This window comes from Manacus vitellinus, unplaced genomic scaffold (assembly GCF_001715985.3).
Source record: "Manacus vitellinus isolate BGI_N305 unplaced genomic scaffold, ASM171598v3 scaffold_14_pilon, whole genome shotgun sequence".
NCBI classification, from domain to species: domain Eukaryota; kingdom Metazoa; phylum Chordata; class Aves; order Passeriformes; family Pipridae; genus Manacus; species Manacus vitellinus.
In genome coordinates, this window is record NW_021939063.1 from 7,681,072 (window position 1) to 8,096,487 (window position 415,416).

Here is a 415,416-nt window from a genome sequence, read left to right on the forward strand (position 1 = left end):
CCGCGGGTCGCGGAGCCTCACGGGCCTTGCTCAGGGTCGTTTGCTTTTAGAACAACTGCTCCGTCCCCGGACAAGGCACACAGCTTTCCATGTCCGGCCCGGGGAGTGCGCCCGGAGCGCCAGCCCGGTTCTCCCTGTGGTTTCCAAACCCTCTGGTGTGATCCTGCCCCCGTGTGTCGGAGCTGAATTCCTTCCCGGCTCCAGTATTGGAGAGTTGCTGAGGCGACTCCAGTCCTTTATAGTCAAACTTACATCCAAATGTACTTCAAATAAAAAAGCACAACTAGGCCACCTTTTTTTTTTAATCAATGTTTTGTCCTTAGCAGTAAACATAAACCAAAATATTCCGAGCCAGATAAAGCTGAAAGATAATTTTTTTCTTCATTTCATTGGTGTCCGATTGATTTTTGCATATTTGCAGCTTTTACACATTTGCAGCTGCAGACAATTTCTAAAAGCTGCTCTGAAAATGCTTGTGTTCCCTAAATATTTTCTTTCTGATCCTAGTTTAAGATGACTCATCACAAGCCCTTTTACTGCAGATCAGAAGTTTTTTCTTGGGACTATTCATCTCTGTATTTTCTATTTTTTCCCATTCTCTGATTTTACATTTCTGCAACAAATTAATATTAAGTCACTTCATGACATAAATACAAGTTCTTTCGTGTACTTGTCAACTTACCCATGCATATTGCAGCAGTCAGGATAAATAGTACTTAAAAACTTACTTTAATTTTTTTTTTTTACCATTGTGATTTAAAGGCAAAACTTTCCAATAAATGACAGGGAGACATAGGAGTCAGTCCTCGTTTCTAATGGTGTGGAAAGCTAACGGTTACGGTCTCGATAAATTTAACAGAAAGCCCAGGTGTTTTGCATATTCCACTTTGAGCTATGCCAGCTCCCTGTAATGGCCGTGATCTTTCTTTCTTGTAGCATTTAATGAATTTCAGGAAGAATAGAGACAAATTGAAGTTTGGTTTACATAAACCATTACGGATGCCATTTGTGGAGAGAATGCAAAGAGCATTTTAGTTAAGTTACAGATACTATCAATTGTTCGGTGTCGCGGAAACAGAGACAGGAGGGAAGCCATAATTTCTGCCTTATATGACAGTGGGTGAAGTTCGTAGCTAATGAGCTATAAACTCTTATTTTAACCTAGATCAGTTCTGGACTTGTCAAGAATACAAACTTCAAAATTATTGAAAAAAAAAAAATTAGTGCTAGTAACAGCCAGAAATTCCCATGTGCTGGTTTGGGATGGGGTAATTTTCTTCACAGTAGCTGGTCTGGGTCTGTGTTTTGGATTTGTGCTGGACACTGTTGATAGTTCAGGGATGTTTTTATTACTGCTGGTCACGGCTTACATGGAGTTGAGGACTTTTCTGCTTCCACTCCATCTTGTGGGGGTGCACAAGGAGTTGGGAGGAGACACAGCCGGGACAGCTGGTCCCAACTGACCCAAGGGATATTCCAGACCATCTGGTGTCATGGTCAGTGCATAGACCTGGGGGAAGAAGTCATGTACATGGAGAAAGGCATTCTCCTGCAGATCTGAACGCACTGGCACCTCACTGCACTGTGTTCTACTGTTAAATGTGTATCATATCACGTGTGTCTCCCCCCCTCAGTTTTCAGTTATTTCGTGCATCTTACAGAAAAAACCCCACCTTTAATAATACTTATAAAAAGCCTTTTTTCCACCCTGATACTATCTGCATTACTTCATAACTTCTTCTATCCTTATGTGAATTTACTGTTGGATCATTGCTACAAAAATTTGAAAAACTGGATACCTGCCAGTGGGACCCTGAGACCTGTATTTACTGCCCAGTTGTGCTCATACTACCACGTGTGCATTTTGTAGTTCCTCTTCTGCTTGGTCACAGCCTGCAGTAGAAGTGTAGGCATTAGATTGCATACTCCATGAGCACTTAACTATGGATTAAGGACTTAATGTTAGCACTGAAATGGTAGGATTGTGACCCTAGGTTTTTCCGAACCCTGCAATTTGATTTTGCTCTGAAAATTTAGAGGGGTTTCTGAGCGAAATTGGTGAATTGTGACACTAGGTGGCACTTAAATACAGCTAACAAACATTTTTGTCTCTTTCAACACACACAAACAGTCAAACACATTCTGTTCTAACATGCAGTTAATTATATCCTCCAAATGATGTCTTGGATTGATATTACTAAACAAACATGTATAAAATGTAATTACCGACAAGTGAAATAAATACTGTGGGCTTATAATTGCAAGATATGTTTTTTGCTTGTAATATGCTACACACCTGTGCGTAGTTTATATAGATAGTATTTTATTTTGTCATTTTTACTAACATTTAGGATGGCACAATTTAGCTTTATGTGCGTTTAGTTACTGCTACAAATTTTTGCCATATGTCAGTTTTTAAAAAAGGAAATGTTTTTATGTACTGGGATTGCAAGACATGAGTATTTCAAAGGGAAAACTGTAAGAAAGGCGTTTTGTTATATGAAACCGCTTAAAACTTTTTTAAAGGAATGCATATATTTTAGGGTTTTTTGCTTTGCTTTCCTCTTCTTTTTGTCTTCCCTTACCTTTTGGAGGTACACCTCTGTGGTGGTTTGGGGTAGGCCTTCCTTGGTGACCAGTTGCAAAAGTATGCAAGGAAACGTCCTCCCAGAGCAGGAGCGAGCTAATAAAGAATCAAACACAGAAAGTTAAAAAATGGACTTCTAATTCCTTTTTCCCCTCACATTCCAATATTCAGAGAGCTGCTTTCAAACTTCCTGTTGGCAGGTCCCTCACCATTCCCTCTTCTGCGTTATGAATAGTTGGCTCCTCTGTGGTAGTAAGGTTAGAGCTGAGATGAAGCTCATAAATGCTAGGAAAACTCAACAATACATTCCTGTATTTTTTTTTTTTTTTTTTTGGTGGCTAAAGGTGTATATTTGTTGTGGGAAGGACTGGTGCACAGGTAGAAGTCACAGGTTGTTGGAAAGAATTTGCCAATGCATTACTGTGTGCTAAGTCAAGCTAAAGTGAATAATCTGTGCTTGTTGGAATTGCCCCCGGACATCAGGAGACCTGTTTCAGGTGAACCAGAACCCAAACAGCAGACCGGGATGGGCTCAGCATCCATCCGCTGGTGCAAAAATAGTTGTCCAAACTAGAGACAGCTGGGCCAAGTTCAGAAACAGAGTTGGAAGACCTGTGTGAAGAGCAAGAACTGAGAGCTGTGAGGACACAGAGGTGGTGGAACTTCAGCTGGTTTGTGTGCCTGCCAAAGTGTGGTATAAAACTGTGCATCAGGCCAGGCCAGACTCTGTCCAATGTCAAAAGAAAAAAGTAATGTTCTTGATAAAACGATGTAAGGAAGAAAATATTTTTTTATGTTTCAAGTAGAGATAAAAACCTGATAAATAGGACAAAGCTAAAAAAATCAGTATTCAAGTGCAAATTTTTTTTCTTTTGAGAAAGCTCCTTTAAGGTTCTGGAAATACAAGCTAGCCTAGACAATTCTTCAGCCAGTTTACTAATGCATGCACTCAGTCTTGTCAAGGGGATACACGCCCCAACAGGGTATGTTGTCTCCATCAGTAGTTTCTATGGTATAGCTACTTCTTTTTGAAGAGTTCAAGAAAATAATTTAGCCCTTAAGTTATGATATTAACTCTTCTCTTTAAAAAAAAGTTAAAAGAAGTCTATAGGTCTTGACTGACTTTAACAGACATACAGGTAGTAGAATGTTTTACAACTAATTAGAATAACTATTTACAGTAATTAGCTTGAATCTAATTGCTTCTCAGCATGTTAGGGCAGTAAATTACAGCTTTATTTCAAACAACTCCTGCTGTCAGTTTTCCCTAAACTCCACACAGGAAACCCAATAAAAACAAACACTTGGAGAACCACCATTCTCAGTTCCTGTTTGAAGTGGGTCGAATGGAGGTACTTAGCTTTGATCTTACAAGCAGCACTTCCCTACCCATGTAGGCTGCATCTTTTCTCCCCAGCACACAGAGAGCAAGGTCCTCCTGAGAGCAAAAGAGGGTGAACAAGAGGGACAGAAATACACCTTTTGGCTCCTAAGGCAGAGAGTCATGTCTGATGGTTTATACGTGGGAAGGCTGATTTTCCCAGACTACCTCTGTAATCAATGCAAAGAGATCAGCTCTCCTTGACCTCAATGTAGGCACTAGGCTGAACATTTGGACTTGCTCTGAAGGACCAGAGGTGTCGTTCTCTACAAGCTATGTAGGGAGCTTTGAGAAACTGCCTTCCTCAGATTGGTGCCTGTAATTATGTACCTGATCAGTGTCTGACCATCTGCTTCAAAACCATCCACAGCTTATGTCTTTCACACCCTACTGGAGGTTCATTGGAGTTCCTCAAGGCTGACCTTGCCTGCTGCACAGACAGAAAGTCTGTCAGCTTTGGTCTGGTTTGAGATTCCTATTTGAAACCGTAGCAAATTCACTGAGGAGCAGGTTGGTGCCTGCTGATTTTATGTGGATCCAACCACATGCAGGTACTGCTGGTTATTTAAATAGTCCGAGTTCCCAAAATATTTCGAATGAACTGGACTATTCAACTTTGTGCCCACTCTTACTCCAGGTTGATGATAGACACCATCTTCAGTTTCAGGACGTTTGCATTGGGTATACAAGTCACCCTATAACTTTTAGACACTGTAAGGAAGTGATGCTATTGCCATCTGGTCTTACATTAAGATTGTCTTATGCTATAATGATGATACATCTACAGCAGCAAAAAGTACTTTGAATTTTAATATGTGCGTTTATGCGACTGTCAAGATACCTGATATTAATAGCTTGACTTTTACTGTAAGCAGAGGTAGAATAACACCACCTTCACAGTTCTGGCACAGTTTCCTTAACAGCTGAATTCTCAGCCCATCGTTTCTGGTTTTTTGTCATACAAACCTCAGGAGCAATGTTTTATTTTTTATTTCAGTTTAGATTTTGAATGCTTTTATTATGAGTTTCTTCAATTCCCGAGAGAAATTAGAGAAGCAACAATGCTTCACTTATTGCATAACATCAACATTTACTGACAATAAAAATAACTGAACTTGCACAAGAAGCCAGTTTCTAATAAACCCTTTTACTAGGTTGTTGTTATGAGGCTTGAGCTTTTCAATTTTTTAAAAAAGACACTTTTTAAAGAAAGGTCAGTCAATCTTTTTAGAAGGATTTAATAAATGACTTTTCCCCCCTTACTGAATTTAGTCTTTTGTTGAATTGTTTCCGTTCCTATTAAAGCTTCACAAAAATGTACCTTCTATTATATTTCTTCTAATAGGTTTCTCAGCCTTATAACTATAATAAATTTGTCAGTCTAGCTTCGCTGAACACTGGACTTGAAAATCCTACCACAACAGATTAGAAATATAACCATTTCTAAACCCTTTCAAGAAGTTTTACCCTTTCTTTCAACACATTTTATGTACTCAGCAATTCAGTGAAAATAACCTTTCAGAGTCATTCTTTAAACTCTCTTTCTTGGTGATAGCACAGTCGAGTCATTTGATCAGTCAGTCAGAAAGCCTGAGTTCTGTTCCCGTCTCTGCCAGGATGGATTCATAGTCTGAACCAACTCGTTGAAAGCCAACGTTTTCTTAAGTGTTCATTCAGAGGAAATGACCAACTTGACCCACATAGGACTTGATTTTCAGAGCAGCTGAGTGTTCAGACCTGCAATTTCAATAATTTTGAGCAGTGCCCTTAGCCCTGTGTGGGGGGGGGGGAAGTCTAGTGGCATCTTGTTTGGACATCAGAAATGAAAACTCTCAGAATTAGCTTTTATAGACAATTTTAAAAGATATGCAAATATCTTTTCTCTCTTTTCTTTGCCTAATCTCTTTCCTCTATTTTGCTTTTGGAAATTTGGTTGTTGGTTTTGTCTTTCCTTTTTTTTTTTTTTAAGCAAAAAAGTTACATTTTTTAGAAACATAAAATACTGTTTTAATAAACAATTCTCTTGAGGAAAGAGTTTTGAAGTTTGAATGGATTAATGTAAGGAGAATAAAACAATAAGTTTAGAACATTAATAACCATTCTAAAAGCATGGAAGCAAGCAGCGTGATCACATAAATCTAAGAAAAGCAAATAGAATCTAAATATCTCAAACTCTGTGTCATAAAATGAACGAACTTTTCTTTATAACACTATGTAAAGTAGAAGCAGCAATGTATCATATTTGCTTTGTATGGATGAATGGATGAAGCAGAGAGAAGCAGGGGTTATCTAAGTAATATAAAAGTGTAATTAATGAATACATCCCAGGGACACAAATAATCTGCACTAATTCCAAATTACAGCACATATTTTATCCTTCAATTTACCCCCCACCCTTCAAATTTACCCTTTAATCAGCAAATGGAGAAAAGGTGGATTAGCTCTCCCCTCTTTTCTTGTGAGAGAATTGTTCAGGGATATCCTTGCAAGCCTGTCATGGGTCATTCTACTTATTTGACCAGCTGTGATGATTCTGGTGTGTTTCTGGTCACCTGAGTTCAAGAAAAATGAAGAGGTATAGAAAAAGCTTTTAGGATGATCAAGATAGTGGAGCAAGCTTGTTTTGTGAGAAAAGATTAAAATGTTTGGCTTATTTATCAAAACAGAAGCAGGAAGAATATCTGATTGTTTTCTACTAACACGTGACAGTGTTATCATCAGTGAAAAAATCTTTTAAAGCAAAAAGATAGTGCTAGCAGAAGAACAAATGGATGTAATCCAGCTGTGTCCCTGCCCATGGTAGGGGGGCTGGAACTAGATGACCTTTAAGGTCCCTTCCAACCCATACCATTCTATGATTCTATAATGAATAAACCTCCTATTGAACAGAGAAGTTTTAGGAAAGTACTTAAGCAGGTGAACTTCTAGGGCAGCCTCCTAGACAGAATAGAGGGGGAGGAAGACAAGAAAATGGGGCCATTTTAACACAGACCTTCATCCGTTTGTGACGCGCAGTCTGAGCCGTGGCTTTCCGGTGACCTTCAGAGGGAAGCCTGACTTGCAGAGCCTTTCCAAAGACAAGTCTTTCTAGCAGGCAGGTTCTGCTGAGCAGTGCTGGTGAAGTGCCAAAATCCCATCACCAGCGCCAGTATTGTTATCAGCTGCTAGTCGTCACTGAGAGAAAACTTGGAAATTAAAGCTCCAAGTCACCTGCTGCTCGGTGCCTCTGGCTATGCAGAATTGCAGAGGGAAAACCTGTAATAAACCACATAATGCACAACTTGTGCAGTCTGCTGGGCTCTGCCTGCCAAGCCAGCCCGAGCAGTTGACACCAGTGCTCTGCAGCATTGCTACACCATTCAGGCATTGGAAGGAGAATGTTTTGAACACAGTATCTCTGTGTTTTTAACACAAGATCTTCCTGCCTGTGTAGGCTTCCTAATGTAACCTTGTATTTCCTGTGATCTCCCTACGAGCTTTACATTAAAAAGTCCTACATGGCATTATTTGTAGTTGGATGTTTGAACCTATTTCATAGCTTAAGGCACACAAAGGCAGGTGAATTTAAATTTTAGCTTTCAAGTTAGTTTTCAAACACTGTCAGTTTAAATATTAAAATAACAGCAAGTTCTAAAAACATTCTCAGATTTTCTTGCCCAATTGGCTGTCTTTGGCATTACTGAACCAGACTCTATTTGTGATCAGAGTTATGGACAGCACTATGGAGCCCAGGCTTTAAAATAACTCCGTAAAAATGTCAGTGCTGCCATTGACGTGAAAAGGGTCAGCGCTTGCTTTTCTGTCATTTATGTTTCAGCCTAGCAATAACATAGTAAAGGAGATTTTCTTTGGAAAGGTGAAGTAGTGAGAAATATGAGAAAATAAATACATTCCAAGGAATGAGAAAATTACTTTCCTTAGAGAGTATCATTTATATTCTTCATTAAACCGTATCACTGAATGATATCAGTCGATGGTTAGCTGTTTAGCTTCTGAAAATAGACATGACTGGCAAAAGCTGTAGAGTTACAGTAGTTTATATAATTTTTTAAAAGATAATGTTTTTCTATTTAAATGAGGCTTATGTGGTCATACTCTGTGTTTGTGTATGTAGCTGTGCACACATGTGTGCACTAATCTCTATTTTCAGTAATTTTTGAAGCTGACCCATTGCAGCCAAATTTAACACCAAGGTTACTTGTCCCAAAGACATCACAGTTCTAATAGTTGGGGTTTTTTTAATAGATGGCTATTCAGAGAAAAAGAAAGGTTACCATTTGCAAGATGTCAGAGGGTCCATGTAGGTTTTTTTCCTACCAACTCAATTCTATAGAAAACCAGGCTCCTTGGTTCTGTTATTCATAGAGCTGCTTATATACTTAGAATTTTTCTGTATTTAAAGCAAGTGAAATGAAACCAGTTTATATAAGCAATCAAACGATCTGTTGCTAAAATATGACTGCTGTATAAATCAAGCCACTACTGAGATGCTCTAAATTTCCTCTCTGGAAATGGCTCTCTGTAATTGGCTAATCTCTCAAAATAATTTGTGATACCTTTTTACACATTGTGCCAACTGGAATAATCAAACAGGGCTGATTAAAAGTATGCTTCCCCAGTTCTATTTGAAAAACATAGTCCATAAGTTTTATGTACTTTTAATTGTTTTATATTGTTACAGACTCTGAGAAGGGACTTCTGTCTCTGCACCAGAGGACACATAAGCAAGAGTAGAAATGGTTGTTAATCTCTGTTTGTGTGTGAGAGAATGTGGGTGTTACCTGTAAGAAAGATCATGAAAGCATCCATGGCTAAATCCCACACGGCATGCTGAAGGTAGCAAGGTATGTCACCACAAGGTGCTGAAGGTACCTCCCAAAAATGTAATCTCTGGCAGTAAACAATCCTTTTTCAATTTAACATTAGTATTATTTATTAAGCACTTTTGGATGTGCGTATCTCCCTCTGTAGATATAGCACAGAATTAGGAGTAACATTCATTTAGAATCAGGGACCAGTTCAGGAAAAGAAACTGCAGCAATTCATTCTGAAAGGGAACTGAGTATTTTTTAAAAAATAAAGAGCCAGTAAATTTGGGAAGTCGGAATTATACAGGTCAGGAACTGTTCAGTCACTGAGGCTTTCTAGAGATACACTGTGAAAGAGAATCAAAGTGAATCAGTAAAGAGAAATTTTAAAAGATTTTAGGTCTACTCCATTACTTCTGTCTCACCAGCTGACAGCTCTTTTCCTTGTGCCTTCAGCCTTAGCCAGTGGGGTGGTAGGAGTGGAGAAGAGCACACACCCCCAACCAGATACCCACACCAATACCCCCACCCATGCTGACCAGAAGCTGCAGCTGGTCATCCTCTTAGTCATTCCACACCATCTCACACTGGTGTCCACATGTGTGATAAAGGAATATATTGCCCTTACTTTTCCTCCCTTTTTTGTGTTCTGCATCATACCAAACCAAGGGAAACCTTAAAGGCTAACAGCCACCAGTAAGTGTACAGCAGGGTGTACTTGGGACCACACCTTAGGCAGCCTCTGGCCAGGCAATCCCTATTCCTCCATGGGAGTCTGCAGAGCCAAGTCTGTGACCCCAGGCTTTGTGGCAGTGTCAGGAGCAGCTCTCACCACGCACTTGAACCAGCAGCTACTGCAGGATTTGCTCCTCTCAGCTAAGAGAGCCTTAATTGCTTCTGTTTAGAATAGAGAAGAAAGGACATACCCATCTAAGAAATGTGCTCTCCACCTTGTTTTGCGCCCCTGTCTTATTCTTCCATGCTGATGTACTTACACCACACAACCTGTCTCAGTGTTCTTATCTCAGCCCAATAAATAACTCTGTATAAAGGGTTACCTTCTAACAAACTGTGTTTGCAAAGCCCACACAAGTTCTGAGAAAAAGGGAGGTTTTCTTTTCCCCTGTAGTTTATTGAGAGTTCTTTCTTTGTGTGGTCTCATCATATATGCTTGCAAGACTATAAGGGAATACAGCTCTTGCAAGGCTGGAAAGTTATGACAACATATGCCTTCCTTCTCATCATGTACCTGTGTTTAGATTTCATTCATTTGCTCATAAAAAACCAATTGGATTAGTTTTAGAAAATGACTCAGCATGATATGGGGGTGAGGAGGAAGAGAGACAGTGAAAGATCTTACAAGCCTGAGATTTACAAAAAATGTGAACTATTTGTTTACTGTGAGTAAAAATTTTAAAAGGCAGTTAGATCACTGCTACTTTATAGGCCAAAATATATGTCAAAAATCAGATTAATCTCAGTGGAAATACTAAGTTAGAAATGGCATAATTCGTTGTGAACTGTCAAAATGTTCTGCAAAACATCATTTGTAGCTATAGAAAAACAAGGCACACTTCATAGGACTGCTTCAGAAAGAACCATCCTTTTGCAGTCAGGGTGCAGGATTGTGATCTGTTTGCCATGACACCACTGCTGTTCCAGACAGATCTTTCCAACAAAACACAGGCTGAAAAATCTTTATTACTGGGAGTGTAGGAATATTCAGGCTATATCCTGTTTTTAAGAAGGGACCAATAAAGGTTACCCAGGGAAAGTGATAGAGAGCCACAGACATTAATTCTTACCAGGCTTTGACAGTCTGTAGACCAGGCACATCCTGAACCAGAGATCATATCCACACCCTTGTGTTTATTCCTCAGCTTAAACTCCTTCGTGTAAATGTCTGAGGATAAGGTAAAGAGCACCATACATAAATAAAGAGCCAACCTGTCTCTTTATTATGCATCCACACACTGCTGCTGGTGGTGCACATGGGTCCACAGCTAAAGTCCCAGGATACTACTACAACAGCATAATTACTATTCATCATAAATATCTTTGTCAAAAGACTGAAATAGGTCTGCCTAAAATTGCTCAGGAAAATATGCAGTAGTGTTGAAAGCCAAGAGATTTAGTGATAAGGTGACAGAAAAATCTTGGCTCTGCTAAAGCCAAACTGAACTTTGCCCGTGGCTTCTGTAAAGCCCAGATTTTTGCCTTGAGAGTCTGCCCAGACCAGCTGCTCTTCCTGGATGTCCTGAGAGCATCTCCTGCCTGAAGGGGCTTCAAGGAAAGGTGTGCTGTCATGAATTCAGAAAAATGGATTTTAACAAGCATGTGTGCACCATGGATGACTATACTACTTTTTTTGTGAAGAACTTACTCTTTCCACCTTTGTTATTCATTCTCAGAAAGCCAGATACTGCAGTTGAGCACTCATGGCTGTCAATGTTCTGATGCCACCTTGTGAGGGAGGACTGGCAGAAAATATTCAGGTGGAGAGGATTTTGTAAAAAAAAGAAGTTGGCTTTCCATTTAGATAGCACTGGAAAGTGACTGTTGTGAAATATTAAAGACTTAAGCATACACATACAAATCAGGAAAAGAACCACTGGCAGTCCTTTGGGAATTTCTTCAGCCATTTAAATGCAAATGCTTGTGCCTTGTAGGTTTTAGTACTTTAAGTTGTGACCATTTTAGTGAAAGAAATGTATGAAGAACATGGCATAGATGGGAAGCGTCGTTTAGTGTACTGGTGAAACTGTATCTTCAGGCACTAGACAACTCTTGTGAAAGGAGGATTGAAGGCACCAACTCAGAGATGGGGGTGAGAGCAGAGATGCCCACTGCCGTGGCCTCACCACAGCACTCAGACCCACAAAGTTGTGCACAGCTCTGCTCACTCTGAAGGCTGTTAACGAACTCTTGGTCCTATTCCCAAATCTGTCCATACCAATATAACAGCAAGAGCTGAGCTTCTGCTACAGGCATCAGTTGCCATGTGGGAAAATGCAACACATGGATTATTGATAACCATGTTCTAGGAAGAAGTGGAGCCCTCCAGAATATCAACAGTGTATGATAAAATCTAAACGAGGAACGCATAATGAAGCCAGGATTAGCTGCACAGAAAAACTTTTTAGTGCCCATGTCCTGCCTGTTTGGGCTGTAATCTGTTGCAGTTCATGTTACAGTTTATAATGAGGTTAGTTTATAAATTATTAATAGATAATATGAGCATCTAGCAGATAAAGATAACGAGGGTTACAAGCTCATCAGCAGATAATGCTCTATTGCAGTAGTAATCAACCTGCTGAACTCTGTAATCACCTATAACAACTGACACTTATTTGTGAAAATATCTATTAATTCCTATTAAATATAAAAGGAAGTTTAATACAAAACATGGCAGTAATGGGCATATGTGTGAGATCCCTTTTTAATACTGTTTTGTCTATAAGCACTTGCTTATGCTCAACAAGATCCTTCTGTAAATAGGAAATGTGTCAGCTGGAACTCACGTGTGAGGAGAGAGAGATGCATTTTTCCTCCACTGTCATGTTATTGAGAAGCTCAGGTTTTGGGCTGGGCAGAGGCAAGGATGGTGTCATGAAGAAAGGGTTTGTTAAAGCACACAGCATGGAACAGCTGTGTAACCTGGTTGGGTTATGTGGAATGATTCTTCTGAAGTCAGCCCTGCCAACAGCTATTCTGTTTCAACCAAGTGACATTCCCCAACTGTAGGGGCAGAGCTGGGCATACAGGGAGAGCAGTGGCCTCCTGTGCCAGCCTGGTCACTAAGTACCTTGTACCCACCTTGGATCTCAGGTTCTTGTGGATATCAGAGAAAGACTTTGGGGTTTGTGTGCTTTACACAAAACTCCTAATTGCAGGAAGGCCAAAATTCCGCTCTTCCGGAGTTAATTACTTTCTAAATCACTTCAAGTCTGGGACTCAAAACAGTGCTTGTGGGCTACAGAGTAAGCTGTAATAGTTGTAATGACATGGTGTGAAACAGAACATCATCCTGCTTTACACAAGGTGAAAATAAATTTTGTAAATCCAGCAAGCAGTTAAGAATAAAAATAATAAAAAAATCTGCTGCCATTCAGGTCAGGAAGACTGTGATGACCCCAGTGCTGCAGAGGTGCCACTCTAGAGGGGGTGTGGATTTAGTGAAACAATTTTCCAAACCCCGTGTGGAGGAGCTGACTATATAACTTTACATCTTTATCTATGTCTATACTCATCTCCTATGAGAAGCTGAACTACAAGGATGCTTCCTGCTCTGCACTCTGCCTGGGACAGACAGACCCTTAGCTATGTGGATGCATCCTACCTTTAGTGGAATAACTGTAGTTCTTTCTCCATATTGCTTTGCAGAAGTACCTTGTATCCTTCACTGGAAAATGAAGTCAACAAAGGAATGGATAGGAAGGATTTTAGTGAATAAATTGGCTTATCTTCTGATATTATAGCAGTAGATAAAATTAAACAGAAAAATCCCATAACTCACAAAACCCAAAACAAACCTCTTCCCCCAAACAACAGCATTTTCAGTCATTATACTGGCAATAACATGCAACAATAGGATTATGATGCCTGCAAATGTACATTGAAATAAAATTATTTTAAAAGGCAAGAACAATGGCATCATCAGGTAGCTTTCTCTCAGGGTGGAAAATAGCTTTAATAACTTTATTGATGGAACTAGCATAAAATATAAAGGTTCTCCTTTCCCCCCAATACAGCAGTGATTGTGTTAAAAGCAAGACCTCGGGGTCTAGAGGGCTCTTTTGGTGCTCTCAGCCTATGAAAAACAAGGGCTGTGGCATGCAGCTGAAAATCAGCAATGCAGAGTGTTGAAATCTCATTCAGAGACGGGTGTATTTCAGAGTATAGAACCAAACGGGAATATTCATTATATGGAAAGCTAATGCATCATGCTGCCTAGGAAGGATGTTGAGAGGTGGCACAGGAAAATCAATAAAAATTGAAGTCTCTGTAAGTGCAGGCAAAATGTGGAATAAGAGCTCCAAAAGGCAAAGAATCCAATTGCCGAAGTTAATATTACGTTTTTGGGACTTACTAAGAAGGAAATTACATAATGGGACTTTGCTCTCTATTTTGGGAAGGGACCACTGTATGGTCTGAGGAAGAAAAGAGTGCAAGACATGACTGAGTGCAGAAAATTTGGGCAGGGGTGACTGTGTGCTCAGAAGACATTAGCCCTGCTCAGGGTTGTTCATTGCTGAGGCTGCCATTAAGTGCCTGGTAATAACAAATATCTGGCACCCAAAGTGGTGGGTTTTATGCTATTTGTGAGAAAATGTACCTTCCTCATCTGATGCAAAGTATGGGGATGCAGCTGCCTCAATTTTGTGAACAAACTGGAAACCACCTGGATCAGCAGTTTGTGCCACATGTCTGTGACTTTGTGACCGTTTGCAAAACTGACTTATCATACTGTGGCCTTTCTCCCAGCTACATGAAGTGACAGGGGCATAAAACCAGAAAGAAATAAGGGCACAAAAAGTGGGGGTGTACTAATATCTCTTATTTGCCAACTTCAGTGTAATTTGAACCGCTTTATGACATTTATTTTAAATCACCATGTTCTTTTTGCTTGTCGTTTTGGAGCTTGTTCTTTTTCTTTTTGTCCTACCTTTTATGTGAAAAACTCCAACATAATATCTTTTTTGGCATTTACATACTTAATCTTCCCAGTTCCTGTGGATACCAGCACATCAAGGTGTTTCAGAAACTATTAAAGCTGATGAATCAGAGACCAGCTGATGAATCTTGACTGGAAGGTGCTGATCCCTGGCTGATCAGGTACCCATGACTCAAGATGGAGAATCTGGGGGGGAATTTTGGCAAATGGAGAAAACTGTGTTTTGACAGGGCTCTGCTCATCTAACCAAGTTAGTTTAAATCAGTTATTCTTCCTAACACACACTGCTTGGAGGTCCATAGTGTTTCTGAAGTCCATATGGGATCTATAGCCTGAGAGTAACAAGCCACCTGCATCCTTTTTATTTCAGAAAAGAAGAAAAGAAAATAGGGAAAAAGAAAAAAGAGCAAAGATTTACTTATGGCCAATTTCACAGGCTGCAATCAATATACAGGTCACTAGGAGACTTTCAGGCAAAGGCATAACATATGTCTAACAGGCTCAAAGTAAGAGGCTATCTAGAAAATTGGATTTAAGTTATAAGGAAGCTTATTTAAAGCACTAAAATTCAGCAGGCAGAGCCTTTCATAACCTAAGGTACTGAACCATTAAGAGTTTTTATGATTCCACCCCACTCCAATAATGATGTTTTTCAGCTTGCAGTCTAGTATTAAGCAACACTAAGGACATTCCTTGCTAGTTGCTGTGTGATAACCATTCTATACGTAGATAAATAGTCACCTTTTATTCCATGTCATCTATTTTTACAAAACTACCTGTATTAGAGCTACAAGCCAACAGCTTGTATTAGTCACAGTGACAGTGTATTCAGATTCATGAATGAAATAAAATTTAATTTAAATGACATTAAAAGATATTTTAAATTAAAACTACCAATTAAAATCAGAATGTTCATCTCATGATTGGACTCAGGGTTTGTCCAACAGTTCTGACACTGAGGCAATAACATTGAAGATAATGATTTGAGCTTGTTACAAAAAGTTCCTAAAGAGTGAAGTACCACCTGGAGAGTGGTGCTAATGGTCCCATCAGCCTGCATGTAATCAAGGCCTCAATTTATTGTTTTTTCTGTGGTTTTCTATTCTTCTTGATTGTCTGCTGATGAAACCTGATAAGTACCTTGTTACAGAAAAATGCTCATTTATCTCGTATATGCAAGACACTCCCATTCCATCCTATGTGTGCACCACATAGGAACCCCCTAGCAGAGAAGAAACAGCCAGGCTTTGTTGAAGAGATCATAATTTTCCTCCCATGCACTGGCTGAGAGAACACTAAAGATCTCATTTTATCCTGCAATCAACCTCAACAGCTCTCCCCTGGCTTTTCCTTCCCAGCAAGGAACTGAAGGGGATCACGGCCTTCCCCCTCACAGAAAGAAGGGGCCTGGGGCGTCTCAGAGCTCTGGGGTTGACCTACAGAACTTGGTGTCAGAGGGGGCTGGGGGTCTGTGTGATGCATGGCTGAGAAGCCACTGGTTCTCTATTAGGATGGGAAAATATTTTTAAAGAGTCTGTACTAGATTTCTTCAGTATCCAGGCTTTATTTGGAGGTTCCCTCTGTTGCCTCAGTGTCTCATTCCCCCAGGTCTGGCCTGTGAGGGCTCGTGTGACACCAGCTCACAAGTCTGCCTGTTTCCTTCTGTACACAGATGGTACCTATGACCTTGTCAGCAGTGCAGTTAATGGAGCAGTACCAAAAGTAACGTTCAGCCATCTCAAATCCATCCTAGGCTGGATTAACATGTATGAAAAACTGAGTGCTTGGCTCACTCCTGCAGGCACCGTGCCCTGAGGGACCCAGAGAAACCTGGGACCCACAGACCCTAAACGGTGTAGAAAAGCATCTACTTTACACATCCTGTGCAGTCCGAGCCTGCTGGCCCTCATCTTGCAGATGGGGCATCATTTTAGAACTTAAAAAACCAGCAAAACAGCTGGTGGAGGGTTGTGCCACATTCCCTTCTATCAAGTCTCGGGCTTCCAGCCAATAATACCATCCTTCCAAGGCAAAAGACACATACCTTCTGCCTTTCTTCTGATGTTGACCCAGAAACTCTTTCAGCAGCTTTTTAGACAAAGGAACAAAGTACTGGGACATAGGACCAACAGAGTTTGAATTTGGGACTGACAGAAACGCTGAGCTATGCAGAAAGAGTGGCTCACGGACACAGAGGCAGGGAAATGTGAAATATTGGAAACGGCTCCCCTAAGAGACATGGAACTGAAATGTAGAATCTTTTCAAAATTCGAAACCATAACATAAAACACCAGTGAAGCAGACGTCAAGTCCTAAACAAGGATTTCAAGACATAAGGAAGATAACAAGTTTAGAAAAGAAAAGTGAGCCCAGTGACTGTCAGATTAATTGAACACGGTGTCAGGAAAGATTGCTTTGTGAAGTGTTGCTTCTTAAAGCATTACAAAGTCGGAAAGACATCAGAAACATTGATTGGCAGCAAAGGGGAAACAGAAATCACCAGTGATCAATAAGGCAGCTGCCAGCAGGGGGGGATGACACGTCAGTGCAGGAAGCACTTTGTGGAGCTTCAAGTGGCTAAGTAATAGGACTGGGACAAACCATTGATCAAAAGTATTTTTATGTTGTAAAAGGTCTTGAAAATACACCTTCTGGCATTTGAATCCATTTAATAAGAATGCTGCTATTATTTGTGCCTGCTTAGCATGACTGCTAGCAGCCTCTGGAAGGCTTAAAGGCTAAACTCGTTAGCTCTTTATTACAGAAGAAGCTGGGATCTCCTGATACCACCAATTAATTCAGGCATATTGTTAGAAGTGGGAAGTGCTGGTAAATCATATCTCTGTTGCCAAAGTATCACTTACTGCATCTTTCCACTCTATACGAGTCTCAGCCAGGCCTCTTCCCCATGCATTTCCAAGCACGGAATCCAAGTACTTTCTCCAAGGCTTTCCCTTTTCTCTTGTCCTCTGCTCCTGCCTCTGTTGCTCACCAAAGCGGCTCCTGGGGACCAGGGCCTCCTGGAACAAATGCTGCATGACCTTTGCAGTGTTGGGAGCTGCTGTTGAGCTCAGTTCAGGACAGGGGTGTGTTAGGGAACGTCCTCCCTGCATCCTTCAGGGAGCTCTGCCCTGTCTGTGGTTAGTGCACATGATGACCTGGCTGGCAGCAGGAGGGGGCTCACCTCAGAGCTGCTGCTGTCTACTGAAAATGCCATTTTTCATTAAGGGGGCTGCCTTGGAGTGTCTTGATTTTTATAGCTGCTACAGAGATATTTTTTGTTGTTCCATCACTGCCTCAGGTCATGTTTCCACTGCCTGACCCCCACCTTCCTCGTGGCTGTTCAAGTTCTGTTTTTTGTCAGATATAGGAAGAGAATTACACCCTTCCTTCAGGATTGGTGATTTCAGTACCAGGATATAAGCCCCACAGCCTCTCCTCTGCTTCTGACTCTTCCAGGCCCTCTCTCTCCAGCATCTCACTAGGCAATGTCCCAGTTCCTCCTGTCTTTACTCAGAGGATTTCCAGCTCACTAACCATTCCTGTTGCTCTCCTTTTGCCTGTCTTCAGTGGGGTTACATTTTTTCCCTGTGTGGTCCTCCTTCCCAAAAAGAGACAGTTTTAACCCTGCTGTGAGTAGGCTGGGAGGTGTCCTTACCTGGTCCCAGGGTAGACTTGCCAGACCTGTACTTGTCCAACTTGCAGCAGGTGGGGTTGGCTTGTGTTCAGCTTGCCATCAGCTCCATCCTTCAGGAGCTTCCTGGACAAGAAGGATTTAAGCAGCTCTTTTCCCATATTGTTGTTATGAAGGACCATGTACCCACCTACCTGGGCCGGCAGAGGCTGCTGTCTTCTCCATGGAGGGGGAGCAGCCAAGCTGAGTGGAGGAGCCTTCCCTGGTGCCTGCTCCTGGTCTGGAAGATGTACAGAGGGCACTGGGCTCTGCTGGTGCTGGAGCATCCCCCCGAGCAGGCCTGGCAGACTGGGAAGCAGCTCCCTGCCACTCATTCATGAGGCAGCGGGACCTGCTGGTGGGATGGTGTTGAGCTGCTACTGGAGTGCAACATGAGGAAACACCCTGGAGCAAGGGCTGGAGGGAGCACACTATGAAATGGGGGGGCTTGATAGGGGTCATCAGGCTGTGCTGCAGTGTCTCAGTGATCACAGTCCCCATCCAGTGCCCCAGGCTCCGTCTTTCTCCCTGTCAACCAGAATGTGGAACTTACAGGTGAGAATGCAGCAACACAAAAGGCAGCAGATGGAGTGTATTGATTTTAACCAGCAATTTTACATCAACAAACCATTCCAGTTATGGATGTTGTTTGTCCATGTGCAGGTGCTGCTCCAGAGGCTGCGTGCTGCTGGGTTTCTGAGGGCTCTGCCAGCCTGGGCAGTTGCTGTGCCAGCAGCAGATTGCAACGAGAATCTGTCCACAAACTCGAGTGGCTTTCCCACAAGAACAACAGGAAAGGTAACGCAGCACTGAGCACAGAACCAGCACAGGAGGCAGCGTGTGGAGCTGCCGAGGTTTTGTTGCAGAACACGGAGCATCGACGGCGTCGTGTGCGCTTCAGTGACAGCTCTTGGCTAGAGCGGCAGGGAGGTGTGACTGCTAATCCACTCCACGGGGAATATTTGCTGCTTTCTCTCTAGGATTTGGAACATCTGTCCCCCCGCTCCCAGCCTGCCTGACATGGGAATGAGTACTTTTGCTTTTCCTACCGCAGCACTGGGGTTAGTTGAGCTGTGAGTTATCACAGTGAATCAGGGGACGGTGGCTTGGTGGAAGCCCCTGTTCCTCTAGGCAGGCACTTGCTGGCAAACCAGGGTTGGAGCTAAGGAAGGGCATGCCAAAGGAGCTCACAGGAAAGCTCAGGCTCTGAGGCCCTGTTCAGAATGAAGACAGTCCTCCTTCCAAAAGGGATTTGGATGGGTCACAACCGTCTAGGGAGGAGCAGTGGTGGAGAGGGAAGGGGTTACTGGAAGCTCTCTAATAGTTGGAGGCAATTAAGAAAGGAACAGTGATTTCCACTGTCACCAAGAGACCGTTCCCAGCTGAGTACTGCTTGGAAATTTGAGATCTAATTAAAGCAGGCCTTGGATCTCATCATTCTTCCTGCACGCCTGGGACAATGAAATACTGACTCCTGCATCTGTTCTGTATGTGTACCCGATGCAAATAAGGAAGAAGTCTGTAAATACATCAAAAACCATACTTTATTTTATGTATAGCAATACAATTTACATATTAAATAACACTATAATAGAATGATTTGATATAGTTTAACATAACAAAAAGAAGATTCTTCAAGTTACAAAAAACCCCCAAACAAAAAACAAAAACGAACAAAAAATCTCCCTCAAAATACTCCCTCCCACCCTCTCCCCAAACCAAACACCACATTTTTATTTTTTTTTTTCTGAATGGATCAATGAGACAAACGTATCCAGTGACTGGCTAAGTCTAATTCCTATTGCACACACTGACAATGGAATCCAAAAAAAATATCCAACTTTCACAATCACTGCCCCAAAGAAATGACATGTGTGGAAATCTTTTTTGGAGTGTGATGATGGTGTCTCACTACCTCGATACACAGAAGGTTTGTGTTCACATAGCCACCACAGAACTAGGAAGGAGGTGAAACTAGAAAAAAATTAGCTTTATATGAAAATATAAAATTCTATGATTATATACCATAGATACAAAGTTCCCAGAAGATGCTTATCCAAGCAACAAAATATTTACAGTTTTAATGACTTTGCTATTTTAAAAATGAAGGAAAAGAAAATAGGAGTACACATGAATGCTTCAGTCTCTAGAAACAATGGCTGCTTGCTAGTCTCAAATGTTCTAACAAAACAAAAAAAGTCACTACCCCAAATGTTGGAGAGTTGTGACATTGTATAAAATTGACTATCTCCTCTTTTGGAGACGTTTATTCTTAAAACTCAAGACATTTTTCTTGAAATTAATTATCCTCTGTAGAAAATGCTTCCCTTTGCAAATAGTTAACAAAAACACTAAAAACAGTTTAACAGCTAAGACAAAGTAGAGGCCAAATCTCTTCATTACAGTTCCTCTTTTTCTTTATTTTTGCATTCCTTCTCCTTTGATAAGTAAAGCCAATGTAGTTCACATTGTTAGAATGGCAACAAAGAGAAGAAGAGCAAAGGGGTAACAGTGAATTACATCTGAAAAAAAAATTAAAAAAAAAGAGAAAAAGAAAAAGAAGAAAAGCAATGCAGTGGATTAACAAATAGGCATTTTCCCTTCATATAAAAATTCACTGGCACCATTTGAATATAAATTTCAGAACGCAAGATCTGATGTCAGAAGACATGAATTTGAGAAAGACTGCTAAATCTTTAAGACAACTACATTTTAATTTTTTTTTTAAATTAAGTTGGTTTTGTTTTGCTGAGAATTAGTAGTATGTATCTTTGGTAGAATTGATATCTATACTTTTTAGCTTTTAAATAAAATATCTTAAAAGAAAGATTAATGAGAAGGCAGTTGTGCTGTGTCATAAAGATTCTTCTCCTAATGTTCCAATGTATCACTCTGGGTTCAAACAATTTGAGCAGTCAGAAACTGGAAAAACAACTGAATTTTTTCAGATCCTGTAAATGGCTCTGCTGACCTAGAACAGACCAGACCCGCAGTGCAGAAACAGTCACTCACAAGAAATAGTTTAAGGGGTTTGGATTTTTCTTTTTTCCTGTTCCTAAATTAGTGTTTGGAAACAGACACTGAAATACTAAGGACAAATGCTGTTTAAAATGAATGCTCCTTAGACCTTGGTCCCGCAGAAGAATCAGTGCTCAGCCTGCACATCTGAGCAGTCCCACCGGCTCTGCCAGACCTTCCTACAGGCACCAAGCTCACATACAGGAGTGTTTGCAGGATGGGGCATTCAGCTGAGACTGACACCCATTTTAGAGGTTAAGATGGTACAGCAGCTTTCCAAGCATTCCCTCTTGGAAAGCTTGGCTGCTCTTACTCAGCACCGTTTATGTCTCTCACGGTCTGCGGGCACAGTACACATGCAAGACATGGAGGAATGGTATTTTCTAAATGCAGACACACGTGCACACGTGTGCTTCAGTCCTTCCATATTTCTCAGGGCTGGTGCTGAGGACCATGGGGATATACTCAGGTTCTCTTAATTTGCAAACCTGCACATCGCCTCTGATGCTTGAAAGACATCCTGACTGAATGCCAAGAGGTGGGTACAGGGGGGGGTTGATGTGCCAAAAGCAAGGTTGGGATGCACAGAGCAAGACACTTGTGGGAACATCAGCAGATCTCATGAGTGCCCATCTCCCAGCAGACACTCCCTCCTTCTGCCACTCAGTCCAGGGAAAGGTGCAAATCCATGTAAGAGAGCAGAGCTACAGCTGCTTACAGTAGGGTAGATTTGGCTCTTTGTGCACTTAATCCTGACCTTCACAAGCAATTTCTAGCTTCACCCACTTCAAGCCTCATGCATCACTACCATCTATTGGCTACCTGACTGTCAGCACTGCACTTAACACACAGCTCCAGCCTCCTTACAAAAAAAAAAATCTATGGAGAACTCATAGAACACCAGTGTACATTATTTCCCCATGGATTAAACCCCAAGCAAAAGTATTTCAGGTGTCAAAAAATGCCAATGCAAATGCATGGATTTCCAAAGCATCTACCAAAGTTCAACCCCCGCAGCCTTCATTCATTGATGTTTAAAACTTGTGAGAAGGTAAGGGATTAAACCAAGGGTATTCAGACAGTGTGTCACGAACCACAGTTATCTTCCATCATGCCAGTGAAATGAAAAGTAATCAGCTGAAAGTACTGAACAAATCCAACCCTCTTGATGCCTGCAGTAATCTTCGTGTCACTTAGCTCTTGTCAGGGTTTGAATTCTTAACTTCTCCCTACACCTCCCCAGGAACTTAAATACTTCAGATTGAACTGATCCAACTCATCAGTCCCTTTGTGCTACCAGCTGGAATTTCCTGGGGCCAGGTTGATTAGTGGGGGTGCAGGGGGGTTTCCCAGCCTCTAATGCTGATGCCCACTGGCCAACAGACCACTCAGCAAAACCTTCCAGACTTTGCAGGCAGCAGCACTTGAAAACTTACCTAAACAATTCTGTTAGTGGGGTGTAGTGACTGTAGAGCCAGTCCTACCTCCTACCAGGCATTAACTGACTCCCTTCTCCATGCCAGGCTATCCCAGTGCAAAGGGGATGCAAACTACAACCTTTTGAAACATTCTGCACATTTTTTATCTGGACTAGCTGTTGCTGGACATGAGATTTCCTTACTGAAACCACGGGCTTATTATCCTGTTCAGCATTAACAGTTATTGGGATCACTTGTATGGAGAGAGATTCAACAAATGGAGAAGTGAAAGGTTGCTGATGAGTTCTTGAATACTGTGGTGTTGAATTAATTGAGTAGGAAATCTTTCTTTCATTGAAGACAAAAGGCCAGATTTTAGCACATACCAGTTTGCATATCTCCTCTGCTCTCAGCAAGGTCGTATCAGTTTGCATCGTGAGAGGTCCTGAACCAAAATGCCTACTCTCCATATCCTTTTAAGCAGTTTGCTTTCAGCTTCCTTGTGAGTGAAAATACACAGAACTCTGCCAAATGTCTGTATTTCAGCAAGACTGGACTGGCAGAAATTAATAGGTTTACATTTAAATGAAAACAATAGGCTGTATTAAATGAAAAAAAAATATGCTGTAACATTTTGACAAGTCCCGAAAAATTACAATGCACGTTTTGTGTAGCTGAAATTCAGAAGTAAAGAAAATAATGCTACATATAAAGGATAGTGCCTTTAACCGTCCACCAAATGTCAGGATGGCTGAAATCACATATTTCTTTTTCCAGGCAGATTCAATAACCCCTCCTCCCTACTCAGCCGAGCTATGAAGGACACGATTAACTTCAATTTTAAGGAGAATTAAGCATGTGCTTACTTCTTTTGTTAAACAGGGATGGACCTTGTTGAATTATGACCAATACAAAGGAAGAAGGAGCCAGTTGGGATGTATACTTAAATGCTCCAAACAATAATTCAATTATTTATATAATCTGGGGGAAACCATTTCATTGGTGTGGGAGGGAAAACACAATAAGCTAGGTTTGTGCTAAAGAATTAGTCTGGCAAAAAAAAAGAGGGAGAATGTAACTTTATAGGTAGTTTTTTTATTAGTTTGCTTCACCAGTAAATATGGATCAGTACTTTATGTTTTAGCACTAAAGTATGAAAATTACACACCTGTAAAAATGGCATCTAACAGTTATGAAATTAAGAAACGCCTGTCATCATGTAACATACCATTAGGTGTGAGGTCATATTCAAGAAATAGTAAGGAAATTAGATGTGTTTAAAATATTGAATAGCTAGTAATGTAAAATATTGCTACCTTTAATATATCTGAAAACAGGTCTGATTTTGGGTTGTAGTAGATTTCTCACTGTATTGGCTCTGATGAGAATAAAACCAAAATACTTTCCCATCACAGGGTTGGTTATAAACCAAAATCAGCATTTTTCTGATTACATGGGGAAACTTTGAAATTGTAAATTCAAAACCTATCACTGTGTCCCAAATATGAATTGCATCTAATTTATAATTATATTGTATGTAACATATATTCCATGTGAAGCAAGTCTCAGGCCTGTAAGTGTACAAAATAGCAATTTGAAACAATACAGAAATAATTGTTTCAGCTCCACAAGGCTTCACTGTAGCTAATAATCACCTGCCACGTTTTGTCAAGAAAGGATGAACACTGCTCATCCACTCCATGGAATGCAGAACACCGTTACCAAAACTGTGACATGATCATTAAATAATAAATATGGTATGAAGGGGTACAGTATCTGTTGTAGAAAGAATCCATCTGGCCTAGCATTCAAGATTTAGGATTCGAGGGTCACTGTAGTTAGCAAAACTTCACTGCATTTAAACAAAACAGAAAAAAGCGTATGTTTGTTGTCATGGAATGTCACATCAGGGCTTGTCTTGTATTAGAGTATTATAGGCAGTAACACTGATCATATAGTGCAAACTAGATAAAATTGCGTTTCACTGTGTGAAATAAACAGAGGTGCAAATGCTCAGTAGGATACCATTAAGACATAAAATGGCAAAAAATAAATATCAAAACTTTTATCAGTGTAAAAAAGTAATTGGGTTATTGTATAACCTAGAGTCTGGCAAAAAAGGCCTCAAAAAAGTTCACTCAGTCTTCAGAAGTTCTACAAATTAAGTGCCTTTTCAGGTTTCCAATTAGACAAGAGACTCCATGCTTTCTGCGGGATCAGATTCGTCACTGGCCATCACAGCACCATTTTTGTCCAGTGTCATGGGACCATTTCCATTTTCTTTAGTGCTGACCAAGCTTAGCATTGCCTTATAAAGAAACTGGTACTGTTCCTGGAAAAGAAAGGACAAGTTATTTCAATCCTTTAAGGTGTACATAAATGAGCGACACTTAAATGTGGCATTTCCAGGGAAGGTCATGGATATTTGTTACCAGAAGCACACATGGAGCAAAGAAATAGACTTAGAGCAATTATCTCTGTTAATCTAGTTTTACCTTGTCAACCCAAATTCCAGTTTTGGGTAGATTATATGGTTTCTGATGTATTATTAAGTGCTACAGGAGGGCAGGACAAACACCTGAGGCCACAGCTCAGCCTCAGGTTGGTCCCTGGGCAGCAGAACCTCGTACCACACACACTGAGCCAAGGAGGCTGCTCTTGTTGGACACCCAGTGAAGAGCCTTATCTCCCTGGAGCTCCACCTGCTCTGCTGCATCCCTTCAGACCACAACATGCCAGGTTTAAACAGCACAGCATAGCTCACAGGGCTGGCAGGGGGATGATGACAAGTCGAAAGGTCCTTCTCTACTAGGACTGCCTTATGGTGTCCCCCTCCAATGTATGAGAAATAAGTTTAACTGCAAATCAGAGACTTACAGTGTGGGTATGAGGTTTATAAAAAAGTCCAAATGCAAATTCTGCTCGGTAGCAGATGCTGTAGGGCTTGATAACATACACAACGTGTGTTTTAGTGCATGCTTTTGGTCTCAGATGACAACCTTGTAAGCTATCTATTTATATTCCATTTAAAGACTTACAATGTCTGTAAATACTCCAGGTCGCATAAGATTTATCATCTTTGCCACCTGGAAAACATCGACAGCATTTTCATTCTCCAGCTGCTGGGACAGAGTGGTAAGGGCACATAGCGTTCCTGCTGACACAGCTCCATACCTGGAAAACCACACCAGAATGATGAGTTACTCAAGAAACACACCTGGGTGCAAACACAGGGTCATGAAAATGTTGTTACAGTCTTATCTGATTACTGCAGTTCATCTTTGTATCTATTAAATGCCTGTTTTGTAGTGGTTAATTTTTAGTCATTTTGATTTATAGAAGAAATTTGATGGTACACCAAGTCATCTCAGGATATCTGTACTATTCAACACAAAGAACTGTATCAGCAGCAGAAAGTGAGCCATTTCAAAATACCCAGCCTGGAGACTGTAACACCGAAATCAGTTCTCACACGCCACGTGTACTGAGAGCATCTGCATTACAGTTGAGCGTATTTTAAATTCATTAGTGGGAGCTCAAGCAAAACATAAACCATTAGAAAGAAATGAGACTTTTCCTCTTCCTCCACATCTGACAATTACAGCAAAATAGCACGGCTGTGAGGTGCTCACAAGTAAATGGGGCACATCTCAAAGTCTTCCTTAGGTCTGATTCATCGGCAAGAGGCAACATCCCTGAGCCAGGCACCCAAGAGACATTATGGATTCTGAAGAGTTGAGCTGTGCTGTCATGTAATAAGAACCTGAGCAGTGGTTATTTCGTGAGGAGCACAACTCAGTGCGTCCTTGAGAGGTCAGGTGGAAATCTCAGTGCTGTAAATCTGGGGGTGTGCTTGTGCTGTATGTGCAGGTGGGAGCCACAGCATAAAGGATCCTACACAACTGCTTCTGAGGAGCCTCCACTCTACTCTGCTCTCCCAGTACTCAGGAGACTGAAATTCTGTCCTGGCTCTGCTGTGGGTCTGCTCTGTGACTTTGAGAAAGTCTGTGTCTAAATGTCCCCACTGGTAAAAGGGCATCGGTGCTGCCCTGCTCTCTAAACTGTTTGGAGAGCTGTACGTGAAAATGGAAATGATGAGCAAGGGCTGCCATACCATCTTGTATCACAGGATTACTACTAGGATGTTTTACAGCATTCCTGTGGAAATCAAGACATCTACTGACTTAATTTCATATGATTTTTGCAAATTCAGCTTGCCTAGAAATGGGAAACAACAGATCTGCTATGTTGCAGGTGAAGTCTGTAAAAGAAGCAGCAGCACCATCCAGATGGCTATGACAGGTCATCTATAGGGACAGTGGACAAAGTGCCCAGTGTATGTGCCCAACAGGACACAACTAAATGTCTCTGAGGGTATAATGGCCTCATTTTTATTTGGGCTGGTTATCTCCAGTTCCCAACAATCTGAAGACTTTTCCTGTGGAAAATTATGCCGCAGATCTTTATCTAGTTGCCTACACATGGGAAGTTATATTTAAAAATCTTGACAACTGTCTCAAGTTGGAATTTCTGAACTTTTTAAAATGTTATCAAGTTCATCCCACCATGTACTTCCTAAATACCACATACATTTATTATTTGCAAATTCATATATTTGGAATTAATCTGCAGTTGTAATTATTAGTGGATTATGTGATATAGTTGTTGCATGTAGCAAAGGGAAATTTTCATTTTCAGCTACATTTGCTTAGGCTCCAATGAAAAGCAGAATCCACATTATGTATTAGGCATAAAAATAAAATCATTGAATATGAAAAATAAACCAAAAAAGTAATTTACAGAAGGAATGACTCAGCACTGTTAGGAATACGATTTTGATTTTCTTTTTTTTCATCTAGCATGAAATGCCCAAATCAATAATGGTATTAATTTTGTAAAACATAATCTTAAATACTGCAAGAGTAGCAAAACCTCACTTCAGACTACCCAAAGCATGAATATTAAAACCAGCCTGGAATTAATCAGTGCTGGCAAAAGGCAACAGAGCTTACACTGTACATTAGCAAGGCAGGAGGTTGTGGGAGAAAAACTACTTGCTGCAGCCCAAGGCATCATTTTCAGGAGTCAGTTGGGAAAAACCTGTTGCAGCAGGGAAAGCAGGGAAAGCTGTTTCAGCATCAGTGGATACCAGTGGTATCCACACCCCAGCACAGCAGCTGGTCTGACCACTGAAACACCAGAGTGTGGTAGTAATGTTTTTGCAAAGAAGGGGAAGATTCCCCAAACCCTCCCACTAATTCTGCTTTGTGGCAATGACAGAAAGTCTAATGGGCTGTAGAGCAAAGGGGCTGCAGGTATAGCAGGTGTTTGCACTCAGTGTTTGCTCTAAGGACAGCACAAGCAGTGTCAGAAATTAGGCCTCCTTGAGATTTTAAGGACAGAATGACTCCAGGAAGTGCTCTGCCCATCAGGAAACAGTCCCTCCAAAGAGATCCTGTTAGACCCAGCCTCCAGCCTCACTATAATGGTATTTTGCAGCTCCATAATGCGTGCAAGTAATAATATGCAATGCAATATTTAGCACCCTTTATAATTTGGTGTTCAAGCGTAGCTGGCAGGACAATGCTCACAAAAGAGGCAAGTGTTGGGGCACGCTGGCCCCATGTTAGCAGGCTCCCTCCCTCCCACTTGGCACCATATGGGCCCCTTGGAGTGTTTTTGGGGAAGCAGAAGGAATAAAAATAAATCTTCTCTCAGAAAACGTAGGCCCTTTGTCACAAGATACTTCTGCTGCTCATCCTGAGACACAGCTGAGCTGAGCTTGTTCTGGCACATTAAACTTGAGCTGTTAGACAGGAGCTCAGGCTGTTTTGAAACTAGTTACCATAAGCCCATATTGGGCTGCTTAGAGTCTTATTTAAACCAGGACTCTGCTGGGTTCTGAAACAAGTTTTAGGATTTGTTTGGGATACTTCCAGGTGCAGAAGAACCCAAAATGCTTCCAAAGCAAACAGCCTCACTTCCTGAGTCCACCTAAGGTTATGACCAACATAAAAACTATGTTAAGAAAAATGTATTTGGCCTCAGGTGCCAACTGAAAACTCATCTCTGGAAGTTTTAATATTCTTATCCTGTTCCCTAGACCACTAAACTCCATCTGCTCCATGCAGGAATGGACATCACTCCTAAGAAGTGTCTTGTAGTTGAGTAACATCTTGTACAATCTACACATAAATGAGAGAAAAGTGATGACATACTCATCATGAACTATGGTGGGGCCATCCCTTGTTAAGGCCTCTTCCTTGATTACATTGATAAGTTCAAAGGTACTGCTTATGGGAGCGTCTGGGTTTGGCCATTTGGGGCACTGAAAGTGGCGGACTTCCAGAACGTAGTCATCCTGCAATGACAAACCAGCCTGGGCATTAGCTTCTTTCACTCCACACTCATCCACTCCAGGGAGAAAGAGGGAAGAGCCTCATTACACACTGAAGAGAAACTTTCTTCTTCCAAACAGGTTATACAGAAAGAGGACAGACACACAGCTCCAACATTTCTGCAACAGTGAACACCCTAAATAATGCAAACTTAACAAAATGTTTAATTGATACAGATTTTGTATTTGAGTTCAGGGCTTATATCAAACCTCTCTGAGAGCCCTTATAGTTCAAAAGTCAAACAAGAGCAACCAAAGAATTAAAATTTAAAAGGGCTTGAAAAGTAATGGTTTGCAGCAAAGTCCAGCTGCAATTCAGATAGCAAACTAGAAGCAGGTTTATAGTTCAAAGAAATGTGTTTACATTTTTATGTTTAGTTAAGACCTCTGGACAAATTATAAATGATGCATTTTATAAGCAGAAATAGGACAATACACCTTGGTGTACTTTACAAAAAGTAATTCAATCTATTTTGGTTTCTCATTTTGAAATCACATGTCTTCACTTTGAAGTAAGACAAACTTACTACAATCTTACTAGCTAAAGGAATCTGCCTGGAGGTAAAGGATGTAAGAGGGAGAAGAATTCAGTGAGAATCCCTTTCCTCTGAGAACAACATGCATGCACATGCATTTATAAGTAATCCTTTTCAAAACTGTTTCTGAACTATTCTCCTTCCTCATTTAAATGCCATCAGTATAATTTTGGTGAAAAGCAAAGACCCACATTCGGAGGCTTATTTTACCTGGGTAGCTTCAAGGATAAAGTCATGGATGATAATTTGCTCTTCGTTAGAGAGGCACAGTCTGTCTTTGCTGATAAGGGTCACAGTAAAGGCCTCACAGTTCATGGATTCCTCGCGACTTGGCCAGTACACAAACTCATCTTCTGCCTGGAGAAATGAAACAACACGTTACTGGAGCCTTTCAGATACCTTGTGTGCAACTGAAAAATCCAGTGGATCAAAAAATTGGTTTGATAAACAGAGATGATCAGGAGCTGACCTTTACAAGCCATTTCCGTCTAAAACAAATTTACTGTTACAGTAGGCAGGAAGCCTGCCAGATCCTCCCTTTGTGTGTCCAAACAGGTAACATCTGCTTTTTAATTGGTTTCATAGGGAAATAGTTATCTTAGCTCATTCATACTTAACCTTTATATTGTATCCCAGGCTTTATTGCCTCCTGTCTACAGTTTTGCTTGAAAGTCAGATATTTGTTTAGAAAAAACTCATTGACCTTTAAAAACTAATGAAATTATTTTTAATTTGTGTTTATTGTAGTCTAATCCAAAACTCAAGCTCTGTGGATCAGGTCTAGGTAGAAGACTGATGGGATACTTATGTAGGGCTTGAATTTTTAGGAGCAAGTGGAGGAGTGAAGAGGAAGGAAGAAACGCAAATATTCTTAGCCTTGAAAAAAAACATTGGCTTAACTTAATGGAAGTTCTCCAGCAAAACACCTCTACTGAAGGGACACTGTAAAATCTCAGTGAGACTGTGAAGGGTGGAAGAAGCTCAATGCTGAAGAAGTCTGAATGACAGGATGTAGGTAACATCCTGTCAAAGCTGTTCTTTAAAAAATAACTGTGAATTCCTAATTTGCTGCAGAGAGAGGAAATTATGGTCTGTCACCACATACATGCAAAGTCTGTTTCTACTCCTAGCTTCAGAGGTCTATGTCCCTGCAGCACAAGCACAGAAGCTGCTCTGGTTGCATGCACAGAGCACGCCTGTGTCTCTGGACAACCCGTCTTTCACTCCTGAGAAAACATGAGCTCTGAACCCACGTCATCCCGCTGTGGCCACGCACATGCCTCTAAAACCAGGTGTATTTCTGTGGGTCCAGAGCTTTGGTGCACGTGACATGCAAGATACTGTTGAGATTTGGGCCGTCAAGGTTTATTCTGTAAATGTGACATAAGGCATAAGTCCTCTGAGTGCCTTGACAATTCTGCCCTCAGTAAGCAGAGGCACTGGGAACCAGAGTAATATCGCTGAGCGCCAGGGAAGGGACCTGTCCTGCCACCTGACAGGTCTTCACACAGCAGGTACTTTGCATTATTGTGTTGTCCTTTGGCATTACAGATTCAGCACCTGTTTTAGTCCCGTGCCACTCCTCCTTGCCAGCCAACGCATCCCACACTGACCACTGAGCTGACACTGGGATGCTGCTGCCTCGCTGGCCAGCCTCCACCTTGGGAATGCCACTCCTTCACCTGGTGAAAGCAGGGATGTGGCCAAACCCAGCCTTTAATCACTACAGTTCTGCAGAGCAATTTCATATATACATGGAGACAAGATCAGCTTCTTCATTTCCACCTGACACACTTTTATTTCATTAGTGCTTTCCGATTCGATCGGATTTCTCTGAACGCTCCTTGCCTCGCAGTGCCTGCAATCCCTTTCATTGCCCTGCACACAAGCAACATATTGACTGCTGCCTCTTTAGTAGCCCCTCATGACTGCTATTTTCCTGCTGTAATGAAGGTGGTTTCTCTTCCACTTTCAGCTACAATTGTCTATTCACCTCAGTGATGCATGCATGAAAAAGCTAATCGTTTAGCTCTTAATCCTTTTCAACACGCCCTCTTGAGACGTGCTGGTAAATCTGGAAGTAGTGATTAGCACTTCACCTGTGTCTCCTTATTCTCTCTCTCTGTCTGATGCATTATTTCCACTTAAATTAACATACGTGTTTGCTTTTTACTTTCATTAAATATAGCATTTGTAGCCTTCCACAACCATAATCTTGCATGGCCTGAGGCTTAAGCCCACGGGCAAACAAGCAATTATCTACTGTCCCTGCCTCCATTTCTGCTCCTCTCAAAGTCCTTACCCATAACTCCAGCCTCTCAGCGCCCTCAGTGCCTTGCATCCTGCCTCAGGAGCATCACAGAGGTTGCAAGCTGCCTGTGAGCAGTGAGGTCCCTCCAGCCCAGGATGTCTTTCCCAGGGGTGAGTGCAGAAGGAGACAGCAAAAGAACATGCCCCACATCTTGGAACTCACCTTTTTGTAACAAGCTTATGGCAAAGTCTGAGAAGGTGGCTCAAAAAGTGGCTTTGGTTTCAACCAGAGCACAGCCACAGCAGGTACCCAAGTGACCCTGTGCTGTGCCCAGCTGGAAGGGACACGGGCAACTCACCAGGCTCTGGTTGTCCGGCAGCATGACAATGATCTGTGCATTGTGATCCCAGATCATTCGCCAGAAATCTTTAGTCGTATGTGGCAGTGGATGTTGTGTTATGATGAACTCATTACTCCTGTAGTAGCCCTTTTGCAGCAAAACAAACACACAGTTACTTACTGCCTTCAATACTTTTAAAGCATTAATTTCATCTTTGGGGGACACATATTGCCCTATCTCATTGTATTCCCCAGTATTTTTATACGGACTATAATTAACTCCATTTCCATTCTGCAGAGTCCTTATTGTCTTAATTTACTCTAAATCCCAGCGTTTATTTGACTGTATCTCATGGAAATACACATCCCATCTAAATGCATCTTGTAATTAATTTTTTAGGCAAGAATCTTTAATAAAGCACGGTTAATAGCTTTACATTATGGGGAAGGTGTTAAAATCTCATCTGTTAATACATAGCCATTACATACAGAATTAAGACAATTATAGGCATCTGGTATTTAGCACCTTAGAATTGATTTTACTTTGTAATTAGGTGTTGGCTTCCTCACCATGATATAAGAGGCATTAATGTAATCTGTTCCCTTCATTCCAGGCAGCGGTGCCAAGCCCACTCTAGCACGCTCAGCTATAACATAAAAAAAACAACATAGAAGAAAAAAAAAAAAAAGAAAAAAGATCAAAGTCTGGTCATGGCACAATGCAGAAAGTAAGAATTTCTCAGCTGTTAACAAACCAAACAGTGTGCAGCTCCCATCTCCCGCAGGAGCAGGCCAGCACTTTAACTGCGTTAAAGCACTGCCTGCTAACACAGGATATAAAAGAGAATGTTGCACAATATTCCCACAAGGACAAAGTAATTTCAGGAATCAAATTTTACTATAGCAAAGATTTTCACAGCAGGTTGAATTACCAAATAACAGTATATGCAGTGATAACAGGGGATTTCAGGTAATTCCTGACTGTAGTGTTCCATTTGTCTCCAGCAGCACACAAACCCAGCTGATTTATTTTGTTTTCCCTACCACTCGGCAGCATTGCCATCATTCACGAGGTGAGAGAACCTCCAGAGACAAACCCCTTCCCTAATGGGGAACCACCCAGCAGCGTGTGTGTGCTCTTCAGCAGATCCACACTCCTCTGTGTTTAAAGGCTGAGTTCAACATCATCCTCAAACCCTGTGACAGGCCCCCAAAGCCCAACTGAAATCATTGCAGCTGCATGACCCAAAGGGCAAAGCCATACAGATTATTTCTGCCCCGTTTACATCTGTTTCTAAGATATATTCTGATGACTTCCGCTTTTATTAACAAACTTCATGATGGACTGTATCTGTGCCACTGTTCCTTTGTGCTGGCTCGGCCATCATCTGTCCTCTGTCCTGTACTGTGGTAATGTCATGGGGATGATGTGTCCGTGCTTGGTCTGGTGCAAATTCATACTGCTTGACAGCCACGCACAGATTCCATATTAATGACTGTGAAACTGTCCCCAGGCACTAAATACCCTCAAATCTGGGGCGGCTCACACAGAGAAATTGAGTGCAGTAGCTGAATTACAAACAACTTGTGCCAATCACTCTGGGAGATCTCACCGGAGCTGGGAGCGGTATCAAAGTAATCTCTCAGTATTCCATAGATTTATCCCCTACCTAATTATTCAAATTCTTAAGCACTTCAAATTAACATTTCACTTGGACAGTATATCTGGCTGACACTGCAACTATTTCCTTTTGTTCAGTTTCATCAGGGTAATACCGAAAGACAAGACAGCTTGGACTGAACAAAAGATTACATTTCCCCTTCCTAGTGGCTATGCCTTTTCATGCATAACACCAGGAGAATTCAGTACAAAAAGTTATGCTAGGCAGTAATCAAACTGAAGATGTGATCTTACACGGCACGACTGATGAGTTCCTGTTCTTCTCTTTGTTGCAGTCTTTCTGAGCACTGAAGCATTCCACGTATTTTGCATTACACTGTGTAACCAGCTGAAAGAGAATAAAGTAGTAAGTCAGTCCTCAGAGCACACTAAATGAAGAGAGGAGGTTTCTTTGCCAACTCCTGTGAAGACGCATTAGTAGAAGAATAAACTGCATTGTTAAACTTGTTTAAAGTACTCAAGATGCCAATGGAAATAATCCTTTTCATACAACATGTTTAATGAATAAAAAGATCTCTGCAGCTCTCAGCTTCGAAACATCCTGAAAATGAAGTTCCATCAAAATGTATTTTTACAGAGCACTATGTTTCGTTATCTTTGAGAATATATTTCAAAGACTTGCAGATATGTTCAGTCAGAAGCAGGTCTCAAGGAAGAAAAGCTAGCAAAATAGAACAACAGAACTTTTATGGTTTGTTTTTTTTTTTCACTCCTCTAAAATAAAAGCCAGATCATTCCTGCAGAATGTCTTTTCCTGCCAGGTCTTTGGGGAACCCACTACACTGCCATCTGAGAGAAATGCATATATATATATATATATATATATATAAATATATGCATTTATATATGTGAGAGCCACAGTTTGGAGGAAGACTTCCAGCCAAGCTAACCACTGACTCGGGAACATCCAACCTCTCTCGGGAACAGGTTGACCAGCAGCACAGTCCAAACCAGGGTCCATGTCCCTCTTCTCATCTCTGACTGAAGAGTGTTATCACTGATTTCCAGCAGCATAGCTAAGACTGTAGAGGACTGAAATTCTCAAGTTGTGCTAATCAAGTGTTCTGGTTTGGTTCCTTAGCCATGACAACTGACAGTGAAGACAGGCCATACAAAAGACAGCAGGAACATTAGGTCCCTCTGCATGGCAGTGATAAACCTTACCTTGAACTGTTTTTCTAGTCGTGTCTTCCCTCCAATGCCAGGTATGAGGATGCTGTTAACATAACTATGCAGCTGGTTTGCAGACACTTCAGTCTCCTTCCCAAGGATGGCTTCCAACAAGGCATCATGAATAAAAATGTACTGCTCCTAGAAAAATATCAGCATGTCAGGCAGGCACCTGGAATAACCTAAACAGCTGGTTTTGACTGAGGGGTAGAGCACACTAAAGGAAATGGTGTGCAAAACAAGCTGTCCATGCAAATACCATCAAATCCAGAATAAACATCTATAAACATAGCACAGCTATGAATGAGTCTAAAGCAAAATCTGAAGTTTCTGGTTTAAAAAAAGAGACATTCCAGTGCAAAAAAATGCCAGTAATGCATTCAATTTTTACAGGGATGTAACTGGAAAAATCTATTTTCTTTTTAATTACAACATAAAAATGGACATGACTTTAAATTCAACCCTGCTGCATTTTTTACCTCTGTCTGGACGAGGTAGTTGCGCTGTGTCCTGATATGTTTCAGGAAACCCAGGACATTAACTGTGCTTTTGTCTTTTATTTGTTGCAGCATACTGTCTATCACAATGTAGGTACCAGTCCTGCCAACACCAGCACTACAGAAAACATAAGAGAAACCCATGTAATACAGTTAGATGAAAACAAATGCAGACTTAACACCAGAACAGAATTAAGCAAATATTCCTGTTCACAGACATTCATTTTCCTGCTAGCTTCAACCACTAAAGTTTCACAGCAAAATATTTTGGTTTTCTGGGAATATTACCAGGCACATATTTCCTCCCTTCTGTGGTGCAGGATGAGTCTGCCATCATCCTGGACTTCACACTCTGGCTGTTCACACTTGGTTCCTGTCAACAACTGCTGCTGTTACTGGAGTTGGCTGGAAGAAGCCATATGCCAAGCTGCTGCTATCCTGGACTGTCAAGGTCACTCCAGGCCGTGAGGAGTGAGGAGCATTCCAGTGGAACTGGAAATGCAAGTGGTACCAGCACTGTGGGAAGGCATGAGAAGGGGCTGATGCTTGCAGGACTCCTTTGCAAGGGAGGAGAGTGGTTCTGGGCCCAACAGAGAGGGGAGCTCTTCAGAAAGTCTCCATTGCTGCTCAGAAAGGAGCTGTAATCTCCATCATCCTCTCCCCTTTGCTGTGGTGCTGTGCAGCCCCCTCACACACAGTGATGAAGACCACATCCCTGAACTAATTTATCTACTGATCTATTGTTCTGGCTGCAAGTGCTGGTGAGTGTGGATGTGGTTCAGTGGCAGTGCCATGCCCAGGTGTCCATGTGTTCATGTGGTTGGTTCCCAGCAGAGGTGATCCTGTCCTGTCCATGCCCTGAACGGACAGGCTACAAACAAGCTTCAACCAAGGAACTTCACAACCACACCGGTTTGGCAGCCTAGTGTTGTGGCATTAGCAAAACCCCGTGTCAATGGGGAAGCTTTTGCATTGGAGCTGTCTTAAGATGTAGGCAAAGCAAGGTCATGTACCTGCACCCTATGGGGCTGGTACACTCCTGCTGTGTTAGTAACTCATGATGTTGCTGTTAGCTGGCATGAAAGAGCACACAGTGTGCACTACGTGTGCCTGCCTTGAGGTGTTTAGTCGCAGCCATCATACCTGCAGTGCACCACCACTGGTCCCATGTCCGGGGTCCTGGCTGCAGAGGATCTCCTGACGAAGGTGAGCACGGGCAGCGCGTACTCGGGCACACCCATGTCGGGCCACTGCGTGTAGTGATACTGAATAACCGTTCTCTCGTTCTGCCGCCCCTTGGGGTTTCCTTTCTGACCCTGTGTGCCAAGTGTGCGCAGAGAGAAGGAGGAGATGAGGGAAAAGAAGCACAGAAATATGATCAGTCCTTCTGGCTTGCTCAGCTGAGAAAGTGGTGGACTCTGACAGAAGAAATCTTCTGCAGCTCTGCCTCCTGCTAGGTGGAGACAGAGTTCAAGGAAAAATACATATGGGAGCAGGTAATAACAGCAATAACTGTGACACCAAAGCAGCAGTGAACTAGAGAAAAACAAATACAGGCTGAACCTTTCACCAGGATCCTTGTAATCCTGGCTTTGCTTACTTATTTCCCACCCACCTGCTCCTTCGAGTCGCCTAAGCAAACCCTGGGTTTTGCTCTGGTGTGCCTTGCATCCCACAGATGCCGTAAGGCACCTGGATGAGAGCTCACCTTTTTCATCTTCGTGTTCCTGACGGTGAAGCGGCGCAGGGTGTAGCAGGCGTGGACGTTTGTGCTCTTCAGCGTGACGATGATGTTGCCGTACTCCTCGCTGTTCTCTGTCGGCCAGTACTGATCGCATTTCCTCTGAACAAAGACACAGTCAGGTGGGTTGGCTGAGGGTCTGAGCTGCTGCTTTGTGTTTGTGTTTAGAGCTTTTTAAAAAAAGTAAAACAATGGCGAGCTATGTACCCCTCTGTTATGTTCGTTATGTATTATGCATCAATATGTATCAACCCAAGCCATTTAAAAAATTCTGCCCAGGTGATTTACAGAGGTGTTAAGGAGCAACTGCTAACAAACTAGAAAATCTCTTACTCTTCCTTTTTCAACAAGGTTTGTGATCATGACAATGATTCCAGTATTTTGTTCCCAAATCATCCTCCAGAAATCTTCAAAGGTAGACTTTAAAGGTCCCTGGGTAGCAATGTAGGCTTTTGCTTTGTTGTAACCCTTCAAAGAAAACCATAATGCCAAGTGAGATGAAAGCAATATCATGGCAGACATATTAATATTTTAAAAGTAACAAAGAAAGGTGCTTTTCTTATTCAGAATAGCGAGGAATTCATAGCAAAATTATCAGGTGAAGTTGGAAAACACAATCACTCCACAAATGGCAATACTTCCTCCTTGTGGAAGAATTCAATGGTAGAGAAGATAAAAACAATTAAAGCAACTTACATCGACATAATTAGCATTAATGTAGTCACTGTGCTTAGAATCTTTCCCCGGTAAAGGCCTTAGCTTCACCCTGCTGTGATCATCTGCAGGATAAAAAACAGAGCAGAGAAGCATTAGGGAAACACACTGCAGAACTGCAGGCAAACATCCCATTTCCTGGGTATTGAGGTAGCCCTTACTAATACACAGAAGAGATCGGCCTTGGATTGGAATCAAGAGGGATATGGGAGCATCTGTTCTTGGTCACCTGCTCATGGTAGCAGGTCGTCAGTCTTCACATCCTTAAAAGTACATGGTTCATGCTGGAACAGCTTCTCTTTAAGGAATACTGGAGCCACAGGAGCACAACTCTAGGATCACCCACATCACACAGAGTGGTTCAGAGAGCCAGGGTACCCCACGGAGCTGTAACGCCGAACAGAGACACCGGCGCGGCTCCGGCAGGCAAAGCTGCCTCTGCTTGGCTCATCATCCTCCCTCAGTGCTGGGCTCAGACACCTCTACTGGCTCTGGGAGATGAGTGAATGTCCTCACTTCCTCACCACCATCATCACACCACTAGGACAGACTTGAGGTCATGATCTGTAGCTCCTCTTTTTGTTTTGCCCAAACGCTTCACTTCGTCTTAAAGCAGAAAGAAATCACAGTCCTTCTGCTCCTAGATGGAGGCATTGGGCTGGGTGCTACTTCCCACTCATGCAGAGATGAGACACATCAGCCAACTTTAAGCATGAATACTGTGGTTTCAGTTCCCTTCCTTGAGGACCAGCAGAGAGAGACTTTCCTCCAGAGACAATCCAGAGGACTGGAGTGCCTGCTCCAGTTCTCCTCCAATGGCACATCTCTATGCCTAGAGGGACCAGATATCCATGTCTAAAATGACAGCTGGGAAAAGCTCAAGGAATGCCCTTGCCCAAGGCCACACAGCAAGCCTTTCACAGGTCTGGGAATTGATCCTCAGCCGACACCTTGATTACTTATGAGAATCTGTTAGAGACATGTATTTCCTTCCTGTGCCATCAAAAACATTTGAGATTTATTGCAATGTTTATGAACATTGTGAACTTTCTACCAGTGGCTCTCCATTTCTGTTCTTAAACCACAGTGACTGCTGCATCTGTGATCCATGCCACATCAGAGAACAACAGGGAAAGAGTTACTGCATTTCCATCCCAGACATGCAATAATTTGCATTCTAGAGCAGAGCCCAGATTTGCAGTTCTCAGAGGGATACAGGCAAAGCCTGCTCTGTGCTACAAAGATCACTGTTTGTCCAAGTCCTACACACAGCTGAGGCAGTTTGAAATACAGCAGATACACTCTGCAAGATTTAGCACCTCTGGGATTGTAAGGTAATCCCAGGAATCATCAGTAAAACCTTTTGCTCCACCATGCACTTCCCTTAGGCCAGTTTTCAGGCATTAGCAGGCAGAAGAGCTCTGATCATCAACTGATCCCAGTTATTCCTCCACAAAATTTCATACCAAACTGCTACTTCTAAAACTATGCTTGGACCATGAAACTGCAAAACATTTCAAAACTAAAGATGGAGTGAAATCCTGGCTCCAGAGAAGCTGTCAAAAAATCCAATGCCTTTAGTGGAGAAATGACCTCCCAGCCACACTTTCACATGTTTATTAATGACTGTGTAATAATGTAACCTGGAGCCACCTGCCTGTCCCAGTCACACACAGACATACTGTGAGAGGAGAGTGTCTTTTTGGGTTGATTCATTATGCTTAGGCCAGTGCTTACTTACAGGCCAGGATGTTGATGTATCTGTTCTTGTGCTTGTTGTCGGGGTGGTTGGAATGCTCTGCAGTGATGTTCATGTCGGCCGTACAGCGCTGCACCTCCTAGGCACAAAAATTATTCAAATGGAAAATCTGGCAGTCCAAAAAAATTGAGCTGTCTTTTTTTATTTCTGCAACAGCTTACACAAACAATATTTAAAATATCAGTATCTTAACTGCTGGGTTAAACACAAAGCCTTTCAGCAGTGTCCTGTTTACCATGGTTTGCTCACACTGAGCCCTGTGAGTTGTCCCTGTGCACAGTTATTCTCCTCTCTGCAGACCTGGGGACAGATGCTCTTTGAGCACCCTGAGGGCCGACTGTCCCCTCTGACCACCAGTCCACCCCCTCCTGCACTGCATCTCCTGCACCTCCCTTGGGGAGGGAAGAGAGGGTCCCTCAAAGGCAAGAGTGGCCAGTGCAGTGTAAGAAACTAAACATAAAAAACATTTCAACAGAAGACTTTTGACTGTTGGACAACTCATCTGCTCATAACCTCTCAACACGGGGTTTCTGACATTTACGTTTGGCACTGACCTTTTATTAGTTCTCTGCAGAGAGATGCCTTTTGTAAAATATAAATAAAATAGATCTCTGAAGATAACAGCGAGTGCTTAAATATCACTGCTTGGACACTGATTAACTGCCCACAATATAGTGAAAATCATAAAAGGTTGTATCCGTGTATATATACATTTACAAAGCAGAGAGCAGACAGGCTTGCCAAGGTGTTTATGAAACCAGAGATGTAGATTTCTGTCTGGTTGAGGCTGTAGGTTAGATACCTAATTCCCATCGATTTTTTTAGTTCTCAACCCACCTCTTACTGTGTTCAACAACAGAGTACAGGGCTATTGAAACAGGGCAATGGAGGGTCTTTTCTCTGACTTTAGAGAGAAGCAGCCATTCCCTTTGGTCAGACCATCCTAGAGAGTTACACACTTCAGAGACTGTCTCATAAACTGAATCACTCGTGTGATTCCATCTCCAAGATACCATTTTTGGTATCAATTTAACCACAGTATTCCTGAAAAAGTGGCCCCCTTTTTTATCACTAGCATAAATATTCTTCATGTAAAGACACCTTTTTGGGGAAGAAAAAAAAAAAAATCAATATTTGGAGTTTACAAAGTTGTGGAAGAAAATATATTTATTCAAGTCTTTTGTGAGTCCCAGAAATTGCACCAAACAGAACCGATTTCCCCTAAGGATATGTGAGGAAGTGTCAAATTACTTTGTACTTCAGACTTTAAAAATAACAGCACAGAACCTGAGAGGGAAAGTCATTAGGAGCTCACAGCTGCTACAAAGATCACGAGCTAAGTGACAAAGAAAAATTATCACGAGAAATGCTATACAAATAGCAGATGTAAGAGTTCAGCATTATGCAGACATTTCACAAAGGACTTGTATAGCAATTTTGATATCTTCCCCAACATTTACATTTTAAAAGTGCAAAGTATACTAAAAACCTTGAACGTTTTATAGCTTTTATATCCACGTGACACTCCCAAATAACAATTGCTTCTCTCTGTCTTCCCCGACCCTCCGTAGGGAGAAACATACTGTGCTCAAGGAGATGAGCTGAGAAAAGACAAAGAGGAATCAAGCAAAACTCTCAGTTGGCCCTAATAGAATTTTCATAGTTCCATTTCTATCACAAATAAAAAAACCCCATATTAAAGTGTGCGCTTCCCCTAATTCTGCCTGTCAGCTCCAGTAAGAAAGGGACTTCTGATTACACAATGGGCAGGATCAGTTCAGCCTAGGACATAATTGGAAAAGCAGCAATATTTACATGTTAGGTTGATTTTATGTAATTTTGTTTTGCCTGTTTTTGCATTTAGAAATCATACATCACTGCTGTACTATTACAGGTCGCTCCTAAAAAATACCCTCCTTGCTTCTGAAAAACCTCACATCAAACCCTACATCCCTGTATCACTACAAAATTCTTTTTAGGAGTTATTGGCATTGAAAAATTTATGCCAAATGCTGTAGAATTTAATATAGATTAATCCAATAAGGTTCTGTGGAGAATACTCTGAAAAGTTATAGAATTTAATAGGGAATTACCTCCCTGCTAAGGATTTTTTTCTGACAGTTTAAATACTACATAGTAAATGTATCATTTTCTATTAAATTCTATAGGATTTTTCCATAAGGGAATTGTTGGTGAGGTTAATCATTTTAATTAACCTTTTTATGTTGATAGTGACTGTTTCCTCAACTGTACATGTTCCCAGCTGGCCAATATAAAGTTAATAGAACAGGAAGATTAAGCTAAGACGGTGAAAAACACAGCAATGGAAAAGGAGGTCTGACTCTGTGAGAGCTGATGATCTGAAAACAGCTTTTCTTAACACACAGCATTCTAAATGGCTTTTAATACTCTGGGAAGCTGCTGTAATGGTGGATTTCTATGTCTGCACACTGCAAAAGCACAGCAAAAGGAGACTGTGGAAGAAAAGCTTCCCCCTTGCCAATATGCCTCCACTATTTTTGTCTTTTTTTAAAAGTCTTCAGCCCTCCCCTCCAGTCCAGGGCACAGCCAAGGCTCTGGGACATTGCAGCAGTCCAATAAGAAGGGGTTTGAGGACATCCTCCAGTTCCACGCTGGCCACTGACAGTGTTTGGCTGTGCAGGATGGAGAGATGGGGTTGAGAGCAAAGTGTGACTCTCCATGCTCTCCTACTCTCCTGGGTTCATCTCTCCAAATTATAACCACAAATTGCTAAACCACAGCTCCTCCCACCAGACAGTAAGGCACAAGTTAACATTCCTCTGTTATTAAAGCTGAGCTGGTTGCCTTTCATCAATGCACAAAATGCTGCAAGAAGACAAGACTAGTTGCTGCCTGTTACCTGTGCCTCTGTTCAGAGTATTATTTGCCCCTTGGCAGAAGAGGACAGCCTGTGCTAATAAATAACACCCTGGAGAAAGTCCCCAAAAGTCACCATCTTAATTTTGCCATTTTTCTACATTTACATATATCACATATTTACTTTCCCAGAATTTTCTATGGCATATACAATGAACACCATAGGATTTCTAAACCTTACTGCCTACCGAGTCCTTCATTTGCACTTAAAACATCACCATGATTGTTACCACCTACCTTTATAGGCAGGTCACTAGGTCAAGGCTGATCCCAGGCTGCTCACTGCAGCCAAAACAAATTCCTCTCACAATTAGCACCAAATTGCTACTGGCACCTTGGAGTAGGACAGATAGTGTCCATATCACCACATCCATAATTCATCCATAAACTTCTCAGCTCTAGAATATTTCCTCTGGCTTTCCTTAATCCTGCTTGGTCTCTTACACTGATCTTAATGGCAGCTGGCTTGCACACTGCTGCTTCTCATGTTTAACTTCGCAGAACACATTACTGTTCCAGGATGAATGAATACAGGCTCTTATTCTGTCCTTTCAACTTATCATTGACAACCCAAGAAACCAAAGTACATGGTTTCAATTGACCGTTAGTTACTGTAAAAAGTGTTCTAGTCTATGCTATTATGGCTAATTTACCTTTTAATTATATTGTCCATGCTAATGCTAATTGGAATTTGATACACCCAGGTTTAACGACCCATTTTAATTGCCTTTCTGAAACAAGTTACAGATTAGTTTCTTCTAAACTTCAAAGAATTTCCATTTAAGTGTAAAATCAAACTGCTCCAGTGTCTTGCTGGCAATATAAGGTTCTGAGCAAGAATTTTTGCTACAGTGACTGAGCAGGAACTCGGTCTCTTGATTCGGCCTTACACAGCAGCGCTGCTGTTGTTTCCCATTACTTCAGGCTGATGTCCTGGCAGGGGCTGAACTGTGAAAGCCTATGAATAGCAATGAGGAGGAATCACGAACAAAGAAAGGATCCTAATCTGAGGGACTAAATCAGAGAAGATCCACAGCTCTGCTTTGATATTAATGTGATATTTTTCAGCATGAAAGCGGCTAGTTCATCCACCCCTAAAATCAGTTTTGATCTATTATTTTAATCCCAAATTACAGGAATTCTGTGGTAGTGCTCTTGCTGTTTGTTTTATCACAGCAAACATGAAGACAGCATACCAACAGAGACTGCAGATAGTATTTGAAGATATCTCACAGGAACAGTGTAGATTTCTGTGATAATTTAGCACTAATATAAACTCTCTGACAGCACTCAAGAGAGAGGTGAGCTGGGGACAGCCTAGAAAGAAGGTGAAAATAAACAAACCAAAAGGACTCAGCACAGGAATAACATAAAGAGATAGCTTAAAATTCCTGTAAATGCATGAAAGAGGAGAGGACGGTGGAGGACTGTTTGCTTGTGGTATCCTGCCCTTCATTAGGCAAGGAAGTGCCAGAGTCTGACCAAAACCTTGCATTGCCCATGCAATGGCTCCTCCAAGCAGGACTTCCAGGCAGAAACCTTGGGAATGGCTGTGGTACTGTGATTAGTAACAGAAAGCCCAGATATCTTAATTTCTTTTATTGCTTCTCTTCAACTTTATCTCTTAATTCACAATGCCCATTTTTGAGGGCAGGTGAAGCGATGAGACAAGAATTGAGAACTCCAGGAAAGCCCTATTCTGCAGCAATCCTTCCTCCTCCAGCTTCACAGTGCTGCTTCCCTCTGGTTTCAGTACAGCAACGTACAGGCTGAGAACACCTTCAACTAGGGCAATTTTGGGCCAGGGTTATAAACCATTCCCAATGCAGTATTGCCTGCTAGCAGCATGCTTTAGAAATGGCATCCTTCTACTGCCAAATTCCTTGGTGTAGATGCAGCTGGAAGCATATGTCTGGTGTGAGCTGTGTCTAATCTGTAAGGGATGTCAGTATAACTACATGGGGTTTTTAGTGTCTCAAGAAATGTGCAAAGTGCAGCGTTATCTGCCTTCAATGCAGCCCTTTGCTAGAAAATAACATTCTGAGGTCACTGGTTAAAAAGAGCCAGTGACCCTTGTCCTGACCAGCAGCAACCATGAGAATAACTGCTAGCAAATCCCTGCCACATTGCTGAAAATACAGATTTATGTTATTTTCTTACATTTCGGGACATTTAGAAGAAGGTGTCGCTGGAGTATAAAGATATTTTCAATTTATGTGATGAGGGAGCTAGACAGCCTGCCTCCAAGTTCAGCGAGCCTGTTCAGACTCCAAATTGGCAATGAATCATTACACTCACACGGCCACGGGCAGGAGAGGTCTGTGGAGATTGCATTCACCCACTCTAATCGCTCCCGCAGCAGCACTGACTGACCCGCCCCAGAATTACGGAGGAGGGAAATAAAATCGTCTGATCTCAAAAATCCAAATACTGCATTAAACTATAAAAACTCACAGTTAGCTTTGGGGATGGAAGGTGATTTCTTGGCTTAGTGTTCCTTTCTTAGAGCAAGAGGACATGATTACTCAAAAAAACTTACTGTGTTATTGCAGTAACTGGCCAGGGGGAGGGAATGAAAAGCTTTACTGTGGGAGGCTGCACTTCACACTGTTTTTAATACAGGAATTTGGAGGGCACATGTCCTATATAGTCAGGCTATCAGTGGAATTGAGGATGACAAATGTGAGATCAGTTCTTAAAATGGGATCCGGAAGGGGTTTCAGGCGCTGCAGCCCACTACATCTGATTCTCTGTGGGACAAACTGCTAGACACTGTAATAGAAGCCAGTAGAGCTGGGGAGAGGTCCCTGAAAAAGTCTGTAGACCATCTAGGAGAGAGTAGCATATCAATTTTCAAAATGTGTGAAAGGGCCTCTCAGAAAATATTACTTAAAAAACTGATCTGTCTTGGCGCAAAAAGAAAACTCACCTTGTGCACTAACAGGTGAGAGATAGGTCTCACCCGTCCAGGCATTTGCAGTGTTCAGCTTTCACTGGTGGGACCTTACAGGACCTAACCTATTCATAAATGGGCTGCAGAGGAGACAAAGTGTGTTTACAATACAAAATTATTCAGGGTAATTAGAACAAAAGCTGTTTGTGAAGGGAAGCAGAACCATCTCCCAAAACTGAGTGGCCGAGTGATAAAATGGCAACTGCAATCCAATGTTGATAAAGGCAAAGTGATGTACTTGGGAAAAACAACCCTAACTAACTACACATACTGACAGGTTCCCAATTTGCTATTGCCATTCAGTGATGAGACCTTGGGGTCACAGCTGATGGTTTTCTGGAGGTGCCAGCTGAGTGCTCAGCAGTTGTTAAAAACCAAACAGTATGTTAGGAGGAAGGAAAGTAATGGAAAACCAAATGGAAAACATCACTGTGCTCCTGCAGAACTCAGCAGTAAAGTGACTCATTAAATACTGTGCACAGTTTTGGCCTTTCCGTCTTGAAAAGGATATGGTAAAGGAAGAAAAAAAGGCACAGAGGGAACAAGTGGTCATAAGTCTGGAATGGCTTCCTCCAACAAACCAAGTGAATAGTTCAGACTTCTTCAGATTTGAAAATGGATTATTAAGGGGGAATATGGAGGCGGACAGAGTCATGTGAGGCATTTAAGTAAACAGGGATGTACTTTGTAATGCAAAAAGTAGAAAGCATCAAGAGAAGTTATTAGGCATGAGGTAAAAGCAAAAGGAAGTCTGTTCTTGCAGAATAAATTGTAGAATTCATTGCCATGGGACACTTTGGACACCAGAAGCCTAAAAGGGTTCAAGAGACAGTTAGAAATTTATGGAAGAAAGGTCTGTCAAAGACTGTTAAACATAATGATGCCAAGAAAATCTCTGGCTAGACAAGGAGTAGATATAATCTCTGGCTCAGGAAGCCCCTCAATCTCTGTTCAGTCTTGCCCTCAAACCCTGCCCCAGTGCTGCCCTGTAAAAATGTGGTACCTCATCCTGTATGCCATAGCAAGACAGTGCTGGAGCTACCTGAGAGCAAGCCAAAAACCTTCCCTGAACTTTTTTCACTCTAGTACTGAACAAATTCCAAGGTTGAATACAAAGAACTATGTCAGAGACCAGCACTGGTGGTGCAGGATCATGGACTTTATTTTAAAAAGCTATTTGTTGTTCAGTATTAAATTGGGTCCTATATTTCTAATTTATATCAAAAATTGAAACTTCACGGGACTCAAAGGAAATCTTAACAATATTGTATATACAAGAAATCCCAGCTATCACCAGACAATAAAGCTGGCTACTTGCACTATGATTACCCAAAGGGAATAAGGATTCATTTTAGATGTACTTTCCAAGGAAAGATTTGTGAGTTCAAAGTCCTTTTTTCCTCTGCACATAAAACGCTTCCTAAGCACATTCACAAAATATTTAGCTGTAATTACAGCTCAATTTAAGAGGAGGAGGGAGTATTCACACAATTTACTTTCAAAGGAATCTTCTTCATGTAAAACCCAACTCAATACAGCCCACAACACACTGCCAAAAACACAGGAAGATACTTACACCAAAATCCAGCAACAAACAAATGGAGGATGTTCACCCTCCTAATCAGGCAGAGTATGTTTGTGCCTAACTTAGTCTTTTCCTTTTGCAACTTCTACCTTAAACCTCCTCTCACGGAAATTTCTGAAGAGATTTTTGATCCTTTTGTCCTTTAACAAAAATCTCATGCACTGCCTACCTCTGGGGAGATTTATTTATTCTGTAATATTGATCACATTTTTTTCAGCATCTCCTTGCCATCCTCTTCTCTCTTCCTTTTAGATGTAAAAAGCAGATTTTTTGTAAAAAGCCTGTATGACTGCAGAATCCATTGCCTCTTTTCAGAAGTTTCCCAGGCATGAAGGCATGATATGGCTGTGGTACTTTCCATGCAAGGCTAGCAGTCCTATAACAATGGATTTCCTATTTCATCTGGAATCTTATTGTTTCTCCACAAAACATTAGCTAAGTCCTCACTGTAGCTGGCAGATACAACTCCAGCACATGGACCAAGGCTGGATCTGACCATATGTGAGAAGTTACAACCCCAGCCACTTCAGCAGCCGCTGTGTAAACGTGACCTCGGGCTCTGCCAGCCCTCAGCCACTCTCAAAACTGGGATTCTGATCTCTGAGTCAGTCTGGGCACTTGAGAAACATTTTACCTAAAGGCTCAGTGAGAGATCCAGCGTTTCAAATCAGACCCATGAGGCATCAGCAGGGCAGAACATCAGCAGTGAAGGGGAGCTGGACGGTTTATCCCAGACAGAGGTCGCCTTGTTCCTATTCCTCCTTACTCTAGGAGGAGATTTCATTTACTCTTTAGGAAGCCGAGATCTCAACTAGGGAGAAATACATCTAGAGCAGCTATACTGACTTCAAAGCAGATGCTTCAAGTTTTAAGCCAGCACGGAGAATAGAATCTGGCACACGCAGTGCAGTGGGAGGAGTTTAACTTCCCTTCGGAGGGGACCCTGTGCTCCCCAGAACAGGAGTAATTGGCCAAAGCTCTCCTCCACTGGCTGCCACAGCACGGCACTCGCAGCAGGGAACTCCAGGAGGAAAGTAAAAAAATAAGGCTATTAGAGCAGTGTTTTTCTTCGCTAAAACACGGGCGGAAGGTGTCCAACATTTGTTAATAGCAGTGATTTTGCGACAGCTGAAGCAAAGCCTGCTTAAAGCCAGACCAAGTTTACAGATGTGTTGCTGATTATTTTGAATAATTAAGTGGTGTAAAACCCAGCTGTGATGAATAGCACTGGGGTCGCAATTCATAAATAATTGAGAAGAGTGAGTCGCATTTGATCATCCTGATCAAATTCTACTCTCTGGAGAATAAATGTTTGTCCTGAATACCATCAACATTGTTAAATGCCTCAATATTCCTGCTCAGCCATCCAGCCAGCAGTCAATTGAACTAAATCACTTTAACACCTTACACATTTGCCTTCCTCATGAATACAAAATGTTTCTAACTTACACAACGTTTTTTGGGCATCAGACAAAGCAGCCACTCTTTATAGACAGTAACCAAACAGCAACAATAAACGTTTTAAATGATCCCATTAAAAACAATTCCTGCATACAGTCTTGTCTTTACACTGCAGTAAGCAAAGAAGCTGTAGATATAAGGCCACCTATTTTGGTTCACTGCCTTGTTTGTAAGCACAGCTGCCTCTCTGATTCACATGCAGCACGCAAACACAGCTCCTTTTCCTGCTGGGGAAGCCAGTAGAGCAGCTCCCTGTAATTTCCTGGGGCTCCTCCTGCTTCTCAGTACTTCCAAAAGTTCAGCAGTGACTGCAATTAGACTGAGTGAAGGAAAAGCCTGACTCCACAGCCTGTCCTCATGCTGCTTGGTGTTTACCATGCTTGCATAATATGGATTTGATAACCGAGAGGTGGAAAACTACTTTCACTTCACTGGAATTGCCTCCAAATGATAGCAGATTTATAGGTCAAAATCTGTCCTACACAGGCAAAAAGATGCAAATTTTAAAATAGTCACATTATGTAACTACCACCAACTAAATCCCAAATCTTTTCTCCTTGGTTTTACTGGAACCAGATAACCAACGACTTCAATAGCAAACTTTCCTGAACAGAGCATGAACAAGGACTCAAGGAACTGACCCACAGTTTGGGTTTTCATACAAGACCAAATTCTACAACTTTTACTCATTGTAAGCACTATTTTACTACTTTTGAACTTTTCAGTGTGACTAAGAGGAACAAATTCTGGACCAAGAAGAGTAAAATAATCTGCACATTTTAAGAAAAACCTAGAATTAAAAACAGCTGTTTGTATCTTTATGTTGTTTCTGGGGGCTTGCAGACAGCTTTTCCTATTTAATAAAAACTTAGGAGGATTCTCCCTTAAAGGCACCAAACCTGTGGTGGTTAGAAAGCATCTGAAAATGTCCAGTCCCACATTGCTCATAGCTGTTAGCAAATTGGTATTATCCTGTTTCTTCTGATACATTTGAGCACTGCATTTACCTGACATGACAGCCTCACACAGATGTCGCACGGTCCCCAATTATTAATACACAATTAACTTTAGGAAAACAACATTTTACTGGTGGATCATTAAATCGTACCTCAAAGTCTTCTGAGAACCCATGCTGGTTATTAGAATACAGCTCACTGATGTGTTTAACAAACTGCTTGACTGGAATTGCTTCCATATCATCTGTAGGAAAAAAACAGAGAGATATTCAGAGTTGTTCTTTGTCTCATACATAAAACTTCAGGGGAGGAAGTCTTCACTTGATAGTGCTCAGATCTGAGTTCCCAGGGGCAGAGCTGGTTCAATACACAGTAATAGAAATCTTGATGAATCTGGCCAATTCTGAGGTAAACATTTTATATTGTATTTCCAATTCTAAGCACCACAGTTACGAATACTGAGAGCCTGTTCCCTGGGATGTTAATTTACAAAGTCCAATTGAAGTTCAAGGATCATTTAGCTCTTCCTCACACTCTGAAGATGGCTGTGCATGGGATGTAGAGGCCTCCTCTCCTTCCATATTGTGTAAAAAGAACAGAAGAGAACCAATTTATGAAAGCAGAATTGACAATTACTCTCAGTAAGTCTTTACCAGACTGAGCAGACACACAAGCCTTTCTCACCAAAGTTATTACCTTTTTCCCTTTTACACAATGATGTAGAATCCAATTGGACTTATCATGGAACCGTTTCTGAGCAAACGAACAGGCAAACACAACAGCCACACTAATTTGAGTTCTCTCTCATGCCAGACACTATTCATAACACTAAATATGTATTCCACTGGACCATTTGTTCTTGCTCAGCACAGTGCAAATTCTACCCAATATACCAATAAATCACCCACAGAAACTTTCTTAAAGAAGTCAAAAGCTTTAACTGAATTAAAGACAAACAAGACTGTTTCGAGCACCTGGGACCCTGGGCAGATTCTAATAAAGCTGAGGTGTAGGATGGCTGCCTTACTTATCTATTTCTCTATTTCTCTCTCTCTCTCAAAAAAAGGCCTAGATATTGTTACAGCCACCACTGCAGTTGGTAAAAACACTGTGCTTGCCAAGATTCACCAGTTAATATTTTCAGTCTGGCATTTAGAAAATGCAAATCGCTATACAACTGTGATTACTTTCAGCATGTGAAATAATCTATTGCCTGATGGTTACTATTGTCTGATTGCATGATTTTATGGCAATACTCTCGTATTTATATATTCCATTTAATATTCTTCTGAAGATTGCATCCAGTTTATGTTTACTCCAAGTAATTCAGTGGTGTATTTTTGCTCCCATTTAGCAGCCATATGGTTTGGTGCTACAGCTGCATTATAATCTGGATTCTTTTCCTTTTAAACATCTACATTATGATAGAAAAAATCCAAATATTTCTACAGATACTTAGCAAAATTTAACGATAAATAAATAGATGTGACATTTACTGTATTCAGAGTGAAAGATCTTTGGCAGCTAAAACCTCTAAGCTGTCACATACGCTTTTCTTAGCAAAGGGTATGAAGATCTGTATGTGTAAATGAGGTTCTAGTTTGGCAAGAATTTTATAGATCCCTGACAATCTGATTTCTTTCCAGCTGATGGCAGTTAATATTGACCATGTCATTACTTCTCTCCTTTATTTTATCAGGTAACACTCTAAGGTGACTTTTTGCATCTATTGACATTTTCAGATCTCAATCAGCTTTCTTCTATTTTATTTACAAGGGCCGATTGTTAAGGATATGTTTGCAATCTGGTCACCTCACAGTACAGTAATGCTACTTTAATTAACCACATGCTCGTTTACTGAATAATACAGAATTCAAAAGATTTGACAAGTGTATGCTTCTCTTAGCAAAAAGCTGCAGCCTGCAGAAATGCTGGCATTTAAAAATATTTAAGTGATAACATTTATTCTATGTAATATTGAGAATATCATCATCTCATAACAACATTTGTATTAATATTTTTGCAGCCAAGACACTTGAATTGAATGATCTATAGCAACTGAATTCAATAGTGAGAATCTGTAAAACTATTTCCTCTCCTGAAAAGTAACCTGTACATCCTAGATTTCCTTGAAAATAGCTTGTGCTATGATAGCAATTTCATATAGTCTCACAAGAAAAGTTCCATAGTTATAATTTTATTTTTCTTTGCATAGTCTAGCTCAACTGAGACCAACCGAGATCAAGGATTCACTGCAGAAGACCAGTGTGTCCAATTTAGTTTTGCAGAAGGCAGAATTTAATTTTAATTGTGATCTGTGAGCCAAAAAATACATTAGAGATAACGTGCTCTCCAGTCCATTGAATTCTCACCAATTTCAAGGATGGGTCTGCACCAGAGATCCATGGCAAAGTATGGTTAATTTTCTTTTTATCATTGTCACTGCATGGTGGCAGTGTGTTTCCACCTTTACAGCCACTGCTACTTCACTTTCACTTCTCCTTTAGCATTTCTTTTCCCTTTTTCCTCTTCTGCATTTTCATTCCTATGCTGTCCAGGAGCCTTAAACCCAATACAGTTTCCACCCTATTTGATAACATGGGCAACAATTGCATGTTAAATAAACTAAATAGGAAATACTGTTGACATATGAGCTCACTGGGTGAGGGGGAAATGGAAGTTGCCCATAAACCCAGGAAAACCATGTTGCAGCAAACGTAATTATTACATATTAGGAAGATAAAAATCAGAACCATGAACGTTAGAAACTCAAAAAATCATTTATGGTTTCCAGTTTTCAAACTGGTGGGATAACATAGTCCTACGGACTGTGACTGGGACAGGCACAGCCCTGAGGGGATGGGCAGGGTGGTAGGACAAGAAAGCAGTTGCAAATGAGATACAGCCTTTTACATTAACCAACAGAAATGGAGAGTGTTAAAGTAATTTGGGCCTGCATTTTCCTATTCACAACATCCAACTCCAAACTCCCACCCAGATACACAAATTACCTTAGCTGGCTCCATGCATGCTTAGCCATAGGCAACTTGCCAGATCTCTGGTAAAATATGTGCTAACATCCTCAGCACTCTGGAATGGTATCTGCTCTGATTGTATCTGAAGATGGCTGTGACCTTCTCCAAGAAAACCAAGAGATGTAGCCAGATGCACAGAATCTGCTTTTCCTTGCACTATCGTCAGCCCAAAGGCTTTGGCTAAGCCTTCTTTCCATCTTAAAGTAAACAGACTTCAATGACTATAATTCTTTTAGTCGATTGAAGAGATTAATAGAATCCTATAAAGGCTAATTAGCAGCTCCCCGTAGTTCTGCCCATATTCCCTTTTGCACCATATACTTTTTTCCAGAAAGAAGATGGAGTGACATTTGATATTGTCAGTGTGATCCTTACATTCTGCAAGACCTACACATTATTCAAAGTGAAGAGGGAGATGTTTTAATAACATACCTTCACCTCTAACACTGCAGATATAATTACAGTTCTGTCTAGCTTGGGTTTAGCCATCTGTTTTATCAGTGTCAATAAAGTGATTCTGGATTTACTTCCCTATGAAATATGAGCTGAGTCTGGCACCATAATAATGTACTAACCCTTTGTGTTAAAGAGAGAAAGAATTATTCTTAGATGGACAGGGACAAAGAGCTCCAGAACTGCGTATATATTTATCATTATTATAAACAACATGAATTTTAGTAATATTTATATAATCAGATACTACTGAAACTGATAGGTGGGGGAATATGTTTAATTATTGTGCTAGATATTTAACATGGTTGTGGAGTTCCCATCTTCACTTGCTGGTCCAAGACAAGTACCTGAGAGGAGTGTCAAATAAACCCAAAGGGTATCACAGTGCAGCTCATTCGTTGCCACAAAGAGACAATGCCAAGAAGAAAGTCATGTTTGTTTAAAAAAATGATATGTAGAGAAAAACCTTCACTAGTACTTTCTTTTTTAAGAAATGGCAATTGCCAATGCAGAATACTTAGTACATTCCCTCATAAGACAGCCACCTTCAAAAGAAGCCTGAAGTGTATAAAAGCAATAAAGTTCGAACAGGGTTACATTTTAAGTTCGGATAATTAGTAATCCTACCAGGAAGGATTTTCCCATAGCTCCCACTTAATAGGCTGCCTTTGTAATGTTAGAGCAATAGGGGCCAATTTCAAAAGAAAAATAGGATATCCTATCAGAAATGACATTTCCACATAATAGGGCCTCAGATTCATTTTGATTCATTTATAGCCTGAGAGCTCACCGGATAGTTTAGTGGCATTGTATTGGAATAGATGAGTTTGGGTCAGGAATTAATCCAAAAGGTCAAACCCGAAGTGCTTCCTCATATTACCTTCATTTAGTTTGGAGTTTTGGTGTTTCTGAACGCCAGATGTTTGACACATATGGCAAAATCTTGGTAAGAAAATTCTCCATGCCTTTCATTCTGCTTGTAAATGCTTGTTTTTCAGCAATTATCTTACCCAGCCTACTAAATGCAATATAATCCTTGCCTCTTACACCTTATTCTTAATGTGAAATGCGTGATTTTGTTGGTTTGTTAGTTGCTGCACTTAGTCTCTCATTTACAAAGCCACCTGGATTCATGTGCCATAGCTGCCACGTGCCTTGGCCCATCTGCTCCAACAGCAGCCACTTACTGCACTGCTCAGCAGGCCTGTGCCACCCCTGCATCTCAGCAGCACTTCCATCAATTCTCAGCATGCTCTTCACAGCTGGCTTCAGCCAGAGGACAAGGGGATTCTCCCACTCCCCTCTCTCTGCCCTGCAGGGCTGAGCAGTGAACTGAATCGGCCTGCTGATCTGGCTGAGGACTATAAGAAAGGATTAATTCATTTGTGGGGAAGGGGAAGAAGGATTAGTTGTCAGTGGGGTAGATGAGTTGATCCTACTCATTAGGATGAAGAATAGTGAAGTGATAGGGAAATTGCCCTTTCTGAGGGCAGCACAAACCTAACTCGGCTTATGACGACATGAAACCAGTGACATTGTTAGCGACATTAATCCTGGAGAATCCACTTCCAACAGCATGTTTTTGCAGTTCTCATTTTCTGCAAAAAAAGTTTTCCCAAAATATCTACTGATAGGATCGTAGCAGGACTGGATTTGACGTTTTAACGCACTGAAATATAACATATCTGAAAAATGCTTTCCTCTATCCATAGCAAACAAGCACCTTTCTGTTCCCAGCAGCACTCAACCCTGGGATGTCAATCTTTCACCCTCTTACCCTCCACTGCTGGAGAGAACATGGAATGCAATCACTGGATTTTTGAAAAGATATTTGCTTATTGTTGAACACATTCCGTGAGGTTCACGGGTTTTACCTTTTTAAAAAGAGCCATGGAAAAATTCTGCAAGCAGCTGAAATACCTGGCGTCAATATTTAGGCTACATATTACTTAAAACTGAGTTTAGGAGCCATTCCATAAGCTACAATAGCCAGAGCGAAGGCTGCAGAGCTATGGTAGAAGTACCCATGTGGAGTGTGATTACAACAGATTCACTTCCACAATGAGCAATGGGGCACTCGTAGCTCAGATTTAAACAGGGGCTGTGCAGCTGCACCACATGAGTGCACACAACACATGGTACCACACGGGGATGTAAAGCCCAAATTCGCCTGTATTTGGTCTGTCTCTAGCAGAGTGGCTGATCATAAAGAACACTGAAAGGATTAATAGCACATCCTTGGGCAAAATTCTGCCCCAGTAGAGGTTACTGAAACATGCTTATCAATTCCACTAAGGTCACGTGTCCACCTCTGGAGAGAAGTTTAGACAAAACCACATAAACCTACAGACTGAGCATACACTCCAAAGTGCACATGAGGACCAGAAACATCCCATGTTGCTCAAATTTTGGCACTGATTGAATTTGAAATGTCTGAACAGGCATCTCCATAGCCAGATCCTGCCCTAACTCACAGGAATACTGGACTCCACGAGTAATTCCACACGTAAAACAGGGCGGTGCCCAGCTTTCTTCAAACTATTCTAGATTTAATGCATTTAAATTATACACATTTATATTGTCAGTCTTTAACTCTGCAGTATACTGGCCTTCCTTGCATAACTATTTAACATAAGAATGCAACTGAAGCCATTGTATTTAATTTGGAATAATTAATCTTTCCGACTGATCACATTATTTGCTGTATAAAAAATGGCCGGAAATATGAGAACAGATTTGTTTGTATAACATGAGTATCAATTAATTTATGATAAAGTCATTAAAAAACCTTACTATGGAGAAGGTGTCTGCTTTCTGTGGAGATCATATCTGCACAAATACTAAAAAGGCAATACAGTAGGTTTCATTCTAGGAGATCAAACTACCTGCTGAAGACCTCTAAGGCACTGGCATCCTCCTGAAGTCACTGACCTCAATAACTAAGACAAATTATAAATTAAAATAAATTAAGATGAATAAGAAATCATTAAAAGTTGATTACTGGGGGCACTATTCCTCATTAATGCTCACAGTTTCGTAATCATTTGTTTATGAAGTATTGTTTTTTATAAAAAACACCTTTTGAAGTGAAAAGGCATAGAAAACACTTTGAATACATTTGAAAGTCATGGAAAGATGGGCATGTTGAAAGAAAAACAGGTGTCCTTTCAGCAAGATAATTGCTATCTATTTGTTATAATCAAGTCAAATGAACACAAGGGCAGGTTTCTGATAAAGGGGTGACACCTGAAAAAGCAGAATATGAAAAATCACCTGTGTAATTCTGTAGCTACATTCATCTCTCTTGCTTCAAGACTTAATCTACTACAATGCTATTAGCCATGTGTCAGTCAGGAATATAAAGATGTTAATGATAAAATTTTATATGTGTCAAAATAAGAGCTCAGTTTAAATCTGCTTGTACAAATCTTAGATTAGGTTATCATTAATTATAAATGTAATAGCAATACACTTCTTCCCTTTAAGCAAAAAACCAATTTCAGTCCAAGAGAATGAAATAATGTGAATTTTCCCTTACCACAGACATTAAACACGATCTTATTTGGTATTGTCTGCTAAGGAACACAATTTTAATCTCACACATTTCCATCTGCAGGTTCCAGTCATGCCATCAATTACACACACCCTTTACATTTGAGCACACGGATGTTCATCTTCAGGGCTCTGCCCCCCAATGTGACAGCTTTTAGAAAAGGATCTATCCACATTTCACATGGCCACCATAAAAACATGTTGTTTTGTGATGCCTCAATTAAAAGCACCATGATTAGATATCATACCATAAATTCTTCAGTGTACTGCAGGAGCAGGGTTGGTAGCAGAGCAAAAGGAAGGTGGATGTTCCCTAAAATACCTTGATACTTTCTTGGCTTCAGAGGATGGCTGTGTTTGCAATATTGCATTCATGAATTTAATTGAAGCTGAAGATGGGTACAATTCACAATATGGTGCTGGAACATAAATCCGCAGGGAGCAGAAAGCAGAAATAAAGTCTTAAACAGCTGAAGAGCACTACCTCTGTGCTCAGTGAAGAGCTTCATGCCCTTGAGAAATAAGTCCTCAGCTGCAGTCAGTGCTGTTGCCTGTACCTCGCCAGTCTCTAGCAAGGCTCACTGTGCTCATTGCACTGTCACTGTCATAGCCACAGGCATGTCCTGCTCTCTGCTCTTTAGCTCTGGGGATGCAACTTAAGAAAGCCACATCTTAGCAGAAAACAGTAAGATACCAAGCCTGTGTTGGGAACCCACAGCTTCCTTGTCAAATGAGATACCTCATTACAGTCTCTTAATAGAAACAGTTTGTCACAGGGTGGATGCTACCAGAACATATCAGAAGTGCAGGGGCTGAGCCTGTAAATAACACATCAAGTCTGACCACTGACATTCATCAGGAAAGGTTCAAGGCAACCATGGTTATTGAAGAGCTAAGAATCAATAACATGGACTCAGGATGGGACTCCTTCTTGTAACCATGGGAAGACAAAGGGAAACAAAGGAGGGTCATGGCTTTCACACCCTCACTTGACTGCATGAGATGGTCAAAACACCTTACCACTGCAATGAAATTGGCCACTACACTATTTCGTAGGCTCGTGCACCCCCAACTGAGGCATTTTTGAAGAAGCATGAGAGTTTCTCCATCAGATTCTGCCACTAGTTATTTTAAAAACATTATTAATAAACTCCAGGACTAGTTAAAAGATTAATTTATTGCCATTTAAACCTAAAACTGAATGCACTTGTGATCCAAGAACTGGGAAATGTTCCTTAGTCTTGTAGTCTAGACATAGCTGAAATGATTGGAATCACTTCTGAGAAATTTTACTTATACTAAAAATATAAGATGTGAAAGACTTTGGAAAAATATGCTAAATGAATCAGTTGCATTAGCCAGCCGTTGTGTTTTTCATGGTCCATGTTTCTCTGGATTGTGGTCAAAACTACACTGAGTTTTGAGCTTTGCCATTGGGTCAAGTCTCAACTATCTCTGTACTGATCTCACAAGCCCTACTGACATCAGTGCCACAGCATCCGCTGTGCCCATGGGCTGGGCAAGGGACTAGTAAAGCCACAGCAAGAGGAAGAACAATGCTCCTTCCAGGAGCAGGAAAACTCTGAGACAAAGGAGAGGAAGAAAGTAGAAGTGGAATTCGTGCTTGTTCCACTGTTGGATATCATCTAAGTTGCACAGAGGTGCATGTCTGCGCTGCTGTCATGGAGCAGGTCTTGAGATGACAAGAAAGGAAAACTGCTAAAGGATGTGTTTTGGTTTTCAGTGTTGCAACACAGGTCTTGCTACACAGGTCTGCAGCTATGATGCTGCTGTTGTTCTTACTTATCTAAGTCTACTGGAAAGGGTCAAGTCCAGAAAGATCCAGAAAGTCAGTCCCAGCAATGGAAAAGACTGAACAAAGAGAAGCAGGGGCAGGTTTGCTGACTGAGATCTTTCCAAGACCAAATGTTTTAGTGAAGAGATCCAGGAAAAGATGATGTAGATGTGGCGAAAATTAACTGAGGCATGGAGGCTAAGAGAGAAGATATGGAGAAATAATTTTGTTGGGCTTAATGGCAGGGGAGTTTTCAGAAATCTGCCATTGATTACAGATGCATTACTGTCAGGTGTGAGGCTTATGCGAGTTGAGATTTATGTCTCAGATGTAATATCCAGTGGGTGACTCAGTTAATAACTCCTTTGTCCTGTGCTTCTCTGGATCAAGCAGTGCAGATAATTATGAATAATGATAATGATTTGGATCTCAGAGGGAATTTGCACAGATAGGCACACACCTATGGGTGATGTGGCTTCATGCACAATAATTAAGTACGTATGCCAAGGGAAGTGAAATAGAAAATGGGTAAAATCATTCCTTTTGGAGAAGGTTTTTTTTTTTAGATTTTGCACCTGAAAAGTTGTACTGTGTGCATATGTCAGGTAGCTGGCAGATTAATTTAGAGTTCACAGACCTGAGAAAACAGAGGGTTTGCATAAACAAGAGCAGGACGGGGTGCAGAAATAAACACAAACGCTACCTCTGATCATGCCAACATGTCATGGAGCAGAGTGGTGGAACACAGAGACACCATTGCTGCCTCTGAAACCTCTTGAGTTGCGTCAGGACGTCGCTGTGCCTGGTTCCCAGACACCTGGCAGAGCCACCCCATACCTGGGCCAGGACCAGCCAACCCAAACCCACTCAGTTTCCTCTACCTGGCAGCTCCCTGCGTGCTGTAGATGGGCCTTGGTAAATGTGTTGAACATCTTCAGCCACACTGTTCTAAACTGCCATCAGTGTGGCTGCTTGCTCATACCCGAGGGTGGAGGTTGGTCCACTGAACTGTAGGAGGTAGAGGCACGTTCCTACAGGAGTCTAGTCAAATTTCTCACGTAAGGATGGGGTTTCACAAGCTAACAGGGCTACTTCAAAAACCTTGTTTCTGTGAAAATGCCACTTAAATTTTGCTTCTAGAATCAACATGGCAAGTAAGACTTTCTCACACTCTCTGGCAGCTTCCAGAGGAAAAGTTCATAGGCTTATCATTTCATCAGTTGCCATCAGTTCAAAGGAGAATTTTGTCATTTCATGTTTTTAAGGCATTTCAGTGGGCTGTCTATGTGGGAGCAGCAGCTGACGTCAAGGAAGACTGTCATTCAGCTACAGGTATATGGGGGAAAACAGCCCTCTTCTACATCTCCAAACAAGGAAAATGCCTAGGAGAGCTTCAAGATCTTTCCAGGCATTATCCTGCATCTTTGGAAAAAGCCAACATAACTGGAATTTATCTCTACTATCTTTGAGCCTCATTATGGACTCCTTGTATAGGTAGTAGTTAATACACAGAGCGAGGCACTTCCAGAGGGCGATTTGGCTTTTGGTGACCTGAACAGCTTTACTGTCAGTGCCAAGATCTTCGAATTCATCAGTTCATTCTCTCTTAAGATTTTCTGGGCATGATTCAGCTTCAGATTAAGGCCCCTCCATTTGGATGTCTGTATGCAGGTGTCTGTATGACCACTATATCCACAAAAATGTTGTCATTAGACTGGGAATTCGAGGGTTGGATTCACCTTTGCATACAATTAGATTAAACTTCTTTCTAGGGTCCAGTTCTTGATGTGCCTTAGAGCTCATCAGCAATCCTTGCAGTTTTTTTAACAACAAAGCTTCACAAGGTGTCCTGCAGCACTTGCTCATGGGGTGCCTTAACCTGCAGTGCCCCTTATCAGGGGTGAGCAGCTCTTTCTTAGCATTACCAAGTCTGAGCAGACCACAGAGTGCACTGCAGTGACACCACCATCATGTCAGTCCCAGAGCTGCTGTGGTCAACAACTTGGCTTGCTCTAGTCACGGGAAGATGTCCCAAAAAGGCACTGTTCCGTGCCCAGTCACCTGGTTTTATGTGCCAGAACAGCTGCTGGAGAAGCCCTGGTGCATGTGCTGGCCTTACAGTCCCTGCTATCTGCACAGTTTTAATGGAACTACTTCTTAAAATTCATATGAATGCAGTCCAATCTTAATGGACTGACCATCAAAATATCTCTGTGCAGCAGGGAAGAACCACTGTCTCAACAACACACACTGCAGCAGGAGAAGATGGAGCTTTCTGCTGATTCATTTATCTAAGAAAAACTTGTCTCAATTACAGCACAAATACTCTATGTTGGCCAAAGAGGCTTCTCTCTGAGGGGAGAACTTCCCTCCTGCCAGTGCCTTGTGTTTATAATCTCCTGGGTTTTGACACTGCTCTCTGCACAGAGCCCAGCTTGGCCCCCCCTGCTTCCCCACAAGCTCCAAGGAGGCATCACACGAGAGCAGGCATGGTGGGACCATTACACTGACAGCCACAGGCAGCCCCAACAGGGAGTTGTTCCTCTTGGTTTCACCATAGAAAGAATGGAGTTCTCCAGCTATTTAAGTACTTTTGTGAAAACTCACTGCAGGTGTTCTAAAACCAAAACCTGTCACCTTCTGTTACCCTAAAGGAGAGTAAGAAGGATGCCTTCTTGCTAAGGACGTGAGGTGGCCAGGACATACATTTTAGTCTGCCACAGAAAGGAGAGGAAACGAGAGCTTGTTCTCTTCATTTTCAGTGGCACACCATCAGACTGCAAGGCAAACTGCTTTCTGTAGGAATGTAATAGCTGACCTTTCATACTAGTTCCCATGGGTACTTTGAAAGACTCTTTCTAGAAATAAGTCACACATCTACTGAATGAAACCAAGGAAAATATAACTGTACTCTTTCACTTTTCTAGGAGGCACATTTCTTCAGTGTCTCAGAAAAGTCTTCGAATGTTTTTTGGCAAAATGAACCTATTTAACTGCAGATTGAACCCCAGGCCAATGACACAAATTACAGATTATGACAAGGAAACTTAAAACACTTTCCAGCAACAAGTATGAGCCTTTGACAGACTGAGGTCAGTACAACATTTTGGGTATCTTAATTTTGCATGTGAGACTGACCATCATCGAACAAGGCACTGGCTGCAAAGGCCACAGTAACACCAAGCTGCTCTCTGTCATCACGGCTTCAAGGCAGCTGCATCCTGCACTTAATAATTCCCAGGGGAAATGCCTTGTGAAGAGAGAATAGCACTAAACTCTGCTTCCAGCTTCATTCTCAGTCTAGCTGAGAGGAGAATTTGACCTTTAGTAACTTGATTAATACCAAATTAACAGATGGCTTTGGACTTTCCTTGAGATTGTTTGCTCATCCCTGTGTCTCGCTGTCCTCCCTGAGACCCCCAGACACCACCTCTGCATACACAAAGTGGGAGCAAGGGCCACAGTCTCGAGAGAGCAGTGGAGCTGCATATCCCTCCTCCACAACCTGCCCTGACAGAGCAGCTGGTTTCACCCTGGATGCAATGCCTTGGTGTTTTTAAGAAGTGTTACTCATGTTTTTGACATTTTACAAAGGTTATTCTGAAATTTCTATTAAAACAACGTGGGAGAGGCGCCTGTGGAAAAATACAGCATTGGCACTGAGAGCCCCATTGCAAAGCACATTAAATTAAATGAAGCAGCACCGATACAAAAAATTTCTACCAAAACCCCATGATTTATCACAAGCATAACCTTCTCTTCTTTGTGTAATTAAAACAGACTTCAAGTAGTACAAACACAGGAGATTAAGCCCGTCTTACCTGGAATAGGTATAATGGGAATACTTTCATTGGGGACCACACGGGGGGAACTGCTGTCCTCCACATAGAAATGAGCAGTCTGGAAACACTTTCTGTTAAAGGAGAAAGAAAAAAAAAATACACCCAGAGTGTGAAAAACTGCCTCTGAAAAAAAACAGACAAAAACTTTTGTACGTGTTCTGCTTCTCCATTTCTGCTCCATACTTTCAGATGTTATAGTTTTAAAACATTGATGCATGAAAATATATGTGCATTTTCTACAATTACAAACCTAATTCCAGATTCTGGTGTGCTCTAATTCACTGACATCTGACATCCACCCATCATAAATGCCTCTATATATTATTGCTAAGCACTATAGAATATGAATTATACTCATAAAAGTTAGTGGCTGCAAAACAGGTTTCAAATACATCATTCAGAAAGAAACTCTGCACACAAAAAACATATTCAGCAAACAGTTCAAGCCCAAATCTACCTGAGACACTCGCATTTCCAGGGAAAATACACTTACTGTAAAAGTTTCTGCTGTGTAACAGCCAGCAGACAGTAATACAGCATCCGTAACTGCTTCATATCATGATGCTCTGCTATGAAAGTTATTCTTCAAACATTAAGGTTTTTTATTTGTAACACTAAAGCCATATAACCCTCCTCCTGAAAACTTGTATTACATATGCTTCTCCTGAAAAATGCAATAGACACTTAGCTTGGGCCCGAGGACTCATCTCTGAAAAGGCCTATAAGGAAGAGCAGAACTTAAATCCACCTGACTCATTTTTACCTGTATTTAATGCAAAGCAGAGAGCACAAGCTGGTCATCACAGAAAAGGTACTGAGCAGAGTAACATCAAGAGATCCAGGGAGACTCTGCATGGTGATGTTAACTGAGGCAGGGTTTTCCAACACCAGCGTCACTGCTCATTGCTGACTTAATGAGCTGCTTGAGGCTGGAACTGAATATTTAATGAGTCTTGCTTGGTATGAGCAGCTATTGTGGGCAGGAGAAGGGTCTGCTCTCATCTGTCGGGTGCTAAACAATAGCTTCCCATTTCAGAAAGATCCCCCTCATTGCCACCCTTCAGCTGCTCCTCAACACCTGGGCAAAGTTTGCAGGAGGCCTGGTGAGCTGTGCTTTTGCCAAGTTGCTGGTTCCCTTGCTCAAACATATTTGCACGTAGTGGCTTCTGAGTTCCTGCCTTGCAGTCTGGGGCTCTGCAACTCGGGCATTGTGCTCCCCATAGAGAGCCCATGGGCAGACTTTGTCAAAGTAATTTGTGCTCCCTTTGTTTCCAACATCCATACATGCTGGGGGTGGTGGGGGGGAATGGCACTGAAAACCAAACCATCTCTTAGGCGAAACCAGAACCTAAAATAATCCCAGGTCCTTGCTTTCCATGCATCTGTACTTTCTACTGCACAGGCACAGAGCTTTATAACACAAGCACAAGCTATGGCAGCACAAGTACAACTTAAGACAATACAGAAGCAGGAGAGAGTGGATTTCACAGCATGGAGTCACTGTCTGGGAGCAGCTTTCTATTTTCAGGCATGATGTCTTGCATTCTGCTGAAGTTATTTATTTAGTGAGTATACTCACTAAATAGACTCACATATTCTTTTCCTAAGAAACACCATAAGGTGAATTCACACATGAGGATGCAAGATGTGCAATAGTCTCACAGCATTTAAAAACCTCAGTTGAACTCCCCCCACCCCGCCACTTGCTCTGTTCTCATTTTTTTTTTGGCAGCCTTTATTTTGGACAATGCACACCCTGGGGGCACACAGCAGAATAAATCAGTCACACATAAAGAAGAAACTATGAATATGAAACAGGCAAAATGTTCCTGATTTTGATGTATTTGGGGCTCTTTCCCTTGAGTCAATACTACAGAAATCCTTGAATGGCTTCTCCTGGTAATGAAGGCCTTAAAAAGGTGTTTGATAAAAACCCAGACCTTTACACAGGGATTTACAGGACTTTTTTAAAGCTGATGATACTGAAGAAAAGCAATTATTTTCTGTTAATTTGTTATTTTATACTCTGAGAGGCTCTGATAGGCTGGCATTATGGTTTTATACACAGTCATAAGATGGCTTTTTCTTAATAGCCTCGAAACATGTAATTGTGTCAGATAATCTCATTGGGTGATATTTTAAGGTCCACGATAGCGATAGCTGAATACCCAGCCCAGTGCAACTGCTGAGCACAGTGTTGGAAGAACAATGTATTAAATGAATATTTCACATAGTAAAGTTTGCTACAATCATTAATGTCATTAAAAATTCTGTGTTTTAGTCCTGGAAGACTTTCTGTAGCTGTTTTGCAAAGGCAGTCACAATGGAACTTGACTAAAGGTTTTCTCAAGTCACAAACATCACACTAAAATACACTCTCATCTGATGTAAATACGTACATAATGCAGCATGTTCATTACTTTACAATAGTGGATACTGGCACATTAGGTGAAGACATGCTTCTCAAACTGTTTTTTCCCCACTTGCTCATAATTGCTGTACATATTCCAAGTTTAGCCTCTCCAGGTGAGGTCACTACACACAGGCCATCTCATCCCTGTCCCGGTGACTCCTCCCATGTCTCTGGGACCACACAGGCTCACACTTGAGAGCAGGATGAAGTGGATCAAGCTTTAAAGGACCTTTTGTAGATTTAATGAACTAGCTGGATCAATTTTCCAGCAAGTTCTGCTTATTGGGTCTGTTTCCTACTCTTGCATCTTTCCTCTGTGCAGCACCAGGAGGGAGCACAAATCTCAGGGTGCCAGGCAGATGACTCCAGTTTGGATAATGTCCATTTTTCCTAAATGAGGAAACATCAGGGCCTAAGAAGAGCTTTTGCAAACTCATGTCTAATGTGTAGTAATAAATACTGGTATCTGGTATCAAGGCTACTGAGAGGCATTTCAGACAATTTAGTATCTTCCTCCTCCCCCAGTTTAGGATGCTCCTTTCTATCCCTTGGCATTTCCCCTACCCATTACCTTTTCCTCCAGATACAAACCTTAAGTGGCAGCAGTTGCTAAGGCTACAAGAGGCTGCAGTAAATCTAAGTGTGTATATCAGGAGGGCTGGATAAAGGAAAAGTATCAGAGTAGGAAATTGCTTGTTTCGAGCCACTGGAGACACAGCCTAGGAGGGAGGGGGGAGTGGATGCAGGGCTAGACAAGGTGCGAATCTACATCTATTTTCACATGAGCACTTCAGCCTGTAACTTTTAATCCCAGTGTGTACACGTGGGCAGGTGTTTGCACCTGTGTGCCCACTTGCTCAGTCAGCAGAAAAAAGTACCAGATTTTTTTTTCCTAATAGAAGCAGACCTTAGTGAATGCACAACTAGGATTTGTCATGACATAAATGATTATTAAAATCTTAAAAACTGAAGCACTGATTTTAGAATAATTATTGTATTTCTGCAGCACTGGTTGAGGAAAAGAAAATCACAACCCTGATTTCACTTCCAAAAGACTTTGGGGAGCGCACATCTTTTCTGTGAAATACCAAAGAGTCTGTTGTCTCTGAAATATGCCTGTGAGCAGTGAAGCACACCGTTTTCTCTAGCCCCATATGTTTTTTTGGCTCCCTTTCCCTGGGGTACAATAACTGTGCGAGATTGTGGTGATCAGACACACGGTTGTCACATATGGACCCAAATGCAGAAAGTAAAACACTGCGAGATTAGCATCTCCCCAGAGAAGGAGGAGAGGCAGGGGTTGGAACGCAAAGACAATGTGAGGGAGAGCATCCTCTGCCCAGAATCCTTTTGCAGAGATACTTGCCGTGAGTTACTAATGCAAACTAACAGGATGTAAAGTCCAGAGCAGCAGCACCTTGTTACCAAGATGAAAGCACAAAAATATGCCAAGAGATGGTCTTGATTAGCTTGTTCCATCTCTGCTGAGCAAAATACCAGATTACCTTCCTAATCTGAAGTAGAGATGCCTTGTGAGATTTTTGACACTCAAACTAGGTTTCCCTTGGTTATTAGTTACTAAAGCTCAAGCAGTTTCTTCTTTATACTCCTCTAAAATCAAAAGGGAGAGAACTAGATCACATAGTGGCCTGAAAGCATGGAAGCATTTTACTTAGAAGACAGTTCCTCAGTGTTTAGTTAGTGCTGCCTCCAATAGAAACACACAGCACACCACAGTCGATGGGAGCACTGGGAATTGCTCTGAGGGCAGTGTCTGGCCTTTACTCCTCCATACTGGGTCTAGTGCAGGCAACATCCCCTGATCTGCAATGACAGGCGCGGGATCCGCAGTGCTCCAGAGCAGCTGAGGCTGGGAGAGGAGGAGCAAGGGATTATTGCAGAAGGGCAAGTGGCCACCTCTGCAGTGGCCAGCCGGAACCACCAGGGCAGTGGTTGAACAGAGGAAAAATCAAGGGGGAATGCTTCATGTTCTGGGGACACCCAAGAGCCATTCCCTGCTTCACATGCTGAAGTGACCAGCCCATTCATTGCTCCTCGTTCACTACAGACCTTCTCCTTCTTCCAGGTGTTTATGTTGGCTGGAGCAGTGTGTATTCCCTCTTCAAGGCCAGCCAGATTTATACTACTTTATTTCTGTAAGAGCATCTAGGAGCTCTAGGCTCTGGGTTTCTTGCAACTACTCTCTTCTTGGGTCATTACCTTCTAAAGCATGACCAATTCAGGGGCAGATGGCTTGAAAGGGTCCTGGAGGCCTATTCACTACTGTCAGAGCAGGGCAAACCTTGTCCTTCAGGTACCCTTCCTCCAGAAACAGCTTCCCACAGACAGAACCTCTGCAGAATGTACATTTATTAACAAAGAGACCAGTAGCCCCTGAAGCCACCCAACTTACACAGACAGTCCTTAGCTGTGGGGAGAACAGGCAAAATCGAATCTGTAAGAGATCTTTAAACTAGGCTGGACAGGACATGGCTTAGTCTTTATCAAATGCAACCTGGATACAGGCATTCATTCACCATGCTCCTCCATCACAGAGTGTCTGCAAGTAACTCCCAAACAAAGATGCAAAGACAGGAAATGATCCCCTTTTACTACCTCTGTACATTCATTCTCACTTTCAATAGAACAAAAGCTGCTTCAGATTCTCCTTGAACTGTTTTGCATGTTTTCCAGGAGACACAATTAAGATTGGTTTCTGCTGGCACCAAAAACAAAGTATGTATGCAGTCAAGTGTACTAGTAACACATGGCTCTGCACTTTAAACTAGCTTCACTATTCCTTGGCAAGCATTTGTCACTGTCAGAATTGGCAATGACTCCTCAGAAAAGAGCACAGACTACGGAACAACAGAAGTGCTGCAAATCATGACCATGTCACCAGCAGAGCAGTGGATGGGAGCCTGGACAACAGCTGTCTGCAGTCTGCACTGCTCTAGCTGGGGTCATCAGTCACTGATTTTTATGAGCAATAAAACTGACTCAAGCGTTAAGAAGAAAAAGAGGAGAGAAAACCACACGAAAAAAGCTGATCTTATGAATATGAATAAGTGACCAGCATGGAGCTGTGATATTACAGTCATTGTATCAGAGGGGCATCTGCATCTACTCTTTTTTTTGGCCAGAAAATGGCTTATATTGCCCCAATTTTCTACAATTATTTTCTTTCCCAAGTCTTAACACTTAATGATCAGAATTCAAAAGCCAAGTTACAAAAGAACCTCTGCCATGCTGGAGCTGTAAGGCAGTGAATGCTGACTGAACTGGAGCTACTGGAGGATATACAAGGCAGGATTGCATAAAACCCAGGAGAATAAAGGAAAGCTGAAGAAGGAGCAAAATTTCCCTACAATAATGCTGATTTTCCTGCAGATCCCTCCTGAAGGTGATTCACCTTCTCCCTACAAAGCAATTTCTGCCTTTAACATTCTTGAGTAGTGTTAAGTATCACACAGATATGGTAACTGGAGAGGTCTACATGGTACATGGGTAGGTTTCAGAAGTGCATGGCATGCCAAGTCCTTGGCATCTTTTCCTGGACAGAATGGTGAAAAGTAGAGTGTCCCTTTCAGGGGACTTCCTCTGGGTAAGGAGAAGTGTTTTTTCACATCAGTGAGTTGTCGCACAACCACAGAGTTCCACAAAAGGTTCCAAACGCTAATCACCAGTCCAACCACATATCCTGCAGTATTATAGGGAAATAAGGACAGGAAAAAAACTGGGGAAAGGTTGATGGGAAAAAAAAGAAGGTGGACAGAACTTCGGGACAGTATTTGTGCTGAAGAACACACCACTAGTAAAACTGTTCATCTGAAAAACTAATCTGCAAACAAGACTAGGGATTTCTCACACAGAACGATAGCTAATTTAATATTTATGGCCTAAATTTGCCAGCTGACTACACAGCTCTCCATAAAATTAAAAATCCTCTTCCCTCGATCCTTTGAGATCCTATCCTGCACCAGAGCCCAGACACCCATTTACATCACATATGGTATTGAACTCAGGCATTATACAAGTCATCATAATTTTTAGAAGGGTATTCAAATAATTAAACAGTTAAGAAATTACAACATAGCCCCAGATGAGCAGCCTTCAAGTCCTCCCCCTTCATCAGCTGTGAGACCAGAGAGCTCTCAGGTGGCCAGTGCAGAAATACACTTAGAAAGCTCTTTAATTGCGAATCATAAGTGGATAAGTCTTAGTTTAACTTAGCACAAACATTTTCCACACTTCCTTGTCCCATCTTCCTGGTGTTCCTGGAGAACAGTGAAGGTGATGGTGAAACCTTATTTGTGATGACACTTAGCCCTGTGACACTTGGTAGCTAATTACTCTCCTGGTGACCTCTGACAGGTCTAGAGGCACCAGACCTTCCCCTCCTGCTTTAATCAATACTCACAACAGCTGTCTTGGATACACTCAGCAATTTTACAGATGACTGAATGAGTTTACTCATCAGTATTTTCTACTGCAAGAGAACAAGCTCCCTGGTTATATGCATTACTACTCCAAACTTCAATGTCTTCAGACAAAAATGGGGTAGAGAAACCTATAGGAGGTATCTTAAAATGGTTTAAAAATTAGGTACAGTTTTAAAAACCAAAGGGAAGCCTGACGTATTCATTTTCTTCTCCCTAAGCCAACTATTTATGTAATGCAACATTCATAACAAAGGCTAGAAAATCACAGAGGAAAACAAAGATATGCCTTTTCCAATCAAATAATACCTTAGGCAGTTTCTATAAAATGTGTACTTTCAATGCCCCAACCATCATGTAATATTAAAAAGGAACCTTAAAACTTTCTCACAGGAGGTAGCTGGATTTAGGCAGGTGGAGAGTTGTTCTGTAATCACAAGAGCTACAGCAATCAATGAAGATTGCCTCTTACTAGAGAGGAGCCTTTACTAGCACGTCCAAGAACTCAAAATTGGGCATACTTGATATTATCATTTCAGGACATGAATTCCCTTTGGCATGATGTATCTTAGGAAAGGAAAGAATAAAAACAGGGTGGCACACTGGGAGGCTAAAATACAGGTAATTTTAAACAGAAAGTGTAATTCATCTGGATTGGAAATAGTGTTATAGGAAAATCAAAACAGAGATGATCCAGCCTAGGAGGGGATAGCATAAACAGAGAGACAGCAGTCTCTCTTTGGAATATTCACCTGAATGTCCCTAATTACTCCCACCTAATTATTCTCAAAATGGAAGAGCTCTGCTCTTTTCTTTGCAAAAATATTCTTTCAATCCTCCAAATCATCAGGATGTTGAATTGACAGACGTTTTAGGTATCTCCAGCTGCAGCCTAGGATCTAAGATTAACACAAAAATCTGCTAAAAATTTAGACACAGCTTTTTCCTCTGTTTTAATGGCCCTGCCATCTTCAGGCAGAAATGCCAGTTTGTTAAATGTAATGAAATACTCAATGGGAAGCTCCATCTTTCTCAACACACATGTCCACATGCACCTGGACTAAAGCTGCATGGGAGAACTAGGAAGATTTCCCAACACTGCTGGATGTAATTCATGTTTACCTTATTTGGGGCCAAGATAAAATATTAAAAGTGTGATTATTTCCTTTCTTTCTTAATCACTGTGTATTTGGAGGGTGGGCTTTTTTCATTGGCCATTTCAACAAGAAATAGCTATGTAAAAATTTTTGTGGTCTCTCTGCTAACTCTGTTTAAAACACAATTAGAAATGGCATTACATCTCTGGAAGCACAGTACAAAGGAAAAGAAATGAGCAGCTGGTGCCAAGAGCAGAGAAGCAAATCATTTAGTACCTGGTAGATAATGAGAACACTGAAAATACACTACTTAATGCTAGTGCTCTGACAGGGCTACGTACATCACCTCATCACGCTAATACAGACAGACCGGGTGGCAGCCAGCTGGTCCTTCCTCCCCACCCATTTCCCTGAAAGCAAAGATTTGTAAGCCGCCAAATAATAAACCTGGACAGAAGTCTTGAGGATCATTAATCTCGCTATCAATCAACCCATTTGGAGATTTGCTTCTTGCTGTCGCTGCTGCTAATCTGGTACTGACTCGAGAGCTCTGGGGAAGCCTGGAGTATGTGTGTCTGAGGAATTGCTTTAATGAGTTTCTTGCATTCAAAGGTTAACAAATGTGACAAGGAAACACAACTGTGGGGACAATAAACTGCCATCCACTGAACCAAACTGCTGAGAAATACCACGCTGTGTATTCTGCTGCGGTGTGTGGAACACAACCCCAACTAGCTCTGGAAAAATCCCCGAGTCGGATGCCAGGAGATGTGCAGGCACTCCTTTTCTGCTGGGATAACTACCCTGGGCACAGCTCTGCACTGCTCTGCACTAACAGAGCTGTGCTGCAGAGAAGTAAAGCTGTATTTGCTGAAGTGGGGCTCTGGTTAAGTCGAGCAGTCAGTGTGGTGGGAACAAATCCACTGGGCTCTCTTCACCAGACACCACAGACCCACGGCAATTAATGTATCAATAAAAAACCCCCGCATAAGTAGGACCCTTCCAGTAGCAGTTGCATTAAACTGCTGTATTTTCTGTGAGAACGTTTCTAAAAAAATAAATAGCATCAACAACAACAATATAAACAAATCCCGAGATAATTAAACTACAAGAAAAATCTTATTAATACCAAAAAAGCAGACAGCAGCATTAAGCATACACAGGCATAATAAAGAAGCACAGAAAATAAAAACAACATATGTTTTAAACTACCATCTCCACAGACCAAATAAGCCATAAGAAAAAATCTAGAGTTATAAGCAAGTAATGGAGGTAGAATCCACCACACCATGAGGCAGAGGAGACTAGAGGGATGATCCTGACAGTGCGTGAAATGAAGTGAGGAAGAGTTCCTTTTTCAAAATATTTATTAAAAAAGGACACTTTGAAGTTTCACGCCCATAACCCATTCAAAGCTTCTTGAACTTTAGTGCCAAGGAAATACACATTTCTTACACAAAAAGGATTCGAAGTATGAGGCATATCAAAAAAATTACCACAATGTCTATTAGCAGGCGCCCAATTATATAAAAGAGTCAAGAATTGAAAAATCATAAAGTAACAGACATAGAAGAGATTTTGCTTTTAAAAAATCAGTTGAAATTATTTTGAAAATTAGAAACAGAAAACTAGAGACTGCTTTCATCCTCATGACAAACTCTTTTTCAGTAAGTATGCACTCAGGCAAAAAACCTTTGCTTTCCTGTTGTTTTAATCAGTGTGTGGAAACAGCTGCTAATCACAGGAGCAGAACATTTTGATATAAAAGTTCATTGCAGATAAGCAAAACGGGAGAAATTCAGTCAACCCATGTTAATTATTAGAGCCCTTAACACCAGATACAGTTTAATATATTTTCTATTTATGGACCGTTCTCTTTATTTGATCTACTTCTAAAGCTTTAATCTACCTTTTATTAAGCTCTTTATAACCTTTCACTGTAGGTTATAAATGATAAATGTGGAACTGGGGAAAAGGAGAGAAAAAAGCCCACAAGAACTGCAGTTCACATCTTAGGAAGAACACATGAATGCCTCCTAAAGTATGAAGAAACGTGCCTGGATCCAGTAGACACTTGCTCAGAAGGAGACACGTAATTAAACACACGCTCTTGGCTCCGCATTTCCTTTCCTTGAAGCTCATGAAGGTACGTGGCTGCACAGGCACACACACTGTCCTCGAGGAACGTAGATCTCCTGGGTGAACTGTTCAGCCCTGACACCTCTGGCAAGTCACATCCATTTTCCTCCTGCTGTATTCATGCATTTCATTTCCCTGCTCTGATGCGATCTGTGGTGCTGCTTTGGCTGCCATCAGTGCAGCAATGAGACTGTAAGCTTGGCAGGAGGAAAGACAGCAGCCATCACCATGTCCAGGTGTGCAGGCGAGGGGAGATTCCAGTGGGGACTAAAGTCCTGCTGTCAAGCCCACCCAAAATATTTTCATCTCTGCTCATAGCTGGGAACGGTAGTAACAAGTTCTTGTTTTATTCTAGTGCTTCAATTCAGGGAGTTTTGTGAGCTAAAAATGTTTAAAAGGCAGACTAAACAGCAGAGTATTTTGCCACTATTTCCGGTAGTTTTGTCCCAGACATTTGGTTTCAGATCTGTGATTTCCTGTCGAGAACACACAAGTGTGAAATACTTGTTGATCCGTTTATTCATTTGCCTCCTGGCTGATCGTAGCCATTTTGACAGAATGGATAAATTGACTTGCTCCTTGTTGTTTTTTTTTTTTTTTCCACATGCTTCTCCATCAGCCTGGAAGCACTGCCCCAGCTATCACTCCTACACCCTCACTTTACATCCTGTGCCCTCCTTTTAGAGGCTTTCTGAGCTAATTTCACACAATATCCAGGTTGTCTGAAATGCAACAAACAAACTCTTGTTATGGCAGCTTCTGCAACTCCATCTGCCAGATGAAAACAATACATAATATTTAGAGAAATTATTTTTGAATAGTTCAAACCCAATGCATACTTTACATCACTTGTTATACACAAGATATATCTGTGACAACTGCACTTGGTTACTCGAGGCAGGGTGTAACTATTTATCTACAGCACATCTCAGCAAATCATCTATTTTTCCAAGTCATGAACAAACACTGCAATTTGGAAAGGGAACAAATCTTGATATTCTCATTGAGGAAATGGCAAAGGTAACAGCTTCAAGTGATCAGGCAAAACCCTGTAACATCAGCACAAGATTTTCAATGCAAAGTAATTTCATCAGGCTAACAAATGAGTCACTTTTCTCCAACAGACGTGTAGCAGAACACAGTGCATTTAATTGATGTGCCCTTTTATTGCAAAACATACTGTCTCCCTCTGGTTTGACTGGAGCAACGGGATGCAGCATTGCCAGGAAAAAGCTGAATAATGCAGACTTGGCACCACATAGTAACTAAATGTTGATTCATGGAAATTATGAGACGTTCAAGGGGACAGGTCCCAGGCTCCAAATTATGCTCCACTCTTGTATTGCCCCCATGTGATTATAGCAAGTTTGCTTAGAATTTGCTGCTCACTCTTCTAATTGGATTCCTGCAAAGGGCAGTTTGCTGTGCCATGAGCTTGTCACTTTATATTCTGCTTTAACTCCAAACCACTCAATTAATATTAAATTCCATTTATTATAAAAGCATTTGTTTCTACCCATACAGTGCTATCAGCAGCCATCTCATTAATATTCATTTCCACAAAATAGCCCACTGATGTTAAGATCTCAGACACAGCTAGTAACTTTAAAAGGGGAAAATATGTGAAGCCAGGAAGGTCAAAACAGAACATGAGCTGTAACAGAAAACACCCAACCCATATGAATTTAATTCCTCTTTTGCAGAAAGCTCAGTAAATACAAAAAAGTTGTTAGAGAACAATGACAATGTCAGAGTTAATCCAGTCACCAGAACAAAAAGAGGAGTGAGGTTGCCAATACATCTCTCTCTGGGATGGGCAGTTGCTGTATCTGGTACACCAAGGGAAAAAAATGCTGGAAGAAGGAATAGAATGGAAATGTTCATCCCATGCCTAATCTCCCCATTAGCTGAGCTGCCTACTTTCCAGGCTTATAAAAAAAACCAAACCAAACCAAAACCAGAAAACTGAGAACTGTGGATAACCTTAAGCCCTGGGCTAAGGTTAGTTTAAAGCCCCTTCTCCTCAGTATGATTCTCTGTGCTCATCACACATGGAATTAGCACAGCCTGTCCCAGCATGAGAGTGCAGAAGCCCCACTGGACCCCATGCTCACTGTCCATAGAGTGATGGAGCAGTGGGCTGAAGGTGGTTTAAGTGTTTCAAAAAAATCTGATGTAAAGCTCAGGGATTCTCTTGCAAACCTTCAGTACCAGGAAGCATTGCTAGGGAAAGAGAGGATATCCAAGTGCAAGCTCAGATGCTATAGACAGCACTGCCACTCACCACAATCACAGTCTGACTAAAACACAGACTTATTTCCCCATGGGCCCAGCTGCAGCTTGGGTTATCTCCAAAGCTCATGAAATGGGAGCATTTCTTCTCTGCTCAGCAGTGTCCAGCTGCTTCTCATGCAGAATGCTCCTCAGAGTGAGATTATACATTCAGACATGGTGAGACGAAGTAGCTGCTGACAATGTCTATCAAATACAGTGATTTCTTCTCTTCTGCTCTCTTATTCTGTGCACCTCAAATAAAACTATGCTGCAGGGACAACAGGTAGTAGTGGTCTCCACCTATACCTTTAAACTATACAACAGGGAACTTGTTCCATGTAGCTCTGTGGCTAACAAAAACAGGGAATGTTGAACTCTAACCTTCTGCTACCACAAGGAGCTAAACTGATTCCCTACTGTACATCAGTGCTGCTTTTGTAAAGGTCCAGGCTCTGCAAAAAAACAGATGGAACCTAAACTGTCAAGCCTTTCCTCACAGAGATGCCATATAAAATCTTTCTTCTTCCCAATAACTTTTTATTAATCAGAGCACACATGGAAACTCCCTGGGTGGCACCACTCAGGGTTCACCCTCTCAACATAAAACCTTTTGAACTTATCACCTCGAGGTTACGACTGGGATAACAATGCTTTTATACCTAGAATTAAAGAGATGAATTGACAGAGCCTGGCAAATCACTATGCAACAGCAGACCCCTAACTCCAATACTGTTTGCTGCCCCTCTTCTTCCCACAGATTGTTCCCACATTTGCTACAGCGTCTGGCTCAGAAAACCAGAGAAAGGTTACACTGCTGCAACCTTGGTGCTTTTGCTTTCAGGGCTACTCTCCTTGCAGAACTTGAAGCACAGGAATATCTGGAAGGCAGCAACACCAAGCCTACAGGCTCCTGCTCTGACAGCCAAATACACTCCAGAGAGCTGCAGAGCCCACGTAGGTTCCCCATCCTTGTCTCCACCACTGGGTTATATGGAACAGAAGATTCCTGATCATCCATTTTCTTAAAGCTGTTTGTGTGAGGACCTGAGTCAAATTATTCTTTCTCCCCCAAAGAGCTGAACTGGCATTTTTACCATCAAGACTGTGAAGCAGTTGTGAAGTGCCCAACCATTTCTGAAGAGCCATCAGGGAGCTGGTGCCAGCTCCTTATTCACAGGTGACAATCATTACCATAAGCAGAAGAAAAAGGCTTCTGCCCTCCTGACTGCAGCCAAGTGCTCCACAGGAGTTGGCTTTGCAGTGATAAATGTCACATTTACAATGGAGTTTGCAACACCGAAGTCCATAATTTGCTTTCCCAGGGACCTGTGCTTGATTATCAGGAGAGTAACATTCACTGAAGTCTAATGAATAGAATTAACACATCATTTAAACAGGGACTAATATGTATGCAAATGAGAAAAAGTTAAAAATAAGAGTTCAAGCCATAATTTCAGAAAATGTAGACTGCATCCTTATGAAATATGAATGTTTCAATTCACCTCATATCTTTACATCTATGTTAACTGCTTTGCATGTGAACAATAGGGTGCATCAAGCCCATTTTGATTTTTATATTTGAACTTGGACTTATAAAATGGCTTATATTGAAACATGAATAATATATATGCTAATTAAAGACTGCATTTAATGACATAAATAAAAATGAAGACTGACACAGGCTAATTTCCATTTGCAAATTTCCTAATGACTACATTTTCCTTTAGAAAGCAGAAATTTTAATTCCATAGTCTCAGGAAAAAAAAAAGAGAATACCTTCTTAGCTCAAATTGTTTTAAAAATCTTTTCATCTTTTTTATTCTTTAGGATTGATCTCCACAGAGATGAAATTGCTTTGCCTAGATAGATTCAGTATTAAATAGCACCCAAGTCAAACTATGGTGATTTGTGCATGCAAATGGTGTGATTTAATTATTAATTAAGACTAGATTTTTTTCTAATAAGGAATTATTGTTGATAAATATAAAGTTTATACATTCTTCAATATCACAAACATGTCCACAGTAACTCTGACAGATGTAAACCAAGTAAATGTCCTTGATGCTCAATAGGCTGTTAATCATTCTCTGCCTTCCCCTTCCTGGTCCCCAAAATTAGACAGCAAGGGCAGAGGACAATTGTGTAGTTATAGGGAGACCAGGTATTAGCAGAAAACATGACTTCAACTTCTGTCATGCAAAGCCTACAGAAAAGCTTGCTGAAGAATAAACAGATTGCAGGAAAAGCCCTTCTAAGTTAAAAGGCTTGTTTCTACCTATAACAGCAAGGAAGGTGGTGAAAAATCAGTTCATTCAAATGAGTATGAAGCCTGTAATGACATCAGAACCAGGAGAATCTTTTTTTCCTGTTGTGTAAATGTTGGTTCTGTGGATAAGAAGCCCAGACTCAACCTTAACTGACAAAACCAGCATTTGCAGTTTGCTTTTCCGACTCTGCAAATCCAACCCATTTACTCCCTGATTGAAATAGCACCTGAATGCTTCAAAAATAAGGAGCTGTATGATTGGGAGGAGACAAACCGTTCTGGTACATTTATGTCCCGAGCTTTTATTAAAAAGCAAAACAAAATTAAAATAATATGGAAGGTATGAGGACTGTCTCTTCCTAACATTCACTGGGAACTTCCAGCAAGGGGTTCAGGAGATGCCATTCCTCTCCCTGCTTTGCAGAGGGCTGTGCTCTCACTCCCATTCAAACCCCACATTTACACCAAATATCCACCACCAGGGGAAAACTCCATTTCCTATCTCCAGTCACTACTAGTGAGGGATTTGCCAACACTGAGGAGCCCCTGGATCATCAGCCTCATGCCTATGCAAAAGGAAAGACATCCCTTTACACGTGACTTGGAGAAACCCCCATCCACAGGGATTCACCATCCCAGCCTCAAGTCCAATGCAGCGCTGTGCATTGCTGTGTGTAAGTTTTCCCTAAATTGCACGGGTTTTAAGGACAGTAAAATGAAGTCCACCACTGTTTGCTATTGTTTTACTAGTCTGCAGATTCCCAGTATTTATCCAAGCAGTTAAGACTGCTGAATTGATTTAATATTCTTACCCTATAATTTTACACTCAGACCACATTCTGCTGTGAAATAGCTGGTGCTAATGTTAGTCCAAATGCTGCTGTGGGACTTAGGACAGCACAGGGCCCTTCAATAGCTATATTTTATGGTTACAAGGAGAGAGAAAAAATATAATTTATCTGGTTGCTGTGGTTAATTCACAGTTTCACAGCAGAGGTATACTGTTCCCTCAGGGTACATCTAGTTGTATTATAGGATATTTCATTCAGTTTGTCCGAGACATTCCTCTAGCTCTGAACCTATCAACTTATGAGAGCGAAACTACTCCAGAGATACCTGTATACACTTTAACACATACTCTTACATACTAAGGATATTAGAAAATATATTAACTAGCAACAGATCAATAGAAAACATAAACTAGCAACAGATCAAATGACAACAAGTAAACAAATTGTTTCTTTGAACTGAGAAGGGGAACAGAAAAAGAATGCATCCATTTTCTTAAGAAAGAGTCTTTTTTTCTTTTGTAAAGTGATTTAATTTCACAAAAGGCATTTGTGAAATTTGTTTATCTTTTAAAATACCTCTCAGATCTTTAAAAGTCAGAGCTCAAAGTTGTATACCAGTTTCCTGTACAGTAGCTTACAAAACAATTAATAGATGATTACGAGAAGCCAGTGGTATCCTCCAGCCTGGCATCCTCTGCCACTGTAGTTATGAAAAAAGCCACACTCCTCATAGCACACTATTTCTCAGCACCTACCAACCTGTTCTTAGTGGAGCTTAATTAGAATATTTTGATATTTAAAACTTATTCAAACTTATGAATTATAAACCACTACCTTTAATCCAGTAACTGCACAGATAAAATGTTGCTCTTTTTTTTTTTTCCAGATCTCACCATTACACCAGCACTGGGGAAGGTATTTCCAGAAAAAATATGTCTGCAATTAATCCATTTAATTAGTTCCACAGAAACGAAACACAAAGATCAATTGCAGCCGTGCTGCAGATCCCTCCTTGCCTGACCTCAGCTGCCCTTGCCTGTTCTCCTCTGCTCTCTCTGCAGAAGAAAGTATTTCTGTAAATGTTGGGAAAATTTGGCTACACCACTAAACAAAGTAGGGATGAGAGGTGTCAACAGCAGTTTTCCAACTTGCTGCCAATACTTTTGCGCAAACTCCAGCTCCTTAGGGGTGGGCCAAGCACAGCACCAACGTCTCAGCTCCTATGGGACACGTCTTTTAACAAACTAAAAATAAAAAGTGTACTTTTTGGTTTTGGGAGTTTTCAAGGTCACCAAGATGATATTTTGAATTCTAGTCTTCCACACCTGAAGCACGTATTCTCCTGTTGTTTGGCTCATGATTGCATGCTTGACATTATCTTTTAAAATAAAGGTGATGCTGATCTGGGCTCCCACTGAGTTCAATGGCCACATCCATAAAAGTGCCTGCAGAAAGATGTTTACACAACTGACCCACATGCTACAAACACTTTTAGAGTAAGAGTTCTCATTTAAAGGCACTGTTAAAATAATCACAATCCAGCAGGCACCAGGATTGCCAGCGCTGAGATGGGTGGTTTCACAGCTGTGAAATTTTGGTTCTTCAAACAATCACCACTCTCTATCTCCTGTGCATGAAAATACATCCAGTCTCTCCAGGGATGTCTTGATTCAGCCACCCTGGGTGTTTACTCAAAGGATCTTTGCCTCAGAGTGGCACTCACTGCTGCCAACGGGGCAATACTGACAGGAGCAGTTTGGATGGTGCCTTAGCTAACACGCAATGGGGGCAACAAACTGCAGCTACACCAACCCCATCTCCTCTGTTTTGTTTTTAAACTGCAAATCATTGTTGTACTCTTAACTCTTCCCTACTTTTAGGCTCCCTGCTGTAGGAGAACAGATGGAACAAAACTCCAAACAGATTTTTTTCCACCAACCTGTGGGTCTCCTGACACAGTTGTCCTCTGCAAGCTGCCTTTGCAGTTTCTTTCCTGCCCAGTTGTATCTTCCTTTCACTCTCTCCAAAGTTAGTACCCTCCCTTGCTCCCCCCCCAAATCTTAGACGTGCTCTTTTATCAGCTTCACATTATCCACTTCAAACATGATGCATTTAAACTGTGTATTTCAAATGCTTTTTCAGGCTCTAGCCTGTGATTTACAGGACAATTTATCACACTGCACCATCTCTCCTCTTTTTCTACACTTACATGTGTCCTTTAAAACTCCCCCCGCAGAGCTGTGGAGAACAGGCCTGGAAGCTCCTGTGCAGGATCAGACTCCTGTGGTGCTCCTGACTGGAGCTGCTTAACTTTGTTTTGGAACCTAGAAGTGATGGAAAATTCTATAGGCCACTACTTTATTGTCTTTCCTATCATGAAGCTGTCTCTAATGCCTAACCTAAATTTCCCTCTTGCTGCAATTAAAGCCAAAGGCCCCTCATTCCCAGCACAATGGGTCCATAAGGTCACGTATTCCTTGCAGACCCCTTTCACGTACTAGAGCACCTCCCTTCCCTCTCTGCTAACAGCCCTGCCTGCCCACCTGATCCAACAATCTTCCCTGTAGAAAAGGTATATCACATAAAACCAACCAGAGTCCTCTCTTATTTACACCTGGAGATACACCAGGCTGCTATAAACCTGGATTTGCTTTTCACTGACAGGACAGCTGAGAGGAGAACACTTGATTCTTGAAATTCAGACGAAGGCTGGGCATATGTGACACAGGAAGAAGTTGGCTTCAAATACCTGTATTTGCAATTGTTATGGCAATTGCATATCCTTGAGAGACCCTCTAAGATGCTACAGGTTCTTCAGTCACCTGAACTCAAATTTACAAGGGCAAGGTCTGATGGAGCTGACAGAAGTTATTCAGAAGTTAACACTCTTGTTAACATCAGTGGGATGGCTCAGGTTTAAACCTGAAGCAAAATCTAGACTGTCCTAATCTTGGAAGGGGACATTCCTGGGTCAGAACGTGCTTACTGATTTTTGATTTTGCTCCTGATGTTCTATAATTAGTATTAAAAGTACTGTTTTCTGAGCTTTCTCAACATCCTGATAGTTCTGGAAATCACCACTGATCTGCATTTAAGCTTCTCCAAGTTCTTTTCCCTTTCCAAGACAAAATACATTGGTTTGTAAAGCAGCAACTCACTACCAGCCTCACCAGAGAGGAAAGGGGAATCTGGCAGAATTCTGGTTTGCGATAAAAGTGAAACTAGCGTTAATTAAAAAAGAGTAAAAGTAACAGGCATATAATGAGAGAACATGCCCCCTTCCACAGTCAAGCTCTTAACAGATCATCCAGCATGCTTAAAAAGCAACTTTCCATCTGCAAATCTGTCTCTCTCTCTTTTTTATCTAATGAGCATGAGTTAGTCTGTTCAAAAGCCCAAATGGGCATCTCGGGGCCAATTCAGCAGCAGGGGGTCCGTTACTATAACAACTGACAACTCCTGTGATTTCAAAAAGGCCCTGAAGTAGCCATTTGGGAAATGGTTATGAGCAAGCAGTCGGGAAGGGATGGCTGCGGGTGCAGGTCCTGAGCTCCCCTGCCTCAGCCTTTCCAGCAGGGAGCCAACCCCATGTCCCACCACCCTTGGGAACAGCCAGGCTCTGCTCCCTGCAAGAGGAGACGGTAAAACCTCACGATCCGACAACGGGAGGAACAGCAGTGAATCACCAGGATTTGGTCTGAGTGGATCTACCTGTGGGCTCTGCCCCTTGCCCCAGGCTGTATGTTGCTGGATGAAAGAGCACAGATTCCGTCAGAGGAGTTTTCATATTGATTTTCCTCGTAATTGAAGAATGATGAGCGCTCAAAGTACGATACCAACAGATAGAACAAGCAAGTGGCAGCTGCCCTAAGCTTCGGGCTTGAAAGTGAGCTGCCTGAGTCAGCACAAAGGATGAGCTCAGTTCCCTGTGTGGGATAAGAGGGAGCTGATCACAGGCCTGCTCTCTTTTAATGAAAATGAACAGCACTTTGAGAGACAGAACACAAAAGGGCCCAAGATTCAGTACCTTTACCTCTGGCACTGTCAAAATCACATAAAACCTGGATCTCCTGCAATAAGAGCTGAAGTGCTTTTCCTGCATTGTCTGGGTTGAGACAGGGACATCAGAAGACTCTGAATCAGGCTGGGCTGCACCCCACTTGCAAGCCAGTGATCTGCCCTGTTTCCATCCACCTGAGGCTGTTTGTCATTATGGGGGACTAGATGTGGCCATTCCCAGAGGAAAACAAAGGCATGCCCTGTTCAGTATGAGCAGGGCACATCTGGGCACTAAAAATGAGACTGAAGCTGGAAGAAGTTTCAGGTATGCCACTCACCTCCATGTTTCTCCTCGTGTCCCTGTGGTGTTGCCCGTTTTCGGCTTAGGAGGTCTCTGGCCCTTGGTTAATTCTCCTCTCTGCCTGTGATGACACGAGTTGTGCTCTGGGGCACAGCCATCCCTAAGCTGAGCACAAGCACCTCGACATGATCCTCAGGCATCACTGAAGGTAGTGTCGGAGTGAACATCCCCATCCATCCTCTTCATTCCTGCCTCGTGCTGGTCCCTCAGTTTGGCTGGTCCAGCTCTGTCTGGTTACTACATGAACCAGACTGGGAGCTAACCTGGTTTAAATCAGGACACAAAAGCCCCTCTCTTCTTTTTTTTTTTTTTTACCATGGATTGTTTCACAATCCAGCTCCTCACACAGTTGTACAAACATTTGCATTGGGGTCACAGAGGGCAGAGCAAGAGCAGGAACAGAGGATGAAACAGGAACTGCTGCTGCTGAAATAAATACTCATGCAACTGCACCCGAGGCATTCTTAAAATTAACACCCAGGGTCTCAGATAATGTTACCACCTAGCATCCTCCATGAGTGAGAAATGAGCAGAGTCACAGATATTTCAGAGTAAGCTGAAAGAAGCTTTTATCATTGTAAGCAAACAATTTTACAATGGTCTGTAAATTTGCAATGTTCCTTTTCCAATCAGTACAGTAGATGAACAACACATTGTGTACTCATAAAATAAAACCTAGAGATAGGTTCGAATAACAATTTCAGCACTTTTTACAACCTGCTACAGGCACAAGTTATTTTTTTCCCCCCAATTAAGTTTTAACACTGTCTTAGCTAAGGAGCTGTGCAAGTTCCCTGGAATTTAACATCAAAAGGTACTTTTCCAAGGCATGGTTACTAGAAATGGTAAATACAAGAGTTCTTTGGCTTACGTTGAAGCTTTCATTTCTATATTACAAGTTGATTTACAAATATGGCTGACCAACCTTCTTCAGTGCTATTTTACCAGTGTCAGAAAACTCAGATGCTGAAATATTGAACACCTGAGCTTGCTCCCAGTGAGGTCTTTGCCACTGAGTTCAACAACAATACTCTCCACCCGTAAATGACTTGGCCCCGGGTCACACAGAAAATCAATGACTGAGTCAGAAAAAGAACCTGCATCTCCTGGTGCTCAATGTAATTTCTTCTGCACAGAAAGGCACTGCCAGAGAAGCACAAGGCTCTGTCACAGGATGTGTCCCAAGGATTCTGTTCAATTTGACAGGATGCTTAACGGAAACCTAAGAAAACTCTTACTGTCTAGTAAATTCTACAGGGTTTTGCCTAAGGAAAATTAAAGACATCTTTTTCCCAAGCTGTCTCGTATACACGCATGACTATAAAACAAGCAACGCAAGCTTGCTTGCTCTTTGAAAGGCAGCAGCTGTGTTGTTCCAAAAATCCCTCCTGAATGTAAACATATTAGCACTGTATAAACAGCTTGATTTAATAAGAAATGCAATACAATATTCCCGCTTTGTCTTTAGGATCACAATGTTGATGGTGGCAATAATTCAAGGTGAATTATGGTATCTGCTTAAAAGAAAGAAAAAGAAAACTCTCCAGCTATAGTCATGAATTAATTTCTTCCTCTTAGCTGAAAATGAGAAATGGCTATAATTTAGTTCCCATTTAAAAGTTGCTGTTGGCTAAACTCTAAAATCTTAATTGCTTCTTAATATTCTCTGCTTATTTTTTTCCTTTGAAACCATAGTCTGTAGGACTGTAGTGTTTAGATTAAAAATCAGAATGGAAAACAAACAGTGGAAGGTCACCACTCCCACCTAAAATATGTTTTTTCCCCCCCAAAATGACAGAACTTATTGTGTATGAAAGTATTTCAGTTGATTTCCCAGCTCTAGTCACCCTCCTGCATCTCTGTGAAAAAGAAAGTGACACTGACCCTGGGTTTACCCTGAAGTGTCAATACTCAGGACTTGTTCAATTGGCAACAGAATGTAGTGGAAGTTCTAGAAAAGACATGTTTCAAGCCATATTACGGCTCAGCATACTATAGGAACTTGCCTTGTTGCAAAAAAACTGAAGTCACACTCAATCCCTAAATAGTTTGGAGGTCACTACCAAACACACTCTGCAGTTCTCGGAGCTCGCAGAAAAGGCTGTGAGAGTAACAGTGGCAAAGACTTAAGACAACCCAAGTCAAATTTTAAACTGACCTTGAAGAACTGCAGAAAGATCTCATGATAGTGAGTCTGGGTATAAAATCACAGATGCAAAACAAATGCCCAGAAATGCAAGAATAATGTGCTTGGGAAACTGTACCTCTCAATGCCCACATTTTAACGGGCTCTAGATGAGCTAGCAGGGCTCCAGCAAAGATCCTAAAATCCCAGTGAACAGTTCTCGAGAACACTCAGTGGTTGTCCCTATAGCACACAATTTCAGGAACTGATATGCAAGAAAAGGAAGCAGAAAAAGTACCACTGTGCCACTGCGGAAGCGAATGGTGAATCCATATGGTGAGTAAAACAAGGATCTGGTCTCCTCATCTTTTCTGTCTGCTAAGACTCAAATTCTCAACTAGATGCTAAAAGAAATCAGTTTCAAGCACTAGAGGTCCTGGGAGCAACAGTCCCCCTCATCATGCCCGTGACAGCTCAAGGATCAGCCAGGCCAGCTTTTCCTCAAGAGGAATCAAAGATGCACAGAAGCCAACTGAAACTACAGCTGTCATTGTCCCTCCTGCCCACGGAGCCCAACTGCCACCCGGCCCCAGCAGATCTGAAGGCTCCTGGTCACCCTGTGATTGTGCTCTCCTCATTTTTTTGGGATAAAAGGCACCGCAATTTTTGCAGCTTCATTATGCTGACCTAGTTTATTTTCCACTCTACCAACTTAAAAATCACACATCCCTCTTTGCACAGCAGTGCCATTAAAAGTACTGAATTCAGGAAACTTTAGTAGAAAGGTAATTCAGAGCTGCTGCTTGCCGGCAAGTTCCCATCCCTTTTCATTACTGAGATGGCCACCATGTGAAAAAGATGGAAGTGACCCTTTCTCTTCAACATCAGTCATATTCTTTCACCATTTGTCCAAGATCCACATGGAAAAGGAACTGAGAACAGCAAATTACCTCTGCAAAAGTAGTCTCGTTCAGAAACAGCACAGATCATTTCCAAATATATTCAATTACAAGGAGTCTCTAATGAACACAGCATGGAAGCTCAACAGATAAAAAAAGGAAAAGCTTCATCAAACAATGACTGTTTCCTATCACTCTCCTGTTCAAATAAAGGGAACAGAAAATGAAGCTTTCTTACAGCAAGTCATCTTCACAAAAATTATTTCTTTGCTGTATCATGGAATGAGCTACAAGGAGTCCAAACAGAGATAAATTCTTTGCCAAACCTTCACAAGAAACTTCCCTAACTCCTTATTTTGATCCCTGGATAATAGGGCACTGATGCGAGGGAAACAAGCAGAAGGCTTCTCTCTGCTTCATTGTTCTGCTTATGTCACCTCTGGTCTCAAATCATCTAATTCCACAAATGCTCAAAAATGCGAAAGTGAAAATATCATTTGTTTTACCCTCAAAATGTTTTGCCAAAGGGTAACTATGTCTCTTCTGCTTTTTCTAGTTCTCTGGGTTTTATTTTGTAATGCTTTTTCTCACACCAAAACAAAGAACTGCTGTGCAAGAAAAGGCCCTGTGGTCCAGCATGTCTGTCCCCTTGAGGGTTATCCTTTCATCAAGTGTTTCTCTGCTGTGCACTTCAATACCATGTTTCCCTTACTGAAATATCTGTCTCAAACTCGTTTTCATGCCATTTGCTTTGATGGCGTTATTTAGCAAATTATTCCATATGTTGTTGCCCATTACATTTTAAGCTAAGTATTTCTTCCTGAAAACCCAAATTACTGTTCCTTTCAAACTTCTAAATTAGATTCTGCAGTGTTTGTGAATTGTTTTTTTCCTTACTTTAAAACACTAACAGAGATAAACATTTTATTTTTTCCCAAGGAAAGGCAATCACCCTGCAAAGGGCACATGAAATGCTGTGTTGCCGCTCCAGTGACATGGTTTGCACAATGCAAAATGTTACTGTGGACAATCTGTGTTCTAGTTGCTTGTTGATTTATCCTAAAACACATCTTTACTTTTTCAACACACTCCCTGTATTTGTTAAAAGTCCTCAGAACTAAGAAGGTAGATACACTTTACTTTGAAGCTAGTACACATGTGCTCTCAAGTTTGTTTATTGTTTCTCAATTTGTCGCTTTATATTTATCAAAAAGCTTTGACTGCTACGTGACATTATTTTCATTCTATACTAATTTTTAATCTCCACCTTTTTTAGTATCAATTTTTTGAAAATAAACTGATCTACTGCTCTCAGTGGTATTAATTAGAAACTCACAGTTTTACCAAAGCCGCTGATGAATGTTAACTATTGATGCATGCTATGGAGAGCAGATAAACAATTATTGTCCATATGCAAAAATAACACATTACTGGAAAAGTAATTTGGTTTCAGCTAAAGTCTTTGTTCCCTTATCTTCCTTGATTTATGTGTGTGTTGGCTATTACAAAGCAAATAAAAAGTTTATGAGGTGGATGGTTAGGAATTTTGAAGATAAAAGTATTTAACTTTAATCAGCATACCTTAATTTTACTAGACTAATATTATGATCTATAACAGAAACTAATGTTTATCAAAAGTTAGTCTCTAACTGTTGGTCACTAAGCCAGTACATTCCAACTTTAATATCTTCTCAGGGATGGCACTGTTGAGCACATTAAACACTAATTTTGCAATTATTTCTCTCGATCCATTAGTGAAATTGCAAAGAAATGGAAATGTTTTGCAAACAGTGAGAGGTACCAACATTCCTCTAGATAATAGCTGTTAGCACTGCATTTCAAAACGTTTTCTCTGTAGAAGAGCATTTTGTATCAACACGAGCTAAAAATCACAAACCCCTCATTACAGTGCTTCAGGATATACCATCTCCTTCCAGGGTTTGCCTGGTGTGAATGTGACCAAGTTTAGTCTTTCAAATGAAGAAAATACATATTGAAACACAGCATACTACAAGGGGATCTTCAGAACCTTTTTACTTTCAGCTTGTGCTCACATATCAGTGCAATTTTATTCAGTGTCTTACTGCAAGGATGTTAATTATTTGCAAATGTTAATAGAAATTATTTTCACAAGGCTATTGTCATCTATTTATTAATTATTTCAAATGTTCTCAGCCTCAATAATTTGGCCAATTAATTGTCAGTGAAATGAGTACACTGAAAAATGGCTTGGTACTTTTAAAATTGATTCTGCAAATATAATGATCAATGGGATGGTATTTCTCATCAAAGCTACTTTCCTGTGTCCCACATAATCAAATAATTCCTAAATACCTTGTATGTGACTAATCCCTGGTTAATTTTAACTTCCAGACAAATGAGGTGTCTTTGGCTTCTGGTTCTGACTTAAGCAGGTGCTGCAGGTTTTAATTTACTCTAAATCAAATGGAGATGGATTTGTTGATGCTAATCCTAATCTCCACCATTGAAGCAATGTCCACTGGTGTGAGGCAATCTTTACTTTCAAGACCTTGCAGGCAACACTTCTGAACACCTCACCAATGCTAAAGAACTCTGACTCAGAGCATCCCTATGGAATGTGAAACAAGCTTAGTCCCCGTTCTTGAAGTGCAGTCAAAGGAAGGAAAGAACTGCTTAAGATTACACAGGAGGTCTGTGGTAAAGACACCCATGGAACCAAGGCCAGTCTCACTGGGCTTTTCTGCCACAACCGCTTTTCCTGAAGGCCAAGACAGAGATAACTTTTTATAGCTATTTTGGAGGGACTAATTGTGAAAATATTTGTCACCATTACAGCTGGCTCTACCATTGCTGGAGCCCTACCAAGCCCATTTTCATGACACAAAAATCAATACTTAAGGCAGCTGAACAGTTATCCAACAAAGCTGTTCTAGCACCCAGAGAGTTATCTAATGCATCTAGCACCATAACTTCTAATAAAATAAAAACCGCAGGGCCACATTAAAAACACCACCTGAAATGTGTTTTAAATCATAATCAGTTTCCAATGATAAGGAAACAGGCTCACCTCCAGTAGACAAGCACAGCGATGAGGAGAATGAGGCACACGAAGGTCAGTGCTGAGACCACAATGAGTGGGATGATCCATTCCATTTTACCAGGAGAAGGTCTTGTGGCCATGCTGGAGCTGTTCTTGCCAGCTGTGTGTTAAACAGATAACAAAACCAATCACTGACTGGAAAAAAGAATTACTGTACAGAAAAACGTGTAAACAAAACAAATAGCTTATCCATTTTACATGGTATGAGTAAACAGAGCAGAGATCCTCTAACTGCAGGGTGGGACTCCATTTGTCTTCAGTCTGAGACATGAGAGCACAGAAGTATGGTGTTTATTGCCACATATGGCTTGGATTTTACTACTGACTGTAATTACGGTCTCATAGACACTTTTAGGACTCTTTTGTGCAAGCACCTATTATCAGATGTGGAGTACCCCACTGAGCCATTTCACCACGGTAACTAAGTAAACGCTGTGCTCCGTCATCAGTGTTTGCAGATAAATGCACTCTGTTTCTCAATACTACAGGACAGCCCTGTTTGCAAAGCTCAGTGTAATACTTTGCTTCAGAAATAAATTTCTTGGTAACTATCTTAAAATAAAAAATCCTCAACATGTTGGGTGTCATGTCACATCATTTGCAGAATTGTCACAATCTGGTGGGTTACTGCATACGAAAGCACTTTTTAGCATATGGATTGTCAAGATGGGTGGATGAATGAATGAATAGGATGTGTTGTAACCGACAGAAGAAATCATTATGCCACAGCTTTTGAACGAAATTAAAGTTCGTTCGTCAATATCCTGAGATCTGGCCGAGTAACTCTGCTTCACTTCTTGCATGACATCTCATTAAAATGATTGTATCATATAGAAGATGAATATCTAGAGCTTCTGCAAGTACTGGAGACAATGAGCATAGACGCTGTACCAATGTATTTCAAAAGACACCTAATTTGTGCAAATCTGTGTAGACTTGATGAATAAATTGGTTTAGACAGAATGATAGAAGAAAAATACAGAAGAGGATTCTCTATCTTATTCCTGTTTCCTAACAAACAGGCAGTATCTGATCAATACCTGCCAACAGGACATAATGTCAAAGGATTAGTATAAACAGCTTCAGATTTTGAGGATTGAAACATGCACACTTGACTTCTACTTTTAGCCTATGTGAGTCTTTCCTCACCAACGTGATTCCTTGCCCTTGTTCAGTATTGCATTATCATATCTTCTGAAACTGCTGCAAATCCTACCAGAAGAACGTAATTGCCTTTTCACCATAGGCAGGCAAAACACAGATAATTGGAAGTCACCAGATGTCACATAATATGAAGTCATACTCTATTTTAATAGCATTTAGATTATACTCCTCGGTAGGCAGGAGTAAAATTCAACTAACGTGGAAGTAAAGGTTAATTGTAAATGCTTTTGCCTGACTGCTGAAAACAGAGCAAGGCTGCAGGCTGCTGCAAGCCCAGCAAGAAATCTTTCTAGTTTTAAGAACTAGGCTGATAGAGGTAATGCCCTTTAGCAGGCAGCCTAAATGAGGTGCTAATAAGAGGGGTGTTTGGGAGAACTGAACGCACACTTTGATTGAACATCTCTGATTTCCTTAACCAGAAGGAGTAAGGAAAAAATCAACCCCAAAATTAAAGTAAAGGCTTATTCTCTGTATTTGCCAAACTTACAAAATCATAAGTCTTGAGGCATCAGTTTTTACCAGTGCATTTCAAATCATTTATCAGCACAAAAAAGTAAGCCTGTGAGGTAAGTCTTACTAATCAGAATGATAAAAGGGACAAGGCAAAAAAAACATGCAATGTAATAAAACTTCATAGGAGAGCCAAGTAGTCCCATCACCTTACGTCCATTAGGGTGTTGCTTCAGTTCTCTCCAAGGACAGTACTCTGTTTAGTTTCACCTCCACATCTTTCAACACAAAAACATATGTTTCTGTTTGCATGGGAAGAAAATTAAATTCCATTGTAAGCACAGCATGGGCTGGAGTCCCAATGCACACTATTAAATTCTGCAGTGTTCACGATGCTCCTCTTACTCAGTCTGCTGTGGAGAACACACTTATCTGCCCCTGCCAACTCCCAGTACCACAGATGTGAGGATAAGAAAGTGCTCAGTATACTGAGTGCCAGAAGAGCAAATGCCATTCCTGCATGCTGATGGCTGGCCCTGAAATTCCAGTTGGGAATGCCCAAGCAGTGATGTGCTTCAGAAAAAAAGACACAGTTCCTGTGCTGGCTTTGAAGAAAAAGTCTTAGGTGTTTTTCCACTGCTTAAATAATGTGTTGAGAGAGCTTAAACAAACAGCATATCCTTGTAATGGTGCCCACCATAAGCTGTACTTGCTGGTGGTGGTGGTAAGCTTAAAAAATGGACTAGGAAACTCCATTTTTGCTAAGAAATGTAAACAGTTTCCAGTGGCATATGCCTTCGTTGAATTAATTCAGTTTGCCTTTTACTGGCTTGGAATTCATCCCAGTAGGAAGGAATAAAAATTATTACAGCATATCTGTTTCGGGAGGTCCCACATGATACAAGCCCTGGCACTGCTAAATCTACTCCTGCGTCTGGAAAAATCTGTAACTTCTGTGAACCACCCGCTCAGCAGTTCCACCCAGGCACTGGATGGATGAGCCCTGGCACAGGGAGTATTGGATGGCGTCAGGCAGTGAGGGAAGCTCTGGCAGTGCAACTCTTGCACAAAGGTCAAGGTAAGAAAGAGGCTCCTACCACTTGTGAAATGTACTTTTTTTCCTGTGAATTCTTGGTAATTGGTTCCTGAGAAAAGAAACATGTTTATTTCCCTTAAGTAACACTGCTTGCTATAATAAGCAACCATAGCTGTACTATATAACCTATCTACTTTTATCATTCCTCATCATTGCACAAACTGCCAGGACAAAGTTCTGTTTGTTGTACCATTACAGATACCATTAACCAAAGCAAAACCCTGCTGCTGAACTGCCTCAGACCACATGGCCTCTTAAAAGACAGTCAACTTGCTCATCTTTCCTTTGAGTAAATGAATTTATGGACTTATACAAAGGTATTAATTAATTTTGAAAAATAGTATTTGCCATATTATTAAATGATAAAAATGCAAAATCATGTTTTTTAAAAATGCATTACCTTTGATACAAGTTCATGTCACTGTGCAGCTATTTCTTCCCTATTTCTTTAAATGCATCCCTGCAGTGTTCACAATTACAGGCTGTGCACAGCTAAACATGGCTTTTCACTGCTTTGTAAACAAATGCCAATCATATTTAATCCTATATCTGAAACTCATAGTTTGCAGACATCAAATAATTCACTTTTATTTTCAAGCCATTCTGCTGTTTTCTCCTGTAAGTTGCCATGTAAATCTCTGAAGATATTTAAAAGCTGTCTGGATGCAATCCTGAGAACGTGCTCCCTTCTTGAGCAGTGAGGCTGGACTAGCTGATTTCAGTGGTCTCTCCCAACCTTATCCATTCTGTGATCCTGTGTGCAAATGGCTCAAGCGCTACATGAAAATACAGCTTAATAATCCTTGCTGTGTATGGAGAAGAAGGAATTACACAGATGTTTAATTATCTTAATGAGGTTATTCCCAAAAGGCTTTTGTAACCTCAGACCTGGCAAAGACTGCTCTAAAAACCAAAATTCAGTCTCTGTTAAAGGCATACACCAGGCTTGAAATTTAACCCTGCACACCATCTCTGTCTCTACAAAGCCCCCTTGTGGGAGGAACTCAGAAGAAGTGGGTGACACTGAAGAATGGGAGGATCTGGCTGAAATTTGGATGAAGAGCCAAACCCACGTTTCTGTTCTCAGATCCAAGTCACCACTCAGGCAAAAGCCCCAACTGGACAGCTGTTAGCCCACAACAGCCCAGTTTTTATCTTCTGTCAAAAACAAAGGATCTGTTTAACTGTCCGGCACAACCAACCAAAATTCCGTGGGATTGTATCTTCTCTAGCCTGACGAAACTGAATCATCCAGCTTTTCATTTTTTCCCCTCGCTTTTTTCTTTCTTTCCCCCCCCCCCCCCTTTCTTGGTAGAGTATCATTCTAATTGCTGTTTTTCTAATTTTCAGGTTTCAGAGTCACGGACAATGCTGAGCAGCTGTGTGTGTAACAGTTGCAGATCAAAGGTACAATTAGTCTAATGTGGGCACCAAAACAGAGAAAAGGATGATCAGGAAAATGAAAGAGGAGAATGCAAGCAAGCGTTCGGCGACAGAAGAAAATCATCAGCCTTGGCTGATACCACCAGACAAGAAGAGGCCAATGCCATTTGGAAAATAATGACACGGCCTCAGGAGAGGTGTGTGTATGTGCGTGTGAAATAAGCACTAAAAGAAAATGAGCCTTGCTGTACTAATTGGCCTTGCACTTTCCCTGTAATTTCTCATGAGTTCCCTGTTCTCCTCTAATCATCCACACTCATGAGTACTTCCCCATTTAGTTATCTCCTTACAACTGCTAATTTGATGCTATATAATTAATTTTACAAGTGTACATTGTTATGAAACAATTTTCTACTCTTTAAAATGATTAAACTTTCTATTCACAAAAACAGTTTTGAAACCTTGACAGCTTTTTAAAACCTGCTTTCTGGGACAAAAAATGCATCCAAAAATGTTTCCACCCTCACAATGAGACACAGTAAACTGCAGGGGTGCTTTCAGCTCACTTTGGAAGTGGTCTTGACACTCTTAACTGTCCTGATGCTCAGAAATCCTTTCAGACACTTCTGGCAATGCCCTCTTGGCTTCACTTGTCTTGATTTCAGGTTTACCTTGTTATGGAAAACCTTTAAGGCCATTTCTCATAGACAAGGTCTTGCTATGGCTGCAGTTTCACTGAACTCAGCTGGCAGGAGTTAGGTCAGGTCTGTCTGTATGAATTGAAAATTTCCATACTACTGTGAAAAACAGTTAAGCTGAATCAGCTAGTCTTAGGCTTTGTGCTAGTCTAATTCACCAGCCTGTGTCTTTGGTAACCTAGATCAAGCCTGGAATAGAGCTCCTTCTCCTGCATTGCCAAGTGTCTTCTCACAGGGGCAGCACTCCCAACAGGCCAGGCAGGCCGTATTTGGACACATCTAGTAAAATATTTGGGCAAATTCCAGGCTAGTCAGACCTCACCTATCAAAGCCTGGTGGCTCAAGATAAAAAGAAAAGAAGGACTTGCCTGAAGAGACTTTGAAGGTACAAAGAGATTCGGACTGAAAGGCTCCATTCCAAAGCCAATAACACCTCAAAATGTTCTCACTAAAAATTAGCCTTTCCCAATGTCTGGACAGGGACTCACCAAGTTTGTGATCAACCTAAATTTTTCCACCTGGAGGTCATGGACAGGGAATGAGCCCCTACTACAAGAAACTGGCACAAATGGGCCCTTCTTCATCTCTGAATAGCCATTCCCAGCCCTTTTCAGGACACTGAGGGATCTGGGACAGGCTTGTCTGGGAAGCTGAAAAAATGGTGCAGCTCCTTCTCCTCATCTCAGGTAGGTCGCCAGAGGTTTAATTATGATTTAACTAAGGTTAATTTGGAGGAAACAGGCAACTCTCACTTATCTTCTTGCCATCTAACATGTGCTGATAATTTCAGATATAGTTTCCTACATATGGAAGCCACTTTTTTAAAACGCAGTAATCATACTAAGTTATCCTCCCTCCATATATAGGTACAGAAAACCTAATTTGCAGGGTACTTTCAAAACTGATTGTCTTTGTTGTAGTCTTCAGGCACAGTGACTTCAAGCCATCAAGCCTGGAAGTGAGCAGAGCTCTAAAAGAGGCTGTCTAGTAGGAGGCAAAGCTGTACTGAACCACTTTCAATAATAGTTCTCTGCGTGCTAAAAAGAGACAGACTAAGGGGATACAATTCACAATAACTAGTAAGTATTTCTTAGCAATATTAAAAATATTTCCCCGTCTCATTGATTTTAATATTTTTATCTTCACTATGGAATTGTTAACAATCTCTTTGTCACAAGCTAAGAATTAAGGCAAACTACTCGTCTTTTTTTCCAATTTTTTAGGCTGAGAACAAGCCATGAGGCCCGTTGTAGGTCTTATATAAGAGACATTGTACTTGGGCCATACAAGAAACTGGCACATGAGAAATAAGGAAGCCAAAGGCAGGAAGAACTATTTCAGAAGCAGGTTTACCCAGGCAGATTGAATTGCTGGGCTTTGAACCTAACTGGTGCTGAATGCTTACTCCTAACATGGCAAAGTTCCCTCCTTCCTGACAGAAAGGTGATTAGGGCAAGTGGCAGGTTGAAAGCTTCCTGACAGGCATCTCAGACCATGTTCAGTGGGAGCACTGGACTTTGAAGATTTCCAGCTGAGGAGTAAGAAAAACAGCATTGTATTTTAAAAATATCAGCACAATTTGGGTGCAAGTTTCTTGTCTTGCATTGTTAATCTGATCTCTTGCAGAACAGTTATGATTCACAGCGTTAGAGTCAGGTCAGCATTTCTGTAACAAATGTTATTAAAGATTGGATTTAGCTTTGTTTTTTAAATTGGTTCCGAGCTATAACTGAGTGCACAATGTCTGCATTTTTGTGGTTATCAGTGTAGGGAAAAATAAATATGCAAGGTTTTTTCACAGTACTCTAGAGCAGCTTTGATGGAAAAAGAAAATTACAAAACACTCCAAGATTACCAAAATAAACAATAAAGTAAAAAACCCCACCCCAAACAAAAAAAAGCACACTATCTTATAAATGCTGTGGTAATACACATAATCACTCATATAAACTCGTCACCATATCTAAATCCCAGTACTTACTCTGCAAATAAATCCACACATATGTACTCCATTTGCTCCTTGCTGTTTTCCTCACCAGTGCCTGGAGCTCCCTGAGCAGAAACATGTGTGGACATTCCACACATTGGTAGCACCATGAGATACCTGTTTGCATAGGCCTGTGCAGCAAACCCGGACCACACTGGGCTTGGTGCACATGCAGATCACCTGGGCAGGCCTCCAAAAGGTTGTATTTGCTGTGTATATACTGTGGAGTTGGTACATACACCCAGAGCTGGTGTGTACAGGAGCACTGGTAATTCTCATCAGGACAAAATATGTGAACTCTGCCTGGCTAAGATTTGTCCTTCCCACAGGAAAAAAAAGAAGGTAACTCCAGTGCAGAAGGTGCCTTGTTTTGGAAGATCAAAGCATGTAGGTTTTGTGATGAGAAATAAAGCAGCAATGTTCCCATATTTGGGAGAATATCTCAAAGCCCAATCAGGGAGAATCCTGCAGATAAAATAAATTAGCTTGCAGCATATATAGCAAACTTCCCACGAAACACCAGTTTGGCACAGCAGCCAATCTTCCAAATTAATTTCACAGCTATGGTTCACTGCATTTCTCTCCCTTTTTCTTTTAAACAAAATTCTTGATGCAGCATGTTGGGAGTTAACATTTTTGCAAATTTTCTCTTGTGGTAAGTTACAAGGACCATGATTCTGTCCTAATAAAAGAAAAGGATGTTCCTTCCCCCTCTGCTCCCCACCAGTAACAATTTGAGGATTGAGTCCTGTGACAACCTGCCCACTGGATGAAGTCAAGCACCACAGAAATGTTGTATCTCCTGGAAATCAGTAAGGAATTTAGATTGTATCATTTTCCAACACTCTTAGGTTGGTAAAACCAGCTTTCCCTGGAGGTCACTTACCTGGATTAATGGTAATGAATTTGTTATCTGAGGGGTATTCCTCTGGAAACCTGTCCTCCTTTGGAGGAGGTTTTCTTGTAGTCTCTGGTCTTCTTGGGATCTTGCCCGGGTACAGTTCATCGGTGAACGCTGGTGGCACTTGGGTGGAAGGGAGCGGCTGGGGCTGAGTGTTGGCTTCATCCAAACTCTCCTCCTTGGGACCTCCAGCCGCAGGGGCAACGTTTTGGTTTGGCTCTTCACCCGATATGGTTTTATTTCCTTCTTCCTCAGCAGTCCGGTTGGGGGAAGCCACGGCCACGCTGGGCTCTGTGCTATTGCGCGCCTCCGCGGCTGCTGTCGCCCTGTCTCTCTCCTTCTTTTCAGCATCCTTTTCTTCCTCTTCCTCGTGCTCCCGCTCCCCATCCTCACTTTCACTCTTTTCATCCTTCTCCCCCTCCTCAGCTCCCTCGCCATCCTTGGTCAGTGCCGAGTCCCGCTCTGGCCCCGGGGAGGCGGCGGCGGCCTCGGTGGTGGCCACCACGGGCCGTCCCGCCTGTTTGCTGGGGGCGGCCGCGTGGGCAGCCGGGTGGGCCAGACGCTGCTGGGGAAGGAGGAGATGCCACCACCGCTGAAGCCCAGCCCTGCCAGCAAGGTGCTGGTCACCACTGAGGCCACGGTGGCCTGGCTGCCACTGGAGGAAGGCCCCATCCCTGTGGCCATGGACACGAAGGAGAAGGGGAGCCCCGAGGAGGTCCAGGTGGAGGAGCCAGAGCTGATGGGAGCCATGTCAGCTGAGGAGGCAGGAGATGCCGTGGGCTTGAGGAGGTCACCAGCAGCAGAGGGGAAGAAAACACAGCAGAGAGCATCAGCAGGGGCCCAACATCCTACCTGGGGTCATTTTTCTTTTGCATTTCCCTCCCTTTCAACACATGTGCCATTCTGGTTGCTGTTCTCTTCAAGCCAAAGACTCCCACCAGCTGGATACAGGGCTGAGCCAGGACAGGACAAGCCACAGAGCTACCAGCAAACCACGAAGGGAAGAAACCTCCCTGAATTCACCACACCATCATCAAAACCCTCTTTATCCTTATCTTTGTTTTACATCGGGACCTTCTCCACCCACGTCACCGTTGACTTGTGAGTAACGTTTCCTCTCGGGGTGAGGAGAATGTAAAGGAGTTTAATGAGTTTAGCTGCATTACTCACAGTGCTTTAATCCTCAGAATACAGAAGTTTAAAAATACAGTATTACATAAGGGCTGTCTCAAAATAATGGCTGTGCTGCCAACGCGAGCATTCGTGCCTGGTGGGTCTGTTCTGACAAGGAACTCTGGCTCTTCCCACACACATTGTGAGGCCCTCCAATGGTACTATTTTTATTTCATTAATTTACCCATCAGCATTATTCTCCTAAGGACTGGTGCTGCAGTGAGGCATCACTCTCATTAGAAAAGACCAGCAGCATGACCAGCTGGGCAGTCATGAAGCACTTGGAGAGCATCAGGAGCCCTTCAGCAAGCCACCACTACCTCTGCCAGGACCACCAGGCTGCGACACTCATGTATAGACTCAGTTTTCTACAACCACAGGACTCCCCCTGGTCACCACCAGCAACCCAAAGCCAGGCCTGACACTGCCCACTTCCCTCAGGGAGTTGAGAGGAACCAGAGAATGAGCTGTAGACTATGCATCCTCTGCACCCTGCCACTGTTATTCTAATGTCAACCCACAGCACACATGCTTGCATGCAGGTCTCTGTGCACACATGTGTGCTCTACTGGAAACAAAACCCCTTGGTATATACATAAAGAACAAAAACTCGGTCTATACATAAGGACCTAGTCATTCCCCTTCCTGAATCACATGTGGAAAAAGACACTGAAGTGAACTGACTAAACACAAGGAATAATTCTCTGGAAGAGCTGAGCCAGCAGTTCTGCCTGGACCTGCCCACCCTCTCTGATTTACTGAAAAATGTCTCACATTACACAATTCATGACTGGGAGGACCAGTAGCTGGAAAGGTACACATCAGATGAGTACAAACAAGGGTTAAATAGGTGCTACTGAACATTTTTTAAAAAAGTAAAATGTTTCTTTTTGAAACTGAAATGTATAACTTCAAAGTATTTCTGCATCTCTCTGCAATTCCCAGGTTCAGTCAGGCCATGTAATTGAAATGCTGCAGCAAACCAAGAAAGGCTGCTTTCTCACGTTATTTTTGACCAGCTGCAATCACAGAGAACCTGAGATCTCAGATGAAAAGCCGTGCTTTAGAGATTTCAAGCCAAAACTTTAAATAAGCATCTAAACTTTCAGATACTTATCAATGTGAATCCCTCCGGCACTGTGAGATTTGCTTTTCACTGGCATGAACAGTCTCAAAGCTGGACTGAGTATTAAAATTTGACAGCAGATTTTATATGTCTAGAATACCTCTATACATCATTAAACAAACATTAATCATTCAAATGCAAGCTTTGTATGTGTTATTTGCTTACTAGGGAGCATATCAAACTGGAAAAGAATAAAACCAGAAGCAATGTACTTAGAGTAAATTCAATAGTATGAATCCAGTCCATAAATTTGACTGAACAATTCAGTACACCGAATGCCAAGAAATTTAGGTTATGGATAGTTTATGTTAAATAAACTAATAAGATGCTTTCAAAACTGAAACAGTGTATTCCAGTTTTACTGTAAATGTACCAACATTTCTGATTCTGGAACACAAAAGTTACCTTATGAATTAAAATTCAAATAAAGAGATTGTTGAGGCTTTATTCACACAATAACAGGTATCCTTAGAGCACTGGAAGAGTAAAGATGTTGTGTGTGAGGCCTTATTCCTGGTGCATATACTTCTGGTCATACAATTAATAAAAGAAATTAAATTTATTTTCACAGTTATCATTAAGATTACAAATCCCATCTAAATGGGTTGAATATAGATTTGGAAAGATTTTTTTAAACTCGATTCTTCAGTAGTCAAAGCCCCTCAGAGCATTAAGCTAGAAAACCAAACCCCTTGCAACATTTCATATTGGAAATATATTGTATGTTATAAATCCTTCTGTGGTGGGTCTGAACACCCCCCTCCCCAGGAAAGCTGGGTCCTGCCGCAGATTTCCAACACCGTGCTGCCACCTGGTGGGAATGTCCCCAAATCCCAGCTCCCCAAATCCACGACTTACCACTCCTGTCTTCACAATTCTGGTCCCCTCGAAAATTCGAGTGGTGTTAGCTGAGGGAGGAAGAAGAGCAGCATGTCAGCAGGTTGGGAAGGGAGGCAATGATACAACTGCTGAGCAATTGCTGAACACACTGCTGCAAAATATGGATGCAGGTCTCAGTTTGGAGCAAAAGCAACTCAGTTCATTTGGCATTACTCACCTTACTTTGTACATGTGCCTAAAGACAGACTTGCATGACTTTAATTCAGGCCCAGCAGTGCCAGTTTAAGTGCACTGTCAGAAAACACACTCTGTCCTTCAATCTCAAACTGGATGAAACACCCTGACTTACCCAGGAAGCGAGAGTAGCTGATGATAATAGTTTTTTCTGTCCTTATTATTTATTGCTATATATCTCAACTACAACCATGATCAAGCTCTGAATAATGTTTTGAAAGCTCATGTGGATTAATTTTCTAGATCTTCGGTACTGCCAGAGATTAGAACAGCAGATCCTTTTTGGGGACACATGGAAGGAATCACATCATCTACTCCCATTGCAGATGCATGAATCACTTCCACTGCTTTGAACACTGGGCTAGAACTGGGCTAGAGTGCCCCAAGAATATCCAAAAAAGTTGTCAGTAATGACTTACTCCTAACTGTGATTAAACAGGTATTATGGTCAAATTTCAAAGAATTTTCTCATTCTGTCATCTGCTGAAAGAGGTCATAATCAGCAACATACCAGTTTCTGACTTCTGCCTGGCACTTACAGTCAAATCCAAAACACTGTGCTGAGGTACTAAGAACAGAGAGCTATATATGAGATGTAGGTTGGATAGGACACTTCTTGCCTGACCCCTGCTGTCCCTGCAATGCTGATAACACTGTGGCAGGACACTGCCACAGAAGCAAACTGTGTCCACAGCTTCATATCCTTCAGATACTACATGCTAACAGAGTAGGATTAACTCAGCCCACCCCCAATTTTCCAAAAATGACACAGAAAAACGTTGCTATTATTTTGTTCCCTATACAGCATCGGATCCAAGTGACAGCTCCTTTCTTCATCTTAAAGATTTAAATGTTTAACTCTCCGCTTGTTTTATTCTTCTGTTGCCCATTACAGGATTTATGTATCCGTAAGCTGGAGTGGGAGGGAATGCTCTCAGCAGAGGTAAATTTTGCCCTACTTAGTAAAAAATGTACTAATAAATTCCCAGGAAGGAGCAAAACTTCAGCACTTAAAAAAGCTCTAAAAACTTCAAGTTCTTCTACCAAATCTCAGCACTACCAGATTTCTCCAATAAACTTAAAAGGAAATTCACGACAAAGGACAGCTTAGCATCTAGTACTTTTGATTTCCTTTAAATATGTATGTTTTGGAAATCACTGAGGTTGTATGCATGGTAAAACCTGAGTGTCTCCACGTGTGGTTGTCAAGGTAGGACTGATCTCCTTTCCTCTTTACATAAAACAGACACCGATCAGACTCACATTCTGCTATAGCTGTGCCTCTGATGTATAAGCAGTCTCTGATGAATTTGTTTGAGAAAACTAGTACCAAGAAAAGCTCTGAATTCTCCTAAAACCTGACAAACCCTGCCAGCAGAGAGGTGTAGAAAAACCCTCATCACCAGAAATGCGATTCAGATTAAGTCACTGGCCACTAATCTGAAATTAGTATTGTCTACATGCACTCAAACATCTTCTGAAATCATTTCACACCATATTGCACTGTGAAAAGAAAATATTAAACAAACAATTGTTTAATATAAAAATAGGTATGTGGTTTTGTTACCTTGAAAGAGCATAGTCTGGCTAAAGTCACTACGCATTTCATTTCGGCAAACTGCTTGAACTCTGAACAGATAAAGGATGTCAGGTGAGACATGGCTAATGATGGCCTTCTGTTTAAAAAAAATAGATATTATTCAGTTTTTTACCCCCACAGTACTGTCCACGATCAGTTTGAAATATATAAAGCATTGTGCTAACACAGGACATTTATGCCATGTAAGACAAACTATATTTCTAAACAGAAATATTCACTGGTCCCCTGGGAGAGGGCAAGGCCCAAGGCCAAAGGGATGCACCCAGACTCTGCCCAAGAAGTAAATGAACATGTCCCACATCTATTCTCATGACAATCTTCATGCCTGAAAGTCTCTGCTTTCCTCAGAAAAACTTAAAGTTCAAATCATTTAACCTTACAGGAATTAAATAAGATTTTTATAGGTGGAGATCCATGTCCCAAACATGGGATAAGCCCAGAAAAGTCACTGCATGTTCAAACTGACTTTATTTTGCAACAAACTGGCTATGGCAATTTGATGCTGGTGTACTGTCCAACATGATGGCTCAGCACCCTGGGCTGGGATATCCCTGCTTACTCCTAGATCTGAGAGACTGCTCTGATGCTTTCCAGAAACTCTTCTGTATTGCCTTAGTTCACAGTCACATCGGTTCACAGCAGTAGCTGTGTGGGTCACTTGAAATACCCGTGATGTCCTTAGCTAAACACTGCCTAGCTCTGATTCAAGATGGGACAGCCCAACTGTATCTGCCAGAGCACTAAAAACAAATTGCACTTTCCTCTAAAAAAGGGTTTCCTTCTTCTCTTGCCCCTAAAACAGACTAAGCTGTCATTGCTTTCTTAACCTCCGAGTTCTGCTGAACAGCACAGGGTCTCACTGCAATTTATTTCCAAGCTATCACTCCATCACATCCCCTGCACTTTTAATTATTTCTTTTATATAAAACAGGATGCTTTCATGGTGCAAACCTCATTTTTGCTGATTAAGGTTTTCTTCCTTATACCTGATTAAAAAAAAAAATCTCCCTTAAGAGTGTGAAATTATGGCAAGAGAGAGGTTACAATACATCATAACCTTGGGTGTCTTTCAATAGGTTCCTTTCTGATTTTGTGAGGCAGATCGTTCCCTAATGTGACCCAGATAACAATGTCTAGTGGGGAAATTGAAAATATAAATGGAAATGAAGTAAAAGAATCTTCATCTAAGGGAATAAGAGAAGTATTATTGTATAACTGATTGAATGGGCCCAGAGGACTGTGTATTTGAAAAAAAAATGGTAACAGTCATTAGGAATAACAGTGTGCTGCTGCATTTTTCATGTGCATATACAATTACTGATTTCATTATTCTAGAGGCTTTCTTTGATTAACAATAAATGGAGGCCTTTCAAACCTGAATATGTCACTTTGATTTTATATGCAGAGAATGTTAAGGACCAGTACAATACTTGCTTCCACTTAGACAAGAATGACAAGCAGATGAAATCCTAAATGGAGGAGATAGAGCAGTGTTTCCATCTGTGCTGGAACTGTCTTGCTCTTCCCTCTTTTTCTCATGCTGCCAGATGTAGGCAGTGCTTGTACAGGGACACTCCACAATAATCTTCTAGCCCTGACTATGCATTCCTGCCTCTGGCAGCCCTTACTGCCAGAAACTGCTCCAAAGACTGCAAGGGGCTATGCACAGTAAAAAGCCTGAGCCCAGGAACAGATTTTGGGGGGACTGGACTTTTAATGCAAAAATCTGTAATATTCAGAGCCTAAACATTTCCCGAGCCAGCTGCTTCTCAGCAACAATATATGAAAAAGTGTCTGCAGATTTAGTCCTTTATCCACTCACACAAACTATAAATACACAGTCCAGTGTTTGGGGTAGCCTGTTCAGCAACGTTCAACTAATGCTGAACATTTAAATAGCAATTCATTGTGAGTCAAACACTAGCCTGTCTATAAGGCAACAACTGCTTTCCTCCTCTACCTCTTTCTACCAAGAAAATAGCAATATAAGGATAGCTTGATACATATGTCTGGGTTTGATGCTGTGCTTTTACCAGGTCCTTGTCACTGTCCTTGGTGAAAGTCTTCTCCTTTTCATCTTCATTTTTAGCCCAGCTATATGAGATCATGTAGTTCATGATCGGAGGGTGGTAGATGGTTTCTGGTTGGTTCCAGGTTACCAGTAACGCCGTCCTGTTCACGGGCTGCACTTTCATGTTCACTGGAGGAGTACTGCAAGCTGAAACACAGAAGGAAAAAAGATGAAACTCTCCTAAATAACCAAGAGAAAACAAACAGGAAGAACTGTGCCTCCCCCTAAGAGCCAGGTTTTTTTCTTTAATGCCCTTGCCTACAGTAACAGCTTAGACTGCAATCCACTGAGACCATGGGATTTAATACCACCTGCAGATGCTTTCTGCTCTCCTGAGTAAAGTGAGTGAGAGAATCCATTCTCTGCAGGCAGGTTGCTTAGTTCTCGACTTATTTTCAGTCCTGACATTGTACACACACTTTAACTTCGTGACTTAAGAGCTCTACACTGGAACATTAAGAAGTCCAGTCGACCTGATCCACAGCTTCCCTCATCCATGCCCTCATCCACGCACTCCTGCTGTAAGGGGTTAATACCCCAGTGTACTCTGCTGGCCCTGGAAAGAGTTGAAACCTCTGAAAATGTAACACTATTGGGTCAGTAATTATTTTCCTCTTAACCCAGTACATTTTTACACATGACAGAAGTTATTTAATACTCTTCTTTCTATGTATTTTCCTTCACAGATGCTCAACTGTTTGCCAGTAATGTATTGCTAGCACAGGAAAGAGTGGTTCTTGATGGCCTTGGTCGTCTCCTCCTAGCAGAGGAGGAACTCCCAGCCAGCCTCTGAAAGCCCTGCCTTCCTAACCCTGCCTACAGTGGGAAGACACAAGTCACTTCTCACCCACACTTAAGTTAGTGGGGTCATCAACATCGGAACAGCTTAACCAGTGGGAAAAACACAGCTTGCAGCAGCACCAAACCCAAGACTTCTGCAGGGGAGACCAAGCCCAGGTGCAAACCCAGCCCATTCACTCAAGGAGTGGGGTGTGCACAATCCCCTCACAGCTGCTGAAACAAAAACCACTTTTCAAGGTGTTGCTATGGAAGGGCCGGGTGGGGATGCACAACACTAGATGGCACTCACATGCTATGGGAAAAATACATCATCCCCTTCCCAGCTATAAAGAGTTGAGATTTTTTTTCCAAGCTTTAAAAATCACATTTAAAATACCCAATTCAGGGCAGATTCTCACATTCTTTTTCCCAATATAAACTCTGAACCCAGAAAAAAAATCACTTGCAATGATACCTAAACACATGTGCCGTGGCAAAGGAAATGATCTCTTCTGCCAGGGAAAGGCAAAGTGTCACCCAGCCCATCAGGCTGACACTGTTTGCAGAATTATTTTTCCCAATGCGACTTTTCCATTTCAAGCCAACACACTGAGCTTGTTTGCACTCTGCAGGTATTTGACTGCGTGTATATTTGGCCATTATTTCACTTCTAAAGAGTCCTGGCAGCACTGAAGGGGAGAAATGTCTATTCCTATGCCTGGACTTGCAGGTTGGTCATGTAGCTCTGCTGTTACATTACTGAAACAGCTACAGTTCTTAAATAAAAATGATTAAATGCTTTAAACACCAATACTACTAGTACAATAGAAAAATATCTGTGAAATGCATTTGTGCACTTACAGCTCACATTTGTAGCCAGCCTGAAACAGACAATGAAAATTGCAGAAATACTCTTTGGAAAGGAAAGATCTTTGATGTTTGCTCTTGCCATGAGGGGTGACAATCCTGCAGTTCTGCAGTAGATCCTTCTGCTCAACTGAGAAGGATGATCCAGCAAAGCAAACAAGCCCTACAGTACCTCAAACTGTTGAGAAAACCTTTATGAGTTTCTATTTACACAGAGTTGAAGGGATCAAGACAGCATTCTGCTGTCAATGCCACAAAGCCAGAAGCCAGACCATGGTCTGCTGCCTGCAGACACCTTCCCTCTGGCTCCCTCCTGGTCTCTGCAGGGAGCCCACAGAGCCAGGATGCTGCAGAGCACAGTGTGAAGGTGGCCAGGACCTGGACAAGAGGGCACAGTTGAAAGCAGTTGCTGTTATCACTATTCAGAGAGCTTCCTGATCCTTGGTATGCCTCTCCATGCTCACCTCTTTCCACTGAGATAAGTCAGATCAATTCTCACTGACATCACTGTTTATTGATAACTGCACCAATAAATCATAACTGCCCCCTTTGACGCCCTTTGTCATCACAGAATTACACTTCAAAATGCCAGGCCAGCCTTTATCGCTCCACCTAATCAAATCCCATCAGTGATAGGAGCCTGGGTGAAGGACTACCCAGATCTAAAACCCTTATCCAGTCCTTGTCCTCCAGGAGGACATGCAGAGATTTATATATTTAAAGTAATCATGCAACAAATTGTTTTAGAAATAATTCAAGCAGGTAACCTTCCCGGGAGACAGAGAGATCTACCTTAATTGCAATAGCCCTCTGAACAATGGCTGGGCGGCTGATTTGCAGACAAGGACCCCAAGCCACTCGAGGGAGAGGGGGCTGTCACATGCCACTGGCTTTGATGCCATTTGGAATAGCTCGTGCCAGTCAGAGAAGAGAAGTGGGTATTTCCCAAGGGTAAACAGGAGACTCACAAACTCAGAGTTGAGAGACCCTCCCTGACCCTGCACCCTGACCCAAGAGGGTCATAAGCACTTCTAAGCACCTGAGTGACCCCAATGACTTCACTGAGGTCAAGCCTCATTCACAGCCAGCTAAAATGAGGCTGAATTTACAATATTGCTATTTCACAGTAAATATTACAAAATTTTCATGACTTAGTATGACTTTGTTCAAATTACTGCAAGGCACTTGATGTAATTAAGTAATAACTGACCTGCTCTGTTCAGCCACATTTTTTTTAACAGCTTATGAATGGGCAAAAAAGAAATCTTTTTTTTTTTAAATGAAACATATGGTTTTATTAATTTAACCAAACCTGCTTAGGACACAATGGAATAAAAAAACATTTGATCCAGTAATTCAATTTGATGATTTAATTAAAGTGATACATAGTAACATAGTCAATGTCTGAAAGGCAAGGAAAAAAGTGTAATGATTTGACCATCTATAAAACAACTAGCATTTCCCAGAGATCTAATTTTCCTTTCCATACTCTCTGTGCCTTGGATTTTTGAAAGATTAAAAGAATCACAGACTTCCTGCTTTCTTTTTTTTTTTTAGAAGCTAAAGGACCTCTACTGATTTTGCAAAATATGCAGCTAAAGGACAGACAGAAATGGAGGAAGAGGTTGGGGCAGGGAGGGGGAAGCTTAATCAGGACACACTAAAGAGAAACACAAGTTTTTCTTTTAATTTCCTTTTTTTTTTTATAAAACCAGGCTTAATAAGCAAAAAACCCTGTGAATTCATGATTGCTTTAGAAAAAAAAGAGAACCAAACTCAACAACCAGCATAATTTCACACTAAAATAGCATCTCAGCTAATTTTAGAAAAAATATTACTAATGCTTTCTTCTAAATTCATATCCTAAGGGAGAACAAAATATTGTAGGGGACTTCAGGATATCTTTCTGTGGTGTAGTGAAATCCTGAGCAGATACCTGAACTGGCTCTGCACAGGCCTATAGCAGGATATCAAAGACAATATATCCAGGGCTAGCAGACCCCCAAGCCAAGACTTTGGGACCACAGGGCCACATCTCGAAGGCACTAAACATGCGAATGCCTCACTGCAGGCAGTGAGACATGCCCTGGACCTCTTGCAGTGAAAAAACCCACCTCACCTTCCTGTCAGAGATGACCTGAACTGGGAGAACCTGGCAAACAAGCTGGCTCTTACATTATGGAAAAGTCCTGCAGAGGCGGGACGGTTGTGCGGGTGCATCTGGAGGAAGCCCTCTGACCTGACAAAGGGCAGCCTCAGTGGCTCTTCAGCTGCTGGCCATGTGTGGGGCTGCCCAGGAGCTCTGCAGATCAGCCCACTGGGGAAGGCAGGGAGTAAGCCAGCACTTTGGCCAGCCTCATCTTCCAGGGCTCACTCAAGCCTGGAGAAAACCTGTTTGCCACTGGCAGACAAACGCAGCATGCTAATACAGCCCTAAGCACTGGGCAGGCCAGCCATACAGCAGAGAATTATTTTCTTCATGTTAAAAACATTCCAATGGGCTGGAACAAACAAAATTAATTTAACAACTCTGCATTCATCTCTCCCATAATTTGATTTGTATGTTGTATTTGGCTACGTAACCTCCATGAGGCTTTCCTAACTGAAGCCTGATAAAGCTTAATCCAAAAGCTCCTGGCAGCTCCATTTCAGAGAGTTGAAAGACAAAAAGGGAGCTTATTGTTTTGCAAAACTTAATTGCTGATATTAAGACACACCCATGAACGCAGAAAGGGCACGTAAGAGAATATTACAGCTTTTTTTGTTAGTATTATTCTTTAAAAGCAGCCTACATTTCTCTTGCAAAGAGAGAAATGCAAAACCAGCCAAACTTTCTGGGTTTCATCACGCTTTCTGCATATCCTACCTGTGGCTATGAAAAGAGTTATTTAGGGAAACTTTGAGAGAGTGCAAAAGCTGTATAGTTGGTTACTGCCTGTATACACCTCCTCCCCGTAAAACAGGTGCCTCATATGATGAATCCAGTTGCACTGGGCTCAGCGGGATTTATAAAAACCTCTAAAAATGCTCTAAGTTAGCTCTTCCATGCATAAAAATGCCACCACTTTAAAGGCAGTTATTTCTAGCTGTGCTCTGCCCTCCTTTGGAAAATCCCACTCTCCCTCCCGCTGAATGTCTCAGCAATGCAAAACTGCCGTTCCTCTCCTTGGTGCCGTGGGATACACGTTGTGTGATGAAGCCCTGAAAATTTTTGGCACAGAAAAGCAACATGCCAGTGAAGTCCTGAATTGCTCATTGTGAGATGGACATGGATCTTCTAAGGCAATTCCTACGTGGAGGGAAGAAACACCGGCATCAGGATGTGCCCAGAGCATGTTACTGGCTCGGGGCTGCTCAGTGGTAGGTAAGTGACTGGGACAAGGGTCTTGCTCTGGGAGGCAGCTCCTGGCCATAAGGTGAGTGAGGCCTCACTTCTTTTTCTCACTGATCTGGATGTACATGGGATGAGTGGCAGGGAACAGTGTTTGTCTCTCACAAAGGAAGAGCACAGAGGAAGGTAGATGGGGTATTTCTTCCGACACACTCAGGAGAAGAGAAAGAGAGGTCAGTATGGGGGTTTCATGCCTTTCTTCCCTAAAAGGGCAAACAAGTTGGTGGCCAAGCTCTTCAGGGAGAGAGTCTTTCCCCTCCCTCTGCCCCAGCCCTTGGAGGGAGCTGGAAAGGCCAGTCCTGCAGGACACATGGACCACTTGCTTCTGTAATGAGCAGCAAGTCAGCCACAAGTATTCCAGCTGATTTCAGAGAGGTCTGAAAACTGTGATCGATGCCTGTGCTATTGCCAAAACACTGCACCAAGTTCACTCAGCCCTGTCACCCTCAGGTACCTGACTGCAGACAAGAAAAAAGCAATGCCACCAACAGAGATGAGAAGTACTCTCAAATATGTACATATACACAAACATATATCTATTCTTTCTCCTTATTAGATCCTCAAAACTTCAAATAAACCCTGCAATGCAAAAACATGGGTTATGCTGCAATGAGAAAGCTCATGCTTGCTTTCAGTGCCATGGTAAGGGAAGGGATGCAGGGCCAGATTGAGCTACCTTGAACTGGTGTGTGTCAGTGGAGGTGCTTGGGAAGAGACTGATCCATAACAAACAACAGCATGCTTTGGGCTGTTGGATTCAATCCTGGAGTTCAGTGAGGGCTTTGCTCCCAAAGGATAACAAATAGACTACGAGGATCATATGCAGAGACAACACAGACTTTAATATATCTGAAAGTGCTAAGAGGCATACTTGCAACATTTCCCCCCTTCTCTTTTTACTAAATGTTTGCAGTTTTTTTGCTTTGCTTCAGTGTACATTGTTGACTTCTCAGAGTGCTTATAAATGACATTATTAATATATAAAGATAATTACTTTAAAGAGAAGCATACATTTTTCCTTTACCTTTGCCTGCACTTTGCCAGCAGGCATTGGCAGGCTCCTGAGCATGCTGTACACACAAATATTTGTGTTGATCTACTTCAATCCACAGGCAGAATGTAGCTAGGAGACAGACTATTTATCTTCCCTGCTCTTAACTTTCACTATGCTTCAAACAGACAGGGCTGTTTCTTGAGGTGTGAGGGACACCAACATACTCTGCACTTGTTTTATGAGCCTGGTGAAATAACCTCATGGGCAAAGGAGCACATGGGACCCTTCTGACAGAGGGGCTCTGGGCAAGCTGGGTTTTTTCCCCCTCTGTTGTTGGCCCGTTTCTCTAAGTGGACACACAACCACCATTTGGATTAATACCTGTATGGCTTTTTTTGTAGCACCTGAGTTTCCATGGCATCACAGCAACAGAACCTGTTTTACTGAAAGGCAAGGACTGTGTGTTTTACTACACTGTGTTTGAGCCCAAATATTTCATATATTTCACAAATACTGTTTCTACAGCTGTGGCTTGAGTCCTCAGCGGGTGCAGATCAGCCTTGCACCATCAGATGCCACACTGGGCTGAACTGACGTCTGACAAGGATCTGCCCTGCAAGTTTTGTGTTTATATTGCACACACGCACACAGGAGGTGACTTGTGTTTAAAATGTACACTTGTGTCCTTATTTATACAGTGTGCCTGTGCAACACGTGTGATCACGTTCAGTGGCACAACCTGCATCAAAAGGGAGAAAGGAGGATTTGCTGCCAGAAGGACACAGACTTGTCAAGGTTAGTCAAGCTGACCTTTCCAATATTCTGGTGAGGTTTTTTTGGACTGGGGAGCACAAGAAGGGCAATCCAATAGAGTGGGTAGAGCATGTCAATACATGTCCATGGGATGCCCAAAATCAGACCAAGAAAGCAGCTTTCCTTTCATAGTTTCTGGAGGCTTTTTTGAACACAAAGGATGAGCTGCAGGTGCTCATGGTTCAAATTAAAGTGAGTACTTCTGTGGGCAAACAGCTGGACCAGCAGGTGGGCAGTGCAGAAAGGAATTCCCTCCAGGTGTAAATGGAATAAATCATCAAGCTCCCTAACAAGTACTTAGCTCTTCCAGCTTTAGTGGCAGCTGTGAGCCCAAACCACACTTTCACACTGAATTTCTCTTGCTCTGTTGGTTTGGACCCTTTATAGTCTCTAAAGAAGTGTAAGTGATTATTTATTGCTTATTAATAAATCTGTTGTTTAGTTGTCCACTACATTCAGGCACAGACACATGTGCTGTTCACATTACAGCCACACAGAAGTTACTACAGGTGCAAATAGAACCCTGCAGAACAGAACTACTGCGAGGGGAAGCACGAAACCTATGTCAGGTATATGTATCACATCTTTTTGCATCTGACTCCCCCTTAAAATGGGTCAGTTTTTTTACTGAAAAGCTTTGTGTTCCACCTGACTGACCTGAAACTCCCTGGAAGGCAGCAGCCGTTCTTTCCTGCTTTTGCATGATGTTCTCCAAGACAGCTGCACACACCAGGACACCACGTTGCAGAGCCAGACGTGGATGAGGTGGAAGGGATGAAATATGCAGAAAGAGGACACTGATTTCTGCCTAAAACGTGCTTTCAGCAGGCACCTGAGGTGCACATCAAAAGAGACTCCTGCAGCTACAGGCGAGTACATTTACTTGGAGCACTGGGGCACAGCAGCAGCTGGGCAGGTCTGTAGTGCAAAGATGCAGGGCAAGCAATTAGCAGGACAGTGTTACCACCTTCAAGCATGACCTTTCACACCAAGCCAGGCTGCTACACGAACAGAAATCCTCGTAATGAGACATTGATACATCTGCACCAGCACCCTGCAGTAGGGTGAGGACCTGATTAAAGGGGGATGGAATTGGGAAAGCATAATCTTCATAAAAAAGGAAATCAAAAAGCAAATAGAAAAAGTCCAGTTATCCAAGGAAAGTGGGAAGGGGTTGTTAATCTATGGAGAAATCTTCCAAGACTCTTCCAAAGGACAAGAAGAATCAACTCTAATGGTAAACATACCATAAATTAATTAAAAAAGGTTCTTGCTGATTTTAATTTGCCCTAAGATATTTAAAGAAAGCAAATAGCTAAATTTTGCTTTAGCCATCCTGGGTGAAATTTTCAATAATGTATAATTTAAAATTTACATTCACTATGTTGTTGTTTTGGTTATATTACACCTATTACTACACTGTATTTTGTAGTAATTTAGGTTTGACTAAAATATATTCTGCAAGAGTAGAACTTTTCTGCCTAACACTCTTTTTGGACTCCCAGAGAGACCCCGAGGGCATGAAGAGACTGCAGAGTTGTTTTGAGAGAGTTCTTATAAAACATGGGCATTTAGAAAGCAAAAACAAATTACTGAGAGTAATAACAGAGGCTATAAATGAGACAAATAACTTGTTCTCATTCAGAAACACTACTGCCAATGCTTTAAATTATCTGCCTCAAAGTGATGATGTCAGTGCACTGAATCTCCAGGACTTTGGATGCTGCTGCGTGGGAGGTGCACTCCAACGCTGTGCAGAAAAGGCAATACCTTGGCAGGTGGCTGTAGTTTCACTTCTGACATCAGGAGCCATGAAATAGTGAGTAAGAACTAAACTGCTTTGCTTGAGCAGTGCAGTTCCTTTGGCTGTAGGTCGATGGCCTGAGCCATGTCTCCAACACAAAGCATGCAGGAGGGAAAATCCAAATATCTTCTATCCATGTTTTAGTAGGATTAAGTTAAAAGGACTTCCAAACTGTGTATAACAAAAAGAACAGTAAGGAAAATTGGCACCTGGGCACTACTAGAGAAATGTCCCAGCTGTTAATTTAGAGTCCAAAGCTAAGTTTTACTGGAGTGAATTTATGACTGCTCATTATTTAACTTAGTCTAGGATCATAATTACAGATGGTACTCTAAGGCGAAATCCCACTGATGGGAAACAGCATCATTTGAGACTCCAGCAAAGAGTAATCAGACACCTTTGGGGAAGTAATCAGGCATCTGTGAAAGAAAACTCTGATGTCAAGAGCCCCTCACATGGGATGCTTGTTTAAGTGTTGTAAGGCTTGCAGCACGTTTAATGAGACAGAAAGGTTAAAGGTGGGTTGGGGTTTTTTTAAGTGTAAAAAAAAAAACCATAAAGAGAAAGAAATAACATTTGATGCAATCAGCAGCAAAATAAAACAGGCAAGTACTGTTGCACATGCAGTACTTCCTGAAACAAGGAAATGAAACACCTTTTCTTCCTGAGTTTCCACACCTACACATTTACTGAAGCAGGTTATGTTTTGTAAATACACCTCTGCATGATGGGACAACAACATGTGAAAATAGTAAATTTCATGCAGACTTAGAGCGTTGAACTGGATGGACTTTCATGTAAGAATTCTGTTTATTTGCCCCTGAAGAGCAACATACACTATCAAAGCTGTAAATAATTAGCAATCCCTCTAGCAGAGCTGCTTGAAAGCAGCCCAGGAGCTGCAGGAGCACAATATATGATGTAACAGAGCAACACAGTCCTGAGCCACAGAGGACAGGCCAGAGGAGAAAGGATGCAATTTTAACAGAGCTGACCATGTGCAAAAAGTCAAACACTACCACTGTCACTGATACTTACAGTATCTGATTAATATTTTACAAAGCATTCCTTGTTTAGTATGTCTGTACAGAGAACCTCTAACTTTCCAAAACTTTACATAAATCAGTACTGTAACCCGGGTGAGCCCTCTTGTTAAATTTTACAGGCCTGATGATCTGCCTGATTTAACAGCAGGATCCAAGAGCATGATCCACTGTATACCTGGGATCTCTGAAAGTTTCATCTTCTTAAGAAATATCATTGTATGATGCTTTATTATCAATCCACCAGTTGCTACATAGCTTAACAGCATTTAACCTGAATGGTATATTTCTGAAATAAGATCTTTAAAGATCATCTGTATGGCTTCTTGAAATAGCTGCAGGGTCAACTTAAGAATTAAGCTCAGCTCATGGGCTCTGATTCAGCAAAGATCCTATGCATATGTTTTTATTCCAGGAATACAAGCAGCCCTCAAGAGAACTGTTTTAAATCAGCTTTTGCCAACAGGAGGAAGGAATGAGATAATGGCATCAAGGAAAACTCTTCTTGCTAAACTTGACACAAAAGAAAATCTGGAGTTTTCACTTCTAAGTGAAAAATTAGTGCTATTCCAAATTAGCTAAAGTATTTTTTCACCATCTTGTATTCTGATGATTGAAAACATTGCCCTTCTCTTCATTGCCTTTTTAAAGTTTAAAAAAAGAGGAGGGAGAGGAGAGTAACTGTGAAACAAAAGGCTGGTAACGTTCATATTGCTTTACAAACTGGATCCAAATGCACTGACAGTTCTGGTTGACCTAAAATAGCCTTTCTCAGAAGACATTTTGTTTACCAAATGCCACCACTTTCAGGGTTTTGGTAAGGAAATAGTCAGAGGACTGACATAAAGTGAGAAATAGTTTTTCTCCAGTGTATCTGCAGGTTATGCTACTGGTCACAGCTTTGTGACCTGAGATAGCTTTGATAGCTGGAAGAAAAGACATTCCTGTTTGCTGCCAAACTGTTCAGGATAGCATGTTTGCCAGTGGACAACTGCAGAGCTGCATCACTTTGTGCTGATCTGAAATTCCCTATTGACTAGGGAATTCTGAAAATTATTCTGAACATTATGCAAATTGTTCTGGGCACATTTTCCTCCAAAATAAGAAAGGCTTACATAATGAACACTACACTGTTTTCCAGATTAGCAACACTGCCCACTGACTTAATAGAGTGTGACAGAGGAAACAAATTGCAAAAATTCACACCGACAAACAAACCCAAACTTCCCCTCCAGAGCCGAAGACCATCACAAACCACATCACCTTGCAGCAAGTAAAAGACACATTTTCGTGACCTTGCCTTTACAACACACAAATCAAGAACAGGGAGGGCAGACAAGAGCCAACATGTGACAGCCAGTGGTCACATTGCTTAATGCAATGTGGAAAGCACTGAGGTGCAACCATGAGGTATGCAAAAGAATCTGCATAAAATAAATTTGTTATGCTAACCCTATACTCTTACACTTGCATGCTAGACCGTCTGGCTGGAAAGCACTCCGTGCACTTGGCTCCTCAGTACTTTTGCATGAATGACACTATATAAAGAGGTACTGTATTTACTAGCTGAATAAACAATAGGTTTTGCTTTCACTCAAGTATTATGACTCCAACTCATTTCATTTATATGTCAGTAGTTCAGAATGTGCAGTGGACCAGGCACATCATCACTGTTCACCTTTGTCAAAGAAGGGGCCAGAAACATCCACGTTGTTATATCTCTGGAACAGCTATATCTCATCCCTGTAACCTTTGGAGGATATACTACAATCCATTTTGTGTTAGCAACACTGCAGCAACCTATTTATTTATAAGTTCATGAAAAAAATGCACCTATTTTCAGTGTCCCCTGGTGTGCACACAACCCAGAAAGTGACAAGCTGACAGAGCTGGTATAGAATGACTGGCTGCCCAGCCATTAGCCTCCTATAGCAAAAGCTCAAGCGAAAAAGAAATCACTGACTCCAGCACCATCCCTGCCATTAGATGGCATGCTGGATGTTGTCAGACCACGGGAAATTCATGTCCCCCACCTGAGGGTCTCTCTTGAGCATGTTGTAAGCTCAAATTCCCAGGCAGGCATTACGGTACTTGGACATGATGGGAGAGGACTCAGAGAGAACCTGCCCAGGAAACTAGTCCCCAAGCATGGCAGGTGTCAAGTACCCCAGCACCAAGCTATCTAAACATGGACTAGTGGTTGTGCAGCTTCCTTGCCCCTGTGGACTGGCTCACATCATGTTAACTAAGCCATGTGTGCTTGGTTCTTAGAGATCCAAGTCAAGGTGAATCTTTCCAGTTATTCAAGTGCTCCTTTGGTCTCGACGCTTCCAAATTCAATATCAGCCCTTAACTACAGACCTTAGTGTTTGCAATGCCCTGACAAAATTGTGGGTTTCAGTTATTTACTATGGTGCTGAAAATCACCCAAAGCATCTTTATAATCTTAAAAATGATCCAGTGAGGTGAGGAATATGCAGGCATGTGGTCAAAGCAGTAAAATCCTCTTGAATATTGCACCACATGAACCAGAGGTACCTTGGCTGCACTCAAAATAAAAACCAGTCAGTTTTGTCACTTTTAACATAATGTAATCCATTAACTTTCATCACTGTTCTGGGTAAATAATATGTACGGAGGATATAACTGAAGAAATTGCAGACACATGTTGCTGTTACAACACTGATTGGAAACTGCAGCCCAGAGCATCCGAGCGTAGCAGGATTTCTGCATTCCCAAGATCTTCTCACTTCTGATGTAAATTCTCCGTCCCAAGGCTGCCTTTAACGCACACGAGGTTTGTGTACGTGTATATTATATATATATCTCTATATAAAAATAAGCACGCTCACAGAATAATGAGCCCTAAGAAATTCACTCTCCCAGCACTCCCTTGGGAGGGTGAGGTTGCTGAATGCAGCTGTTTTCATGATTCACGTCCTCTAAAATCTACACTTTCTGTGCCTGGCCAGGTGAAAATGCCAGGTACGAAAGGGAAGCTTGTAAATCTGCTTAGCTGTTTCCTTCTGGCAAACTGCCCCTCTCTTCTTTACCTCTACCCAGAACTGGTTAATCACCAAGCACTTCGCAAGACTGAAGACTGGGAAGTACATGTCGTTCCTCCTGCCTATAAATAACACCAGTCAATAAAATAAAGGCAAATAAAGGTAGTAAACGATATTTATTTCTAGTCTTATTTTATCCAGTGCACGTTTCTCTCAGAATTTCTGATGTGCTCCTCTAGCCAGGGCTGTCTGTGCCAATGCGACTGCAACCTCCCTCCCACCCCCCTCCATCCAGCTCATTATCCGGTGTCTGACAGAAGCAAACGCCAGCTGCTCTACAAAAAGGCACATGGAACGCTTCAGCAAGACATTAGAAAATCACCTGCCTATAAGGAAGGGGGTTTTTTTCCCTCCTGTCACCACTACCAACACACTGATACAAACGTTGAATTAAAAGGTCGACAGTTCTTCAAAAGTCTTGTTACTGTAGAAATGAATCCCATAACTACATCTGGATACTCTATTTCCATTCAAACACCCAATGCGTCAGTGCTAAGGGGGCTGAATTTTTACCTTTGACCTTGTACCTCCATGTTTCCTTTTTGTCCGGCATCTTTAAGGCCCTACAGCCAGTTGGACATCATCAATTTGAGACTTACATATCCTGTGGCTTTGAGACTCGTATATTCTAGGGCTTTATGGCCATGGCACCTTGTGACAGCGAGTTTTACAGCTAATTGCAGCATAAGCAGGATGAGTTAATTTATTCATACATACCAACAAGGAATGCCAGCATAACCCGCATTATTTCATTGGTAGCTCACAGCTGTCCTCAACACCATTTGATGACAAAGTAGACAAAAAAAATTCTCCTATTAGCCAAGTGTAAAATTCTTAAGCATAAATCTACCTTTGGAAGCTTCTGTGCCGAGTGGATTTTCCAAGAGGTCTGTCATATCTTGGTTCCAAGCATCCTTCACAGCAGACTTGGATACCTTCCTGTTGTTCAGGCTTTGCTGTGGTCGGAAGTTATTCCTCAGGTACTCCACGGACTTCACATGGTCTTGCTGTTCAGTAGTGAAGATGGAGTAGAATGCCTCCAGCTGATCGTAGCCATCATGGCAGGGGAGAGAAAGGACGTTGATTAGGAAAACAATGTGGTGAAATCTGGGTGGCTGATAAGACAGTAAAATGGGAGGAAGTAAAATGTTGATGCCAAGACTGATAAACCACATGGGAAGTCAGACTGCCCACTGAAATCTCTGCCAACCTCCTTATCTCGGCAAAGGGCTTATCCTGCCCGACATGGGAGAAGGCCTTCTAGCAACCTGTGGACGTCTGTCATGGACAAGGAAACATTTGCCCTTAGACCCCTTGTCTGGAAGGATTTTGTGTGTGACACAGCCCTGCCAAACCCTCCTCACTGCTGGCACCGTCTCGTTTCACGGTATCGCGTCAAAAAGTGCTTCCAGATCATTCCACCCCAAGAGCTTTCTCCTGGACAAGGCAATGCTGCCTTATCTCCAAATACCTCACGAAGTTTAGCTGCCAGGCTAAGCTTCACAGACAGCTCGTGCAGCACTTTCAGGCACAGCTAGCATATACTCCTCTGGGAATAAGTTTCTTCTATTGGATTCAGATCTGAGCTATTTATAAGAAAACATATTAACCTGTAAGAAAGAACTGTAATTGGAAAACTTTTCTGTTACTTCGTATCTTAGTATTTCTTAGAAAAAAAAATTCTAGCAAACTAAGATGAAAATATTCTCAGCTGATGTTTTTCTCACAGCTATCAAGGTCGGTATAGCATTTACTATTACCTTGTTATCATTCAGGTCAAGAATTAGAATTGGTTATGTTGCTGTTGGAAAGACTGAGCAAGACAGAGCAGAGAAGGAATCAGTCCTGATAGTGTTTGCATCGCATCAGTTACACATATTGATAGCATGGATTTTGGGAGCACAGAATCTGGCCCAGGACTTCAAAAAGGGACTTGAGTTACACATATAGCTTAATGACAGGTCACTCTGAAAACGACACCCTTTTCATTAAGTGTGTCTGCTCTAAAAGCTGTGGAGAAGCACGTGAGCCCTGAAACTTAAAAACTCGGAAGAATGTGAAAACCATTTCCTAATTATTAGCAGGAGCCCCTCAAAAGCACTGAAGGGCTAAAAAAGGGGTAAAGGCACTATTAACTTACACTTTTGTATTGAGAAAATAACCCCCAACAGGTGATCCTGATATGCCCTTCTGTAAAAGCACAGCTCAAAACTCACGCTTATTTACATACCTGTTGCACTTCACGCACTAGAGAAGCAGTTTTGATGAAGCCAGCTAACAGGGTTTAAGGTGACTTTATAAAAGCTCAAGAACTTAGGTAGAAACTGCTTCTCTGAAGTCAAGTCTCTAGGCTCAGACATCTATGACATTAATTGAATTTTTAAACTTTCAGAGAGAACTTTTTAAATATTTTCTTCTGCCATGCTACCTTAGGGAGGTATAATTGCATTTTAACAACTGCCAATTCAAACATGATTTTTAACCTTCCCTTTTTTATGTGTTGAAGTATATATAAGTAATTTCAACCTCACTTTCACTATAAAAATATTATCTACGACAAATGAGAAACTAATTTATCCATAGCTGCCAGAAAAAAAAATATTATAAGATCTGCAGTCAAGGAGCTACATTCATGCTCTTCAAGGAGTACAAGAGCTCATGTTCAGAAGAAGAAATTAAAAGCTCTTGTAAGACTACTGGTGATACAGGGAAACCTGATCTAAAACTCTGAGTCATGCAATTACAAACCATTAAAGCCTGATGTGTAGCTTTCTAAGGGTTGGATATACAAATGGCAATTAAAAATACTGAAACTGTTATAAGCACAATGAGATACTCTGAGCTATGCATTACGAGAGATAATGCCATGCTTTGGGTCATTGAATGCACTTAGCTTTACAATGCATCTGCAGGGTGACACAGCTTGTACTGTTTTGTTGTCTAATTATAAGGAAAGATGATGATGATGGAGGACTGAGAATAAAACAGAGAAGCCTCCACAAATGGACCACTTCAGTACTGTCCTTTTTACAGCAAGGTATTTTGCACAAAAGCAAGGATTTAATTGGAACAGCAACAAAGCTTAAACAATATCACTTTCCTCCCCTGGGATTACAGGCTGCTTTACGGGGTTTGTGATAAAGAAGGTTAAACTATGGCAATGGATTATGTCGCACTGTTTCTGTTAGAGGAAAAAATAATAATCATAGCAGTGGCAGGGTGGCAGGCTCTTAAAATACACACAACTCAAGCTGCCAGGGGGGAAAGAATACTATTATTTATTCCACATGTGTTGTAGTATCAATGAAAGTCTGTCTACACACAGAATTCCCAGCCCTTCAACCACACACACATGCACAGAGCAGCACAACGCCGAATTTTAAAGGCTTAAGTTGGCACTGTTACTGCTGTACAGCACGGGAAAGGAGCTAAGCCAGGATAAAGTACCTTTATACTGACGGTCATAATTGGTATTTACCAGTTTATTTGCATTTGTTAAAAAAGAAAAAAGAAGTCATGACCCACCTGATGCACTCACAGGGTATAAAACTGAGTGTGGGCCAGGCCTCGCAGCCACCAAATAATAAACAGTAAACTTATTGATGTAGTGAAAAGCTACAAGGGATTGCAAGTATCCTGCAGGCAAGGACAGAATTCAAAATGATCTCGACAATCCGAGAAATAGCCTGAAAAAAACAAAGGGTCCGATTCAAACGGGACCATGTGCAGAGTCCCAGGCTCCAGCCAGAACTGGGGGCTGCCTGGGGGCATGATGTGCTCAGCACTGCCAGAGAGCTCCAGGGGAAGCCTCCAGCAAAAGGGTTCCTGCTGACCAGGAGCTGAACATGGGCAGTACCATCATGTTTTTGTGAAACAGGCAAGATAACACCAAGACAGGTGGTTGGAGACATAGATCCTGCCATGTCCCTCAGCCCCTGGAGGGCCCCAGTTGAAGCACTGTGACACAGCCTGTCAAAAAAAAGATGAAAGAGTCTACGGGAGAAGCGATGTGATCTAGAAAACACGTTAAAAAAAACCCTGGAGCAGGAGCATGGCAATTGCCTTCTATACTTATGAACCTTTGAGCACAGTATCTGTCAGTCAGGATCACCCAGTGAACTGTCCATTTGTGCTTCACAGAATTAGTGTATGTAAAAAGTTTGTTTTCAGTGGCTTATGCCAGATAAATAAAAGGCAAGACTAACTCCAGCAGGTTGACTTTCTAAAGACAACAGTCTTACAGTGCCAAAATGCACTGAACTGGTAAACATTTGACTCCATCTAGCCATTGCTTTATCGGGAGCATTCTTCAAACTCCAGACATTGTGTCTATTTGCATTAAAAGCTGCTATGTGCTAATTTTAAAGATTTGTGCACCAGCTCTCAGAGCACATAATGGCAGCTTTACTGTGTTATAAAAACAGTTAAGCATGGAGAATTAATGGAAAGATGTCTTTTCTAACGTAATTAGTTCAAATTACTAAATCTGAGCAGAACTGAAATCGCTCACTTTACTTTGAAAAGAAAGTTTCAATTAAAAAGAATAAAAAGGAACTCCATGTAAATATTTATACCATAGCTTAATTTAATCTTAGCAAAAACAATACCAAATAAATCACTGAAAGGAAACTGGGTTTCATGTTGTACTGTCTTCTCGAGACTGATGGCTCATGTTCAGAAACAATATTGCTTAAGAGAATAAAAAAAAAAAATCACCGACACTTCCTTTTTTGTCAACAGAAATATTTGTGTTCTCAAAATTAAACCGGCGGGTTTTGAAAATGCCGTCTTAAGGAGGGCAAATCAAGAGATGGACCTCACTAACAGAATAAACACACCTGATGGTAAGAAATGGGAACAGGCTTCCGGAAAACGATCCACTCCACGATCTCGCTGCACGGAGGAGTAGTCAGGGAACCTGTGTAGCGGTAGTAGCTCCCCAGCGAAGTTGGCAGAAGTTCCCTCAGCACAAAGGGATCCAGAAAGGTCTCCTTCTCTGTGGGAAGATTGACAAGCAGAATTACACTTTTTTTTTATGTGTCTTTAAAACAGACATCACACTGCTAGGCAGCCTAACAAGGTGTAATGGCAACAACATATTTTATCATACATGTAGTGAAAGATGGGAACACCCTACCAGAAAGGCTCTGTAAGAGCTGATGCGTGGATTATTAAAAGAGCAGCCAAAATGCTAGTCAGTCCCACACCGAACACACACCCTCCTGTTTTGAATGTGTGCAGGTGTGAAATGCACTTGCTATCCCACTGGTTTATGCTAGCACAGACATAATACTGTATTCAATGGTTTCAGCACTCAGTATGTGGCTCTTCAGTTTGATGGCAGCAAGGGTTCACCAGGCCCCAGTGGGACACAGCCAGGCCCCAGTGGTCCTGCTTGCTGCTGCCCGACCAAAGAGCATCAGGCAGTGTATCCATCCCACCTCTGCCACTGGAGGATGCAGGAGCAGGGTCAAACCCTCAGTGGGTTGCTGAGATGGAGGAGGCAGAGCCACGCTGCTCAGCCAAACTTCTCTGGGAGCTTCCAGGCGGATGAGCTGAAGAGCAGGGATACAGGGCAGCAGGGCACACCTGAAGCTCAACATGGTGCTCAAAGCAACATCCACCCCGTGCTCACTCAGGACTGCCTGCACCCAGCCACACAGGCATTGCCAGGGTGCTGCCAGACACAGTCACCACAGCACCAGGAATATGTTTCAGAGGTAAAACTGCTGCCTCTTCTCTGAAATCCAAGAAACTCCTTCCTAGAGTCCAACAGTCTCAGGGACAAACCCTTTCCTCTGAGAAGCTCCCTGGACAGCTTGAAATGCAGACCTAAGCACTGGAAGCATTTACCTTCAAGTAACAATGACAAGCTGGTAATATTTAACACTGCGAAGAAAAATAAATAAACAAAAGAAGGGAACAGCTGCAGGCAAGACAATTTCCCTGCCATCCCTGAGCATTTATCCTCTGCAATTTATGTTGACTCACAGGCTGAAGCGCCCTCTCAGCCTGTGCAAAGGTGCTCACTGCCTCCAGGCATGCTGACATGCCAGGCTCTACATCTCTATTCCTCACTTTCGATATTCTGTGTGCCTCCAACAGGAGCCCACATTCGGGTAAAGGGAACTCTTCTGTCTCATCACAGCTGCTAAGCAAACCCACCAGCCCCCCTCCCCACCCCAACAAAGTGGAGAAGCAGGTAGGCTGGTGACTGACACACACATCTTCCAAAAAGGATGAAGTCTGCAGAATTCACTTCCCCAGCATCCCACAGTTCTTTAGAAGTCTTGATCAAATCAGGAGTTGCCTATACCTCTGAGCAGCAGTCTGATAATCAGGGATTTTTTTCCTCCACTGCTCCTGCAAAGTGCCAATGATACATGCACTTCAGTTATCTTCTATTTTCTGCATAGTATCAACAGGTGTGCAATGTTTTCATAGCCTTTAGCATTCCAAAATATGAGTAATTCTATTAAAGTCAAGGCAATACTGCAATTTCTTCATTAACAACTCCTTTCCTCCTAATCCAAGTAGATTTCAACCACTTCTGCATCTCCAAAAAGGAAACAAACAAATAATAAACCACAATTTTTCCTCATCATAACATACCTCTAGGGGGAAAAAAAAGTGCTTAAATAATAAATACTAAAATATATATGATTGGCCAAAGTTCAAAGAGATTCTAATCAAGAAGTCATAATCACAGCAAAAGGTCGTATTTAATTTGATTGGCTCATTTTTATGCAGCAAAACTTGGTTAGAAGAAGTACAAACTCAGTCACAGGACTTGATTTCCAAGTGCAGCACGCACACCTCGACACCAGCTTTCTGTTTCAGAAGCTGCCTCTCTCTGTGTGGGAGATGAGCACACAGTGGCCACGATGAATCCAAAAGAGCATCTGAACATGTGAACATCCTCTTTGCATTAACGGAAAATGACTGTACATGAAACAGACGGGAGGCAGAGGCACATTTTGAAAAGTGCTCTCCTCTTGAGCTTAAGAAAAAAAATGTTTCAGTTAAAATTAGCAATTTAACTATTTTAAACTTTTGTAATCTTTTATTTAGACTGATGGAATCACTGGATAAACACGGTGAGAAGCCACGAATATGGAGCACCCCTTTGTCAAAGGATGGCAGGAGAAGGAAGCTCATTTTACATTTTCAAGGATTTTTGTGCCATATGCTGACAATATTATATTTTAATAATTAATTGTTCATCAAAGGAAAAGATGAAGAACAGGGATGCCAAATTCAAAGTTATTCAAATTGCAAAAATGAATAATGCATAACTTTTATATTAAATACACACTGTATTAAGTAGTCTACATTTCATCCAACTCTGTCTTTCATTTTTAAACATTTTGAACTACAATATGAATAATCAACTAAGGGAAGCTTATTTAGACAGAGAAATACCTTATTTGAATGCAAACTGGAAGTATCCGACTACGATTAATTTTTCGTTATCAATTAGGGAGGGTTTTTTCCTAAGCATTTAAAAAGTCATCAACAACTGTGAAAAAGAGTATTTCTTGAGGAAAAAGTAGCTTTGCTAATACAGAGTTTAAGTAGGGCAGGGTGTACTCGATCTAATTTTTCATGGCTACAAGCAATGCTCTAAGTTTTCATTAATGAATTCCAAGGATTAAAATAAAAAAAATACATATAATTGGATTAAATTACTACTAAAATAGATGATAATCAATTGATTATGCTTTAATAACTTAACACTTTTGAAAACAGATCATTCATTTATATCACTGCCATCTAGATGCATGGTGCAGAGTTTTAGAAATCAGAGTCACAAAGAGATCTTCACATAAAGCTTAAAGAGACTTAGAAATTCAGAAGTCTACCTGCCATATCCTTCAAGAGCATATAGAAACCATAAATGTCATGAAGTTAAGTTCCTAAGAGCTTGAGACAGTTTCAAAAATGAGATTTTGAAGTCATGTCACTCTAAAAATTTCAACCTTAAATCTTTTATTGCTGTTGGTAAAACTGTAAGGAGAATAATTTCCAGGCTAAGCAACAGCATTCACTGGATATCACAGAAGTATTTCATATGCATATTCACACACACATATGTGTGTGTACATATATATATAATTTCTACTAAATGAGAAAGAACAAGGTTGGAAATTAATAACAAACCTTTCTTCACTGTCTTTTATGACCAGCTCCAGTTTCCACTTACAGTGCTTGGGGTGGGCACAAACTGTGCCCAGAAGGCTGCGAACAGACTGAGCGGGGAGAGGAATTTCTAGGAGGGAGAAAGTGGACAAGGCTGGAAACCATGATTGACAAGACAGCATTTGCAGACAGGTACTAGGAAATAACTAGCAGACAAAAGCAATAAAAGACACCAAAGTCAACATGTGTTCACCTGCAAATACCTGTGAACCTCTGCAATCAATGCTGCAAAACCAATCCATGAGCCACCTACTCATTCTCACACACAAACCAGAGCCCTGCACCAAAGTGGTCTCTTCTGCTGCTCCTTGTCCTACTCCCATCTCAGCACCTGAGCACCCAAGCAGATATATAACCAACCAGAAAAGCAGAGCCCCAGAGACAGAGACCCTGAAGACAGGCCCTCCAACTAGGGAGCATTCCTCTGGGAAAGAACAATGAACCTGCTGTCACCAGTCCCAAGTGATGCAGCAAAGAGCAGCATCCACAACATCCACTGAGATGCTCCACTAATGCAGACAATCCTATCCACAGGTAACAAACAGCAATGCTTTGTTTACAGCACCAATGCTTGGGAAAATGTGTTCACTCTAATATCCCCAAAGGTAAAAATAGCAAACACCACAGATTTGCCATTGACCATTAAGACAATGAATGTGACATTTAAACTAGAGTGTTCCACAGCATAAAAGGACAATATTGTATTTCAACTCTTACATTCACAAAAAACAATTAACAGAGCCAGTTGGTAACATATTTGACCTTCTGATACAACATTCATATCTACTTCTTGGTCCTTCTCCCACAACAGCAGTGTGAAAAGTCACACCCAGTATATTCTTTGTTCAGGCTGAGAAATCCCCCCGGTGTTTGCGTGGGACAAAGGGCCATTTTCTATACAACCCACCCCAAAGGCAGAGCAATTGCAGGCATGCTTTAGAAGGCTGACTTATTTACACTCCTTGTCAAGTCATCACCACTAGAATGAACTAATAAATTGCGCACAATAGTTTTCTGAGCAGAGGAAAAATATCAGATCTTAAACCAGATATCAGTAGTGGATCTTCACCAACTACTGCAGTTTTCACAAGCTGATGCCACCAAATATTATACTGCAAGAGCCATCAGTGGAACATTTTGCCTTCAAGGACTGACTTGCTAGAAATAGATTCTGTAAATTGCTGGATAAAGATAGACCTGAATTTTTAACCAAATCACTGTAGAGCAAGAGGCTTCTTGAGATATGCAGGTAAACAGCACACAACTATCTGTGATCAAAACCCTTTTAAATCTAACAGGAACTTGGATTGGACATCACAAGAAAATAACTATATGCCAAGTCCATTTATATCTCATGGAATGCTTTGGGACTTTCATCGTGCTTTTCTGTAAGAAAACAGGAACTTGGCTGCATTGAAAACAATATCTTAAAATGAGCTTATTTCCAAAATTAACGTATGTGCAGTGCCTGATAGGTGGAAACGTTACCCAGTTACACTTTGAATAACTGAAATCTGCAATACCAATATGAAGAGCTTTGAAAGTCTCCCAAATTTGTTAAACAATGTTACTGCCAATTTCATTTTCACAATGAGCCAAGACATTCTAAAGCTTCTGCATTCAAACATTTAAAAAGCAAACACACAAAAATAGTCAAAAGGACACCGTGTCGCACACCCGCTGAGCCAGAACTCCCCAGATAAAGCAGGATGCACAGCACAGCCAAGGGCCAGACTCATGGGGGAGATTTCAAAGATGAGATTACAAATATTATATATTACTTTAACTGAAAAGATCAGCAGATGAGTGCTTGCTGTGTGAATCTCAGAGGAAGAGCAGCTTCTGACAGTCCTCTGTACTCAGGGTAATTCTTGTCATTTATTGTGCAATTATTTTTCTCACTTTTATTTAGTTTTTTAAAAAACAGAGCCTCTGCTGAGCAATGTAAGAAACTGTAAGGACACAGAAAGAACAGCATGGCAGGGAGGAGGGGAATGAGATAATAACACAGTCCTGCAGACTAATTTAATCTGAGACAACCAGTGAGTGGTACAAAAAAACAGGAGGAAAGAATTAAAAAAGCAAGTCTCTTATTCACAAAAAAAAGCATTTCTGTGCCAGGTGTTGGTTCCGGGCTTAATTTTTCTTACTCCCTCACTTAAAACAGCTTAGGAAGAAAAGGTTTAAACTTTAAAGGTTTAACTCTTTAAAGAAGTAAAATGTAATTCAGAACCTTTAATGCTTAAGCCGTGGTGATGCAGAGCAGGTGTTGCCATTCTAGACTTGGATGAGTCTTCCCCAGGTTTCACAAAACCTAACCTGAGGCAGAGGTACATGTGGAAGTACATGAGGCTGGAGAGGCACGGAAACTAAGAAATACAGAATGGGCACCAGTGATAGCAGGAAAAAGAAACTATAAGAAGGAGTTTAGAGAAGAGGATTCCCTGCAAAAAACTGGACCCTGGCAGAGGTTAAAGTGAAGCAGAAGTGCCCAGAGGACCGTGGGCTGTTCATGTCTGCTCCAGCAGAAGCAGAGCAAAACCACACATCCTCAGACTTCTCCACCTCTCCTTTCTCAGCACCTGTTCTCAAAACCCACCAGCAAAGCACCCAGCTCCTACTCCCTGCAGATGCTCTGTTCACCTTCAGCATCAACCTTAATTCTTAACTTTTAGCAATTGCAATCTTCTTTTTGTTAGTTTGAATTAGTTTTTCTGTGCAATATATTAATTCTCTGTCAGCTCGCTGGTCTTTACTCAGCCATGACCAGCACTGCTTTCCCCAGAGCAGACAGCTGAAGGACCAGAGATTTCCAACACTTCCATCATGTATTCCTTTAAATGATACAGACCCCTGCAGCTGTGCACAGAGCTGCCCTATATAAAGGTGTGAACTTATCACCTCTGCTCTCATCTTCATTTCCCACTTCCCTCCTCCTCCCCTTTGCTCCACAGCAATTGTGTCCTGGTCCCTTTCACACAGTTAGTCTGACTGTGAACACAAGAACAGATCAGAAAACAAAAGAATATATCCAGATCATCCCTGAGGAAAAAGAAATGCTCCTCCATGTTTCCTTCCCAGTTTAACTCACCGCGCTGCTCTCCCTTTGATGGCCCTTCTTGTTCCAAATTGGGGTTCTGCTTTCTTCAAAGTTTTACTTTCAAACATGAGAACCCACGGTATCACATCTCACTCTCACCCCTCTCCCTCACCTTTCTTCTCTACAACCCCCGGATTTTTGGTGCAGAAGGCAAACAGCTTGTCAGGTGGTGTTATGGCTAAAGTTAAAAACAAAAGAAAAAACCTGTCATGGTGCTAATGGTGTTTTCTTGTTATTATGCTTTCTGGTGTGATAGATCCACAGGACAACTAACACCGTCTAGATTGCTTCTTTCTTAGTGCTGGTTTATTTTAACAGGTTATTCACTTATTTTTCACCTAGGACAACTGGAGAGATGTGAACATATTTATTCTCCATCCTTTTTCATTATTAGAGCAATTCTATTTCTGCTGTATTTTGGTAGGGTGTTCCCAGCAGGCACTGAAACTTTTGTGGTCACTTGCCTGAACACTTCTTGCCCACCTCGAGGGAGATCCAAGGCTACACTCTGCTCCATGCTGAGTTTCAGTTATGGCTTTTTAATAATATAAAAGCAGAAGAAAAAAGGGAAGACTTTTTTCCACGTTCTCTTTTAAATAAACAAAGGTTCCTCTCCTCCCCTCACCCCACCTCACGTTCACAAACAAGCAACAGATGCCATCAATTCACTTTGTACCTGGGCTTTTGATCTGGCAGCACTTTGATTTTCAGTGCTCACTTTTGACAAGGAAGGGAATGAGAGCCCCATTTTTGTGACATTAATAGAGCCTTTTCTGCTGTGGTAATTTATTTGTGCTCTGCTAATAATTTTCTGCTGATCTGTGTAGATTCTTGATGTCAGCCACAGAGAACAGGACAGAGTGACAAAACATGGTTTTCATCACCCTGAAAGATTTTCCAGGGGCCTGGGGTAGTGTGGGCTGCTGTTCCCTCTGACACCCTTTGCCTGCACAGTAAAACAGGACTGTGGTCCTGTGCAGAGCACCCATGCCCAGGCTAGGAGAGGGCAAATGCACACAACCTCCAGCACTGGGTGCTGTCCCCAAGACTGACATCAAGGAAGAAGACTCATTTTAATGCTTTGCAGGCAGCTGGTAAGAACAAGGAAAAGGCTTCTCTAAGAGGCTTACATACAAAATGGTACCAAAAAGGTCAAATCAAAGGCAGCAAAGGTGGGAAAAGCAATGTTTCTGTGCAATAGCTCCATCCTGCCAGGTGCTCCTCTGAGACCCTGCTGAAGCATTCGGCAGACAAAAGCTTTAGTAGCCATTTTAATGCAAATCAACCATACACATAACCTGGTATTTCACAGTCCCCTATTCCCACAAGGGCACAGTCATTCTTTTTGAGGCCTCATGAGCCTCCTCAGCCCTTGCACAAGAGCAGCTCCTTCCTGCCCCATGCTCCTCAGCTTCACAAGGAAGGACAAGGAGCAGTGAGGGGCTCAGGGCAGGTCACCCAGCCAAGCACATCAGTAGCAAAACAGAGGCAGAACAGTCTGATTTGCAGCACAAAGACTGCCTCACATGTGGCATAAGCACAGCCAGGCACTAGTGACTTTATTACCTAATGGTCCAATGTCAGCTAACGACATGAATCATTCTACCAGCACCAGCATTGCTGGAGACCCTTCCCACCAGCTTTCATGATAAGAAAAGCATTTGAAGAGGAGCTGAAAAAGACCCCCAGCAATCAGAGCTGAAAGACACTGGCAAGTCAGCATCAGAAAATTCATATCCCACCTGCCCATACCCCACCCTTTCTCCAGAGAGGGTTGCCTGCTCCCAGTTGTCAGTCCCGGGCGGGCTCCGTGGCAGACGCACTCGCCGCGTGCTCCAAGGCAGGGAAAGCAGGAGTGAGAATAGCGGGCACCTGGCTGGCGGGAGGTGTGACAAATCCTTGGCAGAGCACAAAACTGAGAGCAGTTTTAAAATCAGCAACAAGCATCTGACAGCTCTTACAAGAGCCTCCTCGGCGTTCCTGTGCCATTACAATGCTCTCCGAGGGCGGATGCGGGAGTTGGGGACCGGTGACCATGTGGGAACACACTGTTCAGCAGGAAGACACGGGGCAAACCCCAAAGCATTATCACTGATCCAGACACTGTTAGGTAGTTTGGTATACCATGGTTTTCCTTCCATCTAAGGAACATTTTATGGTTGCTCACGTAAAATTAAGCCTAACGTGGCATTAAGATTCTGCAAAATTATGCCTGGAGATGAGGAAACAAAGTGAACTAAGTAGCGACTAAGCCTGTATTGATTTTTATGTGTGTGTGTCTCTATCATTACTACTAAGCTGTTGACACTGTGAAGGGCACAATTATTTATGTTCCATCAAATTAGTGAGTAATTCAAATCCTTGACGAAATCTCAAGTAAGAATTGCTTTCACTTCTACAGAAAGTTCTTCTGACTCCGGAATTGTTCACTTACCCTTGGAAAGGCACTGTAAGAGTACAAGAACTTCACAGAAAAAAAGATGAAAAGCTATGCAAGAAAAATTCAAACATAGCTCATACACTCGTGAGTACCATCCCTACATCTATCTGAAGGGCATCAGATCTGTCACCCTTATGGGGACAGCGTGGGAGCCTTACACAGAGCAGAGTCCCCATGTAGGACCAGGCCTTATAATAAATGAAGAAATGAGGACAATGATGAGTGTTTGTGTGGGTGTGTGATTTCCTCTTTGAACACTCAGTGATTGCGAGGAATGAGTGACTGTTCAGCACAACTGAAGAAGGATGCTCTGCCAGTTGGAGGGAGAGGAAATCTTGTGGAGATGAGGCACATGGGAGGACTAAAGCTGGAAGGCTGGTGATCTCTCCAGCCACCACAGGATATGTGACTATTGTCTAATTTGAAAGCAAGGTAGTTACTTCAATTCATATGTCTTCTTGATTTTTACATTATAGGCAAGTGCCTCTGTATTGTGACAACCACCTAAAACTAACATGGGCATGGAAATGTTATAAAATGCAAAGAAACTTAAGGTTTTAATTTTGCTTCCTTTTGTTGGATCCCTGCTTGATCCAACCACTCTATCAAAAAACCACAAGAGTTTTCCACTGTATATCAGCCAAAAAGTCCATGTTGCCTTAGGGTCCCAGTTGAATGCAGCCAAATGGAAGGCAGGAAGAAGTTTTTCAGATAAATTCATAAAAATGTGCTCATGTAAGATGTAAGTAAATCACATCAAGAAAAATGCAAGCGTCTGGAATAAAAACTCACATCTTGACTATTATTCTATATAATAACATTAAAAGAGGGATATGATATGAAAATTCTTCACTGAAGCATTCCATCAATATTTAAGTTAAAGAGAACGATCTCTTTGAACAACTGCTTTGCAGGAGGAAATTCCTTTACTCTAGCCACCAAAAGAGCCTTAGAAAAGGCCTTTAATCAGGGCCTTTGAAACAGGAAGGAAAGCATGATTTTCCTCTTTTTCTTCCTTAATGTTTTGAAAAGGAAACAAGCTATTGAAATATATCAAGCGATTTCCTTTACTTGAAACACGAGCAGACTTCTGTGCATTGTGCGCAAAACAAAAATAAATGCCTTTCATCCACTCAGATTTTCTGCGGGTAGACAGCACCGAGATGGACTGATCATTATGTGGTTAGGGAATCACAGCCTCGGGACCGAGTCACATCCTACCCAAACAATTATTTTTGGGAATGGGATAATCCTCTTAGGAGACACTGCTGTGATTATCCACAAGTGGCTGTTTTGGCTGCGGAGCGAGAAGCAAGAGAGGGAGCAGAAAAGCCCGATGAGATGGTTAAAACACCGTCACACTTGCAGAGGTTTATTTACCTGAAATAGAAAGCAGGTAAAAAAACTAAAAAGAGATCCTAGTCCAGTTAAATGGCAGCTTGGCTGCAGAGTCAAATGATTTAGCCACTGAAGAATCCTTGCAGCCCAACTTGTCCTTGTTTCGCTTTTGTGAGCCTGTTTTGTTACCCAGTGGGAGCGAGGTAATAACACCTATTTTTGTGGAAAACAACACCAGTTTTTCAGATAGGTGTGTTGTTTTTATTTCACGGCAGAACACTGCAATTTATAAACAGCAAAACCTAAGGAAAATTCTCTAAATGAAGGACTTTATGGTACGTTATCATTTAACCCATTTTTTACTTGTTCAGATTTATTGGCCTTCCCAGTTGCAATGTTAAATGATACTGAAAGTAGAACAATTAATCCAAAATCCTATTTGTTTTAATCCAAGAGTGTCAACTAGTTTTAGGTTTGCAGTCAAGAGAAAAAAACTGTCTGTTAAGCTCTACAGCACTAGCTAATGTCTAAAGACAATCCTCGGAAAAGGTGCAAAGATGTTTTATCACAGCACTATAGATGGGATGGAGATTTATTATTGTACCAAGCACCATTCCAGCAGATGCCTTTTGAATTACAATGAGATTATTAAAACTTTACAAATCATTATATTAAAACCTGACAAGAGTACTTTGGGAACCAGAGCATCTTGATGTCATTGCTGATGATGCATTACCTGTGGTAAGGCTTCAGGAAAATTCCTAAGTAAAAAATTGGTTATAAAAGTATAAAATATATTAATATTTATTTCAGTACCTGCTATAAGTTCAAGGATAATAGGTATATGCATCAGAACAGCTGAATGATCGTATTTATGTCAGCATTAGAAAGATGTTCATCTGCTGCAAAGTTTAATTAATTTTCATAGATAGTTAATTTTCTGTTTCATTATCAGCTCCCTAAATTTGAAAGACAAATAATTTATAAACAAATAGAAACTTCAGAGAGGAGTATTTTTAGAGCAAACAGAAGATAAATAACAGAGTGAAGCATCCACGCTGCCTTCGAAGTACTAATATGAATGATATATTGCAGCAGGTTTTGATTGATAACTTATGCATTCTAGAGCACTGACTGAAAAGAAACAAATTGTTTACTATTAACCCCAAACCATTTTCAGGTAACAAATGACTCTGATCTTTACCAATCAAATAATGGCTGTGATGCCCTTAAACATCAGTGAATGAGGAATGTGTAGGCTCACTGTGTCCTTCCAGGGGTGACCTGATCCCGTAAGGACAATATTCATGCCCTTCTCCCCTTCCCAGCAAGAAGAAAGTTTAAACAGCTACTTACCATGATGTACGACGCCCTTCAACCCATGGATAATGGGATCCAGTGCTGAATTGTCCCTCTGACTGACCTACATGCAAAGGATACAGGATTGGTTACATCTACTCTGGCATCAGGCAGAACAGTCTCAGTTTAATCTTCTAAAGAGAAAAAAAAAGATGTTATCTAACTATCTGCTTAGTTCTCACATTTACAATGGATCTTCACCAAATGCCGAAGATACATGGTGTAATAAAATAAAGTGAGGAAGGTTAAATCAAAAGAAAGTGTCCTTTGAATTCTGTAAAACATTAGCCACATTTTCAGCCCTGCAAAGCCTAAAAACACAGAGCTGATTTTTCTCCATCTACTTCTGCTTTCATAGAGGAAAATGGCTGTGATAAACAGAAGTTATCTTGGACCAGTTCATTCCTTACTGATATGGCCATAAATCTGGGGCTGCCACTGCAGCCAGTGAAGCTGGACCCTTTTCAGCCCTAATGGAGCTGGGCTTTGGCATCTCATCACTATTCATATTTTTAAGTTTATTTAATTTAGTGTCACTTGGACAAAAGAAAGGGAAAAAAGCTTTGTGAGAGGATATAGAAAAAATCACCAGTTTTTGACAATGTAATTGCCTGCAGTGCCAGACCAAAACCTGCAGCATTCCTTCTATCACCCAGCCCACATCTTCTGCAACGGTGAGATCCAGACCAGAGAGAGGAGGGGAAGGCAGCAGGAAGGATTAACCCTGTTGAGCTCCACAACTTCCAAATTAAACCCATCACTTCAGTCCCTTACTTGCACACAGCCAAGGAATTTACAACCAATAATGCTTTTTTTTTTTTTTAACCTTTTGCCTCTTCAGAGGTATCGAAGGAATAACTCACAATTTCTGGGAACATGTTCCATTACTTAAGTTACTTGCCAATTTACTTTTGGGAGATAAATACTGGCATGTATCTCATTCATGGGGTACATTTCTCTCTTTTTTCCCCACCAGTCAGCTTCAGAACCTGAGCAGTGTTGATCGTTTCCGGATGGACTGCTCCCAATGGGCAACACATCAAATGCAAAAGAGCTCCTCTGTATTTTACTGCCTGCTGATGACCTCAATGTCGTGAGGAATAGCAGAGTTTAATCACATTATGTCTGTGTATCAATATATTCAGAAAGGAGTAGAGACAAAAGAAGAAAACCCTGAGAAGGAACCTTGTGCCCAACAGGGAACACACTGTTGCATGAAGCACAGAACCAGCTTGGAGCTTACTCTTAGGAAGAGGACATAATTGACAACAGGACATCCAAAAAATGTGTTATAATAAAAATATCACAAATTTAATGGTCAGACAAGAAAACTGGAATCAACTGCCCAAGTTTCACAACCATATCCCTTCTCATCCTTCCTCCCCATGACTAATTAGGAATCTTAGAAACCTCATTATCTTCTTAGCCAACTTCATTGAGATAAACCACAACAAGCCACCTTTCTTTTTTCTTTTTATTTGGCCTTTGAACTACTGTGCTGTGTTCCGGATGCATTTTTGTGCACTTCTCTAAAGACAAAATGGTTTGGTGTTGCAAATGGAAATTGAAAATCCTTTCCCCATCACAATACTCCAGAACTTGCAACGATTAGCTAGGGTAAGAAATGCAATAAAATTATGAAAGGAGAAAAAGCAGCTTTGAAATATATACAGCTTAGATGTCACTGGACATAATACTATTAGCCCTGAAGGCTGTAAGCTCCTTGAAGCATGAACTTTTATATGCCCAAAGGGGTGCTCCGTGCACTTTGGATCCTGTATAAATAATAATCACAGCACAGTGGACCCGAAGACTCACTTGTAAGTTCTGTCTGCCATCTGACAAGTCAACAACAAACACTAAAAACAGAGAGCCTGTTACGTGACACATTCCTGCACCTTCTCCATTCATCCAGGTTTCACCAAAAAAAAAAAATCCAATTAAAAAAAAAATCATTAAAATGCTACCAGCAATTAAGTACAGGAACATAAGAAAACCTTGCACTGGACTTAAACAATGTTTTATTTATTGCTGCCTAACCATAAGCAGTAAAGAGTTTTATTTTGTTTACATTGGTTTTATTTCTGGTGACAGCTGCAATCAGTTTGAAGAAAGCAAATAGACAGAAAGAATCCTAAAGGTTAGAACTCTTCCTTCTGGGACTTTGTGTCAAAGCAGATCAATCCTTAACCTCAGTCCTGGCAGAGCCCCTTTAATCTGCTGAGGTGGTACGACTGTATAGATGCACACAGTCTTTTTGATAGCACATTCTGCAAATATGTTGTGTTCTTCAATAGCATGAAATCAACAGGCACGTTATTTCTTTGGGGGCTGGAGAGCAAACGCTCCATGCATCTGTAATCATGTTTTCTCCAAGGGTATAAGGAGTGGAATCTCATGTTTCCTTAAAAATCACGTTCAAACAAGTATCACTTGCAGAGATGTTAGTTCAGACCTGTATGGGATATAGTTTTATTTTCCTTTCGGATGCTTTCCCTCTTTTTTCCCTATACTCTGACATGGTTCCCTCACACTTCACTACAACTGTTTCAGGATCTTAGCAAGACTATTAGAAAAGCACCTAAAAGTTTTCTCATTTTGTGGAAGGGTTCAGATTTCAGAATAAAAGTTTTCTTATATCTTTTTCTTCTTCAAATTCTTAAAAAAAAAAACCAAACCAAAAAACCCACCTTGAATTTCCTCTCTCTTTTTTTCGCACATCTCTGTATCCTTTTTCTGGTTGTGTTCACAGAGAAAAGGAGGTTTCTGAAACCCAAAATGTCAAGTTCTATCCCCGTTGCTGTATGACTCTGGTTTAACTGGCCTGCAGCTACCATGCTGGTAGAGATCACAGATTCACCCATACAAGAATCCTGTCTCTGACAACAGTTGATACTCAAAAGAAAGGAAGGGTAAAAAATAGCTGAAGGAAAAAAAGGACAAAAATCTCCAGAATAAGAAGTGTCCTTCTGACCTGCTTTATGATTCCATGTCATGAAGCTTGAGCTTATATCCTTCTGCAAACTGCTTTTATCTTTCTTTGTTATATAATATGTGTTACAGCAGTGTATTTTTATTATCTTATGAATATATCCCAAAGCAAAACAGCAATGAATTCTTCATATTGATTTTACATGCCATGTTTCTGCTGATGCCTTGGCTACAGAGTAAGAGAAAGATCATACAGCTGCAGCTGGGTCTTGGCACTTTAGCTTCACCCAACAAACACCTGCCAAAGCTGGGTAAAGTTTTTCTTTTCCTGTGAGAGAAGAGTCATGCGTTTTCCCCTCCTCCTTCAAGACCCTAGCACAGAAGAAACACCACGAATGGCAACTTCTCAAGCACAGGAATTTCAGGCACAAACACAAACCTGTGATGCTGCTGGCCACGAGCTTGCTGCATGGTGAGTATTAACAGACAGATGGAAAAGCATCCTGAAACTGCCCTAGAATACCCACAGTACCACTACTACAAATGTTGTTTCCTAAACAAGATGCTTTTGCTCAAGACTGACTAACACTCTATAGGTCTGAAGAAAACAGATTAAATAATGCTTGTGTGCATCATTCACAATTGAAAAATGCCTGTTAATCCTCCTCAGCACAAATAAACAGGTAACTACCACGCTAAGCACAACGGAAAAACAAACACAGAGATAGCACTAAGCAGTTTCCTGTGCTAACAGAGCTCTCACCATAGGGTAAATATGGCATGAACATGACATGAAGAAGCAAAATCTCTTTGTTTATTGCACCCTTTGGTGACTTCGATACCTGGTGCACACGTCATTGTGAATAGAACAAATGGCTTGATGTTAATGCAACGAACAAAATGAACATTTGCAATACAGGAAAAGGCAAGGCACAAGTGACTCCATTCTGCAGTCATAAACTAGAAATGTTTTTCACATGAAGTCATGGTGGAAATCATTACTCTGCAGGTTAGACTTACTTACAGCTCCCCCATCTGATCCAGGGACTGAGAAATGATTCCTTCCTCAGTGAACAAGGTTGATCAAGTCATGAATTCTATTGACAACAGTGTTAACACATCTTAGCAGCACAACCTGTTGTCCCCTTGCTTGAAAGTGCTGTTTTTACAGTTCTAGCCCCGAGGGCAGACCAGGGAGCTCAGCACCTTCTCAGGATAACGTTATTAATGCTCCAAAGAGGACAGTTCCAGTGAAAAAGCAGAGAAGGAGTGCAAGGAGGACACACAGCACCTCAGCCAGGCTGTCCATACCAGTATGGGCATCAAGCCACAGCATGTGAAAACAGACTGTACTGGGTAAGGTAGTGCTCTATGGAAAGTCCCTGTGTTACAGCAGTACTAAGCTCAGTGTGTCCTAAAGAGTTAAAACGCCCCAACCAGTTCTCATTCTCTATCACTCATTGTATATTAAATAGCTAAAGCTCTCTGTTCATCTGATTATTTTATAGGACAAACTCAGAACCTCCTGAAGACCCTGATTTCTCAAAACTCAGCAGAGTTGTAAAGTGTTAAAATTTGTATCATATGCTATATAATTTAAGCCACATGCTAAAGTCATGTAACTAATCCATGACCTGTCTTTCTGCTGGAAACAGTTCTATAAAGCAATAAAAAAAGGTCTCTGGCAAAAATACCGAGCTTGCAATGCTTATTTCAGAAACAGTAACAAATAAAAACAGGGGAACCCCCAAATACACACTGAAGCAGTTGGAGAAGCCACCCAGCAACACCAGACTTTACTTACAAGACCCCTGCCCAAAGGGTCAGACTCCCCTCCCCTTCCCCATTGCTCCAGGCAGCATCCCTGAAAACCAGGTTATCCTTCCACCAGCCTACACAAGAAAGGCTCAGGAAAACACCACAAGGCTCTCTAATGATCACTGGTACCAGCCACCTTGTGAGAAGTAGATGAATATTAACTGCTTGAACAGCTCAGGAGTAAGGAATACACTTCCCTTTTAAAAATATGTTTAGATATGTTGGGTGGAAAAAAAGGGTGTGGGGAAAAAAGAACTGAAGAAAACCCACGTATTTGTGTTGATACGAAATACAAATTTCTCTTTCATTTCCACCTTAAAAAAAATCTGGCATTTAGACATTAAACTGTCATAAATTTGCAGCAACTGCTTTCAAGCTCATTAAATGGGCTCATAGACAGTATTGCAAAGCATCTCAAAGTGAAGGAGAATGCCATAGTCGGCTGTATTGAAAGGTGAAATGACATGCATTTTGTTCAAGGCAGAGGAAAATGAATGGCAACAATTTTGTGATACAGTACCTGAGCCTTTCCCCTCCGAATAGTGATATAATTTACTTTTCTCTCCCACTGCAACATTTGGCCCTTGACTTGGAAACTAAATCTTCAATCTATCAAGCCTTACCCATCTGCTAAGTAAAATGGCCAAGACAATCTGCATGCCTTGAATTCGAGATAGCCAGCTGCTCCCAGAGTGCTGCGGCATTAACATCCAGAGACCATCCTCTCGTGCTGTAAAGGACGGTGTCTGCCAAGGATGAATGACTACATACTTAACCGTGGCAGCTGAAGCCAGTGACAGTGGCTGACACAGAGAGATGCCAATGTGTCAAACTCTACTTTCAATTACAATGGTGAAAGTCAGGGGTAATATTCCCCCAGCCGTGCACCTTCAGCTGCCATACAGCTTGTGGTAAAGACACGCGACTCACCAGCCAAATACCCAGGTCTCCAAACACTCTGTACAAACAACTAAGAATAAAAAGAAAACTATTATAAATTAACTATGTTGCATAGATTAAATTGTCCTGTAGTGTTTCAGGACAATCAACATGGTTAAACAATTTATTCTTTTATCAGCTTAGTGGTGTTGGACAGATGCCAGTCCTCAACCTCTACAGGAAAGGACCTGATTTTCACTGGCTTAGAACAGAAATTAGAAGAATCCCATTAATGTGAACCTTGTGTCATACAATATATATTTTAATAACACAGTAATGGGATTTCAAAGAATCCAAGATAATTACCATAAAAAGAAACATTTTTTTTCTCAGTAAAGGGAAAGTACTAGGGATAGTGCTTGTGAAACTCTCCAAATTCATGTCTTTGGGTCCAAATAATTTCAGGGTTAGATATCCCTGCTCCTAACCCCTCTGAACAACAATCCTTTATCCCGCATTGGGCTGCAGCACTGGGAAAGGACACACATCCTGGCTTTGTGGTTCCCACCCTTCTACTCTGCACTATGCCCATTGTCTCACCTCTCACTTCTCTCCCTTTTGAAGTCCACATTGTAAAATCTGCTTGTGGATAAATATCTCATTTCTTAAACATTACTGAATAAAAGGAAGTGAAATATTTCAGCCGGATCTGGAATGTGGATGAACAGATATGAAAAGTTTACATGTGCTTTGCTTTGAAATAAAGTAGGAAATACTTATCTGGACCTTTTCAGGAGAACTGATGGGTGAGAAGGGATACTGGTCGACACTACAGCACATTGAGATATCTGTGCAGCCAAGAAAATGCCTACAAAGCTCCTGACATAATCATAATCTAGATTTGGTGCTCTAAGTTTTTCACCTTCACAAGCACTAAATGATCCAAGAATGATATATTCCTGCTCCTCCACAGATGATATTTTCTTCCATCTCCCCCATATAAGCTATAATTGCACATCTCTCGTTTGAGTCGATGCAAAAGGACAAATCTGGCCAAGAGCCTGCAGCCTGACAGAGGTGAGCTGGGAGGCAGAAGGCATTTGCTGTGTAATGAATGGACTGCCCAAAGTAAGTATCTGGCAGAATATATTTGTAAGGGAAAACAAGAAATGGAAACGGCCCCCTTAATACTTCAAGTTGCTGCTCGTGTGTAAAATCAGAGAGAATAACAGGTACCCAGGCAAAATGTGACACTGAACCTTATGCTGGCACACGCACTATTTCACACAGATACTACCATGACCTTTGGTTTTTTGAAAATGTGCATTAGAGCTGATTTTGCCTTTGCCTACGGCAACTGGTTTCAGGTTCAGTGATTTGAAGGCAAACTCTGTTGAGTTAAATCTGGGTTTTGGCCTTCAGGTGTTAATAATCCTGCTATGAATGAAAATATACCGAAGTCACAGAGGTGCATACGCTGGAGGAGGGGTGTTCCTAAATGTCTCATTCACTATCTTGTTTGGGGGGGGGGAGAAGTTAATGAGTCTTCCAATGATTATTTTAAATAGAGTAATGGGTGTGCATTGATCCTTCTAGCTAATTCCACTTTGAATAATACATCATTCTGACTGAAAGCTTGCTAGTGATGTATTAACTTCATATTTCACTACAGCTTTGGAGGGTATCTACACTGAGATATTAAGTAACAGTGCCAAAGAGGAAGCTGCACTTTTTCCTTTACTGTTTTAAAGTCCAAAATGGTTTTAAAAGCTATTGAACTGACTTTGGGGTCAGGTGTTCTGGCTGTCCCTCATCTTTGGTTGAGTGCGATGCCGCTGCTTGCAACCGCTCCTCTCAGCCTTTAACTCACCCCCTCCATCACAGCTTCTGGACCTGAGTTAGTTACAGACATCCCGGGACAAGCATGGGACAAACTAGGTTATTGATCAGCAACTTCTCCTTTCATTATGTCCAGTAGAGATGCTTGAAAACACAAGCAGCATAAATACCCTCTTTTACACTAAAGGTTGGCTGAAATATCCGTGTCACAAGAAGAGCAAAGGGACGGCACTGGCACCACAGAAGAACAGACAACAGAACCTGCACTGGCGTGTTGGTGCAATGTGCTGATACAGGACACTGTCTCAAAAAAACCAAGACTGAGAAACTCAGAGGTAGAGTTAAGTCTGCTTAATAACTCAGCTCAGAGTACTCTGTGTCCGTGCACACTGAGTTTCTTTGTTAGCAGACAGAAACATTGATCGTGCATCGTACACCTGCTGGCAGCGACTGATCAGATCACCGGGCTGAGGAAGACTCTGTAGCTTCCCCTCCACAGCCTTACCTCCGTTCACCACCACAAGATTTGCAACCAGCAGGATGGTAAGAAACAGCCAGCAATGTATTTTCCTTTCTTTTTGTAAGGCACTTGTTTGCCCAAACTTTGACTCTCTCCATTGGTAAGTTAAGAATTAATTTCCCCAAAGCATTCTTGCACGAATGCAGCTAATTTACTGCAAGTGAATAGCAGATTCAATTAACAAATTATTGAAAGATCTTAATACGCATATATCTAAGGAAAAACAAAAGATATGTGCAGCCCAAAAGCACAATCTGATTAGGAGCAATAGAATATCTCAGATACAAAGCTCTGTAAAAGACAAAAATGTAATTGCAACACAGAGGAGAGGCAGCTTCAGTGGTAGCTTCTCAAAGCTGGGAAAGCTTGATTGATAGACTTTATCATCTGCAGCTGCGCAAAAAAGGGCTAGAGGAGCTGCAAGTTTATTTAAAGCAATTTCAGTGCACTGAGCCTACTTGTTCTCCTTTGAGAAAATAATATGATTTCTTCACAGAGCATGTAGTCTACTTATTTAAGCAGCAGTGTGCAAGATCTTTCAATCCTACCAGCAGTTCAGCTGGAAAAATGACACATCAGGGGGTAACATTTTATCAGGATGGAGGCTATTTTATAAAAACTGCCATCAGTTATAAACTGTTCTCACCATCTGAGTAAAAAAAAAAAAAAAAGGGGGGGGTGTGGAGGGAGGAAAGGAGTTGGGTCTCTCTTAGACTTTTCAAAATTTGCTCACTTTACTGGATTTTTTAGGTAAAAATAACCATTTTGACCTAAGTTGGGAGGAAACGAAAAAAAATATAATGAGCACTACAGCCAGATCATCCTACAACACCCACTCCTTGATGTACACCTTCACACATTTGGAGAGGCTAAACTCAAAACTGTGAAACCACAAATGGAAGTTAGCTCTCATTTTCATCTGCTCCTGGCTTGAATTTGGTACAGAAGTGTGCAACTGAGAAAAAAATATCTTCAGCTATTCTTTTTTTTTTTCTCTTCTTTTTTTTTTTTTTTTTTAAACAGTGAAATCTGGTGGCTAAACAAGCAAATGTGCTGGGCAAAATGCAAAGGGTGGAAGGGAACAGCTCAGATGGACATCTGGAACTCCAGCATTTTGCAGGGGTTTAATTTAAACGTGCCAGCTAAGCTTGCCTGGGATGCAGCAGAGATTTCCAGCCTTTCCCTCTCTTCCAGCCAACACAAAGGATTTTGGTGAGAGAGGTCACATCAATCACTCCCTTAAAATGAAGAAAAGGAATTGTCTCAGCTTCCCAACATCTTTCATTCATTCTACATGAAAAGTCCTCATTTTTTTCTCTCCCAGCACTGCCCTGGGCTCCCTCCAGCCCAGCAGTACAGATGACTCAAGCCGGCATCTATGAGTCACAAACACAAAGGATGCAGAAATGTCAATTAAGTTACACAGTCACTTCCCTAATGACAACCACACCTCAGTTCACAATTAAATTAGAAATCCAGGGAAAACAAATTGTTGTAGGGCAGATTTTTTTTTTTTAATCTCATGCTTCGAAAAATCAAATTCTAACACAGTTTGTTTGCCATTTCTTTTACTTCATTTTTAAGGAGGTTGGTGTGAGCCGAGTTGCCTCCCTCTTCCATCACCCACCTGCCACATCCTCCTCATTCTCTTCCCACCCAGTGAGCTGTTTCTGTCTCCTCCAACATTACAGCATCCTTCCTTCCCAAACTGTTCCACTTACCCCCTTGAGCACCCTTGCACAACTCTCCAACCTCATCCTCTCCATACCTCCTGCTTTCCCAAGGAAGTCCCTGTGCCCTTCCACCCCCCTGGATGGTCTTCATGGAGACAGGAGAAAGAAGTAGCTCTGGCTACCCAGGATGGTGAGTGGGTTTGTCCAGGGGAAACCTGGATGCCAGCAGAGAGGGTGCCAAGGATAGCAGCTGCAGGATTGCCAAGGATTTCAGAGCCAGTGGGCTTCCAGTGTGGGTGCACCAGGAGCCCCTGCCTCCCTCTTCCATCACCCACCTGCCACATCCTCCTCATTCTCTTCCCACCCAGTGAGCTGTTTCTGTCTCCTCCAACATTACAGCATCCTTCCTTCCCAAACTGTTCCACTTACCCCCTTGAGCACCCTTGCACAACTCTCCAACCTCATCCTCTCCATACCTCCTGCTTTCCCAAGGAAGTCCCTGTGCCCTTCCACCCCCCTGGATGGTCTTCATGGAGACAGGAGAAAGAAGTAGCTCTGGCTACCCAGGATGGTGAGTGGGTTTGTCCAGGGGAAACCTGGATGCCAGCAGAGAGGGTGCCAAGGATAGCAGCTGCAGGATTGCCAAGGATTTCAGAGCCAGTGGGCTTCCAGTGTGGGTGCACCAGGAGCCCCATCTTTGAGCCAGGGTGGGTACCAGCCGTGGGGCAGTTGCAGCAGTAGAGCTCCAAGAAACAGGTAAGATGGACAGGCCGTCCATCTTAATCTCCTTTAAGCCACTGAATTAAGAGTGGCAGGATGTGGCCTACAATTTTTTTCTCAGCTGCTTCTAAACTGTTCAAGTTCCTGGAGCAACAAAAGTACAGCTCACCCCCACCTATTTCACCTGGTGTAACACTACACACAACAGTGAGGATCACATCAAGATGTTTATTTTTCACTGGGTTAGCATGACCCAACAACTCACTCAGTTCCTTACAAAAACACTTCAACAACTATCATAGCTATATAGTTTAAAGGAAATGTGGAAATTTTTGCAGAAAAACAGCACTTAGAACACAAGTGCATTAAAAGCCTGGGAAACATTCAGTTTGTGGCAGCAGTTTCTTCCTCTCGAAATACAAAGAAACACAAAAACTAACATGACATGTATGCTTGTTTCAAGATGTTCTACATTTCAGCAGTGGCAAAGTGAACGCTATTCAATCACTATGAGTAGGTGACAGTCTTAAAGCCACAGAACTCCTCAGGACACTCTAGCCTTCATGCCTCTGCTCCACGGGCTTCTTACAGCTTTCCGGTGCTCCTGTGGAGCATGACCCATCTATGGAGGGGGTTTTCAAGCCCTGTCTCTGGTCAGGAAGCCCTCCTCCTACACAGGATCTAACTTCAAAATTGACGGAATCTCAAAACCTCAGGGAAAGGTATGAGAGAAAGAATAAAATACAACTGAACAAGATTTAAAACAAAACTTAAAACACGGTTAGAACAAAAGGTGCTCTTTGAACAAGTCTAGCCTGACCCAGAACAGTGAAGATGCTTCCTGCAGGTGGGTGTACACAGGAATACTCTCAGGAAGAGTCTTCCATCTCTCCTCTCCTCCTCTCTGAATCTGCTCACCAGAGAACCTGGCTATTAATTTGAGGTGTTTCCTTATTCTTTTTTCTTCCTTCTCCCACCCCAGCACTTTAACTCCTGGGTGTCCAGAGATTATGCACGCTGGTTATGATCTGATCACAAATTCTGTGGCAGTCAGCGGGACCGTCCAGGCTCCTGGCACGTGTTTTGCCATGACCCCAGTTTTGGTACCCACCTCTAGAAAAGTTTTGAAGTTTTGTATCTCTCTTCTTAAGACCTGGCAGGTTGCATGGTCTTTTGATATCACCACCTTCATATAACCACCTGTGACTGACACCACAACCCACACTTGGTTTTTCCCTGCCAACAGCCTGAGCTGGTATGGAGTGAGCTAAAAAGCCAGTGCTCTGTGAGGGCAATTCACAGAGGGCTGGCACAGAGGGACATGTTCACTGCCAGGCTGCACAGGCAATCCCTCCCGAAATGCCTGAGACCAAACACAGCCTGAATTCCAGCCCAGTGTTACATGCATATGAGGAGCACTGCTGGCTGCTTTGAGGATAAGAGGTTTTCCAGAGCTAAGGGCAGCAAGTACCACTGCCCAAGGAAGGAATAAAAAAAATCTCTTCCCTTTAGGGGCAGACACTAATTATATGGCTCAGATGCAATGCAAGCAGTAACGAAGGAAGAAAGAGGGCACTTCCTCAAAGGCAGGCATAGGCTGGGCACTCAGGACACAAATGCAGCATTAAAAAAAATTGCTTCTGACACAAGAACAGCTGACAGAGATAATCTCCACAGCTCAGCACCAATTTATACAATCTTTCAACAACTCCATAAGACAGGTGTGGTAGCAGCCAGCTGTACTGCATGCACAGACCAAAGCTTCTCTAGTGCCCAGATGGCTCTGCAGCACACCAAGGTAGTGCCACCTGCCCAGGCATCACCCTCATCTACCACCACTATCTGTCCACAGAGAGGTATCGGTATCAACTTGAGGGGTAGTGCAGAGCTGGTCTAGGTAATGGGTGAGTTCAGACTCCAAAATGATGGATGTTCCCATCCACAACACTGACTCCCAAACAGCTCTACCCAGACAGGTTCAAAAGCCAGCTTTACTTTTGGCCTTTAATTCTTTGCCCAAGTTATAAGCAGAGACAAGTCAAGCCATAAGGCGGGGTGGGGTGCATGCTATTAGGGAAGGTAAGCTTATTAGCTCAAATGTAATAAATCTCTGTAGATATCTGGAATAGCAGAAGGCAACAGTTTGCTTAGCCATATAACTGGTAATGAGTTGGCAAGAGGAGAGCATTTCAAAGCGTTAACCTAAAGCTTAATTTGACCAGTATGCACTTTGGGAGAGCACTTAATAAGACTGGTTCACCCAAGATGGGGAACTATCTGTCTGCTCATGCCTTCCATGAAATGCAGCAGGATATAAAAAAGTGTGATTTTAGCAGTTTAGAATACAAAATGCAGGGAAAAAAAATCTTTGAAAAGTGATTGATGCAGTCTAATCATGTTTCACACAAGAGCATTTCAAATTATGTTAGATATTTTTATAGGATCTAGATATGATAAAAAAGGTTTGCCAGGTGGCAAGGTAGGCAGGGGGGAGGAAGGAGTAAGAAAATAATTTTATGTTGACTGCTTCTAATACACAGGCATGTGGATAATGCCATACAAACCACGGATAAAATGCATCAAAAAAAATTGCTAGCTTAGCTGTTAGGGTTATGGAGCTTTGCTTTCTAATCAACGCTTACCCATATAGCTTTTTTTAAATATTGATCTGGTAAGCATGATCCCAAGGGAAAATAAATATCAAAAGGGGTGATTTAATTCAATCATCCTGATTCCCGCATAACATGATCCTATTTCTTCAAAAACCCAGAAAGCAGTAACTTAAGTGAAGCTTATAGATCAGCTAATATATTTACAACCTTAAAATAACATGAGACACACTATAAAATATGCTGAGATCCAAAGTTAATCTCTTTTAGCAATATTCTTGCAGCAAGTAAAGATGAATTTTATGGTGAAAAAATCCATTTTATCAGGAGCAAGACTGAGCTTTCTAATAACTGAGCTACTTTCTAATGTGGCATATCATTTTCCTTTACTTATAAAGACGAGTTTGCAAAATCTCCAGTTAGGCTTCATTTGATACAGTAGAGATGTTGCAAAACCAATACCCTCTTTCAGAAAGTCTCTTTGCTCTTGATAATGACCACATTACAATGCATTTTTGATGCACAGAAATGGTACTGTTACAATCAGCAGCTAAACACTTGTTCTGATGGTGTCAGCCAGGCAGCTTTTCCTTGGCTTCTCAGAGCTGTGAAACAGTTGCAAATACCATAAGCTCATAGGAAAAATCCTGCTCCATCAAAACTCACTGTTCAGAGGTGCTGAACAGATTTAAGCAATCTTTATTTAACACATATTCTGATTTTCAGCATAGGATAAAATGGTGATTGGCATTCTTGACTCTCGTCTATCTCCAGGAGAGTGTAAAAAGCACATTCCAGCTTCTATGCTGGTTTTGTTCTGGGAACTCTGATACAAGCACAGCTGAACTTAAAGCAAAGGGAGGTTTAATATTACTCAAACCAGGACCATTGAGCTCATTTCGGACTCATCACCTCAGTCAAATTAGTGTGCTCCTCAGTGAATCCCAGATGAGAAAGATACATCTGAAAGCTACTATAAAGTTATGCTGTAAAAGTGTTCCCAGGTTTACACACCCTCATTTCCACACCACAAACTTGAAGATTTCTGATTTAGACTCACAGGAGGTAAAACATCAGATATAAAGATTGCTCTGGGCAAGCCGCCATCTCGGCTGCAGAATTATTTTGGGGGGCGATGTGCCATCAGCATTATCTGCTAAACCATCAGCCATACATACAAATGTCTGCCTCTGTACAAAGACGTCAAGAAGGGACCAGACTAGACTCTGATTTACTTTCATTGCCTTTCTTTGACCTCTGGAAAGAAAACCACAGGCTCAGAAAACCCTCAATAATAATCTCTGCCACAACTGTCCTGCAGCACAGAAACTACAGACGACAAAAACCAGCAACAACTCAATCCGATGGCAGTAACCTGTAACACTGGATTTACAGTAATTTAGGATAGATTATAATTAAATTACTGAGGGAAATTTTCCTGCACACCTGCTCTGCATCATGGGTAATGTTTAGGAATTATACAAGAAACCACACATGTATCACTGGTAATAACTGGGGTGGTGCCTACATGGACATGCCAACCTGACACCAATCCATGCTGATGACACCCCTGGAAGGGGTGGGCAGCACCCCCTGCTCCCAAACACTCCTCTTCCCTCCCTTGCATGCTTGCATGCTTTCTCATCACATCCAATCTGGGAAAAACACTGACATTTCAGCTGGATCTGTTCTGTGACTTGACTAAGGATGGATGGTGTGGGCAGTGCAGACAAAGACACAATTAGGATGACTACATAACCACCTCACTGATTGTACAAAAATGACACGTTCCATTTATTTGTACAATTTGAGCTGTAAGTGATTCTTACATCTCACAGCAGCCTATTAACAGAAAGAGACTTTGTGAATGGAGTATCCGGGTAAACACTTCAAACAAACACATCAATTATGCATAGTCGGCACACTTTTTCTACCTTAGGGATCAAACTGAAACAAGACTAAAGAATTATGTTTTATTTGTATTAAAAATGTATTAGCTACTGTCCGAGAAGGTTTTCTAGAACATTTGGTATGCTACCCAGGAAATTCTGTCTGAAGCTTGTATTGTTTATTATTGCCAATACCAGGAGAAACCTGGCACTGTTATATCTGAGAACTACAGTAATAATTCTTCAGGCAGAACAGCTTATATTTAACAAGAATAACTTTTTCATCTCAGCCAGAAGATCTAAAGGGAAAGGAAGCCCCAATTTTACCCATCTATTTTATATATTCAGACTTTACAACCAATCTTTTTTTTATGGCACAAAGTGAAACTAGGCAATCATTTATGAATAGATCCTGTGCTCACCTTCACTCAAACTGTGCCATAACACTAACTGGTAACCAGAGACATATGAAGACTGTGCAGTTTCATTGAAGATACAGAGAGTGAAAAAAGGTGTAATTTTTCTAAGGGGTACACAAATTCTGAGCAAAATCCTGAAGAACAGGGCAACACGTGAACTGGAGAACTGGAGTTTCCTGTTTGAAATGCTAGATTTTTCCATCTATGTCCCATGAATGTGAGCCACATGTAATATATTTGATTAAGCCTCTGAGAGACAAATGGGTATGAGTACTGGATGACTACAGAGCCTGTTCTTTTTTTTTTTTTTTTTAAGAAAAAAGAAATCAAATGAATTTTAAAAATAGGTGGGTGGACAGACATAAAAAACTACCTTCATGGAATCCAGGCTGGATGTTTAACAACTGGGAGAAAACAGAGACTCACCAGAGGCAGCTGCTTTGTCTGGGAGAAAGGAAAGAAGATGAACGCACAGCTTTACATCTCCTTTGATTCTGTAACTAAGATCAATTCTAGAAAACTCTCTGAAGACTTGGACAGCAAGAAATAGGTGCTTTATTTACAACTTCTCTCTTCCTCTCTTTCTTCTAAATAAAAAGCTCAAGTCAAAATGCACCATATTTGGAGCATGTAAGAAGGATGGGGACAAAGCAATCTTTGCTATCACAGAGAAAAGTTACTTGCAGCAAGGAAGCCACATTTGATGGGCTTCTCAATGCTCAGAGACACAAGAGAGACTCCACAAGGAGTTCTTGTCCCTTCCCTAGAGCAGACAACAGGTGAGGAATGAAGCCTGCATGAGATCTGGGGGTCCCTCCACTTTTTCCCTGCTGTCACTGCACTCAGCTCTAGGTCTGCAGTGGGATGCTTGACCAAGTCACCAAGTCATGCATCAACAATGCACAACAGAAAGCAAAATGAAAAAAGTACTACTGTAGTTAGGGAACGAATTGGTTTTCTAGTGTAATGGTTATAATCAGTAGATTTCCTGAGTATCAATCTTCCTGAACCACAGAAGGGGTGACATTACAGACTGACAACTGTAATTTTTACATATTAGACATCTAAGTGTCATTTTCAGGAGTTTGGTAATGAAAACTCCACATGACATTTTTCTATAAATTTAAAAAATCTCATGGCATGGCTACAAAAGGGGGGGGTTGTTTTTGTTTTTGTTTTTTTTTTTTAAGGCAGGGTATTTTTAAATCAGAGAGAAGTAAATTACTGTGTTCAAGATGCTGACATTAGACACTATAAATATTCCTAAACTGACTCCACTTTTGAACATCAAGGGTGAGAGAAAGGAAAGAGAGGCAAAATACATGAATGTGTGCTGATCAAGCTTCTAGGGCAAGTTATTAAAATAAAAACACTGAAATGTAAGGGGACAATTACAAGAATTAATGCTAACAAACTGGTATGCAATTTAATGAAGCAAGTTAATAATGGCATCCCACTTGGGATTAATTGCAATACATTAATCAATTAAGAATCATTGAGAAAGCGAAAAAACTGCAGGTCAAAAACATTTACAATGCTGTAAACTGAAAGATAGTGATCCTGACATTCAAATGCACATTAAACTAGAAGAGCACAGAGATCTATTCCCCATGCAGTGCACACAACCAGCTCTCATTAATGGTTACAACAGATAGCTCAAGACATTGAGGAGAGACCCCATAAAATATACAGAGAGTGTTTTTCAAATTTGTAGCATTGCACAGCTTTGAAGTCCAAGTCCTCTCAACAGCAAGAAAGTTTGCAGTTCTTTCCCAGCATCAACAATTGTGATGTTTCCACTAAAGAAATCTGAGCAAAGGACTGTGATTTATCACAAAAAGCAGAAGTCACTTGTCAAGCCCCATTGTTAGCTGCCCTCCCTCCTGCTGCATCCAAACCAGAGAGGCGATGGCACAACTTGAGTTGTGGTCTCAGACTGAGCAGTTAAAAAAGCATTTCCAGTGCATTTGGGAAAAAAAAAAAAATCTAATTCTAATTTTTACCTTCAATTAGATTTTTTTCAGACACTTTGGAAGTTCCTTTCTGTAGTTATGTCTGACATTAAAAACAAAATAAAAGCCAAAGACTCTCTGTGCATTCTGGTATTTCTCTCTGCACTGTAAAAAGAACTGCATGGCACCACTGTCTGTACAGTTCATATCCTTTAAAACTCAATCTAACAAAAAGGCTTTAATTGAAAGTACTGCATTTTAGAGGTCATCTGACAACATCAGGCTTTCTGCTTTATTGGAAAATATCAGGAATGAGTTCATAGAGCTGAAGAAGGGAAAGGAAGACGATTCCTTGGGCACTGAAGAAGATAAGTGCACATAAGGTAGATTATCCTTCTACACTGCACAGTCAGCCTGTGGATAGAAAAGTTTCAACACAGCAGGTTGCAGCCATCATGATCTAGAGACTGCAAATGCCTCTTGGCAGAACACAGGCAAGCAGAAGCGGAACGATGTGTTTGCTTCCAGGAACGATCTGTTTCAGCCGCCCTGTCAGCCTGTGCCTCCGAATCCAGCCCACCTTTCGCTCACACATTCGTACCTCGCTCCTCCAAGCACGCTTGCTCAGGATGTTCAGGCTGCTGTGTGAACACTTCTGCTCTTAGCACTCACAGATTTAGCCACGTGTTCCTTCTCATGATAAGCCACAACAAGCGTGCAGCCGTGTGAACGGGGGCCCGAACCCACAGCACCCTGCACATCAACAGAAACTTGGCTTGTGTTTGCATGGGATTTGACATGAGGCATTACCAGGAGCCCAGGCTCTCCACAGTGACCCCAGCAGCAAAAGTGTGTATCAGTGCTGCTGTCAATGGACAGAAAGTTTGGAGAACTGAGGATTATTTGGTAAAAAAAACCCCACAGTGAAAGGGCCAGTGTTTCTTCAGTGCAATTCAGCTCACTAGCAAAGCCCTCATTTCTTGAGCCCAGCAGCACTGAGTGATGAACATCACCGGGCTCACAGCCCTGACACCTTCCCTGTGCTCTCCAAATTGCTCATGGGTTTTGCTCAGTGAGGTCCCAGGGCTCACCCCTGCAGTCTGGCCCTTCCTTACCTGCTTCTCTGCTCTGACACAAGTGATGATCTTCAAGAAAGGGATGCAGCTCTGCCCATCTCACAACTGCATCACCCTCCACAGCTAAAAACCTTTTGAAGCTTCTCTAGTAAACTCAAGATTTCATCAGGGATTGTTTGTTAAGTGCTCCTGAAAATCAGCCCACTCATTTATGTACTGAAATAAAGGATGAAGCACCTTATTACAAGAAACCTTAGTTTTTTTAAAGAATCTCTGCCGTAAACAGCAATTTTACTATTAAACATGACCAATTTGGGCAATGGTAGGGATCAGAATAAAGTTAAAGTCTCACTGTTAAGCACTTGAAACTCAATAAGCACCAAAATTGAAACTGGAGATATATAGATATATATTTTACTCACAGAGCTATTCCCCATCTGTTCTCCCTTTCCTTTCTTATTTTACATAAAATATTCAAAAATATTCCTATTTCCCAAAGAAACTTTCAACATAAGTTGAAATAAAAATCAGATTTTTGGGCTTAGTTAAAAAAATATTTTTGTTTTCTTTAATGGAAAGGGTAGAATATATTTTTTAGAAACAGACAGTTTCCATCAATTTTTATCTTCTACACAAACCCACCTCCAATCAAAATGGTTTCAGTGCAAGTATTTTGCTCAGCATGAATGCTTGTTGTTAGGTACCTAAACTTGCACGTTTTGGCTAAACAAATCACCTCTGGAGGCTGTTCCATGCCATTCACGTACTGAACTCAATTAAAATCTAATTTTAGAAACTCTCAAAATTTTGTATTTAAGTTCTCCACAATGTAAAATCACTTTCGAAAAATTTATATCCACTTATTCACTGGAAAATTAGGAGAACTGTTTTCTGCTCCAGAGATGGTTCATATGTTACTATACAGCATTACAGGTATTGTACAAGGTGAGAAAAATGTACTCTCAGTGCTGTACTGGCCATATCTACCTACTCTGACTGTGTCTTTATATGTCAGGGTAGCTACTTTGTACCTCTGTGCTTTATTCCTCTATACTATTCTTCAACCACTTAAAGGCTCTCGTACTGCTTTTATTAGTAACAACTAATGGTTTTAAACAACTGCAACATTTCAAAATGCCGAGAAAACTGGACTTAGTGAGGAAGGACACATTTAAAACTGCTTTGCTTGTCTTCACTTACATGGAGAGTTAATAGTATATAGGATTGAATAAGCAGCCTTCCATGTTATGAAGATAATAAAAATATAGCTGTACTAATACATAAATAACACTGCTAATCAATAATAACAGTTTTATTATTCATAAGCAACTATTAATAAAACACCATGGGTTCTAATGTAACCACTGAAAGAATTAATACTGTAATTTAATTTTAAGGTCTTTACATCTATCTGAAGTCTATTAAAATAAATGAAAAGTCTCTCAATGACTCTAGATGATGCCCTGCATGTTAATGATGCCACATGTTATTTTAAGTACTGCAAATCACCTCTAAGATATTGCCTAAACACTGGAGCACCGATTATACTTCATGTAGGTGGGTATAATGTTCCAAGAGAAGTGCACACCTCTTTCTCCATTCCCATTGTCAAAATCAAGCTACTTTTGCTCAGACTTTCAAAAAGCACTATAGCGAGGGAGAGATGGGATTAGGGAATTTCCAGGAATTGAGATGGGGACATGGGATCCTCGTCTCCTGACTGACATGGTTTTCTCAACACCTACCGTATTTAAGGCACTTATTCGCTGAATTTATTTGGTTACGATGGTAGACACATGAAACAGTTAATGAAAGGGAAGAAGAGGGAAGAAAAAGGTTTCTAAGAGAAATTAAAAGCTGAATTCTGTTGTTTGAGAAATACACATTAAAAAAAGCATATTTGTGCCAAATATTCAACAGCTTTGATGGTGTTCCACCAATTTATTCTGTGATCAGCTCATTTAGGTCCCCGGGAAAAGTTACTGATCTCCTTGAAGAAGCACACCAAGAACTACTATCAAAAAATCTCACAAAAACCAAGGCCACAATTACTCATTTTACTGAAGAACAAATCTCTGCGTACATGAGTTGGAACTAAATATAAAGATATTTACACACAAACAACACACACATAGATCTAAAAGTTAGAAGGGCTATACAGTATTTTCCCCACAACCTTACAAAAGTGTCAGCATTGGAAAAGAAAATTAAGAATGGCAACCCAGTAAAAGACCTGTAAACCCCTTGATTTTTACCCCATATACTTTTGAAAATACTGCTAGTTGCACATTTGCTGCCAAGTACCTAATTACCTTTAAAAATCTAGCTCTGCACTGCTAAAGCTCTTGAGTGATCGAGGTATCAACATCACTCATCATTATGGAGCTAATTTTAATGATGAAAGCATTGCTAAAAGTTATTTTAAAATTCATTTTTACTTTAACTTCTTTAGAGATGATTTGTTTGAGTACCTGAGACACAGTAACTAATCACTGATGGTTTTCTTTGCAAATATAAAATAGATTTATATGCCCTCCCTGTAGGAAAAAGAATTCCATCACCTCCTCCTGAATTTCTGAGCTATCGAATATTTGATGAGTGCTTAGGGAATCAGTATTGTGTCTTTTCACAGCAGCAATCAAGGAATGAAGTATTCTCTGTCATAATGAATCTACTGCAGGACTAAAAGACGAATATTTCAAATGCAAAAGCAATATGTTTGTTTTGAACACATTTAAGTTTGGCTTTAATAAAGCAAGTAGTGAAGTGTGCAATGAATTATATTGTTAGATGGTTAAAACAGAGCCATGCAATATGTCTGAATGCATTTAATCCAAGTAACTACTCATTTTAAATGTGACTTATAAATATGTATTACATGTATATAGACGGATGGATGACTCAGGAACCATGAGAGATCTGGGCCTTGCCTTCCACTCCTGGCTTGCTTCAAAACCAGCTCAGCCTGACAATTAACCAAGGCCCGGAGCCAGAACATCATTAACCACAAGCTGAATGTTACGTGGGCTGAAACCGAGCACGTGCACCAACTATTCAAGTTAGGATCATTTAAATAAAGCCTGAGGTGCCTGCCTGGGCCGGGACCTGCCACGTGTGTTCCAGCAGATGGTGGGTCCCAGTGTGCAGCCACTGGCACATTTAAGATGCCCCCAAAGCAATGAGCCCCTCAGCTGGGTCTGTCACTGTGGTGGTACCATTTCTGCAGACCCAGAAGCCTTTACTGCAAACCACAAAGATGCTGTTGGCAGGGGGTCATGGGCATGACTAGTTAAATATCTCCCACTAGCACTAGCTTCACTTTGAGAGACACCACATAACCCCAGTACGGAAAGGAACGGCCACAATGTGTTCTCCTGAAAAACCTGTCAGAAGGCAAGGAGAAATCACAGGCATTCTCTCATTTGTCTCCAGAGAACTTTGATTTTCGTTAAAATAACAAGTGAGTTCTCTTTAACAACAAAGAAAAATCCACTTTCAGAGCCCAGTTAGAGATTTCAGGCCAGCTCATCTCATTTGCAAATTGAGAATACCTGCTAGAGTCCCCACAGTGCTATTTTGTGTGAGACCCTCTCAGAGTCTATCCACAATGAGATATAGAGATGAGCAGTTATAGCAGTTTGTATTTGCAAGAATTGTTTCCTAAGTTCAACTAATTTTTTTTTTTAATCAGGTCAACTGCCCTGCAGCACACAAACAGAAACAGAATTTATCAACACAGCTTACAATGAAAGCAATGAGAAGCACAGATTTAGTTTGCATTTACAAAAAAGTTCCAAGTGCTTCAGTTATACCTGTTCAGAACTAATGTACTTTACCTGGAAATTGCCCCTGAAATAATGAATTCAATAAGGAAAATTTTTATATGGTCCAAGTTAAATTATTTAAAAAGGAAGAAAGAGGGTTCTTAATTATTTAATGTTTCACCAATAATTATATAGTTCAGTATAATGTTCACTCACCAGAGAATCTGATTTTCAAAGGAACATTTGTGAACATCAGTCAAACAAAAAACACCTGCCAGACTATAAACTCAGTTGGTGCAGTACACATTCATTCCAACACAGCATTACTGCATTAGCAAAAATCCAAGTCTTGACTTAATGGCAAATCTATCCAATAATTGATGTTAAAATATTTACATAGGAAAGCAGGCATGATTCAGTTTTTTAATGCATTTGTAAAAAACAGTATGGCCTCTCGTGCTACAATTTTTTACAACTAAGTTCTAGGTAAATGAGTTTGAGATGGGACTACAGCTCTGGAAAACTGAAAGCTATAAAATTAGTACTTGAGTAATCTAAACTGCCAATCAAAATGTGACCATGGACATCTTAGAGACATTTCATTCAAAAGTCACTAAGAATTAGTTTTAAAAGACAGCTTTAAATTAGCTCCATGGAATACTAGCCATGGTATGCTTATCCATGTGGAGCCCTGGGGAGCAAGGCTCAGGGAACACCAAGTATTTCTGAATAAAAAGGTTTTTCCAAGTTGTGGATCACCAGCTCCAGCACACAACACACAGCTGAGGGAGCTAAAAGAGCACCTTAGGCAAACAAAGTACAGATGTACAAAGGATTATCATCACCCATTGATAACCCTACGTACAACTCAGGCTCAAACTCTGGAAAACCCTCATGATGACCAAAACAGTAGTTGTCATCTTGATGTCCTTAGAGTTAACTTACACAGGCCAGAATTCAGCACATGCCCTTCCAGACTGGGGACTCTGGGCTCTACAAATCTTCCTTGACTGTTCTCTGTCTTGGAGGAAAGCTATCCAGAAGGAAAACCTGATACACTCACAAGTTTAACTGCACAGCATTGATTTCTCATTTCAACCCAAAGGCAAAAAACCAAAACCAAAACCAAAAAATACCAAAAGAAGAAACCCATTTCCTTTCTGCCGCAAAACAGGTTGTCCCTGGGTCACTTTGCCAAAGAATTACCTTAGCCCCACTCTCTGGAAAAGATCAGAGACTGTTTATCAGTAATGGTTTCAGATTGCATGGCTCCTGGAGCAGAGGAGCCCAGCTGCACCATCATCCAGACTTTACAGCCTCATGTCCTGCGGCCTGCAGGGCTGGAAATGATGAGAAGTATAGATTTCTGCTTCCCTGAAGGGACCGCAACACTCAGTTGTGGTCTTGAAGAGCCTGAGGTCTCCTACAATCAAAGATTTTTTTTTTAACAGCATTACAGATTATTTTAAGTTATTTGTAGTGAGTTAATGGCTCCCTTGGAATTGTGCAAAGTGGGACTTGCAGTACGTGCAGCACCTGGCTTTGCAGGTGGGGAATACGAAACACAGTCCCACTACAATTTTAAGATACTCTAAAACCAGGATTTAGGGAATAAATGTCACATACAGACTAGGCAATGGTGTGACATGGGGCAGTGCTTCACATGGCCAATGTGAGGCACATCAGGGTAATTTAGCAATTAAATTCCAGACAGATGATGCCACAACACGTGTTGCACACCACGGCACAACGCAGGCTCCTGACATAGCACACCCACATAACCCACAGCTCTTCACTGTGGTACAAACCAGCCTTTGGCTGTTCTGTTTCTAAACTTCTGTCTCATATGGTCAAATTCAATTTGCCCAAAGCTTCCCATATCACATCAAGATTAAGAAGTCTGGGGAATCATCATGGTATGCCACTGCAAATTATCGCATCTCCACCAACTTTGCCCTAACATGAAATGCCACAGGAGTGCTCAGAATCCAACAGTGATGAATTTAACATGCCTCCTTCCACTAGCCTGATGTCAGCAGAGTTACAGCAATTTATGCAATACAAGGATCTGTCCTTTTCTCCTTATCAAAGCATTTGATCAAAATCAGTGACATGGAAAAAGACAACCTTACTTAATTTGAGCAGCAGAGTCAGGCTTGTCACTCTAACATCATAAGAAAAAGGGAGGTATTTACATATGGGTACTTGCATATTCCTTTTTATCTGGCTTCACAAAGATAACAGCAAGATCACTTTCTTCCTCAGTAAAAACTAGTGTGAAACCTCACAGAGAATCAGCATTTTCTCTTGCTCTTCCCTCTCTCCTTTTCTCTCTTTTGAAAAGCCAGACCTTAAGATATTTCAAATCTTCATTAGCCGTTTCTCTGCCTGTGACTGCCTGGTGGTATGGAGTAGCTCCACCTCTCTCCATTCAATTCACCCTCGAGTCAGAAAGGTAAAAATCCTGTTTCTGATGCAACGTGACAAAAAGCTCACCCTGCTAACAGCATTGTCACATGGCTCACACGCCAGCCATGGCAAGCAGCAGTCCCTGCCCCACACCACAGTTCTGGAGCGTTTTGAACCATAAATGAGCTCCCCCAGCAGCCCCACTCTCAGGATGCATTTTAAAAAAGTGGATGCATAAATTCACTCATTTGGAAACCTGGTCTGTTCAAGAACTTGTTACTATGACAATTTAGAAGAAGCTGCTACAGATAAGATTGATGAAACTTATTGATTAATTTTCTCTCCAGCTATGTTTGAATTTTAAGTTTTCCCTAAACAGAACCAGTTGGTGTTGGTTTGTTAGTATTCCAGGAACTGCAGCAATGTGCTTCAGCAGTGAAGGAAGTTCCGTGATAAATGTGTTCTCCAATCTGCATCTGTAGAGCAGCTATAAAATCAGAACAATTCATGCAAAATTTTTCATTATGTTTTTAAATATACTTATTTACATTTTAAATCACACATAGACAATATGAAATATCTTTCACTTAGACAGGTGGGAACAAGAAAACAGATGCATCCATTAAGCTTGAAACAATTCAATGAATTAAATAGTACTCGGTGAACGCTTTGGTTTATGGATATAGCCTTTGTTTAAACTTACTTGAAAAAACACAGCCATGGCTCCTACTACCCTGTTTTCTAGAACTGCTGTTCCAAAACTGTCAAAGTCATCGGGATTGTAGAAGTAAATCTGCATCTGTAAAAATTAAAACCAACAAAAAAATCACATTAGTGTTGATTCATACAGTTTTCAAATGAGGTAATGCACACACATTGTATGTAAAGCCAGTGTTATGAACCTGAGAAAAAGGAATTCTGCTGAACAATGCTGTTTAACCAGCATCTTGATTAATAGCATGACTGCTCTACTGGGACAGTAAGCAGGGAACAGAGTCAATGCAATGCATTTTAATACCAAACCCAAGGATAAACAGAATGGTCAGTCTGTTTAGATGGTAAACTTTGTGCTTTCTGCCAGCATCTCTTCATTTCTTTGCCCATTGCAGGCTCATCTCCTGCTCTGTTAAATGTGCTAAACATATTTATCTCAGAAACCATAGAGAATTTTGAAAAGGATTTCAACGTTTAGAGTTATTCCTTTACTCCTAAAGCAATTTGTAAGATAAAAGTCTGTCTCCGTAGCAATGCATTTTTATGAGCCTCTGATATTCAGGTCTACCAGTTAGGGGTCAGACTTTTCCCTGTCTTCAGTTAAATTTCATGACTTTTATTTCCAAAGCGTTAGTACTCTGCAAGAAGTACGAGACAAACCCAGATATTTTGATGTCATTTTCAGATGAATAATAAATATTAATAATTAGACAAACCCCAAGTAAAAGAGGGTGAGAACAATGATTACCCCAAACTAGAAAACGCTGGAGTTACACAAATAGAGAAACAAGAAACAGTTTCCTCCATACAATCTTGCTAGTGACCAATCCCACTCCTATATACACACTTGCCATGAATAAGGGCAACCTACAGAGGCCCATGGGTGGTCCTGCTCTTAATTTCTTGCATGGTTCTTGTTCCACTTCCCACAGTAGCTGAGCTCCCACTTCTGCCAGCCATCCAAACACTGCTGCTTCTCCAGTAGCTGTTCAACCCCTCCATTCCCAGAGAAACCCCTAGTGTTAGTCCATCTGCATCAGCCATGACTTGCTCCACAAAGGGTCTGGCTTACATCCAAAAAAAGCAATGCTCCCTTCTCAACATTACACTGTGCAGGTGTGTACAGTCACAGGACAAATTCAGTATTGGTAATGTTTGTTATGTGTGTGCCCTACACAATACAAATGAAAACCACGTGCCTGATGGTGACAGCCAAGCACAAGAACTGGATTTTGCAGCAGTTGCTCCTGGGGCTATGCAGGGAACCTCCCGCATGGATTCCACGATCCAAACCAGTGCTGGCTGGCTGATGTGTAGGCTCCCTTGTGCACACTGATGCAAGTAAAAAAATAAATCTGTTTCTGGCTATGAAATGGGAATGGACCCACCAGGATTCTCTGCCACTGGCCCCTTGCCTGAGCCCTGTGCACTCACTCCTTCTTCTCTGCTGCCCATCCCCTGTTACCCAACCTTTTCACAGCATCACTAGGTGAGAGGAGACACCCACACAGCCCACAGTTTAAGGGAGAAGAAGGTCTAGCTGAGACTGTCCGTGCATCCCAACACACTGCCACTCTGACCATCATTCCCTCCTGCAAGTCCTTCTGCAGGAAAATACTCTGCTGGACTCAAACACTAGTTTGGGTTTTTCCAAGATAGAGTTGTATGACAAATCCTCCTGTATCCACAAATGCAAGTATTTTCCCCATATTGTGTATATGCCAGATGAGAGTATACCCTTTTATCTTGCTCAGATATATTCCTACTCACATTTACTGATTCCCAGGCTTCTGACAGGATATATTGCCTGTAATGGATAGGTGCTTTGCTAGTATCATACAGATAATAAAACATCATCATTCAGGGAGAAAGCCAAGATGAAGATCAGAGACTTCAGAGGTAGAGGTACTTTTTTCAGCAGGAGGATGAAGTAAGAGCACACTCCAAATGGCCCACAGAAAAAAAAAAGAAAAAATTTGCACTCACACTAGCTTCATAAAATTTGAAAGCAATTTTCTTCCCCTGTTTTGGCCTTCTTATTTCCAGAGTTCTCACAGCACACACAGAGGTGCTGGTGATATCTCACAAAGTTGGTGGTACCTCTAGATTCCGACAACTCATGCTTTGAACAAATGCAGATCAAGGTACAGGCATTCATTGATGCAGAAATTAGAACCAATTTGTTTCAGGTAGAGTTGCTTAAACTTCAGTTTAGCCAGCACAGATCAAAGCTGAGAAAACATAAATTACATTTTACTCCTGTTTAAAATAAAGTCTAAAATTATGTACACCTTACATAAAACACTTCACTATATAGTCCTCACAGGAGTTTATGAAGAAAAGCATCACTGAGTGAATTCAGCATATGCCAAAATCATTTTGGATCAATTTTGCTCACGGCATTTTAAGGAAATTAATTTTTACAATACACTTTTGGATAGCAGTGCAAAGGGCTTTGGTAAAAAATAGTGCTTTATTCAGATCCCTCGTCTCAGCAGTGCAATCTCACAGACTAATCAAGAACCACACTCTGCCTTGATTACCATACACATTGGAACATTTTACCACTGCTCCCTGGTGTTTTTCCAGAGAGTGTGGTTCCTCTCTCTGCATCCATCACGTCAAGGGGAACTGTCTTGTATGAAAAATTATCGTCATCTGTCATACAGTAGTTTCCTTATGTGTTCATACAGCTAGAAGGAACATTTTAGGAGTAGAGTCTCTGAGGAATTGCTATTATATAATTTACACACGCATACACTGCAAAGCAAATGCAAAAAAGACAGTAAAGTTTCACTCTCAAAGCCTCACAGTTCAGGCTGCTCATTAAACCACACCTGGACACTGCTGAGCATTAGTATTATGACAATTTTCTAATTATGTGATCACATATTGTTCTCTTCCATAATACAGTCTCATCTGTTTTCCCCAATTTAAAATAAAATGCAAATGTATCAAATGTATTTTTGTTCCTTTATACATAATATACATAATATTGAATACATTTATCAGCAGATAGTTAATTTAATATTTTCTATGGGTGGGATAACTTTCTTTATGTACAAAGCGGGAATAAGACAGTTAACTGTAAAATTAATTTCACTGCATAGTTAAGTGGCCTAAACATGCTAGAAAATTTTCATTATTACTCCTTATTATATAATTAGTATATACAATATATGGTGCACTTTGCATATAAATGACTTCTGCTGTCTCTGCCTGGGACATACAAAGCCGTAGCACAGAATGCAACAAAGAGGCTTTTAAGCTAAAGAAAATTTGGATCCTATTATGATTTGCTATTTGCAAAATGCAGAATGGAGCATCATCCAGGCTTGCACGTCCAGCCTGAATTGTGGCCCTGCCTGATTTCAGCACCACAAACCATAATTTCTGTACATTTTTGCATGTGATTTCACAATAGCTTCTATTTCCCAAAATTAAAAAAAATCAAAAAATTTAGAGGCTGTGAGAATCCCACAGTAATGGGAAAGCCTGAAATACCCTTCATAGTTTCTATAATGCGACACTACCTGTCTGCAGTCAGAATACTCTGTTCCACACATCCATGCTGACAGTGCTCCAAACAGCCTTCCCTGTGGCACAGGTCCCAGAGGGCACGAGCATCCTGTCCTCTGTGGTACAATATATTAGATTTATAAGACTTTCACATCCATCCCCACTATAACCAACAAGGCTGGGAAAGGCTTACATGGGCTTCCTTAATCTCGGATGTGGAACACAGCAGTGTGCTAGCATGTACCTTGTAAAGATCTATTATAAAAACCATGTAGTGTCCAAGCAACTAGAAATTTTCCGTATTTTGATAAAACTAAGCTGAGACAAACTGTCCCTAGTGACACAAAGGCACTTTTCTTGCAGGAAGACTCTCCATCCTAAAATGCTATCAACTACTGCAGCTACAGAGCTTTACCAAGGCAGGGAGAGAGCAAGAGTTTGCTTTTAATGGAAAAACTTCATGCTTTGACACTCTTCACACTATAAAAGAATTGTTTTCAAACTTGAGAGAGATTTGCTGTACAGCACAGATTAAGCCTTGGAAAAAACCTTACTGAGGGCCAAATCTTCAGACTGTTACAAGTGCCTTAAAACAGAGGATTAGAGAGAAAGCCATAACCCAGGAGATAATTGCCAGTCATCCTAAGGAAACATGTCATGTTTTCTAGTGTCTGCTGTCCAGGAAAATCCAGTGCCCAACCATTACAGTTTCCAAGCACTCCAGGCCTATTTCCAGCTCACAACACACAAGTGAGTACATCACATACACGTGGGTAATTCTCCAGCCTGGAGAGTCTTTCCCTCCAAACTCCTACCCTCCACTATGACCTGGGGGCAGGCAACCCCCTCCTCCCCAGGAAAATCTATTCTCTGCAGAAACACCTTTCTTCAACTGTGTTCTTCCAACCTCTGCAGAAATCTGGTGTATCCCAGACTTGGCAAAATGTCGGGCCCTGCTCTGTGCTTAGATTTTAATGCCGAACTGGGCTGCCACCACGCTGATGTTGTAAGGACAGGCTGTCCAAAATGTGCGTGTGTATTACTGAGAAATACTGCCCACCAGAGACCAGTTCTGATTTTATTAAGTACAATTACCTCTGAATGACTAAACCCTCATTATGAAATGTCACTGGCTTGCAAAACCTGAGCCTGCTTCCAGTGAATGGCTTCCCCCCGCCACCAACTCACAAATAAAAGGCTCCATCTCTCTGCTCAGTTGCTCCTCCTCTGCTTGGCACGACACACATCCAGACAGAAATCACCATTCCCATGCATGACATCTCTTTGCTCTCATTACCCCACTACAAAGACACAAAGTTTACATCCAATACAGACTATCATGGCCAAACTCATTCAGCACTTATGAGAGAAAAGCCACAATGAGCGTTTGATAGATCCCAGAAGATGTGAGTGAGTTCAAAGCCATTCTAAGAGACTGGAAACCAAGCAAGTACATTTTCCATAGACAGATGCCAAGTATTTTAAAAATAAATAATTGAGACTTTTAAATTGGGCTGCTATCACCCTGTGCAACCTCCTACAGCAGATTTCTCTTTAGATTAAAAAATGAACAAAGGCTCATTGTGCTGTCACAGATGTGGAGTACAGAATATTCAATAGTATCAGGAATTCTGGTGCAAGGGAAAAGATCATCGGAATTAGCTTTCCGCTCGTTTCCTTCCAGCAATCCAAGGACTACCATGCAATTTGAAGCATGGTAAAAAAGCATAAAAAAATAAAAGGTTTTATAGGCCAGCCAATTTTTTGATGAATCAGGCAGCAAGACGCAGAGGCAACAGCGATGTGGTTTATTATGTACTGCTTTAGAGACTGAGAGTATTTTCAGAAGAGCAGAACACCCAGGCATTGCAGGTAGACTGCAAATCCCTGCAGAGTGGTGAACCAAAAATTTTGAAATGTTTGCTTTAAACGATGGAGTTAAGCACTGAATATACTAATTCTTAATCAGTGCCTTTGCTGCTTACATTGTGAGAATAAATTATTCTCAGTCGCTTTTACAACTGGATTTAAATCCTCTCACACAACAATAAATTCTGTGCTAAGATTATGAATCATACATGATTTTTCTTAATTGAAAGCTCGTATGTAACTTACTTCTGCTTTAAATATGTGCATAGATTTCCAGTGAACTGGATGATATGATCCATTTGGCTGGAATAAAAATTTTCTACAGACATAATGTAATCTTCACTGCAGCACTAAAAATTCAGAATAACTGTCCTGCAGTCTGTGTGTTTACTGGAGTGTGAGATGTACACTGGGGCAATAAAATCTGATGTTTGACTTCTCATTATATTCTCTTTAAAAAACCCATGAAACTTATCATTTATAACATATTCAAAATCTGCTTAGAAAAGGCGGAGGGAAGAGCGAATCGTGATGTTTTCCAGTTCTCCTACTAGAGCCTGATGTAATAACACAGAGTATATTGCATTCTTTTGAAAAGATAAAGTTGAACAGGAGCAGATAATGGCATGTTTTTCCTGCCTAGTCTATTATTCATCAGTGAATTTTTAACTATAGTTAGGCAGGTACAGAGATGTATTCTGAATGTCATAACTTAGTATTTTACAGTGCCTAAAAGTGTGCTGGGTAGAATTGCAAAACAAAGAGTCAGACAGGGACTTTGCCCTAATGTAATCGCAACTTGATAATGAATACAATGCTAGGTTGAAAAAAATGAAAGGAGCTGAAACAACAGGAAGAGCAAAGATCATGCAAGTGAAATACCAGAACTTAACTCAATTTAGATGATCCCTTAGAAGTATGGTAAATTTCCCTTTCATCTTTTTTAATAGTAAGCTTTAATTCTTGCTTTGTTGTCTGCAAACAACACAGTAGGTGTATCTATGGTATAAATTGAGACTAAGCAATTTCATAGTCATATTCAACCTGAAAGTTGACAGTTGTGGAACGTTCTGCCCCTAAGTCTGAACAGCATTTAAACCTGTGAGTGGTCCAGTGACAGCTCAGTAGGAACAGAGAGGAAACATGGTGCTCACAGCATTGCCCTGGGCTTCAGTACATTGTTGGATTGTGGCCATATCACTCAGTATCTTGAGTGTTAAGTCCTGAATGTTAAGAGAAAAGGGCATTGGTAAGCCAGAAACTTCCCTGATTTCTTCTGCCAGAAATAAATACCCCTTAGGCCTGCTCCCATCCCAAACAAGAAAATTCATCTCATGTGTACTCAGTGAGTCATTACACAATGAAGGCAGATTTGATGCTAAAAAGCTGCATGTTGCATTCATTTGTATTTCTGTAATATGAAAATAACGGTGTCAGTGTTTATGCTTTCCTTAACATGAAACTTTCTTGCAATTGCTTTGTACTCCAAGTAACAGCCATATGATTCACCATGAAATGAAGTCTGGAAAATCGTTTTGGATAAATGGAACCATAAATTCAATAGAATTTCCATGACAACATAGATTGCAACACTCCGCCACAAGTAAAATGTTATAAATCATTCAAAACCAACAAAAAATCTGCAGTAAGTCTTCTCTTTCACAACACACAAGACCCCTGAATTATGGAGCTGTGGTTATTACCTCCCAATGCAGCGCCTCTTCTTTCTGATCCTCCTCCGTGTTACAAGTGTTGTTTCACATTTGACCTCCTTCCAAACACAGGAAATTATAACACTAACACTTTAATACCAAGATGTAAACAAGAACGGAAGCATAATGAGCAGGAGGCTTTTTTGAACCTTTCCTTCTCATCTTCTAAGAATGTTTAAAATATCTCCATCCTGTGGTAATTATACCTGTGTATCCAGATACATCACAGCATCTTGTTAGACACACAAATTTAGGAGGCTCTTTTTCTGGAAACGTGGGTGGTAAGTGTACAATAGGGTGCTCAGTTAGCTTGTAAAAGGGATGTGAACCACATGTCCAAGGAATGGAAGAGATCCAAGGAGAGAAGGAGATAAAAATAAAAAAAGGATAAAGGATTGCACCACACAGTGTTGCTCATTTGTACCTCTCTATAAGAGGGTTTCTTACATATGGTATTTCAGTTAAAGTCCAAGGAACTGGAATGATGTGATTCCAGGAGAATCTTCACTGCAATTTTAAAATCACCATGGCTGTTGCCTTCAGGTCTGTGAGAAAAACCTTGAAAACGCAAAGCTCTTTCCCTCCTGAAAAGATTAAGAAGCCGATCAAAACAAAGGAGAGATAAATAGTTCAGTATTCTGATTTTTGGGTAGAGGTACCAAATCAAGTCTTTTGGTGACTTGAGAAGTTGAAACCTATTAGTCCTTGGACTGCAAAGACTACCAGAGAGTTTCTGCTATCTTGCATTGATCACTGCCCATTTCTGAGCCTTGTTTCCTCATATAAACTAAATGGTCATTGTCCATCCCTCCCTAACTAGACGTTTCATGAAGAAAAACATGAAAAAATAGAAATAAATGGAAAGAGTGACACACAGTTGAAAATTATGGGAAATAAAGTACCATTTGGAGTGCTGTTGGAAAAACCCACAATTTTGTGTCCATTTGCTTGATATTGCAATAAGAATAGTCACACAGGTACCTCATGGAGACAGTATGCTGCCTCCTTAATACCAGTACCAACTTCTAACCAGCTCATAACTGACATAAGAAGATGTCACGAGAAGCTGTTTGTGCTTCATCCCTGAAGTGTTCAAGGCCAGGTTGGATGGGACTGTGGGCAACCTGATCTAGTGGAAGGTGTCCCTGCCCATGGCAGGGGGTTTGGTACTAGATGATCTTTGAGGTCTCTTCCAATCCAACCTGTTCCACGAGAGAGCTGATGTCGCAGGAGTTCAGTGCAGACAATTACTGCAAGGCGCTGCTCCGCACGCGCGAGGGCACCTTCCCAGGCTCTGGGAGGTCAGATGGTCTTTCACTGGTCTTTAGTTCCTCTACCAGACTCTGACTCTGCCAGAGACTTCGTGGTTTATTTATCGAGTAGTTCTGAGTCTCACCCCCAGTGGCTTTGTCTAATGGCGGCATATTCCAAGTAAGAGAGCAGAAACACGCAATGCTGAGACAAACTTGGCTTTCTAAGGCTGTCCAAATGGAAAAATTAGAGGCAATACTTAGCTGCTGGCATGGTTGAAAATCTGAAACGGGCAATTTAGAAAGTGGCTAAGCACCAAATGACACAGCAACTAAGACAAGCCGGATGGACTAACTATATGAACAGAATAGCTCTGAACTCCACCCAAAAGTGGCTGTTTCAGATGTCTTCTTCATCTGTTTCCCGTGGCCTTTCTGCAAGGAGAACTACACTACTGAAGAGTTTTAAACTTCAGAATACCCAAACTGTCCATACTTCAGCTCATCTTTCAAGCATCCATTTACATTTTCAAACATCAAGAAGTGCTGCTAGAATGGAGAGAACTGGATTTCCTACCAAACACATTCCAGTGCTCTTCAGGGAAAAGAAAGGAGTTGCACTTGAAGAGTAAACCCTACAAAAGCACACTTTGCCTTGCATGTGTGATTAATACAATTTCATATCCTGTTCACTTTAAAGATGCACTAACACAAGTATTCATTCCTCTGAGAGTTCATATCTTAGTGCAAATTATTCTTTTTGTACTGTGGAATTCAAAATGTTCTGTGTGTGGTTTTTTCCACTGTTTTTGTTGTTGGGTTTTTTTCTTTCTTTCTTTTTTTCTTTCTTTTTTTTTTTTTTTTTAAAGGGAGAAGGCAAGGTCTTCCATGAACTTCCAAATGCCTCAGAACAAATTTTGAGGTATTTACAGTTTCATTGCATCTCTGGATTCAAAGTTATGCAGCAGATGGGGTACGTTTTCAGTAGTGTTTTGCTGGGCAAAAGGCCATTCCTATCTCTGAGGGGATGTGAAATCTTTCAGGCTGTACACTTCCAGAGTTATTTTTATTTATGAACTGTGAAGTATATGGACAGTTACAGCAGAACCAGTCCATTACAAGAGTGTACTTGGAGGGTAAAAATAATATGGGCTTTCCCATATTTTGCAGAATACACATCTATCTCAGGCTGCACTATAATGCCAAAGGCAGAGCAAGCAGGGCACTCAGCATCAGAGGTCTCAGCAGCTATTTGCAGATTCCTGGAGGAAGGGACAGCACTAGTTCTGCCACAGCCATCCCGTTTGAACACGAGAAGGATTTTTCTAATGCAGCTGCTTAATATTGGTGTTTTACTTCAAAATTCTCAAAAGGGTTTAATATGCAAGGACTGAGTACACTATATCCTTTCTAAAACTCAGGATCTCCTGAAAATACCTCAAATTGAAATCCTTCCCCACCATGGGCTGCCTACCCAAATTCCCCAGTCTCTTGGAAAACCTTATATGTAATACCTCCATATTCTGTTTCTAATTTTCTAGGTTTCTTTACCCTTAGCCTCTAACTGTTTTACGAGAAGAAAGTGAAGTCTGCACACATCTGAAGTGAAGTGTTAAGAAATTTGTAAACTTCTCATCTTAGTGACCTTTTATACAGACACATGCATACAGAAATACACCACCTTAATGGCACCAGTGTGTTTAGGACATGATTCTGTATTTACACTAACAAATCAGAAAGAACTACAGCACAGCAAGAAGTAAAATATTGAGGTAAGCAGTAAAACTGACGGAAAGGTAAAAGTGCTAGAAATTCTGTAGTCTTTTAAAGTTAAAACCTTGTCCACTGTCACATCTGCAAACACATTTTGTAATGGTCCTTTGCTAAATGTCATAGTTATTCTTCCATGCCTATGAAACAGAAAACCAACTCTGATTCTCAGCCCCTCCCACACTCATACCTCTCTGCAGATGCCATGTTGAGAGTCCCCTGGTGCATCTGACTCTGCTGTTCTCTTGTGGCATCACCTTATATAATATGATTAAAACAACCTCTCAGGCCCGTTGACATTGAAAGAAAAGCTTGTAGAACTATTCTGAGTCCCGATTAACACAACAGTGCCACCAGATCAGCATTTGAGTCAAAATTTCACAGGCTGTGGTTCAGTACAGCTTTCAGTACACACTCCCGGGGGAGGCACGCCCAGTTGTGTCCCTGCTCAGCCAGGCCCTGCACCAGTTTCCCTCGACTCTGCATCTTAATAATAGAAACGATTCTCAAGCCCAAGAGTCACATTTCCACTCTGGCTCACACCTGTGTATTCCCCGAAAGCACCTCTTCTGCCTCAGCACCTCACATTTGCACAATTCACCTGGGTAAAGGACACCAGAGAAGTTCTGGTTCTCAGTATGACAGCCACTAGCTTTTCTCCAGTCTCTCGGTGTCTCTGGCTCCAGAGGGGCCCAACCAATCTAATTCTTGCTCAAGCCACTGCTGTCACCGCCAGCCCCAGACACTTGCATTGTGACAGCAACCACAAATGGAAACTGGAAACACTAAAAATGGTGCAGCCTCTCCCCATTACACAGCGTGGAGAGCCAGGGCTGGGCTGTGGTGGGTGGGGAGGTACCACCTGCCACACGAAACCACACCATGGTACGTGTTACTGGTACTTTCGCCTCTCCTGGCTGTTCTGTCACAGCACGAAACGCCTCAATGGAACTTCTGAAATATGGGAGTTGCACAAGTAAAGTCTTTATCATAAATCTGATAATTAACCTGCATAACTAATTTTCCTCCTGGAGGCAGGCATAGGTTGGAATAAATAGTCTATTCAATACCTACTGAGAGACGACTTCTATATTTCATGTTTACTTTAAACAAGTATAAAAACCTCGGGACAAAGGGCCTCAAAGAGTCAAATTCCTTGCAGTTTCAACAGAGCGCCCTGAATAATACATAAAGCAGCTATGCTCTTATCCCTAAAACCACAGGTGTGAACCAGATGTCATGCTTATCTTCTCTTGAGATTACAGCAAACAATCGCACGCCTTCGGAATATAAAGTAAGCTTTGGATGGAGGAACTTGAAATATATTAAAAGTGTGGCACTGAAGTTAAAAATTCAAATATTAACCTACAAATCACGGATTCATTTAAGAGTCTGTTTATAGTCTATGTCCTGTAAAAGTTGTATTTCTTTTATTTAACCTTTTCATAAGAAGATATATTATGAATCACAAATCTGAGATAAAACTACTTGCATAAATCTCAGTCGTGGTCAGCAAGGTATTGCCAAACAGATTGTTCAAATATACCACCATCTATTTAAAATACACCATGGCTCAAGGAACAGAATTAAAGTTAAAGCCTTGATTTAAATTTTAAACTTTCCTATTATTGTAGTAAAGGTTTAGAAAAAGGTGAGCATATGCTGCTCTCAAATATTGAAAGGAGATTAAACTCAGAAAGGAATCTCAAAGAGAATTTTAAAGTTAACAGTATATAGTAACAAGACATGGTCCAAATGTGTTCTAACCATCCAGCCTTGATCATAACCAGCCACCTAAGAGTGCACAGCCAGTGGATATTCCCAAATGTCCAGTTTCAAAAAAAACCCCTATTTCCTCACTCAACCTGCGAAACATCCTACCCCAGCATATTTCAAAGGTCACGCTCCTATCGCAGTATTTCTTCTTTTAAATTAGGTCCGGGCATTGCCTCCTGACTCCTGTGTCAACACCTCAGGAGCAGCAGTGCTTGCTGCAGAGGGTTCATGTCCAATTTCAGGGGTTTTTTTAGCTTTCCTCCTCCACCTTGGCTAGCTTTGTTCTTTAATCCAGCATTCTGGTTTCCTTCCACAGGATCCCCTGTCAAACACACACACTCCAAAGGCTGTCAGCAGCTAATGCTAACGCTTCACTAAGAGAAGTCTTCCAGGTCAATTTATGACAGAAATATTGCAGGCTTGTAATTAGAGCCCTACATGAGAAAGTCTGTGTTTACTCAATAATCTCCATTTTCACTTAACAGAAGCATGCATCTCACTCTCCTTGCTGTCAAGAAAAGGCAGTGATGTGACCTGAATCCAACAGCTGTAATGTCATCTGCTTGATCTTGAGGGAGTTGAACTACCCTGTTCATATAATAGTATTCACCAGTGACCCAGAGCCTCATCCTGCCTTCCAGCAGCAGGGCCTGTGACTCCAGGGGAAAAAGCATCCAACATCTTGGTTCACTCACATTAATAAAAAAGAGTATGAAAAGTCATAGATTAAGGTGTTAACATGACCCTGTCTGTGAGGCTGAAAAGTCAAATGTGGTTTTAGTTGAGAGCACAAACCTAGGCTGCTCAGTTCCGTGGCAACAAAAATGATTCAAACATCTTTACAACTGTTTAATAAAGATATAGGATAAAAGTTGAGAACAGTACAGAAAAATAAGGAATTTAAAATATAAACAATCAAGTCTCCTAGCTTCACCATATGCCTTATCCCCACCTCCGTTAGCAAATGGGTTTTCCTTGCAAGAACAATCTAGGGATAGTATTAAATGTGGTGAAAAACATTCTCCTTCAGAAAAACAGGTGAGATGGGCTACAGCCAGTTCTGCAGTCCAGTCCTAATTTCTGCAGAATAAAAACATGTAACGGCAAAAAGAGAAGAAGTGCACAGACAGATAACTCAGCTTCTGCGACTGATACTTGCAACTTCATTACTGTGAAAAGCAGGCAGTAAAAGGGGCTGTTATCAGCCACTCCAACACCTGGTAACTCCTGTCAGGTGGCACAGGACACAGCTTTTCCCTGCCTTGCCAGGCACAGGATCACAGCAGTGTTGTGAAAGAGAATGTGTCTGGGCTCACTGTGCCAGGCTTGTATTTCACAGACAGAGGAAAGAGATAGGAAGGAAAAGAACAGAGATGGGGGAAGAAAAGGACAAACAAAGAAGACACAGCGTACCTCTCACACCAAAGGGCTGCTCAAGATTTAGCAGAAGTCAGTGGCAGCTCTGGTAGCTGCCCACATTGCTGCTCTGATCAGTTCAAAACACATTCAGGATCATGACGGGCTTCCCAGAACACCCAGTGGTTGGTGTGTTGGTATTACAGGGTCCTGAGATGTCAGGAGATGGTGGCATTGCGAGCACTGCAGTTTGTCTCCTTCCCTTCATCAATAAATCAATCATCTGGCCCTTTCACTCTCCAGAGCTTCCTTTGTGCAGCCTCCCAGCCAAGGGCTAACGGTGGCACCAGCGTATCCATCAATTACACCCACCAGTCATTCACAAAACACCATTTTTTTCTGCTAATTTCCAACTCCATTCACGTCTCATTTAAGCACACATTTCAGAAGGTATCTTGATGGGTTTGAGATTATTTCAATCTTCCCTCCTTCTGTAGAATTTCTTTACAACACCCCGCACAGACCTTGTCCAGAGCAGCATGGCCGTGGATGTTGTCTGACACTCCAGGCTGCATTAATATATAACCTTGGAGAGCCCTCATAAAAACACTTAGTTCAGCCTACAGGTGCATCAGGCTCTGCATCCTGTCTCAAGTACCAGGCACTAATGGACAGTAAATCAAGACAGTACGTGTTTACATGGACAAACAGCAACTGTCCCCTTCACTGCACCCCTGCAGCTTCCAGCAAGCCTCAGCATCCTTTCTGAGCTGGAAGCTGCACAAGGACCATCCTTTGACTGGTCTGTCCAGAACTCTGTTAAATCCTCGTTCCAACCTGTTTTTATTGCTGACCGTTAGAAAATAATTTCACAGGGTGTTCCACAATTCCCGCACTATGAAACACTGCAGGAGGAGTGTTCCTGAATGTGCACCTTCTGTGCTTCTGGGATCACAACCTCACTTATATTGTGAAGCTTAACAAGTAATATTTATTTAGCTTCTTTGAGATTTCATGGTACTGTGTAATCATGTGCCCAGAGTCACCTTTTCCAAGCTGAGATGTCACAACAACTATTTACTTTTTTTTCTTGTCACTGAAGGTCCTCTATTTTTTCCAACATACTCAGCTTTTTTGAGGATGGGCAATTAGAACCGCTCAAGTCACCTGTACCACAAAGTAAAGATTTTTCCTGTTGATTGCACTCATTTCCTAGTAATTTCTAATGTTCCTATTTGCCTTTTTGCTACTGCTGAGCACTGAGCTCACATGTTCAGACAGCTCTCTGTAAGGACTCCAGGAACATTTCCTTGAGTGGCAATAACTAATTTAATGTTCATTACTCTGTGTGCAAACTCAGAGTCTTCTTTTTAACCTAGTTAAACTAGAAAATGAGATTTATATGATCCTGCTTTGCGTGCGTGTCTACACATGACATGTCAGTCCCTTGTAATAATTTTAGAATGCATTGACCAATTTGATCAAAACCTGACTGCTCACTCGGGTTCTTGAAGACTCAAAGACACACATGCAAGTGCCTTTACAGTTAAGTGGCAAAGTTAAAGACAGATCCAATTAATTTCACAAGTATGGATCAAATATTGAAGACTCTCCCTTCACAAAGCACTTCATCATCACACCCGCCATGGGCAGCAGCCACTTCAGCTGCTGCCACGCTCCCTCCAAACTCAGCAGTGGTAAGCTGGGGCTTTTTTGACTTGTGAGCACTTGATTCTTCCACCTGGGGATGTAACAAGTCACAAAATGTACCTACTTTCTTTTGCTCAGTGGGATTGCCACCAGTAGGTGTGGGTTTCCCATGAGTCACTGAGAAAATACCAGCATTTGAATCTAAGCACACACAATATTAATAGAAATCCACCATTCTGTTAAATATTGTAATATGGTAACTCTAATCATAAAGCCTCTCAGTATTTAAATACTTCAGGCACTGTAGACATTTATACAACTAGCAGTAGATGAATTTTCAAATAGATACTTCTGAGTAATTATCCTCTTGAGACAGCACCAATTGCTAAATAATGCCTCAGTTTAATAGCACGTAGCTCTTAAGAAATGAACAATTCTGGGGACTATTAAATCTCTCAGAAACGTAACAAAGATGGTGATAAATACCTTACACTCCATTACAGTCCTCATGTGGATGAGGAATAGGATATTTTTTCTCACCTGTTAGCTGGACTTCAAAGAGAACTCCTTAGAAAATGAGGAGGTAGCCCCTCCTGCTCCCTCTAATAAAGCAGGCTATGCAAATTTGTTCTTCTAGACATCAGCAAAGATTCCTTACAAGCAAAATTAGCACTTGGGTTCACAAGGAAAGTTGTCTTAGCAAGACGTACCAGAGGAAGAATAAATGCATGGGATAGCTGAGTGGGAACTCCTGAGAATGCCAAAATCCTTACAGATTAACTGGCAAGGAATAATTGTTCTGTCCCCCCAGAACATCCCTCTGTCATTCCAGGGAAGAACTGCTGAGCAGAAAAGTAGAGAGAACAGAAAGAGTATTCAATCCAAACTTCAGTGAATCAAGGCATGACTATGGAGAGAGTTTTCAGATGAACCTGCTTTTATGTAACACACAAAGCTCTAGAATATCAGGAAAATGCAGACCTCTTGTTCATATAAAATGCTGGACTTAATCCATGCTCCCTAAAGATGTTTTTCCTAAAACTCTGCCTGCTTGCATATTACTTGCCCCTAATAAAAGAGCCTGGGGAAAGAAATTTGCATTCTCTGGTCACCAGAGGTCTGTGAAAAGAAAGATTCACCATGTTGCCCCACAGAAAAAGGTTGCCTTTTTATAGTCAAGAGTAAAAAGATGGAAGCAAAAGGCATAAAAATACTTGTCTCCTCATCCTGACATCCTTTTACCTCTCAGTGGCGTTCAGAAGCCTTTAGAGATGATAAGCTCTCCACAGCAAACCATGTCAGACTGTGTTTACCTTCATGCTAGAGCACATCTTGGCTTCATTTCAAAAGCAGCCATCAACAGTAAAGGCCATCTCCTCATACGGAGAATGCAGAAGTTAAAATTACTGCAAAAAGCCAATTTGTAGCCACTGATTCTGACTCTGAGTATCAAGTAGTTTCATCATCATTTAACAGTGCGTCATGAAATGCTCCTGTTCCTAATTCCACTTTGAATGACGACTGAAAACAAGATGAAGGATTTGATAACTTGGTGACCAAAAATTTCCATTGTACTTTCCTCCTCATTAGAAAAACTTACCATTAAAAAAAAAGAGAAAGATTAATAAGGAAGTGCCAGATCCTAAGCAATGATTGAGGACTTTACATAAAAAAAGCTCAAAAAGTAAGGACAGCGAAGTATTTTTAGGTGTGCAATAACCCACAGCATTTTAACATATATATATATGTCACTTCAGGTTCAACATGCGATAAATTTCCATTAGTATCTCACTGGCAATTGAAGCCCAGCTGAATACTAAATAAAGCTGCATAGCTAAACCCTGCTGTGGAAAAGAAGGAAGGTCCAAAAACTTGGATAAAAACAGCCTGTGTGTGAGGTTCAATCATGAATACTTCTGTGCCCACTACAGGAAGAGAACCGGAGGGATGGGGCCACCCCAGAGCACACTGTCCCCACATGCTGTAATCACATGTCCTGGACCTGAATGTGGCCTTCACCTTGAGTTGTGAGAGGTCTCTCTCCAAACCTGTATTATACCTTGCTTCAGTTTCTGAGGATCACTAAGTCACCAAGAGAAACAGAAGCAGCAACTTCCTGTGTCTTCTCATCCTCAAATTAACAGAGATTTAATAAATGCATAAGATAATTTTCAGAGCTTTACATGGAACAGGTGTCTCGAGTCACTGTGCTGAGACCTGCTGGAATGAAGCTCTGGTGAGTTTGTACAGATAAAGTCTCCTTTGAACATTATCTTACAACTCAGTTAATGATGTTTCAATGAGCGAGGATAGGAAGGAAGTCCATGTCCTCAGGGCCCCCCTGAAGGTTCAGACCTGGGATTTTTGTTTCTACAGGTCTTTCCTCAGGTAGTCACACCCCCATCTGTAGATTTGCAAAAGTTGGTAGATGTTCAACAGCCTCTGCACCAAAAAAATCATGCTAATTATACTATGTGATATCAAATTTATTCTTCTAGACAAATGCAATAGCATTCATGGATACATATACCAAGTTCTGCCCCTATTAGATTATCTTTTCAGAACGTAAAGCATTTGTCCAGTGCAACCTGACAAGTGCCAGATGAACGCAATAAATTACAAGCAGAGCAACACAGTCCAATCCATAAGTTTACTTACATTGTCTTAACTGTATCACTTAGATACTCCTTTTTCACCCACATACAGATAAGTTAAAACAGCCCTGTTCTAGACAGGGAAAAATCTTAGAAGGGGGATGCTGAGAATAAAATCAAAGGTCAGTGAGAGTGAGTGCTCCCTGCTGGAGGCTCACTTTGAAGCCACCCATATGTAAACTACTCAGACCTGGAGCAGTTGCTTGTTTGGTGTTTGTACAGGATCAAACCCAACAAACCTGAAGCCTGGTTCAAAAGATGCTACAGTCATAGAAGCCAGCAAACCACAGGACTCCTGTACAGTATTTTGAGCTCAAAGAACCTCAAAAAAAGGTAAGATTCCAAAAACTTGGATTTTCTCTGGCCTATCTAGACATGACATGCAAACATTTCTGGGGAGAGGGTGGTTTAAAGACCTAATGTATAACATAATATAAACTACTGGAGCCGACTTAGGTGAGATTTCCTCCTCCTTCCTTCCACATCACAAACGAATTAGAGTCACATACAAGTCTGAGTTTGTAATCACTATTGTTTTGCTCTTTTCCATGTTAACAGCAGCAAGGCATAAATAAGGATGAACCTTCTTCCACAGTAATATGTCAGGCATTTTACTAAATCCGTGATGTAAAGAAATTTCACCCATTGTTAGATCCTCTTTATCACATGCATGTCCTATCTCACCAACACATAGTTATATGCATATGATTTTAAAAGATTCAGGGTTTCTGCATAAATAAATGCACACATACGCCCACAAGCTTAGGGAAACAATAGATTCATTTTCAGCAGGATGCTGTGAAAAACAATGTTTATTTCCCCTAAAATGCATGAAATTGCAATAACTGATTGTCAGACCACTACAGTCTACTTACAAAACTCTTAAGAAATTTTATCTGTTTGCAAACTAGTCTTGACTGACTTCCAAAGGCCTCTGTTAAGGTCTGTCCCCAGAGAGGATGGAGATAATGCAGGAATCCCACCCTCCACAAGAACAAATCGATATTTTAACATTCTTACTGCAATACTGTTGATCCAGACCTCACAAAGAGCCACCAGGAAAGTGAGATACAGCGTTTTCTGTAATTTTAAACCCATCACAGACCAAGATAAAGCTCTATACCTGTTATTTTGGTTTTTCTTGCCTGTATTTCCCTAGTATATTTCACAGATTGGGCTCCTTGTCAGTCCAGGCTTTTAAAAAAGCAGTGACAGGCAGCGATTTGTTTGACTAGACCTTAACTCCTCAGATTCCACAATTTGGCTTTTCTGGGAGTTATAATTATTGGGGGCAAAGACTGAAATGAAGTTGTCAAGTGACAGTAATGGGCTCTCTTTCTCCCTTCCCCAAGACTGATGCTATTCATTTAGAGCAGGTCTATACACGAGTCCATCTAATCTAATCTGCTGAAACCTCGGTGAGACCTGGCAGTACCTCAACTGGAAAACAGTTCTAAAATTAATAATAAGTCAACCTTTCAGCTTAATGCCTTGGCTATCACAGATACCTAATGGTGCACTTTGCCCAAGTCTCGTATGGACACTGGCAGCAGGAGAGGAAAAAAGACAGGAACTACAGTAGATTCCTCACTGCCACACAAACACGGCCACTTTAAATGTGGAGTTACAGACCAAGCAGACAATTTTATTGCATAATACATTCTGTTTATGTGAGGCTTGATCTCAGTCTTTGCTCATGCAAAAAAAGTCTTGAGACAATCGTGTGGGAGCAAAGGCTCCTTCTCTGCTCTGTGTATACAGATTAAAATGGGCTGAGGCTTGTCCAGGGATGGCAAGACTGAGATGACAGTGAACCACTTCTGAATCCCACTGTTTCCTACTAAGTAGGAAGAAAAGCATGAATATCTTAATTTCTTAAATTTCAATTAATTATAATTCAATTTGGCAAGGCCTAACACAGGAAAATATCTTTACTTTCCCATCTTGTACATTTTTAAATGAATTTGAGACTATATGATTGATGGAAGCTTCCAAGCTTTTAAGAAGTGGATACTATCACACTTTCCTTAGATAAATGATTTCCCCAATGTGAAAATGTTAGTTTTAATGAAATGAAATAGCCTTAATTGGTTGTGATGGGAAGTAAACCCTGAGATAAACATTGCATAAATAATTCACATCCTCCCATCTGGGGAACTTCTTCCTGAAGTGTCTCCAATCTGAAATGCAACACACATCATTTTAGCAGCAACTAAAAAAATGCAGACTTTTTCCAATACACTGCATCTGGAGTGGAGAGCATCTGCTATTCCAGAGTTGAGTGCATATTTTAAGACATAGTTTTGGAAAGATTTTTGATTCTGGACTAGAACATTTTCTCCTAACACAGGTCTTCAACAGAACTGGTGTCCGCTGTAACTGGATCTAACTTTAACTGGATCTGTGGAAATTCACATTTTCCATGATGTTCCAACTGCAATACACCAAACCTTTTCCACTATTTTCACTGACACCATACTGTGCCCAAGGCAGCATCTAAAAGACATTTGGAAATAGAGCTGTGGCATATTTCATACTGGACTATGGTATATGACCCGAATGTTCTTGTATCTGCACTCACTACTTATTCATTTTAAGAGCTGGTCTCCTGTCCAGGAACACCTTCAGGAACAACTTTTCCTCTAAGGATTTGATGCCAAGATCTATTGCTGGCAAAGGCACTCAAGGTGGGCCCCCTTGTAACAGAAGATATATCTGATCACAAACTGTCTGCTGAATTTGTGGCATTTACTGCACCTTGCACAAAACCCAGGGGGAGAACATGGAAGCAGGGAAACCACAAAACTCATTTAGGCTATTTGATGTGATCCTATAAAATTCACCGTGGAAAACATGAGAAACTGTAGCTTCTATGTGCAGATCTTTTGGGTGTTCTGCAAATGAAACCTAATAGCACATCACAAATTATTTTGTTCTGATCACATCTCTTGTTCAGCACAGCTACCAACTTTCCTCGGGGGCCTGAAAGAAATTCTAAAAAGTGAAGTTTTTTTCCAAAGGTATTATTCAGAAAAGATCACAACCTTTGATGAAAATAATGTCGATTTAAAACATGAATATGTAAAACAAAACGCTCCAAAGTGAAAATATACTATCTATATATAACTTTTAAAAAGTACATATATCTTTCAATCAACAATAATATTCTTAAAAACAGCAACTGCCAGTGACACACTTATTTTTCTGCCTATTATACAAAATAAATATAGAAGCATAATGAAAGAATATGTTATGCTTACTTGTGTTCATTGTCACGATTTTTATAGGATCAAATCAAACAGACAATGGAAATGAGTTTTGCAGTTTCACTATGCCTTCTGGTTATCAAGTGATAAGTTCCTAGTTGATGACCATTTTTATTCCCTTTCAATGCAGACTCCAAAATAAGCAATTCTGACCCACAGAATGAAAATTTTAAAAAACAGATTTTCTCCTCTCTCTGCAAAAGCTTACGACGGATCACACTTACAGAACAGGCTAGGATACAGTTTTCCAGAGGATTCAGTCAGAGCATTTCCTTTTTTCAGCAAAGCACAAGACACCCTGGGACTGGATTCAAATGGCAGAGTTTACTAAGGCTGCCTCTACTCGCTCTGAAGTCTGCTATGCTTAAAAGGTTTCTCCTGGCTTGGGTAGCTCTTAAACCTTAAATACGGAGAAGTGCTACTAAATGAGTCACAAATCATTTAACAGGATTCTGCTCTGCTTCCAGACAGGCACGAGCAATGCTTGCAGCTTTTTATACCTATCAAAGAGCATCAGAAAGGTGCTGAGATTTTCCACCCATAGAAGGACTAAGAAAGGAAACAGGGATTTGACATGCCAGGATTTCTGTTGCTTTCTCTTGCTGGAGGGAAAGGCACCCGAAACACCTGAACCTTTCACATGTAGCTCCATGTAATCAGCATCTTGAATTAATTGGTTTTCTCTATTATTTTCATGCAACATGGGAAAGGGGGAAAGACAGAAAAATGTGATTTTCAAACCACAGCAGCGAGTCAGGGTGACTCAGAACAGGTACCAATTAGGAACAGCAAGTAAATGTTTTGAAACCACCTCGATTCCGCGTGGTGACATCTGTGTTAAAACAGCTTGCTGAGAGAGGATGTGCATGAAGCCTCTTTTAAGTTTCTTCATTCTCCAAGTCTAAATCTTTAACGCTCAGAGCAGCTCAACAGTTTCAAAAGAGGAAGAAAAAAAAGAAAGAAAATAAAAAGAAAGCCTTATGCTCAAAGTAATTTTGCAGAAAATCCCCAAACCACAGAAAAACAATTGCTTAGAACTTACATTTAATGTTAAGGGCTATTCAGGAATTACAAAATGTTTTTTTAAAATGTTTAAACATATAAACAGCGACTGAGAAAGCATTTCTTATTAAGCATTTTTATGGTTACAGCTACTCTGCTGCTGAAAAAGCAACTACTTATAAAAATAAAGCTAATATTTATGGGCACTATAGCTCAGGAAGGGACCTCTTTTATAAGACATTTACTGCAGCAGCCATCGCAGCTGAATCATGTTATTGCACAAAAATGAGGTTTTTTTAAACTCAGGCTAACATTTAACAACTTTAAGTAAATGATAGCATATGAAATTAACTTTCAACAGCACTAAAAACCAGAATAGCAAGGACCAAATCTGTGAGATGCTGATCATCCTCACACAGTGTAAGCGCTTGCTTGCAATGGGGCCAAGAAGTAGGGGAACACTGTGACCACCACAAATGCAGACGTGCAGGTGATTAACAAATTACTGTGCACAGGACACCCTCCCCTTGAGTGGCTGCAACCCTGGCAAGTTCAGAACTCCCCTCTGCACTACTCTCCCCCAGTATCAAGAGCTGCATACAACACATCTTGTTTTACAACCATTGCAGGAAAAAAACATCCCACCATCCGTGTTCCCTAGGAGTTATGTCCTGATGTTTTTCTCCTCTCCTTGGTAACTACTGGCAGCCTCATTTGTGAAAACTTCTGTTCTATAACACTCATTACCGAAAGATCTAATTACAGCAGTAGAGAGTTACCCTTCCAGACCTCCATGGCATGACCTTTAAAGTACAAGCTCAAGGTCATACTTTAATTCACCCAAAGTCCCCAAGATTATTATTTTACAACGTATGCAATAATCAAAGCCACGCTTTAGGATTTGGCAGACAAGCTGTTCTGTCTATCAGAATAACTCACAGATGGTATGTATGTGACACAACATATTCATCATGTTATATTCTTAGTATATGCAATTTTCCTTCTTGCTAAATTTTCCAGCGTTCAGCAAGGGCTCTAAGAAACTGCTGGTGCCTTGGAAGAGATACCCTTCCAGCCTTGTTGTCTTTAAATTAACTGAATAAAGAAAGAATCTAAAGGTTGAAAAAAACTCATTCTCCTGTGTAATTGTAAAACATATTGAATTTGATTTTTTACCTTAGGTACTATTTTTTAACTTCTATTTTGTAGCTCATGTTTACTTTCTACTCTTCACTTCACATATTGTACTTTCTTTTTACTTGATGTGTGCAATATTGTTTTAGCTTTTGCTCTTACTTCTGCTTATTTATGATCTTTTTTTGACCAAAATCTCAGTAAGATTTGCTTTAGGGGCATTTTTTTATCTTTTTTTTCCAGGTAGTTGCATGCATAAGTGAACCATTAAAATTGAATCAGTTCAGTGAATCAAACTGAATGACAACAAACTAAAATGAGCAGAAACATGCCTAAAGCAACAAGCACATTACTTATTTTACTTATTTGTAATGTTGCTTTTTCCCTCTCCTTGAATTCTTCTGATGAAATAAAAAGCCCACATAGTTTTTTTAAATACTGGGATGAGTTTTCAATCCTGAATGCCACATAGATTTTATACAGGAAAAGGCACAGAGGGAAGATGCACCCACACAAGGTCAGGTTTCGGATGCTGGCCCAGCAGCCTATTTTAGAGCTCATCATCTGGAGGAGTAAACCACCGAGCACAGCCAAGAGTTCACGAAAATAAACTTTCTGCTCCCAATTTCTCTTGCTTCTGTTACATCTGTCTGTCATTTACTCCCACTTTTCTTGTGTTTTGGAGCCTCCAGAACAAAAGTCACCTCTACCACTGATCTCTGTTTCGTACAGCATTCCTGCTTGAGTTAGTCCTTGTTAAATGAGGACAAGAGTTGAGAGAAAAATAACTCAGAATTAGGTTCTCTGCTTTGGAAAGAGCAAACCAACAGCCAGCAAAGAACCTACCACGCTTTTTGTTAAAGAATGATAAATACCACTGCTGTAGTCAGAATTTTTCAGTGGTTTTCAGTGTTTTAGCTTTTATGTTGAAAGCCAAAACATTAATAAAGCAATTGCAGTAGGAGGTACACAAGTCCATGAATGTCAGTAGCAAGGCTTCACATATGTCACTTTGCAGTAATAAAAGACTTCATATATAGTACTAGCACTGTATGTTACTATTTTTATTTTTTATATAAGGAACTAAGGACAGGAATGCAAGCAAATGAAGGAGAAAAATGAAGGCAATTCCAATTAATCATTTCCCCTAGCGACATTTTAATGCATTATTGTTACAATTATTCTAAAATGTCCTCAAAGGATCATCACACCAGCTTTTCCAGACTTCATTTTTCACCAAGTGATAATTTAATAAGCAACCTTTCTGGAAAGTTTGGATCTCTGAAGGGGCAATACCCATTCATCCCTCTAATTTTGTGGGAAACAGGGCTCCTAGACACACTGCAGTATCAGGTGTGTTATGGTACAAGGCCCTCTTTTCATTTCCTTGTGTTTTCACTGGCCTGAAGTTTTCCTTGATTTGGTTTCTTTCTTACTCACTCCCTGATAACCTTCTTCAAATCTGCATTTTGAGAAACCATCTAAAAATATGGCAAGACAAAATGTACCAGCCAGGCTGTGAGGGGATGGACGAGAGGTGGTGTGGGATTTTTTTAAAGATATAAAGTTACTTTTAATATTTTTTCCATTTTACAGCATATGAGTAAAATAACCTCTTCTGTCTCAGCATAATTAGTTCCCCAGTCCTGGCATGCCTGAGAGCCTCGTGTTGTTTGGGGTGCTGTTTGCCAGGGAACACTTAATATTCTCATCTATCACATGAATCAATAAAACGCAACCCTGTTTTTCACAAGGTGGCAGCATATTAGGAAGAGTCATATGGGCTGAGTTAATTTAAAAGTAATAGACTGAAATTGTCCACATTACTTTTATTGAACTGACAGAGCAGGTCCACTGCTGCTATGAAATCAATCCCATTTCATGGAATCACAGAGCAAGGCCATAAAAGTTACTGGTTTATCTTTAAAAAAAAAATAATTAAAGAAAAAATTAAACTTAAGCTCTGATTTTTACTCCCAGAATATGGGCACTTTTTAAAAGACTCTATTCAAGAAATGAATAGGAGAATTAGAGCTATGCCAGATTGACCATATAGCCATTGGGTTAAATTTATGTTCATCAGGGAATAAATGTCTCCCTGCTGAATACCAAAAGGTCAAAGCCTGAAAATAAACTTCAGGCACCTTTGACGTGTGAAAGTGAGTAGTGGAGTTCCCATAAATTCCCTTAATCCTCAGTGGAAAGACAGGGCCCCTTCAGAGGCAAATGATCCCAAGAGCTTGGTGACCCTTGGGATGGTGCAAGTCACTACTGAACAAAGAGGAAAACCAGGAAGAAGAGTCCAAAATTAGGGACCTTGCTTTGGTCCACCTACCTGAGCTGGTCCTAAGAGGGCAAAATCCCAGCAATGAATTCTCCCCCAGATCAGGAGGGGTAGGATGCTCAGTGCTCTATCTTTCTGGGGGCCTTTTGCCTGCAGCATTCAGTCAGTCCCCTGCCCCAGCTATGTTCGGGTTTGTTAACACCTCGTACTTATAATGTTCTAATGTTTGGTCCTGAACAGATTTGCACAGCATAGGAAACAGGGGAGGCACAGTGCCAGAGAGGAGTGTGGTGAGCACGGCAGGACAGAAACATCAGCAGGATTCCTGTCAGCAAAGCAGATTTCACCTTTGATAATACCTGTTTTATCATTACTGGACCCATTACAGCAGGCTACCAGGCAGGAAACCTTAACTGCAGGCTACAGTGATGCACTTGCATCCCCACACCATGCCTGGAAATTTTGACCTTTGTTTTCCTAAAAGTTTTGTCCTCAAATTGATAAATTTCCTCAGACATGAAATTAAAATCTTCAGCACCAAAAATATATTTGCGTCCAAGGATACATGTCATTTCTCATATCCTGGTATTTAAATCATTTGACTTTGAGTGAGATATGGGAGAAATTTAAGTTTCAGTACATTTTAGTCTCCATCATGTCAAATTTACAACCCTGGAGTAAATCACACTGCCAAGACAAATGTCTTCACTTAAATCAGATTTGTTGCTTCCTTCCATACTTCAGAATATTAATAAAATTGGAGTTCTAGTTCATAATAATAGTTTCATCCTCACTGTGCCAGGAAAACCACAAGAAGTTCACAGGAACCTTAATTCATCCTCCCCACGCTCACTTTGTTAAGCAATTCCAGGCTCTGGTTTTCAGTAGCTATGTGAACGTGTGTGAATCTGACTCACATTGTTACCAGTGTACCAGCATGCACACAGTCAGTCCAGATACACCAAGATTTGCTTTAAATGTCTTCTCGAAATGCTGTTCTTATCCTCAGTCTTCCTGAAGACTGGAGTCATTAAAAAACAACAAAACAGCTCTCTGAGAAAGGGGCAAAAGCACCTGAAAGCAAGCAAAAATGGCAGGGATGTTTACAGCTCACTGAAATTACCTGAAATTTCTCCCCTTGGTAAAAGAAATTTTAACAATTGGTTTTCTCTGTCATCTTTCCAACACCTCTTACATCTGTGCTCTCAAGAGAATCACGACCCTCTTTCATTTCTACATCTGATGCAGAATTATAGGAGCTGCTACTGGAGGGGATTACAGATCCAGTCCCTCCAGTAAATGCAAAGGAGATGGTTGTTTTATGTTTCCCCATTGCAGCACCACCCCTGGACCCCAATCAGAGGCCAAGGCACGTTGCTTTAGGCTTTATGCAAGGTTAAAAAGCAGACTCCCACAGAGGCACAGAGCACTGAGCCAAGAGTGGCACAGGGGTATAAAGTGCACTTGTGTAACAACAGATCACAGAGCAGAAACCTCAGCACATTAAAGAAAGGACATAATTTCAAGATGTATTTTTGCCCCACCGGTTGGCCAATCACTGTTCTTAAACCTAGATACTAACACAGACGAGGCAAGTGACACAGACCTGGATTTCTAGCACAGAACAAGGAGCAGGAATGCATCGTTCCAACTGCCACCCACCGAAAACCGCTCTGCCACGTGTGGCTCCATTTCATAGGGCTTGTCAAGAGCCCTCTGTAATGGGAGGCACATGTCACTGGAATGTTGCTGGGAACTCTGTGTGATTCAAAGCGCTTACTGCAGCATTATTACAGTAATCTTTCAGCATGCTTTTACTCCCCAACCTCTCCCCATTTTAACAAAACAATCCTAAGCCTGTATTAACAACAGGGTTTAATGAAAACCATACATTTCATGATGAGTGTTTGGTCATGCATGGGAGATTTGTTTGGAATCAGGATCACTTCTCTCTAGGAATATGACAGGAGATTAAATCATTAAAAATGTATAGTGTGTAATTAGTTTATCATTGCCAGAATTGCAGGAATATTTTCCAACATAAAACTGATGCCACCAGCAAGAGATCATTTTGAAAGATCAATGTTGCTGAGGTATCAAAAACTAAAGTAATTAGGAGACAGCAGGCACGCTGTTCTCCTCTGTACTTCTTTTTTTCTTTTTCCACAGCCACATGCATGCATATATATATATAAAAACTATGCAACTACCTCCTTACAAATCCAGCCAGTGAGGGGATGGACACCGTGAGCCACAGAAACACTATTAGCGATTGTCTTAACTGGCATGGTGATGCAAGATTATTCTGAAGCATCACCATCTTCTGAGCCTTGAGGATTTATGCTAACTGCATAATTCTAGGGAAAGCAGTAGAAAGCACCACAAACAGGATCTTGGTATTAGTTAATTATGGCACCGCAATATTTTCACCGGAGGCATTCTAGAAATACACTGCAGTACAGTGATGCTGTTTGTATTGCAATAGTTAAGGTGGTTTCAGACCATAAATTATAAACCTCATTTTTCAGAGTTTATGACAGAGCTATAAAAAAGGAACCAGCCCTAGCCAGTTTTCTTTTATGACATAAAAAAATTAGCTATTTAAAAGCTATACATTTATGCATGAGTTCAATGGTTTCAAATGGTTTTTCTCCTCCCACATTCTCTCGTTTCCAGCATGGACAAAGCCACAGTCATATTTGATGGCCATCCTCCTCTTCCTCCACACTGTGACCCAGCCTCTCAGACAGATTGCCACTTAAAACCAGATTCTTTTGTTTTCTAGGGGGAATTAGCAATCTTATGTGAGTCAGCATCCCTGGACAACTCTTTGTATGTATTTAGTAAGGAAATATTAAAGCTGTCATTTTCAATATGAGGTTCGCAGACCCCTCGGGGACTAATTTAAAGGGGTCTGGATAAGATAATTAAGAAAAGTCAGTCTACTGTCAGTAGTCTTAAACTCATTGAAAAAGGGTCGACACTTCATCAAGAAAATGTCTGTGAGATTACAAATAAAAAAAAAAAATTAAAAAAAAAATCAAACCTTCACTGAAATGCTAGATTACTATTTTCCAAGGAGAATATGAATTTAAAGCAGCATAGAGGGTTGATGTCAGCTTCCAGTGCAGAGTTTCTTTCAAAAGCAGATGTCAGCCTTATAGGCTCAGAGCTTACGTGCAGCAGTTGTAGGAGCACACGCCAGCAGCCTTCAAATGCCAGCTCCAGCTCCAAATGGACCAGTGAATCCACACCATGCCCACTGCTCCATGGCCAAGGTCACCACCTCTCTGAGCTGTCCCCGAGCCTCCACCTTCTGCTCGTACATACAGACAAGTGGAGGTAAACATGTCACCTCAACACCCTTTTGAACTGAAATTGAGTTACTTTCAGGATCTCAGGTGCACAAACATCCTTAATTTCTATATAACATATATGTATGTACATATAAATGAGAAAGAGTGTAGAGCAAAGTCACTTAGCAGATATTAGTCACAACTTCTTGAAAGGGGTATGATATTTCTGTTTGAAGCGCACTTTAAGTACTTTAAATTAAGATACCGAAACCTCTTCAACATCATTAACCTGGACTGAAAATAATCAATAAATAATCATTTTGCATGTAAGTATGAAAGGCAAATGTCTGATACATTAATTATGAAACCCCTTGTGTACTAATGGTTGCCATAACCTAGGGGATCGATTCCATTATGGATATTTACACAGTGACCTATTAGGAATACACGGAACTATCATTTTTTACATTGATTATCCATCCTTAAAACAGATAGTAATGTATACTTAAATGCATGGATTGTAAAGATCATTTTTAACCTTTATTACGTATTCTTTGTTGAAATGGAAATCGTTTGAGCATCATGGTATGAAGGACACAATTTCAATTTATGTCTTAAGAACAGAGGACAATTATGAATGCACATAAGAAAAAAAAAATCTCTGATTTGCAGTAGTTGAATGAGTTACCTAGAACACAAATGTTTCTAATCTGAACTCAAGCAAACAACACAGACATTGCTGGGGAGCCATAAAATAAATACATATTGAACTTTCATAAATTGTATCGCCTTTTGAAAACGCCTGAAGCAAAATTCCCCCTCTGAATAGCTCCAGTATAAACCAACATGAACTATAATCAGTATGGTTGATGCTGGAGGTAGAATGTTTTAATTTGACAAACCTGTCCTGTGTCAAGTTTCCACAGTAAATAGCAGGGCTACTCGGGAGACAAATCCAGCCACAAGCCACACCAACAGCCTCAAAGTTACATAGAAAGGCACCCAAGGGAGATCACCCCCAGCCACCACCATCTGCACTGGTGCCTGCCTGCCCTTCTGGTGTGGGGCAGGGCCACTGTGTCACGAGGGAAAGGAAAAATCTTTTCTCTGTGCTCCAAAGGAGAAAAGGTCCATGGGTTACAGAGTCAGCTGGGAATGAGCAGCTGGAAATGGGAACAAGGCAGTTATCAAGGCTCTGAGCGAGCCAAAGGCTGCTGCAACACTGACACTCTGTCTAGAGAGGGTGGTGAAATGCTATAGCCCTGCTGAAAGGACATAAACATTCAGACCTGACAATGACAGTCACTGCTATTTGGGCATATCTGGAGAAAATGAAGAGATTTTAACCTGGGACAGCAGCTCCTTTGTAAAAGTGAGGTCTGGTCATCTTCAGATTCATTTTACAGCCAAAGAGGAGAAACAGCTTCTTTTACTTGGCAGTAGCTCTGTGTGGAGCTCTCGCCGGAAGAGAGAAGGAAAAATAAACTAAGGCCTCCTAGTGCATTTAAAACGAGCTGTCACTAGGTTAACCAAGCCCCAAAGAAGGCACGTAGTACCTGCTCTTAGCAAATTCACTTACTGATTATCAAATCAATTTAGCAATTCGGCAAAGTGCCCATCATCCCTCAAGGCTGTCGCCACACCTGTCAACAAAAACCAGGCGCCGACTCCTCTCTTAAGGACATAACATGTGTCAATTTGAAGGTCCTATTCAAATCACAGCTTCCTGCCAGTTCTGATCTCCTCCTCCATCTTTCATGCCATAATCTTCTTAAAACTAACAAAACCCACACTGGTTTTGAAAGTGCTGAATTTTCCACCTGCCAGTGAGGTGGCACAGCGGGGATGGCAGCAGCCCTGCTGTAAAGCACCCGCCAACACCAAGAGGCAGAGGTATCAGTAATTCCTCCCAGGTGCTCAGAGGGCAGCCACTGATCTTTACAGTCTTTATCATACAAAGGATTTTTTGTTGATGTTGCTAGATAAACATGGTCTTCTCCCTTGCTAGTTACAAGGATGCATGGTGCAATCAGGGAAGCAATACTGCCCTGCTGAATGTCTCCTCTCCTTCACAGCAGCGGTCACTGAAATTTCCAGTCCATTCGAATTTGTCCAGTGCCCATGCATTTGGGGGAAGCAGATCTAAATCTCTCCTCATACTTATCTGCATGAGCATTATTTCAAGCATGCACACACTATTTCTGGGTCCTGGGGTGTGCACCACAATCCCACAAATAGCTCCCCGCAATGCAAAGATGTGTGGACCAGCAAGACACATCAACAAAAAGAAGCAGCATCATGTTTAACCCCGCAACAATTTGGCATTATTAGAGCCTGGGCAGTATCTCAATCTACAAAAGCAAAATCTCAGCTGTGCCCAGCTCCCTCTCCTCTCCTCTCCTCTCCATAGGGTCAGCAGAGCCAGCATCACAGAAGCTCTAAATTCGAAATAACTCTTGCACAAAACGCCCTGCCATTGTGAACACTGCAAAGCCTCAAACCTGTTCAGCATGAAGCTCCATTTGAGTCTTCTGAGCATCCTTTCTTTTTAAAGCATAAGCAGATTAAGCTCACTGAGCATCTTTCTTCAGCAATCATGGAGATGCATTAAAATACAGTAAATGAAGAAGGCCTGATAAGACTAATGAATGCATTATCTCAAATCCCAGATTGCTATAACTTTACAGAAGTAAAGAAATGAACCTAAGAACAGACTTTAAATACTGTTTCAAGGGTAAAGTATCGATGTATTGATCTTATGAGTGCTATTATCAGATGGCTATCTCTGGGTGTCAGGTGAATCCATTCACTGCTAGAAAGACACACCAGGTTGTCAAGGCCTGACAATTATCCTTGCTAATTATTTCTCTCCTACTGCCCTTTTCCAGTTCTAGCTTCTGACTGCTGCCAAATTATTCCTTGTAGTGTTACCAAAATGTCTTCCACTTCTATCTTGGTTAATTATGATGGGAAAACATCTGAACTAACTCTGCTTATAATGGAGCAATATTATGTCAGAGATCACATGTGGATGTTTTGCTACCTCAAATGTTAAACGGGCCAAAACAATTTGCTAGGATGCTTTCTCTGAAATGAGAGCTTGCTCTTCTTCTACAGAAGACATTAATTTCCTCTGACATGGTCTCACCTTCAAACTCCTCAGAGCTCAGCCCCACATCTGAGCTTTCATATGGTTCATATATATTTCATATTTCTTTTCTTTAAAATGGACCAACACAACAGCTGTTTGAGCTGCAAGAATCCAGAAATTGCTGTTTTCAGTTTCTTGAAATGCTACTTTGCAAGATGCTAATCCTGTACCCTGGAAATACAGCAATTCCCTTCCAGGCTGTGCCCCGTACAGGGACATCCAGCCCAGCAGACACATCCTCAATACCACAAAGGGAATAGGAACAGGAACATTTTATCAGAGGCAACATAAGGAATAGCCATTTTCAGTATTGACCAACTTGGGTCTTGGTCTTGCTACTACAAAACTGTCTGATAAATCACCATATGGTTTGGTGGGAAGGCTACCAGCCCTTCCAGAAATGGGATGCCAGCAACAACAGCATGTTGCCTCCAGCTTTACTTAGTAAACAGCATGTGCTTCAACATCAGTGACTGATACAACTGAAGGAATCTAATTCTGGGAGTAGATTCCTACAAAGGAAGTATTAGATGAGGTTGAAGAGAAAGACACGACTATGGATTTGAGGATGGGTGGCTCCATTTCTGTTCAGGAAATACTGGGTTTCACTTTTACTCTCTTGAAATTTCATCTTTTGAATGCAGCTCATTAAGTGAGTGCTCACATTCCTGGCTCCCAAACAGAATGAGAGCTCTCAAGTAAAGAATTTCAAATGAATTCTTTTTAAAACCTTCCCGTTATTGCCAATCTCCTATTCTGAGCTGGATGTAATGACATTTCTTTTTCTTAAGGGATATTATGGTCCTGCCTGGAACAAGCCACCTCAAGATTAAATGTGTCACTCAACTCTCAGCAAGCCACCTTCTCCTCAAAGAGCACCAGCCTGCCCTAAGAGGATCTAGACCACAGAGAAAGGAGAATAGAACTTCCCATTCAACCAAGGACGACGAGAAACTTAACAAAAGAGGTTTCCTCTTCTTTTCAAATGAATTTTGTAATTTTGACTACTCATCTGTGGGTAGTTTTGCATTTTAAAAAGTTAAATCTAATACTCTTTGAAAACCCTTGAGTGCTGCATGCAGGTATTGAGTATTGAATTTGTTATCTTATTTGTAGGCACAACCACCCTGAAGGAATGGAAGGGCTTGATGCAGGTATGAAAATCAACTAAAATCACCCTCACAGCAATCTAGTTAAGGTAAAGATCAAACACAAGCAGTATTGCAGTTATGAACTTCAAGACACGGAATGTAGTTAAAGACAAAAATGACAAAATTCAAGAAATTTAATCCATTCATGGCACGATCAAATCCCAAAGATACCTCTCCCTTTCATAACAAATGTGTGATAGATGTTGTACTAATGCAAGTGTTTTATTCTCAAATTACATTCGCCACTCAAGGTGAGCAAGTTTGCTTCTCCCCCCTTTACATAGGGCCTGAGAGTCTGTTAAAAAGTCAGATTTGCCCCCAATCCCAGAGAATATTGATTCACCCTTAACTTATTAGGGAGATACTCTGTCTTCTTTTCCTGGACAATTAACAGTCCCCTCTGGAGAAACTAATGTTCTTTTGGCAGACCAGGTGCCATTTTCTGTGCTTGAATAAACTATTAACAAACTGTTAGCCCACTGCAGGGAGAAAAAGCTCTTTCCCAGCTGGTAATGCTATTTCTAACTCCGGTGGCAAGCCTGAATCTGTATTTCTTACACACATGTAGATCAGGAGCTATGTTTTACAAAAAAACCCTCCTGAATGGTCAATGGCCAACAATAGCCACACTCTCTTTGTAGGATATGCTAACAAAGGTTTTCCTGCCTGGGCAGTGAGCACTGGAGGCAGCTGCAGGCATTTCCGGGAAATATGAGCCCTCTTTGCCTCCTCTCTGAAGCCAGAGGATAAAGGAAAGCCCCCTCTGTAGACAGCCAGACCAGACAGGATAGTGATAGGCATTATTGGGCTTTCGAGGAATGTGCTGAAAAGCCCAACTATTTTGGGAATATAGAATTTTTCTTATTAAGCCATGTAGCAAAATAGAAAGCAAGAGGACACGTATTCAGGTATACAACTATTTCCCCCAAATTGTTTTATCTCTACAGAAAGACGAGAGCCTCAAAGCATGAGCAAACACGTATGTTTTTCTCTTGTTTTCAACCACTTGATTGTTATTTCATTTCTACCAGGCAGTAAACTCTTGCTGCGTTTTAGATCCTTTTTCAACTTCAGTTAACCTTCCCATCCTGTCTGGAAATACAATGCCTATGAACTGGGGAAATAACAAGGACTACGCTCATATTGCTGCCTGATCTCTTACATCACGTGAAGCTTCATCATAGAAAAAAAAAAAAGGCAATCCATCCCTGCAAAACCTGTGGTTACAGCAGCAGCAGCATTGCTGCATCCTAGAGCAGGAATGCCACTGGGGCAGGTGCTGCACAAACCCAGCAAAGACACATTCCTTTTCCCAAAAAGCTTTTAAACTCAATATAAGAAACATCAGAGCAATTCAGGTGGGAGGGCAAGAAGGTAAATATGATATTACTGATCATCACAGTCCCAGTGAATGTACAGTCCCAGCTTGCCTTCCTTTAGAATTAAAAAGCCTTTTGGTGACCCACATTATAAAATCAGTTCTAATGAAAACCTTTTTTGGACACACAAATACCCAGACAGCAAGATGTGTCTTCCCTTCCCTTCCCTTTTGGTCATCAACCCTTAGAATGCAGTTCTTTAACATAAGATAAAATGAAACAAAGTTCTGAATAAATGTACTGAGTTTTCTCACTGTGAAAAACATGTCTGACGTAATTTATTCTCTTGGCACAAAATTATAGCAACTGTTTAGAATTCTTCAGTAAATAAAAAAACAAACAAAAACCCTAAAGAACTAAAATGCAATCAGTAAAGTACCAGTATAATAGACAATTTAAATAATTTCCTGCTTGCTGCCTTAAATCATGATTAACATTGGTGAAATCTATTCCCATTGTTTGAGCCTCAGTGAAATGACTTCCATGGGAAATACTGGCCAACAACTACCAACCAGCCCATTAACCATATTAACCATATTTGTTTTGATCTTTTTTTGTGCCAAGGAAACATTATTGCTTCTTAACACATTTGTGCAATGTTTCTTTTCATGCCCCCCAATATTATCTCTCTTTGTTATTTCCAGTGGGCTTATTGGGGTAACACATCTCCAGGGGAAGACATCTCAAAGTCCCTGGACTATTAGACTAGCCCAACAGAAAGGGGCAGTGCTGAGCACTTATCAAGCTTCACGTGCTTCTAACCAACATCCCAGGACCCTTGTGTGGAGCCAACCTGGCACAGTGTGTAGTGCAAACACCCCGTGCTCAGAGCCCACAGTCCAGAGACACTCGAGGGACCTGCTCACCACCCTGTAAGCCTCACATGCTTCATGGCTGTGCACTGGACTCTGAAAATCTGCCTTCTGGTGTCTAAGCTCCCAAACTTCAAAAGCTGTGAGCAGCTCTAGATAACTCAGCCACCTCAGCCTCACACAGGGAGTCATTTCCACGGAGAGCAATCCATCAGCCCTTTAATAGCTGCAGGAGCAAGCTTTTTCACAGCATTAGTGAAGCCCTCATATCTCCCCATACTAAATTACATGGTGCTTCTGTCCAAGATGTATTTGCAAAGAGGGATGCTGAGGTTCAGCTGAGTCCTCACCTCTAACCCAGCTTAGAAAGCCTCCATGCACAGCCTCCCTACCTGTGCTCACCTCTCACCATCACTGCTGGGGAGAGGAGGCTGACATGAACATGTCAGAGAAGAGATCCTGCTAGAAGGCCCTTTAAGTCTATCAAAGTTCTAGGCTGTTCCTTACAGCTAGGGCCAAACAAAGTCACCTCCTCGCAGTGAAACACTTTTCCTTGCAGGATCCTGCTAGACAGTCTATGGCAGCTACCTAACATGCTGAAGCAGCAGAAATAGCTACCACCTGCTGTCCTCTTCCTTCTCCTCCCATACTCAAGTAACTATTCTAGAAGAACAGAATTTAGCAAGTTCACACACATATTTCTTCCTTTTTTGTCACACTGAGTGCCCAGAAGCAAATGCCAGGAAATCCAGTGGTCTAAGGACCCAGGAAACTCAGCACACAGAGCTCACCTTTACAGCTGGGGAGAGACAGTCCCATTTTTCTAACTCAGACAATCCCACATTTCAAGTAACAATCCTATTGAATCTGCTACCTTTCATTAAAGTAGCTCTTACAACTCTGTCAAATTCTCCAACCTTTGTATTGATTTTTTTCTCCTATTCAAAATAATTCTCCCTTACAACAAGAGCTGGATGTCAGCCTCTTATCTCTTATTTTCACCCCATCTGATCCTCCTTCTCCTTGTCAGTCTTTCCAGATTCCAATTAATCATGTAGAAAATCAGGGATTTATGTTAAGAAGAATGTACAACTCTTAGTTCATCATTAACACACTATAATTGCAGTGTAGTGCTACTGCCTCTGACCTTTTCAACAAGTCAGTGGAAATCCTTTGGGGAAAGCAGGACATTCCCAGCCAACATGAAAAGAGCTGTATCTGGTTCATGCTACTGGACCATTACTTCAAAATAAAACTCTGGATGCATTTTAACATTTGCAACTTGCTCTAGAAATCACTGGGGCCTGACAGGCAGAAGGAAGATGCAGCCATAAAACCAAACTGCTTTTACATCCCTAAATTTTGTCTGGGTCTCTACATGAATGGTCCCAAGATGCACTAAACCCTCCACTAAACATATTTAATTTCAGACCATCCTCTCCTGTTTCTTCTTAATTATCATGGGACATACACAGAAAAGATCAGCCAGATGGAGACTAAATATTTCACTACTACAAGATGGAGCATTCTGCACTAAAATGGAACCTTGATTACAATAAAGTCATTAATTAAAGTCTCAACTGATTCTCCTGTCAGTATATAGGAGGCACTAAAGACAACTGTGAGGAGACAGTGTACTAGCTACACTAAGGAAAATAAAACAGTAAACCAGATAGTGATAAGATGATGTTTAACTTGCACTACTCACAGTGAAACACGATGGAAACTCAGCCATGTGTTCAATATATCCACCCATTTTATGTTTATAAAATTATGACACACTGATTTCTTGACAACAAGAATCCTGAACAACATTTAAAAGCAGTGAAGAGCAAAAAGGAGTAAAGGCTAGAGACTCCTGGAGTAAAATCTTACTTTACTGGAGATAAGACAGAGATATAGATTTGGTTTTTTAGCATACTGCATGTTTTCAGTACTTTATGGCTATCTGGACCTCTAAAGACCGTGGGAAAAGGGGAGACAGAAGACTGTAAGAAAACAAAAAAAAAACATACTAAGTGCCATTTTCAAGGAAAAATAAAATAATTAAATGTGAAAATGCCCAAGTCATTTCCTTGTCTGAATGATTAAGTCAAGGGTGTTGTAAGAAATGCAGATGGAATAAGCAGAGCATGCTAAATTCCCTGGACACTCCACAGCACAGACAGCAGGAGTATTGAGCTAAATCCTCACTCAGAGATCAGCCCATCTCCCATCAAAGTCACCTGGAGTTCTAAGTATCCCCTTATAAGTCCTTTGAGAGAATTATTACAGTAAAATTACTTTAGACAGTCATAGTCTCCCACTGTGATATATTCCCAATGGTCCTCTTTAGGTCCCTCTATCATTTATTGACCTCTACTTTGCTTCATCCTGCCAGATAGAGGTAAGGAAATTTGAAGAGCAACAGGTAAACAAAATATAAGTAAATTAAACCAATGCTGGCTCTCTGTTGCACAATCAGTCTTTACTGTATGTGAAGTCAACACCAGAGATCTTTGCAAAATTACAATTACTAGATGTGCTGGATGCCAAAAATAATAAACTCAGCTGCAACACAGGGTGTTGGTTCTCTCCTATATACCAAGAGAAGATCCTGTGATATGTTCATTTAATGTCATAAAGTGTGTGCAAATCTAAACAGACTCACAACTGCACCAACAGTAAAACTACATAACAGAAATGGTCCCATTTCTAACATTAAGAAGTAAATATCCCCTTCCATTCACAGGTAGACAGAGGGTTGAACATATTCTATAGGTGATTCCAGGTGTGATAGAAAGTCTTAATATTCAGGATAAAATAATAAAAAAAACCCAAAACCAAACAGTGACTAGTCTCAGCTTATTCCCTGTAGTAGAGGTTTTTGTGCACTGAATACCACACATTTCTTCTACATTAATGACACTGATTGTCATCTGCCTGTGATAATGTAAAACATCAGAATTCAGTGATACAGTGAGAGGTAGGATAGCACACAGCAATAAACTTTGGCAAGGTTACCTGAGCATTCCAATTACAGCAACTAACCGTAGATCTAGACCACACCGAAGTTAGTATGTAGATTCAAAGAGAAAAGGAAGAAAATCAAAGAAGTAGCAAGAACAAAGACACCATTAGAACCTGGAAAGTCTTCTGAGAAACACACTTGAAGAACAGAAAGAATTGTTAATGCAAATGATTGTTTTGTAATAATAATTAAGTAAAATGAATCTGTCAACATAATGTAAAAGCTTGTTAATTGACATAAAAGGGTGTCAGCTCTTAATTTTCTGCTGGGATGGCTCGTGCGGTTTTCTGTTGGGGGTTTTTTTTGGATACTTTTTTTTTAAAATGGAAAAGAACTTGATATTCTCAAAAACATGCATGTTGGTACTTGTGGCTATGAAATCACATTGCTCTTTCAGAAAGCCAAGTTGATGTTCCTACAAGGAATTTGGCCTAGACAATGCAAGTTTGTTCATGTTAGAGTAAAGGGATGAGGTCTTTATGGCATATTGGAGTATGGTCCTTGGAATAAGATCCTCATTTACTAAATAAATTACTGTATAGTACTGTATAATGGTGTTCACATTATAACTGACAATTAGCACCATTAAAGGGAACGCTCATAAACAACCAAGCTCACATCAAATTAACACAGCCATGATTAAAATCACTCTTCTGATTTCTGCTCTTCACAGAAATAATCAGCATTTTGCATAAAAATTAGTATGAAGCAGCTAAAAAAGAATTACAAAAAATAAAACCATGGTTCTGCTGGGATGGTGGGACTGCACTCCACCAGCACAGCACAGCAGTGCCACGTCAGCTCCTCGGCTGCTGTGAAATGTTAAGTGTTGGGCTTCCCTCGGAGCAGGGAGCTCGCACGGACCTCGTGCAGCCAGGGCTGGTAACCAGTGCGGTGACACGGGAGATTAAAGTGCTGCAATTACTCCTCTTGGCTCTAATGAGGGGAACCTGGGTTCTCTCCTGGCCTGAGGGAAGCTCATCTTCTTTATTTTAACTTTGTCACTTAGCCACTTAAATGGTTTTCTAGCCTTTGCATGCTCATTTATTCTGCTGCGGCTTCAGAAAGAAAAAGAAAAACCTGAATAATTATAGCAGAGAAGAACAATAACAAAATGCAAAGGAGTCAGCAATTCATTAAAATTTAGAGAATGCAACATTAAAAACTTTTCTTAACTCGGAAAAAAAAAAAAAAGGAGTCAGACTTTTTCTAAACTGGCATGGAGCCCACGTCCTCATTAGGATTCACACTCCACTCACACAGCAATACACTAATGGTATCACTTTAATCTTCAGCATCACAGCACTAGTTCCTGGCCTCAACCAGATGTTGATGCTAAAATGGCAAGAAAGAGGGAAAAAGAAACTTCTTGCCAGCACTGAGCAGGGCTGGCATCAATCTGGATCCTAGCAGGTGGAAGTTTGAAGCACAGGGACACGAATGCTACTTCAGAGACAGCTAGGCTTGTAATGGCTTCATAAGGCTCAAGTATCACTAAGGAAAATCTAATCAATAAATAAGCAATCAAGACCTCTAATGAAAGAATACCATTACATATACTATGGTTTAAAAAGGAATCACAATATGCTACATATGCATAAAAGTACTGCAAGATAATACGCCTTTGATCCAACATGCCTTTAAAACAGGAAACACAAGGATGTTCTTATATATCTTACCAACTAATTTAACATATAAATCACAAAAAAAATATGATCCAGATGGGCTTCAATGAAGGAAACCAATTAACGTAGACAGCCTTACCATCTGACACATTAACTGCAATAATAAAAACCAAACAACATGGTCAAACAATAATGCTCTGTATTATATCTGACATTTCTAATTAGTTTCTGCATCCTCTTCAAGAAGAAAGACTACCAGCAAGCACTTTGTTTTCCAGAGGAAAAAACTTCTAAACTTAATGCGCGCAGAGCTCAGTCTATGGATGAAGCTGATCTATTTGTGTTCCCTTGGGATGTGCTTTGGAACTAATGGGTTTTGCATAGTCCACATCTGGTTGCACGATTAGACATAGAAAATGTTTCCTTTCAGCTGCATCACCACTGTAACTGCTGCAGACATGGAATGCCAATACCTGCATGCTACTTTAAAGCTTTACCTATGCCCATGGGCTCAGAATAAACAGAATGATTTGGGCTTTGATTTCTGCAGGATAGAATTTTGGTTTATCCTTTCTACAGTCTTCCTAGAAACGTCACTTCTCAAATGAAGCACAGTATTTTTGGCACAGACCTCCCAGCATCAGGCAATTAGGATTGCATCAGACAGTTGCAAGCTGCACTACAAATTAAAAGCTTCACCATATATACATGTACAGTTACTGTTTGAGAGGTGTAATGCCAACTCTGAGAACTGGTTTTGTATGCATTGGCAACAAAGACTCAGTTTCATCACCTTAGACCTACTGGATCCTTCAAAATCCACCCAGGGAAATCCTTTTCAGCACATGATTGAAATTTAGAATTCTTGTGTAGGAGGTAAATAGGATCACAACTGGGAAAGTCTTGGTTTGGAAATTTGTTCTTCCTTTGCAAAAAAGCAAAGGAATGGCTGTAGGAATTCTGCTGATGTCATCATACCAAGGAAGGCCAGAGGACAGAGGACCATGTCATTGCAACAAACACAAATCTTTTGGAAAACTATATTTTCCTTATTAGGATTAACACTAAACCTATCTGATACAGCAATTTATTTTGCACAGCATTCATAAACAAGTGACATAACTTCTCAAAGGAAGTCAAGGCAGTTTCCTTTGTTTTTCACCCTCAATTTTAAAGCAGAAAAAATTAGAATTCTGACTAACTGAAAAGAAAATTAAGAATACTTAAGCCATAGGAAAATTATTTCTTAGGAATTTGCTTCTTTCCAAAGTAATCCATTTATCAAGCCAGCACCAAATAGCCTTGGCATCATAAGAAAGGGTTTGTGAATTCTGACACAAACAAGAAGGTCCAGGCTTCTTCACTACCTCCACCCTTGAAATTTCAGAAGAGGAGTTGACTGGCTCTGTAGACTTTCTGAGTGCACCTTCCTGAGGTTTACAAGTACCAGTATTGCCAACTGAGACAGATCGGGCAGCATGACAATGATTGGCCCTTTGCTCCATGTTCTCGGGGTAGCCCCTTCTGAGAAATCACAGCTACATCAAGGAGATGATGTTTGAAAAGCTCAGTAAAAAGAAGATAATATCTCTGTCTCCCAGAAAGTCAACATACAGGTACACAACTGGGAGACAAAAAAATGGTTTCTAATTCTTGTGTGATGGGGCAGTTTGAGCAGGTAGGTGAAAACCAGAGGTTCTGGTCATGCACCAGAGTCTATTACAACCTCCCTTTGAGCTCTAGAAGCCCCTTTCCACCTCCTGAAATATGTGATTGGCTTTAGCCAGTGTGATGAATTCTAGCATGCTGGGGGCTGAATCAAGTTCTTGCCAGACCCAGCTCCCAAGATGACCATTTCTGCCCACGCGTGAGCTTTCTGGGCACGCGCATTCTGAAATGCCACTCTCAGACAGTGCGTATCTGCTTACTGACAGGCAAAGGTGACACCAGATAACATCTGCTTTACCGCACCATGCAAAACCTTGACTATTGAGTCAAAAGTATCAACAGGCTCTGTTGACACAGAAAACACTGCACTGACAACAGAGCCACTTGGGACCATCTGTCACAAGCCAAGACCCAACCGCATCAGGCTCCCCAGCAGCCCGTGGCCTGGGACTCTCTGGGACATCTGAAGGCCTGTCCCTGCAGCCAGCTGCAGACAGTCACCTGGCCCTGTGCTCCCAACACGGCGCCGTTCCCAGGGCACAGTGCCCGCAGCGGTTCCTCGCTCCCGCCGTGGCACAGTGCCCTGCTGGGATCGCTGGGCGGCCGTCGGGCTGGGGCTGGCACAGGTCCAGCTGGCTCCAGCACAGCCAGAGCAAACACAGAGCTGATTGCACGGATCTATGTAGAGATCCTGTTAGTGCAAGGCAAGGGGTGGCACCTGAATCCAGGTAGAGAGAGGTGCCATGAGTTTGTGCAAGGAAGTAATTCCGATGACAAGCATCGGTCTCGGCACGATGGCTCCCAAACCGCCGCTATTTGTTTGTAAGCATCGTGGGAAAGGAAAGGTCTGGAGGACAATGAGGTCACTTTGAGGATATTTGTAAGGAGATCCTCCCACACATGGAAAGCTTATGCGAGAAATGAGAAAAGTGGCTGTTTGCAACTTAACCCATGGGACACGAGAGCTGGCAATGTCTGCAAAGCAGAGTTCGGAGCTAACACTGCAAAAGCACATGAGAGATGATAGATAGAGTGCTCCGAGGGCCGGAAGGGGCTGCAAAGTGATATGTTCACTGAAAGAAGCATTGCCCTATTTCACTGTCGCCTCAAACTACAGCAACACGTTCTGGTTTTGTTTTCTCTGAGAACAGAAGCGCACGTCTTTCCACTCACCTCAACGGGGAACCTCTTGCCGTTGATGCTGTGCTCAGAGCCAGCTGATCCGTTGCTCTGACCCCAGTGAAACTCCACTTTCTCTGCCTTGAATCTTCCTGGTAACCCGGCACCACTGACAAAATAATCGTCCTTCAGCAGGATAGCAACTGCACACACAGAACAATGAGGGGAAAACTCTTAGCACAGTTTTTCTGAAGCATTTATGGTTTTTGCTCATTATATCAGAATACTTTTTCTAATGCAAGCAAAATGTCGGGTCATCATTTTCTGCTTTACAGAGATTGGCTCAAAAAAAAAAGTCTACAACTAATGCTGGCTAATTATGGAAGTGATTATGAAGTTACGCAGACCACAGAAAATCCCGAAGCCTGTATTTCTCAAGGACTTTTTGCCCTCCTTATTGGACTTTGATTAAAATTTAAATGGCAAACTCCATCAAAACCTGTTTAATGTGGTTCCAGAAAGTAACGGCTGACCATGGTCCCTGCCCTTATAAACCACAGAGGGTCTGCAGATCACGAGTTAGGAAAAGAACAGGTCCTCTGTTCTTGGATTTCCTTTATTTTGTTGGTGGGGACCTCTGTGCCCCATCCCACCTCTACTGCTGGACAAGGCGGGTGCTTTCCTTACCCTCCCTGCCCCCCCTCTGTAAAATGGGGAGAGTGACAATAATATTTTTGAGACTCACTCATGAGACATCCTCCATGAGAACTTGGTTTTATTACAGTAACTCTGACATTATTATTACGTGATTCAATAAGGGTCAAAAGGATCCTCTTTGTATTTGCTTTTCACTCCCAAAAGCCTTTGTATTTTATGTAACAATAAAAGCTGTAGGTCCAAATAGAGGGCAAAATCATATGGAGGGAGCTGGTACCTGTTACAGGGGAGGTCTGTGGTCCAACCAAGAACTGACTCCAGCTTTCAAAAAGTTCCTGTCCACTACTCTCACTACAGGATCACCTGTCTTTTCAGCATCTCTTATTTTTAATACACACAATTCCCAAAAATTCCTCCCTACAAAATCCTTTCTTCTCATCCCTCACAAACTGTTGCTTAAAAACAGAACTAAAATTAGAATTTTGTTTCTGTAAAAGCCACTGCAGACTACTGCTTGCTGTGTCTAGAATCCTGTGTTTAAAGATCTGGGGTTGGTTTAGGGATTTTTTTTTAATGGAAACAGCAAAACCCACAGAGGTTTCTCTGTGGTCTCAAGCCAATTGTGTCATTGAAATGGAAACATTAATATAAATCCAATTTTATTATTTAAGACAGAGGAATTTATTTCTGCTGGAAAAAAAAACAACAACAAAAAAAGCTACTTGTGAAATAGAAGTTACTCCTCTATTGGTGACTCAGTGCAGGCTCTGCTGTAGGCCAGGCTTTTTGCCCTCCCATGAGGAGAGACAGTGACATTTTTCCACACAGTTCAACTTTAAACTGTTTATGTCAAAACTATGTAAATGTTAAATTGAATGAGATGTTCAGATGCATCTAAATAGCGCCAGTGAAATCTCCTGACTATTTTCTTCCATCATTTCTGCTTCTTTTGACAATTCCTTTGCATCCAAGTGTTTTCGTGGGAAAGTATGTGATGCAGTCCTGGCTATGGGGTAGTGCCTGTGTCAGCCACGGTACTACTGGCAGTCACTCTCTTCTTACACCAATTCTGTGAAACGTGACTGGAAGCACCACTGCTCTCTACCTCCCTTAAAAAATTCTCAATGGGTTCAGCAGTACTTTAATAGTGAAAATCTCATTCAATTATGCATTCCATAGATAAAATTGTAGAAGATGCGGAATACAGGAAAGCAGATTCGCATGCATCTGTTAACAACCTCTGTGGAGATTCAGTTGCATCTAATAAATATTTGATAGTTTCTAAATAATTTATGGCTCTGTCAGGGGTCATTTTACTTGTTTTAGATGAATAATTAAAAGGATAATTAGGAGGATGTACAATCTGAAATGTTCATCTAATTGTTCATTTTACAGTATTTCTTACACTGCTGAGCTGTACAACATGTGTTCCCATCACCTTCCCAGCTTAGCAGCATCCTCTTACTGCCAGTAAGAGTGACCTCTAGTATTCAGGACTGGAATAAAAAAGCATCACCTTACTGGGCTTTGGGAGCCACTACTTTTATCCAAGAATTTCTACAGAGTGGAAGGAATCAACCCCCAAAGCCCACTAATTTAAAATACTGCATAACCCAGTTTCTTTAAGCAGAAGAAGTTTTTAGAAGTTCTCAATGACCTAAAAGGGGCAAAGTGGCAATATGTGTGTAATGCTGGCAGAGGTACTGCTCCCATGGGTGCTCTTCCATGGGGCAGGTTGGGTTTAAAGAAGCCTTGTCAACCTCAGGCCTGGCTGACACTAGCTGACACTTAATTATAACGTGACCCAAATGAAAGCAACTAATGCAAACATAACCACGAAATGTGTGCATACTTTCCAAGTGATCTTTATCACTTAATACTATGGTCAGATACTATAGTGATGAAATCAAACACACATTAGTGCCTTTGCCAATGTAATTGTACACAAAAGCATTTCTAGTTGAGACAGGGGCTAACAAATCCATTTCCATTTTCTGAATGAAACGCTGTTTTCCATATATTGTCTGCCCTTTACCTGATACGGGGCAGGGGGGGAGGGGACACAGAAGAAAGTAGAACAAATCTAAACAGCAATAACCTCTTTACCTTTTAACATTTCAGAGCATAAAAATAACTCATTGTTCTATTCTAAAAAAAAAATGACTAGGTCCTATAGCAATAACAATAACCTAAGTAACACATTTCCTGCCAGTTAACGAGCGTTAAGGTTAAGGGCCTTTGGCTTTGCCTGGGACCCCTGTCTCTTTTAACCAGTCATTAATTGCAGAGAAATGCCCTCTACATCCATCACCATTGCTTAAACAGTTATTTAGTTTACTGTCTCTGCCAGTCTGCAATACGAAGGTCTCATGTGGCCATCTGCTCCAAGACTCTGCTGCCAAAATGTGTCACAATTTATGGCACAGCCTGCCTCTATCTTCTACTCACAAGCCAAAACATCCTACTTGGTTTGCTGCTCTACCACTTACCCCCTTAAAAACTAATCCCAGGCAACTTTCTTCAGAAGGTCAAAAAACCAAGAAAAGGAATGGGACTTGATAAAACAAGGGAGGAGTCAGGAGCTCAGCAGAAGAAACCGGGGCTGACAGCAAGGCAAAAAGAGTCTTCACATTACCAGGAAAAGGCCGTAAGTTACCAAGAAAAGTGACAGTTACTGTTGCTCTGAGAAGCAATAACTTGTCAGCAAAAATCCATACCCCAATGGGTGAGGAAATCAAATATAGCAGCAGTGCTAAAATCACCCAGCAGAGAAGACTGAAGGTTCAGCTTTCACTGCCAACCGTGTGGAGACTGGAAAATGTGCTGGCACGTTTCAGTTCAACAGAACAAGGTTCTGGCTTGTATCAGCACTAGTGTGGCCAGCAGGACCAGGGCAGTGACTGTCCCCTTGTACTCAGTGCTGGTGAGGTCACACCTCAAATCCTGTGTTCACTTTTGGGCCCCTCAGTGCAAGAAGGACATAGAGGTGCTGGAGTGTGTCCAGAGAAGGGCAACAAAGCTGCTGAAGGGTCTGGAACACAGTTTGATGAGGAGAGGCTGAGGGAGCTGAAGGTCTTTAGCCTGCAGAAAAGGAGGCTCAGAAAGGACTTTATTGCCCCCTACAACTACACGAAAGGAGGTCTTAGCCAGGTGATGGTCAGACTCTTCTCCCAGGTAACAAGCAATAGGACAAGAGGAAATGACCTCAAGTTGGGCCAGGGGAGGTTTAGATTACATATCAGGAAAAATTTCTTCATCAATATGGTTGTCAAGTCCTGGAACAGGCTGCCCAGGGAAGCAGTGGATTCACCATCCCTGCAGGTATTTAAAGGATTGGTAAATGTGGCACTTGGGACATGGTTTAGTGGTGGGCTTGGCAGTGCTGGGTTAACAACAGGACTCAATGATTTCAGAGGTCTTTCCCAACCTAAATGACTCTATGATTCTAACATGGTTTCCCACTATATGTGCAGCAATGTTACTATTACATGTACAGTATAGCATTAGCACCTTTCTTTGAAGAATAGAACCATCACTTTCTCATGGTATTTCTAATTACATTTATTGCTGATTACCACAAACAGCCTCTGTGACCATAAGGGCAGGGTTCATACCAAGAATAGATTAACTAAGCACCAAATTTCCATAGCATTCAACCTTGCCTGAACCTCATGTTGCTACAAAGGGCAAAAAAGTCAGGATTTCAAAGCACACAGGAGCATTTCTTAGTAAAGCTGGAAAAAAACCCCCTCAGTAATGCATCAAAACCCCCAGCTATGCTTGGTGGTGGTTTATGTTAACTGGATTTGCTTTGCAGTGAAAGAAAACAGGATCACAGCCTGCCACTCCATTTCATCTGAGGGGCAATAACTCTCAGCTTCTGCTAAGATCCTGAACCACTGGAGCTGGATCTGAAGCATTTGCTGTACTCCAGGTCGTGGCTCAGATCCAAAATCCCCTGGAAGCCATGGGTGTATTCAGGGTCATGCTGCAAACTGCCTGAGCAGGTACATGCCCTGGATTTTGCTAGCAGACCTCTGGCTATGGACACAGTACAGAAAAGCATTATAGAGATGCATGTCAGATGTTAATAAAGATAAAAATATACTTCCAATAAATAAAATTGAATTAATTAGTGGTTTAATCCAATTCCCTAAAAATATTTGACCTTGTCAAATGAAGAGGGTGGCCTTGTAATTTCTGCTTTTTACATTTTTAGAATTAAAGAGTAATCAAATGCATGTGGTTTTGCATATAAATCAACCTTGACCTTTCGGTGAACTGTTTTGGTAAAAATAAGCAGTACTCATGCCTGTTCTTTTTTCTCTAAAAGGCAGAACAGACAGAGCAGAAAAGAATTCAGTTCAGTGAAGAATACTGTGCTATAATCATATCAGAAACACATTAATAAGCCTCCTCTACTCTGAGCAGTTATTGCTCTTTCTTCTCTAAAATCTTCCAATTTCTAAGACTTCCCCTTTTCTTCCTCCCGAGTCCTGCATTTCAGCATTCTTTTGGATTAGATGTTACAGCCTCCCAAAGCTGATAATTCAAGGTTACACCTTGAAACTCTTATACCGCCTTTTATTCTGAGGAACAACTGACTACCAGGAGAATTAGTTTATACTGAGAACAAAAAAAAGCAATAAAAAACCACCTTAAAAAAAGCCCCCTTAAAATCAATCTGCAGAACTAGTTCTGCACAGAATGCAGAGGCAGAGGTAGGTGGCTCCTACTGGAAAATTATATAAAAAAAAAAAAAAGAGAGCCACAAAACCCAAACAACAGAACGATGAAAAAGGAGGAGGGTGGAACATGGCTTGAATTTTTAATTGACTGCAGGCAGGTTATGGAGACGAGTAGAAGAGAACATACCCGTTTTCCCTGTGTTTTTCATCCAAGTCTTGTTTGAAGACTCATTGTCAAAACCATCAAGCTGCAGTTCTTGATACTCATCTCCAACGTGGGCCAGATGGTCTACGATGTCTATGGGAGACTGGTGAGACCCTCCACACTTCTCGCTGGAAGTAACCCAGTGCTCGGGGCCATAGGTACCTGTTAAAAAATACCAATGCCAATTAACATTCCAGCGGCTCAACAGTGCTGGGTAACTCTTAAGTGTGAGGATGAAGCACGTGAACTCCCCAGGTAACTCCACCACAGTTACGCGTCTCTCGTGTGAAAGAGGTTAAGACGTGTAAACTTATGAGGAGATTGAAATCCACTGGCTTTGTGCCGTGCTCCAACTTTGCCTCTGGCACTAATGAACAACGGCCTTTTTTAAAAATTACTATTCTATAAAACTATCTGCAGTTCCCAAGCTCCTCTTGTGCAAGTGTTATCAATTAGCATGGTGCTACAGGAACTCCCCTAAAGCTTCAGCCCTAATATATTACTCTATAGTTTACCTTTTCACAGTGGACAAATAATGTAGGCGCTATCCATTAACTTGTGTTTGTGCAATGCTCCACTTAAATAATATGATCTTTATGAATGATCGCATTTCTTTTAGAGGTTTTGAAGCCAGAAAAGATAAAAAGAAAGAATTAAACTAAATGTAGATTAGTAAATTTAAAGAAAACAACAAAGGAAAAAAATTACTCTGGATGGAGGAACTAAAGGGGACTTCCTGTCAGGAAGACATTAACTTTCTTTTGCTGCTATTCTTACATGACTTTTCTGGTTTCGATGAACAGTCAATTAAAATAATATGGAAAAAAAAAGGTTTGAGACAAAGACCTTGCCATCCACACCACATACCAGCTCCAGATGCACTACAATACTCAGCAGCACACTTAGGAGAATCTCCTACAAATTTCAAATTTTTCTTATGACCTTCCTCCCCAACTTTAAATTGTATTTACAGAGACTAAGAGATTATCTTCCCATGAGTGCAAACAGCATTTTAAGCTCCTGAAATAACAGCACAGAGTTCTTGTAAAGCACTTGTTGCTCACAGTTCTTAAAGTGCTTTCCAGCTGGAAATTGATGGCTGAGAAGGGAAACAATTTGCCGAAGCTCAACTACCAAAACCAAGTTGAACCCTGCTCTCCTGAGACCCCTGATGTCACACCTGTATCGAACCTCTGAACTACACAGTCAGCAGGTCTGTTCGATAGGCAGACAGCAGTAAATGATGCATCAATGTGCATTTATTAGCCTTGCATCTGAGAAGCACATGTAAATTCAATTAGTGCCATCCAAACCCAGCAGTTGTGAAGGCCAGTTTCTCTGGACCCTGGGTTTTAATCTGTCTGGTTGCAAAACGCAATCATGAGCGAATGCAGGACACTTAATCAATAGCGAGATTTTGTGCTGTACTCATCACACACAAATGCTGTCTGGTCCCCAAGTGACAAGAAGAAAGTGTTTTACTTTCAAGTACAATTAGTCAAAACTGTAACATCCTTTAAAAATCATTTACATCATCTGCCCAGGTTAAAAACCAGTTTCATTTATCTCGTGGTTCAACTTGTATTGTCAGCAAAAGCCACTTCCAGTTAATTTCCCAATGTACCACAACCAAGGAGAAAAGAATTATTAAAAATCTTATGTGGGGGAAACCAAAAGCGTTCTGCTGAAATACTGGTATTTTTCCCAAATCAAGATGCTCTTAGTAATTGGTTTACAGTGAATTAATTGGAAATTCAGATTTACTTTTCATACAACCTTGCATCTTACCCTATGAAATTTGGGAATTTGCTTTAAAATGTTTAGCACTACACATAATCAAATCTGCCAGCTCTTGTGTTTTGGCTTTGTTATAAAAAAGGGGTGAGCTTTTCAAAAGCACTCTGCTCACAGAGGCTATCTCAGTGGTTTCAGCTGTGCATTCAAAAGGAGCTGCAAACTCAGATTTTTCTTTTTTAAGTATTCTGTGTCAATGGGAACTTTTTTTTTTTTGAGTCGGCGGATTTATTTTAACAGGAACTGTAGGGCTCCTTCCGTGCATCTTGCCATAATTTTTCATTTACTTATTTATTTTAAGTATAGCCAGCTCTCAACCTATTTGCAGTGACAACTTCCTTGTCAAAATGAATAAAATAAGCCATAAGGGTAAACAAACAAACCACCATGTTGAATTAAAACCTCAAGTGACTTAGATACCTGGACTGACTTTTGCTGAAAAATAGTTTCTCACAGACCTTTGAAGGCTTATATAGCTTTGTGTCATTTTAAAAAAACATTGTCTGCTTTTTTTTAATTAACTTGACTTGCTTGAATTTATTTCATAGCAATAAATCTCTTCCTATAAATACAGTAGCTTCACTTGCTTATAAATCTATAATTTACCAAAGAAAAGTCTAGCAGTATCTGCTTTCTTCACGTCACAGTATTAGTTTCCGTGCATAAAATGTTTCCAAACCGGTGCTGAATTATTAAAGAAAAAAAATCTAATGCAATTAAATGCTCTCAGCAATTCAAAACCCCAACTCAGTGCTGGTGCTGTGACTCCAAGTCCTGACATCCCAAATTACGGTCAGAAGGCTAAGCTCCGACTTAGAGGTTCAAGGCCTGCTAGTTAAAATCAGCACAGGATCTTATAAACGAAAAGGTTTGCCATTAATTTCTTTCAGAAGTTTTTGATATGTAAATTAGTACATGCAATATGACCTACACCATTATGGCAGCAAATCTAGACAGAAATAGAGGCCACGACCCCAACATCTCCCTTCCCAGCAGCGCAGAATTGGGGCCAACCCAGCTTTAACAATGAGCACAAAAAGGCAAAGGTAGGATGGGGAGGCCACAAGAAAACTTTTGAGTTTTAAACCAAACTAAATTATATCCCCTACCCAGAAAAAAAAAGCTCAACAACCTATAAAATGTAATCAAGAACAGTGCAGTGGGATTCATTTATTCCTTGGTAGTCATCAGAAGGTTCAGGGCTAACTGCCTGCTCCTTTTCATGGACATTCAAGTGCAGTTTTAATTGAAACTGATCTTCCACTACAGACTTCAAATTAATTCTTCTTCCAAGTGTCTCATGCTCCAGACATCCTTGCTTTGCAAAAAACCCCTATATCATTAGAGGAGGAAATAGAACACTTTTTCCAAGCTTGCAGATATTGATTACCTATTCCTTCCATCAAAGCACAATTGCCATTCTGCACTGTATAAATCTCTTCAGCGTTAGACACTTTATAAAGTACCGAGAATTATATCATTAATCATTTGCAGTTACACCTGTCTTGCTTTATTGAATTCTTTGTTTTTTAGAACTTTAAATAAATGCTTTTAAATAAAAACATGACACTAAATAAAGACTCTGTTTCACTTAAACCTAGTAAAAAAAAAAAATATCCCCTAATTCTGTGTGTGACATTTACCCATCTGAAACAGAGGAACTTGTGAATTATTTGTATTTCATTTTTCCAACAGTAAGCATGGTGGCTTGAACCAAATAAAATTTTGAATGAATTTGAGCTGGCCTTTTAAGTCTGATAAATAATTTGGTTTCCAAAAGCCCAAACAAGGTAAGAGCCCTCACCTGTGTTAATAAATAATACACATTTCCACTGAAGTAGTGGGACAACCTGCAAGCAAACATCAGACAGCCCCGGTCCAGGAGACACCAAGTCCTGGAGATGGAGTATTTGATGTGGGAGCAGTACAGAAAGAGAATAATAACTGATAACATTTGGCATTTTCAGATATTGAAGTCAGCGTCCTGCCTCCAGGAAACCACAGGCTTGGGTCCAACAATGAAGTGCCCACACTGGGGAAGGAGGGATGTATTCATCCCCCAGCTCATGGCAGCAAGAGGAGATGGTGACTGAAGAACTCCTGAGTGATGGGACAGGCCTGGGGGCTGAGGAAAGCAGTAAGGAAAGGGAATACAGCCTCAGTGATCCCTCCAAGCATTGAAGAGGAGACCACTCTCTCCCAACCCTGCAGGGCATTTTTTCACCACTCCCACTCCGCAGAGTCACAGGACACTTGCTCTGTTCCTGCCTTGGGCTGGTACAAGGACAGAGCATCTCTGGACACTCCATGAGCACCCTCTGGGTTGCAGCCAGGTGCCTGAGGACGTGACCTTACACCTCAGCTTAAATCAGGGACAAAAGGGCCACTGGCTTCCAAGGCATGAAAGCAGAGCTGGGGTCAGGGACCTCAGCAACACTGTGGTGTCTGACACACAAAGCTTCAAACAACACTTAAGGCCAGAGATATTATCACTCAGCCTTGCCTGAAATTACCTGATGCTTCCTAGATTCTTTTCTCATGCAAAATCTTTCTGTCAATTACTGCAGCACCTTTAACAGTTTTTAATACACTGTCTGCTCTTTAAATAGAATCCGAGATTACTTTTTTCCTTCTTTTTACTGTACAAAGCAATGAGCAGTCTTCATTAAAGAAAAACCATTAAAATAATGTATTCTGACAAAATCTAATTAAAGCGTGTATAAAAACTTCCACTTTAAAAAAAAAATAAATTATTTTTTCCCCACAATCTTTTGTTTAAAACATCTGTTATTAAAAATACTGGCATTTCCCTGATTTTACATAATTTTCTAATTAATGGATCAGCTACTCTGATACAGACTGGTGTGTAACATATTTGCCTTTACTCAATATCCAGATAGAGATTAACAGACAATTAAACCAGGCAATTTCTGAGTAATATTTGATCATTCATTTACAAGCTGGGAAAGAGGCAGAAATATCAACACTGGGATTTTTTTAATTTCACTTGTTTTCAATGTTTTCACAAAAATCTGACTTTAAATCCCAGACCCGACACGAAAAAATAGGGGTTTACAGTTTGGAAGTTTTCTATTCTTCATTCTTTTTGTTGGTTTTTGGTTTGTTTGGTTGGTTTTTTTAAACAATATTATCTCAGACAAATCTTTGTCTCTATTTGATGCCTCTTAAATTCTCGTTTTTGAATGAAAATGGTAGTAATGATTGCAAAGCAACCAAAACCCCTCACCTCTGTAATTAAAGCAAATTACCTCAGTCACTTCATTGGGACATCCTATCCCATCATCTTAATATGGGAGAAAATCCATCCATGATTATGTGAGAGGCAGATATTTACAAGAGCTGTAAGAAAAGGGATGCTGCAGAAAGGTTTTTATCCCTGATCCCTCTCCAGCTCTACTTTTTTCTCACTGCCCCACAGAAGTTACGCAGACAGAAGTTATCCTCATACACAGACATGACCTGTACCAGAGGCAGCATGTCTCTGGTTCATATAAAGCAGCAAAAGTTCTTTTCTCCCTGGGTTGGAAGGATGTGAGACCAGCTCACCCAAAATAGGGCAAAAGGCCTGCTAAGCAGTGGCTTGGTATCTGCTTGGATGCCAGTAGTGTTTGCTCAAGTATGTAAGTGATGCCAACCAAGCAAGTTATCTCTCCCACAGCCTGCCTTCCTGCTTAAAGCACAAGAAACAAAAACCAGAAAGAATTCAAGTGCTTAAAAGCCAAATCTCACTTGAAAGCCAACGGGGACACCTCTGACACAGAATTTCTAGAAGTATCTGGCTATTTCAGCTGGGACAGTACTGTGCCATTCAGAATAAGCGAGTATAAAAGGGAAAATTCCAGGTTTGTCTTAGGGCAAAATCCAACCAGTTATTAAGAATGGGTGGAAAGAAATAATATTTCCTCTTAAAACAAAAATGTCCCAAGCTTTGCTTGCACAGCTTTAGTTGGGCAGCTTAAATACTTAAAGGACCACAGCAGGTAAGAACCTCTGCAAGTTTTATAGGCTCTGGATAAACAGAAAAGCTTTCCTTTGCACAGACTGGCAGCTGTGACCTGCCCAACCATCTCAGCATTTAGCTGAGGAGCACTACAGATCTGAATCTCTGCCTCTGAGTCTCTGTCACACTTGAACTGCTCCATCATGAGCCAAATCTCAAGAAACACCGAAAAGAAATGTCACCACCAGTAAACAAAACTGATTCCTTTTTTTTCACACTGAGAAAGAGCAAGGAAGCAGTGCCCTTGTTCAGCTACAAAGCAATGAACTTCAATAGCAGGTTGGATTTTCTAACAGGAAAAGATTGCTTTAAACAAACAAATATCAGTGAAATTCACTATGGAACTGAATGCAATTTAAGATCCTACAGAAATCTCAGTCTCTGGGGCTTCTCTCTTATCTAGGAACAAAAACCCTGAAACTGTTACTTGATGCCATAAGATCCATCATCACTTTTTGCCATTTAAAAAGGAGCTGTATCAGTAAGTCCAGGAAAGCACTGGAGAAGGTGTTTAAGCCACGTGAGTACTGACAGGAGGCAAGGCACATACTGCAGAACCAGACTGGCTGAAAAATCAGCCTCCCTTTACCCTCTCTTCTCATCTCCAGACCCCTCCTGGGAACAAGAAATAAAGTGAATCCCATAGGATGAAGCCTAAAGACTGCATTTAGATATAAGGCCAAAAAGAATGATTTGAATGACATATCTCTTGCTGAGTGATTTAGCACAAGGCTGCAGAGGTGAAGGCATAAAAATCCCTGAAAGCCTTGATAAAAATCAGTGGCGTTTTTCAGGGGTCTTCCCATTGCAGAGAAAGTAACCAGGTTGTTGAATTATTATATTAGGGGGAAAAGTTGCTGAAATTATACTGTCTTGCTCTAAAATGATGGCATACCAAAATCAAAGGGATGGAGAAGGAGAGCCTGTAGTTAAGAGTTCACAGTGTTGTTTTGAACAAAAATTTCCTGCCCTGAGGGAGAAGGGCTTTTCATTTTATTATTCTCTGTCATCACTCTGTTTAACATGAGACACTCGTGCTTGCAGAAAATTCCAATTACTGCTTGAAAAATGAGACTGAATTGCAAGAGCAAGATCCTGAAGAGCTTGCTGAGACCCAAATAGGTCTGAGCATCACCCAGTCTGAGAGGTGCGTGCAAGGCACGGGAGAGCCGCGAACACCCAAGGACAGTTTTTTGAGAACTCAAAAAATCTGAAAGAAATTTTCCCCAAGAACAATCTCTGATAAGGGATATCTTAACCAGCAGTTGCTGGAACAAACACAAAACACAGGAAGACGGAACAAAAAGGGTTTGGATTTCGATAACCTCTGAGCAACCACGAGCAGCGGCACCAGAAGCACCGGTGCCACCACACCTACAGAACCACACAGCCATGGGGGGCTGTGGAAGGAAAGCTGATCTTCAGTACTGATTGTGTCAGTGATACTGTCACACTGCCAAAATGTGGCAGATGCAAAGAAAGGCTTTAAATCACGCTGCTAAATATAAACTATCCTATAATGTCTGCAGCTTTTAAACCGAAAGACAGAGTGATATGTGTGCTCTCCTTAAACGTTCATATCCACGGATGCTACAGTTATTGCTGGATTCTTTAACTAGACTTCCTCACCTTCAATTACCTTTGGCGAAGTTTTTAATGCATATTTTCAAAACCTTTGTATTTCCTTACGGTTATACATTAATATCTGTATTACACAGTCATGGACACAGTGTTTTTTAATATATATCTCCACACGCACATCTACAAACTTTCTGCATCATAATTTTGTTCCTCAAAAAAGTACGAAGCTGCCATGAATCTTGTATGAAGTTCCCACTGTACCTGTCAACCTGCCAGAGGCACAAGTGTATGATAAATATCCAACATCAGGAAACGCCAGGACCTTAAGACTAATGCTACAGGAAGCTCACAATAAAATGGAGTAAGTGTAATTACTAAAACAAGCTTTTTCCATAAACATTTCAAGTTTTAGCATTTGTGAGCTGAATAATTTACCACCACACAAAAGTGAAAATGGTACTAAGTTTAGCTGTGCTGGCAAGAAAGTTTGGGTGTCTCACACAATAAACTCTTGATAGACTTGCCTAATGACCTGTTGAGTTTTATAACTAGTATTTCAAAACTATTTATATTGAGCACAGAGCACAACAATATCAATGAAATTATCATGCAGAACTCACTGAGTGGGAGGATAAATTGTGGTATTGAAGGTGCCTGCTGGTGGCAAGTGATTGAGGTAATGTATATCTACATCCTCTGTTTTTTATAATTTTCTACATTTTTAATAAATGTATCTGACATCTCACACCATTCATTTTATAACTGTCAGAGGCCTTTTTAAAACTGCTCACCCTGAGCTGCATATAATAAACGAGGTGATAACTTGCAATATAAGGAAAAAACAGGAGATTAATTTATATGAAGGCACTGTAAATTAACTTCCTTCTATTCCTATACTAGGTTAAGTAAAGCCCCATGAAGGCTACAGACAGACATAAAAATAGATTTTTTCCTAAATGTAATTTTAAAAAGTATAAATCCTAATGGAAATTACAGAATGAAGATGTATTATGAATCAATGCAGTAGCTCAGTGACAGCACTTTGTGTTTGTGGGAGGAAGGCATATATTCCAGTAATGGGTGCCTCGGACAGGGCACGAGTGTCTTGGACAGGTCATGTCCAGGACAACTTCCTCTGTGGAAGGGTCTCTCTCTTTCACTGTCCTTTTTTCCTTCATAGGCAATAGCTGCATAATGATGGACCTTGACAGCAGGAATACTTCTATTGCTGTAGTGCCCTATTACAGCAGAAGGAAGAAGGGCTCCATTCTTCCCTGTACAGAGCAGCAAACAGCTCCTGCCTCAAAAAGCTTACAGCCTAACAATGTAAGACAAGCAACCCAACTTGAAGCATCTCAAATTTGAACAGATGCAGCCCCCTGGGCTAACCCTCCCTTCTCTGTAACACCACGCTTCATGCTCTCTTCTCCAAAGCCATCTTCCAGAGATGGCACTAACACACCAGAAGGGTGATCAACCTCCCCATAAGACAGAAAATAAATGCCAATTCTTCCAGAGAGCAAAGACAAAAGAAGAAATTAGCCCAGTGTTTCACGGAATTAAGCATATGAAAAAGCACAGGCTCATGTAACACTGATGCAAACCATGGTTCCACCTGGGCTACACCAAGGAGAAAGCACAGCATGAATAAAGCTCTGAGCAAATAAAACTGAACAAACAAGAGGAAGAAATTAGACAGGAAACTTTCCCACCCAAGAGTTGCTTGATGCAGATGGAGGCTTGAGGGGCTTCAAGGAGACTTTGTTGATAGAAGAGGAAGGAATAGGATCTGAATTTGGCTTGGTGCTAATTTGGGTGTTGCCAACACCCAAAGCAGGCAAAAGCAAGGGGGACAAGTAGGCAGCTTGCCACTTTGTGCCTGTGACCTTAACCCCACACTGCAGCTGATAGTCCCCACAGGGGTCAGAGCTGAAACTGGGCAACAGCCTGGGAGCATCTGAGCTGAAACCCTGGGAAAGAGACCTCAGGCTGCAGGAGGACTGAGGCAAAAAAAAACCTGCAAGAAAAGGCATGATGGGCTCAGGAACCCTTTTATGCTTTTAAACCAGAGATCATGGGTGGTTTGAGGGCTTGACTGGGACCCTGCTGAAGCATCAAAGCTCCTGTGCTGCTGAGCCTGCCCAGCGGCTCAGAGATGAACACTGAACGACAGTGACAGTAATAAGGCATGACATTTACGTCAGGAAATCTCAAATTCCCATCTTGCTTCTCTGTCTCCTTCCTACCACCAGGAGCTACACGCTCCATTTCACTCCCTTCTCTATAAAGGGAGAAGTTCAACTGTCTCATCAGAGTACCTGCAAGGACTGCTCAAAACTTGAGGAGAGCCATAGAGATAAAAAGCCGTGCAAGACTCAACTGTCCCATTAGAGACCCTGTTCCCAGGCTGGCTGCAAATGCATTTAAAAAACCCCACAATTCCAATTATTTCTCAAAGCACCACAGACTTGAATCCTACTTTTTCTCACACGTACCCTTAATAGCCTTGATCTCACCAAAGAAACTGCTAACGTAAATGATGCCTCACTGTAACTTAATTACCTCCAATTTGGGTGGGTACGGAACAGAAAGTACCTTTTCTTGATTCCCATCTGTTCCTCATAACTAACCAAAGAAGCCTTCCCCAGAGCTCTGTCTCTGAAAGACAGCATGAAAAAAAAAATGAGGAGGAAAGACAGGAAAAAATTGTATATTTTTATTGAATTTTTGCAGGATGCAAGTTAATAAAACACCTACAGAGAGCACAGAGCAATATAGAAAGGGAATAAAGGGAGGGAGGGCTGATATCAATAAAGCCTATCCAGAGGCACTGGTAGAGTGAAAGTACTCATGATTTCAGAAGAAACTTGCTACAAAAATGATTTTCACTTGTTGCTTTGGCTCAGGTTTAACATTTACAAAAACCAGAAGTGTCCTAAGCAGAGAGTGGATTGAAAAATAAAACCAGGAAGATAAAATTATCTGTTGCTGAAACATGTCACCTTCAGCTTTTCAAAACCCCTTGTTGATCCTAAGCTGACCAGAGACAGCCACCAGACTAGGACCCTACCATTTAATCATATCACAGACAACACTGCAGTCCTCAAAAATCACTCATCACACCTTGACAAACATTGGTTTTGCCATGATATTGCCTTTTTAGGTGAAAATCAACTTTAACCAAACTAAGCTCTTAATGGCATCCCTGTTCCAAGAGCCCTCTCAATCCAGCTGTCCCTTTCAGTAATATGCACCAGCAAAAAAGCTCCTGGGAGACTTTCTGGGAGATTGCCAGCTTTTACTTAACGACACATCGTGAACCCTGGCCTCAACTTCCATTAACATTCAGTCTATGTTTCTACCATTAATTCGAGAGGAATGAATAGGAAGACAATAAGCAGTGATTGTGTCCAGCCTGAGGTACTCCATCAGAAGGCACTGCTTCTGTAGCTGACAGAGAACATTTACAACCAGTTTTCTCATTTTTGCTCTGTATCTGTCATTTCCAGTATGTTATGCTAAACAGCTTTAACTGTTCAGAACCAGCTTTAGTTTTCCAATTAGGAAAGTCCAGAGTTAGGAAAAAACAAACAAACCCACACAAAAAAAACCCAAACAAAGCCAAAAAACAAACAAACCAAAGTCATGGAAAGTACCTAATGTTCCTAAGGTGAATCTTATTCCATTGTACCCATTCTGTCAAGGTAGTAGCCTGTCAGTGCTGGAGGAGGGCACTGGCAGCAGCCCCTTTTAGTCCCACAGCCTTGCCCAGTCAGGACAGGCAGAGTCCCTTTCCACCTGCCAGCACTACCCTGTGGCAGGGAACCTGCACACAAACACCTGAGCAGCTGCTGTGGGGAAAAGGGAAAACCAGCTGCTGCAGAGAGCTGGCAGCAAAGTACTGCTGTGATGGATGGAGCCGGGGTGAGCGCTGCAGGAGATTCACTCCCACAGTACCCGTGGTGCACATTCGAATACAGTTAAACAAAAAAAAAAACAAACACAACAAACCAAAACCAAAAAAAACCCAGCTGGGAAAAATGTCCTTTCCTCCAGCACTGCACAAACATTTCGTTTAGGGATGATCACCCCACCCTGCAGCTTGCAGGCTTTGGGATGCAGCTGTTACTGGGATGAATTTTCCCCAGGGCAATGCCCCTTCACCTCACTGCCTGCAGCTCACACAGCTGCCCACTGCCTCCCATGGGAGCATCTTCCCGAACTGCCACCACGGATGCTCCGGAGCAAGGCAGGTGCTGTCACACTGCACTCCCCCCACTCCTCCCTGCCCGGTGTGAGAAGGCAGCAGCCAGCTCTGAACACACTTCTCTCTGCTGTTTAGTCACAGTAGCGTTTGGGCAGCCCACAGTGACAGATACCATAAAATGGAATCTGGAGTGTATCATTTAACTGTGAAATCTGTAAGATATTGGATTTATATGGTGTCTGCAGAGCACATTAGAAGATCATCATCATCATCATGTCTTTTCAAGACAGCCATAATTATTCAGGCTGTTATTCTATCTCACAGGTGTTTTTGAAAAACTATTCAATATTAGCAAACCCTCACTAAAATCAATGTTTTGGTTGAGGGACTAATCTTCCTATCAGTACACAGCCATACCTGGGCTTATCTACATTACCAATTCCCTGCTGATTGAGCGGATTCATTAACAACACAATCTCTGGTGACTGAAATGAAGTCTCATTCTTCGTATCACCGGTGCCTTGCTGTTTGCTTTTCCTTCACAGTATGCACACAAGTAATTAACTTACTATGCTCCGCTAGCTCCTGACACATTACTTGGCATAGAAAAATTCACCAGCAGGTAGTTAAGCATGCAAAATATTTTCAGTCAAATGAACTTCATAACAAAGCTCTACTTCAGAAAAATGCATCTCTTTCTGATACAATGCTAACTGCCCATACCAACAGGAGGTGTCAAAAAAATACGTAATTTTAACCACTTTTTCTCAATGTATAGGAAGTTTCTTTAGAGGGAAAAACTGGCAAGTAGTAGATGTTCACTGAAAGGATAAGCACGTAGATCAACCTGAGTGGCCCTTGTGAAAGTCTGACGTAACAAGGACAGACACAGGATCCATATGGTATAGAGGAAAATGGGGAAAAAACAAAGTGAAGAGGAGATTCGCTTCAATGCAGCATTGCTGAGATTACTGGTGTCTGAAAGTAGAGAATAACAGTGCATTTTGACTTTTACATCAAATTCAAAAAAACCCCAAGTAATTTGCTGTTTAAAGCATAGAGTGCTTTTATGCCTGGAGTTCAATGACAGTGAAAACTCCCTAAATAAAAACATGGAATTTATTGTATGCCCCACCTAAAGACTCCACCCAGGAACATGACTTAAAATATTCAAGTCATCTCAGCAATGTCAAGAAATAAAACTAAAGTTACTGCTGTTCTTATCTGTCCACAGGATGAAAGGTTAAGGTGAGATGGTGAGTTAGCACAGAAGCAGTGAGGGGATACTGGGCTGAGCCCACTGAAGTGACAAGACTGGCACTGACTTCGATAGCACTAGGACTTTTCCCTGAGAATATAAAGATATCAGAGCCTTGTGGGGGGTTCCTCTGATCTGACCACACCCTAACCTATGACTTTAATCCCCATAATATTTTTCCAGTACCAAAGATCAGGTAGCATATGATCCTCACACCACATTGGTGCAGTCTGGCTGTAGTGCCATACCAAACACTTGCTCTACAGTGTCCTGGTCCTTCCTTTAAACCAAATGTAGTAGAAATTCCAAAATATGTGTAAAAACTCTTAAACAAGAGCAGGAACTTGGCTGGATAAAGACCCATTCACAGTATTATTCATCCTAACTTTGACCTTTCATGACAAATTCTTGTTCAGAAATCCCGTGACTGTGTTGACCTAAAACGCTGGAAATTGTGACCTTGGTGTTTTGTTCTACATAAGGAAAAATCCTTCTGAAGTCCTGGAAAACGAAACTGTTTTTTTGCTCAGTTTTGTCCAGAAGACATTTGTTTCTTTCCCCTTCACGTGCCACAAGGCACGTCCCTTTGCCAAATTCAGACTGTTGTTTCAATTCATTCGGTCACAGAAGTTGTTCCCTGTGTTCCATCACAGCCATTTTAGCTTGTGACAAAAGAGATAGATCTGCAGAGGACAGAATTCGCTGTGATTTGTGTATATCATTTGCCTCTAATCTTGCACTGCTTTCAACTCGGCTCATTTAAATATAGCTCCTGTCATACCCATCATTTTCAGTTCACCTGTTATGCAGAACCACACACTCCAACAGAGCAGCCTTCGCTGCACAGTTTGTACAGATTCTCTACTCCAGGTCTGAAATCCTTATTCATTTAAAAACTAGATGTTCCTTAAACAGTATTTCCAGTTGCTTAACCAGCATATTAATGCACGGAATAGAAACTAGATTTTGTTACTTCTGATTTTCATCAAAAATTAACTGTGTCACTTAACCATGGGCATCCTTGATAGTTACTCAGGTCTGTAAACAGTTCACTTAATCAAGGAAACCCTTGTTATATTTCCAGAAGACTGCTGAAACTTGCTCTGTCCCAGGGGAAGGCATCTCAGGTTTTGTTTGGTTTTCCACGCTTACAGTATCAGCACAAAGTAACAGGTTTTCATGCCAGAAGAAACAGTTGGATAACACATACTGACCTGACAGGCATGAGTCATTACACTTCATAAAGTCACCTCTCAGAGTCTTAAAAACAGTTTTCACCTTGTTCAGAAAGGTATTGAGTGCAGAAGAAATCAAATCTTGAATAGCCATTGTGTTGGGGTTTTTTTGTTTTGTTTTTTAAAGATTATTTCCATGTTTAATTGCTCTCTAACTTTCAGCCTGCAGGTTACTTCTAATGCCAGCTCACCAGGTTTCCAGCTCAGTCTTTATTGGCCTTCCAGTGGCAGATTGCTAGTGATCTTCAGGAGGTAGCATCTTCCCTTGATGGAGGATGCGGGCTTCTCAAGGGACTCATCCAGACATTTGCAGAGTCTTGATCAGTAAATGCAGCAGGGCTGGACAATTTTTCTCCTCAGGGAAGGTCACACACTGCCCAGACCTACTGTTCAATGAGGAAGTCAGCCAGCCTGGAGATTCAGTGAGAACACTGAACAGATCCAAAGCAGAGCCCTCCACTGCCTCAGTTAGAGCACGTTCCTTGGATGAGAGATGTGTAAAGGAATACTGCCTTTCCTAAGTCACAAAAAGCCAAAATTTCTTCTTTCAGCTGTGATGGAACTTTTCAATGGATTTGCAGCATCCAAAAAGCAGTGGAGGGGGAAAACAGATAAACAGATCCAACCTAAGTACCACATACAAATATTCAGAAAAGTTTTTTTTTTCCTTTAAGTCAACCCTGAATAGTTTCACCTACAAAAACCCTGATGCCACTTGGCTCACTGTGGGGACAAGATCAATTCCTGCTATGCTAAGCAATGTCATCCCACTGCACTGTAGCACTTGTCTGCATTCCTGTGTTATCTATGATCTTACACTAAAGCCAGGAGTTTTTTGAGGAACAGACTGACTTTCTGGTTTTATTTTGCTCAAAGTAAAATACAAAATAGATTTCAATACATGACTGGAATTTCTTGCCAGTACAAACGTATAGGAATGACTTAGAGTATTCTGAGTATTTTAAAGTAATAGCAGAAGCGTGTTTGAGAACATGGACCAAAATACATAATTAAACACAGCCTTCTTGATTATAGAGTAATTTAATGACTTTATTAAAGCCATAGTTGATGGACTTCAGAGACTGCAATCTTGAGAGACCACAGTCTTGGTCTCATGAGAAGGAATTATGTCCAGCATTTTAAACTAGAAACTTTCCAGGCTCTGTGGTTTCAGAGGAAAATGCGGAAAAAAAAAAAAGTCCAGGAGCCAGAAGGCAAACAAGAACCTTACAATTATTATCTTTTTTCAATCTCCCCTGATTTGTTTTGGTCAGTCTCATTACTTTTGAGCAACTGATCCTGGCAGTACTCCAGAGCACCTGGCTTTATTGACAAATAAGAAACAGAATCGAATGCCAGGGGAAATAACAAAAGAAACCAAACTCATCAATACCAAGAGCTGGGCTAATACACCCAATCCACACAGGCGTCCAAGGGCCAACCACCCTTCAGTGCTCGGCTCAGAGCCACCTACATTGCCTGTATAAGCAAAAGGGTGAAAACCCACAGACTGCTATTTACCTCAGAATGGAGGTGACACCTATACACTTCATACTGTCTAGCAGTAAAGGAGGTGGTAGGGGTTTGTTTAGGTAAGATAGTATTTATTTGGATGTTTTCCAGTCCCTTTTTTAATGACTGTTTTAGAAGCACATATAGCACTCTTATTTCTTCCTTGGTTTGTGATGTGTCCTGTACAAAAGTACCCACTCTTAGAAACAAACCTGTGCACACCTTTGGGTAGAGATTACTTTCTAGAGGGATGGAAGCTCATACAAATAGTAAGATTTTGTGAGAGTGGTTGCACCAATTTATTTTTTTTTTTATGTCTCTTTTTAACTATCAGTGACTCTTAATAGCTGACTTTTACTTCTGGTGTTACTGGTCTTGTCAGGTTTCCAAAACAGCTAAAAAAGCAGGGCTTACTCTGAAGTAAATTTTGGATATAACCACTTTTATCTCCACTAACACAGAGAAGCTAGTAAATCAGTAGTAGAAGTTTATTAATTTAAGAGTTACTGAGACACATCTTATTGATCTTTACTCATACTCAGCCTCCAGAGTTTACCTCACAGCTCCAGTTTATGCCTCGATTAAGTGGTTCAGACAAGCCTTGCATTTTATAGCATGCATATCATGTAGCATAATGCTCCTGGTATGATGACTTGCAAACTAAGCAGTGGATTTATCACCCCAGAATAGACTTCAGTTTTACTCACCCCGGGCAGCCAGCACAAACACTCCTGAGCAAAGCTCACAGCCTGGAGCTCGGCTGTGGGATGGGTGGTGCTAACACAGATCACAGTGGTCTCCTACCCAGCTTTAGCTCACTCGTGTTGTGACACAGTATCAGTTAGCTGGAGATTAGTTTCCATTTTCAGCATTCCCATGTTTTTGTGAATATTTCTTTTTATAGGCTCTGATTCAGCAAAGTACTACTTAAGGACATGCTTTACTTTAAATAACTGAATAATCCAATGTCTTTTCAGCAAATGTTTAACTTATTGTGTTAATAGTTCCAGTCCAAGGGCTCCTCATATCTTGGACACTGAGCACTCACTGTGTGCTCTATCCATTGCACAGACATAATATCATTCATGGGCTCCACATTATGCATTTACTTAAGTGCTTTGCTAAACAAGGTCCTAAAGCAAACATGCCACAGTCAGAGTTTATTTAATAATGCTTCTACAAATTCAGTTCTAAACTGCTAAGCATTTTAAAAGAAAAAACTAAGTAACCATCGGATTTACTTTCTTTCATATCTATACCTTGATTTAGCCCTGACTGCAATTGTGGCTACATGGTTCAACAAAGCACTAGGATTACTTTTTCTCAGCCCATTTGAGGAGATGTGTTTGTGCCTTAAATTAAAAAAAAAAAAAAAAAAAAAAAAAGAACAAAAAACCCCCCCCCCCGAAAAAAACCAAAACAAAAAACCAAAAACCAAGAAAAAATATCCTGTGTTAAAACTACCTCTGCAGAGGCTTTTCCCCCAGTCCATAAGTCACACAGAGCTCCTGCACAGGGGCTGCAGCCAGTGGTACCTTGGGAAGAGAAAGGGGTCACCTTGGAGAGCTTACCTCTCAATTTACAGCATCCCCAGTCTTACTATGCATTTCATTGCCAAAGTATGATATTTGATTATAAAAATATGACCAAAGTGTTCTGGGGGATCTTTTTATGTGACTTTTTTTTTCCCCAGTCAGAAATACTTGGGATAGACTTTCAAGTTCCTCTCCCATAACCACTGCTGCCTTTTTACATGGAGGCTGATGAATTTTCCTCTCATTAGAAGACTCCAGCAACTGTGGCTTAAAGAAAAATACCAAATACTGTGAGACTAACAATAAAACTCCCAGACCTGGAAGTGCTGCCCTACCCCTTTGGGCCATTTCCATTCCAAGTGGCTCCCCACTGAACCACACAATGCAGGGTGCCTTCCTAGTTTGGTAACTACTCCTTCAGTTGTTTCAAAATATGGTCATATAAGTTATTAGAAAAAGGAATGTTAAAAAAAAAAAAAAAGACTGCCAAAAGTACAACTTTCTAGAAAGCAAGTTCTCAAAATCTGTTAGAAAAAAGGACAAGGAATGAAATTCACACTTAATAGGCATCTGCCCCCAGAGCAGGACATCTCCCTCACCTGGCATTAAGTCCCATGGTTTCAGATGAAAGTCCCTGCTCCAGCCTTGCAGTAAAGCAAGTTTATGTTCTAAGGTGACTGGAGAAGCCAAATTAAAGAGGGCAAAAAACATAAACAGAACCAGATGCACCTGAGAACAGAAACTAAAATTGCCTTAAAAGATAAAAGGATTAAGATCTTCTGACCAGTAGCTGTAAAATGTGTAATGAATTTAGACATTTCTTTTCCAAAGGAAGAAAGCTATTTAATGAGATAAGTGTTATTAAGATAGAGCAGAATAACTATAGTGTAAAAAACTGCTCATTAGTTGAATCTTAATTGCTCTTATAGTTGGTGAAGAAGCAGTAATTACTATACTAAAAAAAGATCTATATTTAGAGATTATTTGCTTTTATGTGTGGAACAAGAATACTACCTTGATACTAACCCAAAATTTAGCCAGAACATATACAGTGTCATCCCATTGGAACTGAACACTGGGAACTACGTAACTCCCTGTGAAAGTAAAAAAGAAGTATTGATTATAGCAAAGAATGCAATTGGAGGTTACTCTGAAACAGGACTTCAGTATTATAGTTATTTATTCCCTGTGGTTTCACTGTTTGCTTGTTTTGTTTATAAATATTTACCAAGTACTATCTTCATAAAATAATTATTATTCAATGTGCACAGTAAAGAGAAGACATTACAGATCTGGCTGTGTGTTTTTCCAATCTAATCTGTAGGACTATTTTAATTCAGTTTCAACACCACGAGTCCTTACAGCTGAACATCCTGACCTTTCTTTGCCAGGTTATGCATGCAAACATTTACAGAAAAGCAGGATCTCTGCTCCTCTGGCTGCCCATCCAACACAGATTCTGCAGGGATCCCCAGTGCCTGTAGGAGAGCTGATGTTCTAGGGACAGTTTGGTGACATTATAGGGGATTACCAGTGACTGCAACATTTTCAACCCCTACAACCCCCTAAATAATTCTTCACGGGGTATTTAAAGAGTCACTTAAAAGGTGGCTTCTTAATAGATACACAAATTAAATCTGAATGCAAGCACTGAGCCAGGAAAGGCTTCCCCCTGAAATGCTCCCTTGAGCAGCTGGACCAAAGTTAAGGGTGAAGGAGTCCATCATTTCCATGCTAATGGTGCTTTTTTGACAGATTTTGCCTTCAAGTGATGAACAGCCTCGTGTTTTGGAGTCTGCATGCACAAGGCAGGCACAGGTCCCTTCTCCCTTGCAGACTTGCAAAGATGCAGGTAAGCTCTACAGACTCATCTCTCAGGCTCTAGCTCTCTCCACCAGGAGCCCAAAGATTCCTTCACACACGTTACAAGGACACAAAGCTTTAACAGCATGCCCCTAACCAGTCCTGTCCCAAACAGTGTCCAAGTTCACTAATGCTAAAAAAGATAAAAGGAATATTTCTTTGGATTTATCATCAGTATCTGGCTGTGAGCAGCAGCACCCACATGAAGTACAACCAATTTGGTGATATATGTATCCCCTCTTTGTCTCATAAATCATGGTTGTAAAACAAATACTGGCAGGACAGCCAAGGTTAGAAACAATGAAAGACTTTTAGGCCAGTTTTTATTTAATTTGATTGTATTTCAAGATAATGATACCCCTTTAACTATGGGAAACATGCTCCATCTGTTCTCCAGAGCCTCTAAGGACTTGCAATTTCCTTCCATGTGCAATTCCAGATGTTACCCAGGACCCTGAAAGGCCCCTACGACCCAGGTTCCTTGTTCTCGCTCCCTCAGCAGCACAGGGGAAGCCCACAACAGCAATGGAGGCCGCACACAGAAAGATTTAAATGAGATTTTAACAGCACAGAGGGTCTTTTGCAAAACCTTGTTCAGTGCAAGAATTCTGGCACTCCAAACCCAAAGGACCAGGGCAGGGTCTTCTAAATGCTGGAGCACCAAGCCCAGATCTACAGCACTCTCTTTTTCTTCAGCAACTGTAACCAGAGTAACCTCACAGACACGGCCCAAGGCTTTGCCCTATGTGGAAATACATAAATATGCTTTTTGGAAGTCTGGAAGGCATGTGAACAATATCTCTCTGAGAGGTTTTTTGGTAACTGACACCACACGAGTAGTTGGTTTTTCTGGGTTTTTTTGTTTTTTTTTTTTTTTTTTAAACTTGCCTATACTTTTATCAATTAAAAAAAATTTTCAAGAGAAACAAAACACTGAAGACTTCCTCCGAGATGATATATGAAAACACATAAATATATACATCTTAAACATCATTAAAATATTTTTAATGTAGAATTTTTAATCCCTTCACTGAAAAAAAGAACTCCCAACCTCTAATGTACAGAACTATGAATATTAAATCCTGGAAGATCATTCTGGGATGATTACTAACCCCTTTCTATTGCTCAGGTAAACTTAGGGGAATAATATTTCAAAGAAACAGGTAACTGAAGGGTTATTTGCAATTCTGTTTTTCCAAAGTAGGAAGCTTCCCTAGCTATACTCAGCATCTAAACTTCCAGTCCAAACAAATTCTTTACATCGCTTTCAACTTCATATTGCTTGCATTAATCACACTTATTCCTTCATATTTATAGAAGGTTTTTCTAACAGAATCACCTCTAATAGCACAGCAGATCAAATATTATTCCAAATTTAAATAAAATCTGTTCATCATTATGGTCATTAGCTAATGGTTTTATCTTCCTTTGGGACCATAGTAAACATTAAAATTCAATTTATTTAACATTTATTTCTCATAAAACAAAAAAGGGCATCATTTTCTTGCTACAATAGCAAACTCTTGGGGTCACAAAACTCTCGAGAACCAGGTTTTAGAAAAAAGAAACAAATAAAAAAAACCCACCACACTTTGAAGACTAATGAGGTACTGAAGAAAGGATGCAAACATACACGGGAGCTCTTACATGGGCCATGTGCCTAATCCTGCAGCTACTCATTTTCCTACTGCTGCAAAGGCTGGAGGGCTGGGGGTTTTCAGCCTTTTTGAGTTGTACAGTGAAAAATGGCTCCCAAGGGAGTGCAGAGCCCAGTAATTGTGGATTTAAACCTACTGATAATCGGTTTTCTATGGACTCCTCAAAAAAACCCCCATGGATCCTCAAGGGTCCACAAACCCAAACCTGGACAGGTAACTGCAGATGTACCCTGTGCACGTCCAGTACCACAGAACACCCAGAACACAGACACCAGCACACACACCAGTCCTGATGATGACCACAGCTTTGAAACAGCTGCGTGAAAACCTTTGTTTTCCCAGTGATATATTTGCATCGTTAATCAAGCTCTGAGAAATGCATTCCTTTCACCTAAATTGATTTTCTTTTCAAAGCTCCCTTTGTCAGCTGATTTGCTAAGTGCTAGAGGACTGCACATCTCGCTGACTGGTGCTCCCCTGCGTATTCATTCCCTTCACAGGTTACCCTGCAGAACTACCATGATTTCACTGATTATTTTTCAGTAGGCACTTTGTTAGACTGCTTATAAACATACTGACCTAATTGCTTTTAATTATTCCAGTGGAGTCTGCTTTTACAGTGGCTATTTGCTTCCGCACCAAAGGAGAAATACTACTGTGAGAAGCATTGAAAAATCCATAGCCGGGGCTTCTCTCTGAAGCCTAAATCAATCAGAATTTTAATGCACACTGTAAATGTTTATGTGTATGTGTATCTATTGTGCATGTATGCATGCATTATATAGGCCTCTTTTACATCTACACCCATCTGTATATCACATTAGCCAAATGGGGCTAAGAAGACTGCAAACCCATTTAATTCTCAGTTTCAGAGAGAAAGTGTTTTCTTAACAGCTCTGTGAAGGATGCAAGCAAATTTGGTGTTTTCACTTTCATTCCTGGCACATGCTTAGAAAATTATTTAAATCTTAGATATCCACCCAGCCTGTTCATAGCCACATATGTATTTCTGCATATTGCCTGTATTACCAATGCTGCTGGAGACAGACAAAAGGTAGAGATACCCAGAGAGCCAGTTACTCTGCAACTATCCTTTAGCAGACAAACCACCTTCAAATGCCATAAAACCTGTAGAATATCTCCTGTGAACATTGGCATGGGTTGGACTGTTAATCTAAGTGAATGGCTTTACAAGAAATGTTTCACCAGCAAAGTGAAAAAGATGTGCAGCTCAATAGGGAAATCCACAAAGGACAAAGACAGGAAGAGATGATATATGTATGTCTGTTCCACACACACTCTGGAGTTAACAGCAAGGCAAATTCTCAGTATATTTGGAACTACCTGTTCAGAACTTTTTTTCCTCTTGGTTGGCATTTTTAAACCCAAATATTTTAAAAAAAGTGGCAGGGGGGAGGTGGAAAAACAAAATAAGCAGAAAAGTGAAAATGAGAGCAGATGGTAGAGGCACCACATAACTTTCTCCTAACTCCTCATTTTGCTCTCCAAGGACTGCACAGTACACACAAGACCACAGGATCTAAAGAGGAAATACCTATGCTGATAACAGCTTGCTGCCCAGAAGATAGCAATATGCTGAAAGCAAGCCTTAAGCTTCCTTCAGATTTGATATTCAAATACCAAAGGAAAATTGGTATTATCCACAAATAGAAATAAGCTCACTTTTGAGAATCTTTTTCAGCCAGAGTTTTGTGAAATGAGCAGCTTGTGTGTTATTCTTAACATTCAGTTTAATATTTTTCAGCAAGGAGAACAAAAAAAGAGGCAGTATGCAGCACTTAAAAACAAACAAACCACAACAAAATAACACCCACAAGATGTCTGCGAAACTGTCCCTCCTGGTATAGAATAAGATAAGGTTGAAACAACCTGCCAATTAAGGTTTTGCAAATCTTTTTCGAAAATGTTTTACAGAATGGTTTGCTTGCAATAAAGCAAATTCTTTTCTTGACAATTACTAAAACATTTTCATAGCATTTCAATTTTTAAATAACATTCTTCTCGTAAGAATCTCCTATTAAAGTTGCAAATAAGTAGTTTGGCACAAGACAGTGTTGCCAACTTGACTATTCTATCAGTTACTGTGCCACTGCCAGTGGCTGGATTACCCTGGCATGTAACTTGACATCCTGGAAGAAATTTCCCAAAATTCAACCAGTGTCATTCCACATAATTGTTGTTCAGAAGAGAGGCAAGTCCTGTCAAAAGGGTTTTCACTATTGGTACACCCTGAGAGTTTGGATCCCACCACAGAGCTAGACAGCTCTGTTCAAAGATCAGACATGAAGGTTCCTAACTTCAAGTATCTGTAGTGGAGGGATTTTTTGGGAAGTCAGCTTCCAAAAGTTTTCCAAAATCTCAGACTGGGTACTGAGCATGGCCTGACCCCAATCCACTCACAGTGCAATCCCACAACACTGGAAACATCCTCAAAAGCAGTTTTTTATCAGTTTTTCACTGGAGGTCTTAGCCCTCAATTCTCATATCTGACATAATGCAAGAACACCTGAAGAGAAAACAGTTCCCCTTCACCAGCACTCAGGCTGCAGGAGCATAATTCATATTTAAGATGCAAAACGTGCTCTCTCATTAGTGCATCCTTTGGGTCTTAAGCCTTTTGAAATGGTTGTTACTGTTTTACTGATCACTGCCCAGCACTGTAATATATAGTGATCCTTCAGCTTTGAGGAGAGGTATGTGCCAGTCAGGTTTATGAAACCTATAAAACTTTTACTGTGCTTGTAGCATAACCAAGAAGAAAGGAAAAAAAAAAAGTTATCTGTAAATTTAATTATTCCTGGCTTCTGTTCTTGGAGACACCTCTCCAGGGCACAGTCTAAGATTACTGAATACCACTCAGCTTCCTGGATCAAGGTGATACAAGTTTTTAAAAACCTCAATGGCAATTAATAGAACAATTTCCTTCTGCACATGAGCCTTTCCTAAAAAAGGTGCTATTATTCCCTGATCTCAGCATGAACAGGCAGATTCAGAGGTGGAAGAAAAGCCAACAAATTCTGCAGGGCTGCTTTGCCATGGCTGGCTCTCATCACCATCCACTGCCTCCACTGGCCACTGGAAGACAGTAACTGATGTCTTATTTCAGGAATTTCTTGCAACCCTCTTTCTAAAGAGGGAACAGATGGCTGCCTTTGACTACAATATTTTCACCCTGCTACCAAAACCACCTCCTCCTGGATCTGCAATTAGAAACATGGGATTGCTGAATCCCTCTGTCCCACACTGTACCATTCACTTGGAACTTCTTCCTTCCATTTTAAATGTTACTTTATTTTCATCAGAAGACAAAGGTCTTAGGATTTGCCATGGATACACATAAGTTAAGTCTGTGGGGTTTGTTCACATAGAGAGTTTATTTGCTTAAAAAGACCAGTCTGAAAAGGACTCCAACAGATCCAATTCAGACTGGTCTACTCTGCTGAGCATTTTCAGCTAAAATAAAAATTTGAAAAGCCAACATGTTCACTTTGACCAGCCTTTAAATTATATTATTTATTTTTCTGTTTTGAAGAAACACTCATTTTTGCTGTGGAGCTACATTTTGGAAAAGAATTAAGAACAGACTTGAAAGAAATGTTTTGTTCAGCTGAAAAATTTTTGGTTTGTTTTACATTTCAGCATGAATAAATGCTATTCTTCTTTCAGGACCTATCTAATGCTTTTCTCATCTCCAGCCTCCTCTCCCTTATTTTGCTGTTTGGTCACTGTCTCAAAATATGAACTCCCAACAACTACACAGGGAGGATATAATCTCAGCTGTAAAAATTTAGTCCAAAACCAGAGCCAGATAACAGATTAGGTATCTTCATTCAAAAAACAATCCAACAGGCATTATAAGGAACTTGCACAGCTTTGCTACATGGATTATAACGGATTCATTTTAAACAGCCTTAGTGTTTAAAAAAAAGAAAAAAAAAATCACAAGGAAAACATCCACTAAAGTCAGGGATTATGAAGGGAAAGCAGAGTAGGAGACCACACATGTATTGTACTCTGAGGATGCAGCTGACACGGTTCTGTCCTCAAGGGCTGCACTTCTTCCCATGGACCAGAGAGCAGCCTCCTCCTACCAGTTATGAAACGCCCAGAGCATTTTCCCCTCATCCCAAATGTGAGTCCCAGCACCAAGAATTATAGGTTTCTGCTATGACAACTCAATATCAGTGAGGGCATCAAGCAATACACAAATTACCAGCTCTACAGTAATTAACAAGTGCAAAATTGCCACCAGCTGCGAAGTTCTCTGTATGTTGGCTTTATGGTGAAACATAAATCATGGTTTCCAATAAAAAAAAAAAACAACCTGAAAGAAATTATTCCGGCACATTGTCTTTCTGTTCCTCACCAACATTACCAATAGTTTGATCTCATTTCCTTAGAAATAATCACCAGGTTATTTAAATATTAACTAGAGGAAAACGTTAACACACTGCTGGGAAAATCAGACAAAACCGACGCCACACCCAGCTAAGCCTCCTGACCTTAAACAATCCTAAACTCTATCAGACCCAAATCAGGATTCTGAATTCTCAGAAATATACTCAGAGGGCAGTGAAATAACCTAGAGCAGCTAATCTGACATGTGGGTAATGTCAAAAGAGGTGGCCCCATTTCTCCCTCCTCCCAGTCCCTGCACATACATCAACAACAGAACCCCTGTACTTGTCTCCTGCCCTTCCAATTTCACAGAGGCATCTACATTCCCTAGGAACAGGGAGGATTTCTGACATTTTATTGCATCAAGAGTCTCATCGTGTGAAATCCTTTTACAACACCAGATTCTGATTCTCACATAAGCTCCTAAGGTATTTTTGCAGATTAATTGAAACTGAATAAATTTCCTTGACATTTTGAGCCCAGGTAATTCATGTGGCAGTTTGCCATCACAGCCGAGCCAGCAGAGCACCACTGAGTTTCCCACCAGCGGTCAGCCAAGGTCTCCAGCCTGGCTGAAAACTACTATTTAAGATTCCCCAAACAGGGAGAGGCTGCAAGGGTAGTCCTGCTCTTAAGGCAGCAGTGATGTTGATGTCCTTCTCCTTAAAGGAAGAAGAAAGAAAAAGTCCGAGGTGCAGGACCAGCAAGGGCAGACTGCACAGCTGGTAGACAACTAGGAAGAGAGTCAGAAGACTGCAGCACAAAGGGAGCCTTTCAAAGCTGGGAAGGAGTACCTGGAAATGTGACACTATAATGGGTAATTCCAGAACAGAGGTCTGCTGGGATGAGGTCTGTTTTGGTGGGGAAGCAGCACCATCAAGAATGGGGGAGATGCTGAAGTTCAGGAGGAATTAATCTGTGAACCTATAGGGATTCTTCTCTGCTCTTTGAGTTACACAGAGTGAAACAAAACACACCCAAGTCCTGCTTTTACCTCCATATTCTATCCCCAAACGAGGAGCCAAGGAGGTTTTGTCGTTCCTTTGGGACCTGCATTATCATCTGAGCTTTCCACTCTTCCTGCTTATTCTCCAGTGTTGACTGTCTCACACTTATTAGTGCTTATATTTTTCAGTCTCACATAGGTAGCACAATACTGTCAAGTGACTTTGAAGATGGGTGATAAGGCCCTTTTTCACAATAAAAATGCCATGAGGAATTCTCCCTGAGAAGCTTCTGAGATGAATTCTCCATGGTCCAAAGGAAAATATGTTACCTGACAACAGCGCAGCTTGTGCTTGCACGTGTTGTTAGGAAAAGGGAAAGAAATCCCCAAGAAAGAAACAATAACTGCTCATGCCCACAATACCAGTACATACTGATACGAACAACTGCTGCCGCCACCCGAGGCAGGTTCACTGCACAGGAAAAGCACACAGTCCAACGTGTCAGGATGGCACTTCACATTTCAGAGGTTCAAAGGCTCACATAAAACATCGCTACGAATTCACACAAGCAGTCCCTTCGATAGCTAGGTTTTTTTTTTTCCTCACTGAAGATCATTTTTGACTTACTTTCAATGTCCTTGGAGACCAAAGAGTGCAACATAATGTAGTGTTAAGGCTCCAACCTTCAGAAAATCCTGTAGCCTTAGTGCTGGAAAGCTTGTACTTGTACATACTTGCATGCTTGGAGAAGTTACCAGAAAAACTATTATCACCCTCCAAAAAGGGCTCCACATGCAGGAGAGGAGGGAGAGGTGGGGACAGGAGTGCTGAAGTTTGTTTCGGTGACTCCACCTTGTTCATCAGACATATTCAAGCCAGCATATCTTTCTCTCCCGAGTGAAATCTGTTTCTACAATTTTGCCAAAACTTTTATATATGGCAGTGGCCAGCTGGCTGCTTGGAGAGCCATGTGTCAGCGGTCCTGGCGAATGCTTAATGTGTGATATGGATCTGCGCAAACTGCAAGCACTTAGTTTGCAAACATTCCTGTTTTATGCATTTAGAAAGCAGCTAGCAAAAAGAGAGGCTTCTGAAACAAAGTCACACAACATGGCAGACAGCTTATATATTTAGGCAATTCCTCAGTACACAAATATATCATGGTAACTCATCCCTTCTCCCTGACATGCTCTGTCCCCATGGGCTGTAGGTCAACCTGTCCTGTCTCTTCCTGCAGAACACCATCACCACCTCCTTCACTGCCACCTTTGTTCCTACAGAGGCAGGAATTCAATACCATCAAGGTTTATCCAACCAGACAAGATGGGGAAAACCTGTGCACCCTCCTCCCAGCCCTGCTGCATGGCTGGATCCCAGGAGAGGCAATGCCAGCAGATGTGACCACAGGGGAGGTTCCTCCCATACCCCAGCTGACAACACGGTGGCTCCTGGGCTGCTGCAAGAGATCTGCCTGATGAAGGAGACATCCACCCATGCAGGGATCAGCAAGTCAGCCCACACAGCTGTGGGAATCCAAGGGGGAAGCAGTAAAGCAAGACAGAGGCATGCTTTGAATCAATGTATTTTTGGGCTACATACTTCTGACCGTACCATCCCAGAGGAGGTGTGAGAAACAAACCATGTGGGTTTTACAGAAAGAGCAGCAGAAGCTGACTATATTGAAAGAGGCCTGTGGCTACATTCTCCATGTATATAAAAAGTGCTTGTGAAGTTTAAGGCAAGCCATCTATTTAGGGATTTGTTAATGCATTATCCCATGTGGCCTGTAGGCCTGCGTACAAGAATATATATGGCTTATTGACTAATGTCAGGGAAAATAGACTTCCCACCCTAGATTAAGTTTATCACAATCTCTGCAATCAGCCCAGTGAGCAAAAGCATGGGTGATAGATGAGCCTGCCATGGTCTCCCGAATGCCAGCAGATACCAGCTGACAAGGCACAGGGGGAAGGTAATTCCAAGCTAAGGCTGCTTGAGTGAACAGATCCTCCTCCTAACATACAAGAAACAGGCCTCCCATTGATTTCCTCCATCCTGACAGCTCTTGGCCCTAAAAGCAGTCTCCTCAGCCAAGCCCCAAACTAGAGACCATCCCAGATCAGTATCAGTACCCATGTCTTATCCCTAGAGATGAAGGGGAAGCCAGGCTGGTCTCCACCCCACTGCCAGGACAGGCTCTGCACAGCTGCAAACAGCTGCTTCTGCACTTCAGCGCAGCCATCGTGTCTGGGGGCTAAGGGTGTACAGTCTGAGATGAATTTGGCAGATGTCTTTACTGGAAACAGGCAAGGGGAGCTGGAGTGGAATAAGGCTTCCCTCTCTCCCCACAAGTAGAATCAATTGATTTTAAAATTTTTAATCAAGATATTTCAATGCTTTAGGTCAAAATCGTGTATCAGTTACAAAAGCAAAAGAAAATCACAATGCAAAAGTGAAGTCAGAAGCTTGTTCCAAACACTGCAGTTCCAAATTAAAGATTCCACAATTTCTGCACCATAGTGGTGCTCATTTCTTCTCCTCAATATTTGCAACACAAGAATTCTGATGACACTTCCAGTGAAATTCATAGCTGTTTCCAAATCCACTACAAAAATCAAGTAAAATCTAAAACATAAGAACCTAACAGTAACTATAAGGACACAGATAAGTAGTTCATATAAACTTAACTGTCTAGAGAAGGAAACAGAACACTGTAATAGACATGGAGTCAAAATTAATCTTGATTTAAACAGGAAACCAACATGGGTTAGCAAGTAGGATGAAATGCTGGTGTCCTCCGGGTTATCATTAAGTACTCACTGCAAAGAATCTGCTCTTCCTCAAACTACAATAAAGGATTCCTTTTTCTTTCATTACTTTGCCTGAAAGCTTCTTAGGAGCACCAGCAGTTTGTAAAGATGAAAAACGTGTTTAATCAGTAATTGCAATGGGTTTAGGAACTGCTAATAAATACACAAGGAAGCTCAGAGGGGGAACACTCACTCATCCAAAGCCACTAGTGTCACAAAAGTCAATTCCATACACAGTTGTCAGCCACATGACCAAATTTGTCCCAAATCAATTATCAAACAGAAAATGCAACCAGTTCAAATTTTTAAAACATCCAGCTACAAATGCAGACTTGCAAGGCAAGAGTGTCTAATGCCAAGGTGGGATTTAAGTCTCAAATCTAAACATTTCACTGTTCCCACACAAATTTTTGGCCAACACTGCTACAAAAGCCAACCTGATAAATACATGCAGCACTAAATCCAGCTGTTGTCTCATGAGCAGCTGTAATTCATGATGTTTATGAATTGTACCTATTATGTGACATTCTCAAAGCTGAAAAGTGGAAATACATACAGAAAACCCAAAAGGCAGCTCCTGCAGATTAAAAATGACATTCAGCAACACAGAAGATGGGTCGTTAGAACGGTGAAAATACAAGAATGAGCTACATAATAAAACGGATCAACAGTGGTGACAGAGGCAGTGGGATTACAGCTGTCTGCTCAGCCTCTGCTACATCTGGTTACTGTTATGAGCCCCATGGAAGGAGAAAGGAAGAAAAAAGTCTACATCTGATATGACTGCTTTGCCTGTTTAAGATTCAAAAGCTCCACTGAAAGCTTTCACAAAGCTGAAAGGAGTATGATTTATACAAAAAGCTACAAGCCTTTTACAGTCCATTTTGAGTAGAATGGACATCAGTGCTACCTGCCCTTGGAGAATAGTGTTTCCTATTTTATTTACATTTACTCTACATTATGCTTTTAGAGTAATTTACCAATCCAGCCAATCAATTCAAACTATTTTGCAAGCATTTCAAGTAATTTCTTAGCTCACCCCGTAGGCACTTGCTTGTATGTAATTACAATCATTTTTCTGCAGAGATTTTCTTCATTCAAGTGGCTTTGCCAAGCAACAAGAAACAAAAGAATAACCAGGTCTAAAAATAGTTAGAAAAATGTAGGAATCCCACAACTATATTGAACAGGGTCATCAGGAAGAGAGCAGGAGATAAATGTGTCTCTCCATGTCCTTCATGTCTTTGCTGACAGCCCAAAAATAGTGCTGTTTAATGTTTGATAGGTATGGCTCTATATTATAGCTTAAACTTATTTTAAAAAAAATAATCTATCTTAAAGTCAGCATTTTCAGCTCCTCTGGGGAGACCAGAAATAATCTAGCTTGTTGGTGCTTTTTATCATCTTTCTGTTGCAGGAGAAATTTTAACTATTTCTTTTAAGAAAAAAAGAACATGCCACCAACAAAAAGTGCCTCACACAGAAAAGTATTACAATTGTGCTGATCAAGTATCAGCCAAGTGTGATCTCTTTCCTACATTTTAGCAGATAAGGTGGCATTTGACTTGAATTAACCTGCCTGTTGAGAGGGACACTGCTCCAGACCTGCTGCTCTCACACCTGACCAAGACACTAAAGTACAAAGCCACGGATTTTAACAAGATAAGCCCCAAAAAAGTGGACTAAGGAGAAAGCTGAAAGCTTTGAATCCCAACTATCTCCCAGTGGAAACAAAAGGTACAAATGTGAGCTCCCAGTTGATCCATGACAGTTTTAAGTCCAATGTTTTTCTTAAAAGTAAGAGGTACCATTTCTTCACTGGCAGCTCCCCTCTCTTTACTACTTCCATATTTTTTTTGAGACTGACCTAGTCAAAACCTTGTCAACTAGTAACAGCACAAAGTATCACACATCACCAGCTTTGTCGCCAGTTTTAGGGTTGCCTTAACACAAAAGCAATCAGAGCACTTCTTAAAACTGAATATCCTCTCCCCACCCCACATGTTGACGTGGCCACTAAATCCCACTGGGTAATCTCCAGAATCCATCTGTTCCTTTTGATTCTCATCCTGAGAAGCCTCCCATAGCCCCTGATTATTTCTCAACTTGTCTGAAGAAATATCCTGTCTTCTGGCTTCCCAGACACTTGCTTCACCCCCTTCTCCCCAGAGGTTTGCTGAAAAAGGCAGCTGCAAAGATTATCCACTCCAAAGTCGTGCCCAGGCTCTCTTCAAATCCCTTGAAGGAGCAGACATTTTCTATTTTCGGGCAAAATGTTTAACAGAGGAGAACAAGTGTCTTTCAAAAATCAGTTTCTTCCCATTTTCATCCTGAAAGCAAGATCCAGTTACAGACACCTTTTAAGCAAGCATCTCTTAAAGCATGGTTGGTTAAGAGAAGTAGAAATTAGAATCCTACGCTGACCACATCCAGACTCTCCACCAACATGATGGACTGTGGTTGGGCCAGGTTATAGTAAAGCACTGCCTTATACAGCAAGACACATTAACAGGCTGAGAGGCACCAGGAGCATTCACCAAAGGTCATCACCAAACAGCAGCTGTAAGCATAAAAACAGTGACATTTTCCTAATGGCCACAAAGCATCTAAAATTACAGGAATGCATATCTTCTCCTTTTTCAGGTCAATACAGTCAGCATGTCTGTGCATTTAATGTATCAAACACAGCTGCACAAAACACTCTAAACGCTTTTCATTTAACTCGAGGGCTGTTAAAAGTGGTGGAGGAAAAACACACCTCTTTATTACTTGTGTTGTTGCATAAAATCAAAACATGAACCAAAGCCACAGAGGCCCCAAGTCTTAATTGTTCAGTTGTATTTTGTTATTGCTCTATTTGTAACTTGAAGCCCCCCTGGGATTACAGCTCTGATATTCTTTATAGGTTCCCACCAGCCCTCTACGTGCTCCAGCACCAGTCAAAGGTACCAAGAATGCAAACAGCAAACAGTAGTCCACAGTAGGTTTTATTGTTTCCCTACAATTTCAACATTACTGCTGCTCAAGTTTAATTCCTAGATTTATAGGGATGCCAAAGGGTTAACTTTGCTTGAAATTTTCCTATTTATCGTCATTCATTTCAAATAAAGCAAGTCCTGCAGGAATTTATGATGCCCAAACCTGACAGTCACTGACTGGCTAACAAATCTTTCCTTCAGTTTTCAAAACAGTTTTGTGTTAATCTCTCAGGTCACTATCAAAGACAGTTTAGCATCTAATTTATCACCTTTTGGGCAGAGATCCATACTGAAATATTCACATCCAAACTGTAATTTAGTTCAGTTAATGGTCTTTTCTCAGAGGAACTGGACAATTAAAAACATATGGAAATGGAATAAGCTATTCACTTTTCTACTAAATGTTTGCTCTGTGTCTTGGGAAATAAATTTAGGATGAACAAGCTGAATTCAGTGAATGGATTAAAAGAGAGGAATGGACTGCTGTTATAAATCAGTTGTCCTTTCCCATGCCACATAGTGGTTTTGGGTTTTGCTTTTGTTTTTTTTTAACAGAACATCCTGGCCAACAATGGAGAAAAACCTACAAGAAATTGCAGGTTTACAAAGAATAAGTGTGTTGGTTTTTTTTTAAAGAGGGGGGAATCTCTTTATGCACTATAGGCATTTGACATATTTAGGCACGCAGATAAAGTAATCGGAAATGTCAGGTTACACAAGAAAAGCATAAAGGTAAAAATAGTTTAAAATGTGTACACTGGCTTTCATTATAGTGGCAATCAATCACAGATTTTTTGGTAGATCTATGACATTCTATTATGTCTGGAAAATACCATGGTACAGTTGACACCTTTACAGAAATACAAAGCTTGGAAACATACATGGCATTTTAGCAGTGTCTCCTCTTTTTTTTCCTCCCTGAAAAATGCCAGTGTCTGTGTAACAACTCACAAGTGACACAAGTCCCTGCTACACATCCTGCTGAATGTCTCCCATGGGCTTCAGTGGGTGCTGGATAAGTACAGGAAGAGAACATCAATGCCACTGACATTCCAGGAAAAATAATTTGTGGAATTCAGCGTGAATTTGTTCACTTTGTACCTCAAAGTGAGGTACCAAATTTAATACCAGTCTCCTTCCCCACCTTAGATGTATCCCAAAGTGGTAATGTTTCCACTACATTCTCAAGTTGTGCTGGGTCACACACCCGCTCCCTTCTTGGAGATACACCAGCTCTCAGTCACCACGTCTGTGCTTTGCCAGCTTCTTTAGCAATTAAGCCTGCTGAGCACAGGTCTCTCCATCAGCTGTAGGAGACAGACCCAAGGACCTTCCAAGTGAGGAGCACCAGCTGGCAGCGGCAGCTCTGAGGTTACACCTCGTTACAACTGACTGCAGTCACCACTACAGCAAAAAGAAACTGGGAAAAAAATGATGTGATCATGATGTGTTGCTTCTAACACTGCTTTGACCAAAGCAAGGGACAAATTGGTGGCTTCCAGAACTACAGTGATTACAGGTGTGTATGCTGAGCCAAAGCTCTAACACTTCTGGAGCACAGCTATGGCAGGCCAATGTTCTCCAGGGACATGGCAATGGGAACAGACCAGTGTGTGGATTGCACTGAATTTTTCAATTAAAAACAGAAAGTGTAGCCCTTAGCAACAACAGGATAAAAATAAATAATAAAAAAGCCCACACAGGAAGACAGTGGAAGCTACACCCTTGAAATGCCTTTTGATGTTAATGTACTGCAATGAGTCTTAGTGTAATCTGCTTCATGAAATACTGAAAGTAAATAAAAACCAGGAACACAAGCTTATCAACCCCTCCACCTTTCAAGACTACCTAATACCTTCAAGTCTTCCTTCCCACTACACTTTTTTTTTTATTTTAACCAGTGCCAAAAGGCCCTCAAAATACCCTTTACAATTCTTCTCTTCAAAGAAGAATTGCTGATAAGATCAATTGTGAGATGAGAAACAAAACCCAGGGTGTTGGTTCAGTATGTCCTCTGCTTACTCTATATTTCATAAAGACCAAACGTTTGATGTTAATTTTCTGTGATGCATTTTCCAATAATCCGTGAGTATGAGCTTGAGCACTGACAGAAAGAAGCGCTGTATTTCACAGCCACACAGGAGCAGACAGTTTTAGGATCATTTATTTAATTATGCAAATGCTACTCTTGTGACAACAAGAGACAGACTCAAGCTGAAGCCATACATTGGATAATAAAGTTCATATCCAACTGAAGATTCATTACCTGCTGCATCAACTCCAACTACTATCACATTATTATGGCTTACACTACTGTTTAGTTAAAGTTGAGATAACACTTCCAATCTAAACCTTTATTTTTAGGGCAGTTAAAAATAAGTGTTCATTTTGTATGTTTTCTTTAATTGGCTATTCTACGAGAGACTCTGCACGTACAAATTAAAAACAAAACCCAACCACTGCTCTGAAGCTAATCACCGTTGAATAAACAAAGAGGCTTTTTAATCAACCTAAACTTCACTTCTTTCCTGCATTTTACAGCAACGTATACCCAGAAGACACGCAGTGTTTTCTCCAGCTCTCAACAATAGGTATATTAAAAGCAACCACAAAGCACCACCTCAGCAGAAGACTCCTGCATCCCCCGGTGCACACATGATGTAACCAGCACCACACCAACCAGATTCTCCTTGGCCAACACACTGATGAGCAGGGAAGAGAGCAGCAGGTGCTAAATTCATTTTCAAACTAGTGTTCATTCAATCCAACAAACCTTCTACCAGCCTTCCTGGCGCTGTGCCGCAGTCAGGAGAGCAGGAAGGGCTGTGCTACAGGAATGCTGCTCCTCGGTCCTACCTGCTCCTCTCAAGGCCTTATTCTGACTCAAACACAAAGCAAATATTCACACCGTGAAAACTTTCTTTCAGCTCCACAGGGTTCCCAGCAGTGATGAAATAAACCATGACAAGATACCAAGACACAGGGGCAGAGGTGCCTGAGGGCGAGGCCCACCCGTATGGTGGAGCCATCCTAAGCAGTGACTGCTGCTAAAGGGCTGGACCTTCCTCTCTCATGCACCTACCGCCCCTCCATTGCTCTGGCTGATCCCACAGGGGCCTGAAACTACTTTTTTTTTCTGAGGAGAATTCTTTCTAAAGACATTACAAGGGTTTCAGATAAGCAGAGTCACCACAGCTTCAGGAGAGGTAGCGGTGCGTGGCTGGCCAGAGGACAGAACTGTGCTTTCCAGGGGTGGCACAAGCTTGAGTTGGTTCAGGTGCACCACAGAACGGTGACTCTAAGGTAATTATATTTTAAAATGTTCCTGCTGAACAAAAAAGCTTTTGCATGTAATGGAACACTCCTTTGCAACTGATGGACCAACAAAGGATAGCAGGCATGTTTCAGCCACACTTGGGTGTTTAAGGCTTAAAAGCTAACACACTTCATCTCAGGTACCACATACACCCTGAGACTGGGCAAGAAAACAAGTCCAGCTTCTGCAGCAAAATTAATTTGTCCATATTAACCAGCTATCTCAGGCCATAAATCTTGAGCTGCTTAAATTACAAGATTCGGGGGTATTCTAATATGTGGGCTTGGTGCCTCTTTAATTCAAGTATTAAAATACTACTTTTCAATATGTCACAGTATATAAGTGTCATGCATAAATACTTACACTTGGCTTTTTTAATAGAAGAATTTTATTATCAAAGTGGCTTTGGTGATATGCAGCTATTGCAAGCCAAACACTGTGCATGAAATACCTTCTTGGATAGAAGATTAATGTGCTTACTGTTATTCTTTGCACAAATTTCTTTAATGTCACCAAGGAATAAGGAAAAGACTTAAATACAAAGCACCACAAAAATCTATCCCAGTCTACATCTTTCAGGGCCGAGAAAATGTTATTATACTCATGCATGTTTAGATACACAGTCAGATCTAAGGTACATAAATAAGAACCTTTCAACAAGATGAACGACATACAGAACACACATCTGATCTCCCTGCTTGAAAAATGCTCTCACTACTGAACTCCCTTCCCTGCTTGCTGCGAGTGCTCCTGGCCCTGCACAGCTGTATTCAACCCGGCACAACGGCTGCTCGGGATGCAAGAGCCTGATTTCATGAAATCCAAAGGTAAGCAGATCCAAATCTCACCAGAGCTAATGGATTTGGCCCTTATCTCCCCTTGCTAAAGCATCCTGAGTGCCAAGAGACTTATCTAAGCATTAGGAACCAATATTAGTATTATAATGTAATATTCATGTATTATTCTCTTGTCAGTCTTTTAGCTCATATACAACACTTCAGCACAGGGAGTTGCTCATAGACAGTTTTCCATCTACCTTATTACAGTTTTTATACTGAACACAAGCAAAAATATCTGAATGCCTTAGCTACATCAACTGCTAAAGTTTGATGAAGAAAAGTTATTTTTAACCTGGGACAGTTCCCAAATCAGCTCATTGTGTAGCTCCAAAACTGGCACAAGAGGAGTGCATATGGCTGGGGGAGGAGGGGTAAAAACCATTTATACCCAATTTGTCACCAATAAATACAACCAAAACACCATGTCCTAAAGCAAAGAGACACCAAAGGCCCAGCACAGACACCTAATGGTACAGACATACATCTAGCTGGGACTTCAAGTGCACCTCTGTAGCTCAGGTGCTGTTTCCAACTAGTCCATGGGATTTAAATGTCTAAATTATTTGGGTGTTTTGTGAATTCCCCTACACACCCTACTGCATATTGTTCAAACTTGGCTTTTGTTGACTTTCTAAGTCTGAGCAAAAGGTCAACAGTAAATTCACAGCATTACATGTGGCTTCCCCAGCCTGTGACGGGAAACTTAGCCCAGGGCCAGCAGGGCCACACCAAATTTCACCCGCCGTAGCAGTGCTCACATCACGGTGCCAGCATTTTAATTTGTCTGCCTCGACATAAAGAAAAATGCTTAGAAAGTTTTACATATGAACAGACAAAAAGATGAAGCACCTCAGGACCCTCTCAAGACTGTAGGCTTCCCATACATCTTGAGATTGAAAGCACAGCTTGCAAGCAAGGGCTGAGCAGGAGCATCCCTCCGTCAGTGTCAGCACAGCACAGCAGACCTGCCAGGCTGGGGGAAGCCACGGGAAGCGCAGGCGGCTGTACACTCATCGCTTAAACACTATTTCATCCCAAGGTTCCAACATGATAATAGACTTTATTCTAATTGGATTGTCTGCAATGAGCCAATTTAAGTGCTAAATGCTGCGAATTATTCAGCATGACATAGCAATGCAATGATCTGAGCCACTGCAGGGCAGGAGGCTTCTTGAAAGCTACAGTTCCTGAAGCATAATAAGGAGACACAAGTCTTGCTTGGCATGTCTCCACCAGCCAAATTCATATTGTTTCAGCAGCTGCAGTTTGCCCACTGAGCATTAACTAATGCTCTGACCTAGAACACAACCACTGTCAGCCAGCACACCTGATTAGAAGATGATTTTTCTGAACACACCTTTAAAGTCCACATCACTCTAATTGCTGGCTTTCAAAGAGACTAAGTACCTTCGACACCCTACCTACACTACACAGGCTGTGAAATATTGATCTTACCACAAGCTTTAAAATATTTAACCAACTTGAGCCTGTACCTCCGTCGTCAGGGTAAGAATGTCACATCTATTCACAAAGATTTAAGGGACAGGAAGAGACAGATATTTAAAGCTTTAGATTTTATTCTGGTGCATTTACAGCAGCATGAATTACAAGTGCAAATGAAGGACTCCTGCGTTACCGCTTAGCCCTGGCGCACAGCACACAGGCCAAAAGACAATTATTTTTAGTAACTGTGTGTAAAGTGGTTTTCTACATATATTTCACTGTAAAATGTATTATCTTGTATCAGCAAGGAAGAGAAAGTAAAGCCTAGGGTTCTCTTCTGATTTGAAATCTCAGATAACACCAAGAAGTCACAAAATGGAAAGAAAGAACAAACATATTCCTAACTTTTAATACAACACTATCATTCTCCTGCACAAGAGGCTGTACAGAATTCCCCTGAGACTTGAGGGTTTTAGAGAACTTGAGTTTAGTTCCAGTTAAAGTCCAGACTCCAACAGCAATGCCTACACTGTGGCACTTACAAGGTATGAAGTTTTACAACTTGGTTCTGGTCACCAAACTCTGACTCTGAAACACTCCAGTCCCATAGAGCTGGAGAGAGAAGAGTCTCAGAATATGAGACGTCTTGCCTCTCAGCTGGGCATGCATCTCCTTCAAAACAGTTTAGCAGCACTCATCCTTAGTGGAAATCAACTGCTCAGCTCTGCAAGAATGCTTGTATCCAAGTTATCTGTCCCCACTGATATAAAAATGATGGATTTTAATACCTCCTGTCCAATATCATGCCTGCTTGTCAGTGTGATGGTATGTAGTTAAATCACCAGCATCTAATATGAATACATCATCTGATTTACTGAACAGAAATATTTATTAAAAACTTCTGCCCTAACTTGACTTTGCTTCTTGGCTTCTGGATTTATTAGAATTAACTCCAGTAGACGAGCAGTTTACTGTATTTTATTTTCCCACATATTTTCTAATCCACAGAGGCACAGGAACATTAATTCAGGAATTGGCTGCAATTATTTTTTGCTATTCAGCTAGGGGCAGTAAATGCAAACTGAATTGGCTGCAGTTCAATGTCATTGCATAAGATTTGCTCTATTGTTCCCTTAGATGCAGATGTTAGGGTATAGAATGCTAAATCAGAGTAGAGACAGTGTCATCCCTATGCACTTTCTAATGGGTTCCCAGTAGGTTCAGTTTTCTTACTGAAAATTAATTTTCTCTTACCTAAAAACAATCATGGAATTACAGAATTAAGACCACTTCTTCCATCATCAAAATTTATAAAAAGGAAAGAATGCCTCAGCTGTTCATTTTTCATATAAAGCTCAGAGTGCATTGCAAATCGAGGACTGCAAGCTTCAAGCACTCACCTTAATCATGAAAGCAGTGAAAATAAGATAAATAAGAAATGTGACATTGCTATTTAAACAATGATTCTTTCTCTTGCAAATGCCAATTGCTTTCACACTGAAAGCACTAGAGAGGCTTGAAAAACGTGTGCGTTAATCAGGATTTCAGCACAATCCTCCAGGTTCTCAAACCAATCATCAAAAAATTCTCTTGCTCTTTGGAAACGCTGAGGGCAACAAAAAATAAGTGGAGGCAGCCTCTCCTTTTCTGCTGTTTGTTCAAGATCATTGTTTTCTGTTTTATAAGAAATGCAGATAACACACTTCCACTGCTGCTTTTTTTTTTTTTTTTTTTTTTTTTTTTTTTGTTTTTGTTGGGAGGGGAGAAGTGGGGTGGAAAGGGAGGTAGATTACTTGCAAATTGGTATTGCTGCTATTTATCACACAAAAGCCACTTCTCCAAGGAGCAAGCTGTATGGGACAGCACTGGGACTGAACAGATATTATAGATCCTCACTGCTATAAGATGTAACCACAACTGAAAATACTGATTATCTTCCCAAACAGAGCTCCTCTGTAGCTGCAGTAGCCCGAAGAGGGACATTAACACAACACCCCTGAGGGCAGCCAGCCATCTCTTACTCATTTCTGTTTGCTCGTTTTAAATGCTGGGGAAAAATTAAAGGAGGAAATGATGAGATTAAAAAAAAAAAAAAAGGCTTTCATTACTTGCCCCTCCCCACAGAAATAAAGATACACAAACAGAATCCATCTTTCTTCCCTCTGCTGGGATGCTCCTGACAACAGTTATTATAGCTCCCAGCTGGGAGCTCACTCTTCACTGCCGCCTGAAGACTGTCACAGCCACAGGTTCCTATCAGATTAGCAGGAGTAGGAAAAGATGCTGCCAAAATTGTGTACAGCACACCACACGTACAACCCTTCACATGCTGGCGGAGCACTGCGAGGCAACAGCCCAAGATCCATCCCCAGTGTCAAAAAGCAGCCCATGTAAAGATGAGCACACTCAAGAGATAATGAGTTCCCCAGGGAGGAATCGAACATCCCAGCTTGAAAGAGGTCCGCCAAGAATACGTTGTTATTTACATTCACTTTAAATGTCCAGAGCTCTGCTGCAGGAAGCTGCAATCTCAACCTTCTCAGGCATCAGCTCCCACCCTCCCGAGCCTTTTACTACTTACCTTCAGTGGCTCTTTAATTGCAACGAGCACTCTTGATAAAATTAAAATGTACATTTTAATGGATCAATCCAGCTTTTTAAAATCAAGATTTAAAGCCAAGCACTGCAATTGAGAACCATGGCCAGGCCGCCTGGTCTGATCTTGGTAGCTATTTTCCACTGTAGTAAAGCAAAAGAAAGCTAATGCTTTCAATAAAATGTCATTGGTGCTTTTTACTTAAACTTAAACAGGAAAAAAAAAAAAAAAAGGCCAAAAATGGGTTTTGAAGGTGGTTGCAGCCTGAGCAGAAGGGAAGGCACCAAGCACCCTGCTCTGTGTCAGGCTGACCTCTTTCCATCAGAGGAGCACCACAGCTGTCCCCTGGACACAGGATCTTTGGACAGTTGCAAAGCACCACCTTGAATTTGGCTGTAAGGACTAGATACCCTTATACTGCAAAAAAATTAATTATTTATCTTGCATGTCCCTAGAAGGTGGCAGGGCACAGCCCATCTCAGGAATCCTGAACTCCTCTTGCAGACTTTTGCAGCTCTGAATTGTGCAGAAAGGGGCTACAGCTGTTCAGAATCTTCTAGCTTAAGTTTAAGCAGAGGGGAGGTTATTGCAGACCATGCACAGAACAGGAAGAAGAGGAGCATCCAAGAGGAAATGACCAAATTCAGTAATTACAAAGCTAGATAAAACTCACGCTAACGAGATTAACTTGTTATGCTATATGAATAAGCTACCTCTTAAGAGTCTACTTATTATCAGACCATTAGAGGACAGACAATTTTCTGCACGCAACATATTCCATCCCAACAATACATTCAGCAGGTAACAACACAAAGCTGTTGGGTAGAAGCTGCCCTGTGCCCTTTCATGAACTCCTCTTCCCTGTATGATACAAGGGGGTTTCGTTTGTTTACTCAGTTGTTAAGTCTCCAAAAGAAAGTGTTTTCCCCAGGTGTCAGCAAAAGAGTATAGCAAAGCATGAGCAGTGCTTCAAGTGGGCAACTACTCTGCAATATGTGCCCAAATTAGCTACGGCAGAACCAAAGGCTTGTGTTTGGGAACAGGGAATAAAGGGAAGAGCAGCAACAGGTCAGACAGCAGCTCACCCCAAGTAAATTTATGGCAGGAACACACAAAATGAAGAAGCTGTGGCCGCCTCATCCTTGGAAGTGTTCAAGGCCAGGTTAGACAGGGCTTGGAGTAACCTGGTCTAGTGGAAGGTGTCTCTGCCCATGGCAGAGGGTTGGAACAACATGATCTTTAAGGTCCCTTCCAACAGAGGCCATTTTATGATTTGATTTCCTGAAAACACTAACAAAAGGGGAGTGATTAAACATCTGCTGCCAGCCCCTACAACCTTTTCTGAGGCCAAGTGAGAAGGAAAGAGGTCCACTTTCACTGCTTCCCAAACCCACCCCCTGGTTCCTGTAAGGGCTGTAACATAGTAAAGCCATTGAGCAGATGACTTTACCTGGATGTTTCCTCGTGCATTCATGCTCTGAGTTCCCAAGAAGCCCTTTTGTTACATACTCCTGGGGACCAAATGTGCTGAAGGTATCTTTTATGAAAATGATTATGCAGATACTAAGAAAAATTTAGCAACCGAGAGAAACTGTAACAGAATACAGAGATAGAGTAACTGAAAAACCAATGCTAAAAAACAATGTTTATTGAATAAATGATAGAGTGACTGAGACCTTAGCTAAACATAACTAAGAAAAATCAGATCAGTGTGTGCCTCCCACATCTTTATGCATTTTGCTTAAGAATCTCTGTTATGTTCTGCATTGCAGAACTCATTCTGACTATGCTTTGCCAACTTCTGCAATGATTCAGAACTTTAGAGATCTAGGATGATTTGTTAAGGGGAAAAAAAAATGATTACAACTGTTTATTTGTCTTTAAAGCTCTTAGTCTTGATTTAATGTTACGAGGATGAACAAAAGAAGGAAAATTGTCTTTATTGTTTTATGCACTATTCTGAGAGAAAGTACAAACACCAAGTGTCTTCAAATCTCATATATATTCAAATATTGTATATTCAAGACAATCATAGTGACAAAAATCTATAATCTGAAATTAAAGGGCAATTGTTTTGTCCTTATGTGATGCTTGTGGTTACAGTTTAATGTGGAAAAAACTAATGCAAAGAGATGACAGGCTCCAAAATGTGAATTGGTAATTAAATTTTAATTAAAAATGGAAGCAAGGATAAATCTATACAGCATCAGTTTGCTTTACAGAAAATTAATGTTTAAAAAAATCCCCATCTATTTTGTTAGTAGTACAAGAGCATCAACAAATGCAATCACTAGCTGGTAGGTAGTTGGAAGCAGCATGAAATTCTGCAGTAAACATTTATTCTCACTTGAGATGAAAACCTCCACAAATTCATCCCCTGACCATATTGCTTTCCAATACCGAAGGAAACCTCTCGAAGAACATTAATACATAAATATTTGAGATTTAAATGCCATTGGGTCAAAGGGTTAGTGTAATACAATATTACTGTTACACTTCATGTTATTATCATTATGCTTGGTTTGCATTTTTACAGCATATGAAATCAAATTAGTTTGCTCTTCTGCTAAGTGCACAGTTCCCAGTGACCATTAGTGTGACTCACAGGTCAGGAAGCACCTAGAATTTGGCAAAAATGTGTCTTATTTCCAGAGGCTCCTATTACCTATAAATCTGATTGAAAAGAGTGAAAGGGAGAATAGCATAACATTTTAAAATTAGGCTACTGCTACCTAAGAAACTTGGAACCATAAAGTTACTTCAAGCTGTTGGATGAAAAATAAAATGTGTTTGAAGCATCAGAACCCTTACAGAAGGAGTGACTCTTACTTACCAGAGCAATGACATTATCTGGCACATTTCCTCGTGAGCTTGCTTTGTGTATCATCTTGAGGACAAAAATGTTGCAGAAATCACAGAAACCTTGCTACAGAAATTTTGGGCAGTTCCTGCTGAGTTCCCTAATGAATAACCACATAAATATAAAAATTCTAATCCAATCTTGTGAATACACCTCATAACTATTCCATCCCTGCCTGATCTTAGCAGATACAATGGTATGACCTCAAAAGGAGTTTAGTATTCCGGTCACACTGATATTGCTAACATTATTTTTATATCAGTATCATTCATTTTTAGGCAGATTAATTATAATAAATATATGCTATATCAACAGACTTTTCATTATGGTCCATTTAACCTCATAAAACGTAATTGATTCCTATTTGCTCTATGTGATCGATGCTTAGTGCTCATTCCTGAGCTGTGTTAGTAAAAGAGACAAGTCAGAGAAGGGCCATCTCTCTGTAGGATAAATAGCATGGTTGATATCCCATGTAGCTCTGATTGTCTGCATAAATATATGTCTGTGCACTTATGGAGAACACAGAAATTAATACTGATGCTTTATTAACTCAAAAATCCCATCCAAGAAACCTATAATTTATAAATCTGTAGTATTTACTAGCTTGAGTTCCAAGGCACATGCACTGGAAGAACTAGACCTCCTATGCTACATAAATAAAAGGAATATTGGTACAATATTCAGCATAAAGAGCTCCCTTCTTTAGCTCATGCTTTTCCTGGTGCTTTGGAAGATCGGTCTAAAAGTAGTTACGACCCCCTGGACTTCAGAGCATGTCACCAAATGCAAGAGGAGAAAGGGACAGGAAGGGAATCATGTCTGTGTCATATCCTTTGCTACAGACTGCTGTGTTCTCGGTAACTGGAAATCCCAAATTTAATTTATGAATCAAACAACAGTGCCCACTGTTTTACATGGACCTTCAGTGCACAGGCTGCACTGGAAAGCAGTGGGAAGGATCACATGAATCACATGAACCAACTGCGGGATGGGACCCACCCAGACTGCATTAATGAAGTCCTTCCTTCCAGACTGGGATATTTCTGACAGATATTCAGATTCTGGGAAATCAACCCAGCGTTGCAAGATGAGCAATGTAGGAGTTGGTAGATTTGATTCAGGCAAGGCTGAAAGACATTTGCATTATCGGGATCATAGTCTAACCTTGACGTATCAAACAAGACATATGGATACATGTATAAAATTTTTGGGCTTTTCCTGAAGGAATACCACAATGGCACATCCCTTTGGATGCATCAATTACTCAAGACCATGTATAGAATTCAGCACTTTTGTAACTATTAGTAAATAAGATAATTGTAATGTATATTAATGCAAAGTGCTAGAAGTAGAACTTTCCAAAAATATTTCACCTCTAAGAAATGAGACATTAGCTTCGCATCACTGAAGCTAATTGGATATTCAGCTCACTTCTTCAATAAATGAAGCAAGTTTGAGATGCAAGCCAACTTTAAAAAAAAACAAACCCAAAAAACCCCAACCCAACCCCCCCCAACCCCTAAAGACTACTGCTCATAATAGTGGGTAAAGATTTCATAGCCAAGGTCTTAATATTCAAATTTAACTGTAAAAGAAGCTTATTCAGTATTTTCAGAATGAAACATTTAGCAGAGCCAGCTAATTTGTTACTTGTTGCATTGAGTTTTAGTGTGACTGATGGGAACAAAATGAACAAATAGTTGAAAATTTCAGCATTGTATTTCTAAAGGTTGCTTTCCAGAATTTCTTAATTATAGAAAGAGAGGAGGATGTACATTCCTTGTGCAAACATCTGGAGTGCAGGTTTGTCCTCTGGGCCAATTAAAATCCACTTAATTCAAATCTGAAATAATTTTTAACTTCAACTAACGTGAATATGTATTACTAACAAAGATTTCCAGTTAAACAGGTACATCAACCAAATCATTCTTGGTCAGTTTCACTATTGAAAAACAGAGTCTCCAGCACATAAAAAACCATATTTAATGTTTCTGAGAAACCATTCATTGAAAGTTCACCTGCCCTGCATTTCTCTTAATGAGTTTATCAATTTTTTAGAACACCCAGGGTATAGTAACATTTAATACTACATACTAAATGTTAACCAAGATTTCAAAGCAATAAAAAAATGCCAAGAGAGAGTTTCAGATTTCAAGATGCCAAGCTTGTCCAGGCAGCTAATCATCTCCTAGCATAAGAAAAACAACAGGAAAAGAGCTACAGCACCAGGGCTTGGTGATTAACTTAACTCTTGCAGGTAAGCACTTCAGGAGGAAAGTCTAAAGGCACAATTAAGGGATGCTGAAGCAGGATTTCTGAAGAATTCTTGCTGTGAGATGATGCTAGACCCAAAAGCTTTTACTTTCCTCTCCACTAAGGCAGAAGCAATTTCCTTTCATTAGGGACTCTGACGGCCCCTTAGGTCAAGATGAAAGATCTGGGGTTTTTTTCCTGTATGAATCTGACATGCCAATCACCCAGTCAGCTCCATGGAATAACATTTGCTAACTAAGGCACAAATAAGCAGACACAGCTGGCCAACAGCTTTTCAAAGGGGAGCCTGGGCAGAGTCTACAGACAGTCAGTCCACTCCAAACATGACAATGCCTGCATGACCCCTCAGCAAACCTTCCCTACATTTCACAAGTGCTACGGGGCAGGGAATTAGCCACAAACCCTGCTATTTGGAAAGCCTGGACAGGATTCACTCTCCTAAATTGGGAAGTTAGCATTACTCTAGCAGGATGTAAACATCAGGTTGATGTCTAGACATCAGAAGAAGAAAAATATTAATTCAATATTTACTTTAATAGCACACTGGCCCTTTATGAATGAGAAACAGCTCTCCACAGTGCCCTTCTGTTATGGCAGCTGTGGCTGCTGTAGGGCATTAGGGCTACAGGACTGAGTGCTCACTTCAGTCTGGACACTGAATTACTCTCACTTGCAAGAGGGGCCCAGGACACACACACATGTACTACAGACTCAGACAGCTGCATGAACTCTGCAGGAATGCACTGCACATCTGCGTGTACACTGTGCTCTTAATGACTGAAACATGGATTTTACTGTTTCACTTGAAAATTTGCAGCCTGAAAAGTGGTGTTTCATCAGCATAATGTCTCTATGGGTCATGAAAGGCAACCTCAAAGGTTATAAGGGGTTAGAAACTGTAGGTGTTAAACAAGGGAAAAAAACTAATGACTACTCCTGTCCTCACTGCTCATCTGCTCTTGTCCTTCAAGAAAGTATTTCCTGCCAGCTTCTCAAATCACACTGACCAAAAATTCAATACTGTTGTTTCCGAGATTTTTGCCCCCCCTCTGATTCCTTAGGCAGATAAGCATGTAAGGCACCCCATCTTTCAGCATCAAAAGAAAAGGAGAGCAAAGCCATCAACAGTTTGGGCAATTCCTTCCATTTCCCTCTCTCATCACTGCTATCTTCCATTACTTATCCCGAAAAAGTCACCCAGCTAAAGGACTTGCATCCCTCGCACAAAAGCATTCCCATCCCTCAGAGTCCAAGAACAGTCCCTGCCCCAGAGAGCCCCTTTGCAGCCAGAGACAAGCAGCTCACCAGGGCTCACACTGGCTCTCACATGAGCGCTCATCCCCAGGCACAGCTCAGGGCTTGCCTGGCTTTTCACAGGCTATATTTGAAGTTTCCCACGTCCCGTATCCAGTGGGTGTGGGAACTCACACCAGAGCAGCAGAACTCATCTCCCGGCATCATTTTCCATCTGCACGAGGTCAGAAAGCTGTATACCGGTACATGGGGTCATAAAACTGGATTTTATCAGAATCTGCAGGGATTCACATCTCTATCTGCACAGTCTATTTGCCCTAATTGCTGCTTTGACTCAGAGATATTCCAGCATTTGTCAGTTTAAACAAAACTTTTAACACTGTTTGAATGCATCTAAATGCATTCAGAAATGTAATGAAGTCCCACTTCCCCCAAAAGTCTGTGTCTATTGCCCCTAAATAGTTCAGTTGAGGATTTATTTGAATTTATAGGCAGCAACTCAGTCACATATTGCTTTCCTAAATGCCTTATACAAGCAAAAACACATAACTAAGACATGAGGAGTTCAGCATAATAGCAAACCAATGCTTCATAAACAGCAGTAATTTTCTAAAGCATCTTTTTAAAAGAAGTTTTTAAAATAAAATACAATTTTTCTTCATTAACCGAAGATGATCAAAGCCAAAGTAATGAATTCCCTGAGTTACAGCATTTCTCATGGAGCACTGCTTGGCTATGTCCCCTTTAACTTGCTGCATAGAAGCACCACAGAGGCCAAAACTCGAATTTTAACAAAATGTTGTGTGTGATTTTCTATCAACAAGGCAACATGCTAACTCTCTATCAAAGCCAAGTCCGTTCCTGAAATACAGTCTACATTTTCTAGGCCAAGGGCTTTCATTGAGAAAATGCAAGGTCGTGCACTGTGGTTCAATTTACAAAATTAGCTACAGATCATTATTTATTTGCACTGCATCAAAATTGAGAAAATACGTGATGAGTCACGTCCATGCATCGGAAACAGAGAGAAAGTCATTGAAAATACTTTAAATTTAACATCTACAAAAAGGAACAAAATATACAACAACATTTTGATTATTTTCCAAGGTCATGATAACTTGCAAATATAAAAGACTTGCGGATTGTGTGGGAAGTTAAATCAAACATTTCATTTTACCAAACTTGCCAAAATCAGCTGTCTTTATGTAACATTTTCCAGTGCTGTTAATTCATGTAAATAAACACATGTTTTTTCTGGGGAGAAAAATTAAGAAGAGGGGGAAAAAAAGGAAGAAAAAAAAAAAGAAAAAAAAAAAAGAAACGACGAAGAAAACAGTCCTAATAACTCAGACAACAGCTTTTAAATTTTAAACACACAGAAGTATGTTCCAGTGAAGCCTTCTTCACCTCTACAACATCATGTCCCTAGGGTATTAAATACTCTTAATCAACAGTTGTTCATAATGATGTGTCACCTATCAAGATTAGAGTCTGAATGCGAAAACATCTGTTACATTCCTTTGTTAGGAAACTGGCAACATAGTTTTTGAACACATAAAATTTGACTTTTAATTACCCTCTTACACCTTCTGTTCAGCTATTCACCAGCATTAACCCATAAATCCATTTAACACATTACAAACTATAAGTCCTATAATGTTTCCATATGAACAAGACTGAGAAATTTTAATATAAAATGAATGTTGTCTATTTCACAGTTTTTGAATCAAGTTATGACTTCTGCTTTTGGGTTGGAAAAAAGTAAGTTGTGCTACCTTAAACGAAACAGCTAAGAGCAGCTGGACACAGGTATTGCACTAAACTTTGACATAGTTTAAGCAGCAACACATCCCAGGAACTTAAATAGCACAGGATAACTTGTCATAGTTTTCTTCAATAATAATGACACCATTTAGAAACATATTCAGCAAGCAAGAAACTAAATTACTATGTACACAAATTAAGAAGTGCTGTATGTTATATCATAGCCCATGTTATTCCCTTTATTTTTAACTGGACTGAGTTCTCTATTCACAATTACAATAATAACACAGAGATAACTACACAAAACACTTCTCTTTACCTGCTTGCACAGTGTAATGTTTCATAGAGAGGTCAGGAAAGTGCAATGCCTTAAAAAATAACTTTAAAATCACAAATGTGTACTACAACAACATGAGGTCTTACATGTGAAGCCCTTGGCTTCACATACCTGCCAGGACAGAACCACTCATGTCCCAAACCATAGGACCTTACTCATGACTTGTGTTTGCTGTAGCCCAGGACACATGTGCTGCTCCCAGAATATGGCACAGCACAACACTTTCCCATCATGTCACCATATGTGAGAGCCTTCTTGAAACAAATACATATAAGGACATGAAACCACTCGTTTAGACCACAGAGGCACAGTAATGTTTAGATTTATGGGATAAAAATGTTGAAGAAAAAAAAATTACAACAACAAATACTTTGCACAAATATATTATTTTCCATGTTGAAGGGCCAGCTGTAGTAGTTAGGCAGCAGTTACTCCATGCTTTTGAGTGGGACACTGGCCCAGTCCATGCTTGTGAGGGTGCTCACAGCCCAATGATCAAATCAAACCACCTCAGCCTCATTTCCCAGAGAGCAAATTGGGGTCCAGCCTCACCTAAGCTACCCAAGAGAAACACTACTTCAGTCATCTAGGTTTCTTCCAAAACCAAGAAAGAGAAACAAGAACCTAGAAAGAGCATTACCTTAGAAAAAAAGGTGTTTGTATAACTTTCTGCTTTTACAGTAACACTCAACCAAAATGAAATCAGCTGCAGTTACTGTAGTTGGCTATTTCAAACTCTGATATGTCCAAGACCTTACACGGGACAGATTTAACCTTGATTTGTCCTAAGCCCACAGATGCATAAGAAGAATGGAAATAAAAATTTATGTCATTGCTAATGACATTATTCAGCTCAATTCTATCCATTGGCAGCTCCTTGCTGCTCATCAGAAAGCACAGTTCACTGCAATTTCCAGAACTTGCTCCAAGCACCCAATCCTGCAGTGATTTCACAAGAGAAAAACAGCTACATTCCACCATCACTATGAGCCAGCCACGGAATGCACAAAGGAATTGCCTCATGCAAAAGCTGCTGAAAGGATTGTGATGCTGCAGGGAACACAGAGCCTGCAACAGCGCAAAGGATCTGCCACAAGCTGTGCAGCAAGAAAACCCATAGCATTACAAGCAGGAAATATCTCAAACTTATGCATACCAGGGTTTGTTAGTAACACAAATATGAAAGCCATTTTCGTTAGCCTCCACTTACTTTTCCAAAAACTCTCAACAGAAGAAATGACCATTTTTAAATGCTAAAGTGTTGCTGTTAAATTTCTCCCACCAACTACAGCAGCAGTCTAATGCCTGTAGAACTATAGAGACTTTCCATCAAAGCTAAAAAAAGAAAGAATATTATTGTGAGACTATCAAAAGACATAATTTTAAACTGCACTGCAATTATATTTCCAAGCAAAAGGCCAGGAAGCTACTTTTGTATTAAAAATGAAAGCTACATTCCTCTACAGTCACTTGGCTATTCAGAAGTGAGAGGCTACAAAAACAAGGATCAAAATCTTCACATAAGTACACTACTTCTGCTGAAAGAGATGAACATGCTTATGCAGTAGATCTAGACAAGGGGCAAGAGGTGATCAGGTGCTGGACTTCCAGATACAGAAAACAAACAAACAAACAAATGAAATATTTACTGTGAAGAATTTGGAAATAATTTAGCAAAGCATAAAAAGTTCAAGGAATTCGTAACTGGTATTTTTCCCCATTTTTATACTATCTAGGATAATCACTAAGAAGATAAAAAGGCTTTGTATTTAATGTCACATTAGTTCTTACTAGGACACATCTATATCCCAGCACTCTGTGGCTGTTCTCCACATTTCTCTAAGACTGCATCCTCAAGAATTCACAATATCTTTGCTGGAAACAAAATGATTAAAAAGTGTCAGAAAAGAGCAGAGAAGAGGTCTCCAATTTCTGCTGTACCTTCTCTGTCAACCTCTCTGCAGACTCCCATTCCTCTATAAATCTCAACCCTACGTAATCCCTTTCAGAGTTCAGTGGCTCCTGGCCAACACAGTCCACATTACCCAGAGAACACAACAGATACATTCTTCACCCTCACAATACACTTAAACTTGGGTGCTCGGTAATTTGGCCAAAGGCAGCCTTGCATTTATCCAACTTCTCAAGCAACCTCTTGTCATTTTGGCACAAGCACTTTACAACTCAATTTACAAGAAAAGTGGCAGTTTAGTTCCAGCTGCAAAACTCCAAGAGTAATATTAGGAAAATAAGAACCATATTTCACCTTTTATTGGCAGGGTACACACAGCACTTCATTAGTTTATTTAGCACCCAGGAACTACATGCATATATCGATTGGTGCTTTGATCAAGCTTTCACTTATTTAAAAGAGGCCAGTCCCCCCACAGATCGGTCTTCCAGCACAGACCAAAGGCAGGCATGTAAATAAAGAAATAAAACCCCAGAAAACTCAGAAAAAAAAGAAACAGGCAATCACTTATTTACACTTAATTAAGCATAAACTAACTCCCCTCCTCCTTTGGGAAGGATATAGATAAAATATGAATGGAAATAAAAGAGTGGCTGAGTAAGCACTGCAGTTCAAACAATATTTCACAAGCAAAACAAGTGTGATAAGATTCAGTAGCCTGTGGCAGACGTTTGTTTGAGTGAACAACAAGATCGTATTTTCATACTTTTGGCCATCTCTGTAGTCCGAGGCAAACCGCCAATTCCTACTCCACTGTCAACCCCCAGCCCTAATGGAGATGAAAGGCAAAATACAGCTCTGTTCCAAACTGCATTATTAATTCCAGCAGGGCCACATTCGGGCTGACGGGACTGAGGTCATAATTTAGCCATTAGCACTAGGACCAGCAGGATTTGTCTACCCAGAACTGCAGGACTATGGGCCACATTCTCCCTTTCATGTCTAATCAATATTATATTTTGTGTTGTCTCACTGGGCTAATGGAGGAACAGTCACAGCACTGGTCTGAAGAACGCTTCCAGCGAAAGGCAAAGACAAGATTTTCCTTGTAGACTATCAGTAGTTGCAAACCTCATCCCACTTCTGTTTATCTGCTAGAATCCCTTGGTCACATTAAGCTATGTTTTCTCTCTACAAAGACTCAAAAAGAGTACATAATACCTAAAAAAAAAAATTGTGCTGGCAAGAGCAGCTCTGCCTATACCTCAGGCTTTTCATACCTCCGCAGGCAGCTTCTCGTACCAAAACACATACCCCCTCAAAAATAAAATACTACAACCCAAAATAAGCCCTACTGCAATATAACATAACATTTATGATACAAGTACAATTTATCATGCGATCCTGTAATTTTTTTCCTTGCCTCCAGGCAGCCAGATCTACTGTTGTTTCCCACAGGGAGCAAAAGGCCTGCAAATCCACCCTCTTTGATTTCTTTCTGGACATACATTTACCTTTCCATGTTTTCCAACAACTTTCAGGTGGCCATTAAAAATATGTCTAAATGCAAGCTACTACAAAAGAATTTCCTTCCCCGCTTAAATGGACCTTTCTTGCCAGAATGTCCACTGGAGGTGGGGAGTTTCATGGGACAATCACTTTTATCCATGCATTTGCCATTCAGCCTTGGACATCACCTCTTCTGAGGACCTGAGTGGGCTACGTGTATTGAGCAGGACCAAGGTCACAAAACTCAAGTTTGACACTTCCACAAACTGCAAGATGATACTTGGTAGGATGAAAGCTTTATCTCCTTCACAGCTCAAGTCACAAAGGCTTCAGACTTGACAATTTTCTTTAATTTCCCTCCCCAACCTTTTCAGATCCAATTTGCTTTCACTGGGTTAGTCAGTCTTTAAGCAGGAAGAGCTGAAGATTTTAAGCATCTCTGTATCACTGCTTATTTTAATTTGGTTTTGTTTTCAAAATAACAGTATAGAATGACCAGCATTATCCTGATTTTAAAACTGGCTGCTGTAGTTCACGGTTTTTATCTACTTGACGAAGAGGAAGAGGTCCCTAACTGACAGTTTCCGTGATCTTTAAAAGATAATTTATGGTAGGGTTTTATTAAATGTTGAAATACTGAGTTGAATGCAGTGACCCAGACAAATCTAGAGATTTTAAATTCAGAGCAGCAACTTTATAGATTAAACAGCTGCCTTAAGGCCCCAAATTATTTCAAAATAAATTTTATTGATTTTTTTTCCTCCACATTTTGGAATTAAATGCTACTGTCAGCTCCACATAAGCTCATCTCTGCAAAGGTTTCTCACGTACTAGGAAATCAACTTAAATTAAATTCTAATCCATTTGCATTAAACTGGTGAAAATCGTGATAAATGAGGGTGAATGAACTTGAATGTGTTCCCACTTAATTTGCAACAATACAACTTTCTTTTACCTAAAATAAGCCTATCTTAGGTGGGGTAGCACCAACATTTTAAAATAAATACACATTCATACAGTACACTAAGTTGATGTTTTAAAAAAGGAAACAAAGAGTAGTAACAAATAGACAGGTTTTTCCATGGAAGGAATTTGACACTGAAGGGATTCCCACTGAAGACAGATGCTCAAATCTTAATTTATCTGTGAAAAGGAGCTTAAAAGTTATCTGTGGTTAACTTGAAAATAAACAAGTCTGGTGACCAGCAGCTCTTGCCACCTGTCTTGCACCAAAAACAACTGCAAAGATGTGTATGAGGATCTCACAGCACTGTGCAATAAATAGCAGATGAAATTCAATGACAATCAATGCAGAATCAACACTAATTATATATGGACTTGAAATTAGCTGTTAATATTCAAGGAAGACTTCAGAGTAATCACTTAGACCGGCAGTTCTCTCTGTGTCACCTCCATGTTCCACAGCAGTCTGAAGGCAAACAGAACCCAAGGAATTACTATTAAAGAATTAGAGAAGAGTGAAACACCATCACAGTCATCTTAGGAACTCCCATCCTGAATGCTGAGAGCAGTTCTGCTCGCTCCTCTCAGAAAGGATGTAAAAGAGTGATCAGGAAAGGCATGAAGGACGAGCATGGATATGCAGAGGCTTCTGTTTCAAAAAGGAGAAAAAAATCTGGGCCTGAACAAGAGATGATTCAGGGTGGAGAGAGAAGAACATACTAGCAGCCTTTAAAAATCAGAAATTGAATGGATGAGCTGAACACAGAGCTCATGTTCACACTTTGTGCCAACACAAGCGCTCCAGGGCATCAGGTGGATACTTCTTCCTTTGGCTAATGCAAGAGTTGCCACAGGACATAGCAGAGGCCAGAAATATTAAAATGGTGCAAGAAATCAATTCAATAAATGCTTGAGAGAAAATCCAATCAAGGGGTATTAAAAACAATTATGCAGATACAAGATCTGGCTGAAGAAGCCCCTCAGCCTCACAGTATCACTGTCTGGCAGGGCAGGCCCCAGACACATCAGTAGTCCTTCTTACTGAGTTACCAAAAGTCACAAAATACAGGGCTAAACAGATCTCTAATCTGACCTCTACAGTCTAGTATTTTCCTATGAAAAGCTTTGAAGCTGAGACACGTTTAATTATGGTGCAATGGGATCACACATTAAAAATAGTGATATCCAAAGCTCCATCACCTGCACAGGAATAAGCAGAAAATGTAAAGAGCCACTCTGATGCAATGTATAATTCATGCAAATTTTCCCATCTAAGCTCTTTAAGCTTTTCTTAAATAAACAAATAATTCATCCTCCACATCCTCTGCAGTCAGAAGCTCATACAAATTATGTTGATACCCTGGCAGAGGCTGGAGTCCAGCTGAGCACAGAGTCCCATCGTGTCCTCTGCAAACAGAGGAAGAGACATTTCTTTCCTCACAGAGCCAGCAGTATTAAAAAAACATAGCAGAAAGATCATAGGAGACCAGAAACAGATAAGGCAGCTCTTCCTCCTCCAAACCAGAGCATCAGGAACAGAATTCAGCTTTTCCTGTAATATCTGTGTACTTCTCTCAGACTTTCTCAAAAAGAGACAAGATTGGATCTTTCCACAAGGGCAAACTAAAACTACCTATCTCTAACTTCCACTAATGTGGAAATGCATTCGAGAATCTCATGCAGATAATGTGCTACAACTGAAGAAACATGATCCATAGAAACATGTTTATTTATTTCACATATGGTGTCCACCATGATGGACACCAATAGTAACATTGCTGTATCTTTCAGGTAATTTAAATGGAAACCACGTCCAGTAGTCTTGGGCTAGTGCTGTGAAACCTCAAGGGAGAGGAAACACAAGTCAGTACAAGGAAGTACAAGATGTGTACCTAAAGACATTTGGTATAGCTTTCTCAGATTTCAGACTTCAGCACTGTCAGTTATCAACAGAGTAAAAGAAATCTTTCCTTGAGGAGTCTGATTTTTCACTGTTTCTTTATCATAGAATTTCTACTGTCCTGAGACTATCACAAAGCCCACGATAAAGAAACAGACACTGCTTGCTCTATAACTCAAAAAAAAAATCAGACTTCTGAAAGAACAAAATGTCCAAACTCCAGTAAAAAGAATAGGGTCCACAGACATCTCAGTTGGGTTTTGAGAGGTTTTTTTTCCTTCACATCAGCTTGTATTTACATAGCTATCTTACACCTTAAGCAACAGGCAACACAGACAAAGTCCCAATAGTGTAAACCAGCAAGTGATTCTGCCTCAAACTCTGCAAACATGGCTGGCTTTTGATATTTTTCAAAACATCTTGGTACAACCTCTAACATCTAGCTTCAAACAGTCTAAAGGCAACATGAAGTAGTATTCCAATCTGAAAAAAACCAGAAATATGAGATCTAGCACATTGATGCAGTCTAGCACTGCTTTAATTTCAGTGACAGCATGAATGAGTCACAGGTAATTATCAGGTAACACAAGGAACACAATTGCCTTCAGTCAGCACCATAGTCCCACTGCCAGCTACAAGCAAGAAGTAGTTTTCTGCGATGGGGAAACAACTCAGAGAAGCAGATCAGAGATAACCAGAGCCAAGAATTCATATTAAAATTATGTTCGATATGAGGAAAAATACGAGTGAAAATATTTGATGAAAGGTTTTCCTTATTACAAATAAAATAATATTCACTGTAAGGGTTCCTATTCTCCAAATTAAGAACCACCTTTATTTTGCAATTAGCACAAGCAAAAATGGATATATACTCCTCCTTAGAAAAATATTCTCCTTCACTGCCCAAGGCAGTACTAACTGCACACTGTTTTTGTCCCTGTTTGCTCTGAAAAATCTGTCAGAGTGCAGAACCATTTCTGAGAAAGGTGTGAAGTCCAACTTCTAGCATCTGATAGAAAGATGCAGCAGTATCTCTTTAAATATTTAGTTTCCTGTCTAAAATTAATACTGGAATATCAAAAAGAAACCTGTGACACCTCCAGTGAACATTCTCTTATACAAGAGCCCCAACTTTAACAACAGAGATCTCAGGAACTACTCTCACTTAATGAGCCTTGGCAGCCATTCAAATTAAACACTCTATTGTGCAAGGAGCTAATTATGCTGAGATTAAACCCAGAGAATGATAGGGACATTTACTGTACTTCTGGCAATTATAAGAGCTCTCAATATTGGAGAATACAGCTTGTATTTCATAATTCTGAAAGATGTCCTTGCTAATCCAATAAAAAATGCATGTGCATGCACACACATACAAGATTAATTAAATTTTAAAAACATTTTTCAACTATTTCCGACACACATACACTCACAAATTATTATTATTATTAATATTATTTGTTTTGCCCTATTTCTCTTTTATCTGAATGTTCATCCTGTATCACACACATTCATTTGTCATATCCTTCACCATTCCTCTGATAGGTAATTAATGTTATCTCTTTCCCTAGGAAATCTAAAGTAATGACAGTAAAATATTTGCTCATTTAGTATTCTAATTAATTTTTACAGTATCTTCCTGGATAGTGCCCCTTGCTTTCCCAGAAAACCAAGTGGTCAGTCATCTTTTTCACTGCTACCCAAAGAATGCATGCAAATATATGGAGTTATCCTTACTTGGTACACGCAGGCAAGAGCACTTCTGAAATATCGGGGGTAAAACCTGTCAGAGGATGATTTCCCATGTTCTGGTCACTAATGTCTACACAGCAGAGGTTTTATTATGGAACATAAAACCCTCTAAGTCCCCGTAAGAGGCAGGAGAGGCTGAAGGCAAGTGAACAGCAACGATCAGACTCTGCTGTAGCTAAAGGCGTTCAGCATCTCACAGGAGCAAACCCTTGAACACACGATGGAAAGCTGGGTAGCAAAATAATGGAACTTGGATTTGCAACGGATTTTGCATCCTGTGGTTAGCTCCACCAGGGTCTAATAGCCTGTGTAATCTGATTTAAGGTTCCCTCATCCTGCAGTCAAGGCACAGCAACAGCTGTTTCCCCAGGGGATTCGCTGGTGTCTAATGAAAGCACAGTCCCTGCAGCCCCGTTCCTTTCGGGGAGAGGCATCAACAGAGCTGTGTTTCTCTGCCTTGGCTTTGGTTTTCATGAAACTTGTCAAACTGCAATGTACTGAACACTCCTAACCCTGCTTTTCCTGTCCCATCACATTCCAGAGCCTTGTCAGCAGATGCAAAGATATTTGTGAGGACAGACAGGTGCAGAGAATCATCAGCCTGAGAAATTAAGCCACCTGATCTATGCTTCAGATTGTAAAATTGGTCAAAAGCAATTTTTCAAGCATTCAGGCAAACTGGATCACCTAGCAGAAGGAAGGCAGTCCCTATTACCTTGAGCCAGCAGGGCTCCCTTGAGAGAAACTCTCCAGAAGTGGTGAGGTAAAGCCCTTGTTCCCATGGGCAGCCTTCACACATAAATTCTGCAGTATTTCTTTTTCATATTCTATTCTCTATCAACATATTGTTTTGCTTAAAATTGAAAAAAACAAATGTGAAAGGCCTGGCCTCTCTGGGGCTGATGGGCACAAATCTGGGCACAAATGAGCTGTATTTGCAAGTAATGATTACTGAGACACATCTCCAGAGGGTTGGAGGCAAAGCAAAGTTGCTATTATTAAATGTAGCTTACCGTAAAATAAAATAAATCAGAGAGAGTTACAGGTAATTATTTGTATGTTGTCACTGGTCAATCAACAGACTGCATTTAAGAATCTGTGATAAAGTGATTTCATAATTAATGGCTCATCACCAGCACTTTTGAAGACAATAGCAGGGCTGAGCTAATTGTTTCAGTAAAAGCAGAAGATAAACAAATTACAAGAGTCAAGAAATAGGTGGCACAGCAATACACTGAAGGAATGCACTTTCTAAGCTTGCACTTTGCTCTGTTCTTTATATAGTTTTGTTTCTGTTGCAAGGCAGGCCCACAGAACGCACCCGCTAAATGTCATCCCGTTTATGAGAAACATCCACACTCGGAAGCGCTCAGGAAGAGGTCTCTGCATTCCCCCATGGTGGTATTCTAACATTTCACATTTCACATTTACTGCTGCCTTCCCTCACATCACCTCCTGCCACCCCCTCAGTTCCCGTATTTGTGATGACACAAAGTGCTGGGAACGGAGCAGTGACAGCCAACCCCCGGCAGCACGACCCCAAGTGTGATTCCACTTCCCCTTCCAGCCTGGCTCCGTTACAAGAGCATCAGTAACTACAGAACCAGCATTAAGCCTATTACACCGTGGGACAATCCCCTATTTAAAACTTGTACCTTTTTAATTCTGGAAGAGCCACATCCAAGCGGGTGCAAAGCCTCTGCTGATGCCCCTCCTGCTCTGCCAGCAGCCTTCTCAGAAAGTTTCAGACCCTTTGGCTGCCGTTATAATCCTGATTTTATCAGTATCACCTGGAAAACTCTGGCCACAAAGCTGTCTCAGCTGAATACACAGGTTTTGCTAGTTTGTTCCTTCCAAGGTTTTAAATTACTGCTTTTAAAATGGATGTAAATGAAAACGCATAACTTGATGAAGACAATATCTTAACATGCTGGTTTCATAAAATCTTTGTTACATTTTAAAAAAGGAGAAGATTGCAGAATACCACCACTCTGGAAAACTTTCCTCTCAATTATGTAGTCAAAAGCTTTCAAAAAAGGAATGAATTCGATTAATTAAAAATTTATCCAACTCTTACATGTCACCATTCCCAACAGTTGTTTCTCCTGCCAGGATGCAATATCTGTGTTTGAAAACCTTTATGTAACTGTTGAATTTTTCCATCTAGCTCCAGCAAGCTGATATAATCCAACAACACAGTCTTCTGTGTCCTTGCGCACATATTGGCAGTGAAGTGTGAATGCTGCATGGGAATAGCTTAAAATATTTCTTTAATATTTTATCATAACTTCAGTTGATGTTCATTTGAGTCCCCTCCAATCTCAGGTGTTGGCAGATGGAGTTTTTTCCTTTCAAACAACCAGGAGATGGAATTTTCTGGTTTGTTTTCCCCTACAGCGGATGTTCTCATATCTAAAAATATTTCAGTTATTTTTCTATTCCTCACCTCTTCCTTGGAGATTGACTGCTTACTTGCATAGTATTTTTAAAATAATGATGTTTTATTTTTTTCTCCTTGGATAGACAGACAGGTTCTAGCATTTTTTATTTATATGACTATTACATGTAATTTGATAATTCCCTAGTAAGAGATGGGTAATTCTACTTATATCAATATGTGGGTTGTCAAATAATTTTATTTTTAAAAAAGAAAAATACATTAGGAAAAAAATACCAGATTAGGTAAAGAGCCAATATTCTATCAAGGCCATACACCAATAAAACTCATCTCCATCTATTCTCCAGTCTGCCGTAATTGAAGCACAGTTTCCCAGATTAATAGATACAGTATCATTATTTAATCCTCTCCTCAGTGACAGGGTATAATGATCTGATGAACATGCTACTTAATGGACTACCTGAAAGTATTCAAATACCATAGTAATGAGCACAGGCTAGAAAAATATAGAAAATATACTAGAATAGAATGAGAACTGAGAAAGAAATCAGCACATAAGGGACAAGATTTACTCAGGGATGTATGGGGTCTTTCCTTACCCATAAGAATTCCCATTTTAATTCCTTTATTACCACTTTTATTGCTGCAATAGCTTCATGGGAATGCATTGGTATCGTACCAGGAATAATCTAAATTATCTTGCAGAGTAAGGTGGATAACCTCCCACAAATTAATATTAGCTCAGCAACTTGGCAGTTTGTGTATATAAATTACCAAAGATACATGGTGCCTCCCTGTTTCCACATAAATATAATTTAACAAAGATTTATTACCAATATTAAAATGCACACTCACCCTGTAGCAATTATTTATTTGTTTTTAATTTCAAGAGGGCAGAAGTTAATTTGTCAGCCACACAGGTTCCTTGCTCAATAGCTGACTGGTGGGCTCCAAGAGCTCCTACAAGACATCCAGGCCAACCTATCCCGGAGTGACTGGGAAGAAATCAGCTCAACCTTGCAAGGGGAATTACCCAAACTGCTGGGAAGTCAGTCTGTGTTTATGCCAAGGACAAATATTATCAAGGATTTCTTGGTGTTGAAAGTACTGGAGAGGTTTATATACCTCTCCTACAGAGGGACTCAGACTATACAATATTTTCAGTATCCTAGAATTTATATGAATAGGAAGATGTTGGCATCCAGTACTTTATGCAACAACACAGTTCTGTGGAATTCCCTACACAACCACTCACAACCATTTACTTCAGGATGCCAACCCTCCAAAAAAGCTTGAAGTTACACAGCTTACTGCATAGCTGTGAACATAGTCAGACCTGTGTGGATCTTGCCACCTGTCTACACAAGTCAAAATCAGTTTATCCAAAGAAAAAAAAACAAACAAAAACCAGCCCACAGACAGAAGATGCAACTTCTTGTAATGACTGTAAAATGCTGACCTAAACCAAACCTCCAAAACTTTACTGTTCTAGAGAGGGAAACACTGAATTACCAACATCTTTACGTCTTAATCAAGTACCATGTTAACTTTGTTTTTAATTACCGATTAGATTAAGACCATCAGGACTGATTTAATATACAAAGAGTGCAGGATTCCTTCAGGGTTTGATTGTTTCTATGTAAAGTTATAAAAGGACATACAAAATAAAGTCTTTACATCTAGACACTAATCAAAACCAGAAGAGAATTTGTCATAAACATTTTGTAAACAGCAGCTCATATAAAAAGCCATTTTTTTAACACATGCCCAATTAGATCATCAGTACACATACACACACATGCTGTACCGTGCAAACTCCTACCCAAGGACTGCTGTGTGTTTTATCTTCCAATTCAACCTCTTTTTACCTCATTCTTGATATGTGTCTTGCCTGCCCTCTTAATTTTCACCTCATCTCTTTCCTGCCTAGTAGAATTCATGTGAAGAATGAGCATCTTCACAGGGTTTATTAATAGAATAAAAACATGCTTTGAAATTTGGGGGTTTTTTTATTTATTTTAGTAACTAAAACATGTAATTATACTAATTCCCTTGCAAAAAAAAAAAAAGGAAAACACAGTGGTTTTCAAATGCTTCGCTTATTAAAAATACCGTAATCACTGCTTTACTTAAAGAGTCATTCTGTTAGAAATAAGTGCATTTAATTTATTTTGTAGATAAATAGCCAATGATAAACCACTCAAACATAGCCACGGGTATAAAGTTACAAGAAGCTACTGTCAATAAATATCTATAATGTGACTCAATATGCACAGTCATGCTATTTGCAAACAGAGGGCAGAAATGAAACTGTACAGCTGGCCTGGCATACAATTTACCAAGGATTAATAGCAAATGCTCGATGTTGGATATGAGTGTGACTACACAACTGCCTCATGTGTTCCGTGTCTGCATTACAAGGTGAAGTTGTAGAAACAGGGTTGTGTCCTAATGCAGAAACATAAGATGCATTACCATGACAATCTTTAGGGACATGAAAATTGCTTCCTGTCAGCTCCTGTATTTTGCCAAGTTAAAATAACGATAACCCAAGTTTTATTTCCAATAACAGGTGCAGCCTGAGGGCAACAGTACAAGTTGTGACTTGTGCCTTCCTATCCCGTTTGCCAGTCTCCATGTTGATCTCCATCTGCTTGGCCCTTCCTTTAAGGTTCTCTTTAGACTTTAATTTGTGCCTTTCAGTCAAGTTTCTCACCAGCTGGCAAACAGAGAGTGAAAATTCCAGACACAAACTCATGTGTCCACAGCAGATAACACCAAGCTACTGGTTTGTAAGGAGGCACATTAGCTTGGGGGCTTCACAAACAAATGGTCCTAAACAGGAACTTGCACCTTAAGACTGAAAGGTGCTGGGAATTGAATTAGCTGAGACAACTTTGCAAACTGTTCCCCAGTTCCTCCATGCCAGGTACACAGTACTGTTGGCACACAGCCACCCTTCGGTGCATCCATCAGCAAAAAGAGCACCCAGAACCCTGGCACAGCTGCTCCTGGAAAGATGACATAAGAACTTGAGAACATGAGAAATGCTCAGACCAACAGTCCATGACTCTGCATCTTTTTTATCTGTGAGACTTCAGCTACGTGTGCTAGTTTTCATCCCTCCTCTCATGGATCAAAAGGCCTGAGGTGTCTCCTCTCTGCAGAGCTGTGTTCATGGGAAGTTATTGCCTGCTCCTTTGGAAAGGGGGGCTAAAACATCACCCTGTTTCACACAAGTCACTGAAAACATCACAATGGCACAGCTAACATCAAGGCTAAAATTAAACCAGCGAGAAAAAGACAAGAAATATGTTATTTCCATACAAAGAAAAAAACCCAAACAACCCTATCATTACAGCCTACCGAAGGATCACGTTTCATTCTGAAAAGTTTGAAAACATCAATACATAACAGATGACGTTAAGGTAGCACATTTCATACAACTCTCATCTCACATTTCCCATCTCATAAAAAACGACAGTCTCTATCACAAACTCCTTTTGATCAAAGAACAATGGCTTGAACAAAAAGAGCTTCCAGGGCTGTTTGTCCATACAATTAGAAGACTTATCTCAATTTTCAGTCAGCTGCATTTAATGACCAAACTTGTGTCCCTGTTCAGACAGTTAATAACTCAGATTATCTTTGCAAAAATATTCTGAATGAAAGCTGCTAATGTGTTAACCGACTCTGCGATATTTTATTTAATTGGTAACCCCAGTAGTTTTAGGTATGGCATGAGACCATCCTTTGAGAGACGTGGAGATAATTAGGACTGATTACAGGACGCAAAGAAGTAGGAACAAAGACAGACACATTATAGTCTAAGAGAAAAAAAAAATGGGAGTTTTTTCTGACAATAAAGTTTCTAAACCATGAAGTCACAAAGAAGTGGGAAAAAAATATTCTGAACTGTCAAAGATCACGATTTTGTCCAAGAAACATTTTCTGCTGTACAGCTGCGTGACTGAGGTGGAGCAGTATCATTTTGTACCTCTATCCAGGACGCTATTTCTTATATTTTATTAACTTGAATTTTATTTCTCTTTACTCACACAGACTTTAAGCACAGCCAAGTTACTGCAATGAGAAAATAAAAGTATAGGCTGCTCTACGTGGTTCTGCAGTGTGTAGAGCAGGTGACTCTGAGGCAGACCAGCCATGCTCAATGGCCAAATGGTATGAAATTCTGAGCAATTTAAATTTTGAACAATTTCCAAGAAAGAGTGGGCCAAGACAAACTCCTATATCCACCCTCTAATTTCAGTAGCATTTTTAGAACAACAATCTACTCTGGAAGTCAACCAGAGGATTTGTTCCACTGCGTTAGAATTTAACTATATGCACAGCCTTTTCACATCCCTCAGGGGTGGGCTAAGCTCACTTTGACCTATGTTTGGCTAGGTGAAGACCATACTTTGTATGCCCTGAGTGTAAGGCAAGGATAATTATTTCTTACAAACACTGCTCTATCCATATTCCCGAGTACCTGCTCTTTTGTTAAGCATTCCTGATCCCTTCTCAACTTCTTACAGGAATAGGTTCTGTTGTAAAGCAAGCAATGTCACAAATAAGCAGAACAAAGAATAAATCCCTCTCTAGCCAGCTTCAACAGTCATCCTCCAGAGCAACTCAGCAAGAGTGAGTCTATCAGTTGGAGGCCACCACTCCTTCCATACAGGTACAATCTTCCTCCTGCCAAATTAAATTCTCAAGTAGTAACACTTCAGCCAAACTGCAAAAAGGAGAATATCTGGACTTACAATAGATTTGCAGCAGTTTAACCACAGCAGTATGATTAAGACCAATAAACCTGCTGGCATTTTCTTAAATTTGCTCGGCAGCTCCTGTTGAGTTAGCAATGTTACAGGAGTAACACGTTCTAAGGGAATTGCAACAACAACCCCAAGACTAAGCCAGCAACGTTGCCACGTTCCTCCAGCAAACCTGGGAGAAATTCATGTTTTTAAGGACTATTTCAGAAGAAAAAAGGCAGAAATTTGAAGAAGGTGCATAATCAGCTTGAGGATTTCTTGAGTAAGTCTATCAGCAGCCATCATCCCTCCTCTCCCCTTGTCTGGCTGCTGAACTGAGAATTTTCCTTTCGAGAATCAAACACCAGTGACCTACTTCTGACTTAAGATATCAAAGATATCAGGCACAGTTCATCCACACTACATTGCATTGAACGTGGCCTGAAATGAGAGAGTCTGGGAGAGGAAAAGTAACTTAGGTTTCTAAAGCTGGAATCAAACCAATAAACTTACTCCAGATTTATAGCAGAGTAACTACAAATGAAATTGGAGCATTATCTCTGGTTTTACAGCCAGTGGAGTGGCATAGCAGGTATCAGGCCAGCTGCCACAGACCATATTTGTTAGGGAGGGTTTCTTTCCTTCGTAAACCATGTGAACCAATTTCACCAGTCAGAAAATAATTATATGGGTTTGCACACTTCAAAAGCCTGTGGAAAAAATTACACATTGGCTGTCAATTTAGAATTTGGGTCTATTGTTTTACTTTATTTTGCTCAGAGTATAAAGCCATTACATGACTAAAATTAAATAAAACTGTTTCCTTGAGAGCTGTTTAAAATATTCTGATGTATTTGTCTTAGAGCTTCATTAATCCATTTCTAATTCATTCTGCAGGTTTACTCAACAGCTGTGCCTGATGCAACTACAAATCTGGATAAAATTAAGGCTGCTATACCACTAAATCACTTTATTTTCAAAGACTTAACTAAAATCTTCTGCTACTTTAGGTCACAATGACTTACAGGATATTCCACCTATAGGCAAAAAAAAATATCTTTAGTGTAACATAAGAATAAACACATACAAATACTAGAGGTGAAATTAATTTAGATATCAAGCACAGAAAGTATTCTATCCTATGATCTATGCCCTTTTTTATGCTAGATATCACTTTTCATTTTTAAGCTTCCACATGCAGTATTGAAACAAATCTGAAACTACTATTTTTTTTGTTATTTACTGTATTGTAGCAGCTCTCATAACCTGCAGTTTTTCTTAAAAGAGACTGAATTTCCAAGAACAGAGAAAAGCATCTGTAACTAAGTACTGTTTATGTCAAAGATGATTTCCTGTAACAAACACCCAATCCTCTTTCTGTTTAGCTAAAAATATAATAAAAGAGCCTAGTTACATAACATCTGCTAAATAAAAGGAAATGCTGCCTTTCAAGCATTTTTGGTGAGTCCCAGCACTGCAGTACCTATGACAGAAAATCCCTCTGAGCTCACCACTCAGTAGTGTCTCGGGGTGCAAGCATTCAAGTAACGAGCTAAGGTAGTTCATTATGAATTGTATCTCTGCACCCTTCAGGCTTTGCTGTAGTATTACTGTATGGCAGAGATCCGTTCCAATTTAGGAAATGTTACACTAATTGAGTATGCAGGCACACGCTCTCCCCATCTCTGATTAATTAGCACCACTCTAGCTCTTCACATCAATCTTGTGAAAACCACTGTGACTGATCTTGTCTCACTTGGAGCTGAAAATTACTTTGCCAATAGCATAACATAATACTTTGGTATAAACAACAACAAAAAACGGGGCTCTTAGGTGGCCTCAGGATCGTTCCTTTCATTCTGCACAGCTCTCTGGTGCTTTTGAAGACAAAGGACAGACAAATGCAAGTCAGAAAAATGAAGACAGCACACTGAACGCTCTGTATTTTTACAGAGGTGTCTCTGATCAACAGAGACTATTTTTTGCAACTCCTGGTTTGACAAGACCAATTCAAAGGTCACTTTTGTCTCCACACCCTTCCTTGTGATGAGGAAAAGGTCCATTTAGGAAACCATTCAGGAGCTTGAGGCATTCCAGAGTAATTCCTGGAGGATCACTGCTAAGACTTGACACAGTCAGACTACACAGCATGACCCAGGGCCACTCTGCTGCGCTTCCCTTTCTTAAACTTTGGAAAAAGACTTTCTCTCCCTTGCCCAGCAGCCATTTTGAAGGAACGCAAAGGAACAACATGAATTGCAAAAGGTTTTTTCTCACGTTGTCTTTTGCTCCTGACAAGTCAAATCGTTGAGCCAAGAAATGTCAGCAATACAGAGATGAAGGCTGATGATTTCAGGGAAGAAGCGAAGTTTTCAGGCAGAGTTTCCCTACTGGACCAGGCTGCTTTCATCACGTGTATTGCAACTCCCAGGCTCGCCCAAGGCTGCACAGCTGGCTCTGCGCTCCCAGCCTGCTCCCAGCCCCATTGTTTTACACATTCTGCTTTCTCACCGTCATCAACTCAGATTTCACAGGCCATATTGTCTGCCTCTGAATTCCCTTACTAGTTTTAACCCAGAATTTACTAAGCTCCTCAAGGTTTACGTTTCTGAACAAAACCATAGGGAAGGTTTTGCAGCTAATACCAGCCTTTCCCTAATCTCCTCAAGATCTGCAGCCTTCCACCTGACTGTCCTTCTATTACAGGCTCACGCTCCAAGATACGAAACATAACAAGTCAAGGGAGATGAGATCTACCCCTGTTCTTCCATCACCATACTTTAGCAAAACCACCAGGAATTTCTGCATGTCTCTCTCCCCAGGGAGACAGGGAGGTGCAGCACACCAGTGGGAGCCACAGCAGTCCTCGCTGGGTTGCTTCTGTGCCTGAAAGCCTTGTCCCTCTCCTCAGTCCCGGTGGGAAGCAGCTCATGCTGCTTCGTTACATCAGGCACAGAGGATGTGCACCCAGACTGCAGTGCTGCAAAAGCAAACAGAGCTCCCTCCCAAGGAGGCGTCAGGATCTCAGTGAGGTTGTCGCTGTGATCCTATTTGTGCTTGTTTTGGCTGCCTCCCTTGCCCAGCGCTCCAAGGAAAAGTCCTATGTTCCTTTTATAGCTGTAGAAACCGGGTGAGAAACAGATTTGCCATTAAGTTGAAACTGAAAAGATTTTAAAACCAGCCATTTCCAGAAGGTTTACAAAGGCTGAGATTTTGAAAGTGTCCTGAGGGAAGCAAAGAACCTCTCAGAAATTAATGGGAATTAAATGTCCAAAACCCATAGGCAATTCTGAAAATCCTATCAAAGTATCTAATACTTCTAATCTGTCAAAGGCACTAACATTTAAAACAAAAGTGATTTTATCACAAGCTAAGAATCAGTTTTCAAGTGAAAGAATTGCAAAATATTAAACCAATTAGTCTGTTTGACAACTTGACATGATTCTTCCCAGATGATGAGAGAAGGCTGCAGCATGGCAGGAAATAGTAAGATCGTGACATAAAATGATAAGTAACTTCTAAGAAGTCTCAGAAATCTATAGGTCAGAGCTCAGACCTATGCATGAAGAAATAAGCATTTCTTTGTATTTGGCAAGTTTAATGTCTACTATGTTTACTATCTAGGCATAAGATTTATGATCCCCTTAACTACTTGTTAACCTGCTTTGAAGTGCTTAGGGTTTACAAATTAGTGAAAGCTAATCACTTTTTTTTGTGCTTCTATCTTCTTTTCTTGTCATCCAGAACAAAGTTCTTGTATATGCAATATGGATATTTTAATGTAGCGTGTACTAACCTTTCTCAGAGCCTTTTCTCATATAACTAGCTCCAGCAGATTACTCACTCAAGGCAGGGATAGTTGTCAATTTGTGTAAGACAAAGCCATGCCAATGTGAGCGGTAAAAGAAATTTAAATTTAACTATCATTTTACATGGGGGAAAAAACCCCACCACATTTGAAAGCTATGAAAGGTCACATCAGTAAACAACAGGGACTCAGAGACACAACTGCTAAGTGTTCCCTACGCAATAAACACAGCTTCTAAAAGAAATGGAAAAATGGTGACATTAAGAAACACATTTCCTGCTACTTCAGACAGTATGGTGAAATTCAACCTCTCATCCTTATTTGACCTATGAAATTAAGCTATGTGCCTCCCAACCCACACACACACATTTTCATATAGTCAAGGTTTATATGAAAATGCCTCGTTTGCTGTCAGGAGTGACTTGCCTTCAATTGGTTTCATGGGGACGCAAAACAGGATCATCACCAGCCCGGCTCACCAATGAGAAAATGCCAAAGCAGCATTTTACCACAATTCCCCAGACCTCTATTTTCGACTACTCTGACATTGTAAGAAAGAAGATTCAATTAAACAGATTCTTTAGGCTTACTCATCCAGCATTTTATGAACCATCTCACCTCTTATCAGGCTAAACCAGATATTTATTATAACAATAAGGAGATTTCATACTAATGTTTCACATTCACTGAAGCTAGAGATATTAAACAAGATCATTTACCGCTGTCTGCTGCCATTTAAAACGCTGCATTCAGAAAACGTGAGGTGTTCAAAGGTTAATTTGGATTAATGTCAATGGATTTTGCTAACTTCTCCCAGTCCTTGACTCCTGTGCTTCTCTGAGGCCACAGAGGCCCTTCCAGTTCACGTGGAACACAGCTTGGATACGTGGAGATGGAAACGGCTCTTCCTCTACTCCATCCTTTAATGCTCTTGGTCAACCCAATCCACTCAGTCCTTAAAAGCAGCTTCTAAATAACACCTGGATTTTCAAGACATTCAGGTGGAATAAAGCAGAGGAGACTTCTGGATTTCTGTATAAGCCCCCATCACCTGGACCACCCTGCTGCAGCACAGCACTGCTCCCAGCACACCCAGAGGGGCTCAGCCCAGGACCCATCCCACCTGCTCTGAAGGGTTTATATGGCAGCCACCACTCCCCCTTCCCTGCACTAAGGGAGGATCACACAGCCTTCAGCACAGGCAGTTGCTGTCATTGCCTTGTCCCTGTAGAGGGGAGTCACAAGGTAAGTACTACAGTTCCTGAAACTGTAAGCACCACAGTTCCTGAAAACAAACACACAGAGAACCTATCCCAAGACTCGGTTCAGCAGCTGCCAAAACTGTGTGCAAGTCACAGGAAAAGCTCATCTCCCTGCTGCACCAAGGGTTAAAAAACCCAATGCAGTTTAGTCAGCAAACAAAAACCAATATCCCATGGAGGCACGTGGTTCCTGCACACTTAGCTAGCAACCATCCCCAGGCACTAACACAGTACAACCAGGCAGGACCAAGAAACATGTAAAGAAACCCATGGTAAACTAAAAGCTGACTCCAAATAGGGAATGAGTATCTACAAAAAATTAAATACCAAATTTCTTTGTCTCCCCTTCTTCAGAGAAGGGCAGACTAACAATATACAATGGGCCAGATAATGAGAAAGCCAGATGGCTGGATCTTGTGGAATTTGGGAAATGAGAGATGAGAGAAATGTGCAGAGAGGGAAGAGCAATAGTATTTTAAGACCATTATGCTGCTGAAGACAAATTTTAACATATTAAAACCATATGCCTTTTCTTCCTAAAACAGTACCATTTGCTAGGCCCTTGAATATAAATCACGCTATACATGCTTTAAGTACTAGCTTGGCATCTATTGTTATAAAATAGCAAATATCCATGTGATAAGATGACATTATTTCCATGTAAACCAAATGTTCCCTTTATATTTGCTAAATCTTCTACTTATCTCCTATCAAACAAAAATATCAATGTATAAGCATCCATACTATCATCTGCCCCACGGTATCTTGCTCAGCCTCAGCACTGCAAGCAGGCTGTAGGAAGGATGTTCTTCACCAAAGTCAGCTTCAGGTTAAAAATAAGCTGCACTTCAGTCCCAGAACACAGAACCAGTTTACAATGGTGATTAAGCTGTGTATTTAGTAACAAAGAGACAGAAGTGTTTTTCTGAGTTGACACTTGTAATTAAGTACAAGCTTCTTCCATGGGACACACTCTGGGTCAGGTCAGGCTGCCCGCACAGGAGTGCAAGCTCATCACCAGCACCATTTTATAGCTCACTAAACTAATCATGGCAGAGAGGGACTGAAGACTCTCCCTGCTCGCTTCCCAGCTGCTGCTGTGAATCCCAACAGAGAGGGAGATTCCTTCAGGAACAAAGGGCACCTCTGCAGACAGCTCTGGTTTGAAAGCCGATTTCATAGACAACAAGCGTAGCTGGGGAGGAGGCTGAAGGAGGAAGGTGGGGCAACACACAGGGTTTCTGTTTTGCGGGAAGATCTGCAGCACAGCAGGGTACAGGGAAAAACGCACTTGGCTGCCCAGTGCATAAATTGCTTTGGTGGCTCCTGAAGTGCTTAAACCATGGAAGTGTCCTCAGACAGCAATGCAAATTACACTGGTATGCAAGGGCTGTCCCACTGTGGCAATTGCAGAAGAAATTCATGTTGAAAGCCTCTCCCTGAGCTAGTGAGCAGTGAAAGGAATCTCACTTTTGCAGGGAATGGAAAGTGGAAAGCAGACACTTAAGTCACTTATCTGGTTAAGAGGTAATTCCACAGCACAGAAAACACAACACAGATGTGGTAGCTTGGCATTAATATTATTAATGTACTGTGGTCTATATGCCTACATCAGCATTGGTCTTCCATGGGCCAGATGCTCTGCAAACATGCAGGAGGAAAGCTCTGGAACAGTAATGAACTCTGCAGGAGGAAGTGCCAGTGTGAAGCAATCTGTAAGGTATCACTCCTTTAGTCAGTCTTTCAGAAGGCGAGAAATGAATGATGACCTCAGAAAGCATCTAAAACCAAAGCAAAAACAGCTTCTCTGTTTCAAAGCCTTTCCCTTCCCCAATTTGAAAGAGTATTTTCTTCTCCCTCCTGCTGAAATGCCACAGTATAAATCTATGGCAGCAAGACACATGTCTGGCCATCCGGGAAGGCACCCAGCCAGCACAGCAGCTCAACCACCATATTTTCCAACCCCATATTTTTCATTCTTAACTTAACCATCAGATACTTTCCAATGCCAGAGAGCACTTACTGCCAAAAAGCTATTTTCTGCTTTGTACTCATTGTTCAAATAAACAAGAGAAGGAGAAAAGGAGAGGAAAAAGACCTTAGCATAAGATTCTGGAAATCCAGAAATCAGCAAAAAAATTATATGCTGGTTTTAAAAACATGCATATCTAAACATCATATAACCCATTACAGTCGTGGTGGTGCTGGGGTGTTCTATTTTCTGTTTTAAACTAACAGAAAGCAGTAACTGTCCTTGATTAATCGTCCATGGAATACAATGAACCAAGAACATGCTGGAGGCAAAGTTCAAAAGATTATCTTCTACTTCTCCAGTACTGGTTGTTAGTAAGAAATTTCTGGCTGTATTGGGCCCATCAGATATAGCTAACAGCATAAACCAGAACAATTTCTCCTAAATCTGCAATCCTGAAAATTTTCAATAATAGCATTTTTATCTTAAAAATCATTTACTGCATGTCCTGCAATCTTGACCTCACACTTCATCACTTTGACTAAAATTGCTATAGGAATTTGGTCAAGTGCTGAGTCATGTTATTCTACCATACAGGCTAGGAAAAAGGCGTCACAAAATTATTTATCATCCTGTTGAGCAAAGACAGAAGTTTCAGTCTCTGTCCCTGCCTAGTCACCCATGGTCCTCAACACCCAGAACAGCAAGAAGAAATATGAGGTCCTCTGCCCTTGCAACACCACTCAGATGTCTATGTGTATCAGTGTGCATTATGTGTACTTAGTACTTATTGCTCCTCAAATGGGTTTAGGAATTAGACAGGCATTATTCTTACTTAGAAGACACTCCATGACTCCATGTGCAAAAATGCTTTGATATTTTGTAAAGCTGAGGTTACATTTAGTTTGGAAAATTGTGCTTATGTTTAGTTTGCATTCCTGAAATATTTTTATGACCTACACTCACCAGCAGATATGAAATGAAAAGACTAAGGAGAAAGTTCAAAACATTTTAGTGCAACACAACTGTAAATATTCGTCCATTTAATTCCATCCCTTCTTTCCTTAAGGGCTCAGCCTATGATCTCTAACTGAAGATCTGGCCTTCTTTCTAACCTATCCTTGAACCCATTACTCTCAACCCTGAGTTAACACTGGGTGTACTCCCAGGCCCACTCCTTCAAATCTTTTCTGGTAAGGAGTTGGTTGTCTTTGCCCTTCTTGGTAACAAAAAAGCTTGCGAGTTCAAATACCATATGTTCCATAGTGACTTCAAGTTGGACAATGCACTAAATTCATTCACATAAAAAGGGTAAAAGGGTAAAACAAGCTATAAATTACTATCATCATCTCAAACCATTAATTGCGGTTAGTAATTTAAAACAGGAATGTTATCTGCTTCCATCTTGAAGAAATTTAGGAGAAGCCATGCTTTCCTGTTATAGGGTGTTGTCCAAAACTGTTCAACAGAAGTCTGCAAAAATAATCTTTCTAGTTCTCTTTGAAAAGCAACGCTTGGAGCTTTTCCCATTAAAAAAGGAAATGGGTTTGTCTGAAGTGCAAAACCTTCATATTCTTCAAAGAATATAAACAACCAAACAACCCAAACCTTTTTTGGGGGAGTCAGGGAAAGAGAAGGGAAGTGCTTATAACATGGGATAACTGGATTTTTATCTCAATGCCGTAAGGAGACTCAAATATGCAGTCTGACTAATAATTGTTTAACTCAGCTTCACTAAAGTAATTAGTTTAATATATAACACAGTTAGATGACAAAGAAGCAGGAATGTTCTGTTTTAAATACAACAATGAAATGAAACTTTCCCAAACAACTCCTAATCTTTAAAGATAAAACTGCTATCTAGGTTTACACTAGCAGAATACAAAATGGTTTCTTGAGATATTCTGGACAGTAACTATGTGTTATAAAGGAGCTGCTAGACAAGAGCCATTTTTTATTTTAAATTACCTCAGCCAGTCACCTCTCTGCATTCTAAGGTTTCTCTTGTCGCTAATCATTCTCTGGTTTTAAATGCTCTAGGTGGTTTTCATCATTCTGGTCCTTATCTTCAGGATGCTGCAGCCAGGAATGGAAGACGACCCCAAGTCTGGAAACGGGCCAGCACCTATATGGTCCCAGGGAAACCTGCTGCTCAGGTACTACAGGATTGGTCCATGCACATGGGTGTCTGAGACAGAGGGGATGACACAGTTCTGCCATTCCCAGAACCTGAGGGCTGTGTGTGGTGCAAGGTAAGACTCATGAGCTGTTCTCCCCAGCTCACACTTCCCTCTTCGTTAAGAGAAGATGTACATGTTCTCTGCCAGCCACCCTTTCAGCCAAAGGAAATCCCAACACATTCACACCACCACATAGGAGAGAGCATGCCTTCTGCCATTAAAAAAAAATAATAACAGGAAAATCTGAGCAGAAGGAGACTACCTCTGTAGGGTGTAAAATGACTAAAAGAAAAGCTAATGAGTGCCCAGGAAGAGGGCCAGCCATAGCTGAGAAGTATAATCTGGAACTTGGAATCAGGGGTACTTTTGCTGCCAAACATATGTCATGAGCTGTTCCAATGACTGTCTGTCTGTTCTTCTGTAGGAGCCAGCTAAAAAAAGGCAGTCAGGTCCCTGCAAACATTCTTCCAGTTTTGACCTAAAGACTGCAAAGCGAAGAGATTATTCCATTTGCACAAAGATTGTGCTTGAAGCAGTTTTGAAATTCTAATCTGCTGATGTATTTATAGCTGAAACATGGCTTGCAAATAGGAATTCCAAAACATTTTAGAAGAGTCTTGCAAACAAGGACAATTTCATACATTTCACATGATTTCATAAAGACACAGCACCATAAAAATGAATCGTAAAACCAGTGACAAAGACAACTGATTAGTTCATCTTCTTCATTTCCTGCCACAGCAAAATTTTTCTCCAGAGTATATTTAAAAGCACATTCTAGATCTTAACGAAATTAGCTAACCCTACAACTACGTGCAACATAACAAGAAGTAGTGGTTTCTTGCACTGAAATGGTCTAAAAATTAGGAAAGAAAGAAAGTCAAGGTCCTTCTTGCCATGGATCTGTTTTTGCCACAAAATCCCAAAATGCACAATTCTAGGGTACTGCAGCTGCCAGAAAGTCTGTTCATGTTGCAGAGCCAGCCCATTTCACAAGGTTATGAGAAGCATGACAGAGGACACTGAAACAGCAAAGGACTTTGAAGGACTCCAGTGAATGAGGAGTCTAGCATTTTCAGAGAGCAATATACTGAAAATTATTTGTTTTAATGAACTGGTCTGACTTCTGCACTTCACTTCAACCCTGACTCCTACTGGTCACCAAACAGCACTTTAAACAACTCATAAAAATCCCTTGTGTAGGGGTCCTTCCTGACCTCCTGGTCCACAGACGTTACAAGTCCACCTCTTCCACTCTTTGTGTGTCACTGTCTTCTTTCTGGGAGTGAGACAAGGATCTAACACTTTGTGTATTTAATCACTTCACCTGCAAGCTTCTTAACTCATGTTCTTTGATTTGTTTCAACCTCCCCTACACTGCTGTGCAAGATAACATTGTCTGACAAACAGACTGAACAAGGTCTCTGTTCACTAAGGTGATACACAGCAGAGTTCCCCACCTTGCCCTCCAAATATTCCTCTGGGGTGCTCCCCGCCCCGCTTTCAGCAGCACCCATAAGATCAATGAAATGTGGTTTGTACTCCATAGTTCCTTCCTTAGGCAAAGGATGTAAAGGAAGGAGCCAAGTTCTGTCTGAATCTGAGTCAACAGCAATGCAACTGCTTCACTGAAAGGGAAAAATCACAATGCCAGATATTTTCTCCTCGGTGCATATTTTACAGCACCCTCATACATCTTTATTGAGTTTCCACCAGGCACGGAAATGATTTGGAGTATCCTGGAAATCCTGTAAACAAAGTAGTCCTAACATTTTGGCTCTTGTTGTGACAAAGCAAAGCCAGAAGACAGGCAGCTAAAAGAAGTTAAAGGTATCTAAAAAAGAGGTATGTCTGGGATATTTCTGTTGTCAGCTTTCATTTAAATCCCTAGACACTGTTAAATAGCAGGCAGCATGTGAAAAATACACACAGGATATGGATGTTTTTCCTAAGCATGTAAGGGGTTCACACTCTCTTTCTTAAAAAGAACATTCTTGCTGTCTTTGATGTTGTAAATCTTATTATGTAAAACAGACTGTTGTGTAAAATAAATGATGGCACATGATCCTGCAAGAAGCTTAGTAGCCATAAGTCGTTTTAAAGCCAACAGGAGGAAAGGGCACTCGGCATCAAGCAAATTTCTACTGTGAACTTGTGCTAGACAGTTGGTGAACGAAAAACCTCATGAGAGAATAAAATCTAATGTAAACAGAACTTGCCCAAATCACAAGTCGGAATGCTTGAGAGAAAGCCTGCATGCAGGAAAAATTGCACGGATCTTTGAATCGCTCTTGGAAAAGGAAAGGGCTGAGCTACAAGGAAGACTGCTCCTCTCCAAAACCAATGCAGAAAGAAACCAGCACACCATCAACTTTGCACTGTAATCCTTAGAGACCCAGTGAGAAGACACAGGTCTTGTGAACACGGACCATATGAAGTCACTGCCAAAAGGGGCTCACAAGGTAAGCATCATTCAGCTCCACCACCAATAACTGTGAAAGATCTTGAACTCCAGATCCATGGATGCCAGCAGCAAAGCTTCCATCGGTGTGTGCAGGGCCAGCTTTTAAAGAAAATGCTATATTGCCTGTGAAAACTGATGGACTGATTTCACTCTCAACTGATGCTGAGCTTGGAAGACAAGCTGTTGCATGGTAGCCTTTCCTCCAATGTGCTCATCACGCTCTTCCTCGGAGTACGGGATTTTTCATGGCGTAAGATTAGTTAATCCTCTAAGTCCTGCCAAAAACTTTTCCTCTATAGAGTCTACAAAGAGGCACAAGGTGCTGTATTAAGAGCTGGAGTAGAGCCATCAATTCATTTGTACTGTCTCCACAGAGCCAGCACTGACAGTGGCTGTCCCCCTTCTGCTGCAGGTAAGCTGTGACCCAATCTGGGAAGAACTACTTGAACAACCTACCAAATTGTCCATCTTTTTTTCTTTCTTCTAACAAGACCCCAGACACTTTCTGAAAGGATAACTATTGTGAGTCTTCACCTTTCAATCTGGGCCACAGCAGGAGACCACGACCCCGCCACAAGCAGCGAGCTGGTATTTACCCTGCTCCATGGAAGCAATGTATGCCAAGCAGATATTTATTTTTAGCCGGCCACTTGGCATAAAAATGGTCACATCATGTTTATTTGCATTTTTAGCTTAATTACCTTTAGCCTCCTGCTATACTTGAGGGAGTTCTAATAAGATGTTAAGAGAGAAGCCATTCCCTACCCACATTGCCTCAGGTTAGTTCAATGCCCCATTAGCCCATCTAATGGTTTCTCATCTGCAAGCTGTGTGTGGGTGTCCTGAAGTCAGTGTAAAGAAAAAAAGCAGAGGCTGAGAGAATGGAACTCATCTTCCTGGATGGTACCTCTGCAATCATGCATGTTTCAGCTATTAACAATATTGTTGATCAGAGTTACCCTAACTAAAATATTAATAGATACCACCTACCCAGAAAGATAAAGAATTTGTAAAATGTAGCTGCTTTGAGAAAAAGTAGAAAACCAAAACAGAATACATCACTTATCTTAGGAGACTACCTTTTTCCATGGTGTTTTTACTAGGTGGTAGAAACTATCATGTTTTGTTATTTGAATTCTTACACAGCAACTTCATCACACTGCTCTCAGATACAATAAAGGTACTTTTTTTTTTTTTCCCCACTGCTTTCAGTAATGGAATCCTTTCTGGTTCTGCTGCGGTAACAGATCCCGTTCTACGGTGCTTATGACCAAGACTAAGCTGCTTATAACTGATATTTCCCACAGAGAATCACAGCAGGAACTGACTTTGTTCCTCATCTATTCTCCTGGCTCTGTGAAATAACTACCCATCCCTACCACCTTCTCACCTTTCACTGTACAGACCAAGTGGGAATAGCAGAAAACATGACATGTTTAATGTTCACTGTCCTATTGTTCAGCAATGAGTAACTGAACTTGTGAGCTCAGCTCAGCAAGGAGCAAGGAGGAGGTTCTTTGCTCTGCAGCAGGCAGAGGACTAGAATGTCCTCACTACCAACCACCACAGTGCCAAAAATCAGAGCTGTGCTCTGACTGTTGTCCTACTGCAAGGCTTAAGATGTTATTGCACAGTCCCTCAGCTGGATGTAGGAAATGGCAAGATGGGACAGAAGCCCAGGCCTCAGTGTTCTGGTTCGTGACTTGGCTTGTTAACACAAACATGGATTATTGCTGCCAGTCAGAGCCCACACACTACAGAGAAGCCAAAGACCAGTTCTGCTCCCTTCTACCAGCTCTGGGACAGCAGTGATGGTCTCCAAGAGAGCAGAAGGGGCAACCATGCCTTCAGCTGCCATGTCCACATTTAGGGAGGATGTCTGGGCAATAATCCACAAGCCAAAGCAGCAAGAGCTGTGGTTTCCACTCCCTTCAAACTCTCCAAAACTCCTCTGCAACCCATCTGTGAGAAAGGAAACAGAGATGTGCAGCGGTGAGCAGCATCTTGGCAGAGAACAACTTTCTAAGGACAAGATCCAGTGGTATATACATTATCTGTATTCTGACAAGAGTGGCAACACCACCCTGCTTCCTACATTACAACAGGAATATAAGTATATTCCCTTATTTACAAGTTCCCTTGATTTCAAACTATTTTTAAAATAACTATGATCAAGAATGTGGAAGTGCATTTCTGAACCTCTAAAGGTGCTTGCCACGCTTATAATGCATATGTCTTTCCAGACAATTCAGCTCATTTACTAAGGCATTACAAAGGGGAAAAAAAAAAACAAAAGCAAACAAGCAGCGACATGGCAGCCCCATGTTCTTTAATTCATCTGAAACAAACCCACTTCCAGAGTTACATATTTAAGCATCACTTGTAGGACCAACCCAATTCATCCACAGGAAACACTTATTAACTGCTGTTAAATGAACAGATTTATAGATTACCAGTTCATTATTTATGCCAGTAGGATGAAAAATAACAATCAAGATGCATTTAACAATCAAGATACATTATTCAAAGTATAATTGCACACATAGGGTGTGACCTTCACTATAAGAGGCACCTCTAACGCCAAGTGGTTTGGGTGTGACAGGCAAGAGAATCACTAAAACCCAGACATTCCAATAAACCAAACCACCAGCAGCATGGCTCCCTCCAGGCAAATAAGTACTTTTCCTGTTATAATCACTTATGGGGAAAGAAACAAAGCATTCACTCAAACCATACCGAGGTTTGAAAATAAATTTTTAATCTTTATCACTCCAAATTACCTCTCCATCCCCCTCCAACACCAGATCTATCAATATAATGCTTTGTGTTCTCCCACAAATCTTGCATGCTACTTTCTCTTGAGTAATTTATGATGAGAGCTAAAAAACATACAGAGTATTGTTTCATGAAAACTATCTCACATACCCTGAGTAACATTAAAACTGCAACATACAAGATTTCTGAGACAAAACCAAGTAATACAAAAATATTCCTGTTCCTTTTTAATTCCCCATTTCTTCTGACTCAGAAGTAAAGGGAATGGTGTAGTAAGAGAAACACTTCCTAGACATCAATTCATAATGTTATTTAACTGTTTTGCAGTGGTTTTGAAAACACAAACATATAAATGTTGAAAATAGAGACTAGTAACATTATCTAATGCTTTTACTGAAAAACAAGTGAAGAACTAATTTCAAATAACAGCTACACAAAGGAAAAGTAAAATAAACATTTAAAAAAAACTCCACAAAAAATCAATACTTTTAAGTTTCTCTTTTTTGAACCAGATTTCTTGGATATTTCTGCAGTACTAGCAGCAATACAATTTAACCTTAAATGTTGCAAAAGCAAAAAAAAAATTGGGATTTTTTTTCTGACAAGTGGAGGAAAAAGGACTTGGTGGTAGATGGGACAAAAATTCAGGTGGAAACAGTACAATGCTATGGTTTTCTGCAATATGAAGCACAGAGAAGCCATAAGTATAACAGAAAAATCCCCAGTTTAAATGGATGAATATAAAGCGGCAGACTTGTTGAGGTTGGGTTGGCAGAAATACACGTATATGTAATGAGAGCCAAAATCTGTCTGTTTAGTTTCTGGGAGCTGGTCAGATATTTATGCTAATATAGAACAACCTTGGGTATGTGAATGTCACAGAGACACAGGATGTGTGTGGAGAGTTGAGGTTTTGGATAACCGAGGTAATTTTCAGAGTAATTAACTAATGTCAGGGGACATGACCGTGTTCCAAATAACAGGGAAGGTTAAATAATCGAATGCTGCTGTCTTACCACTTATCTTACTGAATACTGTAAAGGTTTTTATTGAAAAGCTTTTACTGAAAAGGAGTTCAAGATCAAATGAGCAGAGAGACCATTAATTTCACATGCAAAAAGCACTGCTACAAGGTATTTTGTGCCAAACCCCATACTGCTCGTCTGCCAGACAACAGAAGAGTGGTTTGTACTTTGAAAAGTGAATTCTTCCCTCTGAAGAACTTACCACGAACCTCTCCCTTCAGGAGCAGGAGCTACAGCAGCACCTACCCAGCTCCCCAAATCCCAGAGCAAGGTGCAAGGCTAAGAGCCCACCAGCTCTGCATCTCCAAAACCAAGGCTCCCTGTGTAACCTCAAGCACTGAATTTGTTGGTCTCGGCCTCATACTGTCCTTCAGACACACCCTGCAGAGTCTGGAACTCGCTGGACCAAGGCTGTAAATGCTATTTAGAATAGCAAAAGCTGTTCAGGAACAAGGTGGGTGATACAGCCTTGCCAACAGGCAGGTAGTACAAAGTTCCCTTTAGTATCTGCTTTAACTCTCACAAATTCAGCCCGGACCTAGCACGCTGCTGCAACTGCAAGCCTGGCCTGGAGGCCACAGTTCTCTCAGTGTCTTTCCAATCCAATGGTCTGTGTTGAAAGAAAAGGGAGTACCTCCTGGGTCATGTTCCTGCACTGGAGAAGACATTCCCATCCGTGGCTTTACTTGTGAAATTTCTCCTGTAGTTTTCAGCTCACTTACACGGCACAGGGTGAACGCTGCAGTCTTCCATCTCTCTCTACTTTTGTTCAGTATTTCTGAAGCATTTGCAGTAATAGCAGCATAACAGCACCAACACTATTGTGCCTATTTTATAAGGCAATAATCCACTTCCCTCCTTGAGATAAACTACTAGAGGGAACAAGAGCTGGGTTATTGGCTTGTAAAACAGTGTGATGATAGTATTATTGTCTAAATTAATGTCATTTAACGCTTTATACCACAGTTGCAGAGGTCCCATCTCAAGCATTAATAATGCATTTTGCTTTTTAACATGTCACAAGGGAAAAGACTGACTTCTGACATCCAGAGATTGCATCAGCAAAACACAACTAATTGGTGCAATCTGCAAGAACAAAATAAGAGACCTCAATTGTTCCTAAGAACAGTTCAGTTACTTCACCCTCCCACCCCATCCTAACCTCTCCTCTGCCCTCCCAAATACAATCTTTTTTGTGCTTTACATTATTCATTTCTGAAAAGTATGAGGAGCTAAAAATGTAACTTCTTCAGATACCTTTTCTGTGCTCAAACGTCTGTGCATTAGCTCTCCTGAGCTACCTTGTTCTCATTCATATATTCTACCCCATTTATCAATGTAATAAACCAAAGCTTTACAAAGAAATCACCGAATTAAAAAAAAAAAAAAAAAAAAAAAAGAGACAACAAACCAGGCCCTGCATTGCTAAGACACAGTAAACAAGTGCTTGGCTGATAAATTTGCTTATGACAATATTGGCAGCAATTTGATTCAAATTCCACCAAAGTCAATTTTGAATTATAGCAGCCAGGGGCAAAAAATAACTGCTTTTTTTTAGCTGTTAACCCCATAAAAACTCCTTTTTTGAACCATAACATAAGTCCAGCGTATTTCCCCGGTGGTACAGCTTAAAGCAGTGATCAGTATAAGTGAAGCATGATAAATAGCTACTGCACTACACCCCCATCAGCTGAAGTCTGCACAGGTCTAGCTGTGGAAACAGAAAGGTCATTCATTACTCTGTGTGAACAAACAGACGGCACATTTGTGATAAATAATAGCTATTACAGAGCTACAATACACACTGAGCCTTTCTGCTCCGTGGCTGTGCATGACTTCCCCTGTGTTACTCTTTAAATATAATTATTTAAAATTGGCTTCTGTGATAAAGACCCCCATGCCTCTGTGGACTAAACTCATAAACCCAAGTATGAATACATATGTGTGTGAATATATATATATATATATATATATATATATATATATATGTATCTACCCACACAAGTCATTTGTCTCATCTACTAGAAAATAAACAGGATACAAGTGGCATATTTGCCTTTATTTTCACTTCTCTCATCAGTCACAATGTGGATCTTAGGATTGTAATAGAAACAGTAATTAGCAAGCCAACCTCTGGTCAGGAAACGCCCAAGATGTCAGTTCTCACTGATTGCTTTAAAAATCCTTTCAAGCAAGCAAACAACATCACACAAGGTTTTCTTTCCCTCCCACCATGACCAGAAGGGCAAGTTATGTATGGTTTCCACTTGCTGGTCAATCTAATTTCTTATGAGTATGAAAGGCCTTAATATTATTCCAAACCTGGTAAGCACAGCAGGTGCTGAGAGTCATTCTGACACAGGCAACAGAGGGATCATCCTAACTCTCACAATATGAGCAACTGCAAAAGCCATATATTTTAAACTTTTCATCACATTGAGAAACATTGTACTTCCCAAGTGTTCCCAGTAAAATAAAAGGATTATTTTAGACCTTCTTTTGTGAAGTAAATTACTGCCACAGAAAGTTAATATACTAAAATACATTTTCTACTTATCTACCTTTGTCCAGCATCGAGTACAGGGAAGCATCTTCAGTGCCTACTACCTGTTCTCTCTTGCAGGGACACAAATAGAGAAACTCCCCTGTAATTATACCAATTTAATTTACAAATCCACTAGCTGTACTAACCTCTGAACACCCCCCTTGCTGGGGTTCTGCTATCTGTGCCACAATCTGAGCCTTTTTTGGCAATGCAGGAGTACAGGGCTGATGGACAAGTAACTTCTTTCAAACCATATTTAAAATTTTGAAGGATTTTTAGAAGTGTTTAGGATAAAATAATTTTCTTTCACCAACACACCTAGTTGCACCTGTTCAGTCTCACAATCCTGCTTGTACTTAAATCAGCACTGAGTCTAATCTTGCAATCTCCACTGGCTTCCAGCCCTGCAGTGCTGTTTGTTTCGGAGGACGACAGATCACACTGCTCATGAGGAGCAGTTCCAGCCACACGTGTGCAGGGGAAATTACTGCTCACCCCGTGAATGCAAGGACATGAACGCTTGAGTGCACGAATCTGATCACAGGAAGAGAGTCCGAGCAGAGATGTGCTCCCATATTCAGCAGGAAATTAACTCTCCTGCATTTCCATCCCAGGTCTCTGCTGAATATGCAGCAGCAGCAATTAACTTTTACTGAGGTGGGGAGGGAGGAGAAAAGGGTGAAAGTTTTGAACTTTCACGAAACTTGGACCATTAATCACAATCTGTAAATTCAGATGAAGAGACCACAGAAGCAAATGGTTCCCTGTAAATTTCAGTTCTTCATTTACATGGCAAGCAGAAAACACGGGTCGTAACTCACAGCAACTGGAGTGCAAACTATCAAATTAGCCCAATAGAGTATGTCATTGTGCAGCTTCAGAAATAAACAACAGCCAGCAACGAAGCCTCCTGAAAGTCAGAGATATTCAACTGAGCATACTACACAGTGTGCTAGGATGAGTGTGGTGATTACGGGGAGTAATGACATGAATAGCAAAATGATACAGAGCATTTATTCCAACCATGGAAATCAAGGAAGCCTGCAGCAATTTAAATTTTAGGCTTTACAGCTAAAGGCAAAGCAAGCTCTATAAAAAAAAAAAATTCCTAACACAAAGAAAACCAGAGCTGCTGACTTTCTGATAGATTTATATTTTTCTAGTTCTCTGTGGAAATGGCACAGAAATTTGAAAAGCAATGTTCAATTGCTACATATAACATTTTCTATTTATATGTAGAAAACACATGTTAGATATCCTGCATACATATAGCATATCTTCATGTGTGTGTGCCTATGCACACAATTGTACACCACTGGTTTGGTCTCAAAAATATTTTTTTTTTTTTTAAGCAAAGAGCATGTTTTTGATCTGCAACTGATGGAAAGGCTTTCCTTTTGTTTCCCTCCCTTCCCCTCCACTGATTCGAGATACCATGGGAGGGGTCATGCTAACAACCTCATTACTTTCTACCCCAAAACAACCCCCCCCAACTCTGTAGGCACTCCCTGGGTGATGGGAAGGTATATTGAAAATTCTCCCACTCTGATTCCTTCAACAAGAACTAAATTTCAGGAAGCTTTGTTTTTCCACACGACAAGATCTGACTGCCTGTCTGGTCCAGGTACCGATAGCAGGATGTTGCTCCCTCTAGGTCAGATCCTCAGCTGAGAAACCTGGCTTTGTGTGCAGGGGTAAGAAAAGTCAAAATATGGCATTTTCTAGGACATAGTTATTACTGCAGTAAAAGCACAAATTATTTATTGTTCTAGAAATGCCTCTTCCCTCCCACCTTTCTTAAATCAAAATGTAAAAACATCAGGGTTAAAGCAACAAGCATAGGGGCCAAATTATTTTTCACATGGCCGGTCAGCCAGAAAATCTTTTACCTGTCAGGAGATTTGAGGACTCCAAAAAAAAAAAAAATACTATCAATCTCTTTGACATCTGAAAGCTACAGACAAGTTAAACAAAACAAAACCAAAAAACTTCCAAGGTTTGAAAAACTCTTCCACATTATTTAAGAGTAACTAATCTCTGTGCCACCAGCTCTAATGGCAGTCGCACAATTCAGAACAGCTTTCAGGGTCTCTCACCTCAACTATCTCCTTTCTTGTAAATGCCTGATTTATATTTCTTGTCTGGCTGGTCCCTGGAAAGATTCCTCGGAGGCTACAAAGGATCTTCCTCTCATTTGCTTAAAAAAATTATTTGCAGAAGTAATGAGATGCTGTTCTGAGAGTTTCTTTTTGGAAAGCTCTCAGAGGTGCAGTTTAGGGGTCAGAGCTGCAGCCCTGATCCACACTTTGCAATCACACTGATTGCAATAACCTCAGGCACTAAGATGCAGGGAGTAGGCTGGCAGAGCATGGACCTCAGGGTAGGGCTCTCATTTACATTAAGATTATTTTAAACCACTCCCAAAGGGCAAAGAGCAGCATAAATGGCTTCTGTGTGGGAGTAAATTACATGTGTACAAAAGATCAAAACAATGCCAACACAATGCACAGAAAGCAACCCACTTATGCAGAATGTGACATTACTTTAACCTGTACCTTGTTTAAAATTCCTCATAATAGGCCTTTTCTTTTTTTCCAAAGGAACTGTAGACATACTCATGCACAAACCCTTATTTAATGAATGTATTTACTTCATTTTCAAACCTTTGCTAAAAGAGGGAAGCTGACACATCCATATAAATCTTGATGATTTTCTGGATCAAAACAATACTGTTCTAGAAAAGTTCAGTTCAATCATCTTTCAGGATATTGCTGGGCAACACAGCCAGAGGATGTTTATAGACTCCAAAATACTAATTTCATACACAATTTCTACACACTTGGAGTCTTGCAAAGTTTCCAAGCTTTCACGTTTCTTTTAAATATCTGTATTTTCAAGAGCTTGAACCTCTAGTCATGTTCTGCTTTAAAATAAACTGTTAAACACGAGTCCTAATTGAATTACATTTATTCATTTAACTCAGTTTTTAGTTCATGACATAGGCAAAGCTGAGAGGACTGATTCCTCCGGCCCCCAATGCAGAGAAATCCTTCCAAGGATGCACTTTGAGTAGGAGCCCCCTCAGTTCAATGGTATTTACAATCCCCACAAATACCCCTTTATTCAACCACTGAGGATGAGCCAATTTATCCACTTGACAAGCCATGGCCAGAAGGCCCAGGTGAGGCACAGATAATACACTGGGATTAGGTTCTGGGCTATTACTCTCATCTGAATGACACAGTTACAGCAACACGAGCATAGAGTGGAAAAGTTAACAGAGAGACACAAAAAAGTCCTGGGTGAAGGTGCATGCCATGAAATTTAAGTGGGTTAAGTTTGCTTATTTCCAAATCCTTTCATTCAACAATCAAAACCTGGAAGAAAGAGGCTTTTTTGTTTGCCATTAGTGGGGCCGGTTTGTTTTAGGAGTAAAATTAATTACACTGAACAACAGTGCCCGACCACGAGCTGGCATACCACCAGCTTTGAATGGTACTCTGAATGGCTCACACAACCTCCTTTCAGTACAAGTCTCTTGATACTCCTTTTGGAGTTTTTTCACAGATTTCTCTTTTTTTTTTTTTTAAAGGCCTGAGGATTTAAAAAGTTTGCTATCTCAGTCATCTCTACATGATTTGGGTGAGTCTTTCATTTCCAGTCCTTTTTAGAAATAGATACTACCTAACAGAATCTGGTTACATCTGGAGTGGAATTTGCTGTTTGACCAACTAGAGATGTAGAATAGGGAGGTCTGACAATGGCAAATTGACTTTCTGCTTGGGGTAACTCAAAGTTCAAATTAGCACTGAAAGAAGCTGAAGTAAGGTGCAGAAGCATGGTCTACTGGTTACAGCATGGGCTGGGGAGACAGGACTGCAACACTCAATTCCCAGCCTTGCCAATGACTCACTGAACCTGATTCTACAAAGCACTTGCAAATGCTCAGGATGTGGATAAAAATTACTGCACTCCCTGAAGAACCTCACCAGCTCCAAGCCTGGATGACTTGCATTTGATTTAACTTCTCTGTACCTCAGCCTGTGGTAATGCAGTAATTCATTTCATCTATAACACGATTTGAGATCCCTGAATAAATATGCAATCCCCATAAATATTAATACTTTATTATTAAGTAAGTGCTTCTTGCCTGTAACTGACCTAGTAAGTTCTGAAATATCTGTTGCTGACATCAGTGGTGAAACTTTTAAATTTATATGAAAACCTGTTAGCAAGTTCAAAAGGTATGAAAAATCCACCATTTTGCTCCTTTTACAGCATATTTTACTATACTGATGCAAAACCCTGAAACATCCATTTTCCATGCTGCACTTCTTCTCAAACATTCTCAAGCTTAATTCTAAAAACCCAAGACACAGAAACAGTTCTGGCACTGCAGACCACCGACAACTCTGATGAACAGCCGAATCTGTTGGTGCTCCTTGCTCTGTCCAGCACAACATGATGCCCCAGAATAAAAGGGCAGATGAAATGCTCTGACAGTGTCTTTCACTGCCCTCACTTCATGCGGATTTCCAGAACAGCACAACACACTGGAGCAGCAGCTGGAGGATTGCTGGACACATAACTGCACTTCATAAAATAGCATCTGACCTCCTGCACTCCTAGCACTAGAATGCTCTTAATGAGCTGCAGCCTGGGAATGGCTGGAGATTCCTAAAATAGTCAGTTAATGAAGACTGACATGCCCCAAACCGTGACAGCGAGGGGAGCAGTGAATATGGCAGCGAGCTTGGGATTAATGCAGCACACATGGCCAGGGCTGCTGTCAGAGTTCCAGCACCCTTCCTGAGCTATATTACCTCCATAAAACTAAAACAAACAAACAAAAAAAACCCCCCATGATAAAGTTTATTTCCTAAGTTACTCCTGTGACATTAACAGTTCACATCTAATGACTCACTCAGAGCATCCATGTGTTTACATAACAGCCACTCTCAAGGCATGCTTATTGCCAGAGGTAACCAAGAACCTTTATCTCAGCATCTCTTCCAAGAGGCAGCAGATTTAAACAGTACCAGTGTGATCCTCAATCATAAAGGCAAAAGCAAATAAATAAATGAAAATAATTTAAAAAAATAAATAAATAAAATCAAGGGTCACACAGACATGTACTGCTCAAAACTTTCCACTGAGATTATTACAATTCAAGACAACGACAGTGCATAAAAAGAAATACATAATTTTGAAGTACTGCAACTGCACAGTGTGTTACACAAAGTGCTACAACTGCAACAGGCACAGTAGATGAGAGAAAAAGGTCTCTGTTATTAATCAGAATTCATATTTAAGAAACAGTGGTTGTTAAGTAACTCCACTGAATCCTAATCACAACCAGAAAGGTACCAATTATTCTGACTCTTGTTACTATTCATTAATACCACGCTGAAATCTTATTTGTTTTTACAAGCTGGGGTGGGAGATGAAGGAAATCAACTTTGAGGGCGTTGCTTTTTTCAAAGTACCTGAACCAGCTGAACCCTCCGAGATCAGGCAGTCAGGATAAAAACAACAATCCACATTTGACTAATTGGAAGGTCAGGTAAACAAAGCTCCATTATAATAACAAGAAGATACATTCTTCCTTGCAGACTTGCCATTAGCTTTATGCATCTCTTGCCCTGACAACAAATAAAACCTCTGCTGAAATGAAATATTATTATACCATTCCCTACGTATTACTTTCTGAAAGACTTTTCCCCCTCTAAGATTGACCCAATGCTTAATTAAAGCTACAGAGAGCACCAGAGAAAGACCTAAGGCTCCAAGTCAGCAATGACTAGAAACTGTTAGATCTGATTTTCAGTATCATGATATTCTCTTATCAGCACAACAACAACAGCAACAAACCTGAGCTGTGATTATGGTCAAAGTGCGTTAAAACATTTTCAGGAAGGCTTTTTGGTTTGGATTTTAAGCCTCTGCCATTTTGGAAGGTAACCAAAGTATAATTCTGCTTCCCTTGATTGACAAAGCCTGCTTTACCTTTAATTAAATCTGTGACTGTATGTCACCTTTTTCAGTAATAATAAGGAATTAAAAATTAATTTTCTAGAGGAAGAACACCTTCTCCTTACTGACAAACAGTATAATTTATTTTTTTAAATATATATAGCATGATTAGCTGAGATCATGTATATGGCATTTCCAGAATAAAACTAATCAGTGTTACCATGCACTCCATCACCACTCCATTTGCATTTTTTTCCTGGAAGGCTTCCAAAGAAAGAGGAAAATCTGCCTAGGAAGAGGCAAAATGCCCCAAACGTCTCCCCCTGAGAGGGACATCTATCAGAAAACCACATAGCCAGGGCCTGCTAGACCTAAACTCTGACTATTTCCATGAGAGCATCACTGGACATCTTCACCTGCACAGCACATACAATAAGGGCAGGTTCACCCAGAGCCCTTGCAGCCATGGAGGTCCAAGCAGAGCAGATGGACAGCTCACCCCAGCTCTCAGCCCACCCAACACTGACCCTCTCCCTCCTGGGGATGCATCCCTGGAGTTCACCAACAGTATTGCATAGTGGATCTTCCCCTGAGATGTGGTCTGAGGGCACCATTGGCCCAAATGCATGACAGCAACCAAGGCCATGAGCTGACCACCTTAAAAGAGATGTGGACTTTCAGTAACTCCTCTTCAAGCTTGTGACAGTCAAATGAAACTTGGGAAGGTATTCTGTCCCACATTTTGGAAATGCAGTTGCCAATGTCTGTGATCTTGTGGTTGTGGGGGGATCTTATCAACTTCCATCCAGAAAATGGGGTGGGGGAAATAAAAGTCAATCCTTTCAGGTTTCACAGAAAAGCTAAGGAAATGCCACCCAAAAAGGATCAGAGAAGAACTCAAAAGAAATGGCAGAGGATTATTTTTTCTTCCTTCCCCTCAATAGTGTGGGTTTTAATACCAGTCTCCTGATAGATTGTGCTTTTCAAGGATTAGGGCTCAGAGAACTGCCTGAATCTGAATAATTCCAGCCTGACTGGAGAGATGAGCAAGATACCAGAAACAGAATGGAAAATTTTTAGGCATCTTTCACCTTTATTATGGGATTATCAGGTCTGCAAAAATCCCTCTGCTTCCATGAGTACCTATGGGAATAGACAAGCTAAGGACAGGGCAGGAGACCCTGGTGCTATCTAAACTGTCCCAGAAGGGGAGAACACAAGAAACTTAGTTCTAAAGCAGCAGTGAAGGTCACTTAGCAAACAGTGGGAGGGCTCATGCCTGTGCCTCTGCTTCCACAAGTTCTCTAGAAGACAAATTACTAACTGTGCCAGGCTACACTGCAGCCTCCCAGTGAGCATCTTTGAAGGTAGAATTGCAGGGCTTAGGGAAAAATACTCATCTGCAGGCTCATCACAGAGTGGAATGGGACAAAATTTCGTGCTTCAACCATGTCTTGACAGAAAACATTTCCTCCTACAAGCAATGACAAGCAGTTGTCAAGTGACAAATATGCTCCTGAGGATCAAATGTCAGATTCAAAGGGTGTGAAACAACCCTGACATCAGCTTTAAGTACAGAGTTCCCTAAGGCATGTTCTGGGGGATCTTTTGAGCATTATTTGCTGAAATTTGAAAAAACATACTACTCTGGGAAGCTTTAGAGAGTGCACCAAATACAACTTATACCTGCAAAACTGTTCTCACTGAAGAGCAGCTACATTTCTGCATATCACTAATGGCAGCATTCAAAACCAAACTCATACAAAGTCAATTTTGGTGATTTAAACATTAAGTGCCATTCCTCTTTGTTAAAAGCAGCAGAATAAAGTAACATTTATTAACCTATCCCTGTCATGAGCTATTTTATTGCAGCTCATCACTGCAGGATCTGAGACCTTTTCCACAGAATCAAGTTGCTGCAGAGAAGTGGACAGGAGACTTTAAAAGTATTTCCCCTTTTCAAGTTTCAACTCCATCTGAAATAGAATTGTGTTGATTACGGAATAAGGAAAGGCCTGATGCACTTGCTTTCTTAGTAATGGCAGAAATATTTGAACAGAGAACTTTACAGAAGATGCTGAGCATGGCTGGACTTCAGATTTTCCAACTTTCTTAAGTTTATAAGTAATAAGTTACATATTGAGCTGCCATCATAACCAAGAGGCTCACCTGATAGCTGCAGGGTGCTAAACACATCAAGCTCTAGACTAGTTAAATAAAATTAGTTTATCTGAGAAACTTAGTACTTGGCAGTTGAACAGAAAAAAATATCCTCACATCCATCTCAGAGATAGATAGGAAAAGGGAATAGATAACAGGGAGGAGGACCACACACTGTCTTATAATACATGAACCACGATTCAAAAATACAAAAAGTAAGAGCTAAATTCTTCCTAATTTTAGGATCTTGATGATCTTAAAAAAATTTGCTCATCAACTACAATTACCCTCAAAACTCACTGTGATATAATCCTTTATGCATTCTCGAGTATTATTTTTTTTAGTCCTTCACAGGTTGTCAAATTCTTTATTTCCAGGCATTATGCTAAATTATTCTTTTAATTCCTTGAGAAATGTGAGACACTTTTATTTTGATCTTCAGTGTAAAGTGAAGTCAATACTTGTACTACATCAGAAGTGATATACACATGAATGAAGAAGCTATGAACAGGTAACCAAAATTAAAAACTAATCCACACAACAGGGTAAAAAACCTCAGTTGTGCTCTCCAGCACACACTTATTAATATCTGCTGAACCACCCTGTTCATCAGCCTTCCATGGCAGGTCCTAGCTGTGCTGATCCCACTGAATTCCTCAGTAACATATCACTGTTTGCCAGTGAATCCTAGACATGGTTTATTTGCATCCTAGCAAGGCCAATTATTTGACTCCCTACAAGCACCTTCCATGGGAAGGGTTACCAGTGTGGCACTAAAGATCTGTCCCCATGAGTTACACCGAAGTAAAAGATCCCACCAGCTTTTGAAGGTCCCTGAAATCCAGACTGTGACAGCAGAGCCCTTTGGCATTCAGAACAGTCTCAAAGCAGCAGCAAGTCAAATGTATGTCAGATGTTGCCTAAAAACTAATAATCTGGACTTGCACATCTTGCTTCCTCAAGGAACCAGCCACCACATTTTCCAAAAGATCCAACAGTCCACCTTAATATTCAGTCCAATACACATAATTAAATTCTTGATCTAGTCTCTGGGGTGTCTAACTCATCTGCTGAAGCCTTATGATTTACAAACAGGACGTACCAAATGCAGACAGGTTACTAACAGACCAGTTCTGGCAAGTGTTTTTTCCTGAAGATAAGGAGGTTGAGACCCCAGTTTCCACCTCTTCTCTGTGCTGGCAGCTGTCACCCTCAAGCATTGCCTCCAAAAGATGCAGGGTACTGTCTAAATAGATAATAAATCAATCTGATAAGCAACAATGATGAATACTAACTTGTTTCATTACTGAATTAATATGCACATTTGTGCAGCTTAACACACATCCTATCACCATGCCCGAGCTATTTCTGTCAAGTTCAAAATAGAGCAGAGCATCCACTGGTCAGAGAGACATACAGGAGAGAGACAAGCAGCCCCAACACTCACACTACCCATTACCACTCAAGTTAATCTCAGGGTAATAAGGGAAATGGATTCAGATTTCCCGTGGCTCATCTTTCAAACACGTGTGCACGTGCCTAATGCAGTAACACAACTCACACTACCAAGTTCTACAAACACTTGAGCAACTCCAGGATCAAGCTCCCAGTTAGCAACCTGACAAGATGAGATTTTATGCACTAGTTTTCAACATTCCTCCTCTCTGTTCTGCTTCTCTTCTGTAAACTACAATGTTTAATGAACAAACCTATCTCTTCTTTCAGTCAACAGCTCATCACTACAGTGACCTGTTATAAGCAATGAGATTCTTCAAACAGCTACAACTGTCTTTTTTCAAGAAGTTGGCAGGTTTTGATTTTTGAAATCAAACAATCAGGTCTCTGCACGCAGGAAGGTAGCCAGCAGGTCATTTAATTATTTATCTGCCAGAGGTCTTTTAGGGTGACTCTCGGAATATCTGAGCACCTCCATTTGAGAAAGTATTGATTAAGACAAAGTCATTAACAAGTGAATATGTAACTGCAGGAAGAACCTTGGCAGGTCTGTAACACGCAGGCACTCAAAAGAGCACTAAAGAGTATTTTAAAATACGTAAACAAATCTATTTTTTAAGTATAAGACATCTTAAAATATAAAATTTGTGGTTGGGGTTTTTTTGTGCCTAAAAATTGTGACATAAAACTCCTTAAAGTCAGTCTAGACTAATTGCCAAGTATTATACATTATATGATTAATCAAACTGAGTGTTCTGAAATTTTCCTATGTGTATATGATTAGGTAATGATATTTTTTTCTGTAATTAACTGAAAGCAGTCTGCTTTCTATTTCCTTCAAGGTATTGATGAATTAAATCAAGGGTAGCTTCAAAGATAGATCTGAAATACAAGCTAGGATACTGTTTTTCAGTTTGAAAGATGTGGTTTCTCTAAAGCTGAAAAGCATCTTTAATGTGGCACCACTTAAAGTCAAAGCTCAGAATTGAACCAAGGAAAAGAAAAATGTTCCAAAACGGGAAAAACATCAGGCTTACATTCATGAAAGTATTTAAACACCTAGTTTTTATTTACACATTAGTCGCTCAAATACACAATGGATTTAGATTTCAGAGACCAGATGGGAAGGGGCTGCCAACTTCTTCCAATGAATACAACGTTTTTATAAACAGTCAAGAAAATGTTGCACTGACTTTTGTGCAACTATGCATTACATTGGGCTACCTTCTATAAATCCTAACTCATGAACATAAACTCATTTCTTAAGATATCAAGTAAGTGGTGTAACAGTGATCCTTTACTGGTGACAGCATAGCTTTGACTACAGGTCACGAAAAACCAAGAGAAAACACAGGATTCCTAGAAAATGTTGTGGAAACTTGACAACAGGCCAGGTTGAGGCAGAAGAGGAGGTAATGTAAAGGAGAAGCAACTTTTCTGCCCAGATTTCCATCTGCATGACAAAAGTGTATCAAGACATGCTCAAAAACACAAGTGCTTTGGGAAAATAGTGGCCCTGCTTCTTGCAAAAACTTTGGAGGATATTGCAAGGGTGGAAACTCAGAGTTTACTGAGGCAAAACAAATATTTAATGTGAGGTTGTCTCTATCTTTCACATCTCAAACTTAGCTTTTCTGCTTCTTTCGTGCCAAGTTCACCTCATCTGGCATATGACCTCCACCAGAAGGAACCTGCTAAACTCCCCTCCAGTCTGCCCCAGCAGCATCCACAGATGAAGGACTGGATTCTGTGCCGTGACCTGTTAAGTCACTGCAGCTCAGGTCAGAAGACAGGCCTGTTTGGAACAGAACTCTCTTCTGTTGTTCCTTCATTTTGTGCTGCAATTTCCTGGCAATCAGTGCTTTTCCCTTCTTTGTTTTAAGCCTTTCCTATTTGAAACGGGGACAGGTAGTGGGTGTGCTACACTTAGGAACCATGTGGGGTACCCACCCATCAGTGGAGAGGCTTTTCATCAGGAACAAATCATAATTACTGTCATATTTTGAAAGATCCTCCCTTTCCACCCTAACAGTTTCCTTTGCAGACAAGGGACATTTTTAAAATGAAGATACACCTCTGAAATTCATTAAAACTTGCCAGAGCCTTAACTGCCCATGCAGATGCTCCAGGACAAGGTGCAGGACACTGCCTGCACCCACGTTATCTCCTGATGATTTTGCTCATGTTGTCAGTCAACTGATTTACCAGCACATCCTGCAGCCATCTATTTTAGGAAGATGTATTACTGTCTCCTGACACACAGAGGCAGCATATATAAAGGTTAGAGAAGGAGACAAAGTCACCACTGCTGGGCTCCACTGACAGCTTTCTGCTGCATCTTTAGTGGTGGCTGGGTCAGGTACTTAAATCAGTGGTTTTAAATTGTGGTCCGTGGAACACCAATTGCAGAAGGAACATTTGCTGGTTGATGTTCTGAGAAATTGGCTGGCCAAGTAGTGCTGGCTGTCCTTGTTCCCACACATGGATGTGGGATTTATTGCCAAGGCAAAGGCAAAAAGGCATCAGATATTTTCCTAATTATACTCCACATAAAGAGACACTACTGTTGTTTGAAAGAGTGTCATGATATGGCAAATGGCTAATGCCTGGAATATGGGAATTGTGAACTAATACATTCTGTCACTGGGGAAAAGATCACAATTCTTCCTCTTAAATAGTCCAAGCTTCAATTATTTGTACAGGAAAAAAAGGTACATTTCTGACATGCCTAATGGGAAGCTATCATTCTTAATTGAGTTCTGTTTGCTCTATCCTTTGAAAACCACAGGGTTTGCAGAAAGAAAACAAGTTTTTGCGACCATAAACTCCTTCCAAAAGCTGAACTGGGAAATAAAGCAAAGGTTTGAGTAGGATTCTGCTGAGCTGATGTTACACAAGGGCTCATCTGCACTGATGTGCATCAGCAGTGCTCTATTGATCACATTGATTTTACTCAGCTAAAGGTTTGACCCACAGTCTCTGAGGAAGACCTAAAGCTAAACAACCGCTAACTAACTAACACCAAACAATAACTACCAAAGCAATAACTATCTTTAAGAAAATAAGAGGAATCAAAAACAATGACCATTCAATAACAGCAGCACAGGAATAAACAATACACATGCTAACCCATACAGACAGAGCCAAACCAGAAATAGCTCAAAGTGAGAAGAAAATACAATATACTGAGAAAACATCAAAACTCCGAGGGACTAGGGGAGGAAAGAAAAAAAAGCGAAGAGAAGCAAATGGCTAACACTGATCCTGAACCAACACAATTTCATCAGATACTAAAGTACAACATACATCTTCATTATGTTTCTCATTCAAACCAGGAAATCAAGACTAAGGACCACAGTCTTCAAAATCCCTTTTGATACATTTTTTAAACCCCCAAATTACTTCCCATCTATCAAACTTTCTGCCAGTATGACCACCAGCCCTCACAGTTTACAGACATGTCCATACCCTTCTAGGGCTTTAGACTAAGCAGCATCAGTGCCTGTGCCCACCCCTGTGCCCCACATGGCCAACGCTCAGGACTCGTCCAAGCCACGTCCAAGCTCCCAGTACTCATCTTGCAACAACAGCTTTTAGCTTTGTTGTTAATTCACTACTGGTGACTGTGGCCTGAGGAGTTGTTGAATATGGAGCAATTTTGAGAGTTTTTTCTTATACATACACAGGTCAGTTTACATACACCTACAGCATGGATATAATGCGATTGTGGTCTATGCTTGCATGTAAATTATTATCCTTGCTCCTGCTGACACACAGATGCTACAATCCATGTTGTTATCCAGGGAAAAAAAAAACCACACAAACACCACCCCCCCTCAAAATAACCCTAAACAACTCCCCTAAGGCCCTCCCCATGCTATCTATACTCTATTCACATTTAATCTCTGCATAATACAATAGAATTCCTTACAACACATCTGTACACAGAACCATTTTCTATTAAGACAGTGCCATACATCTTTGTTCTGAGCTGAATAACTGATTTTACCCAAGTTCTATCGCATCTCTTCACCAAAAAAGGCCCATCAGTAGAATCAGCCTGTATTCTATGCTCTGTCAGCATGAAATGACACTGCCAGACACATTTGCTGACCATACAATTATATCTTCAAAAATACTGAGATGAAATGGATGATCAAAGCAGCCTAATGTTCAAACATAAGTTACTCCCTGCTGTTTCGTCTCATTTGGCTTTGGTCAAATTTTACTGTGACTGGGTTCCAGCACAACACTCTTTAATGGGTTGTAGAGGCAGAGGGGATGTCCTGGAGGGTCAGAGAGATGCCCAGTCAGCCTATTCTCTTTCCAGCAGTAACAACTGAAAGAGATGTTTAGGAAGTGCACAAAAGTGTGCTGGGTAAGGAATGTTAAAATGTGCATCTCTGGCAATTCCCTTTAGCACTTGTTCACGAGTCTCTTCTTTTAGTTAGTACTGTAACTTTTTTTTGAGATACAAATACCTGCACAGAGGTATTTAAGATATAGAACTGCATAGAGCATTTAAGATACAGGGACACCAAGGTTCTGTGTGGCAGCAATATAAAGTAAACATACAGATAAGCCTTTCAGAGACCTCCTAGTTTGGCCATACATCACTATCAGGGGATTATAATTATGTATAGAGCATTACTATGCTACAATAACATCCATTAGCTCATGGCTCTGCTGCCACCTCATGATTACCACTGGCACAAAGAACATTAACCAACTAAAGCCCATTGTATCAATCATCTTCACCTTAAGGGGACTCTGAGAGCAGTCTTTAACAGTCCCACAGGACAGCAATGCTGTATATTCTGCCCATGAGCCAGATATTGAGGCATTACCATTAAGGATGGTAGGAGCTCTAAAAGTGCTGTTCCAGTCCATGGTCTCAGTGATCTGGCATTAGAGAGTTCCCAGACAGGCCTTAATATGAGCCTTTAATGAGCAAGTCACAGGTTGTTGTGTCATATCCTACTTGGGGACACTTTAGTTCACGGATCACTAAAGTGAAAGGCAGTAAAGGCAAACTCTCCAGAACTTCTATCAACCAGCCATCCATGCACAAATGCCAGCTCCTTTAACCCTTATAGAAAAATTTAAACCCTTCTATGCTTTTGCTGCCATTTTCTGCTGGTAGAAAGAAACCTGTATTACAAATGAAGCATCCCTTCCCCCCTGTCCTCCTTTAGCCACCAATGGATGACAAGACTGTAAAAATACCATTAATAACTAGCTTGTTCACTGTAATTAACACCTTTGCAGTCTCCTTTCCAGAGAGAAATTGGCACACTTAAAGACGGCTCAGCAAGGTGTTATTTACTTAAGGAAAAAGAAAACATTAAAGCTTTATGTGAAAGAAAATTATCTGTTATCTCTCATGGCTCTCGAATACATTTTACAGCAGTGACTTTCCAGCCTGCGCTTAAAAAAACAGAAAGAACTCTTTAAAAAATCCATTAGGAACTTAAAAGTATTATCTACCACTTTGCTACACTCTCCCTAATGAAACTGCCAACAATAAATTCACAAGATTGTTTTTGAGTTGTTTATTTATTTATTTATTCATTCCTGTGTTGACGACAGAGAGGAAAAGCATCAGCCATACAGGATGTTTTTAATGTCTTGTACACAATGTGAGCCTGTGGGAGTTCACAGCTGTCCCCCCAGGTACAGACAGCCCATTTACAGGGGTGGTAAACCCAGCCTCTGCTACTGGAGAGGAGGATGGCATTTGGCATGTGAACATTGCCCTGGTGGGTGGGACATGGTCCTCTACCACTGAGACAATAAGTCTCCACTGCTGTGGGGATCCTCTCTGGACCACCAGAGAGGCACTGAAGAAGCACCCCCAGGCTGGTGACACCAAGGCCCACCTCCTGACTGCACATCAATTCTCTCCCTCTGCTGCAGTTACAGATTAGTTCTGTTTGCAGACAAAGAAGGGAGAAGTCAAAGCAAGGACACTGTTGAATCCATCCAACAGGGCCACATCACACAGATCCCACTGGAGGATAGGCCTTGAACTCCAATCCTCACAGCAAGTGGGAAAATATATTTCCTTATCCTAAGAGTTTCTTACTTTCAGTTAACTTTTCCCTGTTGGGCCCTCACAGGGCAGACAATTGCCACCTATTGGACCCATCTCTCCTCTTCACCAGGAGGATGCTGAACCTCACAAGCTTAGTTATTCACACAACTTCCACAAGCCCCAGGGATGGACACCTGTTGATCATTTCAGATCAAAAGAACAAACAGGCAGATGACAACTCCTTAAACATGAGCTTCCAACTGAGGCAACCAAAACATCAGGCCATCCAAAATCACACACACAGCTTTCCTGTGGCTTGCAGTAAAAGCATGTACATCATGGAGAGGCTATGCTGGCAAAACAGGGAGCCTAGGGCAAAGTGTCTGGTTTCTTCCTTCTCTACTCATCAGAATTTGAAAAGGACATTTCAGTAAATCTGTTTCTCTTGTTTTTATTTGAATTCTGTCTTTTCTGTAAAAGAAACAAGCTTTTTAAGACAGAGAGGTCTGTCTATATAAATCCAAAAGATAAACCCCCAGAGACTTATAATTTCAAATGCTGTTTTTAAAGTAGCTGTCTATAACCTTTCTGAAAAGAAAGCACCATCTTACTCTAGTTGTACCTAAGATACAGGACATTAAAATAATTTTTCCAAAATATTCAGACAAATAATGCAATTCCATACTGGTCTTGGTAATGGCATGAAAGCATAACCCCACCCCCCTTACTGCTGCACAATCAGAAGTGACAGGCATTTGATCATTATTGCAACCACCTGTCAAGTATCACAATGAGTTTTCTCCCATTTCGTGAGTTAAAAGGGCTTATAAACTGCAAAACTGTGCAAAATACAAAGTGCATTAAAAAAAAATCAATATCTATTTAGATATCCTCTTAAGGAAGCTTACTTTTGATTAATTTTCTTGACTCTTGAGAAATCTGGTAACAGGAACAGAGGAAGAACACTTGTATTTATAAATTGGTTTGTCTAACAAGTTTGAAGATTTTTATTTTTTTTCAGCTCTCATTTTGCATATAACTGATTCTCCTCCTTTGCAGAAGACCCTCTGTCATATGTTCATGTAAAAGGTATTCTTTTGAAAGCCAGAAAAAAAATAATCTATTCAGGCAGTAGCTTTTACAGACTAACCTTTTTTGTCTAGACAGTAGAAAGGCATTGTGTTTTTAGCCACATTAATGTGGTTGGCAATGTATCTGTGGGAATGGTACACAGAGACATGGGATTTCTAAGGAACCTCAAGTCATCTCAAGTCCACCAGAACCAAACAAAAACCCAAACACCCAACACAGAAAACCTTTAGCACAAGTTCAACTTTTGCCCTGAATATTCAGAAGCACACCAAGAAGGGGATATAAAGCCCATCTCAAATCATATCCAATTCAAAGCACTACATTTCCTCTCTCCAGTGATTTCAAGTCTACAGCTCAGGCCTTTGATTGTAATACCTTTACATGTTACCTTCACAGGCACGTCCTCCTCTTTTTGGAGCAGGACAGTACAAAGGCAGAAGGTTCATGTGGCCAGCAACAGGCTGAATGTTTATCATTAACTGAGGAGCTAAGTCTACTTGGTAAGCAATTCACTGGAGTTTGTATACAAATACTGATTCGGGGATATTTTTCTCCAAGTAAACATTTGCAAATACAACTGCAGTCGATCCTCATTCTTTATCTGGAAATCACGGGATCCAAACTGACCTTGTCCTATAGTCTCATCTTACAGCTCTTTAGGGCAAGGCATATTCTGTTCTTAAAACCAAGGGGGCAGATCATCTTCATTTAAACAACAGGTAACGATTCATGAAATATATCACATCTTTTACTTTGGGATGATAAAGGATAATCAAGATTTTGAACGCTGTAAATTGAAAAATTCCCTAGCCAGGCAACACAGCTCAGAGACAACAGGGAGAGACAGCAGCCAATGAAACAGTATTCAAGAAATCCTTGCCAGCACAAATCTTGTGAAACTTGAAAATGTTAAAAGTTTAAAAATGATTTGTAACACATCCCTGCATGAATTCTTGTTTTTCAGAGCTGGAACAGAATGAATGCTGACCTACATTAGGCTGGTACTTGGTGTTAGTGTATCCGTATTGCATGCATCCTGTTTGATTTTGTCTATACATATTGGAGAGGCAGGAATAATTTTCAGTTCTTAGGACACATTTGCGATTTGAGAACTAAGCCCACTAGAGACAAATCAGGTATTTTCCCCCTTCCCAGTTTGGTGCTTTTTAAAAAAACGAGTCATTAATCTAGTGCACAGAACCAGCTGAAGGATGGTCCAGGTAATTCTACTGTGGCAAGTATTGACAGTGGTTAATGCTTAAACAATACACTTTGCTTTAGTCAGAAGAGACAAATGGTTCATAGCCTATGAATTCTTCCAGGTGCCTCACTCACTCCTGAATTTTCCTACACACTGTCAGTGTAATACCTTGTCTCTTTCTCCCTCAGATATTTGTCAGTGCACAAATGTATTTCTACCCTAGATAATCATGGCAGACAGGGACAACATATTGATATACAGCACTACTTTACACAAAGGTATGAATATTACATTAGCTGAGTTATCACTATAAGTTCTGACCTTCAACTACCCAATTTTAAATTCATTCATTTTCAAACTATTAAACTCTTCTCTGTCACATCACAGAAATCGACACTATGATGGTTTTTCTGACAAAGTTTCAGTCAAAACAAAGTATGATGTATTAGTAGAATTTGTAAAAACGTGTTTGTGCTATTAAAAATCTGGAAGGACTCTGTAGCCTGTGGTCACAGATTGACCCTGAGTAGTCAAGAAAAGAGAAGTGTCATGTGAGTGATCAGTTCCAGTTCTTCTGACCCCTGATTGTGGATCAGAAAGCTTAGCTGTTCTGTCAAAGACAGAAATCTGGGTTCCATTTACTGCTCCTCACTGAAAAATCTCTAATGTGTGGATATTTCTGCTCTCAGGAGTGAGTCCCAAACAACAGAACAAACTAGATTACGAAGAGAGCAAAGAGAAAAGGTTAAATGAAACTTTTTCCCAACACATTACTGGCAAATTGAGGGAGGATCAGGGAGCTGAGAAAAGCCTTCTCCCTCAATTTTCTGCCCTCAAATATTCTAGCAAGTTCCCAAAACTGGTCATGTGTCTCAATGTATTCACTTCTCACCTAGGACAAATTAAAAGGCAGAGAAGTTATTTCTTACAGAAACTGATCCACTCTTCTGGCATTTAGCTAGAAGAGGGTATCTAACCTTTCTGAACTACAACAAATGAATTTAAAGTGAAAAAGCCAAACCAACATCAAAGCTCCCCCAGAGCAACACCAACTGCTTGGGAAGCATTCAGTTCCACTGTCTGCAATGTAAGAGTAAAGGGGAAAGGAGCAGCAGCATCACCACTTAATACAAGGGGATCTGACAATACAGCACTTAAATACAGCTACACACCCCCTCGGCCTTCCCAGCCCTCCTACCTGTGCAGGCCACTGAAGGTAATTGTATAATAACAGCAGGCTGTCACAGCACTATGGAGACATCCCTAACAGGCCACGCAGGAGGTCTGCATGAACATTTACATGCCACTTAGAGACACTTTTTTGCCAGGCTTTCAAAACACGATTAATACAGCCACCACCTACATCTGTCAAGAGTGTAAACAGTGAAACCCCTAGTAAAAAAAAAAAAAAAAAAAAAAAACATTGTATGCTATTGGATTGAATTGGAATATGTGGCATAAAATGCTCTGATGAGCATCAGAACAGTACTGACAGATTCACAGAAAATTTTTGCTTCTGTTTCACTTCCAGAAACAAAAGGACTCAAAGATGCAAACTACAGGGAACAAGACAACTGCTTTCAGCAGCTTCTACTAAGGGCTGTAGATCTGATGACCATTTCCCTCAATTCAACAAACAGTGCCTGAAAAGACAGAAATATCTCCACATGGGAACAGAAGCCATTATTTTATCAAATCGATTGCTGCTGAAACCTTTGAGCTCTAAACAAGCCTTAGCTAAGTCCTATTGGCATTTAGGTTAACAATTATCTTTTTACAAGTTCTGAAGACGTGCTGAGAGTAACAGCACCCCCTGGGTAACAGAGACCTAATTGATGCCAGAAAGACAGGGGATGGGATTCTGGGATGTTACTATTAAAAACAAATCAGTCAATCAGTCTAACTTTGTTCTGAATGACAACCTAAGAAAGGAGATTTCCAGCATTGCCTTGCAAGGAAGGTACCTCATGTGACAGCAATGGGAAATCTTGAAATCCTAGACAGCCCAGTGAAGAAGGGAACCAAAACCAATGGAAACATCAGTCAATTATAAGTATAAAAATAGAGAACATGAACTCAAGGAAGGGATTTCCCTTTAAGAATTCAGGCTTTAGGCACAACAGAGCTCTAGTTTGTCACGTTTACGTGGGTAGTCATTTTAATCAAGCTTTTAGCATATATTTTGCATGTCTGTATTAGAAATATGAATTTTTCCTAACTGCTTCCTGAAAAGCCCTTTTAATTGAGACACTGCCTCCTCTGCAATGTCTTCTTTCAAGAGCCACTGCCCTAGAATTACAGGAATCTAGGCTAAAAAATACTCTTCTACTTAATGTCTCTCCATAAACAGAGGAATTTCATCTCAACTGAGTAAACAGCAATTCTTGAACTTCAGTGTATGACAATATAAATTTCTTGCTCAGCTGAAGATTTATTAGCTCTTAAAACCACAGAACTGTCTCCCTCAATCTACTCCCTTTTTTTCAGCATCTTCCTCAGACAACACAGCTTCTTCCAATTTTTACAACCTTTTTCTGAGGGGTCTTAATTTATGCCAAGAAAAACACTGTCTGTTAAATGGCACCATTAGACTCACATGATTTCTTGCGGTGCACGTGAAGTTTTTGGTCTCCTGCATACTAAATGATCCTTACAGTGTGAAAGAAATTGGTATAAACAGCTGCTTTATTTTGTGCTCTGATAACTGAGGAAAAACGACCCTCAATGAAGAAGTCATCCTTCGCTTGGGGGAAAGTAAATGGGCAAATAAGCACATGAATAAAATTAGCAGATCAGGCACTGATTTCTTCACCAAGGTGCATGTGGGCTGGAGCAGATGTTTTCACAAGCAGAGCTCTGCCTTTTCTCATGGATTAATGCAAGATAAGGCTCTTCATCTGCCATATTTCAGTGCCCACAAATACTTTGTAGATCAAGAAAGAGGCAGCAGGATGAGGAAACACAGATTCAGATTTCTTTTGGTTTCTGTATTCAGGATGTAGGACGTGTTGACAGCAAGACCAAAACTTCCATCCAGCCACAAAGTCACAAAAAATGGGGCAACAGCCAAGTATCAACCATCAACAGCCTGGTGATGATGTCTGTTTGCAGCTTGATACATAGATTCATAAAGACTTGCAAGAAGTTTTCAGGGTTTAAATAAAAATATGTGGGGAATCACTTCCATGCCTCCATACATTCAGTGCTAGTGAGCAAACTGGGAAAGGAGAAAAATGGGAGCACAGAGGAAGGAACAATATGAAATCAAACCTTTACTTTCTTAGGAGACCAAAGGTGACAGATAAGGGAGAAAAAGTAGCATTCTCTTTTCACCTCTTCTGAGCAAAGGGGAACACAAGAAATTAGGAGGACAGACCCAAACTTACCTGAGGACACATAAGAAACATAAAAAACTAGGGGGATAGACACAAACACATCTGCAATACTCTGCTGCCAAGGAAGAATGTTTCTCATAAACATCTAAACCCTTTTTTTTTTCTTTTTGGCATGCCTTGGGTCTGATCCAAAAGCCTGACACAGCCACTAGAAATGGTTATTGGATTAAATTCTTAGACAGCACAGAAAATAGCAGGCTAAAGAATCTTAGCAGACTTTCCAAGAGTATTCATTCATCTCTGGCTTGGGAAAAGCTTGTGAAGTGTCAGACTGAAGGAGAATTTTGCCAGGAAAATCTGGGTTTGAACCACAAGAGCAGCTGCCTGTAACAGCATTGCCCAGAGAGGTATCAAACAGGTGCTAGAACCAAAAAAATGACAAGTAAGCAAAACACTGAAATTGCCTAGTGCCCTGTAAGTAAGTTTCTTCATCATGTGTAACAAAGCAACAACTCAGAGGAACTTCTGAAAGACATAAATGTCAATCCAGCACCCTGCTCAGGCTGACCTTTACAAAAGAGTTTTTCATTTTCACATTTTCCTATTTCTACAGGAACAGAGAACTCCTTTGAAAACCTCCTCCTGGAGACTGCTGGACAAGCGCAAGTCCTGGGAAAAGAATAAAATGGCCCAATAATCCCAGCAGTCATGAATTACCAAATCTGCCCTATTACTTGCAAGCTCTGCTAGTGGTTTGGGCAGGGGGAAATGAAGCCTCTCCCTCCTTGTCCACCCCTGCAGCCATCCCAGTCTCCAGATCCGCTGGGTATCGGCACAGCCGAGCAGTTACACCCCAGGAAGAATCTGCTCCAGCGAGTCCTGTTTCTGCACAATTGGTTGCAAAGGGGGAAACAACGGCAGCTTTCAAAATTCCCATGGCAACAGCTCCTTCTCCCTACAAACTCTGACTCCACTGGCAGCCTGAACACTGCACAAAGCAGCAGCACACAGAGGCAATTCGCAGCCTGCAGTCAGGTACCATTACTTCCATTTAATAAAAAATTCACAAGCACAAACCGCTGACCATGGCTGGAGATGTAACCTTGGACTCAGGCACCTAATCCTTGCTCCAGTATGGATCCTTCTGTGTTCCTATCTTTGCAATAATGGGCTTATCTAAAACGCTGGAAATTAGGTTTTTAAGGTCAGTAGGAGACCTTTAAAAGCCCTCCAAATAGAACTGAGGTCGTGACTACTTGTGGTCATTGACATTACAGCAATTTTTGTAAGTACAGGGATATTAATCCCGGGAGCCTGACAATTTCAATTTCAGTAATGACATTCTGCGCACCTAAAACTTTTAGTGAAGTTTAATATTCTTCACTCCATGTACTGATCTGTTTTGTACTGTTCTTAAGTGTTGCTAAATGGTTCTTTCATTTCACTGTGGAGCTGGCTGACCACACTTCAGCTGTGCATGGAGTGAACTCTGTATATTGCAGCATCATTACTCTCAGGGGATCCTAGGTAGTCTGAAAATGCTGTAATTTGATTTTGGTTTCTTTTTTTTTCTTTAAAGCAACTACATTTTGTAAAAGCAGCCAATTATTTCTCATCCTGGAATGAATACAATAAAAAAATTAATTATGCCATGCTGTGATTAATTGAATTTTAATATGGAAAAGGTCTACTGTAAAAACACCTACTGTATTGGTAACTATGTTACTTGGGTTGAATCAGTAATATTTAAAGAAGCCTGAAGAAGATTACAACAGTATTGGTTCTGTATTTCACGCACAGTTGGACATCAGTGCCCTGACATTATTAAGAGCATATATGCAGTGTAATTCTCATGAACACTTTTACAGAATTATTGATATGAATTAAATTTCATGATGGCTTAAGTGACTGCAAAATTTGAGCTCTGGAATTTATTCCATGCAAGTAGGATTTGAACCAAAATCTGTAGAAATTTTTCCAAATTTAAATGCTTCTGATCCGTAGCAAGGAACATCTCCTCTGAGACGTGTATTTGGCTGAAAAAAAAGGTGTCCTCAGCACAGTTAACAGCATCAGCATGGGCATCTAATCTTTGTATCATGCTAAATATTTTCTTCTTTGAAGTGATAAAAATCCAGCTGTCAAGCATTGCTTGATCTGACCCGACGCCTGGGGAACGCTAATCAAAAGGAAGCCTTATAGGTTCCCCCTACTTAAATCCACCCACCCGAATAAGCACAACTTAGAATTTTTATGAGGTAAAAGAGACTCTGCTGTCACAGTCCGGTGTTAATTGGCACAAAGGTTTGAGAATACCTTCGTTTTACTGAACTGCTTTGATTTCAAGACTTCTGAGCTGAATTTTTGCTGCTTCTTTATAATCCTGTCTTAACTATCACTGAGTTTGAAGTGAGAAAGGAGCTTAGACAGATCTATATCGGTGTTCATTCATGCCAGACTGTTGCATTTTCATCTGAAACACAGTCTGAAAAAAATTCCAATTGAGGGCAGGAGTAGCAGGGGGAGCACAGGGAATGCTAATCCCTTGTCCAGCTCTTGTGGGAGCAACAGGTGATTAGTCATTGGCCACTATGTCAGCAGCCTCTTATTTTCTTCTCTGACTGAAAAAAAAAAAAAATCCCCCAAAATCATTCTCATCCCTTTGCCCTCCATCTCTGGGTACCTGAGCCCTCTGCAGGACCATCTCCCAGGACACTTCCCAACTGCTGTGTGAAGTAGGAAGGTTCAAAATTCAGCAGTGAAATAAACCAAAGACAATAAAAGAAGATGCAGCTTCGGTTTACTTCCATCCCCCACTTTTGCTCCTTGTCAGAGTACTTAAAAAAACCTGGATGTCCTCTGTTTTGATCAGGTGAAAACATTATCATCAACGTATAGAATACAACTCACCACAGGGCTCCACCTCCACTGAAAAACAAAACCCAAGAAAGAAACAGGGGTAGATGCTACAGGCAGGTGTGTGCTTCTGTCTGACAGCAACTGGCTCCAGAAGAAGTGATGAAACCCCAAATTAACATCACACTACAATATGGACATGAGGAAATGTTTTGCAGATTACCTGGAAAACTGCTGGTGATGGACAGATAAGCACATTTCACATGTAGCACTCAGTTTCAAGAGTTATCTTGGGTTTTGTGTTTCCATTTTCAGTCACACATAGATATTTTACATTATAAAATTCCCTTTGCAATTAAAAACAAGCTAATGCCACTTCACTCGATCCTCACACCTATCAATGCAAGCTTCAAACCATCTCTAGGATTAAAAATAGAATTTGTAATTTTCATAAAATTACTTCCAGTGGGATTTCATTATTATTTTTTTTAACTTGATGTATCTGATGAAAGGAGTTTAGGGGTCACACTTCATACCATTTATCATCTAGTTTTCATTTAGTTTCAATTTGTTTTTATTTATGCACTGAAAAGGATAGATTTTCTTCCTTTTTATTTTCATAGAACTGCCTTTACTAACAAAAACATAAGATCCTAATTCTGCCAGTCTTGCTTATCAAGAGCCAAGTGTAATAAAATGGCTGTTTGACAAAGATTTTAACAAGGTACCCAAACACAGTCATTTTCATAATCTTACACTCCACTAATACCCTTTCTCCCAATATTTTCTCAAAAACTTATTTAAGCCAAAAAGCCTTGCAAAGATCACCCACATTCTACAACACACAGTACACAAACTCTAATCTTATTTTACATTTTTCTTTGTAAGTATTCATGCAGCTTGCAGTGTCTAGTAAATATTATGTCTTGTCACAGATAACCAGCCATTCAACTAATTGGAGATTTCTATTAAGATTTCTCCTAAATTTTCCCTTCCAGTAGCATTTTTTCATCCTACTTCATCTCCCTGAAAATGAAGTCCTACATTTTCTCTGTATTATCAGTTTCTGTAGGAGATATTGGTATCATTTTGAATTAAACAAGCAAAAAAGCTTTAAGTCTGCAGAATTTATTTATACTGTAAGGTCTTGAAAGTGCCTTCTTAAGCCATTGAAGACAAAACTCTCAATCTTTTTTAATGCTGAGGAACACATATTCTTCTTTTCCATCAATTTGTTTTGCTTTAAGATCCATATTCAGTAAAAAAACCCAAACAACAGGGATGACTGAATATTAGGAGAGGAACTGACTACCAAAGAAGAAACTTCATTTAAATTAATTGATAATGTATTTCCTGTATTAAAAAAAAAATCACTATTTAGTTCTTTATCAGAGCATTAAAGCCAGAAAACCTCATTTCACATTCATACAGCTTTGCTCATGAGTCACCTGTACAAGAAGAAATGAGATCAGGTGAGCACAAACCTAAACAAACACGCTTCCACTGCCTGTCTATCCATTGACTTCCATCCGCCCCAGCAATGTTACATTATACCTCTGTCAATTCTATCAACACTAATTAATCTAACAGTAACCTTCTCCTCAATCCACCCTTCACCATTTTAAAGGTAACCATTATCTCATAAATCAAAACCCTTGTCTGATTGTCCTGGAGGTCCGTATGTAATAAAATTCCACTTATAGAAGCTGCCTGTGGGAGGTGCTTTTTCCTTTATCCATCCTTTTTGTAAGAGAAGATGGACCCAGTTTCTGACAGTTCAATCTGAGTGCTGTTTAAGTCTACAGTCTAACAGTTTCATACGAACCACGGGGAGTTTCAACTCAGGATTTTGGGTTTTTGCCCACCTCCACGAAGAGGAGGCAGTGAAATACTCCTACAGCACATCTTGACACGGTCCCGCAGCCCAGCCTACCGTAAAACAATCTCTATCAGCATACAGTGGCAGATTGCACAGGTTTAAATCACACCAGGAAGCAGTCAGGACAGGTGGCTGCAAAAATATAGGCTTCCAGGGAGCCAAAACCTGACTTTTTGGAACTGGTTTATTTTAAGAAGTAAGCTTTTCCTGTCAGCCTCCAGGCACGCAGCTCACTTGAGAAACACCTCTCAGAGGCACTGGCTGGCAGGACATAGTCAGATTCTTTCCAGAACTTTAGGTTTATAACCATACAGGAACGGCATTTACAGTTTGCTTGATTAAAAATAATTTCCCCTTCATTTCGTGAGACAACGTCTGTGCATCAAGATAATGGGATCTTGTGTCTAAAAGGAGTCAGCAATAGATCCTCTTGTGAAAGCGAGTCCTGGGGAGAAAGGGTCCAATTATTCAAAAAAGGTCTTTGCAGTAGAAAGTGAACAGTGTAACTGGCTGGAGATCTCTGCCTTGCTATGGATGCTCAAGGAAGAAAGATGTGTAGCGGCAAGGAAAATGAGGATTGATGGGAACAGCGAGACCCAAGTCTGTCACCTCCAGCTTCAGCTACACTGAGCTCAGCTGAAGGGACACAGAAAGCAGAACTGCCATGATGGGAAGCAGAGGTGATCTCAGCTGATGCTGCTAAGCACCCTCATCTCAAAAGACACCAGTGAGACACATGTAAAGTGTGACCTGTCTTTACCAGATACGAAACCTCTGAGTAGGGCAAGGGCCTTCTGATGGGGCTATGCAGGTGACACTCAGACTGTACACTGTACGGAGAAAGGATTCCCACACACTGGTTTTCTTCTTCCAGACTTGGCAAAAAATGCTTCTTTTAACAAGTGCAAGTGTCTGAATGGGTGCTCCCTGTTCCACACCACCCCGTTCTCCCAGTATGGGTAAGTTTTGCCAGCAGCACATTATCACAGTATTTATTCATGCAAACACTCCACTGCCAAGGGGTCACAGAGGTCAAAATCCCACAGAAATAATGCAAGGCTGTGCCCATACTTGGCCATTGGCATGAGGGCGTGTATTTGCTTTCCCCAGACAAGCCAGAGGATGTTGATAAGGGTACAAGGCTTTTCCAGGGACAATAGAAGATTGTTGTTTTTATTTTTTAAAGGCCTGAACTATACAAAACCTCGAGTGATTTAACAAACAGCAGGTTTCTAGAGCCAAGCAGTGCCCAAAAAATGCTTTTGGATAAAGGTATTGAAGTTCAGTGATTTGCAAAATATAGATAGATTGTTTAACCTGCACTTCTACAACCGAGCTACAAAGTATTTTGGAGCTTAAAATCAAAACCACAAAAAAATCAACAAACACATCCCAAAGCTATTGAAACATCTTATAAAAAAAGCTACGAGAATTGTGAATGCTACAGCATCCTGGCCTTGCCTGCAGAAACACCCCAACTCTTCCACTTGCACAGACCCAACACTAACAGGCAGGTAGCATCCCCCTGCACTGCAGGGATAACCTGCTCCAGCCACCCAGAGCCTCCCCACTCAGAAAATACACAACACACCTGCTGCCTTGGGTGGGTCAGACCAGTGAGCTACACCAGACAGCGTGGGCTGTGTCTTGAAAGGGATGAAGCACACCTACAACCCCTGGTTTTGATTCTAGTCTCTTCTTCCTCAGTTTTCTGGATGGCCCAGGGCAGATAATGGTTTTCTTTTCTCCCTCGTAATCATGGGTGATTAATAACCTCTGGCTTTACAGAAGTGCTACAAGTAAGGACATCTTAGACATTCCCTCAGTGAAGACAAAGTCAAATATAACAAGCCACTGTGAGCTCAGTATGGTTTTTCTAGCCCAGATCCTACATGAAGATTTGATGGTAAGAAATAAGTATTTTTCTTGTGAAAAAGCACTCTGGAAATGGAAGTAATGGATGCATTAAGGATCTTTAAAACAGCATTATTGCTGTATTCTGGGTTAATCAGGCCCATACAGTTTGGTACAAAATTAATCATCTACGACTGTAGTAATAAAGTCTCACTTGGAGGCTGCATCTCTGCTTGGCATGGGCCCAGGAATGCACACTATGTCAGATTGCTGAAAAACCATGGGGAAGAAAGAGAAATAGTCATCTTCCCTACCCAAGTGCCTCAGGCGTTCTCTCCATCACACCAAACAAGGAGGCGCAACATCTCCCATCAAAACTTTGCTGGATTTACTGCAGGTACAAGACATTCTTCTGTGCTCTTTCAGTCATGAGGCAACTAAGAGTTTCATTACAATAATATAGCAAATTCTTGCCACAATTAGCTTTATTTGCTCTTAATTCTTGTTACCAAAAGGCACACTAGATACCAAAATACATGACTGGTCTAAAATAAAAGATTAACATTTACTGACTGAATAATTTTCTCACTGACAGTGAAACAAATGCAAGCTACATGAAGTTAAACAATAATGACTCTTCTGTAAAACTTCTAATAATAAATATTGGTGCTGTTAATTGCTCTTAATTCCAGCTTAGTTTTAAGTTGTGGTATGGGCAGTTGTAGTATTTTCACCACAAATGCATCACACTCAGACATGCTCTGTTTCCTGTTAATGTTGTCTCTGGCAGAGCTGGGGGCACACACAGACTGGAGGCATCTGCTCCACACTGAACAGGGCACTGCTCCTCCGATCAGGCAGCCAGTGCACAGGGGGGCTGCTGAGACAGAAAAAACACATTTCAATCTCATGGTGCCTCTCATCCCCTTTCAGCTCTACTGAGGATGCTGGAATGCCCTTGCCTTTGCCTGTCGCAAACGTCAGGAACACAAGGCTGCTCTCAGATTTTCATACCGGTAACAAAATGTTTGGAAGCAGAGGAGAGACTACTGATGCCTTTTTCCTTTCTTCTTCTCATCATGAGCAGGACTAGACACAGGCTAGTCCCAGCTCTACACAGTAATTTAAAATCAATATAATCACAGTGAGCTTTGTCACCTCTGCTTCAGCTGAGTAGGTTTTTCATTCGGGTCCCTTGCCATTTTTCTCCCTGAAAATAAGTTCTTCAGTTTCTAGTCTGCCTTGAAATGAAATAAAGCCATTCTTGGCTTCAACACAGCACGTGAGCAGTCTCAAGACATGCAAGACAGAGCAAATTTCCATCATCTGCACATCGCTACAAACACAATGATTTCTATTAAATATTTAGGACTCAAATATTTATATCCAGTCAATTACATTGAGCATTACTTATCCTCCAGGGAATTCTTGCTCTCCCTCAGTGCAGAAGAGAGGACCAAAGTGCATTTCCTATACTTACTAACAACACAGTAACACCTAAGGCTATCAAGAAATTCTTCCCATTAGATACAAAGACCTTGGAAGCAAACATACAAACCTAGCACAAAAAAAAAAATAGAAAGATCTTGCTGTGAGCCAACATAAACAAATGTTCATCTCTGCCCCAAGAAGCTTACAGTGTTCCTAACTCCAGGAGATAGGAAAATGAGCAGGATGGGGGTGGGCACAAAAGAAAAGGTGAACGACGTAGGAGACCTTTTCCACAGCTGTACCTTCACTCTGGAATACAGGCAATTGGCAGGTCTGCCGGGCTACAGAGTAATGCCCCAGAAAAGGAACAGTCATTAGTACCAGAAGATCCCACCACCAGACCATTGCTGTAGGTCCTAGCGGGAGGATTTACAGCTAGAATTTTGTACTGAGGAAATCACCAGCTAGACTTTGTTAATCGTGTTATCATGCTCCGTAATTCATACATCTCTCCTACAGCAAAACCTTTTTATTACAGAATTTCAAAAACCAATACTTGAATTTTAAACTTTAATATGAACTTACATTTTAAAACATTAAATTATCCAGCGAAGCGGACGTGAATGTGAAAAAAGGCCATTTCCTCCATCATTTCATTAAATTTGAAAGTACTTATTTATTTTAATAAGTTGAGATGTCCATATGCCAGGAAATTAACATCAAAGAATGTTAAATATGCCCAGTATCACTTAAAAGCCTATGGAGCATTATGCATTTTCAAAAATAGCATAACTCAGCAAAACTACTTTCCCAGCAGTTACTTTTTATTACAGTTTCCAACAGTACTTTGGGGACAAAAGCTGAAAATGTTTACCCTACTCTGCACTCCCATTTACACCGAAATCATAAGATGCAAGACTGAATGATGTTTGCAACACCACAACACCTTCCCTAATTTAAGGTCTTCTGCTAATGCCAAACAGATGGTTGTTCACCACGCTCTCCTCCCAGGGTTTCTGTGCAGACCTCCTTCACTGGCACTTACGATCAAAGACTGTGGATGGCCTCAAATGGAAAGGTTGGACTTGGACTGTTTCCTATGAACAGTTATACTTCACTTAGCACAACAGGACAGAACTGTGACTAATATTTTGATCACTTGAACCACCCAGACATTCTCCAGCCTTAAGAACCCATCTGCTGAAATTGCAGGGAGCAGAACTTAACTGGCACATGCTCTGAAAAGCTACCCGTGAGAGCTTGCCATCTTGAGTAAGGGCCCACAATGGATTAGCCTACTTTCCTAAGCAAACAGGCTTATGCATTTGAGCTTTCTAATGCATCTGGGCTACCAGCTCCTCTTCCCTTCCCTGCTACTTTCAAACGTGCTGGCTAACTCTGACCAAGTCTGAGAGAAGTGGGTGACCCTACAGAGCCACCAGTTTTGTGATGCACAAGCAACAACACATGGAACAGTGGCAGGGAGCACAACTGGAGGCCATGAAATGACCTCAAGGCTTCTTAGACACTGGAGACTTTTTACAGGAACATGAAGCACTTAGCTGCTCATAGAACTGCACCATTCTGGTGTTTTAACAGCAGAGAAAGGGAAGATCTCAGTACCTTCTCCAGCTCATAGTCTTCACCTCATTACACCCTGCTCCAACTATTGCTGCATTTATCACTGAGCAACCTCTCAGATGACTTGCACAAATTTAAAGTAGAGGTAACTTTACTGTGTTTGCACTGAGAGTAATTAAGTCCTGCAGACATCTGGGGAGCCCTTGTGCAATAGGGTAACTGAACTACATACACTGAGCCCTTCTTTACAAAAGTCACATCCAATTCTCTGCAAACTTATCTTCACAAACCCCCTTCCTCAGAGATCAGCATATGTTAATAGTGTATCATGCAGATAAGTGTCTCAATTTCAAGTCTCTAGCAACAGAAACATAAATTAAAAACATGATCCGAAGTGCCACAGAAGCTTCCAAGTTGGAATCTATCTGAAAAGTTCACGTCACCTCTGGTTAGGAGCAGACTAGCATCTGGCATGTAAAATGGCTTTTCATACCCCAAGGGGCCAGAAAGCTCCGGCAGCAGCCTGAGCTCAGCAGCCTGAGACACACCACCACACCTCAGGAGCAAAATACAGCATGTAAAACTGAACATGAAGTGATCCAAACTCTCCATGACTTCACTGCTGCATTACCTCAGGGTAAATCTTATTTCTGTACTTGGGAAATACAATCACACAAACACAAAGCAAATCACATAATATTCAATTCTTCATTCTGAGCACATCCACTTAGCAATTTGTTCATACAGGAGCTTGACACGTGGGATGGATCCCAGTGCTCAAGGATCAGATGATGTGAAATACAGCAAAAGAGCCCTGGGAGGTTCCAACCCACCACAGCACAAAAGCAAATGTTCAGTATTTAAGGGGCCTTTGTCACTTCAGCTCTAGCTGTGAGTGTATTATGGGGAGTTGGAAGGACATATTTGTTTCACTATTCCAATAAGGAAAGCAACAGAAATGATGGTCCACATGCCAATACTCATCATCTTCAGGCATTCAATTGTGTGGACATTTCCTCTTTTGTTCGTTTCTGAGGAAATTTATACACCAAGACGGTTGAGAAAAATCTCATAAGAGAGTGAGAAATAAAGAACCCCATGTGGAACAGCTCCTCCTGAGCTTTCTGGCAGCTGGACAACTTAGATGTTGGCCTGAATGCTTTAATTTATTTCAAGGTAAAAAAAGCAGCACGGGCCAGTTTCAGAGGCCTCAGTTCAGCTACACTGGGGTGATCTGAGACACAGCACCCAGCCTCCCTGTGCCCTCCCAGTCTGTACAGCTGTGATCACAACATGACCTCACCAGAGACATGGATCTGTGTACATGCCTGCAAGGCTGTAATCCTACAGCAGCATGGAGCCCACATACATGGAGTGAGACTGCATTCAAAGAGAGATGTAGGGGAAGAGGCTTTACTTCAGCCACGGGCAGAATAGACTGGCTTGGGATAAACTCTAAGTACTGCTTGGAAGAAAACAGGCAGGATGGAGATGGAGAAAGATAGAAGGCCTAATACTCATGCCAGCTTTCTGGTCAAGTCTTCAGTACTTTTAAAGTAGTTACACATTTCAGAGTTATCTCACTCTACTGAGGGTTCAACCACAAGGACTCCATGAGTCAGCAACACCCACCAGTCCTTACTATGGCAGCTCAAGCTGCTACCTCCGTATTTCTGCATCGAGGACAAAGGGCTTCTAATTCCTCACAAATGAAATCAGCAATCTCACTAACTGTCCTGAAAACATCAACAACCAACAGTTCCACTCACCTCACAACTGGGCAGTGTTAAGAGATGGGAGTGGGTGGGAACACAGACTTAAAAAACATTCATTCAGGGTTCAATTGAATTAAACCCACTTGCTTTCCCAGCTCTACAAAAACACAAGCTTGATACTCAGGTTCTTGGTAGTGCTCAACATTACTTTCATACCACAGAGAAACATACCTCTTCAATAAATCATTGCAGTGCCAATAGCCTTCCTCAGATAGAAAGGCTACAGAGATGACCCTTAAGAGTTCAGAGGACAGTTAGAAACATTTCCAGAAAATCGCTCAAGTGCTGTTTAAAGATGTAATTTATATGCATAGCTCTGCACTCCATTGCAGGATTTCATATTTATTTAATTTGACAGTTAAAAGTGTGCCCATCCAACTCTTTGGGCACATGCAGTCTTTAACAAAATACTGTGTAATTTAAAGCCAAATGTTCTGAGTGTTGAGTAGGAAAAGAACGTCTTCTTCCTCAAACCCAACACTGTCCCAACCCTACTGGAAAAAACTGAAAGCATCAAACCGACTTAGAGTTTCAATAAAGCACCAGCACAGGGAGAAGCTGAGTTTGCTGCTGAAGGAAGAATTAAGTTCCACAGCCTGATCACCTCCAGAAGGCCTCCTGTTACCTCAGGAGCTTCACAACAGCTGTGCTACAAGGTGGTCTCCCCCAGGAATAGGCAGTCTCCAAGGTAACCAAGGTCTCTCCAATTAGCATCTGATAAGGTGGGATGTGTGGCCAAAGAGACAGGGCACAGCACTGGGAATAGGACTGAATTTCCCACTCTGCCCTGTGCCACGTTGGGTACAGCAAAGAAGTTACCTAAACTGCCCTGTCCCTCAGGCCCCACCATGAAAACACATTTACCTCAGAGATACTGTAAGAATTAGAACTCCTTCAGCTGCTAAGCACCCACCCTGCAGTGCCAAAGGGTTTAGAGGAGACTCTAATTCCTCCCTTCCCTAATAGGCATGTGACATTTGACACAGAATAAACTCATGGCACCTCCACCCCGATGCAGACACTGCCCCCCTGGCAGCAGACAGCAGCCACCCCAGCTCTGCCTCTGCGAGGGAGCCCAGCGGGGCAGATCCGCTCCTCGGGCTGGCAGGGGCTGCTTCTTCAGGGATCATAATGATTAAAAACTGTAAGTCTTTGATGCCACATTATGCAAGACAGAGACACTTTTGGGGAAAGAGGGGAGATGGGGCAATTCCTGGGGCAGAGACACTGAAAACAAGATTATCTTCTGAACAGTGACTGGAATGACACAAAGAAGCCATCTGATGTCACAAAAATAACAGAAAAAATTCTACATCTACTGCATCAACTGCAGTACTGGTCTTGCTCAGCCATTTCATACAAAGACTCCACTTATATCCTGTAACTAGAATTCTGATTCATTCCTTGATTATTTCATGCTTGGACTATTGCAATAATGTTTGTGCCAAGCTACTTTTTTTCTTTTATCCACACACTACAAGACTATTCAGAGCTTCCCTGCTTGCTTTGTTTCTCACTGAAGTATCCTTGCTGTTCACATACTTTTTGCCTCATTGTTATTCTCCTATATGTGTTCAGTAACACATGAAATCAAGACTGGAACTTCAATGTATTATTGCAATCATTCAAGAACCTCAAGGCAACAGCAGACTCCAACATTCTGAGTATTCTCCAGTTCAAGTTCATTTGCTGAGCTTGTATCAATCACAGCTGCTACCCAAATACTCCATCTTTCTTTTGCATACTTAAAATATGGGCATTTCACATGTTTTTACATCTAAAGAACTTGAAATATTTTATTCTGTTGCTTATTTCAATGCCTAGAGATCAGCTAAATTGACAACTTTTTGCGGCACTTCAGCACACTTTCAGTTTTATGAAACAGTGCACTGCTTGTTGTAATTCCAGAGGTTTTCCACAAATGTCCCAGTGTTCACATTGAACGAAAATGCAACAAAAAGCACAGTACGTTTAAAGAAGTGAGAGGTCTCCCCTCCCCAGCTAAAGCAGCTCTTTGTGCTTCCTCATTTCAGCAGAGCTGTGCCAGAGCTGTGACTGCAGCAGCGAAAAATAAAAATACTGTGATGCACCATTGGAACAACTGTATCTGAAGCTCAGAAGATTTCATCTAGCATTTGTTGCAGTTATTTTATACTTCTGTGCTGTGCTAAGGAAAAAACTTCCTGAAAGAATGAAAGTTGAGGGAACTGGTTCTTTGCCACTCTTACATTTCAGCCTCCCAAAGCTATTCATCTGCCAATGGCCTATCTGCTCAAAAACAGTAAAGAAAAAATTCAGAGCACTCAAAAATCAGAGATTTGCTTTAATGTATTTAAACCATAAAAAACAATCAAATTCTAGCAAGAACCTTGCCCCCCAAAAAAAAAAAAAAAAAAGGGAATTTCACCATAACCTCATCCAACATTTAAAAATTCAGTCAACCCCTTCATTATAGATTGGACACCAGGATTGACCATGACAGTACGTGGAATAAAGTACTGTAAGCGTGGCACACAAGAAAAGGTGGCAAGAAGAGAGAGTAAACAATATTAATGGTATTCAATAATGAAATCTTTTCTGTGTCTAAGTAGAAACTAAATTACTATCTGAGGTTTCCTTAGCAGATTATTTAGAAACTTGCCAATACACAAACAAAGCAAATGACAAGATTCTCAATCAGAGCTGTGTTCCCCAGCAATATGGCTTAGTAAAAATGATACAGACTACTTGGACTGCTTCTGGCAAGGCTGGCTCTCCTCAGGGGACTGCTAATGTTAAATGCTCAACACAAGCGTGATTGTGAATTCCTTACTCACATTAGCTTGTGGCTAGGAAAATATATGCTGTTCTCCGGGATAGAAATGTGAAAACTCATTTCTTCCTTCTCAGAACAAAACCAAAATAAAGTATTTTGTTTTGGTGGCTTCACAAGGCAGAATAGCTAGAGAAGGATAAAAAGCATTCTCCTTGACATCCTCTGAGTAAGGGCACGTTTAGATGCAGATTCTGCAGACACAGATGTGTCTTGTGCACATCTGTAGAGTGTCTTGCTCGTGGACACGAAGACTCATGACCCAGTACCGTCAGAATACAAACAATCAAAATACACAGATGGTAGTTCCTGTTTATTTGGGAAAACACACAGCAGTCGCTTTAGCTGTGCACATTAAAAATCAGGGTTCATGCTTAGACAGTAACAGCAAATTCTCCAGCTATGGTTTTCCATGTTTCTCTTATGAGAGAGTGTAGCATTGATTTCTGGAACAACTGTTACTCTAATAAGATTGCATATGGAAACGAATGCATCGCAGCTGGTTTCAGCAGGGTTCAGTGAAGACTGCCATTCATCTCTGATGAATGCAGATAAAAATATTCAAAGCTCAGTTTACTGATCAGATATTAATGGGAATATTTTTCCTACTTCTCTCAGCTTAGTTCCTCTTTAGAAAGTCAGTTCAAAAGACTGAGTGAGGAAGGGAGCCAGAACCTGCTCCTTTTGACAGCCTGCATTTAAGGGAGATGAGTACTCTTACACAGGAACGATGACTGAGCACACAGTATGCCAGAGTTTTGGTCAATATCAAGATTAATTATTCCGAGGGACAGAAAGAGTGAAATACTGACCACGGCAAATAGCCCATTAGTTACCTCTCAGTTCAATAAGTCTTGATGCTTTCCTTACTATGTGCTGATTATTTCCTGTCCAATTCACATTAGCAGCTTATTTAATGAGGACAATCTAAGCAAAGAGAGAAATTCACACATTTACAAAGGACATCACCGAGTTACATTTCATCACAGTTAACACCATTTGCTGTTCTTTCAGGAAATAACCATTACCAATCTTTCCCATTTTAATGCCAGCAATTGCTTTTCAGGAGAACACTCAATTCTTACATTCGCTACCAGTTATATTTTAAATAATAGCATCTAAAAGGACAGCAATAACTGCCTAAGTGTTGTAGGACAAAGCATTCACACACCAATAGCGTCCACTAGCTTGACAGCGTGGCCAAAGTTCTTGTTCTTAATGGACTCTTTTCCCCACTCACAAGGTCATCTCTGCTCTTGTGAAGCCTATTTTTCTTCTATTAACTTGTCCTAATGTTCATGGTAGTTGCACAGAATCTTGAGAGAAAGGATTCAACGTTTTAGGAAAAAAAAATCAGTAAGGACACGCACAAAGCATTGTAAGTATTGCTAATAATTTCACACAGAAAATGAGACATTAAGGGTACAAAGAGAAAAGAGATGCCTTGAATATACCATAAGATTAAATGGAAAAAACAACTGTATGCATTTTCTACATAGAGTTCTCTTTACAAAGCAATACTTAGATAAACATGTAAAGAGAAGACATATACATCCTTGGCCAGTGTCTGCTTTTTTGTTCTCCGAGAAGCCCAAATGGTTTTGATTACAAGTATTTCTTGAATGAGTCAGCTCACAACGCTGAGGCTGAGCAGCAGAACAGTCATCAAGAGCACAGGGCACACCAACCCCACCAGTGTCAGCTCCTCAGCTGGGAAACTCCGGTGACAAAAGCACCATCGCCCACAACACGCTGCCCCAGGACAGTGCAGCCTCCCATTCCACACCCCTTCATCACACAGATTAATACTGGAAACAATTAGACAGCTCATCTTCCACCTGAAGACTCAAAAAGGAGTTTCCCAATTTGAGTAAGGAGCAAACTTCCCCATTGCTACTTCTGGTTTTCCACAATCTCCTGCAAGGACTGTCACATTATTTTTGCATAATAGCCTTTCAGAAAAGCAGGTATAAGTAGGCACAGGTCCTTCAGAGCTACTGTCACTTAAGGTACAAGCATTAGCATCAGCATCTCTTACTGTAATGTCCTCCTAAAGCCCTGACCCTCCAGCTACTCATTTTTTGGGCTACTGCAAGGCAAACTACGGTCTGTTCAGGTCACCAGCAAAGTGTTCTCAGCATTGACAGATGCAACACTTGACACTGAGAGGCATCCTTAAATGTCTAGCATATTATGCTCTGTGAAGAAGCATATATTACACAAGGGAGAGCTGGTCAAAAAGCCTGGATCTTGTTTCAACTGCATATTTTTGTAGGCTTTTGTTTCAAGTGTTGTTTTGGTTTTTTTGTTTAAAAACCAGCTTACATATTTACAAAAATATTTCCACAGTGATGAAAAGGCACCTGAACTGCCACCTTCTGTCACTATGATGGGTATTAGAAACATACTGAGTTGTGTGGCAATTACAAGGATGTGCCAAAAATCATTTCAAACCAGTCCGTTCAGCAGTTAGCCTAACACAAAAGGTGACTGAAAAGCAAAGGCTGCACTGAAGCACATTCAGGATCCACACCTACTTCTTGCTGTGACTGTGCTGTGCCTGTTCCACAATTCTGTTAACTGCAAGTAATGTGGCCAGTCCCAGTTTAGGAAGTCTTTGGCAAACTGTAAGACACAATCATGGAATAAATACTTTGCCAAAACATACATGAATACACATGCGCAGAGAATTCCCCCTAGAAGTGTAGTTTGAGCTTCCTGAAAAATCCTAAAAAGAACATCTAGGAGATCTCAGTTTCTGTTCGGTCTTGCAGTTCCTATTTAAAGACAAGTTAGGCTTCTGTTTTCAGTGTCTGCTTACTTCTGAATTTGGTTTAAAGAGCTGTTAGCATAGACTTAACGAAGTTTCTTCTGAAGGGCTGACTGTGTTTCCTGCTATCTTTATGACAGAACCCATTTAAAATGGGCCTTCTTTATTTAATTATCTAGGCTTTATTTTTGCAAGTTTTATCTCTGAACTAGAATAAATGTTATGGTCAGAATTGTGTCTGCAGACAACAGGGTTATTTTAGAAGGCTCAAAAATCCTTTCCTGTACAACCAGACAGTGAAATGAGAGCTCTGTGGTGCAGCCTTGTCCAGGGGACATGAGCACAGGGACCTTTAGGTAGGTAGATGCCTCGTACAAATGTTACAGATCCGAGGGTTGTTTGACTCCTGATGAATAACTGAAGTTTATCCCCTCTAAACTCTTGTGCCTGAGAGGAGCAATATGACCAGGCAGCACAGGTAATGCTATAGATCACTCCTGAAACCAGAAAAATTCCTGATCAGAGTTTAAACCAGCTTCTGGACCATTCACCCTCCACAAGAGCTCGGAGCAGCAGAAGGGCTCCCTACAGCCTGCAGAGAAATTACTCTAAAAGGACAGTATAGGACAGATATATCCTGTGGAAGATATATATTTGAGGGCTCTCTGCAGCATGGCTGTGCCCTTTTTCCACCCCCAGGCAGGAAAACCACAAGTTGCTGCTTGCTTTCAGACCTCTCCACCCCCACCTCAGGATTTATTACAGAACACTTAAGCCCAAAAATACAAAAGCTCTGCAAGCAGGGCAGGCACAGCCATAAATGCAGAGAGGCCTCTGCTGCTGTAAATCAGTTCTGCTCAATTGAAATCAATACAAAGCCATAGCTCAGCCTAACACAGGCCAGCAGAGACATGGGCACGCTGCTCAGTACTGGGGTTCAACAGACAGCTGTCCACTGACAAATGTCAGAGCTGTCCTGGCCTTGTTTACTCCCGTTGGCAAATTCCACTAGAAGAAACTCCAGAGTTACCAATGCACAGCCCAGCTTAGCCTCCTTCCCTGCCCATAATTGCTGGGGCTGGGCCAGCAGCTGTTGTACAAATAACCAGAGGGGAGCTGGCCTGACCATTTGAGGATAGGGAAGAGAAGCAGCCTACCAGATAATGTCTGTAAAAGAGCTTGGAAACCACTGACACAGGCTAATTGCTTACTGCAGAGTGAAGTTTCCCCTCTCTGTAGGCTCATTTGATGTAAACTTCCTAGTCATGTCCAAAACCCTACCCGCAGGACAAACGCTGTTAGTACATAAACTGCTTAGCCAAGCCCTGCTCAGGGTTCCTGGGAAATATTCTGGGGAATGAGGAAACAGATAACATGATCATCCTCCTCACTGTGCTCAGCTAGAAACAAACATCTGTCTGGCATCTGGGCTCTGCCACCCACCATTTATTCCCATCTTCAACCTAAATACAGAAGCTCAGCATTTTCATTACCTCTGGTCCCCTCAGTGAGCAAATATGGACAAAAGACATCAGATAAGAGAGGTTGAACTGGCTGAAAATCCCTCAAGGAGCTGGAAGGAACCAAGTGATATATAAAATGCCATGACAAAGTAGCAGCCTGTAGAAACATCCAATTTGTAATGGAGCACAGGCTTCTTTCCCCACCTAAGTGGCTCATCTTGATTTTCTCCCATTCTCAGGGAGATGGTGGCAATACTGACTCTCCTGCAGGACATATGATCAACCCTGGAAAATTCCTTTAGAAATAACCATGTCTTTCCCAACTCTCTGCTCACCTCTGCCTTTTCCCTCCTGAACACAACCCAAATTATTGCCTGCAGCTCAGCATCCACAGTCAGCATATGGTCCTGTCCCTCCTGCTCTCTGGCCCCTGTGTGGGGCTCAGCAGGCCAGAGCTGCTCCTCCTTGCAGGCAGAGACCACAGCGTGGCTCAGGAGGACACCAGATCTCCATCCCCTTCCAGGAGGGGCTTGCTCAGATGCAGTACATGTACAACCCACCCCGATGGGACACACAGTACCTGGGATGCTCACACACACCTGCATTGCACCTTTGGTGAAGACCTAGATTCTGCATTTGGAATACTTGGTCTCAAACCACATTCCCCTGGAATGGCAGTTCAAGTCACTCAGTTCCATTTCCTAAGAAAACGGGTTTATACATTTCCTAATTTATGCCTTTTAGCAGCAACAGTGACAAAACAATTCTAATTAGATAGCACTAATCAGGTCAAATGGCACAGGATTGACAGCTGCAAAGTCACTATTTGTTGTCTGAAAAAGATTGACTATTTTCCTTATAGAAGCAGGAGATTTATCAATAGACAAAAGGATGCAGGACTGCAAAAGCTAAAGCATAATTACACAGGACTACACATTTTATTTTGAGCTAGATCTAACAGGATTCATGTGTGGTAATCACTTTTTTGGAGGGTTGAACAAGTGATATTAATCATAAAGGAAGATCATTACAAAAGTAGAATTAGGAAAACTTCACCATGCATAAACTGGTGTGTGGTGAATTTGCAGCTTTTTGTTGCTTCTGTTTGTTTGGGGGTTTTGTTGTTTTTTTTTTAAATCAGGACTGGTTAAAACGAAAAAAAATCAAAAACTCAAGCAAAGAGTTTTTGACACATATGGCAACAGAATGATTTCACTAGTGTTTTACCTTTTTTAAAATATTTAACTACCTGAAGTTATTATTTCAAATACATTTTCCAGTAACAGAAACAAAATAAAGCTGCCAAGTGGTACTTAATTTATAATATTTTACACAAGACAGCAGATAGGAACAGGCCATCCATTCCAACATACACATTTTTCTTCTATCTGCTTATTTATACTCTTTATGAATTCTGGAGCTGAAAATCTTAAGAAAAGCTATTTTAGGCTGCAGTGTAGAAGTATATCTTGGGGCAATATTTGTCCATTTGATAATCTCAAAGTTTAACAAAAAACTTTGTTGTTTTTCCTACATAACTAAAATGTTTAGATTTATTTTACTTGTGTGACCTCATTTGCAAATGAGATAGCTTGTATTTTGAGATCGAATAGAGAAAATTTGTGTATATTAATGGAAAAGAACCTCTAAGCTTACCTAAAATCATTCATTTCCAATGAAATAAATGGTCTGTATAAAAGCGAGGCGTTGGCAGTTAAAAAGTAACATTTGCATATTTATCTGGTAACAGTATTCAGACTTCTTAGAAAGCAATATTTTCCCTTCAACTATAACTAGCCCTGCACAACATCCCTCTTGGAAAAGCAACAAATGTTTGAAATGTATCTCAGAGCTTCAAAAAAAGCACACACAAATTCAATATAATGCTTGAAATCTTTACAAAAAACTTTTTAGGCATCAGACATTTTCCATAGAGTAAACATAGCTATTCACACAATTTCAAGTTGAAGGGTTTTTTAACGACTTCAAATACAGAACTGGAATTTCCTTGAACAAACCAGCTGGCAAATCAAAAACATCATTCTGAAGTGCATTTTTATTTGTGGTATTTCAAAACTGTGCAGACACATTAGGTCTTCCATAAGACTTACAAGAGCAGTGGGACAAACAACAAACCAATACCCTACCTTTTCAGCACCACACATCCTGGTGTGGTGCACTGGCAGGTCTCACTGTTGTACGTGCACAGAAAAAAATAACTAAAATTTCTAGGGTGGATTGATTTTGTTTTTTTAAAACCTGAATATATATATATATATATTTATGGATGCTTACAGTCTTAACACAGTAAGCAAATGGTATGGGAATGTACTGATTGGACCAGGAGAGCAAAGAGAAGTTTGGGGGAGTATGCCTGTCCAAGGCAATGTCCAACGTTCCAGTGTTAAGAAACTAAAAGAAGACTGAGAAAAGGAGCAGAATAATAGGGCAAATCCTTCAGGTAAATGGCAGAAATGCAAGAAAGGAGAGAATGTGCACAGAGGGAGTTTGCAAGGAAGCCAGAAGAAAATACACTGTTAAAACTTCTTTAAACTATTTCTGAGCACAGCAGTAATACAAAAAGCAAGTAAACAATTTGATTTTGGAGGACTTTCATGTTTCAGTCCTCTGAAGAAGACAACTCACTCACCCGAGTACGCCCAGTAAGGATCTCCCGAAGCCTTTCGCCTCCGTATCTGCACAGAACTACCATGTCTGTTTTCATGCAGAGAGCCAACATAACCTTCAGTCAGAGCTGGGAAGAAAAGAAGCAGGAATTGTTAAAAAAGTGGTATCTACTCCCTGGAGATTACATTGTGAAACTTAATTCTTTGCTAAGCAGAGACTGCAAACTTGGTATTGCTCAAAAACATTGAACAGGCCTGTTCCTCACCAATGAAAACCCACCATCCAGAGGTGATTCATGGAAGTCAGGACTCACTAATGCCATTATTCTGGTCTGGCACGTTTCTGTGCAACTCCAATAATTTCCACAAGGAAATTCTGATATACAGGAACAAACAAGTACCAGCCATGACATACGACCAAGGGAGAGGGCAGGAGTAAAGAAACCTTTGTAAAACTCCACAAGCTAGAAGGTATTAAATTAATCAGCTAAACCAGAAAAGAATCCATCCTACATTCCATCCCAGGATTTTATACCTCAGATAATTTTTATTTTTTCCCTTCTAAAGGAATGCATTGCTTCCATGAGGATGTGGGATATTTGGGCTTTTTATGTGCAAATTTTGCTTATTGTTTCTGTGCATCTGACTGAACCCAACTGGAGGTGTGTGAATTCACAAATGTCAGTAGAAAGTCTGTAAAAAATTCAACTACCTTTCTCAGAGCCCAACTGAAAACTTTTGTGCTATAATAAATGCACACAAACAGAAAAGACCTTATATCAACAGATGTGGAATGTGAGGAACAAGCATGCACCGAATGGCTTTATGGAAATTTAAGTCCAACTGCTACCAAACCACTTATTTGATCAGTAAGAAACCAGCTGAATAATTCAAAATAAAACTTCAGAAAACGACGTAAGGCACTGCTACCCAGTCACCAAGCACTGCTTTCCCTTCTATTCCCAGGCCAATTATAGCTGGGCTGAAATGAAGCCTGGAACAGGACTTTATTGAACATCATGCACCAGTTACTCAGTTTGCCTTTCTTTCCTTTTGAAAAAGCTTCTGGGTGACACCCCCTTGCACCACAGTAGCAGAGAACACGCTGAGCCCAAGGCTACCCATGTGTGCTAAACTGCTCTGTGGACAACCTTCCCTCTGCAACGTGGATCATGGATTTCTACAGATTTTTGGAATCCTGAAGTGGTAGGAAAAATCATGCAATTTCAGGAAAGGCAGTACAGGTTTGGCCCTGCCAGATTTTCTCTTGTGTGAGTAAAGGTACTAATTGTGCAATTTGAATGAGTTTTCCAGATTTCTTGGCAACTTTCTAAATGCTAATTCACTCCAAGCTGTGAACTAGAAACACTGGAAACACATCATGCTACCAGTTTTTATAGGCAACACTACCTCACATACCTTATTTTCCTCTTTAAAAATACTAAATTGAACATCTTATTTTCATCCTTTTTTTTAATTTTTTAATTTATTTTTATATGTCTACATGGTTGAGAGACAACAGGCACTCATTTCAACAGGAAAGAACAGGTATGGGATGAGAAGATCCAAACACTCTTGGCAAAAAAAAAAAACTAAGCAAAGATCAGAGACTATGAAAATCCCAAGGAAGAGAACATAGGAATAGCCTAGGTGGATGGCTGGAAAGGCTGTCAAAAAAAAAAAAAAAAAAGGACCAATTATTCACTTTAAAAAAATCACACATGCTGAGAAATACATCTAAAGTTCCTCCTTGTTACAAAATCAAAGACAACAGCAGCTTTCTTCTGAGCATTCTCTATACACAGAAGGATTTTTGTTGCCCAGAAAATCTGAGTCCTTCAGGCAGAAGGAAGGTTGCACACTGCCTCCTCCAAAGAATAAGGTACTCCTGTAGGTATCTTTTCCACAAGCCCTTCTGTGTGCCTTACCCTCCAGAGAAAGAAACTGAGTCTAAACAATCTATATTTGTTGAAGGTACAAATGCTCCGAGCCAGTGCAAAACATCTGAAATTGTAAACACCTTTGCACTTCTAACTGGAACCATCAAAAAGCCTCATGGTAACCATGGCATGGCCATGAATCATACCATTGATTTTCAGTGTCCTCTGTGAGAAAATTAAATTATGCAAATCCAAGCTTTTATGAATGCCTAACTTTAATGTGAAATTAAACATTTGCTTCAGTCAGCATCTTATTTATGCAATTATAAACCTGACATTCTTATGAAAATATACAGTTTTAGTTTTCTGCAAAGACACTTAATAGATTTCTGTACTTATTTATGCCTATGAAAGGTGAAGAGCCATGCTGTACGCAAATTTATTTCCAGCATCAAGGATGTTACAAACCAGGAGGGGAGCTCAAGTATTTTTCAAGAGAACTATGGGAAGTGACTTGCTGGTTATACTGCTAAATACCTTCTGTAGGACTGAAAAAGAAACAAATTGGAACATCTTGTTCTAAATAAAATCCTGCATCACTGCTAGACAGCCCAACATTAATGTCAATAGTCCACTTAAAACATGCAGTAATTCAGTAGTCATCAGCAATTTAGAGATTTAGCAACTATGTTTACTGGGTAGCTGCAGAAACTCTGGGAAAAGGATGACAGGTCAAGATCCCTGGCCATGCTGTGAACTGGAAAAGTAATGGTCTGTCTCCTTCAAAAATCCTGACACGACACCACCTTCATCCCTCTGCTGGCTCCGTTCCCCTGCGTTCACAGCACAGCCATGCACTTCATGAGGCCACAAAAACACTCCAAGAGAACACTGTGGGAACAAACAGCTATTGTTGGCAATATCTTATACTGGTAAAGTCATCAGGAAACCATGGACTCAATCTCATGGTGCTTTTGTTCTTTGGTGTCAACTGGGGTCAATGGACTCTCTCACACTCAAGAGGTGCAAGGTACAGAACAGAGCACGCAGTGACTTTTCAGATAAAAGTCTGGAAGAGCCAAAGCATTCAAGTCAAGTTATTTCAAAAAAGGAAGTGCTTCATACATCAAAACCATCCTCTGTTTCAGGTAGAATCGCTATTTTTTCAGATTTTGGGGGAGGCTGGGGATGTATCTTCTGACCAAAACAAGTTGACACCACGAATGAAAATTTAACAGGCATCTTGGTGTTACTACATCTGCTTCTTTCACTGAAAATACATACAGCTAAAATATTCCATTCAGCTCCAGCCATTAGAGTGCATTTATCCATTTTTGTAAATGCTCCAATTCCTCAGTTTCAGAAGATCTATGTGCAAATAAGTGACTCAAAATCAACAGACATCTTCCAGTGTTTCTAACACTGGAACAAGTTTTGGAGAAAATATTTAAGTTATGTTTATTAGCACCAATCATTACAGGTTTCCACAATCTTTCTCAGTTGGGAGACAGTTAACAGCTCCCACACAGGGAGCAGCCAAGTGGTTTCCTGCTCCACTCCTGCAGAGCTGGATGCTGGAGAAAAGCCAGCAATTAGATGGGCTGGTCCGACACGGAGCAAACAGGGGGAGGCTCCTATCTTCTGGGAACCCTGCAAAAGTTGGGGAAGTGGAAATCGGCACAATAGGAGGGGCAGGAACACACTGCAGGAAGGCTCAACATGGAACAGCCAAATTAGAGGGGTGGAACACACACCCACAGAGCAGGAGGCAGAGAAGAGAAGGGGCAGCAGAAGCCCTTGCCCTGCAAGGTCTCATTTGATGCATCACGCCAGTGCTGATGGCAGAGGAGAAATGAATGCCATAATATATGGTCTGAGACGTGCAGATACACGATTAAAAGACAAAGGGACTGATCATACACTCAGATACACAAGCGTGAAATTAAACCCTGAGCAACTCCCCCGGCTGCCGGGGCCGTCCCGGTGCCCGCCAAGCGGAACACCTGCAGCCCGGGGAGCTGTGCTGTGCCTGCCAGCGCCGCTGCCGCAAGGAGGAGAGAGAGGATCCTTCAGAGCTAACATGGAGAAATCTCTTACACACAATTTCATATAATTTTAATGGGTACTGAACGCTACATGATTTCAGATGATGTGGTAAATGAATCAGCCCCTGCCGCAGCTCCGCGGACAGCGAAAGCAATGCAGCGCTGGATATGCCTCAGCATTCTGATCAGCTCCCCATTCACTCTGTCTCAACGTATTAACTTTCCAATAAAAATTATTTGATAAGTGCCCTCAAAGGTACGATAAGGTAATTCCTGCCTGAATACCTTACTGGTGGTTCATGGCTGACATGAAAACACAAAATTTTATCCCCAATCTACTTTAAATATAAAGCTATTACACTATTCAGGGAGATTATACCCTCGGCATTAGTGTTTAAAAGGTATCAAGCCATCAGCTATGAAAGAAAAATCCTTTAAGGTCGATATGTTATGTCTGAATGGTGAAATCATAAGTTATGATGGTAGATTAACTAGATCGTGTGCCAAACTCAGATTCTTTTAAGCTTTCTTTGAAGATGAGGGTTGCACACAAATCTGTTTTCAGCTGTTGCAATTAAAATGGTACAAATTCAAAGGTACACACATTGCCCAGCTCATAATCATTCTGACTTGCCACTTTGGACTGCAGTAGCAGCTGAATCACAGTTTTAGTCCTAGTCCCTAATGTGTACAAACTTGTTAACTGATGTACTTCAGTGTGCTGCTACAAGATAGTCTTTGGAGACAGAGATTTGACTATTGGAGTCTGGAGTAGTGTCACATTATGAAAACACTTAAAGCAAGGGAGTTAAAGAAAATAAGTCTTATTCATGTGTAACAAAAAATTACGAAATCATAAGGAATTCTAGAATTACTTCTGTATCAAATCAATGCCTGCAGAAAAGAAACTTATCAAAACCAAGAAAAGCACTATTTTCTTGAAGTCTGCAGAGCAATGCATTTTAAAAGGGAGTGGGGGGCACGGAAACATTACCTGAAGGGCTTTTGTATCATCTCTTAAACAGAGTTAAAGAGATGAGTGACCCAAGACACTTAGCCATCTGCAAGCCTAAAGCTTCAAGAAAGCCTCACCAGAAAAAAAGCAGCACCTTCATTTAGGTGCACTCACTGTATTTTTAAAGTGCTAAAGAGAAGCAGGTGAGCTGGAGACATTGCAACTCTACTGTAACACATTCTGCTGAAAAGAGTTCAGGTTTCCAGGCAATTTCTTAGAATAAATGTTGCCAAATGGGCCAGAAGGGAAAAAGAAAGAAGGAAGAAAAAACTGATAGATAATAAATTTATAATATTTAACAATTGAAATATTTTGTACAATTAATATAAATAATGGTAAATTCATCTCTCTACACTCTTTCATGGTCAAATTCCTAAACATGACTAGGCTATTTGCCTTAAATATTTTACTACCCTTTGACAGCAAATAAATCTAGAAATATTTCAGGCACAGCTAATCCATTTTGATAGTGCATTACTTTTAAACAGACTCTTCAGACGTGGGTCTCCATATTTTGCAGATTATTTCATATCTTGCCAAAGAAGGATGAAAGTTAAAACAACATATGGTGGTCAGAAAGCATCAACAAATTGTATTCTGAATGAGGCTTCATCCTTTGATTATGTTGCAGAGATTTCTTCTGATTATCAGATAAAAGCCAAAATTTATTCTCCTATGAGCACACGGGCAATTTTCACAGCTTTCCATTAATGAAATATGGGACTTAAAAATGACAAGTTTCTCACAACGTAAGTGAAATAACAGATACCCAGATGCTACATCTGTCAAGAGACATATATCCCTTTCCCAGATGACAGTCACCCAGACAGCCCCTTAATTCCTGTACAAGTAGAATCCACAGGTCTATTCCTAAAACTTACACGTGGACTTTTCACACCAGTCACTCTCTGCTACTCACGTGCCTGATAGATGATGTGGTAACAGCGCAAATTCTAAGAACAAGAACATAAATGCAGAGCACAGCAGGCCTCTACAGGAACTAACCAGCAGACTGCAATTTGAAGATGAAAAATCGTCCAGGGAACACGCTGTCAAACTGTGGGGATTAAATTAACTAGCAGAATTAAAAGCCCTTATCCCGAACACGAATACACCAGTCACCAGGTGCATTAACCCTTGGTAACCTGTTGTGTTCAAAGCCAGTGAGTTGAGTGTAATGCAATTTTGTATTATTGCAATGTACCAACACTACTCAAGTCCCTGAGCAGCAGAGCTGGTGTGGACAGGCAACAGAGAAGAGATTTTCATTGCAGGCTTTTCCTTACATTACAAGTGATGGGGTTTAAGGGTGACAAGAAAGTCTCCTGCATCAGAGCCAGCCTTATGCCAAACCAGACCATGGACTGTGATGCCCAGTGCCATTGGCCACTCTCCCATGGAGCAGATGCCCTTCCAAAGAAAAGCAAACCAGACTCCCCAGCTGGGAGTTCCCACAGATCCAGCTCTCAGCCTGCCTGGCTTTGTAAGAGAGATGAGCAAAGCTCATTAGCAAGACAGTAAGGCAACTTCAAGTTGCATTAATGATGTTCCATTAAGGGGACTCAGAAAAAAGAAGCTTGGGAGGCCAGGAAGACACAGATGCTGCTGGTTGATTAGAAAGGGCTTGATTTTGCATTTTCATGGCTTACACTTTGCTGGCATCAGCTGCACAAGATATGACATAGCTGGTAAATTTGGACCTCTGATGTCAACTGGCATCACCTGCAGCACTTCTGCTATAGAAATAAACAGTCAGCCAGATAACAAACAGTGCCAACAACTTCCACCTCAAGATAAAACCACATAAATTAAACCCACTGCATCACTCCTTCCAAGAGGACAGTGCCCTTCAGCACAGCTTCTGCCACAGAACCTGGGCAATACCCTCAGACTAAGGGTTTTTAGACTCTGCCTCATGAACTCCCATCTACCCGTGTGTGAGCAACATATCATGAAAAAAAACCCCACAACAAAGCAGTCTGTTAACTTTTCCCACGAAGAAAGTGCAGAAAAAAATAGCCCAGACAACTGCACTGCTCCTCCAGGAAGGAGGGGCTGCTGTTCATGTCACACTGCAACAGCACGTGATGATGGTGACAGCTGAAGAAATGAAGTCTCAGCACCCCAGCTTCAGAAACACTCATCCCCCAACACTGGGAACTGCAGACACATCAAACCCAGCCTTGTGTAAAACCCTTATCCCACCAAACTGTTCCCTGACACTCCCCACGTGCAGAAATACACTCCATTTACCTTTAAGACAAAGTTTTCAAACAGACTGGTATTCTAGGCATCTGAGCTGAGATACCTTAAAGAAGACTAAAGCACATTATATCCTAAAAACTGGACTCCTTTTAGACACTTCTGATTTTGGTAGACAGACAGAAAAATAATTGGGAGCACCTGAAAACTCTGTAACCTTGAAAACTCTTGGTCTCTGCATCCTTCACAGTCCCTCAGACTTCTGTTAACCATCATTATCTGCATTTCTTAAAAGGAGGAAACCTCATCCTTGTTCATCCTCTCTTCATGCTGTACTTCAGAAAGGTTATGCCACCTCTGAATTTTATTCATAACAATGAGTGATGCAAACACAGAAATAAAACTTCAGAGCACAGGTTCACATGCAAGGCTGACCTCCACAGGAAAGCTGATGCTCTCTCAGCCAGTGCTGACAGAATCACAGCAGATACTAGGGAGAAAACAGATAAACTCAATTATCCAGTACCTAGAGTAACCAGAGTGAACCCAGGCAATGAAAACCCAGGCATGGGGGCAAAATGACTCCTCACACAGTCAGCTCCAATGTCTCTGCACTATCTCCCCAAGGGCAAGCTTCAAGTCAAACTTAGAACTAGCTGAAATCCAGTGTATTTGTGCTGAAGAGACTTGAATTCCTCAGCCCAGACACACTGAGAAGGGGCCAACTTGGTCCCTTCATTCATGGTATGGTTTATCCAGGAAATGTGTAAACCACACATGTATAATGGAGTTTGTACCATGAATTAACAATGGCAAAATAGGGCTTTATTTCACTTCTTGCTTTATTGCAAGTACCCAAACCTTAAGGGTTTTACAGCAGTAAATGCTGTAGCCAGAACCACTTGTCTCACTCTCATTCTCACATAATCAGGTGCTGCAGCACACACAGTGTGCTCTAAATAGCAAATAAGTGTGACCTTAATCAAGTATTTTTTACTTCCAATTCCTTGTTTAATGCAGAATCATACCGCTGTCATTTCACTAAACCCAGTAACACTCACAAAAACACACAAACTTATGCAAAATCAGCAGTTCCATCTCTGGGCTCTAGAGATAATTTGCTTGTATCCTCTGCCAGCATTTGTGGTAGTACAGCCTCATTACATTTTCAAAATGGATTCCCCCAAGTACAAGAAGTATCTGGGTAAAAAAAAATATTAGACTCATCCAAATAACCATAGCAAGGACCGTGTGACACAGACCTGCTCTTTGACTTCTGTCCACCCACAGTGCCACCTTGCCAGACACATTCTTGCCTCCCCATAGGTAGCCTACAATTTCATTCACTCCTGCCATCATCCCATTAAAACCACCCTTGCATTCCATCAGCAGAGACAAGCATCTATCTACAACCCAGGGTCTTCTCTGCTAAATTTCAACCAAGTCCTCAGAGGGGGGCTGTGCTCCTGTGGAAGGGTTCAGTACTGACAGCGCCCCTTCAAACTCACCTGCCTCTAACTCACAAGGAGCAGCAAGCCCAGCATTCATTCAGCAGCAAATGCAGGGCACAGTGCTCATTTCAGGCACACAGAGAACACTGAGGCACTTTATGAAGCCAACAGAGCTGCTCCCGCTGTGTGGCATGAGATCAAACATGTTCCATTATAAAGTCTTCAGAGACAGGGGTTCGTCAGCTAATAAAAATTCCTCATTCTTTATACAAAATGATTTTTTTAACCCGTGTCCTTTGGCCCATTTAACAATTTATTGACTGTGGGAAATAAAGTGAGGCCACATCAATCTCTTCCTGGTTATTTGGTTCAGGCTCTCAAATTAATGCAGAAGGTGGAAAGCTCAATAAAGAACTATTTAAGAAAAGAAAGGAGAAATGCTCTAATCCCACTGTGAGATATCTTCCTCTCAGTTTGCAGTCAGGCCTCGCCACCTACAGCTGCACAATCTCCTGGAGGAAAGATGGAAGAGCATAAACCAGCATTCCCCTGGACTGAGCAAAAATAACTTGAGATTTGTATCACTCTGCACTGAAACAGATCAGTAGTGCCCAGGTAGCCAGATTTAGTGCCTTCAGCATGTGACAGCAATTTCAGCCAGATCCACAAAAATTATTTTGGGATCAAACTTAAAAGCTGAGTAGAACCAAGCAAACAAGCACTCATTTTTATTTGTGTAAAAATGTGGTTAATTTGGCTTATGATCTACAAAACAAGGGGTTTTTCATCTTTTTTATGCTGACAGCTTGCATTACATACAGATTTTGTTGCAAAGGGTTTAATCCACATTTATTTCCCAAAATATAAATCTAAAGTGGAAACTGACATAAATAGAGATTTTTTGTGTGTATGTGTGCTGACTTGAACAAGTTGTTAGTCTGGGATATATGCCCCAAAAACGTGACCTACCACCCTGAGAACTCTCTCCTTTCCTTCCAAATAAGTTGCATTGTTCAAAGGGAAAAGACACTATAAATACTACAGAGTTGATCTGTAAACTGAACCAAACTTCCATCTTTGCTTTGCAGTTCACCATTAGTTTTTCACCCAGGTAAGAATTTTTCTGGAGATTTCCCAGCAGGAAGGTCTGGTGCTGTTTAGGATCCAAAACTAATACTTGGTTCCTCGGTCATTTGTCTCTGAAGAATGCAATAAAGACCTTGACACGGAACCTCACACTACAAAGAGCAACAGGACTTCAGCAGCAAGCACAGAAATAAAAGCAGTAACAGAGCTCAGATGCAGTAAATAGACAAATATTGCCAGCAATGGTGCTCCCTTTGTAATGATGCAGTGGTGGTATTCAGCATGGGCTGAGAAGGCACAGCATCACTGTTCTTTCCATACAACCAATTTAACCATCTGTAGGACAAAGCTAATGCCACACTCTGTAAACGTAAATGATGCTAAACCAAGAGGAGGAGAAGCAAGAATGCCTCAAAAATATTCAGCTGCCTGGCAAGCTCAGCGAAATGGGCTGATGTAAGTGAGACATTCCACTAAAGATAGATGTAAGGCTATGCAGTTGGGGAGAAATAATAATCAGTGCAGGAATGAAGTGAGAGAGTGCTGTTTAGAAAGCAGTAATGCAGAAAGACTTGAGTATTAGGGTGGATAATGAATTAGATGAAAGTTCATGCTGCAATACCACTGCAGAAAAAGGCAATTGCTATCCTGGGGCACATGCACAGAGATACTGGAAGCAATAACTCAGTTTTAGACAGTTTTTGGCAAGGCTGTCACTGCAGTGCCACATGCTGTTTGAGGCCCATTACTCAAAAGAAATAAATTCATTTTTAACAAAAAAATCTAAGACCTGGGGCAAAGGAGGGAGGGATGACAGGGGATGACATATGGAATGAATCAAGGCATCTTTAACATCAACCTTGTGCCCTACTCTGTACTGGCCTGGACAGCCAAGCCACAAGACTGCTCAGCCCTGCCTGGCCAGGCCTTGGTGTGCTCATGTTCATCCTCTCAAGGCTCCAATGCTCCACTCCACCTTCTACCTCCTTGTTTCACACATCAATTTTCATAACAAGCCTCATAAAGAGCTAGATTTTAGAGCACTCAGAAGTGTTGATCTTCAGGCAAGAAGTGCTCTCACAGCACAAGAGTGAAAGAGGAGGAGATGAAGAGCTCTGCAAAGAACAAAGGGATGCTTTCACCTTGTGGCAGGCCCCGGTGGGAGCTCAAATGAACACAATCATTTAAGCAAGGGGCAGGTTTGAGAGGAGATGCTCAGTGCATACAAGTGCTGGAAACAACACATGATTTGCTTGAGTGCCACTGCAGATCAGCTCTGGCTGAGAGTGGAGACCAGAGCAAAAGGGATCAGCAGGAGAAAGGCACACAGCCTTCCAACCAACCCGAGCAGGTCCCACACTGCCAGGCCAACCAGAGAGAGAACTCAGTCCTGGCATGGGTAGAAGACAGCTGGGGAGCTGCACACTCAACATCCAAACTTTCACTTCCCCCAGAGCACCTCAGGAAGGCTCAGGCACAGAACTCACTCCCTTCCCACTCCAGTCTCAACCACTCTGCAACATTCCCATTTCCAGTGTTACTAATCCTACAGTTATTATAAGCACTTAAATTACTAAAAACCACAAACAAAAGCACTGTGCCTTGAAAGACCGGATGAATCTGGTGTAGAGCCCATAGCCTGACAAATATAATTGTTTTCTTCATGAGGGTTCTTATGATCCTTCAGCCCACCTGCAGGAAACAAGGTTGTTGACTGCTGCAGGTTTCTCACTTCCCAAGCAGATTGCTTGGCTATTTAATTATAATACAGCTTTGTACTTAGTCCCCACTTGACTCAGAAAGCCCCAGAATGGTCCTCAATACCCACAGAAAGTTTAATTACTCAAGAAGATAACTCCCCCCAGGCAAGTTAATTCCAAAGTGTGCACGTGTTCCACAGTTGCTATTTCTGTATTTTATGCTGCTTCTTTGATGTTTTCACTGTGAGCTGTAACAATATTCCATCTCTTGTACAGCCAGTGTCAGTGTTAAAAAACAGATTCATCCTTTTATGCAATACTTACAAGATTTCTTCATGGCAATATCCTATGTTCTAGTTTGTCCACAAAAAGGAGATATTCCTATCAAAACATATTCTCTTTTACTCTAAGCAATTTAAAAATACATTACTATAAGGAAATTACTTTTTAAGTAACAAATGCATGAAATATTGACAGCATATCAGAGCTTGCTCTGTGACAGCATTCATCCTATCCATGTCAGGGATCTGCAAAGCTGCATCTTACAACTATGAAGAACTTCTTTCAATAGCACACGGACTATAACAAATGAGTTTTCCTCAAAAAAAAACAAACCTGTTCACCATTAAAAATGTTTTTATTGATATTCTTTTTTACATTCACCATACATACCACAGCCTTTGCTAGAGAAATCAGAAGTAAGACTACTCATAAGAAAACCTCATTGTCTTTCTTTTTTTTACCCCCAATTTGTATTTTGTAAACAAGAAGCTCAAAGCAATCGGTTCCAGTCAGGCTTTTCAGCTTTGGATTTAAATCCTTTCATGACTTCTTCAAAAAAACATGTATCAAAATTTCAGGGGGGGTGGGGGAGAGGACTCTTAACATAGTAATTTTGTCTGATGAACAAACTGATGTACTACAAAGATGTACTTCTATATACCCAAGCTACTTGCCAACCAACAACCAAATCAGATTTGAACACAGATTTGAAATAGATATAAAAAATGGTAACAACGATTAGTAAAATATCATCTACTGTATGTGATTAGATTTAAAGCTACAGGAAAAGAAAGACTGGCACATTTGGCAACTGATATGATCCATCTTAACACAGCATATACAAAGATCATCCTTGCTCACATGGAGTGTATCCCTCTGGTTACTGCACTGCTCTGAAAGGAAATAAAAGATACAAACATGAGATAAGAAGTTTGTTTAAGCAGATCTGCTGAAATACCAAGAACCTGCAAGAAGCTTAACTTCCAACAGAGAGGGCTCAAGCCATTATCCTATTAAGATAGATACTAGGACTTGCCAGGATTTTGGCACTCCAAAACACAATCACCCAACACCCCAAAAATATCCCAGCAAACGATCCTCATACATCCCTCAATACACAGGACAGAAGCACAGAGTCTGAGGCTTCAAAACTGAACAGCAGCAAGGGACCAGAGTCAGCCTCAGCTGGAATCAGCAACAAGACTGAGCCACAGGGAATGTGAAGGAGGTTGGTGCAATAAACAGGTCCAGACTCAGAGAGACAGACTTGGAAACCAGACTGACCAGCAAATTGCTAAAGAGACCAGTGAAGATCCTTCAAACTGCTCAGGGATAGAACCCTGGGAGATATGCGGCTGGGGGGATAGAGTAGGAAGGCTATTTCTTAGAAATGCTACATAGAAAGAATGCAAAACGCTCAGACACAGTATGGTCTGGGTTGAAGATCACATTCAGGTGGCAGGTCTGGCAGCAGTCAAAAAAATAAACCCTTTTGGGACAGGAACACAATAACAGCCTCTCCTGGCTCCAGGCAGCTGGAACAGAAGGGCAGAAACAGGAATCTGGGACTGCAGAGCAGCACTGCCAGGGCAGACTGGGGACAGGACAACACAAGCAGCAACAGAAGCATCACATGGACTGGTGTTGCACTGACAGCCACGGACTGCTGAAGTTATCGCTGAGTACCTGTCATGATCTGCGATGGCACTGATTATTTCCTTATCAGTGACCCACTCTGTAAGTCTAAATACTACAATAACAACAAAAGCCACAGAGCAGGAGGCCGCTTTGCAATTTTGAGCCACCCCACTGCAGTAGAGCAGTGTTAACTGCAAAGGAACCAGACCCAATTTAGCTGGAAACACTTCATTTGAGAATTTTATTGTAAGTGTAAATTTATTAGAGCCCATTAAGCAACACGTAATCAATAACTCATCATTATTTTCAGTACAGGTAAGGTAAGGAAAAAGGAAAAAGGAATACATCAAGTCAGGAAGAAAGAAATCCTTGAAAGAGCTGCAAGTTCTTAATTGCCATTGAGGTCTAACACAGCTGAGATATTCAGCAGACTCTGCATTCATGCCCCTGAGAATTAGGTAAGTGAGAAGGTGTTACACACACACACACACCATGTAATGCACAGGCAAGAGCCTTGGGTTGATGTAAGTTTATTTGAACTATATAAAAGCCAAGGGACAGTCAAATTGCGATTTAATATAATTTTGTTCCTACTCCACTTACAGACAATGCAGACCATATTTACAGGAGGGAAAGGGGGTGGGAAAAAAAAAGGAATATTTTTAATTTTTTTTTTTTTACTTTATATATGAATAAATAGTAGAGATTTTTTTAAAAAATAATGATGCCAGAACATGCTCATAAAAGGCTGGCACTATCGGAAATTTGACTTCTTTAAAATATATATACTTTAATTTGCTTTTTAAAAAAATGACTGTGCCCTAGTAAAAAACTGCAATTTCCAGCCAGCTACATTAATATTTCAACTTGGTCAAATTATTATTTTAAAAAAATTTCTAATAATGTAGCACTTGCTGTGTGTCTTTTAATAAGATTACATTTCTATTTATGACGTTATAATACGTTGTATTAAAAACAAAAGAAAGATTACCATGGGAGGAACAGAGATGTCTTCCTTCATTTTAAATTTAATTTAAAGTGGAGGAAAAGGATTTTTCTCTTAAATTAATATTTCCCTTGCAGTGTTATGAATCCCAGCTTGTGCTATTGAATGAGAAGCAGGAATGGAAACTTTATCATTTTTATGCAAACTCAAAGAAAAGGCAAAACTAAACTTCACTAAGCCTCACATATACCTGTAAGCTAGAACTTGCATCTTTGCACAGTCTAAGGGTAAAGGTCCTAAGCCAAGATCCACATTCCTCCTGCTGAAATAGAGCATAACAAGTAGGTTCTGTTGCTCTGTATTATTATACCCATTTTATGGCAGGTGAAGTGCAGAGCAAGGGAGCAGAATCCATCCTCGAATGAGCTGTGCCAGTCAGAGGAGAAGCAAAACACCTGCAGTGCCTGTCCATCCTACTCGCCCTGCCACCTGGAAGGAAGGCATATTTTGCCTACAGTGCCAACAGAGGAAAAGTTCCCATACCTGTTAGATATTTACATTTTCTGATTCTGGAGAACGAGAGCAACAGGAACACACTGGAGCTTAAAGACAATGGCAAGTCTCATCCCCGGGCTCCCATCGTGTCATGGACGTTTTCTATCCCAGCTGGGTAAAACTGCTGTACAATGTTACCACTGCATTTTGCAAAGGAGGTCAGCATTGGAAAAATAGGTGCAGAGAAGACAAATCATTCCTTGGTATCTGATGGCTATCAGTCAAATCAGAGTTAAAATGCAGGATCAGACCTGAATGTCAGTGGAATATTTCATCCAGAAAGTTGCACAGATTTGTCCTTTTAAAACGTAGGGTGATGAGAGAAGTTCACAGACTGCATTAGTCAGAAAGTGCACTCAGGTATTCAGCCACAGAAAAGACTGGTGGAAGATGTACATGAAATGAAGTGGGTTTGGGTGGCAGAGGTATAACCTCATGCTGGAGAAGCATTTCTGTGTATGCTCGCCATACTGTAAAAGATTATGAGGGTTTCTTCCTTCCATAAGGTTCCATTATAGTTTGAAGGAATCTTCTAGCCCAGACTCAAAATAAAATAAACCTGTTAGCCATTCAAAGGCAAAAGTACACACTAAAATAATCACCTTCAGCCTGAAATGGGACTAAGGGGCAAAATCACTGTCCCTGAGTAGAAACCAAACCAGATCCCAAACCCCCCTTTGAACAACTGAGAATTCCCAGAATAAAATGACTAAGTGTGCTCAGGAATTATTTAGTCACAGCAATATATTCTTGACAAAAATCAATGCCCATGATATACACTATGCCACAGAAATGACCTTTAAATAGCCATGGTCTTGGACAGCAGGCCACAACCATGCTTCAGAGGGGGTGGGGAGAAGTACAAGACAAAAAAGGATGTTTTTCAGATAGGTCTTTACTGGTCCTTGACAGTCAACAAATTTATAACAGATGTGCCTCATTCTTAGTGTGGAGAAATGAGTGCTGGTAACTGTTATTGTCAGGACAAATCAATTGGAGCCATATGTCTGCAGCAGCTGACAGCATCATGAAAATCTCAAGCAACACAGAGACATTAGGATGTTGCAGAAAATAAGAGCTTTCCCATCGTGTAAAGGGCCTTTGGGAGATGCCTCTCTCTTGGAGATAGGTTTGTGGGAATTAGCTTATATATTTTGGTTCTTTCAAATGCTTGATTGTATGCGAGACTTTGCCCTCTCTTACCTATTCCCCAGACAGTAGGTTATAATTAACAGGAGGCAAAATGCTACAAATTAAATCATAGGACACATCTAATTAGGATTCTTATTTTATCTAGATTAAGCAGGAAGCTGTCACAACATAAAATAGAGAAGTTTCCTAACCTTCTCTACTACCCTGTGCTCCCCAACAAAATGTCAGCTATTATTCCCAGTGATAAAACCCAAGGGACAACTCACAGCAAAAACTTAACTGATGACAAAAAGGAATAAAATGCTAAGAGCCCATTCTAATAAACTGAAGTTATGCTTCTAGAGCAATTCCTCCTACAGTGCATCTTCTAGATTTTTCAGAATGCAAACTAGTTAGTGGTTATCAGATAGCTGTACTGTGAAACAGGAATAGACATAATGGAACAGATCCATGGCCCTTTTTTTTTTTTTGGCCAGTATGCTAGACCAAAGCAGTGTAACATGTATTACAAGAAAAGGAAGTAACTAACACTGTCAAGTCAGCAGGGTCTCATGTAGGTTAAAATGTAATGCAAGATCAGTGCCATAATTATCCACACCAAGCAATTTTTTAGTTTATTGACTATACTGCAGTTCCTGAATTTATGTCCTGGGGCTTAAATTGCAAAATATTATTGCAACGTGGCAGATATTATAATCCAGATATCAGTAGCTGTGCAGGAATGCTTAGTATTTCTCTGAACAGCCAAGTTTCTCCAAAACCACTGCCTTTCTTTTACCAGTACTAATGAGGAGTCTGCCAGAATGCAAGCACATTCATTTCTGAGTCAAACATGTATAGAAAGCAAAAAGATCAAGACTTTCAAGGAAGAACTAACTTTCCAAAGAATTGTAGGCAGCTCACAGGCATCCAGCTCTCCTGATCTATTCCATGGTGAGTAGCAGCAAGCAAGAGCTGCCCGTTCTCAGTTCCCCTGTGCCCCTTCCCCATATCCCTTCTCTACAGCACAACTCTGCAAGGCTTTTCCCATATAGGTCACCATTTCTGACTCAGGTCCACCCAACAGACAGCCCTTCCCACGAGGTGGCTGCATGAGGACATTCAGCACAGAACAGAGTTGATGAGCATTTTTGGGTGTCTCAGCAGGGAAGCCAAGCGCCCCTTCCACCCCTCTGTGCCAACAGGACCTTCACTGTCACCTCTGCTGAGCTCAGGGTCAGGCTGCACCAGCAAAAGCCTCCCATCTGTGCTAATCACTTCAGCTGGAAAGCAAAGACAAAAGAGCATTCCAAGGTATCCTATCCTGCAAGGGATAGGGCCTGGACATAATTGAGCACACACTTTGTATCTATCCTTCCTAAAAGTTTCAAAACAAGGGTGAGAAGAGAGCCTAACCAGCCTCTTGATCTGAGATTAGCCTGAAATTAAATGCAAGCCAGAAGAAGCAAAACAGTGAAGCTTAGAGGACTTGAACTAATTTTTCCCTCTTGGAGAAGGAATACCTTGTTTTCCTCACCAGTAACAGCACAGGCACAGGTGAGGAGATTGTTGGCTCCACCTCAAACACTGAACACATAACAACAACCCAAGAGCCCACAAGGGACAAAAGCACATTCAGTGGATCACCTTGAAAGCAACTATAAAGATTTTAAGAACAAAAATCAGCATTTTGTTCTTGACTGTTCCCTGCAAATAAAAAGCCCATGTTCACACATCCCCATGGAAGGCTGGATGCAGCCATAGGATGGGGCTTGGTTTGAATGCTTAATATTTTCTCAGCCTTCCAGATCTTTATCAGGGCAACTGCAACAAAATATGCTGCAGATTTTCCCCTATTAAGAAGTGATGGGGTCAGAACACTGACTGCCACATGCTGTAAAACAGTCCTGAAACTTGGGGCATCTACAACACAGATCTCCTTCAAATGTCAGGCTGATAATATGGGAGTAACAGGGCAGAATGCTCTGGTCTGTGCTTTGCAGGAGGTCAGACCATACTTTAAATAATCCCTCTAGCCCTAACTTTCAGTTATTTTGTACTTAGGCAGGCATGTGAGAATATATCATGTATCAATCTTGCCAGGAAAAAAAAAAGAGGGAGGAATAACCAGAACATACTCAAGACATTTTGTGAAGAAAGAATCCACATGGATAAACATTTGGCATAGGGAAAGGACCATATTCCTATTAAGAAACTCATCCATACATCTGCTACAACCAAGTTTTCCTTTCCTTGGAGGTGGAAATTTCCATCACTTGTGCTGGGGCTTGGGCTATTTACGAAATCATTTTTCCTCCGTGTTCTTTTGTTGACATATTGTTTCAATGCTTTACTGTTGTATTAATCCTATTTTGTCTCTCAGATAATAAGGATATTGTTGTTACTAAGTACTATGCTAATTGTTTTTGTCTAGTATTAAAAATACGTTGCACTGCCTTATTCTAATTAACTTGAGATTATTATTGAAATAATGCTTTTATTATTTTACCACTGGCATTTTACTGCCTTGGATTCTTAGTTGTACTGAAGCTATTATGACTTTGTATCAATTGAGTAACTACAATTATTCCATTATCCAGCTTCTAACATTTAATTGGGTGAGTGCAGAAAATACCTTCCTATTACAAGATCTTTGCTTTCTGATTTATTAGAATTAACTTTCAATATACAGAATGAAGACTCAGTTCATTTTCCCCTCTTCTCAAAAATCCTATGAAGATCACCATAAGCTTCGTTTGGCTTAATTAGGAGGGGAAAAATTTAAAATATATTAAGAGATTTATATTGATGCCCTCCAGCACACATTCTTCATTTCACACTTTATGTAAGATTTCAATAGCCAACTCACTTGCCTCCTCCCCAGATGATAACACACTGCAGGGCAGGACTGTTAAACGTCATTAGCATGAACTATTTCTTTATATTGATTTTTGTTGCTCTGTTTCTCCTCGGTCCATTCAACGTGATGCAGAGTTCAGATTTAAGTTTTAATTGAAATACTTGGCAGCCTTAATACCTTACCCGGGCTGCATTTTTCTCCCAGTTCCAGCTACAGAAACCCATCGGGTTTCACAGAGCTGTGCAGGTACCAGCAGCAAAGCCTGGCTCGGCAGCAATTTAAAAAAAGTGTTTGCTGCTGGTTCTACTGATCATTAGCACAGATATTCTGAGAGGCTCCTGGTGCATTCAACCCAGTGTGCTCTTACTTGCAGGGGAAAACCTGTTAAGCTACCAGCTGCCTTTTAACTCCAGGACCAAGTGATTGGTGTGCCACGAGACAACTCAATCTCGGGTGCCAACGGGGGGCACCGGCTGTTGGCTGCAGCATGGGGGCAACAGGCACCACGCACAGAAGGTGCCCAAAGAACTGCACAAGTTGGCAAAGGAGACCAGAATATCAAAACATTTGTGCAGTGGCCTGTCTGAGGACATTTCTCATCCTCTGATGTGTGAATAACTGGTTTAGAATCTGGGCACAATGTGTGCTTTTGCTACAGTCTGGCGTAATGCAAGGGGGGGGAAGTTTGAAAAAAATAATCAGCAAGCAAACAAATAAACCAAGCAGAATGACTGAAGGCTAAAGAGTGTTACACTTTGAACTCCTACACCCTCATTTCCAGATTTTATTGGCATTAAGTTAGGTCATTAACATTTTATCAATATATTATGTGTATATAATGTTACTGAGATTAATGGACATAGGCAATGCTGCTCTCAAGGCAATCAGAGTTCTGTAATAACTTATATGCTTGCTCTTCCAACAAGCTGCTCAGTGGTAGGGATGCATGGATTTTTAAACAGCTCAGAGTTTAATATGTTAGAATTAAAAGTGTGACTACACTGCAGAATTAACTTGAAAAGAACAGATAGCTTAACCCAGATTAGTATGCTGCTCCCAACAATCAAAAGTTTTGAAACCCAAGTAGTTCAGACTTCAGCATGTGCTCTAAGTCAATATGTATTGAACTCCAAGCCTCTGCTGCAGCTGATTAAGGACAAAGAAAGGACATGATACAATGCTACAGGAATCTTTTTTGTGTTCCTGAAGAAAGAACATTGCTCACTTTTATTAAGTCTTAAACTTTCTGTTATCTGGCTATCTAATACCAGGTATGTTTACTGCCCTCATTTCTGATTTTAAAGTGCATAGCCTCAATTGTCATTCTGCTCATCTACTCTCATTAGAGGCTGCTCTCATTTAGTACACATTCAATTATACAAGTTTTATTAGAAGCCCAGGCAAAACCCCACTGCCTTCCTTTCCCTCCTTCCCACTCTCCATCCTGCTGGTGTAGGTACACTCCTATGAAATATTATTTAAATTTATTATTAGGATAATTTGCATTTACCTAGGGGACACCCTGCAGCTTAATATGTTGACATCGAAGCAGTTAACTATTAAAAGCCCCAGAGCAGCACTTAGAATTTACATTACAGAAATGAGACAAGCTCACATCTCCTGGTTAGCTTCCAACCACCACTACAAAGGAAGGGAACACCTCTAGTCATGGTGATCCAGCATAAAGGAATCTCATGTCACACTATAACAGGCGTCAGCAGGATGTATTAGCTCCTTCTCAAAAGTCTTACAGATTTCTCTCCTCTGACCACGGCACACACTCATGGAGAAATTTTAATTCAAAACCTTAAGTGAATCAACTCACCATGCTACCAGAAATACTTACTTTACATATTCTTTTATGACTGCCTTAACAGCAGGAACATTCTCCTCATTTCCACAATACTTGGTGACAGAAATGCTGAACAGACTCAGAAACCTCACGGAGAGCTGTTAATCAAAGCTTCCTAAATAACAGACCACAAATATATAGCTCATTTTATCCAGAACTGCCTTCACACCCCACCTGTGCTCCTCCTCATAACCCATCCAGGCACACACTGGTTCACACTGAAGAAACATGCTGATCCCATTTTCTTACAATACTTGACAGTTATGCAACTCCACACAACCATTTCCAAAACTATCTCATCACTGTCCAACTTGTCTCCAACTCTGCCAACTAGTTTTTTCATACTTCTCCTCCACTGCTATGTCCCATTATATTAGCAGGGAAAGAGAGGAAAGAACCAGCTTTCAAGCTAAAGTCGTTGCTTGGAAGATAAAATAGGATACTTTCCCCCACTTCAACACCCTAGCCCCATTCTGATTCACCAGCTGCATTCCCTAAAATGAATCATGTTGGATTAACAAAGGTTCCCACGCTGACTCAGATAACTTGGAAGAGGTGGTCTTCCCCCTCAATGTTTTAAAGGCCAAGTTTTAAAATAGTAGTTCTGATGAATTTGGGATTTTCTTAAAGGTTCAAGAAGAGTTAATCAGTGCATTGACTGCACCAAGTAAATAACCTAAATCCCATCATCAGCACATCACGTCCTGAGAACTTTTTCTCTGGAAAGTGTTGTTAAAAATCAGATTTGGCTTCTGGAAAGTATTTCTTATATTTTAAGAAATTACCTCAAATATTTTTAGAAACTACCTGAAAACACTCTCCAGTATAAGGGTGATTTGAGGAGATCCACACAGGACTCTGAAATCAGCACTCAGTAATTTTATCATCACAGTAACTCACAGATAATGCATGGGTACTTTTTCTGCCTTCCCTTGGTTTGCCAAAGAGTCAAACTCCACTGTCTCTCACCACTCCTGGTACATCTGACATCCCAGCAGTGGAGAGAAGGTCACTGGTATCTGAAACCACAGCAAACAGCTACAGAGTTTTTTCTGCTTTGTCCATCACAATCTCTAGACTCCTTACTATGAAAGAACAAGGACTGAGCAGAAGCCATCAGTCAATGACAGTGCAAATGCCTCTCCCCTGTGATCATAATGACACAGTATCTAAATCTGTTCCTCACAGCATAGGTGCATTAAAAATACACACAGATGTGTCTTTCACACCACCAGCAGCAAGATACTCCCCCCGTATTTGCTACATTATGAGATGACACCAATTTGCATTTCTATTTTGATTACATCTGACTGAATTCTATAATGTTCAGCAATTTGCGATGGATGAAACCTGACACCTTCAAAAGGAGTGTGAGCCTTGCCATTGACTTCAACAAGGGCATGATTTTATCCTAAATGCTCTGATAAGCAAAGCTCTAAAGAAACAGAGGACCATAGTTTTTTTTAAACTGCACAATTTTGAATCAGAATAACCTGAGTCTACAGATTTATACTAATAAGAGCAGAATTCCTCAAACCATTGTTATACCTCAGTTAAAGTTTATCACATTACAGCTGAATGGTACTTCACTAATGTGCCTTATTACATAAAATATCACAGATTGCAAGTGCAGCTGGAAGTTCTTTCCGTACCTCCAGCCCCTCTGCCTTTACATCTACCAAACTTTGTGGTCTTGGTTTCAAGTCTTGAAGGATTTTGCATTCAATGCCAGTTGAAGGAAACAGGGAAAGGCAACATCAGAGTTTTTCATTAACTAAATCTTGAGTCCCTGAGGCCACCAATACATCACAGCTGGGGCAGCACTAATATCCTGGTACCTGCTCAAAATGTTCCAGGTTAACTGTAACTCACTTTTAGAATGTGTTCAAAGTATACTACCCTGATATAGTATCAGGCACTTACCACCATGTAGGTCCAACATGGCTTTGATTAGCTGCACAGATCCTTTGGGAACGTCAGACCAAGGTCAGACAGACTAAAAGCACTCTCAGAACATTTCTGTTTAACTAAGAACACAAAAGATTAAAATGGATATGCAGAATCTGATGTATCTTACACTTCAATACAAGAGAAGGCTGACAGACTTTTCCAGGACGTTCTTCAGGGATATACTGGGAGCAGACCCGGTACTGGTTTACCTATTCAAGAGATGGGATCTTTTTTGTGCTTCCAAGAGTAAGAACCTTTCAAATCTTCCACTGCCATCCCCTACATAAAAATATTTATATGTATTTTACACATATATACATGCACAGACATATATATGACATTCCCTCATCTTGCTTCATATTTTTCAGCACTGCCTTTGGCAAAGGACAAAGACTTGAATAGTTTTAAGTTCTGCTTTTTTTACCTCCAAAGAGTTGTCCCCTACTGAGACAAACAGATCCTCCAGAAAAGCACCACCCTAATTGCCCCAAGCTGTTAACTCCATTCAAGCTCAATGTCTTGCAACTGCTGGTCTTGTGACTGAATCCACTCATCAGGGGGAGCAGAAACTGTCTGCTCCTCTCAGATAGCCCACCACATCACCTCTAAAATCCAATATATATGCCAGTTTCTGAGACCTGAATCAATAATTGTCATCAAGCATTCACCACCACGTTGCACTGAGCAGAGCTCACCTTAATGCCCAAGCCTTGAGTCCCCATGAGAATTCTCCTAATTCAGAAGTCAGCAAGGTTCAGCCATAGGTATAATTCCTCCTATGCTGAGTGCCCCATACTGCACCCACAACCCTTCTCCCCTCCCTCCCAGGTATCCCTGATGCCCCTTGCCCAGCTCCTCAATCTCAACCTAAATAATTCTGCATCGTTTCCTGTCCTCTTTTTCAGCTCACACATAAAAATTGAACACATTGTCATAAGGAGCACAGGGAACCTTTTCCCAGATTTAAATCTAATTTTCCATTGCTTGGTCAGGTTTCAGTCCTGACTTCTGAAGTAAAAAAAAAAAATAAAAAATGAAGCTTCACATATCCTGGAGTATTTAAAAAGGTGGGAGTTTGTTATTAGGGAAGAGTTTAAAAGGCAATTAGAGAGGCAGAAACTGGACATCTGCTGGCACAGCAGTGCCTAAGTAAAGGGGAAACAACTTTGCAACATAGTTTGGCAACATCATAGGGAAATTATTTTCATTAATAAAAACAAAGTCAGAGACTCTGGGCAGCTCTCAGCAATGTTCATGTTGAAGTAAAAAAGTAGGCAGCACTCTCCCCTAAATCACAGTGTTAATCCCATTCCTACGAGACTTTGCATGGAAGAAGACTCGGCAGAAGGGCCAGCCTGCACCAGACCAAAAGGTCACCATCTTCCCAGGAAGCTGCACTGCATTCATTTCTGTTACAACAGTTCCTGGAATAGCTATTACAATTGCTGTTACCTCCATGTGGATCCTTGTTCTGAAATAAAACCATTTAAATAGGATACTGGTACAACAGCAGCAAGACAAATAAACCAGTACAACTGCATTGTTTCATTTCCTTGAGAGGCTTTAAAATGATAAAAACCTTCTTGTCCTCCAGAAGACAAGAAGATGGTGTCATTTTTTAATACATTATGTACATAGAATATTTCTGTTTGGACACTCAGACATGTAGAGAATGCCTACTTAAAAAAAGCTTCACCAGCTCAGACTCCATACACAGAACAGCTGTATTCTATTAAGTACAGAATATAGATATGTTTTTCTAGTTACAAAAATACCATGTCAGACACACTCCTCTTGCAGGTAACAAGCACATGGAAACCAACGTATCTAACAGGGCTGGGACATTTGGGAAAAAGCTGTCTGGGGAATAAGCTTGTTTATGAGAATAAAAACCTCACAGAGTATCTCAACTAAGTTGGCGAGAAAATTAGGACAGCGGAAAAAAAAACACTGGGATTTTTTTTCCCTAAACAAATGGCTTCGTATTTCAAGCAAGCACAGGAGATGCCAGGGGGGCTGGTGACAATCATCACTGATGCGAATGATGGGATATGTCAAGGAGAGAGAAATGTCATGTGGGAAATGTAATTAGCCACCACAGAAGGGGGGCTGACTCCTCCCCACCACTCACATGCCAAAAAGAGAAGCTCAAAATAAGAGTACAGCTCCTATTGACTCAGATGTTGTTTGATATTCTTGTACCAGATGTAATTATAAACACAATCACTTTTCTTGGAGCACCACAGCATTCCAGTTACTTCCAGTCCAGGTATTAGCTGAAGACACTTAATGGGAAAGGAACAGAGGTTGATCAACTGCTCCAAATTCCTTTGGGTTACTCCACAACAAATCAGTTTCCTTCCTCATCAGGGTAGCTAAAAATGCAAAATGTATCCATGACCATGAAATTTAATGGATTCTTCCTGTGCAACAGCCTTTTAGACTTAGCTATGTCACCCACTGGTTAACATTGTCAGATCATATAAGCATCTTTAACAGCAACAACACAGAGACAGCTGCATTTGCTGTACTAAAACCCCTGATCAAATTCTTTGATGTAGATTCAACAGGTCTGCAGAGAGAGATTAACCTGGTATCCTTTGCATGTACTCAAGGATGCAAAGCTCATGCTCACAGGGCACAGCTGAATGTGATGTACTCATGTTTCCATTCCAGAGTGCAGGGGCAACGGAGGAAGAAGAGAAAAAATACAGCTGCTGACCTTTCAGAGTTAAGCTGGAGATGTGGGGAGAACTTTTCCCCAAGGTGCTTAGGAGGCATCCTGGAATCAAGGTTTGCACATAAAGCAGACATGACCTTAAGAAGTGAGACCCACTGGCAGTTCATTGCAACTCTGCATCTGATAGTTGTTTCAAGGTTTGTAATCCCTTGCCCTAAGCCAGTTTCCAGGCAGACCCAGAGAAATCTAACAGATTTAGTAAAGTCATCATCTCCAGCATCACAAGAGGATTAGTTGCCATCATCCTCTCTCTGCCCTTTCCGGATATATTGAAAAAAAAATGAGGTTTGAACAACCTCCTTAATGCCATGGCAGGTAAGCAAGCCATCAAATCACCATAATATTGGTGCACTAGAACACCTACTGACTTCCTTGGAGTGTCAGCTTTGTTAACCCACTGTGTCCCCAGTGCTGTTCAGATCTCTGTGCAGAAGATGCAATACATCATTCTCACATTCCATTTCTTTTGGCAGGACTGAATTCCACCCAAAAAGATCTGCCCGTCTCTGAGATAATATTAAGGAGAGAAAGGTCCCTTTTCACTAGACACTGTAGTACATACAGAAGAGGACATATTCCACCTTCCACAAGTTTACAGTCTGAATAGTCCTAAAGCAAAAGGCTTGTTCAGAGTTGCCCAAAACTCACGAACCAGTGCAGATTCTTAGAGTGCCATTAAAGCAATTGAGCCATATTTTCACTCTTGAAACACCTCCTTCCTCCAGAGCAGCCCACGCTGCACCAGCACAAGAACACAAGACTTCTCTCACTGAGCCTTGGTCAGATTCACCTGTCAGACACTTCCTGGATGCTCCTACAAAACAAAATCCCAGTGAATTGGGTCTTGTAGCATCGGTGATGCTCCACCACAGAGCAGCTCAAACCCCTCAGTGCTGAGGGCCTCTTGGAGCAGAACTGCTGCTGCCGTGATGCATAACGAGAGCTGTGAGCAGGGGAAATCATGCATAGCCACTTTCAAATGCCATGTAAGTAGGCTTCAGAAGCACAAAGAGGAGATAATTCAGACAAAAAATTGTTCTTCAAAGGTGCCTATAGTTTTCATCTCTGAAGAAAAACCTGCGTGGAAAATATCTAAAATACTCTTCAAATGCTTCAGTGCTCATGTAACTGGGGTAAAAGTGCCCTGTGTAGCAACATCAATACACTATTTAATCCCTTTTTATAGAGACTTTGGACTACTGTTTCCATAATATTTCTCCTCCTTCCCTTACTACATCTTTATCAATGTTAGCTATTTCTTCAAGTTTACTTATTTGGAGTCATCTTAATTTTTAACTAATGCAGGGGAAAAATGACTGTAAACAACGTCCTTGTAAATACATTTGCCAAGAAACTGATTACATGCATCCATGCAACGTGCATCCAGCCCTAAAAACTAGTTTTTGAACATGACCTAAGAATCTTGAAAAGATATAGCCACTCTAATTTTATTTTTTTTTTAACTGTATAAACCAAATTGCTCTGTTTAAGTTTTACTATGCTGTCTTTTGGGCAACTTGTTATTCAGTGGACATAAATGTGAGAAATTGCCTATCGAAATGCTACATGTTCTGACAAGACCACAAGCAAATATATAGTCCCCAAAGATTCAGGGGCCTTTGCATACAATCCTATTAATTGCTAGAGGAAAGCAACCATATGGCAAGACAGTAGCATGCTCCATGAGTGCACAGTGGGAAATATGTAGCTTACTGGGAACTTTTTACAAAGGACAAGGGGAGAAAAGACAGAAGCTGCTAAATCTATAGATTATTCATTAGAAATTCAGTTATAGACTAGTGCATTTCTAATTACTGAGGTTCATTAAAGAACAGGGTTTTTTCTAGATAAACTAGAAAACTTCCATCCTTATCATTACAAGAATAATTGAAATCTTGTTTCTATTAAAGTTTAGATGACTTTAAATACCTTCCTTCAAAACTATAACAGCATGTAATTTAATGCTTACACAGGCGACAGAATACAAATTACCTGTTTGCTACTTGACAGACACGATACCTGCACGGCACACACAGCCTCTGTGGCACACCTGAAGTCCACAGCTTCCAGAGCAGTTGGATTTGAGCCATTTGCTCTGGGTGTAGGATTCTTCAGGCTGCAGCAAGGCTTGCTTTCCCTGGCACAAGTAAAAGTTCAGGCATTCTCCGACCCCTCCCATTCCATTCATTCCTCTCCCTGCTCAAAAAACCCACTTGGGCTGGTGCAGCTGTCTGTGGGTTCAAGTGGGGAACCACACTTAAGCCAAAAAAAGCCTTCAGCAAAATAAGGGGTTTTTAATGTTTAGGTTTAGTTTATCTCATTTCATTGACTCGGGTCACTTATGGGGTCCTGTAAACATCACACAGTGCAGAAAGGGGTGCCAACACAACGGAAGAGGAGGCAGCAGCAGAAGTGAACATGCACTGCCACCATATCAGAGAGGCTGCAAACCACGCTCTGAGCAGGTTTGACTCCTGCATTTCCTCTTGGCATGCTTTCCTGGAGTGGAGAAGAGCTCCCTCCTACAGCCTGGTAGCACCAATCCTTGCCATGACAAGTTCTCAAAGACAAAAGCTCAAGACTAGAGCTCAAGGCCCTCACAGAAAACACAGATGCAAGTGCACCCTTCTCAGCACTCTAGCATGTAGGTACAGACTCACAACGACAGCCTTGGATATGCACAACAGCAGGAGCAAACAGACACACGGATTTCATAAAGTCTTGCAACACAACTGTTTGTATTGGGATTGGACAAAAGCATGAACAGAGATAAATAAAACATGTTCCCCCTCATTTCATTTGCCCCATGTTCACAGCAATCCTCCCTGAGCTCCCAGGGGCTAAGTGAGAGCTTGTACAGGAGACATATGACACAGAAGCACTGGTAATGGTGACTTTCATTCCCAGAAAGGCTGTTGATTCAGCAGGGCTGGAACAGCAACTCTAATTCACAGGAAATAAGGCAGCAAAGCTTTCCATAAACCTAACAGACCTCACCTGCCTGTTGTCAAAGGCTGTCAAACAGACCCCATGGCCTCTCAAACTTTCTACCCAAATCCTCCCAGTCTTACCATTTGGCTTTTCCACTTGATTAAATCTAAGTTTCTAGCACCAGGAATACAGAGAACAGATTTCTCCCTTGAAGCCTATTATCACACCTCCTGGCAACCTTCGTCTGGATAACCAGCCTCAAGTCAAATCAACTCAGTCACCCCAACTTTTCCCTTGAAGCTCAGTGCCCCAAACCAGCCACAGTAAATCCACTCAGCAGAAGGGTAACACCAGGTGACCCTGCAGGCAGCACAGCCAACGTGAGGCTGTGCTTCTCACAACAAGGAGTTTTGATTTCTGTGAAAAGTGTTCTCACAGCAATGGCATTGCTGACTCATGTTCAGCTTGTGACACACCACAGCTCCAGATCTTTTTTCGCAAGCCTTCTGCACAAATCCAAGTGATTGTTCCTACATTTGTCTTCAATGAATCACATCCAAATTTTTTTTAAATATTATTTATGTGATGTATTTATAGCCCAGCCCAGCTTCACGTCATCTGCAAGCTTAATAAGGACACTCCCCTCTGCATCATCCAAATCATTATGAAAACAGAAATACTGAACAGAACTGGTGCCAGGACAGGCCTTTTTCAAGCCATGCTCAGTACATTATGCCAACCATTTCTGAAAATAGAACACCAATAAGTAAACTCTCATCACTCTTATGACCATTATCCATCCAGGTTTGCATCCAACACCTACCAGAGATCCACAGCAAGACACTGATGCCAAGATGTGTAAAATCTGCTTCTCCTTTATCTCCAAAGGGTATTATCCTACTGTAGGGAAAGTTAGACTGGCTTGACATATATTTGTACTAGCAAGTCACACTGATTGCAGTACAGGCATCAGTTGGTTATGAAGTTACACTGAAAATGTACATGTATGCCAAATGGCCAGAGAAAGGCAGCTCACACAAGCCTCCCACAAGCAGCCTGTGCCACACAGGCACTGCAGCTCTGCATTGAGGTGCCACCTGATCAACCCTTTTATCTCTGTCCTTCATGCAGGCAATGGAGAAGGGCAGCAAAGGCAGGCTTACCATCACTGCTCTGGAGTGCACGTAAGAGACCCCTTCTCAAGGAAAGAAATTAATTAATTATACAAGTCTAAACCCAAGGTTCAACCATCCAAACCCCCTACATGCAGCATCACCACTGATTCCACAGGGCAGTGCAGGCATAAGAGCTTGGGACAAGCATGAGTCACACATTTGCCATTCTGCTAGTAATTACTTTCTATATATTGTTTGCAAATTTGAAAATCAAGCAACAAAAACCCCCACCACAGACACATCATTTAAAGAGGAAAAGTAGCGTGGTCAGGCTTTTTTTAGGCTTATAAGGCTTTCTACCATATATTCTTTCCCATTTTCATAGGGAAAGTGGAGCTCACAAGGCATTTCATGACAAACTGCAATAAGGTCCTGGCAAGTCTTTCCATATTTCAGGATAACAGTGGAACACGCAGATTCACATTCTGTGTTTAAGTCTAGACAGACAAATACTCACTAGAGGAAGCCTAAATGCCTAGGCATATGCAAGATCAGAGCTGAATTTCTGGGAACTAAGATAGCTTGTCACATCCCAATAGACAGTATGTCTTACAGTCCTAGGAACTATTCACCTGGTTGATATTAATTCATTCATTTCACATTCAATAATGAATATTTATAAACAATTTAAGAAATGGGGAAAAAAAAAAACAAAAAAAGGAAGACAGAGACTGCAAGGGCTAAACAGAGACTTATCTGTGACATTTTAAGACTGGTAGTGAGCTCTGGTTTCCTGGCAGTGCTGGTGCCTTCTAACCACTTATCTAAAAGGCAAACATCTCCCACTGCTTTACCTGGACACCTTCTTTCGAGTCATCTTTTGGCCTAAGTCATGGCTTTAGTAAAACTGAAAACACGGGAAGGGCAAGATCAGCCAAGTGATCCAGTTTCCAGCAGAGGAACAAAGATGGCAAGAAATGGTCGGCAATTGGTTTAGGCCAAGTCCCCATCACTTCATGATTCCTCCCACATAGAAATCTCTTTCCTTCTCTGCCTAACAAAACTTTTGGATGGGCATGTGGCCCTAGATGATGCCTTCAGAGCCCCTCCTTGGAGAACAGGAGGGTGGCTTCACTCTGGAGCCCACAAACCCATTTGCCCACACTTGTTACCACAGTATCTTAGCCCTGTTGCAGAAGGGAAACACCTCTGGCTCTGTTTAGTGCATTAACCTTATTTTAGGAGCCCCTTTCAAGCTGTTACTTGCAGGGAAATCACTGTGCTCTCCTGTCATCAGTGAGACTCTTTGCTGTTCTCCCTCCTCTGTTCTCCTTTTGTTTCACTGAGTTAAGCTTATCTTTTGCTTTTGTTTTCCTCCAGTAGTAAAACTGTATTATGATGCTTGGCAGACAATTTAAGCTACTGTGACAATCATCTTTGAAAAGGGAATCTGCTTTCATAAACCCTTTCTACATGACTAAATATTCGTTTCTGAGCTAGAAGCAGGCAAAGATTTCGCTCTCCCCACTATCTAGCTCCTGATTTTAAAGCTACTTAAAAATAAGAAGAGGAGCAGCAGCTGTTTGCAGAGGGATGTTCAAGATACCCACAATACCTTCCACAACAGCAATTCCCCTCAAAGATTTCTTTGTTATCTTTCCCTCATCCTTTTTATTTTTGGCAAAGGGGTAAAGCAACACAAGATACAAATCTGCAGGGTCTGCTCCACACTTGCCTCCCAGAGTACACTACAGCCCAGACTGTTCACAAACAGCTTAAAAGAGTGGCAAGGAGATCTTTTTCCTTATTGTGTGTTTTTATACAGAAATAATACATTATTTTTTAATTTTCTCTTCAAGTTTTGAACCTTACTGGGTGACATTTTTAAAATTTTTCCTCTAAGGACCAAGGGATCTATTTCTACTAACAAACAACTCGCACATGAATACAAAAAACCCAGACAGGCTTCTCCTATAATCCCATGTCTCCAGGAACCAGGGCTTTGAGGGAAGCAGTACTGTAGGTTTCTGATTAAATATCACAAGAATTGGCATAAATTGTATACAAAGAAGTAAAACTACAGTAGGTCATTAAGCCCTGGAACAGCCTCCTTCCCGCACATCCCTCTGCCCTGTTCATCTCCAATGAATCCTTCAGCCCTAACACATGGAAAAAGCACAGTGTAGCATCATAAACACCACACCAGGGGCTTCCCAGGAGAGCAGACAACAATTCTGGCACCGAGGGTGGCCCGAACTTGTCTCCATGACTAGAAAGAAGCAGCAGCAACAGCAACATGTGGTAAAATAAAACTGAACACAGAACCAGCAGAAAATTAGTTGGACGTAGGGGGTGCAGGGAGAATAGAAATGTGTCGGATCCCTACTGGTAGCTAATACTAGAAAAGATGGAAAGCTTCACTCACTGCTGCACACAACTGGCTGCTGGCACACCAGGCCTTTCCTCAAACTGACAGAGAGCAGCACTGATCAGATGGACAACAGGAAAGAAGAAAATCAACTCAGGTTTCTGGCTTAGTAAAAGCCAAAGGCAACAAATAAGGATGTACCAGTGATGAGAGGGAAGGGGAACGTTCTTTATATTTGAGTCTCTCACAGCCTAACTTAGGTTGCATATGAGCCAGAAAATATTAAAAAAACCCAACCAAACAAACAAAAAAAAAAAAACCAAACAAAACCAACAATAAAAAAACACTTACCAAACAACAGCAGCAAAACAAAAAAAAAACTCCACCAACACATGACAAACAACCAAACAGACTAAACCTGCATGTAAATGAACAAAACAAAAAACACCATTAAAAATTAACATTTCATTAGACAGCTGCCAAGAATTCTGTTTTTTTTGGGGAAAATAGCCTGAGCTGTCCACAATAAAATATTAAATTGGCAAGGAAAAACACAGAAGGATAATTTGTTGTTCTCCTAGTAACATTTTTCTAAATCTTTGCCACTTGTTTTTTGTTCCATCAGGGGGTTTTCCTACTAGTTATTTCATTAATGAATAAAGCACGTTCCTAAAAAAGTAAATCAAAACTCACAGGCCCTGACCATGACCAGAAATCCACCAGGCTTAGTTTTGCACAGCCACAGAGACACTCAGGTGTCCTCCCAAGGAGTCACTATTCTATTTTAAAAGGAAAGGTAATAGGTGAGGATGCCAGAGGGAGAAGGCACAGAGGATCACATCAAGCAGTTACATAAGTGCTCAGTTTAGGTCACCAAAGCAGGGGAGAAGGTAAAGACTTGAAGGACTTGCTGAAAACATTTGGCAATTTTGGCTGGAGGTTAAGACTCAAGAGCTGCTGACTTAGAAAGGGCAAAGCCATGGGGCATTTAAACAAAAAAAATACTGGTTCAACAAACTTTGGTACAAACTGGTCAGAGGCAACTGCCTCTGCAAAACCCCATAATTACAGTGTAGGTTACATTCCACTGACTGAATTTACAGAGCTGTTATAGAAAATTTCAGTAAACGTCACTGGACACTGCACGCTGATTACTCCAAACCTCAGTACCTTTTAAGCTTTTACATGTTTATTCAGCCATTCTTTCTCCCTGGAGTGAATATTATCCTTTCTTAAAGGTTTGATGTAAAATCCAACAGCGTGTTGTTTGGCAAGGCTTTGGTCTTCCTTTTAAGACCGCTACTTCTTGAAAAGACATTTCAAAACACAAATATACCAGGGCATCTAAATATAACTGACCCTACTTGGACATAAGTTCTTCACACGTCTGCCATCTCTCCCTCAGATCTTTTTTAAATTGCACCTACTGGGTAATAAACTATGCTCTCCCATCAAGGCACTGCTGCTTCATTCCCCAGTTTGGAGAGAGGATCAGCCATAAGCTGCACAAAGACTGTCAGCTCAGAGGATCCCGTGTAATCGCTCCAGCGAACGCTTGGCTTACTCAAACATAAATTTATGTTTAATGTTAAATTTATGCTTAAATTCCCTTCAGAAAGTCCCCTCAGGGTCGTGGTTTCCTGGGCTAATTCTAACCAGCAGCACAGAGCACTAGCAATCAGTGGCACAAACTTGCTAAAGCTGCTGGCTCAGGGAGAATTTAGCAACTGGAAGCAGCCCTGCACTCTGAGCTGGCCGTGCCACAGGACGTGCAAAGCCTTCCGTCTGAAGTGCCAAGTTTAGCTCAGGATCTTGCCTGGTGCACAAGATGAATCTCCCACTCACAGATGACCCAGGCTACCCAGCAAGCAGCTTTCCCACTGTTTAAGCACAGCTACCTCCAAACCACAGAAACAATGCACGAAACCATGTGCTTTCTGCTGTCGGATGAAGAGCGCTCAAAACAGGCATGAATTAAAAAAAGCAAAGCTGGGATGATCAGAACTCACTGCTGCCTCTAGAAAGCTGTTTCTGATGCACCAGACTGTCAAACAGTGATACAAAACTGGGCCTAAACTGACCTGCTGTGTGAGACACCCCATCCTTACTTTGCATCACTAGACCTTTCACAGCCCAGTTCCCACACTGACATGGATTTCAGGCAGCAGCTTCAAGGCTCTTACCAGAGATGAGAAAGTTAAGCTTTCTTATTTGCAGAGGCATTTTATCAATTGATTTGTGAGATTATAACATATACTGCTGAACATTAATATATCTCAAAACTGCTTCTCTAATACTGTAATACTCTGGTGTATAAGAGTACTAAAGGCATTCAAAAGCAGTCTCAGTGAACTGTTCTTAAAAATTACTAGTAAAACTGTGCAGAAGTTTTCCTGAAAGCATTGACCTAAAAATTCTTCAGACTTTTGTTAATCTAAAAAAACCAAAGTTTTTCTCTTTTTTATTCAATTGAAGAAGCTCTACCACTTGACTCTAAGTTGCTCCACCTTTACAGATGCTCCACAGTTCTTGCTTTCTTTCAAGTTATTAAAAGCTTTCCTCTTGATAAACTCACTAAGGTCAAGCAACTCTACTAGAGATCAAGGAAGAGTTGGAAACAGCAATTCAGTGCTTCCCACATCCATGGGGAGCCCTACTGATTACCTTCTGAAGAACAAACATGGTTTATCAACACATAATTTACTACTTGTTGGATAGTCTTGGTTCTTAATGGGTTTGAATGTTCTGGGTTACCCTTCTGAAGGATGGCCAGAAGAGAAAATAAAGGACAAAGTCCCTACTCCTTGACCATGGCAGGTGCTCCAGCTTTGTACAAGTGTGTTACCGGAATTCTGGTTCTGGCTGAAGGCAGGGTTTAACTCGGGACTGGGGAAATAATTAGCTTTAAAAGAAAATGCTTTGTTAAGCTTGAAAAAGCAGTGTTTCAAAACTTGCCCGCTCTGATGTCTCTTTCAGCTTAACCAAATCTACTAAATTAGATATTTGTCTTGGAAAGGGTTTTTGTTGTGCCCCTTGTTTCCCACCCCCACGTTGGCAAAACAATTCAGAATTAGTTTCAGCCAAGAGAAATAGCTGGGCTTCAGAAGACAAAGTTTTCTTCAAGTCTTTTTGATCTAACAGCAGATACACACTTCTTCTAGTGACTGATGAGTCTGAGGCACTGATTTCAATTCAAGAGTATGCAGAAAGAATAATATGCCTACTGGTATGCTTTATTGTTTCTCGCAGCACTGCTAGCAAGTTGATTGCCAGACTTGCATATTCCTGGAGGTACGTGCTTATTTGCTGAGAAGTGTCTATATTCCTTACCATTAACAACAATACTTAGTAGACAGTAAAATAACAGTTTTCAATCCTGAAAGTTCAAGACTCGCCTGAAAAATATCAGAAGGCTCCACCCTATCATCCAATGAAGAATAATCATGACTGGCAACAAAGACAAGCAACTTTCTTTATATAACCAAGACATTTTCCAAGACAAGGAGCCCTGTGACCTAGTGCAGTGTGCTCTGCCATGCACTCTCTATCAGCAGGTTTCTTGGAGCTCTATGAAGGAACAAGGTAAAACAAAATCCCACATCCTCAGAAGTCTCTTTTTTCACCCTAAGTTAACAGTTCAGTACTAGCCAAAGGTGATTGCTTCCCATGAGACTGACATTTAAACACACCTACATATTGGAACATAAAGCAGTAACATTAATTAGTTATTACTTTCACATCAGCTGTGAATATAAAACAACAGCAAAAAAAGGTTCGCTACTCCTTTTGAATCAAGAAGTGAATAAAACCCCAAAAATTGAAACAAAATTGTGTAGGAACTTAACTCAAATTTAAATAAGCAATTATAACATTCACCTGGAGACCAGCAGGTTTAAACCTCCTTTCTGGAAGATCTGTATCTCCTACTCCACAAGTGCCCTTACACCACTGAGCTACAGGATACTCTAAGGACAGCCTGTCACACCAAAGCTACTCATTCTGCCTAAAAACTACCTGCAAAACCATATGCTGGAGCTCTAACATCCTCCTGTTTCCCCACCACCAGTAAACTACAGTAAGCATCAGCATATGGAGTTATTCTTGTTTGCTCACTTGCTCTCAATTAATACATAGCAAATATTTGCATAAAATATTTAAATATTCATTGGATCAGAAAAAGGCTCAATTGCTGGGTGCTTGGAGAATTTGCCACCGGCAGAAAAAAGGGAAGAGGAAAGAACTCAATTTCCAGGTTCTGCTAAAATGAGTATTTAAACTAAGCAGAATAGAAGAGCTTCAATGGAAAGTAACTAACAAAAGACCTGGAAGGGCAGAAAACACACTTGATAGGCTTGAAATATTTCATGTCCCTGGAACACTACTGTAGCAATCTCGGTTTTCTATGGATATGTTAACACCTTCATCCAGGCAAGCTGACGACTTCATCCCAGTAAGTAAATTAAAACACAAACAACAGACAGCTGTCAAAATACAAAAACACATTTTGTCCCTCTGACATAAAGAGACCTGGAAATCATGCATAACCCACATGGAATTTGTGCCAAATCATCACAGCCAGTGAAAACTGATGCTAAATGCTATTCCATACAGGCTTCCCACAGTCAGATCAGAGAGCACACATGTAATGGGTGCTGCACTGACAACACAGAGGGAACAAGACATGAGTGAAAGGGTGATTTTTAGTGCCCAATCTGATTCACAGAGCCCTCCTGAATGAGTGAAGAAACACCCTTCAAACGTCCCAGTTTTGACAAAAAGAGGTATAAAAAGAGAACAAGGACAAAGAGAATGAGAAATATGACTGGTCAAACAGTGAAGGATATTGGAAAAGAGAGATAAATTATTTGACTTATCAAATCATATGGGGCAGGAGGGCAAATCCCTTTGGGAATGAGGACAGGAAATATACATCATTCTTCAAAGTAAGGCCAAATTGTATTTTGCATTAGCTTTTCACTTCTATCACTGCTTGTGGGGCAGTTGTTCACTGCCCTGTGAACTCCTGGGCAGCCACGAGGCTTCTGCACGATGGAGCAGAACCGATCCAATGGGCAGTACTTGTGGATACTAGAACTGCATTAATGTACAACCTCTTTATCATCTTTCATTACCAGAGCCACGTTCAGAAGACACTTCACATCCCCACAGTGCTCCAGCCACTGGAGTGTTCATCTCCTGTATTCAAACCCTTGGCAGCAGCTGCACACACCACTCTGGCCACTCATGATCTCTCAAACGTACACATTAGAAGTCTTTCTTCTCAAAAAGGTCACTGGCACTGCAGATGTGAAGGTGGATTTTTCCCTTGCTATAAGACAGCAACTCCTCAGTCCAGGTACACATTTAGAGGAAAAACAAAGACATACAAAATCTGGCAGGAGGCAACTTTAGCATCTCTTTCCCTCTCCAAATCCTTGTTATTCTATCAGGAGAATGCATCCATTAATGTTGCATTGAACAGTCACTGGTGCCCCAAGGAAGACTTTGAAAAAACATTCTATTTAAAGACAAGCCTGTTAATGTGTCATCTACAATATGCCTCTCTTACTCCTGGGAAATTTGCATGAAAACAGGATTGTTATGGCTCTGACATTCTTGTGTTCCTACTGTTTATTCTCATTGGAAGAGGCACACTACCCTGCTATCTCTGCACACCCGGTGTCCCATCAAAAAAAAAAAAAAAAAAAATTAAAGGGAGCTTTAAGTGTAACCTCACTGCAGTTTCAGCTCACGTTCTTGAAATCCCAGTTTTAGTAGCAGGGAAGCTCACATGCCAAAGGAAACAGATGCTATAAAAGCCAATAAAAAACAAATAAACATAAATAAATAACATTTTGTCACCATTAGTGAAGGTTTGTGATTTTGTGAGTATTCAATAGGAGCAAATACAATTCCAACAAGAAAAAAAAGCAGCAACTCAAAATACATCCAATGAAATTAAATGGAAAAGGCATGGATCAGAGCACTGGAACAGGCTGCCCAGAGATGTTGTGGAGTTTTCTTTTCTGGAGATATGCAAAACCTGCCTGGATGCTGTGCTCTAGGTGGACTGGCTCTAGCAGTGGGATTGGACTGGATGATCTCCAGAGGTCCCCTCCAACCCCAGAGCATTCTGTGATGTAATGCCAACTCAAACAAGGATAATAGACTATAATTTTAAGCTAGTATTTCCCAGGTACACTTGTAAGTGTGCTGCCACTCCAAACTGAAGTCTTTCTCTTCATGGGGGTGGAAGAAAAGAGCACCAAGAGGATTTACAGGGAGTTAAGTTACAGGGACAATGACAATTTACTCTATGGTTCTGCACTAGTGGGAAGCTTCCACGTGTTTTTTTTTTTCAGTGCATTCCTATCTCATTTTCACTGTTAAACATTCATTTCTCCACATTTTCACAGACATACATTCACAACAAAAAGGTTCACAGAAGGGTTTATTGTTTAAGACTTCATTTGAAACAGACTGATCTGCGACGTCAGTGCAGCTGCCTCATATGCAGCATCGCATTCTAAAAATCCTTTATGACATTTCTCTTTAGACATGAATCAGCAGACTAACAGATGTCTCATTCACACCATGTTTGAGTTTCAGTTTTACTAATGAAATTAATTTAGGGCCAAATTGCATCTTGAGTCGCACACAGAACTCTCGTTGACTTGCATGTCAGCCAAATACGTGCATGGGAGAATGGAAGTCTGACCTTAATTTTAATTTGATCTTTGTAACAGATTGCTAATTTAAAGAGACAGATTGTGATGTCCCTTACTTGTGTTACATACTACCTTGCATCACAAATAATCCCACTGAAGACAGCAAGATTTCTGGAGTACCATATACTCCTAGGAGGGTGAACCTGCCTCTTCCTAGTGCAGACTGTCTCTGAATCTTAAGATACAGTACACAGCTTTCCAAGCTCTTTTTCTCTTTGTACAAACAAGTGGGCTGTCCTGGCAAGATGTGCTGTGTTGCTGCTGAGTTTCATCGTGCCGTGCCCGGTACAGGCAGCAGTTCTCAGAACAGGAGATGAGGAAGCAGCAGGGAAGTTGCTCTTCCACACAGGTTGTTCACACAGTCTTTTGCAGGCAGATACAAGCTTGCCTGGACCAGAGTCTGTGCAGCTGTGTTGGCCAAACTGGATTTCCTCACTTTAGCCAAAAATCCACTGTGTTAACTGCATGATCACAGCTACCTGTTAGAGCTCAGAGCACAGACACATCTGTTTGCAGCAGAGCGTGAACTCACATCTGCTTGCAAACACTCCCCGTCCCTGACTGAAGTCATTTTGACAAACAGAGCTGTTCACAAGAACCAAGCGTTTTTAATCTCCCAGTTTTCTCAAAGGAATGTCTTAACCATGTCCTGAGCAGATCTTCCAGTGAGTAAATTTTCTAAAAAAAAAGTTAAAATCATAATGTTCTATAGCACTGGTATAACATCCAGTCTATTCCCTCATTCCCTTCACCTCAAATACCTCATGCAACTTGATGGAGAAGCAACTTCTGTGCAAGTGACACTACGTTAAAAAAAACCCCAAGCTACTGTTGGCAGAATATTCAAGAGTTTCCACTCCCATGACTCCAATCCCCAATCACATTCTGTTTCACAGTGCTCCAGGAGCACATCCACATTTCTAAGTCCCATACTGTCTCTAGCAGTGAGTGATGTTTATTTGGAATCAAGATAAATTTTTAATTATTTATGTTCCTGAAACTTTTGACTTCACAGTTAACTCTAAGGACCCAGTCATAAAACAACTGGTCATGCTCCAACCAAGTGAAAACAAGGTTCCTTGACAAAGCAGGACTGGAGCTGAGGACAACTACTTACTTGACAAATAAGCACCTGGAGGGCAGTGGGCTGTAACTACTGATAGGGTTAAAGACAGTAGTTAAACTACAAGGTCAGTGAACTCCATGCATTCAGCATCTTAAGTCTGTAACTTTCTCAGGAACACCAGTGGTTTTTTTTTTACTTAGGGCTGTCAATCAGATGTTATTTCTACACTTTCACACTACATCTACTCTCCCCATGTTTGCTTCCCACCTAGTTAATGGCCAATGTTAACTCAGAGAAGAGATATCCATCCCCTGTTCTGGTAAACTACATAAAAACCTGTACCAAAAATCTAACACTGATATGAGCAACATTCAGAAGGTGATTCTTCATTCACTTACTCAGCAGCTTAGGCTGGTTCAATAGCATTTCTCTGGCCACCTTCAGTTATTCTCTCCACCTGCAGAGACCACTGAGCCATATCACTGCTCCCTTTTCCGTAATATTCTAAGGTTGAATTCAACTATGACTTTAAGATAAATGGCAAAAAACCAGCAATAGCACCTTGAACTTGTTGTTGAGTTATCTATTTCACCAGCAGATCCATTTCTGCTATGGTTACATAGTTAAAAATGCAAAACATATTTTATGTCATTTGCCTTCCAGTTGCTTTATGAGAAGCTACTTCTGTAAGCATATGGCTTTTAGCATTTAAGAAAATTCCTCTTGATGGTACATCACAATATGGGAATCCATGCTTTAGTAGCCTGTAAACTGCATCACTACATTGTGAAATTCAAGAATACCAAACTAGAGGAATAAAAATATACAAGAAATCCCAGGAACAAAAAGTTTAAACAGGCTGGTACAAAAACTGCTACAGACTCTCACATGTGCCCAGTTTTCCTGGTGGTTTTGTTGCACCTTTTCTAACCCAAACTGCTTTTCATACACTGTAACCTTCACTGTGGTTTCATATCCTATTTCCCATTACACTTTGAGTTGTTACATTTATATTTAAAATCAGTCTCAAATACTTCCAACATATATTAATGACCTCTAAATAATTTAGGAGGCATTCAGAGCATAAGGTGTGCCTGCCAGATGCTCCAGAGCTCTCTGACAAAAGGTCAAGACTTTGGATGGTCTAAGCAGGTAATATCTCAACACCTTCTTTTCCTTGGCCTGTGTTAGTTCATAAGTGGGTCAAGATCTGTCTTTGCTTTTGTACTTTTAAATACCCTGAAATAGCTTTCATATAATTTTGAATAAAAGAAGCTGAGAGTATTTCTGTTTTCTGAGCTGCACCTGGGCAGGTTCAATGGCATAACATCCCACTACAAGTCAGTAGCTGATACCACATATCTGTAACCTGCCTGGACTTCACAAGAGCTCAGACATTTGTGCACATGACAGAAATGTAAAGTACAAGCAGAGTCTTCATGAAAAAATACGCACAGTTGCACCCAGATGCCCATCCATGCCTAGATAAAGTGGTCACACTGAAGCCTGAGCAGCGGGAAAAGATTTTTCTTTAGGAACTCCAAGAGAAGCAAAGAATGTATTTTAGACTTTAGCCATTTTTATGGACACCACAAGCAAATAAATAAATAAGGAGAAACCTTAACCAGTGACCTATCTGAAGCAAAACTCCCCACATACGCTGCACCAAACCTTCATCCAAGCCCATTCTGCCATGAATGCGTAACATTCCAAATGCACTGGTTTAGCACATGGCTAAAAGCCCTTAGCTGGGTGGAGGGAAGCAGTAATCATAGAGCAAAGACCTCTAAGTCCCAAGCATAGCCCTGTCTAAGGCACAAATAGCTCAGTACAACACAACTGCAGAGGTGCACGAGATGTGCCACATCAAAGTTTTCCATGTTATGTCAACAAACTACTTCTCTCACCTATTTCTAAACACCTGCTGCACATAACTACAACTGACTCTGCCCAGAAACTGCTGGTTATCACAGCTGATTTCCAGCACAGGAGTTTGATCTTCATCACCAGCAAGAGAGGAGAGTTGACTGGAAGATGGTTTCCTCTCAAATAGACACAGGGTACTGCTGCAGAGGGGGCTGTAGGGGAGGAGACAAGTGGTTGGGACTGCAGGGAGTTGGTGAGTCCCCAGTGGGAGAAGCCAGGTCGTGTGCCACGGGATGCGCTCAAAAATCACAAGCAGAGCTTTATGGCCACAGCGAGAGCTAACGGGTTGGTTTGTATTTAATAAATATTTGAGACACAGCTTGGTTCTTGACATTTTTCCATATGCATAAAACCCAAGAGTTTATAAAAAGACACTGGGATTGTTAGCCATGCTGCTTCCCCAAGCCAACAGCAGGGAACATGTCCCCATTTTCCAATGTATCCATAATGCATGAAAAGCTGTAAAAGCCAGAATAGACGTTGCTGCGTTATAAGCTCTGAGCTATAACACACCAGATTTGCCTGTGAAGTTCCATACATACCCTGTAAACTGTTTCAAAATGTGCACAATAAAAGTTAAATTTTCATTTACAGTTTAATTTTGTCAACAAACCGTGATTTACTACACCTATCTGTCAAACACTACACTACTCCCTTTCAAATATTACAGGAAATAAAATACAAGCTTCTAATTAACTTTGTCATATAAATAAGAGTTGTTCTAAAACTTCTCTCTTCAAAGTACTGAGATTTAAATTAATAAATATTCTTTCAGAAGTAGGCCAGTTTGAATTTAATATGCACCAAATAAATATTCCCTCAATTAGATGCAAGCAAGTAAAAAGCTTTATGTTATGGCTTATAGCAATTTCAGATAAAGAGCTTGTGTGATGGAGTGAATCCAGCTACAAAATGATTGCAGGAGCACAATGTATTTTTAGCACAAGATAGCACTCATCTCAAAAATAATTCTGAGAATTTTTGTGATTTTCAGATCACACTATGTTTTCAGTAAGGTTACCATGCTTAAGAGACCTCACAAATTACTCCTAAAAATTAATAAGGCAAGGTAAGGATCCTTGTAACAAATCATGTAAGTTCTTATTTGGCAGAACTGCACCCTTCTTCTCTTTGTGCGAGAACAAACATCCAAGTTGTACCAAAGAGGGGAAAAAAAAAAAACAAACACCCATTACTGTGATACAATTTCTACGTTATCGTTACTTTCATATTCCAAACAAAATTTTTACTCATCAGTTTGACTGAAATCTAAATCTGTTTTCATGACTAGTGAACTGTTGTTACTGGTGCAGAACAGCCGTCCACTGACTTTGTTTATTAAAAAGTGCAAGTTCAAAGAATGTTTATGAAATAATCTAAAAAAAAAAAAAAAAAAAAAAAAAAAAAAAGTAAAAAGGGGCATATAATCCACAACTGAATCTCAGACTTTTCCCATATCAATCACCATGAAACCTCCTTCTGTGATTACATTTCAGAGCTAAACACTGACTACAGTATGTCGATACCAATTGGACTAAGTTTGCTTCAGAAAACATTACCAACTATTTTCTCTCTGTAGCATTGTAGCTCTGTAAATAAAAAAGCACTTGTTCAAGGGGTTACACATGTCCTATTTTACATATACCCCAAGGTCAGCAAAACTGCAATTACTCAGGGCAACTGCAGGTATTGACACACAGCATGGTTAGACTTGGCAGGGTCTGCTACCAGGCACTGATTAAGCAATGGTTCCACTAAGTCTTGTCGTCAAATCCACAGACATTGCTGAAAATGAGATCTGAGTCACAAAAAGTGTCTACATCAGGAGAAAAGCAGTGGCAAAATCCTCCACAGGTCAATCATGATCTCTTCTAGAACAGGGAATTATTCCAGAGAACAGTGACTACTTCAAGCCATAGAAGTCAATATTCAGCTTGCTGACTTCAGCAATGATACATTCATTTTTCTATGAAAAGAGATCACACAGTCCTCAGCCAGCACAGCCTTTGACAGACAGTTGCTACAGGGAGCAACTAGGCAGCTATTTTTGGTCAATACCTTAAATGCTGTGGGAGACGAAACATCTGGACAGACTTGACTGATCAAAAAGACAGGAGAAAACATACTGCACCTCTTTGTTTTCCTTTATTTTTCTCCCAGATCTGTTATGCTGACTCAGATCACCTCCTCCCTGCAAGAGCTGGTACCAGTTTTGCACACTGGGAATGTGGCACTGAGACCTTCGTGTGGGTATCTACAAACAGGCATTGCTGACTGTCAAAGCATCCCTTCATTTTTATTTTGGTTCTGCTTTCAAAACAATCACATGAAGGCTGAAAGATAATCAGTGCTCTATATACTGAAGTATTATATCAAATAAGTACTAATTCTGTTTCCCCTAAAGCAATTTAGAGAGAATCACTGTTATGTAAACAGGAAGGGGAGGGACACCACACACGACACACGAACCAAAAAATCTGAACACATGACTACAAGTTTACCTGTAATAAACCCAGGAATAGCGTAATTTGGTACTTTCAGTCCCTTATTACAACCAGGAACAGGTTTGTAACTTACCCAGGGACTGCAGAGCCCTGCACTTCTCTCCTGAATTATAGCAGGTACTGTGATCCTTGAGAGTGGGGACCATTAAAGTCACCCCAAGTTTACAGATGCATCACTCTTGGTAAAGAACCCTAAAGCACACAGTTACTCACCCCTTACTTCTAAAATACTGAATTTATTCCTCCTGCAGTATCTTCCTGAATTCACAGTTAATGCTGTTTTTCAAACATCAAGAAACTTTCTGACACAGCATCTAGTGCTGGGTTTGACTGTGTCAGTGGAGCAGCTGAAGTGAGAATGACAAGTGGCTTCAGCATTACTTTAGACCAGGGCTTCTGGGTAGAGGTACAAGATGAATTTCTGGCAATGTTTTTCAGTCCCTTCACAGCCTTTTGTTCTGGGGGATCATTGCCTGTTATTAGCCTAAATCAAGAAATCCAGCTTTGTCTCATTTACTCTTAAATGATTTAAAATTCATCTTCTAAATGGAGTATAGTCTGCTGCGATTCAGAGCTGCAAGTCTACATCTCTGACAGTAAGAAAGATATGACACAAAGTTCAATCTTAGGCCTGCTCATAGTTTCACTTTTTGTAAATTATTTACCATCTGTTCACAGTACTGTCTATTTAGACGAAGATGATTCAGCCATCCATGCCAGGAGTTACAAGTGGAGAAGTTGTACCAAGAAGTCAGACTGGCTTCCACTTCAAGTATTACTGCTTTGTGGGTGCTGCCAGCAAATATAGATGCCAAGCATTTCCCAAACACTTTTCTGGATTCAGGGAACAGTCAGCAATTTGTATGTCTGTCAGCTCGGTTCACTGAGCAGCACGGGACACACGGGTCCTTCAAGAGGGACTCTGAAAGCACACAGGAAGGGGACCTGTGCAGATGAATGCAGGGAGGTCACAAATTAACATACAGGGAGCCACAGAGAAGGCAGCACAAAGATGCATCACAGAACATCTGACAAGCAAGTGGCAGAGCAGAAGTGACAAGAGACCTCGGAAAGCCGAGCAAGTGACGCTAAATGGAGAGGGTCACAGTTGTGTATAGCTTTCAAGGCTGACAAAAAGTATCCATCAGATACGATAACTGGATGGGAAGTTTACAAGGGACTTATAAAAAACGGAATTTCGTGGGCAAATAGGTTAGTGGAAGTGTTTTGGCTGGACCAACAGAAGTAATGACTATGACTGAAAAGACAGATTTACTTAATATACATTAATCAGAACAGGTTAACAGAGAAATGCCTGAACAAGAAAACACCCTGGAGAGATGGAGAAAATTCAGAATAACCTGTCTGGTGTGGTCCTGAGCCAAATGAGATGCTGAGGTTTCTCTAACACTCTGCTTGCTCTGAGAAGACATTTGTAAGGCATTTTACAGAAACAAGCCAATATACAAGATCGAAAAGCAGAAGCTTAGCAGTGAACAGAGAGACACTTTTACAAATCATCTGCACAGACATATGAGAGCCTCAGCTACCATTGATTCAGCTGTGAATTGAAGAAATTGCCTGAAGATCAAGGCGAAGAGCAAAGGGGACAGGAACAAAGCCTTAAGAAACAACCTCTCTTCCCCCCCAAATCATTGGGGAAAGCAGAAATTGAAAACAACAGCATCTCATAGAAGACAAAAAGTGTGAAGGACCGAACACTTGGCCATTTAAAACAAACCTATTATGATTTTTATTACAACTGTCAACAGCAACAGCTGTCCTTTCTGTCCTCAAAAAAATCCCCACACCAAACATAGCCTAAACAGCTGACCCCTAGCCACTCACAACACCTCCTGCAGGCACTCTGCAGCTTCACAAAGCAGCATCTCCCTTCCCTTTGCCTAGTTATAGTATGTTATTACTAATCCCATGTAGAGAGCACAACAACAGCAGCTCAGAGGCTGATAAAAGGAGATAACATATATCCCCTCAAACACAGCATCATTTTCTCAGGGATTTGTACTTATTTATTGGTATCCTCATGCTACTTGGGAGATGGCTTCATCTGCTGGGTACTGCAGACCTGAATTCTGTGCTAAAGAGTGTCCATCGATTGTTGCGAGCTTTTACATTTAGATAAACATGGTTTAGAAGTGTTCTTCCATCTATTAATTACTGAGCAGACAGCAGAGAACAATGCTAAACAAAGGCACATTATCCTGTCCACACAGGATGGCAGTTGTCACCACCACTTCAGGTTTTCTAGAGATAATGAATAGTACTAATGCAAGGAATCATTCCAATTCCAGATATGCAAACCAGCCTCTTATAGGTCTTCTAAATTCCTACTGCCAAATGCAAACACACACACACACACACACTCCCTCTCTCAAAATACCAACACAAAAGTGTATTGGGAATCTACAAGCACACAAAAAAACCTGACAAGCTGCAAAGCTGCAATTGCACAGAAAAATAGGACATGAATAACTGCTGCATATTCTAAATTCCTTTGGGACACTGAAAAAAGCCCCAATGAGATATATATAAAACCAAGGAATTCTACCATGACAGAGAACAAGTAGCTCTCTACCAGCAAAAAATTAAGCTCACATTTTAACAGTCCTGCCAGAAATAAAGTACAAAGGATATTCTTTCCTCGGAATAAAAACCCAAACAAACAAAAAAGTTGAAAGAGACACTGAAAGTACAGATACTGGAGAAAACTCTTCTTGCCTGCCACAGGCAAGAAACAAGCACCCATGTAAACAGAAGAGGCCAGTAAAAACATGTATATATTGACAGTAGTTCCTGATTTAGGGAAAATAAAGCGGGAGTATTTACCACAATTATGCCTTGAGTTAGTGGCCTGTTGCCACCCAGATCCCATCAACTGAGCAGCAGAAAAGAAAGCTGGTTTGATATGAGATGCTGTTCTCATTTATGAAATGCTGATATCAGTACCAAAGTTAATAAAAATGAGCTATGGATGATGAGATTCGATTTTGCTTATGTGGTACCCAGGCTGTGCCAGGTTCATTCTAACATACAGATGAAGATATTTCCTGTCTCCATCAGTGCACAATCCAGAAACTGCATGTCCAATGTGGGCAAAAACCACACAAAACTATGTAGTTTCTTATTCACACACCATCTGAGATGCCCCAAGATAACCCACCAGGGTTCTAGAGGCTCATGCGGAAGGACCTGAGGAACCCACAGGTCCTACATAAGATCTGCTGACCCTTGGAGATTGTCTCAAATGCCCCTCAACATTTCAAAAGGTACTATCTGTGTTTATGCAGCAGAAATGTGCCCAGACTGAATTAACCATGTACACACGGGTTAAGACTAACTTTCCAGAGCAGATTACAACAAGTTTGAGAGCAGCCCCTCCACTTTCTCCTTCCAGCCAAAAGAAGTTGGGAGTCAAATTCCCCTCTTCTTAACAGCCCCTAAGAAAGCCCAGGGGATGAGAAGGTTTCAGATGTTACAACAGACTCCCAGCTGAGACTGCACCCTCCACATCTCTTTGGATGCTGAAGCCAGTGTTATCTACTGCTTCAATCTTCAGGAAGTTTCTCAACTGAATTGGCTCGATCAGTGTTCAGCAAGGATGTGTGTGTGGCGGGGGGGGTGGTTATCCTATTTTTAGTGTATGGAGCTGTTTCTGGGGGGTTTTTTGTTTGGTTTTGTTTTTCTTTTAAGCTATAATCATCTTTAGAAGATGAGAAACACACAAAAAGAGCCGGCAAGAATATTTACCCTTGCATTAAAGCAATGCCCCAGAGCACACTCCTAAGCTCAGAGCCCTGCTGTGCAAGGTGCAGGAGGAACAGCAAGCGCCAGGACTTCCCTTCCAGGAATTCACTGGTTCCTGGCCAAGACAGGTCATAACCCACAAGGAAGACAGGACAAGCTGGAGACTAAACATGCAGAAGGGGTAAGAAGTATTGGGAGGAGGAGGAAACAGTAAGGTGAACAGCATCTAACAAAAGAATAAAATAAATACCAAGAAAAACTCATAGTAGTGAGTGCTCAAATCTATTTCTGATCTTATTCAAAGGATGACAAATATTCTCAAGGGAAATAACAGTTCCTGGCACCACACCCACATCACTATGTTAAAGCTTTAGCATTTTCTGACTGCTCAAATTAATTCAAGTTTTAAAGAAACAAAACCTGGAAAATTCAAAACACAAGTTGGAAGATTCTGAGCCTCTTTGTGCTCCAGCTCCTATTTGCAGCCCCAGCCAGTTCTCATGTGGCAAAAGACAAGTTGGCAAGGAAGAGCACAGACCTGGCTGAACAGAGAGCTCTGGCTGGAACTCAGGGTAAAAAGTAGAGCTTATATCCTTTGCAAGTGGGGGCAGGTAACTCAGGATGCATACAAGGATATCATAAGATTATGCAGGGAGACCATTAGAAAGGCCAAAGCCCAACTACAACTTAATCAGGCTACTGCCATAATAGACAAAAAATAGTTTCTATAAATACATTCTACAAATACCACTCTAAATGGACAGATTACAAAGAATATTAAATGAAATAGTGTACCTAAACTGTACATAAACATTGGACTCTTACGTTTTGTAGTGCTGTTCTAAACAATAGCACTGACAATAACAAAACATTTTATCACTAAGGAACCATCTAATGTCAGTGGCACCCTTTGGTAGCAAGTCAGGCAAGTTTCAAAAGTTCAGCTTTACTGTGTTTGCAATAACCAGGCAACAACCACTTTTCAGTTATCACATCTCACATCAGTGTCTGTCAAAGTACAGCACTTTCTAAAGCAGTGACTGATGAGAGCAAGACCCAGGTCCATCCTCAGCTCATCTCCACCAGCCACTCCACTAAATACAGCAGTCTAGTCTACAGTTACACAGTATTTGCTAAGAATTTGCTATTATATTTCACTTCGACGCACCATTTCTGATGAAAAGTGTGTAAGAGGACAGCCAGGGGGAATTCAGAGTGGATACGCTGAAAGCCATTGCTCAAAAGAAAAAATTAAAATCATTGTCATAACCAGAGAGGTGCATAGCACTGGTTTCAGCAGTGCTCCATCTGCACAGGTGAAGTAGACTAAGTGCCTGTCTCTAGTTCCATCTATCCTCTATCATCTGAAAAACAGAAGTAAATTTCCAGTCTAAGAAAACAAAAATACTCTTGCATCCTAAAGAGGATGGAGAGAACTTAATGCAGCAAAACAGAATGAATTAACTTGAATTTTATATCCTGTAACTTGCATGTAAATAAAGCTAACTTTATTATGGCTCTTGTGTTAGCACCCAGGCTCTGAATACTTCATCATGGATGAAAATGGAAACAACTTAAAAATCTCATGCACATGATAATAAGGTTTTGCAATGTACTCAAAGAATACATATTCACAAATTTACGCTCCTTGTTGAAAAACTGGATACAAAGCTGGAACAACTCAGAATTAAGCCTCAAGTTTTAAGTAGAGAAGAAAATCCTCATTCTTGTTGGATTTCTGCGTTGAGCTTTTTGTTTGTTTAAAGGTAGAACTATACTCAAGAACTTGAATTCTAATTAATATAGCTATTTACTGATCTGAATTTCTCTATTATTGCTCTCCCTCCAAAATCATACTGAGATAGTCTGTTGAGAGACAAAAGCAGAATTACAGTAATTACACTCTGGATGGGACAGAACCTCCTGGCTGCCCTTCGACTGCCAGGCAGAGTTCCTTCTCAGATGGGTCACTTTTGCTCCACTGAGCCACAAAATAAAACCATTTTACTTCACATTAGAAATAAGAGTAACACCTGCAAAAATAATTCAAAACTAGGTCCCCGAGTGTTTCCCACTCTGGTTACATGTCTTTTTCCAGCAATTAAATATATAAACAAACAGTGTTCCTTTAAAACAGAATAATTAAGAAGTCTAGGCACCAATTTTATTTTTTTTTCCAATCACACAAACAGACTTCAAGATAAACATACAGTATCTACAAGCAAGACACTGCGGGGAGATTTTTTGTTTGTTTTTTTCCCCTACATTCATACTTTCTATGTTCTTACTTTCACTACTTATTATATCAACTTCAAAATTTGTGCATATGCTGTCAGTAACTTGGGGAGCAGAAAGAGATTTCTAGCTCCACAATGAACAACTCTTTTCATAACTAAATGGTCAGCTTTTTCAAGCACACTCCACCTCACTTGAAAATAATCGTTTTTACTTTGGGAAAGCTTTCCAAAGTTGTAACCAGATTCCCTGCTGGGCTAATATATTCCATGTGGAAGCCCATACTACCCAAGTTCATGCTTAGTAGTACAAGAACTCCTACTCCAGAGCTGCAGTGCCAATGCCTGCACATCCTGCAATCCAGATTTCCGTGCAGCATAACCAGAGCTTCTTTAAGGAGCTGCAGGACTCTCAGCACATTTGCACAACAGCCCCTGAATTTTTCAGAAAGCACCTCTATTAACAATGCAATGCTTTTGTACTTTTGGAACTACCACAGTTTTTGATTCCAGCTTAAGTAGCAGCTCAAGAACTGAAAGAAAGTGACGCATTTTTTTAAAAGTGAGAAATGTGTTGCTGCTGGCACTTATCTGGAATCTCTGCTCCGTGCTGGCTTTGGCCAACGCCAACCGAGATTCCAGATGGGCTGCTGAGTGTTTTTGGTTTTTAAAAAACATGGCAGCCAATGCACCCATCTGGCTGCATATAGAAGTGATGTAGGAAAAGAGATCAAGCTCTACCACTGTAATTGAGATTGATAAATCAGGCGCTAAAATTGTGCACAGCAGGGAAGAAATATAAATGTATATACAGGCAGAAGAGCAAGCACAATTTATCTGCATCATTAGAGCAAGAGTTACCATTGAGTCACTGCCACCATGTTCCACACACAGAGAAACTTTCCACTGCTGAATCACTGGGAATTTTTAAAATGTTTTTTCTGGTATTTTAATATAGTTTGCAGCAAAGATTAGAAGCTTAGATGTGCAAACCTGCCACACAAATACAAAGAAGCAAGCAGTACAGGTTCCCAAATTTCTGCTCCAAGGGAAGTCAGAGGTCAAATTATCCAGGCACCTTGCCTTATTTTCAATGGTGCTAAGTTAATAGAAGATTTTTTGTTTGTTTGTTTTGAGCCAGCTTACACTTACTTGCAGCAATAAGTAATTTCAGAAATCACACAACAGTAGAAAGCCCAGCAGGCCTTGACAAAAGTACATTAACTCAATGGCACAGCAGATAAAGCAATGACCTCAAATTATTTAGCTTTGGATCCACTGCAGTAGTTCTCAAGTGTGGCCAGTTACTTCTCACATGTGGCCACAACCAGAAAAAAAAAGATCAAGGATATTTTGTCATTAATACAGCCTTTATGTACTCTCTACTGTAAATGTCACTGGTCTCTGACCTTCAGTTTTGACAATACTGGATAGTCTGAGGAAGGTGAGACTGAACCTGTTGATCAGTTTAACAGGAAAATATCTGTTCTCAGCTGCAAATACCAGAAGAACTGTGTTTAAAATAATCAGTTTGGTTCTGTTATTTTTATCCCTTTAAAATCAATAGGCACAAGTATAATTCTCTTCTCACAATGCTGATTTAGTTACTTCAACTTCAGCAGAGTCACTTCTAATTTACAGTGGAATAAGCAGGAGGCAAGTGAGAATGACAGAACTCTGGGGAGGAGCACTGATTAAGCAGAGTCTTTTGGAGGTCTCTGTGGCTCCAAGTTCACCGTCAAGGCATGTGACCACCAGAGTGTCACATTCCTTCAGCTGCCATGCAGGACAATTGCCAAGAGACAGTTTAACTTACGTGTCTTGCTTTGCTTTCTCCTTTCCCTGAACAGTTCATTGCAACATTAATAGAAGAAAAAAAAAGTCATAGCAACCAAGACATGGAAGGAAAAAGCCCAGGCATATTGAAGTCAGTGGGCGTTCTGCCATCCAGAATGCTGGAGCCAGGATTTCATGCATTGTCTCATTCTATTAATATTTAAGTAATAATGAGTACAGATGTACCCAAAAGGACATATCATTCAAACTCTTAGATCACTGGCATCTTCTAAATAGCCAGCCAGATGTTCCCATGTCCTTTGCATCCTAAAGAACAGAATCATTTCAAGCAGCACCCACTGAAGCATTAACAAAGGAAGGCTCTGGAAATACTTCTACCAAGGATCATACGGTTTTAGCTCACTGAAATGGCAGCTTTCTTGGAAGCTTCATGTGCTGCAATACAAGGGAGATTCGGGTCTATCAGTAGAGATTATTCTCCTCTTTACAGCTTTTAACAAAGTACCAAGAAGCAAGTTAAATTCTGCATTCATTTAAAGCAAAAACAACAACTCCTTTTTATGTTACAGTTGCATTTAATAAACACTTAATGACTTCAAGTAATATACTACTTTGCTAGACCATTGAAATTAGAAGCCAGACAAATACTTGAGTGAACAGTAAAAGTGACAGTGTGATCAATCCCAGCTGAGAATTCTGCTTTATAATTCAAGGACTTTTGTTTGCTATTTCAAGTACCTGAAAAGCACAGCGATTACCTGACCCTGCTCCAGCTGCACCCACCTCACCCCAGAGCTCAGCAAGGCACTAGGGAACTATGATCCAGCCTAGTTATTAACAGGGCTCTTTTATGTATTTTTTTTCTTTTGAAGAGTATTGCTTGCTAACTAGGATTCAAGATTACTAAATATAGACTGTTGCTGTATAAACAAAGACAAAGCAATGTTGAGTCTACTGTCATTCTGACAACTGCAAACATCCTGCTCAGTTCGGACTGTCAGACCCAGAACTGTAGCAGCAGCAGTATTTAAGTCACATTAACAGCCTTCTCAGTGCTCCTCCAGGCAAAGAGACAACACTGGAACCTACTGTACTCAGCCAGCTAATTTCTTTCAAATGTTCATAATATGTTAATATACTTGATCTTCTGCTAGGTCAGGGCACTGACAATCTCTTGTAGGTAGATATCATTTCTAGGAATTTCAGCAGATTTTTGTAAAGCATACTTCAGTATCAATATTTATCCAGGAGGAAAACTGAATCAATCTGGCATCTGTCTGCCTTCTCCACTTTGAGGTCACAAATGGATATATAGAGATGCAGGATTTTTTTTTTAATTGATTTTTAAGTTCCAATAAGCCTTAGCTGCTCCTTTGTAAAGCCACCAGAGAATGAACAGCGGTTCAAAGGTGAACAAGTAACTTTAAATGAAACTGGTCCAGAAATAATGGACTTCTGCTTCACATCATTTCTTCCACTGCATGGATATAGTACTGTATATATAACATAGCTGAAGGTTTCTGCTCCACAGAGATCACCCAAGAAATCTCTGCGGGCATTAGGAACCCTCTGCAGTGGCTGCAAACATCTTTGCTGGTTCTACATAAACCAAAACCAATAGAAAATGTGATAAGGCACAGTAATTATACCTGTTGCCCAGCTCACCTCCCTGTCATGCATGGCAGGGGAGGAGTCCAGCAGCTCAGGAAGGAAGAAACACTTTGCTACCTCCTGTGATCACCTTGTATCACTGAAACACTCCACTCACAGGGGTGATACTTGGAGGATTTTGTATCAGGTGAAAGAAGCGCCATTATCACTGAACATACGTCTTAAAAGCCTAAGAACTAAAAAGAGCATGAAGTATTTGAGGTAAATAAATCTATGTAGGCTTAAATGTTATGGATACGCAGGGCAGAGTCCGATTCGATTTTGAGAATTTGGAAGTCCTGGACTTTTCTTGGAAGAGCCTAGTTTTCACCTCACCTGAATGTATAAGCTTTACACACGTGAAAGTTCATGAAGCCTTGTTTTTAAGTATATTAATAATGTGTCTTTCTAGGGTTGATGCAGAGGCACTGGTTTCATTTTCATCACACAGCACTGTTACTAAAACCCAAAATTACAAGTTATACCAGAGAAGAAAAATACATAGTTTTCCACAATATCCTGCAGACTTTAAATGTATTTATATACATGAAAGATGATCAAATTTATTAGCAGTTGGTGTACTACTCCGGCTTTCAACAGAGCTCGATTTCACAATATTTTTACAGATTGAAAGCTGAAGAGCCAGAGGCAAAATAGGCACATATTAGACAACTGGGTCAACTCCAGCCTGATAGCAGGCCATTCCACTGTAATAAGAACTAGAAATAAGGGAAACTGTTCTAAAGGTAAGATCTAGCAATATCTAGTTCCTGCACTCAAAAAGAACAACATTTAGCTGAAATACGTAAGCACATCAAATTCATCCATCAGACATACAGAAGACACAAGACTTAAAACACACCAAATCCTTTATGTGATTTTTCTTCAGCTGAGGCTACTGAAGCCACGTATCAAACCATTCACTCACATTTACCAGGACACTCTCATATGAAGAGAACTTAACTGTATATTCAATACAGCTTCGAGTCAGATAAGAGCCATCAGTTTTACAGCACAGTTTTTGCTCACATAAAATTAGTTTATTCATGCACACACACACAAACTGAACAATTAAAGCTACCAATATCACTTATAAATTCTGCTATTCATCATCCCAAATGTTACATTTGGGAGCTGGGGGAGGAAGGAGCCTACAACAAGTCAGATTTAATCACAACATCTGCCAAGAACTCCCAACCTTCGATTTCATTCCAACAAGAAGTAACCTTTAAGAAGAACACACTAAAAAAGCTACACTCTGTTCAACAAAACCCACTTGGAATATTTAATGTCAAAGCACTGATAAATTTAAGAGAAAAGGTTGGGATGTTTCAGCAGCCGTGTAAGGCAGTTGAAGCAAGCTGCAGATTTACAGTGTCTGCCCAGAGCTGGGGGATGCAGCTTTAAGGAGGCTCAATCAAACGTGCTGCTTAAATCCAAGCAAGCTTTGATTTCTATTAATTCCTTCTGATTTAAAAGATTCTGTGTCCATCTAAGACCTCCCAGCACACTAACTGTCTGACTCACCAGGGAGACACACTACAAGCTGTGAGGATTCCACAGTGGGGACGGTTATCCTCAACCTACATAAACCCTGGGAAACCTGTCAATAATCCAGCCCCAGACACCAGTTGGGCGCTCTCAAGTAGATCAATGAAGGGTCAGAAAGAAATGAGTCCAGCACCAGTGCAGAACACTGGTGACGCAGGTGGCTCTGGCCTCTGGCTGCACCACTCCCTGACGCTTATCACAGGCTTTCCCATCCCCGCCCTGCAACCAGGGGGGAAAAAAAAAAAGGCAAAATAAAAGTTCTGCACTTTGGATTGTTCATGGAGAAAAGGCAAGGAAATGGGTTTAAAATTACAGAGGAAGGAAAGGTCTGCAAACCCAGGAGAACGTTTTTTTTTTCCCGCTTCCAAAAACCACACAAAGCTGAAAGCACACAGTTCAAAAGAGTCACTGCAGCTTGAGCCCCTCAAGCTTCCTTGCACCCCACTGGAAAGGGACATTTCTTTAACTGAAGCTTTTAGCAACAAAGTGCCTCCATAAACTAGTGAAGTTTCTACTTGTAATGTATCAGAATACAGTGTGAATATGAATTAACAGATGGACAAGAAAATCCAATACAGTAACTTAGATGGCAACACAGTCTCATCTTCCATTAGCTCAAACCAGACAAAGCCTCTTGTGGCCACCAACAGATTCAAGGTCAAACACCTACAATGCAGGCACATGCAAATGTAATGCCACCTACACTTGGAGGCTGACAGAGAACTGCTAATGAAGCTAATCCAGATTCATCTCCAAAAGATTTCACAGGTTCCCCCCCCCCACATCATCATGTTACATTTCCAGTTCAATTCTGTTTCAACAATATGCTTCACAGACTAAGATATTACACTTAACATTTGACACTAATGTGTTCTAACAAAGTTGACGCATTAAAAGGATTACACATTTGCAGATTACTGAGCAGGTTCTTCCTGGATGTCTGCCGAAAAAATCCTGCAAATGTTCTGGCTCTAGGCTCTCCCGGTCACACCCAGCATTCATCCCCATGGGTTAGTGTAATCGGTTTGCATGCCACCCAAGGATCTGAGGCAAGCAATTGGGCTGCTTTCATGAGAGCCAAGCAGAGCCATAGAACCTGAATAAATTAAAAAGAAGGTTAAACATCATTAATTCTCCTCACAACACACTGCTGTTTATTCTGGTGCTTTGTCAATTTAGTAATCCAGCAAAACCATATATATGACTGTTATCTTGTATGTGCAAGCAAGAGATTACTACGAGGAAAAGGAATTTAAATTGTCTCTAATAACAAACCTTGAAGATTCAGAAAGAAGAGAAAAAGGAAGAAAGGGAAAAGTTACCAGATAAATTTGGGTTGCAAAACTGAAATAAACGTTTCGTTTGCTCAGTTTATTTTTAAGCAGTAGAAATTCACATGTTCTGAAGCCATTTTACTTCCAGGGATTTAAGTAGGGAAAAAGAAATGAGAGATAAGTCACACAGCAGAAGGGCTGGCACATTTGCCTCCCAGGCTGCTGGTTGAAGGGTCTCAGAGGGAAGGACAGGACTGCAGTTCTGGAACAGGTTAATATATATAATAACTCTCCTGAGGGCTTTCTGCATTTCTATACTTGCCATTTCAAACTTTCAGTGTTAACTTCAACTTCTACATCCTTGGGGGGGAAACATGAGTTTTGAAATAAGTCTTTAATCACTTCAGGATACAACCACATGTCCCACCAAGAAGTGTCTCTTTCAAACCCTGTACAGGGCATGGGGGAAGTATTGTTCTGTGTCAGTAACTCATCTGAGAAAGAATTATGAAATAGTTAAACTCACACACCCCCTTCCTGCCTCTCTGGGAAAGGAAGAGTGCATTTATTTATATATTCCATTCAGAAAGCTATATTTGAAAGCTATTTTAAGGCTGCAGACTGAAACGTTCTAGAGGTAACATTAAAGCAATTTGGACAAAAGGGACTTTTTCGCTTGCTGTATCTACATGGCACTACTGTCTTTAGATGAATTATATATATTTTCAATAGATCCATGCCAAAGTCAGTGCACAAGTGAAACAGGAGTACCAAAGAACACACTACCACACCCTTAACTACCTATGAGTTTTACACCTGTAGAAACAATATTCTAGCAGGGCTCTCTGATACCATTTCAAGTTGTGCTGCAATTTGGAAAGCTCATTTTTGACAGACCTCACATTTCTGCTCCTGTTCAATTAGTTTTTATGACCTTATCAGTTGAATTTTGGCACACATACATATTGCTCAAAAAGAAGGAATTTCTAAAGGCACTATCAGGAGACACAAAGTAGGAACTTAAATCCTCAGTGTTTGATGAAAACGTCATAAATGGGAAAATGATTCCTTTGCATAATCTGGTGCAGTGAATTGCTTTCTTCAAACACTGAATATTTCCTTTAATGGTATATCAAGTGATCTTGGCAAATCCAATGGTCCTGAGTAAGCAAATGATTTTCTTTTGGCTATAAAAATGCATCAAGTTCTAATCTGACAACTTCAGTTCACAAAAAACACCCTAAATTTTGCTTTCCTTCCACCACCCTTGTACTGCATCCTTCTATTTTCAGCATCAGCCAAATTAAAGGAAGTGTACAGAACTCAAACTGCTAATCACCTGCTTGTACTATTGATCAGCAGCTTTTACAATCTACTACAGCTAAATGAGAAACAACCACAGAAATTTAACAGCACACTACATTTAGACTTTTGGAAGCAGACACCCTCCCACACCTTTCCAGCAGCTAATTCCCCACTCTGTTTTAGCACAGCAGCTTGAAAACTGTGCACTGTGTCAGACACAAACAGATCCATCTGGAAAAGGATGCATTTCTAGAGGTTTTGGTGTTTCCTCCCAAAATCTGATCACTGCCCTGATGTGGAGAACACTTGTGCTAACACAGCATGGAGGACTCCACACAGAGCTAAGAATGAACAGCTGGCACTGGTCAGAGCAGCAAAGCCTCCAGCAAAAACTGCACACAACTCCAGGCTGACAAAAGAAGAACCATCCATCCACTGCTCCCCTTCATACACAAAACAGTAAGTCTGCAGCAGCAACTACTGGAGTCAGTGCTGATCAGATACCAGGTAATCAGCTTTGAGACTCCTGGACAGTCAACAACTACAGAATTTTGGTTGGTTGGTTTTACTTGTATTCTTGTTTACTAATAGTCCTAAAAAAGGTGTAAGCAGAGGACTTAATGGCCACCTTATTTTCCTTTCATAGGCTGCTGTTACCTGTCACTAGTTCATGAGCAGAAAGTTTTCAAGTGCACTATCTCCAAAATGACAGCAGCTTAAAAAACAGCTCCCACAGAAGAAACAATGGGTAGGAAAGGGAGGACAAACACCCTTAGTTGAATACTTTCCCATGAAGAAGAGTTCTATCATTTCCTCTGCCCTCCAAAGCAGCCTTTAAATAAAAAATAAAAAAAAATAAAAAAAAAAAAAAAAAAAAAAAAAAAAAAAAAAAAAAAAAAAAAAAAAAAAGAACCCACTAAGCAGCTTACATATTCATGAAAAAAGTATGCACAAAAGTATGCATTTCTTAAAATATATGCTCTGGTTTTTTTATAGTCTCAAAAAGCAGCAAAAATATTTTTACCCAAATTCTCAGAAATGCTATTCCACACTACACAGATTTGTCAAATTGATACCCAAAAGAAGATATAATGCCCTAGGAGGGGACATTGAGAATGAAACTATTTACAGAGCCTCAGCTGCTGAAGTCACATTGTACCTGGGCTATCATGCAGTTGAAAGCAAACATTTTATCACAGAGGAACAGACTACATGCATTTGTTTACCTGAACTCATTACTCTACCTGTGAAGGAATGCTTGTTGGATACAGATGACAAAACACGAAAATCACAACAAAATTCAACCATATAATTTAAAAAAAAAAAAAAATCACTTCCTGTATCTCATCACTCTGTCCTCCAATAATGGCAAAAAGTAGGTAGGGCACCACCACATAATATCAACAGCAAACCAAGCAGCAACCTGCCAACAACAGGCAGACAGTAATTTCACATGCCATTAAATAATTAAAGCTAAGTGTCCAAAGGATTCTTGTAACCACACGGTGTGACAGTTTTTAGGAAGCAGGACTCAATATTTCACTGCATATTCAAAAATGAGCTCGTGTGCTTTACAAGGTCTCTGCACTCCTGTGAACCTTGTCCATTATAAACACAGGCTCGAGATATATTCTCACTTTGAGATAACTTACACAGTTGACTATTTGCAGGGCAAACGAATGCAATCAAACAGTAAAGCTTCAAGGAGATTAGAGAGCTGCCAAGGTCTGAACTATATCAACAGCTTGAAGTCAGCTCATTCAATAAAGCTTTGACAGTATTACACTGGCAAAACAAACAAACCGGTGGTGTTCCCATCGGCCGGGGCTTCCCGTTGCACTGGCTCTTTCTGCTCATGTGGGGGGGAAAAAATACCTGTTAATTGCCATTTCTAAAGAAAGAATGGGATCCTACTGTCCCAGGAATATCACACCAGAGGGCTGCTGGGCCAGCACCCAAGCTCAGTCCGTGTACCCCCGGTTGGGTTGTAACTGTGTGTTCTTGCTTTATTTCAAATTGAATTTGCCCAGTTTTAGCTACTGCTCCCCTTCTACCCCATCCTCTTTTCTAAGTTGTCACATGGAAGTAAGTCAAATGTCTTATAGAAATCAGAGAGTGTATCATATCACTGTGTTTCAGTCAAACTTGCAGCTCCATAGCAGAAAGCCTGACTGGGTCCCATAAAACAGTGATGGTCTGCATGAACTACATTACTGTCTTTTATTCACAGTTTTATTCATTGCTTCCCACATTCACTTTTCCTTATTTTGCCTGGAATGGATCTCAGACCAACACCATATTTAGGCATCTGAAAGTAATGGTTGTTCTCTTATCAATTCATACTTCTCAGTGTCTTAAAATGTACTGGGAGTCTTCAGTATTTTGGAGGGGTGAACTGTTATCTGGAAATGTTTATCCCCAATAGTGATTGTTTCATACCCTCTTTCCTCACTGGAGAAAAGTTATGTTCTTATTCCTGCAATATGGAAACACAGCAGCTGGTTCCCCTCTTACTATAACACAGCCACTCATTTAGTATCATACAGATGAATGAATATTGGCAAATTTACCACCTTCATTCATAACACTTCATATTTGGTTTGTCTCAATTAATGCAAAATATTTCTTCTCATTAAGCATAAATCATTCATCCAGTAGTTCTTAACTGATACTTACCTTCCTTTACCAGCTGCTTTTACTGCTACTGACTTGCTTGTGTTTTTGTTCCCCCAAAAGTTTCCCTTTTTTATTATTTATACTTTCTAGTCCCCCTAACCAGGACTTCTTTGAAAAAAAAACAAACAAACAAACATACATTTTTGTTACTCTGGAAAGAATGTTTGGTTTTGAAGGGTGTATAGCAAAGCAATTGAAATGGTTTCCATCTATTTCTGTTTACATTTATTTTCTTCCTAATCAGTAAATTCTTCATGGTTCTTTGTATAGAAATAACAACCCTTCCAAAGCCTTTGCATATTACTATATGCCTGTGTAAATACACACAACATATCCAACTTGGGTTAACGTTTTATTTACACATAAATTTAGTGGCTTCAAGCTCATGAGACTTGAAATTCATATACACAGTTGGAGGTGCTCTTACCTAATTTCTTCTTAAAGGTCTTCTGCATCTCCAGTAGATTTGCAAGTGGCTGGAAAATCTCCATTCTACCTCCTTCTACAGATTTAACAGATCTTGTCTCCCTAGTTTTTGTGCTCAAGCACTAAAAGAAACTAGACATTAGAGTACCTGTGTTCTCAAACACCATAGAGCACACACAAGGATCAATGAACAGCAGTCAATGTTTAGAAATGCAGCATTTCCAAGCAAATCTAAAACATCCAGGTTCAGTTCTGAGTCAGTATCTCTTACCTTATTATTTCTGCTTGCAAGAATCTGCTTACTAGAGTGCTGTGGATTTATACATTGATGACAAAGAAACTTTTATTTTCAGAGTTATTAGAAGAAAACTGCAGGCAGCAGAGTTGGGAGCTGGTGAAGCTTTGACCCTATAGAGCATAAGAGCAATACATTGAACAGCTTGTATTCTCCACAACCTATAACAAGTCATTCTACCTACTGTGTAGAGAACGCTTTAATACTTGGGAGAAGGCAGAATCTCCATTTGTATAGCTCATTAGTAACCAATTTCCATAGTTCATTAGCAAGCAAAAGGAATGTAAACCGACACCTTGAAAAATCATCCTGTGCTTAGTAATAAACTTCTTTTCCTTTCCAGGTTAAGGCAAATATGCACAGTACGCACACTTTGGATTTGCATTTCATGAATTTAACACCAGTGCAGCAGAACAAAAATAGAACAGTGGTATTCGTCCATGGAAGATAATATATTAAGTTCCAGCCTTCACTACAAAACCAATCACTGCTCTATCAGATTTTGGACATTTTAAGCACTTGGGAACTCAAAAAAATTGAGATTCTTTCCTCTGGAAACTACAGAGTCTATCAAAACATATAACCTACTTAGTACATCATACTTCCTATAAAAACTTTCATCAGGGCTCTCTGAGCAATTGCCAGGACAAGTAGATTAAACCTTTGAGCATTCCTGTGAAGGACACAGGTGCAGGAAACAGATTTTTGAGGTAACAGTAGTGCCAGCCATGACTGTTAGATCATCTCACATGGTCCACACATCCATAAGAAATGAAAAACAAACCAAACTGAAAAACTGTTTATAAAAACAGTTTATTTCTTACAAACTTCCCTTCTCTATTTTAGGGTGTATGGGCTCACCAGAGAACACCAAGAACGGCCCCCCTACTCTCCATACAGCACAGACACTTAGTGCAGCACATCCAAAGCAAACCATCTGCCAGTGTCTGAAGTAGTGAAAACAGGTACAAAACTCCACTGACTTCAGCAGAAATGTGCTTGTTCTGGCTGATGTAAATTTGACCAAGGCTGTGTGTGCAGGCTCTGTATTCAAACAGCTGCTTATCTCAGCCTATCACCACGTTCATCTAGCAGTTGCAAAGTCAGTTGCTCTCCACTGCAAAGGAACATATATAGACATTTCTCCCTTTGTTTTACTGCAAAGCACCCAAGCCAACAAATCATCAGTGGTAGCAACACACCAAGCCATCATGTCACTTTGAGGAAGTGATTCATGGCATATTGTGGTTTTAAAACTGCTCATCTGTACCAGCTGAACCAGATAGTTTTTCTTCTACCATTTCCTAGCAGTATTAATTATTATTTTAACATTTTAATAATAAATACTCATCTCCCCTTCACTTACAAAAAAATATTTCTGCTCTTAATGCTCCTCTGAATCCTTAATCTTGTCTCCAAGAACATTATCTCTTCCATTAAAATGATGTGTGTGTGTATATACACACAAACAGTCATTCAATCGTTCATTACAGTTTTAAGCTTACTATTCCAGAGGTACTCCAGAAGGGCCCTTTCCACAGCTGAACTTTTCAGGTAAAGCCATTTCTTGCCAGTGTGACAGAACATGATCCCATTGATGAAGCGGCCAAAAAGCCAGTTACTTCTGTAACACTGGTTAACACTGGAAGTCTCGCAGAGATCAATTTTAATCTGCCATTTATTACTACTTCAAGAACTCTACATGCCTTCAAGAGAATCTACAGTAAACCCCTTGCCCTTTTTATCTCCTTCATACCTGAGATCACAAAACTAATAGAAGCCACAAGCTTTAAGAAGATATTGCTTTCCTGTTGACTCAGATTGCTCCCAAGCAGCTTTGTACATAAAGGGATCATTGCATTACATCACACAGACCTTTTAAACTTTCAGTCCGAGGCAGAAATAATGCATACAAAACAGCTGGAGGACAGGTTTCATTTCAGCAAGACATTTTGGTGATTCTCTTCAGAGGAAAACCTGTCTTCCTCTTAATGGATTGCTACCATAAATGTTTCATGAGCATAATATTTTATGCGGGTGCTAAGTAAGGAAAAGCCAAAAAACACTTGCTACTTCCAGTAAAACAACCGAACCCTGTGCCATTGAACAAAAGTATTCTGATAAATGCCTGCATATACACAGATACACCATAAAAATCCCACTTTCATTGATCAACAAAAACCTTACCAGGTTACACCTGACAATTCCATCTTATTAATTCAGTACCACCCAAACACTTCAGCTGCAGCTGTGCTAACCTATGGAATTGCAGGAGACAGGACAGAAGACAACCCACCTCAGAACAAACCAGAGACTTCACAAGACTTGGATCCAATCGAATGTGCATGCAATGATGCATCAATTTTCTTGCCTCTGCACTGTGTAAAAGGGCATTTGAGGTTTACATGCGGCAAACTATTAGAGCAACAAATAAATATTTTGCAAAATAGAAGGGAAACACCAAGCAGTACAATCACCTACTTGGCTTCGGAAAGAATTTACTTAGAGTTTTTTGGAGGAAAAAAAAATGACAAAATAACAGGAATTTACTAGTTTAGTGGGAAACTTCTCACTTTCACCATTTTGGCTCCAATTCGACAACACATTTAAAGAATTCAAGAGTTAAGTTCACGTTTAGTACGTTCCTGAGTTAAAGCCAAGAAGTAAAAATGGGCTGTTGAGCCAATATAGAAGGAACACAGCATTAAACCACAGGTACTGATGGCTGCAACCTCACACACCCAGCTGGGCACACACAGAGTATGAAACTTAATATTATGAGGTATGAGTCTCTCCTACATCAGCTAAGAGCTCCTGCTCCAAAATCAACAGCAGAATGGTTCTATCCACATTTATTTGTCTGTGCCTTGAGCACAAAGTCAAAATGTCACACAGGCTGCCTGTAGGTGGCTTTACCTGCGAGTTCTCAGGGCTTCCATCAATACCTGCAACTCTGCTGCTCCTGAAAAGACTCCCACAACCCCCCGAGTCAGCTATACTTCACAACTGCTGCCACCTGACCTTTCACAATACTCACTGCACCAGGGGGGAAACTGCAAAATAGCTTTTCAGGGGTCCACCTCTCTCCAAGATTAAATTTGTTAAAAGTGCAAGTCTTTCAACCTCACCCATTCTGTGATATCACAGTACAGACAGCTTAGACCCCTGCTTCAAAAATGTGAATTAGTATATAATGTCAAGAAATCAGCTTGTTCAGCAGCCAATCCTAAATCACAAAAGCAAAACAAAAATTAAAATCTCTCACAGAAAATATACTCCCTTGAAACCAAGGCAAGAGGTTAAAAAGGTACAATAGTGTTTTTAAAGTAGCCATGGGCAAATCTAGTTTTACCTTAATATTTGAAAATTCAGAGGGGAAACATTTAGCAATTTCATAGTCAAAACAAAATTCCTTGATTCTTTCAGCACTTATTCTTTAAGCACTATTAAAAGGACAGACCCAGCACAGGTTTCCTGGATTCAAAGGTGACTACTGGGGAGTGACATGCACATCTTTGTACTTCCAGCTTTTTCTATCTGCAAAATGGACCGAAACAATGGACCAGAAGAGGAAGCTGCCATCCTCCACAAAGGAAGGAGACAAGGAAAAGTGCTGTCCCTTAATGCTATTTATACTGCTGCAGCACTCCCAGCTTGTAGAGGTCTGCAGCTGCTGAGCCCTGTGCAGAAAGGGGAGCAGTCTCGGCCCCAAACTGTTCACTCAAATGGGATGTCAGACCAACCCCAGCCCATGTTGATCTTGCTCGGTTCTCAGACAGACCAGCAGTTTCCCAGTGCTGATATTTAAACACATGAAACCCCACCCACAGCCCTCTGAGCAGCCTGGCTCTCTCTGCCTTTAGCTTAACAGGATAGCAAAGCCAATTAAAATAAACAGATTTATGATGCTCACAGCCTTTCTGCATCGGCACCATTCATGGAACACTTACCAAAAAAAAAAATAAAAAAAAATTAAAAGAAACAAACGCAGTAAGGCCTGTAGCCAAAATAGCTGGAGCTGCATTGAAGGAAATACTTGAGGGATCCTGCTCACAATGGGCGGTTTCCTGTGGCACCAGCCGGCCCCGCTGCCGCTCTCCCCCAGGAAGGCCCCACAAGAGCATTAAGCCAAGCTCTTGTTCAGAAAGCTCAGTGGCAAGAGGAAAACAGGGGCAATATTAACTACAGGTAAATCAGTGCTGGCTTTCCCCACACACTCCCCTTTTAGTCTTCTACAGCCTGAGAGCAGAGTCACAGAATCACTCGGAGTTGGAAGGGACCCACATGGATCATCGGTTTCCATGCCCTGGCCATGTGTGCATGGGCCTTTGCATCTGAACCACTGGCTGTAATGACTTTAAATGCAAAAATGTATAATAAGGAATATATTTATAAAACCAGAAGCACTTTTTCCTATACTCCATAATTACTTCTATTCATACTTTTAAATTACACAACATTTAACAAGGACTATACTCTGGTTAAAATGGAAGGCAGTTTACAAGTGTGACGTTCGCTGGTCCAAAAAAAGAAGGCAAAAATAGAAACAAGAAGAAAACAAAGCCAAAAATCCATCCACACCATTAAATTATCGCTTTCCTGTCACCACCAGTTTATTCTGACCACATGAACACTAGTATGTCACTCTTCTCAGAGCTCCACTGAAATCAGAGCAACATAGAACTTATCATAAGGCACATAAAACTGCACCCGGGATATAAAGAAAATTCTGCTGTCCACTGGCAGCCCAAATTACAAATTCAGACTAAAGGCTGCAGGGGACTGTCCCACAGGAAGACAAGTATCTAACACAGCACCTCAATGTAGGCACCGCAGTTTGATCATAGTTAGGCTGGAAACTCTTCAGGGCCAAGTCTTTCTTTATGCAGACACCGTGCCAAGTATCTTGTACATTTGTTATGCTACATAAAGTATTGACTAGGTTGATACTACAAATCCATACATTTTTTAAGAATTCGTGTCCATGTACATTTTGCTTTTATTATTCCTTAAATCTCAAAGAAGCACTACCCCGACTGCTTTTTCCCCCCTCTTAGGAAAATAAATCACAGCATCCTTTCCTTCCCCTATTGAAGTCTGTGGAAACAGGCTCCAGCTCAGACTTTGCATACTTATTATTTGTCATTAGCTAGTAACTCCCACTCAGACTGAACCTGTGCTACTTTCCTAGTCACCTGCATAAATATTTTTTGTCAAACCACAAAATTGCAGAAAAAAATGAATGAATGACCATTACAAATCCATTTGGGCTACATCATTATCATTTCAGACTACAACCAAATCCCATTTTCCCTTTGCAAATTCAATTTCCATCAATAGCCCCATACATCAGTAGCTGTTCATGTTTGTGGCCTCATTTTTTACATTAAAAAAACTGAAAGATTACCGCCAGTGTATAATAGGCAAACTGCATTTTCAATTCCCAACACATGTGCTTCAGGGAGGAAAAAAAGGAAACACAAGGTAAGAGAAAAAAATGCAAATGAATGCACTGCTATCAGCTGTATATTACCCTAGTGACATTACCATACTTCATATCTCTGGTTGCATACTTCAGAGGGAAAAAAAAAAACACCACTACACTGCCATTCAAGTAAATTCTTCTATCATTTTACTGAATATTAGTTTACTCTTTAGGTTTCTATTTTATTTACCCAGGGGCAACAGAACTGAGCATTGATTTGTCTTTCTGCATATATAGTTTTTATCTACTTTGGCAAAATTTTTTCCCATGACCAATGTGGATAACAAGCTAGATTTCAGGTGAAACGCTTCTTTCCAAGTGACAAGACAAAAATCCAAAATTAAAAAGCATCCCCCAGATACTAAAAAGGTTAGACAAATCCTTGATATGCCAAACCTTCTTTTCCACCCATTCTGAGGAGCATCAAGGAGCAATGAGATCTGCAGGAGTCAAAACTCTAGATTTTCCACTGAAAAAAATTGTAGTGCCTCATTACTACAGCTACCAGTCCCAGCACACTGAGTAAATAACTTGCACTGAATTCCAGCATCTGTGCTGCATGGATAATTCAGTCACATTAGCTGGTCACTTCTGGTAAACACTCATTTCATTTGTGATGTGCTGCAATGCAACAGAACAGCTCTTGAGGGAATTAGAGCAGGCAGGTAGTTCCTGCCAATCATTTCAAGGGTCCATTCTCACACCGACACACAGAAGATTCAGACACAACGCCAATTAGTGCTAATTGTAGTTTTCTCCAAGTCCCTCTGCAACCAAGGATGACAGACTTCATATGTGGTTCTTAACATAAGTGGCAACAGTAATTTTATTCGCTTCAAAAGCCTTTCTGGATGCAGAGCTCTAAGCTCGATACATAAGGTTTACCAAGTTTTTAAATGGCAAAAGTACCCTCCATTCTAAGAATTCTACACAAATATTTTTCTTTAGCTCAGTGTCACAGCTATCTGAACAGGAAATGGTTGTTCTGTAGGTTTTCATGCTGCATTTCCCTCAATACAAGGATCTTCAGAGACCTTGACAAAATTTTAACAAGAAAAAATGTGAAAAGCTGCCCACAGCTTCCTGAAAGGCCATCTCAGTTAACCACAGACTCATCACAACAGATCAACAAAATCTTGGGGAGTTAATTTCAGGTCAATACTGTCATATTCATCAATGGGGAACTTTGAAGGCAAAGGTCATTTGGTACAGACACCATCTCAGTTTCTCCAGTCAAGTATCTCCATTATCTGTGAAACCCATCATGAAGGACAAATACAGTTTAAAAAGGACATTTTGGGAACAGAGTTTTTACACTGCAGTTTCACACCAATCCTACAAACACTAAAATTAGTCCAACAAAGATGCCCAAAAGTACATCCATCCATACAGACCCTTTCAAGCAATGGATACAACTTAGACTAAAACTGTGTTTGCTGCCAGCCTTTCATGCCTTAATCACTGCATGTTTAAATACACACATCTACAAAACAAATGTCATGTCCACAGACCACAAGCTCATAAAGAAAAAAACAAAACAGAAAAATGTTAACAATTAATTAAACCAGTTCTCATTACCTCAATTTCCATCTGCAATTATAATCATTTCCCATTTAAAATATCTACCACATTTTATTCTTAATTAAAAATTACATCCTTGCAATGAAGTGCAATATGAATTAACAATTCAAATGTTATCTATGCAAATTCCTTAGTCCTTTGATTTTTTCCCCCATTTATGCAAAGTCATGTGTAGGTTTATTTTTATTAAGCTTGTATAACTTCACTCAATGTCTTCTGCTCTGAACTCTACACATATTTCAATCCAAGGATGCAGAAATAAGTTGTAAATTATACAATTTCTTTTCAAGTCTCATACCACTCATTGAAGAATCAATACATATGTGAAGAGGTATCTTCCCTAAATAATTGCAAAAAACCTGTAATTTTAAGAGATGTTAAATTTTCCATTGGTTTTGACAACAGCCATTTCTTCAGACCCTGCTGTGTAAAGCCAATGGAGAAATTACTGTAACATAGCAAAAACCCATCTTTAAATCAGCTTTGTCTACACCCAGAGTTCAGTGACTTGACTCCTCAACATGACTCTCTGCCCTCAACCCTCCCAGAGGCAGCTCTTATCCAATTTGTTTTATCTCCCTCTGCAGTATTTTGAGCTTTTATCCCAGATATAAAATTTCTTCCTGCTTCATCAGCCAAGAGCAAACTCATCTCAGATTCTCCAGGTGAACAAACCCAACAAACAATGTCAGTGTCTTATAATGTGAATCTTTTGCCTACAATTTCTGTTGATTTCAAAGTAATTCAGCAACAAAGTAGCGCTAAAATGGTAACTTTTTCAAAGTCTGTCTAAACATTTCACCGCCCGCTTCGTATTGAGAAAACCCAAGAGTTGAAAGCCCATTTAACAAGAGTGCCATTATAATAATACATCCATAATTACACACACATCCTACCAACACTGCTCCCTGCCTTGCCCAAAGCTACTCTTCCATCCCGTTCCAGCAGGAAACACACCAAGTACAGGACCAGCTGAAACTGTGCCACACACAGCAACAGGGATTTCTCAGCCAGCTCCAGGAGGATACCTGTGAGTCTGCCTTCTGGCTTCCCTGCCAAAAGAGGGCATTCTGCAGCTGGGAGAAATTAAGGCATCACACTGTAAATTGTCTTCAGCTGTGTGGTGCAGGTTATTCAGAATGGCAATCAGCTGTGTGTGCTCAGTAAGGAAGCAAGCAAAGGTGGCCAGCTGCTTCACAGATAAGATCCACACAGAGATTATCATTACAGCCCAGAAGATGAATTTTTCAAGGTCCAGAGGGCAGTGCAATGGCTTTAAACTGAGTATATACTTATGAGGCAATTAGATGTGTCAATATGAGGCACAAGAAAAATGCGGCAGATTGGAGCAAGATCTGCAGTTTACCAAATTACAAGGACAAATCTTTAAGTCAAATTATACAAACGCAATTACACAAATTACACTGTAACCTTCAAAGGAAGAGGCCTTCACTGTGTTCCAAAAGCCTCATTTTGTTATATTAATAAATTCCAGCAAGACAAAGTTTGAAGTCATGCATTTATTTCAGTGGCTAGTTTAAAAACCCCTTTACTCAATGATCTTTTTCTGTCATAATCTCCTTATCTAATTTAAACAGAGTGCATTCTCCTGCTATGAATGTAATTTTCATTTAAGTTGTTATAACTTGTGCACAAAGGAATATGTCCATTCAACTCACCAGCTGATATGTTCTCCCGTGCTATATGAGAGCATACTATTTGATATACCCCAAAATGAGAGTTGCTTCTTTCTACTTTCTTATAAAAAGGCCAGATAGCATCAAGCCCCAATACAGCACACCTGGGAGAAGTCATGGGAAGCTTTTACACAAATACTAACTCTCTTTTCTTTCTTTCCCAGCCTGCAAAGTCTGCTTGAGATAAAAGCAACCAGAAAGGACTAAGATGTCTGAAGGCAGTTCCCTAGCGTTGTCTTCTCTCTCTCACTCTTTTAGAAGCAAGCACGTATGAAGTCTCTGTCTCCCCCTCCAATTATGTCATTTGTCCTCTGCTAACTCTTAGCCACATTAAAAAAAAAAATCCTTCTCTCCAACATTGTAATTGGAGGAGCTTTTAATAGATAATTTAACCTTGTGAGGATCTTCATTTTCACTGAGCATATCTCTCTAATCTATGAAACAGCCAAACCCTTTCACCTGAGCATGTCATTCTTTAATTGTGACAGCACTGTGAGATAACACATTTCAAATAGTTGATCAACCTGGGGAGAGTATGAATGCCCAAATATTTAACAATGATGCCTTTTAAAATGAAAACTCAGGCTTGCAAAGACAGTTGTTGCATGATCAACAGTATACCAATACTATCACACACTGACTATTTATTTTACACAACAAAAAGATCAGCTTTTTCAGAAACCAATCAGTAGTTAGCAGCTGTATCATTTTTGATGTCTCAGCCACTGCACATCAGTTTACCAGCTACTACCGTCTCTCAGAGGAGAGACTATCAAATTAAAGAGAAATGGAAAGATTACTGCTATTTGTCCTCTTTGAAAAATTCTACCAGGTCAGTATCAATGCCGACTTCGTGATTATGAAGCTCCAGAGCAAACCAGATTTATCCTGTAGTCAGCCTTACAGGAGCTGAAAGGGTGAAGGTGTAGCTGTAACATCCTCTAGGTCAGAGAAACTCAGATAACACTGAGGAAAGGCTCCTTTTTTCTCAAGTGTAGTGAGATCTGATAGATAAGTGCATCCAAAAGGAATTCAAGCCATTAAAGAGAAAAAAAGTTTCCCTGGAGAATACACACCTTTTCTTCCTCATTGCCAAGGTACTCATCCCCGGCACTGTCAGACACGGGGACCCCTAAGAATGTCCTGCTACCATGATAAAGGTACCACAAAAACATACCACAGAGTCCTCACATGCATCTGGGATCCACTCAGTTCCATCTATTGCTGGGCAGCACAAACTTCTCCTTGTCTTCCTTCCCAAGGACAGGAATCATCTGGGCTGATACCTATACAACTCCCAGGCCAAAAAGGCTTTCTGGCAGCCTAACTTCACTGGTGGCATGGCAAGGCACCAAGATCCTGAATTCCCCACTGGAAAGGTGATTCTGTCTCTCAAGATGTGAAGAGCTTTCCATATCCCCCCTGCTCTCCCACTCTGGCTTCACTTAGATTAAAGCAAAAGGAAGTCTTGCCATTTGATACCTAAATTCAGCTGAGCCCAACAAAATGCAGCAAAGAAGTTGACCTCCTCCTTTGCCACAACAGTGAGAAGCCACCCTGGCTTCAGCAAGCTGGTTCAGTCAGCCTGGACTGCGTGTACCTGGGCATGCAACTGCTCAGCCCTGTGCAGCAAGGCTTGGAGGCACCACCAAACACTTTACCAGCAGCCTGAGGAGCCAGAGTCTAGGAGGGAGAAAACACAGCCACCTCCCCAGAGCTTCTCATCCAAACATACATCTTCAGCTCCCACATTAACCAGACCAGAACACTCAAGCCACGCTCACTCAGCTGGAAGAAGGCAATGAGGAATTTCATGGTGCTTCTCTGGCCAAAACAATCCATGTCACCTAATGCAAGGAAACAACTGGATGCCTTCCTTAGTGTCTCCTTTCACTGTCACTTTTTAGGCATTACAGAAGATACAGGAACATAAAGAGCCAGGACAGGCTGTGTTTATGGGTATATTGTCATGAATATGGTCCAAATGGTTGAAGTCTAATTAAATTTAAATGCTTCTAATTCAGGAGCGACTTTGGTCTAAGGAGAACTGAGGAGCTCAGTTTGCCACTCACAGGTGCAACGTGCTCACACTGGCCTTCACCGCAAGGAGGACACAGTATCAGATTCAGCTTTTCTGTAGCTGTCAGAACCAACCCCAGTAACAACAGCTAGAGCAACTCAACCTGGTTCAACACCCTGGAACTGATGGAAATGCAGACTGTCATCTGAGAAGTGCTGGTTACACACAAGTCAACTTCAGAAGGTATTTTCAGCATGTTTGTTCAGCTTTGTCATTTCCAAAAATAGCTACAGCCCAGTCCATTGGTGTCCTTCTCAGGGACACTGGAACATCAGGAGACATCGAGGTCTTCAGGGGCAACTCACCCCATCAAGGCCTGCGTGTCTTCAAAGTAAGGTTCAAACCAGGACACTAAAAACTATCATGTTTAAGATCCTACAATACACAGTCCTCCAGAATCATAGCAGGGTTTAGGTTTTTTTTCTCCTCAAAATTATCATTAGATCCTTTGAACTGTTTTATGCTTGGGCAAATCACCTGTGATCTAGTATATTATACTATGCTATTTCCTTATAATTGTTCCTTGCAGAATTCTCACATGTTCCACAGTGAAAATTCTGGTCCTCAAAAACACTCCTGGGATGGCATGGAAAACAGCTAAACTGGGGAAGAAGAGGCAAAGAAAAATATAGCTGAACTTTAGATTAAAATACGTGCTAAAAATAAACTGATTTTTAGAACACCAATGTGTATTTTACACAGACTCTGTTGTCATTGTTTCTATTGCTTTTTCTTGAAACACTAAAGAAAATATACAGCTGCTAAAATGGAGCCTAGACAGGAAAAGGGAGAAAACTAGCTGTGAACATGATTGTACAAATAGCTTGTTTCTTCACTGCTTTTCCTCATTGAAAAAAATGTGTCCATAGGCATTAGTGTTTGAAAACAAGCAATCTCCCCACAATTCCCCTCCATGACAGGAACTGCCCAAACTGATGAAGCAACATGTAAACTATAAAACATCAATGCCACTGCAGCTTTTCAGGGAAGGAACTGCAATGAAATATCATTGTCCTCTATCAACGTAGCCTGTGGTAGAGAAGTTTTTTTCCTATCAACGTTGCAATAAATCACTCACTAGTCAGATTTCATCTGATGTTGCACCATCACACCCAAGGTAGAAATCTCCACTGAATTGAACAGGAACTTTTTTTTCCAAGACCAAAACCAATAGTACCAATAGTATAACCAACTACCTGCTCCTATGTGCTGTAGCCTTTCCCCACACCACTCCCACTCGGGTGCAAAAGTAACCAGTGTTATCAGTTTTTATATGCACACTTACAGTTCTGGCTTCCAAGTCGACAGAAAAGTACTAGTAAAACACATTTCAGCCAAAGGAATCACAAGACCATCTGCCTTTAATATCACCAACCAAAGAAGTTTCCTGCCATATAAAATAGCCTCATTCATTGCTTGGACAAGACTATTCTTGGGGGGAAAAAAAAAAACCCACCAAATTTCATTTCACAGTGGTGCCTATAATCATAGATTCAGACACACATTATGAATCCCCAGTGAGAAGTCAGTTCTACTCTACTACTACAACATCTGCTGAATATTAGTTCTAATCCACCTACTAACTGCTTTACTAATGGAAGAAACCTATTCAGGTATATAATTCCTAGGCTTAATTATTGTTATGCTAGGATTTAAAAGCAGTTGTATTCATACATAAATATATATATAGCAATACATAGCAACTTGAATGCAAAATAGCACCTTAAGAGTACTCAACAGACTTGACAGTGTTGCAGACTGATCCAAGAGCATCAGAGCATCCTCCTCACCAGTGAGATAGAAAATACCTGAGAAATCACGTCCCAGTGACTGGAAAACTGCTCCAACCATTCAGCCCCAAGGGGAAGGATGACACTACACCCTCAGCTATGCATTCAGGCACTGGGGACTCCTCCTTGCAGCTCATCTAAGGCCTGGACAGCAAACACTGTGCAAGGGTAAGGGCACAGCTACACTGCAGAGGGATGGGGCAAAGAAAGCAGCCCCCAGTCCAAATGGGAGCGTTCCTGCAGATGAAGGGCAAACACCTACAGCAAAGACAACACAGTGCTCAGGGAGGCAGCACTGCACCTCTTGCTGGCTTTTGGGTTTGCAGCAAGGAGAACAACTCAGGAACCTACATGGCAAAGACTACCAGAATTAACACAAAGGCCAGTGACCATTGGAACAAGTCATCAATGGAATACAGTCAAGATGAAAGAACAAAGGAATGGCAAAGCAGCTCTGTAAAAGCATTGACAGTTCTGAATAACAGACAGTCCTTCAAACTAAGATCTTTTTGAGAGAGACTGCAAATATTAAGGACACTAACACTGTGTTATCCTTATAGTCCAGCTGAAAGATCTCTGGAGCTTTTTTTTTTTGTTATATATCCAAATCCACAGCATTAGTTCCTTCACAACCATCTTGGCACCACTGCAGTGTCATCCTGGAAGGCAGGACAGCAGAGTCACATAATAAAACCTGAACAGGTAAGCAGGCTTCTCACATAGCAATGTGTGAGGACAGCAAGGGCAGGCAGAAAGGTCCAATTTTTGTAGATGCTGCTTGTATCAATCGCAGCAGAAGCCACCAAAAGGCATCACGGGAAGCATGAGACAGTTTATCAGCTTTCCAGGGCAGACAGGACACTACCACTGGCTTTGATCCTTTATTTCAGTATTTCACAGTATTGCATGGCCCAGACAGCCAGTGGTAAGGTGTTCACCAAAACCATGTATTTCATCTCCAGCTCACCAAGAAAGAATGCTCTTAGCAAGGCCCACACACTTCAACATCATTTCCAATGAATACAACTGAAAGTTAGCAAATCAAACTGCAAGGCCTGTGTCTCACTCAGTGTATGCAGTTTAGAAACACGTGGTTTTGCAGAGAAAGAGAGCACTGCTTTATTACAGTGGGTGCTCATAGCCTCTGTTCAACTAAAGCACAACTGTCAGGCACATTAATAATTCCATTCTGATCTTCAGCTTTTTAGCAAGTGAACTTGTTACTAATAGAGTGCAAATGAGACAAGCTCGAGTTGTTACTCTTTGACAGTGTGCATCTTAGAACCCTCATCTGTCTCTGCAGACACTGCCTGCACCCAAAATGCCTGATGATGTCTCTCAAACAGAGGAGCGAACAGGGGAATGCAATCTCAAACCACAGAAATGAAGAGTCATTGATCAAGATAGCAATCAAAACTGTAAAGTGTGAAGGTGTAATCAAGAATACTGTGAAACTGTAAGACTCCTCAGGTCCAAAGAAAAAAGTTAATTTACTTCCTAAGTTGGTTTTCACCTTGAAAGCTAATTGCTGAAAGAGAAAAGGTCACGCTGCTTAATAACATTAAACAGAGAATACAATACATGCAGATAGTGTTTGACATGAAGTATTAATTACGTTCTTGACAGAGAATCTGTTTATGCTGTGATGTATCACTCCTTGCATTGAACTATATATTGGGATTCACTTATGACAGGTGTCACTACCGTGTGGGAAAGTCACCTTTACCTTACAATCCTGGATCACTGCATAGCAGGTTTGCTCATATATTTTTCAACACAGCTGGCTTCTTGGCACATAAACATGAAATCCTGTGTGGTTTTAAGTCATTCATTAAAAAGAAATGGTTTTCTGTTTTGATATCACATTCAAGAAATTTACACACAACTCTTACATTGCCTTCAAGGGTGAAGGAATTATGCTCTTCATCACATCATCTACTTACTAATTATGTTTTGTTCATACAAAACACTACTTTAGCAGTTTACTTAAGTAAACAGTCTCTTGCCTTCTCTGGGTAGCCAGATCCACCTCTTTTTGCCCTTGGTTTGCCCTCTTCCTTGATTTATAAACATAACTGAACCAAAGTAATTAGAAGTAAAAGAAAAGGTGAGAGAAAACTAAACCTGAGAAATTAAAGTAACACATAGCTCATACCACTCAGGCACTTCAAAGGAAAGTTAAACAGGAAATGAGATTCAGACCTTCCAAAAGGTTCTTTTATTCAGAATTAAAAATTCCAGGAATTCTTAAACATTGCTGAAATTATGAGAAGCACTGAGCAAGATGACAGCAACCCAAAGAACTACCTGATAAAATATAGACTCAAGTTTCACCTGGTAGAATTTAAAACAAGATGCAGAAGAATAGAAATGCCCATATAGACACTGGCCCAACATTGCCAGATGCTGAACTCCAGAAGAGGTGGAGCAAACACCTCACCAAATGCTTCCACACACCACAAGCATCTGGTCAATCCTTTCTGGAAATGCTCTTTCTGAAGACACAAATTATTTCTTCCAACCAGATACCCTCACCAGAGACAGGAAGCCTTGCCTCTGAGAACTGAGCCTTCATAAACACAGAAGGCAACCACCTCACAGTACCGTGTCCATCACTGTCCATTTGGGAAGCCAGTCCTGTAAACTGCTGAGGATGATTTCCTGCACCCTGTGATCAACTCACCAGAGCACCAACACATCCTCTTTTGGACACTTCATCAGAGCACTACCTTCAGATATTTCCTCTGATATTATGTTATGGTTCACCACTGCCTTACCAGGAAGCACTCACATTGCTGCAGTCTGAATTCCATGTCGAATTTGACTCAGGTCCATCGTTCTTGCTGGCCATGGGGTAAAAGCCAGCTGACAACACAACAGCTTCTTACACCAATTGGTGTGATGCAGAAATATCCAAGATAAAAACTGAAGGCAGAGGGACCCAGACTCCACTTTTTCCACTGGGAGTCCTCCCTGCAGAACATTGCCCAGATGTGCCAGGGGAAGCCTGTGCTACTCCGCCAGTACAGGACTCCTGGGTCTCAGCATTTGCCACAGCCCCCCAGATATTTTTAAACTATTTTTAACTGCAAAGTATTCTTTACTGCATTTATTGTTCAGTGATGACTTAAAGTAAGCATTTATTTTTAAATCATATTTGATATTTTGTTAGGTACACTGGAAAATAAACCAATTCCTACATATGCAAAAATTAGAAATTAATGAGATCTGGCAATTATCTTGATGGGAAGAACAAAGTGATTTAGTTGAACATACAGAGACTTACTAAAAAAAAAAGTCTGCTCTAGTAGTTAAAAAACAAACAAAATTGCTTCTTATTGATTTTAATTTAGGTTGAAACACTAGCTGTCTCTCCAACAAAGCTAGAAATGGAAACAACTATAAATGAGTACAAGATGTGATAAGATAGACAGATTTTTAAGCAATCTAGTATAGAGATGACCTCCACTTTAGACTGTAGTTAAAATATGATATTATATGTATGGATCAATAAGTAAGTTTGCATTTGTCTCAGCTCCAAAAGCTGGAGAGCTACACGTCTTTTTTTCTTTAGCTACTCTAAAATGTTGTCCAATTAAGCTTCACTGTTTTTTTTCTTACAGATCCTCTAGATTCTAATTTACAAATAAAATCAAGAGAAGCAATTAAATGTTAAGTACTATCAGCATGTTTCCCCAAGTGATGCACATGTGCAACAGAATAGAAGTAGTCCAATCTTGATACAGAAGACCAGGTTACAAATTGAAATACATTCGTATCACCATTACTTGCAGCTTCACGCTCGGGCAAGTAACAAACATCAGGCACCACACGCTGCCCGCGCCTGCACAGAGGAGGCTCCTGGACCACAAATCTCACAGGCTGCAGCAGCTCCAGATCCACTTTACTCCTCCAGCCTCCAGAGCCAGCACAGACACAGAGCAGGGGCAAACAGGGGCTCGGTGTGCACAGAAAGAGTAAGTGCAGCACAGAACAGTGCTGGAAGGCACTTTTGGTGATGGCCATCCAGTCCATCATGTTCAAGGCTAATTAAAAGCTTGCTGGCAGACTGCCTGGTCACTCCTCTCTGCTCTCCAGACAGCACACACTGCCAGGGCCTGCCTGGCTCACACGGCACTCTGTCCTGAAGCACACCAGAAGTATCAGCATCGATCAAACACGATTTATGTTCCTTTCAGTGTGCCAGAACTTGAGGCAATACTACCTGATAGGTATGGATCAGATCTTCTCTGTGGTTTTTGTGAAGGCTTTTATACTTGAAAGACTGGACTCCCTCTCTCCTCTAGACATACAGATCTCTCCACTTTCTCACCTACCTTCACAGACACCAGCCTCTTCCCAGACAGGACAATACTAGCTGAGGCAGAAGGGACTGTGTTTTCCTCAATTGTTGCATGATGCTAATTTGCCAAAACAGGCAGGATCAAAGTGAAAAGCTAAAAGTATCCAAGGGAGGCCACCCTAATGGAAAAAGGGCCACAGTAACAGAGCAGATCTAACAACCAGCTCAATATCCAGCAGCAGCAAAGAAACGCTGTCTACCAAAGCCAGTAGCATGAGTAACAGTAAGGGGATGAGGGTATGGATGGTGGGGAAAAAAAAACAACAAAAAAATTCCACCACGTTCCAAGAAATCTACTGCCTCTTAGGGGTCTCATCCAAATTGTAATCCCCACTCCAAGGTTCTGATGAACCTCATCAGTTAGTCACACCAGTGTTACCACAAGGGCAACAGCTGAGGCCAGGTCACAGGCAGGTTCTGGGGCTGTGTGAAGCTTTCAGTGTATAATGCTTAACATTAGTCAAACCCTAAAATCACCCACTTTAGATAACTCCACAACAGTTACAGGATGCACTGACTGCTACTGCCTTAAAAAATGTTGGGCTAAAAACAGAAACAAATAAAACCACAAGAAATGATGCATCTGAGACACCAACACTGCAGATGACTTAAGCCTTTCTTTCTATTTCTAAAATTGCCATTATAGCAGCATTCAAGTCACATTAAAAAAAAAAAAAAGGAAAGAAGATATATTCAAAGAGTTTATTTTAGGCCACATCCACTGAACAGCAGAGTATTTTGTTCAGCACTGACTCCAATAATGATCTAGAAGTCATACTAGGCAAACAATCAACATGAGCTTCCTTGCTGTGGCAGAAAAATAGGCCACTGAAAATCCTTGGACAAACAGAAAGGGCAATAGCATTGCACATACATAATATGAATAAGACCAGTGTTCAGTTCTGATGTGCACCTTTGGGGGGGGGGGGGGAGGAAGAAAATGCAAAAAAACTCCAGATTGCTACAAAAATTATTCAAGGACTGGATAAAATCTGGTGGCAAAGGGCTTGTGGGGTTCAGGTCACTGAGTTAATCAGGACATTGTGACATGGTTTTACTGTAATGGACTCTCATGGTAACAAAATACCAGAGGGCTCTTAAAACTGGTAGAGAAAAGTGAAACAGATAAGAGACAGTTGTTAAAGTGGTTGCATATTTAGAATTTGATCTTCAGTAATTTGAACAACCAATTTTTTGGTGGCCTATTTATTTTGGTAACTACTTTATCCAAGGAAAGTAGTCAGCTGTTAAATTGTCAGCTGTTGACAGGGAAACTCACAAACACCTCTGCAACAGCCACAGGTTTGCTCAAAAAATTAGGTACAACGCAACAGAATAATTCCAAGGACTGATTATTATGGTAAGCACCCTCCAGAAAGCCAGAATTTTAATGGATGGACTGGACATCACTTCACCACAGGCAGAATCATACTAAGAAATGGTTTTGCATTTCACCATCCAGTAAAAGAAAAACTCTCCAAGAAGCATAAAGACAGCAGTAAAACTGTGCACCTTCGACACAGAGCCACCCTTATGGAACTGCTGAAAAGAACACACACGGTTGTATTTCAGAATAATGTCATGATGAGGTTTATGGTGCAAATCCTCACCTGCTGAAAGCTGCCCCAGCAACAGCAGCATCAGTCGTGCCACAACGTGCAGCAGCTGAGGACCTGCCATTACACCAAGAGAAGACATCATAGAATTTGCACAGTTTGCACCCCCAGTTTGCAAATATAACAATGAATTAATTCACAGTAAACAGAAGGGAATTGTTTTGCGATGCATAAACAATGTAGTAAGAAACAATTTAAAAAGTCACAGTTTCGGAAACTGCCGTTGCTGAGCACAAACTTTTAACACTCACTTAAATAGCTAAAACTGCACAAAGGTGTCACTTTGGAACACAAACAGTTATACAGAAGCCATATAATCTGATGCAAAACCCTTGGGCAAAGTAGGAAAAATAAACAACTCATTTTAGAACCTGAACGCTCCATTAGCAATTCTCACCAATTAAAACATGATGCAACTGCTGTCAACAGGCAAATTTCAGTTGTATTTTAAGGATGGATTTAAATACAAAATACACAAGCTACTGTACTTTAAGAATAATAATTCAACTAGCTCCAAGTAGCATGGAGGCCAACAAGAAGAGACACTCAACTGGCTCTCTCTGCCTGAATGGCATCTGAATGGATGCGAAGTTTAAGAGACAGTCATGCTGCACAACCCCTCATTTCTACTTTGACTGCAGTAAATCTATACCATAATCTCCAGAAGTCTAAAAGCACCTTAGGAATCTAAATGCTAATGAAATTCTATTGAAAATTTAATCCCTAAATTCACTTGTGATAGCAATGTAGATCTGTACCTAATTGTTTGAAAGCTACTAGATATCTTTATTGTCTTAGCTTGGCGTTTCCAGGGGGTGGGAGGGTAGGGAGGGATGGACAGACAGAAGTCTCATGCTCAGGCCCACTAAACTGAGGTTTATATAAACATGCATCCACCATAAAAATCCCTAAACTTCCCCTAAAAAACTCTTAGATAACAATGATTTATTTTGAGATGGGTATCACTAACTTTACTACCTCCTGAGATATAAAACAAATTCTTCTAAAATCCAGAAGGGAAGGAAGAAAAAAAGAAACAGGAAAAAAGATGTGACAGGAGACCATTTCTAAGCACACCAAACTGACACAAAGGCAGGGACTGGTCCTCAGTGGTGCCGGGGCTACCTCACAGACATTCTTGTATTAAAGAAATGTAACAAGGTCCAAAGAAAGTAACTGTTGAGGACCATCAGCAAGGATCAGGACAGAACTGTTTCTACTCACCTCTGCAGTAAAAAAACCGATTTTCCAGTGCATTGGCACAACTGAACCTACCATCATTTCCTACTTATTCAGTGTTCACCTCTTCTTACAGTGAAGTTCCTTTTCCACTCTGGGACAACTAACACTGGCAATCAACCAGTCTGACAAACTCCAGGGACCTCCAGGTTTAAGAATTCAGATTGTTAAAAAGCAGTAATCCAAACTGTAGATACTTTTACAGGAGCAAGAAAAGGGCAAGACACTGCTGTGGTTAAAAGCAAGTATTATAACATTTCTTATGTCTCTTAGAAGCCTCCTACAAGGATAGAAAATGGAAAGAGTGAGGTGTGGGAAAACTGAACAACTCTCCACTTTGCCTGCAAGGACTTATCAGACAGCTTTCCTTTCCTGTCAGCAGAATAAACTGACTCCAAACAGAAGAACTTGAACAGCACTCTGTCAGGGAGACAGGCACACTTTATTTCAAAAAAAAAAAAAAAAAAAAAACAAAACGGCTGCCACAAGACCAAATAACATCCCACGTTTTGCTCCTAAATACCAATGCAGCTCTTCAGGGCTCAAGGTCTCATTCATTACATTGCTGCGAGCAGAGAAAAGGATTTTTCAAAGCAGCTTTCCTAAGCTAAGCATCCAAATCTAAAAACACCTAGATTTTCTTTAGAAAGGCCTCCATGCTATGAATGCAAAGTCCCTCAAAGCAGGCACTGGACAGGATAAACATGTATCAAGCATCACCACAGCATTTATGCATAGAAGAACTGCAACACCCACATCACTTGAGATTTTATGTGTCAGTACTGCTGGCAGGTGCATGATGCGGTCAAGTTTTAAGTTCTAGAAAATGGTTCATCATTATTCAAATGACTTGATAATTAAGAACACCAGTACTTCAACTCCCAAGCAAACTTAGAGATGCATAATGAAACCACATTGAAAAAAAAAAAAAGGCCACGCACCAACTGATTTTACTTTAACCATAGTTCACTTGAAGACTAATTCAAATTGCTCTAAGGTGAGCTATTCAGTGTAGTAAAAGCACGTCTTACAGTGATTACATAAACTTCTTAGCTTCCTTACTGCCCTGTGTCTATCCCCCTCCTCCAGACAGGGGGGGAGTTTATTCCCACCACTGTTTCCTCCAGCTTCCCAGCAGTAATCAGGGAAAAGGAAAAATGAAACAAGAACTGCAATATCCATGGATTATCTCAGTATCATCACTGCTGTGCTTGCAATCTGCGCCCTCATTCATCTGTTCACTTGCAGGGTGGGAAGAGATTCTGCTTAGGCCACAAATATGTGACAGCTCAAGGCATAAAGCAGGAATCTGCTGTGTCCTGGCAGCTGTGCCTCGAGAAGATGACTGTACACTGAAGGCAAGCATTTGGAGACAGGACCAATGTAGCCCAGATTCATCCAAGAGTACACCTGCCCTCACTGAACTGGGGCGAGATCCCACTGGAGAGCTGTACGACCTGAGAGCAGCATTAAAAGAAAGAAGCCAACCTGAGTTGCCCCAGGGCAAGCACTAGCACAAGCTATTGAGTAATGGGAAAATTAACAGCAATCAAGGATCACTTTTCTTTGATTTTTTTCCTCTAAAGGTTTATTGACACACAATTGTGAAAACCAGTTGCTTTCATCGAAAGTTACTCTCTAGTTGGGCACCTCTAACTGGCCACATCCCAGGTGCTGCTGTTTAATGTGAAAGGGTGCATTAATGTACATCTTCCTTCTCTGCCTTCCTTCCAGCCCCTGCATGTCTCCACAAAACTGATCCAGCCCAATTCCACCAGGGACTATCTGGCAATCGGTGATGTCACATTCTTGCCAACCTGGTGCAAGAAGATGCAGATCCACAATTTTCACTTGGAAGAAACACTGATAGGAGTTTATCTCACAAAGAAAGGAAAACTTTGTAAAGATACTTAGACACATAAAGCAGCAAGCAGTCCCCAGAAGGGATATATAAACCATAAATTAACCCATTTGGTGCATATCCGCATTGTCAGATGACTCCATATTTTTTAAGAGAATTTCTCTGATGAGACTCCACTTCTTAAAATACTTAATAATTGCTGTTTAGAATTAAACTTTAACTAATGTGGCACATAAACATAAATCATCAAAATTTCCTAGCACACAGGAGCAACTCTGGTCTTTAAAAATGGAAGCACAGGAACTTGGGCAAAAAGAAAAATCAGGCTCATTTTTTCATAATTTCTCTGATTAAAGTTATATATTAGCTAAAATACAGTGTTATTACTAAACCCTTAGGCTTCAGAGCACATCATGCCACATGTTCATTTGGCTGCTAAAAAGAAGCAACCAAATGCTTAGCATTTTTCCAAGGACAGTTAAGATTAATAGTTTGAAGTCATTTCTTTAATTTAACCATGGAACTTGAACATTGAAATTGGAGTCAACTTTAATAACATTTTATTTCAGAAAACTCTAAGTATGGTAGTCCTTGAGCACTGATCATAGGATTGATAAGAGTCCTCAGTGTTAGCTGTCTTTTCTATAATTGGAAACAAATCCCAACTATTAAATTTGCAGAACTTGATAACAGTACAGCCAACACTTGTCCCTGCAAAGACTCAGAAACTGGGAGTGAAACCATCACTCTACTGAAATCAATAGGTGGGTTTTGGTGACTTTTATGGTACCAAGCAGGATCTATTTGTTCCACAAAGATACCCAGTGCAGATGCGGCTGGGATGAGTGAAGGACACGACATCTCTGTGCTTGACTCACAGAAGTTCCTCTCTGCTCTAAGACATCCATTTTCTGAAGAGAATCAGAAACCCTTTTATCCCCATTTCCTAGACAAAAAGAAGAGGAGACGGGATGAGAGAGCAGTAATAGAAATCCTAACTCACACACAGGAAAAAAATCCTCCCTGCTCTTCCAAGCGAATACAGGCTTTGTAGGCATTGCCAACACCCCAACAGGACTCAGGGAATTCCAGTTACCCTCAAATTGTGCTCCTTTCTTTTTTTGGATGTACTGAAATCCCTTCCTTCTGTGATGTCTCTTCTTCACTCCCCACTTTAAGATGCCTCTCACTCTGCCTGCTAGCACAGACAGCTCCTGTGACTACCTGAAGATTTTTGAAAGCCGGGTCCAGGCCCCGTTGACCACAAACCTACTGAGAGACAGCAAAGCTCTCCGTGGAGTTTCCCCCCCAGAATCAAACAGCAAGCTCAGCTCTAACAGCCTGGGAAGGTTCACTTGACATTCTTTATCTGCAAGGACTCCATTAGCAACTTCCCGTAACGTAAAGCATATTTTATAACGCCACTGAAAATAAGGGATAATTAAAATGTAAGAAGTGTCATCTTCATAAAAGCCACAGGACTAAATAAAGTCTTGGAGGGCCCTCTCCTGTACGTTCCGTATTTCTCTATGTACACAACGTACCTTCCTCTGTAAAATCTTTAACAGACAAAGCCAGCCTTCTCTGTACCTTTAAAAATATCTGAAGTAGTATTTGATTAGTTCATAAGGAAAAGCTCCTAGTATAATTTTTCCTCCAAGCAGAAGACAGTTACATGCAAAATTAACTCTCAACTCAGAACTACAAAGGCTCAAAACCCAAAAACCCATTTAGGCAGTTACCAGGTCAGCAACAACTTGATTCATTACCAAAGAGCTAATCTAGACTCGAGAAAATTACTTTCATTTATGCATCTACCCTAAGAAAATGGTAGCAATTGTCACTCTTTAGATGACAAGATTGTCACAGCAACAGCTAAGAACTGCACAAATGTGTACTTTTTCCTTTACAAAAAAAATATTTACCCTCTCCTGGCAAAGCACGGAGAAATCAGGTAGTAAGGATATTTTGATAACACTAATATTTATGTCTTACTGATTTTTGGTACTGTGAATTTAGATTAATGAGCAAACAGACCCCACGGAAACAACCTCTCTTACCTTGTCTCGGTTTGATTTATTAAGCAATGCAATTACCAGTGACAAGCCCACAGAGAAATGCACTAAACACTTCAGAAAGAGGAAAACCTTACCCACATATTTTTTGTGCCAGAATGACTCCTTTCTCTTACTGCAACCCAAGGAACAGCAACAAAAATACCTACTTAAACAGTGAAAACCTATTACAACCCCCCTAACAAAGGAATACTGCAAAGACTTATTTTCTACATGGTTCATTTATTGTTGCTGAACAAAGAAAAGAATAGCCTTTATGTTTCCTCACAAAGTAAAGTGATTTGCAGGGGAGAAAATAAATAGTGACCTCTCTTTCATTTAAAGGGAGTGAGATATGAAGCAGATGGAAGAAAAGATGCTTGTAAATTACCACCAAAACAACAAACACCTTAGTTCTCTAATCCTCTCTAGAAAAGGCTATGAAAAGGTACTGAAACATCTGTGGTGGATACTAAATGGTTAATATCTGGCCGGGATTCCCCGCCAACACAAATTCCGATGATTTGCCATTGGATGTTGTCAGCACCAATGTCCTGTTACAGTCCACCGAGATCCTCCCTGCAGCTTTCCTGCCTCGGGCATCTCTGATGTGCGGGATCAGAGTCTGGAGCGTCCCCGTTTATCACGATGTTTCGCTCACCACCCCTTGCCTGCTCACACACCGGGTACTGCTGCTCTTCAGAAGGCGGCACACAGGAGCGAGCAAGTCACTGAGGTCTGACATGGTAGCTCTGTACAAAAACTAAATGTACAAAAGCCCTTCTGGAAAATAGTTTGCTTTCCAAGCAAGCCTTTTAGCCATGAACATCCCTGAAACATTCCCAAGTATTACACAGCTGTTTTACGGCTTCTGGCGTTCAAGAGTTTACCAACACACTGCAAACATCCACAGACCTACTCTGCTTGCATCCATCTTCATATTCAAACCATAATGCAAATATTATCTGGTTCAAACATTGCTGATCTAAATCAGCAAGCCGTACAATACTGTCATATTAAACCGACATCAGAGCTTGTTTTCCTGCAGCGTTCCTGGAGCCTGCCTTCTAGATGTAATTACTGTACAATATAAATCAGAACCAGAGAGAAAGGCTTCACTCCGAGCGCTGAAATTGAGAAGAAATCAATACAAAGAAGATAAATGTTTCGTCAAAAGCTGCAGAGGTATTAACCCTCTCTCCAACTTAGTTTCTTTTTGCTTCAAATCATTTTACCATGTGAGAAGCTGCTGGAAGGAACGGGAGCTCTGTATTTGGCGATAGAGAAAAGTATATTTCAGAAAGAAAAATTAAAAAAAAATAATAAAAAAATATGGAAACAGAAGTGGAAGTTCCTATAAAGCCTCCAGAATTTAATTCTCTCATTTCACACTCGCACACCTGGAGGCAGCGAACAACCGGATGTGCCTCAGGAGCCCACGCAAGGGACGGGAGGAGCTGCGGGTTGGGGGGGACGCACCTCCCTGGGGAGG

The 415,416-nt window shown here is 40.9% G+C and overlaps 1 protein-coding gene across 1 annotated transcript; it reads right to left on the reverse strand.

The window, feature by feature from the left end:
* Positions 1–19,649: 19,649 nt before the first annotated feature.
* On the reverse strand, positions 19,650–394,472 carry PTPRG (protein tyrosine phosphatase receptor type G). The gene is given in 31 exon segments (XM_029958316.1): positions 19,650–24,891; positions 25,598–25,733; positions 28,778–28,920; positions 29,703–29,849; positions 32,102–32,230; positions 32,653–32,729; positions 33,998–34,091; positions 34,928–35,074; positions 35,413–35,548; positions 36,574–36,746; positions 37,139–37,273; positions 37,505–37,639; positions 37,868–37,950; positions 39,627–39,723; positions 49,650–49,741; positions 62,154–62,245; positions 88,027–88,159; positions 95,724–96,278; positions 96,281–96,518; positions 98,896–98,945; positions 100,679–100,787; positions 102,745–102,929; positions 116,390–116,582; positions 120,378–120,535; positions 131,973–132,039; positions 157,177–157,272; positions 199,695–199,843; positions 205,173–205,352; positions 329,238–329,342; positions 393,619–393,691; positions 394,443–394,472. Coding segments are annotated over 31 exon segments (4,284 nt in total). The 3' UTR covers positions 19,650–24,744.
* Positions 394,473–415,416: the final 20,944 nt, after the last annotated feature.